The following is a 545,679-nucleotide window of genomic DNA, read 5'->3' on the forward strand; positions in this document are numbered from 1 at the left end:
CCTGCAGGGGGCGGAATTGCCTTGAGCTTTATACAGAATAGCTGCTGATGACTGTAGTGCAGTGATTTTTAAAACAAGTTCTATTAAGACGACTTTAAATAGACAAAACTATCATTAAAATTTGCTCAAACAACTTAAACAACTGTCTTGTAATGCCAAGCAAATATTTAATTTGATATCAATTTTGAGTGGGAGGAGGCTTTCAAAACATTGTTGTGGACAATGGGGGGCTGGAAGCGACAAAGGTTGAAATCCCCTGGTATGGTCAAGCGACAAAAATTACGCTGGATGATGGTAGGAATATTTTTGGAGGATAAAACAAAACCCCATGATTTTTTTATTAAATTAATAATTCCAACAGTTAGGTCATAAATTAATAAAAATGTCATATTGTATTGAATGAAATCCATTCAAAATAAAACTAGATGTTTAGTCCTGATTGATCTGGGCTTACAAATACTATCCAGATATTCAAGGAGTAAACAACTTATATCTAACCATAGAATAAAGAACAAGTCAATTCAACCTACTATTTTAAGTTTTGACCTGTGATAAATTGACTTTGTTTAACTTCATTTTGATAAGTTAAAGGAGCATTTCACCCGTAGAAACATTAATCTTTATTGAAAGTGTGTCATATTTATAACATACAATTCGAATTTGGTGCCTATTTGACCAAGAAAAGGGGTGTTTGTAGTCTCACCCCCTCAACAAAGATATTGGACCTGCTTTCAATGATGCAAAATGATGATTTTTACATCATTAAAAGAAGGAAGTGCAACACTGAAATCTGTATTTCTCCTGTCTCAGCAAAAACTGAGGAAATGATGCACGACCATTCAAAAACATGACTGGGGTTCTAACTATACAAAGTTTATGCAAATGGGTGAAGTGTCCCTTTAAAGGTGCCAAAGAATGCATTGAAATAATTTGTGAAATTATATATTTTTTTTGATAATGTTATTAAATGCAAAAATTATTATACGTTTTACATGTCCATTTACAACCCTAGGATTTGTTGGTCTATTTTTGCCCTATTTGGAAGGGTCATAAATAATAATGTTGAGCTCTGCTTTGACTGCTCTGCTCTGAGGCTCATGTCAGTGGTTCCAATTAGTAAACAATTTAACAACTTTGTAATTAACTTTATGTGTAATTTAATGTTGAGGCGTACATCTCGACTATGACATCACAGTTGCTGTAAACCAAACATCTGTTCATAGACAATAATCAAACGTACATAAAAATATTTTTGTACTTTTTGTATTTTTTTGGTTCTATTATTAACTCCGCAAACTGGGTTTTACTTACGTATGTTATTCAATGTACAGAAAAGGCCTACAATCATAAACATGCCAGTCTAAACATAAACAATCACAACAAACAAATAAATGTTTGTTTGTCTTTCTGTATAATACTTTAATTGTATTACATAGGTTGAAGACATTAACTTCTATACCTTATCTTTGACATTATTCCTTATTTACAGTAGTATTATTGTGTATTACAGACACCGGCTAAGCCATGAAGCCTTTCAGTGCAGAGTTTATATGTTCTACCTGTATCAGCATGAGTTTTCTCTGGTTTCCAGCACAGTCCATATACCTGCAGATTAGATTGAAGTTAATAAATCAGGCTTAGGTGTGTCTGTGAATGCCCTGCCGTGGACTGACCATCTATCCATTACCCTCCCTGTGGCCAAAGATGCAAGGATAGGCTTCAACCCCCTGTGACCCTGCAAAGCACAAGCAGGTTTAGATGGATAGGTGTAAACTAACACGTGTTATTGAATTGTTGGTTGTTAATTATGTAAATACTGTGGTGTCAGTATCTTGACATATGTATCTCATTTATCCGTCATTTGGCTGTGCTGTAAAAACAGCTTCAGTTCTCGTAACAACCAATCTATAGTGTCATTGAGTGTTTCAAAGGGAATTGCCTATTCTGCCATGTATTCAAATTTATTCACTGTAAAAAATGCATGAAGTTGCATGAAACAACTTGGTTTTGCAAGTCAGTTTAACCTACTATTGTAAGTTTAAGTTAATTTCAACTTGTTTTTATAAGTCAACGTATTTAACTTAATTTGATCAATTAAAGGTGCCAAAGAATGCATTGAAATAATCTGTGAAATTAGTCTTTGAATCTTTTTTTGATAAAATGCAAGTTTTTACATGTCCATTTACAACCCTAGAATTTGTTCTTTGAATAAAATGTTCTATTTTTGCCCTATTTGGAAGGGTCATGAATAATAAATGTTGAGCTCTGCTTTGACTGCTCTGCTCTGAGGCTCATGTCAGTGGCTCACATTACAAATTAAAACTTTGCAATTAATTTAATGTTTGGGGCGTACATCTCGACTGTGACGTCACAGTTGGAGTTATGTTGAGATTGGTCTGTTTCCAGTGGTCTTTCCATGCACGAGGTTTAGGAAAACAAACGCGTTTGAGGCTCACAATATGTCATTACCATATGAGCTCTTATTATATGCCTAGGTAAATACAGTTTTTTTTATTCTATGGCACCTTTAAATAACATAAAAGTATATGTTGATTTGATTAAAATGCTGCATTCGTGAAAATTTGGATCAACTTAAAAATACTTCAATTGGGAACACCTAAAAATATTAAGTTGTTATATTTTTAAGTGAAAAATACTTTAAGTGAAAAAACTAAAAATGTTAATTGTTACAAAGGAACTTTGCATGGAATAGAAACAATAAAGATTATACATTTGAAATTTTACAGTATAGATTAGAATGGAATATGTACATTGTAAAAAAAAAATCCTTGTTGCACCTAAAGTTGTAAGTTTAATGAACCTGAATTTACAATTAATTTCAGACTGCTTTATGCATAAAAGAGTATATGAAGTTTTGTGCAGTTTATAGCTGGATGATAACAAAAAGAGCTTAGCAATCACAAAATTATCAGATTGCTTTAAACATGTATAAGCAAAAAGATGCTATAAAAACATTATAACATAATAACATAACAGAAAGGAATGGCACATGCAAACAAGAAAGATACTATAAAAATTCCTTAATTCCATTTAATCAATTTGAAATTACAAATGATCGCTATAAATGGCTAAAAGTTGATAAATAATCAAAATAAAGTTAAAATCAAAGCGTTTTTACATTTATAGCAACTCCTCACTAGTCAAGAAAGTTTAAATGAATAATTTCAAATTGATTAAATGGAATTTAGGAATTTTTACAGTGTATCTTTCTTGTTTGCATGTGCCATTCCTTTCTGTTATGTTATTCTGTTATAATGTTTTTTATAGCATCTTTTTGCCTTTATCCTTGCATGTTTAAGCAATCTGATAATTTTACGGATTGCTAAGCTTTTTTGTTACCGTCTAGCTATAAACTGCAGAAATCTTCACATACTCTTTTACCCATAAAGCAGTCTGAACCACTGCTAACGAGCTATATAATCGAATAAAGATGTCCTTTAACTACTCATATTACTGGATTTCACCATAATGATTTGAACTTTGAACATTATTGACACATGCTTGACTGCAATATATCAGCAATTCAATGCCCATGTAGCCAGTATAAGATAAACAGTTGTGGAGGACAATCTTTTATCACATGCTGCTAATCAAAAAAGTAAATAAATGAAATATAAAATATGAAATAACACATATGACCTTTATTTTTTATCATCATGCAACTCTTTGAATTGTTCTTACAGTAGTTTGTATTTTTAATTATTACCAGGGATATTAAATTAGCCAACTAAAAAAGTAATAATTTAATCTGCACATAAATGATGGTCCTGTGCTTTTAACCAGGGCCCGGGGTCCACTAGGGGGCCTCAAAAGACTTCTAAGGGGGTCTCATGATTACCTAAAATTATTTGAAATAAGATAAAATTAGCAATACAATAAGCTACCACAACTAAATATTAATATATATTTAAAGTGTTTGGTTGTTTTTGTAACAAACACATCTTTATAGCTATGCCAAGCTTTTTTGGATAGAAATAATGTGTTGGAGGGTGTTAAAATATTTTTGTAGACAATGAGGAGCCTTGAAGTCGAAAAGATTAAGATCCACTCTTAATAAATGACATGATGTTCTGTATTTATTGAAATTCTGTATTCTAATAAAATAAATAATATCTATATAAATATACATTATATAAAATTATTAACATCATATTTTTTAATAAAAATGGCAACCATTACGTTGAAATGAGCACATACTTCCACTTATGTTATGATGCTGCATCATGCTTATCCGTAGCCTGAAAATCTGAATTTTTGAAAACCGGTGCACGCCTCCTGGAAAATAACAGGTGTGTCTCTGGGAAAACCCCGCCCACTTTACCTTACATGGACATTGTACTGGAAGTTGATTGACAGCGGGCAGCAGCTGCTGAGATACCGAGACATGGCGGAGCGTACACATTAAGTGGGCAACGGCAGAAGAGTTGCGCTACTTTTCCTCACGTACAAGTCCGCACTTGGCGAAATAAATGGCCAGGGAGAAAGTATACTAGTGCGCGAGCGGAAATGGACGAAGTTACCTCACGTAAGTGATCCGGAGAAATGTATCGCTGTTTAGTGCGGTCAACAGCCTTGGGCGACAAATATGGCTCCTGTGCCTTTCTGCTGTTTGTAATGAAAAAGCGCTTCGTTGAGCCATCGCATCTCACTCAAATCCCACAAGTGAGCCGATAGAGAGAAGTTCCCGGCGCGTTCATCGGGTTTGGGTTGGGGAATCGGGTCTGAGGGGATAGCGCTGAGCTAGCTAGTTAGCTAATGAACTGCAATGGAGCCCAAGCACAAAGAGTTACTACACCAGTGCCACCAGAACTTACTGGAGTCCATCACGGATCCGGACCAGCTCATAGAGCTCCTGGGGAAATCCGGAACCCTCAGCGAGCAGGAGACGCTCGACTTGGACCAGAACTGCTCGTCCAGCGCTGAGAAGGTGGAGCAGCTCCTGAAGATGCTCGTGAACAAGCAGAGCGACCATTTCCTGGAGCTGTGTGTGGCCCTGGAGAAGACATACCCTCACCTGTACACTGCCATCTTCAACAACGGTGGAGGACCTCCTGAACACTCCGGTAAGACCTGCAGCTGGAGATCCATCCATTAGGGAGAACCTGTCCGTCATGCATGTCACGCGAGTTTCAAAACTGATGTTTGGTGTTGAACTTGAGTCTACAGATGGATCTGAAAGTCCTAGAAGGGTGAGCTGTACGTGCAATCTGGGTATTTTGGATGGGTACAGTGAAAGAAACTGCATTTGGTCTCATGCATGGCTTTGCATTTGCATATTGCATTTGGTAGAAGCTTTTATTTTACGGTGTGTACATTTTATCAGTGTGTGTTTTCTGGGATCAAACCCACAACCTTTTGCACCACTACACAATGCTTTACCTCTGATTTTTCTTATGAGGATAATTATATTCCTCTTTTATCATGAGGTCTTTAAATATCAGGATTGTGAACTGGAAAAATCAAAGCTTGGCTCAATAGGAAGAACATTGTGATACCAATGCAAAGATCATGGGTTTGATTTCCAAATAAAACACACATGCACGCATAGCTGTATAAATTGAAAACACTGATGAAAATGTATAGATTAGTTTGAATGCACTGGAAGTCGCTTTGGATAAAAGCATCTGCCAGATGCATAAATGTAATTGCTGCATGAAATAATGAAAAGGGGTTGCATGATGCTCAGTTATTTTTAGATCTGATCAATAGTTAAGTGTTTGGATTGACCGGGTGAACTGCAGGGTATAGCTTCTGCAGGTTGGTATGTGGTGGTGTTACCGAGGTGGATGAAAGTACTATTGATTCATTCACGCAAGGTCTTTCAAGTCAATGGATCTCGTACTGATTTTCAGTGATGAGAGCATGGCATCATGGGTAACTGAAATAAAGATCATTCCAATGGATTAGCCCATGGAAACGTGCTTGCTTCAGCATGACCGTCCGTGATGACATGTTTCATATTATTTTCATTTAAATTTTGTTCAAGCCAAGCGCTTTGCCGGTACACGCCTATGGAAAAGGCTATGGGCTGACTTGACTTGTTTCCATGGAAACACACTTGCCAGGGTACCATGGCGAATCGATTAGAACATACATGTGCTGGGTTGGATGGTTCATAGACATGTAAGAATTGTTGTAGCGTCCAAATGGTGCATGATAATTAGAATCGATCTAGATTAAGTTAAATTTTTTTTTTTGTGATTGTACTGTTTTTGTCAGATCAGCAGATATGTGACATGTTTAATGATTTTATTTTCTGCATTGTGTTCTTGAAGTAAAGTGTGGGGTCGTGAACTTCCATCATATAGTGTTTTGCTAAGATGTCTACCTGAAAGATACAGAAACAAAAATGTAGTTCAGGTTAATAATTTTTACCGTGATAATGTTTAATGCTTTATGTGCTGTTGGCGTAACATAATCTCTCTAGCAGTGTTTCCCAACTTTTCCACCACAATTTTTGCAATTCAGCTTATATATCCTGTTATTATCACAAAATTGAATTAATAATTTATTAGATTTATCAGTAATTAGGGCTGCATGATATTGAAGAAAAAATGCGCTAACCTGCTAAGTAACACTGTTTGCAGTGCAATAATGTTTTAAGTTTGTAAAATCAATTTACATGATAAAGTGTATGAAAAAATTTTTTTTTACTAATTTTATTATTATTATTAAAAAAAATCTCTCGCTATCTGCATCAACCAAAAATTTTGACTATTTATTTGTAAAGTAATAAAATCCTTTATTTATTGCAAACCATATATTGTGATGTGCACATTTGCAAAATTTTCCGTTATTTTTTGCGGGTCACATATTTTTGTCATCCATTGAAGTGTATGAAACTAGTTTTTTGTCTTTTAAAAGTGAGAAATAATGACATGAATCGCATTTGTTTATACTATTTAAAGGTGCAGTGTGTAAATTTTAGCGGCATCCAGTGGTGAGGTTGTGAATTACAACCAATAGTTTAGTCCACTGCTCACCCCTTGCTTTTGAAAAACATTGAGAAGCTATGGTAGCCGCCACCGGAAAAACATGTAATTGTCGGAGACAACAAAAAGTTTGTCCGTTAAAGAAACAAGAAATCATGTTACACATGAGGTAAAGTAATCAAGTTTTATAAATGTTGTGTTTGATGACATCGTACATTGTCATTATGTAAGGTTTCATGTATTGTTTAAAACGCAATTGTTAGTCATAGATGTTACAGTATTAGTCCAATATAATGGTTTGTTAATACAGCACAGAATTAAGTGTTCAGATGAACAAACTTACCATAAAAAAGCGAGTGGCCTGACAGACGCTATTACTTCCGCATTTGTCCACGACACTGTTGTCATGTCGTTTTTACATCAGTAAAACAAGGGGTAACGTGGATATTAACGTCATTTACAGGCAACTGCACTGCCCAGTGTCACTGTTTAGGGAAGCAATAGTAGTTGAAAACATTATAGATATTGTTAGTAATCAGCTGGACAAAATATATAAAACCGGACTAGTGGTTTTTGGATATTTTACTGCAAATATCTTACAAATTGTACCTTTAAGGGCTTCTGTAGAAACATGGCGGCACAAAATGGCGACTTCCACGTAAGGGTACCCTCTGTGTATATGATAAAAAGGTCTCGTTATAAGGTAATAAACACAAAACTCTTCATTATAAAAAGGTATTTATAAACCTCTGATAATTTAGTTTTGTATATTATTTTGCATTTCTGTCAAGAGATCCTTCTAAAAATTACACATTGCACCTTTAAGTAATTTCCATTTATAGATTTACCATTCAAAAAAACCCACATAAGTAATCACTCAAACAAGCTTATGCACCTCTGCTTGGGAAGCTTTTTCTCTATAATGCATTACTGTCAGCTTTCACACACATGCAGGGTTTTGTGCATGCCAGCACAGTTCCTCCTGATTGTGGATTTATTTGTGCACACCAATCACAAACACCGTGAAAGAAAACCATAAGCACAGAGCCCAATATTTTCCATGCACAGCTGTGGTTATTCATATCAGGATTAGTTTCTTTCATGTTGTCTTAGGCCTTTCTTTACAGATGCTCTTTTTCCGCCCCTCTCAAAGCTGCACATGTCCTGTGTTGGGCTTATGCTGATTTGAGTTGAAAGGTATTTATAAAAACAGCTCTTTTTTAGTGCAGTGATTCAGTGCATGAGATTATTGTGTTCAGACTTGTGAGTAAGAGCTAAAGACAAGCCTTGTCCCCCCGCAGGCGGACAAAAGCCTGGACTGACTCTGCTTTATGTATGTGATAACTTGTGCTGATATCAAAGTCTTTCACAAGCTGCGGTGTTGGGCTCCAGATAGTACGGAGGAGAGTATTGTATAGCGACAGCTCGAACTGTTCAGCATGCATGCAAAAGACACTACAAATAGCATGTCTCTCCACGGACGGACGCTCCTGTCCGCCACGCCATAAATCGGCTTAAATAGGAAGGCGAAAGATCAATGTTGTCGATCAGTCTCCCTAACAAGACAGGAAAAGTGAGATTTATGTCCTGTAGATGATATAAGAGTGGCCTTACTGCAGACTTGCACATTTCCATGGACTGAAACCAATTGGCTGCTGTTAACTCAAACCCGATAATTTGTGTTGACTCTGCACCTTTTATATTGCCATCATTTCGAAGCTGTTTTTCTCATGCGCTGCAGTGTGCTCTGCTGTGTAGTGTTAACTTTGACGTTGATCCAGATCCAGCGTGATGCCCCGCCTCGCTCAACACTCAACCCGGAGTTAACACTTTGACCTATAGAGTGTTGTCGCAAAGACATAAGACGCTGCGGCTTTATGGTGTCATCCATTTCCAATTAAAATGGGAAAGGAGGTTGATTCATATAGACTAGGGATTGGTCTGTCGTGGGCTGACGGGTGACTCCTCCATGCAGTCAAACGCAGAGCCGGGACAAAGACAACAAGGCTTTTGTTTTAGGCAAACTGCATAGTCAGCAGCTTGTGCTGTTTACGGACCGTGGAGGATGTCCAGTCGGATAACCATTGATCAGTGCAGTGAACAGTGTAAGTTACACTGTGACAGTATATCAAAAGGAGGATCTTAAATGTCCCCCATTCAAGACGTCTGGGGAGAATTCAGTTTGACGTGTAGTGAAATATTGGAGCAGATTTATTAGTTTCTATAGCCTTGCAGTTTAGTAGTTATTGTGTTATGATGGCTTTATTTTTGTTTTAAACATTTTTATTTGTGTACTTTTTTAGTCCTTTTTACTCGGCACAGTTATAGAGTATTTACTGTTTGTTTGGGGCTGTTTACACTTGGTATTAAGATGTGTTTTCATCGATCGGATCACAAGTGGACGAGAGAGACACATTACGTTTACACCTGGTATTTAAATCTGTCTCTTTTGTCCACTTTCGACCGCTTCTGTCCTGAATACTAGTGGAGACGGTGGGCGAGTCTCTCTGCTGTCATTCAAACCCGAGCGGGAGTAATTATGAGTTTATATGCACGCAAACTAATATTATGTCGGAGTGCACTGCTTGTTTAGCAAGTAAACATGCTGCACAGAGTTTTGTACATGTGTATGTAAGAGCTTTTTCTGAATTTTTGGCGCAATTGATGAAACAGGATCGCGCAACTTTCACACACTTTCAAAACGAAACTACGGAGATCAGCCGCTTTAGTTTTATCAATGAAAGGCTAAAAATAGCGCTATTCACCGTGTGTTCACGCCAGAAGTCAAAAAAAGATGTAAAACTTTTGTTTAAAACCTCAGATTAGATAAATGGGTGGAGAAAAGGCGGTCGCGTGTGGCTGTTCGAACACATTCAACCACATGTGCGTTCCGCAACTCCAAAGTGATCCGATCGAAAGTGGTTTCGACTCTGTCTGGATGTGGTTGAAAGTGGTGGAAAGTGGACGAGCTCAAAACGTTTTGAACACCGTTTACACATGGCATTAACGTCATCCACTTGGGATACGATCGACGAAAACGCATGTTAATGCCAAGTGTAAACAGCCTCTTAGTTGTTGAGCACTGGTTGTTTGTTTCAAAGCTAATATCTATACAGCAGAGTGACTGATGCAATGCTGATATAGTAGGGGTGGAGGCGATATATCGAGTTTTAATTATATATCGGTATATTTTCACAGCGGGACAAATGATGAGACAATACAGCCTATGTTGGTATGACCCTCCTTTTTGCAACAAAAGATCCACCAGAAATTTACACTGAGCTTAGACATACGCCAAAGATACTGGGGATAACAAAATTGAGCACTATTACTATGAATAGGTGATAACGCAGCACTCAAGATGTGGCGACAGAAGTCCCGCCTTCTACTTATAAGAACAAATCATTAATCAATAAAGACCTGTGGGAGGGGCTCTGTACAGTCATGCGAGGCACTTGCCAACCTGTGTGCATGCGCAATAGCTGAAACAACCTTTTTAGCACAATTTGAGCTTAAAGGAGCTGTACGTATTGTTTCTACTTAAACCAATCCCTTTTCAATTGCCTGTGTGTGAAGGGGTTGTAATCTAACATTAAAATTATCCACTTTGCGGGTTTTGCTATTACCTCTGAAAAAAATATTATTATTTTATGTGAAAGTACCGGGTCGGATTTGGCGCGAAATCCAGTGACGTCACCTGCATGTGCGCTCCCAAGCCCCTCGCCTCGTCTACTGACTTGCGCTCAACAGCGCAGACACTGCAACATGTCTGATAACAGACTGAAACTACCTGCTCTAAGCACAACAGACTTCAACACAAACTCCACATATTGTGAAGAAAAAAGTTATCTGCTGAAGCTCGTAAGGCCAACCGTGAATCTGATTAATTTCGGACAAAAACACGGATTAACATCAGCAGGGCATTTGAATTATGGAGAAACCTCCGCTTTGTTTTGGGTATAAAAACGGATCCGGAGTTGGCTTTCAACCTATTGGACAGGTAAGCTAACATTACTACAAAGCATGTAAAATATATTTCGATTGTGTGCTTTAGCTTTTTAGATTTTGTTTCGGTTTGCTAGCCTTCGCTTTAGCGTGTGTTTGCCCAGCCGTCGTCGATCGATGATGTAAAATTGCGGAGTTTAAAAGTCTTTAAACTCGTACAGTCGGACATTGATGGAAACTGAGATTATACAGTGTGACATGGACTTAACTATGATATTGATCGCCCAGTATGGCAAACAACATTCCTAAAGGACTATATAAAATAGCACAGTGTATACCGGGCTTTACTGTTATACTGAAATTCAGTTTTCACTAACCGTTTTTGTTATCTTACCGTAAATGTACCTATGTAACACCACATAACATAGGCTAATTGCAGTCAATTAAACGTTGCAGTGGGAGTTTACCTGAGTTTCCAGCATGTTGTGTGATGCTTTCTCCGGTGTGTAGCATCTCCGTCTGGCCGTCGCTCATGAGTTCGAGCACACGCTTGTAAACTTATTGGTTGCAATCTGAAACATCACCGCTAGAGGCTGCAGAAACTACATACAAATATTGTTGTACACAGAATTCTGTGATATTAAGGTAACCGACTAACGTTACCAATTCTTTATTTCTGTGGAGAGACTGTAGTTCGACATGTTTTGTTTTGTCCTGAGATGCAACCACAAGTCGTCGATGAAAGATGCTCGTTTACCATCTACAGGTATATGTATATCGCTGTTCTTCAAATTGTTTCAGGTATTTTCATGATAATAAAGAATATTTTGAATGACTTTGTTTAACGAGTGTTGCTTTTTTAAATGCACGTTATAAACGACTCCAACTCATAATGATTTTAAATTGATAACGGACTTCTTACTGACCAAAACGCCATAGTACACGCACAAGCTGCGCATGAAACACAGAATCGCAATGCAGATTCGATTTTAGACAGGTCTTTTTAATGGGACACACGATATATCGTTACAGCCCTATAACATTCAACTGACCAACAGAGAGAGGCACAAATTAAGCTAAAACAAATAAAATAAGACAACATGACAACCTTCAAAGGTGGTTTTTGCTATTCAGCATTTCTTTTATTAACAACATTAACTCTTTTTTTTTTTTTTTAGATATAATGGATTTCTTTAATAAACATAAATAATGCCAGTGCTATTGCTTTAAACAGAGTATAAATATTGCTACTTCAAAAAAAGTTGGACAACTTTTCCCCCACTAAAGTGCAGTCTGTTTCTTTTATTGTCAAAGACATTTGAGCCAGCTCAACAAAGGTTTTCTGTCGGAACATTAAAACATTTAATTGAACAACAGACATGCAACTCATTGCCTTTATGCGGTTAATAATAAACAATCGGTATCGGCCTTTCTCGGCTATTGCCGATATGCCGTTGGTTTCAAATTCATCAAAAATCGGCCAATAAATATTGGCGGCCGATACATCGGTGCATCACTACTTTAAATTCATCCTAAACTTCACGAAGCTTCTTGATAAAATGACATAAGTACGGTTTTACTACTTCTAGGCAAAGGGTGACTGCACTTCAGATGATAAAATATAACAGAGTTTTGGTTTATTTTGGATGTTTTCAGTCACCAACATCATTCTCAGTGTTACGTTTGTGTTATGCCATAGTTTGGACGAGTTAAGTATTATTCTGTAATGTGGAAAATATATAAACAAAGAACGAGCGAGTGTTATATATAAAACATTTATATATTATATATACATTTATTATTTGTAGCAAAAGCCCCACTACTGAAGTGATTTTATGAATAAAGTTTCTTGTTTCTTATAGTACTTTTTTACTCTTGCTTTTGTTGAAGCACTTAATATCTCATACTATAAAATATGAATACCGATGCAACTCAGATTCAAGACCCTCACTTCAGATCTAAAAGGTTTTTTTAGGATCCCTGCCTTTTAATGTCACACTCAAGGACAGGATTCCCTGTATCTTTTATATTGTGCATCATGTCAGCTTCCCTTTTATCCACCTGCTAGATGGATTTGTGGCTGCTCTGCATTTAGTCAATATATAGAAGCTCTTATTTCTATGTGGATCCAGATTTTTTTACCTTCCATCTACCGTACTGTTATCTCGTACTGTTATCTGACTGACCAGCTATTTTAGTTTAACCTAACGCTTCATCACTTACATGGCTCAGTAAAGATATTTTATATAACCATATGTCTCCAGATGATGATATGTGTGTGCGCACGTTTCCCTGTTGGTCCGAACAGTATTGATCCTAGCTGTATTTGTGGTGTGAGCAGTCTCTAGCAGACCCTGATGTTTTAATAGCAGCCGTGTGCTAAAACTGCAATTAATGGAGATTGATTCTTGGAAAATGATACTTTGCCAGGCACCATATGGATAGACGCTAGTCTAGGTCTCTCTAATAGGACACAAGCCTGCCAGTTTGATCCCAGCTTCACCAGTGACTCCGAAGCTGAGCTATAAAGAAGGACTTCATTACCATTTTCAAGTGTCTCAAAGCTGCTTAATTACTAAGGAACTGCAAAAGTGCTACAGTTTAAATGCTAATGGCGAGGTGATGAAAACAGACAGGGCTGTGATAGAGCTGACACATCAGGTCATGTCCGGATGATTGTATTTATGAGATGGAAGTGCATAAATTATAACTATGTTCACAATATTTAGGCTGCTTTTTTCTATGCAAACCCTAATTCTTTTAGTTACAGGATTGGGTAAACTTCACTTTATAGCTGTACGAGGGGGTCAGCTTATATTATATTATATTATTAATATATTGTGCATCTCTTATTTTCTTTAAAACCTGTCTTTTAATCTGTTCTATGTGCCTAATAAGCTAAGAAGAGACCAGGCAAATGCTATAGTGGGGTATCGAAAAGCGGTCACGTGCCCCTTAGGGAAAAGCTATATTAGAGTATAGATGAATTATGGAGATGTCATTTCAACACATTCACAACAGTTTGTCTTGTTTTTTTTTTTTGGGCCACTCCACATAATAAGAGATCATGCATACTTCCACCGCATGAGCAGGCTGTGAGACGAGTGACCCTGTCCAAAAATCTGAACACAATGCATAATTGCCGTTTTAAAGGATCGTCTGGCTCTGCTGTACTTATAAGGAAATGAAGTTGGTATTTAAAAACACTAATACGAAGGGTTTTTATGATGTGTTGGTCCATTATTTGGCACCACAAAAAAAAACTCTAGAAGTAGTCAACCTATTGACCAAACACTCTTTGGGTGTGAAATCCATTGTTTGGACAAACAGATAATTTTGCCTCAAAGTCAGTGCCAGATGTTGATATTAGGGCTGTAACCATTAATCGTCTGAAATCGATTCTGAATTGTGTTTCATGCACAGCTTGTGCGTGTACTACGGCATTTGGTCAGTAGGAAGTCCTTATCAATCTAAAATCATTATGAGTCGGAGTCGTTTATAACATGCATTTAAAAAAGCAACACTCGTTAAACAAAATCATTCAAAATATTTTTTATTATCATGAAAATACCTTAAACATTTTGAAGAACAGCGATATAAATATTCCTGTAGACATTTCCTGGAATAGCGTTTGTAATGCTACTTCTTCTGTGGCACAAAGGGAGTTTTTGCACAGGAGCGCCCCCTGGCTTTTGGATGTCTACATTAAAATTCATTCATTGAGAAAACGCGCATTAGCCTAGCTCGGGTATAGGCAAGTTCGGTCCTACAGAGCCGCAGTCCTGCAGAGTTTAGTTCCAACCCTAATCAAACACACCTGAACAAGCTAAGCAATGTCTTTAGGATTTAGACATCAGGTTAGATTATCAGTGCTTAGGCTAAAATATGCAGGACTGCGGCTCTCTAGGACCGAACTTGCCTACCCCTGGCCTAGTTAATATGACATGTGGTGCTTTCTAGTGCTGTGTTCAAAATATCGATACGACGATACATCGTCATGGACGCCTGACGATGCGCGCATCGATACAGCACCTTCCGTATCGATTCGGATGCACTTTTGAAAGTAACGTGACGAAAACGCTGTTGATCCATATGGAAATGACGCGCATGTGTCCCGTGGAGTACGTAGAGTTAAAGGTAGCGGGGTATAGTTTCACTTTGCGTGTCTGTCTCGCTGGCGCACGTGTCTGCATAGCGAGCCGCGTACTCGCGCGTGCTCTCTCTCTCTCTCGCGCATATTTAAAATCAATGAGTTCAGTATGAAAGCGCAGATATCTTAGCCTATACTACAGCAAAGGGCTTTATTAGCCACTCTCTTATAAAACAGTACTAACGCATTAGAGAAGAAACACGAAGTGTATGTCTAGTGAAGAGATACAGAGTTACTTCAAACTATAAATGTCACATTAATAATCTGAATTCTATTAAATAGTATTAACTCTGACTGCATGTTTATAGATATGTTCAAAGATATAAAATAATTAAATGAGAGACAAATATAATGCCTTGTGTAAGGCACTACCTTTGTAAAACTGCTTTAAAAAAAACATAAGTACTAACTCTGGGATTTTAAGCATTTCTATGTTACCCCAAAAGCTAATAAATGAATGGCAAAAACACAAACGTTACAACACTGCTTATTCAATGTACAATAAACAGATAATAATAATAATAATAATGTTACAAAATTCTAAACAAGAAATGTAATTCAAAATAGTCTTGTATCGTGATGCGCATCGTATCGGGACTCTTGTATCGGGATACGTATCGTATCGGGGAATTGTTGGCGATACACAGCCCTTTCGCAGTTTCTGCGACCCGAGTTTGATTTTCGGCTCATGGTCACTTGCCGATACGATACCCCTCTCTCCTCCCTGTACTTTCCTGTCCTCTCAAAAAACAAAAACTAAATAAAAAAATAACTTAAAAAATATATATTATAAGGTTACTGTTTGTGAATTGGGGCATTGTAAGGAGATTGTTATGAATAATGAATGATTATGTATTTTCTCAACAACTGATTTTTTTTTAACTAAAGACAGATACGGGTTGCAGCTTTGACAAACAGAGAGATGCTTTTCAACAAAGCTGCTTAGCACCTTATACTGGTGTAAGAATATTATTTGATTGAAATGATAACATTGGCTTGGTCAAATGTTAGAAATAGAAAGACTCCTGAAGTGGTCTGAGCGGTCGGATTTAAATTAGTCTCGAAAACGTTCCCGGGGGCATTTACACTTGGTCTTTTTACGATTGGATAGCTATCAAATCAGAGAAAACGCATGAAGTGACCAGGTGTAAAAAGACTCTAAGGCAAAACAAATGAATTAGTTTGGCAATTGTGTGCATTTGGTTTAACATGGTTATTGCTGGCTTAATAGCATTTCCTGCAGATCCCTGGGTTATGTTCAATAAAAACTGTATAATGTAGTGGGGAAATTAAATTGCAAATCTCTAAAAGATGTGGTTTAGAGAGGATGAGAAGAATTTGCCCACCAACAGGGTTTTCTGCTGTGAACTGAGGAGATGCAGGGATGGTAATGATGATGTGTTATGATGAAGGATGTGGTTTACCAACACAAAGGCTTGTGCATCTAGTAGATAAGATTCGGGGCTTCTGAGATCACAGAAAAGATCAAAGGTCTTGCTATATTTTTGTACTACCACTGAGCAAATCGCTAAGGGCCACATTACTCCAGTGGTTCCTTTCACATTTATATTAAAAGCCGCAACTAAATGCCAAGTAAATTCAGAAACATTTCTTTTGACTTTTATTTTCTTATTTTTTTTCCTGGGGTTGTTGTTATTGTAAAGAATACGTATTGGATTACCGTTTAACAGCTTTTTAAAGTGGGAATGTCCCTTTTTCTGTGTGTGACATCACCTGATACACGAGATTTCAGCGCTTTTGTCCAAGTCTTTGTCCTCACTTCACGCATTTACCCAACTGTAAACAGTGGCATGTCACGTGACCATCTCTGAGCCCTGATTGGCCTGTTCCTCTGAACCTTGACCTCAGTGCCACAGGCTTGCAATGTGGCCTCATGGGAAACTGCAGGCTGTGTGATGTGATGTGTCTTTCCCCGAGGCTCTCTGTCTGGTGTTGAGGCATCTCAACAGCAGAACCGCTGCCAAAGTCAGTTTGATTTAGAGCGCTGAAATGTGTGTAAACAGAATCGTTTATCAGGCTCGTTCTATAGCAGCTCTCTGTCGGCCCAGCATAAAGAAAAGGACAAACCCTTAACACACAAACACCAGTTAATACAGGATAGCATCTTTGTAGTGGTGTTTGCTAGGATGGGATCACTACTAGTATTGTGCACATACTTTTCAGAAACCATACCCAAGGATTTTACACAACAACCATCAATTTTCCTTTGCATTTTTGAACAATTTCATATTCACACAACAACGCTGATACAGGTTCAAAAACATAAGGTCTGATTGCACACACACAGAGTTACTGAAATGAGCCAATCGGAGCAGAGCTCAACATTATTATTCACGATGACCCTTTCAAATAAGGTATTAAAGCATAAGAATAAATGTGGCATTTCTGGTGAATGCTTGAACAAAAGCTGTTGAGTTCATCCATTATTAAGCCTCAGCCTTCAGCTTTGGTCTCATTGCAAGTCGTCCACTCGCTCATTTCTCAGGGAGACAGTCTGAGCATGTTCACCAGTGTGGATTTGTTTCTTCTTTGCTATATAGCAGGATTTAGGATTGAGCTGAATTTGTCATAGCAGCACATGTCAACCCGCGTTTGTGATGAATGCTGGGGGTTGTTGGGGGTTTTGATCTTCTTTTTGCCTGAAACAACAGTTGAGCAAAGTGTGTGCAGAGCAGAAAACAAACAAACACAAAAAGATGCCAAGGGCACAGCATGGCATTTCTGACCTACTTCATAAATGCAGGGACAGGGATCTTGCTCTTGTTTTAAAGTCTAACCAATATCTAAAATAGAATGTATGCAAATTTTATTGTCCTCATTAGGGCCCGAGCACCGAGGTTCTTCTAAGAGTTATTATAATTTTTTAAAACAATGTACTTACCTTTTACAAGGAGATGTTTTGTCAAAAGCAAATGCAATCAATCAATTTAATACATAAATGACGACAGGCTTTTAAATTATTCGAAAATATTACCTGAAAATATAATTATTCTGAATTACTCAAGGTTATTCCGCTTATGCGGTTACCACAAACATTGCTCTGGTGATTATTTTAAGACATTTGACAGGTTTTACAGCAATGATGGATCATGGAGCCTCTCAAGAGTTTCCGGAAGTTACTTTCAGCCAGAGATGGGGACTCGAGTTTGAGACTCGGACTCGAGTGCGACTTAAGTCGCACACACAGTGACTTCAGACTTGACTTGAGACTCGTCCTCAAAGACTTCAGACTCGACTCGGACTCGAGCCGCGCGACTCGTGAACAATGTTTATTTTTAGGAAACATCTGATGAGCTCGCTGTCATAGCTCCCTCCGTTACCTACAACCTGCCCACGACGTAACACTCACGTATCTGCTCCGCGTGCGCGGCCGCGAACATACATGTCGACTGTACCTGCAGGCAGCCGCTGCTGTGGCATTCATCTGAAGCTTTGGGTAGTGCTGTGACGGATCCGCGGTTCAGCTCGCATGCGATTTGCGGATTAATATGCAATTTAAATAGGGTAAGTTTATCATTAACGTGTTTCTAAGGCTTGCAATTGTTTAAATGGTTAAACAATTTAACCGCAAAAAGGCGCTCAAGTGAGCAGATTTCTGTACGCACATGCGGTTAAGTGTATCCGGTCCAGCTCCAGTCAGGTCCAGAGTTGCGCTACTTTGTGTCATACTGTAGTGTAGTCCATTACCATACATTTGCTGAATAGAGCAATGAAAAACAATGTAACGTTTTTATGTGAAGCGACTGCTGCATCTTCTTCCTGAAGCGCTCCACCTGTGTTTGAGCATGCGTTTAGTGCCCTCAGTAGTTCACATACAGAGAGAAGTGTTTCAAAAGTTAAGCCAACATAAAATCTTTCTTTTCTTGACAAGGCACATACACGCAAAATGATCTCACAGTATTCTTTTTCTAATAAAACATTTTTGTTTATGTCTTAAGAAACCAGTCAGAAACCAGTCTGGGCTTATTTGTTCTTAATAAAGAGACAGTAACCTCAATTAACCTACTTAAGTCTGTGTCATTTATGTTAATCAAACAACCCAAGACAAACAGAAAATCACTTCTATTGCTCAAAAATAATAATAATAATATTTAATTTGTACAATAAAGACAGTGTTATTATCCATTTAATTTAATTTCTGTACTTAATGCTAATTTTAGACCTTACTTAATGTCCAACTTTGTTTTTTTTTATAAATGTTTATTTCTTTATTTGTTATTAGAGTTTTATTTGTTACAACGAGACTTGAGACTTGACTTGGACTCGAGCCCAGAAACTTCAGACTTGACTCGGACTCGAGCTCAGAGACTTGTGAACATCTCTGCTTTCAGCCTTATAGAGCTGCAGCAGAAAAGACTGAAAGTGATGAACTTGATGAAAGTTTTTAGACTTGAGAGGTTTAAAAAAATAAGATTGTATATTAGCACTACATTTGAATCAAATCACTTTGTTTTTCAATGCGTTTGTAGTGGATTATTTCTCATTAAATTATTATATTTAGGGGATGTTAGTAGAAAACGTGTCAGGCTAGGACAGGCTTAGGATAACATTAGCAAAACATAACAAAACACAAACAGTCGTATAATGATCAATTTTGTTTTCTGAATGCAGATTAATCCATTTTTGTTGTAATTAGAGAGGCTATTAAATGTTATGTCTGTACATAGTGCATATTTATGCATAAAACGTATGGGTGGAGTGTTTTTTGCACTGTGATTCTGCTGGTTAATTAAATTAAATGCAATAAGTTAATTTATTAATAACTTGAATTAATAAAATGCATATATTAATGCGTTTAGGCATTAATAATAATTGAAAGTAATGGCATCTCCCATCAGATGTTTATATTAACAACAAAAGAAAACAACACTGAGCCAGGGGTATTATTATAATAATTTCTAATAAATAAAAATTATTATGAAGGGCCTTATTAGTCTTTTTTTAAATCTTGTTCTTTGTATATTTTTAAATTAAACAGGCACAAGGTATATACACAGCACACAGTCAATTGTAAATTACATGCACAGTGTGATGCATTTTAAAGCTTTAAAGTGGTTGGAAGGCTGCGTAAAAGATGTTAACAGACACATGCCAGCAGCTGACCATACTAACCTTCCCATATTACTGGATTTTATTTGTCAAAAAAACATTGTTGATAAAACTACATAAAAAAAAAACTACTTAAACATATTAGTGTGGCATATAAATATTATAAATCAATGCATTTCTTGACTATAAATTAAGAAAAATCACAGCGCTGTGCTTCAAACTAAATGTATTTTATGGCTCACTTTGTGCTTAATAAAGTCTCCATGAATCACGTGACGTCCGATCTTTTTGGACTTCCAGTGGCGCAACTCTGTTTTTCTATGGCTCTGTTTTATGTAAGCAATAAGGTACGAGAGGCTTCGCGTCGTGCCTAACAACGCCCTTCAGCCGTTACTTATTCACGATACAGCATTTGCCTCGAGTACCTTATTGCTTTTATAAAACGGTTACCACACAATATTAAAGTAAAAAAAATATTAGTGAAACTTTCATGAAGTTAAATCAATAAAATCATTCCTTCCGCTAGAAAAAATAGTCCCTGACTGCGAACAACAACATGAAAGCTCAAATAAAAACAACAAAGTGTTCTCAGACTTTGTCTCATTATATGTTTATGTGTTGCTAAGGGTGTTGCTAAGGGCGCAGTGATATTAAATAGAACCGTTGGGTGAAGCGGTCATAGCAGTGTTTTATCATGAATAAAGCACACCTATTGACCAATCAGAATCAAGGATTGGAACTAACCGTTTTATAAAGAAAATTATAAAACGGTTAGTTCCAATCCTTGATTCTGATTGGTCAATAGGTGTGCTTTATTCACGATAAAACACTGCTATGACCGCTTTACCCAACGGTTCTATTTAATATCACTGCGCCCTTAGCAACACCCTTAGCAACACATAAACATATAATGAGACAAAGTCTGAGAACAGTTTGTTGTTTTTATTTGAGCTTTCATGTTGTTGTTCGCAGTCAGGGACTATTTTTTCTAGCGGAAGGAATGCTTTTATTGATTTAACTTCATGAAAGTTGCACTAATTTTTTTTTACTTTAACATTGTGTGGTAACCGTTTTATAAAAGCAATAAGGTACTCGAGGCAAGTGCTGTATCGCGAATAAGCAAAGGCCGAAGGGGTTGCAGGCACTCCGCTTCGCGTCGTGCCTAACAACGCCCCTCAGCCGTTACTTATTCACGATACAGCACAGCCTCTCGCACCTTACCGCTTACATAATCAACACCTGTGGAACATTTCTCCTCCAATCAGAATAAAGCATTCAACAGGCCCGTGGTATAATGCAATATAATATTAAAAGGAGTGTACAATGTGGTGTACGATCTCATGTTAAGAGTTCATGGAGATACATTGTTTTGTAAAATAGTGTTATGCATGACTGTTAGATAACAATCATTATTTGCGGTACTGTTTGTTGCAAGTTCACATTTAAATGGACCCAAATCTTTAAACAGACAAGCAGAATGTGTTAATTTTCTCAGGTTGTTCTTCCACCAGTTGTATTTGAAGCATACTGATTTGATTTGTATCGATTCAACACATCGTTGAAGGCAGTTTATGTCATGCATTGCAGTATGCTTGCTTCATGCTGATTTTGTTGATGTCTGTTGAGCGCTTGATGCATTAATGAAGTACATGATGTCTCGTGATCAAGGATGTGTTTTAAAACCCTCACTTTTACCAGATGTTTAATTGTTTACTTTCTGTTGTCACACAGGGCAAGATAAGATCAATGTCTGCTTTTATTAAACCAGATCTATTTCTTCTATCTGCCCCACCAAATAAAAAGCATTGCTACTGTAGTGCCTGCTCTAAAATCGTCCCTACCCTAAAGTTATTTTAGGCAAAAGAAAGCACTGAAGTAGACTGCTGAAGCAGAATTGTGTCGGCAGAAGTGATAAGAGTGTGAAGAAAGATTCGAGTGGCTGTGATCTTCTCCAGGCTGTGTGTGTGTGTGTATGTGTGTTGCTGTAGGCTTGTGATAATGAACCATGTCTTTGTCACTATACACTCTGTTCTTTTAAGACCAGCCCTGAAGTATAAGTGCTGTGAAAGCTTTAATTATACATTCACTGTTTATTCACACAGACTTGCATACTGTTTTCTCATAACTGATACTTTGATAAGCCCCACCCTCAAAGCACTGCTTTAATAACTTGCATCCACCATATTATTAGACAAGATTGATTTTCTGTTTCAATAACTTGGGTCTTGTTGGCATCTTATTATATACTTATTGTACACTGTAAAATAAAATGCAACATGACGTGAAAACAACTTGGCTTTTTAAGTCAATTTAACATACTATTTTACATTTTGCCCTGTGAATAGTTGACATAACTCAAAAACTAGTTGAGTTAGAGTTAGAGTTAGAGTAGCATAACAATATATGTTGACTTGACAAACATCAAATTTGATCAACATTGATTTGCATTTTTTTACTGATTCATTTACATATTGATACAGGCTATAGTGACGGTCCACAGTACCATAGATTGAGTATGTTGGTTAGGCACATATCTGTTCACTTACACTAATGTTATCAGTTGTAATTGCTATATAATGAGGAATTTCTCTTTTCAGTTGACTGTGATTAGTGTTTGCCTTAATTCTGTTGCAGTTTGTAATCATGTTACCGTGTAATTTAACTTTTTTACCGAAAGTAGCAGATGAAAAATGGTTTAATTTAACATTTCATTCCAGCTCACATAAGTACATTTGTTTTATTACTTTGAGCACACAGAATGGCGATACAGATATTGAGTAGTAAAAAAAGACAGATAACAATGTATCTGCCGATTTTCTTTGTGTATATTATAGTACATTATGCAACAGTTCTTTCTGGTTCTCGAATCTGATTGGCTAAGAGGCGTGCAATATTCTACTGATAACGGCACAGTAACCGCTTCACCTTTCGTATCATTCCGCCACCTAGTGAATTGAGGTCCTCTTAACAGGCTCATCTCTGAATGGAGAAACTGCACACACACACGGACACACACAAACGCGCTGTTTTTAATCACTCTCCGTGTGTCTCATTAGCTCGTAAGTCAGTGTGTGTATCCCAAGTTATTATTCCGTCAAAGATCAGCGCTCTTGGATGTTACGTTAAACTTAATGGAAGTTATGTCTTGTCACATCGTGTAGACGATTAACACTTGGAAAGAGGAATGTAAACTATTTTTTTTCTGGAGCAATATCTCTTCTCAGAACGCGAAAACACAGTGGAACTGCAGGTAAGCACCGCAGCTTTTAAATGTGGACATTGATCATTTACTTTATCGTGACTTGACTATTAAAACATGTTATGAGATATCGCCACTGATATATTTATAAGCAGCATGCTTCTTGACAATCTCTCTGACAATTATAAAAAAACGTTTTATATAGTACTGACAAGAACAAAGTTTAATAATAATCGAGTGCTCGTATCGCGTTAAGATGAAATGGGAAAGCAATAGTAACGTTATACATGTAGTTTTATTAACTTTTACCTCGCGCCAAAACAATAACAACACAAAAGACACTAAATATGAATAAGAAAACAAGTAATAGTTTTATCATGACACCAAATACTGCTGATTTGATCTCATTTTGACGATCATAAACAAACAAGGCCAACATGAGAGCCAGGGAATCCCTGTCAGAGATGTAGCCCAGAGAGGGCGGTGGTCAGCGGGGCGAGTGAACACTGACGTCCGCTCATGCTTTAGTTCTCATACGTACCGAATCTCACTAAGCAAACGTTCAAACAGGCGCTATCTTTACTAATCGACTGCAGACATATATATATATAATACATATACATTCTCGACTGAACTAATCTTAAAACTACACTTTGTGACCAAGAAACGGTAATATAAAGAAACGGCTTTTCCCTCCATTGAGTTGTTATGAGATTCAAAGCAGCCGAAAGTTTTACCTGTCATTCTGGCCGCCCTCAATTCCGTGACGGAAGAAGTAGTTCTCAAACAAAGAGGCTTTTAATATAACTCCGTTGTTGTTTTCTAGTTTTCGTTTTTCTCTGGCCTAATCACAGCCTTGATGATATAGAGCTATATCACACTCCTTCTCGAGCGATATTGCTTAAGTACACTATACTACAGTACTGTACATATAATACACTATATACATTTACAGAATATCCTTCTTTATATAAATATATATTATATAATTTTTGCAATGATCACTCACAAATGTGATGATCAAACACTTAAAATGACTTGACTTAGATAATGTAATGTTTTTAACAATTTAACAATAAACTTTATTTTCCAATATTAGTGCACAAAACAGTAAACTTGACTTATTATAAATAATTTAAAAACACAAACAGAACAAAATACATATTACTTTATTGGCAGTTTTGACGAGAATAACGTTATATTGGACTTATTCTGAAAAGGGAAACTTATGAAGTCATTGTTCATTAGCTTTACAGTAAGTTATTTACCTCTCAAATTAATTAGCAATGTACCATTAAAAAGACAATGCTTGACTGACAACATATTGATGTAGGCTAATGTTTAATGTTTTATAACACAAACCCACAGTGTTCGGCACAGACTTAAGACTTTTATAAAACAAAAGCGTCTGCTCTTCGCCTTTTATTTAGCGAGGGTGTAAAGTTGCGTGAGCTTATTTAACCAATTGCTCTGAAATGAGCATGTTCAGTTACAACACAACAAGCAGCTGTAATCTCACATACTGCAATATGTGCGCAACTGCATTTTAGTTTAAACACGTCAGTTCCCTGCCTTGCGTTATTTCTCCCGCTTGCGTACCAAAACAGTAGAGCTCGCTCTGCTGGACAAACAAGTACTTACATCATTCAAAAGTATTTCTTTGTTCTGTGAAAAACGTTCATATCGGCTGCATAATATGCTGATACAGATATATCTGCGACATGCTCATATCGGCCGATAAAATTGGCAAACCAATAAATCCGGTCGGCTCTACCTATAAATATATAGATAATAATTGCCATTTTAAAGTTGTCCAAATGAAATCCTTAGCAACAGATATTATTAATGATAAATACATTTTTGATATATTTGTGGAAGGAAATTTACAAAATATCTTGATCTTTACTTAATATCCAAAATATTTTTGGCATTAAAAATCGATAACTTTGACCCATACAATGTATTGTGGGTATTGCTACAAATATACCCGTGCTACTTATGACTGGTTTTCTCATAAGGTTTGGTCCAGGGTCACATATCACAGATTTTTTTAACTAGGGGAGGGGCAGACCAATCACAGCACTTCTATGCAGATTTGAAATTTTGTCACATTTTCGAGGAGGTGCGAATCATAGGACATTCGTGTCTAACCGTAAATTGGGCTTACGGCTAACTCTACGCTTGTCCAAAGGTTTGAAGAACAGCAATATAAATATATGATTTGAGTTTTTTTTTTTTTTCTTTTAATTTGATCTTTATTTTAAGCCTCAACTTTTGCTGCGGTTTGTATAAATGACCTGGTGCTGCTGTAGCTAAAGATTAATTATTCTCCATTTTCTAAAGTGCTTCGTCTCTGCCAGTATTGAGTGTTTGGTTAATTAAAGGCCTCAGTGTGTTGAGTTATGATTTGTGTTTCCTCTCCTCCACAGGGTCCACTTACAGCGTCCTGTCCACGATGCCATCAGACTCTGAGAGCAGCAGTTCACTCAGCAGTGTGGGTATGTTAAAGTTTTTCTTCCGCTTTTGACACCTCGCACACATTTTCACCGGGCCGTAACAGCGATGATGTGTTGCGCATGGGTGTGTATGATGCGTTTGTCACTTTAACTGCCACAAGTCATACTGAAGGCTCGTATGAATGGTGATAGGGGCTGTTAGGAGGGCATGGCTGTTGTGTTTATGAAGCCCTGTTGAGCTGGTCCTGTGCCAGTAGAGAATGTGCTCGGAGGCTTACTGCCATCCAAATGACTTGGCAGTTTCACATAGAGGTTTCTAAAGGGACCAGAAAGTTGCGACAGAGGTACCCACAATGCCCTTTGCCTGATTAGGTTGGTAAGCGAAGCAGTGTTTTCGTGTTGGGGTGAAATGAAAGAAGAGTGTATCACTAAATGTTTTTGCTACATCTGCTAAAAATATAATACATAATACGAAAAAAAAAAAATTTTTTAGTTGTTTAATTTAATGTAGTTGTAGACCAATAAATGAAGTTGGTGATATTTTAATTATTTTTTATTATTGGCTTTTAAATCTTTTCAATTGCCACTGTGTTCGAATTATGTCAAAGATTATGTCCCCTAGCGCAGTGGTTTTCAAACTGGGGGCCGGGAGATGGTGCCAGGGGGCCCCAGTTTTATGACATTTTATGAAATACATTAATTTATCATAAAAAAAATAAGGCTACTAACCAAAAGCACTACTTTTTTGTATAATTTAATGTTTTTTTATTTAAATTTTGAGTTTTAGAACAGTTTTTGTCACAAATTTTCTTTGGGGGGCCGCATAGGAATGTACCTTACACAAGGGGGGCCGCACGCTGAAAAAGTTTAGGAACCACTGCCCTAGCTAACATCCGTCATAGGGTCACCATGATTTCACAAAGTAAGATGTGATCCTGTATCAGCATGTTTTGGTCTTGAATCAACGTTTTCAAAGTTTGTACCCTTATCCATTTTTTTACTCCTCAAATTAGTGTAAAATTATAGTTTTAGAAGATTTTTTTTAAAGCCCTTAACCCAATCCTAAATCTAACAATCTGTCAATTCCTCCAGAAAGCAACATAAGGCACAGTTTAAAGAAACACTATGTAGTTTTTTTACCTTTAAATAATGTCTCTAAAATTATTTCAGTGATAGAACAACTTTTAACTGGACAAATTGTACTGTTGCTGCAACCTGAGCAGCCTCCTAGCTGCTACAAGCACACTCTGAAAGTGGCTGTGGAGGGTAGAGCACACAGCCCCGCCCCTCCCCCTGCCTGCAGAAGAGTGTCTGATACCAGGCACTGCTACGTTTTCAACCACATGGGGGAGCTGTAAGTCATTTTTACATGGAAACTACATAGTGTTGCTTCAAAGTTTACATTTAATTCATACATAAAGTGGGACAAATAATGGACAGTTACGCTTTTTAAATTCATGTAGTATTTTAATTTTAATAAAAACCAGGAGACCCCCCTAATTTTTGTGCTCTATAGGGGGACCCTCAATGCTTATAGGAGGTTCGGGACCTCCCCAGCCCCTCTCAAATGGAAATATGATTGGCCAAATAAAACTTTCTATTCCTTAAATTCGCTGTTTGTAATGAAAAAAATGCTTGAATAAAAGCCACAGTGTGCACCAAAGTGCTATTCAAACAGTAATATGATTGTGAGGTGTCAGATCCACAGTATGCCTGTCTTGTAAATATTTTTAAGTACTTAAAAATGGTATGTTTATAAATATTATCCATAACAAATTTTTATTTAGTTTCAACCAATTTTCTGTGTGTCTCTCATTTACTATAATTACATTTGTGTTATATTGGCAACATTGGTTACTCAATATCGGCATCTGCCTAAAAATAAAAACCTGTATCGGTCGACCACTAGTTTTATAAAGCGTTTTTATTATTAAAAACAATGCACCTAACCTGAATAATGTAGAATGCATTAAAGGTGCAATGTGTCATTTTTAGAAGGATCTCTTGACAGAAATGCAAAATAATATACAAAACTATATTATCAGGGGTGTATAAAGACCTTTTTATAATGAACCGTTATGTGTTTATTACCTTAGAATGAGACGTTTTATCTACATACCCTTACGTGGAAGTTGCCATTTTGTGCGGCCATGTTTATACAGAAGCCCTTGAGGGCCAAACTTTTTTTACTAAGTTGTCTCCATCAATTACATGTTTTTTCATTTTTAAATCTTCTGTAAAAAAATCATATATTTGTAAATAAATCTGTAGTTGAAGTAAATTGACTTAGAAATTTACTAAAAAGATGAAGTTTGTTTATCTCTTTGTGATTAAAATCTCTGTAATGATTTTTTAAAATAATATTTAGTCATTCAAATATTTCTAAAACGTTCATGTCAAACATCAGGATTATGATGCTTTATTGAGAGTGCTCACATGTAACAGCCTCTAATAAATCCCTAGAAAGACTATAAAATAGCATCTATACAAATACTATGTTCCCTGCCGCGCTTTTTATCTTATGGAGATTATCCCCGTTTGCTATGGCATAAAGCTGAAATCATTCTCTGAATATTTGCAGCAGATTGTTTAAAACCCAAAAGATTAGGGAGCAATTTTGGTTGAAGCTCATCTCAACAGATCATCATTTACATAAAGTGCTCAGTCTGTCTGCCATTTGTGACCTTGAGCATTTTTACATTTGTTACAGTTATTTATGCAGCTTTGTTTTGCTCTGGCAGTTGTTTTGGTACAGTCAAGCTTAAAAGGTCAAATTTCATTTTTAGGTCATTTTGTTGCTTTAGGGTGGATTATTTATTACAGTTCTTAATTTCCTGGTTCTATAAAAGCATAGTTGTATATGCTTGGTTATATAATAGTATTATTTTATATTACATTTTCTGGAAATTTCCACTTTTACATAATTATGTTGTAATTGTAAGTGTGGACGTTGCATTGAGATGGCCGTGTTGGTAGTGTTTAGAGTAAGATTTGTGATGCTGCAGTCCTGCATTAGTGCAGCGTGAGCTGCTCTTTGCTCCGGTGACGTGCTCACTGTTGCAGGTACCAAAGCCTCATCACCTCCACCTGTGCTCGGTGACACCCGGCCGGCCAGCGAGAACCTGGACACCGTCCTATTCCAGCTGAGGCAAGTCACAAGGGAACGGGATGATCTACGTAAGCGATTGGCTCTTGCATCACCTGGCACCACTTTCGATGACTGCAGGTACCAGCCCTGGTTATATTGAGTCTATAAAAATGACATAGAATTATTAAAAAATAATACAATTATATACACAAATAACTAGAAAAATCACAGTTAAGTAAGAAATTCATTGGTCAATGGATATTAAGTATATGTATTTAAACTAGGGCTGTCAATAGATTAAAAAAATTAATCTAGATTAATCGCATGATTTCATGAGTTAACTGCGATTAATCGCAAATTAATCGCACATTTTTATCCATTCTAAATTTACCCTAATTTAACACTTTTCAAGTTTTTAATATTCTAATCATATATACATATATAGATGCTTTATGGAAATGTATGTTAACAACAGCCTGTTTACATTTTAACAGATTCACCAGCCATTGTTTTGTATATGAATTTTCCTTTCAGAAGATTTTTCTTTCTCCATTTTTGTTTGCTGCTGCATCATTTGTGACCTGTGCTGGCAAGTTGAGTCGGAATTAGCAAATTTTAAAAAAAAGTTGTTCATATTTTGACATTCTCTATTAAAACACAATGCATGATTTGTTGAAATATAACAAAATATGACAGAACTACACTTGTTTGAAGTTGAAAGAGTCAAATTACCACAAACATTTCCACATCCATACATTATATTACCACATCAATACCTTAAAATCACTGGTTAAACTAATAGATTTAGCACACACAAAGCAAAAACATCATCAATGTATGTTCAACTTTTTTTCCTTTTGTTTGATTGACATTGAGACAGACTGCTTAAAATCTAAGTGATCTAATATAATGTTATACATCAGATAGTTTTACCCAACAGTTAACCAAACATTTACTTAAAACATAACAGATTATAGAGCCTACCTGCGTGAATTCTTATCAAAACAGATATTTGTAAAACTGTAATTTTGTGTAGATGTCTATATATCCGGGTCGCGCACTCGCGCGTCTGTGTGCACGCGCTTCAGATATCAGTCAGTCAGCGTGAGGGGATCGCTTTTGAGTCTTGTCGCTCTTAATAACTCTTTAACATTAATCAGGTACCGAACTTTATCTCTCTTAATGACTCTTTTAACATCAAGCAAGTCCTGCAGTCTATTTTCTAAGTCGTGCATAAAAGCGAAACCAAAATGAATTGAGACGCATTTTTGTATTAGATTAAGCATTAGGAGGACGGTAACGTTACACCTCTCAGACGTATAAATAACGATCATATCAGATGTCCAACGAGCATTTAGAGCATTGGATTTGGTAGACGATTTGCTTAATGTTCTTATTTCTATGAAAACCTTTTACTCATTTAGAGAGAGTCACATTTGTCTGCGTCTCTGTTCATTCAACTATGGGCTGGACCAAGGGTCAAACAGAAATTGCGCGTTGCGTTAATCTCCGTTAATAAAATTAGTGGCGTTAAAATGAATTTGCGTTAACGCGTTATTAACGCGTTAATTTTGACAGCCCTAATTTAAACATGAAAGATTGGTACCTGACATACAAATGGATGCCTGTTAGAGAAGTTATGATGTCTAAAGGTCCTTGTCCAGTATTAATAAATTATTGAATTTTTTTTATTTTAATAAAGCAAATTGTTCTTTTTAGGCTTGCACAAAAAAGGAAATATCCTTAACATTAGGGTCAATTTTCAATTCATGTTTACCTTGAAACATACTTCTGTAGGACTTTTCATGCATGCACTTGATTCTAGATCCCAAACAAATTCCAGTAGTTTCATCACTGTTTGTAACTGCAAAGTTTTAGACACAAAAGCATCTCTGTTATCCGAGTTAACATTGAGCTGCCCTTGCAGACAGAGAGACACAGTGGTGATGTATTGCTCTTGTCTCCAAAAGGCCAAATTCCAAACCTGGTCATGACTACGAGCGTCTGAAATCGCAGTGCATGAAGGCCATGGCAGACCTGCAGTCCTTGCAGAACCAGCACACCAAGACTCTGAAGAGGTGCGAGGAGGCCGTGAAGGAGGCTGACTATTACCAGTGAGTACAGAGAGCACAGGCCTAACCCGACATATTCATCTATCGTATGCCCCTTTTTTGGAACGGGTACATGATCAGAAACACTTCAAGGCGTTTTTAACCCTGATAAGCTGGTTGTGTGACATCTGCACTAGCCACTAAAACCTGCTGGTCTCTAAGTTGCAAGGAACTGCTGACATCAGAAGACAGCACCAAGTATAGTTTTCCAAAAAAAAAAAAAAACAGTTTGTCCCAATGCAAATTATAAAGTACACCTAGTTACCATAGACTGTAAAGAAAGATGGACGACGTTTGATACGGCGCTGACATCTTGGGCCTTGAGTCTGCGCTGTAGCGTTTTTGGGACCAGTCCTGCGCAGTAGTAAGCAGGAACTAAAGTCGCGAAAGCAAGGTCCCGCCCTCGCTCTCGCAGAATTCACATATCACAGCTGTCAATCATGACGAGACACCACCGTTTATATAGCATTAAATAACTAACTAAAATTAAACTTATTTTAAAAACAAACACTTACATCAGCGTGATAAAAACTACAGTAAATGACAAAACCAGCTTCGGAAAAACGATAATTGAAGTGTAATTAAATTGTTTAGTTGGTCTCAAGTCCCATTGAATAACATGGGGAGGAGGGGTTTATGACCTATACTGGGACCAGTCACTGGGGGGCGATCGAGACGTTATGGCTTCACTTTTGAGGGCTTGTGCGGCACGCTTGCTAGTTAACCAAAATCCTGTCTCTATGGTGGCCTGCCTTCTGTCACGCGACCTTATTTTCCCCATCCGTCTAAATTTAATTAATATAGTTTGCAAATATTTCATGTGTGAATTGATTGCTGTGAATTTCATTTATTATAATTTCTGACGCTTGGATTGACAGCCGGTTGTGATTTCATAAAACGCTCATCCCCTGGCAGAGCACCAAGCGACAATCAGCTCTCTGGAAAACCAGCACCAGCGTTCATTGGGAAAGTGCTGGGTTGATGCAAAGAGCCATCTGCTGTGGTTGTAGCACAGCTTTTAATTAGCGCCTGAATCATATGAAGACTTATTATGGCTTTATTAAATGTCTGAGAAACAGTCAAACACTTTTCTCTGCATGTAAAATAATATTTTAATATTTATGTGCCTGACTCAGTTTGGAGCAGTTCTTGTGGTTTAGCATAAACTCCAATAAACTGTAAACCTGAGCAGTTGAATCGTATTTCATTTTCTCTCTGTTGTATCTGATTATTTTGAATTGTGTTGATAAATATAGCCACTTTATCAAAACCAACTGGCTATATTTAAGAAGGTTTACACGAGGAAATTAGTTTTGTCTTCACGTTATCCACATGTAGACATCATATAGTGCCTCTGTACACAGATGTGTGACGGCTGTAATCAGATTATGATGTAAGGGCACATGGCCTCCATGAGCGTTCACACACAGATAGAAGATTGACTTGATAAGGGATTAATCCAGTATTCTGTATTCCCTCAACAATTTGTGATTACAACACGCATGCATAAAACCGATCTCGGTCGTACCGAAGTCTTTTTCCAAGGCAGCCTGGAAGGTGGGACTAGAGCAGCTAGAATCTCCCGCATTCATATCAATGCTAGTGACGCATCTTGGTAATATAAAATATCTTTGGTCGTACTTTTTTGCTTGAGTGGACACGCAATTTTTTCATAGGCAGCATTTTAGGTCAACCTCAGAAGAGAGGGATTTGGAGTGCTCTACATAGGCAACATTTTAAAGGGGATATTTCACAAGACTTTTTAAAGATGTCAAATAAATGTTCTGTGTCCCCAGAGTGCGTTTGTGAAGTTCAAGCAAATTGCCACTTTGTAGGTGTGAGCAAAAATATGCCATTTTTGGGTGTGTTGTTTAAAATGCAAATGATCTCTGCACTGAATGGCAGTGCCGGTGTTGAATAGTGCAGATTAAGGGGCATTATTATCCCCTTCTGACATCATAAGGGGAGCCAAATTTCAATTACATTTTTTCACATGCTTGCAGAAACTGGTTTACCAAAACTAAGTTACTGGTTTGATCTTTTTCACATTTTCTAGGTTGATAGAAGCACTGGGGACCCAATTATAGCAGTTAAACATGGAAAAAGTCCGATTTTCATGATATGTTCCCTTTAACTCAACCTCATGAGTGAGCGATTTGGAGTGCTTAAACATAGGCAGCGCTCCAACTGAACCTCATTATTAAGCATTATGGAGTGCTCTACATAGGCAGCATTTTATCTCAACCTCTTAAGTGAGCTATTAGGAGCGTTTTTCATAGGCAGCGTTCATAGGCAACATAGGCAACCTCAGAAGTGAGCGATTTGGAGTGCTGTACGTAGGCAGCATTTTAACTCAACCTTAAAAGTGACTGATTTGTAGTGCTCTACATAGGCAGCATTTTAACTCGACCTTAGAAGTGAGCGATTTGGAGCACTTCATTGGCAACATTTTAACTTGACCTTAGAAATAAACAATTTGGAGTGCCCTACGTAGACAGCATTTTAACTCAACCTCAAAAGTGAGCGATTAGGAGCTCTCTACATACGCAGCGTTCCAACTGGACCTCAGCAGTGATCATTTTGGAGCGCTCTACAGAGACCACATTCTACCTGAAATTCATAAGTGAGCGATTTTGAGTGCACTACATCGGCAGCGTTCTAACTCAAATCAAAATTTAATTTTTTGGAGTGCTCTATGTAGGCAACATTTTAACTCAGCATCAAAAGTGACTGATTTGTAGTGCTCTATGTAGGCAGCATTTTAACTCAACCTCAGAAGTAAGCGATTTGGAGTGCTCTACTTAGGCAGCATTTTAACTCAACCTCAAAAGTGAGCGATTAGAAGCGCTATACATACGCAGCATTCCAATTGGACCTCATTATTGAGCATTTTGGAGTGCTCTACAGAGACCACATTCTACCTGAAATTCGTAAGTGAGCGATTTTGAGTGCACTACATAGGCAGCCTTCTAACTCGAACATAGAAGTGAGGGATTTGGAGCGCTTCATTGGCAGCATTTTAACTCGACCTCAAAAGTGAGCGATTTGGAGTGCCCTACGTAGGCAGCATTTTAACTCGACCTCAAAAGTGAGCGATTTGGAGTGCCCTACGTAGGCAGCATTTTAACTCAACCTCTTAAGTGAGCGATTTGGAGTGCTCTACTTAGTCATTTTTGAGGTTGAGTTAAAATGCTGTCTGATTTGTAGTGCTCTATGTAGGCAGCATTTTAACTCAACTTCAGAAGTGAGTGATTTTGAGTACACTACATAGACAGCATTTTAACTCGACCTCAGAAGTGAGCAATTTGGAGTGCCCTACGTAGGCAGCATTTTAACTCAACCTCAAAAATGACTGATTTGTAGTGCTCTATGTAGGCAGCATTTTAACTCAACCTCAGAAGTGAGTGATTTTGAGTGCACTACATAGACAGCATTTTAACTCGACCTCAGAAGTGAGCAATTTGGAGTGCCCTACGTAGGCAGCATTTTAACTCAACCTCAAAAATGACTGATTTGTAGTGCTCTATGTAGGCAGCATTTTAACTCAACCTCAGAAGTGAGTGATTTTGAGTGCACTACATAGACAGCATTTTAACTCGACCTCAGAAGTGAGCAATTTGGAGTGCCCTACGTAGGCAGCATTTTAACTCAACCTCAAAAATGACTGATTTGTAGTGCTCTATGTAGGCAGCATTTTAACTCAACCTCAGAAGTGAGCGATTTGGAGTGCTGTACGTAGGCAGCATTTTAGCTCAACCTCAGAAGTGAGCAATTTGGAGTGCCCTATGTAGACAGCATTTTAACTCAACCTCAGAAGTAAGCCATTTGGAGCACTCTACATAGGCAGAATTTTTATTCGACCTAATGAGTGAGCATTTTCAAGCGCTTTACATAGGCAGCATTTTAACTAAACTTCTTAAGTGAGCGATTAGGAGTGCTCTACATAGGCAGCGTTCCAACTGGACCTCATTAGTGAGCATTTTGGAGTGCTCTACAGAGACCACATTCTACCTGAAATTCATAAGTGAGTGATTTTGAGTGCACTACATAGACAGCATTTTAACTCGACCTCAGAAGTGAGCAATTTGGAGTGCCCTACGTAGGCAGCATTTTAACTCAACCTCAAAAATGACTGATTTGTAGTGCTCTATGTAGGCAGCATTTTAACTCAACCTCAGAAGTGAGCGATTTGTAGTGCTCTACATAGGCAGCATTTTAACTCAACCTCAGAAGTGAGCGATTAGGAGCGCTTTACATAGGCAGCGTTCCAACTGGACCTCATTAGTGAGCATTTTGAAGCGCTCAACAGAGACCACATTCTACCTGAAATTCATAAGTAAGTGATTTGGAGCGCTCTATGTATGCAGCATTGTACACTAACTCGACCTCAAAAGTGAGTGATTTCAAGTCGTCTATTAAGGCATCATTCTAATATTGAGTATAGTGGAGTTTGGTCAAGATGAAATATTTTAAAAGGCAACAATCATGCTACCTTTCAGAATATTGTTTGTGCTGGGAGTTTGCCTATGATGCCTTAAAATTGTGACTGTGTGCAGTTTGCGAGGTTTTGAAACATAGCCAGCATGAACTATCCAATATGGAGCTAACGTCCCATGTCGACACACTGCAGGCAGGACTCTCTTTATTTTGATTGTGTTATACTGCCCTATAAGACTTTTTTAGCTGTAGGGCCCATAAAAGTGAAACATTACCTAGATCGTACATGTAAGGCATGACGCCGATTCTCACGGATGTGTTGCCTAATATGTAAAAAAGCTCATTTGTTTGTGTTTGTTTTGGGCGGGTGTGTTCCAGCATGCAGCACAGCCGTCTCCTGAGCGATCAGTCTCAGCTCAAGGACGAGATGGAGGCTATAAAGAGGGAGAACGGCAAGCTGGTTCGGGAACACAACCATCTTAAACAGAGCTGCGAGGAGCTCAGGAGACTTCACTCTGAAGATCAGCGTGAGGTGGCCGACATGAGGCTACAGCAGCAGCAGGTACTCGCCCCACATGCACACTGAGGCCTGTTCAATGCCTTATTAAATAGTTAACAGGATTTGCCATTTTGAAAATTATTTTAAAAAATCATTTTATTTAAAGGGGTCATATTATGAGATTTTTTTAAGGTGTAACATAATCTTTAGTGTCCCCAGAGTGCTAATGTGAAGTTTTAGCTCAAAATACCCCACAGATAATTTATAAACGCATGTTAAAATTGACACTTTGTAGGCCTGAGCAAAAGTTTGTGGGTGCGTCTTTTAAAATGCAAATGAGCGGATGAAATGCAAATACTGATTGCAATGATGGTGGTTTGTTGCAATTGAAACCCAATTGAGCAGTCAATTATTTTTTTCTCTCTCTCTTTCTCTCTGCACTAAATGGCAGTGCTGTGGTTGCATAGTGCAGAATAAGGGGCGGTATTATTATAATTGGCCTTGCTACCTACATCACAAAACAGGCAAAATAGGAACAACCTAATTTTTCACAAGCTTGCAAAGAATGGCTTTCCAAAACTAAGGATATGTTTACATTAATGCGTTTACCTTTTAAAACGCGTTACTTTTGCCACGTTCACACCTTTCATTTACACTACGCCATCGTTTTCGACCCTCATAAACAGAGTCGTTCGTAAATGCTGCAGACCCTGTTTTAGTTTGAGAACTCAGACGTTGCGCTGTAAATGAACGTAGACGGAGTCTTATGTAAACGAACAGCTGATGTTAACATGAGAGCGCATCATTTTCAAAGTAAAAATTATTTTTATTCAGGTAAATGGAGGTTTGAAACGGAGGTTTTCCAAAAATAGTAAACATCTACCAACCAGCTATTATAAAGGCTATATCAGATTGTTTTAACATGAATCCTTAAAGATAATGTCTGTTTTATATTTATGTTTGAGTATTGTTGGGTTGTAATGTTGTTTATGTTTTGTTTAAATTTAGTTAGCTTATTACGAAAGATAGACTGTAATTTTAAAAGCCATATAGGGCGATGTAAAGGCCAATATGAAGGGAGAATTGTAATGGGTAAGACATTATTTTCGTGTTTAATTTAAGTTTTGTTTGTTACTTTAAAATGAATTTCGTTTAATATAATTTGTCTCTTAAGTTTAATCGATGTTTTGTTGATAAGATTTATGAATATAAATTAATAAAAACAATAAAATCAACGTCATATTAATATTTAATGCTCCTTTAGCCGATTGCGCTTTTTGCTATTTCTGTGTTGCTAGCGGAGGACGTGCACGGACCTTGCACACTTTTAAAAATTGACGTAATTTTTATGAATTGATTGCACACTGAACAGCGTCAGGTAAGGGAAAATAAGTTATTTGGTGTTTTACTGAAGATACAGTCAGTTCGTACGAAAATTTTCGCACACCCCTAGGCTGCGTAAAGCTATTATTAGAGTATTAAGTTATTTTACACTTTTATTCGCATACCCAGTTACGTGATTGGTTATGTTTCATGCGTTTATGGTCGTGTATAGTGTAGATGAAGATTCTTTTTAAAATGGCAGTATAAACGAGGATTGTTTTCATTTTAAAATGCCGTTTTAAAATGCAAATGCTCTAATGTAAACAGGGCCAAAGTTATTGGGTTGATCTTTTTCACGTTTTCTAGGTTGATAGAAGCACTGGGGACCCAATTATAGCACGTAAACATGAAAAAGGTAAGATTATGACGTTATGACCCCTTTAAATAAGGTGGGACCACATTGGGTAAATAAATGGATGGGTCTTTGTGGTGATTAATGGATGCAGAATAAAACCCAAACTGTAAGCTGTAAACCGTTGGGTCAAAAAGGGACGAACCCAACCCACTGGATTGTAATTTAACCTATGTGGGGTTGTTTCAACCCATTGTTGGTCAGATATAAATATTTTCTGGGTTAATATAAAGCAACGGCTTACCCAGCACTGGGTTGAAATTAACCCAGCATTTTTTTTGTGTGTATAAAGTTGTATTTGTGCACTTGTTTATTGGCTGACAGATATTTTACTTGCATATAACTTTTACAATTTTTAGACTGAAATATCAAATTTATATATCTATTAGGTTGTGCTGCTTTATAAAGGCTTTAGTGTAAAAGTAAAAAATAACTATTATTTGATATGCATCGATGTGAATGTAAGTCAGCTGTTAATATGGTTGCCAAATATTTGCATTTCATGCCAACATGGGTGCCACATCAGAGTCATTGAATTCAGGATTTGTGTGTAAGCTTCACAGCTTGTTAAACAGCAGATTTTGTGGTTTCTCCTTTAGCACAGACTGTGATGTTGGATTAGTAAGCGTGTTGCATCATTAACAGCGCGTTTATGTCGTAAATCCTGAGGCTGATCATCCTTCCAACCAGTGCGACCTAGTCCCAACCAACCTTGATCGGGCAGGAGATTACTTGATCGAATGCGACCACGTCGATGCACTGCTAGAAAGAATCAGCTCTTTTCCCATCCTACCAATATGTAATGCCTCCTGCCTGCTTAAACCTTTTTAAAGCATCAGGTCTGCGCGTGTCTTCATCTTTATTCAGTTGAGAGAGGGAGAATCAGACGATTTGCGCTGGGGCTCTGCAGATTGAAAGGGCTTTTGAAGCATCAGCAGTGCTTACGCTGCCCACGGCCTGCACAAAGAGTACACAGCGTGCTTATTAAAGGTCAAGCTAGAAGGGCAAGGGCTAGTTGACTGATGGGAAAGGACTGAGGGTTGTGCAGTTAGTCAATACCGTAAGCACTGATTACATGGCCTAAGGGAAAACAAGACATGGATGTCAGATCAGTCCGCATGTTCATTTAGGCTTTGCCATGCGTTGTGTTGATCAGAGGCCCCAGTGCGATTGCTTAAGCTGGGAATTGGCATTGATTTTGTAGTTAGGGCTAATAGGACAACTTTTTTGCAAAACAAGTGTTTCGCTAAATGGGTGATTCTCACGAAAACTTGGTTTTAAAAATGTCAAGCATGAAAATGTAAAAATTGCTTAAATTTACTTTTTTCCCACCAGACATTGAAAAACAAAGTCTGGAGTAAATGGGAACATTAATTTAAAAACATTAATTTACTTATCATTTAAAGGGATACTTCACCGATTTAGCATTCAGCTTTGTATCTGTAGAAACCCGGCAGTATTACTGAATGACCATGTTTCCCTCCATCATTTCCCCCTGAGAGGAGAGATATCTGCATTTTGGTTCTGCAAAAAAGTCCTCCGATGATGCAAAAATCGTCATATTACATCATCGGAGGACTTTTTTGCAGAACCAAAATGCAGATATCTCTCCTCTCAGGGGGAAATGAGGGAGGGAAACATGGTCATTCAGTAATACTGCCGGGTTTCTACAGATACAAAGCTGAATGCTAAATCGGTGAAGTATCCCTTTAACACTTTTTGTAACAGAATTAAAAAATGAGTCCTAAAAAATCTCATTACCGCAACAGTCAGAAAACATCAACACTGACATATTTTCAAAATGACATGACAAACCTGAAAGAACATAATTTGGAGATTCTGCACATGCATTTAAAATCAAAGTATTATGCTTCTATTAATTAAATTAACATTTAATAAGCATCTGTTGCGGTAATGATAATCAAAATGTCGTGTAAGCATTCTGACAAGACAATATTTCAAATTAACTGTAAAAAAATGATCTTACCTGGTAGCCATCTTGAAGTAACTGGTGCATGTGCTTGGTCACTCAAAATCAAACTTTATTAAAATTCTGTATGTGTGCTTAAACTGTTCTCCAGAAGTGTTGCGGAGGATGAGAACATCAGGCATGGACACATCATTTTCCTAATTTTTCTTCATTATTATTATACATGAATATTCAGTAAATATTTTTTCTGTCATCTAAAGTAGTCTAGCAAAACATCCATTTATTTTTTTTTTAATATTTTTGGGTTTAATTTGATTAAATTACAACATAACGCATGTTCAAACACAGCCGGACACATTGCGGTAATGAGAATTTCAGCAGAAAATGAGATAAAATTTACAATTATAAATTCTTATGTTGAAATCACACATTGTGCAAGGTAGAACACAGTATTGTGTTCATTCTGATGCTTTTTAATGTTACTATATTACACATTTTAAAGCTAAAATCATTAGTGCCGTGGTGTTTCAATGGTTTCGTGAGAATCACCCAAATGCTTAATATTGCATTTGTTTAATAGTTAATACTGCATGATTTGTGACAGTATTTTGCATGCAAGTACAGTAGATATCTTTTTTTATAAACCCAGGATCGCCCTCTGGTGTTTGCATTGGGGAAATTTAGTTTTATAATATTAAAAGTCACTCAAATAATGAATTATTTTACAGTCCAAACTTTCAATTCTTTTACCCATGTAACCACACTGTTGTATTTCTGCAGGTGATCAGGGAGAATGGTTCATCCGAGGTTTTAAATAAGCTTTATGACACAGCCATGGACAAACTGGAGGGTGTAAAGAAAGAATATGACACCTTGAGCAAGCGATACAGCGAAAAGGTGGCCAGTCACAACACAGATCTGAGTCGACTGGAGCAGGTGGAAGAAGAAAACAGACGCTTGCAAAAACAAATCGATGCTTTGCTGAAACAGCGCGACACAGCCATCCAGTACCAACAGCAGTGGACCACATCTATGAGGCGGTAAGGCACTTTGTTTCTGTTAAACTAACAGAATCTGTACTTATAAGTGCTAAATGTGTCTGGAGAAGTGATATCAGTGTTTAGTTCAAAGACGCAGGTTTTGCTCTTTTAGATTTGACACTGTACAGCAGGAGCTGACTAAGGCTTCAGTCCAGAACAAGGAGTTACAAAGGGAGATGGAGAGACTCCAGTCGGAGGTGACGCGCTACAAGAACTTCCAGCTGAAGGCCGTGAAGGATGCAGAGAAGTTTAAGGAGGAGCGAGATTCTGTGTTTAATGAATACAGGCTAATCATGAGTGAGCGGGACCAGGTCATCAAAGAGGTGGACAAGCTGCAGACGGAGCTGGAGGCTGCCGAGGCCCGACTTAAGAATAATACATCAGAGAGGATGGTGGCTAGTGAGGAGTTGGAAGCTCTCAGACAGGTAACTGTATATATCATAAAATATCAATCGCCAAATTTAATATAACAATGGTCACATCTAATGTGCTAATCTCATGTTAATCTTGAGTACCTATTAGGGGTGTCACAATTCTCCAAATCCTCGATTCGATTACATCGAGTCACGATTCGATTCTCGATTATAATTTTTTTGAAAGCACAAAAAATGCTATGCCATTTTTAGACTAGACTTTTATGAAATTTAAAGGATTAGTCCGTTTTCTTAAAAGAAAAATCCAGATAATTTCCTCACCACCACGTCATCCAAAATGTTGATGTCTTTCTTTGTTCAGTCGAGAAGAATTTATGTTTTTTGAGGAAAACATTGCAGGATTTTTCTAATTTTAATGGACTTTAATAGAGCCCAACATTTAATACTTAACTCAACACTTAACAGTTTTTTTTCAATGGAGTTTCAAAGGACTATAAACAATCCCAAATGAGGCATAAGGGTCTTATCTAGCAAAACGATTGTCATTTTTGACAAGAAAAAGAACAAATATACACTTTTAAAGCACAACTTCTCGTCATGTAGATCCGGTCGTGATGCGCCAGCTGACCCCACGCAATACGTCATGACGTCAAGAGGTCACAGAGGACGAACGCGAAACTCCGCCCCAGTGTTTACAAGCGTCTTGAAAGAGGACTGTTCCGACATTGTTGTATGTGGAATGATAATAATTAATGTCTTTGTTGCAGTTTATTGTTTAAAATGGTCCGCAAATGTGCGTTTCATATATGTAACACGTGACCTCCCTACGTCACTACGCATTTACGTTAGGTCGCACTGGACCGGACCTAGACGAAAAGTTGTGGTTTAAGAGTACATATTTTTTATTTTTCTTGTCAAAAATGACAATCGTTTCGCTAGATAAGACCCTTATGCATCGTTTGGGATTGTTTATAGTCCTTTGAAACTCCGTTGAAAAAAATTGTTAAGTGTTGAGTTATGTATTAAATGTTGGGCTCTATTAAAGTCCGTTAAAATGAGAAAAATCCTGCAATGTTTTCCTCAAAAAACATAATTTCTTCTGGACTGAACAAAGAAAGACATCAACATTTTGGTTGACATGGTGGTTAGTAAATTATCTGGATTTTTCTTTTAAGAAAATGGACTAATCCTTTAATATCTGACCTTGAACCCGGGGATGCCCTGCCATGTTAGTCGTGCTGCCAGTGGAAAAATATGGTACACACACATACCTGATAAAACAAAACTTCCTGTCAGATGAACATTTCTGTCAGGACCTTTAAAATGCGCTTTTATTACCGTCAGACAAGATTGTGAGACTAAACCCCAATAAGTCATGTTTAAATGCTGTTTTCATAACTCTTAAGCAGCTGAAATAAGTTGTTGTGAAACGGATCTCATTTCGGAGAAACGACCAGACTTGTCACAGACATGGGGGCGTGCGTGGCAGCATCGATGATTCAATTTTTTTAATTCGAAGTTCGAGGATGTGACTTAATTTCGATCAATTTTGATTTAAAATCTAAATTGTCACCCCCTTAGTACCTATAGAGAAATATTGCATCTTTCATATCTCCAGAGTCTTTAGTTTGATCAGATTTATAAAAGACAGATCAGCTGTACCGCTACTTTGCGAAAAAGCCAAGCTCCTGTAGGTGTACCGCGGGCCGAGCGAGTCACGAGCATGCAACACACACAAATATTATTCCACTATCTCCGGAAAACGTATGATTCACTATATGTGCGTGCCGTTTACATTACATGCACTTATGTGCCGATTGACAACAAAACGCAGACATTTGATGCAGTTTTACTTACCATCTCTGACTCATGAACCAGTTGGGACCGGCCCGTTTCAACGCAGTCCACCTTTAAACAAACACACCTGCACAACTCCACTGCTAACCCAGAGTTAATCAAATTAAATGTGTAATTTGAATAAATAGTGCTGATAATTGTCCCTTTAAATAATATCCTCTACTGGAAGTGAATGGCTTCAGCTAGCATACTGCTCCCTATAAGTGACAAAATAACGCAAACATTTTCATATTTATATGTTGTGATTTGTATAGTCACACCGTGTACAAATAACAAGGTCATATGAGACACATCCATCTTTTAACAGTATATATACAGAGAACTATATTCTCAGAAGGTGCAGCGCTGCTACTTGGGCGGAGTGATTTGCTCGCAGTACCTGAGAAGCCTCCTGGTGAGGAGCAGAGATTTCGGTCAGAGTTGTGCAATCACTCCGCCCAAGTAGCAGTGCTTCGCCTTCTGAGAATATAGTTCCCAGTATGTATACTGTTAAAAGATTGCCGTGTCTCATATGACCTTGTTATTTGTACACGGTGTGACTATACAAATCACAACATATAAATAGGAAAATGTTTGCGTTATTTTGTCACTTATTGGAGCAGTATGCTAGCTGAAGCCATTCACTTCCAGTCTTTGTGCTAAGCTAAGCTAGCGGGGGCTGCGTCAGACAGAGTTACAGCACGCACAGAGATGAGAAAGGTGTGTATGGACTTATCTAACTCTAGGGGATACAGTGAATAAGCTAAAGTCCCAAAATCTGAGCGTGTTCCCTTAACAACCGGATTCCGGGTGAAGTGCCCATATAAGGACTTCCACAGTACTTCCGGCACTCGTTATGCTACAGAATAAGGAGTCGAAAAAACGTTCATATATTTATACAAACGTCAGCGAAGTGCATTCGGCACATAAATACTTTTTCATACTGCCAAATGGTTCTTTAAAGCTGCCTATGTTCAACATGAAAATTTAACTCTTTAACTGTGTTAATAAGTCAGAATGCATGAAATACCGTTAGGCCCCCCTTTAATCCAAAGCGTCCTACAGTCTGTCCAGTAACATTTTCTCTGGAGCATCTGAAGTTAAGTACCTTGCTGAAATGAGTACATTTATGACATGTTAATGAATGTGTTTCAGTGTTCCCATACATTAATCATTTATTTGTGGCGACCTGCAATGAGTGGGCAGACGTGGCGGTGTGCACAGCATTGATTGTAACTGTGCATGGCTCTGTATCTAAAAATGACCGATCTGACCACATATTAGTTACCCATTATTCACCCTGTGCCGCCACAAATAAATTGTAAGTCTGTGGGAAACACTGGTGTTTTATATGCTGTCAAATGTTTTATAAGTTCCTACCAGTGAGTAACATTCTGTTTTGAAAAAGCACTTCAAATAAATAGAGTTTAGTGATACTCACTGTCCCTGCTGTCCGTGTGCTTTTGTAGGAACTAAATTCATCGCTGGTGGATCGGGACCGTGCCATCTGTGAGAGGAACGAGCTGCTGGAAAAATACTGCCATGAGGTGAAGGACAAAGCGGAGGCACAGAAAGAGCTGAGTCAGGCCTGTAAAGACATCGAGACCGTGCGGGAGGAGAGAGATGTGGCCAGGAAAGAGAGGACCGAAGCCATCATCCAGAGAGACCAGCTACTGCGTGAATACTACCAGGCCAGACAGGTGCATAGAGACTTGGTGTTAACATATAGCCACACAAATACATTATTAAATAATTACTTAATTCTTATGTTGTAGGGCAAGCATCTAGACCAGGGGTAGGTAACGTCGGTCCTGGAGTGCCAATATCTTGCAAATTTTAGCTCCAACCCTGATAAAACCTTGCTTAGCTGTAGTTTTCAGTTGACTCTTTAGACCGGTCTTCTCCAACATGGCACTCGCGGGCACCTGGTTGCCCGCATGGAGTCTGTAAGTTGCCTGCCAAAGCACATTCTATTAATAGTCTCAATTGTAATATTTATTTATTACATATTTTTTATGTTAGCTTGGCTTCTTTTATGTATGTTAACATTTTAAACAATGAAAAAAAGTAAAATAAATTAAAATCATCAAGTAATACAAAAACTTTTTTCCATTTGTACTAACTTTGTGGGTTGGAGGCTCCTGCTTTAGACCTTGATTTGTTTGTTCATGTGTGCTTTAATAGAGCTGAAGCTAAACTCAGCAGGACATCGGCACTCCAGGACTGACATTGCCTACCTCTGATCTAGGCCAGGGGTTTTCAAACTTTTTGTGTGTGTGGACCATTATTTGTAATCAAGAATTTTCGTGGACCACCTCATAATACTCATAATAAAATATGTCTACACAAAGTCCTGAATTTATCTGCACCTCTAAATAGGCTTACTAGCACTAAAACTATAACTGGTCATCACATCAGTACAACAGATTCTTAAAACATATTCTTAAAAATATATATTTCTTAAAAAAAATTATTTTATATTTTATTTTGCTTTTACACGGCCCACCTGCAGTACCCTCACGGACCACTAGTGGACCACTGTAGACTGTAGTCTCAGTTACACAACGTAATTTACCACAGAGTACATTTTTAAGGACAGATGAAGGTCTTAATTTATGCTGCCGTGCAATTATGTTGCAGTATCCGGGCTAATATAAACTACCATACACGAGTAAAACATCTTTCATCTCTTGTAGTATAAAAAGTTGATCCACAATTTTATATGGATTTTGCAAAATAATGGCAACAGTTTACTTTTATAAAAGTAAAAGTAAAAGTCTCTCCATTTTCACTAGTTATCAGCTGTTCTTTAAGCAAAAAGGGTATGTGTATATAAATTTTCTTACCATAATAAAGCCAAGAAAATTTGCATAAAGCTATCTGCTGCTGAATTTTTTTGTATGTAACCCATAATAGTCTATGTGTGGGTCACGCAAAGTCACTTAACTCGAAAACAATTTAGTGCAATTAATGACTAGCAATAACATTTTGGTATTGTAGTTGACATATTTCATTCATAAAATGATAAAAATACAAATAGATTTTATTTTATTTCCATTTCTGTAAATGTGATTGGTTCGTCTTAAAGGGCGCACATTATGCAAAACCCACTTTTACAAGGTGTTTGGACATAATTGTGTGTTGGCAGTGTGGGAACCCCATGAAATCCACCCACTCCTCCTATTTTAATCCTCATTAAACCAAAGCAGTCTCATTTGACATGCTGTTTTGGTTCTCTTGTTAATGTGATGTCACACAAACAAAGCTCCGCCCAGGGTCACTGACTTACTGGTTTGTGTTTGTTAACACGTTGTAGCACCAATGTGGCTAAAGATACTATTGTCCCAAACTGTATTGACAAGAATCAGATCTATTTTTAACCAAAAGCAGTGGCTCATTTGCATTTAAGCCCTCCTAACCTAAAAATGCACCTTTTAAATGCGTTTCTATCAGAAAATGAGTCGCCAATGTGTGCGCAGAAACATCCTGTTATTATACAAATCCATCAATAGACACCTTCACAGTTCACGTCACAGGGGGTTCCCACTGCGCATGTCGGGGTCAGAAAAGTCATTACAGCAGATTGAGTTGCGTATTATTCGGTATCGTCAAAAATGCCTACTTGCCTCGTGGGCTTTGAAAATCGCACCAGGTCTGCCGTTAAGTTTTTTGGGATTCCTGCAGAATCTCAAAAACAAAAAATACGACATCTGCAGCTGCAAGCAGTTAAACATGCAGTCTGGGACAATGCAAAGATCAAAGAGGCTTGTGTTTGTAGTGCTCACTTCATTTCAGGTAAATCATCATTTTTCAGCCCCGTTACATTAAAGTAGAAAGCCTATAGATGGTATGAACAGTTTGACCCCATGCTAAGCGCGCACTCGATAGTCATTCAATGTTTACAAACCTTGAAAGGGTCTATTATTCTTTGTGTATTCTCCTTTGAACTGAAAGTCACACAAAACAGGCTGTTGGGGATCCCTTATCAATGGGATGTCACACTGATTACGTCGCACCCATGACCACTCACAGACTCCACCTTATGAGCGCATAGTTCAACCTTTTGCCAGAGACACATGTTTTGATGTAGTCCAAAGCACATGTGTGCCTACTTAGCATACGCGGAGGGTAACAGGAGCTTTCTTTGCATTTAATGCACACAAAAGCAGTGCGTTTTTCATTGCAGCCACAAATGGCCATGTTCAGCATCGTATAATGAAAGATCTGTGGTGTATTTTGAGCTAAAACTTTCTGGGGATACAAGGGACTATTTTAATATTCCTGATAACACCTACATTAGCGGCCCTTTTAAAGGTACAGACATGAAAACCTCACTTTTTTTCCTCCCACCCAAATAGGGGCATTTTGGACATGCTATAACAAATGATCTATGGGGTATTGTGTCTGTGAAGTTCAGCTCAAATTCTAGGCACACTTGAGGCTTATATTACATCTTGTAAAAATGGGCGTAATATGTGCCCTTTAGGATCCCAGAAGTGGATGCTAGAATGACAAAGTTTGGCTATTTAGTCAGCCCATAGTACCACTAGATGCCACTAGAGGGCTCTATATTAGCTGTAAAGTCAACATTAAACCCAAAGTTATTATTTTAAGTTATTCTTTACTACTTAAAATTCTTACTCACTGATTAATTTCTTCTTTTTTAATGAAACATGTAAAGAGTTTGGTTATTAATCATCATGGTTTCCCATCTCTTGTTTTGATACAGAAACAAGACTCCGCTACGGTGGACATGGAGCGTGCCAATAAAGAAATCGAAGTGTTGAGGAAGCAGTGCGAGGCCATGTCTCAGGAACTGAAGGAGGCCGTGCAGGAGGCCGAGGTGGCCAAGTGTCGCAGAGATTGGGCATTTCAGGAGAGAGACAAGATTGTTGCTGAGAGAGAGAGCATACGGTACAGTCCTGGAGCCACTGAACTGCAGCAATATAATTATATACTGCTGTTGGTGCTGATGCTTAAACGTGTGGTTTTATTTTTTGGCAGGACGTTATGTGATAACCTTCGCAGGGAGAGAGACCGGGCCGTCAGCGATCTGGCCGACGCTCTCCGTAACCTTGACGACATGAGGAAGCAGAGGAACGATGCCACCAGGGAGCTTAAAGAGCTCAAGTAAACACTTGATCTGTGATATATAGGGGCATTTACGGCAGGGGTATTTAATTGTGTTTCCAGCGGGTCTAGGGTCTTAATTTTCTTTTTCGGTGAAGGCTCCAAAATATTTTATAATGTTTAAGAAGCAATATGTTGCATGGCTAAGGATATTAAATTGGTGCTGCTTCACGGTTGGTCGCGCCTAGTCGTTTGCAGAGTGGAGGTTTTTGTTTGGATAGTGTATGTGGGTGTACTGTGTATAATATTTATGTATAAATGGGTGATTCTTGGTTTTAAAAATGTCAAGCATGAAAATGTAAAAATTGCTTTAATTTACTTTTTTTCCCACCAGACATTGAAAAACAAAGTCTGGAGTAAATGGGAACATTAATTTAAAAACTTTTACTTATCATTTAACACTTTTTGTAACATAATAAAAAAAACGAGTCCTAAAAAATCTCATAACCGCAACAGTCAGAAAACATCAACAGTGACATATTTTCAAAATGACATGACAAACCTGAAAGAACATAATTTGGAGAATCTGCACATGCATTTAAAATCAAAGTATTATGCTTTTATTAATTTAATTAACATTTAATAAGCATCTGTTGCGGTAATGATAATCAAAATGTCGTGTAAGCATTCTGACAAGACAATATTTCAAATTAACTGTAAAAAAAAATGATATTACCTGGTAGCCATCTTGAAGTAACTGGTCCATGTGCTTGGTCACTCAAAATCAAACTTTATTAAAATTCTGTATGTGTGCTTAAACTGTTCTCAAAAAGTGTTGCGGAGTATGAGAACATCAGGCATGGACACATCATTTTCCTGATTTTTCTTCATTATTATTATACATGAATATTCAGTAAATATTTTTTCTGTCATCTAAAGTAGTCTAGCAAAACATCCATTTATTTTTTTCTTAATATTTTTGTGTTAATTTGATTAAATTACAACATAACGCATATTCAAACACAGCCAGACACATTGCGGTAATGAGAATTTCAGCAGAAAATGAGATAAAATTTACAATTATAAATTCTTATGTTGAAATCACACATTGTGCAAGGTAGAACACAGTATTGTGTTAATTCTGATGCTTTTTAATGTTACTATATTACACATTTAAAAGCTAAAATCATTAGTGCCGTGGTGTTTTAATGGTTTCGTGAGAATCACCCAAATACAAACACATACATAAAAATATATTTATATAATAAATATTTATATTAATATATAATATAAATTATATATAAATATAAAGATGTATATACACATGCAAATGTTTCTTAATTATACTTGTGTGTGTGTATTTACGTGTGTATTTATACATAATTATTATACACAGTACACCAACATATATTATGTAAACAAAAACTTTTATTCTGCAAATGATTACTCGCGACTAATCGTGAGGCAGCACTATATTAAATAAGCAATATGCAGAATGAAATGTAGTTTATATGTGGCTGTAATATATTATTTACATAAAATAGATAAAAGAAAAAGTTAACAGTACATAACATTACAGTACAGTATCAAATATGAGTTTCAATTCCTTTCCACGATTCTATTTTATAATTAATCTCTGATTCATTTCACACAAATATTATTCTTGTATAAATACTTGTGAAATGCCACTTCAAAAAAGTGCAGTTTATAATTGTATAGTTTGATAAATTATTCACTTTGCTTACTTTGCTTCTGTATGTGACTTTTGTATGTCTGACCAAAATTGTTCTTCAAGCGCCCCCTAGTGGTTCATTTGTCCCCAGCAGAAACTTCAGACCACCCTCCTGCTATAAACTTTTTTTTCTTTATTTTTTTTTTGAGACAAATCATGTCACTGACGCCCTCCAGGCTTTTCTCTCTGACTCTACGAATCTTAGTGACAGTTTGCCAGTATTCCCCAACCACCTGATTCTTTTTCCTACTAAATTTTTGATGTGACCTTGATGTTGCATTTACAACACTTGATGCACTACATTTCCATCTTGTGCACGTGTTGCACACTCCATATACTCTGTCAAAAGACGCCCTGATGCCAACAGGTCATAAAATACCAAAATCTTATGTTTTCTCAGTGTTGCATCAGCAGCGGTTAAGAGAGATGGTTTTCACAAAGACTTTTGACGCTTGACATTCTTGTTTTTGTGTTGGTTTGCGTGGGCATGAGATGAATTGGATGACTGCATGCGCCCGTGTGGCGCGATGAGATGGAAAATGACCTGTCTTGTGCTCTCCGTGCTGATAAAGGGAGAAGATGGAGAGCCAGTTGGAGAAAGAGGCGCGTTTTTGCCAGCTGATGGCTCACAGCTCCCATGATTCAGCCATAGACACAGATTCATTGGAGTGGGAGACAGAAGTGGTGGAGTTTGAGAAGGACCGGGTAGGAGTGTCAAACACTAAATAAACTGATATATAAATATGATTGTTATTAAAATTAAAAGGGATATTGAGTCATGTTGACTAGTCTATAGGGTTTATATTATAGTTGCTATAATTGCTCCAACAAAGAATGCCGTGGATAATTTCACCATTTCAGGTGCATTTGTCTGTCTCTCCATTATTCTTCCAACAGGACGACATGGATTTGAAGGCGCTAGGGTTTGACATTGCAGAAGGGGTAAATGATCCATATTTACCAGGGGATTGTGGGATATTTGTGACCAGGGTGGACAAAGGAAGTATCGCAGATGGAAGATTAAGGTGAATTCAGCTAGCGATTTTTCGATATTGACCGCACTGCAATTTCTCAGCTCATTGTTTTGTGCTCATGCCTTTCTCTCAATAGGGTGAATGATTGGCTCCTGAAGATAAATGATGTGGACCTGACTAGCAAAGACAGAAAACAGGTCATCAAAGCTGTTCTTAATGGTGGAGGCCTCATCAATATGGTGGTTCGCAGAAGAAAATCTTTAGGAGGGAGACTAGTTACTCCTGTTCACATCAATCTTATCGGACACAAAGGTATCGCTTACATCTCCGACCAGTCTGTCTCATTTTACATTTTCTTTTGCTTTTTTAAATAGGGACTATTCATTTTAATCTTATCTTTTTCCAGACGCTGGTATTACCCTTGAGGGTGGCGTCTATGTGGCCGCTATTGCACCGGGAAGCCCCGCTGCCAGAGAGGGATCTCTTGCTATCGGAGACCGTCTCATTGCTGTGAGTCTTTGGGCAGTCGTACCATTTGTTTTTAAATTGATACTATCAGGGATCTGATTTAGTCTGTAGTCATAATGCAGATGTTAATCCTGAAATAATCAATACTGGGTAGTTTGATATCTGTAACCTTTCTGTTGGAAAGGTCATGGGTTCGAACCCAGAAAACACGCATGCTGACAAAAAATGTGTACTCTGTAATGCACTATAAGTTGCTTTGGAGAAATACATAATAATGTATTGCCTAATACATGAATGTTAATTTAAATAGATCTTTTGTGCCGCCTTGGACTCTTAAGGGGGTCGCACAACGGACGCACAGCTCAGCGCCCCTGCGCCGTTCCAAAAAATCAAACACATTGTTTTCTATGAGTATACGCACACCGACACCGACAGGTGGTGCCTGTCCGTGGCACCCGGCTTTGACTCAGGAAATTGCTCAAATCCCTGTCGCGCCACTCGCATAGTTTAACATTAAATAGCATCATATTTGTCCCAAATCATTAACGACTAACATTGGCTGCTAACAAATATTTTGAAGTAGACACTATCTGACTAAGCTTGCGCTATTTAATGTGCACTTCCAGTTTACGATACCTCTGAGTTGTCCTAGACGCGACTCGACGCGGTGATGCGCGGCGCTAAGCTGCGCGTCTGTTGTGCGACCCCCTTTAGGGCGCACTTGTATTATCCATACCAAACCCCCTCCCTTCTCCCCCAGATGCACGCATTCACACTTTCCTCTTATCGATCCGGGCACACTTTTGTCATTAGGATGCAATTTTTTTTTTTAAAGCAGGATGTAAAGTGCTCTATTAACACTGAAATCCATCGTAATGTTGAGTCTGTGTTTTTTATTTAGAGTTGTTTTTTGCGCGATTACAAACATCCCAGATTGTTTAGTTTATCTGTCACGTGTGCAGCTCAGACATTCACGTAAGCCTTCTGCGCGCATCAAAAGGTTTTTACGGAGGCAGATGAAGGTGAGTGGTCGCGCAATTGACGTCTCTCCTTTTGAATCGCACTCGGGCGCGTTTGCACTTACACAAAAGCCTTTTGCGCCTGAGCCCAAGTGAACCGCGCTCCAGCCCACCTCTGCAACCTGGACGCGGCACGATTAACCATACCGGGCCCAGGCATGGTACAGAGCGATCACACTAGATAGACGAACCAGGCTTTGGGGGTCAAACGCGCCCGAGCGTGGTTTGGTTTGGATAATGTGAGTATGCCCTTAATAGCCCACGCCTACAGTCACTTTCATAATGGAAAAATTTATGAAAAAAATAGTGTGAACTGTTCTTTCAATTTGTAAAAACAAATGTTTCATCTCAAGGTTTCAAAAGTTGGCCATCTTTTTATTCCCGCGTCTTTGTTTCTGTTCCCAAGTTTTGAAAGGATTGCAAAGTCTGCTGGCACTTTTCTTTGACCTAAATTTCTTCCTCCCCAGATAAATGGGATCGCTCTGGATAACAAATCTCTGAGTGAATGTGAAGCTCTGCTGAGGGGCGGCAGGGACTCGCTCAGTCTGTCGCTCATGAAGGTGATTGTTCTCTCGCTGCCGTCTGTTCCTGTGCTCTGCTCTCATTACCACATGCCAAGGTGCAACCGTGACATTTATTCAAAGTCGTGTTTGAGACGCCCGTGTCTGAGTCAGAATAGCAATTCTGAGGCATTTCTGCAGAAGTCACGGAAGAACCGCAAGCTTGGAAAATTGACCAGATTGTTGTCTTTCTCAGTGTCAGCAAAGTCAGCTTAAGCATGTTACTGACCAATCTGGCATTAGCACAAGTGCTTCACACCAGGGGTTGTATACAAGACAAAGAAAAAAGACAAAGCAATACTTGTAAATGTCGAGTGTTCATAATAATTTCTAAGTGTTTATCTCAAGATCACACTTTATTTAGTGTATTTTTTTATACTTCAGTGCCCTTTATCTCACTCATTGGTGTTTGTAAGGGAGTATTGTGTTCTTAGTAAAGCTGCTTACAAGATTGCTGCAGTATATATAAATAATACTAATTGAAAATGTACGCTTCATGTTTGTGCACCCAGCATTAATTTGTGTGTAGCCAATTATTTAAGTTTGAAAAACAATACTTTGTCTTTATAAAATCACATTTACTATTTATCTAGCACAGTTTAAATCTTTCTTTATAAAAAAAATATATAAATGGATGGAAGGGGGTCCCTCACAAAATATTTTGGGGTCCTTTGTGCCTGCTTTACACCAACCATTTTAGTCAGATAAGTCTTCCAAATATAATTTAAATCTGTAGAATAACAAAACTTGTGTGTTTGAATAGTTTTGACAGAAATTTATTAAATGTATAAAAATTATTAAAACAACTTAAAACTAGAGATGCACCAATATATCGGCCAATAATCTTTATCGCTTGATTAAAGAAATTTTAAAGACTATGGGCCGATATTTTAACCTTTTAAGTGTCACCCCACCCTATTGAGTTAAATCTACACTCTTGGAGCTTTCAAACAATATACAGTTTGTCATGATAAGATAAGAATTCATATGCAAACATTGAAGTAAATGTAGGCGTCCTGCTGGTGGGACAGTGAAATTTAGCAGAAAATAAATGTTTTGAGGCACACTCTCTTCATAAATGAATCAATTACTCTCCCTACATAATTTATTTTATAAAACACTGTTGAAATGTCTATTCTGGAGGCTTAGACCTTTCCAACGATATATAGTTTGTAGTGATAGATTAAAATTTACATCAACAATATTAATGCAAACTTAGGTGTCCCATATTCGGGACGGCGACGCTTAAAGGGATACTTCACCGATTTAGCATTCAGCTTTGTATCTGTAGAAACCCGGCAGTATTACTGAATGACCATGTTTCCCTCCATCATTTCCCCCTGATAGGAGAGATATCTGCATTTTGGTTCTGCAAAAAAGTCCTCCGATGATGCAAAAATCGTCGTATTACATCATCGGAGGACTTTTTTGCAGAACCAAAATGCAAATATCTCTCCTCTCAGGGGGAAATGAGGGAGGGAAACATGGTCATTCAGTAATACTGCCGGGTTTCTACAAATACAAAGCTGAATGCTAAATCGGTGAAGTATCCCTTTAACAGTTTAAAAACAGCCGATAGTCATGGCCGATATATATTGTGTCAATCAAAAGAGAACAGGAAAATGCAATGAATTGAGCTCTGTGTAGGGTTTAGGGATGGGACGGTATGAAAATTTAATATCATGATTATAGTGACCAAAGTTATCATGGTTATCAATATTATCATGGTTTTGTTAAAATAAGATGGAAATGTTCAAAAAGAACTGATACACACACTTAAAACATTTTAAAAATATTTTTATTTTTGAAAATCACAAATTAATATTTCATGTCCCTGAAATTATTTCTGTGGTAAGAAAATAAATAAATCTGTCTAATAAGTTTACCGTGAATACAATACATTATGCCGCCTTGTGCAAAAAACTATGTGCGCGTCTGTGTCAAACTGATTCTGGCTGGATAGGATTTACGGCGAGTTTTTAAAGTCACTGTAATCAAACACGTTTGTAATGATAATTAAATTTTGAACGATAATACTAATTGTCAGGACATTGTATCGTGGCTAATCGTGAAACCGGTAATCGTCCCATACCTAGTAGGGTTGCATAACAATTAATCATGATTAATCTATTGCAGAATAAAGGTTTTTGTTTACATATATGTATGTGTGTTTACTGTGTATAATAATTTTGTATAAATAAATATATTTAAGAAATGTTTACATGTATATACATTTTATATTTATGTATTATTTATATATAGATATAAATACTTAATATATAAATATATATTTTTCAATTATACATTCATGTGTGTTATATATACATAATTATTATTCACAGTTTACACAAATAAATGATATAAACAAAAACCTTTTTTCTGCAATAGATTAATCGGGATTAATCGTCAAGCCTAGGTCTATGTATAGGAAATGTAAAGAAACATCAGTAGTTTAATGTTCAATATTAATGGTCGTCATATTGATAACATTCAGAAAGTTTAATCTTTAGAATTTAGTTAATGCAAGTTAATATAACCACCAAACTATCTGAATTGGTAGATATCAGTCTGAATAATCGGTATTGATGAAAAAATGTAATGTTGGTGCATCTCTAATCAAAAAATATGGTAAAATGGTGGTGGTGGGGCACTTTAACAGAAAGGATACATGCCATATTCAAATCAAAAATTTATTAATTATAAAAATATTATTATTATTATAAAAATATTATTAAATGTTAAAATACATCTTAAAGGTTCATGCTGTAGATTAAACATGTCAATTTTTAAGTTAACATTATGCATATAACATTACTAAAGCTAACATATAACATATATAAAGCCTGTCTGAGTGCATGAACAGTTATCATGAGGGTGTGAAACATAGTGAAAGATGTTAATGGATTGAAATGTTCCCTTAAGAGGCCTATTACATTGATTTATGTCTTAAATTTGAATGTTTGTATACTTGATGTTGTATCCTCTGAGGCTTTTGTTAAAATGGAAAGTGTATATTTTAATTTATTGATGCCAGTCATACTAAACCTGTCCATTATCAGTTTTTCCCCCAGAGCACATCAGGCCAGAACATCTTCGAGAGCCTGAGAGAGGCCGAAAAATCCAACGGCAGAATCCACCTGACAGACGTCCACTCTCGAAACAGCAGGAACCTCAAACACAATAGCTCCACCCAGACAGACATTTACAGCGGAGAAGCTGGAGGAGGGGGTGGTGAAAGAAGAAAGACCAGGACAGACACAGATGAGAGCAGTTACCCCGAGAGGAAGGTTTTCCCCATCTCCACCATGCACCCCAACACCCTTCGACCCGCCTCAGAGCTGGGGCTGCCCCGCTACGCTGGCAGTGCTTTTCAAGAGCTCTGCTTTAACCGCTCCGAGTCGGTCGGCCCCGAATGCGTTACCCTGGAGACCACCCTGGAAAAGAAACATAGTGGCGGCACTTGGCCCAAAATGGTAGTGGGTGTTGCCATGACAACCGACAGCCCTGCGCAACTTTCCATATACAGGTCACCCAAGCAGAGGAAGTCCATCTTTGATGGCGATGCCTTTAAAAGGCCCGACCCGCCCTCAAAGGCAGACTACCTGATGGGCCATTCTCCACAGGGCTCGAAAGTCGACTCCACCCCAACACCCCCCACCCCGCCCACACGCAGCGACTCGTTCAAGTTCAAGCACAAACATCAGGGCAGCTCCACCTCCGAGTCCACCATCACTGCGACCTCTGAACCTAAGCAGGAGGACCGTAATGGTAACTTGTACTTCACTGACCCCGGGCGCGATGGAAAGGTCTTGAGCTCCAGGAAGTCCTGCGAGGAGGATATCGGCCGGATGCGGCCAGAGGAACCGGAGGTGAAGCGTCCGAGGCCCAAATCAGCCCCGGCGCTCAGACACAGAATGACACCTCAGATCATTCCTCTCCAGAGCTTCCAGGTAAATTTATAGATCCGCTCTACCTGACACAGCGAGCAGTCCTGCCTGTTTTAATTAGCTTGAGATTTATCACCCACTGCACTGGGAGCTTGAAAGTGGAGGGGGATTAGAAATGCTGACGCATGCCTCCTGATGATATGCAGTAGATTAGTATAGGGATGCTTTGTTAGTACAGATGTTATATTTAGATATAATTGTAATATTGTTTTAGATATTGTTGATGGTTACATATAAGCCTTATGCATATGGGTGATTCTCACGAAAACTTGGTTTTAAAAATGTCAAGCATGAAAATGTAAAAATTGCTTAAATTTACTTTTTTTCCCACCAGACATTGAAAAACAAAGTCTGAAGTAAATGGGAACATTAATTTAAAAACTTTTACTCATCATTTAACACTTTTTTTAACATAATTTAAAAAAATTTGTCCTCATTACCGCAACAGTCAGAAAACATCAACACTGACATATTTTCAAAATGACATGACAAACCTGAAAGAACATAATTTGAAGATTCTGCACATGCATTTAAAATCAAAGTATTATGCTTCTATTAATTAAATTAACATTTAATAAGCATCTGTTGCGGTAATGATAATCAAAATGTCGTGTAAGCATTCTGACAAGACAATATTTCAAATTAACTGTAAAAAAATGATCTTACCTGGTAGCCATCTTGAAGTAACTGGTCCATGTGCTTGGTCACTCAAAATCAACCTTTATTAAAATTCTGTATGTGTGCTTAAACTGTTCTCAAAAAGTGTTGTGGAGGATGAGAACATCAGGCATGGACACATCATTTTCCTAATTTTTCTTCATTATTATTATTATACATGAATATTCAGTAAATATTTTTTCTGTCATCTAAAGTAGTCTAGCAAACATCCATTTATTTTTTTTCTTAATATTTTTGTGTTAATTGGATTAAATTACAACATAACGCATGTTCAAACACAGCCGGACACATTGCGGTAATGAGAATTTCAGCAGAAAATGAGATAAAATTTACAATTATAAATTCTTATGTTGAAATCACACATTGTGCAAGGTAGAACACAGTATTGTGTTAATTCTGATGCTTTTTAATGTTACTATATTACACATTTTAAAGCTAAAATCATTAGTGCCGTGGTGTTTCAATGGTTTCGTGAGAATCACCCTTATTAGGCTAAAAATGTTGATTTAAATTTCAGCAGAGACTAAGACATGGATAATGGGTGTATAACTGATATAATTAAAAATTGCATTATAATTTGTAATTAATGGATATAAATGTCTTCCTAAAACAGGCAGTGTCAAAGTTGAGCTGTCATTATAGTTTTTCAACTGCTTTAGCCAATGCTATCTGTGTATTTGGCAGAGTTATTCAAATGAAGGGGACTCACTGGAGCAGAGGGAGAAGCTACGTTCCTCTCCAAACCGACCTCACAGACACAGCATGGGTTTTGTGCCCACATCTTATAATGGAACCCTTCCTCCAAGTGAGTTGATCGGCCATAATCGGGCCATAGCATATTTAAATTTATCTCTTTAACAACTCTTTCTCTGAACTTACTCTATGGAGCACAATTCATCTTTATTCTGATTAAGGCGGCCTACAAAATTAATGTTTGTCTGAATTTTATGGTGAACACCCAGTAATTGAATTACTTATGCATGATAATCATGCACAATGTGGTTGAATGAGCTTGTTGATTTACCGAATTAAACTCATAATTTTTATCTCTGAATGTTCCAGTCATTAATCCTCTAAATGCAAAAATATTCAATGTTTACTATTAGTGTTGCACGATATGCCTCATAATGAGATCGTCCTGTTGTCAGCCTGTGAGATCGGGGGCGGGGCAATAGTTTGCTTATTTATTTATTTGTTTATTTTTTACTCTTTTATGACAAGCCAATTTACTCTAAGGGCAGCTGGCAACACTGTCATGACTGCAACCTTCTTAAACCTGATGGCATTAATCCCAGCGCATCATTGATGCCAAAGCGCTTTGAAATTTCTTGCATGCCAGGAAGCAGGAACAACTCACTTACTGGCTTTAAATTCCTCCAACCTCTCTAGTATAAGGAAATGTCATAGTTGCACATATTACAAGCTCAGGTGTGACGAAAATGTCATAGCCGCACGTATTACAAGCTCCGGTGCAAAGAAGAGTCCGTGCCGCGTGCATTACAAGTTCAGGTGCGAGGAGGAGTGCGTGCCACGCACATTACAAGCTCTCTTGTGCAAAGCAGGCTTGTGCACAATTCAGAATTGAATTGAGAATGACTCCGTAATTCCAATTCAATTCTTGAATTTGAATTGAACCTGAATTGATGTCAAAAACAGGATGTAGAATTTCAATTCGAATTTGAATTAAAGGAAGCAGAATTGCAATTCAATAGAAATTCAAACAAATTCATATACATATTATACAGTAACTGAAGTGTTAAAAATGAAGCTTTCAGTATATGATTGCTGCATTACATATTCTATAAATTAAATTAGTTTGAACTACTTGTACAGAATACATTAACAGGAATTTTTTCCCCAGCAATTAATGTTAAAAACTCACACAACAAATAATTAAGTTTGATTTTTTTGTAATTGTAATTTTGTGGAACACGATGGAACATAACTTCATTTCCAATAATGCTTTACTTTAAGCATTTAAAATGGTTGCCAAACAATTTCCCAAAGTAACTTTCCTAACACTGAATGTATGTGAGATTCTTTCTGTTTTGTTTGTGGAATTTCTTTGAATTGCCATGAATTTAATTCCACTACCTGTCATTCCAATTCCAATTCAAATTCAACTTCCTGTAGGGCGGAGTCAATTCAATTCAAATTCCAATTCATGAATTGAATGGAGGCCAATTCTGAAATTCTGAATTGTGCACAAGCCTGGTGCAAAGAGAAGCACACAAGCTCGCTCATGCGAGGAAAAACACACAATTGCCCATTTGTGTCGCAAGTTGTCACAATGTTAATGTAAAACTATAATGATAATATTAATAGCATAATAATAATTTAAAACTATAATGGGTAAGCATGCCAACTATTGTCATGAAGGCCCACTATCGTTCATGTGTCTGACTATCGTTCATAGATGATAGTATCGTTTATTGGCACATTCCGATCTTATTTGAGATGATAAACTCTTGTTAACATACGTACAGGCTTGTATATGAAGTTTTCTTTATTAAACATAATGTTACATACTTTAAAAACAAATCATATCATCTTAAGTAATTTTTTATTGCTAACATAAGAAAAAATACAATTAGCTGTGTAACGGTATATAATGGTATGACATATTTGCTGTGGTAACCATTTTTAACTATTCAATCATGTTTTTTACTGATCTAGAAATGATAGCCAACAGCATTAAAACAAACTTGAGTTCTCCGTAATTGTTTGTAGCAATAAAATGCCTGATCCAGAATGTTGACAGGACTGTTGGATTTTGTGTAATAATATTCGCCATGGTGGATGGTGCTTAGTGCATTTGTCACGTGAACATGCAGTACTCATGGGGTTTATGTGATAATGAGGTCTATTTTTACCTAATTTGAATATTCATGCTTCGGCTCGGCTGGCAGACTTCTAAGCCTCATTGGCCAGCCTGCTCATCAGTTGCCCAAAGCATCTGCCTTTACCCATAGCCGAAGCTGGACAATACAACCTGTTTTCACTCAATAGCTAATGTCTTGCTCGGCCATGTGAGGAGAGCGGTAACCACCATAATGGGGCAGAAATGAAAAATATGAGCACAGCGGGCTGTTGAAGGGTAGTGTGTGTTTCTCATTCAAGTGTTATATTGGTTTTTATGTGGTTGTGGTTGAATTCCAAACTCAGCACACCGGGGACTATCCCCCTGCTCCGCCGTAACAGCCGTTATGAAGAACCCTGTTTACATGGTCCGGAGCCACAGAGTTGCTAACAACTGCCCTCCTGTCACCAGCCAAATCAATCAGCAGCACACACACCCCAGGTACCAACACTTACACATACTCTCATGGGGTATTACAGCATACCAAGAGATTAAACTGCATATACTGTAACCTGACTTAAGACTGTACCTCTGTTAGATATGGCAACTCTGGGAATATGAGTGAATATGGTGTGTAGCTATTTAAAGGTGAATTGTAGTGTTTTTATCCCGGACGAGCCCCCAATTATTAAATCCTCTCTGTTTAAAGTTAGAAAGGAATAATGAAGGACATTTTATGATTCTCATTTTTAAGTTAAGTTATGTGCATTATAAATTAGTAGTATAAGTATGCCATTAGTAAGTTAACTTTTTCAAACGGTAGAAGCAAAAGCTTTCAAAGCATTCCTGTATTTGTTTGAGCAGTCCAACATGTCATTTTCTGGTTCGGCGAATTGTGTGAGTTTGGGGGTGGGATTACCTGTTTGGCTTTTCAGAATAGGGTGAAAGAAAGACATTTAATACCTGACGTAGAAATTGAAAATTGAAATATGCCCCTGCAGTGTTTTGCAAAAATTCAGTAATCATCATCTCCTAAAAAATAATGATGGTAATTTCTAATGGTGCAAAAATATCACCTCCATTCAGGACACTAACTCTGATAAGTGCATGAATGATTGCAAATTACAATGTAATCAAAGTTTTCAGTTGTCTCACCAAGTGCAAATGAGATGCTGTAGGTCGTAAACAGAGGAATTGTTTATCTCTCCTTCAGGAGAATAATCGTTCCTTTACACCATTATGAATGTCTGCTGATCTAGTGTGTACCGACCCATTTAATTTGTCCTCCTTGCTTTTATCTCTCAATCTCAGTCCTCAGCATCAAGGTCAACTAAGCCTGGACCTAAGCCAAAAACCATCAACAGACTACACAGAGTCATCCCGGAGCAGCCGAGCCTCAAATGGCACCAACTCACTGCCATCCAGCACTAGACTCGGTCAGTCTTTGCACTCGTGCATCATATATCTTCCTCTATCAAATCAAACCAGTGAGTTTAAAGGTTTTGCTTGGTTTAAAATTGTTTTGGATCTTTCTGATGTCCTAAAGGTTCGTCAAATAACTTGCAGTATCGCACTGAAAGAATAAAGATCCCCTCCACACCACGCTATCCTCGCTCGGTACTCAACTCTGACAGAGGTGAGTCTCCATTCAGGTCGGATCATCACATGACCAATGTGTTTGTGCTGAAAATTCAGCTGCTGTTAAGTAAGCAGATTCACAGGGAGTGAGGGGGCGTTCACACGGGATGCATTCATGTATGGGGTCAGATTTGTTTCGTATTTCTGAATAAATATACTATGATCCACAAATAAATATAGAGAGTTTCATAAATATTTTTTAAATCCACAAATGCACAATAAGTGAACCATAAATATATGTTAGACATTTCATAAAAAGGAAGGAAATTCACAAATAAATAAAATGGGATTTGCAAATGAATTTTTTTTTTATAAATATATATTTTTATTTTATTTATATGTGAATGGCTTCCTGCGCATTTGTGGATCGCTTTCTGTGCATTTGTGAATCGCTGCACACATTTGTGGATCGCTTTCTGTGCATTTGTGAATTGCTGCACTCATTTGTGGATCGCGTTCTGTGCATTTGTGGATTTGAAACATTTCTCACGTCAAGACGTGCACAAGAATCCACAAATAGGGGGACTCCGCCCACCGTCTACTACAGCCAATCAGACAACAAGCACACTGTGCTGACCAATCCTGGCAAGATTTCCCTCCAACCAATCACATTTTGTTTTACTGTTAGGTCGGGAACACAGTTGAATTTCATCAGGCAATCTTTTGTATGCTGCATACATCATCATTTTAGAAAATTAACTATTATAAAGTTGACTATTATTCTTAGTTAGTCGTTAATTGTTGTAAAATGCTTATGATTTGCGGATGTAATGCTCAGTTAACTTAAATTATCCAGACGTGATGACTTATGCAGCCTGCGTATGCGACCTCCAGAGGCTGCAGCCTTCCGATTGAGGAACGGGCACTGTTGACAGTTGTCAATAATTCTTTACTAGGGATTCTCTTAATACACTTTGTGGTAAGGTATGTCAAGGTTAATATTTGTCAAATTAAATTGATTAAAACCGGTTTTTAGCAGTAGTTTACTTCACACGTGGCATTTTGGTTCCTTCTGTTGCCGTGTTGGTTTGTTTCCTGGCTGATAGTAACTAAGTTTAGCATTTTGTAAATTCTGTTAATATAGCATATAGCCTTTCTTGAAATAATCCGGCTACAATCTTAAAGACGTCTTGGTTTCAATTTTGCTAATCCCTTATGTAATATCAAACTCCTGTTCTCAGGTAATTTTAATCCTTTTAAGGTTCCATTTTAATGTGAGGTGGAAATTGGAAAGGCTTGTATAGTTTGGTCTGTTCCTGATTATTTATATTATTTGACTAAATTATCAATAGTTGAAGAACAAAATACTGTTTTATTAGATTATAATCTATAGTTTGGAATAATACTATAACCCATTATATTTACTATTAATTTAGTAATTTCCCTGGTTTTTGAAGCAATGCAACTTTGTAAAAAAAAACACTATATAAATAAATCTGGCTTGGCTTAACTTAAAATTAAATGTACACCCCATTTAGAAATTACAGATGTGTGTGTGTGTGTTTGTTTACATTTAATATTTAATTTACTTAAGATAAGATATTGTGTTCTATATAAATCTGTACTACTTATTTCAGCACACTCTAACAAATGTCTGCATCTAAGCTTACACAAAGGATTAGCTTATTTATTTATTCCTTCAAATTATTGATTCATAAATAAATGAGTTCATTACACATTTCATTCATTCACTCCTGTATACTGCAATTGCTGATTGAGAAACATGGCATTGACCTTCAGGCCTTGTTCATTAACACAGTATGACAAAAAAATTCAATATCCTCTTGAACTTGAAATATGAACACAACTGCATCCTTTACTTCAGAGAATTCCCCGCTCAGGACCTTCCAGAGGGCATTTTGTTGATCATCTGTAACACCTGGTCAAGTAAAGATGCAAGTCGTAAAACATATAAAAATCACATGAAATGATATGTAGCGTCTGTCATATCCCTTTTAGGCAAACATCTACATCAGCTGAATGCACCCCCACTCCTAAAAAACACACAATAAAAAACAAATAACATACCAGTTGTTTGATTGCATATTTGTGTAAAAATCCATCTTACGTCTATGAATTTTACTGTTAATGACAGTAAGAGCATAAGCTTGTTCAGAGCATAAAAGGGAAAATAAAAACAACACTGTAAGACTATCTAACAGCTTTGACATATTAAACCTTCTTGACATTAAGATGTAGACGCCACAGGAATTTCTTGTTCATTTAAAAGATACCATAATGCATAATGTGTAATTAAATGATCAGTTCTGTAGTAGGAGACGAGGTAAAACACATTGTTTTGTCATGTCATAATTAAATGTACCACGTTAGATACAAACTATCTGTAAGCAAATGTCACTACATAACTATGATGGTAGCGAAGACTACTCTGAAGTGTAGGGGGCTAGTTACGAATGAATATAGCAGTGTACCAGGGTGTCTGTCAGAACACAATAGAGAGCGTTGAACCAACTTGAGCTGTTTATTAGGCACACAAGAGAACATACATCAGATAGGAGAGAGCCAGCATTAAGTATTTATGAGGTAGCACACACCGCACAGAACTCTGAATGAGAGGCCCAACTTAGATAGCAGAGCAGTCGTTGATGAAGGTAATGGTGAATATTGGTAGTAGTCCTTTAATGAAGCTCTGCACAGGATGAGGGTATGCTCCTTTAAGAGAGATAGACCAGAGCTGTATTTATGAGCTTGGTTGCATGGCATGTGAATGAAGATGCATGAGTGCCTGGCTATATTTGAGAGCTTAGCCAGATCATAGGCAGGTGGAGATGTGGTTTCTCTGCAACAGATTACAACAGGATTCCCAAAGTAACACTAATGCTAATAAACATAACTTACATTGACAAATTAGCTACAGCTTCTCCCCTCATACGTTATCAAAATAAAATAAACAGACGTGTCTCAAATGACAAATTTTACACCATTAGCAGTGTTTACACAACGTATGTAATATAACTGACATTATTACAGGATAAACACATTGATGAACAGCAAAAGAAAGTGATTTATATAGCGTTACAGCGTAGTAGATTCACAATTTAGCTAATAACATGTTAGCGCTATTAATAACGGAAATTTTAACAACAAAAAAACATGCAAATCTAACTGTACTTACTCTAATGACGCACATGAACACACCGCGTAACAATCTTGTGCTATTGTCTCCACAACAACACGATTCATGCCTCACACAGCGAGACACTTGTACAAAACTAGCGCTTTTCCGCCATTGCTTTGAGTGAGCGATACTAGCTGTCATAATAAAAGTCCTCCTCCGTCTGGGTCTTTTGCACAATTTTTCTAGAAAAGAATCTATGATTGGTTGAAGGGAGATCGTGCCACGATTGGTCAGCACAGTGTGCTTGTTGTCTGATTGGCTGGAGTAGACGGTGGGCGGAGTCCACCTATTTGTGGATTCTTGTGCACGTCTTGACGTTAGAAATGTTTCAAATCCACAAATGCACAGAACGCGATCCACAAATGAGTGCAGCAATAGGGAATGTTAATGTACGTCACCGCAGTGTTGCATTATGGGACGTGGGCGCCATGTTTAGAGGCACCGCCGACCGCTATGCCATTTAATTGTGCGTGTGTTCAGTTAAAAACTAGGTAAAATTGAAGAAGAACGGAAGAAATCGATAAGTTGAAAGAAAAAGAGAAGGGACCCTATCGAGAGAAACTAAATGCTACTGCCAAAAAACTTTATTTGGACAAATAAACAACATAGATCCATATGATTTAGCAGCCCAAGACTGGATTACGGACCTCCGCTCACATATCTGGTCAATTACCTTGTTTTTGCAGGACTTTATTTACACTTTGCAGGAGTTTAAGAGCTATAAATCCCTTCAAGCTTATAATAAGGTGACACTCTTTATTAAAACACACAAAATGCTAAATATTTAGCTAACGTTGTCATTTAAAGAGTCACAAGCAGTGGGTTTGAGTTGCATTTAATAAAAAATATGTGTTACAATCGTCAAAATTGTCTAAATATTTATTTTTATAACTCATGTGTTTAGGGTGATCAGAAATGAATGAATGAATCAATCAATAACTTACATTTGCAAGTTAGTTTGGCAGTGTTAGCATAAAAACAAGACAATTTAAGTGGTTCTGCTTTTATTAATCACAAATTACTGAATGACTGAAAATGCAGCGAAAACACTCTCGCTGATGCAGAGATTTTTTTTTTGAAAAGTAAACGTTTTTCTCCTGATTGCAGCAGGCAAACCACGCGATCCGGCGTCTTTTCGTCAGCTCCTGCACCGGCTTCCTTTGTTTTTTCCACGAATAAAAGCTGGAAAAACATATTCCGTTGTTCAGTTTCCTCCCTGAACGATCGCGTGACCTGCTTGATCGAGCAGTACTGACCAAACATATCGAAGTTTATAAAAATCTCGACAGAAAATACAAAAACAACCTCCAACACATGAAATCTAATACAGCGGGATAGGACGCGTGCCTGCAAATATGGCGGATTACACATAATGCAACACCGCGTGACGTCAACTCCACATTCCCTATTCACAAATGCACAGAAAGCGATCCACAAATGTGTGCAGCGATTCACAAATGCACAGAAAGCGATCCACAAATGCGCAGGAAGCCATTCACATACAAATAAAATACAAATATATATTTATAAAAAAAATTCATTTGCAAATCCCATTTTATTTATTTGTGAATTTCCTTCCTTTTTATGAAATGTCTAACATATATTTATGGTTCGCTTATTGTGCATTTGTGGATTTAAAAAATATTTATGAAACTCTCTATATTTATTTGTGGATCATAGTATATTTATTCAGAAATACGAAACAATTCTGACCCCATATTCATGTTTCAAAAACAGGGCAAGCACAAGGAATGTAGGAGAATGACAGGTCTCAAGGTGCATTTTAAGACTAGTCTCTAAATAAAATCCATATTGCCACCCCCAACCTTTGCAAAGGTAGCTTGGCTGCTTTATAGAAATAACATAAAAAGGAAATCCACATGAATCATACTTTGTTATGTACCATGAGGAATGCCATCATGTAAATGCGCATGTTTAAAATGAACACCAGATCAATGTCTGTGGTTACAGTGGTATAAGCAGAATAATTGACAATGGGCAATTCAATTTATTGTAAAATAATGCACACCCACGGTGCATTATTATTTTGGGTGTGCAATATTTTTGAATAGTTTAATGGCCTGTCGTCAATCATTCATCATTACATGTCATCAAAAAGCTGAAAAATATCAAAATCTACTGATGCGACTCTATCATAATGTAGCCCTATTTCTAAAATCAAGTTATTTGGCTCAGTACTTTACTGACTGTTGTGTATCAATGTCGTTGATCAGGGTCGCTGTCTCATTCAGATTGCAGCAGTCCCAGTCTCATCACTCCACCCATGTCACCTCTCAACCTGGAGACGTCCTCCTTTACCTCCAGCCAGTCTCAGGGTTCCATCAGCACCCTGCCCAGGATCTCCGTCAGCCCTGTGCCCGCGGGAGAACGAAGAAAAGACAGGTACATTGCTGCTGCACCCCCATCCCATCTTTCCATCAGGTTGCCAAGCAACAGCTCTCTCTTATCCATATCCATCAGCCCCAGGAAGCCCTTTATCTGACTTGAAATATTGGAATCTGTTTCTAAAGTGCTCGAATATAAACCGATGAATGAAGATTTGACTTGAATGTCAGTCGTACTTTTTATTACATTTATTTTACTATCTTAATTCAGATATAGTTTAACAGGACATTTGTTAAACTAGGTCACACATTTATGTATTTATTATAAACTCTTTTTTTTCTGACTGCACTCATCTCTTCCCTCTGTGTATGTGTGTCTCTCCGTATGATTTTCACAGTCTGTTTTTCCTCCTAAATCTTTCAGATCTCTGTATCGTAACAGATCCTTTCTGAGAATTCCTCTGGCTGCTAGGCCGAGGTTCTGCTCGCTCAGAAGTCTGAGGTTTGTTCCCTGCACAGGGAATGCCTGATAAACAAATGCGTTTGCTCCAAGTGGCTGGCTGTAGAAATCCCTGCTTCTGTGTGTTTTGTTAGTACTTGGGCTTCGTGTTATGATAATTAGTCTTAACATTTTGGTTAAAGTTTGAATTAGTTTGGCTATGCCAATCTTTGCCGACACTTTCCTGAATATTGAGTCATTCGTTTAGTTTAATTGGGTAATTTTACCTGCTGCTTCTGATTTACCCTTTTGATTAAACTGCTCAGCGTGGGATTCCTCATGAATGTTAAATCACTCTTATGCAGATAAATCTGTTTTTCAAGGTAAATATGCACTCGATGCAAGTTGCGGAAGGGAGACATTTGCATGTTAGTTTGGCTGCTCTTTTCCTGAAAAGATCCAGATTTGCTTGTTACATTTTGGTTAGTTTGATGATGTTGTTAGGGTACTGTAAGCATTTTTACCATGCATATAAAGTCCCTGATACCTCACAAATATAGCTAAAATGGGTGTCCTAAGATAGTCCTAGACTCGTAAAAGTATTTTTTATATTCGACGCGTCTGCACGGGTTGGTGTGTGCGGCAAAAATGACATTATTGTGGAGTGCGCGGTCTTCCGCGTTGGGTGCGTGAGACGCCATTTCTCGTGGAGGTGTGCACGGCAATTTTGCACGCGCCCACAGCTCTGCATCTGAAAATGACCTCGAGGCGATTCTGTCTGAGCAGACAAGCCTGTGACGTATCTCTTTGATCAATCCATTCAAAACAATGTAAATACTATTTATCTGACACTCTTAAAGTAAAGAAACTTTGCCATTTAAAACACAAAATATTTTACATATGATTCAGAATTTTTAGCTTATATTTGTACTGAATGAACCACTGGATGAGGAATAAAATAAAAATCTTAAGATTTCTGTATTGTTTGTTTAGTAAAAACCTTAAGGATTTAATAAAGACATATTTAAGAGATTGTTGTTTTATTCATGTTTTCATATTTATTTATTTATTTATACGTCAACCAGCACCAGGGTTGTTCCAGCGAATTACTTCTTTGTGTTTGTTTTTGTAATCGATTGCTCGCGATGGGCATAAATACATGGAAATGTATTTCAAATACAAATACAAAATACTGTGTCGAAAAATGTATTTAAATACAAATACAAAATACTGTGAGGAAAAATGTATTTAAATACAAATACAGTATTTTGTATTTTGAAAATACATAAAATACATGTGAAATTGGTGATTCTGTGCAAGTATCCCTATTAGGCTGAAATCTATCTGGGTCTATTTCTGAATGCCAAAAAGCATTTAGATGTGTGCAACTACTTAGAAACTTTCATTTTATTTTACGTACCTCTTGCTTTCCCCTGCCCTGTAAAAAATAAAAAACTAGAAAAAAAACTTGGTAACACTTTACTTGAAGGGGTGTGCATAAGACTGACATGACACATTCATAATCATAACATGACACGTGTCATGAACATGAAGAAGACCCCATGCACATCTATGACAACTGCCATTAAGTGTCATTTACTCAATTATGTAACCCCTAATGCAAAGATGACATTGTTTGAGATATCTTTGTTATGACAACCTGACACATAAACCAATACAACACAACTTGTTATAAATTATAAACAATAATTATCAAACGTTAGAAACTACCTAGCTTTGTGGATTAACGTTACATTAAACTGTGATTTAAATGGCATTAAGTGTTAATACTATGTCAAATATTATTAATACTCGGTCAAATAAACATTATGAACTGAAGAATATTCATGATGCTGTTATAAAAACTATTTAACAGCGTATTAACACTTAATGACATTTTAATGACAAATTATATTTGTATCACTGGTAAAAAGTGGTCAGTTTTGTTGTCTTGGTTAATGTCAAGTTGTCATGGCAAGTTATGATGTATGGGTTAAAGCAACACAATGTAGTTTCCATGTAAAAATGACTTACAGCTCCCCCATGTGGTTGAAAAGTGCAACAGTGCCTGGTATCAGACACTCTTCTGCAGGCAGGGGGAGGGGCGGGGCTGTGTTTCCTACCCTCCACCGACATTTTCAGAGTGTGCTTGTAGCAGCTAGGAGGCTGCTCAGGTTACAGCAACAGTACAATTTGTCCAGTTAAAAGTTGTTCCATCACTGAAATAATTTTAGAGACATTATTTAAAGGTAAAAAAAACTACATAGTGTTGCTTTAATGTCAAGTTGTCATAACAAAGACATCTCAAACAATGTCATCTTTGCCATAAAAATGACATAATTGAACAAATGACACTTAGGTTGTTTTCACATATGTTGGTGCGCACCGTGGTGCGGCCTCGGAGCGCACCAAAATACATTGTATCATTTTTCAGTTAGTGCGGTCCGTGTTCACATATATATATTTTTTACTTTACTCGAAATGCCGCACCGTATGCCATGTGACAACGGGCAGCACTGTCATTGGTCTCTGACAGCTCTTACCGTCTCATGACCACCCCCACGTTTCCACGACAACCAGCCTGACAGGGAGAGCGCAGCTATCAAGATGTGAAGATAAACGATGCACGTCTTTGCGAAGTTTCTTTGCTTTAACGCGAAATTTCGTAGCTGTTCTATTAAAGCCTTTCTCACGGAGCCGTTTGCTAAAAAGCCCGTAATGTCACTATATGTGTGTGGAAGACAGCTATGCATTTATAAAATCATCAGCTCAAACGTAAAGGATACAGCGAATCTCTCTGCAACGGACCAGATTGGCTTGTTTGTTGTTAACCCACAATATAACACCCGGCTCAACGTCACAACGGAAGCCCAGTGGCTCAAACATGTGGAGAACTTCCTGTATTTGGTTCGGTCCGAGGTCCGGCAGTGTTCACACCTCAGGTGGGTCGCCCCAGAGTTCGGCGACAGCCGCTCCGAGACCACCTGTTTAGAGCGGTCTCGGAGCGGCCGTTTAGTGCGCACCCGAGTGCGGCTGTTGTGTTCACACTGACCCAAACGCACCGTACTCGGAGCGACACGTCATTTGGGCCGACCTAAACAGTGTATATGTGAAAACACCCTTAATGACAGTTGTCATAAACATCCATAAAATCTCCTTCATATTCATGACACGTGTCATGTTATGATTATGAATGTGTCATGTCAGCCTTATGAACACCCCATCAAGTAAAGTGATGTTTTATAAAAACATCATAAAAACTTTTTCATGTGTCGTCAAAATGACCCACAACCTAATCAGTTTATATGTTAAGAAATCCATGCATTTACAAACGTCTCACGAGACAAATTATTCGGCAAACTAATTCCTCTCATTGCTGCTTTTTGATGGTTTTGAGAACAATTACTCACGAGTTGCCCTCTGTCATTTCACAGAATTATACAATGGAAAGCACGTCAAGCATAAAAGCCTTTTAGGTTTACACAGTTTTTCAATATTTTACTATGTTCTTACCTGATGAATGAATACATGCCTATCTTTTTTCAATACTGTATGTGCACTTAATCTTTGCACAGCATGTCATGAATGTGTTAGCATTTAGCCTAGTCCCATTTATTCCTTAGGATCCAAACAGGGATGAATTCAGAAGCCACCAAACACTTCCATGTTTTCCCTATTTAAAGACTGTTACATAGTTACACAAGTAAGTATGGTGGCACAAAATAAAACGTGATTTTTAAGTGAATAAAAAAAGAGAACTATATTGTATGGCGGAAGAGCACTTAGTTTGCAGCACTTCAACCTCTGGCGCAGTAACATCATCACTCCTGTGAAGTTGTTACTGCGCGCTGAGGTCGAAATGCTGCAAATTATGTGCTCTTCCTCCATGCATTGAAAAAGGATGGTTATGGATTGATTTGTCTAAGTTGAGGTTAGAACATAGTAAAATATAAAAAAATTGTGGTTTTCCTTTAAGTGTATGCCTATTTGTCAGCGTTCCACACTCTGTCTCAGTCGTGCAATATGCAAGTGCAACTGTAGCGTGCAACTGCCTACCAACGTGCAAGTGTGAATTAGAATTTCCTTTTGCGACAGTTATAATAACACAAATCACATCACACCCAATAATTCAATCGCCTTTGCTTTATTTCCCACTACAACATTTCAATTATTGTCCACTAAAAGCTGCACAGATATATTTGCTTACCTGAACTTTGTTGTCTGGTCTGAACTAGTTGATGCATGAAAACAGCACCCTGACTGGTTGACTGGCTCAAAGTATTTTGAGTATTTTAAAAATACAAAAATACTCATCTTAAATGTATTTAAATACAAATTACATTTCATTTTTTTCAAAGGCTTTAAAATACAAAATACTATTTTGTATTTCAAATACGTATTTTAAATACATGTATTTGAAATACTGCCCATCCCTGCGCGTCACCCCCTGACGGTTCAAAGAATAGTGAAACAGCGAGCGCGACAACTTTAAACGCCTCGTCCGTTTGTTGAGACGTGCGCGCGATCGGCAGAGGCTGGTGTTGTGGACCAAAGCGCGAGTATAAACAAACCTTAAACCAAGGAGTCTCCAACTTTTGTGTGGGCAAGGGCTACCACAATGGGTAAAACAATCTGGAGGGCTACTTTTTTGATATAGTCCACCCAAATCTTTTTTACTTATTTTGCTTGTTGATTTTATTTTATTTTACTTGTTGATTTGTTTCATCAGTGTTTTAAATGTTAACATAAATAAAGAAGCTAAGCTAATATAAAAATTATGTAAAATACTAGGGATGCACCGATATGGAAATTTTGGCCGATAACTCTTTATATTTGGGGGCCGATAACCGATATATATATATAGGCCGATAAATATTCATATTATTTTTACAATGAAAAACTCCCAGACCGCAGACATCTTGTCTTTGCGCTAGACTAGCATACTCTTCTTAACTCTTTCACCGCCACCATTTTTCATGATTTTCACAAAAGTTTAATGCCTTCCAGAAAATTTTTTAAATATATAAACATATAATATATAAAATAAAAGAACAGACCCTCTGCTTTCAAACAAAAAAATCAGTTTCATCCTACCTTCATGTGTTCTGTTTTTATCACCTCTCAAATATGTGTAGGTTTCATCAAAAACAGCAAATTTTGAGCAAAAAGCTGAGATAATTCCATTTTTGTGAAGGACTTTTGATAGAGATCAGATGCAGAGCGATCTTTAAAACATACACGGACTTACAGCTGTTTGCCCTAGGGCAATACTTCCGGTTTTTATAAGTTGCGGAAGAGCCAAAATAATCCATCATTTATCGGCTTTCATTTATCTGCCTAATTTTGCTACGGTTAACCCCGGTCAATATGGACATTCCTAGTGCACACACATTCGCAAAGTTTAGTATTCTAATTATGTACAGTTCTGTTTTTATATCACCAAGCTTCACATAATGGGTATCAAAGAGAAATCATTGGTAATTGTTTAATCTATCATCTCTCTTCAGTTCTTATCCTGTGAGTGTGATGGACCGCCAAACGAAAAGAAAGAGATTTCAGCCAAAACAATCACAGATTGACACCCTGAACGAAATTGTGTTGTTTTAAGTTGGGTAGCAGGACAGTGTGATCTTTGTATGCAGGATGTTATTATCTAGATGGCTGACATCACTTACAGGGGCTTTAATTATTTATATTCTCAGGGATGCAGAAATCACTTTCATACTCGGTGTGTTGGCATATTTTTGTATTGACTCATTCATGCAGGTGTAGGGATGTCCCGATCCGATATGCTGGATCGGTATCTGGACCGATCCGGGCTTTTTGGCTGGATCGGACATCGGATCGAGGACCGACAACATGACCGATATGTGTGTTAGCCGTTATTGTTACTGACAAGCTATTAAAAGGACTAAGTGTTATAAAAGCACCATCAACGTTTATGCACTATATTCAAAGTCTTTTAATAGCTTAATAACTCAATAGCTTAGTGTGAAGAAACAAACGCACATTTAAATATATTTAAGTTCACAGAAACACTGTAACTTACTCACAAACTGAGTTAATCCACTGGTGAAGCGAGCGGATGAAACGCGTCATTCACACACACACACACACACACACACACACACACGATAACTGTAGGCTATTTTAAAGATCTGATTTTTTTAAAGTCTCAGTAAGCCGTTGGATAGATGCAATTCACTTTGTCAAGCGGATAATTCCCAAAATAACCATCTGCACACTAAAGCTTTTTTACTATGACAGTTTTACGCAATAAATTTTTTTTTAGCATACTTAATTGATCGCTGCCATGATTAATATTTACTAATGTTCCCTGTAACTTGTAAATCATTTCAAATTATAGATTTTAACCTTTAAAATGATACTAGATGTAGCAGAAAGCACTATACACGTTTAATTACAATAGTATCAGGCCGATATCGGTATCGGCTGATATTCGGAATTCTGGTATGGGAATCAGATTGGAAATGAAAAAGTGGGATTGGGACATCCCTATGCAGGTGTATTTAATTGTTCAAGATAGTAGTATCAGTGTAATATTTTACCTTTCTGGATCTTTTATTGAAATCATTTATGCCACACCATCTGCTTTTTTGCCCTGTATGTGTGTGCCTGTTAAGGAGTTTTAAACTGAAGTTCAGTAAAATTGTTTTGCTGTGCACCCGACTGCATGGACCTCCTCAGTTTCAGTTTTTGGCATCTACCCTGACTAAACTCTCCTGATGAACTTTTGTCTTAAATATTAGTAACATCTGACATTTAAATGCACTTGTTTTTACCTCTGTGACAGACCATTCCTGGAAGAGCCACGTAATGTCATCGTGCACAAAGGGGCAGAGCCTCTCGGCATCTCTATCGTGAGCGGAGAGAACGGAGGAATCTTCGTCTCTAAAGTGACGGGCGGCAGCATTGCACACCAAGCAGGGCTAGAGTATGGAGACCAGCTATTGGAGGTTTGTATTGGCTTTCCCAAAAGCGTTGTTTATGCTAAGCCTTTACTTTATTTTGACCCCACATTTGCATTTCCTTCCTTTAGTATAATGGCATAAACCTGAGGAATGCCACAGAGCAGCAGGCTCGCCTCATCATCGGTCAGCAGTGTGATACCATTACGATCATGGCCCAGTATAATCCGCACATGTACCAACTGGGCAATCACTCTCGCTCCAGGTACAGCCTTGATCCAGTTCCTTGTTATTCAGGTCAGTGCAGATTTCATCACGAAGCTGAATTGGTTGATTTTTTTGCATGTTGTGCCTTAGCTCACGGTTGGAGCCAGTGAGCGCTCAGTCCACTCCTCAGGGCAGCGGAGCCACCACCCCAGATAACCACTCTAATATAGACACCCTCAGTGAACAGGATGAAGGCACGCTCACCCCTTCCTCCAAACAGACCACACCCACCACCAGCCCTCATAGGTTCATCAGGTACTGCACAACATTAGGACAACACACAGGAGCGATTTGCTGCTTTGCTGTCTACTGCACAAGCGAATGATTTAAAATTATGTACTTGGGTAGCAACTCTGTGCATCATAGCCAATCACTGCATCTGTAGATGCCATGTGACTAATCACTCTTGAGTCGCACATTTGCTCTAGAAGTTGACAAGGTTTAGGTCTAGGTGTCGTAATCATAATATCATAATTTTATTTTGAGATATAATTTCAGATTGATTTTATGACCTTACTCATTCAATATTAAAGATATCAAGATTATATTTATAAAAAAATGTCTTTACATTATGTAAGATGATTTTATGTAGAAAACAGTAAATTACAAAAATAACGTTTTTCACAGGCAGGGTAAATGACTTTCTTGCTTAATACACTAGAAAAAAAGATGCACATGATTGAATTAAGTTTTCTTAAATTGAAATTAACATGAAAGGTGGGGTCCATGATCTCTGAAAGCCAATGTTGATATTTGAAATCACTTAAACAAACACGCCCCTACCCCAATAGAATCTGTACCTTTTTTTTATAGACCCGCCCCACACATATGCAACCCAGGCAACGATTTCGGTTAGTAGACACGTCCCTTACTGCTGATTGGCTACAAGTGTGTTTTGGTAGTTGGCCCGACTCTCTTTTCCAAACTTTTTTTCAAAAATCATGTACCCCCCTTTAATTGAGATTCAATTCATAAAAAAAAACTTGATTCAGTCATATTGAACTGGTGTACATACACTGTAAAAAAAACTTGGTTTTGCAAGTATATGTAACCTACTAATTTAAATTTTGACTTGTGAAAAGTTGACATAACTTATAAAAACAAGTTGAAATTGTTTAACTTAAAGGCAGGGTATCTCATTTGATCCAGAAACATTTTTAGTTATGCTGGTTAAAAGTCTCCTCACATCCTGATAGCAATCACTATGTTAAGTTGTTTAAATGTATTTATAGAAATTTATGTCATCTGTGAAAGGCGTAGGACCAAAAAAATGTTCAACCAATCATAGATCTCGGTCCGAACGAACGTTGCCTTTTTTTGTCCCTCATCCGTAAGCATAATTTAATGCCACCGCGCAGCGTGTTTACCCAGATACCATTCGTCATCGGCGCGTTCACGTGCGCTCACCTCCCATCTGTAAACAGCGAAAATGGCAAACTTTTCAGCTGAATTGACAACCTACACAGGAGCCACAAAACGAAAGGCATCTTTTATAACAACAACAGCAAAACCTGCCTGGATCAGCAAAGAGCAAAAACCCAGATGAACATTGGTTAATTTACTGCTTTATCACGAGATGCAAACAGCTGCAGGAGGTAAAGGGTCTGAAAGGGTCGTTACACTGTTTATTTTGGTAAGGTAGGTACGCGATATGTTTGTATTGAGATGGATTCAGATATTCTACTTCGATGAAACATTGTGTTGCTTATGAAATTTGTGTTTGTTTACGGATTAGCGTAACGATATAGTTACTACGTCTACACACAATCGAAAGTGTGCTTTAACTAATTCTCATGTAAACCAGTTGTTTATGTTGGTTATTTTGGTAATGTTATTCACTTTGTACTACAAAGTTTTCTCACTGGTGAATGAGACATGAGATGTGAACGTCTGATCTTTGCGTGTTCATGTGTTTTGAAAGAGGAGTGACTTTGGATGGCGATTTGAAAAGGAGGGTGGGATTGTCATTTCATTGCTAGTCGGCTACCGTTAGCATTTTCAAAATATGATATCCTACCTTTAATTTAAGTTAAATGAACATAAAAATATTTGTTGATTTGACAATATGTTACAGTACAGATCCAACAATATATTATATATATATATATATAATTTAAATGAATTTGTGCCTAAAACAAGCAAGAATGTTGCCAATTGGGTAAGAAAATGGTTCCTTATTTATATTTTTAATTAAATGTTTTTTTTCATAAGTAAACTTATTTCAAGATTTTTTCTTACTTAATTGGAAGATTTTTAGCTTGTTTAAAGCACAGACTCAAATAAAATTTAATAATTTTTGTCTACAAACTAGAATTATTGTCTTCGTCATTTTGCTCATCGAGAAAATGCATCTTGATTAAGAATACAAATATATTCAGATATTTGTACTAAAAACGAGACAAAAGTAAAAAAGTCATGTTTTGCTGTTTGGCTTAGGATAAAAACATCTGGCTTAAATGTAAATGCCAAATCTTAGTAGATAAACTGCCTTTGCATGTAAAATGTCCCTATAATGCCTTAAAATGCTGCCTACATTAGTAGGTTTACTATTTCTTAAACAAAGCAAGGGTATGAAAGTACAAAATCTGCTGCCCCTCAATTTGTTTCTGTGTTGTTCACTTAGAAAATCACCAGACAGCTCCAAGAAACTTCCAGAGCCTCGACTGGTAACAGTGAGGAAGACTCAGGTTGAGTTGGGGATTCAGCTTTGTGGAGGAAACCTACGGGGTATTTTTGTGGAAGGACTTGAAGAGGACAGTCCTATCAGAGGTGCAGATGGTCTCATGCCGGGAGACTTGATACTAGAGGTAAAACAAACTACTGTTTTGTTCTCTTTCATTCTTAGGGGGCTACTACAGTATCTATACGCACAACCGGCGCAACGTCATAGAATGTCTCTGAACAGGTTCACGCCCACTTTTGGGGGAAAACAGACTATACGTTCCATTGGCTTCCATTCAAAATAGCGGAACAAAGCAACCTTCGTACACAGCCGGCAGGTGTAAATAACTTATGAAATCACTCAGATTAAACATGTTGAGGAATTATCTGTCCACCCTGCCTGCCATAGAGCGCGAAAGACAAACCAACACATTCAATTCGGTCAATACAAAAACATGTCTCCTTCACTCTCACAGCATCAAATCTGTGCAACAATGCTCCCTATTGGCCAGAGGTGCTTTACCCGGACATTTTACTCGTACCTCAACGAGTCAACAGGGAAGCAAGTGAATGATTTTACTTCGTATTTGAAAGTTACTTCGTATTTATATGTCTTTATATTTAGAGTATTGAGTGCACTTTTCCGTCGAGTCACACAACTAACTGGCTTAGCGATAGTTCCAGCTATCACTGGATGGCGTTGTTACACAAATTTGACGCTGTGAGAATGAAAGGGACATGTCTCCACATTGACCAAACTAAATGTGTCAATGTATCTCTCGGGCTCCACGGCGGGCAGGGGGGACAGATAATTACTCAACATGTTTAATCTGAGTGGTTTCATAAGTTATTTACGCCTGCCGGCTGTGTAAAAACGTTGCTTTGTTCCGCTATTTTGAATGGAAGCCAATGGAAGGGCTGCTTTTCTATCACCCAAAAAGGGGCGGTGACGAAATTTACAGTCAAGTTCCCGGATGTGCCGGTAGTCCGTATAGAAAAAGTTAAGAATGCTGATCTTTGTAGGACAAATTACAAAGTCGACAGCCTTTAAAGACTTCTTAGTAGGAGGTTTAGCTAATGTTGTATATTTTCACATAGCAAGTTAATCCCAGAAAATTCCTATTAAATTGCCAGTATGACTGCTATGTGAACGCAATCATGTCAATTGATGCTGGAATCACTTCCGTAATGGGGACCTAGAAATATTGCTGTAACATTTACGTAAACGCACGAATCTATACTTCAAACGGATCTATACTTACTAGCTTTTGTAATAAGAATCTTTGCATTGGCACTGTTGCAAAGATTTTACTTAAGCTAAGTGTAATTTTTCTTGATGTCCATTTCTACTTCACCCACTGGCTGTTTTGTTCTCTAATTAAATGCATGCATCTCTTACTGTGTTTTTTATTGATCCGTTTTGGCTTCTTTCCTTCATTGTGCTTGAGTGTTATTGAGTGTTGTGTGAAGACTGGTGAATTGGAAATATCCCATTCCTGGCATGAATGATTAGACCTGTGCCAGGGCAAGGCAACAGCAGTTATTTGTTTCTTTTATATGAAGCACAGAAGCCATGCTGTCTTTGCCAAAAGTAATATCAGTTCTTAAATAGAAATCGATCAGAAACTCTTAAATGTAATGTTTGTGTGCTTTTTATGTTCTCCTGCCTTTCTCTGTGTAGTATAGAGAAATGCAATGTTTACAGTGGAGAGCAAATGGCTCTTTTCCATTGCATAGGTCAGGTCATGTCAGTTTACCTTACTTGGTTAGCTTGGTTAGCTTTCTATTGAGTTTAGTACCACCTCAAAGCGGGAGGGATTATAGGCGTGTCTTTATATTTGCGCTGCCTAATGCTGTGACGTCATACAAAAAGTTGGAGCGAGCATCATTGGAATGCAGTGTTTCCCATAAATGTATTTGTTTGTCAGTCTGTCACAAAATTTAAATTTACCACCACAAATAGATGTTTGCCCATCATGTTTATCTCACATGATCGTTTCTGTACAATCACCCATGGCGTAGTTTTTTGCCGCCAAAAACTGTAAGGAAAACACTGGTATGGTGTTCCTGATTCTGAGCCTGTGGATGTTTTTCACCACTAAATGGGAGTTTGGGAACTTACAACACAGACGACAACACGTTTACTCAAGACAGCGCAAGCACGAAGGTAAAAGCTAATCTTTTTAGCAATGATGCTTGTAGTGATGATTCTCTCAGACCAATCAGTGATCTACAGTATCAGCTCGCTTGGAACCCCAACCAAGGTGGTACTAAAAAAGTATCAGGTACTATATTCCTGACCCAGTGGAAAAGTCCCCAAAAGTAAGCTGACACGACTCAACCCCTGGGGTACTATGCAGTAGAAAAGTGCCATAACAAGTGGCGCTTTTCCATTGCATAGTACCCCACGGTTTGGTTTAGTTTGGGTCGGGTCTGCTTACTTTTGGGAGCTTTTCCATTAGGTGCAGTACGTGGTACCCGATGCTTTTTTCGTACCACCTCGGTTGGGGTTCCAAGCGACCCGAGCTGATACCAAACGTGACGCGCAAACACAGTAGATCACTGATTGGTCTGAAAGAAACGTCACTAACAGCGTCATCGTTAGCTTTACCTTTAGTGCTAGCTTGCGCCGTCTCGAGCAAACATGCCGCCATCCGTGCTCTGCTTGCTATAAGTTCCCAAACTCCCACCCAGCAATGAAAAACATCCACACGCCGAGAATCAGGGACACCATAACAGTCCCCTCCAGACTTGCAGTTTGTGGGGTGAAGAGCACATCAGCATTATAATTATGCTTAAATGCAACCTCAGTGAGGCTCAGCGGAGCGCCGTCGGCTGACGCCTCGGGCGCCTGAACAGAAACCGTCATGTGATACAGAGGTAGTGATAAACGCGATGTGCAAACATCTATTTGTACTGGCCAATTATTTTAATTTTGTGGCGACTGAAAAATTAATGTATGGGAATATACAACGATGCTCTCCTCTCACTTGTATGATGCCACAGCTGTGGGCAGCGCAGATGTGGCGACACGCCTATAGTCCCTCCCACTGCGAAGTGATACTAAACTCAATGGAAAAGCTAACCACGCCAAAGTGAGGTGAGCTGACCCGACTCAAACTAAACTAAACCGTGGGGTACTATGCAATGGAAAAGCGCCAAAAGGCTCTTTTTGCAAGCGGACGCAAAAAGTTTCTCAGGGGAACGCAAAAGGTTTCTTAGCTTAGCAAAGCTGACGTATTCCTGTGGGCGGAGTTTAGTCAGAAACTCTTATTTTGACGTCATTTAACCAATATGTAAAGGGATACAGTTCGCTCTAGGCTTTGAAAGGGGAATTCTGTTAAAGAAAATATATTGCCTGGCAGTGAACTTTGAGCATTATCATTTTGCAGGTATTATTTATGCTCTAACAGCAACATTACACACTAACTAAAGTTTGAAAAATGGGATCAGGAAAAACGTGACTTTTAATAATATTAAGTGATGCAGAAATTATACACCTCACCTTTAAAGTTCAAGCTAGCAAAGTGAATGTTTCTTTTACCCACTTTTAAATCGAGACATTTCAGCATAATTGCAGTTTAACCATCAATTTCTCACTTGTCTCTCTTCATCCAGTACGGCTCAGTTCATATGAAGAATAAAACAGTAGAGGAAGCCTATCTGGAAATGCTAAAGCCAGCAGAAACGGTCACGTTTAGAGTCCAGCATCGTCTAGATGAGTTCAACCAGGTGAAAGACACTCCTGGAGACGGATTCTATATCAGGTACAACATGCTCTCATTACAACACATCTGTATTTGACATACTGTACACGTGCACACATGATTTCCCTATAAGAAAATGTCAGTACTATGCAGTGCACTAAATTTGGTTATGCATGGCAATCTTTTAATCTCTTTAATTATGTTTAAGACAGAGGGTGAGATACTGCGTCTCGTGGTCAAGATTGTATCACCAAAACTACATAATTTGTGTTCAATAATAGCAGTCATGGTAATTAGGTGGTCGAGACTCGAGACAGAGATGCATTGTGCTGCACAGTGGAAAAAGATTAATGGAAATGGGCTGGTCAGGAATAGCCGTGTTTGTCTTTGCAAATGAAATTCTGTGGCCCGCAGCTGTCGCAGGCTCTTTTGCCTGCCTGCGCTCCTATGATGTCACCCGCAGTAAATAATCTCCGTCAATCCGCGTGTCAGGGATGAGGAGTTATGGACGGGTGCTAAAAGCCACTATCGCTTTGTCCCTCCCTCTTCTGAATTTTTCATTCCTCTGTCTTTGCTCTCTTTTTCTTTGTCTCCTGCAGTCTTTCAGTTTGTCTCGTATTACCTCATTCCTGCAGATGTGACAATCTTGTCCTCATGTATTATGCTGTCACATGTTCAATTATTCATTTTCTCCACAGAGCACTTTATGACCGAGTTGCTGAGACCGAGCTCGACCTCTCTTTTAAGAAAGATGACATCCTTTATGTCGACGATACTCTACCGAACGGCAACTTTGGCACATGGATGGCCTGGCAACTTGACGAAAATGCACAGAAAATTCAAAGAGGGCAGATTCCTAGTAAATATATGTGAGTCACATACGTACTGTATGTCCTATTTAAAGGGAAAGTTCACCCAAAAAAGTACAATTCTGTCATCGTTTACTCACTCTCATGTTGTTACAAACCTGTATAAATGTCTTTGTTCAGATGAACACGAGAAGATATTTTGAGAAATGTTTGTAAACTGTTCATGAGCCTCATTCACTTCCATAGTATTCCTACTTTGAAAGTGAATTGGGCTCATGGTTACAAACATTCCTCAAAATATCTTCCTTCATGTTTATCAAAACAAAGAAATTTATACAGGTTTGTAATAACATGAGAGTGATTAAATGATGACGCGATAATTTTCCAGCGTAATAATAAAGGACTCTTTGGTTATTTTTGAGTGCGATGCTAATGGTCTAATCAGATTCAATGGATTGTGCTAAGCTATCCTAAAAGTGGTACCGCCAAACCCGGAGATCAGCTGAATGGGTTCTAAAACGGTAAAAATCGATGTTTAACTCTAGTGGAGTGTCCTATTTAAGATGCGTTTTGGTTAAAGGATCACAAGTGGATGACGCTTAAGACAGGTTTTAACAGGGTGTAAAACAGTGTTTCTCAAACTTTTTGTGCAATTCCCCACTTTGGAGGTAGGGAAGGGTTCCGAGCCCCACCTGTCCCCAATCGCCCCAACAAAATGGTAATCAACTAGGCTTCAAGTTTAACTGTTGAAATGTATTAGTCACATCATATTTTAAAACATTACAGCATTAAACACCTGCAAAAGAGAAAATAAACACGCAAATGTTTTATCATTTTGCATGAAGTAAAACTTTGTGACCAAATTTCCTCCCGTTTGTCACGCCCCACTTGTAATGTTCCTATTCCCCACCATTGGGGCCCGCCCCACACTTTGAGAAATGCTGGTGTAAAACGTTTTGAGCTACTCCACTTTCGACCACATTCAGAGGTAGTCAACAACGCATTCGACCGGATGGCTTTTGTGGTGTAGTGATCAAATGTGTTTGAGTAACCACAAAAGACCGCCTACTCTTGGCCTATTGATCTAATGTGATGTACCGAACACCGTGGCTTTGCATTGGACATGACTTCAAGCACAAACTCACAGTGTTTAGCGTGATCTTTAAATAGCCACACAGATCCAAATCGAAACTGACTTGTATTGCAGTGTGTCATGTAGCTGTCCATCAATGTAAACAATGTGCAAAGTAGTTGAACCAAAAAGTGCACGATTAATAAAGTTATTGGCTTCTGAAGTAGGGAGTCGACTCTGAATCGCTGAAACAAATCGTCATATGGATTGAATCTACTGCCTGTCTTTATCCACATAATACCAACACTTTGCATAATAATCTCCGCCTACAGCCTTGCCCGGGAGAAATGAAAACTATGACCTGCCCACACAGACACTTCAGCTAGTTAGTGTGTAAACATCATATCACGCTGTTTTCAGTTTGTGTTGTTTTCACTACCAAAGGATGAAGATATGAAGAATCAGTGGTTAAAATTACTTTTTCAAGGAGAAAAGATATGGTATATTATATTATATGGTTTAGTACCCACTTTATTTGGAACAACATGCATCTCCTAACCACAACCTGTAAGTTACATACTTGCATAAATGAGTGTAAAATGTTAGTATCTGTTGTCGTTTTTATTGCTTGGATTAATAATGAATGATGTGTATTTAAACTCTTAATATATTGTTAGGGAGTCAAGTTAGCAAGCGGCTAGTCTCAGCCTCAGACGTCACGCCCACAGACTGTTGGCTAAACGTCTGATATTTTTCATACACATTTCTGGAAACCCTGTGAGAATGTCAAAGTCGTTTTTGAAATAAACCGGATTTCCAATAGACCAGTTATCATGATCAGCTAAACATTGGATTCTCAAAAATATGCAAAGTTCGCAGCATAGACTCTCTAAAAGACGTCCAAGAGTTTTGCTTGAGGCAGTTAGTGGAGTCAAAAAGTTTGGTTCTCCTGAATTACTTGTATGTGTTAAAAAGTGGAGAGATATGCTTCAAACAGACGTTTAACGGGAGCGTCTCATTGGTGTGTCTGTTGATGAAGTGCAAAACGTTATTCTATGGTGAGTAATGTTGTTTATTAAGATGCTATTCGGTTGCGGATGATTATTTCAATAACTGACTTGTTGCCAGCCGTTTTATTATTGTGGGGAGTCTGAAACGTGACGCTAGACGAAACAAACTGTGATTGGTTGTTTGACATGTCGGTCAAACAGCTCGTGGGCAGGCTTTGTCCAGAAAAAGCAGCGAAAAGCGCGAGACTAGCAAGCGGCTAACAAATGTGCACTTGTGTTTACATTTTTGCTATGGTCCGGTTAGCATACATACTTGCTTAAATGAGTGTAAAAATGTTAATGTCTGTCGTCGTTTTTATAACGATGAATGATGTGTATTGATGATGTTGTTCAAACTCTTAATATACTGTCAGAGAGTCACGTTAGCAAGTGGCTAACGTATGCTGCACTTACGGTTTTGCTATGACCCGGTTAGTTTACATAAATGCTTAAATGAGTGTAAAATGTTAGTTTCTGTCGTCGTTTTTATTGCTAAGATTAATGATGAATGATGTTGTTGTTTAAACTCTTAATATACTGTCAGAGAGTCACGTTAGCAAGCGGCTAACGCATGCTGCACTTACGGTATTGTGCTTACTTACATGTTGCACTATTGTTGGTCTGTGCCACTGATCTGTGGTCTGTGTGGAGACTGTGTCAGTTGACCAATCAGAGCAGAGTAGGCTACTGAAAGGTGGGGTTTAGGCAAACTGAATCGTTGAACAGCTTCACACAAATCGTTTGGGGATCACTGAGAATTTCTCGGAGAAACAATAATTCTTGTTGTCCGGGACTTATAAACAGTAATAGGACGCTTAAAATTTGCATCTTATTGGGTCTTTAAGCTTTCATTGATAAAACTGAAGTGGCTGGTCTCCGCCTCGCATTAAAATACCAGGTGTAAACGTGAATGTGTCTCTCTCGTTCACTTATGATCTGATTGACCAAAACGCATCTTAAAACCAGGTGTAAACAGCCCCTTAGTGTTAAATGATTCTTTCATCACTTTTGAGTGTGTTTCATCTGTGACGGTGGACACATCCTATCAGACATTTGATGTTTAACTGTACTCGTTGTTGTTTCACAGGATGGACCAGGAGTTTTACCGCAGACACAGTATGACTGAACTGAAGGATGAGACGGGCTCCAGTAAGACACTCTCCGCAGCCGCGAGGAGATCTTTCTTCCGTAGGAAACAGAAACACAAACGTAGCAGCTCCAAAGATGGGAAAGACGTGGTTGCCTTGGATGCGATCAGCACAGACTCTCTTCCATTCCTAGATGGTGAGAAACCAGCTAATATCCCATAGTGCTACATTTTCGTTGCTGCCTATTAGTTAATGAATGTAAGGTTTAATGTGTTGTTGTTTTTTTGTGGGGGTGGTCAGACTGTGTGAGTCTGGCTTATCAAAGAGTGCAGAAAATCGACTGCACATCGCCCAGACCAGTGCTGATCCTGGGACCGCTGGTGGATGCTGTTAAAGATATGCTGGTCAAGGAATCACCAGGGAAATTCAGCAGATGTTTGCTTGGTAAATCTCCAATGCCCTCAACCTCAAATGTTGACACAACATCTAGATATATTTTTAAGCTTATACTGTTGCCTTTTATAGTGTTATGGTATGGGTGATTCTCACGAAAACTTGGTTTGAAAAATGTCAAGAATGAAAATGTAAAAATTGCTTAAATTTACTTTTTTTCCCACCAGACATTGAAAAACAAAGTCTGGAGTAAATGGGAACATTAATTTAAAAACTTTTACTTATCATTTAACACTTTTTGTAACATAATTTAAAAAATTAGTCCTAAAAAATCTCATTACCGCAACAGTCAGAAAACATCAACACTGACATATTTTAAAAATGACATGACAAACCTGAAAGAACAGGATTTCGAGATTCTGCACATGCATTTAAAATCAAAGTATTATGCTTCTATTAATTAAATTAACATTTAATAAGCATCTGTTGCGGTAATGATAATCAAAATGTCGTGTAAGCATTCTGACAAGACAATATTTCAAATTAACTGTAAAAAAATGATCTTACCTGGTAGCCATCTTGAAGTAACTGGTCCATGTGCTTGTTCACTCAAAATCAAACTTTATTAAAATTCTGTATGTGTGCTTAAATTGTTCTCAAAAAGTGTTGCGGAAGATGAGAACATCAGGCATGGACACATCATTTCCCAAAATTTTCTTCATTATTATTATACATGAATATTCAGTAAATATTTTTTCTGTCATCTAAAGTAGTCTAGCAAAACATCCATTTATTTTTTTTCTTAATATTTTTGTGTTAATTTGATTAAATTACAACATAACGCATGTTCAAACACAGCCGGACACATTGCGGTAATGAGAATTTCAGCAGAAAATGAGAGAAAATTTACAATTATAAATTCTTATGTTGAAATCACACATTGTGCAAGGTAGAACAGTATTGTGTTAATTCTGATGCTTTTTAATGTTACTATATTACACATTTTAAAGCTAAAATCATTAGTGCCGTAGTGTTTCAATGGTTTCGTGAGAATCACCCGTATAGAATGTACTTGTACTTTATCTTTTAACACAATGGACACTTTTCTGCCATCTAACAGTATATAGTATCAACATCAGCAATGGTAAAATGATCGCCCTTAATTACTCAACTGTTGAAAATGAGTAGGCTGACCTTTGTTTGTTCTCTTCATCCAGAGGTGATGAAAGCCTCTCAGCAGGCCATCGAGCGTGGCGTGAAAGACTTTCTCTTCATCGACTACAAACGGAGGAGCGGCCATTTTGATGTCACTACTGTTGCCTCTATCAAGGAGATCACAGACAAGGTTTGTACCTTATGCTGAGTACTTGGTTCTTGTTTTTCATACCCTAGTAATAGACTTACATCTGGCTGATGGTTGTTTAAAGGTGCAGTGTGTAAATTTTAGCGGCATCTAGTGGTGAGGTTGCTAATTGCTCACCTCTCGCTTTTAAAACACATAAAGAAACTATGGTAGCCGCCACGGGAAAAACATGTCATAGTCGGAGACAACTTAGTAAAAAAAAAGTTTGTCCGTTAAGGGCTTCTGTAGAAACATGGCGGCACAAAATTGCGACTTCCACGTAAGGGGACCCTCGGTGTATGTAGATAAAAACGTCTCATTCTAAGGTAATAAAAACATAACGGTTCATTATAAAAAGGTCTTTATACACCCCACATAATATAGCTTTGTATATTGTTTTGCATTTCTGTCAAGAAATCCTTTTAAAAATTACACACTGCACCTTTAATAGACTACAAATAATGTTGTGAAAGATTCTTCTGTAACATGACTCGTGTGCTCTTCTGTCTTGTAGGATTGTCACTGTTTGCTTGACATTGCTCCTCACGCTATCGAGCGGCTTCACAGCGTACACATTTACCCAATCGTCATATTCATTCGCTACAAAAATTCAAAGCAGATAAAGTAAGTTCCTCTTTAACCTTCTTTAGTCTACTGCTCATCTTTATAACATAAAGGCAGTGGGTGGATATATTACAACTTGACAGTAAGTTAATAAGCTAAAGCTCAACTCTTGGGTGTCCTTGTAGACTTTCCAAAATAACACACTTTCTGTATAAGGCTTCTTGGCACATTTTGCATCAGGAAATGTTCTTGATGTACATTAGGGGGCTGAGATCATTTTGAAAGAGATTCTTTTGGGAACATCACTTTTGCTTAAAGGCATAATTTGGCCAAACATGAACATTTACCCACTGTCTGTAGAACCCATTTACGTTTATGCATTTGGCAGACACTTTTATCCAAAGTGACTTACGGTGCATTCAAGGTATACATTATTTCCCTTCTTTGTGCGAGACGTCCGTTTCAATAGCCAGCTGGTAGAAAACAGTGTAGAGGGAGCACGCATAAAACATGATTTAAACATTTATGGTAAATATTTACAACACCTGCCATGTATAAACCAGTGTGAGGATGAAATGAAGTGGCCTGATGTATCATATGAAGATATATGCAATTATTTTGTGTTGTTGCTTGGGGGTGACGGGTCTTAAATGCGAAAATATAAAAGCACAGAGACATACCAGTATCTTTACAAATGGGAAAGTCAGTTGAGTGGTTGTACATGGAATAGACCAAGACTTCATGTTTTTAACCTTTTCAGGCGATGGTTTAAAATGTCACAACTGTCCCTCTGGTGTGAGGGGTTTTTAACAGACATTTTTAATGTTTTAATGGCGACACATCAAGCTTCATGCGGTCAGACAGTCAGCAGCATCTCTCTTATTCAACACATTGTACGTTATTTGAACAAACCATAATAAACTTATTAAACTATTACATGTATTCAGTATTGTTTTCTTTTTAAGAAAATATTATTACATTGCTTTTTACGCACTAGATGGAGAGATGAGCTTATGAAATTATTTGCTTATATCAATTTAAAAGAATTTGCTTTTTCAGTCCTTCCAAAAACACACCGTTTTTTTTTTGTGATAGTTGCGGACAAAAATCCTTGATCTTGCGGCAAGTTTTCTTAAAAAAATGTGATGGAATATGCGGGATATTTATGCAATTTTATGCAATTAAATTGTGGGAACTTGCAAAAACTGCAAGAACTTGCCAGTTTTTGCAGCTTTTCAATGATGTTCACGTCACATAATCACGTCACTTCCTAACGTTCCCATGGCAACAGGGGACATGGCTGCGCTTGTGTGAAGTAAATGCAACAATTTTCAACTTTCTGCTAAACATGCAAGCCCCGCATATTTTGCGCACGGAAATCTGCAATTTATGCTGCGAAAGTGTGGCATTTTTTTTTTTTTAAATGCAGCCCCCGCAAAAATATGCAGACTTTGGCTGATTATGTGTTGAATCATGCAATCGCATAATTGCATAATTTTTCTGGAGGGACTAGTAGCAGAATAAATAAATCAGCATAATATTAGTTGTTTTTAAACAATTATTGTATGTATTGTTTACTGGCAGTCTATGAAAGGTTTTACTGGATGGATGTGTGGATAAAGATCATGGGTGCACGTGTGTAACATACACATTCGGCTCTTGTGCGTGGATTTTGATAAAAAAAATGGCACATTCGTGTTTTTCGCAATACAAATACCATTTAGCTTTAGTGGCTCACCGGAAGTCTTACACAAAGGAGCTCAAAGATGGCGGCACCCACATTTACATCACAAATAAGGTGGATATTGACTCAATGTTCCAATAACCTTTCACTTTACTTTAAAAGTTATTTAATAACAGCAACTGATGGATGCGCTTTTTGTAGCTGTAAACATGGGGCACTATCTAATTCCATTATAAAATTAAAAAGAGCCAGAATATTGTCTTATATATTTGAGGATGAGTAAGATATTGTCTAATTTTGGAGTGAACTAACTACTCCTTTGAAAGTGTTTTGGCTTCTGCGCAATTCTGCTCAAAGCCTTTACATAAAAGAGCTGATGTCTTCATTTATCAAATGCCTTTTAATAATTGAAAATCATCCATCCAAAACGCTGCCTAATCACACTTGTCTCAAATGAATAACCGTTTCATTCTGCGAAGTCTTGCTTAATCTTTTGATGCAATTCTTGGTGATGAAGTGTGAATGACTGTTCGTTTCTCATCTGTAGAGAACAGAAGGATCCGGTTTATCTGCGGGATAAAGTCTCTCAAAAACATTCCAAGGAGCAGTTTGAGATTGCACAGAAAATAGAGCAGGAATATAGCAAATTCTTCACAGGTATGAAGTTTTTGTCTAAAAAGGTTATACATTTAAAAAGTTAAAAAAATTGTCTATATCTGTTGCTTATCTGACAGCATTTACTCCAGCTGAAATGAATTTTACTTGTTTGTAAAAGCCAGCATGATTCAAGAAATAAGTTAACAGGGTCATAATTATGAATTGTCTTATATGATTAGTCACTTATCTTACACATATCAATCTTAAAGGAAAACACCACAGTTTTTCAATATTTTACTATGTTCTTACATCAACTTAGATGAATTCATACACCCCTATCTTTATTCAATGCGTGCACTTCAATGCGTGCACAGCGCGTCATGTATGTGTTAGCATTTAGCCTAGCCCCATTCATTTCAAACAGGGGTGAATTTTAGGGATGTAACGATTCAATTGCGGTCCTCATTAAATCGATTCTGAATTGCAAATCATTCAAAATATTCTTTATTATCATGAAAATACCTGAAACAATTTGAAGAACAGCGATATAAATATTCCTGTAGACATTTCCTGGGATAGCGTTTGTAATGCTACTTCTTCTGTGGCACAAAAGGTTTCTGCATGAGTGCACCCCCTAGTGTTCGGATGTGCCGGGATTTCACCGTAATTCATTCAAATTCGTTCATTGAGAAAACGCGCATTTGCACGGTTAATCGTTACACCCCTAGTGAATTTAGAAGCCACCAAACACTTCCATGTTTTCCCTATTTGAAGACTGTTACATGAGTAGTTACACGAGTAAGTATGGTGGCACAAAATTAAAATGTTTAGATTTTTTGAGCAGATAAAATGAGAACTATATTGTATGGCGGAAGAGCACGCGCGTGGTCGAAGTGCTAAGCTCTTCCGCCATACAATATAGTTCTCATTTTTTTATCCGCTTAAAAATTGACATGTTTTATTTTGTGACACCATACTAACTCGGTTAACTACTCATGTAACAGTCTTTAAATAGGGAAAACATGGAAGTGTTTGGTGGCTTCTAAATTCATCCCTGTTTGGATCCTAAGAAATGAATGGGGCTAGGCTAAATGCTAACACATTCACGACGCGCTGTACAAAGATTAAGTGCACGCATTGAAAAAAGACGGGTATGTATTAATTTGTCTAAATTGAGGTAAAAACATAGTAAAATATTGAAAAACTGTGGTGTTCTCCTTTAAATATTTACAATCTTCCATTTGTTGTAGACGTCGAAGGCTATTGTGCAGTTTCTAAACAGTTTTTTTTTCTTACAGGTATCGTTCAAGGAGGCACCTTGCCCTACATTTGCACTCAGATCGTGACTATTGTGGATCAGGAACAGAGTAAAGTTTTGTGGACACCGTTGGGCTCTCCGTAGAGGGTCTCCTCTATGTGTACTCCCTCTCGTCTGAGCTTATAAACACTAGACTTTATATGCACCACATGCAAAGGTACACTAACATAACAAGCGTCACGTAAAGATAGCGATTATTTTAATATTTGTTTTTTACGTTATAAATTGTAAGTCTCTTTGTATATATATGCGCTTGTATGTATGAGTGTCTATAGGGGTGTGTGTGTGCGTGTGTGAACGTTTATGCTTGCTAGCATGTGTGTGTGCAGTATGTATGCAGGACGATAGCACTGAAGTATTTGTTTATTTTCTTTGGTCTTCCTGATGGACGTGTAATGTTTAGCAATGCTGCATTCAAGACCTGTTTACAGAGCAGTGAGTCGGTGAATTTTTAATGTCTGTCTGAATGTGTACTCATCCTTATGTTCTCCCAATGACCCCTTGCCCCTGAAAAAGCCCCGACCCTCAGTTTTACCAAAACGGTATGCCTCCCGTGTTTCGGCTCAAGGACTGAATTTCCGTGTTTAAGAGTAATTTGTGAAGTTTGTCTTGTAGATGTCAGTGAGTGTTGATTTTGAAATCATATTGCATATTGAGCTGAGACAGACAGCAGCTAAGCGGTTTCTACGGGCCAAATGGAAGTGCCTTTGGAGATATACTGAGCGTATGACAATGGCATGGTATTTAAAAAGTTAAACTTCTCAGTTTGCACTCCAGGGCTAGACAGACCACTGTGTTCTATGAGATCTCTTAGCATTCTCATAGCAGAGCTTATATTTAAAGATAATATCTGATGTAACACTTGTACTCGTGCATACAAACTGAAGTACAGGCACACGCTTATGTGTATGTATGCAATTTCATCTAAATATATAGAAATATATTTACTGTATTTTTACTAGGTTATGGGCCTAGGGGAGACTAGCAGTCATGTCTAAGCAAAAATTTGCGCGTGCGTGTGTGTGTGTGTGTGGAGGAGAGAGAGAGAGAGAAGTGAATGCATGTTTATTGGTTAGTCACTTTTAAATGTAATATCCACTAATAAACATCAAAGAAACGTTCTGTGATGCAAACCTGAATAGGTTTTAATATAAGTGGTTTTTCATTGCTATTTAATTTCTCTTTTATTAAAGAGGCAGGTTATGTATCTCATGCAGACCAGTAGCCCCAGCATTAATGTTGTGCCAAAAAACCAAGTCATGTCATTTTCTTTTCATTGTCTGTTTTGCACTTCAATACTATGAATCCTTAACAAATGACTGTTTGTACGTTTCGGCACAGAAATAGGTACTGTTTGTTTTTACTGTAGTTGTAATTCGTGTATAACTCCTGGTCCATACATTTCATTCAATGCCTTTTTATTTTATTTTCTTTTTTAAAGAGAAACACTACATCCGGTGTCATTTAAAAAGGGATTTCTTTTTTGCACAGTTTGTTTTTCAAAGCAAGATCCATATGTTAAGCATTGGGTTGAAATGATACATTTTGTTAAGTGAATCTAATGTCTAACTATTTTTCTGAATACAGTAACTTGTACGGTTTCAATGAGAGGGATTCATCACAACACGAATGAGTACTGTTAAGACAGGTACTGTTGCGATTTTGATTTTCTTTTATTATAAAAGAACGCGATTTGTATGAAAATGTTCAAGACATTAATGCAAAAATAAAAGTCATTTTCTGTATCACACGATGTCATTACATGAATCAACATGGTGTGCGTTTGATTGATGGGAATGTTGTGCTGTGGGGGATATCTGTCATATTAAGATTGATCTATTGTAGGCTGACATCTGATGTTATTTATTGGTTGCTCATCGTTGAAACTGATGTAACTCATTTGATCATGAGGAGGATATACACAGTATGACATGAATTACTGCAAGGTAACGTCTTTAACAATATGTGCAGTTGTTTGGGGAATGGAGTTACTGTACAGGGTTAATAGCTTACAATGTAACTTGACAGAGTGACATATTTTCATTTACAAAGGGATTCAAAGTGGTTCAGAGGGCTTACTGAGTCATCTTGTGGGGGATAATATAGCTAATTAATTTGTCTAAGCTTCAGTGGATAGGGAAGAACATAAAGATGATTTTTGTCATTTGTACAGTAATGCTCTGATAGATTGCAAACACTATAATGTTTCAGTTGTATGAAATGCTTATAATCTTTGATAGATTCCTTATTTCACCTTTCTGTGAAAACCCAACTAACTTTTTTAAAACATAAAATCATCCTATATAATGTAAAGACCTTTGTGAAAATATAACCTTATAAAGATATTATAGTGCTATTATAATAACTTTTAAACTACTGCATATTGGTCGGAATAGCATGACAATTTTAATTTCTGGTTGCACTATTCCTTTAAATGACTAGCTGGTTAAAGCATTGTATTGTATACAAATCTCCACAACAAATTTATACTTAAAAATCCATACTTCTACATGAAAAATAATTATTTCAACAGTACAGTCTGACATTAGCACATGAATCATTTGTGAATCAAGCTTGAAATCACATGTACTGCAGCCCACTATTAATCTAGGTTTAATGAACATCATTTGCTTTAAGGAGGCAATGAGTATAGCCACACTCATTATCATTTTCAATTGCCATATCATGCAGCAAAGATGACCAAGTCATCAGGCAAGACCTAAGAAATGGAAAGCGATGTCACTGAAGATGCCCTTAGCCATGCCAGTTGTGATTATCACAGTTCAGTTGTGAGAACAGACCACGTCTTCGTTTGGCGTCTGTGCTGACTTTTTGTTTTAAGTTACCCTTCTGAACTACTCGGTCACGGAGACCCCTAAGAATGCAGTCGTGGTGCATTCCCGAAGCAAATCGTCCTTGAAGTCCCCTTACTCTTCTTTTAGAAAGAGTTGTCTCTCCTGCTGAGCTATCTGTTTCAAGACAGCTGTTGACAGCTCTTCTAAATTTGAGATGTATATGTAAGTGGTTGTGATCTTTTTGGCTAGTGGTCTGTTTTCTGTACCACTGCACTGTTTTCCAATATTATGTTATAAATGCAGTTCCATTCACTGTTAAAAATAAAGGTTGCTACAATCTTTCTTGAGCTGTAAGGTTATATAATCTTAAATTTTCTGTTAAATAAAGGTTAAACAGACCATAAAAAGGTAATGAAAAGGCATACCTTGCGAAATAAAGAACGGTTCTCATATGGCACTGATGCAAATAAACCTTTATTATAGAATCTTATTGTTTAAAATTATTAGCTTCCTGAGAAATGTCTCTTTTTGCTGTGAACTGGTCTTTGTAAATGAATGGCATGCTCGACAGATACAATGTTCTCATAGAAACAAGTTCTTTAGCCATCTATACTGACAGCTGGCCAAGTTTTCCAGGCAAATGTCTGATCCAGGATCCTATTGCCCTCCATAAATAACATCGTTGAAGCCAGGTTTGCAAGATCAAGCAATGACCAACTGGTGGCCTACCAGGACTGAAGTCTATCAGAGACAAATTGGAAAACAAATAAAAAGACAACATCATATTTAAAGACTGTAACTAATGTTTTTTTCTATAAACAGAAGGCTGAACTATATATATATATATATATATATATATATATATATATATATGGTCTAATGGTATTACACACAAACATGAAAAATAAATGAAAAATAAATTGTTTTACACTAAGGGTTGGTGTTGATAGTGGATTAACTTGAGTAGGGTTGTAAGTTTTCAACCCTATGTTGCTACTGGCACACAAGATAAATTATTAAGTCGGTTTCTTTTACTCCAGCCTTGCACTTCCACTATTGTCCAGTAGGAGGGGAAGTATAAGACATAGTTTAAAGGGTAAATATGCTTTCCAATGCATGCATGGTCCAAACAAAATGGAAACCTGCCTAAAAATACAGAACATACACTTCACTATTGCTGCAAAGGCTTTTGGACTGTTTAATCAGGCCTGTTTTCCTGTGGGAAATAAAGTATGGAAATGAAATGGGCTTGCACTTCTGTCTTGATAGGAAAGTGTGTGTGTACTGTATGTGTGTCATGCATTTGTGCTTGAAGTTGCTTGCTTAATATAACATTATAATAACGTCCATGATTTAAACATGCCAAAATAATTTATGTAGTAGAAATAATTTTGGGTTTGTGAAATGATAAATGAATAATAAGAAAATATGGATTTCTGTACATCTAGCCAACTTTTCCTCATTGTTGGCTGTTGGTGTTACTGTATGAATCACAGGTCTTTACATATGTGTTAATCCACAAACACATAATTTTTGTTATTTGTTAGCGACAATGCCTCAGAAGGTGTTAAAACACGTTATTAAAGGCTACATTTAGAAAAATACCTTCAAGAAAGCATGGAGAAACAAATAACTCCATAAAAAGATCTCACACAGATAATTCTGAAAGGGTGGCTAAATTATAACTACAAAAGCTATTAAAAACAGCAGCTACAAGGTTAGAAAATATTGTTAAATGGGACATTTCACAAGACTTTTATAAGATGTAAAATAAATCTTTGGTGTCCACAAAGTATGCATGTGAAGTTTTAGCTAAAAAAAAAACATATAGATAATTTATTATAACATGTTAAAATTGACACTTTGTAGGTGTGAGCAAAAATGTGTCATATTTGGTGTGTCCCTTTAAATGCAAATGAGTTGATCTCTGCACTAAATGGTAGTGCTGTGGTTGGATAGTGCAGATTAAGGGGCGGTATTATCCCCTTACATCACAAGGGGAGCCTAATTTCAAAGACCTATTTTTTCACATGCTTTCAGAAAATGGTTTAACAAAACTAAGTTACTGGGTTGATCTTTTGCACATTTTCTAGGTTGATGGAAGCACTGGGGATCTAATTATAGCACTTAAACATGGAAAAAGTCAGGTTTTCATGATATGTCCCCTTTAAAATATGTACCCCAGCTGTCACTGGGGCAGTACCATTTAAAATGTATACACTGTAAAAAAAAACTTTGCTGCCTTAAAATTAAATGTTAACAGAAATTAGTTGTCACAACTTATAAAATATAGTTGAGAAAAGTCAACTTAAATGTATAAGTTATAACAACTCACCTGTAGTTATAAAAACTCATCTCTAGTCAAGATAAATAATAGTAAGTTGAAATGACTTGTAAATCCGAGTTGATTCAACAAAAAACTTTAAGGCAGCAAAGTATTTTTTACAGTGTAGGCCTACATTTGGTACCAATATGTACCTTTCAGATACTAAATGAACTCTTTAGGTGCAAAGCTATACGTTTTGAAATGGTACCGCCTACGTGACAGCTGCATTACATATTTTGACCATTTTTTTCTGACAGCATATGCGTGCACACACACAGAGGGATAACTAAGCAAATGTATTATGTTTAATGCAATTCAAAACATTACAATGGTTATGAAAGGACCTGCCTACACAAAAAAAGTCATATCAATGTTCAAGTTTTTGATTTATTTTAACTCAATAAATTAAGTTAAACATTTTCAACTGGTTTTATAAGTTATGTCAACTCATCACTAGTCAAAAACGTAAAATAGTAGGTTCAACTGACTTATTGGATTAAGCTTGCAGCATTTATTTTACAGCGATATGTGACTGGGCTGTATATCAGCATACATTATTGTATATCTGCCATCAGATTCTGTTTAAAGGTGCAGTGTGTAAATTTTAGCGTCATCTAGTGGTGAGATTGCGAATTGCAACCAACGGCTCAGTCCACTGCTCACCCCTCGCTTTTGAAACACATAGAGAAGCTACGGTAGCCGCCACCGGAAAAACATGTTATCGTCGGAGACAACTTAGTAAAAAAGTTTGTCCGTTAAGGGCTTCTGTAGAAACATGGCGGCACTATATGGCGACTTCGATGTAAGGGGACCCTCATTGTATGTAGATAAATTCTCATTCTAAGATAATTAACACACAACGGTTCATTATGAAAGGTTTTATAAACACCTGGTAATATAGTTTTGTATATTGTTTTGCATTTCTGTCAAGAGATCCTTCAAAAAATTACACACTGCACCTTTAAGTCGCTATTTTTGTAATAAGTTAAAGGAACAGTATGTAGGATTGTGGCCAAAACTGGTATTGCAATTACAAAACTTGTGGCTAAAACTGGTACTGCAATCACACAACTGGTGGCCAATAAACAAAATGACAACATAAACATCAGTTGAGGGCTGCAACTGCACTTTTTAAATGACAATATCCTGGCCGGACCACTGTTGTCAGTGATATAAGTATTTGAAATGAAAATGATTTCTTAATGTCTATTGACATATCAGGGCCATTTTATGATTAATTGATATACATTTCTTACATACTGTTCCTTTAAGTAATAACAGGCATCTGTAAATCTTCATAACACCTGATTCAGGTTTATCAATGTTTATATACTGTAGCCTGATTTCTTAGGGTCTCATTTCACAGACTTTAATGATACAGACACAATTTAGCCGACCTTGTCTTCTGCTTATAATGATGATGATGATGATGATGATGATAATAATAATAGCAATAATAATCATAGTAAAACATACCCTAAAGCTACACTCTGTCAACGATTCAATCACCATAAAATTACTGAGATGATAAACAGAATGAAACAGGATGATAAACAGCATCACTACACTTCCAAGACGACAGGAGAACACTCTATATCTCTGTAGACTGCTTGATTTACTTCGTTTCAGTAAATGTAACGTTGAAATACGCAGCAGTCTGTGCGTCACGCTGAATATACTATAATTCAATACACGCGCGAAATCACTGACGCGCATCAGAAAAAAAGGATCTCTCTCTCTCTCTCTCTCTCTCTCTCTCTCTCTATTTATTATAACGGTTTGGCCCCGCCTTCCTACCTGTAAATCTCCCCAACAATCTGTGGAGCAGATCTGACTGACTGGATCAGCCGCGGAAAGTGAATGTGGACAGCGACATGTCATTGAGAGCGGAATAATCGCCCAAACGCCGATATTTGAACAGGTTCTTCCATTGAGCCGACCGATACCACAAAGCCCAGATTGGCTCCCAGCTGAATATCGTTCAAGGCATCGATTAAGTTGGCGTTTATGAGAGAAATATCGATTAGACAGCGCTGAGGCGACACTGTCGCTGGATGGACGCGCGCGAGCCGTCTGAAGAACACCATAGATACTAGCCGTTTGCTTGTTTTTCTGTCACACATCCACTAATAACAACCGAGACCAAACGAACACTGGCTTTACGCTTTATTTCTTTAACGAACATGGAGAAGGATGAGGACAACCCTTCAAAATGAAAACATCAAGTCGTCATTAATGCGGATTTAAATGTCTCGCGCTGAGGGGAACGGCCGCGCGCTTTCTCCTCACGCTCTCAGACTCGCTGCGTTTCTCACAGAAAAATATCGATTAAAAAATTATATTGTCGCTGAACGGACGCGGATAGAGAGACAGTGCACATAGGATAGGGATTTTTGAAGCAATATGGCTGATGGCTGGGGTTGGGGGCGCTGGCAGGAGCTCTCCAAAGCTTCTCAATGCTAGATGTGGCAGGTGGCAACGGATCCTATGGCAGCAGCAGCCCTAGAATGAGTAATACTATCAATTTTAATAAAAACCCGGACTCTTCTGTCTCTATATCGAAGATGGACGTGATCATCCCGTTCTCACCCGACGTACCCTGTGACAACAATGGTCAGCGCATGTGGTGGGCTTTCCTCGCCTCATCCATGGTGACGTTTTTCGGGGGTCTCTTCATCATTCTCCTGTGGAGGACCCTTAAGTACCTGTGGACTGTCTGCTGTCATTGCAAAATCAAAAATAAGGTAATGCATCTCGAGCCTTACGTTGTGTGTTTGTCTCCATTAAATGCACAGATTGGTTAAAACAAATGGCCATGTTATTATCAGGATTTTTAACGAATGACATTTGGATGGCTGTGAATTGGCATTCAAAGGAATGATTCATTGGTGAGAATACACTGTGTTCAGTCTGCTCTGCATGAAAACATTGCAGCAAGCAGCAAACAAGTTACATCTGAATGATGTACAAAACATTTTATAAAATCTAAGATTTAAGAGGTGGTACATTTAATAAATATCACCCAATGTATGGCAAAAATAATTGAGAGCTTTTTATATAGGCCATAATCTTTCAATGCACACACAACATCATTACGATCTAGAAGGTTTCTGTGTTTATGTATTGCAGATCTTAATATGTGTTTTTGTAATATAGGCTATATACTTTTATTTAATCTGGCTCTTCAACCAATATCATTGGTTTATATTGATATTGTATTTCCGAGTTGGAAAATTTAGAGGAGTAGACTTAATATTTGCAGTTTTTTTAGAAGTGTGTGGTACACAACCAAGCAATACCAACTCTTTCTGTTACTTGATTGAATTGAAAACTGGGGCAGTACCATTTAATAAGGTCCTAATATGTACCATTTATGTACATATATCAATCCAGACCTGTTGCTATAACAATACATAAATGTAATATTTTAATGTTTCATATTCATTCAATTAAATAGCCATGTGATAGCTTCCATTAAGCACTGGGTGAGAAACAGTGTGTCTGTTTGTTACAAGGGAGTGGCTTATCTTATGCTTATCCATCATCTTTGATGTATTTGCTGTAATGTCCTGCAATGGAAAAGTGTTATTCGGTTTTCTAGAAGCAGACATCAAAAAGGACTGGTTACCCGAAGCCTTATATTGGCTGGTTCATGTAGGATTTGAAGAGACAATAGCCAATACTATTTAATCCCTATTAATATCTACTAAGCAAGATTTCAGTCTGGAAAAGACTAAATTGTATGTCGCCCTGTTGGTTTCTTGATAAATTAAGTTGTTAAATATTTTCATGTTTAACTTATGTCAACATCAGTGAATTATGCCCACCTTATTTCAGTGCTTTCCCATTCAGATAACACTGTGTTGAACTTGTTATTTATTCAAATGAGAAGGGTTAATGACGTCTGTGAAGTCTTCATTAACATTTAATCACATACATGTACAAGCGCTCCAGCAAGGAGTCCATCTGAAACGGACACTGTGACTCAATCTGCTCCGATGGAAGTTGTTAAAACACAGTCAGGTCTGTGTCTTTATTACTGTGTGTTGGTTAAAACTAGGGATGCAAAGGGGCGAAAAGTTTCTGGTAAATTTCGGGAAACTTTCCATGAGAACTTTCCATGGGAACTTAATCTGGGGAATTTGGAAAATATTCCAAATTGGAAATTTACTGGGAATTTACAGGGATTTGCGGGATTTTATCGGAATTATTTGAAAATTTAGGGAAATTTATATAAACTATCATATACAAACCTAAATAAACATTTTGTTTGGTCATAAGCAGACATGCACGCAAGTAATAATACAATCTAATACAAATTTTGAAGAATTCTAATACTTGCACTCATCAATCTGATTAATGGCTTTAAAGCGTCATGAAACACTAACCAACACTTTGTTTAGTTGTTAAAAGAGTTAGTTGTGTTGCACATCATTGCACATTAATTTTAACATTTGGAGAAAACTAGTTATTTTTTAGCTTTTTTTGTCTTCCGGGTTTAAACTTCCAGATCTGTAGTACATCACGACGTGTCGATGTCTGATTATTATTTATGAGATAGCGTGTTTTCTTATCCAATGCGAAGACGTTTTACTTTTGGGGTCGGGTCTGGGGCTCAAGACAATCGCACTTGGATTATGCGGTTCTGTATAGACGGTTTCAGCAGTAACAACATAAACAAGCGGCTGTCGTGGTCTGCACGTAACTTCCGGTAAACTCCGCTAAGAATAAATAAAAACAAAGTTCTTTAAACGTAGTTTATTTATATAACAAGCAAAAAAACAACACATAGATTACATAGGAAACCAAAACATTTGTTATTTTCGACGAGGCATTTGTTCAAGAGATTAGTTTAGCAACTAGTCAGACCATTAAAATATTTTAACCGGAAGTAAAGTTCGGATCCAGACGTGTATTGCGTCAGCGCACGTGCGTCCAATGAAATCGTCTATAGTAAAGTAAAATGTGAGTGCGCCATGACGCACACTTGATTTTCCCTGCGATGCTGTCAGGGCTAGACTCACCATCAATTATGTGACTGAGGAATGACTGAAATTTTATTAATTCTTGGTGCAATTTGTGAGATATTTGCAGTAAAATGTCGAAAAACCACTAGGCCAGTGTTATATATTTTGTCCAGCTGATTACTATCAATATCTGTAATGTTTTCAACTACTTGTAAATCGTGAGAAAATTTCCATTCAAAACATTGACACGGGGCAGTGCAGTCTCCTGTCAATGACGTTAATATCCATGTGACCCTTTGTCACCGCCTTTACTGACGTAACCCACATGACAACACTGGTCGAGCTCGAAAAAATAAAATGGCGGCCAAGGAAGCGACTGGAGCACAAATTTAGTGTAAATAAACGTATATTTTCACATTTTACACATTTTAATTGCATTTATAGCGAGAAATTAGTATTGTAGTTTTCAAATATGTGATTAGTTATCACAAAGGCGCTCTCTGTTCATATTTCAAACACGCTTCCTTTGAAGTGCGTCGGAAAGCCTTTCTCTGAGCGGCCTTCAGGCCTCCGAGGCCGAAGTCATTTCCTCATGAGGCAGCGAGGAAACAAGTCCTCACAGTCCTCACAGCCTTGAGGTTTCGGACGCAGCCAGTGTCGTGGACAATGCGGAACTATGCGCTTGCTTATGGACTTATGGATAACTCTTTACCGTCTGCCGCTGGTTGTGTCAGCTCCTGTTAGCGTACGGGCCAACCAAACGACCCAAGAAGAGTTTGGAACAAAACGAGAGAGGATCGATTTGTTGTTGCATTATCTGGATGGAGAGAGCTTCACGACAACATTTAACTAGACCGAGATTCTGATCCTGCTTGTGTTTTACGCGATGGGTGAGTTGTTTTGATTTGTAACCCTTCAAAAAACTTATGCTATTATATTGATGACAACATTACTGTAATCAGCGCGTCTTCCCGCGGACAATATGCACATCAAAGGTATTGTGAGATTCTGATCCTGCTTGTGTTTTACGCGATGGGTGAGTTGTTTTGATTCGTAACCCTTCAAAAAACGTATGCTATTATATTGATCACAACATTAGTGTGTCGATTGTAATCAGCGCATCTTCCCGCGGACGATATGCACATCAAAGGTATTGTACAGCAATATAAATGGTCATTTTAAGACACTTCACATAAGATTTGTACTCTCAATACATTATGTGAAAAATCATTGTAGATTGTAAGTTGAAAACTTAATTCTGTGCTGTGTTAACTATCTATGACTGAAAATTTCGTTTTGAACATCACATATAAACTTACATAATGAAATAAACGATGTCATCAAATGCAACATTTATAAGACTTGATTACCTTATCCATCAACGTGATTTCTCGTTCTCGTCTGATTGATGGCCATCAGCGGTTGAGTTAAAGACTACAAATCCCATAATTCCACGCTGCTTCAGAGCGTCAGTAAACAACATCATTGTTGTTGTTTGATCTGGCGCCATCCATTGGCGAAAATAATACAAACTGTATCTTTAAACAAAATTATGCTGCAAGATTTTTTAAACTGCATTTAAGTTGCCTGTTATAGATAGTTTCAGCAGTAACAACATAAACAAGGGGCTTTCGTGGTCAACACGTAACTTCCGGGAAACTCCGCTAAGAATAAATAACAACAAAGTCCTTTTAAAGTAGTTTATTTATAGAACAAGCAAAATAAACAACACGTACATTACCTAGGAAACCAAAACATTTGTTATTTTCGACGACGTATTTGTTCAAGTGTTCAATTTAGCAACTAGTCAGACCATTAAAAAACTAAAACCGGAAGTAAAGTTCGGATCAGACACGTAATTGTGTCACCGCATGTGCGTCCGATGAAACTGTCTATAGGCAACTTTGCATTTTTCAAATTTCCAGTTTATTTCCATTAATTCCCATATATTCATTGATTCCCACATATTCCCCTTAATTCCTATGGATATATACGTAAACAGCTCAGTAATTCAGTGGTTGATGAGAACCTGTTGTTGTGCCGCTGACAATGAGAACGATAGCCAAGTGATTTCGCACCATGTCCCGTTTCCAGGAAGAAATGAAAATGGTGGTGTGGATAATTGCTGGCACTGGTGTGATTCCTAGTGGAAGGAGAGTCCGGAGGGGTGACTTTGTGGAGTGGTATTGACACTCAGTTGCAAGGGGTACATGCTTGTTAGGAGCATTAAGAGGATGAAACGTTATCTGTTGTGCAGCTGACTAGGACGCCAGCTCTTTCAGGCACGGTGTCACTAATGCTGAGGCCGGCCATGTTGAGCAAGCAGGTGAGACAGGGAGCATGTCATGCACTGAAGGCTGATTCCTTTCAGTCCATAGCGCACCATCTTGGAGCATTTGGTTTAATAGTTTATGTATATAATTGGTGTAGTTGCCACACAGTAGGTGTGGTGACTTAATGTGAAGTCACACTTTCTCTTTTCTTTGCCTGGGGTTTTAGTTATAACACATGATCTAAAGTACTGTATAACCTATTCACCTATTGAGTCATATTAAGGATTAAGTAAATGAAAAAAAGAGGAAGAAGAGCTTAGGACAACACATTATGAAAGTTTAAAGCTAAAGTGTGTGAAAATACATCATTTGATGTACTGGGGGTCCCTGCTCCTCTATCCAAGGGGCCCTTGGCCTGAAAAAGGTTGAAGACCTCTGTTGTAGTGTGATACGTAATGCCAACCTCCTTAGTTCAACTTCATAAGGTATCAATGTAACTGTAAATTTGCTGCCTCTGCCAACATGACAGTGACTGGTGAGTGAGGTTATTGTGACTAGATTGGTACATATTGCCTGAGGTAGAAAACAATGTTACTGAAGCAGAATTTAATATTGATTTATACTCCATGTTTATTTAATCTTGTTTTGTACTTCTGCTCCAAATGACTCAATTTCCATGTTTTGTTTTACATACTGCAAACACAAAGGGGTTTACCAATAGCTGTTACTCCTTGAAATAAGCCCTTCGCTTTGCAGTCCAGTGATTTTGTCCGAGTGCTGCATAAATAGCATTTTCCATTTAAAGCTCAAGATATTTTCTGACGCATTGGAGTTATGCATTTGTTTTGTGTGCCTATTTTAAGCGACAACTGTACATATATAAGACTCTACATTACAAAATATTTTTTAGGTCTATGGATGAACTTAGTTTCTCAGTAAAGCAAGAAGAATTGCCAAGATGCCTAGGAGGTGGATTTGTTTTGAGCCTGTGTATCCCCTCCTGTTTGACCATGTGCTGACTGCCTTTGGGCTAACAGGGTGACAGAGCACACACCCAAAGATCAGCTGTCCCTCTCACTAACACTGTAACACAATGTACAGAGCACAGGATACAAGTATGTATAGTTCCAAGATAAAACATCAAATATATGTGCATTGTCAGCTGGGAAATGTTATTGAAATTTTTTAAAGGGCACCTATTTCATTGCTAAAAACGAGAGTTATTTATTTTGTGTTTTTGGTTTAATACAATTTGTTTGAGTGGTTAATGGTAAAAAACTATATTTTCCACATATTGTAAATTTTTGTAGCACGATGTTACTACAGAAGAGTCAAGTTTTAAATAGGAAAAATATTAAAACTCTTTGGATATTTTTTAGCGCAATGCTAATGGTCTAATCAGATTCAATGGAATATGTTAAGCTATGCTAAAAGTGGTAGCGCCAGACCCAGAGATCAGCTGAATGGATTCCAAAACGGTAAAAATCTAATGTTTAACTCTAGGGGAGCTGGAAAATGAGCATATTTTCAAAAAAAGTGCAGTGTCCCTTTAATAAAGGATCATTGCGATTTTGTAAGAAAAAATATCCATATTCAAAACTTAATAAACCATGATACTAAAAAACTTCTGGTATCAGACAAGGCACATTCACGGAGCTGCTGCTTTTTCAATTAATGGCAGGTAGCACCAACATTAAAGGTATAGTGGAAGATTTTTCCGAATTATTTAAAAGAACCGCCCCTCGATATTTTTCTAAAAATGCACACGCAACACTCTCCCTCCCTCCTCCCGAGAGGGAACGCCTGTTAAATGCGTGCACGAGACAGAGACAGAGAGAGAGCATGCAGGAGCTCAGTTCTTCTCTTCGCTCTGTTTACAAGTTGCTGTCGGCATGTTTACCGTGTCTGTGCGGTTCGTGACTTGTGCCAGGGCTAGCATCGCTAATTATAGCTTACATCAACTTTTACTAGCAGTGATTTTAAATGGATTCTCCAAATAGCATGACAAATGTACCTTTTCAGTAGAAACTTCGCGTGGGAAGCCCAACCTGTCCTTTTAGCTCACGCCAGCATGTGAAATAGTCTCCCATAAACATTCTGGTCTTGTTTCTTTCTTTATAGTCCTTTCTCTTCTTGTCATACAATTCGTAGACACTTTTTCTCTTGCGACCCTCAGACATAAAAAAAAAAACACAGTGAGAACGCGAGCTTCAATGAATGGTTGAAACCGTAGCACAACACACATACACGTGAAAGTGCGCATGTGCAGCAAGCGAACCTAGAGGCGAGCACGTACGACGGTTATACGTCAACATATAATCAGAATGATTGACATCTGGGATGACCAATAGTCTTGATGATCCACCCGGAAAACGGAAATCTTCCGCTATAGCTTTAAGGTGCATAACTCACCCTCGTCACGTAACGCCACTCTCAAGCCTACACTGTAAAAAACAACCTATAGAATTTACTCAAAAAAATTGTTGTAACAATTTGCACTCACTTTGTTTGAGTAAATTATATCCTATATATTTGATTAAAGAGTACCTAAATTTAATTACTATGATAAAGTAAAAAAAAATAGGTAAGGTCTACCTATTTTTTTCATAACTAATTTCTTATAAAAAAATGAATAACATTAACCCTACTGGTATTAAGCCACAGATCTATTAAATTATTATTAATAATGATTAGCCATTAAGAAACATTACATATTACTTATTCAGAGAGGGTTGAATAAGAAAATAGTCATACACAAGATTGCATAATTGCTTGCTTTATTGACCAAATAACATTCTGTAAACATTTAAAACTAATTATTGGAAGTACAAAATAACCCCAATACATTTCAAGTGAAATACAACATATCATAGTTTTACATAAAGTTTCTTGAACATATTTCATTAAAAAAAAAAAAAAGTCTTCATCATGAGATGTTAAAAAACCATTAAAAGCAAGATTCCTAAATACTGTTCTTCACGTTATCATTAGAAAATTAAAGAAGACAATAATATGAGAGGAAAAACTGATCTCATTTACCTCAGTAGACTAGCATGCTATATTGATATACAAACAAACATTTCAACTTCATTTAAAACTTATTAAGTGCAAAAATACAACTTCATATTATGCTATAAGTCACAGTACACGTGCATAAAACATTGAACACTAACAAGAAGTACTTACATTCAATTTTAAGTGATTCAACTTCATACAAGTCACATATATAACATATGAACTCTTAAATACTTTTTGGAACAGACATTAAAAAGCGAAAGCCAACGTTAATTATATATCAGTAAATGATAATAATAATAATAATATGGCTTCATAAATGGATCCCTTCTAAAACAAAACTCAATATATTAACAGATAAATGCAAGAAAACTTTAACAGTAATTATCTAGCATCGACAGCTTTACCGTTGTTTGTTTGTCTGTTTGACGCCCTCCCGTCTGTATCGTACATCAACCGTCCGCTGCTCTCTCTCGTCACGTGGCTTGCTTAAGTTCAACCACTCAGATTGAGCAGCTCCGCTGTTCACGAGATTCAGACATGTAAATAATAATAATGGAAGTTAATATTTTAATCATAAATATGCATTTTTATTCGTATTCGCAGGTGCAAGAACTGGGCGATGTTTCATTCAAAGCTAACCTGACTGACATAACCTATCAATCTGTCAACAACAGAGACAGAGAAACACGCAAATGACTAAACTTCTGGTAGATTTTACAGTTAACCAACTTAACATTTCCATTCATGATGATATCAACAAGTTAAATAAAAACGTACCTGTCAACAAACCGCAGTTCTCCCGCCGATATGATATGAAAAATGGTGACTCGAGTCCCGCCTGGATGTTGATTCATGCGCATTTTGCGGTGCTAAGGCCAATATTTTGGGGTATATGTTACTTATTTTTTTAGTATTGCAGTTATTACTGTTAAAAATTGGATAGTGAAGGTAGAATATACCCATTATTTTTTATTTTACTTGCTAGCTTATATATTTAATTAAATTATAACTAATTTTCATGGGTTAAATTTAACACCCTCCAGAGTAATTTTTTACAGTGTAGAAGTCACTTTTAACATAGTAGGTGGCAATAATGCACCTTATCCTTGGTGCCACCCTGTAATCTATTGAAGTGAGATTTTAAAAAATATATAAACATTGACTTTTGACAACACTTTAAGGGGAAAACATGGTCCAAATAACAAAAAAGATAAGTGTTTTCCAATCTTGAATACTGTAGAGAAAGTTTACTTGTATTTCAGGAAAATTTCAGAAATATACATTCTATAGAAAAACCCAGATTTTTAATCACATCTTCAAATGTCTGTTTTTTCCTGTGTTTTTAAAGCTATGATTGTGTTTATGGTGTGCAGTATAACATGTGTTCATGTTTCGTGTAAAAAATTTTTTTTACACAATGTACTTATCTGTATACCGCTGTTTTCACTGTCCTAAAAACGGGCTGATGTCTTCCTTGTTCTATGAAGTCCCTCCTTCAGAAATATGTAACGAGTTCTGATTGTGTTGTTTGTTTAGTGTGTTGTGATTCGATAGCAGCTTAGCTTAGCAGAGTTGTTTGAGCCAAAGCTGACGACTGATGTATACCTGTGGGTGGAGTTTAGTCAGAAATTCTTATATTGACGTCATTCAATCGGGAAGTAGAGGGCTGTAGTCCAAACCGGCCGTTCACTGTAGGCTTTGAAAGGGGAATTCTGTTAAAAAATATATATTACCTGGCATTGAACTTTGAGCTTTATAATTTTGCAGGTATTATTTATAACAGCAACATTACACACTAACTAAAATTTTTAAAATATAGGATCAGGAGAAATGGGACCTTTAATGTGTCTTTTTATCCACGCAGTTTTTTACATTGCTGTTGGGTGACTTTATGTCACTTATGAGGATTGCCTTTGTTGGAATTCAAAATACACTGGGCAGAAATGGTCGTAATACATGTAGAAATGATGTTTAAAGGCAAATCTGGAGTGGTCTCTTAATTTATTCTGCGACTATATGTACATACATCAGGTAATGACATCAGGTAATGAAATGTTCAAAATTGAGCTTGGTGTTAAAAGAAGACAAGACTTGCTGGAATATAACTGGGTGATTCTCACGAAAACTTGGTTTTAAAAATGTCAAGCATGAAAATGTAAAAATTGCTTAAATTTACTTTTTTTCCCACCAGACATTGAAAAACAAAGTCTGGAGTAAATGGGAACATTAATTTAAAAACTTTTACTTATCATTTAACACTTTTTGTAACATAATTAAAAAAATTAGTCCTAAAAAATCTCATTACCGCAACAGTCAGAAAACATCAACACCGACATAATTTTCAAAATGACATGACAAACCTGAAAGAACATAATTTGGAGATTCTGCACATGCATTTAAAATCAAAGAATTATGCTTTTATTAATTAAATTAACATTTAATAAGCATCAGTTGCGGTAATGATAATCAAAATGTCGTGTAAGCATTCTGACAAGACAATATTTCAAATTAACTGTAAAAAAAAATTATCTTACCTGGTAGCCATCTTGAAGTAACTGGTCCATGTGCTTGGTCACTCAAAATCAAACTTTATTAAAAGTCTGTATGTGTGCTTAAACTGTTCTCAAAAAGTGTTGCGGAGGATGAGAACATCAGGCATGGACACATCATTTTCCTAATTTTTCTTCATTATTATTATACATGAATAGGGATCGACCGATATGGATTTTTTTGTGCCGATGCCGATACCGATTTTTTTCCCATCAGCCTTAGCCGATGACCGATACAGTCTGCCGATTTTCTTTAGCCGATATTTGGAGCCGATACTGCTTTTGCTCATTCAGTTTATATCATAAAAATGACACAATGATTTTACATTTAAAAAAGGAACATTTATTGAACTATATTTAACAAATAGTAAAAACAGGTGAGGTAGAACAAGTAAGAAAATTCAGGGCTGCTTAAAATATATAAATAAAATAATTACACCATTGCACACAGTAGCAGCAACCAAGCAGTATAACAAGGGGAACACTTTACTTTATCCATGAAAGTAACCAACTATTTACAACCTATTTAATGCTTAGGTCTTAAGTTTTAGTGCACTTAACTTAATCTTTTGTAGAGCAAATGTCTTTCATAAGAAGACAAGGAAAATGTAAACAGCAATACTGATCAAAAAACAACTTAAAAAGAATTCTGAATAACATGCGGATTGCCCCACTTCTGTATCTCACACACCCTAGTGCCCTATAATAAATGCGAGGGATAGTTAGTTTGCCTCAGCTCGCTTGAAATGCATAAAACTGAACAAACACATGAGGATTTGTGTACGGACTTCGGTCAGATAGTAGAGCGCGTGCACGTGGGAGAGGTGCAGTGAGAGAGACATGGATGAGAGAGTGCATGTATCTTTGCGCTCCCAGTGAACGGAAATGTTGACAAAACTTACAAAATAACACTTCTCAGGTCACATAAAAGTCATGTGGGAACTGCTCGGAACTAAGTGCTTTGGGTCGAATTCCTTATTTTTTTTTCGCTGACGAACATTCCGCGAAACTCCGCGTTAACAACCATAAACATATGCAACCATGAACTGCGTTATCCACAATGACGAGAAACTATCAGCAATGGATATTGATTTTTAGCCTTTTACTACTACATATATTTATGGAGATGAGAATTAAAAACCCACCCTGTCCAGCTATGATCAGCTGTTCGGTTGATCACATGACCTGCGTTTGCTTGCGGCATTATGAGCACGCGTCGCGTCCAAATGTCAGACTGGTGGTCGCTGAATAAAACTCCTACAAATACCACGGAATCACGGAACAACGTCAGCATTATTTAATCCTATGACCAGTTTTCGTAACAGCTGCCGTATGTATACGGTTAGCCTAAAAGCTATTTGAAGCTCCCTAAATACAATGGCAAGCAGTTTTATAAGCATTCGCGTTTTCCATTATGACCACCAAACTTTCTTAGCTATGGTTGCACGCACATATAGAGCAACGTGTTTACACTTTCAAAGTATATGGCAATATTTCAGTCAAACAGTTAAAAGATGCTTTGAAGTTTAAAACTTACCAGCGCAGGCTTGGAGCGCTCCGCTCTGCTAGTGGGGGGAGGGGGACTGCACGTGCTGCAGGCAGCCTCCAGCAACACAGAGCTGCCTGTGGGCGCCTGTCTGTAATTAATGCCGGGGAAAAACTATCGGCGAACGCAAGCCGCAAATCGGCCGATGCCGATACACCTAAAACCTAGTAAAATCGGCCCGATGTATCGGCCGGCCGATATATCGGTCGATCACTATACATGAATATTCAGTAAATATTTTTTCTGTCATCTAAAGTAGTCTAGCAAAACATCCATTTATTTTTTTCTTAATATTTTTGTGTTAATTTGATTAAATTACAACATAACGCATGTTCAAACACAGCCGGACACATTGCGGTAATGAGAATTTCAGCAGAAAATGAGATAAAATTTACAATTATAAATTCTTTTGTTGAAATCACACATTGTGCAAGGTAGAAAACAGTATTGTGTTGATTCTGATGCTTTTTAATGTTACTATATTACACATTTTAAAGCTAAAATCATTAGTGCCGTGGTGTTTCAATGGTTTCGTGAGAATCACCCAACTGCTTAAAAATGCTGAGACACTTGAGTTTATCAAAAGTGTACAAAGATTTTGTTCACTGCTGGAGACAAAAATGATTTTGTATAGAGTTGACGTTTGTGTGCCAGGTCTCTCGAGTTGCTCCTGGCAATTCAGTCATAGAGTCGTGGATTATTGTCATGTGTTGTTGATACTGGCATGACAAAAGCAAGCTCTAAGCTCAGGGGAAAGACTGACCAGTTTCCACTGCTGTTCTTAGGACATTGCAACCAGTCACCATTTCACTAGACAGTGCTTATTTTTTATCATTTCTCGTATGTGAATCGATTCTGCAAATTTCACCCCAGCCTTGTGACATTATTGAAATAATGATTTTATGAAAATATGATTTTCTGTTGCCATTATACTATTAAGTAGGACAATTAGTAGTGTTGTTTGTTATATTGTGCAGTACCTTGTAGTAATGCACCGAAATGAAAATTCTTGGCCGAAACCGAAAACCGAAAAAGCAAAACAAGGCCGAAAAACCGAAACCGAAACACCGAAAGAAATTATTATGCCAATTATTAGTACAACTGCATTTATGGCTATCATTGTGTACTAACTAGGGGTGTGTGACGGATCAAAAAACTCACAGTTCAGATCACATTACAGTTTTTGAGGCACAGATCAGATTATTTTTCCGATCAGCAAAAAGCGGGTAGGAAAAATCTAATAAACAATAAAGAAATTGCAAACATTTATAAAAAAGAACAAAGTTGTACATTAATAAGGTCTGAAATTAGCATTACAGAAATCAAATTAAATGAATCATAACACAATAAATTAATATTATTATTTTTAGAGCTATTTGTCTCTTTGTCATGGGTTGTTTGATTAACATTAATGACACAGACTTAAGTAGGTTAATCTGACTGTAATCTATACATACATTTAACACATTTTTTTATTAGAAAAAGAATACTGTGGAGAGAATTTTGTTTATGTGTGCCCTGTCAATAACAGAGAGATTTTATGTTTGCTTGGTTTTTTTTAAACGCGTCTCTCTAGTATGTGCACTACGGAGGGCACTTAAACGCGTGCGCTCAAACAGAGAAGGAGGGTGAATCTCAAACAGCGCAACAGTCGCTCCACATAAAAACGTTACGTTGTGTTTCATTGCTTTATTCGCCAAATGTATGTTAATGGATTACAGTATGAGACACATTAGCGCGACTCTCTCTAAAGTTTACACATCAAGACATGCTTAATCTTTGCAGATGCGTGCAAACGGCTCGACCCTGAGTAAAACCTGCTTGAGCACGAAGGGGAGGGGTGGGTGACATTCATTTTCGGTTTACATTTTCGGCTGGATTTTTTATTTCGGCCCGAAACCGATAATGCTATTTTCGGCCTAAGTTTTTGGCGACCGAAATTTCGGTGCACCCCTAGTACCTTGGTCAACAATTGTTGTTTTTAGTTTACATTAATGCGTTTATCCTTTAAAACGCGTTACTTTTGCTATGTTTACGCCTTTCATTTGCACTACACCACCGTTTTCGACCCTCATAAATGTATTCGTTCGCAAACGCTGCAGACCATGTTTTAGTTTGAGAACTCAGACGTTGCGCTGTAAATGAACGTAGATGGAGTCTTATGTAAACGAACAGCTGATGTTAACATGAGAGCGCATCATTTTCAAAGTAAAAATTATTTTTATTCGGGTAAGTGGAGGTTTGAGGTTTTCCAAAAATAGTAAATATCTACCAACCAGCTATTATAAAGGCTATATCAGATTTTAACATGAATCCTTAAAGATAATGTCTGTTTTATATTTATGTTTGAGTATTGTTGGGTTTGAATATTGTTGTAATGTTGTTTATGTTTTGTTTAAATTTAGTTACCTTATTACGAAAGATAGACTGTAATTATTAATTTAATTATATAGGGCGTTGTAAAGGCCAATATGAAGGCAGAATTGTAATGGGTCAGACATTATTTTCGAGTTTAATTTAAGTTTTGTTTGCTACTATAAAATGAATTTCGTTTCATATAATTTGTCTCTTAATTTTAATCGATGTTTTGTTGATAAGTTTTGTAAATATAAATTAATAAAAACAATACAATCAACGTCATATTAATATTTAACGCTTGTTTAGCCGATTTCGCTTTTTGCTATTTCTGTGTTGCTAGCGGAGGACGTGCACGGACCTCGCACACTTTTAAAAATGTATGTCATATCCATTTTTAATTAATTGATCGCACACTGAATAGGGAAAGGTAAGGGAAGTTAAGTTATTTGATGTTTTTTTCTGAAGAATACAGTCAGTTCGTACGAAAATTTTCAAATGGACTATAAGATCATAAATATGAACTGCGAACAATGAACTAGGCTATTATAAATATAACAGTGTGAAATGGCTGAAGAGGAACTCCCTACATTAAAGTAATAAGCATTTGCTGAAATTTATTGCTTCAAGTTCGCTACTGTTTAGTACTGTTCACTTGAATGCTTCCTTTTTAAATCAAAGATCTTTCTGTTTGGTTTATAACATCAATATTAACCTATTAATCATATTAATATGTTGAAAGGGGGGGGGCTGAAGGCTTTCCCAAACACATTTTTATAGGTTCAAAAATAGTGTCTGTTGTAGTTGCCGGCAAAGGATCCAGGTATGAATTTTTGTCAATATCGCACACCCCTAGGCTGCATAAACGCGCAAAGGTAAGCTATTATTAGAGTAATAAGTTATTTTACACTTTTATGCGCATGCCCAGTTATGTGATTGGTCATGTTTCATGCGTTTATGGTGGTGTATAGTGTGGATGAAGATTCTTTTTAAAATGCCAGTATAAACGAGGACCGTTTTCATTTTAAAATGCCGTTTTAAAACGCAAATGCTCTAATGTAAACAGGGCCTGAGTTGTGGTCGACCCCAAACTTCACTAGCTGGTCAAAACCATTAGTACATGTGAAAAGATAGCAAGATGGTCATGGTTAATTAAGCTCATAGAAGAGTCTAGAAGCTAGTTCAGCTGCTGTTGTCTTTAAAGAGTGAGTGTAATCTTGCTGCAGTTGAAGCCACCATTTGCGCTCATCTCCACTAAACCCTAGCTAATATTAACCAGACCACAATCACATTAAGCACACTTTTACCTTCATAGTTTTTTCCAATATAGAGTTCCAGGACAGCTGGCTGCAAACTGATTAACAGCACTGCACTGAATCACTGCTTTTAATGTAATGCAAATTATTGATCCTCCTGGAAACACAAATCATTTATTTGTTTTTATCTATACTTTTTTTTTTTGCATGAAGAGAAGGTGTGCACAGCCTTGGATCAGCTTTGCTTTTGGTAACCCTCTTATCTCAAGCATTTGAAACTTCATCACGAGATAAAAAGTGAAGCATAACGAATGGGCAACCACGGCCCTTCAGTTAAAGAGTTATATGAAAGCCTAATGAAATGTGGCCCCTGTGCCCAGCCCCTCAGCTCAGCTGGTGAAATACTCAATTCTGATTCGTCCACATCTCAGTGAGCTTAACGCCGTAATTGGCGTTTTGATTGGAGAGCAGTGATGCAGCGTTCAGGGAAGAAGAGAAGCGAAGGGTAGAGGACGTCCCTGTGACCTTCAGAGATGTGGGCTGTGCCGCAGAAGCCCCGCGCTCCTCTGTGATTTGGCTGCATATCTCTCGTGTGCTTGCAAGCTAATAACAGGTTGTGCCTGTGATGGCAGGCGGCAATTTTAATAACCTGTGTGGCACTTAGCATGCACTACAGCACACTGGTATGGTGAGATGGAGTGGTTTTGATGTGCCCGCAAAGGTTATTCCACAAATGTCAAACTGGTTACAGTGTTTTTAAAGCATCTCTCAAGGGCTATTTTTGAGCTTCTTGTAATGCTACTGAAAGCTTTTCAATAAAAGCATGTTTAATTTTCTTGCTAAATGAATCTTGTTTCTGTCGAGGCTGCAAGGAAAGTCTGTTTATAAAGTAACAGTGGAGGAATGGCTTGTGAAAAGTGAGACGATAGTGTAAAATAAGCTGTCATGTGCACTGTAAATGGCATGTGTGTAGACATCATGTACGTATGTTGTACACTGAAACTCAAGAACAGGGTAAAGAGTTCATTGTGTTAGGTTAGAACATTTCTGCTATTGGGAGAGTAACATATACTGTAGACAGCAAGTGCGAATACATGTTTTTGTGTGACTGACTTGGGTCAGTATGTACCTGATGTTGCCAAACTATACATTTGTACTGTTAATGCAAAATGTAATAATAAAGAAGAGCTTACAGTTAACATACTAAAAGATGTTGGCAGTTAAATTAAAAAAATTATATATGAAGAGTTTGGTTCCAAAACGCAAAAAATCCATTTTGACAAATTTTGGTAAAAACGTGTTTTCTATACCAAGAAAGTGACAAGATGAAAACCACTGTTTTCTGTTACAAACTTTCACATAGCATCTTTAGGTTATAAAAACAAAAAATTAAAATCCTTAACTTGATTTTCAAAGATTTATTATAAAAACGAATATTTTTTTTTTAAATGCTATAAATCTATTGAATCAACATATAAATGTGCATTCATCTTTGCCATGTTATATTTATTTAGTTGAACAGTGATATACACTGATTAAAAGGCATTAATGGCAATAACCAAAACACTTACTTTGTCATATTAATAATGCTGTCATTGCTGCGGTTATACTTGGGAGGTCGTCGCTTAACATTTTTCACAGCGACCAGCTGTAAAATGTTTTGGTCCTGCTCGATTTTCGTTGACTTTGAGTAAAATTATGGAAAGTTTTTCATAAGATCCCCTGGGGTCAATGTGTTAGCATGAGAGAAGCTTGATGCTGTCGGAAGACGAAGCACCCGTCTCCCGAGTGCCTCTCGCGTAAATTATTAGATGTTGATGGCTTACGTTTCTTTCCCGTCACAGAAAACAACCACAGGTTTATCAATGCCATTTTGTTTTTGTTTATTTGTTGATCACGAAGTACAAAGTAGATGAGGAAAACTAGGATTCCGTGTACTCAACGCGTCGCCATTGTTTGTTTACAATGCGTGGAATGGTGCGCTGTAATTTGTGGAGCAGATTTATTGCATTCTGCGAAAAAGGAGGAGTGGCGTTTATTGCGTTTTGGGATAATAGGGAAAAAAAGATGACAGAATAACACGCCGGATATTGTATTTTGCGTAAAATTAAGAATTTACTTTTAAATACTGACCTGATGTAATACTGATTTTGGCATTAACTCGTTTTTTTTTTTAATGGTGTGTATCGCGCTTTGGAACCAAACTCTTCACATATATATACAAAACAAAAATATACAAAAAAAGATAAATTGGAGGGGGTCCTCTGGTTTTTATTTAAATAAAAATGCTACATAAATTTAAAATTTTGCAATAAACTAATCCAAATGATTTCTTTTTGAAATAAATGTAAACTCTCAACTGTGCCTCACGCTGTTTTTGAAAGGAATTGACAAACGAGTCAATGTCTCTGCGTGTGGATAATTTTCACCTCGTAGACTGTAAGAATCTTTAGTTATTATCTTTAGTTATTTTTAGGGTTAGGGGCTTTTAAAAAAATATTTTTGGCCGAGATATGGGCAGTAGCTGTATTCCTTCTAGCCACAACCCTGCCTCAAGGGCAAATTGTTTTTGGTGCTAGATAATGTTAAACTTTTAATAGTTAATTTTTAAATATGTTTTCATAATTCCTTAGTGTCAGATTGTTATGAGGTCTTTATGTCTATTTGTTGTAAGATATTGAATTCCATTTAATATTTATTTATGTCCTGTCAGTTTTATAAAATTATTTTTTTTTGTTAAAAAAAAGATTACCATACTGTTTTTAATTCATTTAATTAATTTTAATTAATTTAATTAGTTATAGCATATATTTTTATGTGACGTGTAATGTGAACTTCAGTGAAATTTTGAAGACCAGCGTGCTGAATAATGATACATACAGCACACATATACAATACTTATGCGCCTATATGTATGAATGTTTGCTAGAAACTTCTCAGAGATTTTAAAAATACCCATAACCTTCATTAATAATCTCTAAATCCCTCAAGACTTACCGGTCCGCACCAGCGGGCTTGTTAACATTTAACCTCTCTTGCACATCTTGAGTGCAAAATTCATTTGCTTCACTTTAGCTCGGCGTGAGTGTGAAGTCTCACAGTTCGGCAGGGATGCATAAAACTCGAGTGTTTCCAGCCTCTGTAATTCTCCTCAGATTCAGACTTTCAGCACCATGGAGAGCTCAGTTTAAGCAGCAAAAATACAGAGAGCGCATGCTTTAATGCTGAAACACATCTGCTTTGCTGGAAGGTGTACAGTATATACTAAAGATGTTTGCTGAACATCTGAGCTGAGGTAATCAAGCAAATGAAAATGGTGGCGATTGTTTTATTGAAAGGCCACATCTGTTTGCTCTGAATGAAAGCAGCTGCGACCTCGTCATCTGTAGAAGTGCATCGTGTTGAAACACATTGGATATGAATGGGCAGCAAATGACTGTGCCGCAGTATGGATCGAAAAGACTAGTTTGGCTGCTGTGTTACACTTGTCCTGCTACAGTTCGCGATTTTTAGACATCTATAGACATGTGGCTGTTTTCGTATGATCACATGCGCAGCTGGTAATGTTTCGGTTGTTATCTATAGTGTGTGGACATCACTAATTGATTGCTTTTTTCTCATCGTGAATGAATTTGTTATCTTGAGAAATAAGCTCTTTAAGTTAATCTGGTACCTTTAGTGCTGTTTTTTCTTTATATTGCTAAACAATGAATGGGAATTTTGGAGCATTCCATGGGCTTAAAATATTTATCGAAAGCTAAACATAAAGACATTTTTCAGAATACATTTTGGATGAGAAAATAACTGAACTAGACAAAAATAGTGTGAATATATTTTTAATTACAGCTTGTTTGGTATGACCAGTGATGGCTTTGCTTTCTGTATGGGTTTTTCCTGGCTCAAAATAAGGTTAATTTTTTTATTTTTTTACTGAAAAGGGAGAAGAGAAAGAAGTGCAGTCAATATCTATGTCAAGTATATTTGGAAGAGATGGGTTTTTAATTGCTTTTTGAATGATGCAAGAGATGTGGCTGACCGGATTGCAATAGGAAGGTCATTCCACCAGCAGGGAGAAGTGAAGGAAAATGAGCGGGAACGTGATTTAGTGCCCCTTTGTGAAGGTAACCCAAGACGCCGCTCATTTGTTGAACGTAAGGTTCAACAATTATTAACCTTTTATTTGATAATTTTTTTTATTAATTAAATACATACAACATAGCAGCTAATGTGTTCATTTACGTTTAACAAACAGCAAAGTTGTTTATTGTGCTTTTTTGCACTGTTCTAAAGTCTTTTGTGATAGCTGATGTACACGTCATAGACATTATCTGTCCATTCTGCGATTCACTCACTGATCACCAATTGATTCACTGAGCTCAAATTGATTTGTTGAGCTCTGATTGATTTTCTTGGTGAATGAATTGTTTCAAACATTCATTAAAATAAATCGGTTTAAAAGAATAATTCGTTTTCGAGTCATTGGTCAGATTGTGTTAGAAAGCGAACGTGATTGCGATGCTAAACCACAAATAATTTTCATGCAGGAAACAATGTTGTAACAATTCGTTGTCTGCAGTAATTCACCTGCTCAACATCCACGAAGCTCCTAATAAAGCTCATATTCTGTATACACCAAACGCGAAGCATCACTTTCCTCGCTATAGATTACTTGCGAGATTTAACTTTGTCTCATGTGAATTTTTCGCTTAAGTTGATTATTTTCAACTCGCCGGAAGACATATTTAAGGCGAATAGCACATGTTTACGTGCAGTCGCGCCTATCTATTTGCATCATTCGCATTGCCCTGCACAAGTTTGTATCTATTCATGTCTTCGCATTGACTTTGTATGTAGTCTACTCAAACAAATTGTTGAATTCGCGTTTGGTGTGTACGCCCCATTAGGAAGGAATTCCTTAAATTTAGGGGTGCATCAATAAATGCCGATATACACTGATAATACAGGCCGATAACTATTCTGAATCGCACATTTACATAATCATTAAACATATTTTTTATTATCATGAAAATACTGGAAAAGGTTTGCAGAACAGCAATATAAATATATCCTTAAGCAATTTCCTTGAGCTGCATGTCATAGCTGCGTGTGTATGGTTCTTCGTCTGGAGCGCATATTGAGTTTCTGCACGAGAGCGCCCTCTGGCTTTTGGATGTAGCGGCATTTCACCGTAATTCATTGAGAAGCATAGCAAGCATCATCGGCCAATATATCGGTGCACCCCTACTTAAATTGCAGCTCTTCTTGTAAAGTTTAGTCAGCGGCTCACTGTGCTGATAACAAAACAGCGCCACTACAGTGGTGTAATGCCGCAACTACAGTTACAAATGACAATCCACAGAAAGCAACAATGGTTTTCGTGAAGACACATGACAAGGACACCTGAAACTTGATGGAGGTGGCTGCCTTTAAATTCTCTATTTTTGGGGAATATGATGTTTCCACCATATCCTATAGGGCGTCCCACACCGGACGAAAAGCACCGCGTTGCGCCATGAATCTAAAAACAGAACACATTATTTTCTATGAATGTTTGCACGCTGCCGGCGGCTGTCCACTATGATTCGGGGCACTGCTCAAATCCCTGTCACGCCTTGGAGCGCCACTCACACAGTTTAACATTAAATAACATGATATTTGTCACAAATCGTTAGCGATTAACATTGCCTGCTAACATATATTTTGCATTTTGAAGTAGACGCTATCTTACTAAGCTCGCGCTATTTAATGTGCACTTCTGGTGTACGATACCTCAGTGTTGTCCTAGACACGACGCAGTGTTGTGCTTCTCGTCCGGTGTTGGACCCCCTTAAGGGTTTACTATAAATTTAAAACGTAAAGACAGAAATTATGAAACCACAAATCATATCTATTTTTTACCCTTGAATGTCCTTGTATTGCTGGCAGGGCGTGATATGTATCTGAATGCACCCTTGATGATTTTGCATTATATATAATAAGCATGTAATTGGATTGGCTAATTCCGGTTTTCTTAGTGGGGTAGAGAAGCTAAAGCCACACAGCTGCTTTGCAGTGCATTGTCTTCGAGCAATACAACTGCAGAGAGATGAGAACTGGCGCACACTCAAAAAGCCCAGCTTGGTCTCCCTTTCTCTCACTCTCTCACTTTTACTCACTCACTCTTTCTTCTTTTCTCTTCAGCTTTAAGCAGCAGCCTTTTCCAACACGGCCCCTTTCAAACTTCAAAAGAAACCTAATTGCGTCTTTACTGCATTGATACCGACCACTGATTCCAGATATTCTACCACAGCATTTACCGTGTTACCTGTTTCCATTTAAGGAAACGAATGTCCTCTTTCCAGGAATAGAAAGCATTGACTAAGGCCTGAGTGGAGTACCACAGCCTTTGACCTCTTGGAATGGGGTCAGCGTTTCCCAGGTCACAGGAGAAATTAACTAACCATTCTCAAATTACAGAGCATTTATTTTACCCCATAACCCAAGATAGCATACTAGAAGCAGTTACACTCATTTAAAAGGCTGTCTGCTGGCATGTAACATGCTTTTAATTACCCGCCACACATTTTCAACATGCTTGCCATCCCTCAAGCTTACGCATCTATTCCTGATGAGCTGTCTGTCTGTTTGTTTAAAAATAACACAGAGGGTGAAACTGCAGATTGTGGTTGTCAACTTTCATTTTTTACTCATAAACTAAACGAATAGTGTCATGCTGTGTTAGTGACATGATTTAATTGCCGTGCACTCGCTGAATCATTAGGTTAATGCGACGCCATCGGGTGCTCTAGAACATCGATGGCAAAGTGCACAGTCAAGGTATCTTATATAAAATGAGCCTCTCTATATTTAGAAGAAGCTCTTATAGGAGGTTTATTGCGGTCTCAGGGTTTACCCTGCCCATCCTGTTTTGATTTGGCGCAGGTACCTGCAGCTCTAGGAGCTTGACATTTAGCCAAAGTAATACCACGGCAGAACGTACCCAACACTGTCAGCTTTTAACATGCTAGGTTAGACAGGTTGGCTGGCAGATGCACATCTCATTTTCACTCGCCTGAACACCATCAACGCGGGATGTATGACAACAGAACCGAATTTGCAAAAAAAGCACACGCCCCCAGGATGTGGTCTTATGCATCATGGGATAGCATCATCATGGGATTGTTCTGTTTCTTCCTGTGACTCTTTCTAGCAAGAATACACTTTTTATGTGATTTTACTGGAGCAGAAAATGATAGACTGAGGCATTGAGAGCTTGTATCCTGTCCTTGACCCCTCAGAGGTTATGCTTTCTCATTCCGGGTATCAGGAATCATTTACTGTGACGAGATGCGGACCACCTCCAGCAAAAATAATGCCGTTTGTAAGCCTCTTTGATTTCTATCAAGTTAAATGAGGCATTGCATAATACACTTTGAAATTTGTCCTTCTTTCTGCAAGGGAAACCAGAATTTGAAATGTGTTATTTGAAGCTTTGCTTGTCTTGGTAATTGATGCTAAGAGTTGTGTCTACACCACCACCGGCCTGACTTTGAAGAGATGTTTACGTTTTGGAGCAAACTTGGATTGTGTATTTGTCTTTGTGCAAATTTCATTCCGACTTTATCTTTTCCCCGTAAACGCACAAACAATAAACCCAAGTAATCCAGTAAATGACAAACTGTGCTCATCAACCAGAGAAATTGGTGGAAAATGAGGTGCCATTGTCCTGGTTTAATGCATTTCAGAGTTTAGCTATCCATTCATTTCCACTGTGTTGTTGCAGAATGAAAAATGTTTTGTCAGATAAGCTATAAAATACAATTGATGTGGTAATATTGAAATTAAATGGTGTTATTTATATTAAAATAATTTAATATCACATTGATTAAGTTTAAGAATGAAAGTATGGCAGGGATAGCTCTTAAAGGGATAGTTCACCCAAAAATTAAAATAATGTAATTAATGACACTCCTTCATGTCGCTCCAAACTCGTAAGACCTCTGTTCATCTTCGGAAACACAGTTTAAGATGTTTTATATTCAGTCCGAGAGCTTGTTGACCCTTCATTGAAAATCTATGCACGGCATACTGTCCATGTCCAGAAAGGTAATGAAAACATCATAAAAGTAGTCCATGTGACATCAGTGGGTCAGTTAGAATCTGTTGAAGCTTTGAAAATACATTTTGGTCCAAAAATATATTCATCAAATATAAATAATTATTCAGCATTGTGTTCTCTTCCCCGTCTGTTGTGAAGCGCATGCGCGAGACTAAAGTCATGTGACTGCAGTGACACGGATGACATACGACGTGGCTGACGTGTTATCTGGTGTCACCCAGCTGTTTTTTTGTGTGTGTCCGGGTTTCGTTTACAGTCTGAGGGGGACGCACGCTGTAAGTTTGGAAAAAAACAAACTTCGCAAACATGTCTGAGGATAACATGTCATTCGCGTCACTGCAGTCACATGACTTTAGTCTCGCGCATGCGCTTCACAGACAGAAAGAAAAGACAATGCTGAATAAAGTCGTAATTTTTGTTATTTTTGAAGCAAAATGTATTTTCAACACATTCTAACTGACCCACTGATGTCACATGGACTACTTTTGACTACTTCTGTGTTGTTCATCTATCTTAAATTGCCCATCTTATGACTGCATTTCCACAAGTTAAATAAGTGTATGAGTTCCATAAAGCATGTTTCAAAAGTTGTTTGCTTGAAATAGCTTGTAGGAAAAGATTGTTACCCATCTCTAGTAGCCTCTGTTTCAGGGCATTTCAGATTGTGCCGTTTTGAGCTAGTCATTACATATTTATGAGCTGCTGCTCCTTTGATCACGCCCCACTACTAACGTCATGTGCGTGTGCATAGTGATATCGTGAGCAGTACAGACCATACTGTGTTATTATTATTTTATATATTATTATTATTAACGGTTTATGTTGCCAACAGACAAATCAAGCAGAAAAGTATCACTAATAAGTACACTCCAGGAGAAGAAACTCATGACACACAATGATTCCAGAGTAAATTGTGATGTAGCAGTATCAACAATACACTCGTTTTCTCTGGACAATGCTAACATATTCCCGTTATAAAACATTTTCAAACGCATTATTTTCGCAAATTACAGAAATTAAGACCCGGCGGGGGATGTATACTGCTTGTGGACCACGTGCTAATTGCTAGAAGCTAGCGGGAGGTCCGGACCGTAAAGTTATAAGAGGCTCGGGGGTTAACCTCGTCAGAAAAGCCGGGTCGGTAAGGCCCGGTCTCGGTTAGTTTGGCAAAAAACTTTTAGTTTGGCAAAGCACTATTACTTAGTTCTTGTAGAATTGTAAAATAAAGCCGTTAAATATTTTTTTACATTTTGAAACCACGCTGTAAACTATCTAGCCTGCAAAAATATAAATATAGCCTACTGTTTACAACCAATTTTAACATCACTATACATTTAAAAGGTATAATTTACGCTATTAGCATCAATGTATGATCTCTGTTTTGAGATACAGATGCTCTAGCATCATAAATGTAGTATTTTGTGACAGATGATGACAACATGCAAAATATAACGTGACTTTGTGCTGATACAACGATCGCGAATCGAATCCAGTCTGTTTCAGTGTGAATGATCCATGAAACTCCAATAAAATACATCCAATGACCATTTTTGTCAACAAATGCGTATAATCCGTGAAATATAGATACATAGTCTGTTGTTTACATCAGATTTCGCATTAAGGTCTTATCGCCTACAATCTGATGACTATTTGCGTCGTAACACACTGTATATAAGATTACTCCGGGTTCCAATAACCACGCGTTAAAAATTTGTTTTTAAAAGTAGGCGGGAGTATAATCCATAATATCCAAATAGCGCTGTTATTTCAGTGAGACATGATAACAGCAGGGTATCAGCGAAGTGACTGACTGCTCTGTGCTCTCTCTAGCTCCCTGGTGGGTGGAGACCTGCGAGTGGGGTGGTGGGCGGTAAAATTCAAACTGAATGTGACGAAACGGCTAGTTACATAACAACGGAGCTGAGTTTGAACTTGCGCAATCTGAGACTCAAGGCAGAGGACATTCAGAAACCTGCATCTCACTCAAAACAGCATGGATGGATTTTTTTCCAAGTTTGTATGCGTGTGGGAGCATCAGAGACACAAATGAACACCCCAAAACCCAGAAAAAGTGAGTTTTTCATAGTATGGGCACTTTAAAGCTCACGTAACACACAGTGTTTCTGCATTTCTGATGTTAATCTGGAGTACCTATAGAGTAGTATGACATCCTTTATATCTCTGAGTCTTTAGTTTAATCAGATTTATAAAAGAAAGATTAGCTTTACCGAATCTTTCCGATAACGTACGAAAAAATGAAGAAGGAGAAGTTATACCGTTGGAGGAGCAAGTACGAGTCATGCAACACTATAGACCCCTTCACGGTTCACGTCACAGGCAGTTTCCACTGCGCATGTCAGGGTCAGAAAAGCCATTACAGCAGATAGAGTTGCGTATTATTCGGTATCGTCAAAAATGCCTACTTACTTCGTGGGTTGTGAAAATCGCACCAGGTCTTCCGTTAAGTTTTCGCGATTCATGCAGAATCTCAAAAACAAAAAAATACAACATCTGCAACAAATACAATAACGTGCAGACTGGAACAATGCAAATATCAAAGAGGCTTTTGTTTGTTGTGTTTAGTTCATTTGAGGTAAGTCATAATTTTTCAGGCCTGTTAGATTATATTATAAAGCCTGGATGGTATGAACAGTTTCACCCCATGCTGCGCGCGCACCCGATAGTGATCAATGTTTACAAACTTTGAAGGGGTCTATACAACACTGTTTTAACTTATGATTCACTACATGTTTGTGTAATTTATATAATATGCACGCAACTTTTTTCAACATAAGACAGAAGTCTTACTTACCGCCTGCAACTCGTAATGACCCGGTTGGGAAAATCCAGTGCATCAAACAGACACGCAAAACTCCCCTGCTACCCTGGATAATAAACTATAAAAACAAACTTCATCTTTTGTGTCGTTGTTGAGTTTTGAAATTAAACAAAGCTGAGTGGCGTGATAAGATGTTTGCAAGCTCCAGCGTCTCCCGCTGATTGACGGGTGGGCGGGGTTTTCCGGGGGAAGTGCCCATGTAAAAAGAAGTGATACCCCTGAAACGTCAGTTGGACCTGTACTCGAAAAAAACTTTCCGAAACTTGTACGAACCCTGGCGAAGTGCATTCGGCACAGAAATACTTTGTAACATGTCCAACTGCTGTTTTGACACTTTGCCTACGTTTAGCATGAGGAAACAACTCTTTAACTGTGCTAATAAGTCAGAATGCTTGAAATACCATTGAACCCCCCCTTTAAGCTCAACATGGATTTGTAGACTACACTTAGTGTTAGCTCATTGACAAAATGTTATGTGCTCTCCTATTTCACTTCGTATAAAATCACCTGAATAAAATGGTCCACTAAATGAATTCATGTAAATGTAATGTATGGTTATTTAGATTCATATTTAGTTGCCAAGTCTCAATTGCGTGTACATATTAGTATTAATTATGTTTGTTGAAGAGTGTAAGCCATCTGGACTAATAATAAACACATCTGTCACAGAAATCTCTTATTTCTGTTTAAATACAGCCATCATTAAGTTCACCTTACCTGTTAATTGAATATTATCTAGCTACTTTATTCAGCTAATATTAAGAGTATATTTCTCTAAGCCACTGGTCTCCAACATGGTGCCCATGGGCACCAGGTTGCCCGTACCAAGCCTGTGAGTTGCCCGTCAGAGCACATTCTTATAATAGCCTCGATTTTAATACTTATTACTTTTTTATATTAGCTTGGCTTCTTTTATGTATGTTAACATTTGAAACAACGATAAAACATATTAACAAGTAAAACAAAATAAAATCAACAAGTAAACAACAAAGGTTTAAGTAGACTATACCCCAAAGGTACCCTCCAGATTGTTTTATCCATTGCTCACAAAACGTTTGAAGTCCACTGCCTTGTATGCCTTGTATGATGCTGTTTTCCACGTTTAACCCCCAAAATCAGCATGGATATATGGTAAAAATATGGTCTGGACCTGATTGTAGCTACATTTTAAATGTTTAATACTAGAATTAGTACACTACATTCACATTTATTCCTTTGGCACACACTTTAATCTAAAGCGACTATAGTGACTTCAGACTATACATTTTATCAGTATTTGTGTTCCAGAGAAACGAACCTGCGACCTTCGTTGCTAACACAATTCTCTACCAATAGAGCTACAGGTTCACTACAGTACTGAAGCTTATTTCTCTAGCAGAATTATGATAGCGAAAAGCTTTTTCTTCTGTACATTGGTTGAATCAGCAGGAAGCAGGTGTATTCCTTCATGCTCATTACTGGAGTTCTCAGGAAAGCCCTCAGATGATGAATTACTGCATCTGGTTTTGTTTCTCCTCTTAGGATTGTACTTCAGGAAATAGCTCACTTCAATGGTGTATTAGAGACAGCAGTACAGGAGTAAGCAAGCTTGATATTTGAGTCCATAATGCCCCTTTAAATGTCATCATGTTAATATGGCAAAAATATAGGCATAATTTATAAACATTATTTGTGTATTTTGAGCATCTTGAGATTTTTATGTATGCCAATAGAACAACCACTAAATGTGACACTCTTTAATATTTTAAGACTTGCAAAAGTCATAAAATGTCATAAAATGTTACTGGCTGTCAATATTAATCTGTTCAACATTGGTGCTTTAGTAAGACAGAAACAAGTGCTACAGTATGAGTATTCTACAACTACAAAATTGTCATTCATAACATGCTGCTAGTGAATACGGGTTGTGTGACAGTTCATGTGTATTTCAGCCATATAATCTAATCTAAAATAAAAAACACGTCTTGCCACAGGTGAAATCCCATATGCATAATTCAGTAGTCTGTGTACAGGTTTGTTGTGTTGTGAACACCAATAGTTTGAGTGCATAATTTAGTGTGTTTTGTGGTTTGTATTGTGGATGTTTTTGACATTGGCTTTGCCTAATAAAGAGGGAAATCTCAAATTTAGCAAATTTACCATCACCTGCTTGCTATTAAATTGTCATGCTATTCTTTCTTTCCAGAAAGCTGACGTGTATATGCCCAGATATACTTAGTTTATTACACGTACATGAAAAGTCTTGCAAAGTATACTTCATTTGACCTGCTCAAGTACATGGTAACAAAAATCTGGCATAGCATGTACACTCTCTGTGCTATTAACAACATATTTTATGTTGTTTTTAACACACCTTGTGTTGTCTCTTTTATTTATTTGAACACAAAGTATTTTATATTTAAATTAACACAAAGTGAGACATAATGTGTTAAAATGACACATAATGGGCCCTATCTTGCACCCAGCGCAATTGACTTTGTCAGTGACGCATGTATCCTTTCGTATTTTGCACTGGCGCACAGCGGGTTTTTCCCTCCACAGACGCACGTCGGCAAACTAGGGAATGAACTTGCGCAGCGCAAAAAAGGAGGCGTGCTCCGGCGCAAACCATCTCTTATGCTATTTTGCAGTTTCAAAAAACAATTGCGCTACTAACAAAAAAAAAACTAGTCTAAAGTCAGTGGCGCGTTGCGCGTGGTTCATTATGCTATTTTAAGGGCGCATGCTTGACCATAATGTATAGCGTGCACAACGCGCATTGCTTATCTAATCTACACAGATGCAACAGTTATTTTTGCAAATCATAAATTGTTACAATAAAAAATATAAGATAAGGAAAATCATTAAATCATAAATTGTTACAATAAAAATATTAATACATGAGATAAGGGAAATCATTGTGGTGATAGTTTTTATTTATTTTGTGTGGCAGCGTTAAACAATTATTATGCAAATAACGATTAAAATATTTTCATACGTTTGTTGTGTGGCTGTATTACGTTTATTTTATCTAAATAATAATTAAGATGTTTTCATAAGACACCTTCATGTATGTGAACTTGATTTGTAAGTGTACTTTGGGGTTGAACCTTGCTTGCGTTTCTTGTGTCCGATTTCAAAGCCCCCAAACCCTTTCAGCGGTGAGGGTGGACGCAGCGATGTCCTCCTGTGTGCCCGGCGTGCCCTGATTTATGCTGGCAAGCTTGGGATCCCCCCGTCTCCTGACATCATTGTAGTGCTTGGCGCAGCTGATGAGACAATTGCGGCTATTTCCTCTCAAGCCTGTTTAACCGACGCTGATTTGGGTGGGTTTCTCCCATCCCCATACAAAACAACTTCTCTGTCTTTGACTGCTCTTACAAGAACGTCGGTCTCCTCGGCTGTGAACCGCTCCTGGCGAGCGCCTGGTAAATCTGTCATAATAATAGCAACCCGCCATGGAACTTGCGCCCTTGCGTTTAAAGGGAATGTTGGATAGCGTTCTGATTGGTTTATTTGACGTTACGCCCAAACCACACCTATGAATAATGAACCTACTTCAGACCAACCCCTTATTGATTTGCGCCCGGCGCTAGACTTATTTCTCCCGCCGGGAAAATAGCAACAGCGCCCAAGATCCGCCCACAAAGTCACTTGCGCTTTGCGCTTCGGACTTGCGTTTCAAATCGTTAAAATAGGGCCCAATGTGTTAATAGCATAAAAACGACACACCTTTTCTTTGAGTGTATGATACGTGCATACTATTCTGATGATGAAATGTTCGTCACATGTACTTAAAGCTTTCCAGAAAATGTTCTCCTTTAAATGTATAAACATACAAAACAACCTGTTTCGTTCTACCTTTATTTATTCTATTTTTATCACCTTTCAAATATGGGTAGGTTTCTTCAAAAATCCCAAATTTTGAGCAAAAAGCTGAAATAATTGCATTTTTGCGAAGGACTTTTGATAGAGATCATATTCAGAGCGATCCTCGGCAGTGGTTGAGTGGTTCATGTAGGTTGTCTACAAATCGAAAGGTTGGTGATTCAATCCCCGGCTCCACCTGACCAAGTGTCGAGGTGTCCTTGAGCAAGACACCTAACCCCAGCTGCTCCCGACGAGCTGGATGGCGCCTTGCATGGCTGACACCGCCGTCGGTGTATGAATGTGTGAGTGAATGGGTGAATGTGAGGCAAAATTGTAAAGCGCTTTGGATGGCCATTGGTCTATGAAAGCGCTATATAAATGCAGTCCATTTACCATTTACCATTCAAAACATACACGAAGTTTGAACTGTTTGCCCTGAGGGAATACCTTTAAGTTAAATAAATAAGTTTAATAAATCCACCTGGTGGATATAGCAGAAATATGGATTGCCGGAAAAACTCGTCATTGGCAGGAAAACGTTTACTCTTAATTGACGAGTTAACTCGTCAATGGTGTGGAATGAGTTAAAGCTTGCTACAGCTTGCTAAAGCTCCTTTGTTAGCAAAGGCAGACGTTCCAGAAATAGGATCAACTCTCCAGTGAGAAAAAAATCACAGCTTACTGTATTTGCTTAGGTTCAGCATAAGGAGATAAATCTCAGTGCCAATGCCCAAAACATGGGTTAATATTTTAATCAGTATTTTATTCAATACTGTTATATTATTATTACTACATTTCTGATATGGTTTTTATCTATACACTCATCATATGTACAATAAAATACAGTTTTATGTGTAATCCAGTGGTTCTCAAACTGGGGGGCATTAGATGGTGTCATTAAAATCCATTAATTCCCTCTGAAAAGTTTGAGAACCACTGGTGTAATCAGATGTTTGATTAATAAAAAACGATAAATAGCACTAAAAAGTGATTCACTGGCTCGTAATCCTATAAATGGTGCTATAGTCATGCAACACTTATGGTTTACATATGCTATAGGACTTAAAACATTTCCCCTATGATTGTGATCTATTAAACCACTTTTGATGATGTTTGGCAGGATTTTTTAGAGCGTAGAACTCAGTATCATCATAGTTTCTATTTCATATGCTAAACTAAAGATTGATCATTATGTAAATAATGACTGGTGTTAGGACTGACCTCATTAGTGCTATATTTTAGCAGTTAATGTATTTATAGTTGTGCCAGTTGTGCATGTGCAGTACATATTTTGTCTGAACTGAACTGAATTTGCAATTTAGCAGCTTAAAATGTCATGGCCTTCCATTCGTTCCTTTTGACATTTAGATCAGACAACTGTGTAATTTCATCAATGAAAATATAACTAGTTTGACCTATAACATAACATGCTTTGCAGAGAGCCGTTTTAGGGTTGTTTAGTGTTTCCTAGTATGTTTTCATAATGTTAGTTCATATGTTTATGTTTACTCAAGCATTTCTTTACTAATGCCAAACCAATCCCTGTCATGTTCCTTTTTGCAAACAAAATAATATGTCTGTAAAGTGTTGATTTAATGTCTTATTTTAATATCTGCCGGTACAATGCAGGAAATATATTGTTTACGTTTACATACACATTTAAAGACACCTTACAGTGAATTCAAGCTCTATATTTTATCAGTATGTTTGTTTACATTAGACCAAACCCATTACCAGGCCTGCACGGAAACTGAGGTTGCAGATATTTGCAGAAAACTTAGATTTTAGTGGCCATCATTGACATACCATGCATGTGTTTGTTAGCAGTATTAGGCTGTTCTGTTTGCTGTGATGGTTTCTGCTGATTACATAATGCGACATACAGCACATGATCATTTCAAATCCATTTGCAAGATGTTATCTTGTTAGGTTTAATTTAAAGTTATATATAAAGGGTGGTAAAAATGGTGAAATTATCTCAATACACACTAAATTCGTCATGAGAACGTATTACGCAACCTTTCAATTTTGCTGTAATATATAACACTATCCCCTGGTTTCACAGACAAGGCTTTAGCCTAGTCCTAGACTAAATCACATGTTTGAGTTGTCTGAAAATAACTTGCACCGACAGATCTTAAAATAAGCCAGTGCCACGTTATGACGGGGCGTCAGTGGCTCAGTGGGTCATGTAGGTTGTCTACAAACCGGAAGGCTGGTTCAATTCCCGGTTTCACCTGACAAAGTGTCGAGGTGTCCTTGAGCAAGACGCCTAACCCCAGCTGCTCCCAAAGAGCTGGATGGCACCTTGCATGGATGACACTACTTTCGGTGTATGAATGTGTGAGTGAATGGGTTAATGTGAGGCAAATTGGAACGCGATTTGGATGACCATTGGACTATGCAAGTGCTACTGTATATAAATGCAGTCCATTTGATTTGTCTCAAGAAACACTACACACCAGTGACGTCTTTTACTAAGGCATGTTTATAAAAAAATGCTTAAACATCTTAAAGGAACATTATGTAAGAAATTTATATCAATTAATCATAAAATGGCCCTGATATGTCACTAGGCATTAAGAAATCATTTTCATTTCAAATACTTATATCACTGACAACAGTGGTCCGGCCAGGATATTGTCATTTAAAAAGTGGAGTTGCAGCCCTCAACTGATGTTTATGTTGTCATGTTGTGTATTGGCCACCAGTTGTGTGATTGCAGTACCAGTTTTAGCCACAAGTTTTGTGATTGCAATACCAGTTTTGGCCACAATCCTTCATACTGTTCCTTTAATTTAACTAAGGCATAGTCTTTAGCTCAGACCTGTCTGTAAAACCTGGTCTTTATACAATAATCTATGCAATTTTATATTTAAAATATAATTCTATGGTCTTTAACATGCACATTATCTGACTAATTAAAATTGTATTGTAATCCTTTTAAAAGTGAATATTATAGATGTATTTTATAGTCCCAGACTGACCAGCCTTAATTTAAAAACACCTTGTTTGTGCAATTGTTTTGTCTCAAGATGCACACCAGTATTGTTTTTTTGTAAGATTTCTATGTAAAAACTACTTAAATGTTCTAATATAACCAAGGCCTAATCCTGGATTCATCTAGACCCAGTCTGAGAAACTGACCCATAATGTTTACATTAAACCCCCCCCCCCCCCGTGGGCGATGTTTTCAAATTAGCATAACTGCGCTCTGTCTCCGCGAAATGCAAATAAGTAGGCATGGCTACCTCTGCCCTCCCGCATGTTAGACTGAGTGTGACGGAGAAACATGTAAAATAATCCACCCATAACAAATGAACGAGTTATTTGTGTAATTTTTATAATAAGTGCCAGTGAATCCAGCGAGGCTCGCAGCGAGGCTCTGTCTCTCTCTGTCTCTCTCTCTCTCTGTGCTCATGCAGCAGCCGGTCTCTCGCGTGCAGGTCTCTCGAGGCGCGCTCAAGAAGCATCGCCAAATAAATAGTTTTTCTCACACATAATGTTAATAGTTGTGAAGTTTTCTGAACTTCAAGCAAGCTAAGACAAAACTTGCGTTTATATCATTGACACATGCGCTACTGGAGTGATGTATATCTAGAGCTCCATCTCTCATATACAAGTATTTATCCTGTGTGGAGGTTTTTGCATATATTTATACCTGTTCATTTTATATATTGCCTATTTTTAATGTAATGTATGGATAAATACAAAATATAATGAATGCATACTATTGCTTCAATAGTCTATAAAATTAATTAACTCAATTAAAAACAAGATTCTCTCTTATCAAGACTTAATCTGTTATTTTCTGGGCATTTTCACTTTTAACATTTTTAACTTCAAATTGCCCATATTTTAAAACTGCGGTGAACATTTAGTTGAAAGCTATAGTGAGTGGCACATTTTTATAATCCGAAAAAATTTAAACTGAAAAACATGTATACCGTGAAATATACCGTTACCTTGAAATAAAATTACTCATTCCGTGAAATAGATTTTTGGTCATTCCGCCCACCCCTACAGCCTCCCTGACTCTTAACTGTGTTCTCTTACCATCATATCATCTGCCTCTTAATGTGGATAGTTCGGTAAATGGGCAGCTGTACTTTTCTTTAGATTTTAATCTGCTTTTTGCAGAACAGGTAATTAAGTTTAAGCTCTCTTGTACTTCATATCATCAGATAACAAAGTATTATCTTAGCCAAGTAGTATCTGCAGACTAATGATGACCTTTTCTCAGAACTTACTTCCATTTTCTGAAACATTTTTGCAATTATTCACGTTAATATTGACTTATTCTACTAAACCATTTAATGTATACATTTTGTATTTATATTTAATTACTATGTTGTGTTTTTTTTGGCTTGTGGTTTTATAATACATACCACTTTATTTGATATTTTTCTATGTGATGCAGTTACATTCATACATTAGAGTTAAAATACAATCTCGGCAACAGGAGCCATGTCATATTTATGAAAGCATTAGATTACATCAGACCGTTGTCTACTTGTCTTTTTTTAATGCAGTGTTCTGTTTGGGACACGGGGGCTTTGTCTTCTGAGAAAGGTTGAGCTGTGAATGGAAGGACATTAAGGCTAAAGGTTTACTTGTGATCCGATATCTGTGACAGGATGCTGGAATACTTTCCATTTAGCCTGCCGCAGAGCCGAACCACCTGCCTGATGTCTTTGCAGACATATGGGAATCATGTTGTTGTGAAAACAGGGTTTGAGTTAGCAGGTGTGTTTGGATACTTCTTTCAACATAACAAACATTTATTCAAAAATTTATTCAAAGCTGCTATGCAAAATGCTTACATACACTGGAAAAAAAGCAGCATGAAGTTAAAACAACTACTTTTCTATTTAACCTAGTTTTTAAGTTCTGGCTTATGATAAGCTGACATAACTTATCTAGTTGAAATTGTTTAACCTAATTTGTTAAGTTAAAGTAACAAAAATATCTGATTAGATTTTTTACAGTGTTGTGGCAATCGGTCAGACGCTATCAGACACGTCCTTTTGCAGGGCTACGCGAATGACGCGATATGGGCGGCGTGTTTGCTGCGAAAACACGCGCTATTCACCTCAAATGCATCTTCGCACAAGTTGAAAATATTCAACTCAAGTGAAAAATTTGCATAAATCCCGCGAGTAATCTAGAGCGAGTAACGCAATGCCCTGCGTTTGGTGTGTGCGTAGAATTAGCCTCAGATGTCACTCCCAGACCTTTGGCTGAACGTCTGATGCGTATGAGACACTTTCCTGGAAACACTTCAGCAGATGTCAAAGTCGTCCTCTGATTGGTTGAATTATACAAGATTTCCGGGAGATGTGTTGCGATTTTTAACAGTCCGCCTGGAAACAACACAAAGCCATCCGAAAAACGCTTTCCTGTTTACATCGGTGGCTATTTGCGTAATCAAGATAATAACTAATAAACGCTGTATGTTTAAAAGTACGCAAGGTATTTTAACTCGTTGCCATTGTTATTATTATAAACTTTAGACAGGTTTGTGAATAATGGTTGCACACTGGACTGTGGCGACATCTCCAAGCCCCTAAACTTGACACGGTACAAAGTGAAACATGATTGGTTGCTTTACGTGTCAGTCATATGGCCTCTTTGGAGGTCCTTGGCCATTCAACGCGAGACTAACTTGATGCTAACACTCACCACCATCCATGAGAGAAAAAAATTACAGGCTTTTAATATGAATTTCTGCTTCTGAATTAGAAATACCACATTTTATATTGTGAATACCGCTGTAAAATTAATTTAAATCATAGCCCATTTTATCTGTACTTGGCAAATTAGATATGATATATTTGTTTTGTATCGAAATGTCTGAACTTGGATTTCCTATGTGAATATCTAGGATCAAGGTGTTGGGAAACCCACTGTGTATTATATTAAATACACTTTATCCAATAACATTATGATCATGGTTGGAAATGTTCTTTGTTTTTGAATGTGTGTGTGTAGAATCATTACTAACACAAGATGATTTTCTTACCGTAAGTTGTGTCAGGTTTGTTGTTGCCAGATGTCTACGCCTCACTGAAGTGTCTGAAAGTCCCAAAGGGCGGCTTATGTTTACCTCATTAAAAATGAAGGTCAGAGTAGCCGCTTGCTTTGTCCAGACCACTTTATCCACCTTATGTCTTCTGTCAGTCTTTTCACTCTGGCTTACTCAAACAGATCAATGGCCCCACATAGATAAAGATGAAGCTTATATATTATGCATTAATGCAAACTCATATATTAAAATGTTTATGCAAGCATAGTTAAACATGATTGCTTCATAATTAGTTGATGTTTTTGCTCTTTCTTTCCTCCATCCACTATTCTTTCGGTTTCTTTCTCTTTCCCCCGTGCTCTCTCTTGCTTTCACTGGCTTAACCCCTCCTCTCTCCCTTTCTCCTTATCTCTCTCCCACTTTCTCTCTCTCTCTCTCCCACACACTCTAGCACACACACCTACAGTCTACCATCCTGGTCTCTGTTGCTAAGCGACAAACCAAGTACGATGGACTGCTCTTATGATAGTGACATTTGTCCAATGTAATTTCATCCTCAGAAGTGACTGAATCTCACCATCAGAGCTGCTTCAGAGTGTTAAAAAATAATGTATTTTTCAAATTACAATGCTTACTGCCAAATATAACCTAATATCCGTCCATGCAATTTGTTTGCTAGAATGTGACGTTTTCAGCATTTTTTCCAGCATTTTATTGAGCAGCATTCAGTTGATAAATGCATTGCCGATAGGGCTAAAGACTACCGTTGAAGCCCTTGTTGTACTGTATGTTTTGTGTTGTTCCTGTGTCAGTATTCGACTCTAGTGGTTCACACCTTTGATTGGTCCCCAGAGCATCATCAGTGTTTATTTTGATAAATGAGAGTGATAAAGGACACTTACTCCAGTATTGATTCATGTTGGCTATTAACTAAGCCTGGAAGAAGATGTGTTTGTTCTGTGGTCACTCTGTCTGTGGTCCTTTTTTAACAACACACATAAATCTCAGTATCACTAATGTGGGTTTGCTCACGGTAATGTAAAAGGCAGCTGTCTCAAGTCCAGGGCTGCTTTGCGGCTTCTAGACTTCATCCTCCTCATCTTTGGTTTTGGGAATGCATGCGACTAACATACACTCACTGGCGACTTTATTAGGTACACCTTGCTAGTACACTTTTGCCTTCAGAACTCGTGGCATAGATTTAACAAGGTATTGGAAACATTCCTCAGAGATTTTGGTCCATATTGACATGGTAGCAGATTAGTCAGCTGCACATCCTGTTTTGCCACATGCTGCATTATCCTGCTGGAAGTAGCCATCAGAAGATGGGGTACACTGTGTTTGTAAAGGGATGGACATGGTCAGCAACAATGCTCAGGTAGGCTGTGGCGTTTACACGATGCTCAGTGTGCCAAGAAAACATCCCCCACACCATTACACCACCACCAGCCTGAACCGTTGATACAAAACAGGACGGATCCATGCTTTCATGTTGTTTATGTCAAATTCTGACCCTACCATCTGAATGTTGCAGCTGAAATCAAGACTCATCAGACCAAACAACTTTTTTCCAATCAAATTTTTTTCCAATTGTGGCAAGCCTGTGCGAATTGTAGCCTCAGGTTCCTGTTCCTAGCTGACAGGAGTGGCACCTGATGTGGTCTTCTGCTGCTATAAGCCCATCTGCTTGAAGGTTCGAAGTGCTGTGCGTTCAATGAAACCAGTCCCATTCCCGTTCTCCTCTGACCTCTGAGGTCAACAAGGCATGTTCGTCCAAACAACTGCAACTTACTGGATATTTTCTCTTTTTTCATTCTCTGTAAACCCTAGAAAAAATCCCATTCGCCCATCTGGCACCAACAACCATGCCACCTTCAAAGTCACCTAAATCCCATTTCTTCCCTATTCTAATGCTCGGTTTGAACTTCTTCACCACGTCTAGATGTCTACATGCATTACATTTGTAATGAGTGGAGTGGTGTTACCCCTTCAAGAACGGTGTGGCCCCTTTAAGAGCAATGTGCCTTTGCTATGTTGTTGTATGTACTATGTAGATGTGCGCATGCGCCAAAGTGAGGACGCTTCAGTTTTAACATCACATATGTGGAAGTTTGATGCTACGACCGTTTTGCCTTTTATTTTCATTTTCTCATTCCAATGAGTGTTTTTGTTTAGTAACATGTCTTTATGGAGGAATAAATGTTTTTTGAGTGAAGCGTTTGTGAGTTCTTCGTCATTTTTGTGGGCCTAACTTGAACAGCTGTCCTTAATTTCCATAAACGTATTACAAGTTGCTGCCATGTGATTGGATTGGAGCAATTTGTGTTAACAAGCAATTGAACAGGTGTACACAGAGCCCTTGGTGTACCCAATAAAGTAGCCTTTGAGTACATTACCAGGATGTCTTGTTGTATTGTGATACTATGTTGATCTAAATGATACTGTATGTATGGGAAATGTAAATCAGTCAGTGTGATGTAGGGTAGACGTTTGCATAACACATTACAGTTTTACAGAGACACATGCAGTTAGGTCAATCTGTTAGCAGTGATTAAACAGTACTTTGAATATTGGAATAAAGTGTGGCTTATTCTGGCCAAAAACCACCCACTTACACAAGTGACAGTTCTGATCCACATGCAAAGTGACCTTCCACAGCTTTGTTTTATGTGTTATTACAATAACAAACTAGTGAGAAAAACAATGGATTATGCATTATAAATAGACTTGAATGGAGCTAATCCATGTTTGTGCTGATGTACTGTATGCCTGTTTAAGCTCTGCAAATGGTAAAACCATAAAAGACTGTTTGTTTTTGTGTGTCATTTCTGCTCTGTTGGTTGTTTTATAGAGGAGCTGATTCAGATCATCTCATGTGAATGCTGTTGTCTCTTCTTATCATAATTTGCTCGAGCACAGCCTTTATTGAACTAGTTTTCACTGTGCCTTTCAGACAGCGGAGGGCAGGATGTGGCAGGGCAGCCCGGTTTTCTCAAGCCTGGCAAATGAGATGCTGTGCTGACTGTAAGGAGAATCGTTGTTCTCTTATCTCGAACCAGCAGTGGCAGGGATAGGCTCTCTAAGAAGAAAGAGAAATTTCCCACAATTCACTTTGGCAACTGCCTCAGGTCATGGGGCTTGGCAGATTTTCCATATTTTTCTATATGGTCCGTTTTCTGAAACTTAATGGAATAGTGCTAAACATTTTTTCTGCTTGTAATAATCATAAAACTGCCACAAGCACATCAGATAACCAATGACGGATCTTTTGATTCGAAAAAGACTGATAATACTAATAAGTGCTGGTAACCAAGACGGTTACCACTGTGTGAGTTGTTTGTGTGTACAGTATGTAGTAATATGAAGTCAGAGCTGAAAGTGGAATGCCTTGACGATCCCTTTGGCCCAGTTTACGCTCCACTGAGCACTACTCAATTCACCCCAAAGCACTAATGAACAGTCACACTTCCACTGTGCTCTGCTTTATAGATGTTAAAAGAGATATTAAAGACAAACTGGGCAATTAGAAAACAAACAGGATGATGGTCTACAGTTGTGGTTCAATGAAGAGCTGCTTTATTGTTTTGAGGGGGTTTTAAGCAGAAGTTTGAGCAGATGCTGGGCAAGGGGGCATTCCCAGCCTAAAACCAATTAATTATAAAAGCTATAAATTAAAAGACATCCTCCGACTCAGAGCCTTTTTATCTGAGCTGTGTATTATGCTTCCGGCTGGCCTTTAGCAGAATGAATCATTATTTGTGATGCGAGATGTCAGTTTAATTATATAAACAGCCTTTCATTCTCAGTCAATAATTTAAACACGGGAAGATATCTTCTGCAAGGAGGCATGGGAAAAAACTGCCGCTGAAGAAAAAATGGGCAGAGAAAATCACCAGTATTTAACAATAATTAAAACACATTGCTAAATAATTATAGATATAAAATAAACAATTAAAATTTTTACAACTAGCAGTAACGTGAGGCATGTCACGTCTGTGCAAGGAATCTTACTTACAACATTATCACTGGTGATTCGTAGCCACAGTCAAACCATGTATGCGTCATTAATGCGGCATGAAGGGCATGTCCCCAACAGTGATTTTGAAAGGCACTGTGGGAAGGGGATGCAACAGAAGAAATTGTGTACAATTTCTGTGTCGCCTGGACTGCCCCACGTGTGCCAGGTCTTGCTTTTCCAGTAAAAAAGTGTGTCTCTCTTAGTGTCTATACTCTGAGCTGAGTAGCATTCAGTTCAGACCATATGGAGCAAACGCGCGGATGAGCTTTGCACGTACAAAACAAAGTTGTAAAAAAACTTGGATAAAAAAACTTGGGTTTGCAAGCCAATTCAACCTACTACGTTTTGACTTGTGATTGACACGATTGTCATTTTCGCCAAAAATATGTACTTTTAAACCACAACTTCTTGTCTTGCACTGTTCGTGTGATGCGTCAGTGTGACCTTACGTATAACGTAATCACGTCGAAAGGTCACACATGACGTATGCACAACTACTACTTCAGTGTTTACAAGTGTGGAGATAGAGGACCACTCAGACGTAGTTGTATGTGGAATGATATTTTTTAATGTCTTTGTGTCAGTTCATAAAATGGTTCACAAGTGTGCATTTCCCATATGTAACGCGTGACCTTTCGACATGATTACGTAATACGCAAGGTCATGCTGGCCCCTCACATGGCTAGTGCAAGACGAGAAGTGGTTTAAAAGTACTTTTTTTGGCAAAAATTATGTTTGTTTCGCTAGATAAGACCCTTATGCCTTGTTTGGGATTGTTTAGAGCCCTTTGAAGTTACATTGAAGCTGTAAACTGTTGAGGTCCACCAAATGGACTACAACAAACACACGGATTGTAGGCAACGGTTTACTTCCTGGGCCTGTGGACACCGGATTATCATAATTCCTCCCGCTTTCGGACCCACAGCCTGTAAATTAACTTCTGTGACCGAATCTTTCAAACATGGTAAGGAGCGTCACATTTCCGTTGATGTCAGAAGTATTCAGGCCAATCACAACGTACAGATTAGCTGGCACAGCGTTTTTCAAATCCGTCCGTATCAGGAAGAGAGTGAAATCTGGAGCTACAAAAATGTACGGTATGTGGAAAATAATGTGTTTTTAACCATAAACCACGCAAACACATTGTATTATATCAAATACACAAAATAACATTTAGCCCTGTATTGTTCACTTAAGTCAGTTTTTATTGTAAATTTACTCAAGTAAGTGTTAATAAAATACTCGATAGTGACAGCCCTAAATATAAACATATCCAATTGCAATTTTCCTTGCTTGTTCACAGTGCAAGAATACATTTTGGATACACTATTCACCCAAATGCAGGGAGAGGGACTCTATCTTCTCATTTCAGTTGTGGCAGTAATATCTGTCTGGCTTTTCTGCTTGTCCCTCACATGACAGTGTTTTAGTCTGGTATGCACCCCTCATCCTCCATCTCCATACCTCTCCTGTAGCACATCCATCCATCATGAATGCGCAGCATCAGCACAGATAGCAGTAATGAAAGCTGCTTGGCTCTGTGCAGTAATCTGTGCTCTCTCTGTCACTCTGGCCCTGGCCTCTCCGGAGCACTGTTTTCATTTAGACTTTATTCCCTCTGCGTGATGTATGATGTGATTGGCAGGAAAACTATTTCAATAAATGAGGTTATGTGTGTAGACTACAGGCGACATATGGCTGCAGCGTGCTATTTATACCACTGTTCTGTTGCTCATCCTTAATGGGATTGTGTCTGCCACTCTCAGTGAAAATGAATTGTAACCTTGTAACATTTTAAAGACAGCTTTCTCGGGTATCCAAGAAGCACCACTAACGTGCATACGCACAGTAAAATAATATAACACACTGTTTTATGACCTTTGAATTGGATTTGTTCAACAGCACTTTATTCTGTGTGAATGGATTACCAAATTGAGCCCCTTTATGTTTTCATAGATGGACTGAAAAGTCTTAACACAATTGATGTGACATTAAGACGCGAGTTTGTCTGTAAAATCTGAATTAACCAACAACTGCTTTAAATGCTTTATTTATAACTGAGAGTGGAGTGCATCAGCGTTTGGTTCGTACCAAAACCATGAAAGGTTTGGGTGCAGCTCCCGCCATAGATAGCCATAGAAAAACCTTCAAGTCGCGCTGCTCATGTCTCAGTTCCTTTGACTTTTATGAAAGTCATTCAGATTACATTACTTTGTGACATTTGGATTAGGTTACTGTTAAGTTTTTTTTAAGCAGGTCAGGAATACATTTTTATATTCTTCAACCAATGGCCACAAACATATGCTATAATCCTATTCGCACAGGATTAGCATTACCTGGTGACCTCTAGTGATTTGTAATAATTGCGAAGGTTGTCTGTGATCTTAATCCCGTGCGAATTGGCCATGTCTGTAATTTGTAGAGTTAAAATTCCCCCGCAAATAACCTACCATATTTTGCCGAACACCGAGGTGCTGTGATAATTTGAGTCCCATGCGAATCAGCATCTCTGTAATTTAGCCAGGATTTGGCAGGTTTATATATCATTTTTCAAGGCTTTTGTTACCTGTGCGCCTTTTTTATTTTGTTTTTTTGTTTCTGCACCTCCAGCACTTCAGATAAGGAGCACACAGGCATACAGAAAGACGCCTTCCTTTGCTTGTTATGGCTTTCCTTGTGAAACTTGAGGGATTTGATTGATATTTCTGCTTTTAAATGACTAATCAGCCTCTCCTTGTCCATGTTTGATGATTAATATTCAGAATGTGCAGTACTGTCATTAAAGGAACAGTATGTAAGAAATTTATATCAATTAATCATAAAATGGCTCTGATATGTCACTAGACATTAAGAAATCATTTTCATTTCAAATACTTATATCACTGACAACAGTGGTCCGGCCAGGATATTGTCATTTAAAAAGTGGAGTTGCAGCCCTCAACTGATGTTTATGTTGTCATTTTGTGTATTGGCCACCAGTTGGGTGATTGCATTACCAGTTTTAGCCACAAGTTTTGTTATTGCAATACCAGTTTTGGCCACAATCCTACATACTGTTCCTTTAAATTAGATCTTTTGTATAGGTGGAGCTATCAGACGCGACATTGGAGAACCGTTTCTAAAATAGAATCCACTGACGCTCGACGTGGATTCGCGAGGTGGCTGATTAAGACATAAACTCTGATTAACACGTACCTTTTATTGTGTGTCGCAGGGTTGGGTGTATAGGGGTATTGGGGCTGTTTACACTTGGTATTAATATGTGTTTTCGTCGATCGGATCACAAGTGGACGAGAGAGACACATCACTGGTATTTAAATCCGTCTCTTTTGTCCACTTTTGACCGCTTCTGTCCTGATTACTGTGATGGGGTGGTCTGTCGAGTCTCTCTGCTGTCATTTAAATGCGAGCAGAAGTAATGATGAGTTTATATGGACGCAATATAAACCCCGCTGATTGTGTTGTAAGTAAACATGCTGCACAGTGTTTTGTACATGTATATGTTAGAGCTTTCTCTGAATTTTTAGCGCAATTGATGAAATAAGATCGTGCAACATTTACACTCTTGCAAAATGAAACTGCGGAGATCAGCCGCTTTAGTTTTATCAATGAAAGGCTAAAGATAGCGCTGTATGCCGTGTGTTCGCGCCAGAAGTCAGAAAAGATGTAAAACATTGTGTTCAGTACCTCAGATTAGGCAAGGCAAGGCAAGATTAGATAAATGGGCGGAGAGAAAGCGGTCTCGTCTCGTATGGCTGTTCAAACACATTCAACCACATGTGCATTTACACTACAAAAGCAATGCGATAGAAAGTGTTTTCGACTACCTCTGAATGTGGTTGAAAGTGGTCGAAATTGGACAAGCTCAATACGTTTTGAACACCATTTACACCTGGCATTAACGTCGTCCACTTGTGATCTGATCGATGAAGACGCATGGTAATGCCATGTGTAAACAGCTTTTAGGACACAGTGTCACGCTTACACCCATATCTGGGAGATAAGTCAGTAAATTTTCATAAAATCACAGGCTTTGCTTATCCTGTGTGAACGTGCCACACAAAACTCTGATTTAGGGGGGTAATTTGTAAATCACACAAGGTCTTCATATAATACTAATCCCGTATGAATAGTACTTATGTTGCTTATATTGCACTCTTTTGGTTGTTGTTGTTTTTTAATAGCCTGTGCGTTCAGATCTTGATAGTGTTTTTACATTCAGCATTTTGGTAGGTAATTAAGGTGCAGTAAACAGCCTGAAGTAGATTGGCGTTCTACTTTTTCTTGCCTAGAAACATTGTTTCGAATTGATTCAAGAAGTAATGAATTTACAAAGTCAGTACTGAATAGGTTACCAACAAATCGTGAGACTAATTGATTTGTTGTCGACCCAAAGATCAACATCCCTAATGGCTATGTAGGCTAAACACAATAAAATGGAGTTTTATTAGTACAGATGGGTTTTTGGCATTCTGAGGAGAGATTGTAGGCTATTCATTGTGCTGTAACAATAACTACTGTATCTCTGAAGACAGTTCTTCTTATAACAGCAAGTATAGTAAACCAGAGATGGGGACTCGAGTTTGAGACTCGGACTCGAGTGCGACTTAAGTCGCACACACAGTGACTTCAGACTCGACTTGAGACTCGACCCTCAAAGACTTCAGACTCGACTCGGACTCGAGCCACGCGACTCGTGAACAATGTTTATTTTTAGGAAACGTCTGATGAGCTCGCTGTCATAGCTCCCTCCGTTACCTACAACCTGCCCACGACGTAACACGTGACGTATCTGCTCCGCGCGCGCGGCCGCGAACATACATGAATGCACCGGCCGCTGCTGTGGCATTCATCCGAAGCTTTCGGTAGTGCTGTGACGGATCCGCGGTTCGGCTGGCATGCGATTTGCGGATTAATATGCAATTTAAATAGGGTAAGTTTATCACTGTTTCTAAGGTTAAACAATGGTAATGGTTAAACAATTTAACCGCAAAAAGGCGCTCAAGTGAGCAGATTTCTGTACGCACATGCGGTTAAGTGTGTCCGGTCCAGCTCCAGTCAGGTCCAGAGTTGCGCTACTTTGTGTTATACTGTAGTGTAGTCCATCAACATACATTTGCTGAATAGAGCAATGAAAAACACCGTAACGTTTTTATGTGAAGCGACTGCTGCATCTTCTTCCTGAAGCGCTCCACCTGTGTTTGAGCAAGCGTTTAGTGCCCTCATTAGTGTACATACAGAGAGAAGTGTTTCAAAAGTTAAGCCAACATAAAATCTTTCTTTTCTGGACAAGGCACATACATACACGCAAAATGATCTCACAGTATTCTTTTTCTAATAAAACATTTTTGTTTATGTCTTAAGAAACCAGTCAGAAACCAGGCTTATTTGTTCTTAATAAAGAGACAGCAACCTCAATTAACCTACTTAAGTCTGTGTCATTTATGTTAATCAAACAACCCAAGACAAACAGAAAATCACTTCAATTGCTCAACAATAATAATAATAATATTTAATTTGTACAATAAAGACAGTGTTATAATCCATTTAATTTAATTTCTGTACATAATGCTAATTTTAGACCTTACTTAATGTGCAACTATGTTCCTTTTTATAAATGTTTATAATTTCTTTATTTGTTATTAGAGTTTTATTTGTTACAACGAGACTTGAGACTTGACTTGGACTCGAGCCCAGAGACTTGAGACTTGACTTGGACTCAAGCTCAAAGACTTCAGACTTGACTTGGACTCGAGCTCAAAGACTTCAGACTTGACTCGGACTCGAGCTCAGAGACTTGTGAACATCTCTGTAGTAAACTAATAAAAGCATTTTTCAATTTGAAAATGCTAGTAAATACAGTCGTCTATGAATATTTACAGGTATTTAATCTGGCCTGAAATAGCTAATTGTTTGCGGCTATACTTAGACAAGCTTTAACACTTCAAATACCAACAGCAACCTTGATAAAAAATTCCTTTTCTTTTTCTTCACAGGATTGTATTGAAGGGATAGTTAACCCAAAGAGAAAATTCTGTCATCATTTACTCAGTCTCATGCTGAGATATTTTGATAAATAAGATAAAAAAATTATTTTGATAAATAATGGTAATCATATAGTTGTAAGCAAATTTTTTCCTGGAAGTCAGTGGGTGCTACAACTGTGTGGTTACCATCATTTTTTGTGTTTTTTTTATTTATTTTGTCTATTTATTTATTTATTATTTACTTGGATGTAGACTTTGCCATTTATTAAAAATTCAGTGGAAAGAATGCTTTTCATTTATCAACAAAGTATGTATAGTTAGATGGGCAGATGGGTGACTTGCCCTTTGCTTTTACTCTCTTTAGAGAAAGGTCAGCTTTGGCTGACTGATGGTTTGAGTTTTTTTGCTTGTTAGGGTTGTGGTTGACTGGACTGGCAGTTCGTTGTAGGTTCCGATGGTCGAGTAAGGGATTGTGCACACCAAAACTTTTACGCCCGGGGCCGGCGCATGTTTTCAATGGAAACTCAGCGTTTTTCAAATAAGCCAGCAGCTAGCGGTTTTCTTCCGCGCTGAAAACCGGCGCCCGGCCGAGAGTTGAAAAATTTTCAACTTTGTATGAAAAGCTCTGCTCGTCAATGTCAGTTCTCACGCGGCCGTCCAATCACAGTGGAGGAGGGGTGGGACAAGTATCACAGCAACCAACCGTCTCACAGCTGACGTATCAGAGCTACCAAAGCGCTTAGCTGAAGAAAGCTGGAACTCAGTTGAAACACAGCTGGCATTCGGCGTTCTCTAGGCGTTTTCAGCCGCATTTAAAAGTTTTGGTGTGCACAACCCCTTAGATTGCCTTAATACTGAGATGAGAGTAAGAACTCATTTAAAGAGCTTATGGCACTTTTCCATTGCATAGTACCCCACAGTTTGGTTTGGGTCAGCTTACTTTTGGGAGCTTTTCCACTGGGTGCAGTACGTAGTACATAATGTTTTTTTTCCAAGCGAGCCGAGCTGATACCAAAACGTGACCCGAAAACACTGCAGATCACTGATTGGTCTGAGAGAATTGTCACTACTAGCGTCATAGCCATAATGTAAAGATTAGCTTTACCTTCGTGCTAGCTTGCACTGTCTCGACCAAACATGTTGTCATCTGTGCTCTACTATAAGTTCCCAGACCCGACCAAACCATACTGTGGGGGTACTATGCAATGGAGAAGCGTCATATCTTTGATTGACAGCGCTGGAAAGTCAGTCACTTAGTATGTGAATTGGTAAAGAGGGCACTCAGTCACTGCCTCTATTGACAGCTGGAGCGTCTTTTGTTAAACTTGACTTAAATTGAGATGTATCTGGTCAGGCGTTTGGTAAAACAGGTTTACTAGGACATGAATAAAAGATCAGAACTTTGCTGATCTAATCAAGAGAAAGTATGTCTTGGTCACACTTGGCTCTAAAAACTGGCTTGAAACTATGTGTTTATGCTGGGCTTAAGAGATCCATTGCTGGCATTACTCACACATGAGACTTGCTGATGTAGCTGAAAGACTGAAACTGTTGTCTAGGGTCTTGTTTGTACAGTATTGTTTTTTTTTTTGTAGAATTGTAAATATGTTTGCATAGGTGACATATCATATTTGCTGAAATATCATAGCAGACACAATGCATTGCAAACACTGCCATGGTTGCAGTAAGTAGAGTAAATCCTTAACATGGTGACTTCTATTATAACAGTCTTATTACATTTTATTAAATCTAACTGTATTTTTTTTGTGTGAACATGACTATAGGGTTTGTGAGTAATCAGTTACAATACCTTAAAGGAATATTCCACTTTCTTAATAAAAAATCTGGATAATTCACTCACCCACATGTCATCCAAAATGTTGATGTCTTTCTTTGTTCAGTCCAGAAGAAATTAAGTTTATTTAGGAAAACTCAATAAACATTTTCAACCGTTATAAAGCTTGTAAGATCTAGGACATGTTCTAAAATAACTACTGCAAAGATTACCAGTCTGATCCCAGGGAATAGACATGCTGCACTGTTAAAAATGTATAGATTGAATGTACTATTACTCATTTTGAGTGATGATGTCTGCCAAATGTGTAAATAAAAATGAATATACATATATCATGTGTAGATTATAGTCATGTTGTACTGTAGTTGCTCAAACATCACAGCTGTGTTGATGCACATATGCGTGTGTGGTTTGGTCTGTGATGTCATTTGATATAGAGCCATGAGCTCAATGAACCCTAATAGAAGAGCTGGAAACCCAAAGCTTCATGGTGTGGAGATTTGCCCCCTTTCTGATATAAAGAAGAGCTAACCAGCCCTGACACAAATCTCACCCTGCAAGAGATGGGAACCAATTACTGTGTCGAGCGCACATGCACAAACTGAAGCCTTGCCCTTCACTGAAAATGTTTTCTCAAGCAGTAAGGAAAATGAAGTTGCCCCCAGGATGAATAGGGTTTTGGTACGAGAGAGACAAATCAGATAATAGTGCAGGACCACAGAAATATCAGAGGAGTGTGCTAGTAAATGTTAATAAATGTGAGGTTTGAACTCTTTTTCTAATAATAAATAAGAAATCTGATCAAAATCATTTATGTTGTTTTGGTATTGTTTCACTTTGGCAATCCATGCGTTGATTTGTTTATACTTATTAGAAAATTTAAGGTTATGTTTATATGTAACTATTTTTGTAATTTTAAAGGGGGCATGGCACAAGACTTTTTTAAGATGTCAAATAAATCTTTGGTGTCCCCAGAGCACATATGTGAAGTTTTAGCTCAAAATACCATATAACTAATTTATTATAGCATGTTAAAATTGCTACTTTGTAGGTTTGTGCAAAAATGTGCCGTATGGGTGTGTCCTTTAAAATGCAAATGAGCTGATGAAATTCAAACACTGATCACAATGATGGTGCTTTGTTGCAATTAAAACTCAATTGTGCTTTTCTCTGCACTAAATGGCAGTGCTGTGGTTGGATAGTGCAGATTAAAGGTTGGTATTATTATAACAAGAGCTCCATATGACATCATAAGGAGAGCCAAATTTCAACAACCTTTTTTTTCATGTGCTTGTAAAGAATGGTTTACCAAAACTAAGTTACTGGGTTGATCTTTTTCACATTTTCTAGGTTAATAGAAGCACTGGGGACCCAATCATAGCACTTAAACATGGAAAAAGTCAGAGTTTCATGCCATGGCCCCTTTAAATTTACCTTGAGATTCACAGAGAGAATGAGAATCTCCTTTTGTAGTGCCTTCATTTTGGCGTGCTTGAGAAAATACAATCTTAGAATGCTATAACTTGATTGTTGGTTTAAACCAGGAATAAATATTAAGGATTTTTATTGCTTCCTATTTCAAGATTTTCTTTTTTGACCCACAGTAGTTTAATTGAATGAATGTGATTCACAGAAATGTTAATGATTATGTTGGGATCTGTCTTACTGCAACATTCAGGCTCTCACTTAAGCTTTGCTCCTTGCGCCTGCTCGTATTCCAAGCTGTCATTGCTTCTGGCAGGTAACACACATTGGAAAACAGGGTCAGATCCCCCTTTTGCCCTCTGGTCTTAATTATTCCACTACATAGGCTCCAGCAGGGATCCTAACAACACAGACCAAGACAACAGACTTGTATGTGAGCTACTTCTGTATGATGCACAGAACATCATTGAAACTGGAGAAACAAAGTCCTGACCTTGGGAAGCTGCATTATTCTTCTGAGGATGTGTCTTTTATCCAAGAGCACCAGAGCTGATAATCATGTATGAATGGGATTGTGTTATGAATCATGTCGAGCAGTACATGCAGCCTTGCGGCTCTGTATAGTAGCACTACAGTAAGCACAGGCATCATGTCCTTGTGATTGGTGTTTTATGGAGGATGACGTCCGCTACATCCGGTACTCCCTGGTCCACGGTTTGTTTCCAGAGATTGCGAGCTGTAATGGAAACATATAGGCGCTCCTGAGCAATTGTTTTAAAAGCATTGCACACTATCTTTTAAACAAACAAACTGCCCTTCTTTACAAGGCCTCATAAAATCTACTTTGTGGATGTCACTTAGTTTGTTCGGTGCCCAGTCTATGTAATCTTATTTATTTAAGTGCGTTAAAAGCTAATGTTTTTGCAGGCATATGATATTGATTGCCACTTTTCTTTAAGTGTTTGAGTTTCCAAAACTTAAAAAAAATCCCTTTATCTCTTTTGGTTTGCCTCTGTGTCTACTTTAGCCGCAAAAGCTATTTTGGACAGGTGCTCTTTACTTTTGAATGAGGAATCCAGCGTGATCTTTAAAGATGGAAAGTTTCTACTGTGTTAGATATTTAACCTATATCCCAGCCCATAAAAAGCCCATCTAATGAAACTAAGCTTCACTTTTACACATCAATAATGCCTTTGGGTGATTGGGCATGCCAGCTCACAGTAATGTAATAGGAAAGACAAAGGATCCATAGCCACCTGTTATTCCTGAGTGTTACACAAACTCACTGGTGTCAAAAGTATTCCCATTCATTAGTCAGGTAGAAGTATAGATACTAGGGTTTAAAAAGACTTCTGTAGAAGTTGAAGAATCAACTCAATCTTTAGTAAAAGTGTAAAAGTACTGGTTTTAAAACTACTTAAAATATAAAATTAAAAGTAATGTAAGGTAAAAATGCCATTAAGGACAAAAGCTTAAGGGGGTCGCACACTTTTAATGTCAAATCTGCTTAATTCCCGACCTCAGGTCATTCATAAATACCGCTTTTTTACAAAAAAATAGCTAATTTACAAGAAGACATGTCAGAAACACTTTGAGGGTTTTGGATCTGAGCTCTTCAATTGTTTTAACCATTTTTCCGAATGTCACGAGGACAAATACAAACACAGTCCTGTGTCACATGTCAGTCATCTTAAGGTTAAGGAAGGATTTGTACTGTGCTGGGGATTCATGTTTCCACAATAGATGTGTTATTTTTCATGGTGTGAGTGTGAAATGAGATAAGATACTGCTGAATAATAACAACATAAATAGTCTGGCATTACAGTGAGGCATGTACAACCAGAGGAGTAGGTTATGTTGCCTCATACCTGTGTAATCCTCAAATCAAGCCCATGGCATCCCCCTTTAAGCGCCAAACCTTTAACAGACAGACAGAAGGGAGGGGAAGGTTCATGGAGTATTGACAGACAAAATACCAATTTATATTGTAGCTATTTAATTGTTTTCTTAAAGACCCCCTTGAATACAACATGTAACATGATTTACCCCAGCAGGGCATATTCCTAAATCATCAAATTTGTTGGTCCCACAACAGTATTCCTCTAAATCAGATCTAATATAATATCCGGATTCGCTGAATCCTGCGGGGATCAGCTGCAACCCCAATCAAACACACCTGAAGCAGCTAATCCATGTTTTCAGGCTTACTTGAAAATGACAGGCAAGTGTGTTTGATTAAGATTGCAGCGAATGTCTGCAGGACACCAGTGCTCCAAACCAATAGCATAAGCATCAGGCCTAAGGGTGCTTCAACAATTTCTCTCTGATTCTAGTTGTGTTATTGTTGGGGTTCGGGTAGGATTAGGTCTGGGGTTGTTTTATAGCATACCAACAAAGGGCTTTGATCCTGGACCACTCGGTTCACTTGTTTACCTACTTAAGCAGAAAAATATTAAAACATTCAGCAAGGAGAAATATTTTGCCTAGAGGCTTATGTAAAGAACAGATTTCTTCCTCACTATTGTGTATGTGATTTTGATTGACAGTTTGGATCTGACAGATCCTGAACTTTCAGGAGCCAAGACTTGAAATATTTAATGGTGCCAGTCAGTGTTGGTATTCTTGCCTGCATCTTAAATTGTGTTATTCACTGTTGAATGATCTCAGGGGGCTCTGAACCTTTAGTCTATCCTGATGTTAAAGACCCCTGTGTGTATTGATTTTCTGCTGAGTGCTCATTTGAGGGTTAAATCTGACAACCTAGAATTGGTTAAAGAATAAATGTGAAAATTAGTTAGAAGGAAGTAGTTTGTCCCTTTTTCATATCATTCCCAAAAATTCCTGCATATATTTTCAATGCACCACACAAAAATAGTGTGTGTTAGGAAAAAAACAAGTCCATAGTTTTTTTGTAAATGTTGCCATATTTCTTTCTCTGCAGTCTTTTGATTTTTATTTCAGCTGTTTTTATTTTGCAAGGTTTTCCTGGCAGTGTTGTAGTGTTACAGTGTCACCCTGATATTGGTTAACTGTACTGATATTAAAATAGCAATTGGGAAACGGCGTGTTTAGATTCACAGTTTTTTCAGCTCTCTGGGTGAAGCTTAAAATAGCGCTCACTATGGAGTACAGTTTTCCCCAGTGATGCAAATGGAAGTCTCAGGAACAGCTGCGCTAAAGCCAAGTCGTGTTAGATCAGCCTTAGTCACATGACCTCCTTTCTGCCATTCATTATTACTGGAGCTCTCAAATTATGGACATATAACCTTAAACCCTGTTTTAACTGCATATGCGCAACAATTTTATTTCATTCAGGGTTAATATATATTTATAATTAGTTAATTTAACTATTATATTCTTCATTGATCTGACCTGGTTCAGATAGAGATAGTTAGAAAAAACAATGTCGAAGTGAGGAAACAAGGTCACTGCTAATTCAGTATGTTGACTGCTAGCACATAGTCCACTTTAGGCCCTCTGTCTGTTTGCATTGTAAAAAGAGCCGGATGTGCCCTTTACTGCCCTGGCTTTGACATCACAGGTGAAAAAATAGCTGACGGAGTATGGCTCACGATTCCATAGCCCTTTTTTACCCTCTCACGTCGAGACGCTCAAATGAAGTAGAAATTGTTTCTTGTTTATGTTGTCACCTCGGCTCTGCCCAGCCATCAATTTTAGACCTGATGAATAATTCATGATTTTACCCACACGAAGAGTCTGCCCATGCTGACACACCTCTATCAGTTCATGCTCTCTTATGCTACAGCATTTACTCTTACATAGTGTGGTTAAGAAATGAGGAGCTCAGATGCAAAAGCCGCTAAACGCCACCTCTGTCAAAAAATGAGATAATGATATTGACCCAATCCTCATTGCACGTTTTCCAAATCTACTTAATCTTGTCCACAGGCATTCCAGAATACGCTAAACAGCATGTTGATTTTTTAGCAAAGTCCTCTAAGTGCATGAAAGATGAATTGGTTGAACTATGAAATGAGCGTGGATCACATTCAAACATTTGTCCCTCGTGAGTACTTGGACATGAATGCAACCCAAATGTGGCAGTCACATGGGTCACAGCGCCCCCTAAAGTTTGGTTCACTTTCTTTATTTTTTACATTCTGACTTTTATCATTGCAATGTTTTTAGTTGCATCTTTAGTGATTATGCAAAGAAATAAAATTGAGTTTTTTCACTTTGCAGTTCGGGCGGCCCGTCTAAGCTGGGAAATCCTGCCGCCTTATTAACTAGGTCGTCGAAAAAAAATAATTGTTTCTGCACAAAAGGCGGTCAAGTGCGTCTCGGCACGCACGCCACACAGATGAAATTAGAAAAAGACGTGGTCCGTCATGTCTGGAGGATAGCCAGTTGATAAAACACGTGTCCGTGAGAACTGTAACTGGACTTATGTTTTGGGTTTATTAAAGCCTGGTATTGTATTAGTCTATAGTTCTTGCAAGTTTAAAGTAAGTTAGCTGGTGATTTTGTTGTTTGAGCATCCTGCTAGCTAGGTTGCACGTGCCTGTTGATTCGATATAATTGTTGAGCGCTCTTGCTCACGTTATTTATGTGCATTATTTACATGCTACAGTAGTTACACTCCTGTAAGATAATGTAATTAATAGTGGGAAATAATCAGTTTTTACAATCTTCGTGCTATCTAATGCTATCATCATTCGGCAGACGTTCTACAACATCTGCTTCAGTTTATGTTTATTAACCCTTTCACTTCATCACGCAGCTATTCCCGTTAGAGGTATCTGTTAAAACATTTAATTCATTAATAATCTAGTATGTGTTCATTTTCTGTCATAGTTTTATTTGAGTGTTTTAAATAGAAATATTTTTTTTTCATCATGACATGTATGCCCCACCCCTTTAATTGCCACGCCCCCAGCCCCAAACCACTCGCGCAACCCTACCACCTTAACTAACACATTTTGTGCGGGAAACCCTGTAAAATAAGGCATTTCAATTACTGACTAATAACTGTTTTATTGCCATTAAACTGAAATTAATGAACCTAAATGTAAAAGCCTGATGAAAATAATGCTCATGTACAAGAAAACATGTCAGACTCACTTAGAGGGTTTTGCATCTAAACTTTGGTAATCATCTTTAAACATGACGAATATGCTTAATTCTTGACAATTAAATATTGATCAGTAATAATTTGTCGACTGTGTCCTAGAAAAGCTGGAGAACAAAATAATTAATAATTGAATAATAATTAATTTTTTTCATAATAATAAAAAAATATTAATTGTGAATTTTTCATTTTCAACATATTTGTTTTAGGAAGCTGCATATTTATGTAAATGTATAGTGTTTTTAATTGTATTTATGGTGCATTTTTATTTTTATTTTTAACTTTTTTTTATTCCATGATGCTAGACTAGGAGATAAACGGTTTCAATGTTTCTCATTTGAGCATTGCTTTGACACAGCAACACTGGCCCGTCATCGGATCATCATTTATGTTTTGTTTCTCTAAATAGGTCTCATTACCAAGATAGACTGAGATCTTGAATGGCTTTGCTGTTCAACACGCTCTACGATTTATTTTCCATAGCAGGATGAGCACATGGTGATATTTGATCAGAACGAAACCCGATCAGAGTGTACGCACTGTGGGCACAGCACACCAACTACAGTATTTACACCATATGACAGGTCCAAACATCTGTGCAATGTGAGAAGCTTGAGGAGATGGAGATATATTTTGGAGTCTGACAGGCAAAGAGCACACCTTCGTTGACCTTTTTTCCACAATGACTATGAATTAAGGGTTGGGTTGGGTTACAGTGCTCGGCATGATAGTCTGATCTACTAAAAGAGTAGCTCACGTTTTAGTACAAGTTTAGGTCTTAATGTTATTTAATAAATCTAATTATTAAAGCATCAAATTCACATTTACATTTATGCATTTGGCAGATGCTTTTATCCAAAGCGACTCTGCGAGTGCATAGCAAGGTATACATGTTATCATTAGTGTTCTCTTGGTTTAAATCCACGTATGTCATCTTTATTAGGGATGAAGCGGTTTCCATAAAACTAATCTTCAATTATACAATCAACCCCACAAATATAATCTATAAAGGATAATATTAAATATGTGTGTTTGCATATATAAGTAAGGATATTAAATAACAAATATGTGCCGTTCACCCCCAATCCAGAAGGGCATTATCCAATCCCGCAGTAACTCGACAATGAGTATATGATAACCGCCATTTAACAGGAAAATCAGCAAAAGCCTTGATAAGCACTTGAAAATAAAGCCCACTAGATAGTAGGCATGTGCGGATTCTAAACGTGTCTCTTAAAGATATAACCTGAAGGCTCATTTACTCATTTACTCAGCTTTGTGTTTACGTAGCCTTACTCTCTTTCTCTCTTATTCGGGACAAATCCAAATATTCCATAATTTTTCCATATTTGTGATGTTTCTGAATGCCATACTCTTTTTTTATTGTGTAAATTATAGGCTTTTTACTTCAGTCGTGTTCCCAAAATGACATAAAGGTGGTGGTCGTGCTGATGTTTGTTTAACTGTATTTTATTTTGATTACGTACATTCTTCTGTGTGAAGTTAGCAATGCTGGAAATGATATGTTTTGTGTGTTTAAAGGAATAGTTCACCACAAACTACAAATTTGGATTTCTCTCTCTGCCTTATGTGTATTTTCAATGAGGAAGCACTCCAGTCATGCAGTCTTCATATCCCCATCAAACAGCGTATACAACATACATCTATCGCTGACATTGCATCAACATTGCATGCCGAAAGTTTATTATTTGAATGCGTTTTTAAGTTTTGACAGTTTAAAACTTTCATATTACCTTACAGCTGCACTTATCCACGGCATGCACACCTGATGCGTGCACACACAGACACGCTCTCACGTCTTAAAGCTACAGTAACCTAATTTATTTGTCCATAATATTAAAGAGAAAATCATTCTTATGACTGAAGAAAGGTTTTACTTTATAAGAATACATCTATATTTAATTCATACACTGAAGACTGTACAGTTTTTCAATTTCATTACCATAAGCCTTTTATAGGCATGTTAAATAGCTTTTTGTAGAACGAATATTTGTTGTGCTTATTTATTTGATTCTTTTTAAAAAGAATTATATAATAACAGTTCCCTTTCAGTCGGTCACTACGACGCCACGTCGTGACCGACGAATTGGGAACCGCTTCGCGGGTGACCTATCTACTTCGAGAACTATCAAAAACGCCAATGAACTTGGCATGCAGGTATTTGCATAATGCCGGCGCCGCCCCGCCAGGTGCGTATATAAGGCACAGGTGCATAATACCAAATCAGCTTTATTGCTTCGAAGCCGGCAGACATCTGCTCTCGAGAAGCTGTTACTGATCTTCGTAGATCCTGTGCTGTGTGGGAAAAGATATCTCAGCTTGCTGAAGTTGGTTGGGCAAAGACACCTCAGTGGAGGCTCGCAGTGTTTTTTCCACCCTTTCTCTCTCTCTCTCTGTCTCTTTAATTTAGGACTTGAGTTCGAGTGAGTGCGTTTGCCTCTCCCTGTGTGTTTCACCAGCTCGCACAAAAGAGTGATTTCCCTAAAAGAGCAGCACGATTGAGCTTTGTGTCTTTTTAAAGACAGCCACTCATTCGTGTCACGGTCGGGGTCGTCTTTTTAAAGATGGATTTCCGTCCGTGCTCCGTTTCTGGATGCGGTGTGTTTATCGCCCCCCAGGATGGCCACAAGCGTTGTCTCTCGTGTCTGGGGCTCCAGCACGCTGAGGCAGCGTTGCGTGATAGTTCATGCCCCGTCTGCGAGGGCATGACTATAGCGGATTTGCGGAGACGGGTGTCGTTCCTCCGGCAACGGCCCCCGCCTTCCCAGTCTGGTGCTGCTAAGGGCGCAGCTACCAGATTGGCGAAGGATGACCTCCGTATAACGGTGCTGGGTCGGTCTGCTGGTTCGTCCAGTAGCTCCCAGCGCCCTGATCCGTTGCCAGCGGAGGTCCCGATGGAGACGAGCGGCCCGTGTTCTACGGTGTCCTCGCGCTCTGTCGAGCCTCCACCTGACGCGATTTCCACCGTAACGTCGGAGGGGGGGTTGTCAGCCTCGGACGTCGATCCGGATCCGCTCCCGCCTTCGGGCCAGGTTGCGGCTTCTGCGTTCGACCCTGAGATGGCAGCCATGCTCGCTCGGGCGGCGGAGGCGGTCGGCTTGGAGTGGACTAAACCTCCCCCACCTGAACCGTCCCGCCTCGATGATTGGTTCTTCGGGGGTGCCAGGGCTTCTCAGTCCTCGCCCCCGGTGCCTTTCTTCCCCGAGGTGCATGAAGAGCTGACGCGGTCGTGGAAAACCCCGTTTTCCGCCCGGAACCGGCCGTATCAGCCTTCACCTCTCACCTCTCTCGAGGGTGGAGATGCCAAGGGGTACACTGGTATCCCGTCAGTGGAGCGCCCGGTCGCGATGCAGTTGTGTCCGGCCGGTGTCGCTTCCTCCTGGCGGGACCAGCCTACTCTCCCCTCACGGGCCTGGAAGCAGTCTTCGGCGCTGTCCGGTGCTGCTTACAAGGCTTGTGGGGAGGCAGCCTCTGCCCTGCATGCCATGGCATTGCTGCAGGTTCATCAGGCTAAGGCTCTGAGGGATCTGCACGCGGGAGGTCACGACTCGGCGGAGTTCTCTGAACTACGTGCGGCTACAGATCTGGCGCTTCGTGCGACCAAGGTCACCGCACGCGCCGTCGGGCGTGCGATGTCTACCCTGGTAGTCCAGGAACGCCATCTCTGGCTGTGTCTGGCGGACATGAAGGACGCCGATAAAACCCGGCTCCTGAATGCTCCGGTTTCCCAGACCGGCCTGTTCGGCGAGACGGTCGAGGAGTTTGCCCAGCAATTCTCCGCGGCCAAGAAGCAGACTGAGGCCATCGCTCAGATCATGCCACGTCGGAAGCGTCCTGCGCCTGCCCCATCCACGTCGGCGCCTCAGCCTGCTCCTCGCCGAGGGCGTCCTGCGGCGGCCGCCTCCGTTCCTCCCCGGGGCTCTTCTAAGAAGCGAGGAACCGGTCGTCAGCAGCCCGCCCCGCCCGCTCAGCCCGCTGCAAAGGGTGGTAAAAGAAGATCAAAGCGGCCCTGAGACGGGCGACCTAGAAATGGAGGGGATCGCTCTTCGGGAGATGGTGAAGGCACCACTCCCCCCACCGGAGGAGGGCCGGTTGGGGAATCTTTTGTTTCATTTTTCTGTTCCGCCGACTTTTCAGTCGGCACCCACAAATCCACAAAAAGAGCGAATTCCACTTCCATCTCTAGGTCTTCAGATGAGCTCCGGAGATACGAGAGGGCTCATAACCCCCCCTCGTTCTCCGACTCATCAGAGGAGAACGAGAGCGACGCACGGGCTCATAACCCCACCGCGCTCTCAGCCGGTAGGAGACAGCTACGGGCTCATAACCCATCGTCTCCCTCCTCCTTCGCCAGAGGGTGCATCGAGTGGTGTGAGGTGTCTTCAGCAGAGCCTCCCTTACTCAACCACCCAGCAACGGACTCAGGTGAGTGTTATCACACACAACACTGCTGTCGGTGCGGCCGTTACGCACACACCGGCGATCACCTCCGTTGCGCCCGCCGCGGGTACACCGATCGTGCCTTTAGTCCCTCTCGCACGGTATCTGGGGGCGTGGGAACAGCTTCCCAGCCCGTCGCGTTGGCTTTTACGCACGATTCGTCTCGGCTATGCGATCCAATTTGCCCGGCGTCCCCCCAAATTCTCCGGCGTTCGTTTCACTACGGTGAGAGCTGCCGATGCGCACGTCCTCCGTGCGGAGATCGCTGTCTTATTGGCGAAGACGCGATTCAGCCGGTCCCTCCAGCCGAGATGAGGTCGGGGTTTTACAGCCCTTACTTTATTGTACCCAAGAAAAGCGGCGGCTTGCGACCGATCCTGGACCTGCGTTCGCTGAACCGTGCACTTCACAGAATGCCGTTCAAAATGCTGACGCCCAAACGCATATTTCCATGCATTCGTCCAAACGATTGGTTCGCATCTATCGACCTGAAGGACGCGTACTTTCACGTATCGATTCTCCCCCGACACAGGCCGTTTCTCCGCTTTGCGTTCGAGGGGCGAGCATACCAGTACAAAGTCCTCCCATTCGGGCTCTCTCTGTCGCCCCGTGTATTCACCAAAGTAGTGGAGGGGGCTTTAAAACCCCTGAGAGAGAGAGGTGTGCGCATTCTCGCGTATCTGGACGATTGGCTAATAATAGCTCAAACACGTCAGACGCTGTGCGATCACAGAGATTTAACTTTAAAACACCTCGCTCGTTTGGGTCTTCGGGTCAACTGGGAAAAGAGCAAGCTTTGCCCCGTGCAGAGAATCTCTTTTCTCGGTATGGAACTGGACTCGATCGATTTGACAGCTCGTCTAACAGAAGCGCGTGTACAGTCGATTCTGACTTGCCTGAATACATTCAAGAGCAAGAGCGCGGTCCCGCTGAAACAATTTCAGAAGCTTTTGGGGCATATGGCAGCAGCCGCAGCTGTAACTCCGCTCGGACTGCTTCATATGCGACCGCTTCAGCGTTGGCTTCACGATCGAGTCCCGAGGAGAGCGTGGTTGCGCGGCATTCACCGTGTTATCATTACACCTGCGTGTCGTCGCACTTTCACTCCGTGGTCAGACCGTGCGTTTCTCCGAGCCGGTGTGCCTCTGAGACAGGTCTCCAGGCACGCGATAGTATGCACAGATGCGTCAGACACAGGGTGGGGGGCCACGTACGATGGGCTTGCGGCTTCGGGGGTCTGGACGACACCCCAGCTGCATTGGCACATAAACTGCCGGGAAATGTGGGCTGTATATCTTGCGCTCGTCCGTTTCAGCAACGAGTTACGGGGCAAAGATGTATTAGTTCGTACAGACAACACTGCGACCGTGGCGTACATCAATCGTCAAGGCGGTTTACGCTCGCGTCACCTGTCGCATCTCGCCCGTCACCTCCTCACTTGGAGTCAGAAGAATTTGAGGTCTCTTCGTGCCGTTTACATCCCGGGCACGCTCAATGTAGAGGCGGATGCGCTCTCCCGGGCTGCGCGTCCCGGCGAATGGCGACTCCACCCCATTGCGGTTCAGCAAATTTGGAGACGTTTCGGCAAAGCGCAGATAGATCTGTTTGCTTCCCAGAGACGACCCATTGTCGCCTGTTCTATTCACTAGCCGACGACTCGCTCGGCGTGGATGCATTGGCACACAGCTGGCCGCGAAACATGCACAAATACGCGTTCCCTCCGGTGAACCTCATTGCGCAAACCTTATGCAAAATCCGGGAGGACGAGGAGAGCGTGCTGTTGGTGGCACCGTATTGGACAACCAGGAGCTGGTTTCCAGAACTCTCTCTCCTCGCGACAGCCCCTCCGTGGAAGATTCCCCTGAGGAAGGACCTTCTTTCTCAACAAGAGGGCACATTATGGCACCCGCGCCCCGACCTGTGGAACCTCCATGTGTGGTCTCTGGACGGGGCACGGAGGATATGAGTGATTTACCGCAAGAGGTATCTAACACTATTGCTGCTGCGCGAGCGCCGTCTACGAGACAGGCTTACGCGCTTAAATGGAACCTGTTTGTCGACTGGTGTTCTTCCCGAAGTGAAAACCCCCGAGAATGCCCGATTAGTGTTGTGCTTTTATATCTCCAGCGTCGCTTGGAGAATAGGCTGTCACCATCCACTATTAAAGTCGATATCGCTGCGATATCAGCTCACCATTCACCCGTAAACGGTAGAACAGTGGGTCAGCACGACCTAGTCATTAGATTTCTCAGAGGCGCTCGAAGACTGAATCCTTCGCGTCCCCCCTCTATTCCTCCTTGGGACCTGTCCTTGGTGCTGAAATCACTCCAGGAAGCCCCATTCGAGCCTCTGCATAGTGTGAGTGTTAAGTTTCTTACAATGAAAACTTTAACTCTCCTTGCTTTGGCTTCTGTTAAGAGGATAGGGGATATTCATGCATTTTCGGTCGATGAATCGTGCCTTCAGTTCGGGCCGGCTGCATCCAGCGTAACACTGAGACCCCGGCCCGGCTTTGTGCCCAAAGTTCCCACCACTCCTTTTAGAGATCAAGTGGTGAATCTCCAAGCACTGCCTTTGGAGGAGGCAGAACCAGCCATGGCTTTGTTATGTCCTGTTCGTGCACTACGTGTGTATATAGACAGGACGCAAAGTTTTAGGACCTCAGATCAGCTCTTTGTTTGTTACGGTGGTCAGCAGAAAGGAAAAGCTGTCACCAAGCAGAGGATGTCCCATTGGATTGTGGATACTATAGCCCTTGCATATCAAAAGCAGAATGTGCCTTGTCCATTTAATTTACGTGCCCACTCTACACGCAGTGTGGCATCATCTTGGGCACTGGCTCGCGGTTCCTCGCTAACAGATATTTGTAGAGCTGCAGGCTGGGCGACACCTAATACGTTCACAAGATTCTATAGTGTTCGTGTCGAACCGGTTTCCACTCGGGTTCTTTCTACTAACTAGTTAAGAATGCCGAGGGTCGGCTCGTGTGTCGGCTTGGAGCCTCTATTTTGGTGCTGCACATTTGCACCATTATGGAAGGCCATCGGGGCAAAAACGTCTAAAAAACTGTTTTTGCCTCTCCTCCACCGCCCTGATAGCTGGTGTTGCGGAGCATCCGCTGTCAACCTATCACTGATGTATTCTCTGTAAACCTGTGTAGGCTAGGCGTCCACATTTGTCCCCTACGTGGGGTTCATTTGTGTGTATAGTCCGTGGGGTTCTAATCCTCCACGTTTTTCCTTAGCAGAGCCTGCTCTGCATCTCTCAACATACCATGTATTGTTCAGAGACTTTATTGAGCAACCTGTCGGTTGTTTCATATATTTTTATGTCATCCATTTAACCTTCTTAGGGGATGGCTTCCGCAGTGTTCTAGCTCCGCTCAGTTTAGACGCTTCTCCCAGTTCGCTGCTTCACTATCGTGGGTTAAGGAACAGGTAGTGACCGGCCTTCTGCATTTCGCCTTAGGTTCCGCCCCTTATGTGGAGGGCGGAGGGCTTTTGCAGGCACTGGAAGGGTTCAGCTGCAGTGGCGTTTTGGTAGGGATTCCCAATTCGTCGGTCACGACGTGACGTCGTAGTGACCGACTGAAAGGGAACGTCTCGGTTACGTATGTAACCCTCGTTCCCTGAAGGAAGGGAACGGAGACGTCACGTCCCGTCGCCACAGTTTGCTGTTCCATTGCTGTTCAGGCCGGGCACTGTTGCTCGGCTTCTCAGCAATAATATAGCTGATTTGGTATTATGCACCTGTGCCTTATATACGCACCTGGCGGGGCGGCGCCGGCATTATGCAAATACCTGCATGCCAAGTTCATTGGCGTTTTTGATAGTTCTCGAAGTAGATAGGTCACCCGCGAAGCGGTTCCCAATTCGTCGGTCACGACGTGACGTCTCCGTTCCCTTCCTTCAGGGAACGAGGGTTACATACGTAACCGAGACGTTACAGTCATTGAAGAGCTTACATATTAGCCTGAACAATCAGTAATAATAATAATAATAATAATAATAATTCATTACATTTATATAGCGCTTTTCTCAGTACTCAAAGTGCTTTACATATGAATGGAGGAATCTCCTCAACCACCACCAATGTGCAGCATCCACCTGGATGATGCGACGCAGCCATATTGCGCCAGAACGCCCACCACACACACCAGCTTATTAGTGGAGAGGAGACAGAGTGATATAGCCAATTAGTATGAGGGATGATTAGTAGGCCAATGGGCAAGTTTTGGTATCAGGCATTGGTTTTGGCCGATCATGACGACAAGAAATTGGTACTTGGTATCGGCTGCAAAAATCCTGATCGGAGCATCCCTAATAAGCGTTGTTGCAAGTTTCTTAAGGCAGAGTAATGAACAGTGTTGGGCAAGTTACTGAAAATTAGTAATTAGTTACAGTTACTATTTATTCTTTTAAAAGTAACTGAATTACTCTACCAGTTACTGTATATCAAAAGTAATTAGTTACTTAGAAAAGTATCTTTTAACTTTTCTGCTTTTTAAATGTAAATATGAACAGTACTGAACAGTAGTCAAACAGTAAAATGATATGGATGGGCTATTTTACACGTAAGACTCTAATATATCACATATTGTAGGAGCCTATTTTGCTTTAGATTCAACCTTTAAATATTTTTGTTAGAAATTATCTTAATATGTCAACTTAGTTTATTTATGTATATCATTTAGACTTTTAGACAAATATTCTGCATGTTTACAAAAATATATAATGTGTTAAAATTGTGTAGTGTCTCTTTAAAAATTTTGAGACAATTGTGTCAACATGTCATATTTTCTAAAATAAATTATCATTTTTCTGATATCATATTTATAAGTTAGAAACGTCTCCGCTGTGTCCTGCTGACAGGCGCGATGCGCGTGCAGCAGATGAGGCAAATTATGGGTCCTCAGAAGGTTAGACCGTCTCATTTCAGTTCTCTTCGCGAACTTCTGAGTGCTCACCTTTTATCGCATGCTTAGTAGGGTGCAGCCCTTGAATTGGAACACAGCTTGTGAAGCTTGCCGCAGGGACTGCGCTCTTTGGTCATAAATTGTTTGTTTTCTGTTGGATTTAAATGATACACAGGATTAAAGGAAGATATTTAATCAGAAAACGGAGTAGGCTACGTAGATTGTTTTGTCGGACGGAAACAGAGCGAGTTGATTGTTTGTTCGGATACGGAGAGACTGAAACTAAAACTAAAAGCGAGCTCACACATACTATGGAGTTTTAACACGGGTGTACAGCGCAGTGTGAATATTTTAGTGGAAACAACAATCGCGGATCGTTCTCTTCCATGAAGCCGATGTAAACATCTAAGAATATATGAACATTTCTTAGATTTATTACCTTTTTGGACTACAAATGCAAGTTGATGTCATACTGCGATTGCTTGGTGAAGATAATTTACAAACATGAGACCGGATGGATTATGACTTGCGCACAATTTTTAAACAAAGGTATGTTGTCCCGTTTAGATTTTTCATGTTCCTTCTATATGCACTGTCAGCTATGATGAAGTGTAATGAATCATTGTGCCACCAACTACGGTCCTGCGACGTCAGATATGTCTTGTCTATTTTTTACAAAATAGAGTAACGCGAGTAACGAACTCATTTAAATTTCAATAATTGTAATTGCGTTACTTGATTTAAAAAAATACTTCGTTACATGCTCGTTACTGCTAAAAGTAGTGGAGTTACAGTTACTTTGTAACGCGTTACTCCCATCACTGGTAATGAATAGTGTGTTTGCATTTTGTGCAGGAATAGAAGATCGGATTAATATATGTTTAGCCAAGGTACGTTTATGTAGCTGAATGTAGATGGAACATGACATGAAGTGACCAGTTGTAAAATGAACCTATAATAAGAGTTCATTGTAAAAAAATGAACTAATAAATATAGTAAAAAGCACATTCTAAAAAAATTCCTTATGCTATCGTAATAATATTGGCAAAATAAATGGGGGTAAACATGTACAGTTTCATTATGTGGTTTCCGCTTCAGCCAAGAATTTTCCCTTTTTTTCACACAATGATCTTTACATTATGTAAGTGTGTTTTATGTAGAAAACAGTAGTCACAAAAAATATTCTTCACAGACTGAGTCACGTAATGTCATATCTTGTTACTACACTGTCAGTTTTCTCTTTGATGAGTAACCTTTGCTCACTATGCCCGGGCCGGTGGTCATTTTCTAAAGCTGCCTGAAGCCAGATGGTGGTGTCTGGATCTCCTGTGGTGCTAGCCTCTTTAAAAACTCACAGTACATTCCTCTCTGATATATGGTCTACACAGTGCCTCGCTTAATGTTTCACCCTAAAAGTGTACAGAGTGCACACCTTAAAATTCTCTTGGTTAATGCTCATATTTGTATTTTATTAGGTAGTTTTTCTGCTTTTGGTTTCAATCCATCAATTAAATGCTGTGATAATCAGCTAATAGCACGTGACACAAGCTAACAAGGACTAAAGTGAGCAGGTAATTCATTTATTGCTCTCTGATTTTCTGATCTGTCTTGGAGTTTGATTTTATATCAATAAGTGTGTTTACATTCACAGTTTTACTCTGATTATGATTAATAAGCTGATAATGTGTAAAGTCATATAAACATCTAAAACAGTTTGCTTTAATCAGGAAAATATTATGAATGGCTTATAGCAAATTTGCAAGAAAGTTAAAGTAAACGAATGCATAAAAGCCTGATTTTTATTGTAAACGGTATACAAACCAGAATATGAACCTGGAAAACAGCCTAAATCTTTTGACAGATTTTCTGCTAGCGTTCTGAATGACTAGTTGGTATTTCACTGCCTGCGAGACACCTGACATGCCAAAATCCCATGTAAATACAGTTTTCTGCATAGCAGGTTTATTGATTTGCACGTAAACAAATAAGAACAGGTTTCTATAATAAACAGATTTTTGATGAATATCTATTCATTTTGTGCACTTAAATGCACTCACTGATGCATTTGTGCTTTCCTGTTCCCTCTTGTTGACAGAAGAGTCTCCTCTTGAGACCCTTATTACTTTTGTTCTCCTGAAGTATGCATCTTTCCATCACAACCTAGCAGCCTCTGTGGCACTGCTAGGGTACTGCACGTCCTCTAGAGAGGTGCTTGCATCTTTGTCTTACATCTTTGACCCCAGACGCCCCAGACACGGCCTTTGCAAATTGATTGTTGCAAACTTCACCAGACCCAGACTGAAATATTGAGCTGATGATTTGACTGCATTAGTACTGACTTAAAGCAAATATAATTGATGTGCGATAATTATCTCTCTACTGTTAACTAAGACATCAACAGCTTGCTTGAAAAATGAAACCTTAAATTAATAGTCTTGAATGAATGAATGAATGAATTTTATTATTTTCTTTTTTCTTCTTCAGAACATGATCATTAGTAACCAAACATATTATAACAGAAAATGAACAAATAAAAAGTCTCAGCATCTTCAAAAGAAATGAAAAAAAAACTTTGTTTTTATCATCTCAAGCGGAAATGGGTATAAGGAAGTGTGATGCAGATTTGTTTGACCTGACAGGAGAGCTTATAGCGGACCAATCACAGCCCTTGATCCTTTGCGGGACCATAAATTGTGCTTTATTCTTAATAGGGGTGACAATATATCGGCCTATAATCAGTATCAGCATTTAACGCAGTATAAAAGCATTTTTTACTAACTAACATTGGCTAGTTGTTTATAAACAGACGATGATCAAGGCAGATTATATTCTGACAATCAAACGGGGCAAAAAAAACAAAAACATTTCCCATTGTGGGATTATTTTGAATTGGGTAACAATGACAGCAGAATTGCAGTTTGCACTTCTAGGATTTCACGACATAGTACTTTGAAACAAGACTAAAAAGCAAAACTATTGGTTAGGGATGCATAACGATTAATTGCGATTAATTTATAGCAGAATAAAAGTTTTTGTTTACATCCTACATGTGTGTGAACTGTGTATAATAACTTTGTATAGATAAATACACACACATGCATGTATATATTTAAGAAATGTTTACGTGTGTATATACATTTGTATATTTATGTATCATTTATTTTATATATAAATATAAATACTTAAAGGAGCAGTGTAAAAATTTTAGCGGCATCTAGTGGTGAGGTTGCGAATTGCAACCAAAGGCTCAGTCCACTGCTTACCTCTTGCTTTTGAAACACATAGAGAAGCTACGTTAGCCGCCACCGGAAAAACATGTCATCGCCGGAGACAACTTAGTAAAAAGTTTGTCCGTTAAGGTCTTCTGTAAAATCACAAAATGGCGACTTCCATGTATGGGGACCCTCTGTGTATGTAGATGTAGATAAAAACGTCTCATTCTAAGGTAATAAAAACATAACGGTTCATTATGAAAGGTCTTTATACACCCTGATAATATAGTTGTGTATATTATTTTGCATTTCTGTCAAGCGATCCTTCTAAAAATTACACACCGCACCTTTAATATATAAATATATTTTTTTTCTTAAAATGATACATGCACGTTTGCATATTTATATATACATAATTATTACTCACAGTTCACACACACACACACACACACACACACACACACACACACATATATATATGATATAAATAAAAACTTTTATTCTGCTGTAGATTAATTGCGATTAATCGTTATGCATCCCTACTTATCTGTATTGGTAGATGTGATTCCAAGAAATTCAATATTGGTATCAGCACAGAAATATTGACAACTAGTGTGACAACTAGTAACGATACTTGTACCAATGAGATTTGAAGTTATCCATTAAAGCTGCTTGTTTACATTTCAATTTCGCTTAAACTATTCCTTTTAATATGTAGTTCACTCCCAAATTGTCACAATTTAGTCACCCTGTTTCTGTGGTATGTAAAAGGACTAGCTTTATTTTGTTATTTTTGGGTTGCTTTTCCATACAACAAAAGTTATATCTTATCGAGGCTGCCCAAATATTGTGCTTCAAGTCATATGTGACAGGTTTTACGAGCAGCGAGATTGTTGTGCTCTTGCAGAAATTAGAAGATAACCTGCTGTTAGTTATGCATCGTCGCACAAGTGCATTAGTTCCCTGCCAATCCCACGATCGAATGGGAATGATCCTCCAGTGTTGTTTCTAAAGAATCAGGCTGAATCGCTGAGCGCATAATGGCTGTATTTTCATCCACCCACCGGAGTGTGAAGTGCTGCCTAGACCTGCGGATGTAACCCCAGAATCCCACAGCGACTCCCTTGAGCTTGTGAATCATAGCTGTCCCTGCCTCGGCCTACACGCCGCCAGCCACGCTGTGTTCATCAGGCAGTCTGGGAGATGCTCTTTTTACCCAGACTCAAATTCGATGCTTCCTCGTGGGTCTCTAACAGATGTCAGATTTATGACAGCGTGTTTGATGCATAACGTGATGCAGCTTTAGACTGTCAAATTATTGTCAGAGATACAGGCAAACATAACATGTTATGATGCAGACTCCGACTTGGAGCTCTTGAATTCACAGTAAATTCATTTCTGCTTTACCTTTTCTAAGGTGTACATTTACCAAAACCTTACTCCACAATGAATCTATGCCCACAAAATATTTCTGTGGTTTAAATCTTTTGGCTAATTGGTGCTTTTAGTAGACAATAAATGTCTAGAATTATATGCTTTGGTGAACACATTTTACTTTGTGAAATTCAGGCAAAAGTGTCATAATCTCATTATGAGATTAGGAGCAAAGTAAGAAGTTGATTTTATTGATTTTAAACATGGCTTTTGTCAGTATGAAAGATATAAAAGTAATTCTTTACATTACATTCTGTTGGGTGTATCACAAATAAACTACTTTAGCTGTGTTTTCACACACTAGGTCACATATCTAAAATGATGCAGATTTTCTGTTTGTGCTTAAAATGTAAAATAGTGTGCAGATTTTGTCTGAAGTAAATGTACAATCATAACAAATAACACATTTACTGTAAGTGACGTTGTCAAACCATAATGAATATTAGATCAAATTTATACAGTATTGTGCAAAAGTCTTAGTCCACCATGCCACCATTACATTTGTTGTTTTTGCAATTGTATAGTGATAATATATAATAATTTCTCAGTGTCTTTATTAGGATGCAACTAGAAAATATAGAAAGTTGTATGTAGTATTAAAAACGGTATAAAATAGAATAAAAAAGTGTCAAGTAATTAGGGTAAACTCGCCTTCCACATGAGCAATAGCGGGTAACTGCAGGACATAATTATACACATAAAGTATTAATAATTATTAATAATTAAATTGAATCTATTATTATTATTATTATTATTAGGACCTCATGGACCTAAATGAAATTAAATCCTAATTTGTAATCCTAATCGGATGACTTCAGGACTTTAGTTTTCCCAAAAAGTTCAAGATGTGTTTAGTACCAAGAGAGGTCACATTAAATACTGACTGATGCCTAAAGAAGACGTTTAGTCCTAAAATTGTTTTGTTTTTCATTTTGTGTACATATTTCCTGTATTTTCTGTTTGTATCTTAATAAAAAGAGTGAAAAATAAATATGGATGGACATTAAAACTTTGCTAAAACAACAAAGCTGCTGGTAGTGGCCTAAGACTTTTGCACAGTACTGTATAATTTTTAAATTACTTACCACATTCTCTGTTCCCTATACTTACTTTGCGTTTTATGTGTGTTTTTTACAGGAGGCACAGAAGGTGAATAACCCGATAAACAGTCAGGCTGACGGACCACCGAAGAGATTGAATGAGAAAGATGAAGTCCCAGTCACTGAGGTGGGCTGGATGACCTCAGTGAAAGACTGGGCAGGGGTCATGATCTCAGCACAGACCCTTACCGGCCGAGTTCTGGTAAGACCACCACACATACTGCAAACTTTACCAGCTGCATACTAAGGGTGGTTTCATATTAGGTTCGATTGCCTGGTCCGAACCAGAGTTCGATTGCTTCCCCATCCCTCTTCCCTCGCTGGCCTCTGTTTACACTATAATATTTTGTTCTGAACCGTGGTACATTTGCCTCATCAAGCTGCAGCCGTTTACTGATGTTACTAGGCAGCGGCTATGAAAGAGAAAGCGCTAAAATAGACAGAGAAGTTTGTATCCTCATTGTTCTTTATTTGAACCTTTGGTTTCGTTATCAAATAATAAATACAGAAACCCACTGCAAAGGTACTTAAATTGTCCAAAAGAAATCATGTTTATAGCGCGTCACTCTCATGCCCAGATGTCCGCAAGTGCTTGTCATCAATGTTAATGAGCATAAACACACCCGCACGCATCATAGCGGTTTACTTCTGCGATTTTAGATTAGAGGTTTGGCATGCGATCTGTAATACATTAATTTTACACAGTAAAGTTAGCTAAGGCTGCGTTCATACGGTACCATAATACGGTTGTCAAAACCGTATTTGAGTCCTTAAGACGGTTCCGTTCACACGCAGTTCGGTTATTTACGGGTTTGACAACCGCATTCTATAACCGACTTCACACCCGTAACTTTTTGGGTTTCACAACCGTATTTACAGAGAAACTGTGCCGTGTGAACGGAATCGCACTGGACAACCAGTTGTCTGTCACGTCATTCGTTGCTCTTTGTGTTAAGATAACGTTACAGTGCATGAAAATGACTGCAAACTACGCACCAAAATTGTTCCATAAGGTTAATGTGATATTATATTACCTTCATAGACGCCACAGAACATATTACATTACGCATAAAATTGCGTGCAGCCAAGTAAGTGAGTAAATATGTTAGGGTAGGGTATATATAAAGTTTAAACTTTAAAAGTGGACGATTAATATAATGTTAACTGTATAATAAAAGGGATATAAAAATTAGCTGTTTATTTACTCACCTTTTATCTTCAGTAGAGCAATAAAGAAGATATTTTGCAAAAAAACCCATCTGTGATTCATATAATGCAAGGCAAAAGATGCGTCACTTTGAGAGGTCAAAAAGCAGATATATCCAATACAAAAGTAATCTCCATGACTCCTGGTGACATTTTTTGCTGCTTGTGAAGCAAATCGGTCGGTTTTTGCAGGATATTGGACGTTGTTTACAACATTATTAGCATCCATAAAGAACTGTGGCAACATATAAAGTGCGCTTTTTACACTCCCGCTCTTTAGGTGGCGCTAAGAGGCTGGTTTTGCCTGCGGTTGGTAAACCATACTCTCTGCGCCACCTACAGAGCGGGAGCGTAAGCGCACTTCCTATTTGGCTGCGTTAATGGTTTAAATAAAGTTTGATTTCTTGCAAAAACGGATCGATTTGCTTCATAAGTCGTTATGATTACTTTTATATTGTATATATCTGCTTTGGTAAAACGTGCAGTTGCTGAAACTGATTTTATGTTCATTCATTTTGGAAATTAAAACTTTAATAAGGAACCACCCCTGTTTATTTTTCTCTGCACAATGGTAAGCGTTACACCAGCCAGCTGTTTTTGTTAATTACATAAATAAAGTTTTCCCCATTGCATAAATAATACTTTTTTTATATTTACGTCCATCACTATGGTTACAGGCGCCGCGTGTAACTAGCATACGGGTTTGAGGTCGGTTGCTCGTTCATACAAGCAGTGTTCTTTTTGTGTCTTTAATTTGCTGTGTGAACAGGACACTTCCAGACTCACACCTGTAAGTAAATACGGTTGTCACTCCCGAAATTTTGTCGTGTGAACGCACCCTAAGTGTAGTTTTTGATATGCTTTAATTATGATTTGAACTAAGGTAATCTACTTGTTTATTTTGCTTGTTATCAGAAATAAACTACTCTAAAGGACTTTATTGTTATTGATTCTTTGCATAAGTTTATCGGAAGTTATGTTTGTTCCACGAAAGACGTTTATTTCTGTTGTTACTGCTGAAACCGTCTATAAATCAAACTATTCAATTCAATTCAATTTTATTTATATAGCGCTTTTCACAATTGTTAATTGTTTCAAAACAGCTTTACATTAATACATGTAGGAAAAGCATAGAAAAGTGAGCGTAGTAATAATGTCACGTATACAGTAAAGTAGTAAGTTAAGCCAAAGGTGGCAGACTCTCCAGGGGATGAAAAACCCCCCTAGGAGAAAATCCCTCCTGGCTAGTCCATAGGGGAAACTCCTAGAAGGAGAAAAACCCCTGAGAGAGATACATATATATTTATTTATATATATATATATATATATATATATATATATATATGTATATATGTATATATGTATATATGTATATATATATATATATATATATATATATATATATATATATATATATATATATGTATATATATATATATATATATATGTATATATATATACTTTTGGGGTATGTGAACGGGTAAGCGAATTAAACTGGTTCCGCCGGTGGTCACTGGTCAGGTATCAGCTGGGCATCTTGTTGAAGGACGGTCAGTAGATTAGTGGTGTGATGACCTTCACAGCTGCAGGAACTGGGTCTGTTTGTCTCATTGCCCTGAGGTTCGAGATTGTCCAAACAGAATCCTAGCGTAGTGGCCGTTTACATGTAATGCAAGTGTCATACAGTATTGTGGTTCCCCCCTAGAAATTTTACGTTCCCATAACGTTCTCAGAACGACCCCGGTGGTGTTAAGGACGTTGCCCAGTAAAGTTCCCAGAACGTTATGAGACGGACGTGTTGTGGAGTTCCCTAAAGGGTTGGAGGACGTTATTTGGCAGACCTCCACGGAACATTCAGGACGTTCTGGAAATGTTGAGGGGACCATATTTTATGTACACTTTACGTTCCCATAATGTTCTTAGAACGACCCCGCTGGTGTTAAGGACGTTGCCCAGTAAAGTTCCCAGAACGTTATGAGACGGACGTGTTGTGGAGTTCCCTAAAGGGTTGGAGGACGTTATTTGGCAGACCTCCACGGAACATTCAGGACGTTCTGGAAATGTTGAGGGGACCATATTTTATGTACACTTTACGTTCCCATAATGTTCTTAGAACGACCCCGCTGGTGTTAAGGACGTTGCCCAGTAAAGTTCCCAGAACGTTATGAGACGGACGTGTTGTGGAGTTCCCTAAAGGGTTGGAGGACGTTATTTGGCAGACCTTCACAGAAAATTCTGGACGTTCTGGAAATGTTAAGGTGACCATATTTTATGTAGACTTTACGTTCCCAGAAGGTTCTCAGAACGACCCTGCTGGTGTTAAGGACATTGCCTAGTAAAGTTCCCAGAACATTTGAGAGTCACCCACAAGTTATCCAAAAGCCCCAGAAAATAGCCATAACTCAACAAATATATAATTATACTGTGAAATTGATACGGTTGGTGTGGTGGAGGATAAAGGATGAGATGGAGATCATGATGAATCCAAAATTATAATCTTTAATTAATATAAAACAAGGAACATGGAAACTGGTAAACAGCAAAACACACAACACATGACTATAAACAAGAACTGACCTAGACAAAGGGAAAAGCAGGGTATTTAGACAATGGAGTGATGAGGGGGATGACTGTCAGGTGAGGATAATAACAAACACAGTTCAGGTGAGAGAGTGAAAAGGATTATGGGAAATTAAGTCCAAATGGATGATGAACGGTTCCCGTTCATCATCCATTTGGACTTCATTTCCCATAATCCTTTTCACTCTCTCACCTGAACTGTGTTTGTTATTATCCTCACCTGACAGTGGAGAAACAAGCAGGAACAAACTGGGACTGTGAAAAAAATGTATAATTGAAAAAAAAACAGAAAATAATCGAAGTGAGATTACAGGAATAATAGAATGTCAAAATCTGGCAAATTAAAAGAAATATAATAAAAAAGCAACAAATAAATAGCAAAAAATACAAGAATAACATAAAACATAACAAAAGCCCACATTAATTAAATTGTTTTAAACAATAAAGATGCAATTAAAACAAAACATTTACATTTGGAGTGCATAAAATGTAACATATTTCAATATACAACAACTGGTTAAATAAAATAAAAAATAGCCCACAAAATATTAAATTTATGTTTACAGATGTGCAAATGTGTATTAGATATATAAATGTAAAAAAATAACGCCATGTGATAAGGTCACAAGCTTGATAAACATCAACCTTTAGGAACTTCAATCTCCAGGTCTGGAGCCTGCAGAATAAGAGCATACAAATACAAATCCAGTTAAAAATATATTTACATAAAATGCATAAGTAAGGGCAAAAACACATATTACAAAACATCACAAATCCAAGAACTAAGATTTTTAACATTCAAATCGAGATGTGAAAAAAATATGTAGGAAGATTTCAGACTTCCGGAAAGATTTTCAAATTACCAACTTAAAGAAAAAAGCAATTACAAACTACAAAAATGTTAAGCTCCAAAACTTTTTGGTCAAGTATTTTTTATTGCCTGCTTCATTATTTGCCATTATTCTTTACTACTTCAAACAATCCAAGCCCCAGTACCTGAAACATTTTTAAAACATGCTGTCACTTTTAAGCCAAAACACTTGTGCTTTTGTATCTAATACTAATATTAGGCAAATTAACCCATACAAGAAATTACCTCATACAAAATTTAACAAATTCAATACATTCAATATTGTAATTTAAATCAAATTACACAAAGATAAATAATGAACATGACTCTTATGTTTTTAAATAATGTGTATTAAAGTTACACCTTCTTTACCCAGATTGCAGGAAGATACACTTCTTCAGGTTTGACAATGTGTGGTACATGACTTCTGCAAACAAAGCACAATAATGTTTAATTTTTTTTTGAAAGACAAACGCTAATTTATGATTCTTAGGTATTAAATTCCTTTACAACAGTATTTCCAAAAAGTGTCGATTTTTTTGTTTTGTACACAAAACATTTGATCTTCGGTTGGCATCTTTGTGGGCTGAGCATTAATTTATTTTGTAAAGATCGAACATCTTAAAGATTTTTTTAACATCCTCTTTATGAACATTGTTTAGCTCACTGTAAGCCTGCATGTTTATCGTTATACTTTAAATGGCAAATAAGAATATATAGCCTAACATAGAAATAAAAAACATCACAGAAAAGAATAGCAAATAAACAGATAAAACATTCATGTAACTCGCTGTAGAACAACGAGTGAAATCTATGTAGGTTTAAAAAGAAAAGTATCTTAACTTACCTTACAGTATTATATAAAGACAAAACAAAGATCACGCGTCGTCAAGTGTGGCAGTTTGAATTTCATGCGACTTCCGGGTCCTCTTGTAAGCTGTAGCATTATGGGAAAGGTAGTACTTTTCATAAAGCGTATTGAACGCTGTTGCTGTTAACTGACTACTGTTTTCAAGATGCATTGCAATCTACATCATCATATTCAGAGAGTACAACATAATACATATTAGTATAATATTATTTACTAGTATGTTTGTGCTTGTTAACACAATTTAATGTAAAGTCTTATTTAATTATTTAATTTGTCTTTGTCTGATGTACGATAGTGCAGACTGAATCACTCTTTTATTTTTCTTCATTCTGAAATCATTTATTTATTACTTTGTTTGTATGGTCCACTGCACATTGACACATCCTTTGTATTAACTGCCTATAAAAATAAAATGCTCTAACTGTAATTTAATATTTTGTCTTCCTAGTGATATCAGGAACATTATTAAACGACCAACAGAGGACCATGTGAGAACATTCTATTAATGTTCCAAATGTCCTCTTTGTAACGTTGCCATGTGACCACAGAATAACCAATATGGGACGTCCCCCTAAAGTCATATCAGGAACATTATTATATGACCAACAGAGGACCATGTAGGATGGTTCTGTAAATGTTCCAAAAGTCCTTTCTGTAACGTTCTTTTGTGACCACAGGATAACCAATATGGAACGTCTTCCTACAGTCATATCAGGAACGTTATGATATGACCAAAATAGTACCATGTGGGAATGTTCTGTTAATGTTCCAAATGTCCTTTCTGTAACGTTCTTATGTGACCACAGCATAACCAATATGGAACGTCTTCCTACAGTCATATCAGGAACGTTATGATATGACCAAAATAATACCATGTGGGAATGTTCTGTTAATGTTCCAAATGTCCTTTCTGTAACGTTCTTTTGTGACCACAGGATAACCAATATGGAATGTCATCCTTCAGTCATATCAGGAACGTTATGATATAACCAAAATAGTACCATGTGGGAATGTTCTGTAAATGTTTCAGGTGTCCTCTCTGTAACGTTCTTATGTGACCACAGGATAACCAATATGGAACGTCTTCCTACAGTCATTTCGAGAACGTTTTTATCTGACCGAAATAGTACCATGTGGGAATGTTCTGTTAATGTTCCAAATGTCCTCTCTGTAACGTTCTTATGTGACCACAGGATAACCAATATGGAACGTCTTCCTACAGTCATTTCGAGAACGTTTTTATCTGACCGAAATAGTACCATGTGGGAATGTTCTGTAAATGTTCCAAATGTCCTCTCTGTAACGTGCTTATGTGACCACAGGATAACCAATATGGAACGTCTTCCTACAGTCATTTCGAGAACGTTTTTATCTGACCGAAATAGTACCATGTGGGAATGTTCTGTTAATGTTCCAAATGTCCTCTCTGTAACGTTCTTATGTGACCACAGGATAACCAATATGGAACGTCTTCCTACAGTCATTTCGGGAACGTTTTTATCTGACCGAAATAGTACCATGTGGGAATGTTCTGTTAATGTTCCAAATGTCCTCTCTGTAACGTTCTTATGTGACCACAGGATAACCAATATGGAACGTCTTCCTACAGTCATATCGGGAATGTTTTTATTTGACCAAAATAGTACCATGTGGGAATGTTCTGTTAATGTTCCAAATGTCCTCTCTGTAACGTTCTTATGTGACCACAGGATAACCAATATGGAACGTCTTCCTACAGTCATATCAGGGAACGTTTTTATCTGACCAAAATATTACCATGTGGGAATGTTCTGTAAATGTCTAAGGCGTCCCCCTAAAGTCACACGAGGAACCTTGAACTGCAAGACTTTTATAACTAACAAAGGACGTTTTAGGAATGTACCTAATGTTCTCTAAAGGTTCAGGTCTTTTCATCCTCTTTAGAGAACTTTTAGGGAACGTTGCGAAAGGTCACGAGAACGTCACCTTCTACGTGGGTTTAAGTCAGCTCGGTTCCAGACAGGCTAACTACTGCGGCATAAGTCTAATACCCAGATGAGTTATGTGAGTGCTTTGTTCTAGACAAACTAACTATTGCGGGATAAGTACATTTATTGGACATTTTATGTGAATGCTTTGTTAAAGAAGAATGTCTTAAGTTTAGACACAAATGATGCACATACTTACACATTTTCATAAATTAAAATGTATTGTTTGTGCTGTTTTAAATATTAATATGTATCTCACTGATATTGTCATAAAATATTTATCATGCTGCTAGGTCTCTGTTAGCACATTGCTGGTTCCCAGGCTTTTATGAATGTGTTTGTCACAATTATTCCCATATGATTTATGGATATTTTTTTTAAAACCATCTCATCTGTATTCCTCACGTAGTGTGTGGTTCTGGACATTTGGGACAGCAGTAATACCGAATGCTAGTCGTGTGGGTGGCATTTGTGATAACAGCTGTTAGTACCCGCACAGCTCTAGACAGGGACAGGGACAGGTCAATTAACTATGAACAATTGAGTCTGTTGAACACATAATGAAGATCATTTACTTTTGGAACGTTATGCAGATGAGAGCAGGGCTAATTTTATGAACCAAATCTGGTTTGCTTTGTGGTTTTCCACCAAGCTTAACATAAATTTGATTTACTCAATAACGCTCTGACCTTAATTTATTTTGTCTTGAATATTTATATCCCAGTCCTGTATCTCATCTTTCAGGGAGAGTGACCCATGCACATGACCAGAGTGGCAAACAGGGACCTCAGTCTAGTGTTTCTGATGCAGTGCATGGCTGATCGCTAACAATGTTGTCAGTACAACTAAAGCATGAGTGAGGTCTAAATACTCGTGTTTGGACATGTGATTGATTACTTCACTATGTGAAAGTTATGTTGATGTAGCTTGTGCAGGTCCTGTTTGATGGTATTGGTTCGGTTTTTATCTTTTAGTTCTAGCGAGTACATGTGTGCTCAATCAGACATGTTTATCTAAATAACTTGTAATGGGGTAAAATGGTTATTTTTGCAATATTTCAGTGCCAAGTTAACCTCTAGACTGATCTACAAAAATCTAAAGCAATGCACATGTTGTCATATAATGTGATACCTCTGATGCTACACTGAATGTGATTTCTTATTACCTTGATCTTTATTTATATTAAAGGTCACGTTCTTCCTGATCCCATTTTTTAAACCCTAGTTAGTGTGTAATGTTGCTATAATAGCATAAATAATAGCTGTAAAATGATAAAGATCAAAGTTCACTGCCAGGCGATACATTTTCTTTAGTATAATTCCTCTTTCAAAGCATACAGCAAACGGCCGGTTTGGACTACAGTCCTCTATTTCCTGCTTTAATGACGTCAGTAAAACAGTTCGTTGGTTAAACTCCGCCCACATGAATACGTCAGTCACCAACTTTGGCTCAAACGGCTCTGCTAAGCTAAGCTGCCATCGAATCACAACACACTAAACAAACTACACAATCAGAGCTCGTTACGTATTTCTGAAGGAGGGACTTCACATAACAAGGAAGACATCAAACCGTTTTGAGGCCATTGAAAACATTGCTACACAGATAAGTAAATTGTGTGAAAAATACCTCGTTTTTTTACACGTGAAACATGAACACACGTTATATTGCCCACTATAAACACAATCAAAGCTTCAAAAACACAGAAAGAACGAGAGCTTTAATGGAAATGTGAGGCATTTATTTAATGCTACAGTAACATATTCAGAGTTTAATTTGCAGATTACAGTAAGACAGTTATACATTGGCTTTCTAAGGATTGTAAACGCAGTGGCTCTGTCAAAACATTGCTGTGTTTGGATGAGAAATTGTCAGGGTTAACTTCTTATTCAAACAAGTGATTTGATTATGCTTAACTTGACTTGATGTTGTTATTAACATTGCTGAGATGTCCGCAAAGTGTTGGGACTATGGTGTCATTGAGCAAGGCACCTTAACCCCGTTGCTCCCCGGGCGCTGCAGTGATAGCTGCCCACTGCTCCGGGTGTTGTGTGTTCATGACTTGCAGTGCGTGTGTTCACTACTCACTCGGTGGGTTAAATGCAGGATCACATTCCAAGTTTGGGTTACCATAAATTGCCAAATACATCACTTTCACTTTTTCATTTTTCATGGAATGTTTGTGCACACTTGCATGTATATTCACCTATATCTCTTCTCTCTTCATGTGGCCTTCTCATGACCCTTTCCTTAAGAAAGTGCCATTTTATTTAAGGTCTGACCCATCTGTCAGGCTAAAGCCAGAGCATAATGCAACAGTATGAATGGGAGTATTGGGCCTGGCTGTGACTGAGACATAAGCATTATATCCACAACCTTTCTTTATTTTTTTCTTCGTTCTTTCTTTATTTTTTTCTTTCATTTTGTTTTCTTTCTGCATAAGTGATAATGCATAAGGGATGTATGAAAATGATTACTATATTGCACAGCTCTACATTTAATGTACAGTTTTTATTTAAATTATTTTCAAATGTCTGCGTATTATATTTTATTTTTGTGTACAGCACTTTGATAACCCATGGTGTTTTTAAAAAAGTTCTTTATAAAAAACTTTGACTTTGCATATACAAACAACAACTTTTTAATTGTAAACAATACATTTTTATTTTTAAGCAACATACAACATATATGGCATGTTAAAAATAAAGTCTTTAAATTATAATATTCTTTTAAAAGATATATTTTGTAATATATATTATTAAATGTAAACATCAAAATGTATTTAATAATAATAATTAATTATTTATATTTTTATTCATTTAAGTCATTTAATTGATTTGATGTTTACATTTAATAATATATATTACAAAAATATATTTTTTGAAAGAATATTATAATTGAAAGGCTTTATTTTTACCTTGTAAAAATTGTATGTTGTATGTTGCTTAAAAATGAGATGTATTGTGTACAGTTGAAAAGTTGTTGTTTGTAACGGTAGCACAGAACATTTTAGTGGTTTTGTAACCTTGACTCTTTAAAACCTCTGTAAACCTTGAAACTCTTAACTGGCCCATAATGCCTAATGAGAAAGAACTGAGCACTGTGAAACAAGCAATTTTACGAATACATAATGTCCTTATGTTGTGTTGTCATCATTGGTTGCACACAAGCATACTGTAAAAAGATCTGAATTGTGTACAGACAAATTTTCTCTTATTATTGAATCAGTCAAAAGACATAATAAGGCTCAAACTTTTGAAATGTTTTACTCAAGGTTTGTGACTGACTGACTGATAGCACATTGTTATAATAAAAAATAATAAGCATTATTTTTGTTTAGCATGTCAGAAGGAGGTCTTCCATGATTAATAAATATATATGGTAAGGTTTTTTTTTTACTTAAAATTAATAAAATTTTGCGTTCCTGTTTTTTCATTTCTCAATTCACATCCTATTCATCATGGATGTGGACTCGAATCACATGACTTGCGACTTAAATCGGATTCGAGTCCCGAATTTGATGACTCGCGAGTTGAAGACGAAAAGACTTCATAATCAGATCAGAGTCCTTATCACTCGACTGTTTATATAAATCAATGTAATTTATAAATAATTAATATAAATTTGATATGATTATTAATACTGATACACTAACTTTGGGCAAAGAGCACTAATGACTTGTTTTAAGGGGGTCGCACACTGGACACGCAGCTCAGCGCTGCGTCACGTCTAGGACAACTCGGAGGTATCGTACACCAGAAGTGCACATTAAATAGCGTGAGCTTAGTCAAATAGGGTCTACTTCAAAATGCAAAATATATGTTAGCAGCCAATGTTAATCGCTAACGATTTAAGACAAATATGATGTTATTTAATGTTAAACTATGTGGCACGACAGGGATTGGAGCAATTTCCTGAGTCGTAGCTGGGCGCCGGTGTGTGTATACTCATAGAAAATAATGTGTTTGATTTTTTTTTAGAACGACACGGCGCTGAGCTGCGGGGCCAGTGTGTGACCCCTTTAAGACTTGAAGCTTAAAGTTGATGACTTGCAACTCGACTTGGACTTGCCTGTCTTGACTCAGGACTTGACTTGGTTGGGACTTGAATGCAAAGACTCGAGACTTACTTACTTAAAACAATGACTTGGTCCCACCTCTGCTATTCATTAGGTACAAATACAGATACACTTGTTCTGTTCCAACAATCTGTAATGTCATGCTTAGTCTCTTGAAACAACTGTTTTATATACACATGCGAAAATGAGTTTCACAGAGCTTCTTTTTGATGTGGTGGATATTTAGCAGGAGACAGAGCCTTCATTACACCAGAGCTGCACAAATCCCAGGAGAATTTCATCAATTTCTGAAAATGAGCAATGCTTTCATCAGCCTCTCTTTCTTAGTAGTGAGATGAAAAGGTGTTGTGCTCTTATCATGGTACAATGATAGAAACATATATTAATATTATGGTACTTTGATACTGAATGATTACCATTTTTATATATACCATAGTAATACAATGTGCAAAAATATGGTATTATCATAGTACCAACATATTAATACAGTGGTACAGCAGTATTCCTGCTCAGAATGAATATAATACACCAAAAGACGCACTACTTGACAAACCTAACATTTACATTACATTCATCCATTTGGCCAAAGTGACTTAGACTGCATCATTTTTTTTTATCAGGGTTCAAACCCATGATCTCTTGCGCTGCTAACGCAGTGCTTTACCACTGAGCTATACAGGAACAAACGTAACCAATTGGATACGTAAAATGCATACAGTATGTTGCATTGTCTTACTAGTAGAGTGAGTGAATATATGTGTAGGTGTCCGTGTATATACGCAGCTGTGCCGCAGAGCTAATACGTACGTATTTGAATGCGTGTGTGGCTATGTAGGCGGATGTATGGTCTAATGCACTCTATTGGGGTGCTTTTTGCAGCTTAAAATCGTAATGAGCATCTGTGGATGCTGAGCCTGGCCCGTAACCATGGCAACAGTGGTTTACCTCAGCTCTGTCATTCTGATGTGCAGAACTGGCAGGCTGTTTAGATCCTATGAGACAATAAGAGAATTGTCTTTTTCCGCTCTGCTTCCTCGAGCGCCCTGGCCACGGGGTAAACAACAAGACAGATGAAGGTGACCAGCACCTGTCTGTGCAGGTAGACGTATTATGCGGGTGTGAAGGGTAACATTGTGGAAATGAAAGCTGAAGCACATGTCCTCATATTCTGTAGTTCATTAGGATTGCTTGATGACTTTGAGGGTGTTAAGATGTTAGGTATGTCCCGAAGGGAGACATTTAATTACAAGATCTATTCAAGTTCACCTATCGTAGTGTTTTTATAGCCTGTCTCCTCAGACGATGTCTAAATTAGCATTATTTTTCCACTTGCAATGTCATGCAAATGATGGACCTCAAGCCTTTGTTGCGTTATAGTCTATACAACATTTCACCTTTATATTGGCAGCACATGTCATGCATCATTGGTTGTTATATGGACATCATGACTTTCCTATCGATCATTCACACGTAGTAATAACCTTTCTGCTGCTGGCAGGATAAATACTATATTCATGATTAATGTCCTCATAGGCTAAGAAGGCACTCGGTCTTTTGTATTTGTCTATTGATACACCACGAATGCGGAACTCTCAGATGGCTGATGCTGCATGTTACTGTATATATGCTTCATCCCATTCATTGTGCAGAAAAGCCCCTAAACAAGACTTTGGTTTTGTCATAAAGAATTGCTTAGCGCCAGGCTTGGTCTGTAAATGTGATTTAGCTTTTCGTGGGGCATCAGGAACCCTAATAACAAAGACTTGCCTTTTACCTCAAGCTGCTCATCGGTCTTTTAATGGTGGAAGATGGGATTTCGTTAATTGAAGCTTAGCAACAGCTCCCAAATGAGTCTTTTCATACCTTTACTTATTGGTTTAGGTATGTTAGTCTTCACACTTCAGACAGCTTTATTAGCTGTCTTGGGACGCAGGGATTACACCGGGTTCCTGCTCTTTCTGACACAAGAGGGCTCAGGAAGAGATGAGAAGGTTCGTCTCAGAAGATAAACAAAAGTCTCCACCCACTGAAAAAGCTACAACAATTTTAGAGGGTAGACACATTTACTGGTAGTGATGATATTAGTCTCTCTATAGTACCCAGCATTTCTTAAAGTGTATCTTACCACTTTCTATTAATGTATATTTTTTTATAATAAATATTTAATGTTACATATTCATGCATAATGTTAAAAACAAATATGTAACTGCCAAATACCCACAATTACCAAAACTCATTAACCCCGATTGAAGTATTCAAACCGACCAAAATGCTCATCCCAACTAAACAGGCAACTCTCGTTGGGCTTATCATCTGTCAGGGCATTCAAGTGGATTTCACAGGTGCAGACAGGCCATGTGCCCATAGTTATGTTCCTTCCTTCAGCCCCCACCACCGGGAACTCTTGGAACAGGTCTGGGTACAGTATGTAAGGCACCTGTGCAAAAGTGGCAGTAAACATTCAGGGCCTCAGACTTTCACCCCTGTGTGGCGTGGGAGAAGGAGATATAGAGGAATATAGCGGCCCACTCATGACCTTATGGCATCTATGTGATCCCTGAACATATATATCCACCAGACTTGCCAAACATGGCTTTGACCACTGCCTCCCAGCCCTGTCACTTGATTTTGAGCACCTATTCAGATTGAGCCTGCACGTCCGTATGGCTCCACGGCGGGAGAAGGGCAGAGATGGAATGTGTCTGGATTGATGATTATGAGTTCCTGTGGAGGGCATTTCTAATTTGTAGTTAATCTTTTGCTGCCTGTATACTTATCATTGAAGGCAACAACTGTCATTGCAGGAAAAAATCCATCAAAACAATACATTAAACAAAATTAATGACAAAGCAGTCAATTCTTTGTGAAGCGTGACATTGAGAATTTGCCCTGTAATTATCTGCCACATAAAGCACATTTTTACCCATCTTAAGATGGGTTACATATCTCATACTGAAGGCAAATACGGCATTATTTTTTATGTAACAGCCCATAGTTTTAAAGTAGCATTGTATATACACATTCCTTTAACATTATGATTAATGTTAAAATTAAAAATGAGGCCATCTTTTATAGCCTAGCTCCGCCCTCCTACGTTCTTCCGCTTAATTTTCATTTAGCTTCAGAACAACGTTTGGGACTGCTGTGTAGAGTTTCGTTTTCTCCGGCAAAAATCTGCAGGTCCAATCAGCGAACAGTGAGGAGTGGCTAAGAACGCAGACGTTGAGGTCGTGCGCCAGACTGAGTGACATACGTCACGACCAAACGTTAGCGATTGGTTATGGCAGATTCAGGGTGACTCTGGGCAGATCCAATAGTTTTAAACTTCAACAGAGGACCCGATTTGCAATGGAGCGTGGCCAGACTCTCTGTACAAATGAAATGAATGTACGAGAGTCTGGTTGCACCAGGCTACATCTTTTACTCATCCTCAAGCCATCAGGGGCTGGTTGCACCAGCAACGTTAGGTGTAAGCCCTACGTCGGGCTTAGCTACGTCCGAAGTTGTAAAAAATATTTACGCCTGTTGGACCATCTGAAAATATGACCAGTTGCAGCTACACTCAGCGTAGACGATGCGTGTCCTCGCGTATGCTTTTAACCGCAACAATATTAAGACGCCATTCGCGTTTGCTATGGTTAAAAACGTACACTTACTGCTGCCAGCTAAAAGATGACAAATGAGAGCAAATGTATAACAAATGTAATAATTCTAACAGCTTTGGATTAAAATGAAATTAAACGAAAGCTTTTAATAAGTTCTCTACTGTGTCTTTGTAAATATTTATCTATTTCATGATATAATTTATTGGTGCGGTCTCTTTGCCATTCATTAAAACACACCGCTCGCGTATCCTGTGCATTAGACGTGCTAATGTCTCGTCACTTTTAATTATTTCTATTTTTGCCATAGAAACAAGTCAAGACTTTATACTTTATTTACCCTTGACTAGACGTAAGATTTAGTCTCAGACGGGCACTACGCCTAGATGGTGCAAGAGTTGTAAATTCTATGTCGGACGTAAAGCACATTTTACGTCCAGACTAGTCTTATGACTGGGTCACGCCCAGCTTGTGCAACCAGGCCCAGGTGTTAATGTCGTTCTTCTTTCAGGAGACACATTTAGAGTTAGATCATATAATATTTTGGCTCTTCCAGCTTTGCAATGGCTCTGAATACTGGCCGCTAGGGTTGGGTATTGTTTTTGTTTTAGTGATTCCGATGCTAATTCCGTATATCAATTCCGGTTCTTATCGACTCCTAGTTCCGATTCCAATATTGTAGTGAGAGAGAAAAAAATAGCATTTTTTTATTCTTGCCACATATAGTCTAGAACCTGTTGGTTGTAACTGTGACAATTCGTCTAAAAATTAAATTTAAAAAGTGCCAGATTTAATTATACAAATTGCAGGGCTCTCAAGTTTTATCATCAGTTTGGAGTGAGATTAGGGCAGGGCCAATAAGTTATTTGCAGCAGTGGCCCCTCGGGCCCACCCAATTTTTTCAAGCTAGCAATTCAATTTTACCTATTGTTCATAACTGACCATCACAAATAGAAATTCTAACAATTGGTAAGACTGATAAAAGACAGACAAATTCATCCTATTTAAAAAAAATTATATAAAATTAAAATGAAATCTGTCCCCAAACAAGACAACTGAACAGCGATGTTCAATGTACATACTGTACCGATAGAAGCAGAACTTCCCGTGTGTGTGACATCAGAGTAACGCGAGAGTGATTTGAAATCAGACTCTTCCGTATGATTTCTCAAATAGTTCTCGCTGTACTTTGATGTCATGTGTGTCTCGGTTCTTGCAGCGCTGCATAAAGTTGAGCACATCTAAAAACTCGAGACAGCTATGAACTCCTGGTAGAGAACTTCCCGCATAAGCCTGCGCCTTATCCATTATTTGTATATAGGTGTAAAAGTTATTTCTTACTCCTTAGTGTGAGAAATACAAGGTGTGGCGTGTGAGCGTGTGAACTGGCTAAAATGCGTGTGTCTCACAGTGAATGCGTGACACTTGAAAACCTTGCAGTATGATATAATTTTAAATAAACAATGTTGTCCTGTAGCTGCCCAATTTTGTCTTACAAAAGAGATATCAGTTTATCCAGAAGTATGCGGCTTTAATTCAAAGGTGAATCTGTTTTGTACCTGCGTGTGAGATGCTGCTAATATTGGCTGTATCTGGTGCGCTGTATGAGGACTCACGGCTGAAAGATTTAAACACTGTACATTCCTTCAAATTAATGCCGTATTGAAGCAAATGTTTTATCATATTAGAGGTATTGCCTCCCTTACATAAAATATCCTTGCCACATATTTTGCATTTGGCAATACCACAGTACTTTTTTTATGCCTTTATTTTGGATAGTGTAGTAGAGAGTTGACAGAAAAGTGTTGGGTGGGGATAGGGGAGCAGGACCGGCAAAGGACCACAGAGTCGAGTCACCGTGAGCGCACTGGTGCTATATGTCAGTGCACTAACCAAACCAACTTTTGAATGTTTGCTGCGGTCATAGTCCCTATAATGTACTGCGAATGTGCATAATAAGAGAAGGTTCATTGCAGGTCCTGGCAGATACAAATGTAAAACGCTCACTGCTGTTCTCCGTGCTTAACATAATTACGCATCTTTTTATTTTTGAAATTTAGGATGGGAGTTAAATCTCAAAATCTAAGAATCTATTTAGCCAGTTGTGGTGGGCATTAGATAATGTCACATCTGTTTCTGATCAGAGAAACCCCACCAAAATCAGCATGTGCAGACTGTCATGACACTGGAAAAGATCAACTAAACCTTTAGACTGAGCTGACTAACACATTCAACTTTATTCTTCTGCTGCCTAGCAAACACTGTTTTGGTTTCATTAGCAAATTCAAATGTAGCTCTTTTATGCAAGATGATAATAAATGTCAGTTAAGTTACTAAAATAGTGTGGTGTAAAAAAAATTAAAACGAAGTTATAGCCAGAGCCAAGAAAGAGAAATATGTCTCTGTTTCCAAAGACAGCGTTCAGACAGTATCAGGTTAGCAGAATTCAATACTCGTTTGTTTCTCCTGCAAAACTAATTTAGAGGCTGAAGGAAAAATCTTGTTTGAGAGCAAGGTTGAAGGAATAATGCTCCTGACACCCACCACAGAAATAACACCCCTCCAGAGAGCCCAGTCATGGCATATGCATAACACCACTCAACAGTCAGCAAACAAAGCTTTCTGCTTCCCTTATAAATGGATTTAGTTTTACTAAACCTTTCTTCTGTTCCCAATGCTCGCTATAAGTAATTGACTCGACAAATGTGTTTAGAGTGACATGGGATGAAAACAATCTGTTCTTGTTGTGCTCTGTGAATGATAGCCGGACAAACTGATACTTTAAAATTGTTTGTTTTCCCCACGACATGAGAAACTCTTCATATTCATTTGTATGGCTATTATTTGTAAGCAATTCAATCCAGCATTGATCCCAGACCTGGACTTTGTGATGAATCACTGTTTGTGTCTGTGGCAACAGAGGAGACGGGGTGTGGCCAGCGACGGCCCTTTGCCGCAGTCGCTCTGGGGTTAGAGTCAGAAAATTCACCATCTTTATTGGACACGGATGAAACCCTTTAAAGGGTCATGATCTGAGTCTAGAAATAAAACTGGCAATGTCACAGGATTTTAAATCTATATTTTACTCTATTTTGACCTTAAAAAATTCAAAGCACTGTGGCAAAATATGTGTTATACTAAAAACAGTACAAGCCACACTTCAATCACAGGAAAAGAGTTTTGTGTATGCCCTTAAAAGTAAAAATCATGCCATGTAATATATCTGTGGACAGCAGAGCAGAAACTTGTCTGCTGTGCATTACTGCTGTATAAAACCTCACGGGAAAGGATTTAAACGGTTCAAGACTCTGGAGATGTGTCAGTTTAAAGTAGTTCAAATGAGAGGAAGGCAGTCAGACCTTTAAAACAACTTCATTTGCATTTGACTGTTTCATATAGAAAGTTTAATCCTTCAAAATCCTCTGAATCCAGATAAAAAAATGGCTAGGTATATCATCCTGTCAATAAGGAAAGAGAAAGACGACTATATAACTTCTGTGTCGCTTGCTTTTGAGGTGCTAGTCGTCTTGCAGTTCGCTTACCTTTTGTCTTAATTTGTACAAATTAATGATTTCCATACCAGTCTTATTATTATGAGCAGGCGCAATTAAGAAGCTGTGACTCATGCTGCACCATTTATCCCTCCATTCATTAGACGCCCCGTCTCTACCGAACAGAGAATAAGCCTGTTGCAGCCTTACTGGTATAGATTACCCTTTTTCCCATTTGATCCTCTGAAAGGTCAAAAGATAAGACACACATCAACTCAGAGCAACCCATCTGCAGCCACATCACACACACCCACATACACACTGATGTCAAATCAGAGGCAACAATCTGGTCTAGCTGACATTTAAACTTTTTTTGTAATGTTTTAAAACTTTTTCAAAATCAATAGTGTGATCATTTTTTGTGTGTGGAGTGTGGGGTAAGATGTATCGCCTCTAATCTTTGATGCTCTAGGATCACTCCTTGATAATTTTGGTCATATTAACTTGCATTTAGATTATATTCAGCTACCTCTGATTGAGAAATCCAAGTAATAAAAGTGTTGAGCATTTTATATTGATTTATAAAAAGTGAATTTGTGCTCCAGCCACTTTCTTGACCGCCATTTTATTTTTTCGAACTGAACCAGGCTCGACCTATCACATTCCCCATTCTAGGTTGATGAAGGTATTTCAGGAGACAAAACAAAAAAGTAAACAAAACATTGGATTCAGACGTGCCTTTATGGCTTCGAAAGGTAACTTTTTAAAGATGCAGCCAATTATTTTTAATGGAAAGTAGTGTTTTTTTTTGTAATTTATGTGTGGACTTTATTATTTTTTTAAATGTATTTGCCCTCATGATCTTCAATTAAAAACGTTAACCTCCAACCCACCTTTCAAAATTACTTCTCTTCTATTCCTGTCTTAAGCTACTATTGGGGACTCACTAAAGTTTTTGTTAGCAACTTCCAACAATCAAGTAATTTCCTGATGGACTAAATCAAGTCCTGCCTTTAATTTCTTTCCTCATTTCAGAAGTTTCACTTGGTTATTTGTTATAATAGACCGGGTGTGCCTCATAAGTCTTGAAAAGTGAAGCCTCTGCCTCTTTGATTGCTCCCTGGTGGCTGGCTGCAGTACAAGTCATAAACCCCGCCCTCCCCATTCAAATGAATGGGACTCTGCTCTAAATAAAAAAATTATTTACACTTCCAATAAAAGTTTCCGAAAGATAGTTTTGGTCCTTTCAGGTAGTTATTATCACGCTGATATATGTTCAAGTGTTCATTTTTGTGATACGTTTCATTTAAGCTAGTAATTGAATGTGTTGTGTTGTTATGATTGGCGTGGTAGAATTGGGTGCGTGAGCGTTTGGGGCGTTTGATACCGCGAGCGGTTGATACCGCGGCTCCGCCTCTGGCTCTATGGACGATTCCTTCTGTGCATGCCTTGGCTCCAAACGAACGTTTTTACGTAACATGGCGGCGACCATGGTCGAACATTTTTGGCTTCAATTTATTACAGTGGAGGGAGGCGACGCATTTTCAAAGCTTTAATTGCGTTTACGGTGCACAATATAATGTTTGGTGTGTAAAAAAACGCTGTATTTTTCACACAGTTTATTATCTCTATACTGCTGCTTTTGCTATCTTAGGCTGATGTCTTCCTTGTTCTATGAAGTCCCTCCTTCAGAAATAGGTAATGAGTTCTGATTGTGTAGCTTGTTTAGTGTGTTGTGATTCGACAGCAACTTAGCTTAGCTGGTGGCTGGCGTATTCCTGTGGGCGAATGTTAGTCAGAAACTCTTAGATTGACAAAGTGTGTCCATTTAGGGCTACTGCAGAAACATGGCGGCATAAAATGGCAACTTCCATGGTTTCTGTCGAGATCATTTTGTCTGATAATATAGTTTATTATATTGTATTTCTGTCAAGATATCCACCTAAAAGTTAACATTTACATTTCATAAATTTAAGTCTTTTTAAAGTCTTTTTACCAAAGTTCAGATTAATGTTAAAAATGTCTGTTATCTGAAGACAGAGGCTAAAAGGCAGAGCTTTAATTTGATGCATATAACCCCTAAGCTAATTACAATGTTCCAGGTTATTTGTGTCTAAAGAAACCATAGCTATTAGATAATTGAAATAACTGGCCTCAGACTTTCCTCTATACACCAAAATAATGAGATTTCATTTCCAACTATTAGTTTTTCTTGGCTAAGATATCCAGGGCCATGAGCTGCATTGCAGTTTGGACTGTCTATTAAAATGAGCCTTTAAACTCTATAGATTTATTGCCATTGATCCATGAATATATTGTGACTATGCAAGCATCCTTCAGGCATTGTACTGAAGCAAACATGATTTGATGGTTAAAAAGCTTTATTAATTAATATCAATTCAGATTTATGCAACCCTCAAGTAATGGCCTTTTTTTCTGGGCTTTAAGCCTAAAGTTGAAATTAAAGCATGGTAGTATTTCAGTGCGGTAATACACTGTAAATGTTGGGCTATTTTCCAACCTAGCCTTCAAAAAGGGACGAACCCAAACCTTTGGGTTTAAATTTAACTTAACAATATCAAATTCTGGGTCAATAGGCTTTATGCCCAGCTGCACTACTTCCTTAACTTCAGCCAGCTCCTTGTTTCCTGTCTGCCATTATTGGACAAACTGATTAATCCAGTTGTGTCTGATTATTGTTGTTGTTGTGACTACTGAGGTCAGGCACACCTGGATTAATCAGTTTGTCCAATAATGGCAGACAGGAAACAAGGAGCTGGCTGAAGTTCAGGACGTAGTGCAGCTGGGCATAAAGCCTATTTAACCTAACAGCTGGGTTTGAAAATAACCCAACATTTTAGAGTGTAATTTACTAAAATATCTATTTAGTTTTTTTCTTTAAAATATATCATTTTGTGTTATACAGAAAAAATACAGAAAGTTTGTTACACCTTTCATCATCTCAAGTATTTTTAATACTGCTCAGTGATGTAATTTTACCTCTTATCAATATGCAAAATGGGCAGCCTATATGTTGGTGTGTGATTGTGTTTTCTGTTGTGTACGTGTATTAAGCGCATGGGAGGATAAATGGGGATGACTCACAGACTGGTTACTGACGCAAAAGAATCTGAGATTACCACATCGATCTATAGAGATAGAAAGACGTGAGAAAACAGACAGGCATCCAGCTCTGGAGTTTTACCTTCTTTCTCTAAAATTATTCTGTTGTTTGTCCTTAATGAATTAGATTTTACATCACATTTCATTAAACAGTCCAAGTGATGTCTCAAGCATTACTCTTTCATCTTTCAAGATGAAACATATGAGCTACCATTACATTTGCTTCATTTCCTTAATACTTCCTAGAATATGTCTTTTGATACATATTCTCTAGTGTTACAATTCCGCATCTTCTTGGTTTTGGCTGTTGGAGTCATAGCTTATGTTCTTTTTAAGAAAGTATACAAGGAAAACCTAATTCATCCGAGTTATATGAAGGGATTATGTATGAGCCGTCAGTGTAAATGTACCACACACACATCGCTGCCTCTTTACACTGGCAGGCTTTAGTAGATTGAGGTAGGTTGAGTCAGAGGTAGTGGGTGGGAGTTCTCGAATCTTTTCAGACTTTCAAAAGTAAGGCCCAAGTTCCTGCATTGAATATTTAAAGAAATCTAGTTTGTGACGCATTTACTGGCAGACTTTTCATTGAAGTTTTTGTGCTGTCTTTATAAGATGCATTTGAAACTTATTTATACCAAGTTTAATACTAATTTTAGTAAAACATTTACACAACGTTTTCAACCGAAAATGGGAAACTTTTTAAGAGTTTTGGCTGTTCTTCGTTTACACGAGAGGCGTGTTTTGGGGTACTGAAAATCGACAACTGTTCTGCTGTTGAAATCTTTGCTCTGCTGTTTGTAAGAGAATCTCAGTAGTGTAACCTTTGAACCCCGGCGCATGTTATGCTGGATATATGCTGTTGGCATCTGTGTCACATTTACACAGCCATTTGATTATCTGTGAAGTCAGCAGCATTTGGGACGTGCTAGCTTTGCTCAAGATCCGCTTACTTGCACTAAGATTCTGTTTCTAGCTGGGATTGCACAGGGCTGATTGTCACCATCCACCCCACCAAATTTTCCATTACATCATCAGGTGGGAACAAACCAAAAATACAGAGGAGTACAATTCAAAGTTTAAAGATGGGATTTTTATGATTGATTTTAATATGAAACAGCATGAAATAAGATGATTCCTCAGTTTTTTTGCCTGAACGTCCTGAAGTTACTCTGATTTACTGCCTTGTAAACTTTGTTCACACTAATAACAGTATCCAGTACAGATTAAACGTTGGTCTGTAAGCTGTCCACGTCAATTTTTTTTGCTTTACCACACATTGTTTATTATAAGCATCTAAACAATATAGTTTGAACTGTGACCTCATGGATAGGGATAGAAAATGTTACATAATACTACAACTGCTGTTTTTTTAGAAGCTATGTACTGTTCCCCTGTTAAATCAAACTGTTTCTAGGAAACTAAATCGTAATTGCTGCAAAGTAAGGGACACAAATTCATGGATGAATCCAAAACTTATATATTCTTGGATCAAAAGATGTGCAAAAACAAAACGTGTTAAATGGTCTGTTTCTAGCTGGTGTTTTGCTTTGGGCTGTTGAAGTGGGCTGGTTTGCTGGGGTGGTTGTGGAAGACAGAATACCTACTATATGATGCGCCTTAAGCAAAAAATTGAAATCTCTTTTTCTCTGCTCTGTTATACACAATGTATTACACGGCACTTTGAAATGCTTGATTCTGATTGGCCAGTCGTGACATTCCAAGGTATGTTATTCCGAGATTACATCCAGCTGAAACTAATAACACACAGCTGCAAATAATTTTGATAGGTACAGTTTGCAATCATTTACATATGATTGAACCAAATACGGTATTCGTGACATTTGAATGTCTTGTCTTTTCTTTAAACCAAAAGTAAACAAGTAAGGTCTGCATTCATAAAAAATGTGCAAATAAATATTTCAAATCAATATTTAATGTTCCTTACATTACTTGTGAAGTAAATAGCTATGTGAGATAATGTACAGGCAGCAGGTTGTTATGTAAGGGATAATGTAGAGGCAGCCGGTAGTTATCGGGAAATAACCCCCGACAGTGTGATCAGGACCCGATGCGAAGCTTATTTCCCGATAACTACCGGCTGCCTCTACATTATCCCGCTTATTACACGGCTACTTGTCACATAAGAAAAAAACGGACATGAATATGAATTTGAAACATTTTATTGGCATATTTGTTTTAAATTAACATTTTTATCCTTCCGCGAAACTTTGCACAGATGCATAAAATGATCGTAATACCTTATTAAGATCTTCTGCTTCATACTTATCTATCTCCATTTTTTCTCTTTTAGCCAGAAGTTTTAATGCCCATTCTGTAGTTTTTTGTGTGTTGGCTTCGTAGCTGTTATGCTCTATTTTGTCAAGTTCAGTCTCAGTAAGCTGTCTGTGTCTTGTCGTGGTTGTCGAGTGTTTGTCACAAGATGGCGCCAAACAGTAATCTTTATTGATCTTTATTGGGGCGGAGCGATTTTACTCGTACAAGTAGTACCGGCTATGCGTTATTACTTTGGAGCGGTTATTATTTGAAAAGAACGAACCTGCAAATGTCTCAACTAGGGAGGTCAAAATATGCAATTTCCCATATTCGATGATCATTTAAATTAACGATCAATCAATCGAATAATCGTTAACAGTATTAGTGCAATAAGCCATTACAGCAGTGACATATAGCCAATGACATAAAAGTGTGCGTAAAAATGCCAGCTTCCTCACGCGAATTAAAAGTTTTTATTTTGTCTAAATAACATGCTAGTGGGATTGTAAAATGAGTCAATGTAGTTGGTGTTTTGATAAAAATCATCAATTGAATCTCGTAATGAAATATAATGACTAATAGACACAGTAAACTCCGCCTCATAACGGGCACTCCGCACAGTCGGATGAAAGTCTGTGCGTCCATGACAAAATAAGTTTTCATTATCATCAAGTGTTATTTTTCTAGTTGTTCACCTTGCTTTCTGAGTCGTTGATACATCACTTGTTGTAATTATATACAAAAAGCACACAAAGGGCACTTTTCCCGTCTTCACTCGTCACCTCAGCTTTAGACCTGTGGCGTACTTTCAGCAAAGATGCTTATATTATAAGACTTCAACCTTCCATTAGAAAATCCGTTTAGCGTGTAGCGCCTCAGCCAGTAATGATGATGATCAATGATATATGTTGTGGGCGTTTAGAGTGTAACGACAGTCAGTTACAGTTTACATTTAACAGTTTCTTGCCAGAATGTAAGTTTTACATTTTAATCTGTTTATTAAAAATGGCTTCTGGTCTCCTTCCCTGTGTAAAGCAGCGTTAGCAGCGTTGCTATGCTAATCTTGAAGGCTTCCCTGAAGAGGGTCTTTGCTTTCAGTATCCTACTTGTGTTTAGATTTTCGGCATCGGAACCTCTCAGATCCACTGCGGATGCCATTTCGTTGCGTTAGCAGCCAGCCTCGTCTCGAATGAGGTTATAAAGCCCAAGTGAGTGTTTGGCATCAAGCATCGTTGTGATCATGACTAGTTTAACTTCTTCGCGCTTGTTTAATTTTTTCACCACCAGCTGTGTATGTGCTTTGCGCAGGCGCCGGACACACGTGCTTGCTTTGTCGACAATCGTTAATTTTTATCGATTTAATTCTTATCGACAATTAATCGAAGATCGATTAATTGTTAACATCCCTAGTCTCAACTGACCAATCAGAATCAAGCATTCCGGAGAGCCGTGTAATAAAGTGAAATAAGCCCCTTTATTGTGATACAAGGTGACACTGTCGGGGCTTATTTCTGTGATAACAACACGCTGCCTATACATTATCTCTTGCATATTAGTCTGAGAATTCCATCATTCAAAGAAAAGTTAAAAAGAAAGACCTGTCATGATGACAGTATTTTGAATATGTTGGATTAGTAGGAAATAATAACCCTACGTTTGTTTTTAATGATTTTGTGCATATGGGTGGGTGTATGTGTGATGAATCTGGAAGATGCATCTGTTCTTTTGACTGAGGCTTTGGCTGCTTGTTTATGAAAAGAAAGACGTAGGTAGACTAATGCTTTATCAAATGTCAGCACTACTTTAACTCTGTTAATAGGCTGACAGTTTGGTTTTGCCTTGAGAGTTGATTGCATACTAAAGCATTTCTTCATTCAAACATCTGATTATTTTAGACTAGGTTTCAGGATAGAATATTCATTATGTGTTTGTTTTTATTGTTATTTTTTATGTTTAAAACCTATGCACCAGAAAACATTTAAAGGCAGGGTATTTTATTTTGAAATGCTAACTTTAGCCACTGAATCACGATCCCACCCTCCATTCAATTTGCCGTCCAAATTCGCCTCCTTCAAAACAGACGCACAGACCAGTAGCCTATTCATGTCTCATTCACCAGTGAGAAAACTTTGCAGTACAAAGTAAAGAACATTACCAAAATAACAAACATAAACAACTGTTTTAAATTGGATTAGATACAGCACGTTTTCGATTGTGTAGACGTACTAGTTTGCTTGTAATTAAAAAAAAACATAAACATCATTATGCTAATTCGTAAAGGTAAACAAACTACATAAGCAAGACAATGTTTCATCAAAATATAATATTTGAATCCATCTAAATGAATCATCCCACGTTCCAACCTTTCCAAAAGAAACACTGCAACGACCCTTTGCCTTCCACAGCTGTTTCCATCTCCATATCATGGAAAAGCAGTATCGATGTTAATTCCAGTTTTTGTTTTTGTGGCTCCTGTGCAGGTTGTCAATTCAGCAGAAAAGTTTGTTTGGCTCTGTTTACAGAGCGCACGTGAACGCGCTGATGACGTATGATGTCTGCGTGAACAGGGTGCGCAGTGGCATGCAAATTGCTTGTCCAATTATTGCATTCGGTCCAAGTTCAATTATTTGTTGAACATTCTTTGGTCCTACACCTTTCACAGATGACATATATTTATACAAATACATTAAGACAGTATGTGAGGAGACTTTCAACCAGCAACTAAAAATGTTTCTGGATCAAATCAGATACCCTGCCTTTAAAATGCGTTAATCTGTCTTCAATTATAATACTGGATTTTTTACACTTATAACTGTGGAATGATTATTCAGATATTGTGTATAATGTCTGACTAATCTTGACTATTAATTCACAAATGAGATTTAATTTACAATTGTGGTTGAAATTCGCCACACTGGAAATGGAAGATCATGCGCAAAGCATTGTTGGATGCAGTACCTAATGCATTTGCTCTGTTGTATACTTGTTGTATAAAGTACAAGTATGTGATTCCATACTGTAGCCAGCATGAGAAAATGGTGCTTTTACTTAGGATGTAAACCTTCAGGGGCACTGAATCACAAAGGTTTCATAATGTAGTACTTATATAATCTGCATGCACTAGATCTACATTTACATGTATGCATTCGGCAGAAACTTTATCCAAACAACTGACAGCGCATTGCAAGGTATACATTTTTATCACTATCTGTGTTTGTTGGGTTAGAACCCATGACCTTTTGCGCTGGTAACACAATGCTGTACCACTGAGCTATACGGGACCATTTCTGTTTGACATTTGCATATGAATGACTTTTGTCACTCTGCACTGATCTGTGTTTGTAGCAGATGTATTCTCAGATATAGTGCCATGCTCATGAGGGGAGAGGATTACAGTTGTAACTTTACAACCTTTGTTCCCATCGCATCTCAGAGTAAACAGAGTCTGGAGACAGATCTAAGATGGCTTCTGTCAGATTGATACTTTAGATTGCAAGCTGGTCTCTGTTTGAATTGTCAATCTCGGTTAGGCATCCCATAGGAAGTAACTGTAGATGCAAGGCCTTGCGATATGATTGTATAGGAATGCTTTTATGCCTCTTGCTTGTTTCCCTCGGAGGCCATAGCAGATTGGAGAAGTCTTTTCTGTTATATTAGAATCGTAAAAACCCATTGTCACCTGGGATTTTAGCTTACTGCTGCCAGACTATGCTTTGAAGATTTACTGTACCTCAGGCGTGGATGAAGCTAGTCAGGATTTTCTGTTTGATTGTGTGGTATTTCCGCACAAGAACAAGTTTTCTTAAATCCACAAGGTCAAACCTGTCAGACTTATTCCTCAATGCTTGCTGTCTTTAAAGATTCATAAGACACATGAAGTTAATTTTGATTAGTTGTTTGTTACCCCTACTGGTATTTAATGATGTTAATTAAAAATGCCTTTCATTGTTGATGAATATGAATAGAGATACTGTAATTGACATGGGTGGATTTAAAAAATAAATTATAGAGCTGCATAAACAACTAATTGTATATATAAATATGAATACTTATTGTATACACATATTTTCTTCTTAAAATTTTACATGCACGTGTGTATTTATATATACATAATTATTATACACAGTATACATATATGATGTAAACAAAACCTTTTTTATTCTGCAAACGATTAGTTGCGATTAGTTCTTATGCAGTTTTAATAGTATGATCATAATTAAACTTGATAAAAAGAAAATCAGCTGGTTTGCTGCAACATTAATTCCTCAGTGAATTGTATAAAAAAAGTAATTTTTCTGCTGTAATTGAATTAAAAAGTGCAACATAGCAGCTATGGACAAGGCCAAATGGCAACTATAATCATTGGTTTTAATGGCTGCCTGCCATAGCTCTCCTGTAAGGAGCAATGGGTGTTAGGAAATGATTTAGCCACGTTTTCACAGCTAGGCTGCTGACACACACAATGCATGAGCTGTAAACTGTATTTATCCACTGCACTCTGTGCTGTGTGCAAATATTACTTAGTCACAGCTGTGTAGGGGTCTTTACATATGATGCAAACCTGTCATTAACCAGGAAGAATACAGGAAACCTGGAGTTAATGATCTGAAGAACTGTGTCACCAGTCTTTCACCCTGGACACTTCAACATTTCGGTCTGGTTATTCATAAGAACAACCTGATCTCATGAATTTCCATGTTGTAGTCACAGAATATTTTGCTCATTTATCCGTGTCATTGTCACTTTTCCGTGTCCGTACCACAGAGTTTCTTTTCTGTGTCAGTTTCGCGTATTGGTTACGCCATTGTTTTTCCTATTTTCTTACCATTGTTGCTTGGGTTTGGGGTTAGAACGACTTTCTGTTACATAAAATTACTTCCTTACCCAAACCCAACTCTAACTCTAACGTCAGGCGACAATTGTTTAAAAATCTGGAAAAAAATAGTATAAACCAGGGTTCACACGGGTCCTTGAAATCCTTGAAAGGTTGTGAATCTGAGGGAAAAAATACAAGGCCCTGTGAAGTTTTTGAAAATATACACACATAGATACAGGTCATTGAAAATGCTTGAATCCATATTTTAGTGAATCCATGTTTAGTGTAGGATAATATCATAAAAATTCTAGACTTTTTAAGCACACATGCTAAACCGTTCGCTTTAAATGCTTATATAGTCTGTATGCGAATGTTGATTCATACAAAAATGCTTTTTTGCATAGTTGTGTTTGACACATGAAAACGTCTCTGGTTACGTATGTAACTGTTGTTCCCTGAGAAGGGAACGAGACGCTTCGTCTCCCTTGCCATACTTCCTGTGTCCCTGTAACGCCATCTTTGGCACTATTTCAGATAGCGATATACTTCCTGGCTCCCGCGTCACCCTGTCTTTGCCGTTAAGCCTCACCGTTGGTTGAATTTGATATACACATTGAGACCCCAGGAGGCGTCCCTAAAGTGTCACCGCAGTGACGCAGCGCGAGTTCCCTCGAAAGGGAACTGTTACAATGTATCTTAAAAGGTAACACAATGTAACCTTGCTCTCAATTGAAATGTGTCCCCACATTTAATCCTTGAATTTGAGGGTATTGGACCTGGAAAGTCCTTGAAAGGTCCTTAAATTTGAAGTTAACTAAGGTGTGGGAACCCTGATAAACCAATAGTTAAAGTGACATCCTAACCCAAACCCCAAATCTAACCCCAAACCCAAGCGACAATGATTGAAAAATAGGAAAAACAATTGAGTAACCAATATGTGAAACTGACACGGAAAAGAAAGTCTATGGTACGACATGGAAAAATGCGGATATCCGTGACAATGACACGGATAAATGAGCAAAATATTCTGTGACTATAACATGGAACTTTGTGAGATCATGTTGCATAAGAACCACCTACTTCTAAAAGGCTTCACTGAAGAAATTATAATTTCCAGTAGTTAAGGTGTCACAGTGGCTCGGTGGGTAGCACTGTTGCCTCACTGCAAGAAGGGCCACGTTTCGAACCAAGTTTGCATGTTCGTCAGTATGGATTAGTTCCATGTACTTTCTAGGACTGTTAAAATTAACGCGTTAATAACGTGTTATAGCAAATTCATTTTAACCACTAATTTTATTAACAGTGATTAACGCAACGCCCTTGGTCCAGCCTCTAGTTGGATATATTAGGACGCAGCCTTACTTTGACGCGTGCTGTCTAAATGAGTCAGAGGTTTTCATAAAAATAAGAACATTAAGCTCTCGTCTAGCAAATCCAATGCTCTAAAGTCTAAATAGTCATTAAAGATCTAAAATGATTTATTTGTACGTTTTCTGAGAGGTGAACCGTCATAAATGATTTAATGCAAAGACGGGTCTTCATCCGCGTATTTTGGTTTCGCTTTTAAAGCATGCAGAAATGTAAAAATAAATTGCAGGACTTGCTTGATATTAAAAGGGTTATTAAGAGAGATAAAGTTCGGGACCTGATTAAAGAGTTATTACGAGCGACAAGACTCAAAAGCGATCTTCCTCGCGTGCACACAGAAGCGCAAGTGCGCGGCTCCGATATGTAGACATCCACCCACACAAAATTACAGTTTTAAAAATATCTGTTTTGACCAGAATTCATGCAGGTAGGGCATATAATCTGTAATATGTGAAGTGAATGTTTGGTTTACTGTGGAAAAATATCTGATGTGTTAACATTAAAGATCCTTGCATTATAGTAGATCTTAAAGTTGTCTGTCTCAATGTCAATCAAAAGTTTAACATATATTGATATTGTTTTTGACTTTGTGTGTGCTAAATCTATTTATTAAATTTATTATTTTAAGGTATGGATGTGGTAATTTTGTGGTAATTTGGGATTTTTCTCAAAATTACCTTTGCTGTCTCTGTCAACTTCAAACAGGTTGAAGATTCAAACAAGTTTTGTAATAGAGAATGTCAAAATATAAAACACTCATTTTATAAAATTTGCTTATTCTGACATAATTTGTCAGCACAGCTCACAAATGATGCAGCAGCAAACATCTATATTTGTCCACACCCATGTTGATTAGAGTATTAAAAAACTGAAAATTGTTAAATGAGGGTAAATTTAAGACAGATAAAAATGTGAGATTAATTTGTGATTAATCGCGAGTAAACTCATGAAATCATTAGATTAATCTAGATTAAATATTTTAATCTATTGACAGCCCTAGTACTTTCGTTTTCTCGCACAGTCCAAATACATGCAGGATCTGTGAATTGAAGATGCCAAATTGTCCTTCCCAACTTGTGTAAATTAACTTGTGTGTAGATTAACCGGTTCTTGCCATGAATAATGCCGTTGATGCCGGAATGTTTAAAAATATATAAAGTGCACAAGTGATTGACTTTGCTTGACATTTGCTATTTGGGATCTGGATTAGTTTTTGGGCTAGCTGTTGTTTCAAAAAGCTACTGTGCACAAACAGGATGAGCCCTCTTTGCACAACTCAGTGTTTTCAAGCCAGTATTTGTCATTTATATCAGATGGTCACTGAAATGGACCGTGGGCTGAGGCAGCTTTTGGCTAAATAAACTGTAATGTTATTTTGACTAGTTGGATGAGGTTGAGTCCGTATTCACAGTAGGAAATAAACAGTTATTGCTCCGCGTGCATCTAAATAGGGGGTGTATTGCTGCAGTTTTGACAGGTTTGATTTATGCTATGATTATGCTTGCATAATGAGATGGCATGTCAGTAATAAGGCCCATGACAACAGCATCACTGGCACACAATATCTGTGACCAACAGAAGATCCTTCTGTACCTCACTCAGACAACAAAAGGTGTTATCAGTAAAAAAGCTCTATTAACAGTCTTCATTAACCCTAAGATAACATTTTATATTATTATTAAATGAAATAAGTGAATGTCTTAACTCTGTCATATGATACTTGGTTTAAAATATCCAGGGATGTGCTGAATCTCATGATGTGTGGCTTTGGGTATGTGTGCTTTGTTTTAATGAGCAGAAGTAATGCTGCAGATGGAGCTCATGCGCACACATAAACACATTGGAGACAGAAATGCTTCTCATCAGATGTGGAGTAAGTGAGCAGTGATCTGGCTGTGTTAGTGTGGCAGCAGTGTGCTGGTCAAGGCATGATTCAGACAGCAGTAATCACTAATGACAGTTCACACTGTGACTCAGTCCCACAACAGCACTCTCAGCTTACACACAAACACACAACAGCACAATTATTCTCTCATATCAAACACACACACACACACACACACACACACACACACACACACACACACACACACACACACACACACACACACACACACACACACACACACACACACTTAGGTTATCAAATGAACAGATATTTGCTTTTTACCATGCTCACAACCCAGGGATCCGCTCGCATGCGATTTGCGGGTTAATATGCAAACGTAAATAGGGAAAGTTAATCATTTGGACGTGTTTCAAAGGCTTGCAAAAAAAGTGATTTTAAACAATTTTACCACAAAAAAAAACTGTTTTCTGTACGCACAGAAAGTTGTTGAATGTGTCTGGTCCAACTCCAATCAGACGTGATCATCCCTTTGCCCTTCAGAGATAAGTAAACTTTAGAGAGACTTGGCCAATAGAACACTGAAAAGCAACATACTTACAATGTAGAAAAGAATACTGTGGTATTTCGAGATCATTTTGTTTCCTGTGAAGAACAGAAAATGTGTATGCACTTTTGAGTGCACGTAGACACACGCACATACTGACGGAGGCAGAATTCCAAACGCCGCTTCGGGAAGGAGATGCAGCATAAACAGTCACTCCACGTAAAGTGAAAATGTAGATAAACACGGCTCATTGTAAGATAACACTAACAAAATACAGTTCATTTTGTAAGGTCTTTATACAAGACTGATAATATAGCTATGTATATTATATTGCATTCTTGTCATCCTTCTAAAAGATATGCAATGCACCTTTAAATACAATATGAGTCTAATTAGGGTTTTTGCATAGTAATAATACCAATTTCCTAGTATAATTTTAACTGTTAAATAAATAAAGGGGACAATAGAAAAATGTCGGATTGGCGTCTCATGTCCTTCTGTGCAGGGTGTTTGTATTAAATTTCATTATGTGGAACGCTCTGTGTCATTGACAGGATCCCAAATATGAGAAGGGCATTTTACAGAGGAAGTGACAGTTAATGAGATGATATACTCAGTTGCACTGCATAGGCCGGACAGTTGTGTGTGTTTGTGTTTAGTTGTGTATGTGTGTTTATGGTATCACACCCTGGGCTGCAGCAGAAATAGCTTTGACACTGTGACAGAAGGCCAGAGAAACATGGCCACTGCCTCTCGCTAATCTCAGCAGGGAGATGTCACACGTTTCCTCCCTTCTTCCAACACACATGAACGCACAAATACATACTCAGCCCAGTGAAATGACAAGTGAAATAGCCTTCTCCTGTTTTGGGAACAGCAGCATTCACAAATATTTGAAGAGTTCAGATGCAAACGCCACCTCCGTCAAAAATGAGAATGATATTGACTGAATGCTCTCGGCATGTAGTATACGTTCATCAAATACTTTTGCTTTAAATCAGCTTAATCCCAGAATCAGGTCATTTAGAAATACCAGTTTGTTGGCAGAATCCACTAAATGCCATGCCGATTATCAGAGCTGATCCTGGCCTTCTGGGGACCCTAAGCAACTTTGTGAGGAGGCCCTGCCATCACATTCATAAAAAACATTCACTGTGTCTGCTTAAATGTAGCTATAAACAAAATGTTAACTAAAAAAGGTATTATCTTATAGCTGTACATTTTTGCCAAATGGACAATTCTGTTGACACTCATCAGAATACTTCCTAATTATAACATTGACACATGTTTTCTGAAAAGCCCTTAATCTGTTACATTAGTACTTACAAAACAAGGTCTACGGCTAAATATATTATTCTTTTAAGAGATGTAGAACATCATGGAAATAAATTTAAAATTATGAGTAAAATAAAAACAAAAATAGCTGTCAGAACAACCAACTCAACAGATTTTCCACAGATAAACATACCAAAACACATAAATAATTCTCTAAATATGCAAACATTAGACCTAATGTGTTTTTTTTTTTAATGCAAACAGGAGTCACACAACATCTTGCATGAATAAATGTGTTTATTTTTTTAACATGTATGAAAGATTTTGATTATTAATGTGTACAAGCATTTCTAACAAAACACACTGGACTAAAACTAAATCTAGGGATTTGGACTGCAGTCTTTGTTATAAATCCATTGCATGGTTAGTCAAGACTAAACAGGATTAAAAAAAAATGAATGTGTTTTTAATCTTTTTAACTTCAACCTTCAAAGCGCTTGTCTTTCCTGCTCCGTGCGGATAACTTTAAACCATATCCAAATGAAGACGCATGTCGATAGGCGCGTCAACCGGATGCAGAGCTACATAGATGGACTGACAACTGAAATTAAAGTATTGTGAGCTCAGACTGCTTGTTATATTTTCTAATGGCTCTCACAGCACTGTGATGTCACTCGCTAGCTGGTCTGTGCAGCACTGTATGAAGTTAACAACAAGGGGGCCCCCTAGTGGTGTGGGGCCCCAGCTCACGTAGCCTGCATATAGGGAGGATCGGCTCTGCCGATTATATGCAAAGTTCTTGGAAGTGCATGGATGAGGAATTTAATGAACGACAGCACGCAAATGAGTTACATTTCAATTGTCGAGCCTTTTACCTTTATCTTGAAAGGACAGGAAAAAGTGATTAGAGCGATATGGTGGGATTGGAAAAACAACCAGCCACATGCATCACAGCTCCCCCCAATGTGCAGTTCGGTTTCTTTATTTTCACTTTTTGATTTCGGACTTTTTTATCATTTGCAATGTTTTTAGTTGGATGTTTAGTGAATTTTGCATCTGGGGCCGGATTCACAAAACATTATATTATATTATTTTTTCATTAAAAAAAAATTCTTCTTAACTGCCATTTTTGTCTTAAATTCAAGCTTAAGAAAAAAGTTAAGAATATTTTGTATTCTCAAAAAAACTTCTTAAGAAAGTTCTTATTTTTTCCTTAAGTATGTTCTTAAAAAAAAACTTAAGAAGAATTCCAATTCTTGAAAAATAAACTTAAATAACATCTTAAAGTTAGGATAACCTTACAGTAGTCTTAAATCTCAAAATGTAGATTTAGTTTAGGTTAGTTTAGTTTAGTTTAGTTTAGCTCAAAATTATACTGTGTGCATTCTGGTTGCACTTTGAGTAAAAATACTTTGAGTACAAGTGTCTACCAAATGCATACATGTAAATGTTAAACATCACAATACAGTTATATTCTGTGCAGTTTGACCTGGTGGGGGATGAGGTCTTTAATAGTGGGCAGACAATAATGTGCTGTACAGGTATGTGCTGCATCTGCTACTGGTTCAGAGAATGATTTGTTCATATGTTGATTTCTCATTGCCTTCCAGAAACATAGACACAAACAATCTCATGTCCTTGCAAGGCATCTAGTGAACTGCTCGGCTACTCCACAGGGAGCCCAGTCTAAATTCCGGTCACATACTTGCATCCCTCCATCTCTGAGCTAGACCAATCACAGAGCTCGTCCTTTCTCACATATGACAGGGGCCTGTGAAGCACCTCTTTAATATTCCATGGCCTGCAGTCAGTCAAGGTCACAAAACATCCCTGTGCTTTAGCTTGGTGACAAAGTGCCTCATCCTATCAGCTGCAGATCCACGATGTCCTCTTTTAAAAATCTTCACAGTTTGACACATCATTTTCCTGCATGTCAACCTGTCTGTGCTCTCTGTAATATCTGCTGTCAGCCCACGTTTCAAATAAGCTAAAATATTGGTACATCCAACACCTGCCCGTTTCTGTCCGGTCTGTATTGGGCACATAATTTAAACAGTTATAAGAGAAAAATTGAGGGTTGAATGTCTAACCTCGTATTTTGCAGCAAATTGGGCATGTCAGAGATCCAAGATTGTTTTTGGTCCTGAGGCTTATGCAGAATTCCTCCCTGGAGATTAGATAACTCTTATCAGCAGTTTTATAGGCATGTCACAAAACAGCTATGTGTCTGATGATGATTACTGGTCTGTAATAAACAACGGCTCGCATCGGATGCCACATGGCAAATGTCATGCGGCTTATTTGGACACGTTTCTGTTTTCATGCATAAAGTGCCATTAATCCTGAGGGTTGGCAGCTTGTAGATATCATAATAAGGATTTGGTGAGAGCCTCAAATGCTGGAAATTTCTCGGCACTAGAGACATGGACTACTATCGGAAGCCCAGATGTTCCCTTTGAACTGCTATCAGTTCATCACATAAATCACTTGTCTTTGAGATGGAGGTTGTCTGTCCCAGCCGACCTGCTCCTATCAGGCAGGTAGCGTTAAATGGTCAGGGGCCATTCGGGCCTCTTGTTTCAGGACACAGCTTTATTGCATCTGTCAGGCCAAAGCTGTCAGGGGACGAATGCTTTATTTACAGCGACTTTTTTGTTGTTTATCAGAAGTTTAGCTGCCAGCAATGCATTATTGACCGAGTTGTTGGCTTTGAATGTGGCTTTGAGTGTTCCTTGCAGGAAGCAATGTAAGTGACTTGAATTACTGTTTGAAATAGGCTATTTTTTACTGACAAAATAAAATGAAACTGAGAAATGGAATCAATACCAAAAAAAAGCCCAAAGGCTCCATGTGATGCGCTATTTGTTATACCTGAACGATTGTTTACTCAAGGTAGAGCAAGGCACCAGCAACACCAGGGTCATAGATGTGATTTTCAGAGAACACACAATGCTTAGTAAAAGTTGCTTTGATTGAAGACATCCACCAAATGCCAACTAATATAATTCGCCACAAATACAGTTTGGCATTGCAAATTATGTAAATAATAAAATAGTGCTGCACAATTAATCGCATCGCAATCGCGATGTCAGCCTGTGCGATTATATGACAGCAAATTTTGCAATTATATTAAATAAATAAATGTGTGGACTTGTTAACACAAACTTTCTGATAACAGTTTGATGATTTTCCTTGCTGTTTAAAAAAAGAAAGAAAAACTAACAAAAAAGGCAGTGCACGTGTGGCATGCACGTGTGTGGTGTGCGTCGTCACTTATACCAGAGCGAAGATGGATGCAGAGGAGGTTGACAGTGATCTGGTAGCTAAAAAAACCTCTATGTCTGTTGTATGGCAGTATTTTGGATTTAGGATTACTGACACTGAGCAGTTGCTACATCACGTGGCAATACGAAAACATTTCTAGTTTTACAAATACACATTTTAGCTAAACTGTGTGTGGATTTTCCTTCAAAGCCATCAAGTTGACTCATGATACCATTTAGTATAATCGCAATTGCACATCGCAATATTAGCATCAATAACCGCAATGGGAAAAATTACCCAAATCGTGCAGCCCTATAATAAAATAATAATCACGTAGTGTTATATGTCAGTCCTTTCAGAAAAATTTAGTTTTTTTGTGATTGTTGCGGGCAAAAATCCTTTATCTTGACGCATGTTTTCCAAAAAAATGCGATGGAATATGTGCGATATTTATGCAATTTTATGCGATGAAATTGCGGTAACATGCAAAAAGTGCGGGAACTTGCAAAAACTGAGGTTGGGGTTTGCAGCTTTTCAATGAAGTTTATGTCGTATAATTATGTCACTTCATAACCGGGACATGGTTGCACTTCGGTGAAGTAAATGCAACATTTTTCAACTTTCTGCTAAGATATACACTCACCTAAAGAATTATTAGGAACACCATACTAATACTGTGTTTGACCCCCTTTTGCCTGCATAACTGCCTTAATTCTACTTGGCATTGATTCAAAAAGGTGCTGAAAGCATTCTTTAGAAATGTTGGCCCATATTGATAGGATAGCATCTTGCAGTTGATGGAGATTTGTGGGATGTTGGATAGCGTTCTGATTGGTTTATTTGATGTTACGCCCAAGCCACACCTATGAATAATGAACCTTCAGACCAACCCCTTATTGATTTGCGCCTGGCGCAAGAGTCATTTCTCCCGCCGGGAAAATAGCAACAGCGCCCAAGATCCGCCCACAAAGTCACTTGCGCTTTGCGCTTCGCACTTGCGTTTCAGATCGTTAAAATAGGGCCCATAGTGTTATATGTCAGTCCTTTCAGAAAAATTTAGTTTTTTTGTGATTGTTGCGGGCAAAAATCCTTTATCTTGACGCATGTTTTCCAAAAAAATGCGATGGAATATGTGCGATATTTATGCAATTTTATGCGATGAAATTGCGGTAACATGCAAAAAGTGCGGGAACTTGCAAAAACTGAGGTTGGGGTTTGCAGCTTTTCAATGAAGTTTATGTCGTATAATTATGTCACTTCATAACCGGGACATGGTTGCACTTCGGTGAAGTAAATGCAACATTTTTCAACTTTCTGCTAAGATATACACTCACCTAAAGAATTATTAGGAACACCATACTAATACTGTGTTTGACCCCCTTTTGCCTGCATAACTGCCTTAATTCTACTTGGCATTGATTCAAAAAGGTGCTGAAAGCATTCTTTAGAAATGTTGGCCCATATTGATAGGATAGCATCTTGCAGTTGATGGAGATTTGTGGGATGTTGGATAGCGTTCTGATTGGTTTATTTGATGTTACGCCCAAGCCACACCTATGAATAATGAACCTTCAGACCAACCCCTTATTGATTTGCGCCTCGCGCAAGAGTCATTTCTCCCGCCGGGAAAATAGCAACAGCGCCCAAGATCCGCCCACAAAGTCACTTGCGCTTTGCGCTTCGCACTTGCGTTTCAGATCGTTAAAATAGGGCCCATAGTGTTATATGTCAGTCCTTTCAGAAAAATTTAGTTTTTTTGTGATTGTTGCGGGCAAAAATCCTTTATCTTGACGCATGTTTTCCAAAAAAATGCGATGGAATATGTGCGATATTTATGCAATTTTATGCGATGAAATTGCGGTAACATGCAAAAAGTGCGGGAACTTGCAAAAACTGAGGTTGGGGTTTGCAGCTTTTCAATGAAGTTTATGTCGTATAATTATGTCACTTCATAACCGGGACATGGTTGCACTTCGGTGAAGTAAATGCAACATTTTTCAACTTTCTGCTAAGATATACACTCACCTAAAGAATTATTAGGAACACCATACTAATACTGTGTTTGACCCCCTTTTGCCTGCAGAACTGCCTTAATTCTACTTGGCATTGATTCAAAAAGGTGCTGAAAGCATTCTTTAGAAATGTTGGCACATATTGATTGGATAGCATCTTGCAGTTGATGGAGATTTGTGAGATGCACATCCAGGGCACGAAGCTCCCGTTCCACCACATCCCAAAGATGCTCTATTGGGTTGAGATCTGGTGACTGTGGGGGCCATTTTAGTACAGTAAACTCATTGTCATGTTCAAAAAACCAATTTGAAATGATTCGAGTTTTGTGACATGGTGCATTATCCTGGTGGAAGTAGCCATCAAAGAATGGGTGCAAGGTGGTCATAAAGGGATGGACATGGTCAGAAACAATGCTCAGGTAGGCCGTGGCATTTAAATGATGCCTAATTGGCACTAAGGGGCCTAAAGTGTGCCAAGAAAACATCCCCCACACCATTTCACCACCACCACCAGCCTGCACAGTGGTAACAAGGCATGATGGATCCATGTTCTCCGTTTACACCAAATTCTGACTCTATCATCTGAATGTCTCAACAGAAATCGAGACTCATCAGACCAGGCAACATTTTTCCAGTCTTCAACTGTCCAAGTTTGGTGAGCTTGTACAAATTGTAGCCTCTTTTTTTTCCTATTTGTAGTGGAGATGAGTGGTACTCGATGGGGTCTTCTACTGTTGTAGCCCATCCAGCTCAAGGTTGTGCGTGTTGTGGCTTCACAAATGCTTTGCTGCATACATCGGTTGTAACGAGTGGTTATTTCAGTCAAAGTTGCTCTTCTATCAGCTTGAATCAGTCGGCTCATTCTCCTCTGACCTCTAGCATCAACAAGGCATTTTTCGCCCACAGGACTGCCACATACTGGATGTTTTTCCCTTTTCACACCATTCTTTGTAAACCCTAGAAATGGTTGTGCATGAAAATCTCAGTAACTGAGCAGATTGTGAAATACTCAGACTGGCACCAACAACCATGCCATGCTCAAAATTGCTTAAATCACCTTTCTTTCCCATTCTGACATTCAGTTTGGAGTTCAGGTGATTGTCTTGACCAGGACCACACCCCTAAATGCACTGAAGCAACTGCCATGTGATTGGTTGATTAGATAATTGCATAAATGAGAAATTGAACAGGTGTTCCTAATAATCCTTTAGGTGAGTGTATGTGACTTTTTTGCGGTTTATAGTTATTTTGATATTTAATTTTGAAATATTTAGTTTACTATTGTGTACTTGTATGCATTTTTGTTACTGGTTGCATTGTCCTGCTGTAGACTAGTAATAAAGTACGATAGTAGTATGTTGTGATATTACTAACGATTAGGATTTCATCAGGGGGTCAAGTGTTCACAGGCTCTGAAATTGGACCACTTTATTGCAGTGGTGAATGTGGAAACATAATAAGAGGAATGCATGGAGATGGAACAGAATGATGAAGCTGTCTGCTGGAATGAAATGTGGGATCTGATGCGTAGGTGGTCCTCTTAGAAAGCTGTAATCCGGACAACAAGGGGTATGACACCAACAGGCCTTTCTCATCAGTGCCCTGCCCACACCAGTTCCATTCAATTTAATTTCTAAAGCTTTCCACCAGAAAGATAACGAAAGGCAGCCCCTCTGCTAAACTTTAGGAGGTCATGAAGCAATTTGGCTGCTGTGCTGAGGATTCTTTGGCGCTTATGTTTCATTTTTATGAGGTCATTTTTTGTGCTTGCTCTTATGAAACTGAGCTTAATTAACCCAAAAAAAGATAAACCAACTAAGGTGATCAGATAAAATGTTTAGCAAATTGGACAGGGTTCTGGTGTAGGTTATATGCTTAGGTCATTTTTGTAAACTAGACTAAAGCATGATTTATGAATGATGCTCTGGACAGCTATTTTAGAAAATGAAAACGTTTGACTGCATCATATTGGGGCTGTGGTTTATTGCTTGCATGCGTCATCAAAATGAGCACTGGTGCTCATATAGGCATTGCAAGTGCCTATAATCTTATGCTGTGTTTACACCCACCGTGGTAGAGTTGTGAAGCGCGTGTGATTTCAATGTTAAGGCAATGTGAAGACACGTTGACGCGCGTCTGGAGGTCTCGCGTTTGGCGCGGCGTGGAAGACGCATTTCCACCTCATTTGCGCATCTAGTTCGCGCAAATAGCGCGAATTGAGCGCCTGCCGCGGTACTTTTTGTGCATTTCGTGTTTGACGTGAATAGCCGGCTGACGCCCGAGTTGAAAAATTTGAACTGTGGTGGAATTTTGCGCTGCGTTAACCAATCAGGAGCCTGCTTGCTGCTATGGAGGCAGCCCCGGCCGGAGTCACTCATTCAACATGAAGGAACGCTTGATATTTTCTGTGAGCAGTCACGCGGAGCTATATGACACAAGTTCTTATTTCTATAGAGACAGGAATAAAAAGGACCTCGCTTGGAAGAGTGTCAGTGAGGACATTGGGCAACCTGGTAAGTTGTAATACACATTTCACTTTTGAGTCCCGTGACGTTTATCGACCCATGCCAATTATTTCCCCCCTATAGTAAGTTTACAAAATACAAACCGGTAACTCTCTCGATAAATGCACAATCAACATCAGTCATCTTGCAAACAGACAACCGCATAGCACATGCCCCTCCCACACGAAGCGGATTTTGCCTCTGACGCGTGTCAAATGCTTGCTTTTTCCGCGCGTCTACTCCGCTCTACACGGATTCAAACTGTTCAAGTGGCAAACTCGGAGCGGTAGACGCGATTTTGATGCCTGAAACGCGGTTGGTGTAAACGCACCGTTATATCCCCATTTCCCTAATCTTTTTGTGTCTTTATATACAACATAGATTTTTACAATTATGACATTGCCTGTGCTAAACTCAGTGTTGCTTTGCAGTTTTTTTTTTTACTTTTGTGACAGTATGGGGATGCTGAGGTGTTTCCTAGGTGTTTGTTTTCGTTGCTTGATGGTACAAGACTTGATTCTCTTCTTCAATGTAAATCTAGAAGATTTTCTTTCTACATTTTGTCTCACCATGTATTACCGAAGATTTGTAGACAATTGGAGACAATGCATCGCTCTAAATGATGACGGAAGTCCCACCTTCCAGTCAACAGAACCAATCATAAATCGATAAAGACTGCAATTCTCTGGGGGAGGGGCTCTGTACAGAGTGGCATGACTTCCCTTAAGGGATTTTGGTATAACATGGATCCATAGCATAAACAACATGGAATGTGATAAATGCCAAATTGTATTATTTAGGGATGACGTTTTTCCACTATTTATTTTTTATATGAGCCGAATAAATCCTATGGAAGGTTCCACACTAGCAGCTCAGATACGTTTATGTTGTTTATATGTCGACTAACTGCTCTAAAGCACAGCATCTTCACAGATCAATGCTGTGATTCCTACTGAGAGGGTAATTGGAAAACAGTGTCCAGTAGGTGCCATTTCCCATGGAGTCAGGTGGTGAATTATTTACCAGTCCACACAGTAAACACAGCTTTCACTCAAGGTATTGCCTGTGAATACATGCTTGTGTGTCTGTGCATTCCAATGAGTGATGGGTCACAACAAAGACATTTTTATCCCTTGAGCCACACAGTACCTTAGCTCTGAATGATTTTCAGTGTAATGAAAGCATTGGCATTGACAGGGATGCCTTTTTTAAAAATTAGCTACCTTGTTGAATGCTAATGTTTGTGTTGGGATTCTCGCCGCGTGCTTATGAATATTCAAATATGTCAGGTATGCAGAACTACATTTTGTTTGGTTCTTGTGGTTCATGTTTTTTTGTACATTTGTACAAGCTGTTTATTTGGAATAATAGCCATCTCATAGATTGCTTATATATGCGCTGATATTGATTTAAGCTGTGATTGGTTGCAGATGAACACCAGTATGGTAAATCTCAGTGGTATTTGATTTGAGTTTGTGTTGTCTAGCTCCTTCTTGGTTATACTGATTGACGTCAATAGGCCTCAGCAGGTTCCTGCAGGGTTCCTCCCATGTTGTTCAGGGGAAGTGAGCTGTGTTCAGTTTGTGTCCTATGGGAACTTGCAGTTAAACACAGTCATATTGTTGCGTTAGCACTTTTCTGAACGCACTGAACTGAACAAATGTTTTGGCTCATTACGTTTTAGATCTTTGTTTGCTTAGTGGATAGAGTTATATACATGATTATGAAATATTAACAAATCCCGTGTCTTTGTGAAAGTGAGTTTAAAGGTGCTGTGTGTAGATTTTAGCGGCACCTAGTGATGAGATTGTTTATTGCAACCAACGGTCCCCCACTCACCCCTCTCTTTTGAAATACATAGAGAAGCTACGGTAGCCGCCACAGGACAAACATGTCGTCATCTGAGACAACATAGTTACGAAACGTGCTCTGTAGAGCAGTTTGTGCTATTTGGCCTACTGTTGAAACATGACAGCCCAAATTTCTACTTCTATGTTAGGGGACCAGTGGTGTTTGTAGGTCGAAATGGCTCGTTCTAAGGTAATAAAAACAATAGGTCTTTATTTATACAATACATAGTTGTATATTATATTGCATTTCTGTTAATATTTACCCAATGCACCTTTAATACATTAACTTAGATTTTCTAGGTATATTGCACCATTATTAATATAGTGCACATGATATTCACTTCAGCCTAATATACTGTACATAGTTTTTCACTTTTTTAAAAAGCACCTATTTCATTGCTAAAAATCAACACTACTTTGTGTATTTGGTATAATACAATGTGTTCAAAAAACACATTATTTTCCACATACCGTACATTTTTGTAACACCAGATTTCGCTCTCTTCCTGAAATGCACGGATTTGAAAAGCTCTGTGTCCCTGATTGGCCATCTAATCTGTACGTTGTGATTAGCCTGAATATCTCTGACGTCAGCTGGAAATGTGACACTCCGTACCATGTTTGAAAAATTCGCTCACAATGCAATGCTAACAGGAGTTAACTTACAGGCTGTGAGTCTAAGCCGGGAGGAGTTATGATAATGTTGGTCTTGTCTACATCACCAATCCCAGGAAGTAAACTGTGTTTGTTGTAGTCCAAGAAAGGAGATTTAGGTTGGAGATGATAACTCGCGTCATCGTTTACTTTGGTGTTTGTACCTTTTGCATATCGTTAACATGTACTAATACACACCTATACACCAAAAGAAATGTAAAAACATGAATCGGACCATAGGTGCTCTTTGAAGAAAATTTGGGCAGTACTAAACTCGGTGCTCTGATGCTAGGTTGTTCTTAGTGGTTGTCAAGGCATTACTATTTGGTTTAGTTGGTTTGGCTACAGACACCGTCCTATGTCTCTATCCTGTCCAGATTCCTTGTTTATTGCTCATCAATATGATTTGACTGTTTCATCGTCTGTCAGAAAAAACTTTCAGTTTGATAAAATGTCTGATTTGAGGTATGACAGGATAGATTTTTTTTATTTTACATATTTTGTCAAAACACAATACAAGCTCTTAAATATGCAGCGCTGTATCACTGTTACATAATACCTATATGACTTTCCTCAGGGGGATGTCCATTTTACTTTAAGGAGTCCCAAGAGCTTTGTATCATTGCTTTAAACTGGCTTTACAAGGACATGTTATCACATAATCATGATGAGATACAGCAATGAGGAAAGCTAATGCACAGATTTGGTGGCAGTTAAGAGATTTGCGCTTTAAGGCCAGTTCACACTGGTCAGACAACTACCAACTCCAACAGACACCAACAGACCCAACAGACACCAACAGACAACCACATTCTAAAGTCTCATTGACTTTGATCCAACAACTGCCAACAGGGGTTTCACACTGGTCAGACAGAGTCCAACAGACGCGTCTGTTGGAGTCTGTTGGAGTCTGTCTGACCAGTGTGTAGTGGCCTTTAAAGCTCTCAAAGTGGGAAAGGCATACATATGTCCTTAGGTCACTAGTGTCGAGGGAACAGAGCTTTCCTGTGCCTCATTTGCATGCCATTTAATCTAAACTACACGACTTGCTGTTCTATTTTTTTTCGCTCTCAATATCTGCCACTAATTTGAAGAATCTAATTTGTAAGCCAGCTACATCACCTGTCAGTTAAATTATTCATGGGATCTGTTAAAGTACATTTTTTAAGGGGCTCGTCGAGAGGCAGAGAGAAGTCAAAACGAGCTCATTAGAATTCAGTTGTGCTAACACAAAGGACTGAACAATGTTCAAAAGAAAATGTAAAGGAAGTTTGACTTTTTTGCTTTTATGCATTTGGTGGGCACTTTTATCCAAAGTGACTTTCTGTGCATTCATGCTGCTGAACAATTTTATCAGAATGTGCATGCCCTGGGAATCTAACCCTTGACCATATGTGTTGATTCTGCCATGTTTTACCAATTGAAATACAGGAAAGCTGTAGTTGGGAAATGTATCACATTGAGAGTCAAGAAGAATGATCAGGAAGTTTTATGATATGAAAAGTGTATCATCTTATGTCGACTGTAAACTCTTAGAGATGGCAAAGGCGAGGCCACATAAGGGTCTCCATATTATCAAATACTCCATATTACCAAGATACTCCAATCTGTCTCGGTCGTGTCTTTTGTATGTGTGATTTCTCTACTTCTCTAGTACTGTAATTGCAGTAATGGGTTTACAGCGAGCTTGTGGGAGTGACGGCGATGCTTTGCGAGGGCAGTACTGACACCGATGTTTCCAGATGAATAACTGGGTCAGTTTGAAGACGATGCCTCTTATCGTCTCAGTTTATCAGGAGTGCTCGGCTTTTCAGCAACCGGTCATGGAGAAAACTTCCACAATTCAGCTGCAAAGAAATATTGCTGTGATATAATGGGTCACTCATGTGGTAATCAGATTTATCTAGCTTTGAAATCAAAGGTGCATCGATACAGATAGCACTCAAAAACAAGTCATTCGGGTGCCTATTGCTCGGGCAAAATGTTTTTTAGTGTCTTCATTTAACCAGCCTGCTGTTAGAAATCAACACAACCCGTAAGGCTCATGCTTTGGCCCTCCTAACACACACAGACCAAATCACAAGGCTAACTATGCCCTCTTGTGGACCAAGACACATATAAAGTCAAATGAAAGACAGTCAACACAGCAGAAATGTGCTCCACCAGCATCTTTGCTCAAAAATAGCTCTTCTGAATGATGGTATAGCTTTACAGTTAAGCATCTCCTCCAGTGGAGAAAGACTAAGTGTCTGCTTATTCTGCCTACTTATTCTTCTTATCTTGAGCCTACAGCTCCTTTTCCTCTAGCTGCTACTCGTTGGAAGTAACCATCAGCCAGACAAAGAGACCCAATTAAAAATTCATCAAGGTGTTTTCTCAGTAGACAATGTGGGATATCAATCCAAATACAGGCCCCATGAAAATAATCAGCCTCTGGGTATCAATAATAGATGCTGTGATCGGGCTTCTTTGAAAGGCATTGTGTAATGCAAAGTTAAGCCAACTGCATGATCTTGCATGATCTTGTCCTAAGTAATACGAATGTTGTTGTGGATTAGGAACTGGTTCACTAGTTTTGTTGTGCCGTAGTGTAAAACAGATAAGGACTACATGTGGATGCCGATTGACCAGTGTAGTGTGCTTAAATTCATAATACACTCAAAATATAATCCTTGGTTGTTTCAAACCATAGTTGGATCAAATATGGACATTGTTGGACTGTTGGATTATAAATAACTTTATGCTGAAATTAACCAAATTGTTGGGTTTGTCCATGTTTGACCAAACTATGAGTTAAAACAACCCAACGTTTTTTTTTGGAGCGATTATCTATAGAAGTTATAGCAGAGGATGGCACTGCCAGCTGGCACAATGTTTCGTGAAGTTGCTTATAGGTTTTTTTTCATCAAAATTGGTCTAAATATGTGGAGGGCTTATAGTTTCTGACTTACACTCTTGAGTGCTTTATTGAATATTAAAGTATAGTATAGTATAGTGCCATGCCATTATATTAAATCCACCAAAACAAATAAAAAGTCATACACTTAAAAGTAAACCCATGGTTGGTTCAAATATGGGCATACCCAACTTTTGGGTTATAAATAACTCTATGCTGAAATTGACCAAATTGTTGGGTTTGTCCATATTTGACCCAACTATGAGTTAAAACAACCCAACATTTTTTAAAGCGAGCATCTATACTGTAGAAGCTGTAGCAGAGGATGGCACTGCCAGCTGGCACAATATTACATGCTTTATTGAACATTAAAGTAAAGGGCCCTGACATTATATTAAATCCACCAAAACAAATCCCATTTTGTGTTGTGAAGAAATATAAAAGTCATACACTTAAAAGTAAAACAACAATGATTGGTTCAAATATGGACAAACCCAACAGTTGGGTTATAAATAACTCTATGCTGGGTGGTTGTTACCCAACCATGGGTTAAAACAACCCAGTATTTGGGTTAAAATAGTTGGTTTATAACCCAACTGTTGGGTTTGTCCACATTTGACCCAACAATGGCTTAAAGCAATCCAACATTTTGGGTTTATGGATTTATGGATGGATTTGGACTGGATGGATTTAGAAAGGTAAAAGAGTTTTAATGTTTTAATGAAAACTTGTATCTTATGTATTTGTTGCATAGTATTTTAAATATAATGTAAGCTATATTGAGAATAAAGTCATGCCTGATGTATTTGCAGGACATAACAATGGCCTTTAGTCATGCCAAAGTTTTAACGCTTAATTTTCTTTGATGTGGATAAAAAGATAATTAATTAATTAAGTAATGTGAACCTGATCCATCTTCAATCTGTTTAGTTTAAGCACGCTAATACGAATGAAAGCTCATCATATATAGGGAACAATGTCCTTGTGTAGAGTTACTTCTTAAATAGACCCGTGCCTCTGACCTAATGCAGTGAGCCAGTACAGTTCTCCACTGTTGGATACACAAACACAGTGGCTGGCAGGAGCAATTTCCAGTCTTAAATGTTTGAGATGTCCACTCACCGTCCAAGAGCCCTTTTGAGCTTAAGGGTCAAGAAGGGCCATTCACCTTACACCACACTGAAACCGACTTTTCCATTCCCTCGAAACTTAACCTAGGCCAGTTACAGAATGTCCCATTTCCAGTTTTAGATGAGACTAGTTATGGTAATTCCCTTTAGATTCTTCAGTGGGATGCTTTTCAGGACAAAGCGTTAGTGCTGTGTTCAAAATATCGATACGACGATACATCGTCATGGACGGCTGACAATGCGCGCATCGATACAGCATCTTCCGTATCGATTCGGATGCACTTTTTAAAGTAACGTGACCAATCGCTGCTGATGCGTGATCTATATGGAAATAACGCATGTGTCCCGCGGAGTACGTAGAGTTAAAGGTAGCGACGTATACTTTCACTTTACGTGTCTGTCTCGCTGGCGCACGTGCCTGCATAGTGAGCCGTGTACTCGCTCTCTCTCTCTCTCTCTCTCGTATTTAAAATCAATGAGTTCAGTATGAAAGCGAAGATATCTTAGCCTATACTTATTAGTCGCTCTCTTATTAAACAGTACTAACGCATTAGAGAAGAAACACGACAAAGATTTGCATGTGAAAAGTGTACATCTAGAGAAGAGATACAGAGCAACTTCAAACTATAGCTGTCATATTAATAATCTGATATCTATTAAATAGTATTAAGTCTGACTGCATGTTTACACATATATAAATAGATATAGGATAATAAAATGAGAGACAAATATAATGCCTAGAGTAAGACACTTTTTCTTTGTAAAACTGTTTAAAAAAAACATAAGTTAAGTATTAACTCTGAGATTTTAAGAATTTCTATGAGTTACACCAAAAGCTAATAAATGAATGGTAAAAAGACAACCGTTACAACATTGCTTATTCAATGTACATTAAACAATAACAGTAATAATGTTACCTAATTCTGAACAAAAATGTCTTGTATCATGATGCGCATCGTATCGGGGCCCTTGTATCGGGATACGTATCGAATCGGGAAACTGTTGGCGATACACAGCCCTACAAAGCGTTTCGAGATGCTTTTTGATCATGTGTGTTGTACTGTAGACGCAAGACTCTCCCTTAACAGCCTAAACTCTGATTACACATAAGATTTTGTGAGTATCTGGCAAACGCGAGTGTCTCTTTTATCATAAACCCTTTAAACGCATATGCAGCAGGCACTTATTTTGACAAGACACATGATGCACACAGGATCTCTTGACGAGCAGAACACATATTTTGAAAAATGGAACCACACACATGACGGGCTACATACATTTTGTGATGAACTTCGCATCGAGCCCCCTCGAAAAAAGTCACCGGCCGCCACTGGTATTGAGAGTCCTATTGTACCATATGGTTACTGTACACTGTAGGAAAAAATGGTCATTATTTCTCTTTAGTGTTTTTGAATGCTGATCGCTTTGGAAAGTACATAATGCCTATTGATTTTTCCCAACATGCTTCATGTATAATTTTAGTATAGATCTACTGTGTCTTGAAGAGACAGTTTAAAGGGGCCATGGCACAAGACTTTTTTAAAATTTCAAATAAATCTTTGGTGTCCCCAGAGCACATATGTGAAGTTTTAGCTCAAAATACCATATAAATAATGTATTATAGCATGTTAAAATTTGTAGGTGTGTGCAAAAATGTGCCGTTTTGGGTGTGTCCTTTAAAACGCAAATGAGCTGATGAAATTCAAACACTGATCACAATAATGGTGGTTTGTTGCATGCAATTAAAACTCAATTGTGCTTTTCTCTGCACTAAATGGCAGTGCTGTGGTTGGATAGTGCCGATTAAGGGGTGGTATTATTATAATAAGAGCTCCTTATTGCATCATAAGGAGAGCCAAATTTCAACGACCTATTTTTTCATGTGCTTGTAGAGAATGGTTTACCAAGTTACTGGGTTGATCTTTTTCACATTTTCTAGGTTGATAGAAGCACTGGGGACCCAATCATAGCATGCAACCTTTTAAGCGTCACCCCACCCTATTGAGTTAAATCTACACTCTTGAAGCTTTCAAATAATATACAGTTTGTCATGATTAGATTAGAATTCGCATGCAAACATTGAAGTAAATGTAGGCATCCTGCTGGTGGGACAGTGACATTTAGCAGAAAATAAATGTTTTGAGGCTCTCTTCATAAATGAATTTATTTTATAAAACACTGCTGAAATGTCTATTCTGGAGGCTTAGACCTTTCCAACTATATATAGTTTGTAGTGATAGATAAAAATTTACATCAACAATATTGATGCAAACTTAAGTGTCCCGTATTCGGGACGGCAACGCTCAACAGTTTAAACATGGAAAAAGTCAGATTTTTATGCCATGGCCCCTTTAAGCTAACAGGAAGTTACTATATGTGTGTATGGATGTTAATTGCTCTGCAACGCACCATAACAAAAAGCCATTTGAAAGCAGCTGTCTCGGTTTCACTTGATATGGAGATGGTGTGTACCTCACATGTAGCAGACCCAAGAAAGATCAAATGATTTGACCCCTGAAACCCCTTTCTCGTGATCTATTTATATGTGTGCGCATGCATGACGTCTGTGTTGTGTGTGTGTGTGTGTGTGTGCGCAAGCTTCCATAAATGTGTTGTGTGGTCATGATGCAAAAGGTTTTCTGACAGGGATATGGGTTGTCATTAGTAATTACAATTAGCTGTATATAAAAACAAAGACATTTATTGTATGACATGAATAAATTGATATTCACTATATATTGTATGCAGTCTAGTTTGAAAACTGCCAAACTGTGATTCAGGAGTTTATTAGAAAAAGTGGTCGAGGGCAATAATGAACAGCAGCACTGACATGGCAATCATTTATTCAACGTGTCTTCCAACAGTGCTCTGATCTTTTTCCTCAACAGTATTAACACTTGCTGAATATCAATGATTTATTCAAACTTTTAAAAAATGTCTCTTTTTTACTTGATTAAACAGTCCTTTTTATCAGACTTTATTTTTAATTGCAATTGGGTAGACATGAAATACAGGCTTAGAAACTTGTGAACTTTCTACATAGACTGCAATTTTAGACATTTCAGACAAGTTTAAATGCCAATGAGACTCTGAAATGCTGTTTAGATTAGTCAGTGCACTTGGCTTTGATACACAGTCTAATTTGGTGAGATCACTTACAGTTTTATGAAATGTCCTTTGCTATGGGCGTAAATGAGTTGTGCTGATTGTTAAAGAGCTCCAGGATTAAATTGTTCTCTATAAGTGGTAGTTTTCCCAGTGGACCATCACTAATGATTTCTTTTCCTTTTCTCTCTCTTTTTCTTGTATCTTCCTCCAGGTGGTTTTGGTCTTTGCACTGAGCATCGGCGCTCTGGGAATATACTTCATAGACTCGTCAGAGTGAGTAGTAGTCTGATTATTTTTAATATGAACTCTTCCCTGAGTGATTTGTGTTTAAATGAGCCAAAGGTATTAAAAGGCACCTGGTACAAATTTCATTTTTGTTATTTTACCTCTTTATTTTTGTCTTTTATTTTTTTTTAAGTTTTGTCTAATTTCAATATTTTAACATAAAATAAACAACAATCAAATACATTTAATTGTAAATAAAGTGTAAAAACAATAGTAATGGATGCAGGTTCTGTTTAATGTAATACTGGTGTTAATTTACACACCAATGATGTAGGTAGAACAGTAAAGATGATTTTTAGAGTAAGAAAAAATAGATACAGGCAGCAAAAAATAAATCCCTGCTGGTCCAGACAATATATCGAGGTGTTATGAAACGAAAAGATCGATCTGTGCAAGAAACTTAAGATTTATAACATTATTACCAGTAATCCATAGCATCACACAAACATCCTTAGTGTGTCTAAAACTTTGGGCAAACTCCAATTGCAATTCTACCCTGTATGTCCTACAAACTTCAAAGTGCAGAGCCCCTGAAGTGGGAACTCAATAAAAAAAACAATACAAACCATAAAAACGTTGGGTGCATCCCAATTCTGGATCCTTTTAAGGCAGCGGACTTTGAAGGCAAGGCTCGATATTTGAATGCGGCAGCCTCTAAAGGCCACGAAGAGAACTGAAATGAGATGGTCTAGCCTACGGGGAGCGTTTCGCCACTTGCTGTTCCTGCCCGCTACGCTTGTCAGACTTTTAAAAGTCTGAGACCTATCAGACTTTTAAAAATAAAAATTTAGGCTTTTTTATTTTAGATATAACACATTGATGCAGAGAAAACTATCCAACCATATGTAAAATTCACCAACCTTAGAAATATGCAAAACGGCACACGCACAATATTGCAGCAATAATAATGATTCACATCACTAAAACATCATTAATAATAGTAAAACTGTCACAAGGACCTTTAATATGCAAAATATACACTTACTTAACTACAGTTTTGAATGTTTATTTTCAAAATACCCAGATGTCATGGGCACACATTGAATTTTGGGATAGCCAAGGCTGTGAAGAATACATCTATGGTTCCTTGGGAAAAAGGCCACATTTGGAGGCTTTTATGTGAAGGAGCCTTTGAATCGGGACAGCCTTGTCGTGGCCCGATGACGTAATTTGCGTTCAAATACAGCCTTAGAAGGCCGCAGCCCCTGAATTGGTTTTAGGTATACATTTGGAGACAGGATTTAATGCACTCAGTGATATAATTTGTCAAATAAAAACAGACTATATTAACATCACACTTTGGAATTTAAAACTTCTGCCAAATGAAGAACCCCCTATAGTTTATCATCAGGAAGACAAGGCACAGATGGAAACAAGGCACTATACAATGTAAAGGTACTATTTTCCAATATAGAAAATACTGTAATAGCATGTTAATGAATTGCATTCATTAGTATTGCTAAGGGTACCATTAAATAATTCAGGGTTTTCGTTCTTTAATGTTGGACTTTAAAGTCAGCCTCGGTGTTGAGGGATTATTTTCTCAATGAAAGCAACCAGGTTAGTTTCCATGGTTACATTCGACAGAGTAGCTCTGCCTCCCATCCCTTTCCCCATCCCTAGAGAAAGGTGTGCTGTTGCTCAGACAACCAGGTGCCATTGTTTGCCTGATAAACTTTGCTCAAGTTATTTCCATAGTACTGGCCAACTGGTGCTTTTGCACCATTGAGTACAGTATATAAAAAGATAAACTAGTTTAATAAAAATCCAGTAGTGATTCTAAACAAAAAATATATTGCTGGGTTGGCATAATATGGGCATAACACAAGGCAGAATTCACTTAATGCTAAAAGTCAAATGCATTTCCTACACCATGGGTTTCCAAATTTTTTGCAGCCTAACACGCTTGGCTTAAATTATTTACTTGAAGTACCCCTGAGATTTTAAGGAAATATTTCAATAATTTAATAGCACATTTGCATGTTGAACTTCATCACGCATTTGCATAAAACCACCTGCAATTCCCCCGCAAACCACCAGGGGTTCACAAACCCCAGTTGGGGAAATCCTGTCCTACAGCATTAACATGATTCACAGCATGTGTACAGTCTTACAGTATGAAGTCATCCATACAGCATGTGTGTGCCTACGCTGACTGTCACATCATGTTAGAGGAAAGCTGGGCGCAAGGGCATGATGGGATTTTTAATCCCCGTAATGCTTGAATCACGATGTAGAAAGAATCAAAGGGAGGGATGGGGAACTGTGCTTATGAATCATTCAGAAAAAAGGTAGCCTGGCTTGTCATTTAAAAACGTTTTGATTTTACAGCTTATAGTTAGCAGCTTTCTCTTCTGAGTGCATATGTGAGACAGATTATAAACACAACATGTGAATTCAGTGCTTATCACACAAAGCAATATTAAATAGTATGCAATGAATGCATATTTATATATTTTTTTATTTTAATTAATTTTTTTTTATGATTATTATTATTTGTATTGTGCTCTTTGTTTTTTTTTTATTATTTTTTCATTAGTACTTTTTAGAGTTTAGTTATAGGACACAACAGCCGTGTAAAGATTCATAAAAATAAAATTAATATTTGCGCTCCATGGCAGAAATAACAGCATACAAGTTTAGTTGGATATAAAAGTGAGCAAATGACAGAATTCTTATTTTTTGCTGAACTTTTCTATTAAAATTCTAAATGAAAACTGACAACCCAGTGCAAGGCGATTTGTCAAATCTTTTGCCTGTGGTCTCACTGAGGGAAATTTTTTGCAGACAAGTGATGTCTTGAATTCACCATCAATGTGTTGTGGGTGGAACGAAGATAAAAGAGGCACCATACACGCTTTAGATTTTCGCAAGTAACAACCATATTTAAATCCGGAAGCGAATCCCCTCAATGATCATTCCATGTCTGTATGGACTAAGAATCACTCCCGAAAATGCGTTGATTGACACAGAGGTAACAATAACAACGTTCTGCTGTTTTGCATGTTTACCATTCACTGCATTTAACAAATTATATTACGCCATTATGTTCTGCAATTTAAATAAACCACTTTCTTGGCATTGTGTGTTGTACGCGTTTGTGACCACTCTCTTGCAGTAGGGGTGTGACGAGATCTCTCGCGAGATTAAATGTGTTTCGCGAGATTACATGTGTCTCGCAAGATTTCTTGTGGAGGTGCTGGCCATTTCTCAAATTAAAGACTGCATCTTTCAGAGGTTGCATTTTTAAACTGCATTTACTTCATCACTGTCTTATTAGAGACTATTAACAATTATAAAGTTTACTAATTATTTAGTTAATCGCAAATTGTTGTAATATGCTCATGACTTGCGAATGTAATGCTCAGTTAATGATCTGAAATAAACCTTGATGACGTATGCAGCCTGCATATGCGACCTCCGGAGGATGCAGCTTTCTGTTTGAACCTTTTACAGTGCATGCATTATATTTGTCTTTTACTGCGTTTGCTTTTTTGTTAAGGTTTCCAATAATGTTCGTTTGGGAGCTTGTGTGAAGTCTGAGACGCGTTGTGTTTGTCTGTTGATCAGTGTCAGATGTGAAGTCTCAGCAGATTAAACCCTCACACATCAGTTTACATGATTTAATGTCTGCATTCTTGCTTAAAAACTGACAGTGGCTGTATCATTTCTAGTGTAAAGAAATGGACATATATTAAATATTAATATGGATTTAACCATTGTTTGACTAAAAATAAGCGTTTCTCTCCGTCTAAAGTGAAAGTGAAAGTGAAGACAGCGTCCGCGAGACAAGTCCTCTATCGCCCCCTGCAGGCATTTGTTATAATACATACATAATGCTTTTTATTTATAGGCCACAAAATGTTGTTAATGTAACTTGATTTTAATACTTTATTTAAACCAATTATTATTGCAAAATTAAAATAATTTTAAATGCTACTGCTCACTTGGGTCTATTTTTATTACCCCAAAATAACAAATTACTTCATTATCAGTTAGCAAAATAATTGTTAGGGTTGATTAGTTAAAACATTTAAAAATAATGTGATTTCAGTTTCTTATTCATATATTTTATCATTGAGGGTTTCTTAAAAAGTGTAAAAATATTGTCTTGTCTCGTTCTCGTGAACCCAATCTCGTGTTTCATCTCGTCTCGTGGATTAGTGTCTCGTCACACCCCTATCTTGCAGTGTTGCCATGTCTATTTCATTTTTGGGCTTATTTACCACAGGGTTCCCACGGGTCCTTGAAATCCTTGAAAGTTTGTGAATACAGGGGGAAAAAATTCAAGGCCCTGGGAAGTTTTTGAAAATATACATACAAAGATACAGGGCATTAAAAGTGCATGCAAGTTTTCTGAAAAAAAATCCATATTATTCCCTGTATAGTGTAGGATAATATCATACAAATTCTAGACTTTTTAAGCACACGTGCTAACCTGTTCACTGTAATACTTATATCTTCTGTATGCGAATGTTGATTCATACCAAAATGCTTTTTTGCATAGTTGTGTTTGACACATGAAAATGTCTCGGGTTACGTATGTAACGGTTGTTTCCTGAGAAGGGAACGAGATGCTGCGTCTCCCTTGCCATACTTCCTGCATCCCTGTAACGCCATCTTTGGCAATATTTCAGATAGCGATATAATTCCTGGCACCCTGTTTTTGTCTTAAAGGCGGAGTGCACAATGTTTGAAAAACGCTTTGGTAAAGGAGACGGGCCGACTACCAAAACACACTTATAGCCAATCAGCAGTAAGGAGCGTGTCTACTAACCGACATCCTTGCCGGGTTGCCTATGCGTGGGGCGGGTCTTTTAAAAGAAGGTCCAGATTCTATTGGGGTAGGGACGTGTTTGTTTAGGTGATTTCAAATATCAACATTGGCTTTCAAACATTGTGCACTCCGCCTTTAAGCCTCATCATTGGTTGAATTTGATATACACATATACCTCTTTTCCAATACAGACATTAGACAGCTAAAATGACTAATGATCAGCTAAAATGCTTATGACATTAATTTTTATGCAAACAAACACACATGTAAACACTATGGCAAAACATCACCTCTCAAAAACAATACAAAAAACCAACTACCGTAGTCATGTCCACTTATCGTGCGTTAAAGCAATATAGTCGTTATCCCGACAGGCCTGCTCTGATCTAACAATTTCTTACAGAGTTAAACAAGACAGGGCTGTGATTTAACAGTGGCAGCTTAAAAAGATTACATACAACATTGGTTACCTGCACATATGTCAGGTGACTGCAGTATAGAAAATGGGAACTTTTCTGTACAATTATGTCAATGTGTATATGTCTTATGAATCTTGGATATACCTCTTCTCTCCCATGATCTGGTTCATTTCTAAATCCGGTTATGACAGCAGTGCTGGGTGCTATGATGAGCTTCTAATATTCTACATAGACTTTGACTCTAGAGTTACAGCCTGGAGTCTTGGCAGCTAAAACTTTCACCGCTGCTGTCCTCACCGTCGAGAAACGCGTGCAAATGACACACGGGTTCTCACCCTCCGAGCTGGCTGCCGTGGTGCTTCTCATCTGACCTCTTGTACCATGTGACTCTAAGCGCTAATGGATCATCTGCCGATGACTCTTACAACTCATTTAAGCTGCTAATGATCACAACTGGTTCAGAATGTATGGAATGAACCAATGTTTTTATAGGTAGGTTTTGCCTTTCCTTCGCAACACGTGTGAACCTAGCAGCACATTTTTCCAACATTTGTGCGTGTGGACGATGTAATCATCCGTTAAAAATCTATCTAAAGACAAGTGGGGCATTTTTGAGTGATTCCGAACTGATGGGTACTCCCTAAGGTAACTCAAAATTTGATGAAGGGTGAAAGCAGCAATTGCAGGCGGAGGGAGTGGGAGGTTGCTTTTCATCGCTTCAGTACACACACCGGGCTTTTAGGGGGCCACTTCACTCAACGCTCTGGGTGCACAGCTCTCTCTAGTGGCCAAGCACCACCCTCCCCTGAGTTTCTGCTGATAATCCTCCTCTTGTGACAGGAGTCACTTTTCAGGGCACTGTTACTTTTAGCTGAACTGATCTGCGATTCAGGAGTAGATCTGAAAGGACTTTCCAGTGAAGACGGAGTGTTTTGTTGCACGGCCGTGTTGAGAGAAGCCATTTATAATGAAGTTACCACATAGCACCTGTCTGCACCTGTTGCACTGAAATTAAAGGGATATTTCAAAAAAAAAAAAAAAAATACAATTCTGTCATCATTTATTTACCCTCATGTTGTTTTAAACCTGTTTGGTTTTTTTTATTCTGTTAAACACACAAGAAAATATTTTGGTAATGGTAAGCAGACAGTACCATTGAATTACACAGTAGGAAAAACAAATATGGAAGTCAATGGGTTCCATCAACTGGGTGTGCTCACCATCATTTATTAAAATATCTTCTTTTGTATTCAAGAGAAGAAAGACATTTTCACTGGTTTAGAACAACATGAGGGTGAGGAAATGATGACAGAATTTGATTATTGGGTGAACTATCCCTTTAAGCATCATTATTAAAGGGCACCTAGTTCATTGCTAAAAACAATGTTATTTTGTCTATTTGGTAAAATACAATCTGTTTGTGTGGTTTATATTTAAAAAACACATTATTTCCCACATACCCTACATTTTTGAAGCTCCAGATTTCACAAACGCACGGATTTGAAAAGCTCTGTGTCCCTGATTGGCCAGCTAATCTGTACGTTGTGATTGGCCTGAATACCTCTGACATCAGCCGGAATTGTGGCGCTCCTTACCATGTTTGACAGATTCGCTCACAATGCAATGCTAACAGGAGTTAATTTACAGGCTGTGAGTCCAAGCGGGAGGAATTATGATGATGTTGTTCTTGTCTACATCACCAATCCCAGGAAGTAAACTGTTGCCTACAATCCATGTGTTTGTTGTAGTCCAAGAAAAGAGATTTACATTGAAGACGATAACTTGCATCATCGTTTACTTTGGTGTTTGTACCTTTTGCATATGATATCCCTAACAAGTACTAATGTAAAAACGTGAATCGGACGATAGGTGCTCTTTAAAGTATTGCATTTTGGCAAGTAACTCATCCTAGAGCATTTGTGTCACAAACACTAATTTTTTCTCATACTGTGTGCCCTAGTGTCCACCTACAACACAACATTGTGGCAAGTTTTGCACAAGACCAGACCACTGACGTTTTCTTTTGGAAATGTTAAAATCTAGTGCATTTATGTGAATAACAGGCAGGTGCAACATTATATATTAGTACTGGGTTGTAGTTTTCCAAACATTGTCATTTCATTGTTATATTCTTAATGGGAGCAGTCTGTACTTTTTCCCTTAGATCACAACATCTTTTTTTAGAACCTGAACAACAAAGCAAGAAAATGTAGGCCAACACCAGGGAAGCTCTCCTTTAAGGGATGCCTCTATTTTGTGTCCCACTTATGACATTTTGGGTGATCGGCATACATTCACAGACATGCCATAGCCTTATAGTAAGGAGTCCTGAAATGTACATGTAGTAGCATTGATAATAGGGAAACGAGATATGGCTTAATGAATTGTTCATTTAGTAAGATCAGGAAATGGTTTACTTTAGGAGCTGGTCAGAATGAATGGTAGGTTTTCTATATAAGGCTCTTAGGCTGAGCTGTATCAACCTGGAAAAGCCTTATGACACTATTTTGTGAAAGGGCAGAGAAATACACGGCCAGTTTGCTAAGAAGCCACAGAAATAAACATCCTGGCACTGCAATGCAGGGATAAATAATCCACCCGTTTCATTCTAGTGCAGCGTCCCTACGCTTTGAAATCTCCCACACATCAGCAGCCTGTTCTGGAGAGAGAGAGAGAGAGAGAGAGAGAGAGAGAGAGAGAGACTGACTGACTGGTCATGTTTGTCAAGTATTGTGACACATGCCTGCGTCTGATATGTCAAACTTTAATATTATATCACTAATAATGCATTACAGCTGATGCATAATACAGAAGCTATACAGCTAAAATATGACCTATTACGAATATTAGACTAACTATTATGTCTGATATCTTGATAATGTGTTATCACTGTCACATGCAACATCTCTCTCCAGCAAGTAAGACTGTGCAATATATTGAATGCTGCATATATTGATATTTTTGTGTTTGCTGTGGATTTTGGCTTTGCAATACTTGACTCAATGTCAGAAATTTCAGTGTGTCTCGGAGTAAATGTTTAAAGTAACATTAGAGCTTCCTTAAATCACTCAATGCCCTTTTAAGGCAAATACAGTATAAAAGTATCTAGATTGTATTTGTCATGTAGACTTTTTAAATTAATCTTTATTAATAGATTTCTACATTTACAATAATAGTTAACTCTTCCAAACTACAAAATAACACAAATGTAACTATGGGTATTGTGTTGTAAATTCTAAAATCCAGAATTAATCTAATATACATTCAACGGTATTTCATGAATTCTGACTTATTAACACAGTTTAAGAGTTGTTTTTCTCATGCTAAGTGTTAAAAAAAGCAGTTGGACGTGTTACAGAGTATTTCTGTGTCGAATGCATTTCGCCAGGGTTCGTACAAGTTTCGAAAGATTTTTTTTGATTATGGGTCCAGCTGACATTTCAGGGGTACGCTATTCGTATCACTTCTTTTTATGGGCACTTCCCCCCGGAAACCACGCCCACACGTCAATCAGTGGGAGAGCTGAGGAACCGAGGATGGCAAGTTACAGTCAGCTCGTTTACATGCACACCAATACTGCGATTATTTCCAATAATGCGAGTAAGGACTTAATCGCAGTAAGATGTTTACATGACTGGAGCTAGCTCTTCACTCCGGTTTACATGCAGTTTTTATTTTTGGATTATTCACACATAGCCCAATGCAGAGCACACATGATGAACTCACAAACATGGTCCACTGTTTTACTTACGTTAAATGACAAACACGTTGTTATGGATGCATTTCATTATCCGGTGCCGTGATGAAGATATAAATATGACAGGGCCTTTAACTCTTTCACCGCCTGCGTTTTTTAAAAAAGTTGCCAGCCAGCGCCAGCGTTCTTCATGATTTTCACAAAAGTTTAATCCCTTCCAGAAAATGTTCTTCTTCAAATATATAAACATACAATATACCAAATGAAAGAACAGACCCTCTGCTTTCAAACAAAAAAAAAAACGTTTCATCCTACCTTGAGTAGTTCTTTTGTAATCAGCTTTTGAATATGGGTAGGTTTCTGCAAAAACACCACATTTTGAGCAAAAAGCAGAGATAATTCCATTTTTGTGACGGATTTTTACATAGAGATCCCATTCAGAGCGATCTTTAAAACAGACACGGACATGCAGCAGCTTGTCATAGGGCAATACTTCCGGTTTTAAAAAGTTGCGGAAGGGCGCCACCTGGTGGATAATAGCGGTATTGCGGAAAGACGGAAAATCTCGTCATTGGCGGGGAAGCGTTTTCTCTTAATTGACGAGATATCTTGTAAATGGCGGGGAAAGAGTTAAAGGGCGTTCACATTAAAACGATATAAAAGTATAATTTAAAAAATCTTTTATATTAAAGATAATAGCAGAGTTCACACAACAACTATAACGATAGCGATTTTGGCACATGATGAACGATAAACCATTAACAGCCAATCAAATCTATTTTAACTTGAAGTGCACGCGCACTTAAATGCAGTAAAGCTCATTCATTCCTGAGGTCTATAACACAAAATTACCTCAGGTATACAGTGCTGATGCAGTTTCTGTGAAATTCACTACTTAATGCTTTTTCTACCACACTACGCCAAAAGGTAAGATATTATTACACACTAGTACATTCATTGTTTAGTTACGCCAAACGCAGCGAGTTGAGGACATCTGCTGGTTTCCCGCTGTGTAAATGCAACAAGAACAGCATACATTCAGTGACATGTAAACAATTGCAAAAAAGTTTTTATTTCAAGAAATATCCAATATTAGGTAATGCCGCGCTCGTTGAGCGAATTAGCATGAAGTTATCATTATGATGTGGTCACTAATAGATTTATCGTTATAATGTCCTTAATGGTTTAATACACTGATGTCGTGTTATTTGAGCTATTTCTGAATGAAGACAGACTGCTGACAGCGAGTCGTGTTGGCAGAATTCATGTAAAACTTCCTAATGTCAAGTTTAAAACGAATTTGTGCTTAAGGTGCGTGACTAAAACACACGTGCACTTCAGTTAGTGCGGTATAAATGCGATTAAAGCGTTTACATGGACGCATGCTGTGATTAAAAACGACGTACGCCACCTCTTTTAATGCGATTATACTTACTGCGATTATGAGCTTAATCGCATAATTTTTATCGAATTATTACGTTTACATGAGGTAAAGTATAATCGCAGTATTGACAAAATCCCATTATAATCGCATTATTGGTGTGCATGTAAACGAGCTCAGTGTTTGTTTGTTCAACGCTGAATTTCATTGAAAACTCCCAGCCGGGTCATGAGTTGCATGCAGTAAATAAGACATCTGTGTTATGTTGGAAATAGGCACGTAAGTGCATATTAAATAAACAACACGAACATGAATCATCCAGTCAGTGTTGTATAAAGTGTTGACTTGGACTCGCTCCTCCTGCAGCTAATAACACCTCCTTTTAATTTTTATTGTACATAATCGGAAAGAATCTGTAAAGCTAATCTGTCTTTTATAAATCTGATAAAATGAAAGAATCTTCGGAAATATGAAAGGACGTAATACTACTCTATAGGTACTTCAGATTAACATCAGATACGCAGAAACAGCGTGTGGTGTATTTTAGTATCATTAATTTATTTAGCCATTGCCTAGAATTTGTAAAAATGTACTATGTAGCATTTTATCAACCAGCTTTTTGAGGTATCAGCTTGAGATGCTATGTAAACAGTATCGAAATAGTTAACTGTAATACCCGCTACCCATTCATCCAACACCCAGAGGGCGCCATCGCCTGATTACTGACTTTGCTCTTCCTCTCTCTCCACTTCCTGTTGATATCTGTTAAAAGCCCAAGGTTAATGCCAAAATGTCGCGAAGTATTGCCAGCTTATCCCTGTCTCTACCAAGCGTTTTCTATAGCCATTGTTTGTTTGCCACGTGTATGATTCATTGCCTGTTTTTGACCTTGTATTTTGGATTACGTTTCGGAACTGTTTGCTATTTGGATTTCCTGCCTGTTATTGAACCTCTGCCTGTATATTGGATTACGATTCTCTGCTCTGCCCTTATCTGTACCTCTGCTACTAATAAATCTCTGCATATGGATTCAACTACTCCACCGAGTCAGTCTACATTACAGAATACTTCGCCTGATCAGAATCCAGCGGAGATGTCGCAACTACAGGCCGCATTCGCTTACCAGAATGAGATGATCACGGAGTTTCAAACCCAGCTCACGTCACTCCGAGCCGCAAACGACCATCTTACCCGGTATATCCAATCTCTTCCCTCCACTCGACATGAGGCGGTAAGATTTTCTTTACCGGATAAATTTGATGGTACTGCAGAGAAATGTAAGGGGTTTATTCGCCAATGCTCCATATATTTTGATAATCAGCCCGAAGCCTTTGTACGTGATACTACCAAGTGTTCATTTGTGATGTCTCTGTTTACGGGGAAGGCGTTAGAATGGGCCTCTGCGGTTTGGGATCAGGACGAGATGCTACGCACATCATTTGCGTATTTCTGCAAACAAATCCGCGAAGTTTTTGAATATCCGGCTGGGGGACGTGATGTGTCTATGCAGTTGGTAGAGTTATGTCAAAACAATCGCACTGTTGCAGAGTATGCTGTCGATTTCCGCACGATTGCAGCGCAAAGCGGATGGAACGAGACAGCGTTAAAACCAATGTTTAAGCGTGGGTTGCACCCGAAGATTCAGGCAGAGATTGCATGCAAAGATATGGACATGGATTTACATGAACTCATCTCTATGGCCATCCGCATTGATAATCTGCTTCGTAATACCCCATTGAGCCCGTTTGCTACCTCAACCTCAGCTATGAATTCGTCTGAAAACATGGAACCCATGCAGATAGGATTCACCAAACCGTCAATGGAGGAACGAGAAAGACGACGAGTGTACAAACTTTGTTTTTATTGTGGTCAGGCTGGACACCAATGTCGTTTCTGCCCCAATAAACCTACATCAAGTAAAGTGAGTATTCATTGCACTAATTTGCTTAACAAATGCTTTACTCTCATGCTGACTCTCACTTACTTCAAGTATGCCCAATGTGTTTCAGCGTTAATCGATTCTGGATCAGCTTTAAATCTGCTTCACCATGAATTAGTGCATAAGCTCCACATACCCGTCATTCCCTGTATACCACCTATAAACATCACTGCCATCAACAGTCAACCCATTGGAAAGGGCATTACACATCAAACAGTTCCCATTTCAGTCAAAATTGGTCTGTTCCATACCGAAAATATATCCTTTTATGTAACTAATACACCTCAACACCCAGTGGTTCTAGGAAATCCTTGGCTTGCAACCCATGATCCTCAAATCTCTTGGAACTCCAGGGAACTTACGAAATGGTCACCATACTGCCAAACTCATTGTTTACAAGGTCAACTACATTATCCATGTTTAACTACTAGTATTGAAAGCCCTCTAACCAATGAATCAGTGAATATTCCCACAGAGTACCTGGAACTAAAGGAAGTCTTCAGCAAATCCAAGGCCACCAAGTTACCACCACATCGCCCCTGGGATTGCGCTATAGATCTCTTACCCAACTCTTCACCACCTAAAAGTAAGGTCTACCCTTTAACTATACCAGAAACACAGGCAATGGAACAGTACATTGAGGAGGCTCTCGAATCTGGTTTCATTCAACCATCTAAATCACCAGCAGCATCTGGATTTTTTTTTGTAGAAAAGAAAGATGGAGGCCTTCGTCCTTGCATTGATTATCGTGGTCTGAACTCTGTGACGATCAAGAACAGGTACCCGCTTCCATTAGTTCCATCAGCATTGGAACAATTACGAGAAGCTACCATTTTCACTAAACTTGACCTACGCAGTGCATACAATTTGATCAGGATCAGAGAAGGTGATGAGTGGAAGACTGCTTTTGTGACCACTAGAGGGCACTATGAATACTCTGTGATGCCGTATGGCCTTTCTAATGCACCTTCGGTATTCCAGTCATTTATTAATGAAATTTTCAGAGACATTCTCAACCACTATGTTATAGCTTACATTGATGACATTCTAATTTTTTCAAAGACACGTGAGCTGCACATTCAACATGTGAAGGAGGTTTTATCACGTTTACTGGCAAATCAGTTATATGTCAAGGCTGAAAAGTGTGAATTTCATGTGGCCAGCACTAATTTTCTAGGCTACAAGATCAGTCACCAGGGAGTGGAGATGGATATCAAGAAGGTTGAGGCGGTTACAGAGTGGCCACATCCAGTTACAGTCAAGGAGCTACAGAGATTTCTGGGATTCGCCAACTTTTATAGAAGATTCATCAGGAATTACAGTTCCATTGCAGCCCCACTCACTTCCTTACTTAAGGGTAACCCTAAAAGGATACTGTGGACACCACAAGCTCAGTCTGCCTTTGACACTTTAAAGACCAGTTTCACTACGGCTCCCATTCTGAAACACCCAGACCCTGAACAACCATTCATTGTGGAGGTAGACGCTTCGGACGTGGGCATTGGAGCAGTATTGTCCCAGAGACATGGTAATCCAGGTAAAATGTACCCATGTGCTTTCTTCTCTAGAAAACTAACAACGGCAGAGAGGAACTATGATGTGGGAAACAAGGAACTGCTATCGATTAAGGAAGCGTTATCTGAATGGAGACATTGGTTGGAAGGAGCCCGCCATACATTTCAGGTGATCACAGACCACAAGAACTTGGAATACATTAAGAGTGCTAAACGTTTAAATCAGAGACAGGCTAGATGGTCACTTTTTTTTTCAAGATTTCAGTTTACAGTCACGTATCGTCCTGGAACCAAGAATGGGAAAGCGGATGCACTGTCAAGAAGATATGAGTCAGAAGAAAATTTCAGCTGTCAAGGGCCAATTATACCATCATCAGTGATCGTGGCACCAATTCGTTGGGATATCATGGAAGAAATTCATAGAGAACTACTAACTGACCCATCACCACCAGAATGCCCCACAACACGCCAATACGTTCCTGAAAATCTTCGTCAACGCATCTTGCAGTGGACACACACATCCCTGAGCTCTGGACACCCTGGTATTCAGCGAACAGAGGAACTGGTGCGTAACAAATTTTGGTGGCCAAGTTTGTCTAATGATGTGTCTATGTATGTAAAGTCTTGCAGTGTATGTGCCCGATCCAAAACGCCACGAAAACTTCCAGCTGGCCTCCTGGAACCTCTACCTATTCCACAACGACCCTGGTCGCATCTGTCAATAGATTTTGTCACTGATCTTCCCAGATCTGAAGGAAATACCACGATTCTGGTAATTTGTGACCGATTTTCTAAATCATGTCGTCTGGTTCCATTAAAGGGATTACCAACGGCTATGGAGACTGCCCAAGCATTATTTCACCACGTGTTTCGTGTGTACGGGATACCGGAAGATATAGTGTCTGATAGGGGCTCACAATTTACATCTCGTGTATGGAAAGCTTTTTGCAAACAGCTAGATATCAATGTAAGCCTAACATCAGGTTATCATCCTCAAGCAAACGGTCAAGTGGAGAGACTGAACCAAGAATTAGGACGCTACCTCAGATCATACTGTAGCCAGGAACAAGAACGTTGGGCTGAATTTCTCCCTTGGGCTGAGTATGCTAGAAATTCATTAACTCACTCATCTACAGGTCTCACCCCCTTCCAGTGTGTTCTAGGATACCAACCTCCCATGTTCCCTTGGTCTGGTGAGCCCTCTGAAGTTCCTGCGGTGGACGATTGGGTCAGAAGAAGCGAAAGGGTGTGGGACAGCGCTCATGTGAGACTACAGAGGGCGATCAGAGCCCAGAAGATTCAGGCAGATCGCAGGAGGCGTCCCCACCCCAACTACCAACCTGGTCAAAGAGTTTGGCTATCTACTAAAGATCTACGGTTGCGGCTACCCAGCAGAAAACTTAGTCCACGGTATGTAGGCCCATTTCGTATTCTAAGACAAATAAATCCAGTGACATATAGGTTGGAGCTTCCTGCTCATTATCGTATCTCTCCTTCCTTCCATGTATCACTACTGAAACCTGCTCAACCTGCTCCTGGTACTACCTCTGAGGAGAGGGAACCCCCCCCGCCACTGGATGTTGATGGAGCTCCGGCTTACCTGGTTAAGGATATCATGGATTCCAGACGGCGGGGGGGCCGGCTACAATACCTAGTGGACTGGGAGGGCTACGGTCCTGAAGAAAGATCCTGGGTAGCTGCCAAGGACATTCTGGATCCGTCTTTGACCCGAGACTTCCACCATGCACATCCCGATCGTCCAGCACCACGACCAAGGGGGCGTCCACGAAGAACACCAGGAGGTGTTCTTAAGGGGGGGGATTCTGTAATACCCGCTACCCATTCATCCAACACCCAGAGGGCGCCATCGCCTGATTACTGACTTTGCTCTTCCTCTCTCTCCACTTCCTGTTGATATCTGTTAAAAGCCCAAGGTTAATGCCAAAATGTCGCGAAGTATTGCCAGCTTATCCCTGTCTCTACCAAGCGTTTTCTATAGCCATTGTTTGTTTGCCACGTGTATGATTCATTGCCTGTTTTTGACCCTGTATTTTGGATTACGTTTTGGAACTGTTTGCTATTTGGATTTCCTGCCTGTTATTGAACCTCTGCCTGTATATTGGATTACGATTCTCTGCTCTGCCCTTATCTGTACCTCTGCTACTAATAAATCTCTGCATATGGATTCAACTACTCCACCGAGTCAGTCTACATTACATTAACATCTATTCGGGTTGCTTTTTCTTCATTTTTAAATTACCATATTTTTCGGACTAAGTCACTCCGGAGGATAAGTCGCATCAATCAAAAATGTGTCATGAAGACGAAAAAACATATATAAGTCGCAATGGACTACATGTTTCATTTATTAATTATTTTTTTTCACAAAATCCAAGTCGAAGAACAGATATTTAATCTGGAAAGGCAAGTTATTCAACCAAACAATAGCACACAGAACAGCAGGCTGAATAGATGTCCGTACATTAATGTAACATTATCAGTTATTTATACGATACACAATAGCATACAGAATATACCTGGAAGGCTGAAAATGCTAAATAAACAGAACAAGCCAACACACATCAAGTTCGCAAACTTGTCATTTCACATCACTGAATTAATTGAATTACATAAATACAGGAGCAGCATATAGCGGACTCTCGCGGCTGTAGACGGTAATGATGTATCTTGGTTCATATATGTCAAAATGTATTCATACTTACAAGTCGTGCCTGACTATAAGTCGCAGGACCAGTCAAACTATGAAAAAAAGTCTTACTAATAGTCCAGAAAATATGGTAATATGTTGGCACAATAATTTATATATATATATATATATATATATATATATATATATATATATATATAAATTATTGTGGTAGGGTTGGGCATACATATAATTCATATATATATATATATATATATATATATATATATATATATATATATATATATATATATATATATATATATATATATATATATATATATATATATATATATATATACAGTATATATATATATACAGTATATATATATACAGTATATATATATACAGTATATATATATACAGTATATATATATACAGTATATATATATATATATATATATATATATATATATATATATATATATATATATATATATATATATATATATATATATATATATATATATATATATATATGAATTATATGTATGCCCAACCCTACCACAAATTAGAGCAATGAAAGGCCCTTGAAGCTCTGCTGTATGTCTCTGCTAAGGAGGCCACATTGTCAATGTCATTTATTCACAAAGGGATGAAGGTTTTAGACTGTGCCAGTCTGACTCTGCAGCTTTTCACAGTAATGGGGTCTTATCACTAAAAGAAAAATCTTGATGGCTTCCATAGCTATTTGCATACAGCACGGTTTTTATTGTGGGGCTTAATCAATAAATAGATAAGAAATGCCATTTGCCAGCCTTGCAATTTTTATGTTCTGCTGTGTATGTGGGAGACTCCCGTTGCAAGTGCATTTGTTCATATGCCATTATAATTTGGTAGAACCGAATGGAAAATTCAACATGGTTCTTTGAAGATTAGCTCATTCCAGGGGCGTTGCTAGACATAAAGCTCTACTGGGGCACAGGCCCCCTATTTTTTTCAGACTTTTTTGAAAGCCAGCTGTGTGCAACACTTGCAATTTTCTTGGCTTAACCCACTATTCCTACATTGCAAAAAGTTCTGGGAAAGATAAACATGTAGCCTATTTAAAAATATTTTAGTATCATCTTCTTATACTTAACATTATTAACATGTTTGGTAGCATAAATGTTTGGAAATAATGGCAGCAGAGAAAATATTTTATTTTCAAATTTGCATTTAACATTATACAATGATTACAATGATTAATAACTTTTTACAAGAACATTTTTACAATAACACTATTTCAAGAAACAAGTCATTTTATGACGGCTACTAAAATAATATCTCAGTCATAGTACTGCTAACTGTTTATAAATATTGTAAATATTAATTTCATATCTAAAAATACAGAACAATACATATGTTGATTTTCTCAGCAACAATGCATTTTAATAGACTTGATAGAGGGTTTCCTGAGATTTTTCCTCTTATGTTTAGACCAGACTGGGTAAGGATGTAGTCCTCCCTTAAACTCATCATCTCTCCTTTCTGCTTCGTTTCCTTTTCCCTGCTTTGGACAAAACATTCATGTCTATATAGGCTACACGCGGCAATAGTGATTGAGTCAAAATAAGATTATTATTATTATTATATAGAAAAATACTTTAGTTATGTCGTGTTTTTATAAGCGATTTCAATCGCGTGGCGCCACCTGGACTTTGTATGCGTCTGTGCGCCGCTTTTACAAGCGTGACTAACATAACTGCATAATATAACACACTGCATTGTAACAAACATAACTACATTGCATATAGATCCATTTTTGCCGTGATTATCTTTGTAAATGAATACACTAGATAACTGATCAAATTTAAACTTGAGATTTACACTGGGGCACAAAAGATTTACACTGGGGCACGTGCCCCAGTAAAAGGGGTGTAGCGACGCCCCTGGCTCATTCCTTTTGTTTGCTACGACTATTGTTGCAAACATCGACTGCAGCTTCCCTGCTTAGAGATTTTAGTTCCACATTTTCATTAAGAGGATAAAAACACAGGGGCATTGCTTTGTGTGTTTTCCTCTTTTAGAAGAGCACACAGAGAGCACCTCAGGGAGGAATTAAAGCAGAAAGGTTATTTTTAGAGTCCTGACTGAAGTTTTAGCTGTCGAATGCCCTTGCAAGTGCTAAATCACTCTTATTTTAGCAACGGTGCCTTGGCCTAAATCAGTCGCTGTTGTATTAACCTAGACCTGCTGTGTGCCGTCCCATCGCCCTCCAGGCTCCAGCAGTGGTTCCTTACCCAGAGTTCCTCACTGAGAATACAACCTGCTCACCCGTGCAAGCTATCACCCTCTTTTATATTCCTTAGTTCACCTTAGTTGTTATACACTGTATAATGTGCAGTGATATTTAGAAACAATGGGGTTAACAGGATTTGTAATGGGATGTTTGACCCTATTAGCACGTGGGGCAATAATGGCAGGGGATTTTTTGAGCATAAGCATTCATTTCTTTAAAAAAATGGTGGAAATGGGAAAAAACACTCCGGTGGACATGGGGGCTTACTGTGAGCTGACCTGAGAGCAGCCCAGATGTATTTAAGGGTCTGAAAGGTCTTCTTGTGACATGCTGGAGGACAACATTCAGGCCCTAAGATGGTCTATAGCAGTGGTTCTCAAACTTTTTCAGCGTGCGGCCCCCTTTGTGTAAGGTGCATTCCTTCGCGCCCCCCCCCCCCAAAGAAAATTTATGACAAAAAACTGTTCTAAAACTTCACATTTTAATTAAACAAAACCTTAAATTATACAAAGTAGTGCTGCCTTATTATTTTTTTTAGGTTTAATTTCACAGAATTCATGATAAATTAATGTATTTTATAAAAATGTTAAAAAACTGGGGCCCCCCTTGCACCATCTCGCGGCCCCCCTGGGGGCCCCGGACCCCAGTTTGAGAACCACTGGTCTATAGAGAAGAGTGTTACCGATTTCAGAGCATGAATATTTTTTCTCTGGTTGCCACGTGTCAGGAGATCTCATGTAATTGCACAGTGTAAAGTGACATTGAGTCCAAGGATCAGGTGTTTGTGTGTTTCACACAGTATTCACGTGTTGATGACAGGTTTTTTGTGACGCAGCTAATTGTAACATAATACAAACCTGTTATTGACCATTATGGGATAAAATAAGTATATCATTAAAAATGTTCTGGTTAAATAAAATGATTTTGTATTTCCATTTAAATACTGGTTGCTAAATAACTTCCTACATGAGATCAATGATAATGTCATTAAAGATGCAGCACCACATTAACCTCAGCTCAAACTCTTATGGCTTGAAATGAAATGAAACCTTTTAACTTAATTGAATCATTTAGTGGTTGTTTTAACCATCTCAGTTCTATTGAATGGACCAGCACTAGCTATATATATATATATATATATATATATATATTAGGGCTGTCAATAGATTAAAAAAATTAATCTAGATTAATCGCATGATTTCATGAGTTAACTGCGATTAATCGCAAATTAATCGCACATTTTTATCCATTCTAAATTTACCCTAATTTAACACTTTTCAGGTTTTTAATATTCTAATCATATATACATATATAGATGCAAATGTATGTTAACAACAGCCTGTTTACATTTTAACAGAATCACCAGCCATTGTTTTGTATATGAATTTTCCTTTCAGAAGATTTTTCTTTCTCCATTTTTGTTTGCTGCTGCATCATTTGTGACATGTGCTGGCAAGTTGAGTCGGAATTAGCAAATTTTAAAAAAATAGTTGTTCATATTTTGACATTCTCTATTAAAACATAGAACAATGCATGATTTGTTGAAATATAACAAAATATGACAGAACTACACGTGTTTGAAGTTGAAAGAGTCAAATTACCACAAACATTTCCACATCCATACATTATATTACCACATCAATACCTTAAAATCACTGGTAAAACTAATAGATTTAGCACACACAAAGCAAAAACATCATCAATGTATGTTCAACTTTTTTTCCTTTTGTTTGATTGACATTGAGACAGACTGCTTAAAATCTAAGTGATCTAATATAATGTTACACATCAGATAGTTTTACCCAACAGTTAACCAAACATTTACTTAAAACATAACAGATTATAGAGCTTACCTGCGTGAATTCTTATCAAAACAGATATTTGTAAAACTGTAATTTTGTGTTGATGTCTATATATCCGGGTCGCGCACTCGCGCGTCTGTGTGCACGCGCTTCAGATATCAGTCAGTCAGCGTGAGGGGATCGCTTTTGAGTCTTGTCGCTCTTAATAACTCTTTAACATTAATCAGGTACCGAACTTTATCTCTCTTAATGACTATTTTAACATCAAGCAAGTCCCGCAGTCTATTTTCTAAGTCATGCATAAAAGCGAAACCAAAATGAATTGAGACGCATCTTTGTATTAGATTAAGCATTAGCCGGAGGACGGTAACGTTACACCTCTCAGACGTATAAATAAAGATCGTATCAGATGTCCAACGAGCATTTAGAGCATTGGATTTGGTAGACAATTTGCTTAATGTTCTTATTTCTATGAAAACCTTTTACTCATTTAGAGAGAGTCACATTTGTCTGCGTCTCTGTTCATTCAACTATGGGCTGGACCAGGGTCAAACAGAAATTGCGCGTTGCGTTAATCTCCGTTAATAAAATTAGTGGCGTTAAAATGAATTTGCGTTAACGCGTTATTAACGCGTTAATTTTGACAGCCCTAATATATATATATATATATATTTTAATTCAACAATTGAAGGTGGCTTGTGCTCAGAGCCGATCCTAGACTTCTGGGGGCCCTAAGCAACTTTGTGAGGGGGCCCTGTCAGCGCGTTCATAACAACCTGCTCACTGTTTCTACTTAAATGTAGCTATAAACAAAATCTTAACCAAAACATGTTATATTATCTTAGCTGTATGTATGGACATTACTGTGACACTCATCAGAATATTTCCTAATTATAACATTGACATGTGTTTTTGGTGTAAATCCAAAATAGCGGTCAGAAAAACTATAACAAACAACTCAACAGATTTTCCAATTTGCTTAAAAACTAAGGCATGATCGATATATAGTTTACTTTAGAGGTAGCCATACAAAAATACAACACTTATTCTCCAAATATGCAAACTTTGAACATAATGTGCATTGTTTTAACCCCCTGGGTTCATTTACTTAAAAATACAAACATGTACATACATTTATCTTACATATTATTATAGCACAGTTTGTGAATACAGTGTTATGTGATATTAGCCATAAATGTGTTTTAAAGCAACTGAAAAAAGACCAAACGTGAGAGCATGTCAGAACCTCTGACAGTGTCCCAAAAGGGTCGGACCCCAGAGGGTTAAAATGCCAGCAGGAGTCACAGAACTGCTTGCTTGCTTGCTTGCATAAATAAATGTGTTTATATCTTTATTTCTGCAAGATTTTGATTATTGATGCATACAAGCATTTCTAACAAAACACACTGGACTAATATTGAATCTGGAGATTTGGTCTGAGTGTAATAAATCCATTGCATGGTTCCTCAAGACTAAATAAGAATTTAAAACATTGAAATATTCTAAATCTTTTTACTTCACCTTCATGTATTTTTGCTCCAGACCAATAGCTTAAAACCATACCCATATATCAAGATGCATGTCGATAACTGACAACTGGAATTAAAGTATTGTGAGATCAGACAGCTTGTTAAGTTTTCGAATGGCTCTTGCAGCACAATGATGTCACTCGCCAATTGGTCTGTGCAAGTTAAGTTAAAAGGATAGTTCACTTTGAAATTAAATTCTGATATGTTTTAGCTTACATCAGGGGCATCCAAGATGTAGGTGTCTTGGTTTCCACGGTAGTTTCACTTTTGATGTTTTTAGGTCAAACCGTTGTTGTCCGTCAGTCATACAATGCAGGTCTATGGTCACTTACTAAACGTTACCTCAAAGAGCATGCACAGAGAAGTCCAAATTAAACAACCGTCCATCGTAAGTACACATTGATGGCCTAAGACACGAAACGAGCGGTTTGTGTGAGAAAACGAACACTATTTATATTGTTTTTGCCTCTTGTACACAACCATGTTTGTGCTTAGTCTGCGCATGCGCCGGAAGTGATCTCTCGCGCCTGTACGTCACTCATTGTTTACACAGAACAGAGAGTGTATGTAAGACAGCTAATAGACATTGTACTAATTTGCGCTCATCCGGGATGTTTAAACCGACGTAAAAGAAAACAATTACATATGCTTGCGCGAACTCATCCAGGAGATCACTTCCGGCGCAAGCGCAGACTAAGCACAGACGTGGTTGTGTACAAGAGGCAAAAACAATATAAATAGTGTTCGTTTTCTCACACAAACCGCTCGTTTCGTGTCTTAGGCCATCAATGTGTACTTACGATGGACAGTTGTTCAATTTGGACTTCTCTGACCATAGACCTGCATTATATGACTGACAGACAACAACGGTTTGACCTAAAAACATCAAAGTGAAACTAAGGCGGAAACCAAGACACCTACATCTTGGATGCCCTTGAGGTAAGCTAAAACATATCAGAATTTAATTTCAAAGTGAAATATTGCTTTAAGAGCAAGTTAAGTAAAGAGCAAGGAGCCCCCCTAGCGGTTCAGGGCCCTACACAGCTTGCGTTCCCTGCGTATAGGGAGGATCGGCTCCTGAATTATATAAAGTCTGTTGTCCTGATGTGGTGGTTTTCTCCTACTGAAAATGAAGAGTTTCGTAGCAAAACTAGATAAATCCATTTTTTAACATTGTCAAAACATGTTTATTATTATGTTATGATGTTATTATTTTGTTTTATGGTGCTACTTAGCTGTATTTTTTAAGTTATGAAGGTTTAAATCAAAACAAACCAGCTGCAGTTGCATTGATATTAATTGGAATGCACAACCTAAAAACGAGATTTCTGAACAATTAAAAAAAACAGTGGTTATCTCGTTTTGCAACGAAACTCTTCAAATATATAAATGTTTCTCAGTATGAAGCCTTTATGTAGAGTCACTGTAAAACGTGTTGGATCAAATTACTTCCATTGGTACATTAATTTACAAGAAAACATGCAATCTAAATTCTGCTGGGTTATTTTTAACCCAATGCTGGGTAAATATTGGACAGAATAAATCAACATATATACATAAACACATCAGTTATATTCCTTTCACTTGCTTACCTGTTATTTACATGGTGCTCCTATTTTTAGTGATTAACATAAATTAACTTTTATTTTCTTTCCCATAGTCCTATAGAGTCATGTCAGAATTTCTACAAAGACTTCACTTTACAGATTGACATGGCATTCAACGTGTTCTTCTTACTCTACTTTGGACTACGGGTACGTGCATATTTAACTTTCACATTTCACTTTTTAATTGTTTACTGTAACAAATGCTTCCTTGATTTGTAATAACAACAACCATTATCCATTTTTCTTTCTTCTCTCAGTTCATAGCAGCCAACGACAAGCTGTGGTTCTGGTTGGAGGTGAACTCAGTGGTGGACTTCTTCACCGTACCGCCCGTCTTTGTGTCGGTGTATCTGAACAGGAGCTGGCTAGGTAAGCCTCCTCACCTGATCTCCTTTCAATCTCTTCACTCCAGGGATGCAGTTAACACTGGTGTTCATTCACAAGAACAGCTGCAGTCTGAAGGTAGATGAGATAAAGGCCAAACCGAGGATGAGACAAGGGCAAATGTTTGAACAGGAGATTTCATGATTATTGCGCCAAGCCGGTACAGTCGGTTGTCAGTTGCTGTTTCAGGGAATCCCAAGAATAGCTATGAAATGTCACTGCTGGAAATCTCGACAAATGGCATATGTGACAGTAGGGCTTAAGTGAAGAAGAGCTGGAGGGAGCGTTGGTTAGAGCTGATTCTGGATCTGTTCTGTTGGCATGGGGCTTTAATTGTAGAGGAATAGAAGTGCTGTCATTAGTAGAACTGAACAGTGTTCAGTGGCATAATGGTGTGCTGGTGTTTATAACAGGCTTTTATGGATGGATGCAGTGACCAATGTCACAGTATTAATAAATAATACAATATAGTTCAGAATTCAACCCAAAAATATGGACCATTTTAAAACTTGATGGACAGAAATTAAAGTTATTTAAAAAAAAGGATAATCATACAACCATGAGGGTTACAGCACATCTATTAAATTCTACATTAATATGGCAAATTGCAACATTGTAAACATCCTACATTAACACCGTGACTGTGATTTTGACATAAAAACATAGGGTACATGTTTAAGCCTAATCATAATGATTTTCCATTACTTTGTGTTTGTGTCAAAGCTGGGGTGACAAACATGGTGTTTGTTCTTGTTCTTTTGTAAATCTGCTGTTTGCATATCCTGCTGGTAAACAAGAGGTAGGATAGCCAGCTCTCGTTCAAAGAAACTGCAGTCTACACACACACACACACACACACACACACACACACACACACACACACACACACACACACACACACACACACTCCAGGTATTGTTACAGTACACCATCTGTGTCATTAATGCTTTCAGAAAAACCTGTGAAAGTAATGTTGTCCTTCTATAAACAAACAAAATGACTTTGGTTAATAATTAAGCACTTTGGTAGCCAGCTTTGGAGAACGTCTGCTGTGATGCTGCTTAAATAATGCATTATAAAAGCACACATTCATCAAAAAAATAGTTTAATCGTATCCCCCTAAATTTGTAAATCAAGTGAAAAATGAATTGTCAGCCTAATAACAGCTGTTCCCTTTCAGTCGGTCACTACGACGTCACGTCGTGACCGACGAATTGGGAACCGCTTCGCGGGTGACCTATCTGCTTCGAGAAACCTCCAAAACGCCAATGAACCCGGCATGCAGACAACTGCATCCGCCGGCGCCGCACAGCTATTTAATGAGCGGCAGGTGCAGCCATCAAATCAGCCTTTTAGCTTCGAAAGCTGGCAGACTGACTGCTCACGAGAAGCTACTCTCTACTCTTTGGAGAACTCTGCGTGTTCGATTTGGTTGGGCAAAGGCATTTCAGGGGAGGCTCGCGGGTGTTCCACCTCTCTTTTTAATTTTTTGACTTTTTTCTCATTCTTAGTTGAGTGTGTGCATAGCCGTTCCCCTGTGTGCTTCATCAGCATCAGCACATTAAAAGAGTATTTCCTCTAAAAGAGTATTGCGGTGTTCTGCGTCTTTTTAAAGACAGCATTTCACTTGCACTGAGACGGGAGCGTCTTTTTAAAGATGTCTTTCTGTCCGTGTTTCTGGATGCGGCAAATGTATGGGTCCCCGGGTGGCCACGATCGTTTTCTCTCGTGCGCAAGAGTGCATGCTGAGGCTGCGATCGTGGAGGGTTCATACTCCTAAGAGAGCATGAACCTCTTGGATGGCGGAGACGGGTTTCGTACCTCCGGGAACGTTACCCCCGTTTTTCCGTTGCGGAGCCCCGTTAAAGGTGCGGTGGCAAAACTCCGGAAATCTTATCTCCGTATAAACGGTGCTGAATCGGTTAGCTGGTTCGTCCAGTGACTCTCAGCACCCCCATCCACAGCCAGAGGTGCCGTAAGAGACGGGTGGCGCGTGTTCTACGCGCTCTCGTCCTCTTTCAGTCCTCACGAGGATTCTATGTCTGTCACAGCATCGGAGAGGGGGTCGTCTATTCGGTCGCCGACTCGGACCCACTCCCACCTTCGGGTTGGGTAGGGGCTTCCGTGCTCGACCCCGAGTGGCGGCCATGTACGCTCGGGAGCGCGGAGACGGTCTGCGTGGAGCGGAGAGCTCCTCCCCCACCGCACCGTCCCGCCTAGATGATTGGCACTTCAGGACTGCAAGAACAGCCCCGACCTTCTGTGCCTTTCTTCCCGGGGTGCATGTTGGTTGACACGGTCGTGGAAAACTCGTTTTCCTCCCGGAACCGATCGTTCAGCCATCACCTCTCACCTCTCCTGACGGCGGGGCCGCTAAGGTTGCTGCTCCAAGAGACCAGCCTCCCTCCCCTCACAGACCCACGGGCTTGTGAGAGGCGGCCTCTGCCGTGCGCGCCATGGCGTGATGCAGGTCCGCCAGGCTAAGGCACTGAAGGATCTGCAGAGGTGAGGGTCCGGCAACTAAAGAATCCTGTGTGGCTCTGACCTGGCGCTACGTGCGACTGGGTTCACCCCACAGGCCGCCGGACGTGCTATGCCCACCCCCGGTGGTCCAGGAACGCCATCTCTGGTTGCGTCTTGCGGGCATTAAGTAGGTCGTTAATAATCGTCCTAAATGGTCCATTTTAGACCAGCCATTTTGGCGACGTGGCTGAGAGTGTCCAACAATGATCGGCCGCTTTAGAGCAGACTGAGGCATCATGCCACGTCGGAGCCTATAGCTGCCCCCTCCGTTACGTCAGTATATTGGTCTGCTTTTCGCCGAGGGCGTCCTGCTACGGCTTTTTTGTTCCTTCATCCCGGCAGCTCTGAGGAACCTGTCGTAAGCAGTACACCCGCCCACTCAGCCCGCTACAGAGGTGGAAAATGAAACTTAGCGGCTCTGAGTCGGGCGATCTGAAGATTGGGAGGATCGCTCTTCAGGAGATGGTGAAAGCATCATTCTCCCCCCCACCCCGGAGGAGGGCCGGGTGGGGAATCCTTGGTTTCGTTTTGTGTTCCGCCGACTTCAATCGGCACCCACTAACCTTAAAGAGCGAATTCCTCTTCTTTCTCCAGATTACCGGAGGCATATAGGAGTTTCGGACGGGCTCAAAACCCTAAGTTCTCCTCTTCCTCTTTCGCCAGCGGATGTATCGAGCGGGACATCTACAAAGGAGCCTTTGCTCAGCATCCATCAGCGGTTTCGGGTGAGTGTTTCATTACACACAACATCTCACAATGCGGCCAAAGAGCACGCGTCGTTGAGTTCCCCGTCTCCGCTCGCCACGGGTACACACATCGTGCAGTTAATTTCCTCTCCCTTGGTATCTGGGGGCCTGGGAAGAGCTTCCCAGCCCGTCGCGTTGGCTTTTATGCACGATCCGTCTCGGTTACGCATTCAATTTGCCCGGCTACCTTACAAATATTCAGGCATTCGCTTCACCACGGTGAAGGCTGTCGATGCGCACGTACTGCGTGCGGAGATTGCTGTCCTATTGGCGAAAGGACGCGATCCAGCCGGTCCCTCCAGCCGAGATAAATTCGGGGCTTTACAGCCCTTCATTGTACCCAAGAAGAGTGGCGGGTTGCGTCCGATCCTAGATCTGCGCGTACTGAATCGAGAATTCGCAGAATTCACATTCACAGAATGCTGTTCAAAATGTTTACGCAGAGGAGCATATTTTAATGCATCCGCCCATAGGATTGGTTCGCAGCCTTCAACCTGAAGGACTCGTACTTTCATGTCTCCATACTCCCCCAACACAGGCCGTTTCTCCGCTTTGTGTTCGAGGGGAGGGCATATCAGTACAAAGTCTCACAGTTCGGGCTTTCTCTCTCTCTCTCTCTCTCTCTCTCCCTGTGTCTTCATGAAAGTTGCGGATGGCGCACTGCAGCACCTGAGAGAGAGAGTGGTGTTTGCGTTTTGGCGTATTGGCTCATAATAGCTCAGTTTCGTCAGATGCTGTGCACACACATAGATCGTGTACTTAAACACCTCGCTCGTCTCGGTCTTCAGGCCAACTGGGGAAAGAGTAAACTTTGCCCCGTGCAGAGAATCTCTTTTCTCGGAAAGTAACGGGATTTGGTCGATTTAACAACACGTCTCATATAAGCGCGTGTTCAGTCAATTCTGGCTTGCCTCAAAATTTAAAGGCAGGGTTGCGGTTCCACTGAAATAATTTTAGAAACTTCTGGGGCATATGACAGCAGCCGCGGCCGTGACACCGCTCGGGCTGCTCCATATGAGACCGCTTCAGTGTTGGCTTTATGACCGAGTCCCGAGGAGAGCGTGGCTCACCGGCTTTCCCAGTATTATAATTACATCGAGATGCCGTCACACTTTCACCCCGTGGTCAGACCCAGCGTTTCTCAGGGTGCGGGTGCCACTGAGAGGTCTCCAGGCATGCTATTGTTGGCAAAGATGCCTCTACCACGGGGTGGGCAGCCACGTACGGCGGGCTCGTCGCTTCGGGGGTCTGTTCGACATTCCAGCGACATTAGCATAAATTGCCTCGAGCTGTGCACTGTATATCTTGCGCTCGTCCGTTTCGTCAACGTGATTTGATGCTTAAGATGTAGTGCGCACCGACAACACTGCGGCTGTATAGCGTATATCTATCGCCAAGGCGGTCTGCGCTCTCGTCACCTGTCGCATCTCGCCCGTCTCTCCTCCTCTGGAGTCAGAAGTATCTGAGGTCTCTTCGTGCCATTCACATGTCGGGGTCGCTGAACACAGCGGCAGTCGCGCTCTCACGAGCAGCGCTCTCCGGCGAGTGGCGACTCCACCCCCGGTCGGTTCAGCTGATTTGGAAATGTTTCGGCAGAGCGCAGTTAGATCTGTTTGCTTCTTCAGAAACAACCCATTTTCGCCTATTTTATTCATTATCCGAAGGAACACTCGGCGTGGATGCACTGGCACACAGCTGGCCGCGGGGTTTTCCCCAGTAAGCTTTATTGCGCAGACACTGTGCAAAGTCAGGGAGGACGAGGAGCGCATTCTATTAGTTGCGCCGTACCGGACAACTAGGAATTGGTTTTACAGAGTTCACTCTCCTCGCGACAGTCCCTCCCTGGCTGACTCCTTGGCACATTATGGCACCCTCGCCCCGATCTGTGGAACCCCCATGTGTGGTCTTTGGACGGGGCGCGGAGGTTTTAGGTGGTTTACCCCAGGCGGTATCTAACACCATCGCTGCAGCGCGAGCACCGTCTATGAGACAGGCATATACGCTGAAATGGAACCTGTTTGTTGTTTGGTGTACCTCTCAGCGAGAGGACCCCCGAGAATGCTCGATCAGTATTGTGCTTTCATATCTCCAGCACCGCCTGGAGAAGAGGCTGTCACCATCTACTATTAAAGTAGATATCGCGGCAATATCCGCGCATCACGCACCTATAGGTAGATCTGTGGGTCAGCACGATCTGGTCATTAGGTTTTTAACAGGGGCACGGAGGCTGAATCCTTCGCGCCTCCCTCTATTCCTCCTTGGGACTTGTCCATGGGGCTGAAAGTTCAGCACTGCCCTTTCGAGCCTCTGCTGACGGTGAGCGTCAAGTTTCTCACTATGAAAACTTTGACGCTCCTCGCATTGGCTTCTATTAAAAGGATAGGGGATTTTCATGCATTTTCGGTCAACGATTCGTGCCTTCAGTTCGGGCCGGCTGAATCCAGCGTTAAACTGAGACCCCGGCCGGGCTACGTGCCTAAAGTTCCCACCACTCCCTTTAGAGATTGGGTGGTGGACTTTTCAAGCGCTGCCTTCGGAGGCAGACCCAGCTATGGCTTTGTTATGTTCTGTACGTGCACTACGTGTGTATGTGGATCGCACTCAAAGCTTTCGGACCTCAGAACAGCTCTTTGTCTGATACGGTGGTCAGCAGAAAGGGAAAGCTGTCACTAAACAGAGGATGTCTCATTGGATTGTAGACACAATCGCCCTGAAATATGAGAAACAGGGCATTCCTTGCCCTTTTTGTTTGAGAGCCCATTCAACCAGAAGCGTGGCTTCATCTTGGGCTTTGGCTCGTGGTTCCTCGCTTTCAGATATTTGTAGAGCTGCTGGCTGGGTGACACCTAATACGTTCACTAGATTCTACAGTGTTCGTGTTGAGCCGGTATCCTCTCGAGTTCTCTCGTCAGATCAGTGAGAACATCGAGGAACGGCTCCTGTGTCGGCTTGGAGCCTTTCTTTTTGGCTGCGCAGAAACCGCACCATTATGGAAGGCCATTAAGGCAAAAACGTTACAAAAAAATGTTTTTGTCTTTTCCACCGCTTGGTGACCGATGTTGCGGAGCATCGGCTGCCAGCCTCTCACTAGATGTATTCTTGACTATCTGGGTGAGGCTAGCGCCCACATTGCGCCCCCTAGTGGTTTCTTTGTGAGTATTTCCGTGGAAAGTTTATGATTTACCACGTTTCCCTTAGCGGAGTTCGTTCCGCGCCTCTCTAGTGTTGCTAAGAGAGTGTATTTTTATAGACCTCGTGTCTTTTTATCCATCACCTTAGTGGTAGACCCCTAGAGGGTTTTACTTCCGCAGCGATCTTAGTCCCGCCTGACGAGTTCGCTTCCCAGTTCGCCTAGTCACTATCGTGGGTTAATGAACAAGTAGTGACCGGCCTCTGCTTCAACCCCATTTCCGTTCCCTTAAAGAGGAGAGTCGGAGGGTTTATGCAGGCACTGGAAGGGTCAGCTTCAGTGGCGCTTTGGTAGGGATTCCCAATTCGTCGGTCACGACGTGACGTCGTAGTGACCGACTGAAAGGGAACGTCTCGGTTACATATGTAACCCTCGTTCCCTGAAGGAAGGGAACGGAGACGTCACGTCCCGTCGCCACAGTTTGCTGTTCCACTGCTGATATCGGCCGGACCCTTTCCTTCTGTCCAGCTTTCTCAGCAAAAAATAGCTGATTTGATAACTGCACCTGCCGCTCATTAAATAGCTGTGCGGCGGGGCGGCGCCGGCAGATGCAATTATCTGCATGCCAAGTTCATTGGCGTTTTAAAGGTTTCTCGAAGCAGATAGGTCACCCGCGAAGCGGTTCCCAATTCGTCGGTCACGACGTGACGTCTCCGTTCCCTTCCTTCAGGGAACGAGGGTTACATATGTAACCGAGACGTTTTATGGACGAAGGTGACAGAATGAAACTATTAGAAAGACTTAAGAGAAATGTTAGTGTAGTTTCCATTAGATAAGCAAACTTGTGCTGAGCCCCAATTCGCCTACTTATACTACGACCTAAAAGTATGTACTGTTTTTGTGAGGAAAATGTACATACTTTTGAGTGTGTAGCAAAACAGTATGCACGTTCTGGGACATACTTCGATGACGTCATGCAGCGTGAACGAAAACGTGGTTGCCTAGTTACGCACACCACGACTGTTAACAATATTTAATTAATTCTTATGTCCAATATAATTTTATTTACTATTCCCATCTTTTTTCTCATAGTTTTTTTTTTTTTCACAATACATTTTACGATGTGTTCTACCAAGTTGAGGAGTGAAGCAGAGCGTCATTAGAACCAAACGCAGGTCGTTTGTGAGGCGGCTGGTTCTGACGTTCATGTGCAATGTGTGTAACGAAAGCTACTTATTTGAAAGTCAAAATATTTAAAGTTTATAGTATAACTATTGTTTTACGTATTTTATACTTATGTCTATAACTCAAAAATACCCAGATGAAAATTAACCATGCTTTTACTATAGTAAAAGTGTAGTAACAGTCACAGTATTACTACAAATAAGCCAGAGGGTCAGTGTGGTTAAACTCCTCCCTCCCGCATGCAATGGGTTGTGGGCAATATTAGCCGTTAGAGTGTGCATTGATCTGCACTTCGAATTCTAACCGGAAATAGTAGAGTAGACCATCCGGGTATCTTTGGGATACTCATTTCAACATACTACGATTTGGGATGTACTAATTCTAGTTTCGAATACTATTTAGGACGGATACTATGCGAATTGGGACTCAACATTGGTTTATACTGTATGTCCTGATAGCTTGATCACATTGTCAGGGCTTATTTCTGAGATAACAACCTGCTGCCTGTACATTAATCTGCTTATTACACTGCTATTTACCTCACAAGTAGGGTAAGGAACATAAAATATTGATTTAAAATATTTTTGTTGCTTATTTTTAACGAATGCAAACCTTCTGCGTGGAAAACCTGATTACTTTCGGTTTTAATATAAGACAATTCTTTCAAATGTAATAAACACTATGTGGCTTAATAATATGTAAATATAATTATATGTAAATATAAGAGTGAACCTGTGTGCATCACTTGTCTTTTCAAAGTAAGTGCCTGCTGCAGACGTGTCTAAAGTGTTTATGATAAAAGAGATGCTTGTGTTTGCCAGATACTCGCATTATCTCATGTGTAATCAGAGTTTACTGTTAAAGGAGTGTCTTGCTTGTGTTTTGTGAATGTGAGCGTCTCTTTCATCATAAGCGGGTTTTGACGTGTGTGCAGCAGGCACTTATTTTGACAAAACACATGATGCACAACCCATTCTCACTTCCCAAGGCGTCAAAATCTGAAGCATGTTCAAACGCCTTCAGCGTCAGTATGAAAAAGCGAAGGGTGCCCCTATGCGTCTCTGTGTCGACGAAATGGGAACTCTGTTGCTTTCGTGCTGGTCCCTCAGCGTCGGATATAGACAAAAGGGAATGCCGTCACGTTATGCGACGATTGGCAGGATCATGCCGCTTCTGGACGGTAACTACTCAATTTTGTTCCAAATTTTTTACCATTGTCGCTTGGGGTTGGGGTTAGAACGACTTTCTGTTACATAAAATTACATCCTAACCCAAACCCAACTCTAACCCTAACCCCAAGCAACAATGGTTTAAAAATCAGAAGACAAAAAGTATAAACCAATACAGACATCCTAACCCAAACCCGAACTCTAACCCCAAGCAACAGTGGCTTAAAAATCTGAAGACAAAAAGTATAAACCAACTGACATCCAAACCCCAAGTCTAACCCCAACCCCAAGCGACAATGGTTTAAAAAATTTTAAAAGGTTGAGTGGGTGCCGTCCGGAGGCGGCGTGATCCTGCCGATCGTCGCGTGGTGTGGCGGCATCGCCTTCGGGGATTCCCTTTCGTCTGTGTCCGGCGCTGGGGGATTGGCGTGGGGGCAACGGAGTTCCCATTTCGTCGATGTGGTGACGCGTGGGGGCGCCCTTCGCGTCTTAATACTGACGCTGAAGGCGTTTGAGCATGCTTCGGGTTTTGACACCTTGGGAAGTGAGAATGTGTTGCAACGCACATGGTTCACATGACCCTACAAACACATATTTTGAATTTGCGTCGCCTTTAGAAAAGAAGTCACGAGCCGTCACTGTTTATATTATGTTTATGTCTAATATTAAACTGTACCTGTCAAAATGATTTGCAGCTGTGTGTTTCAGGTGGTTATCTTGGAATAACCAGTGCTTTAAGTGGGCCGGTGCGCACCGGTACTCAGTACCGCCACTTCCAAATATAGCTCTTGAGCGTACCACCACCTCTCCGTGCGCCTAATACATGCTTTTAGCGTCCTGGAACACTCATTTGCACATCTGTTTAAAAATCAGAGGTTTAATTTAATCGTTTGGCTGCGCTGCCGCTTTTCAGAGCGCCCTTCACAATGTACGCTTCCTAATTCGTCCCACCGAGAGCAGAGACTACATTACCCATACACCCTTGCGTTTACAAGTTAAACGCGCATGCGTCGCTTTTGGTGCTGTTAGTCAGTGTCAACGTGGTCTGGAGAGGTGTGTGTTTGTGTGTGAAACGCGCAACCAAAGCTGCTCGGGTAAAATGAAAATACAATGAACAATTAATATGCCCTCCTTGTTTTAGACTCTGAGTAGTAAAAGAACAAGGTCAGAATCAGAGGACTCGCTGGCTGACATCCCACCAAGCCAGAATGATAGCTGCAGGTTAGACGCAAGTTTTATCCAATACCTTTTTGTAGGTTCGTGACAATCTCCGCTGTCGCGGCTGTCAGTTTGGTTCTCGTCGACGTAACTTCGGATTTCCTCAGGCGATGTGCGGAGGAAAAACATTATTGAAATTGTAATAGACATTTAGTGTAATTGCTAAACTACAAGTGAACGAAATTTCAATGAATTTGAACGACGCACACAGTAGTTTTACCACCCGCAAAATAGAAAACAATGGGACAAAATAAAGTGATGACTTAAATGGCCAGTATTTTGTTATTCTTGAACCCATAGACATGGTGTCATTTTAAAGTTTTTTTTCAAGCTCTTTCTATCTGAACAACTAGTTTTAGCATTTAACCATGCTGAACATTTTAATCACATATCTACCTTTTGCACATTTTATTTATGTTCAATAGCTATTTCTAGCTCAAGCAAATCCACAAACTTATAAAAGGATTTATTATTTTTTACAAGGTCATCTGTTGACTGCTGAATATGAAACCCCTTCAATATAGGAGTAGAGTCAGAAAAAAAATAGAGTAGCGGCACCTCTTTTGGGCCACTTAAAGCACTGGGAATAACATATCGAAAACCAAGTCCAATCAGAAACAAGCATAAATTCTATTAAAGATATACAGGACCAGTCATGGTTGAAACTAAAACTCCTTTCTTGTTAAAGGTGTTAAAGTTAATATAATCCAGTAATTTTCTGCATATAATGTGCTCACTGGCATTAGTTCAGCTGATGAAACCTTTTGGATGAGTGGTGAAACATCAGATGAATAAAGTGTTCATTCAATTTATGCATATATCTAAAAATCAGATTTAAAAGTCTGTTTTATAATGTAGTTTGTTAAAAGTAGTCACCCTGTATCTCTTTGTATCTACTGTATGTCTGCAGACTGTGGGCATTCTTTTAAGCAACTGAAATAAAATATAATCAAGCAAATCATATCATGTAATCATGCAAATCATTTCATCAAGCAAATTGCTGTTTAAGTGAAAAATGCTTTTTTTGATGCAAGCAGATTTTCTAATTTCAATAAAAATGCATTTCCCTTGATTGCACATAATGCAATTCTGCACAAACTTTAAATTGTTGCTTACAACATGACTAAAGCTTCAATTAAATCAAGCTATTGCCCTCTAGTGGCACACCACACTTATCATTGTTTCTATACCATGTGTTTATCATGTACACATGCTCATAATATTGCAGTATTGAGCTTTAATCAGTTTAGTAGTAATTATGACTATATACACTTCAATAAAATACATTATAATATTAATAGACCTCACGAATGATTAAAATATCAGACATCCACAACATCAGTGAGCTGTCAGCACTTCTCAGACACACACTCGCGCACGCACGCACACACACACACACACTACAGATTAATACGGTAGAAAAAATGCTATTAATTTGAAAGGCCATGCAGAGATCCATTTATATGAAATAAAAATTCATCTCCCTGATGCAGTGTAGGCACAAAGGGTTGAACGTGGATTAGCACTAGGCTGTTTACACCACAAAAAACAATCAATAACCAACAGTTTCTGACTCCAAAACATGGAGTTTGTTCTCTTCAAAATGTCCTTTGTTTGCAAAAGAATCTCATAGTACCAGTGGCTTATAGACGGTTTCAGCAGTAACAACATAAACAAGTGGCTGTCGTGGTCCGCACATAACTTTCGGTAAACTCTGTTAAAGGAATATTCCATTTTCTTAAAAGAAAAATCCAGATAATTTACTCACCACCATGTCATCCAAAATGTTGATGTCTTTCTTGGTTCAGTCGAGAAGAAATTATGTTTTTTGAGGAAAACATTGCAGGATTTTTCTCATTTGAATGGACTTTAATAGACACCAACAATTAAAACTTAACTCAACACGTAACAGTTTTTTTCAACGGAGTTTCAAAGGACTATAAACAATTCCAAACGAGGCATAAGGGTCTTATCTAGCAAAACGATTGTCATTTTTGACAAGAAAAATAACAAATATACACTTTTAAAGCACAACTTCTCGTCTAAATCTGGTCGTCATGCGCTAGCGTGACCCGACGCAATACGTCTTCACGTCAAGAGGTCACAGAGGACGAACGCGAAACTCCGCCCCAGTGTTTACAAGTGTGTTGAAAGAGGACCGTTCCTACGTTGTTGTGAACTGATACTAATTAATGTCTTTGTGTCAGTTTATTGCTTACAATGGTCCGCAAATGTGCGTTTTATATATGTGACACATGACCTCCCTACGTCACTACGCATTTACGTTAGGTCGCGCTGGACCTGACCTAAACGAAAAGTTGTGCTTTAAAAGTGTATATTTGTTATTTTTATTGTCAAAAATGACAATCGTTTTGCTAGATAAGACCCTTATGCCTCGTTTGGGATTGTTTATAGTCCTTTGAAACTCCGTTGAAAAAAACTGTTAAGTGTTGAGTTAAGTATTAATTGTTGGTGTCAATTAAAGTCCATTAAAATAAGAAAAAACCTGCAATGTTTTCCTCAAAAAACATAATTTCTTCTCGACAGAACAAAGATAGACATCAACATTTTGGATGACATTGTGGTGAGTAAATTATCTGGATTTTTCTTTTAAGAAAATTGAATATTCCTTTAAGAATAAATAACAACAAAGTTCTTTAAACGTAGTTAATTTAAATAACAAGCAAAAAACAACACATAGATTACCTAGGAAACAAAAACATGTTATTATGTTGTTATTTTCGACGAGGCATTTGTTCAAGGATCAGTTTAGCAACTAGTCAGACCATAAAAAAACGAAACCGAAAGTAAAGTTCGGATCCAGACGTGTATCGCGTCAGCGCACATGTGCCCGATGAAATGGTCTATATAAGGAGATCTTTTAAATAATAATGGAGGGTGAGGGCTTATATTGGGTAGAAATGTATAAACAGTATGCAGTGTAGTGCAATTGGAAACCATTTCAAATCAGCAAGAAATAATTTAATATAATTTTGGATCATATATACATTTTTCTGGCATCTGGACTTTTTCAGTGCACTGGTAAACTTGTAAGCCAGTTTTCAAAGTCAAACTTATATACAAAGTTAAGTTATTATTATTATTATAATTTATAATTATTATAATTACAGTTATAATTATTATTACACAAGTAGTTGACAAGTATTGTCTCCCAATCATGAGTATGTTATTTCAGTTGGCTTTGATACATAAAGAGCGTACCAACACTTCCAGTTCATTCCTGAGTGTGGAAATTAAGTACCACTGCCATCTGGTGGTCTGATACAGTCTTTTACAGTGTGTCTGTATGGCTTTGCTGTACAGGAAACCTCCCAAATGAGTATAAGGCGGAGGACTTGAGCGGAAAAAATCATTTAAGGAATCTAATATGTGCTTTAAGCCTCTTTCACATGTAGATCCCTGTCTCACGTGGCTGGCTTCAATAGATGCCTGCCTAGTGCATTCTGGGACATTCCAAGCCCGGAGTAATCCAGGCAGAACTTTATCCCTGTTTATACATGATCAGTATTCCCTGATTGAGAAAAGAACCAGTGGTTTGTGCCTTGGACACACGTGGCATGCCGTTTCTCCATGAGCTTAGAGATGTGAATGAAGTAGTGCGAGTGGCAGCAATCTCTGAATGAGCATCTGTCCATTCTACACATGTGCTTGTTAAGCCTGCTTCAGTGCACAACACTGGCCTAGTTGCCCTGATCCTACTGCTGAGACAGAGACACAACATCATATTTACTGCAGGTTTATGGGAAACTTCCAAAGCACAGAGGACAGACACTAAGACAAATGACAAAGAATAAAAAAATGATAAGGGAATTAGAATAGTAATACAAATAAGAATAAAACTAAATTGTTAATAAAAACATATTTACACAGACAAGATATATCTATACAAGCACAGATAAAAATGTGTTTAACAGTTTTGAACAGGACTTAATAAAGAAATAATAAAGAAATATAAATATGTATGCTAAACATAATGGGGCGGTTTCCCGGACAGGGATTAGACTAGTCCTAGACTTAAACACTTTTAAGAGCTCTCCAAACTGAAAACAACTTGCACTTACATATCTTAAAATACATCAGTGCCCTTTGTTTTACCTCAAAATGCACACATGTAATGTTTTTAGTAAGGCATGTTTGTTAAAACTAGTTATATTTCCTAATTAAACTAAGGCCTAGTCCTGGATTAAGCTAATCCTGGTCCGGGAAACCGCCCCATTATGTAGATGTCACAACCCCATTCTCCCGTTCCAGTCTTAGGGTGTTTTCACATATACACTGTTTAGGTCGGCCCAAATGATGAGTCGCTCCGAGTACGGTGCGTTTGGGTCAGTGTGAACACAACAGCCGCACTCGGTGCGCATTAAATGGCCGCTCCGAGACCGCTCTAAACAGGGGGTCTCGGAGCGGCTGTTGCCGAACTCTGGGGCGACCCACCTGTGGTGTGAACACTGCTGGACCTCGGGCCGAACCAAATACAGGAAGTTCTCCACATGTTTGAGCCACTGGGCTTCCGTTGTGACATGAGCCGGGTGTGTGGGTTAACAACAAACAAGCCAATCCTGGTCCATTGCATAGAGATTCTCTGTCTCCTTTACGTTTGAGCTGATGATTTTATAAATGCATAGCTGTCCTCCACACACAAATAGTGACATTACGGGCTTTTTAGCAAACGGCTCTGTGAGAAAGGCTTTAATAGAACAGCTACGCAATTTCGCGTTAAAGCAAAGAAACTTCGCAAAGACGTGCATCATTTATCTCCACATCTTGATAGCTGCGCTCTCCCTGTCAGGCTGGTTGTCGTGGAAACGTGGGGGTAGTCATGAGACGGTAAGAGCTGTCAGAGACCAATGACAGCGCTGACTGTTGTCACATGGTGTATGGTGCCGCATTTCGAGTAAAGTAACAAATATATATATTTGAACACGGACCGCACTAACTGAAAAATGATACAATGTATTTTGGTGCGCTCCGAGGCCGCACCACGGTGCGCACCAACATATGTGAAAACAACCTAAGTTAAATAAATAAAAGTATCATTTCATTTATCACCTCAGTCTTCATCTTGCCTTCATCCTCCACCACACCCTGACAGTAGAGTATATTGCACATGATTTATTATACAATGTAGAGCTTATTGGAAGTAGGCGTTTCATAATATGGAAGAAGACACTTTTTATGCTAGTTTTTCTGATGCTGAGTGGTCCTCTGTAGTTCGGAGTTGGCAACAGTTCAACGAGGGGGTACACTGAAAAAAATAATTGTTGGATTTACATAATTTAATTGTAGACACTGGTTCCACATGATTGAAATAAGTTATCTTCAAATGAACTTAATATGTTACCTCTGCACTTACATGCTAATTTAATTTTAAGATAACTTATTTCAATCATGTGGAACCAGTGTCTATAATTGAATACGTAAATCCAACAATTATTTTTATTCAGTGTAACTTGAATGTGTGGGGTCCTGTGTGATTTTATAAGCCATTTTTTTTATTCTACACTCTGAAAGGATATGTTAATTTATTTAATCTTTTTTGTGTTATGCTATTTAACACATTGTGAAACAAAATTTGTGTTAAAAGTAACAGTAAATGCGGTGTTTCAATAATTACACAGAGATGTGTGTATTCTAAGACAACGCATTTAGTTGACACAAAAGTTAACAAAACATTTTTGAGTTAACAGATATTTTTAAGTTGATCCAACAAATTGTTTTTTTACAGTGCACTCTACAAATTATTAGTTGACTTCACTCAAACAATTAAGGAAACCCGTTGCGTAAAAAAATAAAGCAAGCAATTTACGAATTCTACGTATAAGCTACGTATTCTCTGGTACACAGATGTAACAACATACATCAAAACAATCTTATACGTATAAAGAGTATGGAATTGCTTTTTAAATGATTTTTTAACGCATGGTTTCCTACATTTTTTTAAAGTAAGTCAACTAATATTTTTTAGAGTGTATTACTAAACATTTAAATTGTCAAAGTGTGGGGAAAAAGGAGGATCATTGGTGATCCCCTACCACCCTTGCAGAACTGTACTCTTCTATGCAATACACTGTAAAAAACACAGCATGAAGTTAAAACCACTTGGTTTTGCAAGTCAATTCAACCTACAATATTAAGTTTTGGCTTGTAATAAGTTGACATAACTTATAAAATCCTGTTAAAATTGCTTAGCTTAATTTTTTTTAGTTAAAGTACCATAAAAATATATGTTGATTTGACAAAAATGCTGCATCTACTCAAATTTTTTATTACAAGAGCTAAACTAAACTTATTAAAATAAAGTGTATATAGTAATTAAGTTAAAATAGTTATAAGATGTTTCTGTCATACAGTATTTCATGAACACAAGATATTAAAGCATTTTATTTATGGACTGTAAAAAGGAAAAAGTTGGATTAACTCTAAAAATTACTTAAATTGGTAACACCCCAAAATGTTTTTATTTTATTCAACTTAATATTTCACTTTAGTTGAAAAATTTAGCTTGGTAAAAGTTTGATCCAACTTTTCACTTTTTACAGTGTATACACAGGGGAGCAGTCACGGGTGATATTGCTTTGTGGTGTTAAAATTTACATTTAAGCATTTGACAAAAATGCCAATTACTATGCATTTTAATGTAAACATTTACACTCACCTAAAGGATTATTAGGAACACCATACTAATACTGTGTTTGACCCCCTTTCGCCTTCAGATCTGCCTTAATTCTAAGTGGCTTTGATTCAACAAGGTGCAGAAAGCATTCTTTAGCAATGTTGGCCCATATTGATAGGATAGCATCTTGCAGTCGAGTGAGATTTGTGGGATGCACATCCATGGCACGAAGCTCCCGTTCCACCACATCCCAAAGATGCTCTATTGGGTTGAGATCTGGTGACTGTGGGGGCCATTTTAGTACAGTGAACTCATTGTCATGTTCAAGAAACCAATTTGAAATGATTCTAGCTTTGTGACATGGTACATTATCCTGCTGGAAGTAGGCATCAGAGGATGAGTACATGGTGGTCATAAAGGGATAGACATGGTTAGAAACAATGCTCAGGTAGGCAGTGGCATTTAAACGATGCCTATTTGGCAACAAGGGGCCTAAAGTGTGCCAAGAAAACATCCCCCACACCATTACACCATTGCATTAATGAGAAATTGGACAGGTGTTCCTAATAATTCTTTAGGTGGGTGTATATATCTGTTTATTAAATAATATCAGACTGCTGCTTGGTGCAATTGATACAGGTAGCTGTGTAATAACAGCAATGCTTGCTTTTAGCAAAAATTTGATATTTTAAATGCAGCCTTATGTTAAAGCAGCATTTGCATTCAGGTCTTAAAATGCTGTCTAGAAAGTCAGCCCAGTACTTCTGAAGCAGTTTGAGTTTGATGTTTCTCTCCGAGAAAAGGCCTGGATATATTTACAGTTCAGATGAATCACTAAGACCAGGAACAAAATCCAGGATGAAAGAGCTTTTGAAATATACTGAATCTCAACAGCAGCATACTAGATGAGCTTACCAGCAGGATTACTGTGTAGAATGCAAATCTTGCTATGAAATGTCAGTATTTCATATTACAGTCCAACTTTATGGCGTTACAGCTACCAATTTATATAACAGCTGCAAGAATACTCTCACTGGCTGAATTTATTTCCTTTGTTTTTAATTTAGATTAAAATTCCTAGAAGCGTTCAGCGCATACAAATCTTGTCACCTAAATAAACCAGATAGGTGGTTAAACGGAAGAGGTTTGTGTGGGAGTTTAATATTAAAAAATGAGACCGAATACGTCAGAGATTCTAATCCGATGACAGGTGTCACTGTCTAGGCTTTTAGAGTTTAGTATTGTAAAACCGTCTCTGTGACAGATTCTGTGGCATTACTCAAAAGTGTGCCATACGAGAAGCTTGTCTCATTCTCTCTACATTTTTTTTAATGTCAGTTATACATTTTTTTTTACACCTGAGGTTACGTGGCTTCTGGGGAAACATCAAATTCAACATTGCCACAGGACAACATCTGGGAATCTTATTATCATGATCTCTACTAAGTTTCTAGTGTTTCGGGGGCCTCGGGCTGCCCCGGACACCGAACTCGTGGAGGTGCACCAGAGCCGAAGGCGCAAAAAGTCATGTGGTGACCTGTTTCAAAATGGTTATCGTGTGAGGTTGAGCACAAGTCAGATAGGAGATGGCAAACAGAGGAACAACCAGAATTCCCTCTTTTCCTGGCTTCATGTGCTGTTTAATTGGTGTAAGCGATTTTTCTGGGGAATTTTTTTTTTATAATCCAGGAACTATTTTTACTTGTTGTCTGTGTGTGCAAGAGGACTTCAAAAAGGATTTTAAGTGCTTCTGTTTTCTGTTGCTGAAAATAACCATCACACTTATCTTAATGTGAAAGGATTTTCTGTAAAGAGAAAGTGTAAATCTTCCAGGACTACTGTATAAGAATATCTTTGAATCATTTGTGTGAGAAAGATGCAGCGTGAGCAAAGCTGAGAAGTTGAGATGTGTGTGCGTTTGAGTAGATTTTGTTTCGAGGCTGAAAAAAACAGAAATTGGTGTTTATATAAGAAGGCTGCTGAAGCAGGTGATATTGTCTCTAATCTGCTTCCTGATGCGCTCATTTCAGCACCTGTTTCTCACACACAAATGTGAGAGATCCATGTTCCTATTCGTCAAACACACTTTACTTTTAATAATGCAACATTGTTTTTAAGATTGTGACAATATTTTTATGACAATCACATTTAAGTTAGCAAATAATAACATGCGCATATTTCTAGATCTCCAGTGCTTTGAATGATCAATACAGTTTTTGACAGTATAAAAGCTTTTTCAATATCCTTTTGAGAGATGTCGGATTAGATTTTTATTTTGTCTTGTTTTGTGGCTCAATTTTTTTCAATCATAAAATATTCTTCCCATTATGCTAACTCAGTATTCTTACTATTAATGGAGTATGTTAACTTTAAATGATGCACTCAAAAATGCTGTTATTTTCAACCCAGCTTTGGGTTGGTGTTTTTAAGTATATTTTTTAGTATAATCAACTAAAAAGTCATTTTAACTTTCATTTTTATCTTGACTAGTGATGAGTTGCTGTAACTTATAGACGGTTTCAGCAGTAACAACATAAACAAGCGGCTTTCGTGGTCAACACGTAACTTCCGGTAAACTCCGCTAAGAATAAATAACAACAAAGTCCTTTAAACGTATTTATGTATATAACAACCAAAATAAACAACACGTACATTACCTAGGAAACCAAAACATTTGTTATTTTTGACGAGGTATTTGTTCGAGAGTTTAATCTAGCAACTAGTCAGACCATTAAAAAAACTGAAACCGGAAGTAAAGTTCGGACCAGACGCGTATCGCATCATCGCACGTGCGTACGATGAAACGGTCTAAGAAATAAAGTTGAATTAGCTTTTGAATTCAACTTTATTTGAGAAGTTACAACAATTCATCACTATTCAAGATAAATAAATCCCGAAGTTAAAATGACTTGAAAATCCAAGTTGATTATTCTTAACAATTTAAGTGCAAATGAACCCCTTGAGTTGTAATTTAAACTATGCTGGGTTGTTCAAACCCAAAATGCTAAGTTTTTTTAACCAATTGTTTGGTGAAATATAAAAAAATTCTGGGTTCATTTAACCCAACAGTTTGGTTTGTCCCTTTTTATCCCAACACTGTTGAAATTACCCAGCTTTTTGTGCATGCAGATTTGTTATGCGTGGGAAACAGTGGCGGCTCGTGACTGCTCTTCTGAGGGCCGCAAATTCAAAATATGTGTTCGGAGCAGCCTGATCTCACAAAATACATGAAATAGTCACACATTATTTTGTTCAGTTTTGCGTGACATTGTCGCGTGTTTCCGCCGTTTTGCGTGCCCCTGCCGCGACTTTCTTTTCCGTGGCGGTTTCACGTGTTGGTTGCTCAATCGTTTTTTCCTATTTTCTTACAATTGTCGCTTCGGTTTGGGGTTAGAACAACTTTCTGTTACATAAAATGACATCCTTACCCAAACCCAACTCTAACCCTTACGTCAGGCGACTATGGTTTAAAAAGCATACGAAAAATAGTATAAACCAATACTTTAAGTGACATCCTAACGCAAACAGCAAATCTAACCCGAAACCAAAGCACAATTGTTTAAAAATAGGAAAAACAGTTGAGTAACCAATACGTGAAACTGTCACGGAAAAGGAAGTTGTGGCAGGGGCACGTAAAATGGTGGAAATTCGTGACAATGTCCTGCGAAACAATGCGTGACTATTTCACGAAAATTTGTTAGATCAGGTTGGTTCGGAGTGTTGTGTGTTGCTGGTTTTCAAAATATGTGTTTGTTGCGTCATGTGAACCATGTGCATCACGTATTTTGTCAAAATAAGTGCCTTCTGCACATGGGTCAAACACGTTTATGATAAAAGAGACGCTCACGTTCACAAAATACACGCAAGACACTCCCTTAACAGTAAACTCTGATTACACATGAGATTATGTAAGTATCTGACAAATAGTCTCTTTTATCATAAACCCTTTAGACGCATCTGCACGTGATGCACATAGTATCTCTCGACGCGCAGAACATATTTCAAAAATACGAACCACACACATGGGCTACATAGATGTTGTGACGAACTTCACATCGTGCGCCCTCGAAAAAAGAAGTCATTGGCCGCCACTGGTGGGAAATATCTGAATGATCAACTATATATTGTCAAAATGTGCAGTACAGAGTCCAGATGAATACCTCATAAAGCTTTTAGTCTTATTTGTTTGCTTTGAAGGCAACTATATGCTACACCTAAGCAGATATAGGCCTTAAGTCTTTCTTTGCTGGGATACTAGACTAAAATATTGATTTGCTCACAGGGTTGTATATTTATTGGACACCCTTTTGAAATAATAAAATGTTATCCCGAATAACATCCCCTCCTCTGCCAGCTACTGTATATTCCACCTGCCATTGACTACCAATAGGAAATGTATTGGCAGTGATATAAAAAGTCCTATTAGCTATATAAAGGGAGAAGCCTTTAAGTATGTCTGTTTCATCAGGAAGTGCATCATCAACACAAATAAAACTGTAGAGCCAATTAGAATTCAGTGTATGCACAAATGATGTAGACCAGTAGTTCTCAAACTGGTGGCCGTTTTGTGCCCCAGTTTTATGACATTTTTATTTATTATAATTAAACCTCAGAAACATAAGGCTACTAACCAACAGCACTACATTGTTTGTTTAATTAAATTTGTAATTTTTAGAATGTTTTATGTCAAAAAATATTTTTGGGGGACACTAAGTGATGCGCCACACGCCAAAAATAGTTTGATAACCACTGATTTAGCTTGTTTTCCATTCTGAACCTACAAATTGCATTACTGTAACTCAATTACTTGTTTTTTATTATTGCTTTCTCGCTTTTCTCTTACAGGTCTTAGGTTCCTAAGAGCCTTGAGATTGATACAGTTCTCAGAAATTTTACAGTTTTTGAATATCTTAAAAACAAGGTAAGGCCGACAACATATTACGCACCTCTCTCACCCTTCAAAAACTCCACTATGACACACACACACATTCTCTACAGCTCCTTTTAGGCGTTTCTGCTCTCCCTTCCATCCGTTCTCATCACCGATAGCTATAAACCCTACAGACCCAGATGTCTGCAGGGTTTATAGCTAAGCAGAATGTTTTCTGTTAATCCCCTACTACATGTATGTGTTTATTTAGTCTGCTGTAGGTAAGAGAACAGGGCCGCTGTCCAGCCTGATGAATGCAAACGTGTGATGCACACAGGCTCTTGACTGATTCCTCTTCCGGCAGCCATTCACACATATGACACATCAGCGTCTCTTGACACCTCAGTGGTATTTTATAAATCTGTCATTGGATGAGAAACAAAGGAGAAAGCAGTCAGAACCCAGTGGTTGTAAGCATGCTGGAATCAATTATTTTAGCAGCCATCCAGTCATATTTCATTTGGGGGAAATTGCTCAGATTTATCACACTGAAATGACAGAACGTTACATTTCCACCGCCCGTATTTCACTCACGTTGTCCGCTAAAGAATTATTATGGGGTGTGTTCACACAGACAGCAATTCGGCAATAACGGTGCGACTGGATGTCATTTATTTTATTTTTTCATTGACAGTCAGCCTTTGGAGGCGCCGGTAGCAACAGCGACTTTTGCCAATGCAATGGGCAATTTTATGCAAAAATACAACACAATAGCTGTGTCCCAATTCAAGGGCTGTGACCTTAAAAGGTGAGCACTCGGTCTTTCAAGGTGGCAGCCTCAAAAGAACTGAAATGAGACGGTCTAACCTTCGGAGGACCCATCATTTGCGTCACCTGCTGCACGCGCACACACCGCGCCTGTCAAAAGAGAACAGCAGAGACATTTCTGACTTATTAAAATAAATATGGAATCAGAAAAATAATTAATTTATTTTAGAAAATATGACACGTTGATGTAAATTAAACTTTTCAACAGTATATTAAATTAATCAACCTTAGAAATATACGCAACATAAAAAGAATAATATTAACACAAAACATACCAAAAAATGTTTTCTGATAAATACACACTTTTATTTAATAAAGGTTTTAATTGTTTATTTTAGAATATCCAGCTGTTATATTCAGCCGTTACAGGTGTACAATGAATCTTGGGATTGCCTCGGCTGTTAAGGATACATTCGTTCTGTCTTTGAATTGGGACGCCTTACTAGCTTCAAGTCGCGCTGTTGTGACGCAATCGGCCTTAAAATACATCCTTACAAGGTCGCAGCCTTTGAATTGGGACACAGCTAGTGTGCCGGCCACCAATAAACATGCAGCCATTTTAAGCCTAATAAATGGATAGCTTTTAGTCCTCGATACGGATTGGTCAATAGCTATGGTTTATTCACGATAAAGCGCGACATCTATTTGTATCACTACACAGCACTACCAGCTGAGCGTTATTTTTGTGAATAGCAACATTGTTATTGTATGCATGTCAGGGATAATATCTTCTAAAACAAGGATGGCGTTTCATGCATTTTACGCTTTTTTATAATATTTTTAATATGTGGTAACTAATTTAAATTTTTTAAACACAAGACTCAAGACTGTGTCTTATTGTGAATATTCATATAATTTAGCACAGACGCACATACTGTACCTGGTTGCTTACAATCAACAGCTTACTAAATACTATAGTTGGGTAGGAGTGGCTACTAGAAACCAACAGTATGACCAGCCTGATCTCACGAGAAAACATACATAATGTAAAACATACACAGGGCTTTGAACCAGATTTTCCCAATTGGTTCGTTCCGAACAGAAACAGTATTTTAACGTTTCCAGTTTTCGTTTCAACCCTAAAATTGACGTTCCTGAACCGGTTAGAACAAAAAAAAGTTCCCGAATAGGTTAATAACGTTCCATGTCAGCTGTGGAACATACAAATAAGTAGATTGATGATTAGGACATTAAACTTAAATTATTAGTCTACATAATTTTCCTTAAGTCTCTATCTTGTCATCGAACATTAAAAATGGCTACATTATGTAAGCGGCATAACTGTAATTCTGACATGCCTACATTTGTTGAGTGCACTTAAACACGCACACACAAAGACGGAGGACAAATTCGTCACTTCGGGAAGAAGATGCAGCATAAACAGTCGCTCCACATAAAGTGAAAATTACGTTGTTTTTCAGTGCTTTATTCACCAAATGTATTTTAATGGACGACAGTTTGGGACAGTAGCGCATCTCTCTCTCAAGTTTATACATCAAGAGTTCTGATCTTTGAAGGGCAGAGTTTAACCGGACATATTGAACTGCATGTGCGTACAGAAAATTGCTCACTTTAGCATCTTTTAGCGGTTAAATTGTTTAAAATCAAGGTGCAGTGTGTAATTTTTAAAAGGATCTCTTGACAGAAATGCAAAATAATACACAAAACTATATTATCAGGGGTGTATAAAGAGCTTTTTATAATGAACCGTTATGTTTTTATTATCGTAGAATGAGACGTCTACATACACCGAGGGTCCCCTTACATGGAGTCCCATTTTGTGCCACCATGTTTCTACAGAGCCCTTAATGGACAAACTTATTTTATTAAGTTGTCTCGCTCGATGACATGTTTTTCTGGTGGCGGCTACTGTAATTTCTTTGTGTTTCAAAAGCGAAGGGTGAGCAGTGGACTGAGCCGTTTGTTGCAATTTGCAACCTCACCACTAGATGCTGCTAAAATTTACACACTGCACCTTTCAGTGTTAACATTTGTACGCCTTTGAAACACGTGCAAATGATCAACTTTCACCATATTTAAATTTGCGTATTAATCCACAAATCGCATGCGAGCCGTACCGTGGATCGTGATCTATACGGATCAACTGTGATCCGTTACACCACTAATAAGTAAAAAACAAACATCTTGAGATACTTGGTAGCCTATAATATTTACCTCTTATGATTGAGCATTAGAGTCTTCGGCTTGAGCTACTTGCTGGTGGCAAGCTTCTCATTTCACAGATGAGTCAATGACGACCGAAAGTGAACTTCACAGAGTATTGCACAGAAATCTTGTCAAGGAACTAAAAAAATAACGGTATTAACCGGTTACCATTATTTTAAATAAACATTTCTGTTCCAGAACATATATTTTTTTTAAAGTTTCTGGTTTCGTTTCTGTTCAAAACATCAAAAGTTTCTGGTTTTTGTTTTTGGTTTGTGAACCGGTTCAAAGCCTTGAACATACATAGCTAATTCGTATCAATTAATACAAAGTTAATCGTGCAAAATCGTATGATTCTAATGAAAAAACAACAACGAAACTGAACCCTTAACCCGCACCTAACCTCATCGTCACAGGGGTCAAGACAAATCGTACCACTACTTACAAATGTGGTCGTATGAATTAATAAGAATTAGCCAAAATGGCAAAACGAAAGGTAATTTATTCCACTTTGTAGAATATAAAGGAATATTTATCGTATATCAGAATGTATAAAAACATGACAGAGATACAGTATGAATTTTGGTCAATATCGGCCCTAATTCCAAAAAAAATTTTTTTTGCAGTCAGTGTGAACGCTCCTTTAAGGGTTTTAATATGCAGTGCAGTGGTCATTACCGGGGTCCCACTGTCGTTTCCTTTTTGTTTTCTAACTTATGTATTCACTCCCAGCATCGTGGCCAGGTGCGGCTGGAACCCTCCGGTCATGTCTGTGTGTGTGTGTGTTGGGGTCAGTATATGATTGATCTGTAAGTCAGTGTTATGCGTTTCACTTTGAGAGGTGTGATGTAACTCTCGTCTCTCACAGTAATTCCATCAAGCTGGTGAACCTGTGTTCCATCTTCATAAGCACATGGCTCACTGCTGCAGGATTCATTCATCTGGTGAGTGAAAAAACACACACACGCCCCCCTTCCTCCCATGCCCCTGGAGAAACTGACTAAGAAAGGAGAGCACATGCAGATCTGTGGGAGAAAAATGCTCTCAAGTGGCTCAAGTGACGTCTGTCCCTGTGTCCAGTATGTAGTTTGTGTTGTAGTTCATCTAAAGATTCTGTGTTTTTGTTTTTCTTTTTCGTGTTTTTATCAGGATGTGCCACTAGATGGACATCTGTGCCACTAGATGGCAGCAGAGACTCTGATCACCGATAAATCCTCAGTTCGGTTCTCACAAATTCATCCTTGTGATATGGTGTATGGACGGTAGATGGCTGTAAGAGACCTTGTTTAGATTCAGCATTAATTCCTTTAACGTTTTTCCCTCCTACAGGTGGAAAACTCAGGGGATCCATGGGAAAACTTTCAAAATTCTCAACCGCTCTCATATTGGGAATGTGTGTACTTATTAATGGTGACTATGTCTACGGTGGGATATGGAGACGTCTATGCAAGAACTACTCTCGGACGCCTTTTCATGGTCTTCTTCATTCTCGGTGGTCTGGTAAAATCACTTTTCTTGCTGGCCCCCCATCATACAGTCATATAATTCCTACCACCATATAAATCTATACTGATCCTTTGATGTCTCTCATTACTAATATAGGCTAATTTAAGTGTTTTTCCATACTGTATATGTCGATTGTCTTTGCAATGTTTTGCATCCCACTATAAAGATCCTTTATCCTGCATAATCATTACGGTTCAAATGTGTGTAAAAGCTAGATGCCAGATGACACGTCCTTATTCACTACCCATCATTAGACTACATGTTACATTTAAATGAATATGTAACTACAATGTATTTTGACGATAATGTTGTTGCTATTCTCTTAAAACAGTTTTGCGGTTTCAGGAGATCCCATCCTTCTGTTTCCCTACCCACATTCCAACAAACACAGTGGCAGGCTGATGGCCCATAGTCCTGCCTGAGCGTTACCACGGCAACAGCAGCCGGAAACGCTCCGATACTGTACAAATATAAACTTTCTTATCTTAAGAAAGTTTATCTTAAGTTGCAGTGTTCCTGTAGCTCAATAATATAATAGACCAATGTATTAACACTGAGAAAGTTTGTGGGTTCGACTCCCAGTAAAACATGCTTATTTTAAAAGTGCACACTGAATCCACTGTAAAGTCTGCTACAAACTGCGATTTCTTCCATCTTATGAGATCATTACAGATGGATCTAATGAACTTGTGTAGGACATGTACAGGTATTTAGACTGTACGATGATGACACCTACTGTTTGTAAGCTAGAAGTACAGTCTTGTTTTTAAACTTACAGTACACAAGGGCCCACGTACAGTGCATGTGAAGCAAATTTCATCATCAGAATAGTACGCGCACAGCTGGGTTTTTGTAACCATGCGTACTGTGTACATGTAGATCGCGCATGCGCGTACAGGAGAATGAAGTATGTAGCCTAGGAGATGCATCGCATTTTGTCACAATTCGCATGCGTCAAACGTCTTTGTTCACATACATTACAAATACATGTACACTTTGCAAGGCTGTGCGTTCGACCGTGCACATATGTTCACTTAAAAAGACATACTGGGCTTTAGACCATAACGCAAGTTAGTAAGCGTCATCAGGATGCACTAGTTGTAAACAAACACAGCAAGATGAATTACAAATGTCACTTTTGCACAAGGAGCTTGCATGTAGTTTACATAAGCATAAGCCTTGTCTATATGTACAGTAATACTGAATATTCATGATGACTGTGGAAATGTTAAGCTTAGCAGTGTTTTTACATAAAACAGATTTAACTTTTAGCAACATGACGCAGTAATCAATACGTCATTTCATGTTGCATTTTTATTGGCTACTCAGTCAGTACAGGTTGTAGGTCGCTCCTAAACGGTGGTTTTTCGTCGTACTGTGAGACCGATTCAAAGACAGCTGTCTCACATTTACATTTATGCATTTGGCAGACGCATTTATCCAAAGCAACTTACAGCGCATACATTTTCATCATACATTGCATTAGCAGAGAAACAACAGCAGGAACCCAAGTTTGTCATCAATGCTGACAGAACGCTAATATTAGTAGTATCTCAAACAAAAAATACACACAGACAAATCCAACCCAAATGTTTAATGTCATGATTATTACTATCGATTTGCATTAGTTTATATCCAGCTTGTTACTATGATTTATCCCTATTTTAAGTTAATAACGAGAGAAAGCGAACTATATTAAGCTGTCGGCTACGTTAACATATCCAAAAAATCAAAATCTCATTTCAGTTCTTTTATATCATCACTGTAGTACATATTTTGTTATTTTGATTAGAGAATCATTAAGTGTTAAAACAGAATCAAATAAAGTACAACGCTATGTTATACATTAATGTGATTTCAGTTTTACCAGTGTGAGTATTTCACAAAAGTATTAACTTCAACACTTATTAATATAATTTATATATTTTTATTTATATATTCATTTCATTAAGCACATTTTCACTTTGAATGTTATTTTAGTTTTTTGTCCAGTAAAAAAACTATTGGTCGATTAATCAGTTATCAGCAAGTAGGGACCATCGGTATTGGTAAAATCCACTATCGGTCGACCTCTATGCTCAAACAATGAGCACAAAGATTGCGATCAAAGATAGTCTGTGATTATTTTCAGGAAGTGTCCGAAATTTAGCATAATCCTACATTGTACAAATTCCTTAAATTTTTAAGTTTAATCAGCTTGAATTTACAATTCACTTCAACTTTCATGAGGAGGAGTTGCTATTAATTATAAAAATAAAGTTGAATTAGTTACTTTATTTTTTTATCATTTATACCAACTTCTCACTAGTCAAAATTTATGCTCAAACAATGAGCACAAAGATTGCGATCGAAGATAGTCTGTGATTATTTTCTGGAAGTCATTTATACCAACTTCTCACTCAAAATGTATGCTCAAACAATGAGCACAAAGATTGCGATCAAAGATAGTCTGTGATTATTTTCAGGAAGTGTCCGAAATTTAGCATAATCCTACACTGTACAAATTCCTTAAATTTTTAAGTTTAATCAGCTTGAATTTACAATTCACTTCAACTTTCATGATGAGGAGTTGCTATAAATTATAAAAATAAAGTTGAATTAGTTACTTAATTTTTTTATCATTTATACCAACTTCTCACTAGTCAAAATTCTTTTTAATTTTAAATTAATTATACGTCAAATTTAAGTGCAACAAGAAATGTCTAAAATGTGCTGTAAAAACATTTGCACTTACATTTTTAAGTATAATTAACTTGGATTTACAAGTCATTTCAACTTTATTTTTTTTTTACCTTGACTAGAATGAAATTTTAACATAAAATTAAAATTGAACTTTACGTTTTAATTTATTTTTGTCACTATTATTGCGTGTGCATTAATAAAAAGCCTTTTTAAAAGTATGGGTTCTTTTGCCTTTTAAATTTAACATTGCACTTTTTTTTAATTTTGCAGGAATAATGCTTCATCACATTGAAAATGAAAATGAAATAATTTAAATGAATGTTATAATTTTTATTTTAGCATTTAATTTTCAAATTTGGGACTTTTTAATTTAATAATTTAATTAATTCATTTAAAATTCATCCAAAAATACCTTACTAGTGATGAGTTGCTGTAACTTATAAAATAAAGTTTAATTAGCTTAACTTATTTCAACTTTATTTTACAAGTTACAACAACTCATCACTATAGTCAAGTTAAATAGATAAACATTGAAATGACTTGACTCTACTTAAAAATTAAAGTGCAAATCTTAGAAATCGTCACGATTATTTCACGATGGCCATCTTTCATCTGTGACAGCCGGAAATCGTGCGATGTGAACCTGGCTTAAATGTGTCTGCCAAATGAATAAATGTAAAAGTACAATGTACTTATAGTGATTTTAGTCTTTGAATTATAAATATTTAGGAATTGATGGAATTTTAGATCCAAATATAAAGTAATTCACATAGTAGTATCAATAAGTGTAACAGATCAAGAAAGATCAAGAAAATGTCTAAATTTTTATTAACACAAACAATTTTTTTTCGAAACAATTGAATTCATATTCATTAAAAAAGGAAAACTGATTTTGAAAATGAAAACCAAATTTCGTAACTATAAATATTACCAAGTGCAATGATGTACTGTAGTTAATACACAGTCTAAAGAGAAAAGTATAAATCATCTACAGACAGAGATGATGTCTTATAAAGTTCAGTACACATGCATTACATCTCTAGCACAGAATAAAAAGAGCTCCAGCTGTCCAGGAGTTACTATAGCAGTGTGTTATTTCTTTGTTTTGGTGAGGACTGGAAGTAATCACAGCTCGGCGGTCTGTTTTATATCAGGTGTTCAATTAATGACTTCAGTACGGAAATGTTATAAAGCATCAAGCCTGATCATTCAGATGTCATAATTCATCAAGGCCCCTGAGAACAACAGCTTAGAAGTCCCTTCGGAAATGTCAGATGAACAACCTGGAGATGAACAGTCGGGCTAATGCAGCCCTGAGATTAAACAGAACATCGCGGAGGCTGCAATCATGCAAAACACATCCAGCTCATTGAAACCACAGTAATGAGTCTTAATGTGCTTTGCAGCTGTGGGCGATCAGGCTGGACTATTCAAATCAACCTGCCACTACATTAGTGTTTGTTGGACAAAACATGGCATGTAGGTCTCTTTTTTCTCTTCCTGTTTACAAGACCTTTTTTATTGACAGATCAATTAGACAGCACCGCAAATGTTTAGATTTTTTGGAGTTGGCATTATTATCTTTCCCCTTGATTAGAATCACAATGTAAGGTGGGGAAGGTTTTTTCTTTTTAGAAAATGAGAAATTCAGATGTGTAACCAAGTTACACATTTTCTATTTAACACATGTCCCTCTCAACACTATTTGCTCGCACATGTTAGGGGGAAAATCAGGTGGATAAGCACGTGCCCCCTTTAACGGGTCTCTCGTTTTTAGTCTCTGCTTCTGTCTTCTATCTTCTCCTTAGGCCATGTTTGCCAGCTACGTCCCTGAAATCATAGAGTTAATAGGAAACCGCAAGAAATATGGTGGTTCCTATAGTGCAGTAAATGGCAGAAAGTAAGTATTCCTGGTGCCTCTGTGGCTTCGGTCACAGCAGAAGCCATCTTTGCATGCACTTTTCTTTTTCTGTTCTATGCATGTAGGCCATGTTTGCTCGCTACGTGCCAGAAATTGCTGCTCTCATCCTTAATCGGAAGAAATACGGAGGGAGTTATAACTCGACGCGAGGCAGAAAGTAAGTCAAAATCCAGAACCAGGTGTGGTTGTGTGACTCAGATTCTTCCCAGATAGAGATGGGATTAGTTCAGACCGAGGATGAATGAATGTCACACTGTGACTGGAGACCTTGGCCATTGAAGCCACATGTCCATGCCTTGAGCTCTGTGTCCGTGGCTTCTTTCCTGTAACACATGTGCTGCATTTAATTTTGTTATGGTGTCTTCATGACAACAGTTTATTTCCATCTGTTATGTGCTAATGTAGATTCAGGGTCTCATTCACTAATAATTATGTGCAAGTGTTCTTATGTTTCTTGTAAGGCTTTCATGGTAAATTTAAGTTTCTGTCAACTACCGGTCATGGGTTCAATTCCTAAGGTACACACAAATCTATTTATGTGCATTTAAATCATTCTCTGGCAGCCTTTTTTTTTAAAGTTGCCCGGACGCATTTTTTTATGATTTTCACAAAAGTTTCACAAAATGCCTTCCAGGAAATTTTTCTTCTAAAAATATATAAACATACAAATGAAAGAACAAAACAAACAATAAACAAACAAACAAAATGGGGAAAAACGTTTCATTCTCTGCTTACTCTTAAATATGGGTATTTTTCTTAAAAATATATTTTTTAGCAAAAAGCTGAAATAATTGCATTTTTGTGAAGGAATTTTGTTAGATATCAGATTCAGAACGATTATCAAAACATACACAGCGTTTAAAATTACTAAATCATTTTTTGCTTCAGTTTTTTTATAAATTGGGTAAGTGCGCCATCTAGGATAATCACGGTATTACAGATTAACATAAAACCTCATCAGGGACATGTATTTTCATGCAAATGTTTTCTCTTCATTTGACGAGATAACTCGTCAATTGCGTTAAAAGAGTTAAAGTAGCTTTGGGTAAATATAAAGTTTATAAATACCGTTAGAGCCTCTCCCATACAGCTATTTGTGGTTCTTTACAGTATTCTTCCACTTTCTAGCCTAAGGGCAAAAAAATGTGTAATTCTTTAAGAATAAATAAACACCTTTTTATGATCCTAGAATACTTAGAATATCAAACCTGGAATATCGAGCTGAAACACACAGGTTTTCTCATGCAGGTTAGGTGAATCGGAGATGCCAAATTGCCCCTCTCCAAACGTGTGTATGGATTAACTTTTGTAGATTAACTTGTTTTTGGATTAACCAGTTCTCACCATGAATATAGACCAGGGCCGGAGTGGGGCTCATTTTCAGTCCTGGAGTTTCATCCGTTAGACCGGCCCACTTTAGTTCATGACTGACTATATTAAAATAATATCGTTAAATCTTCAGTAGCCTACACAAGTCTGCAATAGTGCACTATTCTCTGCAGCCTTGCAATTCATCGTTATATATATATATATATATATATATATATATATATATATATATATACTTGAGAAAACATTATATTCATATGGAAGTTTTCAATAAACTGATGAGTTTGGCGTCAGATAGATTTTTGTTATCAATAGACGATGAATAATAATGACTATTCGTAGACCATTCATTATTGCATCTATGACCTAGATTAAAAAAAAATACGATTTGTATCCTCTTCCTTTTAGTGGCCATTTGTATGAGGTCGCACATCTAGACACGCGGCAAGCACACTCAAATATAGACGCGTCTGAAACCAAACTCGTGTTCACAGGCGAGCGCTTTGAAAAGCAGAAGAAAACCGCGCGTCCTGCATTAACATCTTTAAAGCCGGCAAATTACGTGAGTGGGGCTGGATAAGTGGCAGCCTAGGGACAGCAACCTTCAACCCGGTGGCATGACAACTCCGGCCCTTGTGGCCAAAAAAAAAAACAGCCCGGCCCACCGGGAATTCTCCTATGTCCTCCTTATGGCCAATCTGGGCCTGATATAGAAATAGATTTTTTTTCAAAATATATTTGGCCTAAGAAGATTTTTTTTCAAAATATATTTGGCCTAAGAAAGGGCCACCAGAAGTTAAATTTGTTACATTTTGTAATGTTTAGGATAAAACAGTGACATAATGGGGTGGTTTTCCCGGACAGAGATTAGCTTAAGCCAGGACTAGGCCTAAATTTAATTAGGAAATATAACAAGTTTTAACAAACATGCCTTACTAAAAACATTACTGGCGTGCATTTTGAGGCATTGCATTTTTGAGGCACTGACAAAGGGCACTGATGTATTTTACGATATGTCAGTGTAAGTTGTTTTCAGTTTGGACAGCTCCTAAATTTATTTTAGTCTAGGACTATATCCCTGTCCGGGAAACCACCCCAATAAGTGAACTAATAAAAAAGAAAGTTTTAAATTTACCTCTTTCCCTCCCAGCGTTTAAAAAAAAAGTTGCCAGCCAGAGCCAGCATTTTCATGATTTTCACAAAAGTTTAATGCCTTCCAGAAAATGTTTTTCTTTAAATATATAAACAAACAATATATCAAATGAAAGAACAGACCCTCTGTTTTCAAACAAAAAAAGTTTCATCTTACCTTCATTTGTTCTATTTTTCTCATCTCTCAATTATAGGTAGGTCTCTTCAAAAATACCAAATTTTGAGCAAAAAGCTGAGATCATTCCATTTTTGTGAAGGACTTTTGATAGAGATCAGATTCAGAGCGATCTTTAAAACATACACGGAGTTCTTTCTCTTTCACGTGAGGCGCTACTTCCGGGTTGTATAAGTTGCGGAAGTGCGCCACCTGGTGGATAATAGACGAGTTATCTCGTCAATGGTGGTGTAAGAGTTAATGTTACGGTAACACTTTAGTGTTAACTATGAAACTCAATATACTCCTAATTTACTGCTTATTAATACTTAGTTAGGTAGTTGTTGTAGAGTTTGTGTATGTATGGGGTATGATTAAGGGATGTAGAATATTGCCATGCAGAATAAGACATAAATATGTGCTTTATGGGGCGGTTTCCTGGACGGGGCTTATCCTAGTCCCAGACTAAAATGCATGTTTGAGCTGCCTTAATTTAAAAACACCTTGTACTGACATGTCTTAACATATATCAGTACCATTGTTTTGTCTCAAGAGGCACACCAGTATTTTTTTTTTTTTTTTGTAAGGTTTGTTTGTAAAATTTTCCTAAATGTCCTAAGGCCTAGTCCTGAATTAATCTAAACCCTGTCTGGGAAACTGTCTCTATAAGTACTAATAAAAAGTCAATATTGTAATAATATCTAAGCTAATAGGAGTCAAAACAGAGAAGTGTTACAAAGTGTTTTGACATGACACACATCTTTATGCATAAATTAGTGAATGAGACCCAAAGGGTTTACTATAATAAAATACAAATAACCACAATGAAATACAATATAATTGTAATAAAATAGTCATGCTTATATTACTACTTTAGGTGTCTGTGGTGCTCCAATATAGAAAACCACTACAGTATCTCAACAGCTTCAGTACTGTTCAGTCTCATCATTGTGATGTGTGTGTTTCTTTTCTTTTCTTTGTTTGAGTTCATGCCTGATCCATCATCTCTTGCATGTGACTGAATGTCTGTTGGCTCTTTTATGGGTTATGCATGCTGCAGTGAGAAAAGCCTCTCTGGCTGTGTGTCACTGCTGGCTTATCACCTCATCATCTCAATGTGACATGACTCTGGCCCTGATCTTCAGTCAGCATACACACCCTAAATGCCTGGATGCATCAGCTCTCGCACTAGAGCTGCTCTATTGCAATTGGCTTGCTTTTGTGCCCCGCTTGGTACTTTGACTATACCCCCTATTCTGTTCTTTGTTGTTTTTCCAGAAGGTATGATCTATGAATATGAATTTAATTTTATTTTAATTTTTTTGAAGCCCCCAACTCATTTCTGGCTCAAACACGGCCTTGTCCTGAATGCAGCGATTATCCCGACCCCAGCCTCTTCCTCTCTCTCTCTTTCCCCAAATATTTCGCAGCCTGAAACAGACGTACGGTCACGTCCAGCTTTCATCATCTGTGTTTGAGGGCAAATACTAAGCCGAGAGAAAGCCATTAGGAGCTCCTTTGTTTGATGCTGTTTTCCTGTCAGTGAAACAAGATTGATGAAATGTTATGTTTGGCCTCGGCCCCACATTTGGATTCGCAGTCTGGTGTTGAGAGAAGGCCTTGTCAAAAGAGCTGAGCCTCTTTCATTCTCTCGCTTGCTTTTTCTGTAGCTGTACATGCATCTGGATGCAATTACAGTAGACTTCAGCTCTCTGGCTGAGCAGAAAGACATGCACCAGGCTTTGCATTATTGCTTAAATATGCAAGAAAATGTGCGCATACGAATGGACCTATCATGACACATAGAAAGAAACGTGTCAGTGTATTTATATCCACTGTCAGCACGTTTTCGACAACCTCAGGCTGGTGCAAAACTCATGAATGTTTATGAATAATTATATATAAGGTCTTGTTTTAGACCTTTTTTTCATATAAATATTTTTGGTTTTTCATTAACAATTTTTATTAAAGGAAAACCAAAATATTTGTGTGTTGGTCCCTACTGCTACCATACACAAAGGTTGAATGAGTTCGGCCTTGCTGCAGGGCCTAGCAGTAGTTTGAAGCGTAATCTCTGCTATTGAAACTACGCTGCCGCCAAGATTGTGACGGCTGTTGATGCGAGCGTGTGTGCAGCGTAGCATTTAACTATCGGAATGAGAAAGCAGATCAAGCTGGATCTATGACTTTAATATAGAGTAGCGTCCTGTTGGAACGGGCCGATGTCTCTGTGGTTTCCATTAGCTCTGCTGAAACTGAAGGAGTGCGATGAGAAACTGACATAAACCCGGATTGAACTCTGAGCGCATGCACCTCCTCTGAGCTCCTCTCCAAAATCTGCGCCACACCAAGAACGTGGGGCCGGCACCGCCTGTGCCCACACACTGGGCCTCTCTTGGCATGTGCGTGCATGGCCTTAGAGTTGAAAAGAAGGTGAAATGGCATATAGAAATGGTGTTACTGAAATAGCTCTCATAACACATTAAAACAATTGCGATCAATAGAGGTGGAGGCATCTGGTTCCTTGATTCTGGTTAGGTGTGTAGGGGGAACGAGCCGTGCCTAGCTGACAGTCTGATATATGGGCTGTGATGTTGGACAGCCTATTGCAGTAAACACTGACCTGCTGGTTGATGCTGAAATATAACAGGACAGGATCTAGGTTTTTTTGTGTATAATTTAATTGATATGAAATGCATGTGTAGGGATATCATGTTGATTGACCGTGTATATATGCTGCTGCTTAAACCTATTTTTGTTCCAAGACTACTAGTAAAGAGAGTATAAAAAAAACGTGATGTTAATCTACATACATAAGCTACATAAGGTAAACAAATGGCAGTGGTACGCTGTCAGAAAAAAAGGTTTAAAACTGTACCTTTTCTGTCGCTGGGGTGGTGACCTAGGGTTCCGTTTTGTACATTTACAGGTATATAAAACATGATACAATGTTGTACTGTACCTATTGTATACCTTTATATTTTGTATCTATAACATTTATCTGGTACAAAATTGGTCCTTAAAGGTACACAATAGGCCCTTATGGTATAATATTATACCCCAAAAGGTACAACATTTCAATGTATATCCATAAAGGTACAAAAATGACCTTTTGAGTGGACTACCCCAGTGACAGAAAATGTACAGTTTTGAACCTTTTTTTCTGACAGTGTATATTGTAGTATAATCATGACTGAGGTGCATCCGCAATTATGAAACTTTGCCATGCAGCAGACACAAAGATCAGCTATTAACACTTTTCCACCGGGGCTAGTTCACATGCCCAAATCACGGCTCCGAAACCATGCTGGTCTCCAACAAGGGGGACTTGTGAGAAGGGAACCATAAGTAGGTTTCCACTACAGGCCGCCATTTTTTACAAATGTACTCAATGTTTTAAAGCGTTTGAAGAGTTTATTTTGTCACAAACCCTCAAATGTTTACATAAATACCATGATAAAAATGTACACACTGCAAAAGAATGACTTTCTTATTATTTTTCGTCTGGTTTCCAGTACAAATATCTAAAAATTCTTAAATCAAGATGTATTTTCTTGATGATCAAAATGACCTTAAAAAGAAGTCAATTTTTAAATATATAATTTAACTCTTTCCCCGCCATTGACGAGATAACTCGTCAATTAAGAGAAAACGCTTCCCAGCCATGGCTAAAATTTCCGGCTTTTTGCAATATCGCTATTATTATTATTATTATTATTCTGCAAACTTCCGCAAATTATACAACCCGGAACTTCCGGAAGTAAAGCCTCACATGAAAGAGAAAGAACTCTGTGTATGTTTTAAAGATCGCTCTGAATCTGATCTCTATCAAAAGTCCTTCACAAAAATGGAATTATCTCAGCTTTTTGCTAAAAATTGGGTGTTTTTGAAGAAACCTACCCATATTTGAGAGGTGATTAAAAGAGAACTAATGAAGGTAGGATGAAACTTTTTTTTTTAGAAAGCAGAGGGACTGTTCTTTTATTTGATATATTGTTTGTTTATATATTTAAAGAAGAACATTTTTTGGAAGGCATTAAGGCTGGCTGGCAATTAAAAAAAAAAAAAAACGCTGGCGGGGAAAGGGTTAAGTGAATTTGTGCTTTTTTGCTAATTGACTTTAAATGTAGGTTTTTTTTTTTTAAGAAAATGCATCATAATTTAAGACTATTTTGATACTTGTACTGAAAACAAGACAAAAATATTAAGTAAAAATTTCATTTTTTGCATGAAGTACGACGATCTGATGTGTGGTACTGTATGGTAAAACTATTAAAACCTTTTATGCAGTGGCGGCTCGTAACCACTCATCCGAGGGGCACAAATTTAAAATAATTCATACATGTTGTGATGAACTTTACATCAAGCGCCCACGAAAAAAGAAGTCACAGACTACTTTTATGTACTGTAAAAATTCCTTGTTGTTAATTTCAGTTAATTTCAACTTTCTTGACTAGTGAGGAGTTGCTATAAATTATGAAAATAAAGTTCAAATAACTTTGTATTAATCCAACTTTATTTTTATCATTTATAGCAAATCCATGCTAGTCAAGAACGTCGAAATGAATTGTAAATTCAAGTTCTTGAATTAAAAGATATAAGCGCAACAAGGATTTTTTTTACTGTAACTTAACAATAAATAAACTAAATGCGTAAGCTAAGATGTGTTAAAACCAGTTGTAAACAAAATACAACAAAAGTGTTTTATTTTTTTGTATTTTGTGAATATTATTATGGTAAAATATATTTTTTTAAAACAACTAAACAGACAGTCACTGACATTACCTGATTGTTTGTTAATGTTTATATTAGGGATCGACTGATATGGATTTTTCAGTGCCGATGCCGATTTTTGTTTCATCAGCCTTAGCCGATGAACAATACAGGCTGCTGATTTATCGGTCTATCACTAGTTTATATTAGTTATTCAAAGTTATGAGTTTCAAAGTTTTGAACAAAAAAACCCCAAATGATGGACTCCCATTTTAAGCAGCGAAGCAATAAAACACATACAAATTAAAATTATTAGGGATGCACTGATAGGATTTTTTGGGCCGATACCAACTTAAACAGACAACTTCTGGCCGATACCGATGCCGATACCGATATTAAACACTTGTGTACAATACTATACAGTTGGTCTATTAGCTAGTTTATCTCTGCATCAAATTATTTTTACTGACCATGGATTGGATCTAATTAACATTAAACTGATCATATAAATATTGCTACTTCAAAAAAAGTTGGACTTCATTTCCCCCACTAAAGTGCAGTTTGTTTCTTTTATTGTCCAAGACATTTGAGCCAGCTCAACAAAGGTATTCTGTCGGTGCTTAGTACAGTGCACACCAGAACATTAAATCATTTTAATTGAACAACAGACATGCAACTCATTGCCTTTATGCGGTTAATAATAAACAATCGGTATCGGCCTTTCTTGTGCTATTGCCGATATGCCGATGGTTTCAAATTCATTAAAAATCGGCCAAAAATATCGGCGGCCGATACATCGGTGCATCACTAATAATAATATAACAAGTGATTCTAGTAACACTTTTGGCTCCATTTATGAATCACAATCACAATCAATTTATGACAATCACCATCAAGAACCAGAACTACCTGATATATATTTTATGCATATAAAACAGTGCCTGACACTGTCACTTTTCTTTCACAGCATTGACAATTTGTAATCTTGTATCAGTTTTTTTTTATTTGTTTACAGTATGTACTGTTATATGATAGCTTTGTTTCAAATACTCAAAGATACTTTTATGAAGCTCCGTACTGGACAAAAATCAAACTTTTTATTGTCAAAATATATTCAATTGTGACCCATTAATGGTCAGTCAATATGAATTTTCAGTACTGAATATGTGGTTACTGAGTGATATCCAGCCTGACTGCATTTGTTGAGTAATTACAGTCAGATATGACATAATAGAGAGAGAGTTTGAATAATCACAGTGTTTTTGAAGTGTTACAAACTAAAGAGTTGCCAGATTACCTTCATCGTTGTCCCACTGCATCAAATGGTTAATTCTAATGTTGATGGAGCCCGGCACATGTGGACTACATATGTGGTTCATCTAATGCTGTTTTCTGCTTTGTCTAAAAGCACGCACCCTTTTCATCAGGTAGAGTTTGCCTTACTGCTATTGTTTAGACAGCTTTCTTTAAACCCTGTTGATTGTAAAAGTCTGGGGGGACGGTGGAAACAGACCGGGGGACTCTGCTCGTGATTGAAACGATTGATCAGTTTAAGGATTAGAGCAGTATCAATGGTTTCGCTGCTGAGGCTGGTGTTCGAGCTTGTTATTGGTGATTTCTTTAAAATTTCGGATGTGATTTTTGGGTGTTTTTAATTTGGCATGTTTCTCCGTGCATGTTGAATATCTGCATTTGCTTGCATTATTTTTATTCACATTAATGTGCATAAAAACAAGTGTTCTCCACTGTGTGTTGTTCAAAGTGTAGTGGTGTTAGTTTAAGTTTGTACTGTAGATGTTAATTTAATTTAATATTTTTTTGTCAAAATGTGTTTATTCACATTATTATTATTATTTATAGCAATTGAGTGGCATAGTAATTACATGCCTTTATCAGAAGCAATGAATGAGCTAACCAGCCATTTTGAAGATGTGGACAAATGAAGCATGCAAGAAGATGCTCCTTTTCCCTCTTAACTCAAGCACAAAACAAGTGGTGAAAGTTTTGGCAGCCTATAATGACATCACTCTTATCCAATACTCTTTCAAATGGTTTTCTTTCAAGTATTGCTTTCATTGGCAGTACCCTAAACCTCCTTGCAGTGATGAAACACAATCGGTAGCACGATTACGCACCACTGATAGCGCATCCAAATGTAGAGACGAGATGTCTGACGTGAGCCGAGTCACAGAGCGTTTGTGTCTGTGCCAGAGACTCTAGTAAAATGAGTGAGAGCATTGTCACACAAACCCCTCAGATTTAGCTAAAGCTCTTAAGTGGGCATTTTTGGAAAAGGAAAACATGAATAATGTGTCTCTCATCAAGCCGCCCCTTTGCCAAACGCTGCTGGCGTCACACCAAGCCATCAACTCGACAGAATCTTCTCATCCCGGGACAGTCAAGCGTGCAATTACTAACACTCGTTAAATACAAGAGGCAAGATCTGTAAAGATCATTACGTCTGATAGCATCCAGACTTTGGAGCAATAAAGCTTCCGGCAAAGAGGGATCTGCCTGATGTTTGTTCAGTCTCTCGCCCCTTCAACACCTGAGCATGCACGTAGCCCCAGTTACAATTACGATCACGAGCCTGTGTTCTTTGTCCAATCGTGAGCACATAGCGTCTGCTAAGGAAGGAGAGGTTGTTTGGACAGATTTAGATTGATTACTGCGGATGGTTAAAGCTCGTGAGACGTTGACCACAGCAGTATTGGACTAATCCAACATGGGAAGTGAAGCAATCCACAAACCCCATGGCTACAGATCAACTCTTTAACCTCCTGTTGCATGAAATTCTGCTTGCCAAAAAAACCCTTGTTATTGTTCTGCTACAGTTTAAGAGGTAGCTATTAAGCTGTTAGAATTGTAATGCGCTGTAATTTTTTATACAAGTCAGACTCGGATCATTGCAGACATGTAAAACTCTTGAAACAACTTTGATGTTTAATTTGAAGTGTAATGTGGTTTATAGTTTAAAGGCCTAAAATCAAAGAAGCAGCAAGCTTTAAGTTTTGACTGGTTACTAATACGTTCTCTCACTACTTATATACTGTATTAGTTGATCTAATAATTTAGCAGCAGTATGAATGAATAGGCTTAAATGAGCCCTGTCCAAACAGGTTTCGAGTCCAGAAACAACACTCTAAAAATGTTGGGTTGTTTGCTGGGTTTGTCCCTTTTAGACCCAACGCAGGGTTGAAAATAACCAAGCATTTTTTTTTTTTGAGTGTATCTACTGTATACAGAATTCGTAATAAATTAAATAGCTAAAGTAAATCGTAAGTGAAAGTGCATCTGTCAATCATTGAATGTTCAAAATATTATGAATCTTTATTTTAAAAAAAAAAATACACATTGGTTGGCCTATTCATGAGCACACATCATGTTTAGGGGAATAGGGCATTATTAATATGCCATGTAAACTGCAAAAAAAGGATTTTCAAGAAAAAAATGTCTTTGTATTTTTGTCTTGTTTTCAGTAAAAAAATATCTAAAAATTCTTAAATTAAGATGTTTTTTCTCAAAGAGCAAAACGACCCTAGAAAATAAGTCTAGTTTTTAGACCAAAAATATCAAATTTTTCAAAATCAAAGTGATTTTGTGCATAAAACAAGGAAAAAATCTTAAAATAAGTGTTTTAGAAAAATGTTAAAGATTTTTTTGCTTACCCCATTGGCAGATTTTTTTGTTTTGTGCACAAAATCACTTAAATTAGATTTTTTTTTGGTCTAAAAACTAGACTTATTTTCTTGGGTCGTTTTGCTCATCAAGAAAAAGCATCTTCATTTAATAATTTTTAGATATTTTTACTGAAAAAAAGACAAAAATACAAGATTTTTTTTCTAGAAAATAAGTTTTTTGGCAGTGTAAGGTGGTATGTGCTAGAAATAGGTAAACCACTATCAATAAGTCGGCCCGTGGGTCGGGTGCACCGCCGGGCCAGGGAGTGTCCCCCATTGTCCCTCAGAAACACACCCCTTGTCCCCCCTTGGGCTTATCAGCAGGTGGTCACCCTAGTTGCCAGTAAATAACATAAATGTAAAATCTACAGGAAGTTACTGGCAGCTAGTTGCCAGTAATACCCAGTAATACTGTAATTTCTACAGAAACGTTTTACAGTGTAGATAGCAAGAGAGAGCATTACTGTAGGTTTTGGAACAGAGGTCTCAAGTATGAAGCTATATCTTAGTATTAAGACGGGATACATGAGCCCCAGAAGGCCGTAACCTTTGGCACAACCCAGTTGAGCCTTGAAACTCGATGTCTGTATCCCAAGTTTTTACTTCGTTGCCTGCCAGGACGAAAGAAAGTCAAGGTTAGAGTTCACAGCAGCCGCAGATCTAAAAACAATTGAAAAGCTTTTGACAGATGTCCTGAAATATGTCAATTAGAACGGAGGAATATGTCAACATGCGTCTTTGCTTAAGGGTGGTTTGGCTATGGAGACATGGTGTATTAAGAATTGACAATCCAACATTTAAATGTAAGATTCAATTTTGTTTGTCCTGAAATGTTCAAAGCATTTCCTTTAGTGTTTAAGGCTGTTTTACAATATGTTTATAAGTATATGGTAAAAAACTGAAAAGGGCAGAAACGGTTTGAAGCCACAGCATTTAATGTCTTCAAGACATTTTCTGTTATTATGACTTGATGCTCTTTTTTAGAGTATGCCAGGCTTTAGTTTTATTTTATGTTGCACTCTTCAGCTGAATTTTCCCCCTTACAGGCACATTGTGGTTTGTGGTCACATCACGCTCGAAAGTGTTTCCAACTTCCTTAAAGACTTCCTACACAAGGACAGGGATGATGTCAATGTAGAAATTGTTTTTCTTCATAAGTAAGTACAATTCCCTTTGGAACCAGTTTTAAGAACTTGATGGAGCCCAGTATAATGGCTGTGGGCTATTAGGGAAAACTAATAAATCAAATATAGTTGCCTGCTTCAGAGTATTGGCAATAAGCCGTTTTTGATGTTTGTTTGTTAATAGAAATGTGTGTTAAAGGTGAAGTGTGCATTTCTGCATCACTACTGGCACAAATGGGTTTGCAAAGTTTGTTTTGGCACCCTTCATGTACAGTAGTAACACCGGCTCTGGATTTGGCAAGATTTTTTGTTTTATAAAGAATGGCAGACAGGGAAATAAAGTTATTGCACTTGATTGGTGCAGCTACTGGTGCAGAAATCAAATACTGTCACTCTGAATTTTTACTTCAGTTCCTCAATGTGTAATTCACTTTTATGTCTTGTTTAACCTTTATACTCTAGTATTTCCCCTAATCTTGAGCTGGAAGCCTTGTTCAAACGTCACTTCACTCAGGTGGAATTCTATCAAGGATCGGTCCTAAACCCGCATGATCTGGCAAGAGTAAAGGTAACCAGTTTATGAAAAAACATCATTATGCAGAATATCACAAATGTAATAGACAAACTAAACAGATTCATTTGACTATTGCGGCATTAAGACAGAATTGTGGAATTAATATAGGCCATGGGTCTCCAACCCTGATCCTGAAGGGCACCTGTAGGGCACCTATCCAATCTAACACACCTTAACCTGCTAATCAAGTTGGTCAGGGCCATAGACATTATATACCCTACGTAGACACCTCATGACGTGCTGGAGCATAATTCAGCGTCGCCCCCATATTGGTTGGGTCTCCTCACTCTACGCTAGCATCAGAGTCAACGGAGAGCGAGCAGTTATGCCCGTATTTTGTGCGGTATTGATACCAGATCGCAAGGGATTACCCTTCACAAGTAAGATTGAACATTAATTTTGGTTATTTTATCATTTAAAACATTATGTCATCGTAACTACATTACTTACGTGTAACCAAACTGTGTGAAAATCCGGTAAAAATTCGGGGAGATATGGTTATTGTAGTTGGGGATACACCTTTCTCAGTAGAAATAAATGCAAAATGGTGGCCGTGCTGATACATCAGCTCCTATAGGCAGCGTCAGTCTATGACGCCTCTAAGTACAGTGGGTAAAATAAGTATTTGACACATTAGCATTTTTATCAGTAAGAGAATTTCTAAGTGGGCTATTGACACAAAATTTCCATCAGATGTAGCCATCAACGCAAATATTGAATTCATACAAAGAAATCAGAACATTTAAGTATACAAGTTGAGTCATAATAAATAAAGTGAAATGACACAGGGAATATGTATTGAACACACTTTATTTAATACTTTGTAGAAAAGCCTTTGTTGGTGATTGCAGCTTCTAGACGCCTCTTGTATGGAGAGACCAGTCGTTACTCCCTGCATGTAGTGTCTATGGTCAGGGCTACCTAAAAATTAGAGGCAGGTGTGTTGAAGTAGGGTTGGAACTAAAATATGCAAGACAGGTGCCCTCCAGGAACAATGTTGAAGACCCACAAAACTTTAGGCTTCTTTTTTTTAGTTTTTTTTTCTACGCCCTGACAGATTGAGTCAGCGGATGCCTGCTTGATTCTTGCAAACAAATACTGTGGAGACCCCGATGCTGAAGATGCCTCCAATATCATGAGGTCAGTTCTGTGAAGGACCACTTTTGTACATGCAAGAAGAAAAACACAATTGCATTTTAGTTTCAGATGATATGCTCACTAGAACAGGTCCTCCAGTAAAACAGATGTTTGGGAAGCTGATGTTTCATTCTCCTGTGCTGTGAAGGAAAGGTGTGAATGAGATAATCAACATCTCAGGTCAACTCAATACTCGGATTCACACGTGTTATACCTGGACACAGATGAAAAGACCTCAGAGGAATTTCCTCTGGGAGGACTTCAGCTCACACTGCCTTAAAAGAATGTGTGAAATAAGAGCAAACATACTTCCTTCATTCATGCTGAGGTTTTTGAGTTATGTGTAGTGCAGAGGATAACACCCAGTCTGTCTGGACAATGAAATATTGCTTTTTTGCACCTTTATTTTAACCACTAATGTGTGTTAAAGTAGCTTAATATGGAAATAAAAACTCTCTTAATGTGCGTAATTTATCATTGCATGTTGTTGCAAAATAAATAAATATTTTATATATTTTAAACGTAATAACCATAGACTGTAAAAAATTTTCACGTAGTGTCCTTGATACCACAGTTAGTGAAGAGCTTTTTTGAAGCCCAAAGTAGGCGGGGCCTGCCATTGCTATCTTGCCAGCGCGACACTCGCGGATAACTGAAAAAGGTTTTCGGATAACAGATAACCCACGCCCTTAATAGTGCAGAACTTTAAGGCTTAATATAATTTAAACGGATGAGTTACAAAAAAATCATCATCCTCACAGTTGTCATAAAGGGCGAAATTAGCTATACAGACCAAAAACACTTTCTGTACCAGGCTGTAAACACATTTATTTTTGCTGTAAAGTTGAACATTTTAAAGGGACACTCAACTTTATTTGAAAATAAGGTCATTTTCCAGCTCCTCAAGAGTTAAACATTTGATTTTTACCATTTTGGAATCCATTCAGCCGATCTCCCGGTCTAGCGGTAGCACTTGTAGCTTAGCTTAGCATAATCCATTGAATCTGATTAGAACATTAGCATTGTGCTAAAAATAACCAAAGAGTTTCGATATTTTTCATATTTAAAACTTGACTCTTCTGTGGTTACATTGTGTACTAAGACCGACAGAAAATTAAAAGTTGCAATTTTCTAGGCAGATATGGCTAGGAACTATACTCTCATTCTGGCGTAATAATCAAGGACTTTGCTACCGTACTATTTTCGGGCAGTGGATAATATCACTATGGCTGCTGCAGCCATGTTACAGCAACAGAGTCCTTCATTATTACGGGGAGGGGGGTCTTTGGCAATGATTCCCTTTTGAAGTTTAAGTCACTTTCGTGTTCGCTTCACGACAAAGACTGGAAGGTTGCTTTTTGGTAATAACCTCAAAGTGTATGTTCTATTGGACATGACCTAGAACACATTATACACATTATACCATAGTAAAATAGCTGTGTAGCCTTTCTAAAATGCTGCCAATGGAAACACAGTTATGCAGTGCCAGTTAGCATTGTTTTAAAAAGGCTTGAAGCAATAACAACAGATTTAAAAATGGCTTGCGAGGGCTGTTTCAATATTGAATTCATTTAAATTAAATAAGCGTCTTTGTTTATGTGTTTCTGTTAATAACAGAGTTATATCTATCAAGAACTACCATCCGAAAATCAGAATTATCACTCAGATGCTGCAGTACCACAACAAGGTAAGAGAAGTCAAATCAAACCAAACAGAATGAATTAAACCTGAAAGAATGGATATACTGTACTAAAAGACTTGTAAATTAGACATCACACAGAAACCAACCCTCTCATTCTCCATGACAATTTTAATAATAATAAAAAAGAGAAAACTTCTCAAAAATTAAAAACTCATTACAACAATGTGATTTTTTTCTTCAACATTTATCTTCAATTACAGTAACATGCTTACTGAGAGCTGGAAGCGGGAATTGATGGATGGGTTTTGTTCATGGGACGGTTCACTTAAAAGCAACTTAATGTCGACTGCTGACAAATGTTTGAGCAAATTGTCTCACTAAAAACATAAATTCTATGCTAGCAATGAGATGATAAATAGCGACATGGTGCTGTTATATGATTTTCATGATGTGTTTGGCAGATTTACCGTATGTAATCCAACTAGATATATTTCCAAAAAATATATAACAATTTATGTAATCATGAAACCTTTTGAAATGTTACTAAATGAAATTATTTCATTGTTAATGCTCTTGTTAGACGTCACAGCGGGGGAGAATTTTAACTTCCCTCGTGTTGTCCGCAGGCCCATCTGCTAAACATTCCCAGCTGGAACTGGAAGGAGGGTGATGATGCGATTTGCCTGGCCGAGCTAAAGGCGGGCTTTATTGCCCAGAGCTGCCTGGCACAGGGCCTGTCTACTATGCTCGCCAACCTCTTCTCCATGAGGTCATACATCAAGGTACCGTCATCCCCCGTCCTGCGGCTTTGATAAAACCCTGCCGAGTGTATTCCGACTTTAGCTCAATCACCAGGGCCATTATGTTATTGAGTAAATCATCTTATAAGATTGCTGGTCTCATTTGGGACTTGCTCAGGAAAGCGGGACGACAGTGCAGTTGCCATTATGAGGTAATTTATCGATGACATGGGGGAAGTGAAGATGTAAATTTGTGTTTTTTCCACTCACTAAATTTACTGGTCTCCTGCGGTGCTGATGGAGCTGGGAAATGTGAACAATGTGTCTATTTTATAGTCAGTGAATGGCATCCCAAAGCCATCTTTATTTATCGTCCAAATAAACCAGACTGCTTAGAGTCATATATGAGAAAACACTAAACATCTGAGGTCTTCAAGGCAGTCGTGGCTACAGTAAGGTTGTGGGGTTATGATCAGGTGGTTCAGATTTGGATGGAGTTCTTTTGGGAGAAAGATCAAGAGAGAAAAATCAGACTGAAATATTTCACTGAGATTGTAAAAGTTATTGTCTAATCCACAAGGAGCTGTATTGCTTTCTTTGATTTTTTTTTAAAAGACAGGCTTTTGACATTGAGAGCAACATTCTTATGTCATAAGGAAATGAGGAATGACTTTATAATAACTGTTTAAATGTGGCATGTGTGGAAACTTCTGCAGGGCACATCATTCGTCTTATAAAAACGCTGAAGAAAGCCAGGACCACCCATGCCACAGTGTGCCATACTGTAAATACTATATTTTCCAACCTGACAGACCCATGTCCACGCTCATACAGGACACAAAAACCCTTCTGTGAGACTGAAAAACTGAATATCAGTCATGATCAAGATGATATTGTTAAGGGGGACATTTCACAAGACTTTTTTAAAATGTCAAATAAGTCTTTGGTGTCCCCAAAGTGCATATGTAAAGTTTTAGCTCAAATATAGATAATTTGATAGACAGGACAGGAAAGTACAAGGGGTATTTGAACTCGGGTCACCGAAAGTGCATCTGCACAATATGTCGGAGCACTGCCCACTACACCATGTACACTCACCTAGAGGATTATTAGGCACACCTGTTCAATTTCTCATTAATGCAATTATCTAATCAACCAAACACATGGCATTTGCTTCAATGCATTTAGGGGTGTGGTCCTGGTCAAGACAATCTCCTGAATTCCAATCCGAATGTCAGAATGGGAAAGAAAGGTGATTTAAGCAATTTTGAGGGTGGCATGGTTGTTGGTGCCAGACAGGCCGGTCTGAGTATTTCACAATCTGCTCAGTTACTGGGATTTTCACGCACAACCATTTCTAGGGTTTACAAAGAATGGTGTGAAGAGGGAAAAACATCCAGTATGCGGCAGTCCTGTGGGTGAAAATGCCTTGTTGATGCTAAAGGTCAGAGGAGAATGGACCGAATGATTCAAGCTGATAGAAGAGCAACTTTGACTGAAATAACCACTCGTTACAACCGAGGTATGCAGCAAAGCATTTGTGAAGCCACAACGCGCACAACCTTGATGGGCTACAACAGCAGAAGTACCACTCATCTCCACTACAAATAGGAAAAAGAGGCTACAATTTGCATGAGCTCTCCAAATTTGGACAGTTGAAGACTGGAAAAATGTTGCCTGGTTTGACGAGTCTCGATTTCTGTTGAGACATTCAGATGGTAGAGTCAGAATTTGGCGTAAACAGAATGAAAACATGAATCCAGCAGTTACCACTGTGCAGGCTGGTGGTGGTGGTGTAATGGTGTGGGGGATGTTTTCTTGGAACACTTTAGGACCCTTGGTGCCAATTGGGCATTGTTTAAATGCCACAACCTACCTGAGCATTGTTTCTGACCATGTCCATTCCTTTATGACCACCATGTACCCATCCTCTGATGGCTACTTCCAGCAGGATATTGCACCATGTCACAAAGCTCGAATCATTCAAATTGGCTTCTTGAACATGACATTGAGTTCACTGTACTAAAATGGCCCCCACAGTCACCAGATCTCAACCCAATAGAGCATCTTTGGGATGTGGTGGAACGGGAGCTTCGTGTCCTGGATGTGCATACCACAAATCTCCATCAACTGCAAGATGCTATCGTATCAATATGGGCCAACATTTCTAAAGAATGCTTTCAGCACCTTGTTGAATCAATGCCACATAGAATTAAGGCGAAAGGGGGTCAAGCACAGTATTGGTATGGTTTTCCTAATAATCCTTTAGGTGAGTGTATGTACACAATGCGCCATTCTCATCTCAAATTAGATCATATGTCCCTTGTAATTGTAACAATCCACGTTTTCTGAGGTTCTGAAATTTGTAAATGATGTATTTTTGAATGACCAGCATCCCGATACAAAACAATACGTTTAAAGTGCACGCTCTGGCATCCATCCCTCACATCCTTAGTTTGGAATCAACATGGTGGCAGACTGAATAAAGTGTATTAGCCATGTGTAACTGATTTGAAGTGTCTTTGCACTATAGATCGAGGAGGACACGTGGCAAAAGTATTATCTGGAGGGAGTGGCTAATGAAATGTACACTGAGTACCTGTCCAGTGCCTTTGTGGGACTTTCATTTCCTACAGTTTGTGAGTAAGTATACTTCTGCTTCAAAGCAGCAATTTCTTACATTGATCTATATGCAAACACTTTACAAATCACCTTAAGTTTAATTTACATCGAAATAACGAGACAACCAGATTTTGTGGTGGAAGCGGCATTGGGCAAAAATGGCTGGAACAAAAGATTTTGATTTGCGTTGAAGAAAACGCTTTAAATGAATAAAGATTTGACATTGGCTGGAGCAGAGGTTTAAAATCATTACATTATGTTAAGAGTCCATTATAAGTGTAGTACTAAGCTGGGCAAATTCTGAACACTAAATTTCTGTTGTCTCATTGCAGGCTGTGCTATGTGAAGCTGAAGTTGTTGTTGATCGCTATTGAATACAAGTCAGAGCAGAGGGAAAGCAGGTTTGTCCCCCGTTGGTCTCCATCGGTCACAGCACACCCATTCGACCAAAGAGGGGGCAATACAGTTGTGTCCCTCATTGGTCCTACAGACACGCTACAGTACTGTTCTCCTTATAAACTTGAGAAATGTTTGTAAGAAAAGGCTGACAGGTTTATCATCCTCAAATCTCCCACAAGTAACTAAATAGATCCAAATCTGTTTTCTCATTTAAATCATTGAGACAGCAGCGTGTTGTGCACCGCAGTGATGACGTCTCACTGTAGGTGGTTCAGCTCGACTCTCACAGCATCCCAGATGACAATCACTGTCTTTAAGAGTCACATGACATCTGCTCAGACTCACTGTGCTTCATTGATGAGGGCTTTGCTCTTGGAGTAAAGAGCCTTTCATCAATAGCACTCCTGTGGCATTCTGTTATGTGACCCATTAGAAATAATAACATGAAGTACTCTGTCTCAGTAACTTCGACTTTTGCCAAATCCCACCACCCCTTCCCACATTCACAACCTGTGTTCCAATGTTTCTGTATACTGTATGCATTTAGGTACACAATAGGATAAAACATACACATCAACCAGATGATTTGGTTCTGTTGTTCTCCTTATAATCATGATGCATTTTTATCAAATCCTTTTTCCTACAGTGAATTATACTGCAGATGTACAATATTTACTGTGGTAGAATACTGTATGTGAGGAGAATCCATTGCACATAGAGAGCAGAGGATAACATAGCAGAATGCAAAAATAGAGAGTGCAATATGTGCCAAAGAAGTCAAGATGAAGATAATTTTTTGTATGTTTTATAGTTACATTTTTATAGTTTGCCATTTTTGTCACATTGTCTTTGAAAGTGACTATCAAGGGGTGGTTTCACAGACAGGGCTTATTCTAGTCTCAGACTAAAATGCATGTTTGAGCTGCCTTAATTTAATAACATTTTGCATTGACAAATCTCAACATATCAGTGCCATTGTTTTGCCTTTAGATGCACACCAATATTATTTTTGTAAGATATGTTTGTAAAAACGACTTAAATGTTCTAATATAACTAAAGCGAAGTTCTGAATTAATCTAAACCCTGTCCAGGAAACTGTCCCTTAGGGTTTAGGGTTAGTCAGAATTTAGGGTCTAAAATATTGGGTTTATGATATTAGATTTACTTTTTAGTTTCTTTTTAAATAATACGGCATAAACAGTTTTTGGATTGATGGTAGACTTAACATTCATTTGATCTTAAAAAGCAAACATTTTGGATTGTGTTTATTCATTTCTACATTAAAAGATATTCCCAGGCTGTTTACACGACAACGATGTAGTGACAAAATTTTCAAGTACACACGACAATGTTGTCAAAAACATCTGCACTTACACGGATCCACAAAGATGACTAAAACCGTTGTATTAGGTATGCCAAGTCAGAAGATGGCGATGTTACTTTGTAAATAAACAATAACTGTGCACATACGCATTCTCTGCAGTGTGATAAATACAAACAGTAAAGACGCATTGAGCAGTTTCATTAAGATGGATGATGAGGTAGATTTAGTGAACCTGGACTATAAAACGCAAAACAAGTGTTAAGTATTGTTGTTGAAGCATTAATAAACTTATTATCCTGAGCAGCACAAACACTGTCCTGTAGACCGCCATTGTTGTTTTGGTTAAACTCACACATGCCAATAGATGGTTGCCATGATAACAGCCTGGTCCGAAGATAACTTCCGGTCTGTGCTTGTTTATCGGTCTAGAAAGACACTATTATTATTGATTCTATGCGAAATCTACCAGAAGTTAAGTTTGGTCCACAAAAGCTGTTTGTTTATGTTGCCGCTAAAACTGTCTATATACTGAATAACACTTGCACATGGCCTCACCGTTATCACAGATTCACGATTACGTTGTTTACATGGAGACGAAAATATCTTTTTTTTTTAAATTGCAAAAACGACCCTTCAGTTAAAAAATTTGCTTTGCGTCTCTTTACGAACAACCAAAATGCATAAAAACTTTACCGTTTAGAGTTCTTTGTCGTGTAAACGGCCCCTCAGTTAAATGTTCTAAACTAAATTTTTAAATCAGCAATTAACACATAGGGACCGTTTCCCGGAGGGTGCTTAAAGCAATAGTTGTAAAAATAATGTCATTAATGACTCACCCTAATGCCAGACACGTGGGACCTCCGTTCGTCTTCAGAAACACAGTTTAAGATGTTTTAGATTTAGTCCGAGAGCTTTCTGACCCTTCATTGAAAATCTATGTACGGTATACTGTCCATGTCCAGAAAGGTAATAAAAACATCATTAAAGTAGTCCATGTGACATCATTGGGTCAGTTAGAATTTGTTGAAGCATCGAAAATACATTTTGGTCCAAAAATACAAAAAATTACTACTTTGTTTAGCGTTGTCTTCTCTTCCGGGTATTTTGTGAACCACTTCCACGAGACTGCAGTGACGCTGCTGACGTACGACGTTGCTGACGCAGAGTCACTGTGCACGCGCATTCGCAACAGATGCGGAGGAGGGGACAATGCTGAATTGAGTCGTGGTTTTTGTTCTTTTTGGACCAAGTTGTGTTTTTGATGCTTTAACACATTGTAGTCGACCCACTGATGTCGCATGGACTACTTTGATGATGTTTTTGTTGCCTTTCTGGACATAGACAGTAAACCATACATAGATTTTCAATGGAGGGTCAGAAAGCTCTCGGTCTAAATATAAAACATCTAAACTATGTTTCCAAAGATGAACGGAGGTCTTACGAGTTTGGAACGACATGAGGGTGAGTCATTAATGACATTATTTTCATTTTTGGGTGAACTAACCCTTAAAGTCAAGTCCATAACTAAACTGCTTGTTTGAGATGTCCTTACTGAAAACAGCTTTGACATATCTTAAAATATATCAGTGCCATTGTTTTCCTCAATATGCACACCAATAAGTAATAGAGAACCCAATTATTGCCCAATATCATATAAAACTTCCACTCATGTCCCCTCTTTTCAGTGCCAACAAACGCATGGACACACACAAAGGTTATTTTTTACTCTGTGAGTCGATATGATACAGTTCATAAAATTTTATTACTTTCTAATGGATGGCTTTCAAAAAATGTTTAATAACTTTGCCATACCATACATTATGACAAAAAACTTTAGAGGGCACAACATTATCCTTTAGCCTCTCAATTCGGTGTCCTGGGATGAAGCTATTTTTTCAAATTCATAATCTAAACTGGGAATCACACTTTGTGATTTATATCATAAATAAGACAGATGCAAAGAGTACCATTACGAGGAAAAAATGACTGTTTTGCCCTCTACTTTCGTTATTCACAGAGACTGACGTTTTCCAAAATTTCTTAATATGCAGATACAGAAATGAGTGACGCTTCGCCTCCTTTTCAGACTGTTTTCATTTCTAATGTTTTCTTGTTGTTTGCAGAAGCAGAAAGCGGTACGCCCTCTTCATTATCTCACCCCGCTACACTTTAGATCATCAGTGGGCGAAAACCACCCCCCTCAAACATGGCCAAAATCTCTCGCTTATCTTTCGTATTGTGATCGTTGTGCTAAATGCACTAACTTCTTTGCAGGCAGAGAGAGTAGTTGATATTCAGTCGTTACTTTGTCTTTACTGTTGGCATTATCAACACAGCATTTATCCACTCCATCTGCATCACTGGGTTTATCGTGTTTTTATTTCTCCATTTTCTGTTGCGTTTTCCCCGTCTGTTTATTTTTCAGTATTCATCAGCTGTGAATCATTTCTGCTCGTGTTTCTGCTCAGCTGTCCGTGCAAACAGTACTTCATGTTTTTCTCACTTTTTGCTCATTGCCAAGAGCATGTTGGGAAGTGCCCTGATAGGAATCTACTATTCATTATGTATCATGTAAATATAAGCGTTGGTCCATTCAGGACTATTGTGTCTCAATATAGCGATATTGACTCTAGAGTCTTAAATGCTTAACTTGAATGATTGGTTAATCAAGGCCACACTATTCATGGCAACCATCTGTGCCTTTTCTGTCATTACCACTCTAACAATGTGTCACTTTTGTGTGTCTTTGTGTACGTCTGTCACTGTGTATGTGTGTGTAGGATCAAGTGTCATTTGTATTTGTATTTAAATGTGAGACATTGATTCTGTCAAGTGCGGGTATGAATGGTACAAGGTGTGTCTGTCGATGTTTGTCTGGAGCTAACGTTCATCATGTCCTTAAATGCCTGTGTGTCTCTGAGTAGATGTTTATGAAGTGAGGTCACTTCCTGTCAGTTTGGTGTTCTATACAACAATCCAACTGCACAGAAGTTACTGCAACAGTTTGCATCTACGTGCCGCTCTCTTTTAGATGTGCCCTTGATAACTGCATGCACTCTTGTCGCGTGACGTGTGTTGCTTGCTTTGTTTCCCATAATGTGAGGTTTGATCTGAGTTGACGCTATGCAATCAGCCCGTTGCATAAGGCCTCTTTCAGAGGTGTGAAAATCTCAAATTTGGGGAGCACTGTGTGTGAATTAGTCAGTTAACAAGTGTTCATCTTCTAAACAGCATGCCAAATGTGCTGCTTCTTACTAAGGGGGGTATTTAATCGAATGTAAAGCTTAGCCATAATGAACCTCTGCACAATTCAAGCAAGCCGAACCGCTTTTGGCATTTTTATTAACTGACCAGCCAACCTTCGCTTTATGATGGATTAAATCCCCCTTTTTTGTCTTCATTTCTGATAAAATGGTTATTTGTTGAGCCCAGAGGAAAGGGTTTTCATAGACTACATATATCAAACTATATAAAAAAAATAATAGATTTTTGAGATCCAATAATGTTGGCTTTCTCTATAAATATTTGGAACAATGGGTTGTTTTTGATGTGACTTTATTATGAGCTGTGTTTTTACTAGTTTTCTCTTTCATCTGGGCTCTCTGGCCTTGGTGCTTCAGCCAAGCTGGATATTTGTCAAGCGTTACAGTTGCCACTCAATTCATTGATGATTCCTAACAACAGGCAACCATGCATTAATGGCTATGTTGTGTTGTCCCGTCTGTGTCTAATTAATGGGGAATGATACAGCGGTTCAGTGCTCCTAAATCCCTACACTTTCAAACCAACAAACACTCCAAAAAACATTCAGCAGAACTTAATATTGAAATCATGAACATCCACTGCCCACCAAGGGAAGTCTCAATGAGATACCAGTTGTTAGCTTAGTTCTGACGTAGCAGCCAAACCTCAAAGGAGTGTACACATTTATTCTGTAAATGACTTTAAAAAAAGACTATTTTTATTTGAATGTAAATTAATATAATCAATATTTTGGTAGCGGCCAGGCCTACAGTCCATTTTTGCAATCCATCTGTGCAAGGTACACTAGACTTAGGACAATTGCAGAGAATGTGCTGTTGTATCCCATTTGTGATCATTTTAACTTTTTCCCATGCAGAAAAAGTAAGACTGTCTCTGTATTTTAGCATCTCATTTTATGACATATGTATCTTTTGTAACTGGCTGCTTACTATACATGTTGCATGCTTTTAGTGCAGTAGGTGTGCATTGTCTGTGAAAGCAGTTAGGCATGCACTGAATGTACAAGGACAGTACTTGTATTGCTCCAATATTCTTATTTCCATATTTATATATGACAAATTAGTCATGATTAATTGCATTTTTTTTTTAAATGATGTAAATGAAAAATCGACAACTTAACTTATGCATTAGTAAATTTATGTTTTTGAGATGCACTCCCTTTAGAATTTGGCTGCCCAGTCTCAGCTAAAACTGACCTTAATACTGACTTAAATGGGTTGCGACTAACAGCCAATTTTACAGCATTGCATATTTGTGACCCTGTCTGTGAAATCCAAGTTTCATAATTTAATTATGAGATTGGGAGCATCAAAGTTTGATTTCAATCATTGATTTAGATTTTTGACATGGCCTTAGATATCAAGCTTTTTATTATTTATACCACAGGCCTGTTGAATGCTTTATTCTGATTGGTTGAAAAATGTTCCATGGGTGTTGATTTTTTTTCTGTAAAAGACACACCTAACCTGTCAAATGTCTTTAAAAAAACATTTATGTGGTAACCGTGGTCGTGCCGCATTACCACCTTGGGTGTGCATTATTTTCGAATAATTCAATGGCCCGTCGTCAATTCTTCCTTATTTATTTATGACCTTTAAAAATGTGGTTAGCTGGGTTTTCACTAGTCTCGCGTAGCCAGACCTTCAATACGGTCTGCTGTTTTTCGCTGCTTTTTCTGGACAAAGCCCGCCCACGAGCTGTTTGACCGACATGTCAAAATCACAGTTTGTTTCGTCTAGCGTTACATTTCAGACTCCCCAAAATAAAGAGCCGGCTAGCAACAAGTCAGTTATTGAAATAACCAGCCAACCAAATAGCATTTAATAAACAATATTACTCACCATAGAACAACGTTGTGCACTTCATCAACAGCCACACCAATGAGACGCTCCCGGTAAACATCTGTTTGAAGCATATCTCTCCACTTTTTACACCTACAAGCAATTCAGGATAACTGAACTTTTTGACTCCATATACCTCAAGCAAAACTCTTGCACGTTGCATGTTTTTGAGAATCCAATGTTTAGCTGATAATGATAACTGCTCATTATTATCCACGTGAACATCAATGGAACATCAGAGCTTTGTTTTACCGAAACTAATCGCGACACTCGCGTCTCCTGGAAATCCGGTTAATTTCAACCAATCAAAGACGACTTTGACATTCTCACAGGGTTTCCAGAAAAGTGTACGAAAAACATCTGTGGGCGTGACGTCTGAGGCTGAGACTAGGCTTTCACAGACTAGGTGACATATTGGCTCAGTAATGCAGCTTGTGGCTGCATCCTGAATTCTTGGTGGGCTGGTCATTCCCTTGCATTTTACTGCACTAAAGCAGGAGATACAGTAAAAGTCACCTCTTGTGTAGAGATAGACCTCACATCATCTGTTTCACAAGGCCTGTTGACCATGATTCTGCAACTGTTACCACTCCAATTTCAATTCTCACCAAACAGATCATAAGAAAAAGAATTAAAATTGGCATGTTGTATTTTTTTGTGTGAAACCAAATGGTATTGCAGAAGCTTCCCTTTGCTAACATTGTCACTACCGCTTCAGTTTCAGTGGCGAAAATCACAAAGCAGTATTTACATGTTTGCTCATCAGTCTTCTCAACAAGGTCAAAAAACATGTGTACCATTCCTCTTGATTAGAGTGTTTGAATGTGCAAGATTGATTTTCTTCATGTTAATGAGAATGACCCTCTTTCTCACCAAACAGTATTCTGATCAACCCGGGAAATCACGTCAAGATGCAGGAGGGGACGCTGGGATTCTTTATCGCCAGCGATGCCAAAGAAGTGAAAAGGTAATTGTGTCCTCAATCCATCAGAATTACTTTTTGTCCTCTTGAGTTTGTCTGCGCGCTTCTTTTTGTTTACTTTTCACCCTTAAATACAAATGAAAGCTGTGAAATGTGAAGGACGCGCTTGAAGGGGAATTTTAAATTCTTGTACTGTCTCTCTTCAGAGCTTTTTTCTACTGCAAGGCTTGTCACGATGACATCACAGATCCAAAAAGGATAAAAAAGTGTGGCTGCAAGAGAAGTAAGTAAACCCGTTCACTGCCATGAGCCTAGCTTGAATAGAAACTGTCTGCCTACTTTTTTCATTTTGCGGGAAATTGTTGTTACCTTTCATAGCTTGTCAAATATAGTTTTTTCCTTTGCTTTTTGTAGCGATCTGAACATTTTTTGCATTTTATTTCATCTAATGAGACAGTATGATGAAAGCAGATGTAAGTTTAAACGTTTTGGTTCCATTTTATAAAGAAAATGAATGCTGATGTTTCTCTCCCTTAACAAAGAACAAACACATTGCATTTACAAAATGAAATACCAGTGCTTGCATATCAATAAGGGAAGTGTTTAACACTAAGCTTAGCTTTTAGGCTTTGTTGCTCTTTAAATTAAATGCTATATCAATCACTTTGCGTATATATCAGCGCCTCGTGAATTGTAGTGACAGCCCTGCATAAATGACTAGTATTTAGTGTAAAGATGGTAATTTGGTAAATACTGTATGTGCAAACTGGTAACAGTTTATCACATTTATACAGATGGGTTAAGCGAGAAGACCAACTAAAATGAATACACTCTGTGTCGCGTACATATAAACTAGCTTTATCATTAAAACAGTACGTTCTATATAGTATGTGTATAAGTCTATAGTATATACTGTAGTATAGGTCAAAGGACATGCCTTGTCAATGAAAACATGGTAGATGCAGTGTATACGAAATTTATTCATACTGCACCCACGTTTTAATTGTCATGTGACACATATGTCCTTTGACCTATGACGTAATCAGAACAACAGTTGTTTAACAAGTACAAATAAATTTGACCCTGGACCACGAAACCAATCATAAGTTGCACGGGTATATTTGTAGCAATAGCCAACAATACATCGTATGTGTCAAAATGATCTATTTTTTATGCCAAAAATCATTAAGAATAGGGCTGTCACGATTATGAAATTTGGCTAAGGGTTTATTGACTAATAAATTGTGACGGTTATGACAATTAATTGCCTGTTTAGGGCTTTGCTGACTATGATGATTAATTGTCTGTTTTATTGTTATTTAATTCTCATAAATATTTTTGCTCATAAAATAATTTTCACAGATTATTGTGATTATTTAAATGAAATCTTCTGGCAGTAAATATTAAAACAAATAACACATATTTTAAAGTAATTAAAAAGTAATTTATTGAATATATCTTTCAAAAACTTGAAAATTTGCATTACACTGTTAGTTAAGGAGCACCATCTGATACGGTCTCACATATACATGCGGTGCAGCTCCCCCTTGTGTTTTTTAAAGAGATGTGCAATCATTGCGGTGATCTGAAATCATTCCAATGAGGTCAAACAATCGCAATGAGATGATTGTTTAACCATTGTGACAGCCCTAATTAATATATTAATTATTCATGTTCCATGAAGATATTTTGTAAATTTCATACTGTAAATATATAAAAAACATATTTTTCATTAGTAATATGTGTTGAAAAGGACTTCATTTGGATAACTTTGAAGGCGATTTTTTCAAAAATTTTATTTTTTGCACCTTTAGATTTTAGATTTTAAAATAGTTGTATCTCGGCCAAATATTAGCCTATACTAACAAACCAGACATCAAAGCTTATTATTCAGCTTTCAGGTGATATATAAATCTCAATAAATCTCAAACAAAAAATCTTGTGACTGGTTTTGTGGTCCAGGGTCAAAAGTTAGGAATACATTTCATTGTATCATTTTAAGAGCCACCCGGTTAATAGATTACCGCAATTTTTATTATAACATTAACATAATTTAACATTTTGGAATTTGGTCCCTGTTTAGGATAAAGTATCCATTGGATGCACACTTAAAAATCTAGCTGGAAGTAGTAGGTCATCCGGGTACTTTTCGAACACTATAAATTCGGAAATACAACTCGTCCTGCCTACTGTTTTTCACCTACTGTATAGTATGGAAGTAGGCAATTTCAGATGCAGTGACAGAATATGCAAATGTTATAGTGCCATAGCTGTTCATTCTATTAGTGAGATTATCAATCTATAATATTTCATATCTTTGGGAATAAAGTTAGTAAAGTAAATATCAAAGATTCAATACTTATGGTCAAACTATAAAAACAAAGTTTGTATCTATACGTTTAGAGGTTTGGCCTGAATTAATTGCCGAAGTGTAATACCAAAGGTTAGGGCTTTTGAAAAAAATATAAGCTCAATGTTAGAAGAATATCAATACATCATTGTAAAAAGACAAACAAAAATGTTCTGTTTTAGTAGTATGTAATAAACCGCAGAACCTGCTTCCTTTAAACCAGACTAGCTTCAAAATGGAGGCCCAGGAGAGGAAAATGACAAGGTGAAAAGAGGATGACTCTAGAGGAAAGGCAGTCATCGGCTAATGGTGGAGAGAGATAGAGATGTAAAGAGAGAATGACGTGATTAGCAGGGCTGAAGAGAGAGACTGTCAGCTCGAGCCGGCGTCAGTGTGAGACGGGCGATACTAATAACATCAGTCAGGTGGAAAAACAAAAGACATGAGCAGCCTGGCCTGCCCTTTCCAGACGTACCGCAAACACTCCTGGCCCAGGATCATTTTACCAATCATATCCACCCTGTTTACCCAGCGCTAGTGCTGTTCGGACGCACCGCTGTCATGTTCGGCTGCCTCGGCCCGCCACAAACCTCTTATGACAGGAAGTCACTGAAGTAGAAGAGAGATTAATAGCTAAGAGTGTCTGAGCTATCAGAGCAGCTCCAGTATAAACCACAATTGGGAGATTAAGATTTTGATAAAAATGTATTTCTGATAAATTTAGTATAAATGCGACAACACATCAAATTTAACTTTAAAACATCGATTGCTAATGTTGGCTGAGTAGAACGAAGCGATATTTATGTAAAGTTTTAAGCACATTAACATTAATGTTAGAATGATGCATTGTTATTGCATGACCTATATAAGCATTTGTCCAAACCAGTTAGCCACATGATGAATAATTCAGCCTTATTCCCAATGACCTTTCACTGCACTTTTAACTAAAGGCCCTTTTTCACAATCAGTTTATGAATAATTGTTTAATTATTTAATGAAATAAGTTAGCCAGTTTGATAAAAGCTAAAGTCACCATGTAGTCGATAATTGTACCACTTTAAAGGGACATTCCACTTTTTTGGAAAATATGCTCATTTTCCAGCTCTCCTAGAGTTAAACATTTGATTCTTACCGTTTTGGAATCCATTCAGCCGATCTCCGGGTCTGGCGCTACCACTTTTAGCATAGCTTAGCATAATCCATTGAATCTGATTAGACCATTAGCATCACGCTAAAAGAGTTTCAATATTTTTCCTATTTTAAACTTGACTCTTCTGTAGTTACATCTTGTACTAAGGAAAAATAAAAGTTAGATTTTCTAGGCAGATACAGCTAGGAACTATACTCTCATTCTGGCGTAATAATCAAGAACTTTGCTGCTGTACCATGGCTCAAGGAGGCGCAATGATATTACGTAGTGCCCAAAAATAGTCCACTTCTATTGAAAGATACCAAGGGGACTAATTCCATCTGCTTCGTAATATCATTGCACCTCCTTTAATATTAGCGAATCTATCAATATGCAAATTAGTCCCCGCCTCCACTCAATCGCACAGCTCGGACTGTAGATATATATTTAATAGATGCTACATTCGCCGGCTTCAAACACATCAGACACTGCTATGTCCGGTTTCACACTATGCATACGTGAACTTCAACTAATATTTTAGTGCTGATGTTAACAGGTTAGAGCATTCACTCTGCAGAAGTAGTCTATGCATCCATGCATAATATCTATGGCTTTGAACTACTGATCCACTCGTTCAACTGTGATGATGTGATTGGTTACATGTTTGTGTCATAGGAAACCGAGGTGATTTCAAATCAAACTTTTATGGAGAAAATACTCAGCAATGGTGTTGAATAATGAATTTGCATATTTGCAAAGCATATTAAAACCACCAAAGTCAACAATAAACAACAACTTAATTTTCACCACAGGGGGACTTGATACTTCCGTCGTCCCCCGTCGTACCTTTTTTTATGATATTTTTGATGATGCAAAACTGTTTTTCAGCTTAAAAGAGGTTGATAGCCTTACAGTAAGGAATATAAGGTTTGCTTTGATGTTATGGTAGATTGTGTTTCTTTTTTACTCCCTTTATGATCATTGACATACTTTTCGATGTATTTCCTTCCTTGCTGCCTTGGAATACCACCTCTTTATTTAAACCACTCACTGGTAGTGACATATTGTGAGTAAAAACGGGTTTCATGTGGCCCAGAGTACAGTTTGACTGTCTCACTCTTCCAATAGTTATATCTATATCTATATATCTATGTTGCATGTATCAGTCTAGCTGCTGCATCCTTTCATCTCCACTGTCCACAGCCCAAAACAATAATACAGCATAATAAAGCTTCCTTCCAAACCAAAGGGGTCACTTGATCGGTAACCGAAAAGAAAAATAAGATTTTCGACCACTAGTGCAGTATTTATTGACAGCCAAGATTCTTAAAATTTCAAACGTTTTGTGACCCTCCTGAAACTAAAGGAACTAAATCATAATGACTGTCAAGACAATCACAAATGTCAAACAAGCGAATTGATATTGCTACTTAGTCATGGATTTGGTAAGTCCCAAGCGGGGGAAGGTTGAATCTGCTCGAATCGGACCTCTTAACGTCATGGCAATTTCGCATGCTGCTGTATTTTCACAGAGCGTAACGAGTGTTGTGGGAAGTTCTTCAAAATCAAAGACTTAAACGAGCATTGTCTCCAAAACACAATCAAAACAATCTGAGCCCCTTCTTGCCTACAGCCTTCCCTTTGTCTGCACCGCCGCTCAGATTCCGCCCAGCTTCTCTACACAACACTAAAACCATCCACAGAATTGAAATGGTCCACTTCTGCATTTCAATTCTCTTCTGTAGTTGGGCCCTTTTTTACTCACTGCCCTCACTGATAGGTGCATCTCTTAACATCATGGTGGTATTGATCTAGATGCTTTACAGAATGTGACCACTAGATGCCACGGTAGCTCTAGAAATGAGAACGGAACAGAATGGGAACACTGAGGTCCTCATAAACCTATTTAGCAAGATTGCTGTCAGTGAGGAGTCTTCTCAGTTGTCACATAGTTTTCTTATGTAGGTATTACAATGAGTGTGTTTTCTTTATATTGGGTTACTGTATGGATGTGTATGGCTGTTATTTTATCCTAGGTGTTTAAGCAATTTGGTTTTATGTGTGGTTTATATGTTTTATTTATTTATTTTTTTTGCCTATAGGTTTTAATGTATACTTAAGCACCCTAGTATCTGAAAAGTTGGTTATCTCTAAACACACGAGTTACTTTTAAACCCTGTCTAAAACCAGTTTCCTTACCAGTGCACTATAAGTTTGTTGCCTTAAGTGTTTAAGTTGTATCAAATTGACTTTACAAGTTATTTCAATCAACTGTTATATTTGTAATCACGCAGGGGTACTATTGACTTCCATAGTAGGAAAATAATGCGGAACTATCCATTAAAGGTGCAGTGTGTAACTTTTAGAAGGATATTTTGACAGAAATGCAGTATAATATACAAAAATATATTATCAGTGGTGTATAAAAACCTTTCAAAATGAACGGTATTGTTTATATTAAAGGTTAGTTCAATCCTTGATTCTAATTGGTCAATAGCTGTGCTTTATTCACAATAAAACATGGCTATGACCACTTCACCCAAAGGTTCTATATATCTTCCGCGGCTGGTGTGAATGCTACTAAGCAATAATTGCTAAGTAGCATTCACAACAGCCGCGGAAGAGGCGGCAAGCGCGAGTGATTTACATGTTAAGTCAAGGCAAAAACGTGAATATGCATCCTGCAGCGCGTTAAGCGCGAGTGGTGTGACGCGGATGACGAGCAACGTCCGGTGCGAATTCACGCGTTGCTGCGTGAACCGCGCGAGTTGAATAATATTAACTTTGGCCGATATTCGCGCCGTGTTAACCAATCAGGAGCTTGCTTTAGTAGTGACGTGATAACAGGAAGCGAGAAGAAGCCCCTCCCATGACGCGAATTTGTGAATGTCTTGAATGACTTGAATTTCACGAGCGAATGAAGCCTGTAAACTCAAAAAATGTTCAAGCGTCCAACCATGCGCGTATAGCACGTTTTTGCCGCCTCTTCCGCGTCTGGTGTGAAAGCACAGTTAGGGCCAATTCACACCGGAAGCGTGGCGTGTCTGTTGCGTGTCTTTCGGATGGCAGCTGCGTGGTGTTTTCTATGCTCCTTGCTTACCAGAAGCATTTCTGACGCGGCGCTGCTGCTGCTAGCCTATTCTGTATACATGTATGTTTCCTATTGATAAACTTACCTGACACTTCTGCGCCTGAGACGTGCGTGTCATGCAGGCGGCGCGCACCGCCAAACCTGCCAACACAGGAGCCCAAATAAAAACGGACACACCACACAGCCGAGACGCCCACGCCACGCAGCCGGTGCGAATCGGCCTTTGGAATGATTGGTTTTTGTCTGCATGCATCGTGGGTCCCCTTGCATGGGGGTCGCCATTTCGCGCAGCCGTGCTTCTGCAGTGGCCCTAAACAGACAAACTGCTTATATACGTTGTCTCAGACAACAACATGTTTGTCCTGTGGCGGCTACCTTAGTCTGGTGTGAACGCACAGTTAGGGCCAATTCACACCGGATGCGTGGCGTGTATGTTGCGTGTCTTTCGGGTGGCAGCTGCGTGGCGTTTTCTATGCCCTTGCTTACCAGAAGCGTTTCTGACGCGGCGCTGCTGATGCTAGCCTATTCTGTATACATGTATGTTTCCTATTGATAAACTGATCTGACACTTCCAAGACGCTTGCGTGTGGGGTGAAAAATAGGCGTCGGTCCTATTCCTAACATGCACACGTTTTCGGCGCGGCTCGGTCAAACCTGCTAACATGGGAGCCTAAATAAAAACGCACACGCCACGCAGCTAAGACGCTCACGCCACGCAGCAGGTGTGAAATCGGCCCTTAGAATGATTCGTTTTTATCTATAGACCGTTTCAGCAGTAACAACATATACAAGCGGCTGTCGTGGTCCGCATGAACTTCCGGTAAACTCCGCTAAGAATAAATAACAACAAAGTTCTTTAAAGGTAGTTTATTTATATAACAAGCAAAAAAACAACACATAGATTACCTAGGAAACCAAAACATTTGTTATTTTCGACGAGGCATTTGTTCAGTTTAGCAACTAGTCAGACCATTAAAAAAACGAAACCGGAAGTAAGGTTCGGATCCAGACGTGTATCACGTGCGTCCGATGAAACCGTCTATATACATCATGGGTCCCCTTACATGGAAGTCGCCATTTCGCACCGCCATGCTTCTACAATAGCCCTAAACAGACAAACTGCTCTATATGCTCTATATATGTCTCAGACGACAACATGTTTGTCCTTCTCTATGCGTTTCGAACGGGATGAGTGAGCTATGGACTGAGCCGTTGGTTGCAATTCACAATCCCACCCCTAGATGTCACAAAAAATCTACACTGTGGACCTTTTAAGCAATTTCAACCTGTTTTTATAAGTTATAGCAACTCATTACAAGTCGAAATTTAAACTACTAAGTTAAAATAACTTGTAAAGCCAATTTGTTTAAAATGAATGCAGTGTTATTGTACAGTAAGATGAGAAAAGACCCTGAGAGCATTCTTGCTAAATCCGGTTGTTCTGTTAAAGAGGCTTCAGTAATTAGGCTCTCTGTTTAGTCGTGTTCAGCCACATCATCATGTTGTCTTGTGTCTACACCGCCCTCCATGTCTCACAGACTAACATAACCACATACTATGTGCTCAAATGAATGTCAGTCCTTAAACTCTGAAGCGACAGATTTCAGCATGAAATTAAGTCTAAGCCCCGCCGCTGCATGTTTTTGCATCGCCTTAATCTGTTTCAGCCCTGTAAACAGTTGACCAGGCTCCCATTAAATAGATACGACCACGGTTGCCTCTCTCTGCATGCCTGCTCTCCTTAATTTCAGCTATTATGCATGGTTCTATAAGAATAACAGTCCCTGAGGTTATGGCTCTAAAGGCCAAGTCATTTAGCATATAATCTCTCCAGCATACAACCGAAATCGGCCTCTTAATTCAGGCTCATAACCTCAGTTGGAAGTCAAAAGCAGGCTTTTCCCTGTGGATTGTTTGCACTTTTAAGGGTGCCAGACTCGATTACGGTCCGTTAGCAAGGTGGCACCGGGAGAATGCGTACCACGGACTGTTTTTAGTCCAGTTCACAGCAATCAAATGTTGCTATAGTCTCCTACCACAGCTCCCACGAGGGAAATAACATGCATACATACAGTACGTTTCCATACACAGATATACACACATCTGAGTGCCAAGCATGTGTTCAAGCATACAAATCTTCTTATTGGGAGTTAAATAATAACCATGTTATGAATTGGCATGTTAAATGAAATCTCCCATCTAATATGTGATTGAGTCTTGTAGTGACCAAAATAAGGGGTCGTTTGCACAGGACTTGCCTAGAAGTAACAAAGTGGACCACAGTAAAATGCAGTCGATATGTTTAAAAAAGTCCAATCACAGACCTACATTTACAGCATGATAGGAAAAAAGTTATTAAGACTTAAATGTATGTCTTGTGCAAACAACCCCTTAAAGTTTGACTGAACGAATCGAATGCTCAGGTTAGAGCCTGTAGCACGATGTGATGTTGATCACCTGCTGCTGCATGATGGGATACAGGTACGTGATCCTCACCTGTAGACACAGAGGATGTTATCCAAACAGGTTTTGCTGCTGAACACATTCACCCATTATTTTTTGCCTGAATAACCCTTGCCTCCCCACCACCTGATCATTTTGTCACATCTGACCTTTAGACCTATTAATGACATGATCAGCCTTAGGGCATGGCTTGGCCCCTATGAGTTGACTGCTTCCTATCAAAACAGACACCATTTTAGATTAAAAAAAATGTTTTTTTTTTTTTACAAATTTGGATCGCTCTCCACCATCGCAGTGTAAACCGAATCGGCCTACTTCCAATCATTAAACGGGAACGCAGTGCTCCTTCTGTGGGTCAAGTCATGTCACAGCTCGCTGCTAAGGCTTTGCACTATTATTCCTGTTTGAAAAAGTTACCTTCAAGCTCCCCTGTTCGGAAAAGCTCTTTTGATCCTTGCCATTAACCTGCTGCTTTCCTTTCCTCTCATCCAACCACATGACTGTAGCCAAGATGTCCGTCTACAAGCGAATGAAACTGGCATGTTGTTTTGATTGCGGGCGCTCTGAGCGCGACTGCTCGTGCATGTCAGGCAGTGTACATAGTAACATGGACAGTCTTCAGAGGGCGTTCCCACTTTCTTCTGTCTCTGTTCATGATTTCTCAACCAGTTTACGTGCCTGTAAGTTCGATCGCCAACCACATGCCGTTCGATGTCTGTGAGCGTGTGTGTGTGTGTTTGTGTGTCTTTGATGTGTTTCATGTGCTGTTTCGTTCCTCCATTATTTCCGTAACTGTGGCTTTTTGGTTGCTGTGTTGGTAGTACTAGTAAATATTATTTTATCTGTTTGGTGAATTGGTGGTAGTTAAGTGACGTGGCTTCTTTGTGCAAGTGCTGCGGTAGGTGCAGTAGGAGTGTGTTGGCGCATGCTTTGTTAGTGGAGCACTCGTGCAGTGCTGGTGACCTTTTTACAGTCACTGTTTTGGTGTATTAATGATGATGTTTTGACAATGACAATGTTTTCTTTTTAATTGATGTGACTAAAGGGTCTTGCATTTCGAATGGCTAACTTATTTTCCCCCCAAAATTACAGGTTTAAACACACTGGATACCTTCAATCCTATGGGCTTAGGCAACGCAGGGTGAAATGCCATATTTTTTTGGGGGGGGGCAAAAGAAGAAATGATTGGACAAGACAGCCCGTAGTCGTAAATGTGCTCCGTTTAGAAATGCTACAATAGGATGTAACACAAATGTCCATCTCACTGATCAAGATCCCTTTTGACTTTGTTTCTTCATTTTGAAACAGACAGGTATTGGATATCAGTAAATTGATAACTGCAAATGTTTTACGTCTGTCATATAAATGTGTATAGCACATGCTAGATTTTGATTGAAAGGGATCTTCAGTGAGATGATCTGAGCTGTGTATAAAGAGTAAGTATATATTGGAAATGTCTGTTCTGCTGTTCTTGGACAATCATGTTTTACAACCACAAGCCATTAATGCCTCAACCATTTCCACTCGCCGAAGTAAAACGTCTTCCTCTAGTAAAGTACTCATTTACTGAGGTACACCGGCAATTGCAGGAACACATCAGACTCTCCCCCTTTCCACAGGATCTGATCCTCCTCGATGATTTTCTCTTAGCCAGCAATCAGGGAAGAAAAAGTCAATGTGCTTTATTTAATGCCTTGTATACCACAGTGGGACTGTCAGGCTCAATGGTGAAGTTAAGAAGAGATCTCCTGACAGAAACTCAATTGAGATGCTGGTGACTCAGACTATTGGATGAGGTCAGATGACTGGAGCAGTTAGTTGTGTAAAGGACAGCGCTGAACAGGGGTCTTCTCATTAAGCCATAGCAGATGTGAAACGCTAAAGCGTCTGCCAATTAGAAATGGCAGCAGTGCGACCTACTATAAAAGCAGCGGGTCAGTTTAGGCGATCGCATTTCCTTTACAAATGCCTTCCGACCGCTCGCTACATCGGCTTACATTAGCATCAAACCTTGTGATGAGGTTAACGTTGTGTCTTGTGTTTTGGTCTGTAGTAATATCCCTTGGATACCAGTTACTGGTTTTACATAGTTACTGATCTCTTCTCCTAACGTCTTTCTTCTTGGGTTTCATTGCTGTTGGCTTTTTCTTACCTCGAGTTTGGAGTTCTGACAGTTAATTTCAGCGGTGAATTGGTTTTGACTCTCTCCCATCAGTGTAGTCTTACTGTAGATCTAACTTTACATCTGTATGATAAAACTTTTGTCGAGCTTCTCCACCTGACTTTAATTTCTCTCTGTCAATAATGATTTTCAGATGGAAATTTTGAGTTTTGACTTATGTCATGACATGATGGATCAAGTTCCTTATAATGTGAATATACCCTATAGGGCTAAAATAATGTGGACACCTTGACACCACAGCATCTGTACTTTTAATAGGTGCGTAGGATGTTGAAAATAGGTGTGTAGACATTGGCCAATGATTAAAATGATTAGGCACAAGAAAGCTTTAATAATAACAGCTTGCATTCTTCTAGCATAACGCTGCATTAAATTTGCTCCCATTTAGCTACCCAGTCTCACAGGGTTTCGTGATATAGTCACGTATTTTTTTTTTGTTCTTTTTTCGTGATATTGCACGAATGTCCGTGTTTTTTGTGATCGTATAAAGAGTTCCTGTTTTCGTGTGATTGTCACGTATTGGTTACTCAACTGCTTCTTCCTATTTTTAAACCATTGTCGCTTCGGTTTAAAGTTAGATTTGGTGCTTGCATTAGAATGTCACTTTATACATTGGTTTATACTATTTTTTCTGATTTATTTGTTTATATGTCACCTGGCGTTAGGGTTAGAGTTGGGTTTGGGTAGGGATGTCATTTTATGTAAATCTATCCCTAAACCAAAGCGACAATGGTAAGAAAATAGGACAAAACAGTTGAGTAACCAATACGTGATATTCACACGGGGACAGGAATTCGTTATACGATCACGAAAGAAGAATAAAAAAAGTACGTGACGGTATGGCGAAATTTCGTGAGACTGGGCTGCATTTAGACATCATCAGTGTTTGGGAAAGTTACTTTTAAAAGTAATGCATTACAATATTAAGTTACTCTCAAAAAAGTAACTAATTGCGTCACTTAGTTACTTTTCATGGAAAGTAATGCTTACTTTCCTTTTTAGTTACTTTTGCGTTACTTTTTCTTGGCTGAGGCTTGATCTCTTTCAGGCCTTGCAGGTGTTTTTTTGACTGAAAAGTTCTGCATTCAGAAATTGCATATTTCATCACAAAAATGTCGAGCTCTGGCCTGCCATCTCAGTTTCTGACTCAAACTGTTCCCACGCAGGCGTGTACAAATAGAGTGCATAATGTGACTACGTTTAGTTTAATTCAGTACATAATTTTTTAAAATCTTGCTAATTTAACCAAAAAAAGTAACTCAAATATTTATTTGTGTACATTTAAAAAGTAATGCGTTGCTTTACTCATTACTTCGGAAAACTAATATTATTTCATAATGTTACTTGTAATGCGTTACCTCAACACTGGACATCATTGCATTTCAGTTGATCTTACAGGTGATTATTTGGGTTCAGGTTTGAGCTTTATGTACTCAAGTTCTTCTACACTGTACTCCAATAATAATAATAATTTCTTTGTGTATACAAAAAGTAGCTCCTTTCAAATTGCGCAAATTGACCTTGAGAATTAAAAACAATTTACGCTCCCATGAGGTGGTTTTTCAGGCAATTCAGAAAAGGTATATTTCGCAAAACTGCAATGGTTTATTTGCACCTGATACAAGTACGTCACATAATTATTTGAAGATGACGCAGTATGTAATAAAACCTTCCAGAAACACCTCAATACGTGTCTGCTCCCAAGTATAAGAGGCTTTCCTTGCCAATAATGTTTGGATAACACTCTTCATCTCTTTTGATTTAAAATAAAATTACTATTACATCCAAGAAACATCTATACATTGGCGCTCCTAAGTATAAGTGGGCTTTCCTTGGCATTAATGTTTGGATAATACTCTTACGTCTCCTTTGGTAAAAAATAATGCCTAGTGCAGTGGATGTAATATTAGTAAACCTATGAACATCAGTCGACGTGATGTTTGGGATGACTTATCGCAAGAGGAAAAACTACATTTCAGTCACATATCATTGGTAAATGGAAATTCCATCATTTTGCAATAGTCATTTAGAAAATAACGCTAAAGTTTTGCGCAAATCTGCAATAGAGTTGCAGCTAATGTCTAGAGGCATTGTTTTTGTGTTGCCACACAGTTCGATGTCATTGTATGCTGTAGCATTAAAGCTAAGTACACACCAAGTCGACGGTAGGCCATCGGGCATCGTCTGACTTTTTACTTTGTATATTCTGCACTGTTGGCTAAAGTAAGTCACCGTCAAATATTTTGGCAGCATGTTCAGCATGTTGAGTCAGATCATTCTGATTGGCTGTTCAGCATGGCCAACCAGTGCACAAGAAGAAAAGCAGAAGATACGAAGCATGCAGAAGACGAAGTTAAGAGGGAACGCACAGAACGCTCGTCTCATTTTTTATAATACGCAAACATTTGGAAAATATTCCAAACAGGTGCATGACGGACATGCTACTTGTCCGCTGTTCGTTTGGTGTTCAGGGCAACTTTGGACCCATGCAATGTGTCCCTACTCTAAGGTGTATTGCACTAACCAAACTTGTTATTTATAAGTGAGTGTCCACATACTGTCATCCATGTGGTGTATTTTTCTAAGCAACATTTATACAAGAAGTTCTCTGAATGGGCACAAGCTTGTCCACTTAAATGTAATGCCCTCTGCACCTGTTTAAATAATAAGTGCAACAACACTACTGTACAGTATACTGCTGAGAGCATGTTTCAACCTCTCTGCACCCACATGAGTCTGAAATCATATAAATACATCACAGTATCCCTGCACTAAGCATGATGCGGTGGAGCTCAGTTATTGGTGAAATAAATACTATTCCCCTGAATGCAGTAATTCTGCTGAATGCATGAAACGTGTGGCTGTAAACACGGCCTGTCTCACACAAGTAATGTTCCCCGATCGGTGCTTTCTCAAACAGCCCTTGTGTACTTTTTGTTCTGATTTGGTGCGTGCATCAACCGGATGGTAATGCTGCTCACCGAGGAAGCCAGACAAAGAATTATTAGTATGAAAATGAGATGCGTGAGAAGCAGACACCATGTCTCTTGCTTTTGGCAACAGTCGGAGCCCAAAGAGCAGTTGACAAGAAGTAGGGAGCCATGCAGCACTCATTATATCTCTGCTACACTGCACACTATTAAGAAGAGTTTGTTATCTCTGCAAGCGCAGACTTTAGGGAGCAAATATCCTGAACGAGTTAGCTGCCTCCGCTCTAAGTTACAATGACAATAACAGTCCCTTTGCTCCTCCTGCCGAGACTTATCCCCCTCATTACACAGGCCTTAAAGACTCTCTAGGTGCTCAACCTCGCAAAGGGTATTAATTCCTGTTTTGAACTTATGAGCCTTCACAAGGAAGCTTCCAGCAGGGCAATCCCAGACATGCCTGTTTTGTAAACAACAATCGTCCGTAGTACTCGGAGCAGAGAAGAGAGGGGTCGTGGCTTTTTCCGAGTCTTCGGGGCATGTTTTTCTTCTTTATTCCCCTTCTCTTGCCTGCTCGGGTTGGTTTAAGAGTTAGCCGAGGATGTGACGAGCGCGGTAGGGTGGGGCGGCGCAACCCAGAGAGTGGATCTTGTCCACTCCTTGCAGGGTGGAAATCAGCTCTGTCGGCTCTTATGCAGCCTGACGTGAAAATTATGTTTGCATTTTCATTTCCCCAGCTCAGCTGGTGTGTCATGAAACTGAAGCTGACAGTTCCTTACCACCAGGCAGAAGAAGGGCCGGTCGTCCCCTCCGCCGTGTAGGACAGATGCTAGCCAAAGAGTCGTCCGACTCTTCCTGCGCCCGTAGATTGCAAGCGACATATGCCAGGACCGGCACGGGGCCCTCGCTTGAGCGTTTGTGTCATTGCCTCGCCCTGGGCCTTCGCTCTGACCTTTATGGCATCAGATACAGTACTAATGAAAGATGAGACTCACAGCAGTTCACAGCAAGCTACATGCATTTAAACATCCCAGATTCAGACCATCTGAGTTAATAGCTGGCTGAATGTGAAACATGTGGGATTGTTGCTCAGTTGTTTGTTCTGTTGCATGTATCAATTGTGATTTTTCCAGGATGCCATGCATGAGTTTGCTAATTCATCTTTGCTAAGCTCCACCCCCTTGGTTACTGATTACCAAATATAGTAATAGAACATTAATTAGGAAATTTTCTGTTAGTAAAATGTGGTCATGAAGTAACAAACTATTGTACTAGCTTTATATGAGCTAGAATAAAGTGTAAGGCAAAACAAAACAAAAAGTGGTACAATATACACTCACCTAAAGGATTATTAAGAACACCATACTAATACTGTCTTTGACCATCTTTCGCCTTCAGAACTGCCTTAATTCTATGTGGCATTGATTCAACAAGGTGCTGAAATCATTCTTTAGAAATGTTGGCCCATATTGATAGGATAGCATCTTGCAGTTGATGGAGATTTATGGGATGCACATCTAGGGCACTAAGCTCCCGTTCCACCACATCTCAAAGATGCTCTATTGGGTTGAGATCTGGTGACTGTGGGGGCCATTTTAGTACAGTGAACTCATTGTAATGTTTAAGAAACCAATTTGAAATGATTCGAGCTTTGTGACCTGGTGCATTATCCTGCTGGAAGTAGCCATCAGTGGATAGGTACATGATGGTCAGAAACTATGCTCAGGTAGGCCGTGGCATTTAAACGATGCCCAATTGTGATTAAAGGGTTTAAAGTGTGCCAAGAAAACATCCCCCACACCATTACACTATTGCATTAATGAGAAATTGAACAGGTGTTCCTAATAATCCTTTAGGTGAGTGTACTATACATAATATAATATTACAGTCCTGTTCTGCATAGAGAATATAAACTATGTACTTACTAAACCTATTCCATAATAAAGGGATGGTTCACCCAAAAATGAACATTCTGTTACCCTCAAAATTGTACAAACTTCTTTGTTCTGCCCAACACAAATGTTTATTATTTTGAAATATATTTGTAACCATGCAGATCTGCAACATTGACTTCCAGAGTATTATTTTTCCTACTATGCATGTTAAGTCAATAGTGCCTCAGATCTGCTTGGTTACAAACATTTATTTTTAAAATATCTTCATTTGTGAAGATGAACAAATATATTGATTTACAGGTTTACAACAACATGAGGGTGACAGAATTTTTATTTTTGGGTAAACCATTCCTTTAAGTACATGTTGTTACCAGGATTTTTTGTATAAGTACACTGTAAGTGCACATACTGTACTATAAAGTGCAAGTCAAGTTACATTACAGAGAAATTACAGTAAACCCAGACTGATCTCACAGAGAGTCGCGTTGTAGTCACACAGAGTTTGATTAGTTTATTTATGTCCATGGCAGCTTTTTTGTGTCTTGAGCACGTATGTCTTTTTTGTGTCACTTGCACAAATTTCTTTAAAGTTTTTCATGTCCGTTGCACGATTTTCTTTTTTGTGTCATTTTGTATTGTTTTCTCATTGTTTTTTCCTGTTTTCTTGCTATTGTCGCTTGGGGTTGGGGTTAGAATCACTTTCTGTTACATTTTTAGACATCCTAATCAAACCCCAATTCCAGGCGGAATAGTTTTAAAAGCGGAAGAAAACATTTAGAAACCAATACATAAAAGTTAATCCTAACCCAAACCCCAAATCTAACCCCAAGCGACAATTATTAAAAAAATGAGAAAACAATACATAAAATACACGAAAAAAATGTTGTGCCATGGACACGAAAAACTATTTTTGGAAATTGAATTCTTGAATTTGAATTTGCATTGATGTCAAAAACAGGATCTAGAATTACAATTCGAATTTGAATTAAATGAAGCAGAATTGCAATTCAAAGAAATTCATATACATATTATACAGTAAGTGAAGTGTTAAAAATTAAGCTTTCAGTATATGTCAGATATTATTGCATTAAATATTCTATACATTATATTAGTTTGAACTACTTGTACAGAATACATTAACAGGAAATGTTTGCCCCCAGCAGTTAATGTTAAAAACTCTAGGCACATAACAAATAATTAAGTTAGATTTTTTTGTAATTGTAATTTTGTGGAATTGATAGAACATGACTTAATTTCCCAGAATGCTTTAATTTAACCAAGTATTTAAAATGGTTGCCAAACAATTTTCCAAAGTAATTTTCCTAAGACTGAATGTTTGTGAGATTATTTCTGTTGCGTGATTGTGAAATTTCTTTGAATTGCCATGAATTTAATTCCACTTCCTGTCATTCAAATTCAACTTCCTGTAGGGCGGAGTCAATTCAAATTCCAATTTATCAATTGAATGAAGGCCAGTTCTGAAATTCTGAATTGTGCACAAGGCTGATGGACACGAATGAATGAATCAAATTTTTTATGACTATGACACGACTTTCTGTGAGATCGAACCACAGTGAAATAATGCAAACATTAATGTCATCTATTGTGCAAGTATATTTTTAGCTCATTTCTATTCAATTTACAAAATATACTTGTATAAATCAAATGCTTTTCTGGTAATATGTTGGATGACAACAGTTGCTTAGTCCGGATTGGTCAGTATGCAGTAAGGCGGGGCTCTGCAAATGATCTACTGACAAGATTTTTACTAATCAAAAATGATCAGTCAGCAGCGTTATGTTTTGCAGAAGCAATTATGTGATGGGAAACATCTGTCATTTATTGTTAACTATTTGCCTAAGCCTCAAAGATCGTTCACATCTGGCTTCACTGATTTTGATCACATTGAGTTTCATCATGGATCAAATAATTACTTATCAAAGCGTTCTCCCCATCCTGACTCCAAATACCATAATGATCCCTGTTAGGTTCGTCACAGGGCACAGGGAGATGAGAATCCAACATTTGACTCTCAAAATGGATCAGTGCTGTGGAAACACTGAACAGGCAGCTTGACTTTCATTGCTTCATTTACGTCCAGCATCTCCACCAATCATCTGCTTTGTACCGTAGCCTCTCTCCGTCATTTAATTCTTTCATCATCTCCTGCTCCTCTTTGCTTCAAGTGCTGTTAACTGTATTTGATTTGTCTTCCTCCCTGTCCTCATTTGTTGAGTTTGATGTACCGTCTCTCTGTCTCACCCTCGTTCTCTCTCTCTCCCTCTTTGTAACCTCCCATCGGTCTCTGCATTCTCCTCAGCCAAATATAAATTTAACGGATATATCAGATCACGTAAGTGTACTTTTCTGTTTTCCTCATTCTGCCTCATGTAACCTGCCTGCTTTGGCGTTTTGCTTTTGATATCACCCCCACTAGTATTACAGCCCAAAAGCTGCCATCCTCAGCTGTCTGTAGATTACCGAGGATTGATGGGGTGGGGAGGGGCTGTGATGACAGTTTCTCAGCACTGGATTCTGGTCGAATGCATCAGAGAGTCTGCTCTGCTTTAAAACATGTGCATGAGAAAGGTCAGGTGCCGAATAAAGGGATATATCCAGATGAAATCCAGATGTAGCATAAAGAGCCCCGTGTCCTTGCGGGAGATGATTGAAGAGCTAGAAATGCTATGAAGTATTGCACACATGTTTAGAGTTTTAGAGATGTTTTTTGTGTTGTGACGCCTTTAACAGCAGATGGCGCTACAACTCCAGGAAAAATGGGAGCGGAGAGGCAGTCTGGGGTTCGGTTCAAAGCTGAATGCGCTTTAGGTAAATCTGTCGCCGACTAATCCTGAGAGAGCTTTTATTTATTATTGCTTTTAAGTTTCATTTCAAATGTACCACGGATATTTGCATGGTTAATAGATTAGAGTTTAAGCATTCCTAAATGTTCTGGGGTTATAATATCATTTATGGAGTCCAAAACCCTCCAACAATAATAAAAAAAAAATACTATGAATCAGATGAACTAAACTATTACTATAATTTAAGGTAAGTCATATTTTTGCACTATGTGTGTCATATTTATTTATGTAGCACCGGCTTACAATTGTATCGCCTTTTTCTAAAAGCATTTTTTATAATTTAACAACGGCCTCGATAAGAATGCACAAATGTGGCTCGTCACAAGATTTGCATTTCATAAAGGGACAGTTGCCGTCTGGATTACTGTAAATCCACAGTGAAAGTGCCACAGCGCATGTTCTCTGTATAATGCTACTCGTGTTTGACAGGGGCCAGATGAATCCAGGAGTTATCTGTGGCGGTCTTTAAATCTATGCGGCAGCTGACGGCAGAAATAACCATCTATTTATTGCTCCCAGCAAGGTTTGGGGAGTGGGCGGAAACTTCTTTTCCACTTTCTTCAGTTATTGGTTAACATCTTGCCTTATGTAGATAGCATTAGGACTCGGTGGAAGAATGTGTGCTTGTTAACTCCCGGTATGAATCATTTCGGGTCGCTTGTGCACATGGCATTCTCCTCCTGCGCTCATCTGGATTTTTCTTATTCGGTTATGTTGTAGTATTGACTTTTATACTGTTTTAATTCCTCATGATGTTGAAGAGGAATGTAAAGAGACATTTTTTCTATCTGCTACCTGCTTTGCGACTTGATTCGATGTGACTGTTATTAGGAAAAGTGTGTTCCTGCTTTGTTCTGTCGTGTCGGCAGAGCAGGCGGAGAAGAAAGTGCTTCTAATTAATTCATGTTTATTAGCGATGGAAAAGCAAATGTCATATTAAACATTTCACCTAAAGAGCCTGCCAACTGGTTAAGTAGCATTTAATAAAACCAAAGGGTCATCGTGAATTATTCAAATGTGAAGCGGTGGTATGCTGATTTGTGGATCTGTCTGTAAATAGCAATCGAAGAGGGAAATGTATTGCCTCAACAATGAACTTAAATATTTGTCATTTGATTCTCGTGCAGTTCCGTAATAAATTATGAATGTAGCAATGTTTTAATCATTATATATTTAGGTTAGATGTGCACTAATGGCATCTGCTTTTAAGAACAGGAATGTCCACATTCATATTGAATCCTGAATCTACCGCTAGTACCAGGTGCAGATAAACGCAAGCTATTGAGTTTAAAGTTTTGTTTTTTGAGAGCTCAACAAATCATTCTTCTTGTCTTCCACTGTTTGACAGTAAAGGAGGAAGTTAGATCACCTTTTCAAAACCCCTCGATCAAACAGGCCAACCATGTGGCTGTTCCCAACACCCTGCCATTTGTGCTGACGGTTGTGGATTGCTCCACGACTGCCGTACCTCTCGTTAATAACCGCAACGGAAGTCTACTCCCTCCGGCCCCGCCCTCACAGTCGCACCTCAGCTTGGACAATCACAACCGTGCCCGCAGCCTGCCCGGACGATACCGCCCTGGCACCATGCCCTTCATGCTGGCCCCCACGCACTGTAGGTGGTGCCTTTGGATGCATTAGTGCTACCACAAACCCCCTTCTTCCTGCATGGGTCCCTGCAGTCGCTGCTGCATGCAATGTACTGTACAATATCGTCTGCCCACTAGCACTAAATGTCTGTGCATGTGTGTAACAATAACTGTTATAGATAAAAAGATAGGTAGGTGGAAAGATAGATAGATAGATAGATAGATAGATAGATAGATAGATAGATAGATAGGTAGATAGATAGATAGATAGGTAGATAGATAGATAGATAGAGCAGTACTTTTTAAAATATGTATTTAGGTACAAATATATATACATCTGGTACCAATACTGTATATCAACCCAGTATCACGAAATTATGTACCTATAGTCATGTAAATTTGTGAGTCTTTTCCATGACACCGACACGTTTTTTCGCCTTTTTGCGTGAACATGTCACGTTTTTCTGTCATTTTTACGTATTTGTTACTCAACTGTTTTGTCCTATTTTCTTACCATTCTTGCTTCGGTTTAGGGTTAGATTTACATAAAAAGACCCAACTCTAACCATAATGCCAGGCAACAATGGTTTAAAAATCATAAAATATTAAAAAAAAAAAACATGAAAAACAGGTATAAACCAATACTTAAAGTGACATCCTAACGCAAACACCAAATCTAACACTAAACCGAAGCGTCATTGGTTTGAAAATAGGACAAAACAGTTGAGTAACAAATAAATAAATAAATATAATATATATAATATAATATAAATAAATATATATATATATATTTGTTTATTTATTATATATTATTATCATTATTATTATTATTATCATTACTTATTAATATTAATAATAATATTAGTAGTACTATTGTTCTTAGTATTAATATTGATTTTTATATTGATTCTGATGTTGTTATTATTAATATTATTATCATCATCATCATCGTCGTGCTTTTATTAGAAATTTAAGCATTTACTCGAGGAGTAAAATTTTGGCCTAAAAATAATGAATCATCCTAAATATTTATTTAACAATGTATTGTTTTTCAGGTTTAAATTTAGATTTTCAGTGTGGTCTTAGACTGTGAGCCTGGTATCACGTTTTGTGGGAAGTAGGAAACCAATGGCAGTACAGGAAAGAAAAGAAACCAATCTATTGTTTCTGCCTCCTATCTCTGTTGCAAGGTAAAGCTGGCATCATCCCGTTGTCTGTCTGAAACGGAGGAGACAGATGTCTAGCTCAATGGTTCTGATCAGCGATACAACGGCTATTGCTGCCCTGTGGTATGGAACAGCAATCACACTTTGGTGGGCTGATCCTATTTTGATTGAGGTTGTAAAAGTGCGGTAATGTAATTTGGAACAAGCAGAGACTTGCTGAAATGGCTCTGCTGCAGGTGGAGTTATTTCATTGTTAAGCCTCTTACTGAAGGGCATCGCTGTAGCTCGTAAATCTCCACCACCTAATTTGGAGGAGCAAGGGCAGAGGAGAGCGGTTCGGCCCAGCCAGGCCACTCGCTCAGCAACCATAACACGGAACAAAGGGCCGCCGCTCCGCTGTCTTATCAGTACAGTGATATTTTTAAAGTTGATTACTGCCTTACATTGCTCCCTCTACAGTGTAATTGTAAATGTCAAACACTGGCATTTGGTAAAGACACAGGCAGGGTCTTTTTTAATTTTTCTTTTTTCATTAGCACAATTAGATGACAAAAGAAAATCAGTGTGGTACACGTACGTGTGTTTTGTACGAGCTTGCAGTATTTTTCTCTAATATTGTGCTGTGCTGGTGAATTTCTAACAGAGCTATACTAGTTTGAGTTTTATGTTACTTGTTTGCTTGTAATACAGTCAGACCTTTACAAAGTAATATTGTCAGGATCCGGCATCACACACTTTGTGTAAAATATGTAATAGCGTAATAATGCAGAATGTAAATAGATTAATTTTTAAATTTTTAATTAGCAAAACATTATGTACTGTGGTATTCATGTACTGTAAAAATTCATTTGAGCACTTCAGTTTTTTGGTTTGGTCGGTTTGAAATGGCAATTTATTTCAACTTTCTTGGCTGGTGAGGAGTTGCTGTGGATTGTAAAGAGTAAGGTTGAATTGACTTAAGCTGTTAACTTGGTTTTGGTGCTGAGCGGGGATTGGTCGCGATTAGTCGCATACAAAGTGGGAGTCATTTTTAACATAATATGCAGGTGTGTGCTGTGCATAATTATTATGTATATATAAGTGCTGGGCAAAGATTAATCGCGATTAATCACATACAAAATAAAAGTGATTTTTATAATATATAATATAATATATGCGCTGTGTGTAATTATTATGTATATATAAATACACACATTCATGTATGTATTTAAGAAACATTAACATGTATGTGTGTATATTTATTTACATTTTTAAATATTCTATATTATATATTAACAATAAAAATGGATATATAAATAAAAATATTCTGAAATGTATATATGTATGTGTGTGTGTTTAAATATACATAATAATTACACACAGTACAGACACATATATTAGGCTAAAATGCACTTTTATTTTGTATGCGATTAATTGCGATAAATCTTTTCTCAGCACTAGTATATATAAATACATTCATTCATTCATGTACACACATTCATGCAAGTATTTAAGAAACATTTACATTGGTATATATTTATTTATATTTTATATATTCTATATTATATATACCTTTTAATATATATGTATTAAATGTATACATGTATGTGTGTGTGTTTAAATATACATAATAATTACACACAGCACACACTTGTATATTATGTTACAAATCACTTTTATTTTGTATGCGATTAATCGCGATTAATCTTTGCCCACCACTAAAATTAAGTTAATAGCTTAAGTTAATTCAATTTTATTTTTATAATTTACAGCAACTCCTCAATAGTCAAGAAAGTTGAAATAAATTGTAGTTTCAAATTGATTAAACCTAAAAATGTAAAAAAATTAACTTTTATTTTGTATGCAATTAATCGCGATTAATCTTTCCCCAGCACTACTTAATTTGATCATTTATAGCAACTCCTCACTAATCAAGAAAGTTGAAATTAATAGAAAATTTAAGTTGATTAAACTTAAAAATTTAGGTGCAACAAGGATTTTATTACAATGTGGATATTCTCCATTATCGACCGAGAAGACATCATGTAACAACATTTGTCAGGACTACATTTTCCCCTCACGCAGTTTACCCAAAATCGATAATTATGTTATTTTGTCTACATGTTATGCCTATATATAAATTTGATGGTATTTTATGACACAATTTTAGTTTTTAGGTGAATTATTATTTCAAGAGTAGCTCCAGTTCTCGCCCAGCTTTTATAATAATTTCTATGATTACTTTCATGACATCTACAGAGCTCTTCTTGACTTTCAGGCAGCTCTAGCATGTGCACATGGTGTGTTTGTAAAAAGGAGAGCTTGTGATCTGTAATTTCCTCTTGAGAGGTGTTTCAATATGAGAAGTCTCAGTTATAGGGTACTTGTTCAGCGCCGAGAGTGCTTGTGGTACGGGGGACAGACTCGCGGTGAAACCATCACTCACTGCTCTCAGCTCTGAGTGATGCACATTGACTTTGCCATCCAGTCATCCATTAAAATACAGACAGCAAATTACTCTTCCTTTTCCCTTTCTGTCATCGTTCATGCACTCCAAATAATGACAGAGAGATAAAAGTTGATCATATTGATACAAACACATACGTTCACACCAACCAAACTTCTTCACATGGAGAACTTAATGGTTGTCCTTCAGGTCTGTACTTTCCTTCTTTAAGTGTACTTTTGTCCATACTAACACTTTCTATTTTTGGAGGTCTTGGCAGATTTTCGTCTTTGCAATGATTGATTGAGTGTTGGCTTTTGTGTTCTTTTAATATGTCATCTCCAGCACACTTTACAATCCCAGCTGTCCACAGTCTGACACTCTTTGCATGTGTTTGCAGTCGAAGATGAGCATCCGTCAACACTGTCACCCAAAAAGAAGCAGCGCAACGGAGGCATGCGAAATTCACCAAACTGCTCACCCAAAATGATGAGGTAAGACATTGATTTTAAAGACGCTCCCTCCAGTCTTCAAAAGGAAAGGGTGGGAGAGGCAGGACGGAGAGTGGTGGGATGGTGGAAGTCGGAGGAGAAAGAGAGTGAGCGAATGAGAGAGAGAGAGAGAAAGAGAGGGCCTTTTTAGGCCGAGGCGTTTGAGCTGTCAGCCTGTCAGCGGTTAATGATAGAGCTGAAATATTTCTGTCATGAAAGCGGCTATGAAAAGCTGTTTGAAAAATACTCTTGCTTTAAAGTCTCAGCTGTCATCTCCCCCCAGTCCCGTCCACATGTAGTTCTTAAACAGCGGTGGCACTAATGACAGTGCCAACCAATCAGAGACGCCAGCATGGTTACTTAGCCTCGGGGCTCTTCATCTATTGTGGGAACCCCTGTGAGGAGTGTTTAAGGCCATATGTGAGATGTATCATCGCAATCAAAAATGAATTCAAATATTACCTTCCTTTTATCCTGTCCGGCGGAATTATAATGCGGCTAATTGATTTTGACTGATAAAAGGACTTGCTTTCTGCCCATGTGGCCGGGAGACATTTATGCAGAGGGCTCGAAAAATGTAGAGACAATGCCTTTCTTTCTCAATCGCAAGTGTTACTGAAGGTTCGGGAGAGGTTGCTTTCTGCAAAGTGAGAACTAACATACTTGATTCACAGAGATTTGTGTTGAAAAACTTGATAAAACATGATTACAGGTTGTGTATCTATTCCAATGGCACAACTTACAATTGAATAATAGCCTATAAAACTATAGATGTAAAATCTATGTAAAATAGATGTAAAAACTATAGATGTAAGTTATCCAGAGATAGTGGGTTAATGTTTTGTGTGTGTTGCATGCTAGTGTCTCGCCCCGCCTGCGGTACGCCTCCACCAGCTCGGGTTTTTTCGAAAAGTATCGGTACAGTTGATCTGTCTTTTATGAATCTGAAAAACTAAAGACTTTTCCGAGATATAAAGGATGTAATACTACTCTATTGGTACTCAAGATTAACACGAGATTTGCAGAAACAGTGCGTATTATGTGAGCTTTAACTTAACCCTTTCCCCGCCAGCATTTTTCATGATTTTCACAAACGTTTAATGCCTCCCAGAAAATGCTCTTCTTTAAATATATAAACATACAATATATTAAATGCTTACGGAGCCCCTGAGGGGACGTGGGGAAAAAATTAAATAAAGTTTAGTTTTGCGTGCGCACGTGAAACTATCGTGTGCTCACGTGAAACTATTGCGTGCTCGCGTGAAACTATTGCGTGCTTGCGTGAAATTATCATGTGCGCATGTGAAACTATCGCGTGAGTATGTGAAACTATCGCATATGTGCATGAAACTATCGCGTGCTCGCGTGAATCTATTGTGTGCTTGCGTGAAACTATCATGTGCGCACGTGAAACTATCATGTGCGCACGTGAAACTATCGCGTGAGTATGTGAAACTATCGTGTACGCGCATGAAACTATTGCGTGCTCGCGTGAAACTATTGCGTGCTTGCGTGAAACTATTGCGTGCTTGCGTGAAACTATTGCGTGCTTGCGTGAAACTATTGCGTGCTTGCGTGAAACTATCATGTGCGCACGTGAAACTATCATGTGCGCACGTGAAACTATCGCGTGAGTATGTGAAACTATCGCTTATGCGCATGAAACTATCGCGTGCTCGCGTGAATCTATCGGGTGAGCACGTAAATCTATCGCGTGCGCACGTGAAACTTTCGCTTTCACGTGCGCACGCGATAGATTCACGTGCTCACTCGATAGATTCACGTGCTCACTCGATAGATTCACGTGAGCACGTGATAAATTCACGCGAGCACGCGATAGATTCACGTGCACACGGGAAACTACACTTTTTTTTATTCTGCACATATAAAAATGCACATGAAAGTTTCACGTGAGCACATGAAACTAAACTTTCGATTTTTTTTACTCCAATGTCACCTTAGGGGCTCGGTATGTGCTTTTAATCAATCAAACAAACAAAAAAACTTTCATCTTACCTTCATTAGTTCTCTTTTTACCTCAAATATAGGTAGGTTTCTTCAAAAACACCAAATTTTGTGCAAAAAGCTGAGATATTTCCATTTTTGTAAGGGACTTTTGAAGTTTGCCCTAGGGCGAACTAAAACTTCCGGGTTTTATAAGTTTTATAAGGTATTGCGGATTGACGAGATAACTTGTCAATGGCGGGGAAAGAGTTAATTGTATTTATTTTGTATTTTGTTCAGTATTGTTTTTGGTTTGGTCTGGTTGTACTGTCCTCCTCTGCAGTAGAGTTCAATAAGTACTCCAGACAGATTTCCAACTTACATTTCCATCAAAAAAGCAATTACGTCGATTTTTACATACAGCAAACTGTCAGCCCTGCAGAAGATTTTCCCCTTTAGTTTGCTTTTCAATTGTATTTTGCCTTTAAGTTGATTGTGGGTTTTAAACAATAAAACAGAAAGATAAAGGAATAAAAAAGAAAATAAATAGCTTTCAGCGACTGCTTAGAAGAATCTTTCGATTTTATTGCTTAACTTAACAGTGCAAAACAGTTTTTCTGAGCAGATTTGAAAGTCCCCGCTTGCCATGTAATGTATGCATCGACTCTTTGATCTACAAGTGATAATAATTCTTGGGAGTTATTTACCCTGTTTTGAAACGCTTCAAAGCGGTGTCAAAGTTTTCTGTGCTTTAGGGTGCCTCTGTGTTCGCGTGGCTCTTGGGTACTGGATGACAGATCCTCTGTTCTAGGTGTAAGCTTTTCAAGCCAGAGCCCTGGAGCGAAACATCAGAATTACCAAAGACAGACCTGTGGTATCCCTCGACCCGTGCCCTCCCTGCCAGTATATTACAACATACATTAAATACCTCGCCGTTACGACCTGCGTTTTATGCACAATGAAAAGCGATTGTTTGAGGGAGCCTTAGGGATACTTTATTCAACAAGCAGGAAAGGGAAAAACATCGAGCGTATACCATATCAAGTATGGTTTTTACAGGCTTCTGTGCCTTCAGGCCGTCGTAAATAAATAATGATCAACAGATTGGCTGTGGGTTTTTGAAAAGCATGCCTTTGTCAGTTTGCATGATAGGGAAAATTTCAAAGCGAGGAGCTGCTTTCATAGGCTGCCGGAGAGGGATTCGGGGAGCCAGTGACTGTCGAGTGATGCGCTGGAATTGCTGAACGCTGTTTGAAAAGCAGCTCGCCCGGCTCTGAGGGCAACTTCTGCTCTCTCTCTCTCTCTCTCTCTCATCAAATGCACATCTAGGACACTGCTCCGGACACTACCAATTAAATAGAGAACTTTCTGTCTCAGTTAGGATAGCTGGTACGCTTTCTGCAAAGTACCCAAGCACATATTTATCGTCAAATTTGATGTGTATTAATCATTAAAAATGTGTTTATCTGGGTGGTTTTAGCTGGTTGGTGTAAACCAATGTAAGTGGTATTTGGGAAGAAAGTTTAAATACAAGGCAATACTAATTAAGTCACAATGCATTTGTGCCGCAGTAACTGCATTGTGAGCAATATCACGTGAGTGACGCCGGATCGTGCTTGTGACTGGCAGGTGGCGCTGACAGCGGGTGAGAGATAGCTATCTTGGCAGAGGTGCACTGCACCAGTCAGCACGTCAAGTTCAGATTAAAATGACAGCAAGTCCGTAGAGCGAGTGGTAAAGCACGCGGCACATAATGAAATATTCAGGCGGGGTGTAAAAGCTTTAAATGATTTCACTGTTATTAGCACCTGCACACAGCCTGATATCATCTCACGCATGCATGTTAATTGACACGTTTCTGATGTGATGCTTCCGCTATCAAACATGGTTGAAATGGCGTATGACGGAGGCAGAAAGTCAGAGAAAGTATAGAAGAAAAGTCATTATTTTAGTAAGGTTTGTAATGTTTTTTACCACACAAGCATCACTTAATTCTCTCATTGTAAGATTTTGAGTTTTATTATTTGTGCTCCGGATAATGGTGCATTTATTCAAGGTGTAAATTAATTTTCCAGACTATTATCTGACGTTATGCAAATCTGGAAGGTGAGGCAGAGGTCCCATCATTCATTATTAGAATGATTAACAAGGAGCTAATGCAATTTACAAACCTCATTTGGTGCGGTGTTAATTACAGCGTGTTACAGAACCAAGCATCACAGGCACTGTATTATTATGTCAGTTGAATTACATCACATGCATAAAATAAAAGAATGCACAGTGATGTTAATGAATAAACAGCTATTCATTGCAATGATCAACCCTGTAATTTATCCAACGCCTTTTATTTTAAGCCTCAGCTAGAAAAGAATATCCATTAAAACAAGTGTTTTAAACGTCATAATCCACCATTGCCAGACTGGGACATTGTCAGGAATTCTTTATATTAGTGGTTTACTGTCATTAGGAGTAGTTTAAAAGAAGACTTTGGTCAGGGGTTGTTAATATAGTGCTGTGGATAATATCAACAGAGCAAACACTAAGAGAACATGTTTCCCTGCAGCCACATCTCTGAGATGGTTCTTTGTTGTCTGCCCCGAGGCCATTTCCTCAAAGGCAGTCTTTCTGGCCCATCTCAGGCCCGGTAATGGTTGCATGGTGGGTTTTAGTTGACAGTTTTATGCATTTACAAGTGTTCTGTGGTTTCACAACCCTCATAGTATCAACCGTAGAGTAACTAAGGGACAAAAATGATGGCATATTTGTACTAAAATATATATCTATATCAGAAATGGCTAATGCAATGGTTCACCTGTGTGGCTGTGTATTATTGGTAAATTATTTGATCTTTATTTGTGGGAAAAGTAATTTTTCCCATATGCCGCTAATGTGTGCTATTGCTAACAATTTTGCTGTACTTTTATCTTTGTATAATAATAATAATAATAATAATAATAATAATAATAATAATGATAAATATAATAATAATAATAAAAGTTGTATAAAACATTTACATAATTAAAATGATAATTATACTAATACAAGAATACACTTGATTGCAAATGATTTAAATTAATTTTTCACAATAAATGTAATGTTTATAACATGAATGATTATATTCAAAGAACTATATTACATTTTTATTAATATGGTTAAATTAATAATTTAGCAATTGTAATAGATTTGCATTATCATGGATTTGTTTTTATCTGCAAAAAATCTTAAAAACAGGGCTGAATTTATGCTAAAATGTTTTCTGTAAAGCTTTTGAAAAGCACTATAGAAAGAAATAACATTTAATTTAGTTGAAATATTTATACAAACAGCAATTTCTAATTTATTTTTAGGAATGTTTTAAAACATAAAATTATTTTACATTAAAATAATAGGTAACACTTTACAATAAGGTTCATCAGTTAACATTAGTTAATGTATTACCTTACATGAATAAACCATGAACAATACATTTGTTACAGCATTTATTAATCTTTGTTAATGTTAGTTAATGGAAATAAAGCTTTTAATTGTTTGTTCATGTTAGTTCACAGTGCATTAACGTTAACAAGATTTTAATAATGTATTAGTAATTGTTGAATTTAACATTAACAAAGATTAAAAAATTATTTATAAGTGCAGTTCATTTCATGTTAACTAATGTAGTTAACTAATGTTAACTAATGAACCTTATTGTAAAGTGTTACTAAATAATAAAATACTTCTTGAATTTCCAGTTATAGTGCTTTAAAAATTATCCAGGCAGCAAAGTAACAAGAAATGGTAGATTTGATTGTTTTTGTTCATTTTTTGATAAGAAGAAATAGTTTAACATTTTATAGTATGCAAAATATATAACATCACACATATTGCCATGTTGGATACCAGGCAATTTGAAGTCTTTTGGCAGATAATACAACCAGAACAAGCCCAAAACAGCATTCCACTATTTCTATTCACAGCATACATACCCAGATCAAGCATCAAATGAAATGGCAGCACATTCAGTTGATAATTTCTGCTTTTCATTTGTATAGTTTATCTCCTGAGCTATTTGGAAAGTATTCAAGGGCTCAGCGAACACTTCTCTAAATAAATGCAAGTTGTTCACAGCAGCTAGCACAGAGCTGAGACCTCCTTCACGGTCAACATGCCGCCAGATCAGCTTCAGCAGGACGTGCTGATATAGGTTAGCCTGTTTAGACGTGACACTCCTCTAAAACATTAATGGCCTTCAGTTTGGGGGAGCAAAATGTGATTGGGCAAATTCCTGAAATATTTAAAGTGCGGCTCTGTTAAAGCTTTTACCGTTGGATGGATCGCGTCAGGAGCGATGTCGAGTAAAAGCCGGTAATTGGCGTTCCATTCTGGTGCCACTCAGTGAGTGAAGTGCTCGGGCTCCATCTCTCCACTCCAGCGCTGTCACCGGGGCGGACGCTTTGATGACTCCGCATTCCTGGCAGCCCAGAGAGAGCTGCAGTTATGATGGAGTCCAATGCACAAATTCAATCTGACAATGACAAGCCGTGTCAGCACAGACCTGTTTACTGCTTATTTATTGTTGATAGACTTCTGTGTGGATGCGCTGAAAGTTTGTCCTTTGACAAATGTCACAATTAAACCCAGAGGATAAATTCTTACTGTTGGGTTTTTACGAACCCGCATTTGCAAAATAAGGTGTTTGCGGGCAAATAAGGTCAAGCTTATGCGTTTTGTTCTTTGATTTTACAGACACGACCCTCTCCTTGTTCCGGGAAACGAGCAGGTTGAAAACATGGATGCTAATGTGAAGAGATACGACTCCACTGGAATGTTTCACTGGTGTCCATCCAAAGAAATTGAGAAGGTCATTCTGGTAGGTAGCATTGTAACTTAATGCCACTTAATTTGTACTATAAATATGTATGCAAAACATATTTATGCCTTCAAGTGCCTGAGGTTTCTTCTTTCTTGAATGTGAGGTGCATTCATAAATGTAACAAAACCTGAAGCAACTTGAAGTGCAGGTTTTGTAAGATGAAAAACTTTATATAGAAGTTTTTCCATTGCATAGTACCCCACGGTTTGGTTTGGGTCAGCTTACTTTTGTGAGCTTTTCCAATGGGTGCAGTACGTAGTACCAAATACTTTTTAGTACCACCTCGTCGGGGTTTCAAGCGACCCGAGCTGATACCAAAACGTGACGTGAAAAAACTGTAGATAACTGATTGGTCTAAGAGAATCATCACTACCAGTGTCACCGCTATAATGTAAAAGATTAGCTTTACCTTCATGCTAGCTTGCGCTGTCTCGAGTAAACCTGTTGTCGTCTGTGCTTTGCTGTAAGTTCCCAAACTTTAGCGATGAAAAACATCCACAGTTTGAGAATGGGGGACACCATACCAGTTTTTGCTGACCCCACGGGTGTTAGAACAGAAACTGTCATGTGAGACAGAGGTAGTGATAAATGCGATGTGCAAACATTTTTTGTGGTGGTCAATTTTAAATTTGTGGTGGACTGAGAAATAAATTAATGTATGGGAATGTACAAGGACGCTATCACTAGTATGATGTCACAGCAGTAGGCAGCGCAAATATAACTACACGCGAGTTTAGTGTTACTAAACTCGATGGAAAAGCTAACCAAGCCGAGCTGTTCTGACCCAAACCAAACCGTGGGGTACTATGCCATAGAAAAGCGCCATAAGATTCCTTGAACTGTGACCTTTTAATGAAAAGTTAAAGTTAAAGACCTTTTAAAGTAAAGTATCTTTGCACATGGAGTCTGAAATTCTTACCTGAAATGTTTGCATGTTAAAAAATAAATACATATTGAAGAACAGATAAAAACAGATTGAAAATAAAAATGTGACCTCTTAATTTAACCCATCCCACTTGAGTAGTGAACACACATATGGCGCTTTTCCATTGCATAGTACCCCATGGTTTGGTTTAGTTTGGATCGGGTCAGCATACTTTTGGGAGCTTTTCCATTAGGTGCAGTACGTGGTACCCGATACTTTTTTCATACCACCACCGTTGGGGTTCCAAGCGACCCGAGCTGATACCAAACGTGACGCGAAAACACTGTAGATCACTGATTGGTCTGAGAGAATCGTCACTACCAGCGTCATCGCTATAAGATTAGCTTTACCATAGTGCTGCTAGCATGCGCTGTCTCGAGCAAACATGTCATCTGTGCCCTTCTATAAGTTCCCAAACTCCCTTTTAGCGATGAAAAACATCCACAGGTTGAGAAATAAATGAATGTATGGGCATGTACAACGACGCTCTCACTGTATGATGTCACAGCAGTAGGCAGCGCAAATATAATGACGCGCCTATAATCCCCCCCACTACGAAGTGATACTAAACTCGATGGAAAAGCTAACCACGCCAAAGTGAGGTGAGCTGACCCGACCCAAACTAAACTAAACTGTGCGGTACTATGCAATGGAAAAGCGCCAATAGAGCAGTGGACAGCTTTCACCGCACCTCCTGGGAAGCAATTGGGAATAAGGTGCCTTGCTCAGGGGCACCTCATTCGCAACCTGCCACCCATGAGACTCGGATACCAAAGATTATACAGTTTTATGCTCAAATTAGGTAAACAATAGATTGTTGCAAATGCCATTCGTCCATTTGTAGTTAATATTGCTAACATTATGAAGCTTCTTTTTCATTGTTTTGCCGATTTTTTTCGCAACGGATTAATTATTACACATCGGACTCAGTGTGCAAGGTTTTTTGCGTAACAAATTTGTAGGACGGCAAATACGAAAAACGCATACGAAAATTTTCGTCTCCAGAAATATACTGTAATACTTCAATTGCGTCTTAAAGGTCCTAAACTTTGCATGTTGCAAAATACTGTATGATCTGAACATGTTCATGACAAGTTTTATGAAATTTACTCATAATTTTTCAAATAAGACAATCTGAAGAGTTTGGTTCCAAAACGGCATAAATCCATTATGACTAATTTGGCTATACCAAGAAAGTGACAAGATGAAAACCACTATTTTCTGTTACAAATGTTCACATAGCATCTTTAGGTTATAATAACATAAAACCATCCATAATTTGATTTTCAAAGATTTATTATAAAAACCGATTATTTTTTTTTACAAAATGCAATAAATCCATGAGTTCCAAAGTTGATGTTTTTTTCAAAATGCTATAAATCTATTAAATCAATAAATAAATGTGCATTCATCTTTGCCATCCCTACTGAAAAATCCAGATAAAACCAGCATAAACTGGTGGCTGGTTTTAGCTGGTTTAAGGTGGTTTACGCTGGTCCTCCCAGCCTGACTAAAGCTGGTCATGCTGGTGGGCCAGCTGGTATTCCAGCCTCACCAGCTAAGTCCAGCTTAAAATGTGACCAAAACACAGCTAGACCAGCTTGCTACACCAGCAAAACCAGCTAAAACCAAGCTGGAGACCAGCTAAAACCAGCTCACCAGATTATGCTGGTCTTAGCTGGATTTTCCAGTAGGGATGGTATATTCATTTAGTTGACTAGTGGTATACACTGATTAATTTTTTTTTACATTAATAGTATTAATCAAAACACTTACTTACTGTCATCCTTGGGATGTCGTCGCTGAACTTTTTTGTCAGCGATCAGCTGTAAAATGTTTGAGAACAAACAACAGGTGGCATTTTTTCTTCGACCTCTTACGTAAATTATTAGATTTTGATGGTTTACATTTCTTCCCCGTCACAGAAACCACCACAGGTTTAGCAATGCCATCAAAAGTATTATTTTGTTTTTGTTTGTTTGTTGATCACAATGTACTAAGTAGATGAGGAAAACTAGGAATCTGTGTGTATTCAACGCGCCGCCATTGTTGTTTACATTGCGTGGAATTGTGCGCTGTGATTTGTTGAGAGGATTTATTGCATTCTGCAGAAAAGGAGGAGTGGCGTTTATGGTGTTTTGGGAAAAAGGGAGAAAATATGACAGAATAACACATCGGATATCAGATTTTGTGTAAAATTAAGAATTTACTTTTTAATACTGACCTGATATAATACTGATTTTGGTGGTAACTATTTTTTTAATGGTTTTGGAACCAAACTCTTTATTTCTTATTTTTTGCTATATTCTTTTTATACAATAAAATAATTTATTGAATCAGATATTTATTCTTTATAGTCATCATTTTAAACACAACCTGAACTCTTGCTGTAGAAATTAGACAATTTTTGATTGACATTGTAACTCTGGTTTATTTATCGCAGACACGCAGCGAGGCCTCCATGACAGTTTTAAGTGGACATGTAGTAGTCTGTATATTTGGAGATGTCACGTCAGCGTTAGTGGGACTGCGAAACCTGGTGATGCCTTTGAGAGCGAGCAACTTCCATTACCACGAGCTAAAGCCCATCGTGTTTGTGGGGTCATTAGACTATCTAAGAAGAGAGTGGGAAACCCTTCACAACTTCCCCAAAGTCTCCATTTTACCTGTGAGTACACACATTCACAATGAGCACCTGCAAAAAAATGATACAAAGACTTTATTTTGAAGTATATGATTTCCCATGTTTCAGTTTTTGCATTTATTAGTGCAAGCACAGATGTGCTGGCACAACGTCCCTGTTAGCTGTGTGAAAATCTGGCTTTGTTTCCTGCTTTAGTGCTTGTTAGCACCGACTTGACTGAGTATTCAAAACGTTGCCGTCAGCAAAGCCTAGCATTTAGATTAGACTGCATCTCTTCTTTCCCCAGCACATAGTTAGATCAGCTGAATGTCACTGCCTTTAGAAAAGTAAATACTTGTTAACTAATTTCCCTGAGCCCCTGTGCTCCGTCTTTAATTTGTTTTTCTCTTTCGTTTCCTCACTCGCTCTCTCTCTCCGCTGAAGGGTACGCCATTAAGTCGAGCTGATTTAAGGGCCGTCAACATCAACCTCTGCGACATGTGCGTTATCCTGTCAGCCAATCAGAACAATATCGACGATGCTTCACTGCAGGACAAGGAATGCATCTTGGCGTCTCTTAACATCAAATCTATGCAGTTTGATGACAGCATCGGGGTATTACAGGCTAATTCGCAAGGTAAGAAATGTCCGAGGATAGTACAATGAGCTGCCACATTGAGAAGTGCGCTCAGGAGCAATAGACTCTTATTATGTAAAACCAGCACCAGTGTGCTTTTAAAGACAGCAAGGTGCTAATGTATTTTTAAAAAAAAATCTGCCATCATTTACAAACCATTATGTCAAGCCAAACCTGTGCAACATTTCATATATTTAGTTTTTTCCCATACAGTGAAATTAAAGGGTACACAAGTGACAAAAGTGGTTACTATTCACTTTAATGTAATTAAAGAATCTAGGAATTTTGCTAGATTTTTTTATTTTCTGTTCCATGCAAAAAGAAAAGTCATACAGGTATTTGTTTATTTATTTATTTGGAGGAAACTTTAGCTTTTATATAGAAAAATGTATATATCACTAGAACTCAAAGCAAGCCACTGATTTACTAAAACAGACATGAATTTATAAAGAAATTGGCATTTTACAGGTTTGCACATGGGTCATTCTACAGAAAAGGTGGAATTCGGGTGATGGAAATTTGCTTAAATGAACTTCTTTCAACATACCCCAAACTTCTTTAATAGCATTAATTAACTTGTCAAATCTATAAATCCGCAAAACGGGGAGCTTAATCTATTTTTAACTTTTTAATAGATTTTAATAAAGAATCCATGAGTCATTTATTTGTCATTGATTTAAACAACATTAATGTTGATACTAAATATTTTTTCTCATTACAGCTTGTGTATTTAGTTAAAGGTTGAGTAGAGGAATTATAACAGCAAAAACATTTATGATTAATATTTGTTTCATTCAATTATTTATCTTTACCCAGCATTGTATGAAATTATTTGATTCTCAGTTTGACTTTTTTCTTCAAAACCAACAAAAACAAAAATATTCAACCAAAAAGGCTTTGATGCAAAGACTGAAATATCAACAAAGTCTTACATCCCATATTAACAACAAAATATTACTAGAAAGTACAAGAAAATACATTCATAACATCAAAACTTTGTTTAACACCAATGACACAATATAACACCAATGACAAAATTAGAATATAATAATAGATAATGAATATGATAAAACGTATAAACTTTCATAAAATTGTCCATCTTGTTTTGTTTTTATGCTTTTGTGTTGGTCAGTTAAAGGAATAGTGCTTAGGAAGTACTCATTAGAGAAGTAAAACTAATGACGGTAACACCAATGATGGTAACACCAATGACAATGTACAGAAAAAACTAATATTTTAACAAAATGGCTGCCATTAGCCATGTGCCATTTCATTAGAGATGTAACAATCACATACTTATTCAGTATAATGTATTTTTGTGTAAAGATCTTAACACTCCCAGCTATAAAAAAGAGTAACACTAATGACATTAAAAGAATCTTATCTCAAAATTCTTAGATATATCCTGATATTTTAGACAAATAAGGTAAGACATCTTACAAACCTTTTGGCTTCCGACACTACACTTCTTTCACTGACCTCTTGACCCATGAATAATTTCAAAGAGCTGATGCATTGTTTCAAAATAAAAGTGCTTTGGGTAGGGTAACACCAATGACATAAATTTGGGGGACAAATATTTATTTGATATTATCATATTAATAGTGTATTTTTTTAACATTTCAGTGTTGTAGTAAATTCATACAGGGTTAAAGGTAAATGTACATTTGATTTGTTTTACAAAAAAAATGGTTTTAAATAATAAGTACACAGTTCAACTTCCATGTATGATCAAAGGGACAGGGCAATTTTCAGGACCAGACATTTAAAAAAAGTAAAAAAAAAAGAAAATTAAATAAATAAACTCTCTCATCATTTTAAGGACAGCATATATTTATTAAATATATATCATTATGGGATTATTGGGTCAAATTAAATGATTAAGGGGTCTACAAAAGCAAGGGACAAGCATTTCCACCTTTTTTGTAGAATGACTCACATACAGAAACACAATAAATTTGTCGTTTAGTATTAGCACTGTATTCAAACATTAAAAAATGTTACATATTCGCATTTCATGCATATCTATGTTTTTTATACGAAGGCATATTCAATCTCAACCAAGTGTATTATATATTTCCCTGTAATCAAAGCTCTCAAAAACATCCCAAACATTTCTGTCCAGATTGCGTATTATTTGCCTCCGGTTGCTGGACCGCGGCAGATTTGTTTGGCGACAAATTGACTCGAACAGATTGTTTATGCATTCAGATAAACATGTAACCCTCTTGCGCCCATCAGGATTCATCATCATTAAACAGACAGTACAAATCAGCAGCTTCATATTCTCAGCTGCTCTTCATTACGCAAATTACACACCACGCACAAGCTGGCCCACAACAATTAACAATTCAACCATTATCCAGCATCCTCTTTTTGCACAGAAAGATGGATTTAAAGCTCAAGAACGACAGCTTTTGAATGAAACGTGTCTGAAACACTTCTGGTTGGATGGTGGTGGCGGGTTTGGGAAGAGAAGGTCCCTCTGGTGCAGAGGATAATAGATGGTGATCATACTGTTCATGCAGGAGAAAACCATACGTCATTACTGCTTCCTCAATTAATTGAACCCAACATCTGGCGCGATCAGCAGCAGAGAAACAGTGTGTAATAAAGATTTATTTCATTAACACTTCGAATATTAGACCTTGTTTGAACCCCCAAGTAAACTTTTGCAGCTATTTTGCGGTGCATTGTTTGCATGCTTTTCCAGCTTGTTGAGTTGCACATCTCATCAAGATTTCATTTTCTTTCCAGAATGAACAGTAAAAGGTTAAAAACCGATGCTATTGAAATCTGTATGAGATACAGGTGTAACAAATTACATCATACCGCATCACCTTAAGAAATATTCTTGCTCTCAGCATCTTACTGTTTCAGTGCAGGTTGTTAAACTTGCACAAAAGGTGCTATTGAATAAATCAGGGAGACTTTTACCAGGGGAAGATACAACATAGTGCATTGAATTAAGTGCTTAAGGGTCTTTGAATAAAGTACAGCAAGTCAAGCTTATGTAGCGCAGTAACTTTGGAAATAAACACGAGTAAAGTTTATAAAGAGATTACAAAAGGCTGTAATATTGACTCAGTATAGGCTCTTTTAGTTTACATTGCATAATAATCTGAATACAAGAATACCTACAGCATTGCACTGGTCATATTCTTTAAAACTTAAAATATATTTGTACACTTGACCCACTTAACTTAAAACTAGACATATAATTCATTGTGAATAAAACAAGCTGCTATTCTTATTAGATGAAAAATAACTTTTTAGGGAACAAGAACTTAGATGTAGCTTTTTATAGCTGACTTTGTAAATGTGCATCTGATGTCTTCACACTTTCATTCGCACATTTAAGAAAAAGCCGTAGTCTTTTTGTGTTGCGTACTCTTTGCTTCATAGTCTATTAAACTTCGTAGTTGTAAAGCAAGACAGCATCTTTATGGCATCCTGCAGACCTTTTAAAACTTTGTGACCTGAATCTTTTCCCCGCATTATGTTTGTCACTGTAAAAACGTTACGCTTGCATTTTTCTGTGGTTGATGGATGTCAAAACAGGGCAGATGCATTATGCATATAGCATTACTGATTTAAAGTGTTTACTTGTCAGCTTGGGCAAATGCAAAAGTGTCAAATCGTGTGAATTCATACTCTTGTCACTGTTGCTTGTATTTCATGGCATTTCACATAAAAGGTTTTCAGGATCCACTTCACCAGTTTTATGGTAACAAAATGAACAGCATATAAAATTTATACCTGGCGGTTGATGGAAGGCAGCAAATGTTAAATATGCCTGAGCTGACCCTTAAAAGCCGAATATCTATATTTCACACTTTGCGCTTGTGTCACCATCCACTTATCTCCTGTCGCCACCCGAAACTCTACAATATCTTCATTTCGCTTAGCATTTTAAAAAACAGACAAAAGCTTTTATTGTTATGATGTGAATTGTTCGATCACAATTGTCTTACAATTTCTCTGCACTTTTGTCTTTCAGGTTTTACACCTCCCGGTATGGACAGGTCATCTCCAGAAAACAGTCCTGTGCACGGCTTAGTGAGGCAGGCTTCCGTCACCACCGGATCAAACATCCCCATCATAACTGAACTCGGTGAGACACGACAGCAAGCGCTCGCTAACATGTCAAAGTCAAGTGTGATTAGAATCTAAACTTACATATCGAGTCTTTAACGCACAACGTGTGTCTGTGATGTGCGTAACGGCACGGTTGAATATTTCACTGACTGGGTCAAAGTCCCGTCCTCATCAATTGCGCCTTTAATGCACTAAAGAGGACCTAGACTTGTAGGGACAGAAAAAAGCATGCAGTTGCAAAATGGATCCATATATAAATAACAATGAGGGTGGCACTATTCCCAAGGTAGGGGCTCATGAAAGTTTTAGATCTCAGAGGGCACTAAAGCACCAGAGACCGGCCGCTCCAACTCTCCACTGACCCAATTACAGTGTGTTACACACTGTAGAAGTAGAAAAGGCTCACAAACTCTATAAACCTACACAAATACATACATGCACATATGCTCGGCTATCTCCTCAAGATCCAGATTCCCATGGGATTACAGTATATACTCTAGTAACCCTATATACAAAACACACAAGTCCAACAAAGTTTGGTGGCATATTGACATTGGTAATACTGGCATACTGACATCATAAATGATCTTGAACTTGTGCGCATCTCAGCCATTTCAGATCTCCGCCTTTTAAACGATGCCTAATTAATGTCACCAACATATATAATAGCGCTTGTCAAGTTTAAACCCTTTTCGCGAAACCAAGAATGGCTTAAATTTTAAAATCCTGCAGCAATTGGACAAACAAAAGTGTTTATGTCTGCTCAGACCCTGACGTGGGGATAAGAACTTTTCCACATCAACTTTGCCATGGATTTTTGCGTACACGCACTTAATGATCAAATCTGTGCGTATGCACGCTTTATAAATGAGGCCCAGGTGCTCTTCTATAACTTATTAGCTTGAATATCTTGCATTCGACTGTTAACCGTTTATAGACGGTTTCAGCAGTAACAACATAAACAAGCGGCTTTTGTGGTCATCACGTAACTTCCGGTAAACTCTGCTAAGAATAAATAACAATAAAGTCCTTTTAAAGTAGTTTATTTATAACAAGCTAAATAAACAACACGTAGATTACCTAGGAAACCAAATCATTTGTATTTTCGACGAGGTATTTGGTCAAGAGTTCATTTTAGCAACTAGTCAGATCAATAAACAAATGCGTTTCTGATGAAACTGTCTATAAACGTCTTAAAATGTAGTCCTACAAAACGTAAAGTTTAAAAAAAGACCCTGTGAAATTAGGGTTGCATCGAATTTTCGTCAACCGGAAAAAAAACTAATTTTCAGTGCTTGGACGAAAAAGTGAAAAGGCAGAATACATTTTACCGAATAATTAGGTCTTTGATGACGCGATCAAATGAACTAGCGCAGAGTGAGAGACGTGTATGCAGCAAACATGCAGTAGAAAGCATTTTAAAGTGTCAAAGAAAGAAGCGAAAACAAACAGCACTACAAGTTTCATTTATCATTTAAAATTAAGAGTTCCTGGACACCGTGCAGCGTATGAGAAAGACACGGCAGCAGTGATGGGTATTTGTCTGCTTAGTGCAGGTGCTCAAGATATTCTGATCGCGTTCCGGCATTCACAATCGTGTTCCGCTCGCTTTCCCTTCGGTTGTGAATGCCTTTTCAAGAGGGATACGTTTCCATTGATCTGTTTGCGAAAAGGGCACTTTTGGCATCAAAAATGGCCTATTGGGCAAAGGGGCAGGGGCTCAAGCACCCTTGCCCCCTTTCTGCACTTGCCTGTATAACAGTGTAGAACATAATAAAATAAAATGATTACATAATGAGATGTTTCTTCAGGACCATTGTGCTACATACAGACACTGAACTACAAAAAAATAACACAGAGCCAGGGATTGTAAAGTAGTTTAACCTAGCCACATAAAGTGCTTGTGTGCAAGCTAGTGCAAACAGTGCCAGACAAAAAAGAAGACAATGCAAAAACAATACAATACACAAGACAGGTGCATGAAAATAAAAACAAATAAAAATAGCACAGACCAGTATACAGTCTAGGGTCTGAGTACAACAAAGAGTGCTTGAAAACATCCGTACACTTATGATAGCAGCAGTTGGTAGCAGCATAAAAATGTGTAATGTGCAACAGACAGCATTTAAGTGTGCAAAGAAATGCATAAAACAGCACTGAAGTCTATAAAAACACTGTTAAAACGACATTGGATATGCACTCAAACACAAACACACACACAAAAAAATAATAATAAAGTAAATAAGAGAACACATTTTAATTGGAGAAGAGTTTCTTTCTTCGTGAAATGCAACCATTTTCATTTCTGCGTCACTTTACTGAAATCCCAAAGTTGCAATATTAGCATCCCTAACCTTTATCTTTATACACCATAGATTGATACCTTCAATGACAAATGAAGTCACTGGTTTTGACAGCGCTGTTTGGATATTATGTATTATACTCCCGCCTACTTTTTAAAACAAAGTTTGAATGCATGTTTACGTGTTTAATAGAACCTAAAGTGTAATCTCATATACAGTGTTATGAGGTAAATAGTCCTCAGATTGTATATTATATTCTATTACACGATGTTCATGCGAAATCTGATGTAAACAACAGACTATATATATCTATATTTCATGGATTATACGCATTTGTGGACAAAAATGGTCATTGGATGTATTCAATTAGACATTTTTTTATGGATTATTCAAACATCTGAAACAGACTGGATTCGATTCGCGATTGTTAAATCAACACAAAGGTAAGAAGTCCCGTTTATATTTTGCATGTTGTCATCTGGACTTCTGTCACAAAATACTACATTTATGATGCTAAAGCATCTGTATCTCAAAACAGAGACCATACACTGATGCTAAACCCATAGACCTTTTAAATGATGTATAGTAATGTTAAAATTATTAATGTTTGTAGACAGTAGGCTATATAGATATTGTTGGCAGCATTAAAAAAAAACTAGTTCGCGAATTAGTGCGCGCTGAGAGGTTAAAGTTGTATACATTTCTTATTGCACTAAAACGTTTTAGTCTAAAGGTAGAACGAGTCTCTCTACTTTTCCGAACATCATCTTTATCAATAGATTGCCGTCAAACTGGACACATTTCAGTGATCCACACAAACAATCATCATAGGAGCTCTTAAATCAGACCTGCAATGTCAATGATATGAGAACATCTGAGAATATACAAGAAACACAAGAAAAACATGCATTGTTCAAAGCAGGTCTTTTGTTTTTAACGCTTCACAGTAATCCTTTCCCACATTTGCATTACAGTAGATACTTTACCAAAGCCTAAAATATATCCAGTTATCATGAGCAAACAATGTTGAACTGTGTTCCCAGAGAAGCGCTTCATTCTGACACTGTACCTTTAGATTTCTAATCCCACTCTTGACATGATGCTCTCATTTATGTTTCTCTCTCTCTCTCTCTATGGCTTTGAACTTGTTTCAATAACTGTCTCCCCTCAACGCTGTTTTATCATCATTAGCTAAGCCTGGCAAACTACTGCCTTTGGTTTCATTCAATCAGGAAAAAAACACTGGAACCAACATACAAATGATAACAGAACTGGGTAAGCTGTGCCTTTGTCCTCCGCTGCTCTGATGCACCGCCTCATCGGCTTGTCTTGATTTCTCTCGCTGCAGCTGGGGCCTGCTCCCATGGCATCACTTTGAACACATTTTTATCCTTAGTTCTGGTTGAAATTGACTGTCTTGTTTTTTGGCCTTTTTTTAAGACTGTTTTTTTCTTCTTCATTTTTTCTTAAAGCATCACTTGGTCTTTGATCATTTGACTGTGTCCTTGTGGCTGTTTCCATAGCATCTCCCTGCAGTTCAGTTTCTTTGGCCCGGGCTTTTTTTCATCAGTGGCCTGTCTGAAAGACTGACATTTCTCTTCCTCATAGGAAGTCTTGGAAGAAATCAAATTATAAAACGAAAAATACCTCCAGATCCAAGCTCGCTTAAAGCGGTACTATTTATTTATATATTTGTTTTGGTGTTGGGCCTAATCTCTGAAGCCCAGATTTTTGAAAGAGAGCGAAACAAAGATTTGTGTTAGGTCGTGTTCAAACAAAGTGGGATTTTAGGGCACTGTCTCGATACGCTGGCCGCTGAGATCTTACAGAATAGCCCCAAAGCAGTCTGATTTTTCATGTTGTCCAAACAAAGATACTGATGTTTAAAAGCTTGTTATTCTTTATAAGCGGACATAATTGCTGGTATTTCTGTCTGATATAGTACTTTGTTACTTCGACTTTTTCCCACAATGACAACTGTTTTGTAAGTGTTTTATTGTGCGGTATATTAAAGTAATAAGCCCCAATAAGCAGTGGGTTACCGCTTCGCGTCGTGCCTAACAACGCCCCTTAGCTGTTATAAAATGCACTGTAACCCCACTGCTTTGAGGGGTTTATTGCGTTTATAAAACAGTTACTTCATCTGCATAGTAGGGTTTCACAAAAGGAAACACAAATAAGTTGTAATTATATTAGTACAAATATTACTCTTCCGCCAAACAAAGTAGTTCCTCAGAATCAAGTGTGGCTGCAACAGAGCGCAATTCTCAAGCAACACAGACGCAGCAAAGACACAATGAAAATATGATTAAAGACTGTGGTGTTTATTTTATAAATCAACATTCATCTAAAATATACATTAACATTTATATCGTGCAACTGTTGAAGTGATGATCAAATATGCTTGGAAGCATGCGTAACTTTAACTCTTTCCCCGTCAGCGTTTTTTTTTATTTTTAAGTTGCCACCCAGTTTTAGTTTAATGCCTCACAGAAAAATTATCTTCTTTAAATAAACATAAAATATCAAATGAAAGAACAGACCATCCGCTTTCCAACAAAAAAAAAAAACAGTTTCATCCTACCTTCATTTGTTCTCTTATCAGTTCACCTCTCAAATTAACGGAGATAATTAAATTTTTGTATATATTTTTAAGGGCGTGTTCATTGTTCACATGTTTGGTTAGATTAAAATGAACTCTGACACGGTTCGACTATACTGTATGTGAAAGCACTTGGACCAGAGACAGGATGTGATATCACAAGATGCGACCCTGATTTTACAGTGGGATGAGTGGTGTATGCATAAACAAAATGAACAGAGGGCAAATGTGGAGCAACGGAGAGGTAAAGAGCCTCATTAACATTTGGCCCATCAACCGTATGATGAAAAAAATGCATACAAGGCTTACGTTTTTGAAATGTTTGACAGTAAAATACATTAGCTCTGAGCTGTTAATAATACCTACATATAAAGACGCATAAAATAAGCATGTTTACTCCAGCATATTTCTGTCGTATAAAATCCGTCAACACCAATCTGGTGCTGACCTTATCCTTGCCCATTAAGGTTTGTTATTTTAGGTTTGCTGATAAAATGCCAGTGTGAACGCATAATAAATTGGTTTCTTTTTTGGTCCGGACCAAAAGAACCGAAAGAACCGAACTATAACACACCCTAGATTATTCAGAAACTAATTTACGTAGATTACATAATTTTTTATGGTCAATATTTAAATCTCTATTATTTTCTGCATGCAGGCTCACTGAGGTGCATGCAGTTTTTTATTATTATTTCATCCCTATTGTTTATTTGACTTCATCTGTTTTCCGACCTGTGGTGAGAAATTCTCTCACTTTTCCACCCTTAATCTCCTGTCCTGACTGTTGGAGGACTTCGTCAGATTCTTCTTTTGACAGTTTTCAAACTTCTCTCTCTGTACTGCAGTGAATGACTCCAACGTTCAGTTTTTGGACCAAGACGATGATGATGACCCAGATACGGAGCTGTATCTGACCCAGCCTTTCGCCTGTGGTACAGCGTTTGCAATCAGCGTACTGGACTCCCTGATGAGTGCGGTGAGTTAGCGACCATCTAGCCGATGGCTTGAATTTTATTGGGGCCCCCTCGGTACCCCTATGATTGACTGTTGTCAATGCTTGATTATTTACACTCTATAAATCTAACATACCCAATATCAATGTTATTAGTTGTACTCAGGCATTGGCCGCCATGAGATTTTGGCAGTATGATGACCTTAAAGTAATATTCCACTTGCAAAAAAATCCTGATATTTTACTCACCCCCATGTCATCCAAGATGTTTATTTCTTTCTTTGTTCAGTCAAAAAGAAATTAAGTTTTATGAGGAAAACATTCGAGGATTTTTTTCCATATAGTGGACTTTATTGGACCTCAACAGTTTACAGTTTCAATGTAGTTTACAATTGCCGTTTCAACGCAGCTTCAAAGGGCTCCAAACGATCCCAACCAAGGCACAAGGGTCTTATCAAGTGAAAAATAAAAAATAAGAACTTTTAACTTGGAAAGACAACAACAAAGAAAGACAACAACATTTTGGATGATATGGGGGTGAGTAAATTATCAGGATTTTTTTTTATAAAAGTGGAGTAATCCTTTAAGCCAAAATACCACGGTTTCACGCTGTTGCAGTATTGCAACACTAAAAAATTTTATTTTCAAACTTTTCAACTGGACACAATATATTTTATTTTTAACTCTTTCGCCGCCAGCGTTTTTTTAAAAAGTTGCCAGCCAGCACCAGCGTTTTTCATGATTTTCACAAAAGTTTAATGCCTTCCAGAAAATGTTCTTCTTTAAATAAATAAACATACAATATACCAAATGAAAGAACAGACCCTCTGCTTTCAAACAAACAAAAAAAAAAAACTTTTCATCCTACCTTCAGTAGTTCTTAATCAGCTTTTGAATATAGGTAGGTTTCTGCAAAAACACCACATTTTGAGCAAAAAGCAGAGATAATTCCATTTTTGTGACGGACTTTTTATAGAGATCCCATTCAGAGCGATCTTTAAAACAGACACGGACATGCAACCGCTTGCCATAGGGCAATACTTCCGGGTTTAAAAAGTTGCGGAAGGGCGCCACCTGGTGGATAATACTCGTCATTGGCAGGGAAGCGTTTTCTCTTGATTGACGAGATATCTCGTCAATGGCGGCGAAAGAGTTAAGCAACATACAGCAGGTATACCAGGTAAAAATAAAATTTTAATTATAATATCTTTTAAAAATATATATTTGTAATATATATTAAAAGTCCCGTTTTTCCTGTGTTTTTGAAGCTATGATTGTGTTTATGGTGCGCAATTTAACATGTATTCATGATTCATCTGTAAAAAAAACACTGTATTTTTCACACAATTTACTTATCTGTATAGCGCTGTTTTCACTGTCCTAAAAAAGGGCTGATGTCTTCCTTGTTCTATGAAGTCCCTCCTTTAGAAATACGTAACGAGTTCTGATTCTGTAGCTTGTTTAGTGTGTTGTGATTCGATAGCAGCTTAGCTTAGCAGAGCCGTTTGAGCGACTGATGTATTTCTGTGGGCGGAGTTTAGTCAAAAACTGTTTTATTGACGTCAGTCAAACAGGAAGTAGGGGGCTGTAGTCCAAACCAGCCATTCATTGTAGGCTTTGAAAGGGGACTTCTATTAAAGAAAATATATCACTTAGCATTGAACTTTGAGCTTTATCATTTTACAGGTATTATTTATGCACTAAAAGCAACATTACACACTAACTAAAGTTTGAAAAATGGGATCAGGACTTTTAAATGTAAATATCAAATCAATTACATGACTTAATGATTTAATTAATTTTGTGTAAATACAGCTTATACCTTGGAAATGGATCACAGAATGTCTGGGGGAAAAAACACGAAAACCTTGCATTATAAGTATATTTCAATTTGATAAGATAATTTCAGGACTTTCAATTTTAGATGAACAGCTTGAACGGAAAATCAAACTGTTATTTCATGTGCTTCTGAGGGTTCACTGGTGGCCACAGGCCCCTAAGCAGCCGCTTAGTTCACTTAATCTGAAATAGATTTTTTCATTGTGTTACCAGCATTCAGATCATTTCTCTCTCCTATCATAAAATGTCATATAGAATTACATGAAAGCTTGTCTGAGATTTCTGCAATAACGTATAAGAAGGAGAGATCCTGCGGCTGCTTTAGATGTAGGGCTCAGGCGTTACTAGTAGGCAGAGGTTGGTAAATGAAATGGCACATTGATCAGACAGCGCTGTCAGCAGCGGTGACATCAAAAGGAAAGTTGTTGCCAAGACTCCTCACATAATGTGTCATGAAATGAACTTTCAAGAGTCTTATTAGATCTTTTAACAAGGTAAGTGCTCAAGTTTTCTTTAATGGCGTACCTTGACACGCAAGGTGGGCTGCTACGGGGTCCAAAAGCTCTAATCTCCTAACAGTGTCATTTCGGGTAGAATAGGAAAGATAGGTTTTTTCCCCTTTCACTTTCGTTTTTTCTCCTCGCCACCTACGACCGCTGCTATCTCCCCTATCCGTATGATGGCTTAATTCCAGTACCTTTCACTTTGAGTGAAGTTAGAACAAAGCAGCCTTCAAGTGCATTTCACTCTGGACAAAGGTGAAGCTTGCTAATAGACAGCTCTCATCCATCATTCGCCTGAATGCTGCTGTCAGGGGCCCGGAGAGGTGTCACTCCAGCACGGGCCCTCGGTGACATGGCGCTCTGGTGCTCACACAAAGCACCTTATGAGCTTTTATTTTTGTACCTAATTATTTGATAGCTTTATCAGCAATCTGCTGTATCAGCAGACGGTTGACATCATACAGTAACAGTACATACAGTTAGGGGTAAAAAAAACTGCATTTAAAATCTGTTTTAAATGTGTAACATGATTATGAAATTTAATAATGAAAATATATATACATATTAATTTGAGGAAATGCAAAACAGAATCATTCTCGCTAAATCTGAATGAAAAATCTCCCCCCTCATTCTGTTATGAGATCTAAAAACAATTAGTTACATTAATGATAATTAAAATGGCCTCGTGTGCAAAATGCACCGCTGTTAAGCATGACTGGTGATACCAAAATGGATGCGCGTAGGGAGGAGACAGCAACAACAGCTGGCGTAATTGCATTCCTGTGTCTCTTCCCTTCCCAGGGAGTGAAATGAGACGAGACAGATCAGGGTCTAGATAACAGCACTCAGGACAGCTCCAAAATCCGGACTGTCTTGAGTTGTGACTCTAATGGTGCTCACGTCCGGATCTTCTCCCTTATCTTGGCAGACATACTTCAATGATAATATCCTCACCCTGATCCGGACGTTGGTCACGGGAGGCGCCACTCCGGAGCTGGAGGCCCTGTTGGCAGAGGAGAACGCTCTGAGAGGTGGCTACAGCACGCCACAGACGCTGGCTAACAGGGACAGGTGTCGGGTCGCCCAGCTAGCCTTGTACGACGGGCCCTTCGCAGACTTGGGGGTAAGTGGATGGTTAAGAGGAGCTGACGCATTTTGCCACTTCACCCAACAGTGTCCGTTCCCGCGTCCGGTGCGGTCCCTGACCGCTAATGCAAAGTGAATGAGCTGAACATGCAAAGATCTGAAGAAATGCTTTTGTATCTGTGTATGAAGAGAATATTGTTGGTGAAGTACCGTTGTTGGCTTTGTGAAACCTGACATGCATTGTATTTGAATATTATAAATTAATAATAGACCATAAATGATTAAAGAACTGTGGTTTTGTTTTTCCAGGATGGTGGCTGCTACGGAGACTTATTTTGTAAAGCATTGAAAACGTACAACATGCTGTGCTTCGGCATCTATAGATTACGAGATGCACACTTAGGTGCGCCAAGCCAGTGTATGAAAAGGTGAGCTGTTAATTTTTTCCCATTTCATTTGAATGGGCTTTTAGTCCATTACATTACTGTCGTATAGGCGTATACAGTAGCTCAACGGGGATAATAAGGCCTACGTCACGCTTAGTAGCTCTGTTGACTGCACTAACTAGGAAACTGGATAACTTATGATTCACTACATGTGCCGATTTCCAACAAGTCTCATGACCCGGTTGGAACTTTCAACCAGTCCTTCCAGAAAGATTTGTAGTTTTTTTGTTATTATTGAGGGCAAAATCCTTGAACTTGCGGCACTTTTAAAAAAAAGTGATGGAATATGCGGGATATTTATGCAATTTGTGCAACGAATTTGGCAGAACTTGCAAAAATTGAGAGATCTTACAAAAACTGTGGGAACTTGCAGCTTTTCAATGATGTTCATGTCATGTAATTATGTCACTTCATAACATTTCCATAGCAACAGGGGACATGGCTGTGCTTGTGTGAAGTAAATGCTACATTTTTCAACTTTCTGCTAAGATATATGCCTTTTTGCTACGAAAATGAGAGAATTATGAAATCATGCATGCCCCGCATGTTTTGCGTGTGGAAATCTGCAATTTACGCAGCTAAAGTGCAGCGTATTTGGAAAAATGCGGCCCCCGCATAAATATGCAGACTTTGGATGATTATGCATTGAATCATGCAATCGCACAATCACGTTTTTCTGGACGGACTGTTCAACGAAATCCAGCGTTGAACAAACACACGCCAAACTCCGCTGCTACCCCAGATAAACAAACTATATCCATTGTTTCCATATTGCTGGCTTTCTTCTCCTTACATCCAAAAACACACTTTTTCTTTTGTGCCATTGTTGAGTCTTGATATACAAAACAAAGCTGTCGTGTGAAGTAATGCCTGTGACTTCTAGCGTCCTCGGGTCTCCCTCTCCGGCTGATTGACATATGGGCGTGGTTTTCTGGACGAAGTGCCCATAAAAATAAATGCTACGTAAGGTCTACCCATGATATGTAAGCTGTAAAAACTTTCCGAAACATGTGCGAACCCTGGCGAAGTGCATTCGGCACATAAATACTCTGTAACACATCCAACTGCTGTTTTGACACTTTGTCTATGTTTAGTAAAAGGAAACCAACTCTTAAACAGTGTTAATAAGTTAGAATGCATGAAATACAGTTGACCCCCGCCCAAATGTCTAAAAAAGCACATATTTTAATATTAAATAATATATATTTTAATAAATAGAAACCGGCTATGTGTGTGCCGGCCATTGTGTCCTATTTCAACAACTACACAAAAAATGGTTTCTAGCTGTCATTTGGTCAATACTCGTAATATTTACCACTTATGTACCAATCAGTGGCGGTTCGTGACTGCTCATCCGAGGATGCACTAATTCAAAATAAGTGTACGGATTGTCACGTGTGTGGTTCCCTTTTCCAAAATATGTGTCCTGCGTGTCGAGAGATCCTGTGTGCATCACGTTTTTTGTCAAAATGAGTGCCTACTGCACACGCGTCAAAACCGTTTATGATAAAAGAGACGCTCACGTTCCCTAAATACGCTAGACACTCCCTTAACAGTAAACTCTGATTACGCATGAGATTATGTGAGTATCTGGCAAACGCGAGTGTCTCTTTTATCATAAACCCTTTAGATGCGTCTGCAGCAGGCACTTATTTTGGCATGACACGTGATGCACACGAACCACACACGTTACATACATGTTGTGACAAACTTCACATCGAGCGTCCTCGAAAAAAGAAGTCACCGGCTGCCACTGGTACTAATATGTACCTTTAAGGTAGTAATATGCGCTCTTTGGTACCAATATGTACCTCTGAAGTACTGTGATGTCCTTTTTTAAAAGCTATTGCCCATGTGACCATTTTTTCTGACAGTGTAGACTTTTCTGTATGAGACTAATTGAATGTATGTGTCTTTACTTCATGTGCACAGATATGTCATCACAAACCCGCCTTACGAGTTCGAGCTGGTGCCCACGGATCTGATCTTCTGTCTGATGCAGTTCGACCACAACGCTGGCCAGTCCAGAGCGAGCCTGTCCCACTCTTCCCATTCCTCCCATTCATCCAGCAAGAAGAGCTCATCGGTCCACTCCATCCCCCCCACAAACCGGCAAAACCGCAGCAGCAAAGCACGCGAAGCCCGTGACAAACAGAAGTAAGATGCTCAACCTCTTGGCCTTCATTTACTGTATGATTTTAACCTAGTTGAGCGACTGTACGCGAGTGTGTGTGTGTGTATGTCTGTAAATGTTTGTGGTTTTAGAAGACTTACATAAACTATAAGTGTGTGTGTGTGTGTGTGTGTGTGTGTGTGTTTGCTCCATTATTGTTATGTGCATGTGGCCCTTGCCTTGACCACATACTGAACTCTTATGACCATAAGATCATTGCCTCATTTCAACTGCACCTTAACCCAGGATCATACTAGCATCAGTCTGCATAACGCTGCTGCATTTTTACTACAACCACGTTACATCTATATACTGAGGTTTGTAGGTTTTATGGATGAACTAGAGGTCTGCCCGCAGGATCTGTTTCGATTGTTTGATGCAAGGCATCCTTACTGTTTTGAAAGGGGGTTGTTGCGGTAGTGGTCAGTCTTGGAGAACAGTTATTTTGTTGTCTAGTTAAAAATAACATGTGAGAAGCAAACTTCAGTTCTCAATAATGTTGGGAATTCTTCCATATTTTGTCCATAGTTATTTTGAATATTTTAGTTGCTCTGTTCAAAGTTTTATTTAACAATTATTTTACATTATCATGCAGAAATGTTAATAAAAATCTGCGCTTCAAATTGAAAGAGAGTTTAGCATTTATAATTTAAAGTTTTAAAAGGAAAGTTCACCCAAAAATGAAAATTATTTTACTCACCCTCATGTTGTTACAAAACCATAGTCTGTAAAAGAAAGATGTACAACGCAATGTTGGTTCCTTTAATGGCAATGAATTTAAGCCTAAAAGGTCCAACCATGGGCGCTGCCATGTTACGTAAAAACGCCAGTTTGGAGCCAGGGCATGCGCTGAAGAAATTGTTCGTGGAGCCAGAGGCGGAGCCGCAGTATCAAACTCTCACCCAAACGCTTGCATGCACAATTCAATCACGCCAATCATATTGACACACCCCGTCTCTATAGCATCAAATTACTTGCTAAAATGAAACTTATCACAAAAATGAATAATAAAACATATATCAGCATGATTACAACTAAGGACCAAAATATTTTTTATTTAGATCCGAGTCCCATTCTTTTGAATGGAGAGGGCAGTGTTTATGTCTTGTACTGCAGCCAGCCACCAGGGGGCGACCAAAGAGCAAGCAGCTTCACTTTTCAAGACGTGTAAAGGGCTTGTTATAGTCGTGCGTAGGTCCTACGGCGTAGCCGCGATGGCGTAGGTTCCGCGTCGGTTCTCATTTATACTTTTGCGTCGTCCTCCGCGTCGACGTGCAAACACGAGCGCAAACCGCTGGTAGGCAGTACCCACTGTCAGAGAAGAAGAAGCTTGGCAAGTTAACCCACAAACGAAGAAGAAACAGCAACTTGTTGTGTATGATTTGAGAAGACCAGCAATGATGGAAGTAAATAAACAGTGACTTTTGTTGCAGTTTGAGTTGAATCACTCCTCAACTTCGCTTATCTTTGTTTTCACAGTCGCAAACGTAAATACCTTTGACACAGATTTTTTTCCTGACGGGAGGGGTTCTGGTGGACCAATCACAACGCTTGCGGTCCGCGTAGATCTGACGTGCTGTTAAAATTTTTGCGAGGTGCACGTCAGGCTACGCAGACCTACGCACAGGCTACGGATAGCCTGTAATGCATTACAATATGAAGTTACTCCCCAGAAAAGTAACTAATTGCGTTTTCATGAAAAGTAATGCTTACATTACATTTAAGTTACTTTTGCGTTACTTTTTCTTACTTGGCTGAGGCTTGATCTCTTTCAGGCCTTGCAGGTGTTTTTTATAATCGCAAAAATGTCAAGCTCTGGCCTGCCATCTCCGTTTTTTGACTCAAATTGTTCCCGGTCAGGCGCAACTCTACGTTAATATGTTCAGTTTAATTCAGTACATTATTTTATTTTAAAATTATATTAATTAAACTGAAAAGTAACTCGCATTACTTTTTTAAAAAAGTAACTCAAATATTAATGTGTACATTTATAAAGTAATTACTTTACTCGTTACTTCAGAAAAATTTTATTATTACGTAATGCATGTTACTTGTAATGCGTTACCCCAACACTGTCAATGGTGCTTAAAAATGGTTTGGTTACAAACATTGCTAACACAACATGTGGGTGTGGAGTAAATGATGACAGACTTTTTGGGTGAACTTTCCCTTTATAATCTCTAAAACAATTTTTCTATGGTTGTTTAAATAGTTTAGTATTTAAGCAAGAATGCTTTCATTTTACTTTCCTATTTTTAACCTTAATTTTTTTACAATCTGAGTTGATGATTTTACACAAGACACATTATTGTGCTTAGTGACAATAAAAATAGACAATAATCCTTATTCCCTCATTTCAACAATTTTGAGAAGACATGCAGTTACACGCACAATAAAACTAAAATTTGTCAGGAAATACGTAAAAAAAAGTGTCCCGTGCAGACCTCTAGAAAGAACCGTTTTGTGAGTATTAAGTTTTATAAAGAATAAATGTACAATTGTGTCTTCATACCAGTATTTGTTTATAGAAATTGTAGATAATTTGTCATCAGACATAAACGCAAACAATAACTGCAAGGAAACTCATTTGTTGCCTTCCTTCCTGTTTGTCCAATCATTGTTTGTTTGCATCATGTTTTAGTCTGTCTTAGTGGCTTATTTTTAGTTATGCTTCAGTGATTTTATTTTTTTCAGGTAGTGTTTCTAGACATTGTCGTCATAGCAGAAATGGTTTTCCACGTCCCTGATTGCCTTGCAGGTGCAGGAGCCCTTATGGTGTATATTTTACTAAACAATCCTGCCTTGAATAAACAGATTAGTATTTGGGTAATTGAAATCTTCACATTCTCCATGATGTTGTTGTATGGTGATCTCTACTGGAGAGCGAAGAGTTGCTGCAAGGTATCATTGGATGTTGTAAAACCCTGCATTGATATCAATGCCTGTTACAATGCGTGCCTAAAAGGTTTAATTTCGAAACATTTACCATTTCCCCCTTAGTTAGATATAAAAATAGATTTATATTAGTTTTGTAGAATAGTTTTGGTTTTATTTGCCTTAGCAAATGTTTCGTATCTGAGAAGTGCATTGAAGAGTGTTTGATCAATTGAATAAAATCAAACATAATCCTTGCATTCTTTAATAGTAGTTTAGTTAAAACTACTAGGTATAGTTCTTAGTTCTTGTAAAAATTATTTGCTTTTTATACTGTATCTTTGCATCGCTCTTCAATAATAAATCATTAAATGCTTTTTAGTTAAGTTGGCAAGACTTAAAATGTAGACCAAATATGATGATTCTGTATGAGTCCTGTTAATTCAACTGTAAAACTTACATAGACCACTTTTTTTTCTAAAGTGCAACAAGGATGAATAGAATGGGTCCAGGTATGCAAGTTAATAATTCTGCATGATACAGCACCTGTTGTGGGATCTTTTAATCATAACTCTGTCCTTGTGGAGCACTGTTATGAGAGGGATTTGCTTTTACTTTCTAAGGAAATCATGCCTACTTTTCAGCTTTGCTTTCTTTGAAAAAGCAAATGGCTGCTGCTGCTACTGCCCTTCAATAACTTGTGTCATGCTTAGGATCATCCCAGCATTGCATGTGGTTGACTTTCATCCTCAGTCTCTCTCTCTGCTCATCTGCTAGACTACAGTGATCTCTCTCAGTAGTCCCCCTCACTTCAATTTCTTTTGTTCATATATCTCCCATTAGGTTTTCTTTAATTGTTTCAAGACTGTGTGAGAGGTCTGTGTGTCTGTACATTGTTGCTACATGTAGATCTGTAGAATCAGTCCGCACAAGTAGCAGTACTTCGCCTTCTGAGAATATAGTTCCCAGTATGTAAACTGTTAAAAGATGGCTGTGTCTCATATGACCTTTTTTATTTGTACATGGTGTGACTATACAAATCCCAACACATAAATAGGAAATTGTTCTCGTTATTTTGTCACTTATTGGGAGCAGTATGCTAGCTGGAGCCATTCACTTCCAGTCGTTGTGCTAAGCTAAGCTAGCGGGGGCTGCGTCAGACCGAGTTACAGCACGCACGAAGATGAGAAAGATATGTATGGACTTATATAACTCTGGGGGATATGGTGAATAAGGTAAAGTCCCAAAATGTGGGCGTGTTCCTTTAATACTTTCACAGCAAAAAGTATGTATACGATTAATTTAGACTAATTAATCACAGAGTATGTAATTAATTAGATTACATTTTTTAATTGATTGACAGCCCTAATTGTAATAAACTGAATCATTTACACTTTATGTTAATTATTGGATACAGTTAATCTACAAAAATATTGAGTTGCAAAAGTATCTGCCTTATCTAATTAGTATTTACACTTATTGACAATTTGATCATTTTATTTATTTAACAAAATGTATTTTCACCTACTATAAATAGCATACCCCTAAGAAAATGCTAATATTGTCACTTTATAAATAGAAAATATGTTTTTTACTTGGTTTTAAATAGTATCTAACGCTACTTAGTGTAAATAGCAGCTGCCAATTATGAATACTTAATTACTAGTAGCAGTGATGTGATACCGATACTGATATCCATCCAATGCTGATATATCACCATATTACTACCTATTACAGTATTTTGGTGCCACTTCTAAAAATGGAGGAAAACGCACAACCTCAAGTGGCTTCTGAATGTATTTAACAACAACAACAAAAAAACACGTAGATTCAGTCCGTTAAAAGTTCCCTACTCAAACCAGACGAAAAGTCAGACAAGTGTTCCGCTCTCAGCCCAAATTCCCCCCAAATATCCGCGTGAGGGAACCGTGATGAGCGTCCCAGTGCTGAAATTGGCTCTTTTAACCCTTGTGGAGCCAGAGGATGTCTCGGGGCGATGTAAGTGCCACCATCAGTAGTAAACTCAGGGGAAGGGAGCGAGGTGGCTGACTCCTTGCACCTCCTCAGGCACAGCTCCACTTACATCAAACGACTGCACCGTGACACTTTCCCCCCGCGGCTCGTCGCAGCCTGACACTCCAAGGTGTGCAGTACATTTCAAGCTAGAGGTATAGTCGAAAATGTTGGAGTGCTGGAAAATGACACGGTGCCTAGGAAATTGTGAATGCGATGAGAAGAGACGCCGCGGCCCTACGTGTGGCTTAAATCTGATGCTTTGACCCTGAACATTCATAGGAAATATAATTTCGGTGCATTTATGAAACTTGCCAGCTTACATCCTTATTCGGAGGATAGGGCTGCAACAACTAATCGAACATTTGATAACAGTCGATAATAACCGATAATGAAAAATGTTTTCAATCGATTAGTTTGGTCTGTGATGTCATTAGTTTGGTCAGTGGGAAACTTGGCAGATGACATCGCAGACCAAAGTAATTGATAATACATTGAACATTATTTTTATTATCGAATATTGTGGACTATTACACAATTTTTGATTAGCGCTTTTACATACCGTACGTTTTGCTGCCTCATAAAATTAGTAATAAATTTACAGTTTGTGTGTGTTTGTTTGTGTGTGTGTTCTCTCTGTCATCTTGAATGTGAATTACCGATTCCTGTATAAAGTGAGAGTGAAGATCTACTATATGTTTAATTCTGAAAACGACACGTATTAATGCTATTTTCCGTCTTCTGCTTCTCTCCCGCCCGGCTGTCCCGCAGAAAAGAGATGGTTTACAGATGAAGCAGAAAACGCGTACCCGAGGAACATTCAAATCAAGCCCATGAGCACTCACATGGCCAACCAAATCAATCAGTACAAATCCACTAGCAGTCTGATTCCACCCATTCGAGAAGTCGAAGACGAATGCTGAACCAATCCCCAGCCTTTAACATCACGGAGGGAGTCGGGTCATCCTGCTGTAAAAGAGACGAACGCGAACCGTGACGTGACCGTGCCCTTGTGCGACTCGAGGGTCCGACGCGATCGTAGAACCGGAACTGTGTATACCTTTAATGTCACTTCCATACTTTTATATGTAATATGTATACATAGTGATGTACATAATGACAATCAAGTAAGGATTGTACAGCCCCTAGCACTTTTTAAATTATGTTAACAGGCAAAAAAAGAGAGAAAAAACTACTTCCTGTGATTCTTTGCAATATTTCACCACCACCCTGACCTGACTCCATGCACTCCGGGTGCGTGTCATGGAGTATGAGGGTCACGTCATTCATTTCATCCAAACGCTCTCCAAAGATCCTCTTCTGAAGCATCGCATCAGCCGCACCGATTGAGACACACATCCTTTGTTTCTTTTTGCACTACAACTTTACACATAATAAAGACTCGCGAGCGTATCCTCGATTCTCGAGGATGGGATCGGTTTTCCAGGCTAAGGCTGTTAAAGGAATGGCGTGTGCTTTACAAATGTCCGTTGCCGTACACCCGCATATGTGTGTACCGAATTTTTGCCTGAAGTAACCTAAATGTACTGTATGGCATCAGGAAAGTTTCCATCCATATACTGTAGACTGTTCAAGCACATATGTATTTGAAAATGTGTTTGGTGTACTTGTAATTCTTGCTAAAGGTCGTCCCAACGTAGCTTTCCAATTTGGCAATACATTGAGGATATGCACTACTTCTGTTAATGTCTTTCCATCACCCATGACTGCTGGTGTGACGTTTCTTTGAGAAATACAGATTATCATTCTGATAATTGAACAATGATTGAGCTGAAACATCTCTAAATACGTTAATTCAAATAGCCACACATTGCAAAAGTGGGCATGACTGGTTTCTCCTTTGGGTGTAGCCACTGCCTGGCACAGGGTTGGCACAGAGGCAAAAAGTGCTTGGATGTTCTCTGTGACCAACCGTGATGCCATTTGTTTAAAACAAATGTGTAAGCTCAATCATATTGTTCAATTATCAGCCTTGATTCTTGCTATGGACTAAATGGATGGAACGTCACTCGTTTAATATCAACTGTGTTGTACCTTTAAGTACAGTGGTACGTAAACCGATGCTTCACAGACTTTGCTTCAAGTGCTCAGATTTATACATAAGTACATACTTATTTTTTAATCCATGAGTGTAATCATTTTGTACTTATTTTTATACATACCAGAGAACTTTATTTCGAAATGTATCTTAAATATATATCGTAATAGCTACACCGGTCCGCTTTCTGGTCCCCGACGACAGAACATACAGTATCACGCAACATCAAATAAGATAAGTAAAACCTCTTACGAGTACAATTTCAGGCTGCTTTGAAAGGACCTCTGTAGCTAAACCATTAAAAATCATTTTCAGATGAAAACAAACGATGTGACACTTTTCTGTAATTCCAAGTTAAAGCGATGTTGATCCTCAGACAGATAGATTTAGAGATGATGATGATGATGAGAAGGAGGAGGGGATGTTTGTCTCTGTTCTGAGGGTAGATTTATCGATGTTTGACCTAAATTAGGTCTCGGTTAAAAGAGGAACGTGCTCGAGTGCTTTCGTGTGTAATTTGATCAAAATGCATTTAAATGTGTGCAATGAGAAGAACGTATGTCTTCAATCAGCAGTAGATGAAAAACAACTTCCATCCACCGAGTCGATGATTGAAACCGAGCTGTGTCAAAATATGTTGTATAAAATTCTGCCCGTTTTAGTCCACTTTTGGTTTCTGAAGTAAAATGATCTCAGCTTTACTGTTTGTCTGGACAATTAGGCTTTGTCCTGAAGTGATTTTCTGAATTGTGATTACATTGGTGTTACACTTTGTAGCAAGTAGATTTCTTAATAAATAAAAAACATAATAATGTGAGTCAAATGTATGTATAGCCTAATTGGATTGTCAATAACATACTTGCTAGCCTGAAAACAAAAAAGATTAAGAGTCATTAATTGAAGTAAATGTACATTATTTCCTATATAAAGTCCTTTTATTGTAATGAAACGATGGGATGGCTATTGGGACGGTAAGGCCAGCAGGTTGCATTTGAAGAGTTATTTCTGATAAGGGTTTTACATTCCATTTTGTCATCAGCATTTTTAGTTTGAATCAGTTTTGCTTATAGGCTTTTTCTCAGGTAGAAATCCTGATGACAAAACTACAAAATAAAGCTGGCGTTTTTTAATTTCTTTTCTTTCCCTACTTGAGAGAATAAGGTACGAGGTGATGCTTGTATTTTTATCTCCACTGCAACAAATGTACAATTATCATGCAATTTATTTGTACATCATGCAATCAGATCATATCAGTGCCATTAAATGTGTCGTCTACTAGCATCAGTCAGTCAGTCAGTTGTTGGTATGAATTATGGCATCTAATACTGGCATGGAGAACATCCAAGCCATCTTTGCCTCCATGTCAGCATGGTGCCAGGCAGTGTATAAACACCAAAGGAGGAACGCTATAAGACCCACTAGAGCGAAAAGTGGCATTTTGACGGGCACATGCCTATGCAATCTGTGCTTAAGTCCTGTTACATTGAAAATGGACAAAATATGTCAAATAAAGAAACAAAACATCACACCAATGACTGAAAGATGCTTGCTAGTACTACCGTATGTATGTTTAGTCGGATCATCTGTCAATGTATTCAAGTGTGTTTTAATGAACTATTTTTAAGTAACATATAAACCTTACTGATGTAATACACACGTGTCATATTTTGGCTATTTTATTCTACTGTAAAGGACGAGTTTTAAAAGCTGTGTAAAGAAAATGGATGACTGTAACAGAATAAATCCTCGGAGGGAATTAAGTCTTAACATGCTGAACTTGAGTATGGATTATTGTTTGTTTTTGTCTTTCTTTTCCACTTCGGTAAATAATCATATACATGTAATTATTGGCATATTCGTCATTACAGGATAAAGGGACGTTAAAATGGACGCGAAGATGCTGGTGCTGAGCTGATCTACCTGACTCTGTCAAATATAACCTGCTGATAAACATACTGTCTTGTACAAAAAGTCTGTACATAAATTGTACATGGTTTCATTTTGTATTTTCTCAAATTAAAATGGATGTATTTGTGTTCTATAGGTGACTGGTATGTTACTTGAGTCATTGCTTGAGTTGATTTACACTTGACATATTTGCGCTAGAGATAATGAGATCACAATTGTGAACTTTATTGACCAGTGGACATTGTTAAGGCCAAATACACGTGTCAGAGATGATTTTTTTGGCATCCAATCATAAATCACAATTTTCTCGAACGTCTGCTAATATAAATGATAACCTTACAAATTTGTCATCTTCAGCCTGTAATGCATACAGTACATAAAAAGGTTTTCACTTTTTTTCGTATGTTGAAAAGTTATTTCAGTCATGCTTTTATAAAACATAAAACTTTTAAAGGTGCCAAAGAAAACATTGAAAAAATATGTTAAATTCTTCTTTGATATCTACATACACTCCAAAAACAAACGGTGCTAAATAGCACCAAAAGTGGTTCCTTGCTCGCAATCATAGAAGAACCACTCTAAGTGCCATACAGCACCAATGAAGCACCATGTGTAGCACCCGTATAGAACCATATAGTGCTATGTAGCACTAAAAATGGTTCTTCTATGATTACGAGCAAAGAACCACTTTTGGTGCTATATAGTATCGTGTTTTTTATAGTGTAGGTATGTGGCTTTATTAAAGGCCTGGTGCATGATGAAAAAAAAAATGAAAATTAGCAGTAAGGGGCGTGTCTATTAACCGACATCATTGCCTTGTTTGCGTATGTGTGGGGCAGGTCTATCAAAAGAAGGTCCAGATTCTATTGGGGTAGGGGCGTGTTTGTTTAGGTGATTTTAAAGGCACACAAGGCAAGTCTGAGTATTATTTCTCTACTAGCTCCCCCTGGTGTCTAGGAGTAAATGCTTTCTATATCTGAGACTTTACGAGACTGAAGGACACCGGGTCGGATACAGCGAACTTGCAAGTGGGGTATTCTTCCTATAGACGGTAGGGGCGGGCGAGAGAGTCTTCATTCGTCATGTAATGAGTCATTTAACCATATACCGACTTACGAAGATGATTTATTAACATAAAAATGCTGCCTTGTGTCCCTTTAAATGTCAACATTGGCTTTCAGAGATCATGCACCCCGCCTTTAAGTGCCAAAAATTATCGATAGATTGTTCTAGGATTTGCCTTTAGAATGAAATGGTCAATTATTACCTTATTTGAAAGGGTCATGAATAATAATGTTGAGCTCTGCTCTGATTGGCTGTTTCTCAGAGTAGCTTTTTTAGTAGTTCTTTGTGTGTGTAAGCAGACTTTATGTTTGAGCCTGTATCAGACAAAGATACAGAATTTGAGGAATAATTAATTGTTTGGAGATCCGCCTGATCTCACGCAAAGTCGTGTTAGACTCACGAAAAAATGTGATTAAATTATTCGTGTCCATGGCACGAAATTCAGCTTTTTTGTGCCTTGAGCATGGATGTCTTTTTTGTGTCACTCGCACAAATAAAAAAAAACTGTTTTTTGTGTCCGTTGCATGACTTTCTTTTTCATGTCATTTTGTGTATTGTTTTCTCATTGTTTTTTCATATTTTCTAAAGTACATCCACCTAGACCAAACCCCAAATCTAACCCTAAGCGACAATGATTTAAAAATAGGGGAAAAAAAGAGAAAACAGTACATGAAATGAAACAAAAAAAAAGTCGTGCCACGGACACGAAAAACTGTTTATAGAAATTTTCGAGTGACACGAGGAAGACGTTCGTGCACAAGGCATGAAGGAGAAACGATTTTCGTGCCATGGACACAAATGGATGAATCACATTTTTAGTGACTATAAACACGACTTTCCATGAGATCATGTTGTTGGAGATTAATAATGAAGTTTCTAAGTCGTAAGTTTGTGTTCTTTTCAGTATGAACCTTCAAAACAACACTGTAACGTTAGTAGTAGAACTTCAGCCTAAACATTAGCATATAGCATTAACTAGTAGGCTATATAGTGCTAACTCAAGAGTCACAACTGTTTTTAGCATTGTAACAACATTGTATTTATTTTAATGTGTAGTTTAATGTTGGGGCTCGACTGTAACATCACACTTGGTGTTATGTTGAGATTGGCCTGTTTTCCAGCGGCCTTTTGCATCCACAAGGTTTACATTTGAAGGAGGAAACAATCGTGTTTAAGGTTCACCACGCTGTATGTCATTACCATGTACACAACTCTTATTATTCATCTATGCTTAGTTAAATACAGTTTTAAATTCTACAGGACCTTTAAGGTTTAGTGCCTTGACCAAATCTTATGATTACAACACTACTCGGTTTTAGTCTTAAACGAATAGACCGCGATTAGATCTTTTTGTCTAGAAAAGAAATTGTCTTGGCTGTTTTGAGTCCAGACATGAATTCTGTACACTGATCTGAGCTCAACCCACCAGGCTGAAATAAAGCGCAGGAAGTAGAGCAGATGTTGGCTGTGCTTCTGATTTGTAGGCTGATAAGTGTGGCACCCTGTAGGTTTAAATGTATGGCTTGTTAGTAAGGACCGGCCCCCTTGTGAGATGTTTTCAAAATGATTGATTTACAATAAAGTGGCTCCCTGTGTGTGCACGCAGGCTGAACTGATTCAGATCGATTCAAGTGAAATTGATTGATCAGCCATTTAACTTGGCAGTATGTTTACTGAAAGAACCCATGCAAGACCTATACGCCTAGTCTCTCGCAATAAAACAGAAACGAGACACAAAGCCCACACAAAACAACTACCATCAACAAAATAGTAATATATTACAGTGCTTTAAAAACAAAAATGCATCATTTACTTAACCTCAAAGACTTGCTGTTGTGAAACACAAACGAGATTAAGCTCAATGTTAGAGAGTAGCAGCTTTTGTTACCATTCATGTTTATTGTAAGGAGAGATAAAAAGACTAGCAGTATTTTTCTGTAAAATTTGCATGGGAAATAAAGGAAGCCAAATAGGTTTGGAACAACATGAGTAAATGACAAGAATGTTCATTTACATAAACATTTAAACGGGCTTATCATAGTTCCAGAATAAAGTGCACGTTTGAGTTGCGCTAATTTAAAAACACCCTGTACTAACATAATCATCAGTGCTATTATTTTGTCTCAAGATGCACACCGGTATTAACTTTGTAAGGTTTGTTTGTAAAAACTACTTAAATGTTCTAATATAACTAAGGTCTAGTCCTGGATCAATAGAAACCCTGAGAGGCGGTTTCCCGGACAGGGATTAGACTAGTCCTAGACTAAAATAAATGTAAGAGCTGTCAAAACCGAAAACAACTCGCACTGACATGTCTTAAAATACATCAGTAGCTACTCTTTGTTTTGCCTTAAAATGCACATAGGTAATATTTTTAGTAAGGCAAGTTTGTTAAAACTAGTTATATTTCTTAAAGGACAAGTTCGGTATTTTACACTTAAAGCCCTGTTTTCAGATTGTTTATGATGAAATAGAACGGTTTTGACTGAAATTTCGACATTTGCGGCTGCCCCGAGAATTTTTGGGTGTTTGTGTTTCAGCTCCTACCTTTACAATGAGTTTAATGGTGCACTGGAACAATCCTTCCTAAAATGCATTAAACTTTCGTTTACAAAGACGTGAAACTCACCGAGTGGTCAGGGGTGTTCACTGATATGCTCACACAAAAATCGATGCAAAAGATGCTTTCCAACAGGTGTTTTAGCATTCGTTGTAAACTTGTGGACCTTTTTTCCAAACGCCCCACACCCGTACATTCTTCTGCTTAGAGCTTGAATAATAGACACTCCAGCCCAGGTGGTGGCACTAATCCGCCATTGCCAATTGCAAGAATAGAAACAAAGTTCCCGGCGCAGAGTAATACCGCACCTCACAGCACATCTACATGTTAATGGAGTTGGCACTGAGCATATCAGTGAACACCCCTGACCACTCGGTGAGTTTCACGTCTTTGTAAATGAAAGTTTAATGCATTTTAGGAAGGATTGTTCCAGTGCACCATTAAACCCATTGTAGAGGTGGGAGGTGAAACACAAACACCCAAAAATTCTCGGGGCAGCCGCATATGTCCAAATTTCAGTCAAAACCGTCTGAAAACAGGCCTTTAAGTGTAAAATACCGAACTTGTCCTTTCATTAAACTAAGGCCTAGTCCTGTCTTAAGATAATCCCTGTCCGGGAAACCGCTCCTGAATGACTGATATTTAAAGTTGACACAAATGAAAATAAAGCTGTGAATGATAAATGTACTATAAGCTGACAACAACATGGCTTTTCAGATAACTTTAATTGCAAAAATTGCATCTAGTTTAACTTGGACCCGATATAGTCTTGCTACGGGTAACCCACTTCTAGCCAAAATAAACTTGAATTTGGTTACATGTGATTTTTGCCAAAATAACTTGTGAGATATATGATATTTCAGTCAACAGTGATTTCAAGGTGTACAGTATGTTATAGCATGGCCTCTATCTGACTAAAGTCTGAATTTATTTTCTGATTATCTAAAAGATATTAAAGGGGATATTTTTTAAGATAAAAAATAAACATTTGCGGTTCCCAGAGCACATATGTGAAGTTTTAGCTGAAAATACCATATAGATAATTTATTATAGCATGTTAAAATTGCCACTTTGTAGATGCAGTGTGCAAAAAATGTGTGGTTTTTGTGTGTGTCCTTTAAAATGCAAATGAGTTGATCTCTGCACTAAATGGCAGTGCCGTGGTTGGACAGTGGAGATTAAGGGGCGGTATTATCCCCTTCTGACATCACAAGGGGAGCCAAATTTCAATTACCTTTTTTTTCACATGCTCGTGGAGAATTGTTTATCTAAGTTTAAAACTAAGTTACTGGGTTTATATTTTTCACGTTTTCTAGGTTGATAGAAGCACTGGGGAAACAATTATAACACTTAAATATAGAAAAAGTCAGATTTTCATGATATGTCCATTTTAATACTTTCGACTTAAGCAGGATAATGTACAGACAGTCGAATGTTATTTATTACACAGCTTATTTATCTCACAAGAAAGGTTAATTATTGGTTTGAAATATTATATTAGCTCATTTTTAACGAAAGCAGACCTTAGGCGAGGAAAACAGTTTATTTTCATTTTAAATACGTTCAGATGTCACGAACACACATTCTATTGTAAATATAATGTCATGTATGTTATTAAAAGACATATTTATTTAAAATGCCTGTCAAAATTTTTTGCAGCGTCCATGTTACGGTGTGTTATTAGTTTTGACCAGTCGTTATCTGGGAATAGCAAACCTCCAAATGTCACGACTGGCCAATCAGAATCAAGCAGAGCGCTGTGTAATACATAAAAATAACTGCACTGGAATGCTTCATGATGATATTTTGATATACTAGCTTTCTGCCTCTATGATATTTAGTCTTAAAACACTGTAAAGACCAAGATTTGTAATACAACTAATTCTCTGTTGTTTGACCTCTTTCTCCCAACCTCTCATCTCTTCATCGAGACAAAGCACTCTTGTTCTCAGCCCACAAATCATTCTGCCGTGGACACTTCATGCTGTCCTTTGGATAATTGTGGATGAAAACAGCCCCCTACATTCTCACCTTGGGATGCAGTGGCCCCATCATGCAGCTTATTAACGATTTTACACAGTGAGTCACGCTCGGGGCCTGTCAGTACACCAGTAATATTTACCGTCTGACACATGGGCTGTGGGGGGAGATTACACCCATCCACCTGACAGCGTCCTCATCCCCGGATCCTTCCGCAAATACGCTTGCAACAATGTCTTGTTTAAAGACGCGTCTGCTGCCGTAAATAGACTGCTTATTATGAATTTTGACACGCATACATGGCTAGATGCCGATATTGTAACATAACAATGGAACGAAGAAAGGCGTTATCGTCCGTGTTGAAACTACGGGTGTGCAGTGGACAGTGTATGAGTATTTTGCCACATGAATAGAGAGCACATTTGAGTGGCTATTATGGGCCATTTAGCAAATCAATAAGGCTTTAAAATCAAAAACAATTTTCTAGGTGGATTGTCGGTTGAGTAAATGAAACCGAGAAATTTCTAACGATCGATGCGTCACACACTCGATGCGATTTGTTTTCAACATTACAACCTAGCAAAAACCTCGGAGCTATTATTCAAATCAAAGTCGGTCCTGTGAATCATTAGCTGACACCAATATTGACTCCCCGTATCAAAACAGCAGTCTCGCCAGAACTGCTTTGCATGCGTCGGACGGACAGCCGTCAATGGAGAAGTAGCTATCGCCGTGGCAACGGTACAAAGACGCTCCTTGACTCACATTCGACATCATCTTTAGGAGCCCTCCACGGCCCCGGGTTGGGCGTGATAATAGTTTCCGTGACGATGCGGCGTGCTCAGTGCATCAGTGCCAGCCCAGATAAACAGTGATCCTTTACAAAAACAAGAAGGTCATTACGGCAGCTTGTCAAATCAATGCTGAGAGTGTCCCGGCTGATTAAGCCATCCTCTCTCAGCTCTGACACCGTGTCAATAGTGCTGCACCGTCTGAGCACGGCCAGATGATTGGAGTGAAATGCCCATCAGTCAGAGAGCTGAGCCGGACTAATGATTCCCAGGGCTGCCTATTAGAGCTACATGACAACTCAATCGTGCACTGGAGAGAGAGCGAGCGAGCGAGACAGACAGAGAGAGAGAGAGAGAGAGAGGAAAACAGTGACCTTGTTGTATTATTTGAAGCTGAATTAAATTGGCAGCAGCAGTTAATCTTTACCTGAGGCCATTAACAGAATTTAAGAGGAACAACAAAAGCATGGAGCATTTGGCGTTTTCTCTTTCTCTCTCTGACATTTTGATTTTCTTCTTCATCCATTCTCCTGGAAGATGATGATTTATCATTAAGAGAACAGGAGGGGGGCGAGGATCATCCACATCATAAATCGCGAGCATAAAATACGCTCTCGGTTCGTTCTTTTAATTTGTTTTAGCGCATCGCTCCCCCGGCCCTGTGCTGAGATTTGTGTAAGCCTCATCCAATTGACTTATCCATTTTGTCAGCTGGGATTCATTCCTCTGTGCTCTGCTGGTGACTGCTATGTTAAGCTGGTGGAGTCGACTGGTGGTCTGTGTGCTGAAATCACACGGCATTAAGCGCTCTCGCATGGGAGCTGCAGCTAATTGCTTAGTGTTAATAGAGCGCGCTTAAACTCACTAATCTTGATTTACTTTTTATCAGACAAGACGACTAAGATTGAGCATTTGCTCAAAAGTCAATAATCTTTTGGAATATTGAAAAAGAAGTCCTGTAGATCGAGTACTGTGCTTTAGAGGTGTATTTGTGCTGAAATGGACAACTTTTTATATATAGGTACACTGTCAGAAAAAAGGTACACAGTACTGTACCTTTTCTGTCGCTGGGGTGGTACCCTAAGGCAGTGGTTCTCAAACTGGGATCCAGGGCCCCCAGGGGGGCCGCGAGATGGTGCCAGGGGGGCCCCAGTTTTATGACATTTTATAAAATACATTAATTTATCATGAATTCTGTGTAATTAAATCTAATAAAAATAAGGCTACTAACCAACAGCACTACTTTGCATAACTTAATATGTTTTGTTTAATTAAAAAATAAATAAATAAATAAATAAATACATTTTCTTTGAGGGGGCCGACAAAGGAATGCACGCGGAAAACGTTTGAGAACCACTGCCCTAAGGTTCCGTTTTGTACCTTTACAGGTATACTAAACATAATATGTGGTACCTTTTTTGGGTATATTAATGTACTTTAAAATGCAAGTATGCGTAAGGTCTACGCCGCAAGTTGTCCATAGGCTGTGCATTCCTCGCCAAAATTTAAACAGTGCGCCCGTTCTACGCTGCTGCTTCTTTGGCTGTTTCATTGCTGCTGTGGTTACACACATGTATACTGCTGACTAGTGGTCTGCATGTGTACAGGGTTCCCACACTTTAGTTAACTTCAAATTCAAGGACCTTTCAAGGACTTTCCAGGTCCAATACCCTCAAATTCAAGGACTAAATGTGATGACACATTTCAAGTGAGAGCAAGGTAACATCGTGTTACCTTTAAAGATACATTGTTACAGTTCCTTTTTGAGGGAACTTGCGCTGCATCACTGTGGTGACACTTTGGCGACGCCTCCAGGGGTAAGTGCGTCTGAATGTGTATATCAAATTCAACCAATGATGAGGCTTAACGACAAAGACAGGGTGACGCGGAAGCCAGGAAGTATATCGCTATCTGAAATATTGCCAAAGATGGCGTTACAGGGACGCAGGAAGTATGGCGAGGGAGACGCAGCGTCTCATTCCCTTCTCATGGAACAACAGTTACATATGTAACCCGAGACGTTTTCATTTGTCAAACACAACTATGCAAAAAAGCATTTTGGTATGAATCAACATTCGCATATAGAAGATATAAGCATTTAAAGCGAACAGTTTAGCATGTGTTTTTTAATATTTTTATGATATTATCCTACACTACACAGGGAATAATAGGGATTTTTTTCCAGAAAACTTCTTGCATAAAATGGATTCAAGCACTGTCAATGACCTGTATCTATGCATGTATATTTTCAAAAACTACCAAAGGGCCTTGAATTATTTCCCCCAGATTCACAAACTTTCAAGGATTTCAAGGACCCGTGGGAACGCTGTGTGTAATCTGCGACAACGCAGAAGTATATATGAAAACCGACGCGTAGCCTATCGAGGCTACCCGTAGGACTTACGAAAAACTATAATGAGTCCTTAAGGATCTATGTGTACATTTAAAGTTACAGTTAACTGTTTTGTTAGCCTGGGTTTCCCCATGCTGCCTTGCATGCAAATTTATTCACGCTGCAGGTCTAGCATGGAAACCATGAACCAATTTTTCACCTCAAATAGGGAACCAATCACAGAACGGGGAGGGGGCAGAAAGACGATGACTACGTCTATGCGACACACCGAAGCAGTTTTGTTTATCCAACACGGCAGCAGACGCGAAGTTACTTTTCAATGCAGCCTTAGACAGTGGTCTAAGTAGTTTTGAATGCAAGTTTATTTAAAAAAGAGCAACTTTTGGCGTTAAACAATTTCATATCCAAGAATGATGTTTGGATATGGCAAGACATGATAACCACAGAGTTTTATAGGACCAACCTGCTAGGCATCTTCGTCGACGAAGTACAATTAACTTATTAATGGTAAGTGGTATTTATTACTATCATATTGTCATTATGTCTGTACTGTGGTTGTCACAGTGCCACTAAAGTGTGTTGCTTTTCAATATCAATATACAGCTACCGGTTTAGTTGCATAGTTTTCAGCTGTGTGCACACGTACAGACGCATTTGATAGACATTCGTAGCGCCAAATAAACGACTCTGGGCATTCGTAAACCACGCCTCAAATACAAGAAAATGAACATGTGGTTCCCAGACCACGTCTCATTCTCTGTAAGACTGGTCTGGTGTTAGCCGGGCTACTGTTTTGTACCCCAACTGGTACAAAAAGGTAGATAATAGGTGCTTAGGGTATAATATTATACCCCAAAAGGTACAACATTTCAATATGTTGTTTACCCATAAAGGCACAAAAATGAACCATTTGTGGGTACCACCCCAGCAACAGTAAAGGTACAGTTTTGTACCTTTTTTCTGACAGTGTAGTCAAATGAATTAGCAGAGCTGATCTGTCCTGCAGTGCAATAATTTATACTGTACTCCATATAAAACATTGGATCATTTTGTTTTAGATTATACCCTCTTATGTAGCCTACAGTACAGTATATACAGTGTGTGACCCTGTCTGTGAAAAAGTCTCATAATCTAATTAGTTTATCAGCATCAAACTTTGACCTTACTCAGTAAAAATGATATAAAGATATCAAGTTTATAATTTCACACAATGTTCTTTACATTATGTAAGCTGACTTTTGTGTAAAAACTGAAAAACTACGAAAAAATGACTTTAGATGGGTTTCCACGGGAAGGATCACAAATATAATTTATGATGATCTCATGTTATTATGAGGCTAAAAAGAGTATTTGTACTTTTTACAATTAATAATATTTAATAATCTCAATAAATTACAATGGTGCCCCATTTTAGGACCTGAGGTGTACCCTTCACCCTAAAAATGCTGGGTTATTTTCAACCTAGTGCTGGATCAAAAACCCAGCCTGTTGGTTTTTAATTTAATCTATGCTGTGTCGTTTCAACCCAAAATGCTGGGATGTTTTAACCCCTTGTTGGGTCAAATATAAATGTTCTAATTTAATTTAACCTAACAGCTGTGTTTGTTCTTTTTTGACCCAATGTTGGGTTGATATGAGCCCTGCTCTTTTAGAGTGTATGGTAAAATGCACAATTTTGTATAATACATTTTATAAACATAATTGATATTTTCGTTTGTCAGAACTACATCAACATAACAAAAATTTGAAGTCTTGAAAAAAAAATGATTACAATGACACTTATTTGCTCCTTAATCGATAAGGTTTGATAAGAAAATTTGGGTAATTTACCATTTAAACTCAATGTTGGGTTGTTGTTGTTATGCAACAATGGGGTAAAAATAACCCAGCCGTTGGGTTAAAACAACCCAGCACTGGGTCAATTTTAACCCTGCATGTGTTCTGGCCAATATTTACCCATTATGGGTCAAAAATAACCCAGCCATTTTTAGAGTGTACCAACATTATGCAATGTTATTCACATTAGTTAGTAGTACCGTAGATAGGTCTGAGATTTGTAGATCAATTTTAGCCATCATGCTCCAACCCTAAACCTCATCCTTTCAGGGTGTGAGCAGATCATATGGAAAAGATTGTACAAAAATTGAAGGGTGATCATCCATACAGTTGAGAAAGTTCACATGAAATTATACTCGCCCAGTCTTATTACGCTCCAAACAAATTATGATCATATGGTGGATATAAATAAAAGCAGTCCTTTATTTATACACGCCTCGTCTATTCTTTACTAATATTGTATGATTTTCTCTCAGCATGAAGACTGGAAAGAAAATCATGACTAATTTAACATGACATCAAAAATCGCTCGTCTCAACAAACCTTTGTTGGCAATGGTCAATCAAGCTCTTTCTCCACATGCATTAGTCTGCCTGTCTAAATGTGAAAAACAGAGAGAAGAAAATCCACAGGGAATAATGTAATTGTCTTGTAGAGGAGCTCACTAGAACAGAAAACACAATTTGAGGAGAAAATGTATAAGCCGTGTGCGTGTGTGTTTCCAATTCTCTCCCCACCGCAGCCATGTCATTAATAATATCTTATCGAGGAAGCAATTTACACACACACACACACTTACGTGGAAGGAAATCCAATCCATTACCTTGATGTCAGTCTGCTGTATCACCCTATAACTTCTGATATTTACAACAACATTAATTGTCACATCATGCATGAAGATAAATGATAGGAAATATGATGTCATAAGTAGTTAAAGACACAAATAAAGCAAGAAGAATTATGGAGGAGACCATCAAAATGTAGAAATGCGCTGTAGATTAGCTCTTCACCTTCAGTTACATCCATCAAAAAGATCAGCTGTCAAACACAACAGATTTAAACGCTCAGCTCCAATGCAAACTACTAGTTATTGCATTTAGCTTGAAAAAATGCGTTTAGTGTTGATGTATGTAACTGCAGGCACATAATATGAGATTTGGCTACTTTCCATTAAAAGTGATAATCAGAATGATATCTTAATTATTTTCATTGAGCTGTCTGAGCTGACAGAATCAAATTGAATTGCAAAAATAATGAAACGATTCACAAACTGGTATATAGGTCACATAAGGCAAATCTTGCTCAGTGGTCTTAGGCCCTGTTTACACCTGGGGCCTCATTTATAAAGCGTTTTTACGCACAGATTTGATCTAAGACCGTGCGTACGCTCAAATCCACTCAAACGCTCAGATTTATAAAACTTGTCTTTGACGTGGAAAAGCACTTACCTCCACGTCAGGTTCTGACTTGGCGTACGCACGTTTCCTTGTGGCAATATTGCAGTATTGCAGGTAGGCATATTCGAAACTTTTTGTTTTGTACCTTTTGTGGTCAACATACAGAAACAAACAAAAAAAAAGGTTTGTGCTCTTTTGTTAGAATTCATATATTTTGCTTAAGACTTTGTTTGAAAATATTTAATTAGTTTCTCTTATGATATCTTATTAAGAAATATTATTTGATTAATGTGTTACTTTTGTTTGCAACGTTTATTATAAATAAATGTAAATATGGTGATTATATACCATTATTCCGTATTTTTTTATTAGAAGTTAAGCAATAGGCTACCTAAAATCTATTAATAATCTGATAAACTAAAGCTGCTAAATGTATTAATGTATGTCAGAATTTCCATGTTTTTATTTAATTATTTTTCTCTTTCATCCCCTGGCTAATGTAAAAAAAGTGTTGAATATGTTTGATAAAAAATAAATACATATTCGAAACTTTTACAGCGTCAACATCATCTGTATTAGAGCTTAGATCGGGCACAAAAAACCATAACCGAAGCTCCTGCACGTTGTGTCCGAGCCCGGCCCGACCGACACATTACCGACAATGTTTTAATAGTGCGCCGTGACGTTCAATTCAGAGTTGTTTGAATTACAGAAATCTGTTTAGAATTATCTTAATGAACTAATGCAACAAGGACGAAGCATGTAAACTGCGCTGTTTGTTTATTCAGAATAGAAACCTAAAAACATGCCGCAATGATGCACACAGAAAATGAACAAGAAGGAAAGGCATACTACTCCAAAATAATTTAACCAGGTTTTAGAATATATTTAAAAAAAAAAATATGTTGGCCTATTTTGATATTTTAAAATGTAGGCCTATTCTAATGCAAAAAGATGGCGCCCAGCTATATGTTCATGAAACGATTTTCTAGTTCGTCATCTTTTAAAAAAATATTTAAAAATATAGCAAAATTGTTTCCCGGTGTTTAACGCACATGTTAATGTTACAGAACATGTGCTTTATTGAATGAAAGTAAGACCGATCGAATTTAATGATTAAAACGACGTGAAAGGAACTAAATTGTGAAGCCTTGATGTATCCTACAATAAGGGACATGCGACATTTAAGAGTGATGGGTATTTCAAAAATTAATATAAATTATTCCCATGCATCGATTTTAATGTTAAACATCTGTAAATCCAAATGAATCCATATGGAATATATTCCGACAGTTTAAGATACGATCTTTGAATTTTAAAGTCGAAAATATGTTATTTTAACACCGCCGCGCAGGAGGCATGGCAAACTGAAACAAAACTTTAAAGACATAAATATTACGTTTAGCCTACGTGTAAAATTATATTTAAATGAAACCCGTGAATTGAAAGATCTACTAATAATCGCCTTAACTTGAGTGATTTCAATAAAGTTTCCATGTTAGAAATTAGAAATATTTAAAACTTAAGCAAACGACAACGAATATCTTTTCTTACCACTCGCCATTGTAGCAGTCATGGCCTTTGAAAATGTAATATTTATATGCTAATGAATTAAATTAGGGGCGTTTAGAAGGCGGAGTTCTAAGAGCATTCAGCTGCGCACAATTTTAAGATCACTTGTGATTTATAAACCGCACATCTGGAAATGAGGCGTACGCACGGTTTTTTGTGCGTAAGCTCCTTTTCTCTGAATCACACTTACGATCATTTCAGAAATGATCTTAGATGAAATGTAGGACAGTTCCTACGTCGCACTTTTATAAATGAGGCCCCTGGTATTTAGATGCATTTTGGGCAATCGGATTACAAGTGGACAAAGCTAAAAAGAGGTATAGACGGTGTCTAAGCGGTTTGAGCTCGTCCACTTTCAACCCCATTCAGAGGTAGTCGAAAACGCATTCGACAGTGAAAGCTCTTACATATACATGTACAAAAGTTGTGCAGCAACTAACAACACAAGCTGCTGACTCTGACCTAATATTAGTGCGCATCAACTTTAAGGGACACTTTACTTTTTTAAAAATATTCTCATATTTTCAGCTCCCCTAGAGTTAAATATTTTATTTTTACCGTTGGGGAAATCATTCAGACGATCCCTGGGTCTGGTGCTACCACTTTTAGCATAGCTTAGCACAATCCATTGAATCTGATTAGACCATTAGCATCGCGCTAAAAAATAACCGAAGACTTTCGATATTTTTCCTATTTAAAACTTAGGAGGCGCAATGATATTACACAGCAGCTGAAAATAGTCCCCTTAGTAATTTTCAATACAAGGGGACTATTTTCGGGCACTGTGTAATATCATTGCGCCTCCTGCAGTCATGTTACGGCAGCAAAGTCCTTGATTATTACGCCAGAATGAGAGTATAGTTCCTAGCCATATTTGACTGGAAAAATCACATCATTTAATTTTCCATCAGTCTTAGTACACGATGCAACCACAGAAGAGTCAAGTTCCAAACAAAGTAATCAGGACAGAAGCAGTCGAAGTCAAAAAGAGATGAATTTAAAACACTACTTGTGAACATGCATTTTTTCTTTCTCGTATACTTGTGATTCGATTGACCAAAACGCATCATAATAAAGTGTAAACAGGGCCCTAGTCTCCCTCCTAGATCTTTTCTAAAAATGTAAAAAAGTCAATATTTCCATTACTGTTTCATGGACGGTTTACACTTCAAGTAGAGCGCATCAAAAAAGCTTCAGGCCTAAATAAATTCTTACCGATTGATGCAACATGCCTAAAGAAATATAATCTGCAGTGATCTGTACAGAATAGACTTATACGAAACTTTATTAGCTGGAATCAAACCTTTAAGTAGCGGCACAACAACTGCACTAGGCCTTAGATATCCAAAGAGAATGCTACGACATCCATGAACAGCTTAATTTAATATGTGAGATCATTCCCAATACCCGAGCAAGGCCTTTTGCTTTAGCGCATTACAAATAACGGCTGACAGCGAGTAGTATACAACGCAGTTTCGTCTCACCTTCAAGTTGTAAAGCTGATTTACGGCCACGTGTTATTATTTAGCATAATTCATCTTGCTGTCGGTTGCACATTGGAGGTTAATAGAAATGCCAGCATGTTCACTGATTTACTTAGTAAAATTTTCATCCCAAGGTTGGGCCTGAGTGATTGGAGGCTGAGGAAGAGAGCCGGGTTCATGCATTATGTAGAGGAGGCTGATGTGACCTTGAGCCATCACAGACCGGACCATATATTAGAGCCGCGGCCATCTTTTCCCAGGCCGTGTCCGTCTGACATATTTAACAGGGTTTTACACAACATTACTGACGCTTCGCATGAGTTGAGCTCGTTTTATTTGCTCATCCATTTCGGGAATGAGTTAACAACAATGCATGGGAAGCCATTTACAACAGCATGACTGTTGTTTGATGCGGCTCGGACAGACAATTAATAACGACAACACCACCAGTACATAACCATTTATTATGGGTTGAGTAGAATAGTAATGGACTTCTGTGAGCTCAAGTCATAATCAGGCTTATTACACGGCTCTCCACAATACTTGATTCTGATTGGTTGATTGCTCTATATGTGTTTTCCACCAACCATTTATGTATTCATGTCAAATCAATTCATTTAATCCGATTACTTCTGCATGTAGCCATATAATAGCATAAATGTGTTCAATAACAGCCGTCTGATTGTATATTATCGCTAACATACCTTATTTATTACACAAAGACGCACAAAATATTTAATAAGCATGACAGATCATGATGGAGTGATGATGGCATTATATTTCATTTATTAATTTTATATTTAAATATCATCATCTGACTAGGCTGCTGGATGTTGTATAATCTTTTAGAAACACTGATGTTTTCTGGAAAGGATTTGTTTGGACTTTACTGATCAGAAAGAGCAGCATTTTCCCACAATACAGGTGATGTTGAATCAATACACTGTATGTTAGTAAGGCTTTGGCAACCTTTAACATAACAAGCCAAATTGATTTATCCACTGATGTCCATATTTTGAAATTACATTAGCCCGTAATCTTATCTAGAACATGACCATGACATTTAAACACGCACACAATCCTAACAGCGTGTGGTGTTGATTATTTAATACAATGAGGCTTTCAAAGAGTCGACATGACTTGAAAGTAAGGGTCATCCTCTCTTTGGATGTTTAAGTAGAAATAATTATGTTGGAAATGATGGCGGTGCTTGCTGATAGAGGAAATGATAAGGGAACACCATTTCTTTTTAAGGCACAGGGTCCATTCGAATATAATTGGTAGTGGAATTATTTATGACATTAATTGCCACATTATCGACTGCCTGTCAACTGGCGTGGCAGTTCGTCCATCTTTCTTACCAGCGAGCGCGAGCTCAGCCTAAAGCAGACTGACAAGCTAATTACACCATCTTCCCCTTCCATGACAAATGCTACTCATCTGAAACCATGCCGGAAATAAAGCCCCGCCTGCCCTTTTCCCTCTCCCGTCTGCCCGAGCTAATATCTCTCCGTGTCTGCTGTAAAGGATGGAGCCATGAGCTTTTTGGAGAGCGATCTGCTCCGTCTCTCGCCGTTCGCTCATTCAGTAAGCATATTCTATCAGAGCGCAGCTGTCAATCACGTACACTGAGCTTTCTCCTCTCGCTCATTTGCATTCGCCCGTGTCAGTCATTCAGAGAGAGTAACCTAATAACTGATGACTTCAGATGATTCCCGGAGGCGCTTTGACGGCATCCGTGCTTGACTGTTGGCTAGCAGTGCTGATAGGGCCCTGGGCTTTTTTGTGAAACTCACAAAACTACACACATGGCCTGATGTGTCTGCTTCTTAATCTTCTGCATATTTTCTTTCATTCTTTTATCAGTTGGATGGTAAACGTGAAGTGTGTAATTCCTGTGCCACCAGCATTATTACCCTGCTGCTTGTTATTTTTTGGAGTGTATATGAATCAACCTATAAATGGTTTACTTTAACATGTCTGTAGCTGGGCTACACTTTTTGTATTTACTGTATAACACTGTCAGAAAAAATTGTCAAAATGGTCCCAAACGGTCACTGGGGTAATATCCTAATATGTTCCATTTAGGTTACATTTGGTACCAATCATAAGCCATGTTTCCATCACCATGATTTTATGCGCATTTTAAAGTATCGCATCAAAAACGAGTGAATGAAACGCCAAATTTCGATTAAAAATATCTTGATTCGCAAAAAAGTTCTTACGCTCGCTTGAGGTGGTTTTTGATTTATGCGAAATAGAGTAAATGCAAAAAATGGGAGATGGAAACGCATTTGCCGAATTAATTCTGACATAACGAACATTAAACCTACAGGACTGAATGTCTAGCTGTTTCTTCTGGAGTTGTCTTTAGCATATATGGGGCTTGACGTCGTTGCAATGTTCTTGCTGTTAGTGCCTTCATAAAAAGTTTGCATTCCTTCTTCTATGCACAGCATTCAGTTTGGCAATTACAAGCTACACTGCAAATGGTTTTGACTGAAATTTCGACATATGCGGCTGCCCCAAGAATTTTCGGGTGTTTCTTGTATCACCTCCCACCTCTATAATGGCTTTATAGATGCACTGGAACAATCCTTCATAAAATGCATTAAACTTTCGTTTATAAAGACGTAAAGCTCACCGAGTGGTCAGGGGTGTTCACTGAGATGCTCACACAAAAATCGCTGCAAAAGATGCTTTCCAATAGGTGTTCGTTCGTTGTTAACTTGTGGACCTATTTTTCCAAACGCCTCACACCTGTACATTCTTCAGTTGAGAGCTTGAATAATAGACACTCCAGCCCAGTTGGTGGCGATAATCCACCTTTGCAAGAATACAAACAATGTTCCCGGCGTGGAGTAATACCGTACCTCACAGCACATCTAATACAAGTCAATGGAGTTGGCAAAAACTACAATTAAACCTGTTGGAAAGCATCTTTTGCAGCGATTTTTGTGTGAGCATACCAGTGAAAACCCCTGACCACTCGGTGAGTTTCACTTCTTTGTAAACGAAAGTTGCATTTTATAAAGGATTGTTTAAGTGCACCTATACAGCCATTGTAGAGGTGGGAGATGAAACAACAAACACCCGAAAATTCTCGGTCCAGAATAATATGTCCAAATTTCAGTCAAAACCGTTCTATTTCATCAATAACAATCTGAAAACAGGGCTTTATGTGTAAAGTACAGAACTTGTCCTTTAAAACTTTTAATTCCCATAAAATTTTTGAATATGGTATTCAATATATAGTCTTCCTTCTATAGCATCAGCTACTAAATGTGTACATATATATATATACCATGCCTGCCTAGCCTGACGGTAGTGACAGCAGCGGCAATCCACATGTCACTCAAGTGGCCACGCCCTTAATCTTAATTATGCAGAATTTAAGGCTTAATATTATTCAAATGAATGAGTTACCAAAAAATTCACCCCCCTCACAGTTGTCAAAATTTGCCGTATAGACCAAAAACACTTTTTGTACCAGGCTGTAAACATTTTTTCTGCTGTAAAGTCCCCAGTTGATGAATTGCAATTTAAGCAATTGGATTCATGACAGTTGCTGCTTCAGTTGCTGCTTCCGAAATCGCCCACTTCCATACTATATAGTAGGCGAAAAGCAGTAGGCAAAGCGAGTAGTATGTCCGAATTCATATTATTCGAAAAACAGTTGACGAAAAGTACGCGGATGACCAACTACTTCCGTTTTGATTTTAATACGACGGACACTTTACTATCCCATGATGCCCCGGGAGAGGAGTTATCCAATGAAGAAGAAGAGGCGTCGTCATATTAGGAAATCCGGAAAGCAGTGATGCGGCTGTATTGAATCTATTTTATGCAAGAAGTTTTCTGCAAAAAAATCCATATTTTTTCCTGTGTAGTTTAGGATAATATCATACAATTTCTAGCCTTTTAAGCACACGTGCTAAACTGTTAGCTTTAAATGCTTATATATTCTGTATGCGAATGTTGATTCATACCAAAATGCTTTTTTGCATAATTGTGTTTGACAAATGAAAACGTCTCAGGTTACGTTTGTAACTGTTGTTCCTTGAGAAGGGAACGAGACGCTGCGTCTCCCTTGCCATACTTCCTGCGTCACTGTAACGCTGTCTTTGGCAATATTTCAGATAGCGATATACTTCCCGGCTCCTGCGTCACCCTGTCTTTGTCGTTGAGCCTCACCATTGGTTGAATTTGATATACACATTCAGACGCACCTACCCCTGGAGGCGTCCACAAAGTGTCATCGCAGTGATGCAGCGCAAGTTCCAACAAAAGGGAACTTTAACAATGTATCTTACAAGGTAACACAATGTAACTTACTTGAAATGTGTCCCCACATTTAGTCCTTGAATTTGAGGGTATTGGACCTGGAAAGTCCTTGAATGGTCATTGAATTTGAAGTTAACTAAGGTGTGGGAACCCTGTATTATGAACTCTTTAGGTGCAAAGGTGTACTTTTTGAAAGGGTAAGGCCACAGTGACATTTTCTGTGACAGTGCACATTAGCATACATCTAAAATGTAACACTGTTTACATATTGATGTTATTAATATATAAAATAAATCACATCTGTGGTACTGCATACTTTCACAATGTGCTTAGTTTCAAAAACTTTTGTTAATATTTCTTTAAAACGAGATTCGCAAATTCATACAATCATATTCACGTTTTAGTATGATGTGCCTTCATGCCATTGATATGAGGTTTAGGAGTGGCGCTTATTGCTTTTTCTAACAATTGTACCGTTTCGGACGATTCACATTTTACGAATTCATATGAATTAGTTTCATTGAGATCAGGTTGGATGCTTAAATAACTGTGACCGCCATTACCTTTCATTCTTTATGATCTAGTCCTCAGGGTCTGTATCCGCTGCCACCCCTCCATTCCTCAGCTAAACCTCATTCCCCTCCCAGCCAAGTCCCAGGCCAGAGCCCACAGGTTGCTCTCAAATTCACACCTTAATTATTCCTCACCGTGCACCTTACACAGCACACACTCCCTCTGTAACACACATCTGTGTGTGTGTGTGTGTGTGTGTGTCAGCATATGGCTTCTCGCTGCACTTCCGCCCGCCTTCTAATGCTGTTTATATTTGCGAAGCTGCTTGAGACGAGGCCCTGACGAGGATGGGAACTGACACTCACCAAACTCGGTATGTCCCCCAGCCAGCTCCGGCGGCTCGGGTGCTGTCAATTCCAGCTACATCAGCAGCACTGGCTCAATGGCAGCGTCTCTGACACATGTCACAAAGTTTTAAATGTCTGTTCTTTTCATGGGGATGACTGGGTGAGCCAGCCGGGGAAGAGTTGACATTTTGTGTGGTGGGGGGAGACTTGTTGTGGCTTCCTCTCGCTGCCTCCACTAGCTGTCAGTGCCAGTTTTCTCTGAACATATCACAACACCGACAAATAAACCTTGTCATTTAGAAACGCCCGCACTAGTGACCATACTTTCCTGCAGTACGACAGGAGCGACGCACAAGCATAGGGCCGAAGAACGTACTGTATACACACACACACACATTTCGAGCAATATTCCCATTGCAAACACACACTGTGAAGGATGAAACACACTTGAACCTACATGCGCACAACCTGTGACCCGTATGGCCGGTGCACATGAAATCATTTCTCTGGGCTATCTGTGACCTTTCCCTGTGAGCTTGTGCTTTACATTGCTGTGCTCCGGGTGCACATGCTTTCCTTCACATCCGAAACGCCCTCTCTCATTTGCTGGGCTAATTTGTCTGGCATACTCAGGAGACCATTTAACCAAGGGTGTAGATTTGGTTGGGGTTAAAGTGTCAACTGTACATATGTTTTCATTAGCTAGTGTATAAATATTGGATAGGGGTTGTAGTTTGATTATTGGGGGGAGGTTAACTCCTCCCATCTTCCCAAGAAACCACACCCCTGCATTTAACACATGGCAATTAAACGAGATGATGTCGTGCAAATTATTCCATTAATAATAAATGTTTACAAGAAAAACTGAAATACCTAACAACAGTAAATCTGATGATATGACATTTAGGTTTGATCAAATCATTTTATTTATAACTTCATTAAGACCGTAAACAACACAGAAATGGTTAAAGATAAAATCAATTAAACAGTGATACTGCAAATACTGTATAAAAATTCCAGCACATAATATCCATAATATATTTGCATTACAGACATCAACATTGACAATCAAGATTTTAGATATGCATTTAAACTATTTGTAACATTGTTTACTATATTAATCTTTAACTTAAAAAGTAAAATATTTCATGTATATCGAATATTTCTCCATTGACAAAATGATTATACTGTATAATGAATTTTACTAGAATAAGAAAAACATTGGGTCTTATTCACTAAGCATGCATAGATGCAAATTTGTGTGTGTGAGATGTGCGTACTGATGTTTACATGAACAAAAACTTTCGTACCAAAATTTCTTCTAAACGTACGAGAAAATTTTACGTATACCACACATATGCAATAATCACATACATTCTAATTATAATGTATATAATAATATAATATATAATTTGATATGTAATCCTTGCATATCTATTATATTACATATAGTTTGGTTTGCTAACTTCTGCTCTAAATCTTTATAAAAGTGTCTGCTTAAAGGCGGGGTGCATGATCTCTGAAAGCCAGTGTTGACATTTGAAATCACCTAAACAAACACGCCCCCACCCTAATAGAATTAGGGCCCTGTTTCAGAAAGGTGGTTAAGTGAAAACTCTGAGTTTGTTAACCCTGAAATAAGGGAAACTCTGAGTTTTCCGTTTCAAAAAGGGAGGTAGGTTAAACCTGAGACAGCGGGGTAAGTCAAGCCTGTTTTAGAAGGAGAGGTAACTTATACTCAGAGTCTGTTTCCGGTGAACCTAACCTGGTCGGGAGCAGGTTTTATCCTGTAAACTCTGATTTTCTTGTGGTCTCCTCCCCATTTTTAAAGGAGTAGCGGTGTTTAATCTTGTTAGTTGCTTTAGTAGATTCAGTGTTTCCCACAGGATTTTGAGAGACTGTGGTGGCCCAGATAGCACAGGTACGTCTGCAAGATGTCTGGTAAAGATCTGGAGATCTTGCAGACGTCTTCAATATGTCTATATGACATCTTTTCGGAAACGTCTCTGAGACGTATTGCAGATGAGCAAACAATCTAAATAATACGTCTTGCAGATGTAAACGCAGACATCAAATAGACGTCTTCTAGATGTATGTGTGCTATGTGCTAGATGTATGTGATGACGTCACCAGCTATTTAGCATATGCGACGTCATCATGTCGTGTTTGCGTTTGATCTAGTGTTGGCACCTGAAATATGTTTCACTTCTACTCTTTAATCTGTACAGTATCTGTATTTGATCTATATTATATATCAAATTATATTTTAAGCCGAATTAAGCTGTTTTAAATAGTGAAATAAAAACGAAAATGGGAATCATGAAAATTCTATTTGTGGGGGCCAGTGTTGATTCTTTGGTGGGCCACCACAAATAAATCAATGTATGGGAAACACTGAGTACATTCATTCATTGTGCGCATTTTTATCATGTACACTGTAAAATATTTTTAGCTGTATTTAATTTATAATCAAATTGCCAGTGCAAATCATTTTACCTTAGTGCTTTATATATTTTAAATTACACTTAAATTTAAACAAAAAAATGTAGACAGTATATTGAAATGACTAGTAAAGCCAATTTGATATACTTAGGTGCACAGACCGTCTAAGTGACTCAAATTTTAAGTGCTTTTATAGAGGATCCCGTAGATGATGCTGCTGCATTTATTTGTAGGAAGTTACATTTATTTTGCGAGAGGATTTTGAGACCCCGATTGGATTTTTGTCATATTTGCATTTATGTGAGCGGTATTATTTTTCTTTGCAGTCATTTTAGATATATAAATATCCTTACATGACTAATATCAGTCTTTGTGGCCGTGCTCTTACATCTGAATAGTTGCCTTTACATTTCTTATGAACACATTCCTCATTATCGCTGGTCTAGTGGGTAGTGCTGTGTGCAGTGGTTTGGGCAGACTAACTTTCGGCGATCTGAGTTCGAATCCCGGTTTAGCGTATTTCTGTTTTATCCATGACAAACATTTGTAAAATTGTAGCCTTTTTATGCACAAGTATTATGCCTAATTTCATTTTTAGCTGAGCTGCTGTCATGTTCTTTTGGTCTATGGGGTTGCATCTGCATGAAAATGAATAAAATAACGTACAGTCCTCCGTTTATTTACTTCTGATATTTTTACCGTGATGAAAATTATGCATTTACCAGAGTAGCAATTTCCAACAATTTTTTTTTTTTTAAATATATGCTCGTAGTTGCTGTACACTTGCAGCAACACTTTCAGTTTTAGTAGTAAAAAGGATTCAGACCTCTTTGTCACGTGCTGTTGACATGGTAAATCGTAATATCTGAGCTCCATTGATGATGGCTTTTCATTGTGGCTGTGCACGCACTTAACTCAGAGTCAACCTACTCTAGTCGATTGAACTAACTCAGATCAGCTGTTCTGTAAAAGTTTACTATCTCAGAGTAAGTCAACTCAGAGTTCAAGTTTAAACTCAGACTTGTTTGAACATCCTTATTGAAACGGAGCCCTGGACTTTCTTTGATAGACCCGGCCCACATATATACGCAACCCAGGCAACAATGTTGGCTAGTAGACACGCCCCTTACTGCTGATTGGCTACAAGTGTGTTTTGGTACTCGGCATGACTCCCTTTTTTAAAGTGTTTTTCAAAAATCATGCACCCCGCCTTTAATGCCTAAATGTAAACATAATAATCTAATGAGAAGTCCATAAATCAATCACTTAATCCGCCTTTTGCTTCGATAACATACTTCTCTAAGCTGGTTTGGGCATGTAAACACTCCAAATCCACTAACATAAGAACAAGTTTAAGAACAATTTCATTTGCGTACAGACGTGTTGTAAATTAGGTGGTAAAAGTTTTGGCGAGAAGTTCAAATGTGCTTATGAATTAGGGCTGTGTATCGACAAAAATCTCTTGATACGATATAGGTTGCAATATGTCCCGATACTGTAAAGTGAGACAATATTTTCTATTTTAGGAACATAATAGTATATAATTTTAGGAAAGCTGTAATTAAGAACACACCACCATTATGCAAACCTTAGCAAAAAGTGTTGTGCCCCTATGCTAGTACTTCCTGTCATTGTTTATATTCAGATGGTAAGAAGATAAATACTCCAAACCAGGGGTCTCCAACAATGGATAAAACAATCTGGAGGGCTACTTTTTGATATTGTCTATTCAAAACTGTTTTGTTGAACTTATTTTATTTTACTTGTTGATATGTTTTATCATTGTTTAAAATGTTTACATACATAAAAGAAGCTAATGTAAAAAATATGTAATAAATAAATATTACAATTGAGACTATTAATAGAATGTGCTTTGGCGGGCAACTCACAGACTCTGTGCGGGCACCATGTTGGAGACCAATGCTCTAAAAAATTGAAAAAAGGATATTGCATTTTTGAGTATAGATACAGTATTGCCTAACAAAATATCACGATGCATCAATATTTTCTTACACCTCAAATACGAAAAAAAAAAAATTAGTGAATGAGATCCACTGTTTTAAAAAGATCCTATATAGGGAACATGTACAAGCAAGATCATCTCCATCAAACAGTGTGCAGTTCATCTGCTCTCTCTACACTTGATTATCTTTACATTTGCTGTGGATTTGTGGTTTGTCTATAGTGCAGAATATGAAAACGAGTGCATAAACTAAAAATATGGAATGTGATGTTTAAGAACACGTGTTGAAAAAGAAACTGGGCAAATATTAAACATCCACCAGTAATTTAATTACATTCCCAAATTTTTGGCCTCTGTTAGTAAACTAAACTGCTGGCCACTGTTGCCGCAGCTTTCAAAACACGTTTTAAAGACCTTCTTGGATTTTCAAAAACAAACACAATATAAGAGAAAGTCATTAACACTGGTCCAAAAATGACATGAGGAAACAATCAAAAAGAGCGAGGAAAGTTGTTGACTCCACACACACAGACACACATCATCCTCCTCCATTTCACTGGCAGAGCTGCTGTCTTTCTTTACTCTGTTCCTCCGGAGAAAGAATAAAATAAAGCAAAGCTCATTACCTCCTTTCACAGCTCCTCCAGGCTCTGCACCACAACAACTGCCCCCGCAACACCCAAAATCTCACACACATGCAACTCACGTAAACATACACATGCCACAGATTCTCAGCTGCACTTCTGTAAAATAATCATGATGAATATGAAAAACAGGATCAAAATTAAAGAAAACTTTTTTAAAGTATAAGTAAAACATGATTTTCCTTAGCTTCATTTTATGCTTATTATAACACAAAAATGTGTACATATTTAAGTGACTTATTTGTATGATCAAATTTGTATGTTTTATTTGACCGGGTTTGATTTCGAATAATTGTACAAATTAATACAAATTAACCAACTTCTAAAATACATACACATTTCTGTGAGATCAGGTTGATTTATGAATATGAATAAGTTGTTATGCTTTAAATACTTTTATTAGAGAAAACCTTCAATGACTTAAACTGACATTATACCTACAGTGATGCCTACGGCTATGATGCACAAGGCTTTAGTTTTAATAGTAGATGAAGTATAATGCAACAAAAGCAACATCATCTTTCTCTCTAACTTTATCTTTGACTTTGAGAGAGGCTCTTCGTGCGGGCAGCCCGCAGCCTCAGGTGGGACCTTTGACCTGCGGAGAGCAGCAGTTGGATCAGGCAATCCATCACGGAGGCGCGGCTGTCAGGACGAGCACTTGGCCGTACGCATGTCTGTCACCGCTGCGTGGCGGGGCTGCTTAAAGGCAATCATGTCAATCTGGATGGCAGGGCTCAGCCGGAGCGAGAAGGATGAGAGGTGGCATTGAAGGCTCACTCAGTAGACGGCACTAGAGGGCTGTGTGTTTGGCTTGTTAAAAATGCGTGTGGCAACGTGTATATTTATAATAATATCATGTGGAGGATATCTTTGTTGCGTGGCCCGTCTGTCAGTCAGAGCTGGTCATTGCGGATGAATCGATTGCCCTCCGAGTGCTTGCCGTAGTAGACGTAACGGCACTTGGTGAAAACCCCTGAAAGTGAGAAAGAAGAGCATGTCAAAATGACATTTAACTGCACTGTCAATGTCACGCTGACCTGATGTGAACCTATGAAATGCTGCAATCACTTTTTTACAATGCTTACACTCTTTAAAGTAAAGTCAGTAAAACATGTTTTTTTTTACCTTTTTATAGTTTCATAAAAACGTTTTCACCACAGGGTAATTTTTGTGCAATGAATGTTAAAGTTTTAATCTGACTATAAGGGTGTACTCACATTATGCATACCTTACCCAAGTATGCTTAACCCCCAAATTATGCTTTGTTTGGTACGATTATGCTGACATGGTTCGCTTTAAATCATGTGTGCGTGCTAACCTTGATTGATATGAGTGTGGCCTAAGGCAACATTTTGTTTTGTCATAGAAAAGGCAATCCCAGCATTTAGTGTGATGGATAAAAACAACAGATCTAAGGCAACAAGAATGTAATATGCAATTCAGGTTTGTGCTGTTATGCTGCATGCACACCTTCAACGACTTTGTCACTGTGTGTCACCAGTCTCTCTCAATGGGGTCGGTAAGAGACATTCCTAATTTTGGTTCTCCAAGCAACAATTATAAACAAATAACTTATCATCCTCTGAGAAACTGAAGGGAGACGGATTACGTTAAGTCGACTGTTTCACTCTCATTGGTACAGTAGTTGCTCATCATTTGCATAATGTTGAACTATTCTCATCTTTGTTGCGTCACTGGACACACCCACTTCCAGTCGCCAATGAACGCGATTTCGTGTGTCGCTGCACTTTGGCAGCTTTCATCGAAACGAATGAGTTTGCGTTGCTCTGCCGTTGGTAGTCGCTGGCGGTGTGCACGCAGCTTTATAAACCTTCTAGCAGTGTAAATGCTATAACCTTCACAAAACTGTTAATCTGTCACTGTTTATCCATCAACAGCCTGTCAGTAATGTACACACTCCACTCTAAATACACAATCCAGCCTCAGAAATCTGTCATTTCTCACTCAAATATCTGGCATGAAAGGTGTGTCAGGGGAGACAGTGTATCCGTCTAAAGTCTGAAAACACTAGAGAGACAACATTTAGCCTCGGGCAATGTCTAGACAACAGCAAGCCAAGAAAGTGCTTGCTTTGAGAGAGAGAGAGAGAGAAAGAGAGAGAGAGAAAAAGAGAGAGAGAGAGAATAAGAATAAGTATCAATAGTGAGCTGGTCTCCTGACTATGTTTGATGTGACCATTTGCTTTTTACTTCATTGAATATCAGTGATTTGTGAGATATATTGTGACAGACCCTGGAAGGATTGTTGACACTCCTACATGGCAATAGCAGCACAGATGAAACAAGCCTGTTTTTAATATGATTCACACTTTTCAAACATGACTAAACCAGACGTTATTTTAAAATACTGCTTATGCCATTAAATGTCCATTTATTCCTCCATTCGTGCATTGAAAAAAAAAACTATGGGCATCTGTGAGAGATGCCACAAAACAACAACTGTGGCAATTATGATATGGTATGATATGGTAAATACCATGGTATTTTTAAATGAAGAGTTTAGTTCCAAAACGCAATAAATCATTTTGACAAATTTTGGTAAAAATTTGGTTTCTATACCAAGAAAGTGACAAGATGAAAACCACTATTTTCACATAGCATATTTAGGTTATAATAACATTAAAAATTCAAATCCATAATTTGATTTTCAAAGATTTATTATAAAAACTAAATTCTGTGTGTATTTAACGTGCCGCCATTGTTGTTTTCAATGTGTGGAATGGTGTGCAGTAATCTGTGGAGTGGATTTATTGCATTCTGCAGAGAAGGAGGAGTGGTGTATCGCGTTTTGGGAAAAAGGGAGAAAAGATGACAGAATAACACGGCAGATATTGGATTCTGCGTAAAATTAAGAATTTAATTTTTAATACTGACCTGATACAATACTGATTGCGTTTTGAAACCAAACTCTTCAAATATAGCCAACTGTGGTTCATTTTACTGAATCATTTCCATAAAACACAATACAAGGATATGCCTGTTGGTAACAGGACAATGTTATCAATGAATCATACAGAACACCTGTACTATGGTATCTGGAAGTAACACTTATTAATTTGTGAAGAATAGTCATTTTAATTCTTCAGATTCATAACCTTTTAAACATAAGGAAGGGATTTGTAGTGTGTTGGTAACATGGACAAAAGACTACATTTTCCAAATGGACATACTTTTGTTTTCACAGTGGTGCTGCATTTGCCATATTAAATGGGTGATAATGTCTTATTGGTTCATCTTCTAAGAAATATATGCCGGCATGTGACTATATTTTCACAGATCATGAAATTTACAAGGCAATAGAAAATGTGCAAAAAATTTACAAAAAAAAAAAAAAACATTGTCACAGTATTTACAGTACTAATTGGATATTTGCCATATTTCATCTTTGTGCAAAAAAAAAAAAAACAATTGGGAAAAGAGCAGTTATGTTTAAAGCCTGCAGACATTACATATATTACATCATTTTGGTTGTTTCTTTAGCATCTTATTTTTAAGGTGGAATGTACATGCTATTGAAACGGTCACTGCTATAGTTGTTATTGTTATTAATTTAGTATTGTGTTATGCTTTTTTATTTTTCTGCTAGTAGATTACTTATTGTCACTGGTATTTGATTTGATATTTATAATTGTATTTTGTTTATCTACACTGTAAAAAAATCAGTGAAAAAGGTACTGCTGGAAAAATACCGTAAAATAACGGGCACAATAAATTACAGAAATTTTCTGTGATACAAAAATATTTTTTTCCCGTAATTTTACATTACTGATAATTTTTTGTATTTGATGGGGTAATTTTTTTATTTATTCGTTTTTTTGTCGCATGTTTGTTTGTTGTTTGTTATGTTGATTATAATTTTGTTATATTTTTGTTATTCTTTACGATTGTGTAACTTTGAATGTAAGGACCCCCTCGAAAACAAGATGGTACATCTCAAATGGTTTATCCTATTAATAAAATTTCATATATCCAAATCTATAATAAAACTAGTCCCCACCACCACCACCAAAAAAAAAAAACATTCTGCCACTAGCTGCTTTCCATTTCATTGTGTTTACAAATTTGGGCAAAACTTATGTCATGTTTTCTTAATGTCGACAAGAAACTTTTGTGAAATGACCGATGATTTGCGATTAGTTTTTCCTCTCGCAGTACAGCAAGTCATTTCAAACATCATGTCGACTGATGTTGGTAGGTTTACTAATATTACATCCCCCACACTAGGCATTATTTTTAACCAAAAGAGACGTAAGAGTATAATCTAAACATTAATGACACGAAAAGCCCCTCATACTTAGGAGTGCCAACGTATTAGGTGTTTCTTAGAAAATGTGAAATTGACATGTTTCCATTGGCCGTATTTTCAATTTGCAAAGTCAATTTGCACAATTTGAAGGAAAAACAGCTAATGTTTGGGTAGTTACTAGGTTTGTTGGCTGTCCCCTTGTGAGAAGAGTCTCTAAAATATTGTTGTGTAGAGATATACAGTACCAGGGGCTCAAATGGCCTTATTTTAATCTAAAATAACAATACAAACCATTATCACCACACAAAAGCAAGATTCACGAAGATTAAAAAGCCCACAGCACAAATATTTACCATATGACTCAATTACTATGTAAAATGTAATGCCAACTTTCTCTCAATGATCTCACATATCAATGATAAATATCCTGGCTACAACACAACCAAACAACAGAAGCTTTGTATTGAGTACATCTTATTCCTGCATTCCTAATAATATGAATTGACTTTAAGGCCTATAGGTGATGCGTAAAGAGTCAAACCAATGTGTGTTACAGACAGGATTGTTCTGACATGAGAGAAAAGAGAGAGAGAAACAGATGCAGTTAATGGATGTGGCAGCGAGGTGTCAGGGCTTTAGTAAATGAGGCAAGGACAAGTGGCATTAATGCTGTCAATGATCTCCTGACAGGAAAACAGATACCGCTTGCTGATGTTTTTAAATAGACATCAAGTGCATTAATGACAAAAAAGGACATGCTTCAAACAAAGCGCCTGAGTGATGGGCAAGCCACGGCTGTGCTCCGAGCGCTCCACTAACATAATCCGAAAAGACACTGTCAGAGCGACAGAGAGAGAGAGAGAGACGGGCCCTGGAATTGCACGTAGTGACAGAGAACAGAGATGAGGAGCGAGATACTGGTGCCATATTAGTGCCAAGCATATTCTAACACCAGTCTGGATTCTAACCGAATCTGACACCTTCCCACTCCTGACGCTTCAAAGTAGCCGCTCCTCCCCTTCCTCCACCGCCAGCGATCCGCAACCAGTCCGCTCCTCCGACATGTCACTCCAGTCCGGTGCTCTCTATCCACAGCGAGTTAGTGGCAGGGCCGCTCGTGTCAGCACACAGGCCCGGGGACAAACTCAGTCAATCTAAATTTGGACTTTTGTAGCTGTGCGACGCTCATTTTCCCTGCCATCCCAGTGAGTTGAGGTGATCCAAACTGTGAAGTGTGAAGAGATGTCTGCTTGCATTAGATCATGTGTCCCTCCTCTGTTAAGCAAACGGGTGTGGTGGGGGCAGCGGACACGGGTTTTGAGGGGTTTTTGTACTCCAGCTGTGGCAGATACTCTGGGGATTGAGGTTCTGCTACTGGAAGGCTTTCTGCTCATTGGGACTTTTAGAGCGTTGATATCAGCCCAGATTCTGGTGAACCTCGGCTCATCAGGAAACCTAACCGAATGTCAGACACTTGCTATGGGTCAGTAACCTGATGCTCATAGTGCTTTTTTCTGCTTCTTGTGTTATTCACTACAGATGTAATACATAAAATAACCTCAACTATAAAAAAGTTTTGAACTCAGATTCAGGAATATTAATGTGGAGCCAAAAATGTCAAGGTTGTGTAACTGACCACAAACTGTAATAAAATAAAATAAATAATTTAAAAAATATTGGTAACATATTATTTTACAGTGTTTTTAGTACATGTTTCATGAACTTACTATAGTAACAACAGTTAATTTTGCATAATAACATGCAACTTACCCTAACCCTATAGTAAGTACATTTAAATTAGTCAGTACTTAAAGGCGGAGTGCACAATGTTTGAAAGCCAATGTTGATATTTGAAATCACCTAATCAAACACGCCCCTACCCCAATAGAATCTGGACCTTCTTTTAAAAGACCCACCCCACACATACGCAACCCGGCAAGGATGTCGGTTAGTAGACACGCTCCTTACTGCTGATTGGCTATAAGTGTGTTTTGGTAGTCGGCCCATCTCCTTTTCCAAAGCGTTTTTCAAACATTGTGCACTCCGCCTTTAAATGTGTTCATTCATTCATTTCTCTTTTTTTTACAATTTCAAAAGGCAAGCAGTCAAGCAAGTTTTTTTTATTGATTTTTATAGTTTTATTTGACTTATAATAAAGAGAAAAACATATTAACCTAAAATAACAGCTTTTTCTCCATTTCCCCCCTTTAACAAACCCTAATAAACAAAACTAACAAAAAAACTGATATCTTATTTAATACAAATAAAGTTTTAAACAGTGATGCCGGTAACGCGTTACTTAGTAACGCGTTACTCTAATTTTACCACTTTTTTTAGTAACGAGTAATCTAACGCGTTAATATTTCCAAACCAGTAATCAGATTAAAGTTACTTATCCAAGTCACTGTGCGTTACTATTTTTGAAATTTTCCTTAGTAAAATATATATTTTCTTGTATATTTCTTCTTGCGTCTCGGGAAGTGAAGTCAGGTGTGCGACAAGTCACGTTTTCAGCACGAGGACAATTCAGGTCAAGTGTAAGCGACACAAACGTAAACAACGTACAATGAAGAGAGAAGAGAGTTGCAGCTACAAAAACACTACGTCAAATTAAAAAAAAAAACCTTTGGAGTCGCAGCACGGCGCAGACAGTCAAACTAAGAGCAAGTCCCACATCCCACCCGGTGATGCGAAGCAGTGAGCAGGAGTTCATCCACTACCCAAACAACAAAAGCTGGACTTCAGTGCAAAACCAGTAAGTGTGGGAGAGTTGAAGAACGAAAGTAACAAAGCGATTTTCTCCGAGCCCTGATAACATCTAAATCTCACTATGACAGCATATTAGCACATAACCTCTGAAAGAGTTGACAAATATCGCGTTATTTACTCACCGATTTCCACGTGTAGATCCAGAACTGTGTTTTCAACCATCATAAGTACATTCCAAAAGCGGTCTTTTTTTCTTACAACGTGTTGTGTTTCTCGTTTCATGTGTTACAATACTGATAAATCTACAAGGTATTTAGTATATAACATCCTGAAGACTTCTCCGTTTTTCAAAATAAAAGTAAGTCGAGTTTATAGAGTAAGTAGATCCTGTCGGGTCAAAAGTAACACTTGTTAGTTTTGTCCAGCTGCTAATACTGTGTATAATATGGTAAAAAATTGATATTATTCTAATTTGATTTAATTTTATTTTCATAGTGTTTAAACTATTGAATTTTTTTAGTCTCAGCAATTTAAGTTTGTACTGTTGGTTGCTTTTGAAACATTTGATAAAACTGAAATTTAAAATAAAAATGTAATTTAATTATAAATGACAAAATAAGTTTGCAGTTACATATTAAAGAGGTCATAGTAATATATATTTAATAAAAACAAGTGTAACACAAAAATCTATCATGTTTTGTGTTACTTTTGACCCACCTGTGTGTTACTTTCGTCCCTGCTGTCAAGGTCAAAAGTAACAATTCACTACTCTTGTTTAAAGTGAAATTATACAGAAGTCGTTTTACATTTGTTCAAAATTCCAGCTGGTTTTGATAGACCACACTTGTGAGTTATTGACCACAACAAAAATATATCTCTGTCTAAAACATTAACTTTTAAAATTAAGTTTTTCTGAAAATGGCCCCTGCTCACCCCTATTTATGTTAAGTGAAGTCAAGAAAGACTCATATATATATATATTTTAGTTTTTTAAAACACAACAGTTCAACTTAAAATGTCAGGAGATACATTGTTGACGTTACTGTTAAAAATGCACTTCCAATAAAGTGAGTGTTGGCAAAACCGGTTGTCATTTTTAATGTTGAGGCAGTGGGGGTGTTGGCAGCTACTGGAATGTAACTAACAAAGTAACTTGTAATCTAACTTAGTTACTTTTAAAATCAAGTAATCTGTAAAGTAACTTAGTTACTTTTTAAAGGAGTAATCAGTAATCAGTAATCAGATTACTTTTTCAAAGTAACTGTGGCATCACTGGTTTTAAAGCAATTAATAATAATAATAAAAGTATATTGTTACTTGACAAGAAAATAATAAAATGTTTTTTAACTTTTTTGATAATATTTTTATAAAATACTAGCACGGCTCAGATACCAAGAAAACTTTTGATATTCAAACATTGATAAAATGTACTATGTCCTGTTTTTTTACATGGTGAAATATGTTTTGAAATCGACAGGCCACCCTTTGGCCCCAACACTCCTTGTGACCATAAAGTAGGGGAGAACCGGGGCAAAAGTAACATGGGACGAAAGTAACAAAGCGATTTTCCCTGAGCCCTGATAACATTTGCATTCCAAACTATGACAGCATCTTTAGCACACAAACCCTTGACAGACATGTCAAAAATTTGCGTTATTTACGCACCGAAAAATGTATCGAAAAAAAATAATAATAAAAATAATATATCGCTGTCTATAGACAGTTTCATAGGATGCACGTGATACACGTCTGGATCCGAACCTTACTTCCGGTTTCTTTTTTTTAATGGTCTAACTAGTTGCTAAACTGATCTCTTGAACAAATGCCTCGTCAAAAATAACAAATGTTTTGGTTCCCTATGTAATCTATGTGTTGTTGTTTTGCTTGTTATATAAATAAACTAAGTTTGAAGTACTTTGTTGTTATTTATTATTAGCGGAGTTTACCGGAAGTTACTGCGGACCGCGACAGCCGCTTGTTTTTGTTGTTACTGCTGAAACCGTCTATAACATTATCTTTTAAAATTATGTTTTTCTGAAAAATGGTACGTTCGTCCCTGCTCTCCCCTACATATAAAACTTTATCAAAAATTAGATAATGAGATTAACTATATGCTCTCGACACCTAATCTAAGTTCATCAAATACTTTCGAGTCCGCTTAGTCCCGCCCTCAGGCCATTTAAAAATACTGTTTTTAGGCAGAATCCTTTGAGTCCGATCAAAAATGACAGACACAGCGGGTTTTGCATCTGAAATTTTCAAATACAACCTTTTTGAAAAGCGTTATTAATAAAGTGTCTAATAATATAATGAATTAGTGATGTTTAATTCTTTTCCTAATGGTTATACCACCTGACATTCTGAGCCATGACAACAAAAAAGTTTTAAAAAAGTTTCCTTGAGATTTCCATCCTTGTCACTGAGGCTCATATTAGAGCAACACTGTAGTTTATATACAGAGAACAACATGTGATTAATAAAGTGATGCTCTAACACAGTCCTGAAGCAAAGTCACAGCCTGACTGCTTTCGCACATGATCTGGCCCAAGAGACGAGCCTTCCTCCTCCAGCTTCTTTCAACAAAGATCTGTGGGGAGTCAAAGCCAAAGAGTCGATCCAGCCAGGCGCAGGAGAGTGTGTTTAACGTACAGTAAACCGGCAGCTACGGTGATGCGTGATATAGTGCAGCCCGCTGCAAATTTCACACACAGCTGGACACTGTTTTTTACTGTACATGGTAAAATAAGACGAGTGAGAGAAAAATCCAGAAGAAGAGGTAAAATGCAAAAGCAGCTTTTTCTTACATAACCTGTTAGTGGAAAACAGATCGGCCGGTGTGAGCCCGTGAGAATAGCTGATGAGCTGATAGCTAATATAAAAAAGAGACTGTGTCAGGACCTGGCTGCCTCTTTATTCCACACGCACAGTCATTAAAGTGACAGATTAAAAGTTTGCTGGAAGCTAATGTTTCCATAGTGCATATTTTGGCAGGGGAAAGGTTGAAAGCATTGTTCTCGTACTGACATACCTGCCTGTTTTGAGAGGAGAGGAGCTTGTCTTAATATGTGTTTGTGTGTGGGGGGTTAGAAGAAGCACACTCACTGCTTATTACAAACAACAAGAGGTCTCCAGAGCCCCTGTGTGACCTGCTATCACAAACGGTGAGGTGGGCGCCTGACGTCCCAGAAATGTGCTGTGTTTTTGTTTTTCTTCCTTTGGCAAAACTCTGGTAAAATCATAATAACCAACATTTATCACAACACCATTTAAAAAGCCTCTGGAAGCACAATGTGTAAAGAAATGCAGAACACATCTAAATAATATACGTTTTTATTTTAGACACATGGTTTTTATATACTGCAAAAGTACATTTGTGTGCTATTTTTTTACCCTATTATTTTACATAGGCTGCACAGTTCACATTTTTAGTAGAGATGCACCAATAATAATTCACCAGTTCACACTTACAAATAAGTTGGATAGATTAAACTAGTAAACGTATTTGGCGTGCTGTCCGGGGAGAGGGCTTTGAGCTCGAAAATGGGCCCGAACGCAGAGTATCCACACCCCCCGGTTTAGGAAATAACCTGGTGAATGAGAGGAGACGGGGTGGTGGAGGGATTCTGAAGACTGCAGAGGATCTTTGGAGGGTTAAACTGTGACTTATATATATGGCTTGCCTTTGTGCTGATTAGGTAGGTATGATGATTACTGATTGTGGACAGCTGGTGATATTAGAGTATTTGTTGATTACTGATTATAGACAGCAGGAAGTACTTAAGTGGTTTATTTGACGTGCTCCTCCCGAACTACGTTAATAAAACATCATTCGGTATTGGTCGATAAAAGCAATTTGTCACACTATCGGCCGATAGTTTAAAACAGACAAAAGTCATGGCTGATATAATCTGTCAATAGCCTCTTTCACACAGTAATTTCTGTAAATTACCATGAATTTACTGCATTAGTTTAATATTTACAATCAGAAATCCTGATGTGTGAGGGGAACCCCAAGGACAAACGTGTGCACGCTCTTAAGATTATCACGTGAAACGAAACAATATCCAATCAGAAAGCGAGATAATGGAAGACAGAAGCAGTCATGGCGCAGTACAAAGTGAAGTTGATGCAAAGTGAACTTGTACAGACCAAGTTCCCACACGACTTCACTCACACTCTTTACTTTTTCCTTTGAATTTTCTGTGAAATTTAATCCAAACACTATCATTGAAATTTCTTCCTGCATATTGTTCGCCATGCTTATTCTGAAGTCTCGTGAGATTTTGTGAGACTTTCTGTGTTCACAGTCGAGACTCTGGTTGAAAAATTTTTGTGTGTGGTGTGCTGTCTTTGACACATCGTGGCAAACCACACACTATAGGAGCAAAACGGTTAAATCTAGGATTTTTTTATCCTCATGTTTGTGGTCTATCATACTTTTAAAAATCGTATAAAATGTAAAAAATCTTTTGGTGTGTACCCAGCATAAGACATCAAAATATAAGATATAAGATATCAAAATACAGGTAAACTCAGAGAGAAAGTGTAAGTTACCTGTGGCGCGCAGTGATCTCAGTGTTGTATTTGTTAACAATGGCGGGTTATGACTTCATATCCACGGTCTGTATTTTGTTATTTTCACATCTGTGGCAAACGCTGATGGTCACAAAGTTGCCTGTAACCAAACATTATTTCATTAGGGGACATCAAACAAAACCTGCGTTTTTAACAGTAATGTTTGCACATTAGACTTCAAAGAGGATGTGCTAAGGACTTCGGCAATTCGGCAAATAGATGGTAAGCTGTTTTAAACAACTTTGGTGAAAAAATTTGGATGTTAACTTCAGGTGTACTTGACTTTTAAGCAGCATGTGTGTGTGGAAACGTCCGTAAACAGTGCGGGGTTAAACGCGTCATCTGTATCAAAATGTTATGATTGGACCGAAGCTGTCAGCGCAGTCTGACGTCGTCTGTTCTAAATGCCGGTAATCTATATTTTTTGTTCATACATAGCGCTTACTGGTAAATTACTGGTAATCTTACAACCTCTCTTACTGGTAAATTGGCAGCACTGATTTACCAGAAAGTCTCTGTTCACACATGACCTGTTAACTGCAATTTACCAGTAAATTACCAGTAAAGACTGTATGTGTGAAAGGGACTATTCAAAAGAGAACAGGAAAATGCAATGGATTTAAGTTCTGTGTATAGCAAATGTAAAGAAACATCACTAGCTTAATGTTCAATATTAATGGTCATTATATGAATGAATAACATTCAGAAATTTTAATTTTTAGAATTTAGTTAATGCAAGTTAATGTAACCACCAAACTATCGGTACACTGTAGGCAGATATCAGTCTGAATAGTCAGCTATCGGTAAAAAAATATTGGTAGCACTTTATTTTACAGTACGTGTACTTACCTTGTACATATATGGTAAATTAAGTTGTACTTACCGACAAATGTGTGGTACTTACTTTTAGGTCTACATGGTATTTAACTCGTATCATTACTGTACTTACCAGTGGTACATACTTGGTAGTTATTTTGTAACTCTAGATAAGTACTGGGTAATAACATATACATACTTATAGTGTAGGTATACTGTAACTAACGAGAAACATTACTGTACTTACAAATAAATGTACAATTTAAGTATTTAGTATTTACAGGCAAGTTAGGGTAAATGACAGGTATTTATAGTGTACATATATGATAACTAATATAAAACACTTCTGTTCTTACAAATTGTATATACACAATAATTGTGTACTAGTGAATGTACCCAGTAGTTAATGTGTATGATAGTCAATGGTTGGGTTTGCCTCACAGTGACATGTATATGATGCTATATCTTAGGTCCTATGTAATAACTGTGTAAAAATCAACACTTTATTTTCCAGTCCTGTTTCCATGCAGTTACCATCAACATACTAGTGAATGTACCCAGTAGTTAATGCATATGGTTATTTAATGCTTGGTTTAAAGGACAAAAATACTGAGTCTGAGTACCAAAATGGCACATCAGTAATGTTTGTTCTTAGTTATCATATACGTATGGTATAAGTATAACTTACACTGGCCTACAGGTACCACACACTTAAGTAAACTAGTGTTTCTCGTTAGTTACAGTATACATACACTCTATGTACCTTTCATTAACTTACACTGGCCTACAAGTACCACACACTTATCATGTATATACAATTTGTAAGTACAGTAGTGTTTTATATTAGTTATCATATATGTACACTATAAATACTTGTCATTTACCCTAACTTGCCGGTAAATACTAAATACTTATATTGTACATTTATTTGTAAGTACAGTAATGTTTCTCGTTAGTTACAGTATACCTACACTATAAGTATGTATATGTTATTACCCAGTACTTACCTAGAGTTACATAATAACTACAAAGTATGTACTACTGGTAAGTACAGTAATGATACCAATTAATTACCATGTAGATACATAAAAGTAAGTACCACACATTTGCCGGTAAGTACAACTTATTTATCATATATGTACAGGGTAAGTACACGTACTGTAAAATAAAGTGCAACCAAAATATTTATATCGGTGCATCTTTAATTTTAAGCTTATTGAACATTTAAAAAGTAAAGTGTGCAATTTTTGTGTCTCTGATGTCAACATACAAATTTGAAAAAGTAAAAAATATATTTATCATCTACCAAACACACTGGTTGAGTCAGTGTCACTATTTCGAGCTGGAAAGGATGCATAAACTAACACAACATTGATTTGGCCTATTAATGACTTGATTAAAGTTGTCTCTGCACATTAAACTGAAATAAAGTAGTGCAAAAAATACCTCAGCTTTAAAAGGTCCAACCTTTGAGTAAAACTTTTTTAATGAGGATTAAATCATCTACAAAAGTACTAAAAACTGATAAAGTCCCATAGCTGAATGTGTCGATCACCTCTGAACAACACAAAAACAAATGAATCAACAGACTGCATAAGTGTTCTGCATACAATCAGCTTCCTTCTTCTCAAGGGCCATCAATATGTCAAGGAAAGACATATCCGAAGGATGTAGCTCCTACCATCAAGGTTATCTATTCTCTGTGCGTGTTCTCGCTGTATCCCACACTTTCATCAGCTCCGCAATCAATCAGGCTAATAATGTTGTGAGAAAAATCAATTAACAATGCAATTAAACTTTCCTTATCATCTCAAAAGCCGGAAATAATACCTGAAGGGAAGACAGACTGGCAATGGTAAGGCTGTGAGAGGATGAGTTATAGCTGTGAGCAGCTGCAGCTATTATATGTCTCATAGTATATCTGTCTGTGTCCTTTAACAGTCTGAACCAACATCCGGTGATAAAGTCTTCGCTTAGATGAACTACCATTGACCTACAGTCCTAGGAGTAATGCATTATGCATTTTCAGTAATCTGCATTTTTGCATGCTGCGTTCAATTGTTTATCTATGTAAACATGCACCATGTCTCTTAATGCCTTCTCCGCCACAAACCTTTACAGACGGCAACAATAAAGTACAAGTTTATAAGGTTTTTGTAGCTTTATGATTTAAGTACGATAATCCTGAATGCAATGCTCAACGAATGCAATTCACTCTGAGGTCACAGACAATAAGAGCATCCTTTGAGATGAACATCCATATGCACTGTCAGACAGCAGCTGCGTTCACTATCTCTTTTCTGAGTGAGTGAAGGTCACCGTCCAGACAAAAACAAGTGTAGAATGATGGAGGATATTAAATTAGTACGCTGCATATGTCACTTATTCAATCAAAAGGCAGGCTGAAGTTGTGATGGTTTACTGGGCTGCATGTCAAATGGAGCCATATGCAGCTAAAGTGGAACGGCTTAAAACACAGAGCCCGGGATAAAGCACAAACTACTGACCAATCCTGACACAGATGTGTGATATTAAAGAGACGTGGCTGTTTCTCATCAGAGATAATCGGAGGCTCTTGAGACAAGAGGAGCTTGAGACAGCAGATCAGTCGGGAATAAACTCTGGATAGATGAGGAAATGACAATAATGAGAATCATTCACAAACGTTTGGGTTAAGAATCAGGAGGCTTTAAAAGTTAAGATGGGGATTCTTGTCATGTGTCTATGTTTTTTGGTTGGTTTTCATGTTTTTTTATAAATTAGAGTTTAGATGCAAAACCCTCTAAGTGCGTCTGGTGTTTTTTTATTAGCATTTTTATCAGGCTTTTACATTTAGGTTCAGTAATTTCACTTTAATAGCAATGAAAGGGTTAATGGTCAGCTTTCAAGATGCCTCATACTTCTTGAAAAGTGAAGCCACTGGCTCTTTGACCGCTCCTTGGTGGCTGGGTGCAGTACAAGTCATGAACCCCGCCCTCTCCATGCAAACGAACGGGATACTGCACTAAATAAAAAATTATTTACTCTTCCAAATAATTTTTCAATGGTTTAGGTCCTTTAAGATAGTTATCACGTCGATATATGTTCAATGGTTCATTTTTATGATAAGTTTGATTTTAGCTAGTAATTTGATGCTATAGAAACGGGGCGTGTAATTATGATTGGCCTGATTGAATTGGGCATGCGAGCGTTTGGGCGGGAGTTTGATACCACAGCTCCGGCCTCTGGCTCTGTGGACGATTCCTTCTGCGCATGCCCTGGCTCCAAACTGACGTTTTTATGTAACATGGCAGCACCCATGGTTGGTCATTTTTGGCTTCAATTCATTACAATGGAAGGAAGAGAGGTTGCGTCTTTTTTAGTCTATGCATTACAAATGAACTAAGTTTGAAAAATGGCATCACAAAAAATGTCATCTTTAATGGCCTGAGATTGGGACTAAGCCAATTTGAAGCGAAAGTATTTAATGAATGTATACTACACTCACCTAAAGGATTATTAGGAACACCTGTTCAATTTCTCATTAATGCAATTATCTAATCAACCAATCACATGGCAGTCGCTTCAATGCATTTAGGGGTGTGGTCCTGGTCAAGACAATCTCCTAAACTCCAAACTGAATGTCAGAATGGGAAAGAAAGGTGATTTAAGCAATTTTGAACGTGGAATGGTTGTTGGTGCCAGACAGCTGAATATTTCACAATCTGCTCAGTTACTGGGATTTTCACGCATAACCATTTCTAGGGTTTACAAAGAATGGTGTGAAAAAGGAAAAACATCCAGTATACGGCAGTCCTGTGGGTGAAAAATGCCTTGTTGATGCTCGAGGTCAGAGGAGAATGGGCCGACTGATTCAAGCTGATAGATGAGCAACTTTGACTAAAATAACCACTCGTTACAACCGAGGTATGCAGCAAAGCATTTGTGAAGCCACAACACGCACAACCTTGAGGAGGATGGGCTACAACAGCAGAAGACCCCACCGGGTACGACTCATCTCCACTACAAATTGGAAAAAGATGCTACAATTTGCACAAGCTCACCAAAATTGGACAGTTGAAGACTGGAAAAATTATGCCTGGTCTAAAGAGTCTCGATTTCTGTTAAGACATTCAGATGGTAGAGTCAGAATTTGGCGTAAACAGAATGAGAACATGAATCCATCGTGCCTTGTTACCACTGTGCAGGCTGGTGATGGTGTAATGGTGTGGGGGATGTTTTCTTGGCACACTTTAGGCCCCTTTGTGCCAATTGGGCATCGTTTAAATGCCACAGCCTACCTGAGCACTGTTTCTGACCATGTCCATCCCTTTATGACCACCATGTACCCATCCTCTGATGGCTTCTTCCAGCAGGATAATGCACCATGTCACAAAGCTCGAATAATTTCAAATTGGTTTCTTGAACATGACAATGAGTTCACTGTACTAAAACGGCCCCCACAGTCACCAGATCTGAACCCAATAGAGAATCTTTGAGATGTGGTGGAACGGAGCTTCATGCCCTGGATGTGCATCCCACAAATCTCCATCAACTGCAAGATGCTATCCTATCAATATGGGCTAACATTACTTTCAGCACCTTATTGAATCAATGCCACGTAGAATTAAGGCAGTTCTGAAGGCGAAAGGGGGTCAAACACAGTATTAGTATGGTGTTCCTTATAATCCATAAGGTGAGTGTATGTGCCAAGAGTATTCAGTCAATATCATTAACTTCATAACTTAATAACTTCTTTTATGTATGTTAACATTTTAACAATATTAAAACATGTCAACAAGTAAACTAAAATAAAATCAACAAGTAAAACAAAAATGTAGACAATATCAAAAAAGTATTGTTTTATCCATTGTAGTAGCCATTGTTGAAGATCCCTGATATAGACAGACACATTACACTTATTCCCCTCATGAAGCACTTTTTGTATCTGGATGTTTCTCTAAAACAAAACTTTGAGCGTCTGCCGAAATGTAGGAGGTATCACATGTAAGCCGAACACATTTTCTGACAACGTCACTTATCTGTTGGGAGCAGAGGGTTATTCATAACTTAGAGTTAAACTGACATTTGTTCTCCTCCAATAAAAAATATTTAGTCCATTAAACATAAATAGCTGTCATTATGATGCATGCACTGCATGCAGGCCTCCCCATTCCCTACTGATGTTTATTACGGTCAAACAACTGCAGCGCCTGCATGTTTTCAACTTTAGCGTATTGATTAAACTTTTAAATGGTTGCCATATAACCCAGGGACATCGGGAAGATTAATTTGCGTCAATGTTCATCTGTAATTCATTAGCCATTTATACCCCACATCCACATGGGCTATCAAGAAAATGCAGGCCATTTTTCACTCCAGCGCAGGCTTGGGAATGCGGTCGGAAAATTGCACCGCATACAAATCAGATCGGTGGCTTTGGGAAGAAAAAGCAGCTAAAAAAAATGCTACCAAGGCCAAAACAGCATAATTGCAGCGGTATTCCTAATGAAACTAATGCTTCCTCCAGGACAATGGCTTGTAAGAACACTGCCAGTATATTAATCTCACTACAAGGATATTGCTGTAAACTTAAAACAACATGTAACAATGCTTTATCATCATTTATGTACATATCTGAATAGTTAACCATCTGATAAATGTAGTACACAACAAATATTGTGGGTAATACTATATCTATACAGTATAATTATTCGCCATTAGCTATTGAAAAGCCTATTTTGATGACTCTGTCACCGTGTGGCCTTTTAATATGGTGGTCATCACCAGTACCCGCAAAAATATTTTTTTTGTGATTCAATGTTTTCTACATAAAATCATCCTACATAAAATGTAAAGAACATTCTGTGAAAATATAACCTTGATATCTTTTATATGGACTCAGTAAGGTCATGTCAAAGATTAAAATCAAGCTGGTTGTTTGTTGTAGAGAAGGTCCAGTGAAATATCATCTGCAGTACTGAATATGACCTTGTTTAAACAACATTTTCTTTTCAAACTTGTTTGGATTGCTGTCAGAGCTTTATATAACATAACTGTTTGACTTTCACCCAATACAATGCACATTCTGAGACCTCGACTCTAAAGTTTCTTGGCAGTAATTTATATCTAAACCAGACTTTGACTTTATTCATTCCCTGATACAGCTCTTTAAATCAGTCCAACCTAAAGCAACAACGGTAAACATGATAGCCAAGCATGAACAGGGTCTGGCATCAAATAAAGGTTGAAAGATTTGTGTTAGGGGGAGAGTTATAGGGTCCTGTCAGGAGAAACGTCGACTTCATGCCTCAGAAGCCCTGATCAATACCATCTTTATGTGCCACACAATTTCTTCAAACCAAACAAAAACATAATGTTGAACCATCCAGCTTTCTTCATGTATTTATGTGTCCATAAATACGCAGTTTTAATAGGTGTCCTATTGGCATCAACCTCCACAGTTTTACTTTTTAAGAGGACACGGTAGTGGGAACGTACAAGGTTCTGGTGAGATTACCACAATCAAATATTATGAATTGAAAGCGGCAGTATTCATTAATGAAGTCCTCAAACCCCTCACCTGATAAGAGCCTATCATTCTTTGTACTGCAACTTATGAAGTTGAAGAGGAAATTGAATTCTGGAGGACATAAATTTTGACTGAAGAAAGAGATTATAGTAGCAGCCTAATTCAAGCCCGGTGAAATTAATTTCAATGACATTTATTCTACATGGAGCAAGTGCTCGCATGGCACACAGTAGCTCTGGGCTCTTGAGATAAGAGGAAAGTCATTTGAGGTTGGGTGCTCCAGCAGTTTACAAAGCCTTAATCTCCTTGGAACAACTCGTGGTCTATCATAAGGAGACTTAACAGCTATTCTGTGCCTGAACTCCTGCTGTCTATGTCTGCACACGAGAAGGATCTGGTGTTTCGACTGTAAAAAGATTGTTTCATACGAATACATATCGCTGATCAGATTAAAGTGTAAATCTGTGGGAGTTCGAAGTGAATATACAGATTCGATAGAGTAATTAACCATCAGCATCGTACTAAAATGACCTGATTAGTCATTGTGATTTAATAACCATTTATGTCAAGGACTTTAAGCATGATTTGATAAGAATAAAGTATTACAGGATGTACATTTTCCGAGGCTGACTGACTGTTGCGTCGTTAGCCATCGCTTTCTAATTAAAAAGGAAAGCAGATAAGTCATTCGGACCTGAACAAAATGTGAGAAGTCGGCTGATTTCAGTAATGGCCCCATTAATGGGAAAGTTGCTGGTTTCAAATGAGCTCCCTGTGATGTGATTCAATAACAATGCTGTGTTAAATTAATCATCAGAGAATGATCGCTTCACTTACTATCGCTTTGACATTGGAGGTCGGGCCGAATTAAAGAGGGTCTAAATCAGTGGGCATTAAATATTAATTATCCACCCAAAACACTGGAAGAATGTCAAAAGTGCTGTAAGGTCATGATCACTACAAACCACAGCACAGCCACAAGACTGGGTGTGCGAGTGGGTCATTGAAGAAAACCAACATAAAATTAAACTGGTGAAAATACACTGATCCCAAAAAGTGTTCAGACCCTGGTTACATCATTTAATATCTTTAAAAAAAAGATAACTAACCAAAACTGTAATGTGTGTTTAGCAAAACTAACTAAAATAAAATAAAAGTATAGATTAAATGTCCTTAGTTTTCGTCTCTGTCAATGTCAGCTGCATTTACTTTCTCTGCGTCTCTCACTTACGTGTCTCTCTCACATACACGTGGACACACTCGCACACACACATACACACAGCCCCTCCCCTCCGCACACCGTGTCTCCATGAGAACAAGTGTTCAACGTTGAAAGCAAGTTCGGGAAAGGTTGGTCTCTCGTGAACACTTTTACACAATCACACATTAAAAAGTGGTATAAAAATATTTTTAATTCTGAATATCATTTTGTCAGTGTGTTAATGTCGACCTGAGAAGCAACTGCAACTTTAGAAAATTAACTAGTCGCAAGTTTAAGGTAAAATGCACTTGGGTTGTCGATGTCAAAACACTATAAAAGCTTTTCAGTTTGTGGCCCCTCTTGTGTACGGTGCATTCCTTCGTGGCCCCCCAAAGAAAATTTGTGACAAAAAACTGTTCTAAAACTCTACATTTTAATAAAAAAACATTAAATTATACAAACAAGTAGTGCTTTTGGTTAGTAGCCTTATTTTGTTAGGTTTAATTACACATGATAAATTAATGTATTTTATAAAATGTCATCAAACTGGGGCCCCCCTGGCACCATCTCTTGGCACCCCTTATTGTATAAGGTAAATTTAGTATAGGGTGTGAAAAATGTAGGCCTACACCTGTGGTATTTGTATAAGATGTGAATTCTTATATATGTGTAGATTTTTAGTACGGCGTTTGGATTTTGTAAGAGGTAAAGGACAATCTGACAGAAATGTCTTCTTGTGGCTCAAAAATGGGTTGAATACATGCAGTTGATGTATATCTTCTTTAGTCTGTTGGTTCTTTAGGTTTTTTACTGGCATGTCACTTACACATTTTGCACTTACTGCAGCATGTTGAGACTGTTTACATATTTGTGCCCATATGTACATTTTATGTACTGGTGTTATTTTTGAATTAATATTTTTTTAATTATATGATGGTTTTGTTGAGTTATTATTACATAGTAAATTTTTCTGACCTTTTTGAATCTTATCGCTGTGCGTAGGTCCTACGGCGTAGCCGCAACGACTTAGGTCCGCGTCGGTTTTCAGTTAACCCACAAACGAAGAAGAAACAGTTTGGAAGTAAATAAACAGCTACTTTTTACAGTTTGAGTTAAAGGAACAGTATGTGAGAAATTTATATCAATTAATCATAAAATGGCCCTGATATGTCACTAGACATTAAGAAATCATTTTCAAATACTTATATCACTGACAACAGTGGTCTGGCCAGGATATTGTCATTCAAAAAGTGGAGTTGCAGCCCTCAACTGATGTTTATGTTGTCATTTTGTGTATTGGCCACCAGTTGTGAGATTGCAGTACCAGTTTTAGCCACAAGTTTTGTGATTGCAGTACCAGTTTTGACCACAATCCTACATACTGTTCCTTTAAATCACTCCTCAACTTGGCCCATCTTTGTTTTCACCGTCGCAAATGGAAATACCTATGACAGAGTTTTTTTTACCTGACGGGAAGGGTTCTAGTGAACCAATCACACCGTTTGCGTTCCGAATAGAACTGACGCGCAGTCAAAAAATTTACGAGGTGCACGTCAGGCTACGCAGAGGCTACGGATAATCTACGACGTAGCTACGGCGTAAAGCTTACGCACGGCTATAAACTGGGCTTTAAACTAACACTAAAACTAATAAAAACTAGCATTTTCAAAAAATAAAAAATAAACTAAACTAGCAAACCCACTTTAAAAACTAATTACAACTAAAATTTGAAAACAAAAAGTCATAATGAAATAAAAATAAAAACTAATAAAAAAATGCTATAATACTATAATAACCTTAGTTGTTAAGGAGTTCATCTGGATTTTCTCAATCTTTCTCTTTTTTGCAACCTCAGATTTTAGATATTTAAATAGTTGTATTTCGCCAAAATACTATCCCTAACAAACCAGACATCAATGGAAAGCTTATTTATTTAGCTCAATTTAGAAAAATTGACCTTTATGACTGGTTTTCTGGTCCAGGGTCACATTTTAAAGCGAAACTCCAGCCAAATAAAAAAATAACCCCATGATATACTCACCCTCAAGCAATCCAAGATACACATCCATCATCTTTCCATTATAACGGTAGGAAACAGGGAACAACTTCTGACTTTAAAGCCAAAAAAAGTGCCTCCATCATTCAAAGAAGTAATCCACATGGCTCCAAGGGGTTAATAAAGGACTTTTGGTAACACTCCACTTTAGACATTTTACTAATTCTAAGTAACTTTGCAACCACCTATCAACTACCAATTTTTACAGTATTAGTAGACTGTCTGCTTAATATCTATTAACTCAACATAGTGGGTGACCCCACCCATCCCTCACACTGTCTCCTCAGTCTCCTCCCTTCTGGAAAGAGGTTCCGGGGCCTCCAGACCCGAACCACAAGGCTGAAAAACAGCTTCATCCACCAGGCTGTTAGGAAGCTGAACTATCTCCCCTCTGTCCTCAAAAAATGCAACAAACTGTAGCATCCCCCCAAAAAATCCACTAACAACTAATCATACTTTGCACTTTGTTTGTTGCTGTTGTTGCTGCTGTTTTACACTGCGGGGATTGAGGGAACGGTATTTCGATACTCTGTCTGGCACATTCAGTAGAATTGACAATAAAGTTGACTTAGACTTTTGACTTTGAACACTTTGCTTTGATGATCCCTCAACCAGACATTCAACTGACTATAAGTATGTTTCCAGATGCATGTCAACTTATTCCACTAACCCTTATAGTCTAATGACAGTTAGTTGACACATAGTTGGAAATTAATGAAAGTTAGCTGACATGTAGTTGCAAAGTTATTTAGTAGACTGTCTAGAGTGGATCAAAATAATAGAAAAATATCCATATTTTAAACTTTATAATATCTGACTTTCGGTAACAGCGCCATCTTGGACTCACGCAATTCATGTCACTGCATAACGTACACATGGCAATCACTGTGCTAAAAATCATTCGAGTCCAACAGGGCATCATCTGAAAAATGATGGACATATTTATGTCGGATTGTTATAGGGTGAGAAAACCATGAGGTAGTTTTGATATTTGGCTGGATCGCTTTAAGTGTGATAATGTAATAAGAGTCCCAATAATGTTTAGGACCAGTACCGATTTAAAAAAAAAGTATTTAAATTAAAAGACCGGATAAAAAGTTTTGATTTAAGGATCTAGGTTCCTTACATTTAATTCTACATTATCAAGCGGCTAGTTAGAAAGACAGGTCATGTGCCGTTTGCGTTGATGCTAAATATAAAAGTGACAGATATGATAGAGCTCATGCATCAGTAAGCATTACAGCTGAATGTCATTTGGAATTAATGTCAGACATAAAACAGCCACCAAACCATGAAAATGACTAGTCTTGTCAACAAATAACAGCTTTCATTTTAATGGAAAAAAAATCAAATCTTGCCCAAAAAATGCAATAAAACAGTTTCAAGTATTTGACACATTGAAATCTGATTTAAATACATTTTCTTTCTAAAAAAATAATATTTTTTATTATTTTATTTTATTTAACTCAAATTCCTCATTTTTTATTGAAAATCGATTTTTAGTATTGTTTAGGAGTGTTATTTTGGTAACACTTCAGTATAGCAAACACATTTTCACTGTATTAACTACAGATATTACCTCAATAAACTCCTTATTTACTGCTTATTAATAATCAGTAAGGTACTGTAATTGCTGTAGAGCTTAAGTGTGGGCATGGGTTAAGATTAAGAGATGAAAAATATGGTCATGCACTAATGTGCTTTATAAAGACTAATAAACCATATGCAAGAATGAGAATTGGTCCACATACAGTACTGAAGTGTTACCGTTATTTTTATATATACTGCAACAATGCTGCTATCTTTATAATATTCTCAGTCTTGTTTCTGGACATCAGCCCCTAATTCAACCCCCTTGATGACATCACGCATGTTTTATAGTCGATGACCAATAGTCTGATATGTTTCTCCTCCATGACACAACAGAAAATGTTGGAGTCAAACTTAATAATCTGACAACCTTAAGAGACAAAAATATAGTTCATTCTGAACCTGGCATAACTCACTCAACCTACAGCACAGGGACGACAAACATTTTGGATGAAAGCAATAATACATTATACAAGCTTGCCCATCAGCCACTCAGCTTGGTCAACAAACAGCCTGATCTCTCCTGAAGCCAACCGTCAATTACCACACAGCCGCATGGCCTTCTTGCTGTCTTAAATAAAGCGCCTGACACTCGGCAGAGTGACACATATCAATACCGATCTGACAGCCCGTGTTGCCACCTCAGCTACAGAGAAGACGAGCTGCACCTGCTTCACTGTGGGACATGTGTCTGCTCACCACATTCCCCTGCAGACACACGTACACTCTTCACTTCTCATCCTGTGTTTGCCGACTGCCTCGTGCTATTTTCCGAAGCCCATTATTATATTCATTTCAGAACGGTGTCTGAAGCCTGTTGGTCTGGTACCTGAGGCTGTGGAGTCCTGCTGCTGTACAGTGATTTATGGTGACATTTTGACAGTGGCCAGGGAGAGAGGGCATGAAAGGAAAAGAACAAGGGCTGAGTAGAGGCTTTGCTGGCCTGGGCTTTGGGTTTGCTCTCTCGCCCCATAGCTCGTGTCGGAGAGGCAGGTGTCAATATGACGGTGAAGGGCATCAGTCAGACTGGAGCTTCATCTGACTAGAGAGGATCAATCTCGGACCTTAATGTGAGCGGACAGGGTAAAATATCCTTAACACCGTGTGCCGTCCTCGTGCCTTAAGTATCTAACTGCCAATGAACCATTAGACTGCCAGCTTTTACTACAATTTGTTGTCTGTGTTTTTCTCACCAAAATGTAATTGTCATTTCTATAGTATTGTCCCTTGAGAAAATACACTTAAATATTTGCTGAAATGTAGGGATGCGCAATAATTCCCATATGATTGTCATTGCGCATCTCGTCAGTGAAGCCGGTTCCTTGATTAGTAATAAATCGCCATCAGCTTCTATTCAGATGGAGCGGCATTTATTACACAAAGCCGTAGTTCACTGTCAATCGGGGCAGCAGTTATACATCTATGATGAAACTCGCACGAAAACTGAGAACTGACTGACAAACACACAGAACCTGATATTTCCACATCCATGGCAACTGGAAGTTACTTAAGGTGACATCAGATCACATTTTGGATTATAAAATGGAAAGCTTGGTGTTACAAACATGCCTAAAACAAAGCAGTGTTTTAATCGGCTTATCTGGAGAGTTTGAAATGTACTTTGTTTATGTGAAAACTCAGATATTATCAGTACAATATCGCACGCCTGGGAAGAGCTCTTAGCCAATCAGACTCGAGAACCAGAAAAAACTGTTGTATATATATATATTGCAACCAATGGCTCAGTCCACAGCTCATTCCTCCCTTTTGAAACGCTTAGTGAAGCTACTGTAGCCACCACAGGACTAACATTTCGTTGTCTGAAACAACATACAGGTAGGAATGAAACCGAACCGATGTAGGGCTACTGTAGAAACATGGTGGTGCAAAAGGGTGACTTCCATGTAAAGGGAACGCATATGTAAATGAAAACGGCTTCATCTAAAACAGGGGTCCCCAAACTTTTTTACACCACGGACTGGTTTCAGCTTTAAAAAAGTTTGTCTGCCCATTTAGTCTTAATAATTAACTGTAAACGAACTTGGCTTGCTGTTCTCGAAGACAGCTTGAACCTTAAGTCAGACTCGAGCCCCACTTTCAAGTAACAGAACAAGAATTTTTTTTTTTTTTGCAGTGCAATAGGAGAGATGCCAGAAGAATTGCGGCTGGACGCAGAGGCACGGAGATTCCTGTTTACCTTATGCTTTTAATGATGATTGACACAGGACTAAATTTTTAGGTTCCTTTCAAACCTACGTTAAAAGTGTACCCGTTATAATATGGATACTGCAGATTTATTTTGATCATGGTGCCACGATTGCTGGATAATGGATAAAAGCCTGCAATTACTTTTCAGTCATTTGCGATGTCACAGAGTTGAACGTCTTTACGTATTGACATGATTTGCGAGGTGCATTTGCAAATGATTCATAAAGTCATACCTCTGCAATTATTTGATCGATTGTGTTTTAGAAGTATGCTCAAACTCTAATGACAGCAATGTGATCGCCAATGCGCTGGTAGAAAGAGAGAGGCCCAGAACAAAAGTTGAAATGATCAATGCTATTGAAGTCAGCTCTTGGACAAAATACCTGATTAAGCTATTTGCATAGCTATTATATACATTTTTTTCAGGATGTTCTTGTGACGCAGTGGCAACTTGTCCACGACCCGGTACTGGGTCGCGACCCGGTGGTTGAGGACTTCTGATCCAAGGTAAAAAAAAGAACACAGTTCATTATGTAATGTCTTTATACACCACTGATAATAGTTATGTAGATTATATTTCTATCAAGAGATCATCCTAAAAGTTACACAGTGCACCTTTAAGATAAACTTCTAAGTGTACCTAACTGTGCTATTTTGAGACCGCATTTATTTTAATAATTCCTGGTATTTAGTTGTCACGGTAGGAAAATCCATTGTTTTCCTCCGTGTCATGTTTGTGTGTGTGTGTTGTTCACTTACCCTGCCATGTGCTCGTTAGAGCGATCCCTTTCACCTGTGTGTTGATTGTCTCGCTCCAGCTGTTCATCATTACATCATCTCCATAAAAACTCACCTGACTTTCTGTTCCCTGCCAGATTCTATTGTTTGCTCAGTCTCCGTGTTGCTTGGTTGTTCTCTGTGCTTTGGATTACGTGTTTCAGTTTGGATGTGTATTGTCGTCGTCGTCTTCGTGTGGATGTTCCGTGTCAGTCTGGATTTCACCACTGCTCACCACTCCACCAACGTCGCACTCAAAGCACCAACTTCCACCGTAGTCATCGTCACCATTGCCATCAACAACACCGGACTGGATTACTTCCGCATTTGACATTGAATACTCTCTCTTTGTTTATATTTAATAAACATTGTTTCATTTTACACCTGCGTTTGCTTCCGTCTTTTACAAGTCATTACAGAAGAATCTGGCCAACATGGAAGCAGCAGGTGGTCAGCCGATCTCCGCGTTGGAGGAGTTTCTCCAGCGATCTCTGGCTCGTATGGATCATCAGGATCAAACCATCGAAGACATGCGGAAGGCCGTCCAGGCAATGGTGGACTTGGCGATCCGGGTTGACGCACGCCTGTCTACCGTTGCCAGAAGGAAGACTCAAGTTCTGCCCCTACGTCAAGCGGAGTCCACGGATCCTCTCATCGAAGTTTCCGCCTAAGGGCAAGTTATACTCTCTGTCCGTTCCGGAGATGGAGGCCATGGAGAAATATATTTCTGATTCTCTGGCAACGGGGTTCATTCGCCCTTCCTCATCTCCAGCGGGGGCGGGGTTCTTTTTTGTGGGGAAGAAGGACGGATCCTTGCGACCTTGTATTGACTACCGAGGGTTGAACAACATCACGGTAAAGAATACTTATCCTTTGCCGTTGATGTCTTCAGCTTTCGAGAGGTTGCAGGGAGCGTCCGTTTTCACTAAATTGGACTTACGTAATGCATATCATTTGGTTCGCATCAGGAAGGGGGATGAATGGAAGACTGCGTTTAACACCCCTCGTGGCCATTTTGAGTACTGCGTGATGCCTTTCGGTCTCACGAACTCGCCGGCAGTCTTCCAAGCACTCGTTAATGACGTGTTGCGAGACATGGTAGACAAGTTCATATATGTTTACCTGGATGACATATTGATTTTTTCTTCGTCTCTCCAGGAACATTTGCAACACGTACGACGAGTGCTTCTGCGGTTGTTAGAGAATGGGCTTTTTGTCAAGGCGGAAAAATGCGTTTTTCATGCACAGTCTGTTTCTTTTTTAGGACACATCATTTCGACTGAGGGTGTTCGCATGGATCCTGAGAAAGTTAAGGCTGTGGTAGATTGGCCATCCCCAGAGTCTCGCAAGGCCCTGCAGAGATTTCTGGGGTTCGCCAATTTTTACCGGCGTTTCATTCGCAATTTCAGCCAACTAGCCGCACCTCTGACCGCTTTGACTTCCCCTGGTTTGACGTTCAGGTGGTCAGACGCAGCTGAGGCTGCGTTTGCCAAACTGAAAAGCTGCTTTGTTTCAGATCCCATTCTCGTTACCCCTGATCGTTCACGTCAATTCATAGTGGAGGTCGACGCGTCAGAGGTGGGGGTAGGAGCAGTGTTGTCCCAGCGCACATCCTCAGACGGAAAGGTTCATCCTTGCGCGTATTTTTCCCATCGTTTATCTCCTGCGGAAGTTAATTATGACATTGGCAATCGAGAGTTGTTGGCGGTCAAGCTAGCACTGGAAGAATGGCGTCACTGGCTTGAGGGGTCGGGTGTACCTTTCATTGTATGGACGGACCATAAGAATCTCGAATACATTAGAACTGCCAAAAGACTTAACTCCAGGCAGGCTCGGTGGGCATTGTTTTTCGGTCGTTTCGATTTTACACTTTCTTACCGGCCGGGTTCCAAAAACATCAAACCCGATGCTTTATCCCGTCTTTTTGAGCGTTCCGATCGTACTGCTACTCCCGAGCCCATTTTACCAGAGAAAATCATTATCTCTGCGCTCAGATGGGAGGTCGAATCGAAGGTTTTGACAGCCTTAGAAGGGGTAACGCCCCCGGCTCGCTGCCCACCGAACCGTTTATTTGTGCCGGAAGGGTTACGGTCAGACGTTCTCCAGTGGGGTCATGGTTCCAGTGTTGCTTGTCACCCAGGGGTTAGTAGAACTAGGTTTCTAGTCAAGCAACGATTCTGGTGGCCTGGTATGGCTCGTGACGTCCACGACTTCGTCTTGGCTTGTTCGGTTTGTGCCGTTGGTAAGACTTCCAATCGTCCTCCAGATGGGTTACTTTTACCGCTGTCTGTCCCTTCGAGACCCTGGTCCCACATTTCGCTAGATTTTATTACCGCCCTCCCACCCTCTAAGGGTAATACGGTGATTTTGACCGTAGTGGACCGGTTCTCGAAGGCGACCCATTTCATTCCCTTGCCCAAATTACCATCTGCCAAGGAAACAGCGGTAGCTGTCATTGACCACGTCTTCCGAATACATGGCCTCCCGACAGACGTGGTCTCTGACAGGGGTCCCCAGTTTGTGTCCAAATTTTGGCGAGAGTTCTGCAAATTGCTAGGGGCGACTGTTAGTCTTTCATCCGGGTTTCATCCCCAGAGCAACGGTCAAACCGAGCGAGCCAATCAGGACGTCGAAAGGGTGTTGCGATGTCTGGTTTCCAAGAATCCTTCGTCCTGGTGTCAGCAACTCTCAATTGTGGAGTACGCACACAATTCTCTGCCGGTGTCATCTACGGGCATGTCTCCATTTAAGTGTAGTTTAGGGTACCAACCACCTAATTTTGTCAGTACTGAATCCGAGGTGTCGGTTCCCTCCGCAAACGCACTAGTCCAGAGGTGCCACCGCACCTGGACCAGAGCTCGCAGAGCTCTGCTCCAGGCAAGGTCACGTACCAAGGCCAAGGCCGATCGCCACCGGTCGAAGCCTCCCCGATACGTCGTCGGTCAAAGAGTGTGGCTTTCAACCCAGAATATTCCGATGCGTTCCGTCTCGAATAAACTTGCTCCCACATTTATTGGCCCGTTTTCTGTTACCAAAATCATTAATCCGGTAACAGTGCGTCTTAGCCTTCCTCCTGCGTACAGGAGGGTTCACCCCGTCTTTCATGTCTCCAAAATTAAACCGGTGATTTCTTCCCGTCTTAATCCGCATACCCCGGTTCCCCCTCCGCCTCGTATCGTTAATGGGGAGACCACTTATTCGGTTAACCGTATTCTGGACTCCAGACGGAGGGGACGCGGATTTCAGTACTTGGTGGATTGGGAAGGTTACGGTCCGGAGGAGAGAAGGTGGGTTCCTGCTCGGGACATACTGGATCACCGCCTTATTGATGAGTTCAATCAACAGGTAAAGCAGGCTGGGAACGCCGAGGGGCGTTCCTAGGGGAGGGGGTACTGTCACGGTAGGAAAATCCATTGTTTTCCTCCGTGTCATGTTTGTGTGTGTGTGTTGTTCACTTACCCTGCCATGTGCTCGTTAGAGCGATCCCTTTCACCTGTGTGTTGATTGTCTCGCTCCAGCTGTTCATCATTACATCATCTCCATAAAAACTCACCTGACTTTCTGTTCCCTGCCAGATTCTATTGTTTGCTCAGTCTCCGTGTTGCTTGGTTGTTCTCTGTGCTTTGGATTACGTGTTTCAGTTTGGATGTGTATTGTCGTCGTCGTCTTCGTGTGGATGTTCCGTGTCAGTCTGGATTTCACCACTGCTCACCACTCCACCAACGTCGCACTCAAAGCACCAACTTCCACCGTAGTCATCGTCACCATTGCCATCAACAACACCGGACTGGATTACTTCCGCATTTGACATTGAATACTCTCTCTTTGTTTATATTTAATAAACATTGTTTCATTTTACACCTGCGTTTGCTTCCGTCTTTTACAAGTCATTACATTAGTATATTTAGGTAACCCTTTATATTATGTGTCTTTGGTACAGATGCAATTACTATAGTAATTGCGCATAATTACATGATGCAACTAACCCTAAACCAAACTCTAACCTATATTAAGTACATGTTGTTACTTTATATTACTCAGTACTTAATTATATAATTACACTGTAACACGGACACTGTAAAATAAAGTGTAACCTTTAACTATTAGACTTTTATTTAGCACAAATATAACAATGCACTAAAAATATACTTGCTGGTATTTAAGCATAAATATATTTTAGTACATTCAAGTAGTGTATACTTTATTTTTTACCTGGGTTGTGGGTTGGCAGATGCTTTTATTTAAAGTGACTTGCAGTGCATTGAATCTACACATTGTATGTGTTCCCTGGGAATCGAATCCATAACCTTTAAGCTGCATGCTTATGTTATGCTCCACATGTTGAGCTATGAGAATATTTACATAAAACTCTACAGGTAAAACATAGTGACTGGACAATTCAGTCCAGTGGGTCCTAAAATATGTTTTCTTATAATATTGTGTATATTCGCAGGCACTGTCATATTTTAAATTGATTTCATTATATTGGTAGCAGTCACAACAACTCAAAATGAAAAGTTATCAGAAAAATGTAAAAAGTAATTGATGTGAGTGGAATAGTGCTGCCTCACGATTAGTCGCGACTAATCGTTTGCAGAATAAAAGTTTTTGTTCACATAATATATGTGTGTGTACTGATATATATATATATATATATATATATATAAATGTATATATATAAATGTATATAAATACATGTAAAATTTTCAAAAAATATATATTTATATAATAAATATTTATATATAATATAAATGATACATACATATAAACATTTCTTAATTATGTGTGTGTGTGTGTGTGTGTGTATGTGTGTGTGTGTGTGTGTGTGTGTGTGTGTGTGTGTGTGTGAATGTGTGTGTGTGTACCTGGTATTTATCACGTTGTGGGGACCTATTGTCCCCACAAAGATAGGAGTACCAGTGTTTTTGTGACCTTGTGGGGACATTTTGATGTCCCCATGAGGAAACAAGCTTATAAATCAAACAGAATAATGTTTCTTGAAAATGTGAAGTAGCAGAAAGTTTTCTGTGATGGTTGGGGTTAGGGAATGGGGTAGGTAAGGGGAATAGAATATACAGTTTGTACAGTATAAAATGCATTACGTTTATGGAATGTCCCCATAAAACATGGAAACCAGAATGTGTGTGTGTGTGTGTGTGTGTGTGCGTGTGTGCATGTGTGTGTGCAAATGATTAGTTGCGATAAAAATATAAAATTACAACAAATAAAATGGCCTCGTGCACTAATAAAAACATATCCACATAAAGTCAAACAATGCCATACAAACATCGCTGCTTAATCAGACATTGGTTACAATAATAGGGGCTTAAATAACAGCAAATACACCAAATGTCTCTGAAATACGGTTGAAAATGTTTGTAACCACACAATGACCCCACACTACTGCAAAACAGCTAAAGTCTGCTTTGAAACCAAAAATTGAAAAATGAGTAATGAAACCTATGAATGTAATCATAGGGATTATGATGACTGTAATACCATTAAACTGACAGCGGAGTCTAAATCCAAAGGCAAGGCTTTGTAATTACAAAAGCGTTCCCATTTGACAGGGACCCACAGACAAAGACCTTACACTTGAGAAAAATCAAAGAAAATAATATCCTGGGGAATTATAATAGATGATCTCATGAGGTTTGGATATAAGAAGGCACGACTGTGATGAGACGCTATTGTTGAGACCCTTCTGCCCCCTTGTAATAGATGACTTTAAGACTCATTTTTGTTAATTAATCACACACATACAGATTCCACATCCAGATCGAATGACATGGAGAAGATGAGGTGTGATTAAAGACGAGGCTTAAGCTGAGGAGAACATCTCCCCCTATTTCCCTTTCGTGCCCCTCTCTCAAGCCACCTCCCTCTCTGACATCCTCGGACCATCGGCTGTTCAGCGCACATCCCCTGACAGGTGAAATAATAACGGTCATACATCACTGCCCACGAAAAGTCCAATAACCTAAATCTTCACTTGCCACACAGCCCGAGACTCAATTACTTTATTGACATGTAATCTTCATAAGGGGAGAAATATTGAGCATGTAAGGTCACTCGGTTATGAAGACGTATTATCATATTATCTGCATGGGGGTTGCAGGGGCTAGGACCTGACAAAGCTAATTATAATCGTACATGTTACAGGGCTCAAAGCGTATTATGTGCTTGGCTGCATGAGTACGTCTGGGCAAGAGGGGGAAGATGGGGGCGGAGTTTCGAACATTAAAAATCAGGATGTCCTTTTAAGGGCAGGAAAATTAATGAACCCAAACATTATTGAATTTACGTCCGGCACGCTAATCTCTCTCATTCGTTCATATATATATATATATCATAAAGGCATCCTGCCAGATAAAGAAAAAGGATTATCCATTGCTAGCGTAATGCATGATAGGATATGGGAAGATAATAATAATCAACTGGAACAAAACAAAAAGGAAAATCCACTACCTTGAATAAAGCTTAAAGTTCAGCAAATATCAGATCTGATTTGTGCAGTGGCTTGAACACTTGCACTGCCCAAATGTCACAGTTAGTTAGTGATTCTGGAAGCCAAGCCCATGGCCCAACCACCCCCCTCCCTCGCTTTGCCATCCCCAAGGTTATCCAAATATCAGCCAACCCTCCCTATTGGTCATCATCACAATATATCACACTATATTCAGATAAATAGACCTCTATATAAAAAACAGAAGTAATATTTCTAAATGTCCTCTGACCACCCTCTGGCTGAAACTAACCCTCAGACTTTTACAAGACTAGATCTTATATCCTGAGAGTTAACACTCCTAAGTTTCTGTTTTTTTGCTTGTGAAAAGGCATAAAACACAAAGTAATGCCCTAAGTCACAACATGAAGAGGGCAGCCGGGTCACTGCGTATGAACCCGCCTTTGCCTGGCTACCGTGCTGTGGGAGAAATTGCACTTCAGGACATGTGTGTTCATTCCAATGTGTTATATTTCATGCCATTTTTGTCTTTGGTTTTCCTCTTCCTGTCGGAGAACTGAAGCTGTATTGTTTTTCAGGCGATGCTGAATGGTAAAGTAGTTTGCTGGAGGTGGTACAATCCCGAGCTGCTCTCAGGGGAGGCTGGTTAACAGAAGCTTAATGGTGTCAAGTGCAGAGGTGTATTTTAACAGTATTGGCTCAGTAGATCTAAGCTTTCAGCAACGCTTACGTAAAACCACATATTTATGCATTAAAGAACTCAACATATGGCTTTTGTGGCTTTTAAATTAAGAATATTTTTCTGCAGGACTTTTTAACCCCAGCCCAAAATACATGACCGTATGCTGGTTAGAAAATAAAATACAGTACTGTGCAAAAGTCTTAGGCCACCACCAGGATTGTTGTTTTAGCAAAGTTTTAAAGGTGCATTATGTAACTTTTAGGAGGATCTCTTGACAGAAGTGCAATAAAGTATACATAACTATGTTAAAGAACTTACATAATGCACTGTATTGTTTTTATTACCTAAGAATGAGCCGTTTTATCTGCATACACCATGGGTCTATAGAGCAGTTTGTCCATTCAGGGCACTGTAGGAACATCACAGCACAAAATGGCGACTTCTGTGTAACTGTGTTCACAACAGGCACGGAAGAGGCAGCAAGCACGAGTGACTTACATGTTAAGTCAATGCAAATATGCGAATAGGCATCCTGCGGCGCGTTCCACCAAATTGAGGGTTTGCCGCGAGTTGAAAATCTCACACCGCTTTAACCAATCAAGAGCTTGCTCTAGTAGTGACGTGATTACAGGAAGCGAGCAAAGTCACAAAATCCCCTCCCATGACGCGAATTTCTGCGTGAATGTCTGGAATGACTAAAATTTCACATGCAGCTTTCACGTTTGAATGAAGCGAGTAAACTGAAAATGTTCAAGCGTCCAACTACATGCGAATAGTGCTTTACTGCCGCCTCTACTGCCACTGGTGTTTAAGCTTAGCAAGTTAACCCACAAACGAAGAAGAAACAGCAACTTGTTGTGTATAATTTTAGAAGACCAGCAATGATGGAAGTAAATAAACAACGACTTCTGATGCAGTTTGAGTTAAATCACTCCTCAACTTGGCTCATCTTTGTTTTCACCGTCACAAACGGAAATACCTTTGACGCAGGGGTTTTTTTACCTGACGGGAGGGGTTCTGGTGGACCAATCACAGCACTTGCGGTCCGCGTAGATCTGACGCGCTGTTAAAATTTTTGCGAGGTGCGCGTCAGGCTACGCAGAGCTACGCACAGGCTACGGATAGCCTATGCTGTAGCTACGGCGTAGAACCTACGCACGACTATAAATCGCCCTTAAGGATGTTATGTTTCTACAGTAGCCCTAAATGGACAAACTGCTCATTTGAGTGCATTTCGTTACTATGTTATCTTAGACAATGGCGTGTTTGTCCTGTGTTTGTCCATACTATGCGTTTTGAAATGAGGGGTGAGCTGCGGACACACTGGACCTTTAATGACCATCCATATTTATTTGTCACACTTTTTATTAAGACACAAAAACATAATACAGGAAATATGTACACAAAATGAAAAAAAATCTATATATTTTCGGAACAAAATGGCTCTAAAGTCAGTCTTTAGTGTGACCTCTCTTAGCACTAAACGCATCTTGAACTTTAGAGGAGACTGAGTCCTGAAGTCATTTAGGTTTAACAGAGCCTGCAAGTGTAATGCTGCGTTTACACCAACCGCGTTTCAGGCGTCAAAATCGCGTCTACCGCGCCTAGTTTGCCGCTTGAGCAGTTTGAATGCATTCGCGCGTGTAGAGCGGAGTAGACGCGCGGAAAAAGCAAGCATTGGACGCGCGTCAGAGGCAAACTCCGATTCTTGTGGGAGGGGCAAGTGCTATGCGGTTTTCTGTTTGCAAGATGACTGATGCTGATTGTGCATTTATCGAGAGAGTTACCGGTTTGTATTTGGTCACCTTACTATAGGGGAAAATAAACGGGGCGGGTCGATAAACGTCACGTGACTCACTTTTTTTTAATGCTGCATACACATGTTCTGGTTGTATTCTAATAAAGAGACTAAGAAATTATTATATGGTCAGAAAATTGCAAAAATAACAAATCAAATGGTGGCCTAAATCAATGCCAAATCGCCTTTTTTGGGGGCAAAAAAAGTTGGATTTGAACACATGGGACAAACTACAGTCGACAGCCAACTAGTATGTACACTCTGCGCTTGTGTGAGAGAACAAGCTCTTCCATACCAGCAGGTGGCAGTAGTATATATTCAGCATTCAAAGAGGAAAACCAAAAAAGCAAGAACTGTGGATATACAAAACAGGCAATGCTAACTTTTGTTTACAACAACAACAACAATGCACCAACAAAACTAAAGTGGACTGACGCTTAAAAAACACACCAAAGCCGACCATCAGCTTGGTGTGTCCTGGGCTTAAGGCTTTTGCACAATATATGTAAATCAGAATACGTTTGTATTTTCCATAGAATATACCGTATTTTCGCTCCAGAGTATAAGTCGCATCAGTCAAAAAATGCGTCATAAAGAGTCGCACTGGACTATAAGTTGCATTTATTTAGAAAATTAATATTCTTTTTGGGGCATTTTGTTTTAGTTAATGTTTCAGTAGTAACAGTTTTTTTCAGGGTGGGCTACATGAGCGCCCTCTCGTGGCTGTAGACGGTAATGTTTTCTTTTGGTTCATGTTAGTCAGTATGAATTAATTTTGACATATAAGTCTCACCTGACTATAAGTCCCAAGACCAGCCAATCTATGAAAAAAAGTGTGACTTATTGTCCGAAAAATACAATAATATAAAGCTGGCAGCTCTTAGGCGTGTTATCATATCTGCTCACTAAATAACAGTCGACTAAATGACTTTGAAAGATCAGAGAATTCCTCAAACACAATATGACAGCAGCAAAATTTGACACTGACATCTTACATTAGCTAGGTGACTTGAAGTTGAGTGGTTAAATCAGCAGTACGGCTGAATAGACATGATTTCTTTGAGAAATGAGGAAAGTTCTCATTCAAATAACAGCAATCTGGGATTCATTTCGGTGTCTGACCCCTATGACTCAGTCAACTCGAAAGTCTAACAGCCATACAACATGTCAGAAATGATCACCCGATCAAATTATGGCAGTAAAACAATGTGTCCACTTACATTAATATGACGGGAAAACCTGCTCTCTTTAGTTCGGCTTCAATTGCAAATCTTTTTGACAGATTAAAAAGTTGCATGCGATGGGAAGCCTTGCTTGACCTACTTCTCTGCTTGTTTTCAGGACCACGTTTAAACTCTTTTTACTGACCTTACGATTATTCGAGCTGAAATGTTAAATATGTCGCAGCAAAAACTACCTGACCTCAAATGACTTTAATAAATCATGACATTAAGTTCAAATCTGGTCAAAAGTCTTGCTTCTCTTTTGAATGAGCATTCAACCGTAATAAATGTCAACTTCTCATCAATTTGTGCTTGGAATCTCTGACAGAACCGATCTGTCTTCCTTTAGCCCGGATGACTGTGAATGTTAACTGTCTGTTTCCCAGCGTTCAGATGAAATAGACGACGTGTTAGGTCATTAACTGGAGCTATGCTGATCTTCTGGTAACAGCCCGTGATCAGACATCACAGCAGGTTAGTGCGTCTGGTGCTGAGGTTGACAACAAATCAGTAAATTCGCCAGTGAGCGAGAACACAGTTGTGACAACAGTCCAATGAAGCTTGCTGTAGCTGACAGATGAGTTTTGTCCCTTCCACCAGAATGATTTTATCTCGAGAACATGTGTGGATGAAAAGGGTTACAGGTTATTACGTCACCATCGCTGTCTCTCCATTTCATATTAAATTATAACCATGCCAAAATTAGCTAAACATTCAGATATGGTAAAGGAACGGTACACCCAAAATTAAAATACTTAAGAAGTGAGATCATAGATGCTTTGGCTTCTTTTTAAAAAAATGTGCATGCACTAACAGAAAACAATTGTTTTTGCCAAAATGGGCCTTGCTTAAGGATGAATAATAGATACTTTCAGCACTTATCTTCCACAGTTGTGAATTATAACTCTTCAGTGTGCTTTTCTCATCCTGTAAGCGGCATTTGTCTTCATAAGCTTTTCCATTGGCCCGTCACATGATCATTATAATGCAATCAGAGTTCAATGTGAGCAGATCAGTTTCGCCATCAAAAAGACGAGTTGCTCAACATCTGCCAGGACTCCAGCGTCTCGGCATCTGATAGGACCGAGGAACCCCTGACATGAACACATTCATATCAACCTGAGCGAGAGAGGGGAAATTCGAGGACCCCGCATCGATCCTGCCTTAAAAATATCCAAACCATATGGCCTCATAAATTACAATGATAAAGTCCCGGGGTTCGAGATTTTGAAAGCCGCACAAACCTGCTCTAAAGTCTTGGCAGGACTGAAAGCACACAGGACATACTATCCTGCATCTTAGATGTCTTGAACCTGAGTCACAAATCATGCACCGCGATATGAATAATGCTTCGACTGCATTAGCGATCACTTTTAAAGCTGATTAGAAAGCAAGCATGGGGGATCCATTTGTGTGATATATCCCCCGTCAGTCTCATGAGGTGATCCTGCATTGCTGGAGTCAGACCAAAGCTTAGAGTACCGTGATGTTGCGAACGAGCTGGGCAGGCTGGTTTAAATTCATGTGCTTGTCAATCAAACTGACACATTCACAGTGCTGTGGTATCACTTTACAAACACAAGGGTTTCCTTTGCGTGTGTATTATTAGATGGCTGCTTAATCATGACTGTAACTTTATCACGTCCAGCAGTGTTGACTAAAGACTTTAAAGTGGTGACATAGAGGCTTTAGGAGTAAATAAACAGCTGTTGGTGGGCTGATGGTTGGGCTGATATGGACACGGCATTCGTTTAAATTAGGACAGACAAAGAAGGTTACTAAGAAGTTACATGTTGCTGTATCTCAAAAGGTTCTTAAAGAGCACCTATCGTCCGATTCACATTTTTACATTTCCTTTGGTGTGTAGGTGTGTATTAGTCAAGTTAACTATATGCAAAAGGTACAAACCCAAAAGTAAACGATGATGTGAGTTATCGTCTCCAGCGTAAATCTCTTTTCTTGGACTACAACAAACACATGCGCTGCGTCCCAAACCGCCTACATCCATACTATGTAGTAGGCGAAGTAGTGCTTTTTACATACTATATAGTATGGAAGTAGGCGGTTTGGGACCCAGCTATGGATTGTAGGCAACAGTTTACTTTCTGTGATTGGTGATGTAGTCAAGGCCGACATTATCATAATTCCTCCCGCTTGGACTCACAGCCTGTAAGTTAAAGGAATAGTCCATTTTCTTAAAATAAAAATCCAGATAATTTACTCACCACCATGTCATCCAAAATGTTGATGTCTTTCTTTGTTCAGTCGAGAAGAAATTATGGTTTTTGAGGAAAACATTGCAGGATTTTTCTCATTTTAATGTACTTTAATAGAGCCCAACACTTAATACTTAACTCAACACTTAACAGTTTTTTTCAAAGGACTATAAACGATCCCAAACGAAGCATAAGGGTCTTATCTAGCAAAACGATTGACATTTTTGACAAGAAAAATAAAAAATATGCACTTTTAAACCACAACTTCTCGTCTTCCCCTGTCCTGTGATACGCCAGCGTTACCTCACGCAATACGTCATGACGTCAAGAGGTCACAGAAGAGGAACGCGAAACTACGCCCCAGTGGAGAAAGAGGACCATTCCGACGTTGTTGTATGTGGAATGATACTAATTAATGTCTTTGTGTCAGTTTATTGTTTAAATGGACCGCAAATGTGCGTTTCATATATGTAACACATGAACTTTCGACGTCACTACGCATTTACATTAGGTCGCGTTGGCGTATCACTAGGGGTGTGACGAGATCTCGTGCGACGAGATCTCGCGAGATTAAATATGTATCGCGAGATTAAGTGTGTCTCGCGAGATTTCTTGTGTAGGTGAAATTCTGGCCGTTTCTCAAATAAAAGACTGCATCCTTCGGAGGTCGCATTTTTAAACTGCATTTACTTCATAAAGACTGTCTTATTAGAGACTACTAACAATTATAAAGTTTACTAATAATTTAGTTAATTGCAAATTGTTGTAATATGCTCACGACTTGCGAATGTAATGCTCAGTTTTAATGATCTGAAATAAACCTTAATGACGTATGCAGCCTGCATATGTGACCTCCGGAGGATGCAGCTTTCTGTTTGACCCTTTTAGGGGCCAGTTACACAAAAAGCGTTTATGGCAGTTGCAGGCGCCTTTTTTAAATGATATTCTATGGGCATGGAGCGTTTGCGCGCTGTTTATGCGCGCTGAGCGCCTTGCGGTTTTTGCCGGCGGCCGCAGCACGCGCCTTTGAAGGAACGCCGAGAGCGGAGAAGCGCCCGACGTCATTCGCGTCTTTCCATTGTCCACTCGAATGATCGAATGAGGGGAGATGCGGGCCTTACGTTGTGGTGAGGGAAGTTTACAGTTGCTTTGAAGAACCGGACTCCACTCGCTCACTCTCTCCTGCGTGTTTGTGCACCTCTCACCCTCAAACAAGGTCAGAGCAAGCGTCATCTTTTTAAAGTTTCTGCTAATGTGACAGTTAACAGCAAAAGAGCGCACGCTTCAATATTTGATTGACAAGACAGCTGACTAGGTGGTTGCCTAGCAATATTAAAAGCCGCGTCGACTCGCACTGCTCTTTTTTAAAAAAGGCAGTGCGTCGCGCCTTGCGTTTTCCAAGCGTTTAAAGCGTGGTGGTGTAATTAGCCTCTTGTAATTAGTCTTTTACTGCATTTGCTTTTTTGTTTGGGTTTCCAATAATGTTCGTTTGGGAGCTTGTATGAAGTCTGTAAGACGTGTTGTGTTTGTCTGTTGATCACTGTCAGATGTGAAGTCTCAGCAGATTAAACCATCACAGAGTTTACATGATTTAATGTCTGCATGTTCATTTCTATTGTAAAGAAATGGACGTATATTAAATATTCAAATGAATTTAAACATTGTTTGGTTAAAAAATAAGCGTTTCTCTCCGTCTAAGTGAAAGTGAAGATAGCGTCCGCGAGACGAGTCAACTATCTCCCCCTGCAGGCATTTGTTATAATATATACATAATGCTTTTTATTTATAGACCACAAATGTAATGTGTTTGTTAAAGTAATGTTGTTTAATGTAACTTGGTTTTAATACTTTATTTGAACCAATTATTATTGCATCTTCGTTATTATGTAATTTTAAAGGCTACTGCTCACTTGGGTCTATTTTTATTACACAAAAATAACAAATTACTTCATTATCAGTTAGTAAAATAATTGTTAGGGCCAGTCCTTGATTAGTTAAAACATTTAAAAATAACATGATTTCAGTTTCTTATTCATTTATTTTATCATCGAGGGTTTCTTAAAAAGTGTAAAAATATCGTCTCGTCTCGTTCTCGTGAACCCAATCTTGTGTCTCGTCTCGTGGATTAAGTGTCTCGTTACACCCCTACGTATCACAGGACCGGAGCTAGACGAGAATTGTGGTTTAAAAGTGCATAATTTTTATTTTTCTTGTCAAAAACGACAATTTTTTTGCTAGATAAGACACTTATGCCTCGTTTGGGATCGTTTATAGTCCTTTGAAACTCTGTTGAAAAAAACTGTGTTGAGTTAAGTATTAAGTGTTGGGCTCTATTAAAGTACATTAAAATGAGAAAAATCCTGCAATGTTTTCCTCAAAAAACATAATTTCTTCTCGACTGAACAAAGAAAGACATCAACTTTTTTGAATGACATGGTGGTGACTAAATTATCTGGATTTTTTTTTTAGAAAATGGGAATATGTGGAAAATGGAAAATATGTGGAAAATAATGTGTTTTAACCATAAACCACGCGAACACATTGCATTATACCAAATACACAAAATAACATTGTTTTTAGCAATGAAATAGGTGCACTTTAAGAATTTTCCAGTTTTTTAGATTTGCAATATGCATTAGTTTTACACACTGTGGATGGTTCATGGGCTGAGCCTGAATCAAGGGTGGGTGTGATTTCTTTCAAAATGAATTCGACAACCTCATGAGAACATCATTCATGAGCATTCCCAAAGAGCACAGCTATTTAATATAAACCCATTAACATCAATCTTAATAAAACAAATGATCCCTCACACTCATATTCCAATGACTGCACCAAGTATAAATTTGCTGAATGGTATCAAAATAATCGCAATGCCATTTTAACAGCATCACACTGAAACCTTCTTCACATTCACAGTCAACTTTTCAGTTGCGCCTTCAAAGACATATCGCGCTACATCAAACAGCAGTGTAAGAGAGGAAAAAGAAAAAAAACAAAGGTTGATGACACATTAAATCAAACACAAACAGAATTATTCAAGGGATGCACTGCCACCTCATATAGAAATAGACATGAGGACAGAGGAACCATCAGAAATGCCAAGTGGAGTTCAACGGTTGGAGCTATCAGGAAAGTTAGGTTTGCTCTGGTGTTTAAATCTTTCCTGCTCTGATAAGAGAGAGAGAGAGAGAGAGAGAGAGAGAGAGAGAGAGAGAGAGAGAGAGAAAGAGAGAGAGAGAGAGAGAGAAAGAGAGAGAGAGAGAGAGAAACTCATGGAAGAATCCGATCTCGTCTTTGTTTCTTTTCTCTTTTTCTGTGATGGACAGTGAAAAATGGCTGGAATGATCTGGCTCTTCCTGTGTCTTCTTCCATTTATCTCCATCTGTAGACTAATGGATATTCATGCTCCTGTGCCAAAGCAGTCCTGAGAGGCCTACTGCGACCTCTTGAGAGAAATCATATCATCTCTCTCCGACAAAGGAAACAAAAGTCGTCCTTACAAAGACTCAAAAGTAGCCCCTGGCAGCTCCTATCCGAGCCGGCTGGCCTGCAAGAGTCATTGCCAGAGTCTGAAGTTAATGCTCTTCCACAGATAGATTGAAAGCTATTACAGGTAATTAATCAAGACTGCAGAAGGCCAGTGATATCCAAAGCAGATGTATGGGCGCTACATCAAGTGACTAATACAAATCAATATCATACTGGCCGTTTATGTGTATGTGTGTGTGTGCATTATTTAAACATACAACTTTCCATCCATTACGCTTTGGCATCCAATCTGAAAAAAGTCGAGGTGTAAATCTGATCTGCAAGTCAATATAAACTTGCGTGATGGCCATTCATTTTTTATGGGAGCTCATTACTTTGCTGTAGTTGAAATTATAGGTGTGTTTTTTTACAGAGGCTATAAATGGCTAGAAACTCAAAACTCATTATACAGAGATCCTAAACACCTCATCAGTGCACAAACTGGAAAACCCTCTGGATCATAACATTGTCACACGGCACATACAGTACACTGTATCTGTAAGACATCTTTTCCTCATCCAAATCGCTCAAGTGAAAACACATGTCAGCCATTGGGGCTATGTAACAGAATAAACATGCAGCATTCTCTTTAGAAACAAAGCAATGAGTTACATATGAAGCAAAAAAATAAGTCAGGTTTAATAATTGCACTGTAATGGCAATGAAAAGGTTATTAGGCAGTATTGAAAATGTATTTTTTCACAAATATCAGAAATGTCACTTTAGTCGTTTCATTGGTAAGGGAGAACCGGTGTGAAAGTAACACAGGACGAAAGTAACAAAGCAATTTTCTCTGAGCCCTGATAACATTTGCATTCCAAACTATGACAGCATCTTTAGCACGCAACCTATGACAAATATCACATTATTTTTATGCATGTAGGTCCAGAAAGCTGTTTTCGACCATGAAAAGTAAATTCCTAAAGTGCATGGTATTTTTTCTTATAACCAGGTGTGTTTCTCATTTCATGTGTTACAGTACTGATCAATCAACAGATTTTTTAGTGCTGTAACACATCCAGAAGTTTGCTCTCTAAATAAAAGTAAATCAGGTTTAAATGTCAGGAGTTCCTGTCGGTCATTTTTACTTCCATGACTGAAATAAAATGATTTTTAAAAAGAAGCCAAAGATTTTAATACAAAAAAAAGCATTTCAATACAAATGAAAAAACACAATTTTTTAACATTAATCTTAAACTGGTGGTCTTCTTCCTCTGCTTAGTTTTTCAGTTTACAAATTCGGCATGGTGTAAGCACAACAGGCTTTTAAAGGGGATGGGAGATGAGTTTTTCTAAAAAAAATGGTACTTTCACCCCTGCTCTCCCCTATTTAACAAATTTGACTGTCTTTCGTTGCAAAACCCTCTAAGTTTGATGAGTTTTGTTTGCGTGACAGAGAGAGAAGAGCCGCGCGCACACACTTTCTGTCTCCCTGCTTTTATAACTCAAAACAAAACTGACTCGATGGCGAAAGGTCGGAAGACCAAATCATATCCACCGAGGAAATGTTTTTCGTGTTGTTACAGTAACACTTTGTTTAAAGTTTTGCGCTGCTCAGCCTGGATTACAACAAAGCGCGTCAGATTCGCGAACTGACTCATTTGAACGGATTCGTTTGAATGAATGGTTGAAACAAAAGATCTGTCCCAACACTAAACTCACAAGACGTCACTGTCAGCACAATCAGTCACTTATAGCGCCTAAGAAATGATAATGTAAATGTGTTTAGAAAGATTTGCCCTAAATAACAGTCTCAACTAAAAAAACATAGACATTTACTATGTTAACTTTTTGATGAATAAATATTTTATCAGGTCTACCAAATAAGGATTTTATCCTACAAAGCAATAAAAGTCATGGTAAAAAACTGATCAAAGATGATGACAGCAGAGTGTCAGGTAATATCTGTGTCTGATAAATGCATGGTGCAGAGGAGGTTGTAAAACTCTTCAGAAAGACCATATTTAGAGTCATATTTTTTTAAATACTTTTAATTTTTTTACATTTAAAATATCTGCTAATGATGAGAACATTTTGATTATTATGTACATATAGAAAATCGGCCAAACATATCGGCCATCGGCTGCCCTGATTTCTAAAAATCGGCATCGGCCAGAGAAAAAGCATATCGGTCGACCTCTACTATCAACCTAGAAAATGTGAATAAGATCAACCCAGTAACTTAGTTTAAGTAAACCATTCCCTGCAAGCATGTGAAAAAATAGGAAATTTGGCTCCATTTGTGATGTCAGAAGCGGATATTAATATGATCAGCTCATTTGCATTTATAACGACACACCCCAAAACGGCACATTTTTCCTCACACCTACAAAGTGGCAAATTTAACATGTTATAATAAATTATCTAGATGGTATTTTGAGCTAGAACTTCACATATGTACTCTGGGGACACCAAAGATTTATTTGACACCTTAAAAAAGTCTTTAAAGTAGTAAACCTCCTTTAACCAGGTAAAAACTCTTGCACATTGAGATTCACACACTGTCGATCATCCAATTCTTTATCTGTGCACTTTGAGGACTTTGCTGAAAAATTATTTAATGGATTCTGACGGTATTTCTGATTGGCCTAAGGCCAGGATTAAGTGGATTAAAGCTAAAGTATTCAATTAACATACTTAAGCAATATCGCTCGAGTAGGAGTGTGATATAGCTCTATATCATCACGGCTGTGATTAGGCCAGAGGCACGATATACCAGTGGCGATATCTCATAACATGTTTTAATAGTCACGTTGCGATTAAATAAATGATCAATGTCCACATTTAAAAGCTGCGGTGCCTACCTGCAGTTCCACGGTGTTTTCGCGTTCTGATAAGAGATATAGCTCCAGAAAAAAATGAGTGTTTACATTCCTCTTTCCAAGTGTCCACACGATGTGACAAGACATTACTCCCATTAACTTTAACGTAACATCCAAGAGCGCTGATCTTTGACAGAATAATAACTTCCGATTGGGATTCACATACTGATTTACGAGCTAGTGAACTAATGAGACACACGGAGAGTGTTTAAAAACAGCGCGTTTGCGCGTGTCCTTGTGTGCGTGCAGTTTTTCCATTCAGAGATGAGCCTGTTAAGGACCTCCATTCACTAGGTGGCTGAATGATACGAAAGGTGAAGCGGTTACTGTGCCGTTATCAGTACAATATCGTATAGCTCTTAGCCAATCAGATTCGAGAACCAGAAAGAACTGTTGTATAAAGTATAATACAGTACATGCAGAGAGCATTCGGTCAATATCATTATCTCATTTTCGATGGAGGTGGCGTTTAGTGGCTTTAACATCTGAGCTCTTCATTTACTCTATATTAGTTTTGCTTATCAAACAAAAGCTTTCCGTCCTATGATTTATAAGAAGAATTGCTAAAGCAGTGTCGCGTTTACCCCATAAGACGGTGGATATAGCGAGAGAAACACAAAAAATCCTATTAGAAAATAAATAAATACGGGGTAACATATTTAAATTATACATGGATACCATTCAATTTTTTGATGGATATACATATGGAAAACGTACTAAGTGAACCTGACTATTTAATAAATAACTAAAATAAAAGTCAAAGCAGTCTGTTAAAACTAGTCTCCCAAATAAACAGCCAGCGGGTCAAAACTCCATATTGATGGGACTCCAAAATTCCCATCAAAATGTCAGCAAAAAGCCTGACAGGGCCAAAGTTTGGAGCGGCTTGAGAATAACACTCATCAAGGGAAAAACATTACTGGTAGAAATATCATAAAGAACCAGCAGAATCTCATTGAGCACGTGCAAGCACTTTTACGATACCAAAACCTAAAGGTGAAAAACACATCACAGACAAGAGCACGACGGGCCAATGAGCTTTTCATAAAAGTTTGGCTCGTAGGATTAAGTTCAATCTATTACGATCACATGCAAACACATGCTTACAAAACGCCATAGAGGAACAACTGCTGGAGAGGATATAATTAAGAGGCAGCCCTGCCAAAGGCAAAGCTCGGGGCTATTGCATATCCATTGGGCTGTAAAACGAGACAAGCAACCGCACATCACCGGCACCGCTCAAATTTATCTCAATTACACAGGATCGCTGGCATGAATATCTCTGGTAAACACGGCATTTTAGCTAAACAACGTGGCTGCCTATCCAGACTTTGGTAAATGAGTGATGCGCGCTATACAGATGTAAGTTAATGGAGGGTAGGCAGACAAGCAGCAGGTGTAAATTTCCCTCTGTCCTGCTGAGCTCTAAAAGTCAGTGCTTAGCACCCACTGCTCCATCATCTGGCCTCTCCCAGCCTCGGTGACAGCACATTTGTCATCATTTTCGCATTTCGGGCAAGAAATGTACTGTTTTAATGGCGCCCTCTGAACGGTTCCAGATGTTTGTTTATTTGTTGTTTCATGACTGTAAAGTCGCTGCTCCGTTTCGAGGCTGCAAATCAGGGACGGCGTAATGACATCAAACTGTAGGGGAAAAAAGTCTGCCGTCCCTGGGGGTCTTCAGTTAAGATTCTCTTTTCAAGGCCGCCCGCCTTTAAGGGTTTAGCTGTGTGTCATTTAAAATACAGTCAACTCGGCTGGAGCAGGGTCCAGAATAGGAGCGTTTAAAGGCGGCATGGTTGATGGAGGAGCTTTGGTTCACTCTCGACGGCCTAGCTCGAAATCCCAAAGATGAACGATGGCGCTCGGTGCCACCCTGAGACGTATGTGGAGATTTATATATTTTCCAGTTCAATTATTTATCGCCGAGGGTCAGTCATGTGACCTGCTGTAATAATTGTTATTAATTTACCTACACTCTTCAGAACGTTGACCGTTGTGGCATAACTTGCACTGGTGGACAGGTAGACGTACAGTGGTGGCCAGCGTTGTTGGTTGGTTTAGATGCGGAGCTCCATATTTAAGAGGACATTTGGCTCTTGAGAGAAACTTTGGGATAGGTTTAGGCGACAGGCCAGTTTAAAGCTGGTGGAAGATGACAGCAGTGCCACATCCTGCGGCCACGCTACAACCCCCCAACACATCTTCAGACTCTCACGGTTCTCCATGTCAAGCTTGGCCTCCCCGTTTCTGGATTTCCCTCTCCCATTCCTCTCCTCCGAGCCTCTGCTGTCTGCTCGCTGTGTGTCCACTTCCCAATTTTCTCCCTAAAACAGCAGACAAGGGTCTTATATCCTAAAGCCACGACCTCCCTCGGTCTCCAGTGCCATGCATATAAGCCCTCTTCCCTCCACGGGCTTTCTGTCTGCTGTAATTACCAATGACACCTTGCCTCTGAGGGCCTTACACAGGTGACATCAATTGTAAAAATATTGAGGTAAGGTGAAGCGGGTCTCTGTTTAAGACAGCCTGCTGTCACATACGCTGATTATTCTGCCGGCCACTGCAAGCTAGCAAGTAACATTCAGCAAACATGACGGTATACTGGGATTTCACCTGTGCCATTGTGTCCCATTTTCAGTTATTCAAAACTTTAACGTTATAAACAATTGTTCATAGACTAATAAATATTTTACAGCATTTTAAAGAGTTTACAGTTTAATAATGATTCTTCTCAGAATCTTTTTTTTTCAGCTTCACACACAAGACAATATTTGACTAGAAGTCAAACTAGTATGTTTTGATAGATGATACATACTGTTACATTTTTGTTTAAAGTGGTGCACTGTCAGTTTCAATAAAGCTGAATGCTATTTGTGACTACCCAACGTAACGTTTTCATACACACTGAATTATATAATATTGACGTGTTAACAGGACTAATAGGTTAATTATTTACGTATTAACAGCTTTATCGACTTACAGATTTGTATGTATTCCTATTCATAAATATTAAAATTGTGAGCATTGGCGTTTCTTACTCATATAAATTACATTTTTCAGTTGTATTTACTCACTTATTTAAGAAAAATTACTCATTTACCTAATGAAATGATTATGACTCAATATTAAACAAGACTCCACTTTAAAACCTTAAAATGAATAACATTTCTGAAATCATTAAACCATTTTGTAATATTTAGTTTGTTTGCCATAACACACAACATGTGTTTTCTCCTACGCAACAATAATTACACAAAACATAAATTCACAAAATATGCTAATTTTATTCATTTGCTGTAATCCACATCTGTAGAGGGGACATTTCACAAGACTTTTTTAAGATGTGAAATAAATCTTCGGTGTCTCCTGAGTACATATGTGAAGTTTTAACTCAAAATCCAATATAGATAATTTATTATAGCATGTAAAAATTGTGAGCAAAAATGGGCCATTTTTGGGTGTGTCCTTTTAAATGCAAATGTGTAGATTAGAATAATGCAGATTAGGGTATGGTATTATCCCCTTCTGACATCACAAGGGGAGCCAAATTTTAATGATCTATTTTTTCACATGCTTGCAGCGAATGGTTTACCAAAACGAAGTTACTGGGTTATTTTTTTTACATTTTCTAGGTTCATACAAGCACTGGGGACCCAATTATAGCACTTAAACATGGAAAAAGTCAGTCTGTCTCTTATGCTTTTATTAATATATTACTTTTTTGTATAAAAAGGATTTGGGTTTAGGGTAAGGTTTGGGATAGGGTGGTAACATTATCGATAAAATGGTTAAAGTGAAATTATACAGCATACATCTTATACATCTGGTATAAAAGATTTGTAAATGTTTTACATTTTGTAGCTGTAAAAACGTAATAATGCTATGACTAAATGTTGCAAACACATTTATATTGTACGCTTCAGCATCTATATAAACTTACAAAAAGGTTGTTTTGTGTTTTTGAAAGTTATGTATTAGTACTGTGTATTAACAGTGAGACTAGCCTGGAGAAGTGAATATTGCACACAATGCTTTAGTAAGCATTTCAATAATGTCGTTTTAAGTAAATTCAGTAAATTCATTTTAAGACTAGCAATGGGTTATTTTCAGCAATATTATATTTGAGCTCATTAACGTTCATGTATATTTTCACATTAAAGTCTGTAAAAGAGAGTACAGATGAAATAAAAAAACATTAAATGAGCAGAATGCATTAACCCTGCAGTAATGCATTTAAAAAATATTGTTCGAATAGCACAAATTTTCAAAAAATGAAAGCAGACTGAATATTTGACCAGTCATTCACATCACTTTAGTTAAAGCTCTGGCAACATGATAAAACAACCAATCAACTGTTTTACACATATTCTAGTCTCAATAAAATGCTTGATGATTAATAAAAGAAATCTTAAAACACAGACACACACAAAAACAATATAGTAGCAGGAAATTACACAGCCCATTATGATTCAACAGAAGCTCCCTGAAATACGGCCAATTCAAACACATGCCTCGACTTCCTCTGACAGTGTCTTGGAGGTGAACTGCATCTTTTAGTGTCATGGCTATTCTATTAAAGCATTTTCACGGCGCAGCCAAAGGTGAGTTTTAGTAAAGAGTTACAGTGTTGGACCTGATGCATTAAGCAAATAGAATAGGCAATAAGTCAAGATAAATAAAAATGGCGCGATAAAGGCAGAGGAATAAAAAGAGGCGAAGGACGAAGATGAGGGCTCGTGTTATCTAACGCTGCAGTACAGTATCGTAAAAATAACAAATGGAGGGTGTCAGCTCGCCGAAATCTAATAGGGAGAAAAAATATTTCATATGTCAGCTCCGTTCACCTTTTAATGGACTATTCTCAGGCAGCGTGATTTTGACAAAGCACTGGGCTTTCCTCTACATCACTTGAGAGCTGCAGGTCAGCCTTTGTGAAATAGATCTGTCCTTGGTGGGGGGCTGAGAGACACACAGCTGACCTCGCATGAAAGTACCACAGCCGTGGCCGTGACATAAAAACAGCGCTTTGCATTGCACAGACAAAAGGGCTTGATGAATGTGTACTGCATAAAAGCCTCTTCTCTCCGGCACATCAAAACAATGCGTTCTGCTGAGCTTCTTAGGGTATGTTTGTTTAGATCAGTGCTTTCTGACCCGTTACTCACTTGGGCTAAAGGGCCGTTAACACAACAATATTTTCAACCAAAAATGGGACTTTTTTTAAGCATTTTGCCTGTTCTTTTACACAACAACTGAGTTTTGGGAATGGGTTTTTAAAACAACGGCATTAACGTTTCAGTGTAAATGACAAAAATACAAAGTAACACTGCCAACTACTGGCCTGACATGCATAAGACAGCGCTTTTATTATTCTCGCGTATCGCAAATGTAAATGGGTATTGCTTTGACAATGCTGTGTTGTGTACGTGAAATTTTTCAAAACAGCAAACCTTAAAGGGATACTTCACCGATTTAGCATTCAGCTTTGTATCTGTAGAAACCCGGCAGTATTACTGAATGACCATGTTTCCCTCCCTCATTTCCCCCTGAGAGGAGAGATATCTGCATTTTGGTTCTGCAAAAAAGTCCTCCGATGATGTAATATGACGATTTTTGCATCATCGGAGGACTTTTTTGCAGAACCAAAATGCAGATATCTCTCCTCTCAGGGGGAAATGATGGAGGGAAACATGGTCATTCAGTAATACTGCCGGGTTTCTACAGATACAAAGCTGAATGCTAAATCGGTGAAGTATCCCTTTAAGATCGAATCTTTTGGCCTGTGTATCAGAGTCCTGCAACGGGTCGGGCACATAAAAGTGTCTAAAACGGGTGGATTGTGACATTCCTAAAATTCACGGGCGGGGATGCTGGCGGATAATTAACTCCGTGCAGGCGGGTAGCGCAAATTAAAATATATGCAATATTTGTATATCTAAATTACCATTACACGCGCAACATATGACATTTGACCCATCACGTCACCACCACTGCGACAGTGGGCGACCTTTGTTGATGCTTCTCGTAGCCTAGTTGGAGTGAGCGTTGCAGGAGTTGCATAAAGTTTTGCCGTTGATAGCCGGAAGCTGGGAACGTCTTCTCTTAGATAGCATTTTGAGACGAGACTTGTAGGAGCACAGTAGGTAGGTTGTATTTTTTTTCTTGTTCTTTTTTCATTAATAGGTCTATTTGTGTATAGTTATCAGGTTCCATAGCCTATTTAGGTGCTGATGGTAGGCTACTTGAATGGCGCAAAACAAAGCGCACTTTAGCCTGTTTTATTTGCCCATTCATGACGCTGTTAAGATGTTGAGGGAGGTACGAGATAAAAAATAAAGCACTTTAATTGGAATGATTTTAGCGTGTGTGATTTATGCGTGTGCGGATACCGGTCAGGTACCGGGCCGAATAGTAACGGGTCCGGGCGGGTGCGGATTTAATTTTGATATTATCACGGGTGACGGGTCGGATTTGACGCTGAACTTTGCGGGTAAGGGCGGGAGCGGGTCGCCAAAAATGGACCCGGCAGGACTCTGCTGTGTATCATTACAGTTTTCATAAAATACCGCAGTTGTAAATAGTCAGGTTTAATATTAGTCAATTAAGCATTAAAATAGGATAAAACATAACATTTAAACTGATAACTTATATAGAGAGCATAGAAAGCAGCTCACTACTTGCTATTATGAGTCACCTTAAGTTATGAAAAGCTTAGAACAAGTTTGGTTAAAAGTATGCAACACAAAGTTACACATTGAAGAAGAACATCATATGTGACACTGTGAAGACACCAAATGCCTTTCTTTTGTTTAAACTGTATTTGCGCTTTGTGCCTATTTTAATCTAAGTTACCCTTACCTTTGTGGTTTTTGGCATCTTTGGATCCTCGTGGTAGAGGGTTGTATGGCGTGCTGGAGGATTCAGACTTCACATCATCACTGATGTTCTGCAAGAAAGAGAGTTTGTACAAACATAAATTCACAGCTCTGCAAACGTTTACAGCGTCTCGGCTATGATTTATTATCCGGCATAGACAGGAGAAATGTTGGTTATTGATTTCTGTGCAATGATCCTAATTGAGTTAAATGAAAAGAGCTCATTTGTCATGACCAATCCAGACATTTCTCTTAGATTGATGATACAAAAGGGGAAGAGAATGGGAAAGACTTTCTCCAGAAGAGTGAGAGAATGTGAAATTTCATTGCCATGACTGATTGTCTAAATGCCATCAATTTCATCAGCGCTGAGGAGGAGAAATGTTAGGAGCACCGTACTTATTTTATCAGGGCACGGTACGAGGTCAAGTTTCATAATTTTGCACCGAGGGGAGAAGAAAGGTAAGGGCTTTGTTTACCTGTCCCCTGCCTGTTTAAGAGAGGGGGGCATCAGGGGAAGAGCCCGAGCCACCCCTCAGCCATGAAGAGACCCCGCGGGTCAAACCCGGGTCAGCCTGCCACTCACTAAAACACTCCCTCTCGCCCCACACACGCTCTTCTCTGTTGACAATCCAACAGGTGGCATGAAATTACTGCTCTCCAAAGGCCAGATCTGAGTTTAAGTAAACTCATCTCTCACTGGCCGACCTTAGAAAATACAAATATATTCACATAAAGGCCACTGCACAGACAGGCAGAACAGAAGAGGAGCTGTAGAGAATACAGATCCTCTGTGTGCTTCTTGTAGGTCACGAAAAAAACATTCAGCCTCCTTTGTCTTTATTCAAGGACCAAGAACACAGTACATCACGATGTGTTGATATCTGATGCCTTTGTGAAAATACAAAGCCCGTCTGCAGGCAGCAATTCACGGAGCATTTAATCATCCTGAGACTGAAAATGACAAATAAACATTCGAGGTGGCCATGTAAACACTTGGTTTAGTACTAAGAATGTGTTTTAAAATAAACATGTATACAGTCTATGACTACCAAATACTGATATTTAATCCTACATAAGGCTATAAGTAACCTTCTTGTGTTCCTGTAGCTTAGCTTGCAAAGGAAAGGTCATAGTTTCGATACCAGGGATCCCAATGCACTTTAAGTTGCTTTGGACAAAAACATCTCCCAAATGCATAAATGCAAAATGTAATAAATGTAATGGGTCACAAGAAAACATTATAGTGATGGGGTGTTATTAGGTACAATGCAAGGCAAACCCCAAAATATATCTTCTATACCACAGAAGCTAAATCAATAATAAAAACAAACCAACAGTGGTGATGTAACCCTTTCAAATCATTTTTATTTTATTTTAAATAACCATTGGTTATCTTTGTTATCTTAGTAGTCATTATTAGCCTAATTACAATAAGTGACATTAAATCCAGCACTGTAACCGCATTCTGAGCATGTCAGCAGTTTCCTTGTTACCATTTCAATCTCCTCTGGCCATTTGGCTTTAATATCCTACAGCAGCATTTTCAGTGTCAGCTTCAGTCCGCCCTAACTAATTTCCTCTGGACCTGACAGATCAGAGGCCTCACCCACCAAACGGCCCCATCCCGACCACAAAGCCGCTCGTAATCCTGCTGCTTGTCTACAATTAATCTTCCCAGTTGCCACATTATTAACACCACCACCCACAGACAGGGGCCGGCTATGCCCCACTGGACACAGAACACCCCCCCTCCGGCCCAGCGGCCAGGCACGTCAATCACATGCCGTGCGTAAAAGTCGCCCGCTGTCAACATCAGAGATGCCCCTCTCTCCGAATCATCCCACCCCTCCCGGGCCGGGTCCGCTGATCAAACACCCCCACCCTTGAAGAAGATTAATCAGGGACCTCCCTCCCACTTCCGTCCCTCCCCTCCACTCCTCTCTTTCTCTTTATTCAATGAGCCGTCATCGAGATGAGAAAGGAGACCTGGCTCATAATAGGCATCCCTGCGAAAAAGTTAAAGGAAAACTTTGTTTGAATGCCAGCTGTTATCTGGGCCTTTCTTAGGGGGGGGAAAGGGCAGGCGGACAAGGGCCTTGCTTTGATCGCCATCCTTAAGATTTTACACAAACATAATCACAAGCCAAGGGGTCAACCTTTGAATTCATTCAATCTGGAAGGCAGTTAAGAGTTTCGTCTTTGGCAGAGCACTTTGTTTATCATTAGCTTTTAAAATATATCACTATACATCAAATAAATGGCTGATCGTGTGTGCTTATATCTCTGTTATATGGTAAATGACTAAAGAGCTAATATGAATGGTGGCTTTGAGTAATATTCACGCAGGTTGAAATAAACACAGACTGATCTCACGAAAAGTTAAATTTTTATAGTCACAAGAAATGGATTCATTTATTTGTGTCCATTACACAAAATTATTTTATAATTATTACTTTTTATCGTCTTTTTGTGTCACTTTCACAAATTTCTTTAACTAGTTTTTCGTGTCCATGGTACAACTTTCTTTTTAGTTTCATTTTATGTATTGTTTTCTCATAGTTTTTTTTCTATTTTCTTACCATTGTCGCTTGGAGTTTGGGTTAGAATCACTTTCTATAACATTTTTAGACATCCTAATCCAAACCCCTAATCTAACCCCAACCCCAGGCGAGAATAAATTTAAAAGTGGAAGAAAAACATGTAGAAACCAATACATAAAAGTACATCATAACCCAAACCCCAAATCTAACCCCAAGCGACAATGATGTAAAAATAAAAAAAAACATCAATACATAAAATGAAACGAAATAGAAAGTCGTTCCACGGACACGAAAAACTATTTATAAAAATGTGTGCGAGTGACACAAAAAAGACATTTGTGCTCAAGGCACGAAAAAAAAGCTGAATTTCGTGCCATGAACACGAATAAATGGATAATTTTTTTTGTGACTATAACATGATTTTCTGTGAGATCATGTTGAAAAAACACTGTAGCTTTCTTTAAAACCAACCTATGTAGGCAATGTTTAAGGCTTCATATGTTTCATATGTTAGGCAGTTTATTTATTATGGCAAATTTTGGTAAAATTATAAGACTACATCTTACGTAGGCTATCCTTTACTGAGTGGGCAATCCCAAAATACACTGCTACAAGCTTAGTAAAAAAATCTATACAAGGTGGTGGATGAATGAAAGAAATGACAATTGTAAATCTAAAATGGATTTAATTAAATATTAATAATAGATTATTTTTTATTTAATATTGTGTGTTTGATGTGTACTGCATGATGTATATCAGGGAATTTTTAACATTAGCTTAGCTACATGCTAATCAAAAGTCTCCTTAATGAAGCCATGCATAAAATTCTGTGTCATGCAGATTTGATATCTTTGTATTTCAGATCATTAAGTGTGCTTGCAAAAAGCACAATTATTGTTCTTCATAAGTTTTCTTATTATTATTATTATTAATTTTTGGCCAGCTCCTGCGACTAGGCCATTTGATACAGAGATGTTGCTTGAGAAGATGGCGTCACGGATCCATGTCGTTCTTCCACCATATTGGATTGAATAGAAAACCAAAAAAAGATTCACTTGCACAAATTTTGTCCGAACTTCACGAAACTGGACATACATGATCCTTGGACCAAGCCTCACAAAAGTTACTAGAAGGATTTTTGATTTTCAGAAGCGTCTGCCTGTCACAGCCCAAACGAAATCTGCGGCGTAGCCGCCAAAACAGGAAGTCCTTCATATCTCAGGAACGCTTTCACGTATTGAAGCCAAACTTTGTTTATCAACTTGGGTCTCCAATGTGAGGATGCACAACATCAAAATAAAAAAAAAAAACATTCTAAAATTTTACACCGCCAAACAGGAAGTTGTTCATATCTTAGGAACGCATTCACGTATTGAAACCAAACCTTGTACATGAACTTGGGTCTCTGATGTGCACAAGATAAACAACTAAATCGGCGGCACCAGAGCAAGCACACTTTCACAGTTCCTCCGGAAATGCATTTTCTTCACTTATGAGTTTATGACGGTGTGATGCTGCATTAGTAGGCACTAGGAGCCAAGGCTGCACACTAGATTTTGAAACAGAGCTGATATCAAAGGTGATTCAGCCTGCTATGTGATCATTGATAGTTCAACATCAGTGGCGAGTCTTGTGCTCCAAACACAGGGACAGACATTTGACAAAGAAAGAGAGAGAGAGAGAGAGAGAGAGAGAGAGAGAGAGAGCTGACAGCACACTGCATGCAATCTAGAGTCTAGATGAAAGTATCTTCAGATGCAGTTATGCCACCGACGTGTTACCACGAGGAGGAGGTGGGACTTCACTCATCCCTCTGCTCAAATGAATATCCATCAGGGTCGAAATCCTGTAGCCCTGACTGAGAAATGCGGACCATATGGTGTGGTAACTTTGGAAGCCGCCGGATCTAGCTGTGCTTTATGAGCTTAGGACTTGAAATGAAGCAGACATTTCTGACTTTAACACTCGAAATCACATGCCAAGACACCTTTTCTATACACAGCATTTCTTTGTTTCTTCCCCCACACACATTCACAAACACAGATGTACACACCGCTGTGTCAGTACGCGACACTTCCTGCACTGGTCAGATGGGGGCGCTGCAGTGTCAGGTTTGCATAAGCCTCTCGTCACACAGCACGCCGAGCTCTCGTTCTCCGGGCCGTGGGCATATGCTGCCTGCTCACATCATTATTGTCTTTATACACTGAGTAATCACTACACTTTATGATAATGTAGCAGAAATTTACAAGCTGGGGAAAGAGAAAAACTCACTAATAATGGCATTAACAGAGAAAGCCACAGCAGCTCTCTGCCCGACGGGGGCTCGGCGCTCAAAGGGAGAGCTGCTTGCTAGAAATGTCACGGTGAAATATGACTCGTCTCCTGGATTATACATCATACTCATTCTCTCTCTTCTCTCTCATGTCCTTTCTTCTCCCCCGCAAATAAATGACGAAGAATCCAGCCATTTGTGATTATCAACTCCAAACAAATCTATACCCCAGAGAGCAGGAAGAAGTGACTAGGTGGCTAAGATCCAGTTAACTGCATTAGTTTGGTAAGCACGAAGCCTTGACAGGGCCGAGCGCGTCCGGAGGAACTCTGATCAGTCCGGCAATCTAATTACCAGCACGGCAAAAGAGATGTAGTGAGACAGACAGAGGGAAAGAGAGAGAGAAAGAGAGAGAGAGAGAGAGAGTCAAAGATCAGTGTAAACACCAGTGCTTTTTATCTTCTTATATATCTGGACAAGTAGACAAAGTGCTAAAACGAAGTAAATGTGGCCTGACAGCCACTTCAAAGAGTTCAGCCAGGGGCTTACTGCTACTTAAGGCACAGGAATGTTGTTGCTAAGCATCAGACTACAGCCTATCAGGCCTAACACAAGGGTCTGCGCTTTCCCTTTAAGAGCGAGAAGAGAAAAAGTGGATATTCGACAGTAACGGGAGGCTGGGGATTCAAGGAGATTTTGTAGCTTAAAGCAATTGTTAGAAGAAACAAGCTTTCTGTTTTGTTTTCTCTTGACACCATTTCGCGCTTTTTGTGCTTGCAAAAGATATGTAGTAAATGTTTTTTGATATGTTTTCTCTCTGGGTCTGTATCAAAATAAAGAAATGTTTTGTGTGCGTATGAAACTTTCCTTGTCTTTCTTGTAACAGCGTTTTTTGTCTGATGATCTGTGGATGAGCGGGAAAACAAACTTCTTTGTGTGTATTTAAATCAACAGAACGTTTTACTTTGTGAGTTTTTATTCATCAAGCTCATTTAATATACCTTATATTGTAACTGAGAAGTAACGAAATAAATTAAAACGTCTGCATTAAAAAAATATATGGGTCAAGGCCTTGTCACTTATAATAAATGATGTGTATGATTAGTAGACCATGAATTTATGTGTTGAGATCAGAAAGATTGACGTGCCAGTCACCGAAGACGCAAACATCAAAAAGGCAGTTTAATGTTTTTGACCTTGGTAATTGTCTCTCAGATGACTAGCAGTAATGTGTTTTAAATTGCTGTAGTGTGCATGAAAATGTATTAAATCTGTTGTTTTAGGTAATGACTAGAGAGAGAGAGAGGGAGAGGGAGAGAGAGATGTAGGTGTAATGGTGCCTGCCCTCCAAGGGCTTTCAAAGTCTTTCTGTGTGGTGAGCTCAGTGTGAGCTGCATTGAGCAAGTGTTTAATGATTTACCAGTTCTACTTCAATGCACTTGTGCTACGTAAATGGATCATGTGATCAGCGATCACAAGCAAAACAGCTTTTGCCTGAAGCATATAGCCAAATGTTCTCCGAGACGAGTCTGCGTATAGCTCAGGTTTATCAAAGTAAAGGTTTAGAAAGAAGTTAATCACCCATGTCAATACCAGGTTCTTAAAACTTTAGGTAAACTTTTGAAACCATTTCATTATTATACATGAATGTAAATTTGAGTGTATACACTGAAAAAAATTAGTCATTTTTTTAAGGTAAGTGGTTGCAATCAATTCATTTAAGTTGCATTAAAACAAAAGATTTTTGTTTTGTTTTTCTATTTTTTTTTAATGTAGCTTAAATAAATTGATTGCGACCACTTCCTTTTAAATTTTTTTTATAAAATTGAATGAAAATTTTTTTCAGTGTATGAGTCTAAATGCAAATATGCTTTAGTTATTAAAGTAAACTATTTGGTAGAAAACTAAAAATGACAATAAAAAAGCTCCAGCCTTTTCACTTGTGTCTCTTTAAATTTTGATTATTTATAATGAATAAAAAATACAGTACTAGTATATGTGACCCTGGACCACAAAACTTGAAATTGAATATTATAAATAATCTGAAAGCTGAATAAATAAGCTTTCCATTGATATATGGTTTGTTAGGATAGGACAATATTTGGCCAAGATACTGGAATGTGAGGGTGCAAAAAATCTAAATATTGAGAAAATCGCCTTTAAAGTTGCTAATTACTAATGATAAATATTTTTTATGGTAGGAAATGTACAAAATATCTTCATGGGAAATGATCTTTACTTAATATCCTAATGATTTCTGGCCTAAAAAATCTAAAATTTTGACCCATACAATGTATTTTTGGCTATTGCTACAAATATATCCGTGCGACTTATGACCTGTGCAACTTTTGTGGTCCAGGGTCACATATAGTAGCTGAGAATACAATTATTATTTTTTGTTATTTACGTTGTTTAATTGTTATAAGTTAATCTGAACCTACTTGTTTATCTCCTGACAAAAATTATTTATTTTCCTAAGCACAATATTAATTTATACATAAATTCATGTAACCAGAAGCATCACAATTTCTTCAACTACTATCACATCGTACACGTTCACAATGAACCATTTATCATTCAATAATTATGCCCCTTTAAAAAAAGAAATAAATAAAAAGAAATTGCACAACACCTCCTAATGTATCTGTAAATAATTAACATACACAAATTAAAACTGGATAAAGTTGCTTGCAAATTCACATAATCTTGATTTAAAATAATGCATTTGTCAATTCCTCTATTTTCCCTTCCTCATGTGTATCTCTTCTCCTGTATCTTTGCATTTCACAGACACTCTCTCTCAAAGGTATGACACATGGTGGCTCTTTATGTTGCTCTTAGGAGCTGTATCTAATGTCAGGAATGTTTTCAAGTGTGTGGGATGTTAAATTATTGAGCATTCTGTGAGCAGGACTGTCAAACCGGCATGTCTGCGATGTTTCCTACGCAATTAGACGCTCAGAGACATTTGAAGAGCTCCCACAAAGCAGACCGGCAGAAAGTGACATGTGAACTTTAAGGAAATTAGCTTTTTACATGAGTGAAATGTGAAGGTTACTTAGCAATGCTTAAGTTGGGAGAACGACTCTGTGAAGTGAGACTTTGACTCTGCCCTCATGTGAAGACAGCCATTTTCTTTACTTTATAGTGCACTCCAGTCAGAGAAGATCACAGAGACAGTGAAAACTAATTTTGACTTGGGGCATATGGGAGGAAAAAGAAACGAGATGCGTCTAAATAATGAGATCTCTTGATGTTTGCAGGAGGTGATGCCAAAAAAAGATGCAAGCGCACAAAAAATATGCTCATCGCTGACGAGTTTGAGACTGTTATTTCTGCCTATGGCATAACTAGGAAAACAAATAAATGTTATGATAATAAACAGACAGTGGCAGGGGTCTCGCCAGACCCCTTTCACTGGGGTACACGTGCCCTAATCTTAAATTTAAATTTATACAATTTACTTTATTTGCCAGTGTATTCGTGCCAAAACGGATCGACATGCAATGTAGTTACCCAATATATGCTTGTAAAAGCAACACAATCCCAATTAAACTGAAAACACAAACTGAAGCATCAGTCTTTGTGTGTTTTCTTTCTGCAGCACGCAGCCGTGCACAGCCACACAAAGAAGTCCAGGTGACGGCATGCGATTTAGTTAGCTTTGAAAACATGATGAAACAAATGTATCTTTCACAATAATATCGATAAAAACTTATTTTAACTTAAACATTAATTGGCTTTTATAGATGGACATCAGATTTTTTGTGCAAAGCATGAAAGGGAAGCCGGATGGAGAGATGATGGGTTTGAGGGAGATACGACTAATATCTATAGACCAGTTCAAATGATGTAAACAACACTGGTCCAGAAACACTTCCTGTTACAGTTTGTGACAGTTATTTTTTATTTTACATATATTATTATCTTTAAGATGTTTGTTAAACTTCAGTTAATTCAGGTTTATATGTTCTGTTGGTTTAATTTATCCCAACTTTTATCTAGTGTTAAAAAACGGAAACAGGAAGTGCTTCTGGACCAGTGTTGTTTACATCTTTTGAACTGGTCTATATCCTTGTTCAATCAAGTCTTAAACATCAGAGGTAAAAGTGTCGATAATATTTAGTTCACACTTTACTACATAAACCGTTGGCAGTATGCTAAACTTCGTTCAGTCTTGGCTGGGAAAATGTACAAATAAACTCTTGTAACGCATGTTATCATTGTGTCATGTAGGATGCAAATGTACATGAGAAATTTCTATTTGCTTTCATTACTTTCACACATTATATGCCTTCAAATATAAAATAATTTTGTAAAAATATGTAAATAAAAAATTGCAGGAGGGTTTTTTTTCAAAAGGGACGAACTCAACCCATAGGGTTGTAATTTTATGCTGGATTGTTTCAACCTAAAATGTTGGGTTGTATTAACCCATTGTTGGGTCAAAAAATAAAAAAAATCTGGGTTAATTTACCCCAGTGTCGGGGTTTGTGCCTTTTTGACCCAACACTGGGTTGAAAATAACCCAGCATAACTTTCCAACGTGGGAAAATTAAGAGATTAGATTGTGAAATTGGATTTTGACATTGCCAAATTTACTTTTAGGGACAGATCTTATCTTTGTTATCGGTGACATTGTTTTGTCTCAAGATGCACATTTGTAGTGTTTTTTTGTAAGTTATGTTTGTAAAAACTTCCTAAATGACTTAATATAAATAAAGCCTAGTCCTGAATTTGCCTAAACCCTGCTCAGGAACCCCCCCTTAGTGTTTCAGTGGCTGAATTTGTAACTGGTGGCAAAATTAAAAGCGATGTAACAAATTATAAAATGCTATTTTTTTCTGGTGAACACTAATAATTTTTTTTTTAACTAAAATAGACTAAATTACTGAGCCCCTAAGGTAACATTGGAGTGGGGAAAATCTAAAGTTTAGTTTCATGTGCTCACGTGAAACCTTCATGTGCAGATTTTTTTTTAAAGTTTAGTTTCGCGTTCTCACGTGAAACTTTTGTGCGCGCGATAGTTTCACGTGAAACTAAATGTGGTAGTTTTACGTGCGCACGTAATAGATTCACGTGAGCACGCGAAAGTTTCATGTGAGCACGCGAGAGTTTCACGTGAGCACGCGATAGTTTCTCGTGAGCACGCGAAACTAACCTTTATTTAATTTTTGCTTCATGTCCCCTTAGGGGCTCCGTACTAAATAGACAATTTATTCAGCAAAAAAATAATAATAATAATATTCACACCCCCTAATAAGTGTTGAATTCCTCAATAAACAATACACATAAAAAAATGTTTATTTAAAATGTTATGCCATTACCAAAGAAACATATGTGGCAACAGTTTACAATAAGGTTTCATTTAACATCAGTATTTTTTTTAATCTGAAATAAGGTTACTTTCAACATACTGTTACTAATATTTTTCCATAATCATCAGTTAATGTTCAATGAGCAAACAATGAACAATTGTATTTGTTTAATGCAATAGTTAATGTTGTAATGGTAAAACGTTAACAGTAGTTAATAGTTAATGAATAATTATAAAGTGTTACCACATATACAGTGTATAAACCTCAAAAATGAGATGAATGGCTCTGCCTGTTTAATTTGACATTTGCAATTAACTCGCTGCCCCTCATTTTCTCAACACCACATCCTGTAAACATCCACAACATTACATGCAATCATATTTATGGATGTACTCCAGTATACGGATACACAGTTTAGCAGGGTGAAAAATCAGCAAGAGGGAGATGTCTGGGTTAAAACCAGGCCCGTCCCCCCGCTCTGACTCGTGAGGTCATCGCTGTTGTTTTAAAAGCTGCGAGGAACAGATAGCAGCAGGCCCTGCACTCCCAGCATCCTCCCCTCCCCTGGAGAAGGACTTATGAAGGTGAGAGGCTCCCTGACAGGCGCGAAAATAAAGGAGACAAACCCTGGTTAAAAATTAAATAAAAAGTAGCTGTCTTAAACAGTAATTGCACTCCTTTGCTGAGCAGGCTTCCAGATATATAAACTTGATTTACTATCGGCTCGCAACTACAAATCAGAAGGCCCGAGAAACACTTGTGCTATGAAATTGTTTAATCTCATCAAGTTCTGCTTTCACAGCAAGCTATAAATCACAAAGTCTTTGTTATCATAGACCTCCATGAGCGCCTCTCAGGCAGGCAATGGATCGTGGGTATATATAATCTTGACTGCACAAACAGCGGGGTCGTCAGTCGCTGAAATACTTTCATATTAGCCGCGCCGCAGCTGCTGGAACACAAGCCTGTGATGGATATCTCATTTCCAACTCTCTGCATCTATTTCCAGCAAATTATTAGTGCATAAATTTCTTGTCAACAGAAACGGCCAATTAATTAAGTTAAAAATGGACCCATGATCGCATCTACAATCCAAATAGAAGAGCGGGGGCAATTTTCCAGTAAGCGGATTTACCGGCGGGTCAGTTTAATGAATGATTTTAAACTTCGTCATAAACCTCCAGACAGGCCAATATCTACACAGAAGCCCCGGCACAGGCCAGGTGCTGACAGATTTACATAAAGGCTATTTATGTGTGGGGCCCGCGGTTGATGACTGAGGTAGAAATAAAGTTTATTAGGGCCCCGAGAACGCAGCCAACCTCGCGTTCTCCATCATCAGCAAAACGGCAGACGAGGGAGAAGAAACACCTTGACTTTTCTTAAAGGAAATATACACGTTTAACCGGCCATCGAGATGAATAATTCATACTTGTTCACAGAGCATTTGTTTTTCTGCTCCGGTCATTAATCAGAGAGGGAAAACTGCGACAAAGATGAGCTCCGAGATTTATATGTATTTCGGCTTCTTTACGGATAAATCAAGACGTGCAATTATGGTGGGAGAAGCCCAGCTGTGACCCCGTGTCGAACTAATGACATGGAGAAATTTAAATCTTGTCTCCTCTACCCTGACTTCACCCTAATCATACTTAAAGAGAGATGCTTCTCCTATGGAGTAAGAGGAACATAAAAGTCAGCTTTATGTTTCGCCGTTGAAATGATGCCGCGCGTGACCTGCGGGGGTTATTTCGCATGCTAAATAACCTCAGATTATCTAACATAAACAATAACAGTGATGATACTTAGAGCTTGGCTTTAAAACATGACAATGCTTAAATCTAGAGGTCAGTGTTTATGTAGCTCAGTTGGTAGAGTATTGCATTAGCAATGCAAAAGTCATGGGTTCGATCCCAGGAAATACTGATAAATTAAAGAATTGCACAGATTGTATGCACTGTAATAAAAGTCTCTACCAAATGCATACAGTTGGTAAAAATGAGGAAAGAAAGCTGTGAAAATAAATCTACAATGTTTCTCATTTTGAGCTTTAATTTAAAATAATTGTAAATAAAGTAAAACTATTGAAATTGGGGGGAAATTACATTATTTAATTTTTTTTTCTGTAAATTTTGGGCAACCTTAGAAATTTTTATGAATAAAAATCATATTCCCATCAAATCAAATCAAAACGTATATTCCCATTGATATAAAAATTAGGGCTGGGTATTGTTAGGAATTTCACAATTCAATTCAATTTCGATTCTTGAGGCTTCGATTCAATTCGATATTGATTCGTTTGCTTCGATATCGATTCAATAATAAGTAAATAGCAATTAAGTACCTGAGTATATTTTTTATTAATGTGTGTAGTCTTACTAATGTTTAAGAACAAATTGACCCCAGCACATTTCCTGTCATGGTTTATTTAGCAGTGTGACAATGCTTATAGACCACTTTAGTTTTATCCACCTCGTCATTTGTTCCCGGCTTACAGTAGAACCCAAAATGAGCCCAAACATTGGCTTTTAACGTTGATGGTGCAGGCTTGAAAGAAGTGGTGCTGTTTGCCATCTTTGATCTTTCTGTTTTGATAAAGCGCGTCTTGTACAACACTGAACGCTCTCACTAGAGTGTTGCCCACAGCGCCACCACTGGCCAGGGGGGCTGAATCGATTCATAGGATTTGATGAATCGATATTGAATTGAGAAACAAATAATTGCAATGCATTGATGAATCAATATTTTTACCCAGCCCTAATAAAAATAATCCTGATGGTGTCCACTCATGACATCTGTAACAAAAACCCCTTAATTATTTATCACTAAAGTATAGTAAAGACTATAGTTTTGATGTTCAGCCAAAGATTGTTAAGGTACACAAAGTAGAAAGTGGCTTTAACCAGTCCTTCCAGGAAAACGCTGAGTTTTTTTGTAATTGTTGCGAGCAAAAATTCTTGATCTTGCTGCAGGGTTTCTTAAAAAATTCGATGGAATATGCAGGATATTTATACAATTTTATGCAATGAAATTGCGGGAACTTGCCAAAATTGTGGGAACTTGCAAAAACTGCAAGCTTTTCAATGATGTTCACGTCGCATAATCACGTCACTTCATAACGTTCCCATGGCAACAGGGGACATGGCTGCGCTTGTGCTTTCTGCTAAGATATATGTGATTTTTGCTACGAAAATGCAGGAATTATGAAATCACGCTAGCCCAGCATTTTTTGCACACCGAAATCTGCAATTTATGCTTCGAAAGAGTGGCGTATTTGGAAAAATGCATCCCCCGCATAAATATGCGGACTTTGGCTGATTAGGCATTGAATTATGCTATCACATAATCGCGTTTTTCTGGAGGGACTGTTTAACGGCATGGGTTCTAACCATTTTGGGACACTGGCAGAGGTTTTGACATGCTCTTACATTTGGTCTTTTTTCAGTTGCTTTAAACATATTAGTGGCTAATATCACATAACACTGTATTTAGCACAAACTGTGCTACAATTATATGTGAGTAACATGTATGTCCAAATAAAATTAAAAGTTGCTGAAATAAGGCCAAGGGACACATACTAAACATTTGTTCACAAACAAAAAAGTACTGGATCTTGAGAATTTGCTACAGAAAGATGTAAAAAAAACATTTTACCCAATTATTTACATGAAACAATATATTGACTAAACTTTTGTAAGACATTTTTTGTTGTGTAAAGGCAGCTGCTTCAGGTGTGTGTGAGATTAGGGTTGGAGCTAAATTCTGCAGAAACACTGGCCCTCCATGACCAGGATTGGTGACCACTGCGCTAATGCTTCAATCAGGAATGTTGTGCTAGAATGAATTTGGGGAGACTTAAAGAGAAAATGTTTTGCTTGTAGTTTAATAACAAAATATTAAAGTTACAAATATTTCTGTAAGCACGTATAAACGTTTTAAAAAAAGGTTGTGTGGTATAGCATCAGTCACGTGTAGGTTTAACAATGGCATTGCATATACATTTACACACCAAAATTATCCTGTAGTGCAGCCTTACTGAAAGTTGGCATCAAGGACAACATGATAACAAATGTAACTGAGATTTACTGTGTCTGAACTACACGTTATGTAGACAATTACATGCAATGTAACTTATGCAAGTACTTGCATCTCCCCATTTGTAAACAATGGTTTCTTAATCGGAAGCCTGCAGCCTGCGAAGGTTGCAGGCTGCACACAGCGCAAGTCATAAGCATATTACATGATAACAAATATAAAGGTGAATAATGACATTAGTTGTGAGGAATAGTATCCTCCTCCAGTCTGTCTTGATGCATAAGGAGTTCCATTGTTTTTCTGCAGTAAAGGTGAAACTTTTCCTTGATGTCCAGACATAACTGAAGATCTTCATCATGTCTGTGTGTTTAATGTTTATCATCCAAACACGCAGTAAAGTCTTTAAATCTCAACTGTTTCAACTGGTCAGCGCCTAGTCATTTTCAAATGAATAGCCGGTTCCGCCTGTGGGTGTGACGTCATTACAGATAATGAGGTCAGCCAGGAAAACGGTACTCTCTTTACTTCAATACAGTTTATATAAACAGAAAATATTTGTTTTCGATTGTAATTAGTTCGTTTAACAGCAGACATATGTGACGAGTATTCGCAGAGTTTCAATTGGTTTTTGTAATGTGTTTTGAGAGACAGCTGGCGGAGACAGAGACGTCTGCGCACCCTGTTTATTTTCTTTATTTGACAAAAGTAGACCCTTCACAGTTTCAAATTATGTCTAACACGTAAGTGTATGATTATTAATGATGGAGTATTTTAAGTGTTTAAAGCCCTGGAAACACTGCAAGATTTTTGCACTCTTATAAGTTCATTACCTTATCACACTGTGCGACATGGAGCGTTTAAACTAGGGTACAACAAGCATGTAGACTGTACAATGATGACACCTATTGAGTCGGAGGCTTTGATGGCAGTGACACGCATTAGCACAACGTCACCAGCATGCGCTAGTGGTAAAGAAAAACTCGTACCTAGGTCATAGCAGCTGTCAGAAAACTATCGTAGGCTATCTTTGGGCTCAAGACTGGGAGAACAGCCGTCTTTGAACCTCTCTCCCTTTACAACATAGGCCCACAAATGAAGAGTTACGAACAAAGAAATCTCTACGATTGTTTCACGATGGTAATATTTCGTCTGGGACAGCCGAAAACGCGTGCAGTGTATCCCGAGCTTAAGTAGGCAACTGACTAGTACTTGGAGCACACCAACAACCCTCTCAATGCTTAAAGCACATGCACAGCTTTGAACGGCTTGCTTTTGTTGCTTTAAAAGGCCACGCTCTCTAATATCACCCAGGCCTCTCAATATCCAGGCCTGATTTATTATTTATAATGCCTGCAGTCTGTCCCCTGATTAAGGCAGCCCAACTTTGTTTTACTATGCTCTGCCTTTAATCTGTCTCTCAGTGAGATAAATGATCAAGTGTCGTGCCAGTTCTGCGCTCTCTCTGTTTATCTCTGCCCATGACATGCCCACGTCAAGAGCAGACACATCTGTTCTTGGCTCTCTTCAAAATTAGCCATCTCTTTTTTCTTCTGTTCCTCTGACTATTGTGTCAAACAATTCCCTCCTCTTGACTGAAATGATAAACTTTGCCGCTAACGTATAAATAACACACTCCCCCGTCTTCCCAGATGCTCGGCTTGGAGCTTTTTAACGGTGGCGCGTTTGCGGTGAATAAGAGAGGGCTTCATAAACTAGGCGGCGGCCCGGTCTAAGACCTTTCCTGTGAATGTTTTCTGTTTTCCTTTTGGCCTCCTCGCTTGTGTTAAATCACAGGCTGCTGTCAGGGTGCGCTAGGCTCGTATGCGTCACTGGGGAGTGCAGGAAGCACTGGGTATAATTCTGTCCATCAGTTTAATTTATTACATCGGTAGCTTTGTAATCATGCACAATAAGTTATGGGTCCTGACACAAAGGAATTCGGTTTGAAGGCGAAAGTGTTTATCATGTTTAAAGGTCTGACCAGGCCATATATACTGTATTTACATGGGGAAGAGAATACTGTGTTTTATTTTCCTATCTGGACAGTAACACAAAGGCTTCGTGGACATAATGTCAGAGCAAAAGACAGACTGAAACCGTGGGTGCGAAGAGTCTTTCGGTTGGCATGCTTGTGAGAAAGAGTCCAGAAAGTCCCATGAAACCGGCTCGAAGTATTTAGTATGGTTATGCCGGTGTGTGCCAACCTTCAAGACGCAATCTGTAATTATCAGACGGTTTGAGTATGTAAACATATGTGGCGTCGTACAAGAGAGCATTGTTATTTGTTCCACGCTAGGGCTGCCAGGTTCCCTTTCCATTTGTTTGCTTGCCTGACACTTTCTTTCCATGGTGATTAAAAAGTTTATACAGTGCAATAAAGTGTATTGTAGTGAAAATTACCTTTATTGTTTCAGCGCGACAAGAAAGCATAGAAGAGCCAGCAAGAATGGAGTTGAGGTCATTTTTTTAGGGTTCCTGTAGCTCTATTTGTAAAGCACAGGGCTAACAATGCCAAAGCCAGGGGTTTGAATCCCAGGGAACACACAAATTGATCAAATATACAATATAACTTGCTTTGTATGCATTGTAAATCACTCTGAATAAAAGTGCCTGCCAAATGCATAACTGCAAATGTCATTAATCAAAAGACAGATCTTTGCAACTCCCAAATATCAAGTTTAGAAGTATAAAAGCTAATTTTGCAATAGAAATACTGAATGAATTTAATTTTAAGCCAAAATGTGTTCATGTGTCAGGGCCGCTGGTGTACTGGGCAGTGCATTGACACTTAACACTTGGTGACCCAAGTTCGAGTCCCAGCTCAGCGTACTTGTAAAATATAAAAATAAAAGAAAAAATCAAAAGCTGGTAACTGCCCTATTGATGACACATCCCATATTGTGGCTTTCTTTGTTGGTTTAAGCCTATAAAGACGAATGTTGATTTACAAGATGGGCGCCTGCCCTCCTTTGCCCTGCATACGACAGCACTTAGCATACAAGTAACACAAGGCTATGAGGCCCTAACAATGAGCCACATCTCCCTATAGCCCTCTTAAAGTGCCATATTTGCATATCAAGCCACTAGCGTGATATGTAAACGTGTTCGTTCATCAGATGGCGCTGACGATGAGAGCCATTCATCTGCCTGTTAGTGTCCCGCTTTAGCACAATACAAAAGCGCAGCGAGCTGAAAGAGACATCTTATGTCATAGCCCATGAGAGATAATGATATTGTTATACCTCCTTGATCATAGACACGCTTGTGCGCATAAAAAATTCCTGTACGCTCCAATACGATAGCCTGACTGGTTTACATCTGAATAACTTCTTTTTTATCTAAGCACTTCAATTTGCGAGGCTTGCTGGAAGGCAGCTCCTCCTGATGTTAATTGTGGGGTACTTAAGCGCTGGAAGATTAACATAAAACCCTTTGGAAACAAGCTAATAGTTGTATGATAATTTGTCCGTGGCCTTTGTGTGTCTATCACCCTTTTGCCTGTAGCTGTAATTTTATCAAGACACTGTAAAATATCAATTAAACAAGTTGACTTACAGATAATTAATAACAGAAATCGTATAATTCAATTGAGCTACTCCGAAACCATTAACAATCGAGGAAGTAAAACATAATTAAACTCTTTCGTTTTATTAACCTATTCATTAAGTCGTGCAAATGATGACTCTCTGAAGTACAGTCTCCGTGTAATGAGAGGAGATACTGAGGTCTCTGCTAAAGTCCAGCTTGATTATACTTCTTCAATGAGACGGGACAGAGCAAACAACACAATCTGACAATGCATTCAAAGCACTGCAGTGACCACGGCCATAAAGATACAAAACACACTTAAGGCCAAAGTATAGTCCATTTTTTATGTGAATGCAAGGGTCCGCGTAGTGCGCATGATAAAGTTTCACCATCAGAAGACTGCGCACATACTGTACAGAATGCGCACCGCCAGTTTTCTGACATTGTACACTAAGGTCAAGCATACGTCTACAGGAGAATGAAGTATGTAGTCCTGGAGATGCATTTCATTTTGTCGCAATGCACACGCACCAGAGGTCTGTGTACACGTATGAGTGAAATAAACTAAACGTTGCAAGGGTGTGCGTTTGACCGTGCGCATACCAGGGCTCCAGACTGCCCCTAAATGGTGGCATTTTGCCACCAAAATTTGAGAGTGTGCCACTGAATTTTGCATCCAGTTGCACATGTGCGACCAGTAAATTTGACATTTTTTGTGATGTGACACTGAATTTGAAACAGCACATTCTACTTTCTGCATCTATCATCTAAGTATTTATTAGGAAATTTGTAGAAATGTGATTATTTGTTTAGCATGTTGATTTACGGTGTGTGCCCCTAAATTTTTTGGTTGCGCCCCTAAAAGTTTCAGTTGGGGGCCACTGTGCTCCTAGTGAAAAAATAAGTCTGGAGCCCTGCATACGTTTGCGTACATTTTAAAACAGAAAGAGTAAAAGTGTTAAAGGAATAGTCTACTCATTTTCAATATTAAAATATGTTATTACCTTAACTAAGAATTGTTGATACATCCCTCTATCATCTGTGTGCGTGCACGTAAGTGCTGGAGCGCGCTGCGACGCTTCGATAGCATTAAGCTTAGCCCCATTCATTCAATGGTACCAATCAGAGATAAAGTTAGAAGTGACCAAACACATCAACGTTTTTCCTATTTAAGACGAGTAGTTATACGAGCAAGTTTGGTGGTACAAAATAAAACGTAGCGCTTTTCTAAGCGGATTTAAAAGAGGAACTATATTTTATGGCGTAATAGCACTTTTGGGAGTATTTCGACTTGGCGCAGTAACACCCTCCCTCTCCCATTATGAGAGTGAGAAGGGGAGCAGACTTTTCAGGCGAGTCGAAGTACTCCCAAAAGTGCTATTACGCCATAAAATATAGTTCCTCTTTTAAATCCGCTTAGAAAAGCGCTACGTTTTATTTTGTACCACCAAACTTGCTCGTATAACTACTCGTCTTAAATAGGAAAAACGTTGATGTGTTTGGTCACTTCTAACTTTATCTCTGATTGGTACCATTTAATGAATGGGGCTAAGCTAAATGCTATCGAAGCGTCGCAGCTCGCTCCAGCGCTTACGTGCACGCACACAGATGATAGAGGGATGTATCAACAATTCTTAGTTAAGGTAATAACATATTTTAATATTGAAAATGAGTAGACTATTCCTTTAAGGGGATCACACACCGGCCGCTCAGCGCCGCGCCGTTCTAAAAAAATCGAACACATTGTTTTCTATGAGTATATGCACACCGGCGCCGCCAGGTGGTGCCTGTCTGCGCCGCCCAGCTGTGACTCAGGAAGTTGTTCAAATCCCTGTCGCGCCACTCACATAGTTTAACATTAAATAACATCATATTTGTCCCAAATCATTAACGATTAACATTGGCTGCTAACGTATATTTAGCATTTTGAAGTAGACTCTATCTGACGAAGCTCACACTATTTAATGTGCACTTCCGGTTTACAATACCTCCGAGTTGTCCTAGGCACGACGCGGTGCGACGGGACGCTGAGCTGCGCGGCCGGTGTGCGATCCCCTTTAGGGGTCCGATTTGATCACCCACGGACCCATTTAAACCTTCAGCTTTGTGCAGCTGACAAATAAAAAAACACTAAAAGATTCTTATCTACGTGATCCTAACTTAATTAAAATATGAAGGATGGTACACACACACACACACACACACACACACACACACACACACACACACACACACACACGGATATTAAACAGATATTCTTTCTAAAAATTAATATAATATGATTTAATTTTACAGATGCACAATAAGAACAAAAAAAAAACAATTTTCTGTCTCATGGATATTTCATTAACTCACTAATAAGTGCTTAAACAAAATTAAATATATTTAAAAAAAATTATAACACTGACCTGACAACTTGGACAACTGGGGCTTTACCTTAAAAGTGCTGCCTCCAGTGCCATATAAACACGATTTTGGGCCTACATTTTTAATAAAGGCAACCATGTCAAACTATCAATATGTATCTATCTTAGGAAGTGGTATGAATTCATACGATCTCAATCGTACATTTTACTACAATCTGCTATCACCCCAGTGACACTGTGGTGAGGAGTGTATTCTCATTCGTGCTTTTTCAGAGAATCACTTTTTTGTATGATTCACTTCAGTAGGAATTCAAATTAAATCACAACGATTGTACGTAAAATAGGTATGTTTTCCCATGAGATTTTGTTTGTGCATAAATAAGCACATTTTGCTTAAAGGGATACTCAACATTTTTGAAAATAGGCTCATTTTCCAGCTCCCCTAGAGTTAAACACTTAATTTTTACCATTTTGATATCCATTCAGCCAATATCTGGGCCTAGCGGTACCATTTTTAGCATAACTTAGCATAATCCATAGAATTCATTTAGACCATTAGCATTGTGCTCAAAAATGACCAAAGAGTAACGATATTTTATTAATAATATTATGCAGTGCCCGAAAATAGACCCCTGAAAATTGCAACTTTTAATTTTCCGTCCGTCTTAGTACACGATGTAACTACAGAAGAGTCAAGTTTAAATAGAAAAATATCGAAACTCTTTGGTCATTTTTGAGCGCGATGGTAATGGTCTAATCAGAATCAATGGATTATGCTAAGCAATGCTAAAAGTGGTTCCGCCAGACCCGGAGATCAGCTGAATGGATTCCAAAACGGTAAAAATCAAATGTTTAACTCTAGGGGAGCTGGAAAATGAGCATATTTTCAAAAAGTGGAGTGTCCCTTTAACTCTTTTAAACTTATCAACCCTGGTGAGGCCTCGTGTGTCAAAACACTTCAATTTGCAAGTGATATGGGATTTATCATTTAAATTTAAAATGATTGGCAGTCACGCTGTCACAGGCAGAGTGAAGTGAGTTCTATCAAAGTGGACAAACTTCAGCCATGACTTCATCAGCAGAGCTGTCAGTACATCACTGCGTCTCATTTGTGCAGAGGCTCTAGGCAAGTGTCAAGACATCCAAGACGAGGCTAAAGAGCGAATGTTCTGCCACTCAGTCCTGACTGAAACGTCAAGCGGAGCTGGTTGAGCATTGTAGGTCATGATCACACTGAAGGTCAGATCGGAACGGACAGCGTCTGTGGCGTCCCTCCAGAGCAGGTGTGGCCGCCACGCGAGCAGCCTGTGCCAAGTGCACTCAAATGCACCAATCTCATGTGTTATTCACGAGGCTCAACATTGCAAACACTCAAAAGACTACTCATTTGTCATAGACACCTGAAGCATGGGGAAATGATTGGTTTGCTGCTGTTGCGGCAAGAAAAAAACGATCCTGAACAATTTGTGTCAATTTTCGACGGGAATTATTCTGTTCTGTTCGGGATGAGACGGACCGCACGCATAATGACGTTCCTCTAATAGCGAGACAGTGGAACCGCTGGCCCATGGCATTTGCCGGGGAAATGCATCACTAAGCAGTTGCTGGACTGTGATCTTACTAGACCATAGAACATTCAAACCACCTCAATTAATCTTCTGGAGGTAATGTCGGAGTCGGTGACGAATGGATACATCCAATTATTCATTCATCCTTTTCAAATTGAGAAACGCGGAAGAACCGTCATTGCGTGTTATATGAAATGGTTGGAAAAATGAATCAAATATAGGTTAACAAAATTGCCTGGGATCCATGCACCCATGCACATGCATGTATGTCTACGGCGGTCACAATTAAATGCACGTAACGGTGAAAAAGAGTGACACGGGAGTGCTGAGCTCGTATGCAGTCATCTGATGGGAGCTTTTTAGAGCGTGTTACAACTCGAGTGCTTAGATTGAAAACCCAATTCAGACAGGAGTGGAGTCGGCTCCCACCGCTCACCTCTGAGAGCTAATGAATTGGTTGCAAGCGTGACAGTCGAGGTGGATTGCTCTGTATTTTTATCAGTGCGGAGTCTAGACTGTGACTGCATTTAGATAATGAATAATAGCAATACAAGCTGGCTTTTACTGTGCATTTCACTCCTGGGTGGAGGAAAGTCCCTATTCACTTGCAGCTATGCACCTTATATTTAGGGCAAAAGGTTTGTGTGGTCACGCCATGGGATGTCCGGTGCTTTGGTTCAGAATAGGTTGTTGTAGTTATTATACTGTTTTTTATTATACGAAAACTATATAAAAACGTAAAAAATCAAATAATATATATGGCTTAATATTACACTTTAAAAACGATATCAAATCAACATATATTTTTATGTTACTTAAAGCAACAGTATGTAGGATTGTGGCCAAAACTGGTACTGCAATCACAAAACTTGTGGCTAAAACTGGTACTGCAATCACACAACTGGTGGCCAATACACAACATGACAACATAAACATCAGTTGAGGGCTGCAACTCCACTTTTTAAATGACAATATCCTGGCCAGACCACTGTTGTCAGTGGTATACGTATTTGAAATGAAAATGATTTCTTAATGTCTAGTGACATATCAATGCCAATTTATGATTAATTTATATAAATTTCTTACATACTGTTCCTTTAAACTTAAAAAAATGTAGTTAAACAAATTCAACTTGTTTTTATACTGTACGTTATGTCAACTTATCACAGGTTAATAATAGTAGATTGAATTGACTTGCATAACCAACCTTTTTAACCTCATGCTGCATTTTACAGTGTTGAAAAACTTAAAGGTAAATTGGAAATGTAAAAGCTCAAGCAAAAAAAATTAAATAAATCTGAAATAAGTTGAGGTACTAAAATTATTAACGAGAAAAACTAAAACAAAAATAATTAATTTATTAATTTAAAAATTTATTAATTCAAATAAAATAGCAATATACGGATCTACGGAGGGAACATGGAGCAAAAATTAAATAAAGTTTAGTTTCACATGTGCACATAAAAATATCATATGTGCATGTGAAACTATCGGGTGCGCACGTGAAACTATCGCGTGCGCACGTGATACAACAGAGTTTAGTTTCGCGTGCTCACGTGAAACTATTGCGTGCTCACGTGAAACTTTTGCATGGTCACGTGAAACTTTTGCGTACTCACGTGAAACTTTTGCATGCTCACGTGAAACTTTTGCGTACACATGAAACTAAACTTTAGATTTTTTGACCCCAATGTCACCTTAGGGGCTCGGTACTATATAAATAAAGTAATAAAAACAACTAAAATGACTAAAGCTTATAGCACAATTACAAAAAAAAATTGCATGAAAAAAAAATTATTCATTCAATTTACTCAATTTTTAAGGTAAGTGGTCGCAATCTATTTATTTAAGCTACATTTGAACACAAGTTTTTTGTTTTGTTTTTCAATTTTTTTGTTTAAATGTAGCTTAAATAAATTTATTGCGACCACAAAAAATGTAGTTAATTTAATGAATAATTTTTTTCAGTGTATAAACATCAAAAACTAGTTTAAAATATTAACAAAACTGCAATAGATCTAATAAAAATAAAGTAACTACGAATAAGCCTATTTCAGATCCAGCCCCATGCTAGGCATTGAAATTAGCTTAAGGGATAGTTCACTTTAAAATGAAAATTCTGTCAATATTTACTCATCCTCATGTTGTTGTAAACCTGTATGATTTTTTTTCTTATGATAAACACAGAGTATTATATTTTGAGAAATGATGGTAAGCACACAGTTGGCGGTACCCATTAAATTCCATCCTATTTTTTATTCCTACTATGGAAGTCTGTGGTCACTTACTGCTGTGTGTCTACCATCATTTCTCAAAATACAACACTCCGTGTTCACCAGAAAAAAGAAACCCATACAGGCCCAGAACAACACGAGGACGAGCAAATGATGACAGAACCTTCACCTGAAAGTATGAATCAACAATGGTTGTTTGCTTAAGTAAAATGAATATTTGTTTTCAGCTGTCAGTTCTGTAACAAACAGACAGAAAAATAGCCTATTGAAAATCCTAAAATAAGTTTTGTTAAGTTTCGTCTAGGAAATAATCAGTATTTATTCTTATTTGACCTACAGTAATGTTAAACCCACAGGCGGTTCCTAGCGACAATAAGCCGCACAGACCAGATCTGGTCTGACACAGTACATGCAGATCTGATAGCCCCATCCAACAGCCCACATACAAAAACAAAGCAAATCTCAGTCAAAGGGTTTATCTATGGAGCGAGGCTTCGTCTCTGTGTGCTGGAGTGAGGTCCAAAGTCCCATCACTGGGTTTTATCTGTCCCTCTGCAACATGACAGTTTGTAATACAAAAGCATCTGCAGTCTCTTGTCAAGCACAAGCTTATCTGGTCCCAAACATTTCCCCGGTCCAGACCTCACACTGACACACTGAGAACTCTCTGTCTCCTCACATGAGTGTGGGGTCACGCTATGCTGAGGAATAAGCAACAGATTACAACTGTCAAACTCTGAGGAGTACACAGACAGCTCAGTAAAAACAACATCACTTAACTATGATGGACATCACCTGGTTGTCATTTGTTTCCACCCTGCTCATCAGTGAAGCGTAGTAGATGGAAACAAAGCTGGAAAGTGTTTATTGTTTTCCACATAAAGGGTAGAAGACAGGGGACATATGACCGCTTTCTTGGGATTTTTCTGTAGCCATACCTATGGGTTGATTTTTTATTACAAAGCAAACCAAAAATTTATATAAAAAACACATTAAAATACACATTATATGTAGCTCAGTGGTGAAGCATTGCATTAGCAGCACAAAAGGTCATATGGTTCAAACTCGTGGAACATACATAGGCCTACACTCAGAAAAAAGATGCAAAAGTTGGGACAGTAACTTTTAAGATCCTTACATGTACAATTTTGGTACAGATATGTAATTCTGAGTACATTTTTGTACCAATTTTGTACCTTTCTTGGAGTGTATTTATACCACTGTAAGTCACTTTTGATAAAATCGCATTTCAAATGTTTTTAAAAAAGTCTTGGAAACACTTTTAAGAAATTGAGAAAGTGAAATCATACAAAATGTGAGAAAATGCTGGGTAATTGTACAGTACAGTAGGATACAAAAAATGTTGGATATGAAATAGTTTTAGCAAAAATAAATAAATAAATAAGTGAGCTATTATGAGACACTTACAGATTTTTTATACTTTTTTAAAAATCCAAATTAAATTAAACTTAAAATTTTGCCAAGAATTTGCAGAAATGTGACCCTGGATTTGTAGCAATTGTCAAAAACATTGTATGGGTCAAAAAATAGATTATATATAATATATAATATATATAGTAAATTATGTATATTAATGATAATATATATTATACGTATTTATCATTAATATACATAATTTACTCACCACCATGTCATTCAAAATGTTGATGTCTTTCTTTATTCAGTTGAGTTTTTTGAGGAAAACATTCCAGGATTTTTCTCATTTTAATGGACTTTAATGGACCCCAACCATAGACCCCAACACTCAACAGTCCCAATGCAGTTTCAAAGGACTCCAAACGATCCCAAACGAGGCATAAGGGTCTTATCTAGTGAAAAGATTGTCATATTTGACAAGAAAAATAAAAAATATGCACTTTTAAACCACAACTTCTCTTCTATCTCCACACTGTTAACTAGTGTTTAACAGTTTGGAGAAAGAAGACCCTTCCGAAGGTTGTATCTCGGCCAAATATTAATCTATCCTAACATAACCATACATTAATGGAAAGCAATTTATTCAGTTTTAGATTTAAATCTCAAATTTAATTGTCCCTTATGACTGGTTTTGTGGTCCAGGGTCACAAATGTAATCTTGTCATTTTATCAAGAAGCTTCTTGAGGTCCCCTAGATGCTTTTCAACCAGAACTGATGGAAATCCTATCAATTCTGGGCTCTTTTTGCTATTTTTCTTTGTTATTGAATCAAATTCCACCATTACAATTTTTAAATATTTAGTTTTTTGTAAGAAGCAATAGACTGGCACAATTATATTTTTTCGCACATAACCAGCCATTTCTATTTCAATCAAAAGTTAACATGATTACAGTTTTGAATTATGTGCACATAATTTAGGATTAAAATATGGTTCAAATACAGAAAAAACATGACAGACCTCTACTGTAATACAGTATATCCACTGTTGGACGTCATTTATAAACAAATTAAAATTGACTGAAAAGTGTAAAATGTTAAAAACAGCAACAGATAGAGAGTAAAACAAGCATTTGTAAAGTGCCCACAGAAATACTTCTGGTTGATTAAACATGTTGTGCTGAATGATAAAACACCTGAAACGTGAGGAGATGACAGAAAAACCTCCGGTGTTATAATAAAACCATATAATCCTCTCTATGTCCCATCAGCTAATGTTACAGTCACCGGGGTGTCTATTGTCTTTGACGATGTCAGATGTCAAAGCGCTAGCCATCAGAAAAGAACATCTAAGATTACCCCCTCTCTTTTTTCACGTCTTTTTGTTGTGCAGCTGCTGGTGCTGTTAGTGGCCTGAAGCCTGCGGAGAGAGGTGCGCTTCCCCATGCAGGGATCAGGACGGCTCACAGGGCCTGTGGCTCACTTCAAACACAGAGCAGCAGGGCAATGAAACTCCCCCCGAGCACAGGCCTGCTGCTCATCCACATCTCTATATCACTCTCCTGTTCTTTCTCTCTGGGGACAAAACAAGTGATGTATGTTCTGGGGAAACACGTGAGAGGAATTTGCCGTTTTTTGTGTGTGAGAGAGACGGTCGAGTGTTTATCTTTAGGCCGGCCTGTGGCAGGAAGTATATACTTCTTCCAGCTGGAGGATACTTACGATGTTTATTCGGTCAAACTGTACTGAACATGTAGACGGCGTGTTTTAAGCTAATAACTGAGTTTGAGTGTATTATGATATATTTGCAACTGGGCTTTAGATAAGAAGTGCGTAATTGTTTGATGTTAAAATACTTGCTCCCTATTTCGGTCTGATGTGCAGAGACAGCTATAAGTAAAGGGGCGTTCACCCTGACAGTGATTTACAGCGACAAAGCGACCAGAAGTTATTCATTTTCTGTGTGGGTTTGCCAGTCGCATGAGTGATACAAACTGTTGGCGGTGCAACAAAGTTGAGCTTTAAATTTAAACTCGAGTTCAACTTTTGCAAATGTGCAGCAATGACACAGTGTCAGATAGCTTTAGGACACCTGTGTCTTATTATTTTCTATCAGACACTTAAGTGACTATTGACCCCAGAGGGATTTCTAACCTCTGTCAGATATAGGCAGGCTGAAATCTGTCCAGCATGATGGGCAAATCTGGGAGGTCTGGCCTGCAAATCCTTCTCCTCACCCAGAAGTTAAGGATTATAAAACACAATTACACATTCACCGCTGTGCTGACAGCACTGGAAATCGTCTTGAATCATTTGCAATTATGCACATTTTCTGACATTTTGTAATAGCCAGGTTGATGCTCGTCCACACTGACGCATCGAACCCCACCCTATACTCAAAACCCTGCACGGGCATTTTACCCAAGCTTTTATTTTAAAGTGTGTGCTTCCTTCCGTTAAAAGCCATATTGTTTTTGTTGACAACTGAAAATTGCTCTGACAACTAAGTTGCGATGATGAAAAATGGTCAATTTTCTCAAGAAGCCTGACAAGAATGACTTGTGGCTCAATTCACAATTGCTAGTATCGAATTAGTATCACTTCCGTACTTTCCTGTCAGCAAACTCCCTAAAACCGCAATCAGTTTTTTTCACCTTGGATATGTAGAAAGGACGATGTGTAAATAGTGTTTTCAGGGGTTGACCGAGAGCCATCACATTGGACAGCTTGTTCTCGTCTGACAATCACAATGAGAGGACAACACTTCTGGATGTCTTCACACTTCTCATCGAGAACACAATACGCGCTGCCTCTCCACATGCTGAACATCTCCTAGTGCTACTCAAGAGAATGTGAGAGAAGGATGCTGTCGGTATTTGATGTAAAAAGACACAAACAAGCAGACATGAGGGCTCTCATCCAGATGGAGTGTTAGCTTCATACTTCACAGAGCTTTCTGATGTCCTCCAGCAGAAGATAAGCTGCTTCATGAAGGATGTGGTCAGCTGAGCTGTGTGAGAAGCCATCACTCACACACATGACTGTGAGCAGAGGTTTATTTATAGGATAGCCAAGTGGAAAATGACAGGTGTCAGTCAGAAGAGGAAAAAAACAAATGTAAAACAAACACAAATTCAAAATCCCTTAAAGGAACTGAGGTATTTTACATAAACCAAAGCGTAACACTATACTATACATAAAAATGGTGCTAAAAAGCACTAAAAGTGGTTCACTGGCTCGTAATCATATGAGAATGACTTCACTTATACAGCACCTATGTAGAACAATATGAAGCTACAGTATGAACAACCATAAGTGGTGCTATAGTCATGCTATGGTTCTACATAGGTCCTATATAGCACTTAAAGTGCTCCCCCTACGATTACGATCCATTTTTGAGTGTACAGGTATGTACAATGCTTATGTAAATATTACATTAAAGCTATAGCACACCTGCTCATCATATACTGACAAATCGCCGTGCTCCTAGAGAGATGCAGGTTTTTGTCTCATATCTCCATACAAAAGAACAAACACATATGAGATCTCTTTAATGTTTTTTTGTCCTATACAACAAGGTTATACAACAAAAGAAATAAATAAAAACTGGTTCTAAGGTTTTTGCTTATGTGACATTTGAAAGTCTCTCTAGCAAATAAAAACGTATTTAAAAACTACATCCCAAATACCATCAGAATCATTTACTCCTTAAGTGACAGCAGACACAATGTGTTTTATCCTATCCTATCCTATCCTATCCTATCCTATTCTATTCTATTCTATTCTATTATATTCTATTCTATACGATCCTATCCTTCCAGTTCCAGTTTCAGTTCGATTTTAGTTTATCTGTTTTAATTCTATTCTATTCTATTCTATTCTATTCTATTCTATTCTATTCTATTCTATTCTATTCTATTCTATTCTATTCTATTCTATTCTATTCTATGCAGTTCTATTCTGTTCTGTTCTGTCCTTTTCTGTTCAATTCTATCTGTTTTAACTCTATTCTATTCTATTCTATTCTATTCTATTCTATTCTATTCTATTCTATCTATTTTAAATCTATTCTATTCTATTCTATACGATCCTATCCTATCTCATTCTATCTCATTCTATTCTATTCTATTCTATTCTATTCTATTCTATTCTATTCTATTCTATTCTATTCTATTCTATTCTATTATATTATATTATATTATATTCTATCTGTTTTAAATCTATTCTATTCTATTCTATACAATCCTATCCTATCTCCTTCTATTGTATTCTATTCTATTCTATTCTATTCTATTCTATTCTATTCTATTCTATTCTATTCTATTCTATTCTATTCTATTCTATTCTATTCTATTTTAAATCTATTCTATTCTATTCTATACAATCCTATCCTATCTCCTTCTATTGTATTGTATTGTATTGTATTGTATTGTATTGTATTGTATTGTATTGTATTGTATTGTATTGTATTGTATTGTATTGTATTGTATTGTATTGTATTGTATTCTATTCTATTCTATTCTATTCTATTCTATTCTATTCTATTCTATCTGTTTTAAATCTATTCTATTCTAGTCTATACAATCCTATCCTATCTCCTTCTATTCTATTCTATTCTATTCTATTCTATTCTATTCTATTCTATTCTATTCTATTCTATTCTATTCTATTCTATTCTATTCTATTTTAAATCTATTCTATTCTATTCTATACGATCCTATCCTATCTCATTCTATTCTATTCTATTCTATTCTATTCTATTCTATTCTATTCTATTCTACTCTACTATATTATATTATATTATATTATAAAACGGTTAGTTCCAATCCTTGATTCTGATTGGTCAATAGGTGTGCTTTATTCACGATAAAACACATAAACATATAATGAGACAAAGTCTGAGAACAGTTTGTTGTTTTTATTTGAGCTTTCATGTTGTTGTTCGCAGTCAGGGACAATTTTTTCTAGCAGAAAGAATGCTTTTATTGATTTAACTTCATAAAAGTTGTATTAATATTTGTTTTTACTTTAATATTGTGTGGTAACTGTTTTATAAAAGCAATAAGGTACTCGAGGCAAGTGCTGTATCGCGAATAAGTAACGGCTGAAGGGGTTGCAGGCACTCCGCTTCGCGTCGTGCCTAACACCGCCCTTCAGCCGTTACTTATTCACGATACAGCACAGCCTCTCGTACCTTATTGCTTACTTATATTATATTATATATGATCCAACCCTATACGATTCTATCATATCCTATCTCCTTCTATTCTATTCTATTCTATTCTATTCTATTCTATTCTATGATATCACACTGTCAGACAAAATAGGCAAAAAAAGGTCCCTACCCAGCAAGCATGTTTGGCTAAAACAAGGCTAAATTTGGGCTGCCAGTGAAAGTCTAATGCTGCGTTCAGACCAGCCGAGGTAGAGGCGTCAAGCGTGAGTGATTTCAATGTTAAGTCAATGTAAAAACATGTTGACGCGCGTCTGGAGGTCTCGCGTCTGGCCTCAAACGTGGCAGGTGTGAACCCACAGTAATAGACGTCTAACCATAGCCCAAAAATTGACAATGCATATACTTTTAGAACATGTAAAAGAAATGAAAGCAAACACCTTGAACACCTGTTGACTTTGCTTACATGTTGGAATATCATACATCTTAAAATTATTTTGGCAAAAATGGCATGTAACCAAATTCAAGGTTATTTAAGGTAGAAGTGGGTAACTTATAGCCGGACTATATTGGGTCTATACTTAGCCGTCATTTCAACGTCTCGTTTTTGCTTTCTGGGTAGCTGTCACTGGGGTGTTACCCTTTCAAAAAGTACACCTTTGCACCTAGTTCATAACCTCAGAGGTACATATTTATACCAAATGTATACATATATGTTCCTAAATTATACATATTAGGGCTTTTTTAAAGGGTAAAGCCCCAGTGACAGCTCAGGAGGACCCTTTAAATATTTTTTCTCTGACAGAGTATCATTTATTTTATAGTTCTATAAACTGAGTGCATGTCATCAATTATTTCATATGGGTGTAGATTTATGTCTCCTGTGGTTAACTGTTTTTTGTTTCATCTATTGTTCCAAAGAAAGCACATCAAATAAAATCAACAAATCACTGATCGTCCATACAAGCTTACTGTGAACTGGCATGAAACTACAATCATGTCCAGGGTTATTATGCTGCAACTCAATGATTATTGCTTGAGAAATCAAAAGGTCCAGTATAATAGGTTCTTCTCTTCCTGTCTCCACCCTAAAACAGCCGTCTGATCCTCTGACAGATGAGTCAGATGAGTTGTATTCATCAGTAGACTCCATCACTCCACACCTTCATTATTTTCTGTTTAGACCTGTGGAATTCCCAGGGATGAGCCGAGGCCTCTTACGCTAACCAGAACTCATGAGAGGCTTTTGATCCTCTGATTCTTTATCTAGCGTACACCTCGCCACCTTTATTTTCTGCCATAATTGCATGTGAAAGATCTACCTTTGACAATGCCTACATGCCAAATCACTATCTCAGAAGGGTGTCGAAAAGCGTCATGTGCGCCGAGAAAGGGACGCCCGAGCACCTGCGGAAGACAAACACGCTTCTTCCAGATATGACGTATCTATCATCCCAGAGCAGGATATGAGCCTCTCTGTCAACTTAATGTTGGGAAGGAAGGGAGGCGGCGAGATGGAGGGAACAACAACAGGATGGATGGAGAAGACTGGTTTTGCATGACAGACAAATTTTGAAAGTTATATTATCTCATGACTCATGTGTCTTATGACTCACTGACCAACATTCACCAAGAAGATGACACTTTCTCAACTGATTAAAATCTCTGGAGAAACTTACAGTATATAAAGCTTCACTCTTAAAAATAAAGGTGCTTAACAGCCATTTTATAGATATGCACCTTTTATATACAAAAGTGTACTTTTTAAAGGACACTTTTGTACAAAATTTTTTTTGCAAATTGCTAGCCCGACATCCCAGGGCTATTGTGCTATGCAGCCAGGCTTCCAAAAAGCATCTCCGCCCTGCCCGTTGGGCTATCTTGACTTAAAAGGAGGAAAATATATTTAAATGCTTTTGCATTCTCTTACAGATTTGGTTGGGTAATTATGTTTTATGTAATTCTGGTATTTAAATCACTTTTGAAAGCGTGCTCGTGTTACTTTCACTTTCCAATCGCAATCGCACGAAGCCGCGGACTGTACAGGAAGCAAGCAGTGCTGATTTGACATTGCGCAAAAGTTCCTCCAATGTCGCCCTGTCAGTCATTACTATCCTCACGTGAAAAATGAAATCTCCCACAACAATCTTAAAAGTGATGTAGATTGAACGTGCAGTGAAGAGAATTGCGAAAAAGGCTACAGTGTAGGTTACTCAGTGCAGAGCTCGCTCTTAAAGCAGCAGTAGCCCCTATTTTTTTAAATGATCTCTGTAATCTGTAATCTGTAACTGGAAATACATTGTATGATGCAAACTGTGAGTTTTGTGACCCATTGAACCACTATTAATGGTGAGTATTACCAGTGTGGAGCAGAAACAGTTGGCTTGCATGGAAATACAGATTTTTTGTTTGTTAACCCTTTCCCCGTCATTGACGAGTTATCTCGTCAATTAAGGGAAACATTTGCATAAAAAACGTGTTCCTGATGTTAATCTACAATGCCGTAATTATCCACTAGATGGCGCACTTACCCAATTTATGAAAAAACTGAAGCTAAAACTTTATTTACAAATTTTTAATTCTGTTTTGATAATCGTTCTGAATCTGATCTCTGACAAAATTACTTCACAAAAATGCAATTATTTCAGCTTTTTACTAAAAAAAAATATTTTTAAAGAAAATTACCCATATTTAAGAGTTTATAAGCAAAGAAAAAATATAGATGCTTTCCCGTTTTGTTTGTTTGAAAGCAGAGGGTCTGTTATTTCATTTGATATATTTGTATGTTTATATATTTTTAGAAGAAAATTTTCCTAGAAGGCATTGTGTGAAACTTTTGTGAAAATCACAAAAAATGCTGGCGGGCAACTTTTCAAAAAATGGCTGGCGGGGAATGAGTTAAAAAACAACATCATCAAAAACACAAAGAATAAGAGCAAACATTGTGGTCAGTGGCCCTATAGGCTTTGTATTGGCAAAATTTGGCCTGTGGTGAAAACTAATCGAGAAACCCTGTGCTATATGCCCTTAACGTCGAGTGTAATTTTTGTATGTGACCTCAGTTAAAGGTGCAGTGTGTAATTTTAAGAAGGATCTTGACAGAAATGCAAAATAATATACAAAACTATATTATCAGGGGTGTATAAAGACCTTTTTATAATGAACCGTTATATTTTTATTACCTTAGAATAAGACGTTTTTATCTACATACACAGAGGGTCCCCTTACATGGAGGTTGCCATTTTGCAACCTGATCTCACGAATTTCCGTGGCATAGTCACGGAATTTTTTGCTCATTTTTCCGTGACATTCTCACGGATCTCCGCATATTTCCGTGGCCCTGCCACGGACTTTCTTTTCCGTGGCATTCTCACGGATTGGTTACTCAACTGTTTTGTCCTATTTTCTTACCATTGTCGCTTCGGTTTAGGGTTAGATTTACATAAAATGACATCCCTACCCAAACCCAACTCTAACCCCAATGCCAGGTGACAATTGATTAAAGTTTAGAAAATATAAAAGAATACATCAGAAAAAATTGTATAAACCAATACTTACAGTGACAAAGTAACGCAAGCACCAAATCCAACCCTAAACCAAAGCGACAATGGTTTGAAAATAGGAAAAAACAGCCGAGCAACCAATCCGCGAGAACGCCACGGAAAAGAAAGTCCGCGGCAGGGCCACGGAAACACGCGGAGATCCGCGAGAATGTCACGGAAAAATGAGCAAAAAATTCCGTGACTATCCCACGGAACTTTGTGAGATCATGTTGCATTTTGTGCCGCCATGTTTCTACAGAAGCTCTTAATGGACAAACTTTTTTTAACTCTTTCCCCGCCATTGACGAGATATCTCGTCAATTAAGAGAAAACGCTTCCCCGCCAATGACGAGATTTTCCGTCTTTCCGAGATTTTCCGCAATACCGCTATTATCCACCATAGAGATCCCTTCCGCAACTTTTTAAACCCGGAAGTATTGCCTTATGGCAAGCTGCTGCATGTCCGTGTCTGTTTTAAAGATCGCTCTGAATGGGATCTCTATGAAAAGTCCGTCACAAACATGGAATTATCTCTGCTTTTTGCTCAAACTGTGGTGTTTTTGCAGAAACCTACCCCTATTTAAAAGCTGATTACAAAAGAACTGCTAAAGGTAGGATGAAACGGTTTTTTTGTTTGAAAGCAGAGGGTCTGTTCTTTCATTTGGTATATTGTATGTTTATATATCTGAAGAAGAACATTTTCTGGAAGGCATTCAACTTTGGTGAAAATCATGAAAAACGCTGGTGCTGGCTGGCAACTTTTTTAAAAAATGCTGGCGGTGAAAGAGTTAATAAGTTGTCTCCGACGATGACATGTTTGCTTCTCTATGCATTTCAAAAACGAGGGGTGAGCAGTGGATTGAGCCGTTGGTTGCAATTCGCAACCTTCCCACTAGATGCTGCTAAAATTTACACACTGCACCTTTTATATTTTAGAGTCAGAATCTGAAGTTTATAGATATTTCAGTTCAGTCAGAAGCAAATATTTGTATTAATGGTTGTAATTGTATTATTTTATACGTGTTATTTGTGTTTTGATAGATGTTTTGTCTCAATATTTTACATGAAAAGTATTTTTTATTCGGGTTACTTTATTTATTTTGGGCTACCAAAAACTAAGAGGGGTACCAGGGAGTAAGTACTGAGTAATATAACTTAACTACATGAATGTGATATAGGCTAAGGATCTGTTCAGAGTTAGGTTCAGGGCTGGGTATGTTGTACATACATGTAGAACAGGACTGTACAATAAAGTGCTACCTTGTTTTTTTTTTTTTTGTCTGCTTAGTGCACGCAAAAGCTCAAAACTATGGAAAATTTTACCATCTTCAAAGTAGTCACCCTTCAAATTCACCTGTATATGTACTAATGTGGCAGCTTCTTGACGTCTCATCTTTAGATGCTTTTTAAACAGTATTCTGATCAAGATCAGTCAAGTGATCTAAAACATTTGACTGGTAGTGTGTACATTAGTATTATTAACCCCAAATGAGCTGAGAACCATTACTGTCTTTATCTACCACCCCACCCAGACGTAAAACAAATACGCTAAAAAAAAACACTAGAACACCAGATCTATTTGCCTAGGAAAAATCTTTCTTGGTGTTTTTTATTTGTACAACCCTTATACAGCTTGAATAACAACCACAACAATAATGTCTATCATATGTGGCTCAAATATATTAGAGAATGGCTTTGCTGCTCGTCAGTCATCGTGTCTTACTCGAGACAGAACACAAAAGCAGAATAAATATTCCCTGAAGTCGTCGCCCACATCCGGCCCTCATTCCGGAATGTGCCAGAACCACTGCAAGATAAATGAACGCCGAGGAGCTGAAGGAAAACACATCCCCTATCTGGCATGGCACTATTTACTGACATTAAGAATGATAATATCCATCAGCAGCCTGTCAAAGCCCCAAGTGGGCTGTGGGAAGAACAAAGGCTTCGACTGTCATCGTTCTCAGATACTGACAAGGGGATGTTGATGTACCTGCCATTCAGGTGCAAATAATGTCATCACTCGCATTGAGATCAGGGCTTTTAACCGCGCCGTAGTGACGAGTAACCGGCGGCTTCGACCTCGCCTTGGTTGAAAAACAAGCTAATGATCTAACCATAAACATCCAATTAAATGACAACGAACATAGACACCAAGAAAACAAATCAACATGTGTCCATTCCACTCTACGACGTGTGAAATATGGCTGCGAGTTCGGCCGCAGACAGGGACGAAACAAAACACGAGCTAGCTTCAGGAGGCATGTGTATAATTACTGTTGGCCATCTTTCAAGCCTCCTTCCTCTCAGGAGAGAGATGTGTGACAATATATGACAAGAAAGCAAACACGCTTCCCCAGCAGAATAATAGAAGGCATCAGCAGTGTACCAGACACACCTGTCTGACTCTGAAAACAATGCCACGATGCCTATTTATTAGGTGCCAGAAAAGTTTATGTTTGTTCTATGACAGTGACAGCAACTTGATCCCTTTCATTATTTGGGGATCTCAAGCTTGAGAGAGAAGAGGAGAGGGAAAAAAATCGAGAGTCAGACTTTTTATTTATTATTTTTTTACACCAGCCTGCAGTGAGTTCACTTTCTTCCTGATAGCTGTCTGCCACGGTGTCAAAAGACAAATAAGAAATACTGTCAAGCGGTGGAGGAGAGATCCTGCTCATGTTCCTCAGCGATCTTCCACTCGGCGGTCCACGGCGCTCCTTAAAACCATCAGGACGCTGCAATAATACCGTCGTTTACCTGCGACGCAGATTTTTTGATAAGTCATTGTAGTATGATTGACGCTCATTGTGCTGTCTAAATGATGTTGTGAGTTTATTTTGACACTATTGGCAGCTCGGGAGAGGACGACACAGTTCTCGCTCAAACGCGTCACCGTCTACACAATGGAGCGAAATTGCGACTGTCAGACGAATCGGGCGCTAATTGCATCTATTTTGAGACGTAGTCCATTTACATTTCTAAACTACAAACTCGCTCTTACTTACACCTGTCAAACAATAAACAAGCCCAACGATTTGTTCTATCATCAGTCTCAAATGAAACATAATGCCATCGATCATCTACCTCAGAGCACGACAGCATCTGTTTGCTCGCTAGATAGCAGAGGCGCATAAAGAGAGGAAGCTGTTTGTGAGGGGAAAAAAATGGGTCAGGTTGCTCGCTGCTGTTTCGTGGCCTTCTTCTCGTCTACCTGTCAGTCTGCGCGCCTGACGGAACAGAGCCGACTGTCATTTTAACAGTTAATAATTAGGCCTCCTCTTGGCACCAAACGGGGTGCCGCGATGACAAAAGCCAATGGCGCGGCGGCTCCCGCTTTATAAATAGTCTGAAGGGATGATTAATGAGGGTGGCTGGCGAGCAAAAGCAGCAATCTGAGCCCAGACAATGGCCGCCCGCACAGCTGCCGAAAAACAGGACAAGCTCTGTCCGGGGATATAATTGAGGAAAGTGGCAAAACATTGCGCGTAAATAAATAAATAAATGTTAAGCGACAGCTTATGAAGACTTTATTTAACCCCTCACTGCTTCGCAAGCTCCTCATTAACATTTTGACACGCTCGACTGAGAGCGGGGGTCAGACGCGCCCGTGCGCCGCGAGAGGAGGACATTCTTCAGTGACGCTCCGCTGAGAGGTGCGAGAAATAAAGACTGAGGCCAGAAAAGAAGCCCCGTCACTGCAGCAAATAGTCGGGAGTTTTCCTCGGAGAGCCATGCCAAACATTGACTTGCTTTTTGAGAGTGATTTTGCGGGTAAACAAAGAAAGACTGAGCCTGCAGTAAATGCCCCGGCGGGGGGCTCTCGCTGGGACTGTTAGTGCCAGACTCAGATCATGGGAAGGGGCTGGAATGAGCCGTGTATTTTTTTCTTCCAAAACAAAAGATGAAACAATAGTTTGTTTTAAGTGAAAAAAAATCTTTTCACTTCTTTGTTTTAGTTGTATCCTTTGCGTTGCTGTCCTGTAAATGATTCACATTTATTATTTATATTAAAACAATTGGCAGGCGTTTTATCCAAAGCCACTTGCAGTGCAGTATAAGCTATGCATTTTTTTATTTATGTTCCCTGGGATTCGAACCAATGACCTTTTTGCGCTGCTATCGCAATGCTTGACCACTGAGCTGTACAGGTAGAATCAATATACTTAATTTTTTAGAATTGATTAACTGTAATACAGTTTAATAAAATGTACAATTTAATGGCTAAAATAGTACTTTTTGTCAAAAGAAAATCACATTTTAGTTAATTCACTTTAAATATAAATGTTAAAGGGACACTTTTTTTTTGTTGGTACCTTTGAGGAACCAGTATGCACCTCTAAGGTACCAATGTGTACCAATTTTGAGTTTACAAGCTTCATTCACGCATGAACGTCACGTGTGAAATTCTAGTCATTCGAGACATTTACGCAGAAATTCGCATGATGGGCTTCTGTGACTCTGCTCGCTCCCTGTAATCACGTCATTACAAGAGCAAGCTCCTGATTGGTTAACGCAAATATCCGCCAAAGATTTTTCAACTCATCCGTTTCCCGCGGCAACGCTCAATTCGCGCGGAACTCACCATCCGTGAGGCTCATTTGATGCCTATTAGTGTCTTTGCATTGACTTAACATCACTCGATTTCACTCCATATACTGTAAAGAAATATGGACGTAGTGTCCGTGAAGTCTCTCATAGGTTTATAAAGATCGTTTTTCAAGCCATAGTAGGCGGTGCCTGCCGTCGCCATCTTGGCCACGCGTCACCTCGCACCACTCGTGGATATCCGAAAATGGGTAAAGAAGCGGGAAGTGGGTGAAGCTGAGGTGGCTGGTTGCTAAAACCACGCTCGCCTAGCACGACTTTAGTGACAGCAGTCTCAGTTCAACCGTCACGCAAGTGGCCACGCCCGTAATTATGCAGAAGGCTTAATATAATTTAAACGGATATTACACTTTTTGTACCAGGCTCTAAAGATGGGCAATTTAACATGGGGGTCTATGGGAATTGACTCCCTTTTGGAGCCTGCCTCTAGCGGCTGGTCGATGAATTGCAGTTTAAGTCACTTCCGTATTGGCTTCATCCAAGAGATCGGAATTTATGTTGTTCACATGTGATCACGTGAAATATTTTAAATTCATGTGTTTTTTCTGGAAGGGAAGGTACCACCCCAATGACAACTTTTGTACCTTTTTCAGTGTACATATTTTAGCTTGGTGTATCAGCAATGTTAAAATCCATTTCATAGACTCCCTTACCCGCATCAGTGCAGAAAGTACACAAAAAGTGCAGACTTCACATTGGCATACTTACAGGCCTGGAGCGTACTGCACTCTGTATCATCATACACTCTCCAGCACCGTCTCTGACAGCTCGTGGTCACCCGGCAGAGCTGAAAGCTCAAGGCAGAGGCTATCTGCTTCTAATGATAGGGAACGCTTTGATCGCCCTGCCACCAGCACGCGTGTTCGTCTCTTAAATACACACATCACACATCAGATTTGCAGTGACCGTTCTCTTTAATGTTTCGTTTTTGTCCATTTTAAATATACATGCATTCAAAAATGTGACAAATCAATCACAGGGCCTCAAACAACAAAAACATCTGTTTTGCAAACTCCTTTTTCCAAGTTTCACAAACAGCACACCGTCTGACCGACCGGCTAACAATTATCCGAAATATTTTCATGCACTCTCTCTCTCTCTCACTCTTTGTACCAGCTATGTTTATATTTTTTTTAACTTAGCTTCCACTTTTCTGGTTCTCTCTTTTCTGCTCGCTATTGCTCAGACATCAGTGGTGCTCCTTTTAATGTCACTGACAGGGGGTAATTTGAACCCATATATGTTTTCTCTCCAATTACACCATGGCAAGAGCGTGCTGCCAAACATCTCAGCGTTGCGCTGATGGTCACCTCTTTGAGGAGTCCTTCCTGCATCTCTGCACTATATTTTTCCCCTTTTTTAGAATCTCCCATAGAGGACTCTGTCATTTGGCTGTCCTTGGTCCAAAGTGTTATTTAACACCTGACAACAAAAGCAGCAGCCGCCTCTGCAAAAACATCATTTCAGAATTATTTCCTGTGGGGGCTAGTCTCAAATTGGTCCTGTAGTCTTGAGGACAAGCCTGTACTGAACAATGCGTCTCTCGTAAATGTTGCACATAATAAAATGTTAACACCTTTCGAAGACAATACGTAAATGCATACAGTAGATTATTTATATATACACAGACTAGGGTTGGTTGTTACATGGGGAAGTTGTCACAAGGGCTATAAAGCGTTTTGAGTCAAAAGACTAATTACACAAATGCTTGTTGTCTCTAGAGTAGTTTTTTTATCTGTATCCTTCATATTAAAATTCCAACAGCTATCAACTATAACAACAGCTGTTGAGTTAACAAGTGAAAAGAGCAGGCCAACGTGGGCCGCTTTCACTTTTTTAGGATTTGTAATTTCTACAAATTATTAGTGATGATTTCTGTTTTGTAAAAACAATGGTTTGTATATCATTAGACCCCTTCACGGTTCACGTCACAGGCGGTTCCCACTGCGCATGTCGGGGTCAGAAAAGTAATTACAGCAGATTGAGTTGCTTATTATGCTGTATCGTTAAAAATGCCTACTTACGTCGTGGGCTTTGAAAATCGCACCAGGTCTTCCGTTAAGTTTTCGCGATTCATGCAGAATCTCAAAAACAAAAAAAAACAACATCTGCGTCTGCAAGCAATTAAAGATACAATTTGTATTTATGCGCCGCAAGATGGCGCCAGATCAAACAAAAACAATGATGTTGTTTACTGACGCTCTGAAGCAGTGTGGAATTATGGGATTTGTAGTCTTTAACTCAACCGCTGATGGCCATCAATCAGACGAGAACGAGAAATCACGTTGATGGATAAGGTAATCAAGTCTTATAAATGTTGCGTTTGATGACATCGTTTATTTCATTATGTAAGTTTATATGTGATGTTCAAAACGAAATTGTTAGTCATATTGATATTACAGTATTAGTCCAAATTCGATGGTAAACACAGCACAGAATTAAGTTTTCAACTTACAATCTACAATGATTTTTCACATAATGTATTGACAGTACAAATCTTATTGTCAAGTGTCTTAAAATGACCATTTATATTGCTGTACAATACCTTTGATGTGCATATCGTCCGCGGGAAGACGCGCTGATTACAATTTACACACTAATGTTGTGATCAATATAATAGCATACGTTTTTTGAAGGGTTACGAATCAAAACAACTCACCATTTGTCCACAACACTGGCTGCGTATGAAATCTCAAGGCTGTGAGGACTGTGAGGACTTGTTGCCTCGCTGCCTCATGAGGACATGACTTCGGACTCGGAGGCCTGAAGGCCGCTCAGAGAAAGGCTTTCCGACGCACTTCAAAGGCAGCGTGTTTGAAATATAAACAGAGAGCGCCTTTGTGATAACTAATCACATATTTGAAAACTACAATACTAATTTCTCGCTAGAAATGCAATTAAAATGCTTAAAAAGTGAAAATATACGTTTATTTTCACTAAATTTGTGCTCCAGCCGCTTCCTTGGCCGCCATTTTATTTTTTCGAACTCGACCACTGTTGTCATGTGGTTTATGTCAGTAAAGGTGGTGACAAAGGGTCACATGGATATTAACCTCATTGACAGGAGACTGCAATGCCCCGTGTCAATGTTTTGAATGGAAATTTTCTCACGATTTACAAGTAGTTGAAAACATTACAGATATTGATAGTAATCAGCTGGACAAAATATATAACACTGGCCTAGTGGTTTTTGGAGATTTTACTGCAAATATCTTACAAATTGCACCTTTAACGTGCAGACTGGGACAATGCAAATATCAAAAAGGCTTGTGTTTGTAGTGCTCACTACATTTGAGGTAAGTCATCATTTTTCAGCCCTGTTAGATAAAATTATAAAGCCTGGATGGTATGAACAGTTTGACCCCATGCTGCGCGCGCACCCGATAGTCATTCAATGTTTACAAACCTTGAAGGGGTCTATATATACTCACCTAAAGGATTATTAGGAACACCTGTTCAATTTCTCACTAATGCAATTATCTAATCAACCAATCACATGGCAGTTGCTTCAATGCATTTAGGGGTGTGGTCCTGGTCAAGACAATCTCCTGAACTCCAAACTGAATGTCAGAATGGGAAAGAAAGGTGATTTATGCAATTTTAAGCGTGGCATGCTTGTTGGTGCCAGACGGCCGGTCTGAGTATTTTAAAATCTGCTCAGTTACTGGGATTTTCATGCACAACCATTTCTAGGGTTTACAAAGAATGGTGTGAAAAGGGAAAAACATCCAGTAAGCTGGAGTCCTGTGGGCGAAAATGCCTTGTTGATGCTAGAGGTCAGAGGAGAATGGACCGAATGATTTAAGCTGATAGAAGAGCAACTTTAACTGAAATAACCACTCGTTACAACCGAGGTATGCAGCAAAGCATTTGTGAAGCCACAACACGCACAACCTTGAGGTGGATGGGCTACAACAGCAGAAGACCCCACCGGGTACCACTCATCTCCACTACAAATAGGAAAAAGAGGCTACAATTTGCACAAGTTCACCAAAATTGGACAGTTTGGAAAAAGACTGGAAAAATGTTGCCTGGTCTGATGAGTCTTGATTGCTGTTGAGACATTCAGATGGTAGAGTCAGAATTTGGGGTAAACAGAATGAGAACATGAATCCATCATGCCTTGTTACCACTGTGCAGGCTGGTGGTGTAATGGTGTGGGGGATGTTTTCTTGGCACAATAAGGCCCCTTAGTGCCAACTGGGCATTGTTTAAATGCCACGCCCTACCTTAGCATTGTTTCTGGCCATGTCCATCCCTTTATGACCACCATGTACCCATCCTCTGATGGCTACTTCCAGCAGAATAATGCATCATGTCACATAGCTCAAATCATTTCAAATTTGTTTCTTGAACATGACAATGAGTTCACTGTACTAAAAGGGCCCCCACAGTCACCAGATCTCAACCCAATAGAGCATCTTTGGGATGTGGTGTAACGGGAGCTTCGTGCCCTGGATGTGCATCCCACAATTCTCCATCAACTGCAAAATGCTATCCTATCAATATGGGCCAACATTTCTAAAGAATGCTTTCAACACCTTGTTGAATCAATGCCATGTAGAATTAAGGCAGTTCTGAAGGCGAAAGGGGGTCAAACACAGTATTAGTATAGTGTTCCTAATAATCCTTTAGGTGCGTGTAAATAACTATGCATATTCCTGCTGCATTTGTGCTGGCCAGCAATTGTTTTGCATTTCATTACTGTTTAATTGCTCAAATGTAACTAAAAAGCTAAATTTATAGACCATTTTGGCCATTAAGAAATGAATGCATAGGTAATATTAATGAGACTAAAATATGACAACTAGCCTTAGAGTCCATTATTTAACAGATAAAGCATAATATAGTAAATCACAAAGCAAAAAATACATGAATTTGGGAACTAGTTTTTAGTGGTGTTGTGTTTGTAAGAGAATGAGTTACAGAGGAGAACAATCAAATAAACAAAAGGTGCCAGAAAGAAAATTTTTGACACGTCTGTCACCTATTTGTGTGTGAACACTCCCAATGTGTTTGTCACGTCAAAATTATTAACAGCTTCACCGCTCAACAGTTAAAAAGTAGCTTTTGTACAACAATGTCTTCTGTATCAAACTTAAGTAACTTAAAAACAAAGGACAACTTCAAAAAGTGTGTTAATTAACAACCTAATACCAAAAAATGAAATGTCAATCAAAAACAGATGCATTACCGAGAAACCTAATCATTATTTATACAAAAACCTTCACAAGTCATACAAATGAGGACGGAGAATCAAACATCAATATTAACACTTTAGAAGCAATAACAAATCAAGATATTTTCACACATTAATACAGTAAATACTATCTCTCACAGCTTCCATTATTGTTTTATAAAAGCAACTATCATCTCACAATAAATTATTTTTATAAAAAAAAGAGTTACTCTGTATAGCAAGAAAACATCATAACCATATGTCATGAGAAGGCCTCAAACAATAATCTTTAGCGAGTTTGCCAAACACATTTTCTGAGCGCTGCTTAAATCTTAGTTTAATATTTAATGTAATGCACAATGCGCTATCATCCTAAAATTGCATAATTAGTCTAATTTACTTAATTCTACACTGTTGCTCAGAGCTATTATGATGATCAAAGGCAACGTAAAGTGATGTCAGGGGACTGGTGTCTCCAATATTCAACATACAAAACTGAATCAATAGAGCAAAACAGACAGCATTGCTAAGTATAGCTTTAAGCGAACCTTATACAAAAACTTCAATTGAACCCGTTGATATTGCCATGAAAAATGCATGATTTCAGGAAAGTTCTTTTATCTACAACAAAAGATCAATAGAGGGAAGGGGTTATGAAATCAAAGCTGTTTTGCTAGTCATACCAGAAAAATCAGCTTTTCTTTAAAAAGAAGCACAATATTGAAAAAAGAGTTTGAGCAACATAAATAAGCAGATCTAAAGTGAAAAGTGATTACAGCTGAGTGTTTTTACTTTAACTTTACAATACAGCTGTTAGTCAGTAAATAAGACAAGAGAAGTCAAATCAATTTAGAGGATATCTGACATGACATTCAACATCAAACAATTAAAAAATGCTCTCACCAAGAATAAAAGAATGATTGATTTTACTGGATCAACTTTAGGATGCTGCTAGCATTTCTTGAGGAGGTTAGTAGTGCTTTAGAGATGCCAAATCAATGTATTTTTCTCACACTTACATTGCAAATAATCTATGGTGTATCTGTCCCTTGTGGATACCTACAGGTACACATTATTATGTATTTAAACCTTTTTGCATAAAATACAACAACTGGCATCCCATCTAACATTACAGTAAAATCAAATCTGATCATGGACTACTCAAGATGGCCACTATACAGTAGTTGATACACACATTGCACACATAACCCTTTGTGTACTGTGAATCTGAATACTAACTACTCCCATTTTAGTAAAAACAACAGCAATTCATACACAGGCATCCTGTGTTATTATCTATAACTCAAAAAATGTTTCAAAGATTAATCCCGTTCGAATAGTCCTTCTGTCATACCTGTGTGCAAATGTGTTTGGGGTCATTTACAATGTGACTATTTTTATGTGTCTCTTGAAACCAGGAACACAATGAGACTGAAGGGTGTCTGACTGTGATATCTACTGAAGCGTTACTTATCTGTCATCAGAATTAAAATAACAAGTTACGTATGACTGATCTGACAATATCACTGACAAAGAAGAGAAGACAAGTGTTGAAAAGATGATGTGACACATCATCAAAGACACAATTTGCACTCCTGCTTTGTAGTGCACTTTTGACTGCGTGTGCCAAGTTTGAAGAACAAACTTTTTTATTTGTTAATTTTTTTGAAGTTTTAAGTCATAATATCAGCTGGTTAATGTGGAATCTGCGCACAAATAAGTCCACAAAAAAGTTTTTTGTTTTTTTTAAGAAACGTTGTAGACCTTCAAATGCTTGTTTGAGTTGCCTGAGATAGCAACATCAATGGCTTGAGGTCAGGTGTTGTCTGTTTGTCAAACAATGGAAGACAGAAAGTATTCATGAAACTAGTTATTTAGTTATATTGTACGTAATACTTTGTTTGGTACCTTCACACGTCACATAATTCTGATTCTCTCTACAAACCTCCACAGACATCAGAAATTCTGTGTGGTCCTGACATCAGCGCAAGTTTTATCCTGCGTATGCCAACCAATCCAAGCGCTTCATGAGTCAGTGCTCAACCTTGGCAGAACAGGCAGAGACAAGATGATAAACTGCCAGAACTTGCAACCATTCATTTGCATTTCTGTGCTTACAGATGAAATGACTGAAGATTATAAACGGTTGACACAGAAAGAAACCCGTTTAATGGTTCACATCTGCACGCCTTTTTCATCTGAAGACCTTAAGAGGGGCAATTTTGTGGTCCAGCGTATCCAAAGCTGGTTTTGGAGAAAAACGAAGCCAACAGCCGTCAGCAGTGAATGACGGTTCCATCTAGCGAGGAAAGCAAAGACAGACGGAGAGAATACTGGGACGCGTGGGGCCGAGAGACTCGGGGCCCGATGAGGGAGAGGGCAGATAGCAATCAAAGTTCCTTAGATTCGTGTGCTGTGCATACTGGAAGCCTAAACAAGGCCTGTGTTTTCATTTCCATACGCCATGCTCCGTCTTTTCTTCTGACAGAGATAAGATGTATAAATTATGAGCAGCTGACAAAGTCGACTCCAGCGCCCGAGGCTGCTCATCAATCATGTCCTGTGTGTCAGCAGGTAAGTGATGTGGCCCCCGGAGGCACAGCCCATTCTGAGGTAGGGGGGTGTGCGAGGATTGGAGAAAGAGTGAGAGAGAGAGAGAGAGAGAGAGAGAGAGAGAGAGAGAGAAAGAGAGAGAGGGAGAGAGAGAGAGAGAGAGAGAGAGCAACAAGAGTGCCTGTCAGAGCCCGAGCAGCAGCTGATCTGTATTTAGCAGACTCTTTTAAAGAACAACAACAGGAAAAACAGCTACGGCAGCCATAACTTAAAGAAATAGTTCACCTAAAAAATGACAATTCTGTCATTATTTACTCACCCTCCTGACATTTTAAACCCTTGTATACTGTATTTTTTTGGTCTGTGTAATACAACATTAGAAATTCTTGAAGACTATACAAAGCTCTTGCAAGACATGTACAGTGAATAACCACTTAAATGTCATATTACATAACAATTCTCCATCAGGAGAAAACATCAAGATGAGTAAATTACTTTATTTTATTCATGCTATTTTTAATTATTTTATTGTTTTGTTACTTCACCTTCACCTTGGAAGTCAAAACCAGACCTCAATTTTAAAGAAAGGCCACTGGCAGACCACTAAGTGTCTATAAGGGTAGCAGACACAAATTCTTAAGACACTTAAGCCCGGAGTATAGTCTGTTTTTTATGTGTATGCAAACGTACGTGCACAGTCGAATGAACAGCTTTGCAAAGTTTAGTTTTTATTACTCATACATGAACTGTACACAGTTGTTCGACGCATGTGCATTGTGACAAAATGCAATGCATCTTCTGAGCAACTACATTCTCCTGAAGGTGCATGCAACGCAACATACGCATACAATGTGCGTGGGGTTTATAAAATCCGGCAGGGCGCGTACAGTACACGTGCACTCGATACGAATATTGGATCACCCGCACTATACAAGGACCCTTACGTAGGTGTAAAATACGGCCTTTACGTTGTTATACAGCTGTGGAAAAATTAAGAGACCAAGATTATTTTCAGTTTTTCTAAGCTTACTATTTATAGGTATGTTTTTAAACATAAAATAAAATAAATAAAATTATGTTTTATTTGCATCTATTTACTGAAAATTGGAATGGGGAAAATTACAAAAATTGTCAAAATTACAAAAAAAGATGCAGCGTGATCAGATCTTGAATACTGCTATGAAAACAAGTTCAAATTTATTTGTATTAACACAATACTAGTTAACTACATTAGTTAACATGAACTAATAATGAACTGCACTTATAGAGCATTTATTAATATTTTTAATGTTAATTTCAACAATTACTAATACTTTATGAACATTTTGTTAATGTTAGTTAATGCACTGTGAACTAACATGAACAAACAATTAAAAGCTTTATTTCTATGAACTAACATTACCACAGATTAATAAATACTGTAAGAAATGTATTGCTCATGGTTTGTTAATGTTAGTTAATACATTAACTAATGTTAACTAATGGACCTTATTGTAAAGTGTTATCATATTTTCTGTATTATATAATATAATACATTATCTATATTATTATTAGTATTATATACATTATATTATACTTTATTATAGCCTAAAAAAATTGTAAAAGACTTGCCAAGACACATGAAAGACGTGATTAAAAATCAGGGTTATTCTTTCATATTACTGTATTAATAAAATATATGCAAAAACATTATATTGTAAAAAAAATACAGCATAAAGGGAAAACAATTTAACATATCATTTTAACATATCATAATCATTTAAGGTAATTGGTTGCAATCCATTTATTTAAGCTACATTTAAACAAAACTTTTTGTTTGTTTTTCTAATTTTTTTGTTTAAATGTAGCTTAAATAAATTGATTGTGACCACTTACCTTAAAAAAATTAGTAAATTGAATGAATCATTTTTTTCAGTGTAATGTTAACTAATGAACCTTACTGTAAAGTGTTACCGAAAATATTATAATATAAAACATTAATCATGTAAATTTTATATATCAACATTATTATACACATTATAATTATAGCCTAGTATTTGATTAAAGCATATTTGATTATTGCGTTTGAGTGGTTTTAGGTTTTTTTTTGCGTACATTTAGAAGACATTTTAATACTTACGCTTTTTTTAATCACAATTTGTTCATGAAAACATCTGTACGCAAATTTGTGGGTACACATGCTTAGTGAATGAGACCCATTGGACCGAATTGGACACAATACATGTACAAATCACGATTTACAGCCAAAATTGAATTATTTCTGTGGCTATACAGTATATGCAAAGTACCACAATAGGCCAGTCTGAACATCAGTTAAAACCAAAGCTTGTTAATGAATGTGTAAACAACACAACTACTTTATAGCTATAGAGCATATTCACACCTACAGCAAATGTTTTCAACATTACAGTAATAAGCAGTGATTTAAACAATAGTCCACCACGCCGCATGCCGCATTTAACAAATGTTAACCGTCTCATCCTATGAAGAATGTCTTCGCTGTTTGACAAAATGGCATTCGTGTAGAGCAAGAGGAAGGTCAAGATCAAATTTCACGCAGGATGCTGAAAGCTGGGAGATAAAGTTAATGAGACAGCTCCGAGGGGAAATGACAGGTACAACGCAGATGTTTACACACCACTGTGCTAAAGAGAATATGCTTGGTTATTTCATCCTTATCTAACTCAACCGCACCCCACTCCCCTATTGGATAAGGAGCATGATCTGTGTATACAGCAGTGCGGGTGAGTATAGATTAGAGATGCAGCATGGCATCACTCATACAGCACACCCTTACACCGTGGGTCACATTACATGCAGGAAATCCATCACTAAAATCATTTGAGAGGGTGACATAACACCACGAAAACACAAGACAACATCCAAAAGTCTGGTGTACTGTAGCCACGAGGGGACGAAAAACTACCAAAGTTTTGTTTGAAAACATACATTAGCCATGCTAAAAAACACAATACAGTCCTACAACTCGGCTCAGACATAAACATTTACACTGAAAAAAATGATTCATTAAATTTAATCAATTTTTTTAAGGTAAGTGGTTGCAATCAATTTATTTAAGCTACATTTAAACAAAAAATTTATATTTTATTTTTCTTTACTAATCTTTTTTGTTTAAATGTAGCTTAAATACATTTATTAAATTCAATGAATCATTTTTTCAGTGTATTACCATAAATGTATTTATTGCATGACACCAGAATACACTAAAATAATAATAATAATAATAATTGTGTGCTTCTTAATACATGTTAATACAACACAAATTTAAATTTTTTAGTCTTTTTAATTTTATCAATCTTTAGTTGCTTTATGTTAACTTAATCATTTTGTGTTGGGACTACATAAATTATCTTAGTTGATTTGTCTTACTGGGCATTGGATCTGTATTTCCCAGCATGCTTTGCATGCAACTGCATTTGGAAAATAACACTTAAAATTAAGTGTTATTTTGTGAATTTTTTATCTTTCTGATTTTTAAAAGTTTGTATTATATTTGTTGTCTACAACATTTTTACTAATTTATTTATTTTTAGTTAAATTAGCTTATAATTTTAAGGCAGCACGAACATTTACTTTAAGTTGAAACCACACATTTGTTATGTCATTTTATGTCATGTCAACACATGTTTTTTGTGTGTGTGTGTGTGTGTCATAACTGTAAAGTACTTTTTATGTTCCTTATTTTTTTATTTTTAGAGTCCAAGTCCCCATTTATTTTTATTGTACATAGAAAACGACCTCAGATATCTAGCAATATGAAGCAAATTTTTGTATGAATTACAGAAATCATAAATGCGTTATGGTTCCGGATTTGATAATAATGAAGATGAAAGAGTTATATATTACAGAGTAACTGCTAATGTTGGTTAAAGGGGAACCACATAAGGGCAAACAGACAGAGAGAAGAACGTCTAAATAAATGATAAAGACCACAGGTCATGAGCTCATGGCCATTACCAGCTCTGTTTAATCAAACTCTGCTCCCACAATGCATCCTGCTCACGTGCGGCCGGTCTCAAAAACAGCGCTGTGTTTGGAAAAAGTGCAAAGCGAACATTAGTGGATTATCTGACTGAAAATATTTGTGCCGGCCAGCGATGGCCCCCATTCATCCAATAATAACTCAGAGAAATATAACGCAGAGCGTTTTATCCGAGTGAGAGATTTCGTGTAAGCAGGTCTAAGCCTATTATTCAGTCAAAGATTTGTTTATTTGAAGATAAACAAGACTTTACAAAGAGGCAAGACTTATCGGGTCAGTGAACAGTCAAACCTGGGTTACGGCGTTTTAGAAAACTCTACACTGTGCAGATGGGAAGGATACATTGATTAAACAAATCTGTCAAGCAGCGTTTGGATTTCTTTCTGCAATGCAAACATCTTTGTTAAACGTGTTTATTTTAACTGTGAACTAACAACAATTCAAATCTGTTTATTGTGTGGAACGAGCATCATGAAATATGGTGCCATTATAAGATTTAAGAATATTCAAATGAGGATCATCATAATATAACGTATAAGAAAACACCATCAAAGCTTTGCTGCTTATTGCATAAAGCATTATGCATAAACTTGTAAGCTTTTAAAATCTGGAAATTCATTTGGAAAATCTTTACCAGCTGTTTGTCATACTTGGTCAACCTAACAGCAATTTACCCATTTTGTGCTACTGTGCATAATTCATTTTTGCATAATTGTCTTTGTCTATAATATTTGACCAACATTTTACCTCCTGGATTATTTCTTGATCCACAAAATTCCTGATAGACAGAGCTCTGCTTAACCTCCTTAACTAGTAAAATACAGAGACAGACATACTTTTCATTAGATTATTATTTCAAATGGGTTCAGAACAGCGTTTCATGATGATTTTAAAAAAGTTCATAGATTTGCCATTCCTTTAGAGAATAAGATCATGGAAGTTGATTAACAGCAAGCTCTACTGGGCATGAACTTCCTTGGAAACATGCATTATAATGATTTGACATCATAGTGAGTGATGGGTAAGCTTAGAGACATGTAGTATGCATTGTAATGTTCAATTGTAAGTCGAAAGGGCCATTAAAATGAATAGTCATGTCTTTAGAGCTGGGATATTACGTTATAGTGACATGTACAATTGCAGCTCCCAGCAGGCTGTAAAAAACTGCATTAATCTTGAGTTAGAATATGAAACCATCACTAAATCTCCTTTCACAAGACAGGCAGGCAGATGCCTTTAAAATGTGATACCGACAGTGAGCTTGCCAGCATCTGACTTGACATAGATATGCCTCAGTGTTAATGAGATTATATGACTAATTAAATACAGCAAATACAGACAGACAGAGGTTAGTAAACCATAAACAAAGAGAATAAATTATGAGAAATAGTAGTAGCTATATCAATAATCAAAATTACATTTATTAACATAATTTTTTTTATCATCAATTGAATATAGACTGTTTCCAAAACACACCCTCCTCCACCATTGTTTGGACAAACATGCCATAGATTGACCCAGTGTTGTTGTATCAGGCAAACTGGGATGCTTAAACAGAGATGGCAATGTTTTGGGAGACCCACAGTGTTTACTGTTTTCAAAGGAGTCTGCAAATTACTTGCATATACTTGTCTATGCATATTAAGCTGAAATAAAAAATATCTTAAAGGTAGATTTCACCCAAAAATGAAAATTCTGTCATCATTTACTCCCTCTCATGTTGTTACAAACCTGTATAAATTTCTTTGTTCGAATGAACACGATGGAAGATATTTTGAGGAATGTTTGTAACCAAACCGTTCGTGGACCCCATTGACTTCTATAGTGGAAAAAAGAATACTATGGAAGTTAATGGGGGTCCACAAACATTTCTCCAAATATCTTCCTATCATCAGAACAAAGAAATGTATGTAAGTTTCATTTTTGGGTGAACTATCCCTTTAACCCTTAAACGCTCACCCGGGACCTCATCCACTACATTCCTCAATCTATTTGGCAACAACATGAATGAAAAATACAGGAAAAAGAAACAAAATATAAAATAATATTTGTTTTCACTTATTGTAACAATTTTAGAAACCCAAAGTTTGTTATAGACTGTTTCTTCGGACGCATGTACGCTGGCATGATACACATCTGGATCCGAACTTCCGGTTTCGTTTTTTTTAATGGTCTGACTAGTTGCTAAACTGATCTCTTAAACAAATGCCTCGTCAAAAATAACAAATGTTTTGGTTTACTAGGTAATCTATGTGTTGTTTTTTTGCTTGTTATATAAATAAACTACGTTTAAAGAACTTTGTTGTTATTTATTCTTAGCGTAGTTTACCAAAAGTTACGTGCGGACCACGACAGCCGCTTGTTTATGTTGTTACTGCTGAAACCGTCTATAGTAGAAAATCACACTTTGGACGACTGAAATTATTTGATGGGTTATGTATTTTTGGATTCGTGTTTGATGACAAAATAGTCAATAATACTGTAAACGAAATATGTTTTTTATCTTTATTTTGTAATTGTTTATGAAGTAATAGGACAGTTTTATATACTTATGAAGCAGTTTAGAGATCCAACACTGTTTGATATACATTCCAATTACAAATATTACTATTAAAGATGAAAGTCCTGTTTATTTTCAATATTAATGCTCAGTCAACGCACCACACGCACACGCGCACGCACGCACACACACACACACAGTCTTTCATATACTACACAAATATGGATAAAATATCATCTTATGGTGGAGGTGGTTGTTTACCAGTTCTCGCTAAACTTACCAGAGAATCACACTGTGAATATTAGCACAGACAATATTGATCTTTCCTCAGATGTTCAGTTCAAGAGAAACTGGATTTTTTTTAAGTCAGCCGCCATTTTGAAATGGTTCCCCACTGCGCTACCGAGCATATTCACTCGCAACACCAAAGTGAAGAAGGGCTGTCATGTATGCCGTGATGAGCACAAAGCCTGGTCATGGCCTGGAGCATCAGAAAGGCGTCTGGCCCAAAAGAGGCCAGGAAACAAACAGCCTCTCAAGTGCCTGACAGACACACAGAGATCCCAGACCAGCCCCACACACCAGACAGGTGTCAGACCGTCCTGACATGAATGACATCCAGGACTGCCCTAAAAACCGCACTGCAAAATGATGAAAGTCATCAGATTTTTTTACTCCTGATCAGAGAAAACGTCTATGTCTAGTCCATGGCTTTATCATTTTTCCCCTCTGTGTTAGCAAAGAAAACAGTTTAAACACATATACAACGTGTTTGAACACTTAAAGGGATAGTTCACTTTAAAATGAAAATTTTGTCATCATTTACTCATCTTCTAAATCTGTATGAATTTCTTTTTTCTGATGAACACCAAAGAAGATAATTTGAGAAATGATAGTAAACACACAGCAGTTAGTGTACATTGACTTCCATAGTAGGAAAAAATATTTTGGAAGTATTGTGATAAATGATGAAGAAAATATTTTGATAAATGATGGAAAGCACACAGTTGACGGTACCCAATAAATTCCATCATACTTTTTATTCCTACTATGGAAGTCAATGGACACTATATGCTGTGTGTTTACCATAATTTCTCAAAATATCTTATTTTGTGTTCATCAGAAAAAAGAAATTCATACAGGTTTAAAACAACATGAACATGAGTAAATGATGACAAAATGTTGATTTTAAAGTGAACTGTCCCTTTAACCCTAACTGCTAAATGTATAAATGCCTGTGCACAAGCACACCCATTCAGCCAAATATTTAAATTAAATATACTTATGTTAGGTTTCAAATGATAAAATAATATCTATTGAAAAATAAAGAGTTTATACAACAAGGTATTTAAAAAAAATAAATAAATAAAAGAAAATACTAAAAACCTATTTGTTGCAAATGCCACTTGGTTTAATCTTTTTGCAGCGATTGATTTTTAATGCACTGATTTTTGGATGTCTACCTATCACATTACAAGTGTGACTTAAGTGTCCAATCACGTTTGAAGGCCACTGCATTGAGAAAGGTTACAAAACTTTGAAAAACAAGACATCCTTTGTAAAGACACGTTACTTTTTCAATGTCTACAGAGTGGCAGAGAGCTGTCTGGAATGCAGATGAAAAAAGACAGAGTTGTCTGGAACTCTGATGAGTTATGACAGGATACGGTAAGCCTATCTGATTTAACGTCTGCGTCTTGCTTTACAGCTGAGAAAAGGGCCGGTTCCCTTGTGCTTTGGGATGAGGTGTGATGAAAGTAGGAGCAGCCTACTTATCACGTTACCTGAAACAAGCCCGCTGACTGATGCTGCCAGCTGGCACGCAAACATGGCCCGGCGATGGCTATTGTGCCACTGGCTGGCTACTGTTCCCAATGCCAATATCAGGTGATTCAGAGATATTATTTTATCCCGTGTCAGAGCGCCGAGTTACAATCGTGACTCTTATTCACCAGAAGACAAACCAAAGCTTGTACAATAGCTTATTGTTGTCAAGTTTGTGTCTGAGCTTTTAGCTGGCACCTGCTGGCCCGTCTGGATGAGGTGAAGGAAGAAATGTGTACCTCTGATACACCTGCGCGGGGCTTCGTAGAGGGCAGACTGCCTCTCATCCGCCCATCTTTGTCAAAAGAGCAGCGATGTTGCCGTAATTCGACTCTCCACTTGCACTCTTTCAGTGTGTCCTGCAGTTCAGAGTGCGACGATGAAACACAATAACCTGCGCTGGAGATGTTGACAAGCCGAAATCTTCCCATGAATAAATCGGACATGAGCTGCACAAGCAAAATTGCTAAAAACAAAGATGAATTTCTGTGCTCTGGAATTACTAACTGTGATTTCACCTTATGACTTCACATCATTTGGAATTTATGGTTTACACAGGGTGAAACTTGATGGTTGCTGAGGGATGTTATCATGGTTGAATAAGTCCAAGTAATGCTTTAATCCCTGCTATTAGCCTTGTCTGTATTATTCAAGGGCCAACGTTTATATGGCAAATTCTGACTTACAGTTCAGCCTGAATTAAAATGTCTGAGGTTTATGGCACCCTGGACCTGTTTCAAGCACTTAAAAATATGTGACAACCTTATTCAGGGCAACAGAGCCATGAATCTGTCAACTCCACGGTGAATGCCAGCTTCCCGAAGGTCACATGCTGGGAATTAATAGCCAGACACTAATGTCAGAAGCCACAACTATCCTCAACACCTGTGCTATATACTGTTGATTAAAAAACAAGATGAAGTGTAATCCAACATTTATCTGAATAAATCTTGCTTCCTGCTTACGAATCATTCATTTATTACATCGCTGTGTGGGATTCTAAGTAATGATTTTAACTTTAAGCATCTAGTTAAAAAAAAAACACACTATTTGTTACAATGGTGTGCGAGTGTTCCCAAAATAGATTGTTTTTATTATATTTGTTAAGTCCTTTCAACACTTGCCAATTCTGTTTGATTCTGTTATTTATTGCATACAACACGTGTTGTTTTAAAAGTGCTTTAAGAACAAACTTGTCCTACTCACTGCCAGTATGTACGTTTTCTGCGTGGTTGCCAGAGCATGGCTATTTTTGTGTGTTACTATGGGGTTGTTAGGGTGAGTGGTTTTAGTTACTAGATGGTTGCTAGACGTTACTAGATGGTTGCTAGTGAGTTTGTGGTTTTTAGTGTGTTACTAAGTGGTAAGTGGTGTGTTCTGAGTGATTTTGTGTGTTATTAGGTGGTTGCTAGGAAGTTTTGTGGTTGTAGTGTGTTACTAGGTGGTTGCTGTGGTGTTCTGAATGATTTTTGTGTGTTGTTAGGATGTTCTGATTGATTTTTGTGTGTTATTAGGTGGTTGCTAGGAAGTTTTGTGGTTGTAGTGTGTTACTAGGTGGTTGCTGTGGTGTTCTGAATTATTTTTGTGTGTTGTTAGGATGTTCTGATTGATTTTTGTGTGTTATTAGGTGGTTGCTAGGAAGTTTTGTGGTTGTAGTTTGTTACTAGGTGGTTGCTGTGGTGTTCTGAATTATTTTTGTGTGTTACGATGAGGTTGCTAGGGTATATAGTGGCTTTAAGTGTGTTACTAAGGGGTTCTGAGTGATTTTGTGTGTGTTACTAAGGGGTTGCTAGGATGTTCTGTGTGGTTTTAGTGTGTTATTAGCTGGTTGCTAGGAAGTTTTGTGGTTGTAGTGTGTTACTAGGTGGTTGCTGTGGTGTTCTGAATGATTTTTGTGTGTTACGATGGGGTTGCTAGGGTATATTGTGGCTTTAAGTGTGTTACTAGGCGGTTCTGAGTGATTTTGTGTGTTACTAAGGGGTTGCTAGGATGTTCTGTGTGGTTTTAGTGTGTTATTAGCTGGTTGCAAGGAAGTTTTGTGGTTGTAGTGTGTTACTAGGTGGTTGCTGTGGTGTTCTGAATGATTTTTGTGTGTTACGATGGGGTTGCTAGGGTATATTGTGGCTTTAAGTGTGTTACTAGACGGTTCTGAGTGATTTTGTGTGTTACTAAGGGGTTGCTAGGATGTTCTGTGTGGTTTTAGTGTGTTATTAGCTGGTTGCTAGGAAGTTTTGTGGTTGTAGTGTGTTACTATGCGGTTAGTGATGTGTTCTGAGTGATGTTTTGAGTTATCAATTGGTTGGTATTATGTTTTGTGGCTTTTAGTGTGTTATTAGGGTGTTCTGGGTGATTTTTGTGTGTAACGAAGGGGTTGCTAGGGTGTTCCGAGTGGTTTAAGTGTGTTACTAAGTGGCTGCTAGAATGTTTTGGGTTTTTTTGTGTGCTACTGTGTGGTTAGTGGTGTGTTCTGAGTGATTCTTTGTGTTCTATGGGGTTGTTAGGATGTTCTGAGTGGTTTTAGTGTTTTACTAGGTGGTTGCTAGAATGTGTTGTGATTTTTAGTGTGTTACTATGTGGTTAGTGGTGTTTTCTGAGTGATTTTTTTGCGTTACCATGGGATTGGAGGAGTGTTCTGAGTGGCTTTAGTGTGCTACACTATGGGGTTACTATGGTGTTCTGAGTGCTTTTTATTGTGCTACAATTGAGGTTGCTAGAGTGTTCTGAGTGTTTTTATTGTGCTACGGTTGGGATTGCTAGCGTGTTTTGTGGCTTTTAGTGTGTTACTAAGGGGTTGCTAGGGTGTTTCGTGTGTTTCTAGGGTGTTCCGAGTTATTGTTGTGTGCTACTATAGGGTTGCTAGGGTGTTCTGTGGTTTTAAGTGTTATTAGGTGGTTGTTCTGGTGTTCTGGATGGTTTTAGTATGTTAATAGATGGTTGCTAGGGTGTTTTGATGTATTACTAGGTGGTTGATAGAGTTTTCTAAGTGGTTTGGAGTGTGTTACTATGGGGTTGCTAAGATGTTTTGTGGTTTTTATTCTGCTAGTGTGTTAAGTTGTTTTGATTCTGCTACTATGGGGTTGCAAGGGTGTTCTGAGTGGATGCTAGGGGGCAACTTTCAGGTTGCTAGGGTGTGTTGTATGGTTGCCAGGCTGTTCCTATGCATTTGCTTAAGTGTCCAGAGTGGTTGTTAGGGTGTAGGAAGTCAAAAGAATACAAACGTGATATTTTGGTGCTGGATAAAATCACACCTCTTGATAAAAGCACAAATCATTAACAAGCTTCATGATTTGAGGTATTATTCATGTTCCACAGCACAAATGGTTTGAAACAAGTTACACAACAAAGTGTAATACTTGTGGTTTGGGTCTCACTTTCTTTCTGTCATTGGTGAGTAAGGGAGGAATGTTGCATGAGGATCACTTGACCCAGGCTGACCTGTGGGTGACCCGTGAGGCACATAGTGCTTGTGGGAGGTTTGTGTTCTGATGGCTCTCCTCTTTCACATAGTGAATGAGGAGAATAGGCCTCCCTCTTACAGGCTCCTCTGCCATTCAACATAGAGGAGAGCTGCTAAATTAGGAATGCACAGTGAATAATGAACATGATTAACCCTTACACTCCCAAACATTTACATTTATGTACAGTATTTAGATATACTTTTATTCAAAGACATGGATGGATTTAAGGAAATACACATTTCAGTCATCCAATCAGCACTGGAGAAGCGGTGAGAAGAGAAAGCTTTATTAAAAGTGCACTTGTCAAATCTCATGCAGGCCTCAGCTGTTTGTTATCAAACAAAACCGAAACTTTACAATGGGGTCACTTCATGTGTGCACTTCTTACCTATTAGAACAAGCTTTTCTTTTCAGAGGCCTTGATGCATTTTTATTCACTCAGATTTCTCATTAATCTCCATTCAAATGCACAAATTACAGTTTTTATGGACACATTTACCTTTCACACATTCATTCTGTCTCATCGGCCTGAGGCTTCTTGTATTCAACTTCTCAATATCCACACAGTGCTGTTTATTTACTCCTGTGCTTGTTAGTAGCCATTAAACTCATTTAGAATAAGTCAACATTGTCAAACCAGTAATATGGTTTATTTAAGTGCTTGTTTCATAAATAAATAATTACTAATTGACTAAGGCAATCACATCATAGGCAAGGCTACAGCAGCATATATATGGAGGGGGGGGGGATGTTGGGTTAAAAAAATGCAACACTTGTTTTATGGTATTCTGAGCTATACTGTCATTGAGATCTCATAAAGAGATACTATATATGGATATAACAATGCAGGTATGACAAGTGAGCTAACTGGAAACGGTGAAATGTGAGCAGGCCAAACATTCTTAAACAAATAGGTGCTGATGTTGAGACTATTTAACTTAACAGCTAGATTAAAAGAAGCCGTACATGATCCGCTGAATTTTCCCTCTTCCTCCTTAACATAACAGGAGGTCAAACAATATGAAGGTTATCCGCGCCGTTTCCAAATAAATTGCGCTCGGGAGTGTGTCTCGCTGTCGTGTGGTGTCTTAATGATGCAAAGTTAACACACACTAAATAACAGCGCCTCCCAGCATTGACAGCCTCAGAAATAATTGACCAATATGTTGCAGGCTGAGATACAGTGGGCTGAGAATCCAATCGTGCAGCTGACAGAATGCATTGAGTATGCCACTAAATTCTGCATTATACACAAAGAACTGGCAGGTCATGGAGCTGACTCCTGTGAGCCATTATGTGATGCCATCAATGAGGCTAAATTACCTGCCTCTCCACAATATGCTCCAGTTAACTAATTTTCTGACAGCTCACTGTCTCACAAGAAAAGCACCAAATTCCCTAGCTGTCAGGTGCATGATGGACTATTCCTCTTTTTTTCATTCGCTGCCTCTTTTTGAAATGGCACCACTCCCAGCAGCCCCTTCAGCGAGATCCCGAAAAAAAATGCGCAAGCAATGAAGTAAACCAGATTATAAACTAAGCCCAGAATATGCATTAGCTGCTATTAGACACGGGCCGCCAATGCCGAACGGAAAATGAGAAAGCGCAAAATTACCAGTAATTTTGCCAATATTTGAAAAATTTACATACGAGGTGCATTATAAATCACTGAATCATTACGTTTCAGGCCACATATTCATCTTGCTATTGTTGTTGTTCTTCCTCCCCCCTCCCAAAAAAATCAATGAAAGCTACACCTCCGCAACCAGGCCGATGACAAAAAAACGAATCCTCAGGTAGACAGAGTCGTTTTTTTCCCTGCCAGCTCTATCGATGGGAGCACGGTTATAACGGCGGTGCCTCTGTTGAAGGTTTCCTTAAAGCGAGAGCGCATTACCAAACAATACCGCTCCAAAACAAAAAAGACACCCACTTAGAAAAAGAACATTGTCTGCTTAAAGTTCAAAATGCATGCCGGCGTTTGTCTCTTTCGCCTTCTTTCTTCTTCACTCTGTGTGCGTGTATGTTTCTTTACAGAGGTGGGCTATCATTATCTCAAGAATGACAGTAGGTGGAAACGCTATCTTTCATTACACAGAGCATAAATAGTGTAATCTATCAGCTCTGTCAATCAGGATGATTGATTACGGCCTGTCAGAGAGGAGAGTGACATATTAGAAAAGTTTTGTTAACAATGCCTATTGCAAGTGGGGCCTGCCACAGAGGCGAGTGATTAATGTGTTGTCAGGCTGTAATCCCACACCGCTGGCTAATGAGGCAAGAATTTATCATCTTTACAGACTGGCAGATGTCACAAGGAAAGGAATCCAAAGTGCTGGAAACAATATACTGTTTCTTACCGGGCCTGACGTGTCTGACAAGCTTTAAAAACCACAAAGAGCCCTTGTGTAAGCAAAAACTTGAATAGGGCAACTTTCCTTTTGGCATCTTCCTTGAATTCTGCAAGTCACCAACTATTGCTATGAGCAAAGAGTTGCCATAACTTCAAGGTCTTTTGTCTGGCCAGTCAAAGTGTTGTTACAAAGAGCTTTGCCTCGAGTCATTTTTACACAATGAGTAAATCTATGTACTCAGTCTTTGATTATGCAGCTTATCCTATAGGAAAACTCAAAGGCACTGCTATAACAACAACAACAAAGTACGCTTAAAAACCTTCTTAAATAAAGAAACGGAGGTGTAATGTGATCACGGCTCGTTGTTTATACGTAACAGCGCTACATTTCTGTGGGAATCAGATTGTTTGGGGTTGGACAGGCCCTTATAAAAAGAGTTCCGGCTGCCTCTTTGGCTCCGGCTCTCCTGCGGGTCTGAGATTCAGGGCCCCAACAGGGAGCCACTGACATGGGGTGAGAAAAGCTCCAAGCCCCCGGGACAGAAAAACACTCAATCTCTGTCAGGGCCACTTTCACTGCTGCCAAACACTGCATACAATTAGCACAGTTCTTTAGCATCCAACGCACTGCTATGAATATTGAGTTACTTAGGTAAAAGTTTGAGAAAATTGCCTTGTAAACAAAATATAACCACTGTACAGTGGGAACTAAAAAGCACTTTATAAATATAATTTTCTAAATGTTTTTTGGGGAATATTTACCCATAAAGAATTCTGTTTAAAGGCAGAAAAGGGTTATGTAAGAGATGATGTATATTTAATTTTCCTTACCTTATGAGGTACATAGCCGTGTAATAAGCAGGATAAGGCACAGACAGCCGGTTGTTTTTGTGAAATAAGCCCCTTCAAGTGTGATACAAGACCCTGCGCTTCGTGTAGGGTCCTGATCACACTGTCTGGGCTTATTTCTGAGATAGCAACCGGCTGCTTGTACATTATCCTGCTTATTACACAGCTTAGCTATTTACCTCATAAGTAAGGTAAGAAACATTAAATATTGATTTGAAATATTTTATTAGCTCATTTTTAACAAATGCAGACTTTCTACACACTACTTGGTTTAATCATTTGTGAATATAATGTCATATAGGTTATTAAAAGACATATTTATATTTTATTTTGGTGTAATAATAAAATGCACCTGCAGCATCCAGGTAACAAACCTACAAATGTGGCAACTGGCCAATCATAATCAAGCATTCCAACGAGCCGTGTACTAATAATAAATAACATTTTTTAATATTTTGTATCTTGTTTTGGTCTCTTTTTGTTATAATGAAAGCTTGTGCTAAAGTTGGTACTAATTTAACGATCCGTGCTATCCCGAGATCATTCCGAAGAGCATATTTTGTGCTTCAATGTAAGCAAAGAAAGCTAATATTTCTACCCAGTCTCACGAGGTTTCGTGATATAGTCTAGTAATTTTTTTATTCTTTTTTCGTGATATCATCACGAATTTCATCGTTTTTTCGTAAACGTATAACAAATTGCTGTTTTCGTGTGATTATCACGTATTGGTTACTCAACTGCAATTTCCTATTTTTAAACCCTTGTCGCTTCGATTTAGGGTTAGATTTGGTGCTTGCATTAGAATGTCACTTTATATATTGGTTTATACTATTTTTTCTGATTTTTTATGTCGCCTGGCATTAGGGATAGAGTTGGGTTTGGGTAAGGACGTCATTTAATGTAAATCTAACCCTAAACCGAAGCGAAAATGGTAAGAAAATAGGACAAAACAGTTGAGTAACAATACGTGATAATCGCACGAAAACAGGAATTCGTTATACGATCAAGAAAAAATGCGGTAATTCGTGATAATATCACGAAAAAACGATCAAAAAATTATGTGACTATATAATGAAATTTCGTGAGACTGGGGTGAATATTTGGTAGTATGAACAAGTATTAACAGTTTCTTAACTTAAATTAACTTAATTTGTCAGTCTGGTGGTGGTTTTTTGTGTTTTGTTTTGTTTCCTTACTTGTTTTGTTTTTCAATGTTGTACCACTTTGAGTTTTAAGTTAACCCCTTTTTATTTATAATTTTATTCTAATTAATTTTTTTAATTAGTTATAATTCAGAATGTACAAGTGAATTGTAAGTCAAATCATATGCTCTAATAAAAAAGACGTACGATTTACACATTTTAATGTAACTCTAGTCAGAAAAGTAGTACTGGTTGCACACCAAGGTTTTCTCTTAATCAAAGTTACAAACTCATAAGTGATGTTAAACCATTCTCCAGCGCTATCATTTTCATCTTGCCTTCTTTAGAGCAGATCAACGGAGCAATAGTGTGCTATCTGTATCTCCTCGTCCTAATGAAACACAAATTGAGTGTTACAATTGCAACATTAGCGGCGCGGGCTTATTTGCATATGTTTATAAATCACAATGACACAATTAGCATTATATGATACAATCAGATGCAGGATTATTTTAAATATGCCTAATGATCTGGCTCAGTCTCAGAACTCTGGCACGCATGCTGAGGTCTTTCAGAATAAACCATCTGTGTTTAATTAGGCTGGCAACATCTTACAATCATCAGAGGAAAACTGAAAAGTTAAACTGTAATTAAACTATGAGAGCTGGCGCTGTGGGACTTGTGTGTCTCTGTAATTGCAAAAACATCATTGAATAAGTGTTGGAACTAAAGGGAAACAACAGCTTACTCGATGCAAGCAGATCTGCGCCGTCCACTTCCACGGCTGATACACGGAGCGCGCCTGTCAGATGGCCAAAGGCTAGATAATAATCTTCACTTCATTATGACTAAGCAGTATCTGCTTTATGACAAATCAGTATCCATAACAAGATACATGTCAATGTTTTCTTAACCTCATGTCCTTTAATTTTTCTATGGCATATTGATTTCAATCTTACTATTAAAGATATTAAAGGTTATATTTTCACAGAATGTTCTTGACATTATTTTATGTAGAAAACAGTAAATCACTTAAACATGACTTTAGCTGGGTTTTCACAGGCACCATGACTCTTTTGTGTTCCCAATAAAAAGCGTAAGGGTTTGGAACAACATGAAGGTAAATCATTTTTGTCGGGAACTACTCCTTTAATAACAATGGTGATTCAAGTTCAAATAGTTTATGCGCCAAGGTTTTGGTGTACTGATGTCAATGACAGGCACATTTGTTGCTCCGTGATGAAGTGTTGTTTAATGGGAGAAACAAACTCTTGACAACATGCAAGTTCAATACTGTCATTTTTACAACAACTACATTCAGTCATATTGCCGTCGAACGAGCACTGGGGACAGATGGGGATATGAACGCTCAGCCGTTTTCCCTCACTTTCCATTAGGCAATGCAAATGGGAAACATCATTGTGACTGTTCAAACAAAACTCCTCAAAAACATCTGCTTGTTTTCAGGCCAAAATACGCAATATATCACTCGTGTAATAAGAGTGACGTGACATTGAGGTCATCAGACCCTATCTCTCGGCTTTGTACGGGATCGTAAATCAGTCATGCAGCTATTACTAACAATTAACTGTGCTTTAAACTTTAACAGTCTGTTTATGATGTGCAATGTCATCTGATTTATGTGGACACAATGAGTCACTGACTCTAATTGCGGCTGTTTTTTGCGGATCGTGGCCTTACCACGACCTCTAAAAAACTCCAGCTGCCAGATCACTTTCAGCGGTTGTGTCCTCCTGCGGTCCGACCCCTGCTGCCGGACACCTCAGAGCCAAAAGGAAAATGTGTCCCAGTCCTCATCCCTCAGGAACAATGAGGGGAAATCCAAAACATCTTCAAGTGCTTTCTGACACATGGGGGAGACAGTGCTCTCATAATTATGGGCTTCCCACACAGGAAATGAGTTGATTCGATCAGTGACTCCCAAATGGGGTGCATGCACCCTAAGGAATACTACAGTACAGTATGTCGCAGAGGATACTTTATAGGTGCCAAAGAATGCATTGATACAGTACGTTACATTGTTCTCTGATATCTACATATGAAAGTATTTGACTTTATTATCCAGAGATGGTTTTACATGTCCATTTACAACCCTAGGATTTGTCTCCAAAGTGAAATGGTCTATTATAAGCTTATTTTTAAGGATCATGAATAATAATGTTGAGCTCTGCTTTGATTGGCTGTTTAACAGAGTGACTCATTTCAGTAGCTCTGTGTGTGTGCAAACAGACCTTATATGTTTGTGGCTTTATCAGACAAAGATACAGATTTTGAGGAATAATTAATTGTGAATGGATGTTTCTGAGTGGTAAGTTTTTTTCGAAGTACTCCCAAAAGTGCTATTACGCCATAAAATATAGTTCCTCTTTTAAATCCGCTTAGAAAAACGCTACGTTTTGTTTTGTACCACCAAACTTGCTCGTATAACTACTCGTCTTAAATAGGAAAAACGTTGATGTGTTTGGTCACTTCTAACTTTATCTCTGTTTAGTACCATTAAATGAATGGGGCTAAGCTAAATGCTATCGAAGTGTCGCAGCGCGCTCCAGCGCTTACATGCACGCACACAGATGATAGAGGGATGTATCAACTCTTCTTAGTTAAGGTAATAACATAGTTTAATATTGAAAATGAGTAGACTATTCCTTTAATAAAAGATAAAAGTCTATCATTATACATATTGTTATCATAATATAAAATGGATCCTATTGTGAAATAAAATTTTGGTCATATCGCCCATCCCTACTCTGGTGGTTAAGACATTTGACAGGTTAGCTGTGCGTTTATCGAAAATAATAATAAATAATAAATAATAATACATTTTTCAACCAATCAGAATAAAGCATTCAACAGCCCAGTGATGGACAGCATATAAAGATTTCTTTCCAGATGTATCATCTCACATGAATTTTTCCGATCTTCACAACAAAAAAGCTTTTTCGATCAACTTTCATGTTTCAATATTATATAGTTATCAACCAAATATGCTTGATTGCCCCCCTTTGCTGAGCTGAATGAATAGTTGCACACTGTTTGGTTTTAAATTTCATTGTGATCAAACTCTCAAACATACTATCAAACGATTTAGTGTAATACCTGTAAAAATACAGCAGATTTATTGACTGTGTTGTATATAAAGCCCAACAAGAAAACACATCTCCAAATACAGCATGCACACCTAAACATGTACATACACGCACAAACGTGTATTTAACACAGTGTTACCAAAGCTAAAGACAATTCATGCAATAAAACTCACTATTATCTCAATTATTTAACCGAGTTGCCTGCCATAAGTTAGTTTCAGTCACACAAATTCAGTTAAATCTGTCTGAAGAAAATGGCCGTAATGACCGTTTCCAAGCATTCTGTTTGGCCTATCTGTTCTTCTAGTTGCAACTTTATTTTTATAGCTGTCTCTGAGGAAAAATCTCTCTATAAAATGATTCAGCAAACACTAAAGGTACATTGGTTCTAAGTTGCTGCTATTTATTTTGTTTAAATGCTTCAGGGAAGCCACGATTCTCCGGCAGGGAGATGAATACTGCAACACGTCGCATGAGGGATGACGAAAAAGGGTAAGAGAGAAAAAGAAGTTCTCTGTCCATCTCATTTTCCATCGAGCTTACACAGTGAAAAATGCAGTAGTCACACGCTATCAACAACCTCACCGAGGTGGCTTGTCTTAGTTTGGCTCTTTCATTTTGCTGTCTTGGTATGGACGTCTTAAAAAAATTTAAATGAAAAATGCATAGAGGAGATCCACCTCATAATTTTCCTGGCTCTGGCAACGTGGATTAAGGAGAACCGGCGGGTCTGTGTGACTAGAACTGATGGGACCTCCGCACTGAGTCGAACTCCTCCAGTTGGGTTGTCTGTTTTTCATTACTCAGGAGGAGGATGTGGGAGAAATCGTGTATTGTGGCAGGGAAATCAAGTCAACGCTTTATCCAAGCATAATCTAGCTGACATTTCAGAACCATTATACTCTTTCGTAGCTACCAAACATTTCTGCACTGGTTACTTCATCTTCAGGAATACTTCATTCTTGTCATACGCTTGAATCAGTGAAATATTCTTTAGGTTGAGAAATTGCTTTCTGGATTCCCAAAGCATTGCATAAAAGGGTGTTTTTAAGATTATTCAAGCTGTCTATTTTTTATACATTTTTCTTTCATGTGTAAGAAAGGGTGGTCATTCTCTAAAAACTTAAATGGTTTAACTTTGCATTAGAGCCATTTCCTACATGTTTTTTTTTTAGGGACAGGAGATTTTTCTCGTACACTACACTGCAAAAAAATCCTATGTACACTTACATTTTTAAGTTTAATCAACTTGAATTTACAAATCAATAAATTATAAAAATAAAATTGAATTAGCTTAACTTATTTCAACTTTATTTTTTTAATTTATAGCAACTCTTTACTAGTCAAGAAAGTTAAAATTGTAATTTCAAATTGATTAAACTTGTTTAATTATTTTTTACAGTCTATTTACAATAAATTTTTACTTTCTCATGTTTTTGTTAGGGACAGGAGATTATTTTAGTACACTACACTGTGAAAAAAAATCCTATTTACACTTACATTTTTAAGTTTAATCAACTTGAATTTACAAATCAGTAACGCTGCTATAAATAATAATATAAAAGTTGAAATAACTTAAGCTTATTCAACTTTATTTTTATAATTTACAGCAAATCCTGACTACTCGAGAAAAAAAACTTAAAAAAATCGACAAAGTTTAGTCAACTTGAATTTACAATTCATTTTAAAATTGTAAATTCAAGTTGACTAAACTTTGTCGATTTTTTTAAAGTGTAGAGGACGTGATTTGACAAACATTTTGTGATGAATCATCAACACTGCATACGTAGTATACAGTATACAGTATCGACAAATAAAGGTACGCTTGTCAACTTTTAGTAGTACACTAATATAAAACATGAAGAAAAAGCTGTGTAAAATCTCATTTTGAATTAATAAATGTTAAGAGAAGTTTGCTGTGCATAAAGGACATCTTTATTTCAGAGTGCAAATTTCACGCCATCACATTTTATGACCTGGATCCTAAAAAAATAAATAAAATGATCACTTTATAGCATTCCTATACACCCAATCTCCCAAAAATACAGCTCACTGCTTTTTACTCCCATTCTCTAAACTGTAGCTTTGGGAAAGAAAATGGAAAGAAAATTATAAATACGCTCTCTGAATTTCCTTGTTTACTGCAGGTAGTTGTTCACCCCCATCTTCTGGTCAGATCACTCCATTTTACCACTCTAGAAATCCAATAAAACACAGGCCCAATTACGCTGTCCTCATAACTACAGCTCACAAAACGACCTCCCTTTCTTCCAGCAAGCACACATCAGCCATGCAGAGACACCAGACAACAACAGCCAGACAGCTCATTTTCAACCACTTACATTAATATATAGTTGTAGGACCACCAGTGCATAGTGGGAGAAGAAAATCAATGCAGAAGAGAAAGAGATTTGCAACAGGCTGTAATAAATGTCACCTTGGGCTAAATTGCAAAGACGCAAAACATTTCAACACATTCAGTAAGTGCAACGTCACTTTGGGACACAATAAAGTAAAACTCTCTGAAAGCTGCAATTTCTGCCTTTACTCCTTGCATGCATTACATTGAGACAGAGTCATAAAACAAACTATGCGAAAAAAAAACCTAAAGTCATAATGGAACGGGACAACATTTAGGTAAACTTTTTTAGGTTTATCTAGTGCTGAAAAAATATTGTTGCATCTATTGGTTCATTCAAGTTATTACCGAATGATTAAACTAACCATATATGCCCGCATAATTACCAATATAAAGTTGTGTTTTCCAGTGGAAAACAAATTTAATAATAATGAGAAATGCACGTATTCAATAGTTTTCAAAAAAATATAAAATATCATAATTGTACAGTTTGCATTTTTCATACCAATAAGTAATGAATAATTGACGACAGGCCATTGAATTATAAGAAAATAATGCACACCCAAGGTGCAGTGCTGTTACACCGCGGGTGTGCATTATTTTTAAATAATTTAAAGGAGTCAATAATTCCTCTTATACCACGGTTACCACAAATATTGCTCTGGTGCCTATTTTTAAGACATTTGACAAGTTAGGTGTACGGTTATCAGAAATTAATTCATATCCACAGAACATTTCTCAGCCAATCAGAATACAGCATTCAACAGACCCGTGGTATAATAAAGAGATAAAGCTTGCTAGAATACATAACTCATTCATGATCTAGCAGGCTTAAGCAACCAGACTACATTTCCCATCATGCTCTTGGGCAATATGGGAATAAATACTCTTTTTGGACTGAGGAGGAATTTTGGATGTCTGGAAATCATAGCACAAAAATAATACATCACATAAACACATTTTTATAATACCTCTCATAGGATTAGTCAATTTTCTTAAAAAAAAAAAAAATCCAGATAATTTACTCAACACCATGTCATCCAAAATGTTGATGTCTTTCTTTGTTCAGTCGAGAAGAAATTATGTTTTTTGAGAAAAACACTCCAGGATTTTTATCATTTTAAGGGACTTTAATGGGCCCCAACACTTAACAGTTTTAATGCCGTTTAAAATTGCAGTTTCAAAGGACTCTAAATGATGCCAAACGAGGCATAAGGGTCTTATCTAGCGAAAAATAAAAAATATGCACTTTTAAACCACAACTTTTCATCTATCTCCGGTCCTGTGACGCACCAGCGCGATCTCATGTAATACGTCATCACGTCAAGAGGTCACGGAAGACGTATCGAAACTACGCCACAGTGTTTACAAGTGTGGAGAAAGAGGACCGTTCTGACGTTGTTGTATGTGGAATGATACTAATTAATGTCTTTGTGTCAGTTTATTGTTTAAAATGGTCCGCAAAAGTGCGTTTGAAATATTGTAACACGTGACCTTTCGAAGTCATTACGCAATTACGTGAGGTCGCGGTGGCACGTCACACAGCTTGAGGAAGAAGGGAAGTTTTGGTTTTAAAGTTTTTTATTTTTCTTGATTTTGTTTGAGATCATTTAGAGTCCTTTGAAACTGCTATTTTAAACTGCATTTAAGCTGTTAAGGGGGTCCATTAAAGTCCTTTAAAATGAGAAAAATGAAATGGAATCCTCAAAAAAACAATTTCTTCTCCACTACACAAAGAAATACATCAACATTTTGGATGACATGTTGGTGAGTAAATGATCTGGATTTTTTTAAGAAAATGGACTAATCCTTTAAAAGATCAAGAAAACTTAAATTTCTTAAAATGTGACCTAAAAGGAAAATTTGACCTAAAATTAGGAAAATCAACCTAAAAGACTGCATTCAATCAAACTTAGATATTGATTTTATAGGCTAAAAATAAAATCTAAATATTTGGTTCATTTAAAATTTACTAAGTCTCTAATTTACGCAACTCATTACATTTTAAAAGTACCACTAACATGCCTAAACACACAGCGCATAAAAATAGTTTTGATTTATAAAGGTGTAAAGGTGAGAGGCGTGGGTAACAGTACACTGTAAAAAATGTGCTGTAATTATGCATCTGGTTGCCAGTAACTTACTGTAGAAGATAAAGACTGGAAATGTTTCATGTTCATTTAACTTTGAACAAACTGTTGCCAGTAAATAACATAAAGGTAAAATCTACAGTAACTTACTGGCAGCTAGTTGCCAGTAATACCCAGTAATACTGTAATTTCTACAAAAAATTTTAACAGTGTATGTAAGGACCTAAAAAGCAAACATAAATGAAATATTTAAATGCGGTCATGTACGGGACCCGGGTATGATGGGAAATTTGGAAAGCAAAAAAGCTAATTACAGTCTGCGGTAACAACGCTAACAGCAGCATGTGTTTAAATGTAAGATACCCCGGTGGAGGAACATAAATGCAAACACAAATAAGTAATTATGCCATCATCTTCTGCCGCCCGTGTTGGCGCCAGCACGTCGCATGCTCATTAATTGGTGACCTGCACTATTGGTCACCAGACAATCGGCACGATGATGAAGCCAATTAGAAAGAGAGTGTACACATGCCCCGCAGAGCTTGTTATGGCTGACACATCACGTCTCATCTAACTCAAAACAAATGCTAACGCAACGTTAGGTTGACAGCTGCGTCAACCATAGACACAGACATTACAGCACGGCCAACTTTCTCTGCCTCCCATCAGCCCCTACAAAAGGAGTTGTTGTGAAGGATTGAAGCCTTAAAGCTTTTTTGAGTCAATGTCATTATTTTGTTAATTCTGAAAGTTGTCTTTGGCTTCATATTGATTAACATGTTAAAAACAAGACAAACAAGACTAAAAACTAAAATTAAATAATATATAACTTTGACTGTTAGTGACAGTGGTCTTAAATGCAAGTAAATGCATATAGAAAACATAATCAGCCATCCTATCTCAATATAATATAATACTCAATGCCCCAGTTTTTTTTTTTACAATAAATTAGTGACCTAATATACCTTTTACCTTTAATATTGTTAAAACCTCTGTAAATTTCAGGTTTACATTCCTGTATGCTCTACCAACGCTAACTCGTAGCAATTTGTATTAAATTGTATGACCATATTCGTACATTTTTGTACGATTTGTCTTGACCCCTGTGACGTTGGGGTTAGGGGTGGGGTTCGTTAATGTTTTTTTTTTATGATGATAATCTTATGTTTATGCACGATTAACGTTGTACTAATTCATAAGAATTAGCCAACTCGTAAAATACGTAAAAATGTTCGTGAGATCAGGCCGGCTCTACCTATAGCACTATAATGGCACCTAAAGTTAACAATCAAACAACTATGGCGATTTTTGCTGTATTTTTAATCCCTGGTTTTCAAACCACATTGTCATCTCAAGAAAATGGACATTTATTTACGATTATAGTGCATTAAAAATGTATACATTTTGATCAGGATGTGTCTCAGTATGGTTCGAACCCATGACCTTTTGTGGTGCTAATGCAATGCAGTTTTTTATATGCTTTATCTACCAAAAAAGTAGTTAAACTCCCAGATTGGGTGTAAATGCTGCATAGGTTTTCTACATTCTGTGTTTTCTTTACAAAATGAAGAGCATTTATGTTGACGTAGTGTGTTAAATGTTAAATCAGTTCAGTGTTTTCTTTGTTTATATACATAAACGTACTTAAACTGGATCTGTTTGGCACGGTTATAATGTTTGGGTTGAAATTGTTAAATTCATTATTCATCTGCATCACTCTCCTTAGAAGTTCTCTTGATTTCTAAATGGCAAATCCAGAAATGTCTTAACTCATTTGAGTGACTGGTTGCACAACACTTTCTTATTTCTTATTTTCCATTTTCCAGTCCTTTTTACTTATTTTCCAACCAACAAAACTCAAAACATGCCCGGCTGCGGTTCAATCATCGCATGGGTTTAACTTCTTCTGTTTGTCACTTTAATTCTGAAACAAAATAAAATCTCGTTCCTTTATACACCCTGGAGGAGGAGAGAAACAAAGACCAAGGAGATGCATTCGAAGAGCAGGACTTTGATGCGTCTTCCTCAAAACCCAGCAGAGAAAGAGAGAAATAATTGTGTGTGCTGCGGTTAATTAAGCGATGGTGACGGTTGTGAACGTGAACTGTCGCTCCGATCGAGAGCGCTGTCACGCCACGCAACGCAAGAGCGAACGGACAGGCGCCGTCCACTTTGATCAAAGCTTATGCATAAGGAAGGAGGTCAGGTCGTGGTCATTAAAAGACCCTCCTCGAAACAGCCGAGCGAGATTGAAAGGCCACGTCTTCAAAGAGTTGCGTACAAGTAACCTCTTAAGAGATTCTGACAATTTGCTACGGACAAACAATGAAGTCAAAGAGGGATTAGCTTACGGTGCCTAACCTTTAAAGTTCTTATAATCATCTGTACAGAAAGGGGAGGGTTACACAAATCATTTACAGGGTCAGGCTGTGTAGTTATTTATGGATGTTACATAACGTACATGTATTTCTTTCTCTACTAAGATACATACTAGTACAAGTGTTTACAAGACTCTTAATAAAAATGAGATTTAAAGAGAGATAATACTGATTAACGTCTGCTTGCACATGTCATGTGTCTCGGACTTTCACGTAAATCAAAGAGCTTACTTCGTCATTTTTAGGCTTGACCACCTTCATGAAAGCTCCTCGTGTTTGGGCCTCTGACCGCTCCCACTGGGTCACTTTCCGGGTGTCCAGGAACTTCAGAGTTGTCAGTTTATGTAGCACAAAGAACCTGGAGATAAAAGCAGATTTTTACAGACCTGCAAGCACTACAGACCACACATTTATTTTTGATATATCGGCAGGCGCATATCTTTGGCTTACAATTTAATTATCGGCCAAATACAGAAAATTATGCTGATGTGATTTGCCGATATAAAGACTTAACCTTATTTAACATGACCTTTAAATTTTACATTACATGTTGATACAAAATGTGAGATGTATTTTTTACTTTTTTTAAAGATGCAACTTATTATCGGCATGCAGATTTAATCGGACTATAAATTAATTATCGTCCAGATACGGAAAATTATGCTGATGTGATTTGCTGATATAAAGACTTAAACTTATTTACCATGACCTTTAAATTTTAGGATAAAACTGTTAGATGTATTTTTTACCTTTTCTAGGGACGCACCATATTATCGGCATGCAGATATTATCGGCCAATAAATTAATTATCGGCCAGATACGGAACATTATGCCAAAGTGATTTGCCGATATAAAGACTTAAACTTATTTTACATGACCTTTAAATATTACAATAAAACTGTGAGATGTATTTTTCACCTTTACTAGGGATGCACCATATTATCGGCATGCAGATATTATCGGCCAATAAATTAATTATTGGCCAGATACGGAAGATTATGCCAAAGTGATTTGCCGATATAAAGACTTAAACTTATTTTACATAACCTTTAAATATTACAATAAAACTGTGAGATGTATTTTTCACCTTTACTAGGGATGCACCATATTATCGGCATGCAGATATTATCGGCCAATAAATTAATTATTGTCCAAATACGGAAAAGTATGCCGATGTGATTTGCCGATATAAAGACCTAAACTTATTTAACATGACCTTTAAATTTTACATTACATGTTAATACAAATTGTGAGATGTATTTCTTTTACTTTTTTGAAAGATGCAACTTATTATCGGCATGCAGATATTATCGGACAATAAATTAATTATTAGCGGCCAGATACGGAAAATTATGCCGATGTGATTTGCCAACATAAAGACAAACTTATTTAACATGACCTTTACATTTTATTTGACATGTTGATAAAACTGTGAGATGTATTTTTCACCTTTTCTATGGATGCACCATATTATCGGCATGCAGATATTATGAGACAATAAATTAATTACCGTCCAGATATGGAACATTATGCCAAAGTAATTTGCCGATATAAAGACTTAAACTTATTTAACATGACCTTTACATTTTACGATATGTTGATAAAACTGTGAGATGTATTTTTCAGCTTTTCTAGGGATGCACTATATTTTCGGCATGCAGATATTATCAGCCAATAAATTAATAATCGGCCAGATATGAAAAATTATGCCAAAATAATTTGCCTATATAAAGACTTTAACTTATTTAACATGACCTTTAAATTTCACGACATGTTGATAAAGTGTGAGATGTATTTTTCACCTTTTAGGGACACCATATTATCAACATGCAGATATTATCGGCCAATTAAGTATTTAGCGTCCGGATACAGAAAATTATGCCGATGTGAATTGCCGATTGAAAGACTTAAACCTTTTTAACATGACCTTTTAATTTAACGTGATGTGTTGATGAAACTGTGAGATGTATTTCAATGATACATATGTTTACATAGAAAAGCTACAGCTTTGTAGCAGGCATCATTATACAAATGTCTCAAAATAATTTCTCCTCATTCTCCATCCCAGTGACAAAGTTGTCAAACTGTAAAAAATTATAGAAACATAACAGACAAAAAAAACGCATAAAGAGAAGTACAACAAACGTCCGTTAAAATGTGTTAAATTAACCATGGCAATATTTGTAAATAGGTAATCATCGTCACAATATTAAAAAAATAAATAAGGACAACATACAAACAGATAAAATTACACATTGACAGAATGTGAAAAGCTGTCATTTGTGTAGCTTCACAGATATCTCTTTACGCTTCACACACTCTGTCTTTCATTCAGCGAGACAAAACTGACGTGAGATAATAGCAGGAATACATAGATGACAACAGATTCTTTCACAGGCTGAATGGAATGGAGGAAGAGGCATGTCAAGACTTCAAACAGAGAGTGAGATAGAAAGAGAGGGAGAGAGAGACAGACACCGAGTGAGAGAGAGAGAGAGAGAGAGAGAGAGAGAGAGAGAGAGAGAGAGAGAGAGAGAGAGAGAGAGAGAGAGACAGTAAGTGGAGGGTGTGAACAGACGTGTATATGGGCAGTGACAGATCTCCAGTCGAGCTCTCATGCAAAAGCCAACAACAAACCGATGACAATGATAATGATGAATCCCGACGGCGAACCCATGTTATGTGTTTATTCCTGATAGATCACAGGGAACAGAATTCCACATTGATCCTATTAAAATTAGCTTGAATCCCAAATAATGATCAAAACATGGAGGATGTGTTTTGCACTGCATCTACTGGTGTACATGTGTGCACACGTTGAGTATATGCACTTATTGCAACTTCACAATTATTGAATTAAATATAATCTACATTTTTTTATCTAAACAAAATGTAAGGGGTGGTTAGCTGTGCAAAACTTGACGGATGGATACTGTGGGTGGTTGCTATGTGTCAATTCAAAAAGGCCTATTGAATTTCTTTGCACTTTTTATTGTTCGTCAGCTGGTCTAGTATTTATTAATGTCCGTAGCACTAAAGGTCAATTTATACAGTAGTTCTGCGTACAACCTATGCCATAGGCTACGTGTCAGTTATCACCACATATGTTTGCATTGTTGTTCGTGTCAATGTGCACATGCAGGCCACAAGTAGGCCATGTCTACGGGTATTATACTTGTTTATACCCATGGGCCTGTTGAATGCCTTATGTTCTAAAATAACCACCCGAGCAATGTTTGTGGTAACCGTGGTATAAGCCGAATAATTGACTCCGGTCCTTTGATATTTTGAAAATAATCCACACCCAAGGTGACTCTGCTTCGCATCGTGCTGCATTATCACCATGGGTATAAATTATATTCAAATAATTTAACAGTCTGTCGTCAATTATTCCAAAGCAGAAGCCGAAGAAGAGGCAGCTTGTTGTGTATGTTGTTCGAGAACCATCAACAGTGATGACTTTTGGTGCAGCTTGACTTAAAGGAATAGTTCGGCCAAAAATGATATTAAACCCATGATTTACTCACCCCGAAGCCGTCCGAGATGCATATGTCCATAATTTTTCAGGCAATGACATTTTCAGTTATTTTAGAAAATGTTTTAGATCTTTCAGTTAATCAAATGTAAAGTTATGGGGTCCATGACCTTCAAGTTCAAAAAGTGTGCATCCATCCTTCACGAAATAAATCCAAACAGCTCCAAGATGATAAACAAAGTCCTTCTGAGGGTAATCCGCGCAGTTTCGTTGTAGAAATACCCACATTTAAAACTTTATAAGCCAAAATAACTTGCATCCGATAATGCCGCCATCTTAGTCGCGTCCGCATTCAAGATCAGAGCTTCACGCAGCGTACGGAGGTTACTCTGCTGCTGCTCTGTGCCCCCGCCCTCCGAATTTGTCATACGTCACTAAGAAAAGTGCGTACACTACGCTAATACTCTCTCCAGAATACAGAGGAGTCTAAGATGGCGACACTACCGGAAGGTCATGGGTTTTTGGCCGAACTATCCCTTTAAAGGAACAGTATGTAAGATTGTGGCCAAAACTGTTACTGCACTCACAAAACTTGTGGCTAAAACTGGTACTGCAATCACTGGTGGCCAATACACAACATGACAACATAAACATCAGTTGAGGGCTGCAACTCCACTTTTTAAATGGCAATATCCTGGCCGGACCGCTGTTGTCAGTGATATAAGTACTTGAAATGAAAATGATTTCTTAATGTCTAGTGACATATCAGGGCCATTTAATGATTAATTGATATAAATTTCTTACAGACTGTTCCTTTAAATATCGCTCCTCAAAATGGTCCATCTTTGTGTTTACCATCCCAAGCTTAAATGCAATTGCAGAAGCAGATTTTTTTTTTGGGGGGGGGGTCTAGTAGACCAATCACAGCACTTGCAGTCGGCATAGCATGACGTGTTGTTACATTTATGGAGAGGTGAGCGTCAGGCTATGCATAGCTACGCACAGCCTTCTATCCTAGGCAGAACTGTAAATCACGCTTTATCGCAGATCAATCTACAAGTTAAAGTTCAACACATTACTAATACTTAAGTGCTTTGTTTAAATCCCCAAATCTAAATATAAACAATAGTAATAATGCGTATTTCCTCTTAATGGGGAATAGAGGAATGGGGAGCAGTCTGGAGCAAACATGCTTTGATCCGCTGCTAACGTTGCTTCAAGCACCCCAGGCGAAACTAGCCCCCAAGTTTTTGATCTTGAGCAAACACACATTTTTAAGCTCACGTGCACGTCATGATGTCAGGCGACAGGCACGCAATCGCAGGCAGCACTGGCTTGAGTACATTCCTGCGAGACAGGACACACATCCTGTGGTGCAGATGGCTGCCGTTGTGTCGAGCACTGTACTACTTCAGCAACGAAAATAAAAAACTCAAGCCACCCGAAGTAAACAATGATGAATGAGTTGACTGCTGCAAAATACAGCCGAGTGTACATGCGCCTGTTCATTTCATTTGACTAATTAATCAAGAAGAAATGCGCGATATTTCACGGGGATAGTTTTTTTTCGCGGCTCGTGCATAGCCCAGGGCTGGACCTGTCGTGACCCGAACGCAACAAAAACCCCGTCAGACATGAAATCTGCATTACACTGAAATTGATGTGTTACTATGTGACACGTTATAAATATTACATCACAAACACACAGCTGCTGTCAGTCAGAGAAGAAACGGGCGTCCTGAGCACCAAGTGAAGCATGGGAGATGTTGCAAGAGAGCGGCGCCTTTCGGGTTCATCTGTATGGTAAATGATTCATACCGAACACGGTGTCAAGAAAAATGCACTTAGGTCTCAGGTAGACAAAAGAATGCATTTCTCTCCCTCCCTTTCTCTCTACCGGTGAGTTTCATGTTGAAAACCTGACAAATGGTGGTAACTTAGCATGGCTTTGCGCTCCCATAGGCCCGGGCTTGATAATGAATGCATCGTTTCATCTTGTAGAAACACTCATTTGTGGTTATCACAATTCACACATGAAATCGATTTTGCAAGTCTACAAAATGGGGGGAAACACACAAAAAGAGGCGAGCAGCTTTAAGAGAAGTGCAGTTATAGCCTGAAGTATCAGTCTTTGCTTGTGCAATGTGATTTATGTTGTTGTGCAACAGCCGTTCATCCATATAAAAGATTACTGAAAGTTGCCGAACTACACACTCCTGGGGTATCAATGTGTTTTCACCTGAAGAAATCAACATATTAGTGACATAACAAACAAAATAAATGTATGAATACCTAAAAGAGTGGTTTCATTTTTGTTGCTCTGGGACAATTTGAAATCTTAGGAATAGCATTTCATCATTTGCTGGCACGCAAGAAGCACCAAACTTTGTTGTGTTGTGCATCATTGTAATAGTGTTCTGACCTGTATCTCTGATAATCGTCCTCATCTTTATCCATGCTGACCAGCTGGTTAGGACAGGCCTCGTTTCCCAGAAGGCTGAGGTATTCCAGGGCTGGGGTCGCTTCCACCAAATTTTCCAGCAGGCCTTCGATGTCTGTGAAGTATCACGCGGGGTCAAGGAATTCAAGCTGTTAATTACATCTGCATTTATTCTGCGGCCTGCCCTCACCAAAACCCTCCAAAGCCTCTCAATAGGTATTGTGTGTGAGAAAACAACGAGTGGCTAAATTTGAGGACAAGGAATTTGGCAATTGCTTGAAAGTTTGGCTGTCCCCTCCCCTTGTTCCTCTTCCCATTTCCTGGGTGGTTTGGTGCAGAACATTAAAAACACTGACAAAATGATGGATGCCTGGTGGTAAAAACAGTTTGTGACTCCCTAAGCCATAGAAACCTCCTTCCCTTTACCCGATGCGGGGAAACAAACAGCCACTTCACAGCAAATTCATCACTAATACATTCATTTCATTGGAAATGGTGCCCAAAACGTGTCAAAATACAGCCACGCTAATGCGGCACTTGAATTTCAATGGCGGCGGGCCACTACAGGATGTAAATAATTGGTCCATTAGCATGTACAGACCACTTCACAGCAGAATTCGGGTTGCTGAGTTGCTGACACTCTGTCGGAGAGCCGGTTGGAGAACAGAGCAACTCCGCGTCGTTATTATGTAGATGGATACCATCCAGCGACAAACACCAGAGCGTAAATTTTTGTCAGGCTAGCACATAACTTTTGCCATTTATTTGTCATTGCCATGCATCTCATCATGCAAACTAAATGCAACACACGTCTTGTGATGTCATTGCAGTCCGTCACCCAACCGAAACTTGAATTTTCCAGCCTGATTTCAAACACATGTACAGTACTAGATCAACTTTTCAAGAAAAAAGCTAATGCTAACGCAAGAAACTATGCACTACTTTAACTATGATTTGATCTGCTTCAAAGGACAGAAAAAGACATTTAACTGGACTTTATCTCTTTCATTCTTGGGATTGCACTGAGATGATTTTACTTCTCTTCCACTAGAGGTCACCATGGCACAAAACCAGTTTAGTGAGTTTATGAAGCAGCCCCATTAGACAGAGGAGCTCAATTTAATACAATAACATCATTTAAAGAGCATTTAGAGAGATGGAGTGTGGCAAAAGAGAGATCCCACACTGAATCTCAAACAAGCGGTCGGAAACTTCTCACTTACCGCGCGTCCTCCCTTTTGGTAAAGCATGAGGCGAAAAGCAAAGGATATTTGGTTCTTATTGAGCGTTAGGGTATGGAGCCGTGGTAACCTGGGCAACTGGAGGTCATTTCCGAGAAGATTGTTGTCCACAATCAGCTCTTCCAGTTGGCTGAACACTTTCAGGCCTGTCAGTGACCTGCAATGATAAGGCAGAAGAGGAAAAATGATATGGCTTTAAATCTAGGCAGCCATTATGTGCAGAAATAAATATTTCAGGCGGCCCCTTTCACAGGCCGGAATAGTTTGGGCTTGGGACTGTCAGGAAAGTGAATGATAAGAATTAGTGGCGGTGAGATCCCCTGGCATGGTGCGGCATCCTTCACACGCTGGCAGCATGAGTGATGAGGGTCACTCGTGAGTAGCCAGGATTCAAAACAAAAGCGCTTCAGAAATGCAGTGTGCGGGATGAATTTGTCAATGTCTTGTGCCTTCAGGCACCCAGCTTTGCCTGACCCTAACCCTCCATTCCCAAGATAAATAACTCTGTCACAGTTCACCTTCACTCCCCCAACACAAATTTAACTCGTCATCCATCATTTTCCCAGCACAACTTTAATACGTTAGCCACAAACGGAACGGGACCCACTTCCGCGACTGTTCCTCAATGATGATGAGTTAAAAAAGACCGCTTATAACGGAAAAAAGTTGACATTTTTCCTTTTTTTTCCATCGTGACACCCAATCCCCACAGATGCACACACTCTTGGTCCCCAAAGACTTTTCAACTGTCTGGGTCCTTTCCCCGCCCTGTGCTGGCAGAAACATGATGGAGGGTGGTGCTCAGAGTAATGTCGGGGCCTTCCAAAGTTCATCCCGTGGAAGGTGCATAAAAGCCAGGGTGTGCGTTTCTAATCCCTCAAATGGCAGAGGCTGACAGCCTACAATGTTAATGTGACCACCCTTAGTTAATTGACATTTAGGTTTGTCAGCTCGCCTTGAAAGAACAATCAAATGGCAACCGAGATGCTAGTTTTTTTCCTCAGAAGAGAAAGAAAAATAACACCTGCGTATCGTAATCTTATGGATTTTGTTGTCACGAGATCTTTTGTGGGAGCACGGAAAATCCCATGGCGACTTAAAAAAGAGCTCACGGGAGTAAATGTTGATATGAAGCCAGGTGAATTCTGTCTTCTGGTGACACCCAATTACCAACGAACAAACCTGTCTGTGCGCCGTTGTCAGTTTCATAAAAACTCCCTCTGCTATGTAATATCACGCTTGTACTACATGGCTGATGAAATATTATGCTTTTTAGAAAAGTAAGAAAGCATAGCAGCATGTACAACTTAAGCAAAGCAGTATATTTTGCAAAAACAAAAAACTGAAAATCTGCGTATGCAGTGAAATCCCTGCTCGCTTAATGAAAGCCACCCCCACCTGTTTGCTTCGGCTAGATCTGAGCGAGTGTAATGTTATTAGCTGCTTAGTTAAGAGGCAGCCGCGCGTCACGGTGGGGTTGCTTATTAATTGTTGTTTTCGTGTCACTACCGCTGTGTGCAAAAGGTGATTTAATCAGTTAAATTCACAGCTAAGGGATTCAACCCTAATTCTGCAAAACACGTTCTGCCTAAACAATTGTGCTGCTGCATTATATACAGCATCTGTACACTGTTAACGTTTTAAACTGTATTGCTAACAGAATGATTAATTACTCGGCACTTTTAAAGAAACAGTTAGCTCTAAAGTAAAAAATCTGTAATTGTCCAATAACTCGCATGTTTCGAACCTATACGGTTACTTTTGAGAGATAAAATGCAATTTTAATTTGTGACCACAACTGTCAAATTACAAAGAGAGGGCAACCTTCTGGTCTCTATCCTGAAGCCAACACGGAAATGACTTAAACTGCAATTTAATGACTGGCCAGGAAAGTGAGTCAATCCCATAGACTCCCTATGCTTAAAGGCCCAACTTTACAATAAATATGTTTACAGCCTGGTACAAAAAAAAGTGTTTTTGGTCTATATAGCTAATTTTGCCCCTTATGATAACTGTGGGGGAGGGGGTGATTTTTTTGTAACTCATCCGTTGAAATTATATTAAGCCTTATGACGCGTTCACACCAGCCACGGTAGAGGCGTCAAGCGCAAGTGATTTTAATGTTAAAGGAATAGTCTACTCATTTTCAATATTAAAATATGTTATTACCTTAACTAAGAATTGTTGATACATCCCTCTATCATCTGTGTGCGTGCACGTAAGCGCTGGAGCGCGCTGCGACGCTTCGATAGCATTTAGCTTAGCCCCATTCATTCAATGGTACCATTTAGACATAAAGTTAGAAGTGACCAAACACATCAACGTTTTTCCTATTTAAGACAAGTAGTTATACGAGCAAGTTTGGTGGTACAAAACAAAACATAGCGCTTTTCCAAGCGGACTCAAAAGAGCAACCATATTCCACGGCGCAATAGCACCCTTGGGAGCACCTCGACTCGGCGCAGTAACACCCTCCCTCTCCCATTATGAGAGTGAGAAGGGGAGCGGACTTTTCAGGCGAGTCGAAGTACTCCCAAATTCTTAGTTAAGGTAATAACATTTTAATATTGAAAATGAGTAGACTATTCCTTTAAGTCAATCTGAAGATGCGTTGGCGCATGTAGTTGGCGCGAATTGAGCGTCTGGCGTGGTACGCACGAATGGTGCTTTTTGTGCATTTTGCATGTGACGCTAATTTGTGTCTGACGCCCGAGTTGAAAAATTTGGCGGATTTTCTCGCTGCATTAACCAATCAGGAGCCTGCTTGCTGCTGTGGAAGCCCTACCTGGTGTCACTCATTCAACATGGAGGAACGCTTGATATTGTCCGTGAGCAGTCACCCGGAGCAACATTTCACTTTTGAGTCACGTGACGTTTATCGACCCATGGCATTCCCAGCATTTTTTTAAAACTATTTTTCCCCTATAGTAAGGTGACCAAATATAAACCGGTAACTCTCTCGATGTATGCACGATCAACATCAGCCATCTTGCAAACAGACAACCGCATAGCACTTGCCCCTCCCACAAGAAGCGGATTTCGCCTCTGACGTGCATCAAATGCTTGCTTTTTCTGCGCGTCTACTTCGCTCTAGACGCGCGAATGCATTCAAAATGTTAAAGCGGCAAACTAGACACAATTTTGATGCCTCAAACGCGGCTAGTGTGAACCCACGGTTAAAGTTCTGCATAATAAGGGCGTGGGCACTTGAGTGCCAGGTGAACTGCCGCTGCTGTCACTGCCGTTGAGCTAGGCGGGCGTGGTTTTAACAACCATGCACTTTAGCTCCACCCACGTCCTGCCTCTTTGCCCATTTTTGGTTATCCGCGAGTAATCCACTGTTAAGATGCCGACGGCAGGCTCTGTCACCTATAAGCTTTAAAAATACTCTTTACAAACCTATGGTGACATTTCATCTACGTCCATAGTTTTTACAGTCTATGGTTCCTAATTATATACCATATTTCAAGTCCTCTTAATCCACATGATATAAAATTTAGGTCATCATTATTTACTGATTTACAATGCCCTCCATAAGTATTGGGACAATAAAGGCAAAATTGCTGTTTGATGTGGAGTCATAAAATGATGAATATGAGACAAAAGTACAAAATGTCACATTTAATTTCCACCTGTTTTAACATAAACAATTTACAAAGTCAATGGTGCAACATGTTTGTATTTTAATACTTCTATCTAATGTGAGCATATTGAGACTATTGGCTCACAAGTGTTAGGTGATAAACTGTTTCCTTTTGCATTAATTGTTTACACAAAACAGAGCATGCAAAGAATGTGTAGTATTAATTTGATCTTGCATTTAGAAAAAACAAACATCAGGATAAAAGCTTGTTGTTCGTATTTGGAAAAGCATGTATGTGTTTAAAAATAATCAAATGTTAATTAAAAAAAACATTCTTTAATTTTGCTTCATATTCATCTTACAAATTTTTCCACAACAAACAGAGCATTTTTGTCTTTACTGTCTCCATACTTATGGTAGGCACTGTACATTTGCTGCTATGCAGCTCTCAAACCTTCTCTGTTCTGCATATTATACAACATTTGATTACGACACGTGAGATCAAAAGAAATTTGATACCAAATCTGAGATGACAAGATGACAAACCATATTAGTATCCAAAAACAAATGTCATGAATTGTAAGATTTCAGAGCTTTGTTGGAGAGAAAGATTATTAAGGACTAACTTAAATTTCAGTCTGTTCTTCACATTAAGATATCATATGGCTTTACAAGTGGACAAGTCATACAGAACACTATTACTGTAAATGTGTTTTGGGGATATTCAAAAGACCTTGGTTGGAAAAAGTGAAACAAATTTTGGGAACTATTCTTATGAAAAATAAAATGCTTAGTGTTGAAACACACGCGCACACACATACTCTCTCAGGTAGGAACCACTCTGACTCACACCTCGTCCCCATGGGGAATCCAAAACTGACTGCACATTTTCACTACCATCTTCAAAGTCACACCACAATGACAGAATAGCACAATGCAGGGAGTGGTGTCTGATTCAAAGCGAGAGGAGGAGAAATGGGCTGGAAGACGCACGGGAGAGAGAAAGATAGATTTAACAAGCCACACCAATGAACCCACTGCTTGTTAAGATAATTATGATCAAGCTCATTGTCACAGTGAATATCTCAACATGTTTGTCTGTGCGGCACGGCCTCACTTACAGCACGGCTCACAGAACAGGAGGTTAAACCACTAAAACTAGAAAAATAGTCTAGTTTTTACGTATACGCGAGGTCCACTGTACGCACAGCGTCGGATTTTTGTAACCGCGCGTACTTTGTGCCTGCGCGTACAGAATAATGTAGTATGTAGCCCAGGAGATGCATTGCATTTTGTCGCAATGCGCGTGTATCGAACATCTGTGTACACATACAAGTCAAATAAACTATGCTTTGCAAGGCTGTGCGTGGTTCTGGCTAGAGGGGATCCAGCTACGGCCAAATCTCGCAAAGTGTTGGGTTAGGTTTGGGGATAGTATTAGGATGAAAAACAGTGGTTGTGGCTAGAAAGGGTACAGCTCCGGCCTAAATCCTGTGAAATGTTGGGTTTATGGTTAGTTGAAAACAGCAGTCATCGAGCAAGATTTCACAAGATTTCTTGCTTTGGCCAAAGCTGTATCCCTTCTAGCCACAAACGCTCTGCATTCGAGAGTGTGTGTACATTCGCGTACACATAAAAAACAGACTCTGGGCTTTAGAAACATAATTTTTTAATCTTAGGAATGCATTATGAATTTTTTTAAAATATGGTGATTAAATGACCATAATGATCGAAATTAATATTGGGAGAAGTCGGAGATTTGGCATGATAGGTGCATGTGCTTCGAAACGGTGGGTGTCCCTGGTTTGAGTTAAGTACAGTATATGTTTTCAGTTTTTCAATAATAGGTTGAAGCAGAATAGAGTTAAGCAGATTAAGTTATTGTTAACAGAAAATGCAATGTAGATGAAAATGACAAGCAAGTCTCAAAATTAATGCGTGCCAAGCAATAAATCTGCAGGTAAAATTGGCTTTTGTAAGTAAATAAAATAAAGTTACAGTACACTTGCTACTGTATGTTTACATGCACAAAATGTTCTGACTGAATTTAATCTGATTGCAGGTTACGACAGTACAGTTTACATGCAACATTGCAATCTGATTAAAATGTTCATTTACATGTACATTACGGTATATATAATCCGAAACAAACGTCTGAGCAAGCATACAATCAGTGTTGCCAGATTTGCGTATCAAAACCATCCCAATGGACATTCCAAACTAGCCCAAAAGCATCCCAATGACTAATCACAGCCCAAATACCAATAATGACCGAAATCCTTTCATCTTAAACCCACAGAAAAACAACAACTCGTGGCAACAGTTTAAAGAGTAGCACAAATGAGAACTTGATAAAAAGCAGAGGACTTGGCAACGCTGCGCACAGCATCTCTTGTCGAGTTCACGCTTAATCTCTGGATAAATGTATAAAGTCAAAGCTGAGTTGGACAAACTTGTTCTTAAGAAGTTTTTAGATATAGGCAATGAAAACTTTTTTCGAAAGGCACTACGCTATTTTATTGCTTTATGTAGCACAGAAGTAGGCAACGTCGATCCTGGAGTGCCGATGTCCTGCAGAGTTTAGCCCAGTTCTAATCAAGCACACCTGAACAAGCTAATCAAGGTCTAAAGAGTCACCTGAAAACTACAGGTAGGCGGGGTCTTATCAGGGTTAAAACTAAAATCTGCAGGACATCGGCACTCGAGGGACCAACATTTCCTACCTCTTATGTAGCCTAATGTTATGAAAGTACACATGAACCCTGTAGAATGTACAACGGGTTACCCCATTACCTGAATAATGCGTGTTGCCGTTGCATTGCTATTACGTTTCTGTGACAAGAATTCTGACGTAAACTAACGCACATTTTTTCCACGCATGTGCACAAGGTATTTTTGCATCCGATTAGAAAATACAATGATTCACACGTTTACATGCGTACATTTCTTCTGATGGTCAGATCACAGATCAGACTAAACCACCCCTTTCAATACAATCAATATTTGCATCCTGTTGACCTCAATCGTGTTTACATGATCCAATTGAACCATCAATCTGATAACAAACAGATTATTTGTTTGCATGTAAATGTAGCTACTACTGAGGAACTATATAAGAACTGCAACTTAATACAAGGATGAATTGTAAAAATGATAATCTGAGCCAAACACATACAAGTCATATACTAAAAAAACATCTGCTACGACTTGCACGTCTTCTAATGTCTTTTGCATGCATGGAAAATGTACAGAACCATCAGTAATTTATCTACAGCTACTCAACATTTATGGATTTGGCACATGCTTTTATTCAAAGCGACCCACGGTTCATTCAAAAAACACATTTTATCAATTTGTGTGTTTCTTGTTTCATGTAGCGCAACATTAAACATCAAACATCTTCTTATCGACTGTGATCGTGTCAGGTCTGAAATAAAGAGCCATATTTCTCACTGTTGGATTCTGATTGGAACAAAATAATAATTTAAACAAATGATGTCCCGTCACGGCTCGTAAAATCTGCCTGGTCACCATATTGTTATACATAATACTGTAATCGGGAGGAGAAATATTGACAAAAGAAATTGTGTAATTAAAAGGAGGCCAAAAAGCCATTATCACTAAAGTTTATGTTATAAAGATCATGTGTGGATTTGCAGATGTGAAAAAAGCACAGCCTTGCACGTCTGCCCCTTCAAAAGACTGCCATGTAAATGCTTTTAAGCAACCTTTCAAAGCCAGGGCCTGTAAAACAAATTACTATACAGACTATCCTCAAAAGAAGCCAAACAAGAGGACACGAGTATAGACAATGACACGGAGAAGACTTGACAGAGATGGATGGATCGATAGACAAATACTAATGCGGACATGCTGATTGATAAACTGCTGCTGACAACAGGGAAAAAAACACTCCATGATTATTGGTTGAAATGTCAGTCACTGCAACCATTAGTCAGCTGGCATTTTCAGGTCACATGTCCAGGGAGGGCGAAAGAGAAAAGGAGAAAAGAGAATTTGGTGATGCACCTGCTTAGCCAATACAAATGAAAGAGTTAGCAAACACCGCTAACCACAAGCTGCACATTCACACACACATATACACATAGCGGCAATGATCTTAAACACATCACTCACACTCCCTTTGTATTCCAAGTTTGCGTTCAAGCATTGATCCCATTCAGCAAAAGCCTTCTTCTTTATGATATTCCCAGCTTTGATATTTCCCTTTCCTTTGGCCATTAATTCCCTTGTTTGCTCGCTGGTTTTAAAGGGCCTTTCTTTTTCTAGCTCTCGTTCAGAGGCTCTTTAAGTCCCCAGTGTGTCTGATGCTGACAGAGCGGCTCTGATCATACTTTGATATCAGAACTTCTCATATCCTCGGTTTCACAGCATCACCCACGTGTCTAGAGCTAAAACTGTGTCCCAGTACAACCACAGCCAACACAACAGTGGTGTGCGGTGGTCTTCTGAATAGAGCAGATAAAGTCACCTGTCTGCATTTGGTCCAAAGTAAATTCATATTCATAGTTTCATAGTTTCTCATCTTAAAATACAGTATTTAGCTTATTATAATCAACAATACTACATAAAAAATAAAAGGTCAATAAATGGTCCCTACCTCTCACTGGGGCAGTACCCTTTCAAAGAGGACACCCTTGCAACAAAAGCGTTCATAAGAAGTACATATTTATATCAAAGAGCGCATATTAGTACCTCAAAAGTACATATTCGTACCACATTTATACCTAAATGGTAGAAATTACGAAAGGGTACCTCCCAAGTGACGGATTGGGAGCCATTTTTTATATATTTTTTCTGATAGTGTACAGTGGATCCGTCCTTTCGTATAAAAGAAGCCAAATATGTTATGAGGTAGGATTTACGTATTTTTTTATTTGACACCTTTTCCGGAAGCACCGTAGTATTTTTAGCACCAGTCGCGCTCTTAAGTTAGAAGTATAACCCCGTTTTTATCCATGCGCGAGGGTCTGCATACAGTAGCCTATGCGTAACGCAAATTATCGGCATCATAATACTAAGCGCACCGCCTTTTTTGTAACCGCGCATACTTTGTACACGTAGGCCACGCATGAGCGTACAGGACAATGTAGTATGTAGCCAAGGATATGCATTGCATTTTGTCGCAATGCGCATGCGTCGAACTTCTGCGTACAGAAGTGATGCGCGGGTCAATGTATAAACAACCCGCACCCGTCCAATGTTTTCAACCAACCTGCCCGCAACTCGCAAAAAAATCAAAATATATATTGTACCCGACACGCTTCCTGGCCCGCATTTTTTTAAAAATAGTACTAATTTTTTTTAAAAGTTAATTGGCATCTTTATTTCAAACAACATGACCGATCGCGACCCGAATATCATTTTAACCGCAGGTAACCGCGGGTGACCACAGGCACATTTTGGATCAACATGCGCATCACTGGCGTACAGAAACGAGTGAAATAAACAATGCTTTGCGATCAACAATGCGCATATGTTTGCGTACACAGAAAAAAAACTATACTCCGAACTTTAGACTATTTTATACGATTATATGTATTGTTTTATTTGTCACGTCACACGTCTTATTATGTTTATCCGGTTTAAAATAAATTTGCTATAAAAACAATAACTAGTAACCAAAATAGTATGTATATCTATTATGGATGTATTATTTATGTATCGTTTGTCCATAATTATTAATATTCATTTTTCACAATTACTCTGTTAAAAATGCTCCTAATGCTCACCAGCAGACCCGAAAGCACACTTTACCCACCTCACATCAGTCTCAAGTGAGACTCAGATAACACCTGCATACATTAGAGAAGAGATTTCAAGAACAATGGCTGTCTGCAGATGCACGTCTCTTCTCGTACACAGTTTGGACGGTTTCCTGCATAAGGATTGGAATCAGACTTCAGGCCTTGTTTTAAAGTTTGAGCGGAGATTTAACATCAAAGCTGTCTCCGGCGCAGGAAAAGTAATGTTTTTATTCCAAAGAGGAGTCTTGAGATTGACAGGCAAATTGACACGCTGTTCGCAGGGCAAAAGATAAATGTTTGATGAATTGGCCAATCCTGTTGGAGTGATGGGCTTCATATGTGCATAATGGACTTGCAGCCTGGCAGTTGTGATTGCCTGCCAAGATAAGAAACTATAATGAATGAAAGAGAGTAGCTAGGCTGTAGAAACAAGGATTGTGCTGGTTTTAATAAACATTTAAAAAAAATTGGAATAGAGAGAATGCAGATGGCGCTGCTAAGCGATGTGTCATCCATCAAAGTACATGACAAAACCTAATACAGCTCATAAACTTCTCATCTTACAGAAGGAAAATTAGATGAGTTACTGTTAAGAGATTGGCCATCTATTATGTTGTGATAAACATTATAGTTACACACTAAAAGCAGCAACACTACTTACTAATCTACATTTTTGTATGGTTTGGGACAATTTTTTTTTAAATTTATTCATCTATGAATCTAGTTTATAGACGGTTTCATCGGACGCACGTGAGGTCACGCGATTGCGCGTCTGGTCAGAACATTACTTCCAGTTTTTGTTTGTTTAATAGTCTGAGTAGTTGAACTCTTGAACAAATACCTAGTCGAAAATAACAAATGTTTCGGTTTCCTAGGTAATCTATGTGTTGTTTATTTTGCTTGTTATACTGTATAAATAAACTACTTCAAAGGACTTTGTTGTTATTTATTCTTAGCGGAGTTTACCGGAAGTTACGTGATGACCACGAAAGCCGCTTGTTTATGTTGTTACTGCTGATACGGTCAATAGTCTGGTCTGTCGTTTTAGATGTCGTCCATTTTTTTTGTGCACTTAGAGGACTTTGCTGAAAAATCGCTATGGCTTTTAACGAATTATGTCAACAAACTTGCATTTTTGAATGGCCTGAGGCCGGGATTAAGCAGATTTGTGTGCCAAGAAGCATCAATTTCATTATCTCATTTTTGATGGAGGTGGCATTTTGCATCTGAGGCCTTCATATGTTGTCTATATTATACAGTATGTGACTCAGCCTGTGAAAACACAGATAAATACAATAATGACATGAAAAAACAAACTTGATATTTAATACTGACTGAGTAAGACCATGTCAAAGATTAAAATCATAGTGAAATTAATGGGCTTTCTCAAAATTTGATTACAAGACTTTTCACAGGCAGGGTCACATATCTGTCTATTGTGTCATTGTAGGTTTTATTTATCTACCTCAAACCTTGAACATCATTTTGACAACAGCTTCATCGGTTGCTTGTAGGATATATGTGCAACGCCCAGCAAAATGGGCTTTGATGTACACCCACTTTAATCCTGCTTGCAATTCTGTTTTCAATATTCAAAAACATGATGGCTTCAGATGCTGCGTTGCAATAAATCTCCAGTTGGCGGTATTAGGCAGCCATTATCTGGCTTAATCTCAGCCCCTCCACCCCGCCCGACTTCAAACATGTCACCAGCCCTCGGGTGGCAGCAATTTACAGATCACATGTGTAAGGAAATGGGCTTCAGCTATGTTGCAATTTACATGTGTTAAAGGCTCATGGAGCAGTCATCCTGCAGTTTTAATGGGGACGCACACTGCTTGGGTGATTTTCTTCAAATCTATAATGCACATTTTTGGTATGTTATTTACATGGATATTCATAAACCTGCAGTGTGTAATTTGGCTCAATTTAGCAACACTATCATTAGGCTATACAATTTAGCAAAAAACACATAGTTTCATAGATGGCTAAACACTAGTGTTTTTGCACTTACTGTATGTGTGAAACGTAAAAACTGCCAAGAAAAACACAAGGGCTTCCATAAGAGCGGTGTCATGTTTTATTAGGCAAAACATATGGTACCTTAAAACACAAAAGGAGATCGCAGAGGGAATATCTGAGCTTTTGTTTTCCATACAAAGAAAGTGAGCGACGATTTATTCTAGTCTATATATGACTATATTCCATGTCTTGAAGGCATACAATAAACTGAGCAATTGGTCATGTGACCAAAGTGAACCAACAGTGTCTGGCCACAACAACACATGTATGCAAAAACGTTTAGGAAATCTTAATATTTGGGTGTACTATTTCTTTAAGGCTGGACCAGACAGCGGCGAGTTGGGTTGGGGTTGGGCCCGGTTGGGTCGGGTGGGGGTTCAGCCAGAAGGACTGAGGCTAAGGATGAAACGCCAAGTGAATTATAGACTGTCTCTCAAGATTCACAGCTCTCAGTGGTAGGAGGTTAATATTCTCACATGTCATTAGGTCTGCTGGCTCGGCTGACGGCTCATTGAATCAGGCAGCAAATGATTTCCTCATGCGGCAAAGGACAGCACACTTCAAAGGGAGAGGAGCTGAGGTCAGAGCCGCTCCTCTGTGATTAATAGTCCAGGATCAGCCGAGGTTGGCCTTAAGGTAAAAATGTGACGGAGGCTTTTGACAGAGTTGACTCTCTAAGCTGGATTTGACCCCTGGACCTGGCAAACTTTGTTTCCAGTGCCAAGTCTGACGGACCTGATGGGTCCTGTCAGGGGTAACCTGGGCTCCACAGACTAAACTGAAACAGCATCTGATCACCTTGTGTTATGGAGTACACAGGGTGATGGTCTAATCACTTACCATCAATCAAATCATGCGGAAATGTCTACATCGAAAATGTTTTTTAAGGTGAAAATGTATCTCATTCATCTTATCCATGTTTAATATGCAGAAATAACTAAGTAAAGATGTTTGCACATTGAATCCAATAAAAAGTGTAAACACTGGCTCAACCAGTGGGGGCATCAGACTCTGTTTTTTCAAACAATATAAGCAAGGACTTTGTACTAGAAATCTGTGGGCAGATTTTAAATGTGTCAATTTTTCAATATTTAAATTTATGTTAAATTAGTTGCACATAAACGACACACTTTAAAGGGACACTCCACTTTTTTGAAAATATGCTCATTTTCAGGCTCCCCTAGAGTTAAACATTTGATTTCACCATTTTGGAATCCATTCAGCTGATCTCCGGGTCTGGCGGTATCTGATTAGACTATTAGCATTGCGTTCAAAAATAACCAAAGAGTCCGACGAAAAATTTAAAGTTACAGGGGACTATTTTCAGGCACTGCGTAATATCACTACGTGTCCTGCAGCCATGTTACAGCAGCAAAGTCCTTGATTATTACGCCAGAATGAGAGTATAGTTCCTAGACATATCGGCCTAGAAAATCGGAACTTTTAAATTTCCGGCGGTCTTAGTACACAATGTAACTACAGAAGAGTCAAGTTTTTAATAGAAAAATATTGAAACTCTTTGGTTATTTTTTAGCACAATGCTAATGGTCTAATCAGATTCAATGGATTATGCTAAGCTATGATAAAAGTGGTACCGCCAGAACCGAAAATCAGATGAATGGATTCCAAAATTGTAAAAATCAAATGTTGAACTCTAGTGGAGCTGCAAAATGAGCATATTTTCAAAAATAGTGTAGTGTCCTTTTAACTAATAATACAAACATCTAAAGGGTTGCCACAGCAAAAATTACACCATTACTGCAACCAACATGACTATAGGACCCCATACAATCTCCAGCTATAGAGTACATACGAGGTGGCTAATTTCTAGAAATTCCTAAAATTTCATTCATACATTTTGGTCCGATCAGCTTTCGCCCTCAGAGAAATTAAGTTGTGGGTCAGGTCGGCCCACATCCCAATAATTAATATTTTGTAAAATGTGGGTGATACTCATAAGATTAAAGCAAAACCAGAGGCAGCCACTTTATTTGGGAAGCACTGCAGCGTAACTTTATGTGGGTCTGCTCGACACCATCTCTCTTCATGCCTCATGGCCTCTCTGTCTCTGGTGCAACCCAGTTTCTTTTAAACGACACCACTGACTGATTATACCTCTCCACGCAAAACAAATGCATTCTCCCTTTTCTACCACTGCCCTGAAATCAATTCTATTCTTTACAGATGACACAGCAGTCATCTGCCATCACTTTTTATCTGCGAGGGAAATGTATCTTGGGGGCTTTGCATTGAGATAAATGCCAAGTAAAATCAATGACTTTGAAAATGGTGCAATAACACAGGCGATGGCTTAACATGAAAGAATTAAAGTCTTTCAAAAGAGTCTTTTTAAAAACACTATAACCCCTTAGCATTACAACGCACCTTGGGAGGAACGCTGCATTTTTTGACAGAACACTTCATGACAAACAACAACTCAAAAACCAAAAGCTAAACATGTCACATATCTATGAAAAGCTGATTCAAACCCTTTTAAGATCAAATCAACACAGCAGGTACAATTAGAGTCATTTTAAGCCATTTTAGCCATTTTGCTAAGGGGACACTATATTTATATTTGCTTCTAATTTGTGTATATTCCAGTGGTACAGTATTGGACATACACTGACACAAAGATGAATAGAGTAGTATTTGGCAGATCATGTGACTATAACATGTCGGCCCCCATGAATCGACCTATGTCAAATGAAGCTGTTTTTAGGCTACCTGTATGACTGGATTCTACAATGTAGACATTTTAAATAGGAAAACATCACTAAGTATTTTACTAGAAGGTAAAACAGCATGGCTGCTCTACAATATCTAGAGTCGAGTCAGTTGAACTGTCAAGCTGTACCCCTGTATGCTTGAGCATCTATCTAATAGCAAATAATCACTACCTTGCTGTCACTTCATGGCAAATGATCAATGACACTTGATGGATGACCCTGTCTGGGGTCTGCCCGTGGTCTGCATCACTCCCATCCCCTCTCACAACCACATAAGACAGCCATGATTTCGTGCCTCATGGCCAACCAAATATTCCTTTGAAAAAGCTTTCATTTTAGTATCTCAACCCATAAACGAGTAGCTCTGGAAAATAAGGGTTGGCGGACGCCTGAGAAACAGCCTTTATCTGACCGACGGCCGGTGAGAAAAGAAATCGTAATTTTTCAATATTAGAAAGAAATTAAATCATCTGATGATCTAATTGGGAGGATTATGGTCCCCCACCTGCGCCGTCACTCTCTGGGGCCCCATTACAAGGCCCTTATTAGTTTTTACTTGGCAGATTAAAATGCGAGCGCCGCAATCTTTGATCTCTCACTTGCTGACACAAATCCTTTCAAGCCCCAACATTTTCTGCTGGGTAATTAATGCTAATTAAAAGGTTTCAAGCAGTCAGTAAGCACCGCTCTTCTCCCTTCCAAACTGCCATCAACTTCCCCATCTAACGGATCTGCACGTCATGCACGTTTCCTCTGTTTTAAACCAAGCATCTATGCAAACAACAAATTATGAACTGAATGTAGGCAACTTGCCAAAGTGGTGTCTTTGGAGTATTGGCAGACATTTTTTGCAAAATATAGCAAAGCACACTCCTTGCTCCCAAAATAAATAAAACGCAACCACGCCACACATAACTTCTGGGTTTTACTGTACAGTAAGTCACTTCAATGATCTGTAATTTATGGGCAAAATGAGGGAATGATCTTAGAGAGCTTAATGTATGTCTTAAACACTTTGAAGCTATAAAGAGATGTTTATATGCTGCCATTGGCATATGCTGCACATAAAAACTGAGGAAAATAAGTTGACAAAGGAGAATCTTTTTCTACGTATGTTTTCCCATACAGTAACTGCAGACCTTCGCGTAACCTATGGTGTATATTATCTGCTCATTCGTGTTAAGTAAGAGTGTACTCAAATAAATCTGGTAGTAATTAAATGAAGACCGGTTTGATTTAATTGCAAGTCTCTCTACATTGGCGGTGCTTTGAAACCACTTAAATATATGAGCCAAATCCACCCTGACTCCATCATCACTCACTTATTATGTTGTAATTAGCTGTCGCTCCGTCGTATCATTATGTAGCTCAGCAAAGTGTCAGGTATGAAGATGTCTCCTTCTGACAAGCAAAAGGCAATATCATTGCACAATGCTACAAAATGATAATTACATTACTTCTGCATCAGTACCAGTCCCATGTGATAATTAGACACATATTCAACCCAATTAAACTCCCGATGCAGTCTGTTTTTCCTCTGTCAAATGACAGTTTGACTTCAACGACGCACTGTCACTGGGATGTCAAGTGAAATTTGATCGGGACTTGGAATAACCTGTGCACGTTAGGAGGAGTATAACGGGAGGTGAAGAGTGATCATCATCACTTTGTGGTGTGAACATACATTTGAATCAAATGAATGCATTACAGATGCATATATTTATGCATTATGAATCTTATATAATCAGCCGATAAATTACATTTACATGTATTTATTTGGCAGACACGATTTGGCAGCAATTTCAAGCTATGCATTTTATAAGTATGAGCATTCCCTGGGAATCAAACCCATGATCTTTGCACTGCCAATGCAATGCTCTACCAACTGAGCAACAGGAACTTCATTTAAAGTAAAAAATGGGGGTATAGTTCACCAAGAAATAAAGAATCTGTGAATATTTACATTCCAGGGACTACTGTGGGAATCGCATACTTACTGAAATCGCATACTGTGACAGAACGTACCGCACTCTAGGAAGAAAAGGTACAAAAGAGTCACTGGGGTCGGTACCTTTTTAAAAAGTACACTTTTGTAACTAAAATGTGCATATTGGTACCTCAAAGGTACACATTGGTACCTTAGAGATTCATACTGGTTCCTCAAAGATACATATCTGTACCAAAATGATAGAACGTTCTAAAAGGTACCGTCCTAGTGACAACTTTGGTACCTTATTTTATGAAATACCTATTCATCGACCGTGAAAACAGTAGGTTGATTATAGTATGGATATGGGTAGGGTGAATGGAATTCGGACATACTACATCAGCCATGTTGGTACATCATGTGACATACATCGTCATAACAACATGTGAGCCATTGACATAGATGCTCTCAAGTGCAATTTAACCCGAAGAAACAATGTTTTACATTGTATTTGAATAGAGTCGCGTTACTGCTTTCCAACATTTTTTAATATGATGATGTATTTTTTTAGGCCCTTAACTGGCGCAGTCTTTTGGGGGGGTGAAAAGATGATGTACACCTTCAAATTAATATTAATCTGGCATTTTTTTTGGTCTAGAAGCCTAATCTTGGAGACACTTTAATGTTTTTCACAGAAGTGTCTGGAGTTGAAAATATAGACGGTTTCAGCAGTAACAACATAAACAAGCGGCTTTCGTGGTTATCACGTAACTTCCAGTAAACTCCGCTAAGAATAACTGACAACAAAGTCCTTTTAAAGTAGTTTATTTATATAACAAGCAAAATAAACAACACTTAGATTACCTAGCACACCAAATCATTTGTTATTTTCGATGAAGTATTTGTTTAAGAGTTCAGTGTAGCAACTTGTCATACCATTAAACAAACAGAAAGCGGAAGTAAAGTTCTGACCAGACGCGCAATCGCGTGACGGCACGTGCGTCCAATGAAACGTCTATAAAATAAAATAAAAATGTGATAGCAATTTACATTTATTGTAATAAATAAAAATAATGCAATAAAGTATATATTTTTTTATATATAAACACTTTTTACCAACAACAGCCACTAGGTGTCAATGGTTTGCTGCATACTCTTGTCACAAATTAATAAATTACTGTCACTGTCAAGGTTTTGAAATATAAAAACTACATTCTTAGACCTTTCCAACAATATATAGTTTGCCATGATAGATTAAAATTTACATGCAAAATATTAAAGTAAACTCAGGTGTCCCGCTCACAGGGTTAGGTGACTAAGGCTCCCGGGTGACTCCTCTTCCGGGGGTTCATGGGGTAGTAAAGTGTCTTTCAACTGCACACTTAAAAATCTTGCCAGAAAAAGTAGGTCATTCGGGTACTTTTGTCTACTATTTTTCAAATACTATGAATTCGGACATACTACTCACCTCACCTACCAATTTTCGCCTGCTATACAATATTGAAGTAGTCCACTAATTTGTCAGTCTACAGTGGTATCTTAAAGGTCAAAGGCCTTTAATGATTATTGAAAGTATTGTGGAAGCTCGGTCAATGAGAGCAAAGCCAACTTACAGTACATCGAATTACAAGCAGCAGTATTTCTATCTAGCCGCCCTATCATTGAACTGTTCCTACATCACTTGGATCTAATAGGAAATGGTACGGTCGTTCTTTTCACTTGCACTGAGACGTCGTCATGACACTTTAAAAGAGGTGCATGATGGTGGATTTATGCAATGTTAACTGAAGTTAGGTTTGATGTAAGATTACTCTCTCTTTCAGCCAATGCTTCATTACCTTAGAAAAGCAGAACTCATTAAAGGAGGCAAGTCCAGTCAAATCTGGGCATAACTCTATAGAGGTGAACTGCTGTCAACATCATTAACCGTCATTTCTCCAACTCGCTTCATGACTTATGAAGTGTTCTTTATTGTGTAATGATCCAAATCTCTTACAAAATCGCCCTCTTCAAAGAGCCCCTGGGACGTACCACCCATGCAGTCTGCTGACTCGACGGAGGCGAAGATCAAATGAAGCTCAGTAATTAGGCACTTTTCTTTATCTTACACTCGTCGACTGTTTACTTCCAATTTCAGGTGACAGTCATGTAGCCGTAAAGCGGGCGAGAGATGTGCGGGTGCAAGGATACGATAAACCGCTTTGATGTGTTTTGTAGTAAAAAAATTTACTGGTTAAGATCTCAGACAGCAAACTGGATAAATGTAATGTAAACATGAAGCATGTAAGGGTTTAGATGGTCACTTAAACAGCTCATGGACAATTTAATGGAGATATAACATTGCAATATATACACATTGAACTACATGAGCCCTGCATACATTTAGTTTACTGTGTTTTGTGGTCTTCTGTTGCTTTTTAATAATATTCGTTACCAATTTTCTTCTCAAAATGATTTAAACAAACCTGCATCCCATTTTTGAGAATGTCTGGTTTAGTGCACATCAGACTCATCTGCATGTATGAGTGATGACCGGATCCATTGTTTGTGTGAGGCGATGACAAATTAGTTTGAGAGATGACCTCATTGGTCACTATGAAAGCTACTCTCTCTATGCTGTCTCAGGGAAAACATTCGTGCACACCTTTATCAGTCACGGACGTGTGTGTATGTGCGCACAGCCATCCTCTCAGCAGGGGCGTCGAGGCGGTCCTGCAGGGGTGAAGCGTCTCAGAGGCGTCAGGACCTACAATATATCTTCAAACAATTTGGACAAACAAAAGGCCACTGTGGCATGAAAAAAGACAAGGAAAACAGATGAATAAGCAACATCAATTACCGGCAGTGTTGACCTATGAGCCCCCACACCACGGTCGGCCCCTCACACCCAGGGGTGGCAGATTGAAGCTGACATTCCTGGAGTGAGAACAGTACGGCCTCACAAGCCCCGTCCTCACACACAGAGAAAGAGAGCGAGAGAGAGCCAGCAGTGGGAGCTATGAATGAAAAATCACTCATAATAGGTCCCGCTTTAGTTTAAAGTGAAACAAAATGGCTCAATTTAAGCACTTAGCCTGTGGAAAATTGGCGGCGCTGAGATAGGACGCGAACATGCGAGGGGACAAGCGAATCAGCCTTCTGATAAGTACACTATAAGGGGAACAAAGCTGATGTCCAACAGGCTTACCGGTCAACTAAAGAGCGATTGGGTCGCCCCTCAAAAGGTTCCTTCAGTCTTCGCTTGCCCTTCGAAAAAAGACACGGTCCCCCTTCAACCACAGAGCTCCCCTTTGCCGCTTTGTGCGAGACCAGTAGCAAAACAAATACACAGCTCATATTTGTTCAACACACTGTGCTTTGTATCGTCCCATTGGGATCTTTGCTTGGGTAATAGAACGGAGTAAATGTACAGCCAAGCAGGAAGCTTATAAGCTAACAAGACTGGATTACAAAGGTATTGTGTCCTTTCAAAGGGCTTACATTACTGGCCTGTTTGCGACAGGGAATCTGTATAAATGTTTATGCGAGAAAACTGAAGATAAACAGTGCCACTTAATACAAAGTTACTTAATTATAGTGTTGAGGAAACAAATGACAGAGTACCGTCCAGAGGATTTAGCTTTAAAGGGCACATATTATACAAAATCCACTTTTACAAGGTGTTTGGATATAAATTTGTATTGGAAAGTTTGTATACAACCCCTCTACAATGAAAAACCCACCCACTCCTTTTTTTAATCCCCATTAAAATCAGTCTCATTAGATGTAATGTTTTGATTTTCTTGTTAATGTGACATCACACTGATAAAGCCCCACCCACAGCCATTAATTTTACCCAAACGCTGTTCTATATGTGTTTGTTAGCATGGTGTAGTGCTAATGCGGATAAATATACTATTGTCTCTGACTGTATTTACAGGAATCAGATCTATTTTAACCGAAAGTGCTCACTGTCTGTTGGTAAGGAAGTGAGGGCAGTAGCATTTAAAGATACACACATGAAAATGCTTTTTTGCATTTTTTGGAGGGGGATTTTGGACATGCTATAACAAATGATCCGTGAGATATTTTGAGCTTAAACTTCACAGAAACATTCTAGGCACACATGAGACTTATATGACATCTCTTATAAATTGACATGATAATATGTGCCCTTTAATTAAGAGAAAACGCTTCCCTGCCAATGATGAGTATTTCCGGCAATCCGTAATACCGCTTTTATCCACCAGCCCTTTAAAGCAGAGGGTTCCTTCATTTGATATATTGTATGTTTATATATATTTAAAAGAAAAACATTTTCTGAAAGGCATCAAACTTTTGTGAAAATCATGAAAAATGCTGGCCCAGGATTAGCCTGGCTCCGCCCTCCTACGTGCGTCCGCTTAATTTTCATTTCGCTTAGGTACAACGACTGGTACTGCTGTGTAGAGTTTTGTTTTCTCCTGCAAAAATCTGCAGGTCCAATCAGCGAACAGAGGGGGATGGCTAAGAACGATGACGTTGAGGTTGTGCGTCAGTTTGAGTTGTAGGTCAGTAATGGCAGAGGAGAAAGACGTGAGAAAAGCTATTCGGTCCGTTGTTGCAAAACTGCAGAATATACAGAAGTTAAAGCCGGAGCAAGAACAATGTTTGCTAAGTTTTGTTGGTCTGATCATTCGGACTTGTTGTTTCCGGCCGGTTTCGGCTCATGATATACGTCACGACCACACGTTAGCGATTGCCTATGGCAGATCCTGAGTGACTCTGGGCAGATCCAATAGTTTTAAACTTCAACAGAGGACCCTCCTTAACGGAAGTAACGCTTTGCAATGGAGCGTGGCCAGACTCTCTGTACAAATGAAATGAATGTACGAGAGTCTGGTTGGACCAGGCTAGCCCAGGCTGGCAACTTTTTTTTAAAACGCTGGCGGAGAAAGAGTTAATATTGTTTAAAACAATCTCATAGCAATATGTTATTATTTTACGAGGTTGCTAATTCGTATGAGCCCGTATGGTCTTAAGATCCTTAAGTCCAAAGTTTTTTCATATTCGTCAACCTTCAAATTCGTCATGCACAGAAACCTTGCACAGGAAGTCCGATGCGCATTAATTAATCTGTTGCAAAAAAAAATCGCAAAATAATACAAATGGAGTCTTCTTAACGTTAGAACTATTCACTACGATGAATGAATGACATTAGTAACAAGCTATTGTTTAGCTAACTTGAGCACAATCATCCTACCATCCTATTTTCAAAGATGTTTCGCAATTATCTGCCTCAAAATGCTTGCTGTGAATGCGAAAAACACAGAAAATGTAACGCTTTTGGAATTTTTTTTCAGATCGAAGGCAGTGTGGGAACGTGACAAAAGTTTCTGAGGCAGTGTGTATACATGATTGACACAACATGAGGTCATATTTATTTTTCAAAGTGCAAAAATTTTGGACGAGACTCCAGGATTCACTCTAGTGACAATTGGGATCATCGTAGGCTTTTTTTTACAATTTACATAATACGAATTAATATGAAATTGCTACTTGTAAAACATGAATTCCTGTCGAGCTGTACTGTTATCAAAAAAAACTCTGGGGATAAATTGTGTGCATTTTAACAAACAAAGTGAAAAATTAATCATCTGTCTGTTTATACTGTCTTACATTTTATATATCCTGATCTTTATAATAACAAAAGCTTTTATATAAGGTAAAACCAAATGCACAAAAAACTAAGAACAGCAATAAAACGTGCCACACAATACAAAGCACGCTATACTGCTTAACTTGCACAATCTGATCTGTTTTATTGACCAACCCCACACACAGTCTCTATAGTAACAACACAGACACAAGGGTGCAGGGGGACATTTAGGAACATTGCCCAAGGGACTGTTTAATACAATGGTGTGAATGGTTGAACAATAACACCAACCTGCACAATAGACAACAAAGCCATAAAAAGCACTTTACAAAGTACACTAGTTTAATACTTAATATGACGGATTATCAAAACCTATTAGGAACATATATCTATATTTAGTTATTTTTTATGAAAAATAGATCAGATAATTTGTATTTCTTGAATCAAGGAGTGGAAACTAAAATAAGTAAAAAAAAAGATAATCACTCAAAGAACAACTATCGTCCGATTTACGATTTTACATTTCCTTTGGTGTGTAAGTGTCTATTAGTACATCTTAACAATATGCAAAATGTATAAACCCCAAAGTAAACGATGATATTGAGTTATCATCTCCAATGTAAATCTCTTTTCTTGGACTACAACAAACACACAGATTGTAGGCAACAGTTTACCTCCTGGGATTGGTGATGTAGACAAGATCAACATTATCATAATTCCTCCCGCTTCGGACTCAGCCTGTAAGTTAACTCCTGTTAGCATTGCATTGTGAGTGAATCTTTCAAACATGGTAAAGAGCGTCACATTTCCTGCTGACGTCAGCTGTATTCAGGCCAATCACAACGTACAGATTAGCTGGCCGATCAGGGGCACAGCACTTTTCCAATCGATGAGTTTTGTATAAAATCAAAGCGTTTGAGGAAGGCAGGATATTTGGAGCTACAAAAATGTACAGTATGTGGAAAATAATGTGAACACATTGTATTATACCAAATACACAAAATAGCGTTGTTTTTAGCAAATAAAACAGGTGCACTGTAATCACAGATAGATGATATTTTAATCATGATGCATTTACACCAAACATTTTCATGAAATGCGATACAGAGATGTCCGCGGTTATTCAGCCATCTCTGATCTTGCTGTATTCTGTAAATCAGACATTGGATCTCAGCAGATGGTGTCATTCAGGAGAAAATCTCTTTGACGTGAAATAAGATGGAGGTAGAGCTATCATAAAATATTTGACCTTACTAAGAGCTCTATACACTAGTCTCTAATCTGACTGGCTCCTTTTTCAAACAATAGGACTCTTTAAATGGCTGCAGCTATCAGCACAGCTCAAATAGGCCTATAATAGAGCCCTATCTCCTTTGCAAATGGAAATCCAGTCAATGGAGTAGATGGGAATCATTTTCAGCTCGTTGACATGCAGTACAACTGAGAGTTTTGTGGAGGAGACACGAGCCTACAGGTCAATTTCAATGTCAGCGCTGTCTGTCTTTTGGACATGCGATGCTTTGAAGTTCAATCTTATGCAGCGCTCAGGTGAAGAGATTCATCAGAAGTGTTTATATGCTCTTGTGGTTAACGCTAAACACATTAACTGTACTAAAAAAAGAAAGTATGTATACTGTAGGTATATTTTGTAATTTTATATTACTTATATTATGTATGTTTTAGGCCAACATAGGGCTTTTCATATTCTTTAAATAATAAATGAATTATGCATAAAGCCAGAATATTTATGAGTAAATATGTAATCAAATTAGACTTAAAAAAATTATTCATTCAATTTATTTTCAGTTTTTTAAAGGTAAGTGGTCGCAATTAATTTATTTAAGCTACATTTAAACAAAAAAATTAGAAAAACAAAACAATTTTTTTTTTAAATGTACCTAAATAAATTGATTGCGACCACTTACCTTTAAAAAAAATAGTAAATTAAATGAATAATTTTTTTTCAGTGTAAGGGTGGGCAATATGACCAAAATCTTCTACCTATCTTCACGATAGTATTCATTTTATATAAAAATATCTTTTTATATATATCTTAAAAAAAAGATCAAAACAAACAAAACTCAAGATCAATGAAGATAAACAGTCAGTGATGAAGAAATGATAATAAATAATAGATAAGTAGATAAGTGATTTAGTCAAGAGCTGTGATAGATTTTCTCTCAATGCTGTTTGGAAAACATGAGTGACAGACAGGAGCTTGGTAACTTCCTCAAAAATCCGGATCAAATATCCGGATCCAATATGCTATTACACATGCGTTTCCTCTTTTAGCTGTTCACTTTCTCTTTAGCCCTAAACGGTCGTGTTTATGAGGATACTTGCAAAGACTGGAATTTTGACGCATATGTGTATTTAAGGACAATAAAGCGGCAAAAATGCTCACGAGGGGGGTTGCGCGACTTGCGCGCCCCTAACACACAGAAACAGCGCACGCATATAGATTTTTTTGTGTGTTTCAATGGTTTAAAATAACTTTTTTTAAAGCTGCGGTGCTATAATATGTGTACAAACGTTACGTTTTCGTGACCACGCGCACAGAGCGTGATATGGGTGGACACGTAATCTTGATGATAGTCCAAAATCCGGTTTATCGCCCACCCCTAAATCATATAATAAACGTTTTATCTACAACTACTATAACAGTAACATATTTACCAGTTCAGGATAAGGAAAAAAAGCCAAATGAATTAATTGGCAGCAGTATTTAGTAAATCGTATTAGTGTCACATACAGCATTAAAATTCAATTATCTGGATCACAAAGAAAGCATAAATATTTTTAAGGCCAAAGATGTCCACTAAAATGTTTTCTCGATACCCCATTTGCTTATCCACTATAAGCTTTGATTAAATAGTAAAAGCAAAGATCGTTCACAAGCCGCACTTATGAATCTCCTAAAATGGATTCTGCAGTGAAAGGGGGAGAGTAAAATATGAAATGACACAAGACAAGAAATCTATCCCCCCACCACCCTCCACCCCTTTCCTCTTTCACATCCTCCGAAATGTAAATGCATTCTCGCTCAGTTCAAGCCATAAAACACTGCCCTTGAAATATTGAGTGACAGAAGGAATTATGGGTTATTGTACTGTCAAAATGCAAGACAGCTGTATGATGGGATACTGTGTTATTTAGACAATCAGAAACTTAAGAGGCAAAGTGACACATGCCCTCCCCACCACCACCACCACCCTCTCTCTCTCTCTCTCTCTCTCTCTCTCTCTCTCTCTCTCTCTCTCTCTCTGACAGGCCTGGTGATCACTGCCAGACAGAGAAAGCTCTTGAAACACAAAGAGAACAAATAGCAGCAAAGGTAAAGACAGTATTTCTCCTGATGTTTGCGTCCATCTCATAAGCACAACTCAACAAAATTAAACTGAATGAAAAGTTTATGAAATTTGGATGTAAAAATGTTTGTTTTTTTTTTTGTCTACAACTGGATCTGATTCTGTACAACAAAAAATATGAGAGATCTAATTCAAGGCAAATGCACAGGATATCAGTCTTTGAATACACATAACGTTTCAATGACCCTGTTTACACACGAGTGATCCCATTACAACTGGACAGCACTAAATGCAGGTGTAAACAAGGTCAGAAAGATTGTTTCTTTCAAAATGTGTTTGACCACATCTAATTTTAGTGTAAATGTTAACCTGACCAACCAAGCCACATGTCAATCATTCACAAAACTAGGCAAGCCACTAACATTTACACTTGTAAATACCAGTTGTAAACAAGGTCACAATATAGTATTAACCACAAATACCTCAGTACCTGCACCATGTAAAACGCACCATCTAAATATCTTCATTTATTTTGTCACCAAAGCAATTAGCAGAACTGCCATCCGAGCAAACAACCAACCAATGCAGACCATAAGATAATCACATCTATTTCTCTAGATGGAAAAATAAGAAACAAATCATGAATAAACCCATTTTTCAACTTGATAATTGAATTCAATAAAAGTAACATTGTCTGATTTGTCACATTTCAAACCCAGTGACAAGTAATTATCATTACATGATGAAAAGACGCTCATAACCACAATAAGAATCAGCAGGCTCACTAAATAAAGACAAGAAGTGCCTTCATTTAGTTTGATTTGCTAACATTGGTGTTTTTGTTTTCTTTTTGTCCTACAAATAGTTACTGTAATTTCCTTTGTACAGAAATTATAGGGCCTATGTAAACATGCCCACACTAAATTGCACAAATTCACTCCAGTCACTAAAGACACAAGTGCAGTTTTATGCAGACATGAGCAACAAAAGCAAACTTATATGGTAGAACAATCTCTTGAAATCACAAAAATATGTTTTGCAGTCGAAAGTTTTCTGTCTGCTGAGTGACGCTAAACACGCAAAGTGGATGTTGCAAAGGGTCGAACCGATAAAGTCAGGGTGAGTGAACATTAAAACGAGAGTTGCTTATGGGTTTGATGAGAGAATGACAGCTTCACACCAGCTATAAACACAAGTGTTGCATTGAATGGCCTCTGTTCTTCAACATCCATCAATACATGTGTCCTAAAGGGAATGTTGAGCTGTTCGACTTCACAGAATGAACTGCATCCATTTAAACAATAAACAAATGGCCTTTGGCAGGATAAGGCCTTAAAACAACACTTTCCTTATTCAGCTTGGATTTACTTACAGGCTTGGCATTTTTTACTCTTTAAGAAATTGTTGGCCTTGATGACATATCGATGTGTGTCTCCAGAATAATATACTATAATTTAATTGGCTTGTTCTCAAAATAAACACATATAATTTAAAACAAAGTTTCTGTAAACATTTTCAATATTAATATGAGCTATGGATGAAACAACAGCTCGATGTTGTTGTAAAATGTTTTATAGCTGTGTACGCACACAAATCGATGATAGCTGCTGGGTTTGACATACAAACTGTGAGAACTCAAGATTGCAGGTCATTCCCTGTTAGGTGTTGGCAAAGAGAACTCTCCTACTACAAATGATGGATTTACTGTGTCTAAAAATGACCTGTAGGGCTGGGAAGAGGAACAAAGGGTTCAATATAAACCATAAAATCTTAAATCAAGATTCACATGCTAACTTGCCCAAGTGGAGACTTACTGGTGTTCCATAACCTTTCTTCAGGTTATGTACTGTACCCATAAATCCCTAATAGTAAGACTCAAAAAAGTTGAATGTGCTGAGAGCCCTAATACTTTACATTGTGTAATTTGGGTTAAACAAAGCAAAATCAAAGTACAATGACATTTGCTGTACACATCTGGCAGATGAGTTCATCCATAGTGACTTACATGGCATTAAAAGGTATAATATG

General features: G+C 38.3%; 3 protein-coding genes and 1 long non-coding RNA gene across 31 annotated transcripts in view; 2 read left to right on the forward strand and 2 right to left on the reverse strand.

Moving 5' to 3' along the window:
• The first annotated feature begins 4,370 nt into the window (after window positions 1-4,370).
• dlg5a (discs, large homolog 5a (Drosophila)) lies at window positions 4,371-92,857 on the forward strand. Of its 4 annotated transcripts, none has more exons than XM_073873043.1 (34): window positions 4,371-5,084; window positions 25,747-25,815; window positions 28,837-28,999; window positions 30,832-30,975; window positions 35,788-35,971; window positions 40,354-40,613; window positions 40,726-41,038; window positions 44,293-44,523; window positions 47,553-47,737; window positions 47,828-47,953; window positions 50,198-50,330; window positions 50,523-50,650; window positions 50,736-50,911; window positions 51,006-51,109; window positions 52,554-52,646; window positions 55,706-56,596; window positions 57,956-58,071; window positions 60,426-60,572; window positions 61,383-61,507; window positions 61,618-61,707; window positions 67,083-67,251; window positions 67,618-67,695; window positions 74,447-74,609; window positions 74,693-74,826; window positions 74,919-75,083; window positions 77,452-77,635; window positions 81,108-81,256; window positions 81,895-82,065; window positions 85,214-85,410; window positions 85,515-85,658; window positions 86,825-86,952; window positions 87,464-87,573; window positions 89,745-89,854; window positions 91,093-92,857. In XM_073873043.1, the coding sequence occupies exons 1-34, from the start codon at window positions 4,787-4,789 to the stop codon at window positions 91,194-91,196; spliced, it is 5,982 nt and encodes a 1,993-aa protein (XP_073729144.1). In that variant the 5' UTR covers window positions 4,371-4,786; the 3' UTR covers window positions 91,197-92,857. The 4 variants fall into 4 exon arrangements, with proteins under 4 accessions (XP_073729144.1, XP_073729146.1, XP_073729145.1 ...); XM_073873045.1 differs by having other exon boundaries at window positions 67,101-67,251; XM_073873044.1 differs by having other exon boundaries at window positions 28,846-28,999.
• Window positions 63,460-65,015, reverse strand: LOC129430692 (uncharacterized). Its single transcript, XR_012372116.1, has 3 exons — window positions 64,846-65,015; window positions 64,142-64,509; window positions 63,460-63,703 (listed from the first exon to the last, which is right to left on the reverse strand). It is a non-coding gene; the product is annotated as an uncharacterized lncRNA (long non-coding RNA).
• A 5,205-nt stretch (window positions 92,858-98,062) lies between the features above and the next one.
• On the forward strand, window positions 98,063-361,755 carry kcnma1a (potassium large conductance calcium-activated channel, subfamily M, alpha member 1a). 21 transcript variants are annotated; one of them, XM_055170791.2, is made up of 34 exons: window positions 98,064-98,977; window positions 168,482-168,646; window positions 219,968-220,029; window positions 243,688-243,781; window positions 243,892-244,003; window positions 265,469-265,544; window positions 269,356-269,431; window positions 269,817-269,987; window positions 274,484-274,575; window positions 286,671-286,781; window positions 287,211-287,316; window positions 288,380-288,462; window positions 290,077-290,146; window positions 290,728-290,883; window positions 293,375-293,484; window positions 293,796-293,864; window positions 297,310-297,321; window positions 301,172-301,258; window positions 301,420-301,496; window positions 310,753-310,926; window positions 319,571-319,603; window positions 320,002-320,079; window positions 325,695-325,788; window positions 332,455-332,578; window positions 335,950-336,174; window positions 336,574-336,766; window positions 340,767-340,880; window positions 344,359-344,442; window positions 346,615-346,745; window positions 349,992-350,186; window positions 350,459-350,577; window positions 352,528-352,752; window positions 356,126-356,154; window positions 358,427-361,755. In XM_055170791.2, the coding sequence occupies exons 1-34, from the start codon at window positions 98,690-98,692 to the stop codon at window positions 358,576-358,578; spliced, it is 3,987 nt and encodes a 1,328-aa protein (XP_055026766.1). In that variant the 5' UTR covers window positions 98,064-98,689; the 3' UTR covers window positions 358,579-361,755. The 21 variants fall into 21 exon arrangements, with proteins under 21 accessions (XP_055026772.1, XP_055026766.1, XP_055026771.1 ...); XM_055170797.2 differs by lacking the exon at window positions 356,126-356,154 and having other exon boundaries at window positions 98,063-98,977; window positions 361,583-361,755; XM_055170796.2 differs by lacking the exon at window positions 356,126-356,154.
• Window positions 361,756-384,263: 22,508 nt separating this feature from the next.
• lrmda (leucine rich melanocyte differentiation associated) overlaps window positions 384,264-545,679 on the reverse strand; it is a 479,502-nt gene continuing 318,086 nt past the window's right edge. For all 5 annotated transcript variants that reach the window (XM_073873058.1, XM_073873057.1, XM_073873055.1 and 2 more), the window contains 5 exons: window positions 518,728-518,854; window positions 517,439-517,578; window positions 511,773-511,899; window positions 439,165-439,252; window positions 384,264-387,829 (listed from right to left, as the gene is read on the reverse strand). In XM_073873058.1, the coding sequence (XP_073729159.1) occupies window positions 387,750-387,829; window positions 439,165-439,252; window positions 511,773-511,899; window positions 517,439-517,578; window positions 518,728-518,854 (562 nt within the window). In that variant the 3' untranslated portion in view covers window positions 384,264-387,749. The remainder of the gene's footprint in view (window positions 387,830-439,164; window positions 439,253-511,772; window positions 511,900-517,438; window positions 517,579-518,727; window positions 518,855-545,679) is intronic.

Source organism: Misgurnus anguillicaudatus, chromosome 11 (assembly GCF_027580225.2).
Source record: "Misgurnus anguillicaudatus chromosome 11, ASM2758022v2, whole genome shotgun sequence".
Taxonomy (NCBI): Eukaryota; Metazoa; Chordata; class Actinopteri; order Cypriniformes; family Cobitidae; genus Misgurnus; species Misgurnus anguillicaudatus.

Bases quoted from the DNA above. Each gene is read 5' to 3' on its own strand.
- dlg5a (XM_073873043.1), top strand. From the start codon at position 4,787: ATGGAGCCCAAGCACAAAGAGTTACTACACCAGTGCCACCAGAACTTA. The intron at 40,614-40,725 runs GTAAGGCACTTT...TTGCTCTTTTAG, and splicing joins TGGACCACATCTATGAGGCG to ATTTGACACTGTACAGCAGG. The intron at 60,573-61,382 runs GTACCAACACTT...TCTCAATCTCAG, and splicing joins CAGCAGCACACACACCCCAG to TCCTCAGCATCAAGGTCAAC.
- kcnma1a (XM_055170791.2), top strand. From the start codon at position 98,690: ATGCTAGATGTGGCAGGTGGCAACGGATCCTATGGCAGCAGCAGCCCT. The intron at 286,782-287,210 runs GTAAGTACAATT...TTTATACTCTAG, and splicing joins GAAATTGTTTTTCTTCATAA to TATTTCCCCTAATCTTGAGC. The intron at 301,497-310,752 runs GTAAGTAAACCC...ACATGACTGTAG, and splicing joins AAAGTGTGGCTGCAAGAGAA to CCAAGATGTCCGTCTACAAG.